This window comes from Eublepharis macularius, chromosome 2, assembly GCF_028583425.1.
Source record: "Eublepharis macularius isolate TG4126 chromosome 2, MPM_Emac_v1.0, whole genome shotgun sequence".
Taxonomy (NCBI): domain Eukaryota; kingdom Metazoa; phylum Chordata; class Lepidosauria; order Squamata; family Eublepharidae; genus Eublepharis; species Eublepharis macularius.
Genome location: NC_072791.1, coordinates 174,125,443 through 174,702,158, shown reverse-complemented (window position 1 = coordinate 174,702,158; position 576,716 = coordinate 174,125,443). Strand labels below are relative to the sequence as shown.

The window sequence follows — 576,716 nt, the reverse complement described above, 5'->3', positions numbered from 1 at the left end:
TTTGTCTGAAAAGACCATTTTTAAAAAGCATTTGGGAAAGGAAATACCATGAAGACAGAAGGATTTCCTTAAACCAACATAAAGCATCTCATCAATTGTGAATTCTGTTACCGCATTAAGCACTGAAACTTAGGAAATGGCCTCTGATATTTGCCATTTAAAGAATGCCACTCCCTCATTTTAATGCTCTCTGCATTCAATAGATCCTTAGCATGAAGACACAAATGCAGCTTCCAAACACTTGCTGGCAGAAATGTCAATCTAGCTTGAAACAGACTCTGCCACCTCCACCTCTTCGTTATCTGATGTGTCGGTTGCTTTGATTCTCACGTAATGAATTTCTAGACGTATATACGCTCAGTGTAGAAATCAACATATTCTTCATGTATTTATTTGCCATGGGGATGTGAGGTGGCATCTGATGCTGATGTAAAGGTTGGCTTGGCCTTGCTACACATTACAAAATCTTTGTGCTTGTTGGTGAATGACATGAGGACTTTGTATCAGACTGCAATGCGATGGGAGTTTTGTGGCTCCTTAGATACCTGCTGGTCCTGCTCTGCTTGCAACTACAGCACGCAGGGAAAAGTGACTTCAGCCTTCCCTCCTGGTTGTTTTCATGTTGTTAAACTGCCCCATGGACTTTGTTTGAAAATTACATAAGCCATGTGCTTTTTGCAATGGAACCAATAGCAACTCCCAAGAGAAGGCTGAGGGTGCAAAAACAGGTTGGGTGGGGAGAAGCTGCTTATCCCCATACATCATGGTCATGAGCAGAAGAGGAACCCAAAACTCCCATCATACATTTGATACGAAGTCCTTCTGTCGTCCACCAACAAACACATGGAGTTTTTAACATGTGCCATGATACCATAGAATCCACAGTCTCACCTGACTTACACAGTCCTACTGAATAGGGGATTCTGACCCTAAGGACATCCCTCATATAGCAGCCCTCTTCTGTGAGTATGCTATGCACTGCGTAGGCACTGTGATACTTCATGAACCTGATGTACCAGTGACAAGATGAGCCCCAATACAGTAAACAAACTGGATGAGAATAGTCCAACAGAGTTCCTGTACGTGGTGTGGGCTTCAACCTCTGAGGACAACCATTCCTGCATAACATGCTGAGAATGAAGAGAAATCAGAATGATGGAACCAAAATGTGGATAAGCCAGAAACTGCTTACTAAGCAATCTAATTGTTGATTATTCCATGGGGTGTGGGGGAAATCTTGTACTTATGGGAGGAATGAACTGTCCTCATCTCTTTGCACAGTTATCAAGGTCAACAAACCAGGAAAGTGCTAAAGGAGAAGGTGTGCTCTTCTGAAATGGTCACCTCTTCATTCCCAAGCTGTCAAACATCATTACTGGTTGGCATTTCCTCCCATTTAACTCACAGGTTTTAAGACAGTCTGGCAAGATAATATGGAAGAATGAGCAGAACTTGATAAGAACAAAGCTGCAGCCTCTTGTATTGTCTCATGTGCCTTTCACAGACATAGCTCTATTTACCTGTGAACAGCAGGTAAGTACACACCGCGTGGAAGGTTTGCCTGTTTCTTTGCTAGTTTGATTTTTATTTTAAATGTTCTGAGGGAGAAAATGTAGTCCAGTTGCTTAAACTGTTATCCAGTGTTCTATAATCTGGTAAGATCTCCTTGTGATTGCCTTGAATAGTCTAGGGCTGCCAACTCTGGCTGAGAAATTTGTGGCAATTTGAGGCCTTACCTGGGGAGGGGCTTCTTCCGTTTCTCCTAGACTCCATGGTATGCCAGCAAGCCTTTCCTCCAAAGCTGCCATTTTCCTCCAGGGAAATTCATCCCTGTTGTCTGGAGATCAGGGAGAACTATGGTTGCCAGCTCCAGGTTGGGAAATTCCTGGAGATTCTGGAGGGTGGCAGGGTTTGGGGAAGAGAGGGACCTCAGTAGGGTATGATGCCAGAATCCACCTTCCAAAGCAGCCATTTTCTCCAGGGGCACTGATCTCTGTGGCCTGGAGATCAGTTGAAATCCCTGGAGATCTCCAACCATCACCTGGAGGTTGGCAAATCTAATCTTAAGTGAGAGACAAGCTCCAATCAGGGCCTTTATCTGTATCTTCATCCCATCAGTGCTAGAAACAAGAGCTAACGATTTGCTTTTCTTCTTGTTTCTGTCTGATTGGCCCTAGGAAGTAATTACAATGTTGTTGTTTCCGTTTTCTGAGAGCTAATTTAGCGAATGACTAATAACAGTTTCCTAGTCTCTGTGTCCTGGGAAGTCCCTGGTTCAAATCCCAGTCTACAGCTCAGACCAGCCAGGAGTGAAAGCAAGAGCCAGCATGAGTATGAGTAAGAAAATGGTCAAAGAGTTACCTTACCTTCCATCTTCTGCTTTGAGCTTTCTGAGAGAGTACCAGTAAGAAATTTACAGTATGATCATAAGCAAAGTTAAATCCTTCTGAGGCCATTGACTTCAATGGATTTAGAAGAATGTAATTCTGCTCAGGATTGCATTGTTAATTTACTTTCACCTCAGGTTCTAGCCTTCCTATAAATCTCATCAGCAGTACAGCAGTCCTAATATAATGCCCTAACTTAACAGTGTTATAATAATTGACATAAAGGATATGAAATACTTTGAACAATCTCAAGTCATAAATAAACGCTAAATGTTGTGCTTCATAATAATGATCCTGCACAATCATACTGATGATTTTTATTCATGAGTCGGTCTTTGCAGAAATTCAAGGAGCAGTATGTAACATTGAAGGGCATACAACCAATCAACCAGTTTTTATTTGTGTGTCACAAAAACAGCCAGAGCAATATAAACTAACACTAAAACCAAGATTTTTTAAAGCACACTGTACAGTCTAATGGGATAACTAATCTTCTATTTAAGCCATGGGTGCATATGACTTTGTAGCACAAAAAGACAGAACATAAGAGAAAACATCCTTGCAAGCTGTTCCGCCTCTGCTCACTGAGTTTCCCTCTCTCTTTCATGCCAGTTCCCACGGTTGTCTTTGCACATCTTCGTCCGTGCTGTTCTTTACACTGAGATTCCTTTCCCTTCTCCTAGAGCACCAAAGATCACTTCAGTCAATTCCCTATTGAAAACACACTTCTTCTGGCAAGCTTGTTACAATTCATCCGCTGGAGAAAGAAGTCTTGTTGCAATCAGTAACATCAGACCAAATGGTGCCCTCTCTTAGTCTGGTCAAATATTATTCTACACTAAGGACAATGGATTTGGTACCAAGGAAACCACAAGCAGAATCTTATATTTTCATTTTAAAAATGACTATACCAGGCAGGCACATCCTACTTTCCCATCAGTTCCAAGCAGACTTCAGAACCATCAATCATGGTGTCCTTTGGGAACAGATAGCTGGCTTGCGGGTTGGGGACGTTTGGCTCCAATGCTTCCACTTACAGCTTAAAGTGCAAGGAAAAAGAGGCAGGATAAAATCAATGTAGCCTATGGCCCATTTATCATCTTTAGATATATAACTGCCCTCTATTTGCTAACAAGTTTGAATTAGATATTCACGCTTTTAAATCATTACTGTCAGTTATCAATCATTACCAAAACAGAGTTAATGTACACAAGGTCAAAACATTAATTAATATGGCCTAATATTCTGCAATGCTGGTGTGGCTCTGCTGCATCCCAGATAGCTTTCATTCATTCATTAACAAGGTGGATTGTTGGGAGTCTGCCTGAAACCTGTTTTGCTTCAAAGCACCTGAAGCAGCTGTTTTGCTTCAAAGGATAGTGTTAGAAAAACCGTTTTTAGCCACATGGCTTTTTCTGCAAAGGTCTACTCCCCCCACCCCCGTGATCTTTATTATTTTATATAAAGATACTGGGTGAGGTAATGAAGAATCATAGAATAGAATGTCGCCCTGTTAAGGCTGCTTCTCATGTGGACATTCCATCATGGATATTTAGCTGTGTACGTGTGCATTAGCACATGCATGCAGCAATGGCTGATGACATGATTTCCAGTGCGATCTGGAAATGATAGGTCATATCAGGGCCAATTCTATAACATACAGCCCCAAACAGAGTTTTTGCTATGTTTGAGACCAAGTTTTAGAGAATCAAGTCTGGCTTGGCACGTTGTTTCTAGGTTGCCCTGGAAATTACATCATCAGCTGGTGCCAGGGCTGCACACACATCTATTTTGCCCCCATACCCCCATCCTGCCTTTTCGTGGTTCCCTATACCTTTCCACCCATTTCCTGCACCAGCCAGATGAACAGAGGTGGGGAATAGCAGCGAGGGGGGGGGGTGACAATTGCCTCTTGAAAAAAAGGCAGATACCAGGGGACAGCTAAGGTTCTGTTTTGTTGAGTAATTCATGTGCAATGACAGAGTCCCAGGTTCAAATGTCAAGATTACAATCTGCTGGTCTCTCTCTTATTTCCTCCACCTGCCTCCCACCCTACTTCGAGAGGACTGCCTCTTACCACTGCACCCTTACTACAGGGTTAGGCTTTGACATAGTTAGGTCCCAAGAGAGTAAACTGCTTCTCTCCTGACCAGGCAGGAATGCCACCTCTGGTCAATAGAAGGTCCTTTTAATCTCCAAGGCCCTGGGTCTTCTCAGCCATATGGCTTCCTGCCCTAGTCAGCCACCTACCTTTCTTCTGTCCCTTTCTCGTGATCTGATCTTTGATTCCCTTTCCTCCTGCCACATCCACTCCCTGATTCTCTTGACCTCTACTTGAATAGGCCAGGAGTCTCTAATCCCCTGGGTGAGATGTATTCATTGCATACATATTTTACATTATTATTTATGTTAATTATTATAGTCCACCTTTCTTACTGAGTCTCAAGGCAGGTCACATAGAATAAGTCTATATAATCAACAGTATGGGACATTCAATAAAAATGCAATAGTATATGGACTGCAGAAATCATGAAGCAAAGCACAAGCATTAATTTGACACATTAAATGATGCAAAAATTACATAGTAGTCTCTTACTTACAGCCACAAATAGTACAAAATACACACAGTAGTATAGTCCTCAATCCCTAACCCTTTACCCAAGCATTTTTCTGAATCGTTTTGTACAGCCCAACTGCCACTGTAAAAAAAACCCTCTTGAAATAATTTAGTTTCACATAATTTACAGAAAGCCAGGAGAGAGGGAGTCCTCTTAACCTCATTACACAGTCCATTCTTAAGGTGCGAGCAACCACAGCAAACGGACATGTACTGGCAGTTGTTGATTATGCCCATTTGCAGGGTGGGCCTGCTCAGATGAGCAAAAATGTTGCATAGGAGAAAGGCAGTCCTGCATATATGAGGGACCAAGGCTAAGAAGGGCTTTTTATGTGATAACCAATGCTTTGAATGGAGCCGGTAATTGATGGGCAGCCAATGGAGCAACTGCAAAATGCGAGTAATATGCTTCGCCTAGTTCCCATTAATTACTGAGCTGCACCATCTGGAGTCTCTGAGTTGCCTTCAAGGGGTGACCTATATAGAGTGAATTACAGTAGTCAAGTATTGAGGTTACCATGATGTGGATCAAGGTGGCAAGATTGGCCATGTCAAGTTAGGGGGGCATCTTGTGTGCTAGGTTGATTTAGAAGAAAGTGTGTAACTTGCTTGTCCAGCAACAATGCTGGATCCAGTATAACCTCTGGGCCCTTAACGGAGTCAGCAAGGGTCAGTGTTCGAACCCCACTGAAAGTGAAAAGTACAATGGCCTTCAAGATCTCTCTTTCCCTACCAGCTAATTTAACAAGCATTTTAATTATAGTTTGATTTTCCATCCCATGCCATTTTAATTTCTGCCTTTACTACTCTTTTAACTGCAGCGTCTGCTGTTTTAAACATTGCTTTAATTTCAGTTTTAATTTTTAGATATTTTGTTATGCTGTTGTGGTTTAAAAGGGATTTTAATTAATTCATGAACTGTATGTATTTTGCCGTAGACCATCTCATGTGTAAACACAAACAGGCATTGCATGAGAATTTCAAACAAACATCTGTACTCTGCTTTTCTCCCCAGTGGAGACCCAAAGTGGTTTAAACATCATTTCACCCTCCTCCATTTTATCCTAAGAATAACTCTGTGAGGGAGGTTAGGCTGAAAGGTCACCCAGAAAGCTTCCATGGCAGACCGGGGGGCGGGGGTTGAACCTGGGTGTTCCAGCTCCTAGTCTGACACTCTAACCACTATATCACATTGTATCTCTGAAATAGGAGGTTTAAATAGTATGCCCTTGAGACCAGGGAACTTTATTCCATTGTTAAACAACGCATGGAGTATATGACAAGGGTACGAAGGAGTTATTATTATGACTGGGAAATTTTAGGTGAAATTCATTCTAAAACAATTGATCTTTATGGAGCTTTTTTTATTTTCAGGTCTCGGGAGAATAATCCAAATTTAAAAAAATATCAAATATCATTTCCAATTGTTTTTCTAAATGTCAGATGTGCCACATGTGATTGCAAAACCCATCTTGTTAGAAAATGATTGATTGTTAGAATATGAAAGCAAGCATTTCAAAGCCCCGAGGTGGCCATTCTTTCTTAAATATGTCACAGCAGAATCCCAATTACCCTGTTTCAATTGCCCAAATACAGCCGTAGATTTTAAGATGAAATAGTTCCTTTTTAACATGCTAACAACCAGGAATGAGTGACCATACCCTAACAGGTGACCCTCAAGGGGTCTGCTTGTGTTCCTTAGCAGCAGCCAACATGTTCAACGTGGCTTCAACCATACAGTCATCTACAGCATTTAGATGGATGGTTTGGGCTGCTCTCCAGTTTCTCCTTCAGCGTGGACTTCATCATTTAGTTCATTGATCTATCAACATTTCCTCAAGAGCGAAAGATATGGGAGTAAGTGAGTAAACAAGCTCAATCATTCATCAGGTCAACTGTTAGTTCACAGATAGGTAAAACAAGCCTCCAAAAAGCTTTCCATTTCCGGTGATAATTGGTGCTCTGAACAAAGGACTCGAACAGTTACTTGAACAGTTAATGGAAGAAAATGCAAAAAGAAATGTTGATGATGTCTGTGTGGTTGATAGCATATTTGATCACAGTTTTGAAACCTGTGATTAATATTCCAAGGTGTACTAATGAACATGAAACCCACTTGTCAGTAATTACTATACAGTGCCAACAAAGGTTCTGGACATGAGCAGACAGTAAAGCACGCCAACACTTCCTCATAAGTGGTCCAGACTCTAGACCAAGATGTGTATCACCTTCATGTTCCTTCAAGGAAGTTGTCCTATGTAATTTCTGTGGTGTTTTACATGAAAAATGTGTTCATGTGTAAAGAAGAATCCTGTTACTCTTACAAGGTAGAAGAAGGATGGATATTCAGAGAACAGCAGAAGACACTAGCTAGCAAATTAATACTTGATCATGCAGCATGTTCACAAAATCAGGCAAAAGTATTTTATCACACTTGCCACCAGGAAAAAAATTATGTCAATATGCATATAGTAGTTAAGGCAGGTTAAAATGGTATTCTCATCCTCCTGTATAATGAAATCTTATTCTCAGATTCCACATGGGAATCCCACAAGATTTTTAGTTGTGCTGTGCTTGTCAGAAGAGTTGTATGTAAACAGCTATCCATACTGACATGCAGGGCCATATTATCCATAAGGCTAACTAAGCTGAAGCCTAGGGGCCCCACAGGGACTAGGGGCCCATCAATTTTCTTTGCCAAGGCCCTGTTACCTGTGCCCTAGGGCTTCAATGGTTAAAGGCACTTTACACTCTGCACTGTAGCAACATGTGTACATATATATTTATTTATATACATGCTCACATAAGTATATATGAATAGAATTCTTCAGGAGATCCTCAAAATAGATATAGGGCTATGTACTGCGGCCTAGTACCTACCGTACTCAGGTCAGGCTGTAGTGGGGTGAAAGACTGAAGTGCCGGAGGAGGCCCGAAATACCTGAAAGCCTAGGGGCCCAGCCATGGGTTAATACAGCTGTCGCGCACAGGGCTGGGCACAGCAGGCAGGAGGCTCACTGGTACTGCAGGGCTGAACACAGCAGGCAGGAGTTCAGTATTGCAAGACAGCAAACCAGGGTCCAGGAGTCAGGCCAGGTGCCAGGGTCAGGCTATCAGTCAGGGAGTGAGAGAGCGGCAGGCAGAAGAGTAGTCAATAGGCAGGCCAAGGTCAAGTCCAAACAAGCAGTAGAGCAAGGTACACGAACGTCCAGGTAGCAGGGAGTGGCGAGCTGAGTTGCTTCCACGCTTGGTCTTCTCAGCGTCTTCCTTTATTGCTGTTCTAATGAGGGCCAGCTGTTGCCTCTCCCTCGAACAGCTCTGCCCGGCGTTGTGCTAATAGCCGGCTACTCCTCCGCCTTCCCAGAAACGCTGCCTTATCTCTAAGTTTCCTCCTTTCAGCTGGCCCCAGAGGCTCGGATTTCGCTCTAGCCCTGGGGGAGTCTTTGTCTCTTACAGCCTCTGTGGAGGTTTCTGGCTGTTCCTCGTCCCTGACAGTCTCTGCAGAAGCTCCAGGCTGTTCCTGCTGAATTCCCTCTGGAGCAGCAGCAGTAGTTTCTGACTGCTCCTCCTCTCCCATAGCTTCTGCAGGGGCTTCCGACTCCAGAGGAGATTCTGCTGGCCCTTCCTGCTCATCCTCTGAGGAGGACTCTGAGGCAGTAGGTAAGGTGGCCAGTCGGGGCTGGGGCTGACTCATGACACCAGCCCTGTTGACATGATACAGCTCAGTACCAGTGTTCAAAGGCAAGGAAAAGGTGTGAGTTCTAAGAATAATGGGAAATAATATAGACTACATAGAGGCATTCAGAAGCCTGGGAGGTTCACTCTTGTTGAAAGAAATGGTGACTACATAATGGGAGATATGTGCGAATTTTCTATGGACAGAAGGGAAACTGTGCAAACACAGTTGGTTACAAGATATTTAACAACAATCACAGAAAGAGTGGCCAGAGGCCTTGAGCTGGATAGCCCAGGTGAGCCTGATCTTGTCAGATCTTAGAAACTAGGCAGGGTCAACCTTGGTTAGTAATTGGATGGGGGACCTCTAGTGAAAACCAGAGTTGCTGAGGCAGGCAATGACAAACCACCTCTGTTAGTCTCTTGCCATGAAAACCCCACCAGGGGTAGCCATAAGTCAGCTATGACTTGAGGGCACTCTCTATCATCACACAAAAAGAGTGACAAAAATATCTCTATGGAAATCACCCAAGGAACAAAAGAAAACTCCTTGCCACTATGCAAATCAGTTCTGACAAAATATTTTATGTCATTTATTTTATTTTTCATTTTATTTTACTTCATTCATACCCTACCTTTCTCCCCAATGGGGACCCAAAATGGCTTACTTCATTCTCCTCTCCTCCTGTTTTTCAACAACAACCACCTTATAAGGTATGAGAGTGTGTGACTGACCCAAGGTCGCCTAGCAAGCTTCCCTGGCAGAGTAGGGAATCAAACCTGGGTTGCCCCAATCCTAATCTGTCACTCTTGCCACTACACTGCACTGGCTTCTGTACATTAGATTACAACATTGCTGTGAGAAAAAAAGTACACAAACCGGAAATAACACTACTGCATGCAGAGGACACTAGGTAGCTTTCTGAGAAGGAACAATACAGGCCTGTGTGAGTTACATGTGTTTATTTATCAATCGTGACTATAGGTGCCATGATAAACAGTGCCATTATATAAGCGTATGAGTCCATGGACTAAGAAGGGTGCAAGTCTAGTTAGGATGGCACTGTGTAGATTAGGTATAAATCTTAACTAAGCATGGCAACAATCCAGATGAAAATAATGAAAATGATTGTGATGTGGAAATTCATGGGCATTGTTTATGAAATTGTCATTGATACTGATTGTATTATCCGTCTTGAGTCTCAGTGAGAAAGGTGGACAAAAAATTACATACATAAATAAAAATAAATAAATGTTTGCTTCATTTATTAATAAATGATGATAGATTACTAAGAATATTAATGAATGAACAAAATATACCTTATGCCTTATTAGGAGTGTCAAAGTAAGCCACTGATACTTATTAGAATGTTTCTGCTTTTCATTATTTTCCCCATTATTGGTATCATTGCCTTACCAGTCCTTACCATTCTTGGTCCAAGAAAGAAAATTTATCCTCAGCTTTCTGATAAACTTATGTGCATGAGTCTAAATGTAGCTTGCAAAGGCTTTGTCTGCTGAATCAGTAAGGACATCTGTACAAGGTCGAAAAAGGTTCATGAGCTCAGCCCACATGCCAAGAAGGGCCAAGAACAACACCTTTGACTGTCTTTTCCAGAACGCATTGCAGAAGTAAAAGTTGATGGCTAGTTGATGTTAACGAGCGCTAGATCCACAGTGACATTTTAATCCTGAATCAGCAAACCCTGGCAAAAGGAGCTCAGCTGCTGTAAATGAAATTATTTTCTAAAGAGTAGAGTTAATCTAAGCAAAGGTCAGTCGGCTCAGGCCATTAATGATAGGCCTCTACCTTCATGCTCCTGTAATATCTATAGTTAGCTAGGAGGTCATGTCATGGCTAATGCCTCCCTGTTGTATGAAGGCAACCACAAGTCTGCTTTAAATCAAATTAGTGCTGATGATTACATCACTAAATCATGGGAAAGGCTCTCCAAGCGCTCTCGTCGGAAAGGCTAATTTCATTTGAACTGTGCTTCTTTCGAAATAGTCCTATTTGTCTCGGGGTATGGCTACCAATAAATATTCAGATATTCTTTTCAGTGCAATGGGACAGAAACAGTTAATTCTTTATCACTTAGAATTGGTAAGTACATTTGATCCAGGAGAGGCTATTAAGGTTCTGATGCATTTTATCTGCTATTATTGCAGAGAGCCAAATCCAATATATTGCAGATCCTTTCCATATGTAAAGGAATTATTTTCAGGCTGAAAAGATTAAGCAGGAGCAAAGAGGTAATGTTCCTCCACTAGAAGCAGCTATGGTTTTTCTTTTCTTTTTTCTTTATTCTTTTTTTGCAGGATACTATATTATCTTGTTTTAGAAACGGCACTGAAAAAAAGTCAGACCTCCCCCTTCCATTCCTTACCCCTGCATCCCAGTCTTATGCATGCTAACACAGAAGCAAGGGCAATGGCAATTTGTTCCGAATACTTTCGAAAGGGTAGCTACATCACTCTGTGTCAGAAAAACCAATCTGGCACACTAGTGGCCAAGCTTCGCCACTTCTAACTCACCTACAATTACTGTGACTTTGGGATCCATTTTATTTGCTATGGATATCCATACCATTCCACAGTTCACTTGCCCCCTACTCTAGATCTATCAATAATATCTTCATAATCTGTCCCCATGGGAAGGAAGCCTTTGAGAAATTCCACCAGCACTTCATGATCTGCTGAACTCATCATCAGCCTGAGCCTGGACCAGTCCATCAGTTGGTTCACTTTATAGACCTCACTGTGCAACCAGACATCTCCTACGGGAAACTCATGGGCAGGAGCACTCTTCATCACCCATTGCCTACCACCAAGTTTTGCAATACAATTGTATTTGTTCCTCATGCCTGGAGGATCTATCTTGGGCATTCTCAGTCCCATAATATTCCTTTTTGTTTTCCCTAAGTATTATCATTGCAAGTGTTTTTTTTTTTTTACTATAAGATCTTTATTATTATTGTCATCTGTGAAATTTACTTCTGATGGGTCATGCTAGGATCAGACTATTAATATAGAATATATGTATTTCTAATATTTACTCAAATGAAAGACTAACTTTTTTCCCAGGTGTGCCATCAAAAAAGAAGGGGGTGTCTTGATTTTTAAAACATTTTTGGATTAATTTTTTTTAAAAAAAAATCAATATAACTTACATTTACAACCATCTTTCATTATAGTAAATATGATATTACATTTGTATCGTACTTTTTCTCCAAGAAGCTCAGCAGTGTATAAGAAATCCACCATTTTGTTGGCCAACATTAGTGTAAATTTCATTATATTTCAACCTGCCTTTCCATCAATTTGCTCAGACCAGCACGTAGACTTTCTTGCTTTTCTCCTTTACAACATCCCTGTGATATTGGCTAGCTTGAGAAAAGTGACTGATCTCTAGCTGCAGATTGCTATGCCTGACTGTCTGATCCTAAGCCTGTTTACTGAGAAGTTGTTCTGGGTTCATGAGGAATTTTTTACAAGTAGGTATAGAGGGTCGGTCTTGGTTAGTAATTGGATGGGAGACTTCCAACGAAGACCAAGCTTGCAGAGGCAAGCAATGGCAAACCACTTCTGTTAGTCTCTTGCCATGAAAACCCCACCAGGGTCACCATAAGTCAGCTATGACTTGAGGGCACTCTCTGCCATCACCAAGTATGTATAAGACTGCCACAAAATGGCATTGGGAATTTGGTGGACTTTATTTTGCCACTATAGCAGGGAATAAAAAAACTAAATCATAACTGTCAAACACATATAATGGAATAGACCCAAGCACCAGGTTTCCTCCTTATAAGATAATCCACTTGGCTCCGTATTTTATACAGTATTTGCAGCAGGTATAGCATAGTATTCTGGTATTTCCTGCATCAAATATGTAAAGTATGAATAATAAACGACTTTTGTGTACACATGCCTGGACATTCTGTCTGAGTTGATTTCCCAAGTCTATTATACATACAGGTGCATATTGCTCAAAACTAACAATACAATGGCTAATCAATTAAAATTATTTTATCTTAATTGTATATATTTTGTACATAAAGCAGACTTCAAAACAGCCCAATAACTGGATGAAGATTTGTCTTAAAATGGCTATTATAAAACATCCCTTATTGGCCCTGATCAGTTTCTCCCAGGAAGGTGAGAAAGGAATGTTTGCAGTATCTCCTGGGAAGGTCAGGGTTAGGTCAGAAGGACATCTTCTTGGACCTTCTCAGAAAGGCCAGGAAAATGGCAGGAAGGATTCTTAATTTCTCTTGTGGAATAGAAATGCCCTAGCCTTGGACTGGTAGAAACCTTCCAGCTGATAGAGAAGCTCTCATTATGAAAAGGAGCAGCAGAGGTAAAATGGAGCATGAATCCAAACTGAAGAAAAGAAAGGCTATAAGAGAGAGAATATTGAAGGAGGTATGGGAGAGCAGAGGAGAACCTTGCAAAGCTTGCAAAGTTGCAGCACCTAACTAGCATCGGAGCTTTAAGCTTTATCTCAGAGGTAAGGCCCACATCTACTTGTGAAGAATCTGGTATACCAGCAAACAAAATGAAGGGGGAGACTAGGCTAATACTTATCAATGATACTACCGGTGCCTCAGTCTCTTGGGCAGAGAACGGAAGCTACATGGTTTGGGACCACAAGTCTAGATTACGTTTATCTATTGTAATTTTGTTGACCTTATGCTTTATGCCCTTATTGTCCTTATATTTGATTTGATTTGAAAAATTAACACACATACCCAAGTCCTTTATATCAGTGGTGCTCAGCTAGTGTATGTGCCCCTCCCCATACATTTTGGAGTTAAAGCAGAAAAATTATACTAAAAAGTATTATTAAAATTTGTAGCTACTAATAGAATTATTATTTTTTGGTTTTTTTAGTTTAAAGCCATAGCAATAAAAATTGTTCCTAACGATATTAATAACAAGAATACAGGAGATGAATGGCTGCATGACTCCTGAAAATGGCAAGGGGGAGCAGGGGCAGGAGCACCTCATCCCCCCCATGCTGCTGTCCCTGGCAGCGTCAAAGTTGTTTTTAAAGGCTTTAAAATGGCACCATGTCCCCATGGCAGACTCAAGGAAGTAGTATATCTAGTTGGGCTCTTGAGCAAAAACTTCCACTTAATGGCAGCAGTAAGCGGATTCATACAAGGTTTGGGAGTATGAGGAATCGACTAACCTCTCCCAGTTGTGGGGCAGGCTATACTATGACCTCCCTAGAAGATGATTCATTTTAAGCCAAACAGATGTCTTTAATGAGCAATCAGTAAGAGACCCTCTAATCAGGGGCTGAAAGATGTTTTCAAAGAATCACTACCCACTCACCTGAACATGAGACAAAGGTGACCCTTCAGCAAACTGTGAAACAATACACAGTGTGATTACAACCACTAGGTATCCTCATTATTTGACAACTTGTTCTCCTTAGAGTGGAGTGAAAGAAAAATGAGAGAGTCCAGCTGTCACAGAATAAAGATCCACTAATCTTTTCCCATAAATTTTCCACCTCTTGAATGGAGAGGAAAATTAGTAACAAGATATATGTTTATGTTTTCTAAAACTACCCTTTTATATACTGCATTTTCCCTTCCCATGTTGACGTAGGGCCTTTCCAGAGAATCGTTTTTCACACAATCCATGTACACAGTTGTTACTCATTTGGATACAGACATCTTTCCTCAAGGTCAGACTTCTATTGACATCTAGGTAGTGAATCAAAATGTCACAGGCCTCTGTGAAAAACCCTGCTGTTTTTCTAGCGCTGACAGGTAGCAACATCTCAAGTGTTCCTGTAACCCAGAGGTTTCCGTAGCTTCAAAACTTGTTTGACCAGAGGTGACAGTGGGGCCAAAAAAATTGCATTGGTATCATGAGAACTGAAAGCCTTCTCAAACCATTTTCAACTCTCTTAAAAAGTATTGTCTGTCTCCAGACCGTCTTAAGATAGATCTTCCTGCAACAGCCAAGAAATGGTGGCAGTCTTCATTTAGGCATTCATTTTGGGGTCTCTGCTTGAAGAGGATTTTTCCCAGTAGTATCTAGAAATGGGCTTTCACTGGTTACCATTTGTGTCTTCCTGTGCATGTTTCTACATACTGTGTATTGTCGAAGGCTTTCACGGCCGGAGAACGATGGTTGTTGTGGGTTTTCCGGGCTGTATTGCCGTGGTCTTGGCATTGTAGTTCCTGAGTTTCTACATGCTGTAACCTATAGGGCTGTATTTTATTTTCTGAATTTATATTGTTCTTCTAAGGAGTCCTTGAAGCAAACATTAATATCAGAGGGTGTTTTAAAAAGCTTGCTTGGGGTGGGGGGTGGGGGAGGCATTTTTCTTTAACTTCTCTCCCCCCTCCCCCCTCCCCGCATTCAAACCACATAAAGGTATCCTTACACCAGGTCACATGATGGCATCGGCTAGTTCACAACCGTCCCAATTGTTCAGGATATCCAGACACCTTCTAACCCCTAAATCTGAACATTTACAGTCCCAAGAACAGACAATTAGCTGCAAGGCCTTTGCTAAGTTTTTCACTGATAAAATAGCATGATTATGCTCTGATCTAGATGCTAGCTACAATGCAAACAAGACAGAAGAAATGCTTAATACACCATCTGGCCTACATTTGGACTGCCTTGAACCAATTACAATGACAGACCTTAACAGGATCCTGGCATCTATGGGCCAAGCTACAAGTGACAAATGACACTTGAACAGCAAGTGTATTTCTCCCTGTTCACTTGCCCTCCACTCAATCCACTTGCCGTTCAAGTGTCATTCGTCACTTGTAGCTTGGCCCTATGAAAGCCACTACTTGTGCACACAATCCTTGCCCATCTTGGCTATTAAAATCAAGCAAACATCTCATAAGTGAACCACTGAGATCTATTGTAAATCGATAGTTAACTCAGGGCACCTTCCTCTGGCTGCTCAAACAGGCAGTTATCCATCCGCTAATTTAAAAAATATCCCTAGACAAAACTGATGTGGCCAATTATCGCCCAGTCTCTAATCTGCCCTTTCTGGGCAAAGTAATTAAGAGAGCGGTAACTGACCAACTCCAGATCTTCTTGGAAACACTAGCACTCTAGACCCTTTCCAGTCTGGATTCAGACCAGGGCATGGGACAGAGATAGCACTAGTAGTATTAGTGGACGATCTGCATCTGAATATCGACAAAGGTCATGCCTCCTTATTGATCCTCCTGGATCTATCTGCTGCCTTTGACACAGTAGACTATGCCATCCTGTTGTGGCATCTAGAGACAGAAGTAAGCAGCAAAGGATGTGCCCTGGACTGATTTAAATCATTTCTCATGGAATGGACTCAAAGGGTTGCCGTCGGAGAACAACTATCTCCAGAATGGGAACTATCTTGCGGGGTCCCGCAGGGCACAATCTTATCTCCCATGTTATTCAACCTCTATGTAAAACCTTTAGGAGAACTCATTTGCAGCTATGGAGTTGGCTGTCAATATGCAGATAACACCCAACTCTATATTTTGCTATCCAAGTCCCCACAGGTTGCAGTAGAAATCTTAGATCGCAGCCTGACAGCTGTGGTGAAATGGCTGAAAAAATAAATTGAAATTGAACCCAGACAAGACTGAAGTGATGCTTGTTGGAAAGACAGAGATCTTGAAAGACATTGTATTCCCCACTTCTGATGGAGTTCATCTGACCCTTGCAGACTCAGTTAAGAGCCTAGGGGTTATACTGGCTCCAGTGCTACTAGTAGAAAAACAAGTTAAGGCAGTTGCAAAAAATGCTTTCTACAATCTCACTTTAGCTTGGAAGATGGCTTCTTACCTCAACACAGCTGACCTGGCCACATGGATCTATGCTATGGTAACATCAAAACTTGACTGTTGTAATGAACTATACATTGGTCTCCCACATAAGTTAACTAGATGGCTCCATTTGGTGCAAAATTCTGCAGCTCGGCTGTTAGCAGGAGCGAGCAGGAGCATGAACATCACTCCCATCCAACAGTCATGCCATTGGCTACCTATCAGTTACCATGCCCAATTCAAGGTATTGGTTATTACATACAAAGCTCTTCACGGCCTTGGCCCGGTATACCTACGGGACTGCCTCCCTCCCTATGTCCCTCCACGGCAGCTTTGCTCATCTGAACAGGGTCTCTTGCAGGTGCCAGCTTGCACATGCATGAAATCAACAGCAGCCCATACATGGGCTTTCTCTATGGTGTCTCCTACCCTGTGGAACAGCCTGCCTGAGAGGTCAGGAGAGCCCCCACTCTCCTGGCTTTCTGCAAACGATGCAAAACCAAATTATTCAAAAAGGCGTTTTACTTGGAAAGGAGGGAGGTATTGTAGGAAGGGGGTATCAGATGCTTTGCTAATGAGTTAGGGACCATAGACTTCACGACTATGTTGCCTTACATATTATCTGTTGCTTTAAATATGTACTCCTATTTACTACCTGTGCTTCATGTTATCTACTGTCAGTCGTAGAATTGATTATGTTCTGTTTCAACAATTCTTCAACTCTGTATTGGATCCTTGCTAATGCTATGTCTTTGTAAACTTGTATTTATTTATCCTATGGCATTGTTTATGGAAATGCCCTTGACACTGTATGGAAATGTCCTTGATAATGAATGTAATAATCCCACACTATGTAATCCACTTTGAGTCTCAGTGAGAAAGGCAGACTATGAATGAATGAATGAATGAATGAATGAATGAATGAATGAATGAATGAAGTACATAGTGATACTCAGGCATACGGAAAATGTGTATGAGCCAGGAACTCTTCAGTTCTAATTAGCAAACAGCATATCAAACTTGTTTGGAAGGTGAACTCACTATTTTCAAGAGCTGCATTCACTTATGATCCAAGCCTCAGATCTTCTTGCCTTGCTGCTCTTTGACTTGAGCAGCTGTTAAACAGCTTTGCAGCTGTGCTGTAGCTGCGATGATAGAGTTCATTCTTTTCTGCACTGAAGCCACTTTTGCATCTACACAGTAGGTGAAATTGATTGTACCTAAGAGTCATGGGTGAACAGGTAATTTAATGATGCAGATGATGGAATGTTGACTTCCATAGAGCTGTGTAAATGTAGTATCTTGAACACCAGGACACACTAGCTTTATATATGTGCATGTATGTAATTATGTCAATAATGCAGATGCAAATGATTGCCAAAGTGCATTGAAAGTGCATTATCCAACATCTGTGAAAGTCGCCTAAGACTTTTTAAAAAATAAAACACAGTATTTATAAATAATAACCTGCTGGTATGCTCACTCTTTATTTAAATGATTGATTGCAGAACAGCAGGCAGCAATGACCATTCCATTGGGAGGGAAAACTGGGACTCCCATTAGGCTGTGACATGATTGTATTAAATGCTGCCTGTTTCACTGTACTGTACAGTTTGAATGGGCAGATGTGTGGAAAGTAACACTTCAAACAGGTTCAAGCTACTCATGAACAATTGAACTGCCCAACAAAAAACTGGCTCCTTATTCATGACCAGTGACCAAAACATGACAGAACTTTGGGAGTTCAAGCATCACTAGCTGGGTATAGACTTACTTGCAAAAGCCACTGTTCACTTTGCCTAAGGGTCAAACCAGATGTGATGCCTGTATCCCCCCCCCCAACGCAGCATATTTCAGGTTTAGAAGGGCATTTTGACAGTGCAATCTTAAACTGATTTAAACCCTTCCAACCCCACTGAAGTTAATGGGCTCAGAAGGGTGTAATTCTGTTTAGGATTGCACTGTAAATTGCCGGATAGGCATGGGAGGAAAGGGTTAAAAACAACTTTCCTAATCTTTAAAGCAGCCATGAGAAATCTAAATTACATCTCTCTCTCCTCATGTCTGATTTGATCCATAATCTCCCCTCTCCAATATGGGGATGGTAACACTTGTCCACAAGCCAATATTGTATTGACCTACCTTACAGTATGTTACAATGATTGAGATAATGTCCATGAGGCTCTTCAAGTGATGTGTGCAAACGTGAAGTATTATAATGTAGGCATGCTGTGTAATATTTACAGCCATATGTATGGTACATGGGTGTGGCCAGTATGTAGGCATAGGTCTATATATCGCAGCAAAAGTAGAACCAGCATGAGAATTTATCTACAATTGGGGCATTCTTTTTTGAGGGGATATTAGAAATAGCCCCATGGGTCTTGAGTACTGCTTTAACAGTGTTTCCTCCCATGCCACAAACAGAATGCTTTTGTGAATGAACATAGGAAAGAAATCAGGAGGAGCCAATATGGACCAATTGCATCAGGGGCCGCTTTTTCCTTGACTCTTCCCTAGGGTAACATACAGGCTTTGGTACCAGAGGGAACCTTGATTAATTCAAAGAGGCCTGAAAGCTCCTATTGCTTGAGATAAAGGCCTCTCAGAGCATCCTGCACGTTTGCAAACATCTTCTGATAATTCCTGGCGTGATTCTCATTTCCTAGTTATTCACTAGTTCTGTAAATGGGAGTCTTTCATGCTCTGTAGTTTAGCCTAAGGAAATCCTGAGAGAACAATGTGTGAATAAAATGCTTGTAGTTTCCCAACCGGTTGCAAGAGCTTTCAATGCCACTGATGGTAGCAGAAAAGCTTTATCTTTTAGAAACTTGCCAATCCACCACAGACTTTGGCAGGCTTAAGGCCATTAAAATCCATTGACAACCGCACCTAACTCTCTGATGGATTATAGCCACTACTTTTTTCCCCACCTGATCTCTCTGAAAGCCAACAAAAAATGCAATCTACCTTTTTGTTTTCTTTCCTTCAGTTTCACTCTCCAGGAATGTCAGTCTCAGCATCTCTTTTGGGCATATATGCAAAAAGAGAGAAAGAAAGAGAGTTATCTCATTTGTGGCTTGATCAAAACTTCATGCACATTAGTGGAAAGATAGCTGTTAGCTTGGATCACATTTCTAAAGGAAGGCCTCTCATTTCAATATTCTTCCAGTTTCTTTTAGCCTCAACCCGACGAGTTTTGATTTGTGGCACCTTTCAGAATACTGGTTCTTTTCAGAAGATACCCTTTATCCTGCACAATGATCAGATGTGAAGTATCTGCCATAAAAAACAAACAGTAAGTTATTCAGAGAACCACTGCTGTAAAGTAGCATCCGTCCGTTTTTCTGCACAGACACTTTTGAACACGATTGCTTACATTTTAAAATATTATTTAATCAGCCATTAGGACTCCAGAACCAACACGTCTCCAGCTAGCCCTTTCTAGCTACAAAAGCCAATATTCATTCACCAATCTGACTTTCTCTAAGCTCATCTTTGTTTTTAATCCAATAGCTGAGCCATTTGTCTGAAGTAAAAAGAAAATGGCATCTGTATGTAATTTCCATGCTAACTTGGCACCACCACCCCCTTTTGATGACAGCCTGTACTGTTTCCCAGGCCCCCTTCTACTGCCTCCAGCTGCAGGCCCCAGATGTCAGGCTCAGGAGGGTAGGGTTTTTTTCCCCTGGCAGCGATATCTAGGCTTGCTGTTGGCACCTTTGGCTATGGGTAGGTTGCCCATGACACAAAAAAGGAACCAACAGACAGCAAGCAAGCATTCTTACAAGTATCTTTTCTTGTTACCTTAATTACACAAGAAAGGCAGTTAAATGACAATTACATTGCAATTTCTTTTTAACTGGTCCGTTGTGCTCTTGACAGTTCCTTATCTTTCTCATTAGTGTCTAAAATCAGAAATCTATTTAGGGCTGGCAGATGAGTGCTAGTTGAGCACTACAGCTTGGATCCTGTGGGAAATCTTCACTGATGGAGGGCATTTCAGTCACCAGAGTGGGACTTCCTCATTTCCCCCTCCAAATGCAGCCTAAAATGCCTCCCAGCTGCTCCTGGGGGACAGGGAACCCACCCCCCCTCCGAAACAGCATGAAAAGAGTTGGAGTTCTGCAGCAGGAATAGGGAATTGCTGGAAAGTGGCCCTTCTGCAAATGGAAATTCATTTCTGGATCCAACCCAATATCTAGAAGCCAAAGAGCAGCTTGAATATCTGTCCCCTGTACAGGAAAATACAAACATATACTCTCATTCTAAACACATTAACTTAGATCCTGGAGGCCAGTCCCACTGATTTCCATCTGCTTAGAATTTGTTTCAATTGATTTCATAATATGCTTAGAATCATAGCTGTGTATTTTGTTAATGAATACTAGAATATTTGTGTGTGATAAAGATGTGGCTGTGAAAAAAGAGATTTCTCTTGCTTCAGCTACATGCCAATTCAAAGAGTGGGAAATGGGACAGAACCGGCCAGCTCTTCCCTACGTGACAAGCAATTCCTATTTGCATTGTTCCTACCAAGTGTTGTCAGCCAGCAGGCTTCCTAGCAGAATCTGTGCAGAGAAAGGGGGCAAGCACTTATGGTTGCTCCAAAGCCTTTGTATCAGATTCATGATCTTGTCTGTCAAGCTGGTCTCCTGCTAACTGAACAGAGTCACCTTTCATGACCTTTTGCACAAGTTGAGGTATATAGGTGATGGCAGGGAAAAGCATCAAGCTACACGTATTGTGATTCCCACCTGAAAGTTATGAAAAAGAGTGTCAATAAGGCAGATTTTATACACACATTCAGAATACCAGATGCAGGGGACAAACCATAGAGACAAACTGCTTGGCGCATAGCAAGATGCATCAGGTAAGCTGCCTTTGGATTAGATGGGCATGGCTGGATGCAGAAAAGCCCTGTTCTTTTGCTCACCACATGGGAAGTTGCCGTTACTGTAATCCTTGTCTCTCCCCAGTCCTGGCTGCCAGTGATGGGACACGCTGGTTCAGCATATTTCAGCAGTACTCCATCTTGTTGTGAGCCCTTCTGGATCTTATAGCGAGGAATATTTATTTATTTAAAATACTTATATACCCACCTTTCTTCCCTCCCCCCCTCCCACACACAAAGGGAACCCAAAGCAGAATAAAGAACTCATCATGAGGGAAGGTCCGTTTATTACGGTGTTCCTGTGGCAATCGCAACATGTGTTCCAGTCCTGAGTTCTTTACTTGCTTGAATAAAAAATCTAGATTGCATCTGGAAGAATTCATTCCATCTTGAGAAGGGATGATTTGGAGCAGGGAAGCAAGAAAGGCAGAGGAAATTGTACGTGCTTTGTTCTTCAAATTGCCCCTCTCCCAGTAAAAGATGTCAAGATTTTAACATCCATATTTGCATGTAATGCAAAATTAGGCCTTTACTTCGTGTTCTCTGGTCTGGTCCTTGTACAGCTCATGCAGGGTTGTAGAGCTACAACTCCTCTCCCTTTGCAAAACTGGTGGTGGTGAATGATGAGTTTCCACATAAAATCCCCAAGATTCCTATGAATATATGAAACCAATTTATAGCAACTCAGACTACTGGTCCATCTAGTTCAGTAGTGTGTAGTTTGATTGGCCATGGGTCTACAAGGCCTCAAGAAGAGAAAAGTCTGAAAACCGACTACAGCAGACCCCTTCATCCCCAGGAATAAATTTTTCACAGGGCCAGAAAGGACTGCTGAAAGAAGGTGAACATGCATAAGATCCATGACATTCAGCACCTCCAGCTGATGGCTAACTGGATCCAACCCAGTGTTTTCTGGGGAATGCTCTATTTATTTATTAGAAAGGTGGGTTTTTTTCTGAGTGAGATGCAGCATTTGATTTTTTTCTAATGTTGACAAAGTGTTTGCCTTTTCAAAGGCTATACACTTATTTATCACATGATGTCTGGGAAGCTCTGAGTCAGCCATATTGCTCCCTCTGACTAACTCCTCTGAACCACAAGATTCAGCACCTGCATGCTTCGTCTCTCAGCCCAATGACTCTTTTTCCGTAAACAAGCTGCCATGAGAGCTCATACCACACTTCCTAAATGGCAATAGAAACCTTATCCTACAAAGAGATGTGTTTTTAAATGTCTGTTCTCAGATGGGAGGCAATCTCAAGTCTACAATGGGGTGAGTGGGCACAGGACAACTTTCTGGTTTATCACCTTCCTCAAAAGTGCATTGGGTCTGCTGGGTTGTATATCTTTTATTTATATACTATTTTGTTTTTCTGTACTTTGTTTTGTAAGCTGCTTTGAGACCCCTGCATGAGGGACAATCCAGACAGAGAGGAGGAAACATTCCCATTCCACAGACAAGTAAAATTCAGGATTGCTGAGTATGCCCAGGGGAGCATTTGGCAAGTGGAGAGTTAGACCCTGCCCCATTCTAGGAATGACTTCACTGCACTTCAGTGCTTGAAGCTTTTTTTCCTGCCAGTTAAGCAGGCTGGCTAGAAATTGGCCTGACTGGCTAGCAGAAAAATAACTGCAAAGGAAGTTTCAGGACAAGTCAGGATTTAGTTCCTCTCATCAGAGCACTTCATTCCCTGCAACACACATACACTTTACCATAGTTTCAAATAGTAGATCAAAACAAAACTGCTGCTGCTACTGCTACTGCTGCTACTGCTGCTGCTGCTGCTGCTGCTGCTGCTGCTGCTACTAACAACAACAACAACAACAATAATAATAATAATAAATTACCTCCAAAGTAATCATTTGCCCTCCAAAAATGAATCCAATAACAATTATAAACATTCTTAAACAGAGGAAAATATTCTACCTAAGGATGTTACAAAATTGTTAGTGATCCATGAACATAAAGTATGTTTGGCTGATTTTCAATTGAATCTGGTTAATCTATATAATATACAAGCTGGAACCAAATTTCCAGAAATGCCAGTGGGCGGCACTGACCTAAATTCATTAACCTTTGATGGGTCCATTTTTGTGCACTTTTAAAAAATTTTTAAAATGGACTGGCCACCTCTTGCTTCCTTTACACGTGAATAGGTGGACTTGTATAAATACACGAGAATCCCTAAATTGGCTTTTAGTTCAATTAGCTTAAAAAGTTGATTGCCAAGGTTAACAGTTAGGGGAGGGGGTGGGGGTAGTAACCCTAGAAAGGGAATGATGAGGTAATGAAAAGGGTTAAACCCTCCCAGCTGACTTTAAGGAAAATTAAAGGCACTGAGAAATCTCAGATTCTCACAAGTGAGCTGTGCACATTTCATTTTCTCGGCTTTAAATCTGCCTGTTTGTGGGACAAAAGAGAGGAGAGTCAGGAAGACCTGCAAGTGGATGTTGAAAAGCTGCCTCGTAGGGGCTCAGTTTGGACCAGGGGAGCAGGATTAGGTTGTCTAACTGAAACACCCACACCCACACACCCACACAGTCATTAGCCATCAAAAGGAACCTGAGCTTCCTGTTTAACTATGATTTTTTTCCATGCAAGAAGGGAAGGGAGGAGAGTCCACAGAACTCCAGAAACAAGGTAGTTTATGTATATTGCTCATAGTTATAAGTAATCTCTGAATGCAGCCTTTGTCTTTTACCCACTGATTCTTCTCTGCAAATCTCACATCCCCCCACTCATCCTGCATTGTGTGCTATGAGGGAAACAAGAGGTTGTGAATCCTGTGTTTTCACTGTAGTGTCTAGTTCCATCCTTAGGGCATGTGCAGAAAACAGCCTCCCTGACAACTGAATTTGAACCAAACATGCAGCTGCTCATTTGATCAGCCCTGTAGCCCAAGAAAGAGAGTAATCTAGAATGGGAGAATTTTGAACTAAAAGAGATTCTCTGCTTTCCCTGGAGCCCTATAATAAAATACATCTTATCCAATTGCCCTACTATAGTATCATATTGGGTCTGGGAGATAATTTCAGCTGAAAACCAAAAGCAGTATTTAAAGATGGTGTGAGAGTACTATAGTTGCCCAGGGTGTACTCAGTAAATTATTTTGCCCAGTTCTCTCATTTTAAAAAAAATGCAGATTTTGGCGCACTTCAAAAAGGGTACCTCATCAGCTACCACCAAGGAAGCTAACTTGGGGAGAAGCCAGACATGGGCTTGTATCCTTGCTAACATTTCCACAGGCACAAGGACTTCTGCTCATACGGCATGGTTTTCCCACCTCTTCCCCCTCCTATGGCAATCCAGAATGCCCACCTCCCAAATCCAGTTCTTATTTATTGTCTCCATACTCCATACTCTATACTCCATACTCAGAACAAGATTTCAAGGAGCACTGTGGACCACGGCTGGAGGGAAAAGATGGGAAAATAATGTTCCATGAGTGGAATTCCTTGCACCCACAAAAATGATAGCCAAGATCCAGTCCATGATCTTTGCATATACATGATCTCAAAGTAAATATACCATGAAGGGGGGCATCTTGAAAGGAAGAATCAGTGGGAAGGAGGAAAGAATGCCTTACCCTGAAAACCCCTGTAAACAAGCATAGCCCATGGGGCTCAGTGCAGGATGGCCGAGAGCAGATCAGGCAGCTATCTAATTGCAACACATGAATCACTGAATGTTGAGCCAAGATGACAGAACTTTGGACATGTTCAATGGAGGACAGAAACGAGACAAGGGGGAGGGGTTCTCTTTGTAACAGATAGTAACAAACGCTTTTCATCAGAAATTAAAGATACAAAATACGGCAGAGAGGTTACCAAGAAGGAAGCATTTGCAACATCAACAAAAACCCCACTCTATTTTCTATTGAAGGATTTTATTTTTTAAAAAAAAAACTATTATTCACTGTAATGATGATGATCTCTTCAGTAACACAAACATTTCTGCACATTAATTTTTACCATCACCCCACCACCAGTATGTTTGTGGGGATTGAAGTGCGTAATCAAAGTGGCAGAAGTCAGTTTCAGTTTCATGAAAATTACATCTGAGGATCCAAAGGGGAAGAAGAAAGTGCATCCCTTAATTAGCAATTTAACATATAAAAGCTAGGTCAGTGATCTTGCTAATACAAATGAAAGTAAAGTAATCAGCAACCAAAACCAGAGTGCTCAGAAGATCCCATAGGGATATTATTCTTTCTATTTATGATATCAAGGTATTTTCTACTCCTGAAAAACACTTGCCAAACCCTACCCGATGGAGTCAGTTCACATTTTCTTTGCCTTTATCAGTGCAATGCAGTGAAATCAATGGGCTTAGACTGGAGTAGCTCTGCATAGGCTTGCATTGTTGATCAATAAATGTCACGGAAAGGGAACAGAACACAAAAGAATAAAGCCGCAGAATAATGTGTTTGGAACATGCTTGCCTCTCTAATTAGCATTATAGAATGTAATATAATTTTTGTGATATAAATAGGCATAGGAAAAAAAACAGATTATTGATATCAGGACAAGGTTGCTATGCTTTTAGTGGGTGGGGAAAGGAGGGTTAAAAGGCTGATAGCTACAACTGGATCGTAAAGGGCAAAATGACTGGCTAATCTAGAGATCATCTATTGCAGGTGTAGTCAACCCCTGGCACATGTGCCAACAATGGCACATCAGACTATTTTGCTTGGGACCCAGGGCTGGATCTACATACTCAAGCAACCAAGGCACTGGCGACACTGCTGGGGCCTGCCGTGTGCGAGAAGGCAACAGACACGGCTTATGCCTGTGATCCCCTCCCAGACCTGCACAGCCACCAGCCAAGTACAAGGTGAATCCTTGGGATGCTGGCGGCACAGCTGGGGCTTGGCTTTCTGCAAATGTCTCTGCCTAGGAATAGCTCTTCACCCCCCACCCCCCAATTTTGTTTGCTGACATGCTACCATCTTCACAGCTAGATGTTGCATTTTTTCCTCACACTTGGTCCAAAAAAGGTTGCCTACCACAGTTCTATAATTAAGAAACTTCTCTGAAAATAATATAGAATTCATATTGTCTAATCATTGTCTAGGAGCCCCATGGCACAAAGTGGTAAACTGCAGTACTGCAGCCCAAGCTCTGCTCATGACCTGAGTTCGATCCTGGAGGAAGCTGGGTTCAGGTAGCCAGCTCAAGGTTGACTCAGCCTTCCATCCTTCCGAGGTCAGTAAAATGAGTACCCAGTTTCCTGGGGGTAAAGTGTAGATGACTGGGGAAGGCAATGGCAAACCACCCCGTAAAAAGTCTGCCAAGAAAACGTCGTGATGCAACATCCCCCCATGGGTCAGTAATGACTCAGTGCTTGCACAGGGGACTACTTTTACCTACCTAATCATTGTCTAACCTTCAAAAGTCATGATATTAATTTAGAATTCATGAAAGTTAGAGGGGGAACATTTAACAAAACATATTTTCTTTGCTGAGAACAACTCACTGTGTGTCAGCATTCCAAAGCCAATTGCTGTGACTACTAACAAAGTGAGTGAACGCTTTGGGGGAGTGTGTTTTCTACAGGAAACACTTTCCTGGCACTGGATCCATCACAATCTCTTTGAAGTTCCTTGCAAGTGATATATTCCATTGGAATACTATAAGACAACTTTTGTTATGAATGGAAAAAAAGAGTGAATATTGCCTAACATCTTCTGAAAGGATTAGATAATGGCATCTTCAAAGGGATAGAGGAGGGAAAGAAAGAATGGACAAAGTATCCTTTTTTATTTCTTGGGATCTACCAGATGAAAACTTTTGGCACAGAGTTGTAACCGACATCAACAACGTGTGTTCTTGGTTTGTTTGTGGAATAGAGCGAGGGGAACAGAATCAGTAGCGTCCTGCAAACAGAAGGAGAGAGATAGGGAACTCCAAGAAGAAAAGCTGTTCCAGTTAATGCAATTTGTTTTCAATGGAGTGGCTGCTGTGATTCACTTTCAAATGGAGCCTGGTTATCTCGTCACTTGATTAGGGGCAGTGTTGTGCAAACTCTTTGAATGTGCCCCAGGTCCCTTATCCAAAATAGGGAAAACATCACACTTTCATCTGAAACACTGAAGCAGAAAAGACCCTGCAGAGCTGCTTAGCGCATGCAAACATTAAAAGGAAGTCGTTAAGGTCAGCTAGTCTGTTAAGGAAGCTCCATTATGGAAAGGAAAGAAACTGGGTCCTGACAGCAGCACAAGAAGGAATTGGCTGTGCTGTATTGTCATCTCTCCCCTCTCCCCCCACAAAAGAAAAATAATCCTGGCCTTTACTTATTGCACAACTCAGTATAAAGGTGTCTCTACTTTTAAATTGCCCTTTTACAGCACTGATAAGGAGCTGCTGAAAAGTAGATCATGTGGCAGAACAAAAATTACGATAAATGGTTCTATGTGGGCTTGGCATGCATGTTGCTGGAGCCAGCCAGCAAGTCCTGAGTGATATTTGCCAGATCAGGCTAACAAATAGATTCGTAGGAGCGGCCTTATGGATCAGCGATATGCTTGTTTTGCAGGCTCTGTAATGCCATCACTTGCATAAACCTTCTTTGAGATAATGAGCAGTTAAGAACCTAGGAACACACAAGAGCCCTGCCAGATCAGGCCAGTGGTCCTTCTAGTCCAGCATCCTATCTCCCACAGTGGCCAACCAGTTGCTATGGAGGGCCAACAACAAGGCATAGAGGCAGAGGCCTTCCTGTGAAGTTGCCTCCTGGCACTGCTATTCAGAGGTTCACTGCCTCTCAATGTGGAGATTCCCTTTAGTCACCAGGGCTGGCATCCACTGGTAGACCTCTATCCTCCATGACTCTGTCTAATCCCCTTTTAAAGCTGTCTATGCCTGCAGCCATCACTGTATCCTCTGGCAGTGAATTCCACATCTTTACCACTCTTTGTATAAAGAAGTATTTCTTTTCACTCTCTGAATAAAGAAGTATTTCTTTTCATCTGTCCTGAATCTACTGCCTACCAGCTTCATTGGATGTCCTTGAGTTCTATTGTTGAACCTAGACAAGTGGGAAGAGATGCTCGTTGAAAAAGCAGAGACCTTGCTTCTGACCTTTAATGGGGTTCAGTTGACCCTGGCTGACTCAGTTAAGAGCCTAGAGGTTTTCTTAGATCCAGCGCTGGTGCTAGTGAAGCAAGTAAATGCAGCTGCAAAATATGCCTTCTCACAATCAGACTAGCCTGGAAGATGGCCCAGCATCCTGTCTCACACAGTGACCAACCAGTTACTATAGAGGGCTGAGAATAAGGCATGGAGGCGGAGACCTTCCCCGGAAGTTGCCTTCTGGAACTGCTATCCAGAGGTTCACTGCCTCTGAATGTGGAGATGCCCTTGAATCACCACAACTAGTAGCCACAGATAGACCTATCCTCCATGAATCTCTCTGCTGGCCAGAGTTAAATTCACACACAAGTGTGAACAAATAATCATGATGAGGTTGTCAAATTGTCCCATGACAGGACAATCTTGAATCCAACAATATGTAAATTATCCATTTTCATCCACAGATTTAACTGGATAGCCTTTAGAATCAAAATTATTAGGACCAAACATATATCTCTTTCTATCTCAGCTGTCAGCAAAAGGAAAAAGGGATTGGTGCCACATGGACCTTTCCAACTGCACGGGAAAGACCCTAGGGATCTAACATGCATCCAGCATGCTGGATTAATTTCTCAAGTACCTCTCACAATACATTAATGTATCACTGTGCACAAGCTAGAAATCAGCAGCTTAAAGGATAGCCTAATCTCTGCCAGACATTTTCATATGCTTAAAAAACAAACCAACAGGTGCCTGAAAAACAAAGCTACCATATCGGATTCATGTTAACTGACTATTTAAACAGGAGTACCTGCATATTGGGATAAATACATGAATCCAAATGCTAAATGTTAATAAGAATAATGCAGCATCGAGAGCTCCAGCTCTGTGTTTTAAGATAACCTTGTAAGAAGTTTGATAATCAAGTTTTGAATGATACAAAATATGCTCTCTTTCCTAAGTGTGCCTACCCTTAATGTGTTTCTCTGCAGCAACATATGGTATAGTCATTATTTAAAAACTAGTTTGAAGCAGTAAGCATCTTTCCCATTGAAGCCAGTGTGGGAATTAGAATAGAAGACCCATCTGCTCGCCTCTATTGACTCCTTTACCAAACCTCCAACTCTTCCGTTCACTGCGGCATTCTAAATATCGCGGTCTGTTTTTGTTTTGTTTTTGTAACTCAGAGCAAACAACAGGAAGGTGATTTCACTTGATCCAAATCGATCTTCCAATTCTTGTCAGGGGGAAGAATCAAAGGAACAAACAGCTGTGGCACAGCATCACTCACAGCACAATGATGCCAGCGCCACGTCATACAATCTGGTCCTTAACCCGTCTTTCCTTTCTTTGTTTAAGTAGCTGCTCTATTCATTGCACACACAAAAATTACACCTTAAAAAGCTTAGGCCATTAAAATGTATGGAAGATCCTTTTTATTAGCTTGCTCTCTCTCCCCCACTCCTGCACTAGTACAAATAAACAGGACTCTTGGAGAATTTTTATTTCAATTAGCTTAATCCAAGCGTGTAAGCTGTAAAGGGAGGTATCAAAGGGTTGCCCTGTATGGTGCCTCTTGGTAAAATAATCAGCTTTGATGTTACTCTTTTGATAGCCTAGAGAACTCTGGGTCTTGGGTAAGAGGCAGCTTTTTTGGATTTGTTGCCATTGGACACGGTCTGACCAATTTAGGAAAATTTCCCTTCCCTACATCTGTAAACAGCTATTGCTATGCAGTGACTTTTATTGAGTATTCAGCTTTTAAAGCCTTCTCCAATCTGCACAATACTGAAAAGCAGACATTAACCTGGGAAAATAAGTGAAACTTAAAAGACAATTCAGTGTTGACATTAAAACAATGGGGAAAAATATATATTGGTCAACTCTTTGGGGGTTTAACACACACACCCCAAATACTTTCTTGTGGCTTTGTACCCAAACTTGTGTCAGTATCCTTATCTGTTCTCTTACTTTCAAGGCACCAGATTAAAATGCATCTTTCCAGGTGTTCTGACACTCAGCTAGATAGATATCCCCTCAAAGAGGGGAACTAGGGGGACAAAGGTCCACGGACACCAGTTGCCCAGGTGCCTGGAGAATCAGGAAAACTGCTGGTAGTGTGCAACTACAAATTCAGCAGCCCCTTTATTGAGGACTGCATGATCTATTTATTTATTTAGAACATTTGTATTCTGCTATTCTTCAGAATAGTTCTGGGCAATGTGCACTATTCTCTCCTCTTTCATTTTAATCTTCACAACAAATCTGTGGGGTAATTAAGATGAGAGAAAGTGACCACACCAAGGTCACCAGGTTAGTTAGTTAGTTAGACAGAGCAGGGATTTGACCCTGGGTCTCCCTGATCCTAGCCTAACATTCTGAGGAAGTGTAACTATGTTCTAGCCACCGTTTGCCACTAGCCATGGAGCATCCAGATTTGACAAATCCCTAAGCCCAGATTTGACAAATCCCTAAACCCATGTTGACATCCCAGACTCAGGAGGTCAGGGAGCCCTCTTGCAGAGACTATAAAATTATGGCTATGGAAAACCCTCAAATCCTGCCAAATCCAGGAACCGTGAGGCACCTTGACTCAGGTCTTGGTTGTTCTCCTGCTGTCAGACCACCTACACTCCCTAAACCTAAGCAAGATCCATTCTTAGTTTGAGAAGTGTTATTTGGCAGTACAGCACCTCCCTTCTCTCAGACTAGCTACAGAAGAGGAGATGTGGACATGAATGTTATTAGCAGATACCTCCAGCAACGGTGGAGGTGCCAGGCTACTATTCCACTGCTCTCTGGAAGCTGCTGACCAGCTCTGTCCGAGCTTCCTGCAGCCATGTGGACAGCTCCCCTATCATTCAGCAATTGTGTGCTTGAACCTAGCCCAGTCCTGGTCTATCTATTGCTGCTGGACAGCTCCCTGGTCTATGCAAGGTTGTTGAGAGGGACCATGTACATTGCCCTGAACTCCTAGGACAAATAGTAGAATATAAGTGTCAGGAAGGGAATGGAGAAGAAAATGTATGAGGCGCATGGGGGGGGGAGGGAACCAATTACTAGCCTATTCATGCTATCAGCAAGTCATGTGATTTGTTTTCATACGATGTCTGGGCGGTGTGAAGTGGTTCCCAGAGGGAAATCTTTGTTTGAGGACCTGTGGTGGCTTTCAGTGGCCCTGGGTACCCACTGTGGCACATACAACTATTTGCACAGAGATTAACAAAACTAGGAAGAGAAGAAAAAAGAACCTTTGAAAACCAGGCCCCAAATGTAATTGCTATTTTTTAAAACACACACACACCCTTGACTTCTCATGTGAAGAATGGTTGGAATCAAATTAAGTGAAAAAGGAATGAGGTCCTTTGTGAGATATGTTATTCTTTTAAGAACATTAGCTCTTTTGTTATTTGGGTTTATTTTGTTTTATTTGTATTTGCTTCCCTACCTACCATCTAATACATGATGTATTTTACTCTCGATTAGATTACTGTAATGTACTCCTTTGAAGACTGCTGAGAAACTTCAATAGGTCCAAAATGCTGCAGTTAGGTTTCTGACAGCAGAGCAAATATAAACCTCCTCTGCTACAAGTTGTGAGTGCCAATTTTGACCCTTAAAGCCCCAAACAATATGGGTGCATGGTATTGGAAGGAGTATCTGCTTCCATATGAACCAGGTCATATCCTGAGATCTGCCTTAGAGGCTTACCTGCCACTTAAGGTAAGGTGGATAATGACCATGAAAAAGGTCTTCTCAGCTGTGATGCCATGCCTCTGGAACACCCTTCCCTATGAGATACATATTATACCTACATTACCAAAGTTTTGGCAGATACAGATCTTTTTGTACAGTCCATCTTCTTTTTTCCTTTCTTTCGTGTCTGTTACATTTATGTCCAATGTGATTTATTTGCTGCTGTTCTGATGTATTGTAATTGTAATGTTCCAATTTTGATGTGTTTTATTGTATTTTCAGTTTCTATTGGTTGGGAAGCTGGAGATATGAAGGGCACAATGCTTTCCATTTCTGATGGGGTTCAGAACCCTTGCTGGTTTGTTTAAAAGCATAGGGGTTATACTGCTGCCAGAGAAAACTTTTCCTAGTCCAGACAATGGCTCCTGTCATGACCCCCTCTGACCAGCCTTCTGACCAGCCCAGTGATTCAGACTTGGAGTACTCAGAAGAGGACTCTGGGGAGCCAAGGCCGGAGGACAAGAAGGACCAGAAGGATCAGGAAAGGCCTGATGCTGCTGAGGCACCTGCTGAGCATGCTCCAGCAGCAACAGAAGCCACCCTGCCAGAGTCTGCAAGGCAGACCTTGCCACTGACCTCTCAGATAAGCACTAGGCCTCTGTCAGGCAGGATGTGAACCCAGTCCCATAGCCCCTCAGGTCCTGCACCTACTCTACAAGAGCAACAGTGGAAGGCCTGGGCCAAGGCAGTGCAAAAGAAGGCAAAGTGCCAGTCTGGCAGCATGCACTCCTAGCCTGGATCCAGAAGAGGGCTCTGGGAGCAGTACTTCTTTGCAGGATCTTGACCAAAGGACAGTCTCAGGAGCTTCCATGCCTGCCAGCAACTGCAGCTGAGCCAGTTCATCTCCCAACCTATTCAGCCTGTGTCTTGGGAAGGCAGTTTAGTCCACTAGGCACAAACCCAAGCCCCCATCTGCATTCTCCTGTCTAGCTAGCCGAGCCTGAGGCCTTACTCCAGAGAAGCCTAGGCCTGACCACCTGCAGAGCACAGGACAGCCCCTACCTTGACATACGCTATCTGGCCACCTGGATCCTCTCCACAGTAACATTGTCTCAACTACTGTGATGCACCCTACATAGGTCTCCCCTTGAAGTCAACTCCAACAGATGCATAATGCTGCAGTTCAGTTATTATCAGGAGCTAGGCAGAACAGCATATTACTCCCATTTTGCAGTCATGACACTAACTGCCATAAGCTACTGGTCTCAGTTCAAGGTGTTGGCTATTACATATACCCAATCTGTAGTCACTCTGTTGGCTACCTATCAGTTACTGGGCTCAATTCAAGATACTGGCTATCATACACAAAGCTCTCCATGGCCTTGGTCAGGCATATCTATGGAATCTCCTCTCTCCCTATGTTCCACCACAGCAGGTTCACTCATCTGAACAGGACCTTCTGCAGGTGCCACTTTGCACATGAGCAAAATCAACAGCTGTCCGTACATGTGCATTCTCTGTAGTGGCCCTTACCTTATAGAAAGGCCTGCTTGAAGAGGTCAGGAAAACTCCCACTAGCCTGGCTCTCCTCAAACTATGCAAAACTGAATTATTTAAGAGGGCTTTTTACTCAGATAGGAGGGCTGTACTGTAAGGAAGTGGTCTCAGAGAGATCCATCAGTAAAGAGACAGGGACCATAGACTTTACTACTGTGTGCTACTATGTACTATCTGTTGCTTTAAGTCTGATCCTACTGGATAGTTCTATATTGTTTAATATGTTGGTCTTAGAATTGCTAATGCTCTGTTTCAGCATTTCCTCAGCTCTGTGTATTAGATTTCTGTTTGTTTTAAATCTTTGCAAATTTGCATTTATATACCCTATTACATTATTGAAATGTCCTTGAAATTGACTGTACTAACTCTCGCTGTGTAATCCACCTTGAGCCTCAGTGAGAAAAGCAGACTATAAATAATGTAAATAAATAAACATATGCAAGACTACCTCTCTCCCTTTGCTCCACTAGGGCAGCTTCACACATCTGAAAGGGCCTCTTGCAGTTAGGCAAAATCTACAGCTGCCCATACAAGCATATTCTCTGCTGTGGCACCCACTTTATGGAATGGCCTGCCTGAAGAGGTCAGGAAGACCCTTCCGGTTTACTGCAAACTATGCAAGACTGATTTCTTCAGGAGGGCTTTTTTACACGGGCAATAGGACTCTATTGTGAGGAAATGTTTCAGAAAGATGCTTTGGTAAAGATATAGGTACTGTGGGCTATGCTACTGTGTCTAATACATATTGTCTATTGCTAGAAATATGATCCTGTGATGTAATTTCTGCACCATTTAATGAGGCATGTTAATGCTTATGCTTGGTTTCAGCTGTCTTCAGTCTAAATCTCCATAGTATTTTTTATTGAACGTCCCATTCATGTTGATTTAAATTGTCACACACTCTGTAGTCTCAATGAGAAAAGCATCTTATAAATTATGTATATTAAAAATTGTTGTTTTATTTGGGAAGCTAGCTACTTTGAACAAATTGACTTTTGGAAGAATATTTTACAAATTGTATGTTAAAATGGGATAGGAATAAGTCATCTTCCTTTCCCTTGTTTCAGTAGTTCATTAAATACCTGCCCATTCAAAAGCATTTTTGAGAATAGCAGTATTCAATTCATGGGTCACAACCATCAGAACATCTAGAAAGTCACCAATTTTGCTACCGTTTGGAAGGACTCACTGCTACTGTACATGTGTAGAGAGAAAGGCCACTACACCTCCTGTGTCTCCTTACACGCAGACAGAGAAGAGTGCCAGGACAGCAAGTGGAGGAGTGGATTCTTCCATAGCTCTGACCACTGGCTTGATTTTCACTATGGTACATCTCCTGATGCTTGGCTTTTATTTCCTTTCCCTGACTCTCTTAGTTTGTTACCTATAGTCCTGGCCATAATGCTCATGGTCATAACTCTGCCCTCTTCCTGTCACATGACTAGGGTTACCAGCCTCAAAGTGGGGCTTGTATTTCCCCAGAATTACAACTGGTGTCCAGACTACAGAGTTCAGTTTCTTCTGGAGGAAATGGCAGCTTTGGAGGGTAGACTCTAAGGCATCACATCCCCGCAGAGCTCCTTCTCATCCCCACACTCTGCCCTCCCCAGGCACTGCCCCAAACCTCCAGGAATTTCCCAACTTAGCCACAGCTAGCAATGCTACACATTGCTATGATGTCATGTGATTTCCTGTCACATGTTTGCAGTTCAGTGGATTCCAGATCTGGAATGACTGAAGATCATGGTTCTAGAAGATGTTCATGCTGATGCTTTGGCAGAATTTTCCATTGAAAAGTTCCAGAGTTGCTAAGCAGCCATAGAAAATGGTGTGTTGCCATCCATATAATACTAAACTTCTGGTACCATGTCAACAGTTTTTCTGTGTTTTTACAAGTTGATGGTTCAATGAAAATGCACATTCTGCAGATGTACAGAAAAAGAAGAGTTTGGGTAAGACTTGGGACCATAGTCCACAAAAGGCCAGAAGTTCCTCATTATGGCAAATCATTGCCATAGCTCTGGTGCCATCATACTGCAATGAATATGCATAAGCTACAGGCATGCTCACCTGAAGCTAACCTGAAGAATAAACTGTCTCTGTCCTTTGTGGAGTAGATCCAATATAAGCAAACATGTTAATTCTAAAGTAAGGGAATATGTGCAATATTCTGCTGACCATTGAGAATATCAGACAGGTGAGAAATAGCTCAAAGTATAAGCTGACCCTGAGCCTGGATCTAGAGAAATGAAAACAACAATATCTAAGCACTGTCAGGGAGAAAAGCACTCTATATGGTTACTAACAGACAGGAAATAAGAGATGCATACCAATGTATTCATGGCCAGTTTCTAGTAAGACTGTTTGAAGAATCTAGGGACCTGCTTCTTGGAGTGGCAACTTTCTGAATCTCCATGGAACAACCTCCTCTCCTCTTTCCCCCGCACAGCTACTGGAAGGAGTTCGGCAGGCTCTGATAAATGTAATGGAAGCTGCAGCAGCCTGCTGACATCCCCTTCCTTCACCTGCATTTCAACCATCCATGATTTTCACTGTCTGAACAGTGAAGATGACACTTCTGGCTCACTATAAAATGGTGACTGTTCTTAAGAGCACTGTAACAAGCATGGGCCAACAATGACATAGAAGGCATGGAAGCAAGTCATACATTTACTACATGGATGCTTTATTAGCTATTTATTATTGGCTGATTTTTAAAGTTCACAGTCTGTAAGCTTGATGTACAGGGCTATCACCACAGGAGGATGGGGGGGCGGGCTTAGTCCTTTGTTCTCAGCCTCTTCCCTGATTTTCAGCTTTCCTTTCCTATCCTTTAAAAAGGAAGTCTCAGTTTCACTTGCCGAGCTGTAAGAAAAAAACAGAGCAGCAGGATTATGATCAATTTCTCCTGCCTTCCAGTATCCTGGCCAATGACAGTGAAAGCACTAACCTGACAGACAAGCACTAGACACATTGAAAATTGTATAAATGATATGTTATTAATAGTAAATAAAGTAACAACACTTTGAAAGCATTAGGCTATTACCTGCAATTACGGCCTGGCTATTCTGCATTGATTTCTGTCTCCTCCACCTCTCCTCACCATGAAATTTCTGGCCTCACGTGTCATCGTTTTTTGCATGCATGAATGACTTGTTCATGCCCTCTTTCTGACTTGCTCATGCCCTCTTCCTATTTATTATTTGCTTTTATTGCTATTATACAAATAATGACATGTCACTGAGAGTGTTTATTTATTTAGATATTTATACCCCGTTTTTTTTGCCCAGTGAGGACCCAAAACTACACATGTCATTCTGTTCCTTTGTCATCACAACAACAGCCCTGTGAGGTGGAATAGGCCCAAGGTCATCCAGCAAACTTTCATGGTAGTGTGGGGATTCAAATTTGGCTTTCCCAGATTCTAGTCCAAGAGTCTAACCAGTGCTGCATTCTATGCTCTGACTTCATCAAGGTCAGAGTGCTGCACATTTAAAAAGATGTGCTGTGTGTCACAAGAGTTCATTATCACAGAGTTTTAGAATTTTTCAAGGTCTTGTGACCGTAATAAACCCTTTGATTGATTGATTGATTGATTGATTGATTGATTGATTGATTGATTGATTGATTGATTGATTGATTGATTGATTGATTGATTGATTGATTGATTGATTGATTGATTTTCATGTTATGACCAAGTTGCAATCAATATTATTTATTTTTAAATACTGTAGATACCATATGCTATACGGAAATGCACAAAATAGTACCAAAATTAATAAGAACAGTTTACAATGTCAGGGTGAAAGTATATTAGTGACAATATAGGTCAATACATTCAAAATGGCCAATGAAAATATTATAGTGTCAGTATGGACCCTGTGACATCATTTCTGTAAAAATACATTGTAGAGAAACTTGCATCTATCTTGAGTGGGCATCATGCCCCTGACCCAAATCTGTTCACTTCTTTGTTTCCATATGATTCCCATGTATGGCAGATCCTAAGTGAAAAGAAAGCCAGGAGATCTCAATAATATTGGCCAGTCTCAAACGTTTTATTCTTGAGCAAAGTGATTGAACAGGTGTTGGCTGGACAATATTCCTGGAGTAAGCAGATTGTTTGGATCCTCTCCAATTTGGTTTCACGCCTGGGTATGGGACTGAAACAGCCTTGCACCTTGCATAGTAGCAGTTTAACTAGCAAAATTCTTAGGCCATGGTGACTGGGGGTGGGGTGGCTAACTCTATAATTATCATGAGATAAGATTTGTTGTGCAAACATAGGAACAATCCTGGTGACAGCTATTGATTCTCAATGAGCAATTTCCCCTTTACACCAAGATTCCAATACAGTTGCATTGGCGAGCAGAAGGACTTGGATTTTAATCTAGAAGTCTTTCAAATGCTTTCCCATGGGGTACCATACCACATCTTAAGAAAATGTCTTGGATTATAAAGAATAATGCTGTCAGAATAGGGTTTGCAACATATTGGTATACTTGTTTCTAGATTAAATAGCATACTTTCTAATAAAGTTCAAATGAACAGTGCATAGTAAAACACTACTAAGTGCTAGTTACAGTTTTTGCAGAAATGAGTAATTCCTATAGAATAGGGCATTTGCATGGATGGAAGGATTTCTGCCCATGAAGTGTGACTTTTTCATTTCTCTCTCCTGCTGCATCCCAAAATGCACCTCAAATGCTGCTCCCAGGAACAGCATTGGGGGGGGGGGGCTGCAGAAGGAGGAGGGAGGTGAGAAAATCATGGCCTGTGGGTAGAAATCCTTTCATGTGTGGGAACATTACATGGATCCAACTCAATAGGATCACTGTACATTGATAAGAAACATAGAGTGCCACTATTGTTAAGAGCCTATGCATACTTAGTTGGGGGAATCTGATTGAACTATGTAAGATTTGCTTCCAAGGAAACACGCTGTAAGCCCCTTGAACACGTCTGTACACGCCAGAATAAAAGCACACCAGTGAAGAGCTTTAATTCAGAATTTCCCCCTTTTGTGAATTCATCCACTAGTCCTAGAGCTATTTCAACATTGTTTTGTGTGTGTGGTATGCCTGGCAAAACTGATAAGAATACCATAAAGGTCAAGCCTAGATTAGGAAAGTAAAACGCATTTCCTCTAGGGTAAGAATTGGTAGTGCACCCACCTATCCTGGGAATATTTAGTAGGCATTACCATAATAGTGTTGTTTTTTAAAACTGTCAGTAGATTGATTTGTTTTCTTTCATCAAACCTGGAGATTATTTCTCATGACTACAGAATGAAAGAGAAAGCTGACCTTCAGGTGTGCTCTCCTCTGATGGACAACTTGCACGGCTCATTTCCTGGGCATTGCAAGGGAAACCGCTTTTTGCACATACCACTGAACTGCAAAAAATTCAAATGGGATGCCTGATGATTGCACCAATGAATAGCCAGGAAGTTTTAATCTGGTTTTGAGTTAAACTAGAATATGTCATACGTTTGGAGGGTCATTTGAGCCAAAAAGGATTTGCTTCTCTGAATTGCTTGACAGATTAGAGCTGCAACAATAGCATTCTGTGGATAGCTCCCATTTACCCAGGGAAACCTGGCTCTCTCATGGGGATAATGCAAAATAAAATGCTTTCAATCATCAACTACATTGCATATTTTCAATTTTAGGCTGCTCTTTCTATTATGTTGGGCATCAGATTTCTATTCTGTTTATGTGGCCATCTGAATACATCTCCATCAGCTTATAATCGATCACCTTTCATTATGTCAAATGTACAAACACAGTGGTCTAACAGCCTGATTTAGTACATGTGTACTCAGAAGTAATTCTGTATTCAGTGAAAAAGGTACAGTCCCAGGTAAACAGGAACAGAACTGCAACCTTAGTATATAAGGGTTAAAATTGTGTTGAGATAAAGTCTTTATTAAGTGCTTGAAAGATCCATCTAATTGTTATCCCACTCTTCTTCCAGTAAGCTGAGGGCAATGTGCATGTTTCTTTCTTCCTCCATTTCATACTCACAACTCTGAGAGATAAATTAAAAAGTGACTGACATCCAGTAAATATTATGACTAGGTGCACATTTGAATCCAGTCTCTTGTTCAACTCTTTAACAAGAGGCCAGAGTGGATATGCACATTAAATTGTACCATCTGATCTATTCATATGTCTGATTGTTTGTTTAGATTTATAGCCTGCTTCATTCTGAAGGCAAGATATTGGTAACAGTTTAAAGCAAAAACATCCGTTACACCTCTGTGCTGTCACTCATTTGGTATCCCATCCCACTTCTAAATCAGCCCACAAATTGCTTTCATCTGTCTCTTGGGAAAGTCTCTTTGGCACATATGCACATGCCTGAATTAATATGAGACACACACAGGCACAGTCGTAGCGGGGTTATAGTCCTTCCTCTCTCTTCCTACCTATCCAGCTCTCCCTTGGGGGAGCTCTCTCCACACAAAGGCCATTTCCCCCCTTTATCCTCTCCTCTTACGAGGGGGTTGTGGCTGCTCCCAGCCTTAAGAACTCAACCTCTCTTCTCAAGGTCTTTCCTCAGTCACCTTTAACACAATGCAGCCATTCGACTGACAGCCATGTACATCTACCCTGACATCTATGAGAATGAAAGCCTATGTCTGCATAGCTGCATTGCTAATTATCCACCAGGCCCATTCAGCTCCCCCGCCCCTTACTGCCAACCCAGTCTGAATTGGTGAGCTTATTTTTTCCCCTCCCTCCTCTTTTTTCTCCCTCTGTCCCCCTCTTTGCCCCTCTGTTAGCTTCAATGGGCTCCCGCAGTTACTCAGGCGGACAGCATTCCGTTGCCAGGCAACTCTCAGAAAAGAGAGCAAATGCCACTGACTGCCGAGACAGAGCAGGCCCGTCTGCTCCAGTAAGGCTGTGGCCTAATTTTTGTCTCCCCTGAATTAGGTACAAAAGGAACCTTCTCCGACGTGGCTGGTGAGGAGTGCTGAATTATTTGCACTATTATTTTGTTGGTTGGCTTTCCCCCTCCCATCCTCCTGACTAGTACATCTCATTCCAACTCCAGTGCCCCCTGAAGTCACGCACACCTAATCCACTTGCCTGAGGCTAGAATTGCTCACTGGACCTAAGCTGCAAATGAGTGCCAGTTTTTGGGCAGCAGTTGGCTGGAGTCACTGAACATATCATTAAGCCCTCTCTCAACCTTTCAGAAGGCGACTCTACATGGAAATGATCATTTCTTTTTAATTAAATTGTTTTAATTCTATCACCTCCCCCAGTCCTTTTGTCTTTTCTGTTAATATCACTCAGAGCCTATACAGTTACCCTTTGCTATGCTTATGATTGCCCAGTGAGTAGACTTCCTGCAATAAAAACCTCTTCTCCTTTTGCAGACAATAGGCTCTTTTTCCCCAGCTTCTAACCTTCCATTTTGAAATTGATTCCAATTTTGTAAAGTAAAAGGGATGAATTGCTGTTGATTTTCTGGTTTGAATACCACATCGAGTGAACCTTCATTTTCCTTTGAGGTGGGAATCACAACATAGGAAGGCTTAAATTATCTCAGATATGCACAAATTACATCTTCTGTCCACAATTTTGCCATGACTAAATGCTGTGATCCGTATATTTAGTCTATTGAAGATGGAAGGATAACCAGCACTTGCCTTAGACTGCAATTCTATACACGTTTACATAGCAGGAAGGGCCAAGCTAGGTGAGGTGTAGCAGATGTGTGAGCAGTTTCCAGGTGACAGCATATTTTTTACTGGAATATAGCCATGGGAACAGGGGTGACTGCAAATCTAGCTGCAGCAGCAATGGGAAGAGGTGCATTTAACATTTTCTCCATGGGCCACTTTTTCTTTCCCCAGCAAAACTGCCTTACTCGACTGCTTTTCCACCTATAAAGGAAAAGATATGAAATCTCTCTATCTTTAGTCCCACTCTTACTAGCTAATTTAATTTGTTTGTGGATTTTTATTTTGTGGGGGTTTTATTAACATAGATTATATTTTTACCTTGCATTTTGATATATTTTGTAAGCTGCTTTGGGGGTAATATTTACCAAAAGATGGCATAAAACTATTTTAACAGAATTGACACCTCATAACAATCAAACACCTAGATGAAGGAAAATATCAGTCTTGTTTACAATCCTCAAAGAGATAAACCCACCACACCCATCCAATAGTTGCAGCTGGGACTGTTTCAAAATGTTCCAGTGCTTCTGTATTTAACCGTTTCATGCTAAACTTGAATAGCAAAAATGGGGAGCACGGGGTGGCTTTCAGAGCAGCACAAAAGCCACAGCCCCTGGGACAGATGCTCCAGCTGACCGTATTATATATGCCATTGGCCTTCCTGTTATTTCAGAGATGACACTGCAAATTCAGCCTGCTGCCAGCCTGCAATAAATGAAATAATATGCCAGTGTACACACAGCTGTCTTCAAAGGGAAATGGACTAATCCTAGTGCATTTCCTTTTCTCAACCGCTGTGTAAAGAGGAGCCTGGGGGATTAAAGAAAAACTGGTTTGTATTTGTTCATTTCCCTCCATCTCTGGGCCTCTTGCTGCTGGAAAAGGAAATAAGGCTAATAGGACAGGATTCTTGTCAATTTCCTTTTGCCAATACCCTAGAAGCTATATTCAGTCCTCTGAGACACCTGCACCATTGCACAGACTTTAAGGATGTTGCTTTTTGAACACAAGAACATCAGCTTGGCTTGTTGGGACTGAAGCGTTTTATAAAATATTTGAGAAAGAATATTCAGAATAAAAAAAAAGATAAATGTCATTTCATGGGACTTCACAACAGTACACTGCTAGTACCCTGCAATCAGGGCCAGTGTCAAGGGTCAGCATCTCTGGACAGCTGCCATACCCCCAGGGCCCGGGTGGGGGGACTCTGCCAACTCATGACTGATAGGCTTAAAGGGGCACAAAAGAGTCACACTCCACTGCTTCTTTATGTGCTAACTCCACAGAAAATGAGAGATCATCCATCCCTAATGCTGCTATGACATGGAGTCCTTTGGAGTGTTCTTCCATTTCCTGTGGGAGAAGGCACACTGGGAACCTTCGGAGCATGACTTTTATGCCCTACCTATACTGAAGAGGTTTAAAGGAATGTGCAGCCATGCTCCACTATTTCAATCAGTTGCCTCTTCCAGTAGGAAATCCTGATGAGCAGGCAAAGAACAATTTTTTTACAGAAGAGCAGACTTCACTGCTTGATGAGCTGGACAGACCCACTGGTATCATGGAAGGTTATACAGACTGAGAGCAAGACTAGACATAATCTCAGGAAACACATGGTTCCCATGCCCACATTTCCAAAGATAAAAGGAAAATGGAATGAATCTGGAAAGAGGGGTCAGGAAGGAAGGTGGCATAACTCCTCCTGGACCATAAATGCCTTATTTTCTATACAGTTGTACTTCTAGTTCTGGAGTTTAGCAGAGTAAATAAAATTTAAGCAATTACATGTGCTGGAAGCAATGCAGCAGCTTGCATTCAAGGTGCTGAAAGGCCTATATGGGTCACAGAATGATGTATAGCTTCTTCAGTACAGCAAAGGTCACCTGATGGGTAATGTTAAGAAATGAGGTCGGACAGAGCAGGGCCTGGGCTGAGGCCACTTGGTTCATTTCCTTAAAACTAATTTTTTGCATGATACCACTGTAGCAACCGCAGCAGTCAACGAAGCAGTGAATCTCAGTGTTAGGGTCAAAGCCCGGTAATGTTTTTTGAAGCTTCAGAGGTGAAGCCTGTCCTTCAGATTATGCACACTGTGTGCACAGGCTTGACTATGCTCACTTAACCTTAAAAATCAGGTCTTCACCTTGGTTCTCTTGAAGAAACTCTATTGCTTGCGTCCATTTGGGAACTATGGTATAATTTCTCCACTGTTACTCTTCAGCAGGAGCCATGGGCTGAAAGGGATGAAAGCGCCCAGAAGTCATACAACAGGGCAGGAAGATATAATGGGCAATCTGCTTCTTCCTTTTCCCCCTATTGAATATTTGGATTTTGCTACTATTCTGGAGGAAAATCCATATCAGGGGCAGCTGAAGCAAAGCCTGAGATTCAGCTGTATAAGCAGCAAGGTTTGTCCCAAGACACTTTTTAATTCCAAGGGGTGCATCACAGAATCCAAGCATTTCATCCCATGGGAAGTCACAAAAGAACACTGAGGCACACATTTCCATTCACATGGTGCTTTAATGACACCCCTGCAAATATTGCCAAAATAAACATGTAGTGAAGATGGCCTTAGAGGGCAATGAAATAGATACAATGGTAGTCCAAATACCCCAAATCATCTGATGCTGAGCCAGGGTTCTTGTACATGCTGTTTCTACTGTCACAATGGAAGTTTGAGAGGAAAATTGGTCAAGGAAAAGAAAAGAGAACAAGCCTCTTTTGCTTGTATTTCTGGAAGTATCTTCAAATGTTAGAAGATACTTCAAGAAAGAAAAATGTAAACAAAATTCAAGCTGCAAGTCTAACTGTGCTATCCTAAGCAGAGTTATACTCTCCTAAGTCTACTGGCTTCAATAGACTTATGTATGCTACTTAAGATATATTATTAAAGTATGGCTAGTTTCCTTGTGGCCCATGGGATTTCCATAGCAGGAATCGACCCAAACTTGAACATTCCATATCAAACCCTGATCTCTTGCCAATAGAATTCAACAACAGCTGTCATTTCTGTCTAGGGCTGGTAGCTTTAACTTGGACGTAGACACTCTCAGACACTTTGGGCTTGCCACAGAGTCTGCTACAGAAGCCCATGCCACTTTGAATAGGCAGAGAGATAAGGAAGGTGGGGGAAATGCCAGAGAGTTATGTATACATTCTTCCTCAAAAGGCTCCAGGGCCTCTGCCCTTCCTTCTGCTGCAGCAAACAGGGCTTCTACAGGAAGGAATCGGTCAACACTTCTAGATAATATCAAAAAGCAAATAAGCCCAAGAAACAAAGGCACCTTACAACTGAGATTTCCATAGCCATGGCAGGGTTATTAAACATTTCCCCTCTTCCTCCAGAATGGGGGCCTAAACAGCACTTGGGTGCTTAAATCAGACTAACACTGGCATTTTGCTGCAATATTTTTTAGTATGCATTTCACTTCTTGCTACAGGTTTGGTTTTTTCAGACACAATGTACACATTACAGGATGATTCCATTGATGTCCCTGGCAATGCATAGCTGAGGGGAAAGGATGGTATGTCTTTGTACTAGCACATCCTTGTTTCTCATCCACTGTCACCCTTCCTAGCAGTTGGTAACAAAGGAGGCCATATCATCTCGTTTGTGCTTTTTGATTAGCTGCAGTGGATCCTTTGCCACTCCTTGGGATGTCCTACCAATTTTGGCAGAACAGAGCTGTCAGCAAAGGTAATTACCATAAAACTCACAATGTTTATGACTTCATAACATCCTTCTAGTACTTGGCATCCTCCCTGAAAGATCTGCATTCTGCTGCTGCCTCATGCGTTACACACTAGGTGAAATTTGATCAGATCACTAGGGGCGGGGGGAGGGGGGTTGGTGAAAATTCATCTCAAGCATTGTATCAAGCAGCTTTGCACCTGTGTAGTAGCTGCTTATGCTTTAGGGCCAGGTCAAACCTTGGTAAGAGTGGCATATATCCAACAATGCAGTTGGTGCAATCAAAAGACATTGCCATTTACAAGAGAAGAACCTGCCAGAAACAAAATTTCAGGGGGCTCCAGAAGCTGCAGCAGGAGGGTGAATTCCATTCCTCACAGTCCATGAATACATCTCGGTAACAAATAACAACCTTGACTAACAGTGCAGTGGTAGGAATACCTTTCAGGAAGTAAACCCCATTTAACAGACCTTATGTAGACTTGCTTGGAATTGCTCTCTAATTTTTCTCGGAGAAGAGTCGTGTATTCCTGGAGTTGTTTCAGTCATTAAAATGGCCTGTTTATCAAGTAGGAAGCTTTCGAAATAAATATTAAAAAGTTTTAATGCAGTTTAAACATTAACATCCTGTTCTTACGTCCCCAAAAAGGGGCCTAAACCAGCTTACCAAAAATGTATCAGTGTACAAACATCTAAAATTCAACGTCACAATTACAGCCATTAAAAAATACCACAGCCTACAGCTATGTGTGGATATTTGTGACACAGAAGCAGGTGCTGCTTGGACATGCTGCTGGACCTTGACCTCTTGTTGGATAAATAGGTGGCAGCAGCAGCCGGGGTGCTTTTCATCAGCTTCAGCTGGTGAGCCAGCTGTTGCCCTTCTTTGGCAGGAAGAATCTTGCCTTTTGGTGCATGCCCTGGTAACATCTCAGATTAGTTTACTGCAATGTGCTGTACATGGGGCTGCCCTTGAAAAGTGTTTGGAAACTTCAATTGGTGCAGAATGCTGCAGCCAGAATGTTGATTGCAGCACATCATAGGGACAATGTCACGCTAGACTTGTTCCATATACACTGGCTCCCAATTTGCTTACAGTTCCAATTCAAGGTTCTGGTAATGTGCTTTAAAATCTTATACAGGTTAGGGCCAACATACCTTAATGGACTACTTTCTCCCATATGAACTAACCTATCTACTCCACTCATCTTTGTGGAGGCCCTGCTTTGAGTATCCCTGCCATCTGAGGCTAGATGGGTGGCATCCCAAGAAAGGGCTTCTTTTATTTTGTTTGGTATAACTCCTGTAACCTGAGAAACATCCCTCTCAGTTGCAGTGCCAAAACTTTGGAACTCCCTCCACAGAAAGATTTGTCTGTCTCCCTCTATTGTTGTCATCTGCCAGTGGGTGAAGACTTGGTTGGTTGGTTGGTTGGTTGGTTGGTTGGTTGGTTGGTTGGTTGGTTGGTTGGTTGGTTGGCTGGTTGGTTGGTTGGTTGGTTGGTTGGTTGGTTGGTTGGTTGGTTGGTTGGTTGGTTGGTTGGTTGGTTGGTTGGTTGGTTGGTTGGTTGGTTGGTTGGTTGGACACTGTGACAGTTAACACCTGGTTGTCACCACTTTCATTGCATATTGTGACTGCACAGCTTGGGCAGCCACTGGTTTTATTTGTGGTGCAGCCCTGATATGAAGGAGAAGGAGGGAGAGCTGAGAGAGAGACCTCTGAGGTAAAAGGCTCTCTGGACTTCCATACCAGTAATGGCACAAAAGATTGAAACTCATGCTTTCCACTGAAGTTATTCCATATATCCTTTTTCTCTTCCTTACTTACTTGGCTAATTAGTGTACAACAGGATGGTTGGAAGATAACTAACCAGTCTTAGGCGATCTTAGGCATAAGCTCCTAGAAACTACAGGTTTTTAAAAGAGATTTTTGAACAGGGAAATGGCTAACTGAAGGTACAATTAATCACAACCAGAACCACACAAAAGTAATTCATAAAAAAGTTGAACCTACACAATGGAAGAATTTATCTCAATAGATGAATCAGATCCCTATTCTTGATTGTTTCACGTATAATAAGAAGCACAGTTCTTTATAAAAGTGATTACACAGCAACAGATCAAAACAATCACATGGAGCATCATTTCTAAGGTTCTCTGTTTCAGCCACACATTTTTAGAGGCATAGTGAGCTAAAGGTCACTGTTAAGAAAAAACAAAACACTGAGTCCATTCCAAAGGCTAAAGGGATGGTTAATGAAAGAAGTCTTTCAAATGACATTTCACCGGCCTTTGCGGTGTGGAAAAACAGAATGAGCAATACTACTTGTGTAGGTCAATGAATTACTGAACCTCATTAAGCTGGTTGATGCTCAAGGTTTCTTTTCCCTCAGGTTCAGAAAATACAAGATGATGTGGTCAGTCTCCAATAAACATTCAGTAATACAACTTCTACCAGTTTATGAAGATCTTATCTTAGGATTGGTTCCAGACAGAGAGATTTGGTGAGTTAGCAAATCTAACACCAACAATCTACATAGAGAATGTGTGGAGGTCTGCGCTGATGGCTTCTAGCCCAAAGAGACTAACAGGGCCAGCATAAGCAGTACTGACATGTTTTCTGTCTCTTCTTTTGAATTACTTTCACTTCCTGTTTTGGTAATGTTGCTCCTAGGGAAGTTGCCACCTGAAAGCATCCATGTCTAAGATATCTCTGAGAGGTAAAGGATGAAAATTACAGTCTTGGGTAAAGAGCTAGTATGGCATAATGATTAGAGTATTGGAATAGGATCATCTGGGAGATCCAAGTTTAAATCTCCCACTCTACCAAGGAAGTTCACTGGGTGACTACTCAGGTACGCATAAATAAATTCCACTTCTGATTAAGAAAAAAAGATCCCATTTTACCTCAGCCACCCCCATGCGGTGACCATTCTGTCAGTTCAGTTTTATTATTATGATCCAAGATCAAGACCATGCTGCCAAACTATCATCCTGTGGAACAGCCTTCCTGAGGAGGTCAGGAGAGCCCCCACTCTCCTGGCTTTCTGCAAACAATGCAAAACCGAATTATTCAAAAAGGCTTTTTACTCAGATAGGAGGGCGGTATTGTAGGAAAGGGGTCTCAGATGAACTGCTAATGAGTTAGGAACCATAGACTTCACCACTATGTTGTATTGGATTCCCACTAATGCTATGTCTTTGTGAACTTGTATCTATTTACCCAATAGCATTGTTTATGGAAATGTTCTTGATATTTACTGTTCTAATCTTACATTGTGTAATCCGCCTTGAGTCTCAGTGAGAAAGGTGGACTATAAATTACATAAATAAAATAATAAATATAGCAAAGCCTTCCTGTAGTACCAGTTAAGCAGAAGAGGTATAAGGTGAAAGCCTTTGGTGGCCGTTGGGGTTGCAACAATATACAGGTCATACAAACAAAAAAGAAAAAGTGTCCTTGAAGTATAAGTCTGGGTAAAGTAAAGCATACCTGAAGCTCTGTGTGAGTGGAAATAAAAAGAGTATTGGTTGTTGCCAGAGGACTCCTGAGGAATAAGTATAAGGCAATGTAAGGAGGAGCTGAATTTAAGGACCAAAGCCAAAGGTAGATAAACAAAAAATGTTACAGCACATAAACATGGAAACCAAATTACTGGGAAAATTGTTGCACTTACAGGACTTGCAGTTTCTTGCATGTGAGAGACTCAGTGCGGCGCAATGACATCACTTCCAGGAAGTGCTGCAAGTGCTCCCGGGCTTTACACTGGGCAGATTTAGTCCACCAAATGGGCCAAACTGGCCTGGTGCGAAGCCTGGGAGTGCTCCTGGGGCCTGTGCAATGATGTTACTTCTAGGAGTTATGTCATCATGCCACGCTAGGAGCTCACCTTGGGAGGCTCATTCTCGCATCTCCTCCCCACCGCAACCAGGAGGCTAGGAGTAGGGCATCTTTCGCCTCCACTGTGGGGATCAGCAACCCTAATAGTGGATTCCTTAAACTAAGGGTTGGATTATTTTAACATTGATGTATAATTTATTTTTAGCCTGAGAAATGTTTACAACTCATTTTAAGCTGCTCCTTGTTCTATGTTTGTTATGCTCTCATTAGATTTTTAGTGCCTGGTTTTAATTAAATGTGATGATGCTTTTTGTTATATATATATATTCAGTCATGCCTACTGTATCATAAGGCTATTTCAGTCTTCTAAAAATAGTTCGTTATAGCCTATCAATCACAAAACTGATCCATATACACAACATATCATTTAAATCTTATAATTCAAATGCCTTTTATGCTGTACCTCCTAAAGCACAGGAATTCGGGACAATGTAACTCCTTCCTCTTAAAACATCAACAGGGGTTCGGTTTTGTTTTTTGGAGATTTTTTGTTCCCTGGCGGACATCGTCTCACAATGCAGCCGCTGGACAATGTTTCATTCTCAGCTAACCTTTTTGGCTAGCTCCTGTGCTGCTTTCTAAAGAACTTTTGCAGTTTCCTTGTGTTGTTTTTTTCAGACAGTTTTCTTTGACGAGGCCTGTTTATAATGCGACGAGAGGAAGAAACAAAGCAATTGTGAAGTTTGTTAAGAAGTACTCCCTCTGTTATTAAAAGTGACCTTGCCACTTCCACTTCTATTTATTCTGTTTCCTTCCTCCAGTGGGCAAGATCATGTCAAGTAAAGTGTAAGCATTCCAATTCCAAACAGAAACAGGGCAGGCATGAAAGCACAGGTGGTAAAAATCAGGCCTAATCTGCACGTGCGCACGTGCAGGTGAACGGGATGGGATTGAAGCAGTAGACTGTTGAGATGGTGGACTGCACTATAGTGCTTCAGATGCAAGGTGAAAGATCACATTTTTTAATGTTTTCTGATATAAAAATCACCCTATAAGCCAAACATTAGTGTAAGAGGAAGCCAGCTGGCTAGAATTTCTCTCCCTAGTTTTGGACTGCATATAATCATGGCATGCCTGAGCATTCTAAAATGGCATCCTCCACCAGCAACTTGCAGTTCATTCTACTACATTAACATTTCACCACATTCTACAGTATGTATAGAAATGTTTGCCAACTCCAGCTTGGAAAATTCCTAGAGATTTGGGGTTATGCATGTGAAGAGAAGAGTAGGGAGAAGGGAGGAAGCTCAGTGGGGATGTTAAGCTGCCATTTCCTCTAGATCTCTAATCAAGTGTAATTCTGGGAAAACTCCAGATCCCGCCCGGAAGTTGGTAGCCTTAACTGTTAGATACCACTTTAAAAGCAGAGCCTTAGGCCCTACATCTTTCCCCGGATACAAAGAGCAACTTGAATGTTAACACTGCATTCATAAAAGCATTAGCAATGACTTCAATTCAGTCCTGTTACGAGCAAACCTCAAGCTGCTTTTCTTTAACCAGATTTGCATAGAGATTCTTGGTTTGTTTTTTAAACATTTGGTTGAGCTTCTCAACATGGGTTGTTGTCCATCCAGGTTAGTGCATCTTTGAGCATTATCAATAAAAAACAAATATAAGGCATTTCAAGTTTAGCCAGAACCCCGATTCTTTCCCTAGATGTGTGTCATAACAATCCCTATGATCAGGGCTTTTTTTTCTGGGAAAAGAGGTGGTGGAACTCAGTGGTGGAACTCAAGACCACACGATGATGTCACTTTGGGTCAACTGGAACAAGGGAGGAGTTTTTTAAAGTTTAAATTGCCCTCAGTGAAAATGGTCACATGGCCGGTGGCCTCGCCCCCTGATCTCCAGACAGAGGGAGTTTAGATTGCCCTCCGCGCCCCTGAGTGGCACAGAGGGCAATCTAAACTCTCCTCTGTCTGGAGATCAGGGGGTGGGGCCACCAGCCATGTGACCATTTTTAAGAGGTGCCAGAACTCCATTCCACCTCATTCCCGCTGAAAAAAAGCCCTGCCTATGATCTATGCAAGATGGCTGCTGTTGTTCATCATCATCATCACCTTTTAATACCCAAGGGTAATAAAAATCAAAACCAGCCAAGAACCACAGTAATATAGACAATACAGTACGAAAAAGATATACAGTAAAATACAAATTTTAAAAGCTCCTACCCTAGCCTTGCATACATACGAAAGAAATTCAGCAACAGAGGCAGTAATTTCGGGGGACTGGCTGCCGTTGTTTCAGTGCAAGAGCAGTCAGTTACCTGAGTTCTCTCAGCAGAAATTTTATTTTATTCAAACCATATGTTAACAAAGGTCTCAAAGTAGATTTCAAAATGATATAAAATATAAGAAAACCAATAAATTAATAAAATACTTATTTTAAAATTTTAATAAGGAAAGCACAAACAGCATAACAAGTAACTATAGATAGAGCAAAGAGCATTAACACTACAAGAACACTAGGGTTCAGAGGGTGATTCTTCAGCAGAGGTCTCACAACCACTTCCTTCAATGTCATCAGGCCACGTTTTCCTTTAGGAAGCATTAATTACCTTCCAGACCCAACTGGTCTCTCTACCTCTGTGTTCTGGGACGTTTTTTCCTACTGTTTCTTGCAAAAGCGTTTTTTTGTTATATTCTTTCCACATCCAAATTTTCTCTTGTTCCTAGACATGTTTGTTCTGGCAAGGATCATTTTGTAAGCTACTCACTACCCGCTCCACAGCTGGTGATGGGAGCTATCATAACAATAAACCATATGCATGCTGTTCCTTAAACATGCAAATCTGTCATTATGAATAGGTTTGAACTCTCAGAAAATAAACGTGGTCTGAACGTTTGCCAAGAAACTCATAATTTCTAAGGGTGTCCACAGAAATTTTATTCCAGATAAGGTTTAGCTCATTTTCATAGTGAAAAGTTTCTTTCATTCATTCATTTATATCCTACCTGTCTCCCCAACAGAAATCTAAAGTGGCTTACATTCTCTTCTCTATTTTATCCTCACAACAACCCTGTGAGGTAGGTTAAGCTGAGAGGGTCACCCAAGGTCACCCAGCAAGCTTCCATGGCAGAATGGAGATTTGAATCTGGGTCTCCCAGATCCTAGTCCAACACTACTTACACCATATTGGCTTTTTATTTGGGTTCTTTCAAAGGATTGTGTCGCATGTTCATTGTTCCTGTATGCAGCTACATTTCATTTGTTTCAGTTGGAAATGTACCTTTCCCACACACACATTGAATTAGGATATATTATCAGGGGCTTTTTAAAAACAGAAATGGCGAGGGCACTAAAACTTGCACATGCACACAAGAACCCTGTCAAACAACCAAGACGAATGAGTAAGTTCAGGATGTCTGCCTAGTAAATGGCTGACAGTTTAGCTCATTAAGACTTGGCCAGTCACGACTCACAACCAGACAGCAAAGAGTTAATAGAGTCCAAATGTCAGGGGTTCCAGAGAAGCCACAAGTCAGTTCCAGTCCAAGGGTCAGAGTTCCAGAGTTAGGGTACCAGCATGGACAAAGATTGCTGTGGCTCTTGAAAGCTTATGCTACAATTAAGTTGGTTAGTCTAAAAGGTGCTACTGGACTCTTTACTATTTTGCTACTACAGACTAACATGGCTAACTCCTCTGGACCCATGAGCAAAGACGGTGGAACTGCCCTGAATGTATTAGTTGCTTCCACAAACTGCTGCTCCTTCCAGCTGTTTTTACTGCACATGCACACAAAAACCCTGAGAAAACATCATTACTTTCAGGGTGTTTCTTCCAGCCTGTACCTGATTTAAGTTACTTTCCAGTATCCACTGTCAATGCTTAGACAAAACGAAAAGCTTCAAGGCTGAGGAAGGTTCAGTCTTCAGCTTCCTTCACCTGTATGTTTCATTTTTGTAAAAAAAAAACGCCACCCATCCCTATGCCTGTTGTCTATAAGAATGGAAAGCTACTTCTAGACAGAGAAAAATCTTGCACTGTTTGTGTGCGTGTGCTTTCTTTTGTACTTATGTGACGCTGGAAACTTGGTAGCCTCCATTCTGAAAAGCAAGTCACTGCCTCAGGGAAAGAGAAACTAAAGACAATGGCTTATATTCTCCCACTTCATCTGCCTAAGGCGCCTTCCTCCTCACTGGATGAAGGCTTCAGAGTAGAGCATACAAGCCTACAAGCCTCTCTGGGGGAATTGAAACTGAAGAAAGAATGCAGCTGCACTTTTGGGTACTACCAGAAAAACAGTCAGAACTGGTCTAAGTTGAGTCAGATGCAAAATTAGAGGAAAATTCATTTGAATTGGTTACCCGTGCTCAGCATGAACTTTCATTAGTTATTTTCTGAAAGCATACACACAGTAATTACATCAATCCGAATTCCAAACTGAGTTGAAAAAAGTTTTCTCATCACTAATTCAAAAACCTCTCCCTTTATTTTTATAGTATAGACTAGTCCAGTAGCACCTTTAAGACTAACCAACTTTAATGTAGCATAAGCTTCTGAGAACCACAGAACTCTTCGTCAGAGAACATTGCTACTACAGACTAACACGGCTAACTCCTCTGGATCTTTATTTTGATGTGAGCTGAAGGCAGCTTTAAGATGTAAATGCTTATGATTTTGTGTTAGATAGGACTGAGAGCCAGCACGGTGGAGTGGTTGGAGTATTGAACTAGGATCTGGAAGGACCAGGTTCAAATTCTGTTTCTGCCATGAAAGCTTATTGAGTGACTTTGGGTCAGATATGGTCTCTCAGCCTAACCTACTTCACAGAGCTCTTTCTGTGAGAGAGAAAAAATTGAAGAATTATTCTTTTTACGACTCTATTGAAAAGTGGGGGATAAAAATTAACCTTTATCAGCGGACGATAGCGGGGCCAGGTAGGTCTTGTAATAGCTACCATAAGGTAGAGATGAGAAAGGCCCAATAAGCAGAGCTACTCCTGCTTCCTGCCCGTAGCACCACCAAACCATATCTCAGTCCACCCATGACTAAGAGTGCTTCTATACAGCTTCCACACTCCTCCGTCATTGTCAACTGTCTTTGCCACAGGAAACTCAGATGCCAACCTGACACAGTTTCTCTTGGGATTATGTTCCTGGTGTTTGCAGTGCAGCAGAATGAACATTAGCTGTACCAATATTATTTTCTGGATCTAACGAGATGTGGCATTTTCAAGTGTATGTCTACAGGTAGTGTCCATCTGGTTATCGTTTCTCAGGCTGTCAAAAGAACTTTCAGTCAGACATGTTCCAGTTCTGCACTTCTCAGGCATGCAGAGATCCAAAATGGCACAGGGGGAGAGCCTAAACACTCATTCCGTGTGATTGATCCCAAACTGAATTAAGTTTATGTACACTTAGAAATTACATTCTTGGCATGGAACTCAAAGCTCACATGTCATTGAAAGTCCTCATGGCAGCCAGAAGGACTTTGCTAACACATGAAACAACTCTGTCAGGATGGAAGTTGTTGTTCCTCCAATACAGAAGGAAAATGATTCATTAAAAATAGCACTTTTATCTTTGTGAGGAGAAAAAAGCAGTCAATGGTTCTGCTGCTTGAAAAAGTGGTGGGACAGTGTTTTGTACTGAGATTTTGTATGACGCTTATATGTAAAGAGATTTCTGTATTTATATATTCATATTTATTAAAATTCAAAAATAAATTTATCAACATTTATATCTTATAAGCTTTTTTGATTGTCTTAGTCCCTTAGGTGTGGTTCTCCGCTATTAGTCCAGGGAGTCAGTACTAAGGGAGCTTCTGTTTGCTTTTTGAAAAAGGGGTGGGAGGCAACTTTGAAGATTCCATGCAAGAGGAAAAGGGAAGGGTCTGGGAGAAAGAGAAGGGACTACTTCTTTTTTATATAACTCTGTCTACTTCGGCAGCAAGCTTTTGGCCATGGATTTTCTTATTTCTATATTCCAAAGCATGGAGAGAAGGATGGGAACCTAACAAAATAAAGATAGTTTCAAGTAGGTAGCTGTGTTGGTCTCTAGTAAAAGAGCAAGATTTGGATCCAATAGCACGTTAAAGAAAGCACTACTAGATCCAAATATTCCTCTTCTATCAAAATAAAAAAAAATTGTATTATCAAGTCATCTTTTTTTTGTACTTTTTAAATGAAAACACATAGAAAAGCTACAGCTCAAAAACTATCTTGGATCTGCTACCCCGGTCAGCTCAATCACATTTGTATAAATTTTACAAACTTCAGTGGGATTTATGTATAAGGAACTTTGTGCAGGATTGCATTTCTATTTTCAAGAAGTAGAAGGTCTTTTTAATCCACGAAGTCTGACATTTTGTATTAAAGATTGAAGGTATACGGTAGAACATATTTTAAATTCAGCATTTATCATCTTTGATAGTATATTTTATTCAGAGCATGCATTTGTAGTTCACCAGACACAAAAGAGTCTGAAATATAACCACAGGAGCATATTTACTGAAGAGTTATTCACCAGCTGATGATTTCATATCCTCTGTGGTTAAATCAGGAAACAGAACCAGGTAAGGACATTTACCTGGTATATCCTCTATAAACAAAGAAGTGGTATGTTAAACAGTCAATAAGCACCATCGCATTTGCTGCACCCTCAAATTTATGTAAACTGTGTTCAGGAAATTACTATATTTATTTAGACAGACAGACAGACAGACAGACAGACAGACAGACAGACAGACAGAAAGAAAGAAAGAAAGAAAGAAAGAAAGAAAGAAAGAAAGAAAGAAAGAAAGAAAGAAAGAAAGAAAGAAAGAAAGAAAGAAAGAAAGAAAGAAAGAAAGAAAGAAAGAAACCAAGCTGACCCATGAAACAATAAAAAAGACAGATATATTGGCGAAGGCTTTCACGGCCGGAGAACAATGGTTGTTGTGGATTTTCCGGGCTGTATAGTCATGGTCTTGGTGCTACACCTCTGAAGGTGTAGCACCACCAAAAGGTGCTACACCTCTGAAGATGCCAGTCACAGCTGCTGGCGAAATGTCAGGAACTACAATGCCAAGACCACGGCTATACAGCCTGGAAAATCCACAAAAACCAAAAAAGACAGATGATCAATCATTGTTCTTATCTGTACTTCACAGTTTTATTCTTTGTGTATGGAAGGGGGAAAGGGGCTGCAGCATTTCAAAACACACTAAACAAGAGACCTGTTTAGTGTTTACATGATATGTATTTTACAAGAACAATCCCTGATGTCACTTCACCTTGGAATGTGCTACAAAGTTCAAGTATAAGGAAGAAGAGCCCCTGGCTGTGTGTCTTTCCTTGACCCATCCATCATCCAGAGATCACTACTTCCACAAATATTTACTCACTTGGGGGGAAGAAAATATCCTCAACAAACTGAAGGTTCATAGTTTCCTGCCTCCATCAAACACCACTGCTACCATGCAACAATAACAATAATTCAGCCAAAAGCCTGCATGTACTAAAAAGATTTGATGTAACACCTAAAAAAAAGGTAGGAGGCTGATGAGTACTTGTGAGGAAGGATACCACTGCAGAGAAGACCCTGCCTGTGCTAAGCACCTGTGGAACCTGAAAAGTTACACTGATCTGCTATGCTTCTAATCTGGAAGGCAAGTTTGTTTAGTAGGAATAAGTGATCCTTTAGACACTCAGGTCCCAAACTATTTTATTTAGCGCTTTAACGGCATGATCCACAGTTTCACCCTTCTAAGTCCACTGAAAACAAAGGACTTAGAAAAGTGTAACTCTGCTTAGGATTGCACTACAAAGGTAACAGTAATAGCAATAAATGTGGCAGTCAGCACTCCATAGAGTTGTTCTTAATTCATATCAAGCACAATCATTTGCCCATAATAATGGGGAAGTGGTTATGTGACTAAAAAAGGTGATTCATTGACTCTGAACCCAAGCTGAGCAAGTTGATTTGGTATAAGTAGGACCTGAAATAATCTTGGTATGTTTGATCATCAAAACAGAACTACATTTATCAATCGACTGATTTTATATTTATTTATACTCTGTGTTTTGGCCCAATGGGGACCCGAAGCGGCTTACATTATTCTCGTCATTTCCATTTTATTCTCACAACATCCTTGTGAGGTAGGTTAGGCTGAGAGGGTATGACTGGCCCAAGATCACCCAGCAAGTTTCCATAGCAGAGTGGGGATTTGAACCTGGGTCTCTCAGATCCTGGTCCAACACTCTAACCACTATACCACATTGGTTCTTTATTTAAATATGTTCATTTCGCATCACATTTTGGCACATATATACTACATTTTCATTACTCCTAAAGCATCATTATGTACATGCCATTTTTAATGCTGCTCCTCACTTCCTTGAGAGTGAGAAATTGGAGCTGGGGGCTGGTAATTTCCCACCCCAAGCAGGTAAATGTGATGCAGTGAAATGAGACATTAGATCACAACTAGACACTACAAAACTAGAGGGCAGTGCTAGACATTATGAAGAAGAGAAGACACAGCTTTGCTAGTACCAGATTTTCCTTGCGATGTTATTTCAGGGGGCGTGCCATCTGCAGAAGGATGAGAGTAGAGGCTTCTTTCCCCCCAAAACCAGATTATTCCCTCCACAAACCTGCTTTTCTCCTGGGAGGATCTGAAACCAGGATCAAGTCCACCAAAGAAAATATTGGCTGGGGTGTAAATGCAGGGGAAAAAATGTGGGAGTGGAAGAAATTAACCCTCCTGCGTTCTAACGCTCAGGTGTGAATGCTCCATTCATCCTCAAATTACCATCTCCTCAGCAAATGTTTAAACACTGGGGGTTGCTGAGATAATTCATACTGTGAGTTGCAGTCGCTTGTCTCTTCATTAAAACTCATCACGTCTACAGACTCCAGCATGGCTTTCTTTTTTTGGTTTCTTTTCCTCTTTCCCCCGCTTTTTAACCTTCTGGAGAAGAAGCCTGGGAACAACTTTTTGCCGAGATCTGGGTTGTGTTTCTGTTCCTCCTGCAGATATTTAGCTGGGGTGTGGCAAGAAGGAGGAAAGCAAGAAGCAAAGAGCTTTTCATCTCCTTAGCCCATGGCTTGTTGCTGCTTACACTGAGTGAGCCAGACCAGCTGATCAGGAGTCAAGCCGGGGATGTGGTATATTGTTTATGCTTTTTCCCTGTGTTTATTTAAATTGTAGTTTTCAAACTATATGGAGTCTTCACTGGGGGAAAGAGTGGGGTAAAATACTTAAATAAATATATTTTCTTTTTTCAATGTATAACTAATAAATCAACAAAATGCAAAAACGGGGTAAAGGTGGATAAGGACGGAAGAGAAGGTAAATAGCATTATGTAGAGAACAGTTAAGTAAAAAGAACCAAACTGCAAATAACAGTAACTTTCTTCTTAGAAACTGAAAACACTGGAAAAGTGTATCATACATTATCTAAAATAACACCAAGTATTGACCTACTACAGTTATTGCAATAATCCACAAATATCAAATTTTCTCCAACGTAGATAGTAATGCTGAGGACAAAATGAGATATCTAAAAATATTTTCAGGTGCAAATATGAGAACTTACAGTGGTAAAAAATGTGAGTTAGTAAGTCCTTGGTTCAAATCACATGTCAGCCATGAGCTCACTGTAAGGCCTCCCTTCTATAATACAGGACTAATACTACTGACTTGCCTTACATGGTTGTTGTAAGGAATGCCTTTAATGGTCTATGTAAAGTGCTGTGACCACTAAAAAAAGCAGGATAGAAATATGAAATATGCTTTTAGCATTTCCCAAAATGATAGAGCCAATCTGACCCACAAATGCAAATGAGACTCTGTCTGCAGTACAACAGGAACTATGGGAAGCAGATCAGAAGCAGACTGTTCGGAAGCATATACTTTTCAAATCAAGTCTCCTGGAGAATTTCTGGTGCACCTGTTTTTCTAATTTTCTCCCACTTCCATCTCCCTCAAAATTCATCAAGCTGTTTAGATAATGAAGCTGGAATTACCATTTTTCCTGAGTGTATATAGTTCTTTATTAGAAAAGTTACTTATACAACCTCTATGCTTGCCAAAAACTACACAGCTTCTTCCAAATCCTAATGGCCTAGAGAGCAATGAACCCAACACTACTAGAGGAAGCGTAGGCATCTCACAGGAAGAAGTCAGACCCTTCCTAGGACAAATCCTCTAAACCTGTCAAATAGAATAAATATATAACACAGGTAATGTTTATTTCTTGGGTACTTGGATCATACAGTTCTATACACATTTAATAATTTGAGTAATTCTTAATTTCTCTGGTTGTGTGTGAACAACTCAGAGAAGGTAAGCATACTAACCAGTGATCAGTCAAATTTCTTTTAAGAGATGTTAAAAGCAAACATACCATGGTGGTTAGACAGCCAGTGTGTGTAGTGGTTATAGTACTGATTAGGATCTGGGAGGCCCAGGTTGAAATCTCTCTCTACCATGGAAGCTCACAGGGTGACCTTGGGCCAGTCACACCTCTCTCAGGCTAACCTACCTCACAGGGTTATTGTGAGGATAAAATGGAAGAGAGGAGAATAAGAATGAAATAAACAATGAGATCAGTTCCTTTCCCAGATTATTATACAAATGCCACAAAGTTAGTTTAAATATAACTTACATTGTAAAATCAACATTAAGATTGTAATAGGAAGCCTTCCACAATCCAGAAATATGTACCTTAAAGTGGCAGGCACTTATTTTCCTATTCAAACCATATTTCATTTGAAGTAACAGTTCAAACTATGGCCGAATCCACACGTCTCAAGTTTTCTGCTTTTTTCCCGCCCATTTTTCACTTCTCAGAGGGCTGTTCACATACTCTCACCTCAATCCCGCCATTCTCTCGTCTTTCGCGTTGTGCCTCAGACGAATTTGTCATGTGTTCAAAAGCTTCTTTTACGCGGTTCTCACCGTGGATGTGGACAAATAGAAGCGTTTCAGAAGGAGACCGCCCCCTTCAAACCACCCCACTTCCGTGTTTGCAGCCTTTCCGGAACACCATCCCTCTTTGCCATGCAATTATCAAACTTTTCCACTCTCTCTGCAGCATGCCTGCCTGCCTGCCCTTTCCTTTTTTTTTTTTAAACGGGACTTTCCCAGCATTGTTGCACAATCCCGGCCATAAATCTTAATCGGGGTGCTCCAAAATCCCCGCGGAGACATCAAGGGGTAGCATCATTTCCATTTCCGTGTCATTTTTAGGATGCCGAACAGTCGGAAATATCAGTGGCTGTTAAAATTAATTTTTTTTAACTGTTGAAATTACCTTTATAGCGGAAATCCGTCATTCTAACATTACATTCAAGCATCAAATATTTAGTCTGCCCATTTGGAGAGTTTGGATCACCCCCACCTTAAATATCAGTTGAAATTAGCCTGCCAGAATAATGGTCCAATGGATTTCAAAGAAGGCATAGAATAACATTAACCAATCACAGGCATCATAGGGGTGTGGCCTCGCCATAGCAATTTAGCAAAAAAACGCTATAGCGGAAATCTGATGAAAAAAATGGGGAAAAAATTAACTTGATGTCATCATCGGCAATGTCAGATCTAAACCCGCCCCGTATTGTGTAATTCTACCAGGGATGTGGACGAAATATAGCGTGAGGCAGCGGCAGTAAGAGAAGGGATGTGAACACAGACTGGGACATTGCGGGATAGAATCCAGCGCGATTAATGCACATGAAAAGCAGAAGGTAGGGGTGTGGATTCGGCCTATGATGAAATGACACCTCATCCCTAGCTACAAATTTGGAAAGTAAATGTTTAATGTGTATTTTGTTAACACTCAACCATCTAAAACTATCTTCATGAGCAGACAAAAGGTTGCAAATCAAGTCTGTACAGCTAGTCTTCAGTCACTGGGTATGGAGAATTGCTTTCCACATGTTAAGGCCAGGTAGCCAATAGAAGAAATAAGTTTAATTTGTGGCTTCAGGAATAAGGCAAGCTAAGAGCCATCGATACAAGTATAGTTTTATTCCCTTTTATGAATAATCTGCACCCACATAAAAAATCTAACAGGGCCAAAGCACACCAAGACACAGAGAGAAAGCTGGGAGAATTATTCTCGATCCTGCTTCAGTCTGAATTATTCAACAGGCCAGATTCCCAAGGCTTTTTGTAGATCTAGGATGATTTGGAATAAAGGGCCAGGAAAGCCAGGGCTTCTTAATGTGAAGAAGAGTGTTGTAAAAAACAAAGACTTCAGATTCTAGAATACTAAACTATCCTTTGAAGCTTGTGGTAGAGGCAATGGTAGAACAGTTAGTATTTGAGGGTGAACTCATTAGGATCTAGCCGCTTGTGATCTGGGCCTCCTCATTAAATTCTATAATAAACCCCATGAGAGAAGAGTGGTTCCTACACGGCATGTTCTAACACTTAGGTGTGCACCTAAGGCTTTAGATTTGCATGTAATGTGTGAATGCAAACAACATGAGTTTGCAAAGACCTGTATTGTACATGCATGCCAAAAGCAGGGTGGGCTGCAGGTCTGTATAATCAGCAAAGAATCCTTAGCCCAAGTTTGTGGCCTTCTCACTGATTTCAAGAGGTTTAATTACTAGAAAGGAGCTGATGATCCAGGTTGATGCATTATTTTCACTATGTATATTTCTCTACTGACTTTTTCGGATGCCTCTCTAATCCTGTCTCATGCTCTGCTGTATATTATATCAACTTCATACTGATGTAGGCTGCAAAGCAACAAAAATATGGCCAACTACTTACCACTAGCAAATAAATATTTCTTCTAATACGATACTCACAGTACAATAACTTCAGCATGTGTGTCCTGAAAGTAAAATTCACAGCAATGCTAGATTTAATGAATCTTGATGAGACAGCCTGGATAGAGTTTGAGACACACAGAGATATTAGCTTCTTGAATGTGGCCCTCTGTCAGTTAACTATGAAGGGGGGGGGGCACCAATACAAAGTCAAACTGCAACTGGTGTGACTATAAATCTCGCTGCACACACTGGCCACCTGTTTTATAGCCTTATTACAGTGGGAACATCCTGAGAGAGGTTGCTTTGCAGGTTGGTCACATTCTCAATTCTTTAAATTTAGGGCACTTGATATTAATTTGAAAGTTATGAAATATGTGTAAAATAGTTTAGTCTGTATGTGGGCCTGTTATGTGAGAAAGCCTCAACCATTTCATTTCTATATCGGTCAGAACATTATATAGCTCCTGGAAAATATTTTTTATATGCTAAATTTGAACTGAACTATGTCTTCAGTTTTTTAAATTATCTGTAATTATATATTTATTAAAAAATGAAATCTGCTTAGGGATCTTTGCTTTGTGTGGAATACAATTTTAAAAATTTCCCACTGCACTATCATTTTTCTTTTCTGCTTTGTCTTTGTCAGTTAAACCATGTTGAATAACAACACAACCTCCCTATTTTGAAGGGTTCTTTAAAAACATGTTTTTTAACAAACAGAATAAGTTTTAAGATGAGCATACATCTTGCTGTTCATTGATGAACCAAGAAAAGCCTTATGAGGTGTACTGTGCAATCCTAAACCCATTGGTCTCAATAGACTTAGAAGGGCATAGTTCTGTTCAGGATAGCCCTGGTAGTAACTTACAAATCTCTTTCACCAAAAGACACAGAAAATGGTCTTGAGGCACCTTAAATACTAACAGGTTTATTGCAGGTCAAGTTTTTATGAACTTCATCAGACACGTTAAGTATTAGTTGATGTGAGAGCTGGGGGATGTACACAAAGAGCTAGAAGACCATAAAATGCAACAGATACAAGTTCAAATATGTGCTACACAAGCACAATGCCCTTTAATCACAATAGCACAAACCAGTCATTATTTTATATTCTAGTTTTACAGGTTGCTGTGGACTCTTTTCTTACAAGCAGTCCACATTTTCACCTTTGCCAAAATAGAGGAATAGCATGCATTATGATCTATAGAGTCACAGGAGTTGAAACAAACAAACAAACAAAACCCAAACACAAATCACAGCTTTTTAATGGCTCTTGATTCACTCACTCAAAAAATTGCTCAGGAATTGAGAGCAATATAAAATTAATTTACAATGACACCTAACAAAATATTCTTTGCTGAGCATGTTGCTTTTTCCTGAATGCCGGGATTATATTCTCTGATGCTGGAGATCCTTCTGGAAACCATGAAAAAAATAGCTTCTTCTGCCACATCTGAATTTGACATTGTCTACTTGACAGCTTCTGGCTTAAACATTATTACTATGAGACAGGATGAAGAATGAGGACAACTTCCAATTGGCTAAATAGTTCTAGCCATTTAGTGTCACTGTAGGGTAACAGTGGCTTTTCTTATCAATAACAATCATAGTTTGTATTTATGGATAGTGCCAAACCTGAGCAGTTAAAAGAAATCAGCCTATAGCAGGTGCACGGAGCTGTCAGACCTTGAAATTTGTTTTGAAACCAGCCACCTGTTAGTGTAATTGTGTAGCTGTTTTTCCTGGCTTATGGGATTTTGTTTCAGCTGTTGTTCTCATGCTAACGTTTATTTCCTCTAGGAATCACTCAGTCCACTTGCTACAAGCTACACATTTCTTGTGACAGTCATCCTGCTTTCTGATTCATTCAGATTCAGACAAAAAGAATTCTCAAGGCTTTCTTAATTAAGAATAGACACTCCCCCTTCCAGGATAGAATAAGTGCGCAATGATATCTTAAGTGCTACTTCTTGTCTCTATACTTCATTATGACTACCGTTCTAATATTCATTCCATAATAAAGGTAATGTTTGCTTATGGACATGACACAGCTTCTGTCCAGAGGCAGGGGCTGTTCAAGACATTTTGATATCCCAAGTGGCTGCAGGACATGACGTGCTTCAGGATGCCTTTGAAAGTTACAAAGATTCTGTGATGCAGTGCTCACATCACGCATGGCAGTTGTCAGTTAAGCAATCTTTTGGGATGCTTCTGCAACCCCTGCCCAGAAGTGTACAACATGGCATATTTATAGATGTATGATATTTCTGCTCCATTTTTCAGCCCAACATATACAAAAAGCAGCTTGCAATGAAAATATTTTAACATTGGTAAAATCAACAGGGTTGTCATCAAAACAGATTGCACAATGGCATCAACATTACCGACGACTGCAAATTAGTAAAACTGACAGCTGGGGAGCTACTAGAAAAAAACAACAACACAAGCAGTTAAACAATACCATATACGGCCATATCACACAGATCAGAGTACTCAGGTGGGGTCTGGGTCCCCACTCTGTGCCAGACATAACAAGGTCACACACAAGTTGTGGGTTCTCCTTGCATCCTGCATGTGTGGTAGCCAATTAGGATCAGGACCTCAGTGCATATGGAGAAGGAGTTCAGCTCAAAACTCTTCTGGGGAGCCCTATCAGGCCTGCTGGGGAAATCCACGTGTATTCCTGGGAACACACAGGTTTTTCCAGTCTGTACACTCTGTAATGTGTGAAAGGGTGGCTGCTTGTCTTAGCCAAAGACGGAGCAGATTGGGCCTCTCTAGGGAAAGAACTCCATGGTCTTGATGCCACCACTGAGGGTTCCCCTTTCTGTATAGCTACCCACCACACCTTCAGTGCTGAGGGAACATAGAGTAGGGCCTCTGTTGATGACTTCAGTGGACAGAAAAATATATAGAGAAAGTGAGGTTGCCTCATCCCAGATCAATGAGGGCTTTAGGCTGTTTCCACACGGCTCCCCGCTGCTTGTAACAACCCGGAAGATTGCGAAAAAAACGCGGAAGATCGCGAAAAAAACGCGAGATTTGCACGATGTCATGTGATGTCGTGCAAATCTCGCGCGAGAAAACGCGATCTTCCGTGTTTTTTTCACGATCTTCCGGGTTGTTGCGAACAGTGGAGAGCCGTGTGGAAATGGCCTCAAAGATCAAAATGCTTTGAACTGGGCTTGCAACCCAACTAGAAAGGAGTTGGTTTTAAACCGATGTGGATCATCCTGGCTCTCTCCTGCCAGCAACCAGAGAAGATTCATGGAAGACTGAAGAAACTAGTATTGAGGAGGGGTGTGAAGGAGAGGGGAGCAGCTTAATGAAGTGGAAAAGTGATACAGACATGGGGAGCTCCATGATGGGAAAGCATGAAGATGAAAAGAGGGGTCGGAAGTAGATGAGCTTTATGAGAATCTGAAAGTTGATGTTTGCTGACTCAAGAAACAAAGAACAGAGAATTAAGGAATGCGCTGATGCAGTCATGGTAACAAGAAAAAATTGCCTGGAGCTAGGAATTGGTGCAATCTGTACACGACTCTCCCATCAATTCTATTTTGCATCAAGTATCCCAATCCTTCTGTTGTTTTTTTTTCCTCTTCTAATTGAAAGAACTGCTGTATGTTTGACATAACTTTGGATGTAAACTAAATACTACCCTGGAAGAATCAGATAGGGATTAGGTGGTAAGAAAAGAAGGCCTCTGAAGGACCCTGCTGAGATTTTATAGCACTATGCTGCTTTCATCGGTCTGCTTTCTTTAAAGCCATCATAAAGGGAGCCATGTCAGAATGTCCACGGATGATTCATCAGATCTAATAAAACCCCAGAGAAATATTGCAAGTGAAATCAAATAAGGCCCATTAAATAGTCTTGGAGGTTATGATGGACTGGTGAAATTATTAGGAGAAAATGTTTCCAACATTTTATGAACAGGAAGCATCTCTCTATTTGGAAGCAATAAGGGAACCACATTTCCTAAAACATTTGAACTTTTATATATCTGGATCATGAGACTGATCAATCTTTTTTTTCCCCTCAAGCTTCCTTGGTCTGAAAGGGCTCCACCCATGATTACTTTTCTCCCCCTCCTTCAGATTTCTAAAAGGACCTTGGGGTTCATAGGAGTGCTGATGAGACTAGCTCTCTCCAATTTAAATGCTCTGCTGCTCAACACCGCTTAACAAGGACTGGGGCTTCCTTCTTATCAGAATGGCCCTTCAGAACTTGATCTTAAAACTCAGCTGTTATCAGCCTCTTAATTGAAAAAGGATGCCTCTTTGTGTGAAGTCCTTTTGGGAAAAAAATACTCTGCTTCTTATCATAAGCATGTACTTCCTCAAAGTTCCTGTTTTAGAAGTTTTATTAATTGAAAATGTTGTTTGTCAGAGGAAAAGCCTTCTTACCGAAGCTGTAAAACAAAGAGAATAGCCTTAGCTTTTAATCCTTTGAATAAGGTTTTGTTTCCCCATTGACTAAAAACTTCCTAAAGGAAACAAATAAATGAAAATCCAGGGTGGATTTGAATTTCCCTACAAGTTCTACAAGGATTTGGAAAACTTTGTTAATCTTCTGCAGGAGTTTTATACAAATACACTAGTAAATTACATACTTGCCAATAGCTCAGAGTGAAATGGTATTTTAAAATCTCAAAAGTCAGGTGTCTTTTTTCTGTATTATTATTTGGGAGAACGTTGAGGTTGCTTGAAGCTATGAGCTAACAACAGTGTGAATCTGAGGCTTCCTTCATGCACGTGCAGATTGGCCAGCACCAAATACACATCTGCCATACCTCTGCTGGTTAGAGGAAGGGATTGCGAGTTTGAAAACTGCATTTGATTAACGTACATACATACATGCCATCACGCTGCAACTGACTTACGGTGACCCCAGCAAAGAGTTTTCAGGGCAAGTGAGAACCAGAGGTGGTTTGTTGATGCCTTCCTCTACAGCGTCTTCCTTGGTGGTCCCCCATCCAAGTACCAACCCTGGGTAGTTTCCAAGATTTGAGGACCAAAAAAAATGCCAGTGCTTATGATGTTCATCATCTTGGGGGCCCAAGCTTGTCCACCAAAAGAGGTTCTGGTACTGCGGAAAGAGGTGCCCCTATAGCGTGTACTGGCACACTACTGCTACCAATAAAGCCCTGCTGATGAGACTGGGCTATACTATGCCATCTTACCTCCTGCGTCTGATTAAAGAGGGTCATATATCTTTACCAGGAGTCTTGTGACATTTTAAAGATTAGCAAGTTTTTATTCTAGTTTAGGTTTTCCAGGACTATGTATCTGATGAAGAGAGCCCTAGTTCACATATACCTTTTCTGGATTATATGTACTCCCTCCTCTCCCAAATCTGCTCAAGTTAGCTAGAATAAAAATTTGTTAGACTTTAAGGTGCCTGAAGACTCCTGTTTGTTTTTGCTACAGCACAGTAGGATTGCTGCCGTAGGAATTATTGCCAAACTACTTGAAATGATAACCCACTATGCTGGTAAAAATATAAACCAACTACTAGTCTTATATCTGATTGCTGACCTTTACCAGAATCCCAAAATCTAATACCTGAAGTATGCCACTTCAACCTCCATAATTCTAACACCAGCCAAGTATGCACCTTTCCTATGAGGAAAGGCTGAAGAGTCTGGGACTTTTCAGTCTAGAAAAGATGACTGGGGAGAGTGTGAGAGGTTTATAAAATTATGCATTGGGTAGAGAGGATGGAATTAGGATGCAGGGATATCCAATGAAGCTAATGGGCAGTAGATTCAGGACAGACGAAAGGAAATACTTCTTTACACAATGACTGATTAAGATGTGGGATTCGCAGCTAGAGGATGTCATGATGGCTACAGGCATAGCTTTAAAAATGGATTACAGAGTCATGGAGGCTAGGTCCATCAGTGGCTACTAAGAAACCTCCACATTTTGCTCCATACCACTCCACTGCTTGGTTGCATATGGTTTGGAAGCAAATGTGAAATCAACCTTCTGGATCTTGAAAGCAGACCCTTGTGATCATTGATGCAATTGCTTTCTGAGGTTCTTCCATGTGTCATGCAACGGTGCTGATGCTGTGGGCTTCTTCACTTATATGGTGTCCATTATTTTAAAGGTACAAGTAACATGCAGTTTTCTGGTTCTTCCTGTACCAGTTTGGTGTAGTGGTTAAGAGCATGGCACTCTAATCTGGAGAACCAGGTTTGATTCCCCACTGCTCCACTTGAAGCCAGCTGGGTGACCTTGGGTCAGTCACAGCTTCTAGGAGCTCTCTCAGTCCCATGCACCTCACAGGGTGTTTGTTGTGGGGATAATAACATACTTTGTAAACCGCTCTGAGTGGATGTTAAGTTGTCCTGAAGGGTGGTATAAATCGAATGTTGTTATTGTTATAATACCAGAGCCAGCAGCACCTGAAAGTGCAGCCACAGCCTTTGATATGTATAATTTCTCCCAAGGTTAAGTGGCACATTGACTTACATTAAGCATTATGCTTGAACTCTGTACAATTTCCCCAGGGGCGGGGGGGGGGGGGACTGATTCAGCTCTCACATACTGCTTGTTTTGCATTGTAATAATACATTTGAATTTTGCACGTGCATCCAAAAGTAAGAGAAATCAAAAGGGATGTCATAGTTTGTGTAAACATCCTGACTGCATGACTGCCTTGTATATCAAAATATCTCAAACATTCTTTAAACTGTACTTTGTCTACAGTTTTGGAGAGAAGTATTGGGGATATAGTATTGGAGATTAGATGTGTACAATATATCATAGCTGAAGAAATTATTGTTCCACTACTTTTTATGGTCTCCGTGTTTTATATCCCCCTTTACTCCCCTTCCATTTGACCTCCTTCATATACCCTTGTGAGGAGGCCCAAGGCCCCCCAGCAAGCTTCCTAGCACAAATAAGATTGGAACATGGAGTCCTCAGTCCAACAAACTGCTACATCACACTGACTCTTAATGTTCTTAGGAGTAGGGTGTGGGTCTTTTTGAAAGGAGCCAAATGATTACAGCTTCTGTATAGTATTATGCTAACGCAGAGTAGTTGTTAGAGTATTGTACTGGAACCTGAAAAAGCCTAGTTTAAGTCCCAACTGAGCCATAAATCTCTGCTGTGACCTTGGGCCAGTCACACCCCCTCAGCCTAAGCTACACAGGGTAGTTGCGAGGACAAAATGGGAGGGGGAAACCATGGTCACTAAACTATGGCATATAGTTATATTTGGTGGACTGACAGAATGGACAGTGCATGGAGGTGACTATGAAGTAAAAGGGGATCCTTTATTCTAGATTAAACAGCAGTTTTACTTAAGCAGAAATAGAGTTTATTCATACGTACATATGCTGAATGGTTTCAGAGTAGTTCATAAGCATATTGTCATGACCCCCTCTGACTAGTCCAGTGACTCTGATGGCTCAGAGGAAGAGCCTGCAAAACCAAGGCTAGAAAAGCAGCAGAATCAGGGAGGGCCTGACACTGCAGACACCTGCTGATCATTCTCTAGCAGTGCCAGAGGCCATCCTGACAGAGCCTGCAAGGAAGACCTTACTGCCAGCTAGGGTTCGTATTACCCTGCTGAGGATGGGGAATCCCCCACTCCTAGCCTCTTCCCCTGCCACCTCTCACCTGTCCAGCAGGGGGGAAAGGCACGGGAATGGGAACAGGAATGATGTCATTCCCAGCAAGACATGGAAGTGTTCTGGAGCATGCACATGCTGCCTGAGTGCACAAGGTAAGTATTCCCATTGTGCACCCTCTGTAGTCCCCACTTTGAGCCCCAGGGGACCTGGTGTCCCTACCATCAGCCTCCGAGGTAAACACTAGACCTCTGCCAGCCAGGACATGAACGCAGGCCTGTAGCCCTTCAAAAGTCACTTTCACTCCACAAGAGTGGTGTTGGTGGAAGGCCTGGGCTGACAGAAGACTAATTGTCAGACTGGCAGTGCGCATTCCCAGTCTGGACCCAGAAGAGAGCTCTGGGAACAGTACTTCTTGGTAGGATCCTGACCAAAACACAGCCTCTGCCAGTGAATGCAGCTGAGCCTGATCATTTCCCAGCCTATTTAGGTTGAGGCTTAAGAAGGCTGCATTGCTGGATTAACCAGTCCACTAGGCGCAAGCCTTGTGCTCCAGCTTCAAGCTCCCATCTGCATTCTCCTATCTAGCCAGCCAAGTCTGGGGCCTTACTTCAGAGGAGTCTACGCCCGACTGCCTGTGGAGCACAAGACATTTATTGGTTTTAAAGCAGTTCATAAGCGTAACAGTTTCAGGATAGATGTAGATCTTGAAATGGTCCTAGAAGGAATCAGCCACAAAGACTTATTTTCTCCCAGTTACCACTTAGGCTAATAATATCCACAAAGAAAAAAAAACACAGATGTGTCTCAGATTATGGCACTTCACTTCTCCTCCCTCTTTCCCCAGAGCAGCTCTGGTCAACACTAGAACAATACACTGAACTCCTTCCCTCAGAACAACTCTAGCAAACTGCAGTTCACCCCTCCCCCCCGTACAGCTACCATCCAATCATAAGATAATTTAAAAACAAGAACACTAAAGAGTCGTGCACATGAGAGATATAATTTCAAAATACACTTACAATATAGCAATGCCCTCATTTTTGCAGAATTTGTTAAACATTTGCTTAAAGTATACCCACTGAGACTATAACTTGTAAATTCATTCATTTGGCTTTATTTATTTATTTTTTTACATTGTCATCTTTTTTTCTTGGGCGGTTGACTAGTTTTGACTTAAATTCCAAACTGCTGAAATGTCTTCAGTTTGGCCTTGTGGTTTACAGTGGCCAGAGGCATAAATTATTTAGTACTCACGCATGGCCTGTCATGTCTTGTTATCTAAGTGCAATACAGCTTTCATCCATGTATACCCAAGGGGGCCATCCAATTGACAGCTGGTGATGTCATCCCCATTTGGTAATCCCTTCTGAACAGGAGCAGCAGCGGGGTGGGAGGAAACAGTCAAGCTTTCTTAGCAGAGTTCACAGTGGTCTTTCTCCTAGTTTAACCCTAAGCAACAGATTTATTTGGAATCATCACTGTAGGATCACTGCAGGTAGCAACCCTATTAATTGGTTTTTGATTTTAAAAAATATAGCTCAGAAGGTGGCAACTGTTTTCTCTCAACAGAAGGCACAGCAGATGAACTATGTCGACTCCGTCCATTTGTCCTCCAGATTGAGTTTATCAGACCAAAGTAATTTGCCAGCGAGACTGGAAATTTTACTGACACCTTTAAATAGATTTCAGAATTGAATGTTTGGTCAAAATGAAAACAAAAATGTATCTAGTAATGGAGAATTGATATTAATTAGTAGGGTTGTTTGGGGGGGGGTGCTTTTGTACCTTGTTTTGGTTTTTAGTGTATTGCTGCAAATTTTTACCGTAGTTCATGCCAAAATGCATGTTTATTGAGGAAAGAAGACAAATATTAAAAACATGGAACAAGCTATACGTATATGTAACAATCTATGGAAAGAGGCCTGTTCTAAGAAATTGTGATGCTCTAGAGAAAAAACTATCACTCCTTTTTAAATATAGAACATTTGGGAACCAATGATAAGTCTTTTGTTCGATAAAAAGGAATGGTTAAAGTGATAAATGCTGGGGAAAATTCAATGCACTATATACACTGTGGAAAAATACTTCTTCTGTCCGTATGAGTTCTATGCATAAAACAGCATTTAAAAACTAAGAGGTCAATCCACTTGAAAACAAGCCCCGTAAGGTTTAACAGAGCTCTGTTTTTTTTTAAAAAAATTAACCCTTACAGTACTACCATGATTGCCAAAAGCACATGAGAACAAAGGCAAATGTGGGATGGCTGGTCACAGGCTGCAGAGAGGGAGGAAAGGGATAAAGGAAAACAGGGATCCTGCAGAACTACACACACTCACACGATACCTCCCTCAAATTGTGGACAGTTTTGAAGTTGTAGGGCCTGAGTTTTTACATATTCATTGATGGTTGGAAAAAATCTGCTAACAGCAAAACAGAGGGAAAAATCTGAAGAAGATGACAATTATTTAGCATTCTTTCATTTTCCACTTCAAGCCTCCTGAGAAAGAGATTACCAGACAGGTATTTACAGTGCAATCCTAAACAGAGTCACACCCTTCTAAGTAAACTGTAGCCCATGGGCTCAGAAGGGTGTGACTCTGTTTAGGACTGCACTGTTAATTTATGCTGCTGTGTTGGCTGTGATGGTGCTAGAAGAGTCCTATGCTCCAGTAACTAAAGCAGTTATACTATCCCAGACAAACTCCTACTCAAAGCCATGTTAAGTAGTTAAACAGCTATTCAGAGCAGCAGCCTCTGAGAGAAGAAGGGGCTTATCTAGAAGCCTTAAGGTTGAGGCGGCTGTCCTCTCTATTCGCCAAAGGACTGTTGCACAGCAGAGCTGCTCTATCCAGTTTCCCAAGAGGACCCAGGTCTGCTTGAGCTTGCATCTGCACCAGATTCTAAGGGCCATCGTCGCTCTGCAATGCAAAACAGTTAAATCCAAAAAAGATTAAAGAATTATAGAAAAGATAAGAGACTACCGATAACTGCAAAATAATACATGCTAAAAATAATTTCAGCTGTATTTACAAACTGCTTGGATTCAAAACGGCTGGAAGTATAACTCAAGAAAGAGATCAGTGAGTTTTGCCATTCAGTCCACTGCAGGCAACCAAGTATCAGTTAGAATTCTAGGGACAACAATAACAACGACAACAATGACAATACAGAATAGTAAACCTTACTAGATAGGAGAAGTTGGAAAGGGCAGAATTTTCCCTTCTATGCAACTCTTAACGTTACTGGAGCCCCTTAAGACCTGCATTTGGTAACCATACTTAATAATGATGATCAGGGCTCATTATGAGGAGGAATGCACGGGAATGCAGTTCCAGCAGTTCTCCCAAGAGGTCACGTATCTGGTGGCCCCACCCACCTGATTTTTGGCCATTTGGGGCCCGTTTTGGCTTGGATCGGGGCCGAAATGGCCCAGATCGGGTTGGTGCCGGGCAGGGGAACCCTCCCCTGCCCGGCACCAACCCAGTCCCGGCCATTTTGGCCCTGTTTCAGCCCCCTTACTGCAGCCCCCTGACTCTCATGGCTATTCCTTTGCTGAGGTCCAGCAACCCCAGGAATGACTTTTCTAGGGTCAAAAGGGACTGCAGAAATGAACGCAGGAAAATGGCCATATCTGTTTGGCCACTTGGGGCCCATTTCGGCCAGGATCAGGGCCAAAACTGCCAGGACTGAGTTGGTGCCTGGTGAGGGACCCCTCCCCGGCACTGACCAGATCTGGGCTGTTTTGGGCCTGATCAAGGCCCAAACTGGCCATTTGGGGCCCATTTTGATCAGATGGTTTCATCCTGAATTGGGGCGAAAACAGCCCTGATCGGGCCACTGCCAGGTGGGGAAACACTCCCCCATCTGGCAGCAGCCAAATCCCAGCCACTTCAGGCCTGATCCTGTCTGTTTTAGGCCGCTTTCAGCCATTTTGGGCCCCTTTCAGCCATTTTGGGCCCAATTCGGGCACAAAATGGCCAGGATCGGGCCCAAAACAGCCAGGATTGGTCCCAAAATGGCCAGGATTGGGCCTCTGATGAGTAGTGGATCACTCTCCCACTCAGCAGTGGCCCAATCCTGACCATTTTGGGCTCCTTTTCAGCCATTTTCATCCCTTTTGCCATTTTGGTCCCAATTTCGGCCCTGAATGGCCAGGATTGGGTCCAAAACAGCTAGGATAGGAGACGTCAGGGGGAGTGGCATGTGCAAATCAAGTGTGCCAATGACACACTTCTGGTGATGGCGAGGGGCGTGGCATATGCTAATGAGCTATGCTAATGAGTTCCTGTAGCTTTTTCTACAAAATGACCCCTGATGATGATAAGGATACTACACTTGATCTTAGCCAAAAGGCCGAGAAGCAAAACATCTCCAATGGAAACTTAGGGACTGGATTGAGGAAGGGGGGTGCCTAGCTGATGAACAAGCTGGGTTTAGGGAGGGGCACTCAACACTAAATCAATGTGTATTCTTAGACCACCTGATCACAAAATACTCCTCCAATTCAACAGCATCATTATATGCAGCTTTCATCGACTTAAAATCAGCGTTTGACTCAATTTCTAGAACCACTCTGTGGGAGAAATTAGAAACTACAACAATAGATAGACGCTTATTTCTGATTCGGGCCCTACACAAAAATAATACGAGTACGATACAGTCCCAAAGGCCACCTGTCAGATTCAATAGAAGTAGGACAGGGAGTCAGACAGGGATGTATACTGGCCCCCCTTCTGTTCAATTTATATATTAATGATATGGTATCCTATTTAAACAAGCCAGACTTCCATCTCCCGAAAGTTGGGAATAGGCATATTCCTGTGCTTCTGTATGCTGATGACGCAGTCATACTCTCCAGGACTCTTATAGGTCTGAGGAGAGCTTTGCGCTCACTTATGCAGTATTGCCAGGATAACACTCTAGAGCTCAACTATGCTAAAACAAAGATAATGGTCTTTGCCCAGAGACCCAGAACTTATTCATGGAACCTAAACTCAGTCCGCATAGAGCAAGTACGATGCTTTAAGTATCTGGATGTGGTCTTCCAAGCAACTGGGTCGTGCAACGCACATATTGCCCATGTTGCCTTGAGTGCTCAAAAGTCTGCCGGAGCAATTCAAAAATTCTTTTGGACCAAGGGAGGCAGATGCCTGACAGCTGCACTCAGGTTATTCTCTGCAAAATCATTAGCCCAATTAACGTATGGAGCTCTGCTTAGTATTAAATCCAACTGTACCCCGATGGAAATAACACAGTCAAAATTTCTGAGAGGTATTTTTCAGGTCCCCCCTTGTACTACAAATGCTGCAGTTCGACTGGACTCAGGCCTGATAACAGTAGAGGCCAGATTATGGATTGCAGCAATTCTTCATTGGTTAAAGTTAACTTTTTTCCCTAAAGGATTTGTAAATTTAATGTTAATTGATCATTGTACACCATCTTGGGCCAGCAAGATAGATAGTAAACTAGTCTCCTATGGCTTATCACAACAATTATTGCTCAGTATGGGTTATAATCAAGCCAAAAAGGCCATTAAGCAGAGAATAATAGAGGTCGAGAGACAACACGACTTAAACAGATTCAAGGTGTTACTATTTGATCCTGACCCCATGGTTAGGCTAACCCCTATGCCTTAGCTTTTCAACCTTGCCAATCACGAACACAGGAGAACCTTTACATTAATGCGCTGGGACGCTCTCCCATCAGCTGTACTGGAAGGCAGATACAAAAGAATGCCACTAGAAGAACGCCTGTGTCCCTGTGGTGATGGGAAAATAGAATCGCTAGAACATGTCATCTTCGACTGCAAAATACATATGCAACTTCGAGAAGCTTATATAAGGCCTATACTTTCTGTCCATCCAGGTAGACAAAGAGCTTTTCTACTTTCAAAAATGCTCTCGGATAGATCCCAGGACATAACACATATGGTTGCTAAGTTTGGTTGGATGGCAATAAAGAACAGGAGTTTGTTTACTACCAACTAAAGACAGTTTTGTCCTATGGTTTTATGGTACCTGGTTTTTATGATATGCTGAAATTTAAATTTTAAGCATTTTTAAATATTTTAAATATTTTAAGGCAATGTAATCTATTATGTTACTGAGGTATCTTTTAATCAGAATTCTCTCGTTTATCTCTGTAACATTGATCATTCCTGTAATTCTTTTGCTGGTCTAGGGCTGTAATAATAAATTTGATTTGATTTGACCCGATGATGATGTTAGTAACAACTGCTTATATACTGCTTTTCTAGAAACATTAGTGCCTCACTCAGAGTGGTAAGCAAAGTCAGTGCTATTATTACCCCCATAATACAGCTGCAGAGCTGGGGCTGAGAGGAATGGCTTACCCAAGGCCACCTGCTGAGTTCATGGTAGTATAGGGTTGCCAGGTCTCCTTACCCTCCCAGTGGGAGGGGGAGACCTGGCACTCACCTTCTGAGTCACTTGCAGGAGTGACATTCTCACACAGGCCCCAAGAGTGCTTCTGCACTTCGCACTGGGCTGATTCTTAAAGAATAAGCCTGTTTGGGGCCCAAATCGGCCTGGCGTGAAGTGTGGGAGCACTCCCAGAGCTTGCATGATGATGTGACTCCTGGGAATGACGTCGTCGTACCGTGCCAGAAGCATGCCCTGGGAGGCCTGTTCCCCCGACCCTGTGCTGGCCAGGTGAGTGGTGGCAGGGGTCAAAGGCTGGAAGCAGAAGATTCCCTGTCCCCACTGGGGGACCAGAAATCCTACAGCAGTAGTGAGATTTAAACCAGCAGAGCGCTGATTCACAACCCAACCACTTAACCACTATACTACAGCAGCTCTCTATAGCACATGCAATAATAAAATAATGCAGGTATATATTTAAAATGCTACATTTGCATTCTGTTGGCTCTATCTCCAAAAAGTACACAGGGTTCGATCCCACTAGTCTGTTGTCTTGGTGCTGGAAGGAAGGCAGTGGGAGGGCTTCTGGTGTCCTGGCCTCACTGACAGTCCTTTAGATGGCACTGGATTTCTAGCCACTGTGTGTGACAGAATGTTGGACTGGATGGGCCACTGGCCTGATCCAACATGGCTTTGCTTATGTTCTTATGTTAGTCCCCTCAGCTAGGTGAATAGCCTGGCACAAGGTGCTATTCTTTGGAGGAAAAATATCTCTACAGAGTAGTAAGATCCAACCTGCAGTGACCAAAAGTTTTTACAAAGGTGCACAGAAATAATATGAGAACAATCCCATTTTCTACATATTAAAAGGCAACCCTTTCCAGCAGAATTATTCAACTAAAACAGTGGTCCTGTGCATAATCCTCATTGACATCAGATATACTTAAGTTCAAGTACATGTGAATAAAATCAGGCTGTGCAGCTCCAACCCTACGAACACTTACTAGGCAGCAAGTCCCACTGATCACGGTAAGACTTACTCTTGAGCAAATATACTTAGACTGCCACAGAATAATTGTGAGAGGGACACTTAATATTCATACTGTGGTCAATTTAATAATCTGTACGCTTATGCTAATTCAGCAGCAGTGAAGAGGTCATTCCTCCACAAGTTGTTGTTGGCAGCATAGCCACATTTGCCAATTCACAGAGAAGGCAAAGAGCAGCAGATGCTAATTATGATCAGGGCTTTTTTTATGGGGGAACGCGGGGGAACGGAGTTCCGGCACCTCTTGAAAATACTCAGCAATAGTGCTTGAAAATAATATGATTTCAAAGAATCCCATGTGTTTCTTCCTCATTTTCTTCTTGAGAGTTCCGCCACCTCTTCACCCAGAAAACCCCCCGATTATGGTAATAAAGAAACTTGTATCAATCAACCTTGTAAGCATCCTTCCCTCACAATTCACATCATCTACCCAGGCTCCAGACCTATGACATTTATCCAGAACTGATCCACTGAACTTATTTCTGCATAGAAGTACTTATAACTGGGTTGCATAGAGTATGCTCACACCTGATTTTAGAGTCCTCTGATCATATCCTCTGATGCTTTCCATCTTCTACTGCAACCAAACTAAGTGGTCAGGAAGTTGCATGTATATAAGCCACTTTTTAAAATAACAGTGGAACACGCTTTTCTTAGAAGTCAATTATTGACACTCTAGACAAGTGTTTTAGTGATGTTAAGGTGAGTCACATCTGACAATTCCCAATGTGACTTTGTTTACTGCTCTGAGTGGGGTACTCATCTGCCTAGAAGAATGGTATATAAGCGCAGGCCTTAAGGGGCTCCAGTAACTTTAAGAGTTGCATAGAAGGAAAAATTCTGTCTGCCCTTTGCAACTTCTCCTAACTAGTAAAGTTTACCATTCTGTATAGCTGTTACTTCAGGGTTTGGCCATGCAGTCTAATGGCTAAGACTCTTACGAAGAGAAGCAGTGAAGTTTAACATTCAAACATGAGGATATCCCACAATTCATGTCTGATGGTTATGTAGGACACAACCTGCATACACCATAATGTGTGAAAAGACCGCCAGGCCTGGAAGACTGCCATATTTATTCCAGACGAAAGCGATGTGACTTTGAGTTATGTAACAGAAAGAAATTAAACATGTGTCACATTCGTCATCAATGCATCTTCATGGTGGGAAAATCTGAATTTCTGGCAGTTGGGCAGCTGTTATAAAGATCTCTGTCAGAAGAAAAGTGATAATTCCTCATTGCCATTTTTTCATAAACTTAAAAATAATCCTTGCTCTTCTTCTTTTAATAGCATTTGTTCCTAAACAGATGGCTACAACCAGCTGTTTATCATCAAACTGTTCAGCCCATAATTTTCTTTCCTATATTTCAAGTTATTGAATGTGTTTTACTAAAGAAATACATATATTCAGTTCCATTCACTTTGATTTGTTTTAGCTATAAGCCATAATAAAATGCAAAGCACAAAACACAGTTAGCATCGAAACATAAGGCAAACGTTGGAATAAAAACAAGGGTAAAAAATGACCAATGTTAAAATACTAAAACGTTAGTAATCCAGTCTGCATTCTGCAACCATCACCAATAAAACTGACATTTTGCTACAGCCAAGGCAAAGTTGGCTATATTCTCCTTATTCAGTTCCAGATTGTTTGTCCCTGGACCAAAACAACAAACAATAAATGTATAATAAAAATAAATTTAAAAAACAGTATCCTGTCATTGGATTGCATTTTATTTATTTATTTAAAGATTTATATGCTGTCTCATGAGAGTTATTCAGACAAAAATTCATTAAGAAGATAGCAAAAAACACATTTAGCAGACCACACAGAAATTCACTTATCCAAATGAAAATCTGTCATAAGAGCTTCAAAGTACATTTGATAGGGCCTACCAAGCAAAGCAAACGTAGCTTGAACATGGTCAACAGGATGTTTTTGCTGCATATGGAAGCAATATTGTTTGGTAAGTTGGAGAAGGAGATTTGCACACATACTGTCTCACACACTCACAAAACAGAACAAAGAACTCTTGTCCCTTGAGTGGAGCGGAGACCATGAAGGAGGAGGTTTTTTGAAAGGCAACAGGAACAAGTTGCTATCAATGCAATCCTAAGCAGAGTTGCACCATTCAGTTGAAGCTAATGGACTTAGAAAGGTGTAATTGTTTAGGATCGCACTGTACTTCAAGCAATGAAAACAGTCCGAACTGCACATTCACAGCAAATAATTCTATCATCTTCCAAATGGTACAGTAGGAAGAAGCACTGTTGTACGAGACAGAAGATGGGGTCTGAGTGTCTGACTCCAGGAGAAAGGTGAGAATAAGGCTCACCTTTTCATCATCAATTAATCTATCAGTAGCAAAAGAAGGAAAAAGCAAAACCAGAATCCACACACCTTATGAACTCTAACAACACTGCCAACTGAACACAGAGGAAAAATATACACCATCATCCTCCACTAGACCTGGTTGAAGATCTAGCTGTTTGCAAAAGGAGATTCAAATCCACATGTGCATCCTGGGAGTATAAGAATCACTGGGCACATAATAGCCCTTCAGACTGAAAGTGCTAACACTTTGTTTCTTCATTTGTTCTTTTGGTGAGTGGGTGGGGCAGGGTGGGGCAATGACATGGAGGTATATCAATAGTTCCCTGTGTTGATAACCTTCCAAGTATGGTTAATGCAGTGCATCATCACCCTGCGGATGGTATGTGCCACTGGTGTTGCTACAGAGTCCGGTGGTATTACCATGCTCTCAGTCTTTTGCATAGGGACTTCTATGCTAGAGTACAGTTACATTGACACCACATGTGGCATGCTTGTGGGGCAGCTTTTAAGACTAGGGTACTTCCCTTTAGTTAATTAATCTACTGATCTACCAGCTAAATCAGTGAGAGCTGTGGTCTACAGTCTGGGATCCAGAGAAGTTCCTGAAAAGTACACAAGTACTTTCCATGCTTGAGGGTCACGGGGGCTTAAGAGCAGTAGGTCTTTATAGTTAGGCAAGGGCTCTCTCCCAGCACAAATCAGGGCTTGGGAGAGGTCACGCTTTCACTCGTAGTTGATGAGAGGGGGTAGATGTGTGTCTGTGCGTGAAGAAAGGAACAATTTAGCTTCTGGCATAGCCAGTGGGTAAAGCAGACAGAGACTATTGTGAGTTGGCCGATGCACCTTGGGGACTTGCACCTCTCTCTCTGTGGATAATGCAGGGTAGTGCATCTGTTACCCTGTATAAGTGCCTCTTTGCCTCCACCTACATTTTCCTTGTACATTTACCAATAAAGAAATATTACAAACATGGCTTAAAACTCCTGCGCCCCCTCCTAGAAAGGGAACCAATTAACATAAATGTTGCCTATATAACTGCTCAAAGAAGACATGTACAACAATATATATAAACTTTATAATATAAATAAAGATCTGTATACCTCTATGAAGGAAATATATCATCACAGGACTGGTGCACCAGCAGCCAATAAAACAGACAGTAGCAGAATCGTTTGATGGCTCGAGGCTCAATTTTATCATTATTTTATTTCTATTGTTTTTATTTACAGTTTTTATATTTCCCGTTTCTCACTGAGACTCAAGGTGGATTATGTAGTGTAAATCAATATAATCTACAGCCAGGACATTCAGTGACCTGGTAAACCCAGGCAAGCATAGTACAAACATACTTAAAGCAAGACAGTACAGTTCAGTCTACAGTTCCTTTACCAAACCATCTTTCTCAACCATTTCATTGAGTACATACCCACTACTTGTTTTGTTTTTTTAAACCCTCCTGAATAATTCAGTTTTGCAGTTTGGAAAGTCCGGAGAGTGGGGGCTTTCCTTACCCCATCAGGCAGGCCATTCCACAAGGCACAAGCCATCACACAAAAAATTATTGTTTTACACTTTTAAAAACTTTATGCATCCGATGAAGTGAGTCCTAGCTCAGGAGAATTTATGTGAAGACTCTACTAGCCTCCTCCTTCAAAAGTTTGTAAGCTGCCCTGACGTCCACGTTAGTAGGTGAAATACACATTCAATAAAGAAAGGAGGATGGAAGGGGGTATCACTACAGCAGATGCAAAGGCGTAGGAAAAACCAATCTTCTGCAAGCCCCCTCACGTGTTTAATTCTTCTACGGTCCACTTTTTGGAAACGCTACAACCTCACAAATAAAAAACTGGGAAACCTCAGCGGTAGAAACCTCGCGATAATACAGCCCCTCGTGATACTGCCTGCGAACGGGCGGGGGGAGAGGGCGCACCTCCTCCTAAGGCGAGCGGTGGCGTCCTCGCGTGACGTCTTTGCCGGGCGCTCTCTCCCTTGCGTGCTTGACGTGCCCGGAAGTTGCCGGAGCGGACACGCGGGGAGAGCCTTAACAGGGCAGGAAGGGGGAACGACTTTTATTTTTTGTGAGGCTTGAAAGAAACGGGGGAGGGGGACAGCCTCGGCCAAGTGGTACGGGAGCTTCTAGGGGACAAACTTTTTTTGCGTTTGAAGCGCTGGCCAACTTGGTTCCCGTGCCTGGCAAGATGCCTGGCGTTGCTGCTCGTAAGAACCAGGAACGGCATCGAGACAACGCCATGGATCCGCCGCCGGCTGATGTGGGTCTCTGGCGGGGCGGAGGGGGCCCTGGGAGGTGGAGGCGAGCATTCGGGAGGGGAGGGGTGCCGGTCTCAAAGGCCGGGGGTCTGGAGACCCTCTTTTCTCCGCCGACCGCCGTCTTTCCCCCCTTCATACAAACTCCGAACAGATTCCCACGCAAAGCGCTCGCCAGGGTTTGACACGCCTTACGGCGCGGTCTGTTACGTCCTGTGGGCTCCGTCCCTTGTCCCCACCGACTCTTTAGTGCCTCGTCCCCAGTCTTCAGATTTGGTCAGAAACCCTTCTTGGATGTTCCACAATAAGATCCACCTTCTATCCACCCTTACCATTGTTATACCTTCAAGACTGGAAACAAACGTTTGGGTTTTTATTAAGAGAGCTGAACGTAGCTTGGGCAGGGGTTTCGCTTTGAATGGGGTCTGCGGTATATTGTTTCATCCTACTGTCACAACAGATTTTTTAAATCTCTCTTCCAGATATAAAAATGAGATGAGCATGGCCGTTATGAACAGGCCCTGCTTTTAAGTTGCTCAACTCTTGGAGTGGGGGATAGGCCATTCTTTGGTCTCTAGCTTGAAGTGTAGTAGGAAGTCCTTGGTGCAAGAACTTCACACACACAGAGGGGTCACATTAGTGACTGTGAACAGCACCTGATCCTGTGCAATTTTAGGTGCATGATTGCATCTCTCCAAGTTATGTATTCAAGCCCTGTCATATAAGAGCTGCAGCGGCTGGTGTCATCACTTCCTTTTTGTATGCTACAGGCTATAGAAATAGGCCTCAATTGGCTATTCCTATACAATAGTACAGAGTAAATTGTCTGGCCTTTGGTTAGTAATCACACAATAGGTCAGGGTGGGTAGCTATGTTTGTCTGTAGCAGTAGAAAAGAGCAAGAGCCCAGTAGCACCTATAAGACTAACAAAATTTGTGGCAGGGTATGAGCTTTCATGAGTCACAGCTCACTTTTTCAGATACGTAGAAAAAGTGAGCTGTGACTCATGAAAGCTGGTACTGTACCACAAATTTTGTTAGTCTTATAGGTGCTACTGGACTCTTGCTCTTTTCTACTGACACAATAGGTCAGTAACATTTGAACAGTTTGGGTACCTTCACTCTTCTTTCCCAAAATAATTTTTCCTCAGTTGCTATTACTCTATAAACATTCTATCTCCTATCAAAACTGATTGAGAGGAAACAGTATTTCCCCCTTTTAATTCAACAGATGGAGGAGTAGGGTGCTGTTTCATACATTTTCTTATCTATGTTAGAAAAAACTGTTCATTGTTTATGATGATGCAGTAACTATTTCTGTTCCCAAGAATATCCAATTCTAATATTTCTCTAGTGGAAACATTTCTGCTGTTTTTCCTAATGCGAACTTGGCACTAGTATTCATTTAAATGAAAAAAGTACTGCCATTCACTGTTGGGTCTGTTGAACTTACTGTGCACTCTGGCAGTGGCTCTACTTAGTCTCAAGCAGGTCTTTCCACAGTTTTGTTATGTGATATTCTTTCCACAGGAGTTGAAGCAAATCCTGTGTCCTTTTGTTGAGCTGGGGCCCCTGTCCCAAACACAGTTCTCTACTGTTTCCTGCATGATTTGGGGGGAAGGGAGGGAGATTTGAACACATGGCTTGATGGGCTCAAATTGAAGTAAATAAAGCCGAGCATCTGGTATGTCCGGGCAGGCTCCTATTGGCTATAGGCATGATCCCAGGACACAAATCTTAAGGAAATTTCTGTGGTTGAATCCCTGTGCCATATTGGCAGTCTTCATCCTGCTTATGTCTTCCCATCAGTTGTAGTAGTGCTGCACATGTAACAGTCTTTTATCTTTTTTTCTGGATCATATTGATTCCATTGACTTTATTCTGCTTACATTTTTTTGCATCTCTTACATCGGTTGTTCACTTTAACAATATGAGTATCTGAATTGCTTTTTTACCCAACGCTCTAGCTCAGAGGTGCATATCAGTTAACTCAAAAAGCTTTTGCTTAATATGGGAAAATGTTTTTCTCACAGTTCTAACTCAATGCCTTTTTAAAAATCTATAAAATATTAATCTTTTTCTTCTGTACTCTCCAAAATGTGGTCGTGTTGCTTTATACCATCATAGGCCTCTCTGAGCACTTCTGTCAGATAACTCCCCCTATTCTTCTCTCTCCTTTTCATCTCTCTCTGCATCCTAGAGCACATACTCTCTTCTCTTCTTGCAACATCAGTGGTGTGCACAATTCTCATTCAACTGCCTCCCCACAGGCTTCTATTTATCCTTATTACTCTTGCAAACTCCTCTCTGTTCACCACTACTGGTACTCCTGTGCCCGTAATGTAGCCCCTCTTTTTATCTTTCCCCTTCCAGCAGGTCTATCTGAACTTCCACTGACCAGTTTTCCCCAGTCTCTGTTACTTTATTGCTCATTCTTTCTCTCTTCTTTCTTCACCTGAAATGTCTATGACTGTTCATAAATTTAGTGCCGATAATGTATATCGTTCCTAGCAATTCATCAAATGGGAATTTTATACATATGTGAGCTCTTTGGTATAGCTGAGCCCAGCCTTACTAGAAGTCTCTGATTCCAAGCAGCAGAAAAAAACAATGTAGACCTAGTAACATGGGTGTACTCCCACACAAACTTTTGATGGACTTGGACAGAGCTTAGATTCTCTCACAAATGAATGGGTAGAGACTGGAAGCAATGGAGTATTTGAATTTTGTATGCCATTAAAGGTATTTGAATTGAATTGAATTGATATTTGAATTTTTCCAGAGGACAGGTGCTGCCATTGACCTACAAGCTTTGTGTTGCAATCCTGTGCATATTTACTTGGGAGTAAGCTCTCTGACCTCAATGAGACTTTGGTAAACATGCATTGGATTGTGCTGTCTCATCTTCAAAACCAGTTATCTGAAACTATACTAGACTACATGGATATAACTTGCAAAATTAGGTTTGAGAACATCATCCTAATTTTGGGGACACACAGATTCTTCTAGTCCAGAAATAATACCATTGGCACACCTGTCAGGGACAAGGTTGAGCAAATAATGAATTCTGCTTCTTTGCTTGAAGTCTGGCTCCAGCAGACCAACTGAGAGATTGAATGCTGGAGTCTGGGTCCTTCACAGAAAGTGCTCTGTTCCCAGGTTTATAGCAAATGGTTGTAGTTGAGTGCAGAGGCTTATCTCTGCTATCATGATGATGCATGGAAAGCATAGTGATTTCACAGCTGTCAAGTCACAAATCATTCTGTGATAAAAGAATAATTGGGAAAAGTTGATCTCTAGGCTGATGTCACTTATATGTTTTTCCTTCCCCATCTTGCATCTGTGACTGACTGCCATATCTAACAATGTAGCATAGAATGCTGTTTCTCATGGGTCATGTATATTTTAAAATTAAATATACATCTGTGTATGCTATACTTGGTGGGATGTGAATTTATTCTGCACATGAATGTGTGTGCCAGACACTGGGTCTCTATTTGGTGAATCATGTCTGCAGTATCCTTTCCAGACAGTATCCTGTGCTTTTTAACATTCAATATTGTGTGTACAATATTATCTCCCCTTAAAAGCTTGTTGCTGTAGTGGTGAGTGCCAAGTCAACTGTGCATACATGACTATGTAGGTGTTTTTTTTCCTGTTTGACTGTAACTTAGTATCAAGGATTCCAGCACAATAACGTTCCTTTCCCCTTTTTAGGATTATGCGAAGGAAAGATATGGCGTATTGCCGATGATACAGTCTCAGGAGAAACCAGGTCAGTTTCAAAATTCTGAAAAGCCCACAGAAGCTTGTTGGGTTCTAAGTACCACGATATGCAAGATAGCACCAATTATTGTGTCAATTTGTATATAAAGATACCGTTTCGAGCTCCAATGGAGCCAGTCTGTCTGAGAAAAAAAGAAGAGATTGTTCACTTGTCTAATACATAAGAGAAATTCTCTTTGACTCTTAGACAAGAGAAGAAGACTTGGCACGTTTAAAGGCGAAAATTAGAGAAGTGTCTCTAATTTTGAAGCTGCTGGTTTGAACAAGTTGATGTCACTTATATATATTTTTCTCACTTCTGTATATTTCTGTATCTTCAAACCTGTAAATTTCACTTGCTGTTCAAACCAATAACCAAGGTTTTAAAAGTTTTATTTTATTTATTTTCCATTTTATTATTATAATCAATTATACATAAGTTCAATATGTCAAATATCAACAGATTGGTAAAAAAAAATCAAATATGTTAACAGATTGTCAAAAAGCCCTCATTCATCAAAATTAAGTATGACATTCTCTGTTAGACCCACATTGGCTGAGAACTTCAAGGATTCTTTAAAAGGATTCACCCAGATTTTTTCTGGGATTGGTAATATATGGCCTTTCCCCCATTTGTCGCTAAACACCACAACTTTTTCCTTTGTGTTTGACAGTATATTAGCCACTATTTCTTTCTGTTGTTCAAGCTTATCTAAAATTCTTTCTAAGCTGTTAAATTGACACAATCCCATCCGAGTTTGTTTTATTTGTAAAAACTGTTTGAGTTGTAGGTACTGAAACAATGGCAGTTCTATTCCCCCCATAGCTGGTCTAACATCTGAGTTAGTTATTATTGTGTGTGTAAAGTGTTGTCAAGTTACAGCCAGCTCATGATGACACCTGCTGAGGTTTTCAAGGCGAGAGACTAACAGAGGTAGTTTGCCATTGCCTCCCTCTGCATAATGACCATGATCTTCCTTGGTGATCTCCAAGCCAAGTCCTAACCAGGCTGAGGGTATTATTACATTCTTCTTAATAAAGTCCATAATTCTTGTAAGACTTTTTTCTATCCAAATCCTAAAGTTCCCAGAACCATATGCTGCTGCAAATTCTGTATGATGAATTAACGACATAGGCTATAAAGTTTGCATTCCTGATTCTTATTTGTACAAATCCTGCGCTTAGGCCTGTTTTATTCACATTATTGGGGTTTATTTTATTTTTACACAAAGTGGTCATTAAATAAAATAACTTTTATGCAAAATTGTATATGTATGTGTTTATGTGCATTTTTATGGGAAGGGGATCCATAGCTTTCATCAGATTCTCAAAAAGGGTCTGTGATCCAAAAACGGTTAAAAAGAACCTCTGGTCTAAACGTTCCTTTTTATCCCTGCATAACAAGCTACTCAGTAGTAATTCCCCGCCCCCTTCCATTTCCCAGACCATTTTTGTACAGTTGTTTCTAAACCAGTAGGTCAGTACCATTAATCTAGAGGCGTAGTAATATCGAATAATATCTGGAGCTATTAATCCACCGTTGTCACTTATTTGCTGCAAAAGTTCATTTCATATTCTAGCTGTCTTATAATTCCATATGAATTTGTTACACATGTTCTGAATTTTATCTAAACATATTTGATTCAGTATTAATGATAGGACAAGGAACACAAAGAATTTTGGTTAATATTTTCATTTTGATTATTGCGATGCAGCTTATCCAAGACAAATTGTATACAAAATAACTATGAAGTTCCTTTTATTGATTTCTAAACAGTTGGATCCAAATTGTACTGCCTCACTGGGTCCATTTTTTCTGAAAAAACAATACCCAAGTATCTAATATTATGTCTTCCATATGGAGCCAGAGATATTGTTTATCTTCTTCCATCTCTATTCCTAATTGCACTAATTTGTCACGATTTACCTTATAGCCTGAAATGTTGCCAAGCCTGCCCAACATCTGTGTCAAACAAGCAAAACATGATCTAGGTTCCTGCACTGAAACACAGCATCATCAGTACAGTGATTTTGTGATTGTTCTATGAAACTTAATTCCCTACATATTATGTATTGTTAGCACCAGTGTTTCAGTAGCCAGATTGAACAGCAGAGGAGAAAGAGGATACCCCCTATCTCATGCTCCTGTGCAGCTGAAATTAGGAAGAGTAATTGCCATTACTAATTATCTTAACTCACGGAAATTTATATAATGTGTTAACCCATCTGCAAAATGACTGCCCCAAGCCAAAAGCTGTCAAAACTTCCTGCAACTATTTATTTGTTATTTATAGTCTGCCTTTCTTACTGAAACTCAAGGTGAATTACATAGTGTCAGTCAGTATGATTGATGACTGGGATATTCAGTGAACAATGCAGTAGGCTATGGATTGCTGAAATATGAAAATGCTGAAATCTGATACAGCACTGAAACAAATCATAAGCAATTAAGCACAACATATTAAATGATACAGACGCTGCCAATAGGAACATACTTACAGCAGCATACAATACACAGTAGTATAGTCCACAGTCCCTCTTCCAAAGCATCCCTCTGAACCGTTTCCTTATAGTCCAGCCCTCTTACTTGTGCAAAAAGCCATCCTGAATAATTCATAATTTGATTATGCATAGTTTGAGGAAAGCCAGGAGAGTGGGAGTCCTAACCTGATCAGGCAGACAGTTGCATAAAGTGGGTACCACAATAGCAAATGCACATGTATGGGCAGTTGTTGATTTTGCCCATGTGCAGGGTGGCACCTGCAGAAGGTTCTGTTCAGAAGAGCAATGCTGCTGTGATGGAGAGGCAGTTCTGCAGATATGAGAGACCAAGATGATGAAGTGCTTCTTTTAGCCAATCTTTAAATATTTCAGAAAAGTTATAACCAAGGTTTGAATCAAAATCAAACCAGTAACATTCACTGATACTGCCCCAACAAGTTTCTTCTGTTCATAAAATGGTTTACATGTACATTTGTTTCTGAATCAGATGTAGCTTGGGGGGGGGGTGCCCTCAAGTTATAGCTGACTTATGGTGACCCCGGTGAGATTTTAATGGCAAGAGACTATCAGAGGTGGTTTGCCACCTTGGTCTTTGTCAGAGGTCTTCCATCCAATTTTGTCAGAGGTCTTCCATCCAATTACTAACCAAGCCGACTCTGCTTAGCTTCTGAGATCTGATGAGATCAGGCTCACCTGGGCCATCCAGGCCAGGGCCATGGATATGCACATTGCATTAGAACTTTAGTTCAGCCTCCAAAGTAAGAGTATAATAGTTTTAATACAAATTTTTGCAAGAATAGTTTTAACAAGAATTTTTACCAGCTCATCTGCCTAAAGATTCCTATGCACATTCCTCTTTTTCACCTGGAAGAATCAACTTTTGTTTAAAATTTTCCTGCCTAGTTACAAAGAGCTGATTCTTATCCCTCATGGATGAGCAAGCATTTGCAAGCCAACTTTAGTTGTAGGAGGAACTTTTAGAAAGTAGGCCCATGTGTCTGTAAATTTACCTGTTATGGTGTACAGTATACTTACTACATTTGCAAAATGGAGCTTTGAATGAGAAATCAGTCAAAAGATGTGGTTCTTTTCAGAGAGCGAAAGTAAGCAGAGTTGGAGGCATAAGTAAGAAAATGAAGTACTGCGTCTTGTTAGAGAAGGAAAAGAGAACTGAAAAAATTATTTTAACTGTAATGGTGGGTTGCAAAAACAGAAAACTAGGTTTCTGTACCTGGAGCAAAAAAACCCCAACACTAATATCCCTAATACCAAGTCATCCGCTAACAATTTAATGTTAGTTTTATAACATTATATGTAATATTAGTTAAATAGGTTACTTCCAAAACAGCAGAATTGCTTCACCCACTTGGCCAAAAAAGCGTAGCAGTTGCTGCCTCTTTTATATGTACAGTGCAGTGGTTAAATGTAATAATTTGGCCTGCATCAAAGTGACCATGTACCTAAATGTGTTTGCCATCTGCTTTTAATGAGAACTGGCCGATTACATCTACAGTAATTTTTTTACTGCTAACCTAAAGCAGGGTGTGGGTGATGGCTTGAACATTAGGGATTTATGAAAAGGGTGATGCTAGCCTTCACAAAAAATCATGTCTGGAAAAAGCTGTAGCTTTATAATTGATGAGGTAATTCTGTCTGATTTGGATGATCCATTTTTGTTAACATTCCTGAAATCTGGACTGCTTTCCAGCATCATAAACAAGAAGGTTGGATCCAGTCAGCTGTTTGATTCAATCTTGCCCACTTCACCTCCCATTCCACAGGGCTTTTGTAAATGAAGGTCCCATGATCCCCAGTATAGTCTTGGTGGGGGAGGGGGGGAATTAAAGGAGACCCATCCTCTTGTTTTCACCAGCAGAAAAGCTAGATGGATATAAACCCAGTTATGAACAGAGTAGGCTTAGCAACATGCAGTAATGCTTGAATGTTCTCATCCTGTTTGTTCAAAGTGCTCTTTCTCATCAAAGCAGCTCCCCCATGGGTGCCAGGTCCCCCAGGGGCCCAACGGGGGAGCAGTGGGTACTTACCCCCACGCCCACCCATCACACTGGAAAATGGTGTAATTTTCCAGCACAGTGCAGAAGCGACGGGTTGCACCAAGGGCAGTTGGCTAAAAATCACCCCCAAACTTAGTGTAGTTTCTATATCACACTGGAAAATGATGTTATTTTCTGGAGTAATGTGGAAGCACACGTGCCCTTTACGCGTTCGCCTACCCCCAGATGCCTTTTCCCCCTGCTAGCTGGATGACTGGAGGTGGGTGGATGACATCCCTACCCCCTACTCCGTGTTTACGTGTATGAGATGTGTGTGCAGAAAGAGAGAGAGCCCTATGCTGAATGCTCTGTCATCTGAGATATGGGTGTCCTGGCTGACGTTTATGTGGTGCTTAGGAGAGTTGTGGCTGGCTCATACCTATTTGGTATGCTGTCCAGCATCGTTGTGGCTATGTAGCCGTAGTGGGAGGCAGGTGGGAGGAGATTTCTTTTTTAACTCAATGGGTGTGTTAATTATTAAGCCAGCATTTTTCCTGGTATAATGTTGGAGGAGGTGGGTTGAGCGGACCTCATATTCCACCTCTTACTGTTGTAGCGTTAAGCTGAGGTATCTCTGTGCTGCACTATGTTGCACCATAGTGGCCTCCTAAACATGTACAGAGCAGCCTTAGGGTCACGCTGTTAGAAAAAGAAAGCAATCTTTCTTCTTTATGGAAAAGAAATGGTTGTTGTAATCATCTTTTAGTTTGCATGTCCCGAACAGAGTCATAAGGAGACACTTGGCATTTTTCATACGGCACTTCCATAATATCCTTTTATCCTTTTTAAAATATTGAATAAATTTGCAGAACGTAAACATTGCTTCCAACTAGAGTTCCACCTCAGTGTATAATATAACTGTAGAAGCTATGAAGATAATCAAAAAGTGGAAGTTGATAAATTAGACACCAGTATGGAATGGGAGGACTTGGAGGAGGCAGCGTTAGAGTGTGAAGTGGCCTAAATAACAGAAATGCAACTTTGAGTCAAAAGGTCTGAGTGTTGAGCAGAGAGGCCAGTTTGGTATTGGCCCAGCTTATTGTGTTGATATTCTGGGAAGCATAGGCAGCTACCTTGAAAAGGTAATCTGAACATCTTCAAGAGTGTAGCAGAAAGAAATGAAGACTACTCTGACACTGAAGTTCACATTTTTGACAGTGATGAACCCTTCAAGAAATTTATCTACACCATTTTTAAAGTCAAGAGTTTCTTCTCCCTCATTACTGGCTAGTAAAATCAAAAAGAGTCCAGTAGCACCTTTAAGACTAACCAATTTTATTGTAGCATAAGCTTTCGAGAATCAAGTTTCTGTACCATGCATCTGACGAAGAGAACTTGATTCTCGAAAGCTTATGCTACAATAAAATTGGTTAGTCTTAAAGGTGCTACTGGACTCTTTTTGATTTTGCTACCACAGACTAACATGGCTAACTCCTCTGCATCTATTATCGGCTAGTGTATCTGTTTTGGAGTTTCACTGTATGTAATTTTATGTCTTTCATCTTATGTCTTATTTAATAGTTTATGTGAAGGGAGAATAAAATTGATGGTAAACGCCTCTTGTTTTGCAACATACTGAGAAACTGTTGACTTCTTTAAAACATCTTCATGTATTAATGATGTTTATACATACACTTTGCAAACAATTTTCCATTAATCTACTTTTCCATATAAATGTGAATGAAATCTGTAGCGTATCTTCTGTCTAATTGCAAGTATTAGTGTTGCCTCCTTTTTGACAACTGTAGTGAAACAGCTTCATGTATTTCATACAGATCGAGTTTTAGTTCGAATAAAGGACTTGACGGGAGAGAAGGCTGATGAAATTGTCTGGGTTCGTGGCAGGATACACACCAGCAGAGCAAAAGGTAAGATGTTTGGATCAGAGTGTGACTGCATGTGTTCTGGGTTGTTGGTTTTTTTAGTCAAAATGTGCGTATCCTCCTTATCATGTACTTTCAAGAGCTACTCTTGGTTGTCTGCAGGACACCCGTGCAAAGACCACTGCAGGAATTGCTTTCGCATTCCCACGTGCTCTGTTAATCAGCAGTTTGAACTATTTACTTATAAGCAAAGTTCCTGTTAGATGCTTCAGCTGCCAGTTGGCTTGTTAGGCTAGAACTATCCTTGGCAAGAAGATTAACAGGAGGGGAGCTACCAAATGGTAGTGTGTGAATGTTTCCGAGCAGCAGATCCACTCATGGATAAGAGCCCCCTCTGCTTCTTGAAATGTCATCTGTCAGGAAGTTTACTTGGGGGGAGATTCCCACAGCTTGCCATTTCAACTGTCAGCCATGGACACTTGCTTGGGAGTAGGATTCCTCACAAGTATATGAAACAGAATATTAGCTTGGGAGTAGGATTCCTCACAAGTATATGAAACAGAATATTAGCTTGTTCATAACTATACTTATTTGTAGATAGGTACTCCAGTTTGAATCTTTTTTGTTTTAAAACTGAGTTTTCTGAAAAGGTACTTAAGCTGGACAAAATGTAAGACCCTTTTGTCATTGATGCAAGACATCTATAATAGACTACTTGCATGTTGTGTAAGCCCTGTGCCTTAAGCAATCTATATATATATATTTCTAGACTTACTGTCTGGGATTGCTCTGAAGATTTTCATGAGTATTATACATTTTAAAATGCCATTTAAAGTACCATTTAGAAGTAAAATTGGAAACCGTGCAGAAGTTTCAGTCATCAGGCACTCTAGAATTTCTTTATTCAAGCAGGGTAATCATAATATGGCTGATTTGTATTGCATCATGTGTTCTAAAGGAAATAGAAAACCCTGGAACAAATTGTGCTTTCATGTTGACACGAACAAAATATTTCAGCTCATTCTTTTTTTTTAAAAGGGGGGCCTCAAAGAAAACTGTTCTGCTAGCTTTGGCTCCACTCATTCATACAGAGCCACCTGTCAGTCATTTTTCTTCACTGTGGATTCCCATGTTCTCTGGAAGATCAATTTCCAGTGCACAAACTTAAGCAGGTTTTGACCTTTTCAGGTGACATCAAAGAACGACAGCTGTTCTGCTGATTTGAACTTTACTTGCCTCGCAAATATACTGGTATTCGCTGGAACATTTTTTTAAAAAATCTTGCAATAAAATGATATGACAGCAACCTGAGAAACCACGCTTGTTCTCAAAATCTTTGTCTCGTTAATGCACTTGACTGTAACCCTTTTTGTATGAGAGGCCTGTGCATTTAGGGAAGCTAACTAAACCCTTTGTTGGCTGATTCAGTTAGGATTTAATTTCTGCCTTGTCTTGTGTGTTGCAGTCTGGGTTAGGAAGCTGTAGTTGAACAGCAGAGATACATATTTTTTTCAAACTGAAATTTGAATTAACAAGCTCTGTGAATCTCCAACAAATAAGATATATGAGGGAAAGCTAACAGTCACCTGAATGTGATTGTCAGCATTCATTTGTGAATATCTGAAACATGAAGTAATATATACCTAATTTTCAAAATTCATGAAATATTTTTAGGATTGTTATCATTCAAATTGATTGTTGATATTTATGAAATTTTGTATATTCAGAGTAATATATATTTCTGATAATGATGTCTTATGGTTTACAACTAATCATTACTCCTTAATAAATATATTTTGTATTTTGAAGAGTACTAACTTCTGTGCTGGTATTTTTTTCAGGGTGATTTTTTTCCCTAAGTTGTGTTGAATGTTAAATGTCAAATGTATCTGTATCCTGTATATGAAGAGATACAAGCCACTTGTGGGCTGCTGAGAGAACAAAGTGGGAGACGGACATCAGGAATTAAAACAAAGGCCATACATGCCATGGCAACTTTGAGCAAAAAAACAAGTTCTGTCTTTGTTGTTTGATGCATTTGTGTCACAACAGTGTGGAATGAAATGCGGCTCAGGCACTAGGTATGGTCTTGGCCTTGTCCATTGTGTACTGGTGGCAAAATTAGACATAATGACTAACGTGTCTGTGTGATGTTCCACGTGGAAATCCGTTTAAGGTATAGTTATGGAGTGAGTTGTTTGTGGTGTGTAGGTTATGTAAGGTGTTTGTGTGTATATCAGCGTGCATGACATGTCACACATTTCCCTATCTACACATTATTTCAGAGGAGGGCATGTTTGACAGAGAGTTGCTGTTTTTTTAAATGAAAATCTGCTTTGGTAACTGCACCAAGTTCTACCCACAGTCTTGATGCACTTTTTTACTTGTGTAGGAAAGTACTTTGTCATTATAAACCAGAATGAAACTAAATTGGTTACTGTTGATGGAAAAGGTATCATTTGATTAGATAATTTAAATGGTTAAATCTGTAATTTATCTGTTAAGCATGATACATGGGCTTGGATTCCACCTAGAATTTCCATAAGCACGAGGTACAATTTTCACCACTTTCCCCCTCTCACAATCACTCAAAACTCCTTCAAAATTCTGCTCTTGGGAGATGAGGGACACCTCCGCCCCCCGGCCAGGAAATTATTGGTATGATTCAATCCATGGTGTGTGATATTCAGATATTTATTTATTTATGTAATTCAATTTGTATTCTGCCCTCCCCGCACCAGCAAGCTCAGATATTATTTTACATTACATTATCAATGTGCCTCTCTGTTTCCGGGCACAATTTAAATGGCTGGTTCTTACTTTTTAAGCCCTAAACTACTTGGAGCCAGAGTACCTGAAGGACCATCTTTTCCCATACTACCTGGTCTACCAGTTAAGATTTGTCTCTCCAGCCTTCTGTCTGTTCCCCCACCTTCAGAGTTGAGATGGGTGGCGGTGACTACTAACAGGACATTTTCTGTGGTGGCACCTCTCCTTTGGAATGCCTTCCCCTTTGATGCTACCCTGGTACCTACTTTACTTTCTCTTAGGGGCCAGGCTAAAACATGTCTTTTTACCCAAGGTTTTAATTAGGAAATTTATCTTATCAGCTTTTTAATGCTGCTTTTGTTTATACTGTGGCTTTTGATTGTGAGTCACCTCACAACTGAACAACTGAAAAGGCTCCTGTCAGATCTTAAAGGGGACAGAATTCCATCATTGTGCTATCCCTGAAAAGGTTTTACTACTTGTCAATTCCCTCATCACTTCAGAAGATGAGAGTAACTAACAAAGTTCCTCTCTAAACAAAGTCTCATCTCGCACTGAGCAGAATCACAAGTGTGTGGCAACTGCAAATGGTTTGAGGGTAGAACATTCCAGTGCCCTTTTCACCTTCTTAGGTCATCATCATCATCATCATCATCATCATCATCATCATCATCATCATCATCATCATCATCATCATCATCATCGATTTATATACTGCCCTTCAGGACAACTTAACACCCTCTCAGAGTGATTTATAAAGTATGTTGTTATTATCCCTACAACAATCACCCTGTGAGGTGGGTGGGGCTGAGAGAGCTCTGAAAGAGCTCTAACTGACCAGAGGTCACCCAGCTGGCTTAAAGTGGAGGAGTGGGTACAGACTTCTGGGGTCCTCAAGACCAGGTTCAGCAAGACAATATTATCTTACACTAGAAGTTTGAACTTGGGACGGAGTCCCGTCTTATTCAAGCATTTTGCTTACAGTTCTTTGGGGCTCAGTACCCAGTCAGTCAAAGGGAAGCTTACCCTTGCATTTTGTGTGTGTGGGGGGGGGGCGCGTGTGCTAGTGTAAACACAACATTTGTACAGCAAATTAAAAGTCTGGCATAAATGGAAGGATGGTAATACAGTGTGTTGTGTGTTACATGCTGATCAGTGCAAAGGTCTGAAATGCTACCACTTAAAAGTCATCTCTAGGTGTCTGAGATGTTTAACAAGGTTGTATTGCAAGGTAATAAACTACATGGGTAGCCCAATGCTTAAATCCCTGCTTAGCTGCAAACTTCCTGACTAGTCTGGCGCAAGTCACTATTTCTCAGTCCCCACTAGTTGATTGTATGGCTACACTGAGAATCCCAGGTACACTGCTTTGTACACAGCTGTATATTGTTTTAAACTTTTGATTCACAAGAGATATTGACGTAACCGTATCACCTACTATTTAGACCCTCTCTATAGAGATAATACTGCTATAAAACTAACCGTCTATTTTTTTAAAAGTCCTAAAAAATAAGATCCTAGGTACACCCAAGGGGATTCTTTGCCTTCCCTTAGGGTTTCTTTGTTCTTCGGAGTAGTACACCAGTCCATGCTATACCCACACAATCTGTGGGTGAGTGGAGAAAACTGGCTGTTTGTTTGGATTCCCCATTGTGGCACAGAATCATCTTCATGAATTTTGATCGTGGTATTTTTTTATTAGCTGACACTGGTGTAACCTGTAGCTGACAATTTATGCAAACTTCTTGGTTTCCAGTCTGTTTCTCAGCTTGCTGTATATGCCAATTAGTTTTTAAAGGCTGTTTTGAAGGTTGCACGTGTCTGTCTGTATTCTTTGCTTTGTGATTGTTTTAATCTCTGGCTTTGATACAAAGTGGTAAAAATTACTTTTGTATTTGTTCAGAAAGATCCCAAGCAACTTGCCCTAACTGCACTTGCATTGTTCTGTCTTCATTCTTTTCAGGGAAGCAGTGTTTCTTAGTCCTACGTCAGCAGCAGTTCAATGTCCAAGCTCTGGTGGCTGTGGGAGACCATGCAAGTAAGCAGATGGTCAAGTTTGCTGCCAAGTAAGTAAGCAATTGCATCCTGTTGTCACAGTAAACAATGGTGGGAACCCTTGCTCCCAGGGTTTGGGACCGTTTTCGCACATTAACATAATGCTGTGTTTGTTTTTAAAATGTAGTTACTTAAATTGTCACTTCACTACAGTGCTGAAGGCCTGATACTTACAAAAGATCAAATGGGAAAGGGTTGAAACTCATTCTTAACTGTGGAGGGAGCATTCTGTCTTTACAAACAGCTTCCATTTACTTTCCAGCTGGCTAGCGAAAAGGTTGGCAGGCTTAACTTGGAGGCATCATTTTGGTGAACGTGCATGTGTTGGGGGGTAGAAGCTCAATTTTCCACCTTAACTATTAAATCTTCACTATGTTCTGAATCGTGTATATGCAGAAAAATTAGATCAATATTATAATTCTTTGTTCTTCGACTAAAAGTGCTAAAAACCTAATCTAAGACTTATTGCTACTAAAAAGAGTTTTGATTTTTGTTTCCTCCTCAAATTTTTGCTTTTGTTTTAGCAAGAAATGCTACAGTCAGAGGAGTGCTTGCTTGCCACAGGTGCCTTTGATAGTGGACCTGATGATGAACCAGTGCCTAGGTCGCTAAAGCAATGTGTGAATGTGAATGCTAAAATCAAGGTTCCCTGGGAACAAACTAGGCAGAAAAGTAACAGCTCTGTCACCAGAGAAGGTTTCCAGTCTCATATTTACGGATGGAAGTGCAGGAGAAGGGGACAGAAACACTGAAAGAAGAGGTTTTATTTATTTAGAAATTGTATATGCTGTTTTTCCACTGCAAGTCTATAAAGTGGTTTATAATAAAATCAAAATTTAAAATAAATCACTAAGTGAAGCAGAGAAAAGCAAGGTAAAAAAATCAAAGGAGTAGAAAAGCAGGTAAACTTAGAACACCAGCAAAACCTTCATAAAATAATAACGCATAAATTAATATTTTCATTTTATTTTCATTGTCTGTAATCTGGTTTTCTCACTGAGACTCAAGGTGGATTACCCATAACAACATATACAACATTCTTTGGTAACTCCCACATTTGGGGGGAACAGTCTGTAATTTAGGTGCCATCACTAAAACAGTTATGCCTCTCTGATCACCACCTGCTTGATAACTAATGGTGGAGGGACCTGAAGAAGTATCTTTAATGCAGATCTCAAATACTGGGCAGGCAGCCTATGCAGATCTTTCAGTACCAGGAAAATATGCTCAAAGCTGCTTGATTAGTGAATAATTTTACTGTTATGTTCTGTACCAATTAAAAGGTTCCAAACAGTTTTCACTTTTAAAAGGAGAGCATCTCTATCCAAGATAGGCTAAATATCATCTTGAAATATGGAACCATCAGCCCACAAAACTGCATTCTTATTCTGATTGGATCCATACTGCTTCTCCCTGGAAAGAGATAAAGAAAGAGTAGATTTTAGGTACTCTGCTAACATATTACTGAAAGTCTTCAAAGTACCTTACCCAGTGGTTTTGTGTTAAATGGGAGAGAGGGATGACAAGAGAGATCTTTGTAAATATCCTAAAATAAATGCACGGCACCAGGCTAAAATCCCTCAGTACCATTTTCTGAAATCTGTCTTCTGAGAAGGATCAGAACTGATGGAATACCACACCTCCTAATCTCAGTCCTTTATGTGGACCAAAAGGATATCATGAAATCTAGAAGAATGTCTCTCCCAGAATAGGTCATGCATCAGAGAAATTAAGACAGTTTCAGTGCTAAATTCAAGCCAGAAGCCATACTAAAATAAGTCTAATCAGTGACTAATAAACCTGAAACTATACCCCCTTTCTCTCAAGTCTCTTTCCCCCAAATCAAAATTTGGAGGAGAGTTGATAGTCATCGGGGTTGAAGAAGGGTTTCCTTAGGTGTGGCTTTAGCATCATCTCCTTCAAGGTGGCTGGAACCTCTCTGTTACTATGAAATACTTGTCATCTCCTAGACATACCTGTTCACAGGCTCTCAGATGGATGTTTAGGACAAGGATCAAGCTGACAGATTATTGTCCACACCTGTCTGAGCATTCTGTCCGCATCAGACTGCAATATTTGAAAGCCATCCAAGCAATTGCAACCAGATGGTTCTGCAGGAACATATTACACTTATGCAGCATCCATAGACCAGTCGTAAGTTGAATCAGCTATGATCCATTTTTATCATTGGTTAGAAAATAAGGCACAATTTTCTGTGTACATGAATATTTGTCCAAATTTTGGTGCAAATGTGGGTCCACCTCCAGGGCAAGAATGTAAGGCACTTAAGATACTGTTATTCTGTCTCTTGAACTGTCTTTATGTGTGGAAAACGAACCCTTATTCCAAGTCTTAAATGAGCACTACAAGTGTGAACGGGGTGATATTTAGAAGGAAGAGATGCACAGCCGTCACTGTTGTTAACAAAGTTCAAGGTGACTCAGGTATTTCTTCTGCTGATATAAATTCAAGATCCTGGGAAACAGCACCCAATGCAGTGGTCTTCAGTGCTAGCACATTCTGTAGAAATGGCATTTACGGGTATTTTAGAGTTGGTGCAAATTGCTCAGTTTGTTCTTTTAATAGGTTCAAGGTCACGTTTTGTTGTAGCTCTCAGAGAACTTAATTGGAAAAAAGGTGGCTTTTATTCTTCGCTTTGTTCTGTAGCTCTTTGGCTTCAATAGTGTTGAGAATCCTTGCTTGACTTTTCTAATGACTTCAGCTCCTCTCTTCACTTTTTGTGATCTTCTGCTGTTCCAGTGTCTATACTGGGGCCTTATCTAACAGAACTGTGTATTTTGCCCTAGTGATCAGTTTGGCATCTTTGTCTCTTTTAGATAAGAACTATAGGTAATTGTTTTGCTGGCTGTTTTTCAGTTATACTGTTTTTCTCGTAATACAGAATGTCTTCTATTTAACACCATATATACTTTGTATGGAACTTTTATATTGGGGAAAACAAAAACTTGCAATGATTTTCAATAAATGCCAAGATGACCATTCTTATTTTCAGTATTAACTCCCCCCACCCATCACTAACATGGATTAGGGTCTACTTTTTTGTAATTAACTCAACATGTAGATGAAACAGTTATAGGCCTTGCCAAGTAACATCAAATGTATTGACTCGTTATCTGAGTAATTTCTATCTACCTGATATGTAACTACGACAGTAGTATAATATTAGATTGTATTCTATATTTTTCCACTTTTATATTCTACGTTTCTTTGTGGCAAGTGATGGTTTTCAGGCCATCCCATTCCAGACAGTTACCTGGTCTGGATCTGCTTAGCTTCAGTAGAACTATTCTCTGGGGATTTTGTGCTGTAATAGTAGTTTGATACACTGCTTCTTGTTGCAGTTTATGCCCAAACAAATGCATGTACTGTTTTTTAAAGAGCAGATGTCTTCCCATTAACATCCTTTAAATGCTCTAAATCTATGTACAAAAGTGGGAGCTTAAACAAATTAGCAAATCCATATAACATTAACGTGTGCCTATTTACCTGAAAGTAACTGATTTAAATGGCTTTTATTCCCAAACCTCTGCGTAGCTTCTGCTGTTCATGACCATAATCCTGACAGTGTTTGTCTTTGTATGTGCTTGCACACTCTCAGCAAAGCTTTGTATTGGATCTCACCTTAAGTGGCCATGGATGAAATTATTTTCATCCATGGAGTAAAAGTTTCTAATCTCCCACTTCCTGGTACAGCCCAAAATGTCCCCCATATTGCTGCTCATGGGAGACTCCTGAAATAGCTTGGGGGAGTTGGAGGTTTACCACAGAAGGGAACTGGTGAAAATTGTGCCTCTGCCCCCTGGAACATCTAGGCATGACCCAAGGCTTTGATTTTAACTGCAAGCTTTCCTTGTGCATACTTCCCAAATCTGTTTCGAAACTCCATTAACTTTGGAAAACAGCTTATCTTGTGGGCATGTAGTGGCAACTCTGGGTTTCTGATTGTAATTCAACTTGGACCCCAATTTTCTGATAGAAAGGTGGACTTATTTTTTAAAATAACCCATTATATTTTTAATAGAAAAAGGGATTTGAACAACTATTGTGTCTATTAAGATTAAATCAGACTAATTAAAGCTATTTTACTGCCTAACAATCTATTTAGCTTGCTTTAAAATAAGAAAATGAAAGAAACTGTTCAAGAATACTGTAAATCTGGAAGTTGAGTAGGCTTTATCATATTTTAATTCATTTCCGTGCTAGGTGTATACATACATGAACCAGTGCCCTTGCCTTTGGTTCATATATTTTGGCTGTCTAAACCTTTTAATGAAATACATCCAAGAACAATTGTGAACATCTGGTTATATGAGAAATACATCTGTGGTCTATGGAAAAAAACCTGAGAGCACCTGAGGTCACAACAGCTCCTGCTACTATTTGTAAAAGTTCCCACAGCTGAAGAAATAATAGTTCCTCTTTTTAGCATTGGCACATAAAGAACTTTCATAACTTTTTGTGAGGGTAATGATTGACTTGCAGTTAATATGTTAAACTGAAAATACTTCAGCTTTCATGAAAAACTAAATTTTGTGTAGTATGTGTCTACTATACTTGAAGAAATACATGACTAAGAACAGTTTTGTAAAGTACATGTTGAAATTAACTTGTATCATGCGCACGCCACAGAAAACACTTACCAAGGATCTTCAGTTGGCTCTGTTCCCAGATGCATTTTTCCACTGTGTATATGTGGTAAGAGTGGTGGTAGGAGTTGTGCAGTCACTTCCTATACTATAAAGTAGAAGTGGGTACAGGCACTAAATTATTAATGGGCATCTATATCATTGTAACATTGCTGCTCTCCTGTGCTATATTAAAAGCTAGAAAGCCTGATACTTTTTTCCTTTCCTTTTATGCTCAGTAGTGGATTTCCATGTCAAAATATTATATAATTACATAGCACTACACTCCTTTATGTTAAGAGAAAGTGCTGGGAAAGTGTAAAATGTGGACTCCACAGTTTCGGTTTGCAGATATTTATGTTGCTAAAGATGGATTAGTTTGTTCAGTTCTCCTGGAACCAGGGCTTTTTTTCAGCAGGAATGTGGTGGAACGGAGTTCCGGCACCTCTTTAAAATGGTCACATGGCCAGTGGCCTCGGTCCCTGATCTCTAGACAGAGGAGAGTTTAGATCGCCCTCCACGCTGCTCGGCGGCGCAGAGGGCAATCTAAACTCCCCTCTGTCTGGAGATCAGGGGGCGGGGTCACCGGCCATGTGACCATTTTTGCCAAGGGCAATTTAAACTTTAAAAAACTCCCCCCTTGTTCCAGCTGACCCAAAGTGACGTCATTATGCGGTCTTGAGATCCACCACTGAGTTCCACCACCTCTTTTCCCAGAAAAAAAGCCCTGCCTGGAACTATTTGTACTTGAATTTCATACCACCAGAGTCTATGTGGTCCATCTGAAGCTGAAAGCGGTTGGACCTCTGGCTTCTGGTGCTAAGATAATTCTACTAACCAGATTTGCACACAGGCACTTCATGTTCTGTCTTGATCTGTTCACAAATACAGGATGGCAAATGGTAAAACCTGTTGGATTTAGCTGAATAAATCAATAAGATACATTCAAAGCTTACTTAGAATGATAGACTGAAATATTTTAAGGTCATTTGTCATGAACTGCTGTGTCCATCAGTTTTAACAGGAGGCTTTCACCAAAGCATCAAGTTCTTGTAAATCCAACTGAGTTTGTGTTGGTGACTCTGAGTCATGCTATACACAGCTGACTTTCTTCCTCTGCTAAATCTGAGACAGTTAAAATGTTCAAGGCTTAGTGCAACTTTTCTTAGAGGTGACATTAATCGATTGCTCTCTTTGTTAGCCCTTCTGCTGTTACAGTAAATAAGATCTTGAGCCAGTTCTGTGAAAAAGTGCGTACGGATTTTCAGTTCTAGCTCAGTACTAAAGGCAATAAGGATCCCTCTCAAGTTGTAAGAGGGTGTTGACATGTTCATTTAGCAATAATGCATAACTTCTGGGTTTCTTTAGATAGCCTTTTGTTACTTATCCAGAGCAGTTGGTAAAGGGATGAATTGTTCTAAAGAAATTTTACTAGTAGTAATTTAATTTGCCTTGACTATGGGCCATGTCAATATTCCTGAACATAAAAATAGTAGCTTTATAATAAAGTACATTTCCAGTGCCATCTTACAAGCTACCTGTATCTATTGTCAGGCTTAGCTGCCCGCATACTTTTTTTAAAAAAATCAGCAAGGCTTAGTATCAACCAAACTAAAGTTGGCTACACAATGTGTGGTTTTTGGATCGTCTAGTAAATATTCATAGATAGAACAGCAGATAAAGTAGAAACAGAGAACAGCAGATTAAGAAGAAACAGAACAAACCTTCCTTTTGGAAAGAAATGCTGACCAACAAAAGGAAGACATCCATCTGGGGACTGCCTCCATTACTTGGGGGCAGCATTCTAAAGTAAGTAAATGCTTTATAGTTATTATGTCTTCCATCTATACAGCAACACTATGAAGAAGTTCATGGTGGGTTTAAACTCTCCATTGTCGTGCATTAGGACATAACATGTAGTGACAAGTGTCATCAATTGCCTCATGTACAAAATAGTGTACATTGTAATACCTTGTTCTCAACCACCTCTGATGGCATTTGTTGAAGCCTGAGTCATGTAAAAGCACTTCTCAGTTATAATTTTCCCAGTGCCAATGAACTGTTTTAGGTGGAATCAAATTGACAACCAAGAAAATATTCCAAAGAGAGAGCCCTAACCAATTACTACTTGGTTTAATGTTTGATCTGTGAAGCTTCTTCAACATTGACGAGCTGATGTTTAACCTAAGGTGATAGGTTAATCAGTCTATGGATTTAATTACCATTTCAGCCAGTAAATTAACATACTCATCTGAAACTTTCATTAGAAATGCTATAGTGTTGTTTTCTACTTGTAAACATGGCTGAAGGGGATACCAATAACAGTTTTGAGTTTCTGATTTTACAAAAATCCTCATTCATCTTTTTAAAAATCATTAAAAAGTAAAGAGACTGAAGCCCTACAAGTTTTAAACAGGCTGGATTTCCAGTTCTTCTTCCCCTATGCCACGTATTTAAGATGCCTGACGTTGAAAGTTCATCAGGGTAGCTTCAAGATGAGTTGTCCAAGAACTTCAGTTGGATGTTGAATAGCAGTATGATTTGAGTTGTTCCTGTTTATGTCGTTATATATGCCAGATATGAGTAATAGGTATGTACCAGACATAATTTTTTTTTCACCAGGGAATGTATATCACAGTATTGATTTAGAGCAGCTGCTAATTTAGCTATGCCTAGGAAGAATGATGAAGACAGCTGATGATAATGACTTTGGGAACACTCAGGTTCAGCTGGCTGACAGATGCAAAATGTTCAGTGAGAATAAATAGTTATCTTCTTGATGAGGATGGTTACTGCACATTGATGGTCAACTAACTGATCTGAATCACCTTAAAAGTGTAAAACAATATTGAAACCCAAGGAACAGTGGCCTGCTCAGCATAAGGATTACAGGTTGATTATGGCCTTCACTGTGGCATTACGCAGTCCAGCAGGGGAGTTCCATGTAGCTGTGGTTTACAGCCTTTCCAGTCTTTTTGCAGGGAACACCATAGGCCTTCCCAAGCCCAGCAGGGGCAGTGATGCAGCAGTGCTCCAGACTTAGAAAGGAGAGAGAAAAATGAGGGAAGGGCAGAACAAAAAAAGACAAATGGGAGAAACAGTAGAATGCAAAGCGAGAGAAGGTATAATGGAGAGGGCAGCTCCATGATGGTGCAGAAAGAGGTGTAGGCACACCCTGTGTCATGCAGAGGGGAGACAGCTAGTATGTGTGTAAGAGACAGAGAGAGAGCAGAAAGGAAAAGAGGAAAAATTAAGAGGTTCACAGAGTTGCATGCTAGAGTATGGAGTAGACATGAGCACAGAATGGGGAAAAATGAACCATGTGGTTCGTGGTTCCTTCATTTTCACTGAACACGAACCACGAATTAGCCAAACTTGAGCCGGTTCCGAGCCGGTTCGAGGGAGCCCAGAACGGGCACCTTCACGCTTACAACCAAACTAAACAAGACTTTCCCAGTGTCCAATACCCACCAAATTTGCAGGTGACCTAGTCCTCACTGTCATCTAAATACGCCCCTCCCCCAAGTTTCAGAAAGATTGAATCCTGGGAAAGGCATGATCCATGGGTCCCCCCTTCCTGTCATTTTTCTCCTCACAGTAGTAAAAACTGGAGTGTCTGCTGGAAGCTACTTTGAGGGGCTACAAACTGAGCTTCCCAATGTCCAATACCCACCAAATTTGCAAGGGACATAGTCCTCACTGTCCTCTAAAGACCCCCCAAGTTTCCGAGCGATTGGACCCCAGGAAAGGCATGATCCATGGGTCCCCCCCTTTCTTGTCATTTTCGCAGTGGCAAAAACTAGTGTGCTGGTAGCTGCTTTGATGGGCTGGCCCTTTTCCTGGCTGGATAGGCCAGAGTGGGAGCTCTCTAGTTTGCAGGGACAGCTGCCAATCAAGCATGGAGGCCTCAGATTGGGGGCAACTAAAAGACTGCCACTGTTGCCTGGGCGATGGATTGAATGGCGCAAAGTATCTGGCTTCCCAAACTAGCAATGAAATGGAACGCTAGGAAAAGTAATTTGTTCCGTAAAAATGCGGACCCCCAGAACGCGTTTCTTTGAAAACAAACCAGCAGTTCTGTTCGGAATTTTGTTCCGTGGTTTGTTTCATGCCCATCTCTAGTATGGAGAGTTAACAACGGATGGGTTGAAAAGCCCAGTAACCAATATAGGTTAAACACATTCATTAAAATGTTAGTGTGGCCCACAAATTTGAATTGTGTACTCCTGTGGTAGTGTGATCATAAAAATGTTTTGATATTTCTGTGTATTTTTGACAACGTTTAAGAGATTGTAAAACAGGATAGGGTTGGCATTTCAGATAAACAACAATATATTTTAATCTGGCTTCAGGCCAGAATTTGGAAGAGAGATTGCACTTGTCACCTTGGTTGATGCCCTTCACTAAGACCTAGACAGGTGGAGTATGACCTTATTAGTCCTGCTGGACTTCTCAGTGGCCTTTGATCTCATTGTCCTTGGTATCCTTCTGAATTGCTTCTTAGCTCTGGGACTAGGAGGCCGTGTGTTACAGTAGCTCAGGTTCTAACTAGGTGATTAGGTTGTGCTGGGGAATTTCTACTCTGCCACTTAGCCATTGGCCTGTGGGGTTCTACAAGATGCAATCTTACCAGGGCTTTTTTCTGCCAGAATGCTCCAGAATGGCATTCCGGAAGTTCTTAAAACTGCTCCCCCCCCTCCTTGCCATTTCGGGCTTGAAATGGCCAGGATCAGGCCTGAATTGGCCTGGAACGGGTCACTGCTGGGCAGGAGAACACTCCCTTGCCCAGCAGCGGCCCAATTGTGGCCGTTTCAGGCTAAAATGGCCAGGATTGGGTCCAAAGCAGCCAGGATCAGGCCACTGCCGGGTGGGGGAACACTCCCCTGCCCGGCAGCAGCCCAATCCTGGCCGCTTTGGGCCTGAATTGCGCCGAAACTGACCCAAAATGACTGAAATGGGCCCCAAACGGCCAAGATTGGGCCTGAATCGGCCTGGGGCAGGGAAGCAAGTGGACACAAATTGCGGGAGCACTCCAGTGGTGGCAACACCCTGCCTGATGACATCACTTCCTAGAAGTGACATCATCACATGGTCCCGGGAGCGCTTGCGCTTGTGTATATAATACCACTGAGTTCCACCATCTCTTTTCTCAGAAAAAAAGCCCTGGTTATCCCCCATTCTATTTAGTATCTATATGAAGCCACTGGGCAAGGTCAGCAGGAGGTTTAGACTTCAGTGTCACCGATACACAGATAATACTCAACTCTTGTGTTCTTTTCCACCTAATTCCAATGATGCTGTTAATGTTCTGAACCAGTGTTTGAAGTCAGTAATGGGCTGGATGAGAATGAACAAGCTGAAACTGAATCCTGACAAGACAGTTTCTCTGGAGTAGTAGAAAGACAGATCAGAAAATTGAGATCTCTCTTTTCTTGGATGGGGTTATACTTCCCTTGAAAGGTTTGCAGCTTGGCAAGTGCTGCTAGACATAGCAGTCGCCTTTGAAAACCTGGTGGCTACAGAGATTTGGAGTGCTTTGGCCAGCTGTGGCTGGCGCATCAGCTTTGCTAATTTCTGGCTCAGTCAGATCTAGCCACAGTGATCCATGCCTTAGTTACACCTAGATTGGACTACTGCATGCACTGTACTTGGGGCTACCCTTGAAGAGCGTTCGGAAGCTGTAACTAGTGTAGAATGCTGCGCCTAGATTGCTGGTTGGGGGCCAACTATTAGAATCAATATTGCAGCAATTACACTGGCTGCCATTCCACCCCCAAGCACAATTCAGTGTTGTTTTGGCTTATAAGCCCTACATGAGGCCTGTATATCTGAAGGACCATCTTGTCCTATATTTTCCTGCCTCGGAATTAAGATCACAGGGGGAGGCCATCCTGACTGTCCCATCAGCTAAAGAAGCTTATCTGGTGGTTACACAAGAGGGGGCCTTTTCCATGGCAGTCACACAATTATGGAACAGCATTCAAGGGACGTGTGCCTGGCCCATTCAGCTGAAGACATTTTTATTTAAGACTGCTTTTAATTAATAACTCTTTTTATGTCACTGGCAGTCCTAAACTGTGTTGCTTTTTAATTTTGTTTTTATCTCTGATTATTTATATTGTAAGCTGGCTTACATGGTAAGCTGCATGGTAGAAAGGCTGCTAACAAATATTTTAAATATTTTTGACTTTTTTCATCTCTGGTATGAAAATGCTTGACAGTAATAGCTGTAATGATATTATTAATGTGGACCAGGTGTTTCAGTGCTGTTGAGCTTTGGGTTCATGCACAGCCCCTGCACTTCCTCCAAAGATAAGTGGTTATTGTTACCAGTGAATTAAATTAGCAAGCTAAACATTTGTGCTTGTCCTGCAAACTAGAGTTTCAAACTGCAATCTAACAATGGCTTTTAGTTTTGGCTTACAGAAGAAGCTGAAACCATAGTTAGTGTGTTTGATTGTAACAGCAAACTTGGGTTTGCCTTGCAAAAGTGAGAAAAGCATAGAATCTCAGTGCCTGAGGGATGAAGATACGGCAGAAGAACCCCAGTGCTTGTTTTTAGGTAATGCTAAATGATGGCTTGCATTGTGACAGAACTAAATTCCAGTGTTTGAAGTATCAGCCTCTTTACCACCAAAGAAACTCTCTAAAGAAATATATTTAGGAAGCACTTGTAAGGAGAGAATACAGAATCAAATGATTAAAGAAGAGTTTATATAGCTAAAGAGAACAGAACATTTAATCTAATGCTGCATTTCATGCTAAAAATCAAACACCTGCATTACATACTGTACACAGCCCGCTTGTGCTGACGCTACCCTCAATCAGCACCAAATTTCACAAAGCAAATAGGAAGCCAATGTAAACCAAGAGAATTTTCTCTTGAATCTGGTGGTCTTCAATCCAATGATGTCCTGACTGACTTTTTTAAAAAGTAAAAATCTTGCATGAGGACTAAAGGAAAGAAACTTAGATGGCGACCAAAAGAAAATAGCTTCATAAGCTTTTTAGAATCAAGCTCTCCATCAAGAAATTTGACTGACAGTGATTCATCAATACATGCTGCCTGTGGGTTTGCTGTTGTGATATGAAGTTGGTGGTCAAAGTGTTTTTGTATCGATGCACCTGAGCCTGCTGCTGTGTGGTTAAAACAGAAAGTGTTGACTAATAACTGAAATAGCTGAGTGTGAATATTGAGTGTTTAGCAACCAGTAACGGAACTGTTGGCTTATACAGTGTGAAGATGCTGTGCATGTCCACTCTTGTGACTGTAAGACATAGTGGTGCCCTACTTAAACCAATCATTCATTCTTAGGCAAGGTGTTAGAGCAAGTGGTTGCGCCTTAGCTCTAAGGGCTCTTTGAAGAGCTGGATTGTCTGGATCCATTTCAATCTGACTTCAAGACAGGGTCTGGAAGAGAAACTGAGCTGGTCACCTTTACTGACAACTAGACAGATGGAGTGTGACCCTTCTAGTCCTGCTGGAGTCTTCAATACCACCTCTTGGCACTGGGACTAAGAGGCAGCATGTTACAGTGGTTTGAGTCTTGGCGATCAGTCTCAGAAGGTAGAGCTTGTGGTCTCTTGCTCTGCTCCTTGGCTGTTGGCCTACAGAGTCCCTCAAGGTTTGATCTTATCCCCCATGCTATTTAAGATTTACAGGAAGCCACTGGGAGAGGTCATCAAGAGTTTTGGGCGGCAGTGTCACCAATATGCAGATGATACCCAGCTCTGTTTTTGTTTTCCATTTAACTCCAAGGATACTGTTGATGTTTGGATTTGGTGCTTGGGATAAGTAACAAGCTGAATCTTAAGGTTCTCTGGGTTAGTAGAAAGGCTGACCAGTGATATAAGATCTCTCCTTACTTGAATGGGGTTATGCTACCCTTGAAGAGTTAAGTTCACAGCTTGGAAGTACTGCTTGACACAGCATTCACTTTAGAAAGTTGGGTAGCTGCAGTGGTTCACAGTACTTTTGCACAACGTTGGCTGGTGCATCAACTGCACTCATTCCTGGTTCAGTCAGGTCTAGTCCATCCATACCTTAGTTACATTTCAACTGAACTACTGCAGTGTGCTGTGCTTGGGGCTTCCCTTGAAGTGTATTTGGAAGCTGTAGCTAGTTGAGAGTGCTTGGCCTACAGAGTTACAAACATGCAACTCTGATACTTCAGCAACTACATGGGCTGTCAGTCTACTCTCAAGCCCAATCCAAAGTGTTGCTTCTCATCTTTAAAGCTCTACATGGCTTGAGACTGGGGTGTCCGAAGGACCATCCTCTCCCATATGTTCCTGCCCAGGAGTTTAGCTCACAGGGAGAGGTCCTCCTGACTGTCCCATCAGCCAAAGAAGCTTGGTTGGCAGGTACACGAGAGAGGACCTTTTCAGTGGCAGCCCCACAATTGTGGAACAACCTCACCAGGGAAATGCATTTGGCCCCCTCACTGTCAATCTTTAGGAGGCAGCTGAAGACAGTTTTATTTAAAACGGGATTAAATTAATTTTACTATTTATTGATTGTTATATATGGTGATTTTAAATTGAAGTTTTTATATATTTTTATGTCTGCTGTAAGCCACCTTGAGTGCTATAAGGTAGAAAGGCAGCTAACAAATGTTTTAAATAAAAATAAATAAACTAATGGAGGGCAACCCACAATACCGTGCTCACTGAGTCCCTTTGTCCTGAACTGCCCGTTCACTTGTCTTGAAGCTCTGGTTTGAAGTAAAATAGTATCTTGCTCTTCTTGCACCCCTCGTCATTTAAGATCAACTTTTAAAACGTGTGTATACAACTACGTCACAGTGATAGCTAGATGAAAATATAAAACATGCTGTTTCCGGCGCAGTTGATTATCAAAGGCTGTTATGAACAAAGGTGCTGAACAAATAAAACTTCTGTGTTCCAAAAGTGACCATTGCAGCATTTGACTCAAAGTTGGTGTTCCTGACTGCTAGCTGTCCTTTCTGAAGATCTCGGGTTGATAGAGCATTTCCCCAACATCTAGCCAATAGGATCCTTTTAAATGGAGATGGCAGGACTTGAAATTGGGGTCTGTAGATAAGGGATGTGTACTGAGCTTCAGTCCCAGCTCAGAATTTATTACTTTTTCCTACAGGGGTGTCATGTGAAACCTGACAAGTACACACGTTTCAAACTTCTTCCCACACAAAGCCCCTTTCTGTGTAGGGAGGGAAATGTACTATGTGAAACAACCCTAAGAACTTTGCATGTTGTTGAGGTAGTTTCAGCCACTGGAAAAGCACTCAACTGATCAAATGGTACAAGTGGTTTTATTTTGTAAATAACTTCAGATAAGTTTTTGCTATGTTCAGTGTGTTTTTTTTTAAATTGTAATGTGTAGTAATATGCAGCCTTATATACAGAAATTTTATAGCAAGGGTAGATTGTCATGGTGAGATAATCTTGCTGTATACATTAATGTTAAGAATGTTGTTTACGTATATGTGTGTTTATGTTCATACTCTAGGTAATTTTTAATTTTGTAATCTGTCTACTTAATATCTCACCAAGGTACAAATAGGTGTTACATCTAGTGTTTCCTTAAAGGACTTGAGCTTTATCTGAAATAACTGCTGCATATAAAAAACAGAAAATAATTCTGAATTACTATAAAGTTCAGGACCAGAATAGAGTTCTGACTAAGCAATGGCTATATAAGTTAGAAGCTTGTTAGTAATATGAGATTTCCCAGTGGATGGTTCTCTTACTGCAGTTCTGATGAATGGTGGGTGAATTTTTCAATTCAATTTGGAATTGGCTTAGTATTTTATATAATTTCTCAGAGTAAACCAGGGTCTCCTGGTTTGGATATTCCCTTCTGCTGAAGTGACAAGAATAAGCCTCTAGCCCAGGGGTGGGCAAATTGTGGCCCGCGGGCCACATGCGGCCCGCTACAGAGTTTTTTGTGGCCCGCCAAGACAGTAGAAAAGTGTGACAGGGTACATTTGTCTCATTAAACTGATTCTAAAATTAAATGTGCTTGCAGCTATAGATGATATGAAATTAGCACAATAAATAAATTGAATAAAACTACCACTATTTTATTTAATTTATATTTATTGATTTTTATGATACAATTTATACCTTTTCTGAAATGCAAAGTTAACTAATGAATGCAATCATTTTATAAGGTGCGGCCCTGTGCTAACCTCCGCTCCCACAAAGTGGCCCCCGAGCCAAAACAATTGCCCACCCCTGCTCTAGCCAATTCCTGTCCAGGAGTAATTTCTAATAGTAAAACAGACTCCTGGAGTGCTCAGATTTTAAGTGAAAATCAAACAACTTTGGGAAGGAAGATGTTTTTGATTCAAACTGAGGTACTAGATTAGTCCTAAAATACAATTCACACATCTGTGTAGGTCTGTGAAAGTCAACAAAGAATCATGCAAAACAAACAAAATTTTACATCACCTGTGGTTAGAAACCACCTTATGATGGTTGTCTTCAGAGTATTTATAAGCAGCTATATCCTGTATAAGATCTTCCCCTCTGGTTTTCAATCTTTTCACTTTGGCTTGGTCAGGCATCTTAAGAGCCCTCCTGGATCAAACCAGTGGTCCATCTAATCAAGCATCCTGTTTCACACCGTGGCAAACCATTTGCCCTGGAGGGTCAGCAGATAGGGCTCAGAGGGCACAACCTTCCCTGATAATGCCTCCTCACGCTGGGTTTCTGAGGTTTACTGCTTCCGAATATGGAGGTTCCTTTTACTAACAATGGCTAGTAGCCGTTGATGGACCTATCCCCATGAATCCAACTCCGCTTTTAAAGCCATATATTCTTGTGGCCATCATTACATCCACTGGCAGTGAATTCCACAATTTAATTACTCATTGAGTCGTTTCCTTTTGTCTGTTCTGTAACAATTGTCCCATCAACTTCATTGAATAAATTAAATAGCTGTGATCTCGGTACTGATCTTTGCAGGACCCCACTGTTCACTGCCCTCTATTGTGAGAATAGTCCATTTATTTCTGCTCTCTGCTTCCTATGGTTTAACCATTTTTTAAACCATACTGTTGTTCAGAATGATAACCAGTCTATCAATGCTGTTTTCTGTTTTCTCAAAGGCACAGATTATTAAGGCTTAACATGTTGTTCAGTTGGTCCACCATCAGGCAAAACAGTAATTCTGTGTGCACTTGCTGTCTGTTCCCTCTTCTCCCATCTACAACTACAGTGGTTAGATCTGTACATCTCCCATGAAAACTTTCAGCCCAAAAGATTTTCTGTTTGAGAAAAGCCCCAGGATACCAGGTGGGATAGAAAGAAGGGCAAAGATAGCATTTTGCCACGGGAGTAGTTTTCCTTTAATACTTTCTGTGAAGTGTTTAAGAGTATTTGAACTCAATCTTGGAAACTCCCAAGCTTAAAAAATACAGCTACTCTGAAAATGGCACCTTGGGAAACAGAGAAATTTGCTTGAACATAAAATGGCTGTATCTGATACTTATCAGTATGCCACCTACAATCAGTCTCAGTATTGTAAAGCGAAGGGATGAGTGGGTGCAGAAAGGACTTCTGAATTAGTCAGAAATAATGGAAGAGCTGACCACGTTCTCTTTTTACCTTGTCAGCCTTTCGGTCTGGTATTAAAAATAAGTAGTGCTTTGATAGAAACCTAAAGAGCAGTTTCAAGAAAAATTGACAGGTCAAGAAATGACCGTAATTTTTTTAAAGAGCCTTTACAGCAACCGTTAATTTACAAGGAGTGATTTAATGAAGGGTCAGAGAACCTGGATGCAAAATGTATGATTCGTTTTTGGCTGAAATGCCACTGATTGCAATGTTTTTCTCTAAAGCGGAAAGATTTTTTTTTAAGTTCTTCATCAAAGCTTACCAGACTATAGCGGCATATTCACTTTTTAAATCTATTGTCTGTGGGCAGCCTGATATTAATAGGATCTTGGTTTCCTTCCAGGGTCAGCTTTGCATTATGGGTTTTTTTTTCTTCCTGGGCTCACCCTCATTTCTGAATATGCAGTACTTACTTATTAATTAAAATGTTTATATTCCACTTTTCCCTCCATACAAAGAGGCTCAAAGCAGCTCACAACAACCTGCATAAACCTTAAATAGACACACCATAAAAATCAATGCAAACTAACAAATATAGTGACTGTAGTCACAAATGTGTTAATGTTCATTGTATATAACTGCTTGAAAAGAAGGATCTTGCTGCTATCCTCTCACTGTAACATCTTCTGTATGGGGCTGTTCCTTGAGAAAGCTTTGGCTAGTATCAACATCTGCCTCCATACAGGTGTACTGAGATAGGAACACATTAGTGATATTAAATTTACTAGGTAACTGTTTAACGTCCGGACCTGCTTCAGGATGATAGCATTGACTGATAGACCTTCATAGCTACCGGAAAGTCCAAAATATACCATTTCAGGTTCACCTCTTGTATAGGCTTTATCAGCACCTGACTTTAAAAGATGTAGCTTAAAAATACATCTGATCATATAATAGTCCAGTTGCCTTGCTCATTGGCACATTGAGCATTATTTCTCATTTAATGCTTCCTACACTGATGAGGTAATGATTGACTTTGAAACACTGAAGAAATCTCTCTACAGCATCCTCTTTTCAGCACTTCACTGTGTGTTAATTTATCACAGCTGAGAAATTTAGAAAAGATCTCTTTTGTCCTCCTTAATGGTGTATTCTAAATATCTTTGCCAATATGCAATATTCTTTTGTGGCAGTTCAACATTTAAGTTAAAAACCAGAGTTTTATGACTGTCTTCATGGTCCTTCAGTATTCAAATGAATACTTTCCATTTTGCTGAGATTATCAAAATGACTATTTTTTTTTAATTGACAGTATTAACAAAGAGAGCATTGTGGACATCGAAGGTGTTGTGAGGAAAGTGCCACAAAAAATTGGAGGCTGCACTCAGCAGGATGTCGAGCTGCACGTTCAAAGGGTAATGGTTTTTATAACAAAATTAAAATGTGCAATGGAAGTTACGGGTTTTTTTTACCATTTCTAAGGAGATTCCCCAAGTACAATACTACTATGAGCCCTTATGCAGGTTAACGCATGTAAAAAATCGAGTTATCTAAGGAACTGGATTAAAATGCAAGCTGAATCAACCATGGAGCAGTTCTTTTTGTTAATGAGACAGAAACAGATGCAGGAGATTCTTGTACTGTTTTGTTGCCTTTTCAAATGGTTGGTTCTAGACTATATTTTGAAATGTAGCATATTTTCCTTTCAAAAGCAAAATAGGCAGACCAAACAATTCAGAGTTCATACTTATTGAGTGTGATAACATTTTATACCTAAATTTCCTGGCAAGCTAGGAAAACTGAGTCAATTCCTGTAGAAGCAGTTATGGATGCAGTAATAAACGCTACAGTATTTAAATATTGACCTGCTGGCGGTGGGTGGTGGTGGTGGTGGTGGTGGTGGTAAGGGCAAGATGTTGAATATCGTTAAAAATGCTGGGGAAGGGAGAGAAAGGTAACCAGCCTGAGGAAATAGAGCGCCTCTCTCTTTGTTGTGTAGGAGAAGATATGTTAATACATGCGGCTGTTTCACTCCTCTTTAACAAACTGCAAAAAAATCCCCTTTCTATACAATTATGAAAAGAGACGCCCTGCTCTCTTTTGCACATTGCTGCCCTAAAGAGGAGAAAAATGGGCCTAAATGACGACTAAACAAATACTGTTGCTGTTTGGGATTGAAGGTACGGCCTGGAGCTGAAAAGGGTGAAGAGGACACTTGGGAGACCCTGTTGACAAGACCTTGCCGTTTCCACAGACGTTTTTCCATTGTACTCCAGTCCCATTTTAAAGACCAACACGTTTTCTAGGCTACATGCTTTTGCAAGTCCAGCCCCCTCCCTCCTATCTAGGGTGCTGTTAGTATTTTAGCTTCCTTGTACCTTTTCCCTTCTCATTTTAAAGGACTTTCTGGATGTTTTTAACCCTTGTTAAGACATCAGCCTTCGTATCATGGGATTTCCTTCATTCTTTCTAGTGTCAAAACTTAGCTTATCCTTCTGGAAATTTATTTCAGGCACCTTTTCTTGTAATAATCACATTGAACAAATTTAAGAGAGCAAACTTTAGTCATTTCTAGTATTGAAACAAAACCAAAGCCATAAAAATATGCCCTCCTTTTTTCTGACACTATCATGTATTCTCCTAGCAAACGTTTATGCAAACATCGTTTCACGTTTCTGCGAAAAAATATTCCATTGTAAATTATTCTATAATTTCTGCTGTGCTTTTATGAGTTTTTTTGTTGTTACTGTTTCTTTCAGATCTACGTGATCAGCTTGGCAGAACCGCGACTGCCCTTGCAGCTGGACGATGCTATTCGCCCAGAGGTAGAAGGAGATGAGGTGAATTGTTTTCAGCATCAACAGCATATTTTTTTAAAGAAGTAAATGGTTAAGCGAGGAATTGATATTTTAGTAACTATTGCTGATAGCCTTGAATTTATAGCCTAGTGTTATCCAGAATTAAATGCTTTCATATTAGTTTTTTCAGGACTTAGATTTAGAAAATGGTGCCTGAAATGTGCATCAAACTGCCTTACCCTGAGTCATACCATCAGTCTTTCAGGATCAAGAAAGGGTCTCGGGTAGGGGTCTTTCACCTCACTATCAGTTGCAGGCCTATCCTTTTTTAAAAAAGAAGATGGCATTGTTAGATCAAACCTGGAGCCTTCTGACTACAAAGCAGATGCTCTACCACTCCCCTTCCCTATGTGATGTTAGGAAACACCCAAGCTTGGATTCAAATCAGGCAGAGGGAGATAGGAATAATGGTTGTTGTGGGTTTTCCGGGCTGTATTGCCGTGGTCTTGGCATTGTAGTTCCTGACGTTTCGCCAGCAGCTGTGGCTGGCATCTTCAGAGCTGTAGCACCAAAAGACAGAGATCTCTCAGTGTCACAGGGAGATGTGACACTGTGACACTGAGAGATCTCTGTCTTTTGGTGCTACACCTCTGAAGATGCCAGCCACAGCTGCTGGCGAAACGTCAGGAACTACAATGCCAAGACCACGGCAATACAGCCCGGAAAACCCACAACAACCATCGTTCTCCGGCCGTGAAAGCCTTCGACGAGATAGGAATACCTTCTTTTATCAAGTGGCTTTGCTTGTGGTGGTTAGGAGCCAAGTCAGGCTGTCGCCTATATCCTGGACTAGTTTGAAACATTCATGCACAAATATTTAACAAGCGTGATCCATAGTTCTGAGGCTTCTGTCTGTTTGTTGGGGGGGGGGGGATGAGTTCACAGCTAGCATTCTATCTTTTGATAGTAGGGTAAGGAGGTCTGGATAAAACTATCCTCTTTTCATCATTCCCTGACCTGGGCCATTTTCACACTACTTACCTGCTCCCGGAACGTTGTGAAACATCGCGCAAAAACCGCAGAAGATGGCATCTTCTTGTGAGAGTTTTGCGCAATGTCGCGCAAAACTCTCATGAGAAGACGCTATCTTCTGCGGTTTTTGCGCGGTGTTTCGCAACGTTCCGGGAACAGGTAAGTAGTGTGAAAACGGCCCTAAATAACCCAGCCAAGTGCGATCTCGTCAGATCTTAGAAGCTAAGCAGGGTCAGCCTTAGTTAGAAATTGGATTGGAGACCTCCAGAGAAGACCAGGCTCACTGTGCAGAGGCAGGCAATGACAAACCACCACATCTATTAGTCTGTCACCTTGAAAACCCAAGCAAGGGTCTCCATAAGTCAGTTACAACTTGATGGCACTTTCTACCATATTTATTCTTAATCTGCGAAGAGTCTGTTGAAAGTGAAGCACTGTTACTAATAAACACTTTACAGAAGTAAGTCAAAGATTCCCAAGTTTGGTTGCAGTAAGCCTTAGGAAAGAGCTGTTGCAGTTTTGCCAATCATAACCTTATGCCAAAGCTAAGAAGATAGAAGTTTCTTATTCTTAATTCACCTGCTTGGGTTCATCAATTAAAAAGGAGGGGAGGAAGAAAGGAAAATGAGGCCCCAAAGGAAAAAATGCAATAAATGATGATTGTCCCATCAGTCCTTGGAGCAAATAAAGAGTTGTGAGTATATTTTAAGGAACCATTTATTCCATCTCAGCTGGCTAAGCTGGTCCCACACTTTTTGCAGTACATCCAAGGAGGATGGTTGACTCTTCTTGAATTTGCCCTTTCTTTAATTGTTGTCACCTCATACGGCAGATTTTATGCTAAAGCATCAAACCTGGAGCAGAGACAGCTGCCGCATTCAGAAACACAGGCAGACAACATTCAGAAACATCCTTAGAGAAGACAACATAATGCACAGACCACATAACACCTCTCTGCCCCCCCCACATGCAGTCAAGTTGCTCTCTCAAATTGTGCTAGACACTTAACAGGTGTCTGTGCCTCAGGCATCAAGAATCTTTGGTGTGGGTGGCAAACCAAATGCAACAAGCCAAATGATTTCTTCTGCTACAAAAACATCATTTAAAAAAAATAAGTGTGGTTTTCATTGTGTGTTCTTTTGCAACTGTTCAGGAAGGAAGAGCTACTGTAAACCAGGATACGAGACTGGACAACAGAGTGATTGACTTGAGGGTAAGGAACTCTCTAGGTTGTTTCTAAACTTGAACAAACAGTTAAGAGTATGGCAAAAAGAGCTCTTCAAAATGCCAAAGAATTTGTTTACCTGTTTGCTATAAATTTGTTTTACTCTATGTATATTTAAAAATTCCATGATGCCTGCTGTATTAGTCGTGTCTGCTTGACTTGGATGTGTGACTTGAAATGGTCTCACCTTGTGGCAAGGTACTGATCTAGATAGATGGGCTCTTAGAATCACAGTTTGGACTCACCAAAGCATTTAGTTGACTCATTGTACCATCCTAAACTGAGTTACACCCTTCTGAGTTCATTGAAGGGTATAACTGTGTTTAGGATTGCACCATAAATATCTTTTAAAATCTTTATATACCAGCTCGATAACCTCTGCATTTTGTACGTTGAAATTTTGTGTAGTTATTGTGCTTGTCATAAGTCTGCAAATTTTCAGCAGAACCCATGGCTACGATATTCAATGCCCATTTGGTGATTTAGCATGGAATGCCTCTGCAGAAGTGCAGAGCCTCTGCAGGTCAGTTTAGTATGAAACTTTGTGTTTGTACCATGCAGGCAGGATTACACACCAGTGGAAGATACCAGCCTTTCAAACAACTCTACTAAAAATGATTAAACTCCAGTATATGTGGTACCTTGATTACCTGAAAACAAGACAAATTGATGTCAACATGAGGATGTATCACAGAGATCTATTCCAACGGAGCATTGTTCCTGTCATTGGTTACCTGTAGCATCATTTTCCATACTCAAGTCCTTAAATGGTCTTGATCCAGTTGACATGCCTTTGTTCTTTTCCTGGTCCCCATTCATTGTCTTGAAGCTGCACTGTAAATTGTGTGTTGTTGAACTTCATCAGTGATGCCATATTGATATAGAAGTGGAAACACCAAAAAGGAGGAAGTAATACAGGGGGCTTTAAGATTATATATACAGAAAGGGTGAAATGCCACTTTTAGGTGAAGGTGCAGGCTTAGGCACCTGTTTGGGGAAGGGAACCATTCTTAAGGTATTTACAGTGAGATCTTAAGCAGAGTGACTCTGGTCTAAGGCCATTGATTTAAATGGGCTTAGTCTGGAGACACTCTGCTTAGGATTTCACAGTGTGCTAGGGGGAAAACAATGAAAAATACTACAATGGGGTAAGAGAGCCTTACATGTGAATAGGATAGCAGTAATGGCACACCACCGGTAGTTTTATATTGGGTGGTCAGAGCTCAATCAACCGCGCATAGCCGTTGGTAACCGATAGGCGTGGACTGTAGTACAAGGTAAGGCAGCCTGCGTTTTGCTGAGGGGAAAAAGGTTTGGAGGATGTGCTTCCCTGTGCAGTTCTTCCCTCTAGAATAGGTAGGGTGCATCTGCTCTCCTCACTCCAGTAGGGAAAAATGAGGTGGAAGAAGATGAATGGGGATACAGAGGTTATGGGGAAAGCATGTATACAAGTGGTAATACCTTGCAGCAGTTCAGGATTGCAGATAAAGAGACGTCTTTTTTGTCTCCTAATTCCTGTGGGCAAGTAAAACTTGGGAAGCAAGTATGTTGGGAAGTACGTATTTTCCATCACAGCTCTTTGAAAAGAGAAGAATATGTGCACACACATGTGGATTCTCTGTGTTTTTTCCCTATCTTTTGCCTTTCAGAACAGGAGGCCCTCTTCCATTTTGGATTAAAAATTGGCTAGTTTAAAAATTTGTTTCCTCATTTCTGAATACAGTTTTGCTACCTGTTGTGCCAAATTGCTAACCAAAACAAGCTTGTCCCTCTGAGAATGATACTGTGGGTTTTCTATATTTAAAGCAAATCATTGCCAGATAATTATAAACGGCACATGGGATCAGTAGGGCAGAGTTTTAAACCCAGAGTCAACCTGCAGCCTGAGAAGAACAGGGTAAAATCCCAGGACAAACTGGCAGAACCAAAACGTATTTTGAAAGTAGTTCAGTGTTCTTCCCTAGCTATCAAAACATTTCAGCAGAATGATCATACAGCTGGATGAAGATATCTGCTGATGTTGCTGAGCAAGTTTGATCAATTTGTAGAAGTAAAATTTAATGCTTGAGTTTCTAGAAAATGATTAAATATATTTTTGTAGGAAAAGCTGTAACTCCTATGTTGAGGTATAGTATTTAGAGTGTTGAACAACTATCTGGAAGGTTCATGTTCAAATCCCCATTCTGCCATGAACCAGTCAGCCTAACCTACCTCACAAGGTGGTGGTTGTGAGGATAAAATGGAAGAGGGGGAATGGTTTAAGTTACTTTAAATTACCATTTGGGAGGAAAGTGAGATTTAAATAAATAAATGTTCAGTATGGCTGTGGGGTGGGTGGGTGTAAAGGCAGTGGGCTTGATTGACTGAAATACCTATACCTTTACTTCAAGTTTCCTTTTTTCCTACTTCCTTAATTCTTTGCTGCTGTAAAGAATGTTTTTCTTGCAAGGAGAGGAGGTGTGGAATTTGGGCTAGCAGTTGGTAAGCCAACTGGGGTTTACTTGACTTCAGTGCCTTGAAGAGCAGGTCACAGCCAAACCTGGTGCAAATTGTTAGGCCACACTGTTTTAGGGGTTTTGAAAAGCATCCCCCCCACCACCCACTCACATATACTTAAGAGACTCTGGTTATGCTTCTGCTCTTAGGTTGTCCAAACCAGGAGGGAACAGAGGCAGAATGCCTGGGTCAGTTGCATAGTAAACCCGAGCTGCCTGGTAGCTGGACTGAGCAGGGAGACCTTGGCTGAATCCACACGTCCCGGCATAGCGCTAAACTGTCGGAACGATAGTGCCTTCCTGGCGTGATTTCTGACATCATCACACCACGAGAGTGGAATTGTGGTTCGATGACATCAGAAATCGTGCTAGGAAGACGCTGTCATTCCGACAGTTTAGCGCTACGCCGGGATGTGTGGATTCAGCCCTTGACTCTCACCTCCCCCTGAACCTCACCTCCCAGCTCACAAGAGCTATAATAGCTAAAACTCAGAATTACATCATTGATACGGTCTTAGGAATGAGAAAAGGGTCTAAACTGAAATTCTGTTTGAAATTTTATGACACGCAGCCTTGCTCCCCCCTCCCAGTGTCTGCCTTTGATTGAAGATTGTTGACTCTGCCTCTCCAAATAACTAACTCCCTGCTTTTCTCCTTACTTGCGAAGCATTTCGTTACATTACTAGTCAGAGGAAATACTGTGTGGGGGGTGCTGAGGATGTCTGTTGTATAACTGAAAAAGGAAGTTTAAGGTTACCAAGAGGTCAGGGTTGTTTTAAGTGTCCCAAATATACCTTGTGATGAACATACTGTTTGCATATTTAGAAAAATAAATGTTGTTGAAAGGTAGGATTTGAATGTTCTTCTGTTCAAAAGCCCTTTTCCGACCCTGTTGAGGGCGTCATCTTGATCAAACCTGTAATTGTCCTTGATGTAATTGAATGGTTATGTTTTTCAAGACCTCAGCTATTTATAAAATTAGCCTTGTGATTTCTGTGACTGCTACAAGCTCATGAGTTACCTGCCAGGAAACAGCTGTAGCCTGTCTTTTTAACCACTGTACGCTTCTTTCCAGACAGATAAGTGGCCGGTTAATAGGTGACCTTAAGGCACATTTTTGTGTTGGTACATATATTGAAACAGTTCTTCCTGATGCTCGATTTGCCTTTAGTTTCAGGTAGGTAGCCATGTTGGTCTGCAGAAGAACAGCAGGATTTAACTCCAGTGGCATCTTAGAGACCTTAAGATTTTCATAGTATAAGCTCTTCTTTAGACTCAGATCCTGCTGTTTGCCTTTAGTACACGCTAGGCAGGAAAGAATTGGCTAACTTCTACATTGGCTGATTGTACTAAAGACTCTCAGACCGAACCCCTGGACTGCATTGACTAAAGCTCCAAATCAGTGCCACCTCCAAGACTGGTAAGTCTGTGTGTGAAAGGGGGCAGTCAGTCCCAGCATCTGTTGAAGACTATCATTGTCTTACTATGTGGTTGGAGCTCCAGGGTAGCAACCACTGCCCTGCAAATGTTTGAATGCCCTCCCATATTGCGATCTCATAAGTGGCAGGAGAACAGTCAGCATTTCTTCAGGCATTAAATTTCTGTTCTGAGGTGATTTCCTTGTAGTTGTGGTGTCCTTCCAGCTATTGCATTGCAAGCTTAGCCTAATTTTCTCAGTTCAACTCATCCTGCACTGCCAATACTGCAGTCAAGGCCATAAGCATCATCAGTGACTGGAAGTGATCAAAATGCTTATGAATTCTAATCCCAGAACCTGCTGCAAAAGATACTGGAATACTGTAGGTACTAGCTCTTCCTGCTGCAAAGGAGCCGTGTGATTGAAACAACTGTGTCTGATCAACCTTATCAGCAATTGCTCTTTATCTTTCTGGAAGTATCATCTTCCATTAGTCCCTTAGGAACTGTTGTGCGCACCATATGAATAAATGCATCGGAAACTCTCAATACTAGCAGTTTTGTTTCATCTCTCTCCAAAAGATCAGTTTTCTTAGAAAGCAGTGAACTTTTTTCAATGAAAGAAATACATTTATTTTGAAAGGCCACCGGAAAACAATTTGGGCAAGTGGAGTGTGCTGGCTTTAACAATACGCAGTCTGATTATTTGGTTTTGGGCCTCCATAAATGTGAAAAATTCTGCTGGTGTGTTAGCAGCAACCTGAGAACACATTCGGGAGAGAATCAGATTCTTTTGTCGATCAGTTCTATTTGATGTTATTTAAATGCCCTTATGGGAAATGTACCAAGGTTCAGTAGAGGAGCCCTTGTGATCCCCGGCCAACAAAAAAAGATGGGTATATTGGTCAGGGGATATGAGCAACAAAAGATCCAGATTTCCAAAAGCTATACTATAATATCAGTTGTACATGGAAGAGGGAAAAGTCTTCATAATGGTATTCCTACACCTGGAACAAAAATACTCTGAGAGTCTATTGAGCATCTTGTCTGAGTAAAGACTGGTAGTGATGGCAAGAGAAAGGAAAAGGTGGAAAGAAGGAAATAATGTATTCTGTGCCAGCAGTTAGGCCTTACCCAGTCCTCAGGTGCCTCGTGGCTATTTTGAAAATATTTAATTTAGAACATGGTGTTAGCAGTTATATTCATGATACAATTTTAGGCATCATATCAAGCAAGGGAAGATTCATGAGGGAAGAAGAGATCTATCCTCCCCTTGCTATGGCAATCTGAAAAAGTTGCCTAAACTCCAGAGGCTTTTTGTTTTGAAGCATCTGCAGTGGACAAATGTTACTATTAAGTTTGGGGAGGGGAATGCCTCCCAAACAGGTGGTTTTTAAGTCCGATTTTTTTTTTTGCAAAGCTGCATGTTCCCTTGAATTTGCAGAACCCTAAATCGCGGCTGTGACTGGTTCTGTTCTTCATACTTACTTATCTGTATGGACTATTAGGTACGGGGATTAATAGCCCAAAGCTTTAGTCATGGGCAGGTTTCAGGATTGGAAGCCCACCGTGCCCTGATTTCATGTATCTTGCTCAGTGATTCAGGCCTAGTCCTCATAGAGGAAGTAAACTTGTGCCTGAGTCATGCCACTTCAGACTGGCTACACGACGGAATGTTCTTCCACACAGAAGCATTGCCGGCACATAGAAAATTTATCGTTACGGAGGAGGTTAAACTAGAGCTCTTCTTGTTAGCACGAAATTTTCTACGTGCGGTAGGGTTTTGTTGTTGTTGTTTGTATGGAGGAGAATTCATTCTGAAGTAGTGCAGTCCAAATGCAGGTTTACCCACCCCAGTGAGAAGTAGGCCTTAATGCGTGCATTGAATTCCATGCATCAGCTTTCAAATTACATAAGGATGTTTCAGGGTTCTCCTTAAGCTCTAACAAAGCACTTATTTCCACATGGATACCTGAAAATGTACACAGTAGAGATGCACTTAAAAACGGAAGGTAAAATACTGCCTCTAGCATTCCAAAAGCAATATTCATTTTCGCATTTTATGAGCAATAGTATATAACACTGAGGCTATAGTCCTACAAGTTATTTAAGACTTGTTTTTGAAGTTTAAACTCCAGAGTGTTTTTAAGATATTCTTTATTGCTTAGTATAGTATTGAATTCCTTACTAGACTATTGTACATATATTATAAAAGAATCTAAGACTTTCAGAATAATAAAAACGTTAATCTAACATTTGTCTTACTGTTAAGGAAACAGGATTGATTAATTGGATATGGCAGCACGAATAAATGCTTCTGAATCACTTTTATGAAATGTGGGTTTCTGTTTTTCTGTTGTTGGAAAGTCAGGTGCTGGGCTGGGAATTGTAGGATTCCACACCTGGGATACAGGTCTTTAGTTCTTCCCTTTAGATTCAGGCTACTGTTCATGTGTAATAAGCATTTGGTGGATATTTTCAACAGGTTTGCAGAGTTAATATCATTGCAGTAACGTGTAAACTTAGAATTAAAATTCCAAATTCACAGCAATGATGGCTCAGATCCTATGCCTTCCTCTTTCTCTGCTTTCTTCTTCTGACATTGTGGAGGCAGTCCTTTGCTGTGAAATGTACTTCTTTGGCTGCTGAGCACTTCTGTTTATATAAGATGAATGTCTTTCAAAGATCTAAAAAGTGCCTACTACAAGGTGAACTCAATCTGCACTTAAAGGATATCTCTACTATGAATAAAGAGGAGTTTAAGCAGAAAAAAAGTATAGGATCCAAGCCAAGAGACTGAAAAAATAATAGAGAGATGTAGAATTTTGCAGATGGAAATATCTCGTGTCCTACCCCATTCATACTCTCACATGCACACTATTCATTGGTTGTATGAGATGTCATGATAATCTGTGGTCTGTTTTAAACCACAGTTTCTTGTACAAACACAGGTTGGCTTCCATATATAGATAAAAGACCACAGTTATTTCATAAACCTCCATTAGTCATCTACTTACCTCCATTTCCTTCCAGCTTTGACATTGTAGTTAGATGTATAGATATTTTATAACAAAGCAAATTAAAAACTTTGAGATAAGATGGCTAGGTTGATTTGAAAATAAGACCTTTATCAAACTAGTGCTATTCAAATCCTTTTGCAGATAGTGAGAGGCCTTATTTGTGATGTGCCCTCCTGACTGACTTCCTACTATTATTAGTTTTCTTACTATCATCTCCTGTTTTGTATTCAGCCCAGACCACCTTCATCTGTATTATCTGGGAAGCATAAAGTATCTTGACAGTGCAATGCAGGCCTAAAACAGGGAAATGATTGGTGCTCTGTGTGTATGTGTTATGTGCATGCATACATATAAACAAAAATATATTAAATAATGTGTAGTTTTGGTCACTGCTTTGTATTCAGAATAGACTTTCCCAACAAATGCTTTTTAACATACCTACATGTTAGGATTTTCAAGTTTGTATATTCTGGCATGCTGGAAATAGTGATTATGATGTAAATTGTATGTTTTTGTTGACCTTTTAATGGCCTGAAAAAGGGAATTGATTTCACACTTTCATAAGCAGTGATATGACGTCTTGTATGTGTGCAGGGCTCATCTTGATGCAAATGCCTGTTTACAGTCACATAAAGATCTGGCCTCTGCTGTAGCCAGCAATGAGATGGCCTCGAAGATGGGGCCTTTATTGGTAAATCAGAAAAGGTTTTTTTGACACTTTATGTAAATTGACCATGGAATTTGCCCTAGTGGAATTGGCGTGCATGTTTTCATATGTAGTCTAAATGAGATATCCCAAGCAATAATAAATTGTGAAATAGAAGTTCAGGATTTGTTTATCTTCGCATTGGTAAGCTGCATCTCTCCTTTAAGGTTGAACTCTCTTAGGTTCAAGTTGCAGTCTTTTACAAGGGATCTTGTAATGCATTTTCTTGAATGGCAAAAATTGTCTCTATCAAATTGGTTTTCTGCAGCAGAATAACTTTTATGGCTTTTCTTGAAAGGTGCCACTGCAAAGATGTATATAATTCTGACAGTTGTGCCTCTGGTATCCCTTAGCACATGTAGCATTGAGTCCAGTAAAGCAGCTGAAAATTACATGAGCAATTGAAGGTGATGGGGCTAGGGGTAGAGTGATGGATAGTTGGGCAGCCTATTTTTTAAAGTCATTTTCAGAGCATGTGGTAGCTGCATTTCGCACAATTAAGGATGGAATGATAATTTTGTTTGCTGATTAATTTTCCAAAGCTTACTTTAGTGTTGGCCAGGATTAAGTTGGCGGAGTTTATACTTTTGCTCACTGTATTGATTTTTATATTGTATTTAAAATAGTTGAACCTTTCTTGAATCTTCATGAGAGATGACAGATACGGCTGGAATGAAGTAATGATTTAACTTATTGATAGTAAATCTGTTGAAATTTTAGTGTTTATCTGAAAGTAACCTGCAGAGAGGCTTTTTCACTCCTCTAATTCAACTTCCCTTTGTAATGGTTGCTGCTTGGTAGCCTACATAAAGAAATTGGGTACCCCATCCAGCTCTTGTTCAGCAGATATCCACATCACATTTAAGCCTACTTAGGCATGTTTCTTGGCAACCTGCAAAGAAAAGCCAGCTCATGCACCTGCCATTTTCCTTGTCTTGTCATGCAGTTTTTATGCATTCAGAAATAGGGACCCCAGAAAACATGCTGTGATTAAGCAGCCGTTATTGAGCCTGTCTACCTGGAAGCTCTCAGATACTAAGCTCAATCCAGACACTATACTAAACCATAGTTAGGATAGCTTAATCATGATTTGGTGATTTCTGAATTGATAGACCATTGTTTGTGATCAGTCAGCTAACACGAATAATAAACCGTTCATCTACGGTCTTCCTGTGCAGTCCCACATGGGACTGCGCACGCGCAGGCCTGCCGATACCGGAGATTTTAATAGCTAAAAACCACCAGGGGGCGCTCCCGCCTCCCAGCGCGCATGCGCGGCCGCTTTCCCGCCGAAACGGCTCTTAAGAGGCGGAGCGCCCCTCACATACCCTCAGTTTCTCTTTCGCCGCCGATCGTTGAGGTTTACAGCTTTCTTCATTTGCGATGTCTGAGAAGGCCTTGTTTAAGCGTTGCGAGACCTGCAATCGTAAGATGACAAGGTCGGATGGTCATTCCGTTTGCTTATATTGCCTTGGAGAAACACACAACACTCAGGCGTGCAAGCATTGCCGCGCGTTTACCTCCAAGGCCAGGGCGGAACGGGCGGATCGTTTGCATGCCTTCCTCTGGCAGCGTGCGATGTCGGTCGAGGACCCTCCACCGAAGTCTTCGTCTGCTCCGTCTGCGTCCTCTCGTCCTCCTGTGGCGTCGGGTTCCAAGACTCCTCGTTCACAACCGTCTCCGAGTCGCTCGGAGTCGAGGCCCGAGAGGATCCCTTCGGGTCGGAGTTTGTCGGAACCGACCGCTTCGGTTCCGAGACATTTGGCAAGTCGACCTCCTTCGATCTCGTCGGCTGTCCAGGCTTCACCTGCCCATGGAGCCCATAGAAGTTCGACCCCGTCGGTTCCGAGGTTGACTCCTCCAACTCATACAACCTCTACGGTTCCGACGACTTCGGATCCCTCTGTAAGGTCGAAGACCGTTCCTGAAAAGAAGAAAAAGCATAAGCATTCCAGTAAGCATGATAAGGCAGTGTTGGAAGGTTTACTCACCTCTCCCCCGTCGGTTCCGATCGACTCCACTCCTGTCCAAGTGGAGCAGCAGGCAGAAGCGAGTGATCGTCCGCAGTCCAAGACTCCTCCGGACCGGGAGGCTCAGGAGGATGACGTCATACTCCTCGAGAAGCCTCTTACACCTTCGGGTCAGGCCCGATCGGCCTCCTACGAATCAGGCTCGGTTCGGTCGGTTCGGAGTCGACAGAGTCGGTCTACCCGTCGCTCTAGCTGTCGGAGCCCGCCGCGGTCCTACCGGAGCCGATCCAGGGAGAGTCGACGTCGAGATGAACCTGTTCCTCGTTACTTTAGTAGGGAGAGTTCATACTACTCTGACCGACATTATAGAGGTGCTTCGTTGTCTCCCTCATTTCGAGTCGGTTCCGATGTTGGATATGACCCGTCCCGCCTCCCGTCGGATCGGGTCTGTCCGCGGCCCCGGGCCCGCTACAGTGTTTCTCCTTTGTCGGAGTCACCTGAAAGGGAAATTGGGCCGTCTGATGAGGCTTCGCCCACTGATGATTTTCGGGCCTATAACGAGTTGCTCCAAAGAATGGCGAAAGCCTTGGACCTTGAAGTGACTTCCACTGAATCTAAATTTACTGATAAGATATTGCAACATATCTATTCGGGATCTACTCCCTCGATTGCCTTTCCCCTTATAGAGGGGTTTGCTGATCTTTGGAAGAAACTGCAGTCTCGACCTGCGTCTGCTACCGCCACTAACCAGAAGGTGGAGAGCTTGTACAGGACCAAAGATGATGCGCATCCGTTCCTGGCCGTTCACCCTCCTCCATCCTCACTTGTCACTGAGGAGATGCAAGCTCGGCCTCGCCAGGGCTCTCTGTCGGCTCCAACTGACAAGGATAGTAGAAAGATCGATGCCTTGGGCAGGAAGTTGTATACTTCAGCTACGTTTGGCATCAAAGTGGCGAATTATGCCGCGATGAAGGCGGCCTATCAACTGTTTTTATGGAAGAAGGTGGCGTCTTTTCTTCCTAAGATTCCCGAAGACCAGCGCACCTTGCTTCGGGTCATTCAGGAGGAGGCTGTCCGCCTATCCAGACACCAGATCAATGTTGGGCGAAGTATGGCTGACACCGCATCTAGATCGCTCCTCTCCTCGGTGGTACTGCGCAGGTACGCCTGGCTTCGCACGACCGCCCTCCCAGTGGAGACGAGGAACAGGGTTGAGGACCTGCCGTTCGAGGGCACCACCCTGTTCTCAGAGAAAACTGACGAGTTCCTCTCTAAGAAGAGGACCGACCGTCTGACAGCCCGCTCGTATGGGGTTCTACACCAGCCGTCGCAGCAGTCTTATCGCCCATACTATCGTTCCTTCCAGCGTGGCAGGCAACACCGCTATCAGCCCTATCAAGGGTATGCTTACCAGCCGCGCAGGAACTACCAGAGCCCACAATCTGCCTTTCCCAGACGGAGGCAGGGCCAACGTCCCAAGCCTGGTTCCCAACAGCATCAGGCCAAGGACCAGGACCAATTGCATAAGCAATTCTGACAATCACAGGGACCTGACCCCACATTTGGGGACAGGCTTAATGCTTTCTTGGATGCATGGTGTTCAATTTGTTCCGATGTTTGGGTTTTGTCTATTATCCAGTTTGGTTATAAAGTTGAATTTCTTGGTTTACCTTACCTACGTCTCCCGGTGTTTTCTTCTGACCCCCCTCGTTCAGAGATCCTGGGGGAGCTCTCAGCCCTATTGCAGAAAGGGGCTATAGAGGAGGTTCCGGTTGCTTCAGCTGGTTTGGGATTCTATTCCAACCTGTTTCTAGTGGAGAAGAAGGATGGTGGGCTTCGGCCTATCCTGGATCTCAGGGGATTGAATACATTTATACGAGTTCGTAAATTCAAAATGGTTACTTTACAAATGGTTTTGACTTTGTTGCCCCGACAGTCGTGGTTTGCAGTCCTGGATCTGAAGGATGCGTATTTTCATATTTCAATTTTCCCAGAGCACAGAAAGTTTTTACGTTTTGTCTATGGTCAACGTGTTTTTCAATACAATGTTTTGCCCTTTGGGTTGGCCACTGCACCTAGAGTGTTCACTAAGTGTGTGGCAGTGGTGGTGGCTCATTTACGCCTCCAGGGCTGCCAAATCTTTCCTTATCTGGATGACTGGCTCTTGGTTGGTGATTCTGCTGAATCTGTGTCTAATCAGGTGTATCTCACTTTAAATTTATGTTTACGCCTGGGTCTTTTTGTTAATCAGAAGAAATCCAAGTTGACCCCTGTGCGCTCCATCCAATTTATTGGAGTAATTTTGGATGGTGTTAGGGATGCAGGCTTCTTACCTACAGAGCGTGCTTCAAAAATTAAGAGGCTTATTTCGACCCTTCAGAGGTGTCGTTTCCAATCTGTTCGCTTTATCCAGACCCTTTTGGGTTGCATGGCTTCTACTACAGCAGTGGTTCCACTGGCCAGGTTATTTATGCGACCCTTCCAATTGTGGTTCAATTCAGTGTTCTCACCGGCCCGTGATTCTCAAAATAGGAGACTTTCCGTCCCTAGGGGGGGGGTGTCCTCCCTGGAGTGGTGGCTGGATGATGCTAATTTATTTAAAGGGATGGAGTTTGGTTTTCAACAAACTCATCTGTCAGTTACTTCAGATGCTTCCCTTTTCGGTTGGGGGGCTCACTGTGCTGGCTTTTATGCCCATGGGTTATGGTCTGGGTCTGAACGTGAGGAACATATTAATATTCTTGAGTTACGGGCAATTTTATATGCATTGATCTCCTTTTCAGATGTCGTGCGGAACAAGTCCGTTCAAGTCCTGACAGACAACACGACGGCAATGTTTTACATCAACAAGCAAGGTGGCACGGCGTCTGTGGCTCTCTGCACAGAGGCGATGAGACTCTGGAAGTGGGCCATAGATCATGCTGTGTGGCTGCATGCAGTTCACATCCCGGGGGTACAGAATTCCATGGCGGACCACCTGAGCAGACTCCACAGGGAAAACTACGAGTGGTCCCTCCAGGACAAGTATCTCGCCCCTATCTTCTCGGAATGGGGGACTCCAGAGTTGGACCTCTTTGCGACAGTGGAAAATCGCAAGGTCCTAGCTTATTGTTCCAGAGGAGGAGTAGGCCCAGAATCAAGTGGGGACGCGTTTCAATTAAGTTGGTCAGGTCCCCTGTGTTATGCCTTTCCTCCGTTCCCGCTTCTGGCACGGGTCCTCAGCAAGATCCAGAGGGACAGGGCGTCCGTCATCCTGGTGACCCCGTATTGGCCGAGGCAACCCTGGTTTCACTCCCTTCTGAGTCTGCAGACTCAATCAATCCGTCTCCCGGTGGTTCCCGATCTCCTGACCTGCGGGGGGGTTCTTCACCACGACATCAGGAGACTCAAACTCACGGCGTGGTTGATCAGGCCGGGGCTGCCTTCTCCGAGGCTGTGACTAATGTTCTCTTAAATGCTAGACGTTTGTCTACCAGGCAGTCTTATGCCCTTAAGTGGGACAAATTTTCTGTGTGGTGTAGTCGCAGGGATTTGGATCCTTTTGAGTCCACCCTTTCTGATATTTTGGACTTTTTGTGAGAGGTGAAACAGGAGGGTTTGGCCAACTCCTCAGTCAAGGTTTATCTGGCAGCCATCTCTGCTTTTCACCCTCCAGTGGATAGAAAATCTGTTTTTTCCCACTATTCTGCTAAATTATTTTTACGGGGGTTGAATAATTTGTTTCCCCCTGTGCGGGCTTTGGTCCCTCAGTGGTCATTGCCCCTGGTTCTGACTCGTTTGATGTCTAAGCCTTTTGAACCCTTGGCTTCCTGTCCACTCCGTTTTTTGTCCATGAAAGTGGCCTTTTTGGTTGCGGCTACTTCAGCCAGGAGGGTTGGGGAGCTAGCGGCGTTATCCTGCGAGCCCCCTTATTTGAAATTCCACCCTGAGAAGGTCGTTCTTCGTACAAAGGTCGAATTTTTGCCTAAAGTGGTATCCCGTTTTCATTTGTCTCAAGAATTGGTTCTACCGGTTTTCTTTCCAACTCCGGCTTCTGAGGCAGAGACGGCCCTTCATTCTTTGGATGTTCGCAGGGCCATTTTATTTTATTTGGATAGGGTGAAACCGTTTAGGATTGAGTCTAATTTATTTGTTTGTTTTGCTGGACAGAATAAGGGTAACCGGGCCTTGTCTCAGACTATCTCTAGATGGGTGGTCCAGGCTATACTGACTTGTTATTCTGCTGCTAACTTACCTTGTCCTTTGGAAGTGCATGCCCACTCCACCAGGTCCCAGGCGTCGTCAGCGGCTCTCTTCAGGGGTGTTCCACTCCAGGACATCTGCAGAGCGGCGACGTGGGCCTCGGCGGATACTTTTGTGAAGCATTATGCGCTGGACATCCTAGATAGAAAGGAGACAGCGGTGGGCACAGCTGTTCTGCACTCCATCTTTGAGTGATGCCTTGGCGTCACCTCCACCCAGGTATTTAGCTTTGGAATCTTCCCATGTGGGACTGCACAGGAAGACCGTAGATGAAAAACAGGTTTTACTTACCATAACTGTTGTTCATCTAGGTCGTCCGTGCAGGCACACATGCCCTCCCTCTTTCCCCACTAACTCTCTTGGTACTTACCTTGCAGGGGGCGGCGAAAGAGGAACTGAGGGTATGTGAGGGGCGCTCCGCCTCTTAAGAGCCGTTTCGGCGGGAAAGCGGCCGCGCATGCGCGCTGGGAGGCGGGAGCGCCCCCTGGTGGTTTTTAGCTATTAAAATCTCCGGTATCGGCAGGCCTGCGCGTGCGCAGTCCCATGTGTGCCTGCACGGAAGACCTAGATGAACAACAGTTATGGTAAGTAAAACCTGTTTTGATTTGAAGGAAGTTTACAAATCATAACTTGTATTAACTATGCTTTTGGATGATGTCCAGAAATTATAGTTACAACTGAGACTCCACTAATGGAGGAGACAAGAGTTAATTTATGAGCCTGAAGGTTTAGCAAGTAAAAATGAAGATGGCTCTAAGCCATAGTATATCCATTGAATGAAACTGTGGTTAGTGAAAAGCATGGCTAGGTATAAGGCTGTATGAAGTGGCTTCCATACCTGTTTACTCAAAAGTCTGTTGTGTCCTAGTTTGTTCAGGATTGCATCTTTCATATTCAGACGACTATGTAAATACCAAATTCTCTCAAACACCGGGTCAAACATAAACATTGGATGACTAGAGTTACAGGGTGCAATGACTGGCTGTTGGTAAGGAACTTGTGAAATACAAGAGAATTGACAGGAGCGGCCTCTGAAAGAAAATGGCGGATTTACACCTGCTTAGGCTGCTGTGCCCTGCCTCTGCAGTCAGGCCCATAGCAGTTTAGACCTGGACAAAGTAGAGGATATTGATTCGTAGTTTAAAGTAATGGATTTGATTGGTCAGTTTTATGCTGCTGATTTTTATCCTGCTAGTTGTGGGGTTTTTTTTTCACTTTTGTTTTAATCCCTGTAAGCTGCCTCTGCAGCTTTTAACTGGGAGTGTAGGATAAAAACGCCATAAAATAAGTCAAGGAAATTTGCCAAAGATCAATCTGTTTTATGAAGATTTTGAAAGACACCGTCGTTGTGATGCCTTTTCATTAAAACTTTTTTTTTGCTGTTGTTGCATGCAACATATATATATCTGACAGCTTTTAGTCTCCGGAGGCATGTACTGGGTTAGTAATGAAATATATTCAGAATATCATAAAGGCTCTGAAAGCCAGTGTTCCTGCTATTTAATAAGAGGGAAATATTTTTTGTTCAGTTCTAAAACTCAAATTGAGGCCATTTTGTAAGAAATAACACTGTAGGTGGTAATCTGTTCTGATCTATCATTCTCTTTTAAGAGTGTACGGGAACATTGGGTGCCTTGTAATAGGTATGTCATATGTTGAGGTCCCACGTACTTTGCATAATTGTCGTAGACGTGTCCCTGCAATGCTACCCAGCCTTGATTCTCCTCAAACAGGTAGAAATACGACAAAAGATTGCTCTAAATGTTGTGCTTTGTCTTGAGGAACCCAGGGCAGTTGCGGTTAAGATATCCATTGGTCAAAAAGCCACATAAGATTGCCCCAGCTGCTTTTCTCGCTTGCTGTCTGACTAAAATGCTAACTCTCTGATGAGGATGAGCCTTGGTTTGAATAACACAGTGTGCTGTGTGTCAAACAGTTGTTTTGTTTGGTGTTCTTAAAGGATAGTTATCTCAATTGTACTGGCTTATGTGCGTCTTGTGTCTTGGTGGCACATCGTGTGAAAAACCACACATCGCCTCAGCCTGAGAAGTCAGGCACCTTGGGGGGGAAAAAACACCATAAACGGAGTGCCATGACGCACATCCTTTAAAATAATTCTAAAAGCCAGCCTGTTACAACTATAGATCTGTGCAGCTGGAAGCTCTCAGTGTGTTGCTCACTCAAGCATGTGTGGGTTTGATATTCACATCACACTTTTCAGTAGTACTTTGTTTTTGTTCACACTAAACCTCAAGACTGTTAAATCCGTTTAGCATGTACATATCTTAACCATTTCACAAGTAAGCGATCCTTGTGACCTTTGAGGAGTATCAAGCTTGTCCTTCATTTCAAGAAGACGTTTGTTGCAGAAAATTAGAGGGAGGTGGGGGAGACAGTGTTCGTGCCCTCTGGCAGACCGTATTTGTTTTGTCCTTTGGGATGCATTTTAATGCAGTTTAGTCAGTGCTTTCACGTTAAACATTCTTTTTACATCTGTACGTCTCTCCGTTTGGCTCAGTGCAGTGAAAACTTCAGAGCAGATCCAGCTTGTCAGTCGCAGAATGCTGCAAATGTCATTCTGAAGAAGGTTCTTGTATTTTAAAGTAGATCTAAACATTGTACTTGAATCTTATCACTGTGGAAAATGTTTCCCTTTTGCCTCAGCTGCAAATACAGGCCTTCGGCTGTTGCTCTTGTGGTTGCTACTCCTAGGTGAGCCGTATTTGAAGGCTTGCGTCGGCAGGTTCTTGAGCAATACAGCATCCTTGGGAGAATAGCTTAACGATTTCCATCGTCCTCCTGACCAAAGCAAACAGAGTCCACCAAGTGAAATCACATTAAGATTCATAACTTAATTTCCTTCCTTTACAGACCTCCACAAGCCAAGCTGTCTTTCACCTCCAGTCTGGCATTTGTCAGCTTTTCCGAGAGACACTTATTTGCAAGGGGTTTGTGGAAATTCAGACTCCAAAGATTATTTCAGGTAATAAACTTGTTATTTACAGTGGATTGTGGAAGATGGCAACTTGGGATGAACTTGTTACCAAGCCAGAAAGCATTAATTGATTTTTAAAGTCATTAACCACACATGAAAGCTGTATAATTTTTGTTTAGTTCTAGCACTGTCCTTTGAAACTAAAGCTACTTTAAGAAGGGCTGCATGTTGACTTCCGTAAAATATTCTGTATGTACAAGCTGTATCCATCTTCATTCTTATTACAACTTCTTGCATGTTAGTTTTTCATCTTTTAAACCAAAGGATCCGCAATAAGTGGCTGATCCACTGGATAAAAAACAAATCATTTTGTGTCTGGCAAGAATCATCTGCTAAACTGGGCCTGCAGAGGGCCACCACTCCTCTACAAGCTGTCCACTTGATCCCTTATCAGGGGTATTTGAAGCCAAAGCCAAAATGCTTTAGTCTGGGAAGGGATAGAAACAGTATGAATGTGGATTGTGATTTCCACATGCTTGCTACAATTTCCTCCTTAAACAAAGTACCACTCGAATGTGTGTCTACCTTCTTTTCTTGAATGGGTGTTAGGGCTCTCTGTGCTTTTAGTTGGTGCTTTTCAGACCCCCCAAAAAGGAGAGAACAGGAGGTGGAATGTGTTCTCTGCAGGTTTGTGTGCGAGGCTAGCACATTAGTATCCTTTAAGCTGGGCAGTATAAACCAAATAAATCATTGTTTGACCATGTTGTGTGTTATATTGAGTTGACATGTCTGAAAACTCCAAGCAGAAGCTGAATCATGGTTGCATGTAGAATGCAAGGAATCAAAACAAAGGATGTATCAAGCCTCACATGGATTCATTTAAAAACAAGAACAATATCCATGTAGCCCTTCTTACTGGGACCAAGCAAAATGACAAATGATCCATTTAGAGAGAGCTAGGAGATCCATACCCCATTCAGAGCTTGCTCCTAAGATTGCCCTCACGTTATGAGTAATGGCTGAACCCTTTCCTTTTCAGCTGCCAGCGAAGGTGGTGCCAATGTATTTACTGTCTCCTACTTCAAAAGCAATGCCTACCTGGCTCAGTCCCCACAGCTTTACAAACAAATGTGTATTTGCGCTGACTTCGACAAGGTTTTCTGCATTGGGCCAGGTAAAGGATGGCTTGTTCGTTTATTTTGCCTTAGTAATACAGCAGCCATGTCTGGGGCATTGGAGCAGCGCATGTCCTGAAGCTTGCGAGTCCTTCTAATCTGCAAGCCCTACAGACGTTTGACACACAGGCCGCTATTCCATATGGCTGTTTCACAGGGTTTGCAGGTGGAACAAATATGGTATTCAACAGGAATCAGAACCAGGAACAGAACAATGCTGATCTCTAGTGGCTGTTGCAGTATCACACAGCAGCTTGCAATTGGTGTGGCAATGAATTTACTGCAGGCTCACTAAAATGGCAATGCCAAGGGTTTATTAATATATATAACATATATAACCTAACATTCAGTTTATATACTGCCCTTCAGGATGACTGAACACCCACTCAGAGCGTTTTACAAAGTATGTTGTTATCCCCACAACAGCAAATACCCTGTGAGGTGGGTGGGGCTGAGAGAGCTCCTAGAAGCTGTGACTCACTCAAGGTCACCCAGCTGGCTTCAAGTGGAGGAGTGAGGAATCAAACCTGGTTCTCCAGATTAGAGCCTCATGCTCTTAACCACTACACCAAACTGGCTCTCTGTACATCAGTGCACGGGTTAGATGACAACACATTTTTATTTTCTGATTTTCACAATACATTGATTCTGTTGTTAGCAGTAGATTTAGTATATTTATTTATTTACTTACTTTTTATTTGCTTCATTTATACCCTGCCTCTCTCCCCAGTTGGGACCGAAAGTGGTTTCCATCATTCTCCCCTCCTCCATTTTATTCTCACACAATCCTGTGTGGTAGGTTAGGCTGTGAGTGTGTGACTGGCCCAAGGTCACCCAGCAAATTTCCATGGCAGAGTGGGGGTTCCAACCTGTGTCTCTCAGATTGTCATGTGACACTCTAACCACTCTACCACACTGGCTCTCATGCTTTTTCTGTTCTCTCTTCCCAGCCTCATAGAGGCACCCGAACCATAAGTTATCCAGGGCCATGTAGCTCTTTACCAGTAGAAGAACATGCACTCCTCTCTTGCGCATCATAACTTATCAAAGTTATCAAAAGGAGAGAAGGTGTGGGCCAAGGCATCAACATGGAATCTCTGGCTCATTAGTATTGTCAGGGGTGTGAGGGCTGCAGCCCTTCCTCCGGAGTGCTGCTCTGGTAACATAAACTGCAGCTATTGAAGGAAGCTTTAAGTCCCCTTGTGGGCCTAATGTCTTGATTTGTAGTTGCAGAGCTGTTTGTAGCCCACGCATGCCAGTGACTTGAGTCCATGCATCCTTGCCACTGATAGGCCATTACAGCGTGGCTGTGGATCGTGGAGTCTGCAGACAGAAGCTGTGTTCTGAAGCTATGAAAAATACTTAATTCCAACCTCTTGTTTGTTTAGAGCACAAGCCCAGTCTGTAGAAAGTTATAACACTGAAGCCGCGATGCATATTCAAAACAAATTGCTATGGAGAAGTCTCACTAATGTCCCATTAAAGTCTCTAGGGCTTCTGCTTGGCTTCTGTATGCATCTGGTTTTTAGACAGTACTCTGCTTAAAGCCAAGCTTTTACCTCAGATTTCTGTCAGTGTTTAACTTGCTATTGTGTTTAAAATTTACTTTCAAGGCCAATAAGGAAAGATGAGCTTTAAAGTGCAGAAAGGTATAGATTTTACCATATTATCCATCAGAGTGTTTGAAAACAGCCCTCTCCAGTGTGAGCATAAGAGGCCTGCTTAATGTAAGAGCTGCTGTCCTACCTGATCACAACAATGCACTCAGGTGCTACAGGTTTTTTTCCCCTTTATGTTGATTGCGTTGGTAGAGTCCTTTCTTTAAGATTTGTTTTATTTTCATTTTTTAGTATTTAGAGCAGAAGACTCAAATACTCATAGACATCTGACAGAGTTTGTCGGTCTGGATATTGAAATGGCATTTAATTACCATTATCATGAAGTGGTAGATGAAATTGCAGACACTATGGTGCAGATATTCAAAGGACTCCGAGAAAGGTAAAAGGAGATTTTTCCCTGTTACTAAATTCCTATGAGAGTGCTATAAATGGCATATACAGCAAATACAGTTTACGTTTTAGAAAGCTCAAATACAGTTTCTGGCCAACACTTGAAATCCTTCGTGCACAATGTGTGAGAGAGATTGCATCCTGTATTTTGGGCAAGAGGCATAAAAAATGCCCAAATTGTAGACATCGGTAATCAGGATACCTTGGACCATGTCCATAGCAAACTTCAACTTTCTACTTGTCATGGAATTGACTGAATATCTTGACTGCTGTTAAACAGCAAGGTCCAAGTGTTTTATATGTGATTGAAAGAATGACAAATCATTCGCTACCTAAGAACCCTAGAACTCTGTGTAATCTATTAATGGTAGAATAGGGACAGGCATTCGTTAACAAGTGGAGTTCATTGCCAGTAGTTGTGAGGATCATTACTGAAGCACGGGTAACTTTTAAGAAGGATTAGAGACAGTGATGGCTGTGCCTGTTACTAGCTAGTAGCCGAGAAAAGAGCTTTTCTGTTCACAGGTTGATATGCTTAGAAATAAAGAACTGAGGAGTGCTACCTGTGTGTCTCATTTGAGCATCAGACTAGCCCATGTTGGATATGGAGTACTGGATAAGTCTGATACAAGGTGGCACTTCTTATTCTTTCTGTGCAGGATAGTTTTTCAGATATCATGCACACAAATTACATCATTCAATTATTGTGTGGGGAAAGAATGAAGCAGGAGGGGCAGTTGTGCACATTTGAACATGCCTAATGTCAAATCTAATAAAAATCATTCCTTCTTGTTGGTACAAAAGTCAGAAAAATAGCCACTTATTTTCGCATGGTGCTAGAGTGACCTCTTGTGGTGAAGGAAGGTAGTGCTGTTGTGTGATCTCTCCTTGATTTGTGGGGAATCGTTTTCTCTGTGTATAGGTTCCAAACTGAAATTCAGACAGTGAACAAACAGTTTCCATGTGAGCCATTTAAGTTCTTGGAGCCAACTCTGAGGCTGGAGTACCGGGAAGCTCTGGCCATGCTTCGGGAAGCTGGAGTAGAGATGGGTGAGGAAGATGACCTCAGGTATGGCCACTTTATTGCGATGGGCTTGTGCCATCTCCTGCAGATGAAACAACTCAACTTCATTTGGACTGTACCTCTTGAAAATAAACCCATGCCTTGCCAGGTCCTCCCTTAAGCCTCAGTCACGGTATCCTGTGTCTTTAGGAAGTGCCACAGATTTGTACGCAGAGAGGACAAAGGAGCATTTCAGTAACATGAAATAAATTTCCTCATAGAATGTTATATATGAAAAAACCCCATTGCAGTCATCTGTTCCTTTCAGAGAACCACGTTGACCATCTAGAGAGACAGCCTAGAGCGCAATTCTGACTTCTAGGCATGAGAAATAGACTCAGCAGAGGTGGACAGGGCTGAGCTTTTGAGTAAATGATGGAATTGGTGGTGGTTTTGCCAGCCCCTTTTCTCCTCTAATCCTTCTGAAGCAATGAGGTGGCCTTCCCCCAGAGCAGCAGCAAACAGAAATGTGGCTTTTCCTGCCTTCAGTCAGATGCGATCTGGTGAAGGACTACGTAAAATCCTTTCATTCGCTCTAGGATTGCGGTAGTGCACTCTGGAACATAAGCCAAATCAGTGTCCAAAACAGTTGATTGGAATTAACTAACTTGCAAAATTTAACCCATTTTAACCCATTCAGTTAATCAATAGATGCTTGAGAGCCTACTGATTAGATTTCTCTTCCACACAAGATTAAGTAACCTGATCCTTCTGTTGGCTAATCATTTGCCTTGGCACAGCAGCGGGAGGGGAAATTGTGAAACAGGCTGTTCATGTGCTTGTTTACTTGGAAGTTTACATGAAGTTACTGAGATTCAGTTCCACATTAAGCGTACATAGGATTACAGTGTTAGCAATTTAGGAGCAAGCAGGACTTGGGCAGAGTGCAGTGTCTGGATAATTAAGACACAACTCCCTGTCAATCTGTGGCAGGTTACATCTCCTCATTTCCCAAGGATATCACTTCAGACACAAACACACGCACACTAAATTGTAGCCCCAAAGAAAATTCTGCACATTGACTCTTACGGTATAACAGTTCCACCAAGCCGTAACATTGGCATTTATGTTTGTGGAGTTTTCAAATTAGTGAAGGGTTGCAGCCAAGACTTGTTCAGAGTGACAGTTTTCCCCATTCCCAGTGGGAGTGTCATCAACATGGGAGAATGGGAATGTCTGGAGAAAGCACAACCCTTTCTCCCTCCTACCTTTGAGGTACTGGGTGGCAGTGCCGGTCTCCTTTGTAAGGGTTTTAACATTTTGAGAGGTCCAGTCTATGCTCGTTTAATTTCTGAAGCATGCTCAGTAGAAGTCCTCAAATGCCTCTTCTTCTTCCTTTTTTAGCACTCCAAGTGAAAAGCTCTTGGGCCGTCTGGTGAAGGAAAAGGTAACCCCCCCCACCATTTCACTCTTGCAAAAGCAGCATCATGTATTTTGTATCAAACACTATTTGAATAAGTGCACTAGTCACAGAGAACAGCAGCATATCTTTATAGAATGGCATTTGTATAGAATTTGATTATACTTTTATCTGTTCTAATATACAGTGTTGTCTTAGATGATGATATACATTTAAGTATTTTAGTAAGGTTGGAATATAATGGATTGACACCCACTGATCATAAAGCTTCCTTTGCTTGGAAGCTTCGTACAAAAAATTAGTATCAGGCCTACTGATTTTATTTGTGCTCCTTTGCAGTACGACACAGACTTCTATATTCTGGACAAATATCCCTTGGCTGTAAGACCTTTCTATACAATGCCAGACCCATCAAATCCGGTAAGTGAAGTTTTAAATTACTGGCAATGTTTTAAAAAGTGAAATGCTACTGAAGATTGCTGATCATTTTCATCCTTGGCACTGATTTTATGCCACAAGTTTCCCATATAATTGTAGCAAATTCCATCCAGCTGCTGAGAAGGTGTGTGGCTTATATTCTGGCAAAATGTGAATTACATTTTCCTCTTTGCCATGCCAAAAACATACTTGATTAATATAATTAGCCCTGCTTAGAGGTAGATCTGGGGCTCGCTTGGAATATGTGGCAGTATTATGACCTGATTTTCTGCATTGCTATGTTGAACATCAGCTTTATAAGGTCAAGTATGCAAGTTCCAGTGCAAGTAGAACTGGTTTTCTCATGACACTCATGAAAACCTTGTTTTCCACTGGTTTAAGGCACTTCCACCAGGGAAGTGCTGACTCCCTGCTCCAAACTGCTCTTGAAGGCCCCCTGTAGTGAAGTTTTGTTCCAATAGTATAGCTCCACTAACAGTACTTTGGATTCCATCCCAGTATTAGGAACCATCCACATCCCAACTACTAGTGCAACAGCAGCTCTCGTTACCTGCTTCTCCTGCATAACCCAGCTGTGCCTCTCAAGCAGCTTTGTGGGGCATTACAAGGTTGGGAAGAGGGGGACATATTGGGAGATGCATAACCCTGTGACAGTCCCCTGTGTTTTCATTCCCTGGCTGGCGAAGAGCAAAAAATCTTTGTGCCCCTTGTGAAGTATCCAGTAAAGGCGACAGGTGGAAATGTGTGCACTGTGCTTGTTTGAATATTATTATGCATATATTCAGTGTTTATGCTGCTCTCCTTTATAGCTCTTAGGTTGATTCTTCAATGTTTTACATACTTAATTTGAGCGCATTACAAATTGAGCCAGTTTGGAAAAGCAACTAATGAACTAAAAAGAAACAGGTTAGTTCCAGTGATTAAAATTTACCTGTACAAAAGGGATGTGAAGATCCCAGCCCACTATTGTCTTGAACTGTCTCCAGTTCACCTACTTGCTTTTGCATCCAATATATGATAGGAGCTGTTTAAAATGACCATCTTCTTAATACTGGTCTAATCCACCAAAACTGTTTTTCTAATTATTTATATAGCTCCTTCAGTGTATGTCATACTGTGTCAAACAAGTTGACAGGTCCTTCTTACAATATAAAATTGACCATACCAGAGACAGCAAAGTGGGGAAGGAGGGAGATTATTTTAAGAATATGTAAGCAAGGAAAGAATAATGTTTTTTCCAGTTACAGGCGCTTGGGTTAGTTCCATTAGGGAAGGGAGAACAGGGTTGTACTAAAGACTCCTGGGGTCACCTTCATTCTCAAAGCAAAGTTTTTCTAGTCTGTCATCCTTTTTCCAAAAGCAGCCAGCCATTGCTCATGGGAATTCAAAACCAGGGGCTTGAAGGAATAGCCAACATTCTGATAAAACAGAGGTTTCATGTTAAATAGCTACTAATGGTCCTATCCTCTGCAATTTGTTGAATCCTTGCTTTTAACAGCTATCTAAGCTTATGGATGATTCCGCACGAATGGTTTTCCCTGCTTCAGCTTCTAAATGACCTCGATTTTTTCTTGTGTTTCCACACGTGGGAAGGCAATCCTAGCAGCAGATTCGAAGTCACTGCACGTTTTGTCCGTTTTTTTTCCATCCTGCTTTCCCCCGACTTATTTGTCCATGCGCAGCAGATTAGGGATTTTAATCATGCGGAATTCTTTATCCGATGTTCTCCCCACCCTTGCCCTTTTCTCTCGCCTGTCATGAGTCAGCCCCAGCCCCGACTGGCCATCTTACCTAGTGCCTCAGAGTCCTCCTCAGAAGATGAGCAGGAAGGGCCAACAGGATCTCCTCTAGAGTCAGAAGCCCCTGCAGAAGCTATGGGAGAGGAGGAGCAGTCAGAAACCACTGCTGCTGCTCCAGAGGGAATTCAGCAAGAACAGCCTGGAGCTTCTGCAGAGACTGTCAGGGACGAGGAACAGCCAGAAACCTCCACAGAGGCTGTAAGAGACAAAGACTCCCCCAGGGCAAGAGCGAAATCCGAGCCTCTGGGGCCAGCTGAAAGGAGGAAACTTAGAGATAAGGCAGCGCTCCTGGAGAGGCATAGGAGTGGCTGTCTGCAAGCACAACGCCGAGCTGAGCTGTTCGAGGGAGAGGCAACAGCTGTCCCTCATTAGGACAGCAATAAAGGAAGACACTGAGGAAACCAAGCGTGGAAGCAACTCAGCTCGCCACTCCCTGCTACCTGGACGTTCGTGTACCCTGCTCTACTGCTTGCTTGGACTTTGACCTTGGCCTGCCTACTGACTACTCTTCTGCCTGCCCCTCTCTCTCTGACTGTTAGCCTGACCCTGACACCTGGCCTGACTCCTGGACCCTGGTTTGCTGTCTTCTGTAATACTGAACTCCTGCCTGCTGTGTTCAGCCCTGCAGTACCAGTGAGCCTCCTGCCTGCTGTGCCCAGCCCTGTGCGCGACATCGCCCTTCGAATCAACTTAATTTGATTGGCCAATCGTGTTTTCTAAGCTACACCCACTATCCTTTCCCTTCCCCTTTTAAAAAAAAAATGTAAAAAAACGTTGCAACATTTCTACAAATCTATGCAGAAACATATCCTGTGTCACATGACAACAGCTGACCAATAATGGGTCCATTTTACAACACGCCAAATTTGTTACTTGTTGCTCACTGACAACTTCTGAGGTAGAGTGAAAGTGTGATGGAGGGACTTCAGCGTTCAACTAGTGGTCTAGGCATTTCATGGAGGGAGAAAGAGACCATCCTCAACACAACACCTATCACTAAACCACGCTGCTCATGAAGAAAGCGGGAAAAATAGCCGCAGGGTCATTGGTAACAATTTTCCCTCCAAATGTCAATAGCCAATACTCTTCCACAATATCGGCGGGAAGCGCTCTGGCCTATCCAATATGTTTATTTGATGCAACGTTTATGTGTAGCAACATTTTTTTGTGAGAAATTTTTTTCTAATGTGTTGGTTTGATGCAACGTTTATGTGTAGCAACGTTTGGGGGGGGGGGAATGAAGATGTGCATCATTCGACACTTCCCCCGGAAAAAGCGATGAGGAATCGATTTATATCCTGTCAAAAATTCTGCATGATGGACTTTGAGCCGATGAAATATGCGAAACAAAAGCCTAATGTGGAATCGGGGAGAAGTGGATTCGTAGGACTCCACCGCGGCATGACTGCTCAGAAAGTCCGATCAAAATTGATCATGCAGAATCCCCCTATATCACCTCTTCTAATAGAATTCCATGTTTTAATTATGTGTTATGTGAAGTATTTTGGTCCAGAACTGTGTGCAAATAAATTTGATTGAGTGAACATGAATCTTGGTGTTATAAGGAAGAAGGGGGGTTGGAATCTCACTCACAGTTAGGAATACCAGTTGCCCACTTCATGCTGGCATTCTTCCACTACTGGGCCTGTGGGGTCAGTGGGAGTACAATGTGGGGTGGAAATGACATTGTTCGGCATGTCAGCATCACATCCAGGCAAAAACTTGGTCCTGACATCAGCATGTCAGCCAGCACTCTAGAAACTCTATGGTAATACCATAGAGCAGATGTGGCAGATGCACTGTCACATCTGGATTTTCACCTGGACACAACATTGACACACAAAGAAACATCAAGTCTGTTCCTTGCCCTGCTCCCAGAGATGACAGGCAGTGACCTGGCATGGTTATTCACACTGCTGGTCATACTTTTATAAACCTCTACAATAAGGAGGAAAGATAATTATGCTAAAAGCACATTTCAACTATTTCCCCTTTCACCAGGAGTAAATAAGAGAAGCTATGCTTTAAAAATCCCTATAGAATCCCAACATTTATAAGGTAATGGTTGTAACTTTCTGTGCAGAAATGGCACACAGAATTAAGTTTTCTGTCATATTCAGATTAAAATTTATTTCAGGTGGCAGAGTGATATCTGAAGTCCCAGAATGAGCCTTTTTTTAAAAGAAAAGCTGTGCTCTGACCTTTCAAGTGGTCATCTTCTTACTTCCATGTTTCCAGTTACTAAGATACAACTTCTCTTTTCAGAAAATCTCCAATTCTTACGACATGTTCATGAGAGGAGAAGAGATCCTGTCTGGAGCTCAGCGAGTTCATGATCCACAGCTGCTGACTGAGAGGGCCCTGCATCATGGCATTGGTAATTGTTTTAGTTCTATGTACACGGGTAAGAGGGTATAAATCAGATTTCATATTGCAAAGTCAGTTGATGTGTTGACTCTTCACGTGCAGTCATCGGAGCTTTCATGTTCTAATGTTAAGCAAAATGTTGAAATCATTGTGATAGTACAACGTGTCCAAATAAAACCTTTACAGTTTTGAATCATGAAATTTTTACAACTTTGAATCACAACAGATATTGAATTAAGACATACAGTAATGTAGTTTGCTTTATTAAATAGAACGAGTTCAAACGTTTATTTAAAAGTTTTGTTACAAACAGTTATCCAAATTCCACTTTGACATGAGCCCCCCCCCTCCCCCTGTTTCCCAGAGAGTATCAAATCAATACTCTTAACTCATTCCAGGTTCAATCAAGCATGCTTACATTGTCTATTGCAACAGTATCAATGATCTGCTGTTGTAGCTCTTCTACTGTGTTTACCTTCCATTGGTACTCAGTGTTGTTGACATAATCCCACAAAAAGAAGTCTAGTGGGGTTATGTCAAGAAAGCAGGGAGACCATAGGATTGGACCTTCCCTACTGATTCATCGACCTGGAGATGTTGCATTAAGGTCATCTCGAACCTCCCTTCCCCTTGCTGGAAGATCAGTTGATCGAGGTTAGGCAACTGAGCAGCAACATGGTTTTGCAACATCTTTAGATAATTAGTTTTGTTGATGGTTGGCTCATTGAAGAAGAATGATCCCACCACCTGGACACGCATGAGTCTGTAAATCATGTCGTGTTCCACCTCTCACGCAACTGGAGACTTTTCAGAGCCCCAGATCCTAATGCGGTGGCAATTGACTCTCCCTGAGACATAGGAGGTAATTTTGCCAATGAATACCACACATTTTAGGAACACATTTCATCCAATAATACAAAATGTCTATAGCAACTGTATAGCCTAACAGATCATCCTCAGGCTTGACAGCCAGCACAGTTTGTATCCTCTATGCACCCAATCTTACACTAGAAGAGCATAGTTTACACATGGTCTTGGACTTTATAGCCTAGTTTGCACAATCCAGTTCCAAAAATACTAATTTTGTTTTACTTACTTGTTTATATCCTGCTTTTTTAAAAAACCAAATTAAGGCGATGTCAGTCACCCCCCCCCCAAGTCCCACCTATCCTCCAGGGCTCTGAACCAGTCCTTGTGATTGAAGCCTTATGCAAATCCCAGAGACTGGCCAGATCACCAGAGCCCTGGAACTCCATTGGATGGGAGGGGGTGAGCCAACCTCAGCTTAATAAGGGGGAAATGATACTGTTTCCCTCAAACAGGGAATTGCAGCTCTGGATAAGAGTATCAGGTTAGATAGGATTTTTATTTTGGATTTTAGTTAGGATTTGGGACTCAGGTTAAGGAAGGAAACTTGTTTTTAGTGAAATAAACAAGCAGTCTGTTAAGGGCCCATCAAAATGTAACTTTCTGTATTCAGGATCTATGACCTTGAATGTTGAGGAAACCACTCTGGAGAAAAAGGGAATCCAATCTCCCCTCAAAGTGTTAACTTTAGGAACTGAGGGAGTTTGCTCAGAAGCCTCCCTCATCTCTCTTTTCCTCCCCCTCTCTCATCCTTGTCACAGGGACACAAAGTAGCTTGCAAGAAATACAGACATACAAAAGGCAAATGAACAGGAGAAAGGTGGGGGGAAGGCTTCTGATTGCTTTGTTGCACCCGAGGTAACAGACCATTGCATGTGCCTCCCCATGTGCATGATGCATTACGTAGAAGTACACATGCCATTCCCTTGGGATGCGGGGGCGGTGTTTTCCCTTTCTGGTAGAGAGAAGGAGTCCCGCTGAGGATCAAAGGCAACAACAACAACAACAACAACATTAGATTTATATACCGCCCTTCAGGACAACCTAATGCCCACTCAGAGCGGTTTACAAAGTATGTCATTATGGGCACAGGTCCCCAGCCTGCTTTCTTCAAAGTCGGTGCCTCTAGAATCACCTCCATGCACATTTGCCAACTCCAGGCTGGGAAATTTGTGGAGATTGGAGGGTGGGGTTTGGGGGAGGGAGGGACCTCACTGGGGTCTGATGCAGTAGAACCCCCTTCCAAAATGGCCAGTTCCTCTGGGGGAACTGATCTCTGTGTGGAGATCAGCAGGGTGGGGCCACTGGACACATGAGTTTTTTCCGGAGGTGCCAGAATGCCGTGGAATGGCGTTCCAGCTGAAAAAAAGCCCTGGCCCTAACTATCTTGTTAGTTCACTGGCGCTTTGTGCCTTAAGCCTTTGGGACAATACTTTTGTATATCATGCTTTGTGATGCTTTCCTTAATTGATTTTCTTGATTTTTTTTAATGCTGAAGTATCATTGACTTCAATAGCTTTATTTACATTGCAAGTGATTTTTTTTTAAAATGGGGTATAAATATAAAAATAGGGACCAGCATGCACGGTGTGTTCCTGGACTTGAATCATGCAAAGTGACTTATCTGCTGAGACTGAAAGGAGCAGTGGCTTTGTTCAAACAGCTGCTTCTTTGTCCACAAGAACCTCAATAGGCTTTCAGCCACCGAAGCAACTTACCCCAAGTAAATTGTTTCAGGGAATTTTGTTCAGGTTGGAGGCTTCCATTCTGTGCAGTGCATATATGGCAGTCTCACTTTGATTATCGTATAACCTCATCCCTTCAAATGCTCCAGGGAGGGACTATCAGAAGCAGCTCAGATAAATGGGAGTGATTGATAGGGTTATGTAGTCTTATGGGGTTTGTGTGCAGGGGATGCACAAAGTAGAGTTAGATACCTCCAGGCTTTTCCAGATAACTACATGTTTACCAAGTGAAAAATTTACTATTAGTCCCTGGAAGGAGATCAAAATGTGTTTCCCTTAGCTAGCCTGTCTTTTATATAGAAGAGAGAAGGTACAGCTACAATCTTACCTCCATCCCCTCCTAGCAGTATCCTGTTGTTCTATTCATTCTTTGGGGGGTTCTTTGAATGGGCGTGCATCCCCCACACAAATCTCCAGTTTAGTTTTGACAAACGTTGTAACAGGCTATTCTTTTTACAGTAAAGCACTGTACCACTAGTGCTAGATGTTGACCTTTGTGGAGAAGTGATTAGAAATATCTTTAACTTGGGGATTATTTGGGTTTTTTCTTCTGTATGAGATTTTTTTAAACCTATGTTTGGCCCCAGAGTGAAATAAAACTATTTCTCTTTCAGATTTAGAGAAAATTAAGGCTTACATCGATTCCTTTCGTTTTGGTGCACCTCCACATGCAGGTGGCGGCATAGGTAATGTAGCTGGATTCCTGAGTTGTGTTCTAGCTCTGGTTTAACATCTGATGGAAGGCAGCATTATGACAATTGCTGCATTTTACAGGGAACATGTGTGATCTTTGTTCTAAGCTACTTACTCTGAGGATTTATAAAGAAAGTTGTGTTGGAAGCCTTACTTTCCACTTGACAAAACAGCTGTCAAGGGATGTAATCCAGCTATATTCAAAGGAGAAAATCCTACTGGTTAGCTTTGTTTCCTATCAGAGGGACATAAATTATTGAGAATGAATGATGATGCTATGCTAAGGTGTGTTTTCTAACAGGTAGGGCCAAACAGACATTTTGAAAGAAATCCAAGGATTCCACCCGACTTCCCCTTTGTTCTTTCAGTGGGACGGCTGGGGGAGGCCTTTGTAGTGAGAACATGTCGGAAGAGTGGTGGTGATCTCCCTTTTCCCATCCATGCTCCCACATCCCAGCCACTTTATGTTTTTTAATTCCAGTCTGTAGAACAGCAAGTGAGCCCAGAGGAAGGGAAAATGGCTTGTGGTCACTTACATCAAAGCATTGCCATTCATAGGAGGAATGATGCACATGGATGTGCCCCCCCCCCCACATATTCCATGTTACTTTGGCAAACTTCCCAGTGAGACCATACATTTGTCAAGATAGCATCTGGCTTGGCCTACAGTTTCCTTTTAAACAAAAAAAAACCTTTGGATGCTGTTTAAGCTATGAATGTGGATACAAGTGTTTTAAATATGAATGTGAACAAAAATGACACATTTTGGAGGGCTGGTTGCATTATTCCTTCAAATGGCTTCTCAGGTATGCAGTGGCATAGACTTGCCATAACCCACTGATTTGCTGTGGCTCTAATGAGTGCTGGACAGTCCTTAAGGGAGGAGGGATCTTGTTTAACTGAAGCGAATAGGGCAGCCTGCTGTGTGTTTGACCCTGGATCAGAGCAACTGTCTTCCACATCCAGTTGGAAAGTCAGTAAGAACAGTGGCTGCTAATCTTTCAGCAAGTGTGGCACAAATCACAAGCAAAGCACTGTGCTGCTTTACTTCTTTAGGCCATGTTCAAAATCCAGGGGGATCATAATTTGTTTTAGTCCAGTTTTTAGATTTAGTGCTGTTGCTGCTTAATGGTGTGACTTTCAGTTACTAAGCCGCCCCTATAAATGTGCATACAACTCAGTCTTCTAACTAATCAGATTGAATTTAATTTTGACAGGACTGGAAAGAGTCACCATGCTGTACCTCGGGTTGCACAATGTCCGGCAAACTTCCATGTTTCCACGTGATCCCAAACGTCTAACGCCTTAAGGAGTCTTGAGTTTGCAAACTCGGTCGCTGCTCTCAATGACCTTATGCCCAGCCTAATGAAAGATTTCTGATTAACTAAAGTGCCACAATAACAAATGTTCCACTCATTTATTGTTAACATCTTAAATCAAGAATTTTAACAGATCTGGAGTCTGTTGTAGATAATGTCAACTTTTTAATGAGAACATAACTTGATGAAGTTGAGACTAATATTACCATGTTGTACTTTAACAAGTTTCTAAACGTTTGGATTTTAATAATATTCCTAGTTGTGTAATAAAGAGGAGTGTTTTTTTTTAACATTACAACAAACCTATAAATTTCATAGTATAGAATTTGATCCTGACAGTCATGCAAGAGACTGGGAACATAGCAAGTTGCACAAGGATTATTTTGAGAAGCATCTGAGAAGCGATGGACTAAGTTTGAACTTACTAAATTGTAAACACAGGTTGCAATAAAGCTCCTGCCTGTACTGTGTCCTTTTTATTCCCTGTGTGTTATTCAGGAGCTAGTTGAGTTTCTTCTCACCAACCCCATAATTTGCTTGCTTTGTGGTACGTAAACAATGGTTTGAATGCTAAAGGAGCAGTTCTGCCTCCTGCCAAAAGAGCTGCAGCAATACCTGACAATACCTGGATCCTTGTCTGAGATTCTAAGCACTGCACCACACTGACTCTGGTGACTGAGGGAAATTCTTAAACCCCCCTTTCTTCTGTGAAGGAGGGGATATGTTCCATCATCCCTGTTTACGCTGCCTTTCTCCCTAGTGGGAACCCAAAGCAGCATACATTGTTCTCCTCTCCTCCGTTTTATTCTCACAGTGACCTTGTGGAGTAGGTTAGACTTCAGTGTGTGTGACTGGCCCGAGGTCACCCATCGAGCTTCCATGGCAGGATGGGATTCGAATCTGGGTCTCCCAGATCCTCATCCAGCACCATCCGCTACATCACAGGTCATAGGATTTTTTTGGAAACGGGGTATTTTCCACTCTCCCCGTCTGTGCTCCCTGGCTTCTTTGAGAATAGTAGAGGGGTGCTCTGGAGCTTGTTTTTGCTGGGATGCTTCGGTTCCCTTTTTGGCACTGCAACTGCCATGGCCATCCTGAAGCTAGCAGTCAGTTCTGAATCCCCTGGCTTTGTTTTCTGATGAGTTTTGCATGCTGCAGACAGCTTTGATTCCAGAAACCATCAGGGGCCTTCTGGACATAACTTGAGTCAGATTGTCCCCATTCCCTTCATTTTTTACCACTGCAAGTCCCATCATCATCTCGAGCTTACAGCATTCTTCAAATACCTAGCTTTGGTTTCTGATGAGTAATGCCTGGCAGAGAAAACTATAGCTTCCAATGCAAAAGGGGGGAGCGGATTTTGTGTGCCAGCGTGTTCCATTTCCCTCCACTTTTGGCACTACAACCCCATGATCATCATGAAGCTATTTTGAAGTTCCTAGCTTTATTTCCCGATGAGTTAGACGTGCCATAGATGGATCTTTTATTATTATTATTATTGTGTTATTAGAGCTTGCTGCCCTTTTCAGTTATGTTGTCACATACGCGGTTTAGGTACTAGCAAAGATTTAAATGCAAAGCATAATTTTCCATTCTCTCAGCCTAATGGGAGTCATCTATAATAACTACTATGTGTCTATCTGTGGCACATGTAACTCATCAGGTGCCTCAAAACTGACCACCACCTTTAAGAGGATTGTGGGAGTCAGTGCCAAAAAAGAAGGGAATTGGGTCATTCTGACTCCCATTAACTCAAGAACTCTCTCCCCCCAGTGGTATTTGCAGTGGAAGCTAAGGTCCTCTGTTTGTGGCAGGCATAATTAATCAGAAAATAAAGCGAGGTGTTTGAACATTGGCCGCTAGCTTCAGCATGCTCATGGGACCCAGGTTTAAATCCCTTTGCCATGGAAGCTTGCTGATTGATCTTGGGTCAGTTTCATGCTTTCACCATAAGCTAGGGGGAGGTGAAACTGACAGAGCCTTCAGGGAGGCAAAGACAAAATTAACAAACCCGGTGAGGAGCGATCTCTGCCAGCTCTGTCTTTTAAAACTATGCTTCCTGGCTAAAACTGCACCTCCCTTAAGTGTCCCTACATAAGATGTCTTGTGTAGGGAGACTCTTAGTTTAAAATGAAATTCATAAATCTCATTTGTCTGTCATCCTGAACTCCTAGAAGGAACCATAAGACACACTTTATGAGTAACAAATATTAGTAAAAAGTACTCTTTGAGTCTTCAAGTGAACATCTCCATGTTTCCTATGGACTATATTTCTAGTTACTTGCTCTTTCTTGGTTTCAATAGATAAGTACATGGTAGAATCTACATTTCAAGCTTCATAGATCAATAACATGACACCAGAATGCTCGCTGATGAGCTTTTATCAATCACAGAAGCTAAATCATCCTTTCCATGTATGAAAAAGCAATTAAATTGGGTCCATGTTAATGCAATCACACATGGTTGTTGCATGTATTCATGGCATCTGTGACTTCTCAATATGCAGCAAAATGCAACTATGTTTAGGAAATATGGAGCTTAGCCAACTTTAGTAGATGTATAATAAATACATTAGGTAAACATGTAAATAAAGATAGACAATATTTCCAATGGATGCAGGAACTGGGTAATGCAGACATTTTCAATGTTCTGTCTAAAATTGAACTTGAGGGCTGATTTCATAATTTTTGCATCGTACACTTGGGAATAGAAGCAATTTTAGACTTTGCATCAGTTTCCTGACCTGCTTTTTGTATGTTTCTCAGTACCAAGGACCTAGGATGGATTTTGACAGTAGAAGGAACTAGTATACTTATGTGCTATTTATGTTTTTATCCCACCTTTCTGCCTAATTAGGACCCTCAACATATATATTTAGCTACAATGTCATGAAGGTGCTGATTCAGTAGTCTGTGCAAATTGTAGTGCTTTGAACATTTCAGTTTGACCAAATACTACTTTATATTTTGTGATGAAGCTATACTACAGATCATTATCCCTTTGAAACAAAGGTCAGAGTAAAAATTGGGAAGTCTCCATATTAAGCTCTGTTAAGCCACCCAGTTGATGAAAAAGCAGGTTAGGAAGCTTAGCTGAGCTGAGAGAATGGCTCTGAATACTAATCTCTAGAAGATTCCCATAAACACTGATCGATGCCTGTTTTTTAACAACCTTGTGTGTGTTGATGGTTTTACTTAAGTTGCTAAGTAGATTATAAATAGCTGATCACCTTAGATTTATTAACAAATCCAGGTTCCAGAAAGAGTTGTTTGTTCAGCTAATCCAACTGGAATCAATCAAATTCAATTACCTTTTCCCTTCTACATCAAGTAATATCTCTGGATGATATCCTTTATTGGATACTACTTTCTAATAAACAATAAATTCACGGACTACTCATTCATGCTGAAAGGTTTGGGGGAAAGCATGTTACAGAACAAATTAAACACGGATTTCACCATTCCTACTCATTTCTGAAGAAGGGGACTCTTGAAAGCTTACACTGAAAATTTTGTTGATCTCTAAGGTGCCGCTGGACAAAAATCCTGCTATTCTACTGCAGACCAATATGGATACCCAACTAACCATACAACATTTTTCTTTGTGCTTTCATACTTTGCAATTCACTTCATGTCTTACAGATGCATCCCACAGGTGTAGCAGTGTCCTAGGTGTATCTTTTGCAGCTCTAGTGGCAGACTACTGGACTTAATTTTTCTCAGGTTTCAGTAATTCATGCCAGCTATACTGAAGATCGCCTAGGCCACTGATTCTTAATCTCCAGCCCTGCTTATTTTCAGTAGGTTCCAGGAATGACTATATACTTTAGGGAAGAAGCAACAAATGGGCAGCAGGAAACTCATCTGCCACTACCAAACTGGACAATCACAGAACTGCAGTTTCAAGACAAGATTCAGGTCTGGTAGCACCTTAAGAGACCCAACTGGTCTCTAAGGTGCTACTGGGTCTCTAAGGTGCTACTGGACGTGAATCTTGCTCTTGTAATACAGACCAACGCATCTATCCACCTGAAACTGCAGTCTCAAGAGACGTATAGCTTATTCCAGGCCCTAAATCCTGGGTTAAATGCTTTACGCGCATGCTCAGACACTTCTCTGCATGCCACCATAACTACAATCCTACCTGGCACAGAGCTCCTCTGAGCTAAGTCATAGATCCAGAGGAGTTAGCCGTGTTAGTCTGTAGTAGCAAAATCAAAGAGTCCAGTAGCACCTTTAAGACTAACCAATTTTGTTGTAGCATAAGCTTTCGAGAATCACGTTCTCTTCGTCAGATACATGGAGGGCAGAAGGAAACTGGCCAAATATAGAAGAAGGGGGGAAGGAGGAGAGGGGGGGGGTGTAAACAACTCCTTTGATATGGAGATGCAGACAGCTCCTTTTGGTGTGGGGATCAGTTTGCTTGTGTAAAGATTCAAAGGAGTTTGCCGTGTTAGTCTGTAGTAGCAAATCAAAAAGAGTTCAGCAGCACTGCAGCACAAGCCCTCGATAACCACAGTCCTCCCCGCCAGATGCATCTGACAAAGAGAACCGTGGTCCTCGAAAGCCCACGCCAGGTGCCACTGGACTCCCCCTGACCCCGCCTCTGTAAAGGAAATCAGTTACCTGTGATAATGAGATAACCATTCATAGTCCCTATTCAGTCCCTGCTTGACAGAGTCAAATTTGCATATGAATTCCTATTCAGCAGCTTCCCACTGGATTTTGTTTTTGAAAGGTTTCTGTTTAACTACAGTGACCTTTAAGTCTTTGATGGAATGTCCTGGTAGATTGAAGTGTTCTCCCACTGGTTTCTGGACGTTGCCATTTCTAATGTCAGATTTGTGTCCATTTATTCTTTTGCGTAGAGGTTGGCTGGTTTGTCCAATGTACTGAGCAGAAGGACCCTCTCCTCCTTCCCCCCTTCCCCTCCTCTATATTTGGCCAGTTTCCTTCTGCCCTCCATGCATCTGACGAAGAGAACGTGATTCTCGTAAGATTATGCTACAATAAAATTGGTTAGTCTTAAAGGTGCTACTGGACTCTTTTTGATCTGAGCTAAGTGTGATTTTTGATCCAGAGGAGTTAGCCGTGTTAGTCTGTAGTAGCAAAATCAAAAAGAGTCCAGTAGCACCTTTAAGACTAACCAATTTTATTTTATTGTAGCATAAGCTTTCGAGAATCAAGTTCTCTTCATCAGATGCCTGATCCGAACTGGTCAAATACAGAAGAGGAGGGGAGGGGAGAGAACAGGACATATATCACAAGAAGACAGAATGCAATTAGTGTGAAGGCAATCAAAACATTCCTTTGCTTGTAAATGTAAACATCTCCTTTTGGTGTGGAGTCAGTTTGCCGCAGTGAAGGTATACAATTCCTATGTAGTATAAGCCCTCGATAACCACAGCTCTCCCTGCCAGCTGCATCTGACAAAGAGAACTGTGGTCCCCGAAAGCCCACAGGCACTCAGGCTGAGATAATTGACAAACAAAGCCCACACCAGGCGTCTCTGGGCTCCCCCAGACCACGCCTCTGTAAAGGAAATCTGTTACCTGTGATAATGTGATAACCATTCATAGTCTCTATTCAGTCCCAGCTTGACAGAGTCAAATTTGCATATGAATTCCAATTCAGCAGCCTCCCGTTGGATTTTGTTTTTGAAGGGTTTCTGTTGAACCACAGCGACTTTTAAGTCTTTGGTGGAATGTCCTGGTAGATTGAAGTGTTCTCCCACTGGTTTTTGGACGTTTCCATTTCTAATGTCAGATTTGTGTCCATTTATTCTTTTGCGTAGAGGTTGCTCTTACAGCTGCTCATCCTCCAATCTGATATATGCCCTCATGTGCCAACAATGTCCTTCTGCTCTGTACATTGGACAAACCAGCCAACCTCTACGCAAAAGAATAAATGGACACAAATCTGACATTAGAAATGGAAACGTCCAAAAACCAGTGGGAGAACACTTCAATCTACCAGGACATTCCACCAAAGACTTAAAAGTCGCTGTGGTTCAACAGAAACCCTTCAAAAACAAAATCCAACGGGAGGCTGCTGAATTGGAATTCATATGCAAATTTGACTCTGTCAAGCTGGGACTGAATAGAGACTATGAATGGTTATCACATTATCACAGGTAACAGATTTCCTTTACAGAGGCGTGGTCTGGGGGAGCCCAGAGACGCCTGGTGTGGGCTTTGTTTGTCAATTATCTCAGCCTGAGTGCCTGTGGGCTTTCGGGGACCACAGTTCTCTTTGTCAGATGCAGCTGGCAGGGAGAGCTGTGGTTATCGAGGGCTTATACTACATAGGAATTGTATACCTTCACTGCGGCAAACTGACTCCACACCAAAAGGAGATGTTTACATTTACAAGCAAAGGAATGTTTTGATTGCCTTCACACTAATTGCATTCTGTCTTCTTGTGATATATGTCCTGTTCTCTCCCCTCCCCTCCTCTTCTGTATTTGACCAGTTCGGATCAGGCATCTGATGAAGAGAACTTGATTCTCGAAAGCTTATGCTACAATAAAATAAAATTGGTTAGTCTTAAAGGTGCTACTGGACTCTTTTTGATTTTGTGATTTTTGAGAACATGCAAAGGACCCACCTGCAAAAGGAGAAATGCTGCGTCGGTCACCAGGCACATTTGGAAGATAGCGCTTCAATACTAAGTAGCAATTCAGAACACAAGAAAAATAACAACTGGAAGTGTTGCTGGCCTGGGTACGCAGAATTCGAAGAAACCGCACCATTCACAGTTGAGACGAACTCAGCAACAGCCTCACTTCCGTTCTGCACACACACCATGAATTTAAACAACACGCGCTGCTTCACAGAAAGAATCATATTCTCATATTTAACTTGCATTTCCTGTATCTCGTACTTATAAGGAAAGTAAATTACTCTCCAGCTACTTTCTGTCATTCTCGGACTCAAGAAGCACGCTGTCCTCCAAACACCCCTTTGACCCCGCTTCTTCCGCCGCTACCTCTTTGCGTCTCTCTCTTGCGTCACATTTGGCGCGAAATTTTTCCCGGGGACGTTCGAAAGAGGCGGGGTGTTTCTGGTCGAAGCTTCTGATTGGCTTGCGAACCCACGCGGGGTAGCTAGTGGCGCGAAGTCCCGTCTTTGTTCTTGGAGAAAGAGGGGAAGAGTGGCTATGGATTTGGTGGCGGCGGGCGAGGCGGGGCTGGCGGCGGGCGAGGCGCCCACACCGATCCGCGATGAGGTGGCCGAGAAGTGTCAGAAACTGTTCCAGGATTTCCTTGAGGAGTGAGTGGTGGTCGCGGTGCAAAGGGCGGGGGGGGGGGCGGCTTAGGCGTCCGATGGGCCTGCATTCGGCATCTCTCTCGTGGCTGGTCCATTACACCGCATTAATCCCGCTTCTCTTCGCCTAAAAGCACTTTCCTGAGAGTAAGCCCCACTGAATAACATGAGACCAGCTTAGGCTTGCAGTTCGCTAGCTGCAATCTTAAATACGTCTCCTTTTGACTAAATCAGTTTAGATTTCGTGGTCCCTTCTACGGAGAATGCGTGCTTGGCATCTGGCGGTAATGGTGGTGCGGGTAATGTTCATCTACCGTTGCAAAATGGTTAAAATCTTTTTTGGTTGGCTAATAAATTAAAAGGAAGTAGCGCTTCTCCCAGACACTGGTAGCTCACGGCTATACCCTGCCAGTACAAGCTATTCTCTCGTTAGGTCTCTTTTGTTGTGGTGTTCATTGCACTCTATTCGGTTTTTTTCCGACAGTGGCCATTGTATTTTTACTGCTTTTCTTCATTTCTTGGATTACAGAGTCTTCCCTTACAGTGTATAATGTGACCTATTTTCTGTTTTGTCACAAAGGAATATTTCTCGTTCAGGAAAAAACGCCTTGAATATTCCAGTGCCACATATGTGTACTCCTCTGTCAGTCCACTGGCTGCAGTGTAAGGCTAAGCAGGTATAGAGTCAGACTGCAGTCTTATGCCCATCCGACTCAGTAGTAGATTGTTGTAGAGTTCAATGAGACATGTTTGAATTTGGGTCTTAATGCTGGACTGAATCAAAAAACAGTACTGATTTATATTCTTTTAGTAAGGACAGTACGTTGTTTTTTTATTTGTTTTTGCCTGAGCACCGGTAAGTTGCAGGAGAGTGTACCTCGTTCAATGCCTGTTTAGGCTTTTTATTTCAACTTTATTTCAAAATTAGCTGCTATATTTAGTTTCATGTGCTACAATCGCACAAGTACAATTTAAACCTTTGATGGAGGCTGACATATTACTTACATGGCCAGCCAAATTTCACATTACAAGCATGATGTGATACAGTAACTTTCAAACTGTAAGGCAAACTTCTTTCTAATGTTCCGTGTACACGGTGTATGCAAAGAGAGCCAGTTTGGTGTGGTGGTTAAGAGCGTGGAACTCTAGTCTGGGTTTGATTCCCCACTCCTCCACTTGAAGCTAGCTGGCTGACCTTGGGCTAGTCACAGCTCTCTGGAGCTCTCTCAGCCCCACCCACCTCACAGGGTGTTTTGTTGTGGGGATAATAATGACATACTTTGTAAACAGCTCTGAGTGGGCATTAAATTGTCCTGAAGGGCGGTATATAAATCAAATGTTGTTGGTATTATTGTTGTTGGAAACTACCACCTGGGTATATAGCTCCACTTCTGTACTGAAGCCTATACTACAGTTTAACAAGATAAAGTGTCTTTTGCAATCTCAAAAGAAGAAATACATTCTCTCTGTAATCTTTTATCCCTTTTTAGTAGACTTACCAGATGAGGTACATAATAATTGCATGCAGTTGCTACTTTGGAAGTGCATCTGCAGAGCTAGTCCATAAATCCTACTTCTTTCAGATTCCAAAACAGTGATGGAGAAGTTAAATATTTGCGTGATGCTGAGGAGCTGATCCGCCCAGAGAGGAACACTTTAATTGTAAGCTTTGTGGATCTGGAGCAGTTCAACCAACAGCTTGCCACGACAATCCAGGAAGAGTTCTATAGGTAAGAATATTCCACAGGGCAGAGAGCGTTATTGTTAAAGCTAAATACGCTTTACTGAGTTGCTGTCTTAACTATCACTAGCTTTCACCATCCTGTACTGTATTTGATGATTTTTCTGTAATGTATCAAGGAACTCAGGATGCTTCCTTATAAAGGAGTTTGCTGATGTTCACAGTCATTGACAGGTGATGTTCTCGGGGTGAATCAGTCCTTGTCCAGTTGCTAAATGGTCAGTAGTAGGTGCAGTGCTGCTGTTGCCCTCCAGTCCATTGGACGCTGTACCTCTTTTCTGAAGCAGTGCTTGGTGTGCCAACAGTGCTAATCAGAGCACTGTCAGGACACTCTTTTAATAGCACTGTTAATCTGTTAAGAAGGTAAAGTATAACAAGGATATTAAAGAGATTCCAGCTTTAAATTATGAGCAAATTTGACCCTCAAAAGTTTTTGAGAGTTTTTCTTCTTGGAAGAGGAAGCAGATGGTTTTGTTGGGTCATCATTTTACATTTATGCTCATCTCTTTATGTTGCACCTATGTTCACATTTTATTTCAGTACACGTTGAAGTCTGAAATACATTATAGATGCTTCTGACTTTGACCACAGGATCAAGCTTCACTGAAAATCCTCTCTTGTCTTTTAGAGTCTATCCTTTCTTATGTCGGGCCGTGAAGACTTTTGCCAAAGACCATGGAAATGTTCCCCCCGCCAAAGACTTCTATGTTGCTTTCCAAGATCTCCCTACCAGGCACAAGTAAGAATCATTCAGAATGTCACATGAAGTTGACGCTGTAAATGTGAACTGCGATGTTAGTAGAGAGCACATGACATAACAAAGAGAGATCAGTCTGTTTCCGAGGATGTTTTTGTGCAGGCCCTAATTTATGGTGAAGAGCACTCACTTAGCGCTGCTGAACCTGGCCATCACAGGGTAGCAGTGTTGATGCATCTAGTGCTTAAATAGGTTAACGGGAGCTATGCAATGGCTACAACAAAAGGAGCAGATGGCACAAAACCCTGCAGCCCGTCATAACTTCTCTTTTCAGGAACTGTACCCATAAACCCTGTTCATATGTTACAACGAACATTTGCCTCCTGCCAGTACATGTGTACATCTCTTTGTAAGAAAGTGTGCGTTCACTTTACAAATGAAACTAAGGACCATTACTTAGATAAATGTGGGGTTTCTATCACACATATTAGCGGAAAGGTGTTTGGGGATCTATTGGGACACCTGCCCCCATTTTGGATATGCCTGATTACTTAGGTCATCAACTGAGGACCTGTTTCATGTTGTGCTTCCTTGTGTGGTTAATGACCATCAGGGACAGGCCTTTGGTGGTGGCCCCTAGAATATGAAGCTTCCTCCACAGGAAAATCAGTTCTCTTCTCCTTTTGCATTTAAATGGCTTGTTCTAGAGCACTTGGAGGCGGCTGGCAGTAGTAGTACATTTTTTGCTAGTTTTTTTTTAATGTTGCTGATATATGTTAGGTTTTGTTGATTTTTATATCAGGTTTTATTTATATGACTGGTTTTGGATTTTTCTGATGGGGGGTCTCTATTACACATTCAGCTGTACATGCATTGGCTGTAACATGAGAATTACTCAGTGCACAAAGAACAATCATGTATACACTGTGTCACAAACCGCTCCCCCCCCCATCTCTAAGGAGGTTGGGGATCAGGAGCAGAAGCTCAATACTGGGTGGCAAAGACCTCACCTCCCAGGGTAACAGGAGCCACCACCAGTCCCTCTTGACTAACCCTCAGCTGAGAGACCAAGGGACAAAGTCTCCAGCCCTACCAGGTGTAAAACAAGAGGTCAGCCCTGCAAGGTGGGACACCTGTAGACTGAGTTCTACAGCAACAATTAAATGGTAGCTGTAGCCAAATTAAGCCAAGGTACTTGTTTTACATGGAAGCCCCCAACCCAAATAACACCCCAGAAGTATAATTAATGAAATTTATTAGGAACAGTGCAAAAGATTATCATCATAATCTGTGCAAGACAGGAAAGAAAATAATAAAACTGCATAACCATCCTAAATAACACAGGTGTTACCTTGTCAGGTCAAACTACAGAGTCCAACAAAACTCCAAAGCCCCAAGATCGAAAAGCTCAAGATGGCGTGCAAGTGGCTAGTATCCACAAGCAGTTCACAGAATAGAATGAATGATTTTGCTTTATGCCAGGCTGCCCGCAGCACGGCCAGACCCTGCTTGTCCAATCAGAGGTGTTACTAGGCCATGTGACCATGTCTCTTTGCCGCTGGGATGTGCTCATAGTCAGTGCAACATGCCCTTCCCAGTGTTCTTTGCGCTAATTAGATGGAATGTAGTAGAGAGCCTCCCATCATTGTCTGGCCTCGAAGCCCTCTGATCGCATGATCTCACTTGCACCTGTATTTCATCTTATCTGACAACTGCTAGCTCAAAGCACAGCTCATTTCCAGAGATTTCCTGCTTCTTGACTAAAAGCATGAATAAAAGATTTAGAAAAGCCAAGAAACAGTATAACCAGGGCCAGTTTCTTGACACACTGTATGTGAATTGTGTGTGCATTCACTGTAACTTGTAAACAGGGGTCTTGTTTCTGAGGTTGCCAAAAACTGAAACCAAGAACATGAAATACCTCCTTGCTCTGGATCCATGAGCACATGGAGGTTAGTTTTTTTCAGCTTCTGTTACTGGTAAATGGAAGCTCAGTAAGTGTTCCCATTTTTAAATCACATAGGCTGAGAACAAGCTGTTTCCATGTGCCTAAGGTTGTTTTTTTTAAAAAATTCACATCTTATTGGAAGTGTGGCTTTGGAACGTATATTGTTTGTCTATTTAAAAATCTCATGTGCTTTAACATATTTCCATTTGAGATTTGATCAGGCGGAATAAAATACCCTACCAAAATCTTGGAAGTCATGGGGAACAATACTGACAGCAACGCTCCTCTCAGCTCCCCTTGTTAAGACCTGATTGTGTATTTGGTTTAAATGTCATGGAAATCAGCGCAGCAGATGCCAGCAGCTGAATAATGTGAGCACAGCAGGTACTTGGCTGCTGATAGCCACCGAATAGCTTGTACTTGCCAGTTCTTGCTTGCTGTAGGCAGCATTTAGGTGGTGTGGTCCATGTGGAGCCATTATCTAATTGCATGGGTCCTTGCTTAAAATGGAAGAGCTCTTAAGTTTGCTTTTGCTCCCCACAGAATTCGAGAACTAACATCTGTTCGAATCGGTTCGCTGATGCGTATCAGTGGGCAGGTGGTCCGCACACACCCAGTTCATCCGGAGCTTGTAAGTGGAACGTTCCTCTGTTTGGATTGCCAAACGGTAATAAAAGATGTGGAGCAGCAGTTCAAGTATACACAGCCCAACATCTGTAAAAACCCAGTCTGTGCCAATCGGAGACGGTTCCTTCTGGACACCAACAAATCCCGATTTGTTGACTTTCAAAAGGTAATTCATTGATTATTATTTCTTCTCAGGTTTCCTGCCAATAGTGTTTTAATGTAGAAGTAGGATCTGGTACTAGGCTGGTCTTTCTTTCAATAGTAGTAGTAGTAGTAATAGTAGTGTCTGATAATTCTAGTAAAAGATGATGCTTGTGCACAGTTTACTTCTGGAGCTGTCATACAATTTCTGCAATAGGAAAGAGATTTAACCATCCGATCTCCCTTCAACAACAAAGGCACAGCGTGTAAACTGAGGTGTTTAGCATTGCCGTGAACAGTCACATACGGCCTGGTGTTAACAAAGCAGCTTCCTCAGTATGCTTTTAGTGTCTGGGAATTAGCAGTTTTAGAATCCTCAGTTGGAACGTGCATTGGATTGTTGAGTGATACGTATTTCTGCACAGCAATACAATGCAGGCTCCATCTGAAATTTTGAACATTGCAGTTTATAAATTCCTCTTCACTTTTATAAGGGATGGCAGATACCAAGAGAAAAATGAGCTTTTAACTCAGGTTCTTGTCATCAGTTCATTGTGCACTGGTGTTCTGTCTCTGCTGCTTTTAATAAACCCTCCCTTGCCCAGCCCCCTTTCCTCCACCATTATCAAAAAACAGGCCTGCTTTTCTGACAGTGTTTTTCTCTTGAGGCCTGCCCTCTGCCTGCTAGGGTAGTTCAGACATTCAAGGCAGGCTGCTTGACAGTTCTGCTCTTTGGCTTTCTTTCGATCTTGAATGATGCAAGAAAAGAGGACGTGGATCAGTCACCTGGGCTTCGACCAGTTTGATGTGGGTAACTGGAGATGTAAAAATTCTGTGCCAGCTTAAGAATTAGAGGTGATGCTTAGGAATCTAAAATCGTTTGACTGTCGTATTTAACCCTTTTAGGCAACAGTTGTGTTTGCTCTCTTTCAGCAAAACACATTGAGTATTGTTCTACTTCTCATTTCAGGTTCGCATTCAAGAAACACAGGCTGAGCTGCCCCGGGGGAGCATCCCTCGCAGTGTGGAGGTGATCTTGCGTGCCGAAGCTGTTGAATCTGCTCAGGCTGGGGACAAGTGTGACTTCACAGGTTCCCTCATTGTTGTACCTGATGTGGCTCAGCTCTCGACCCCAGGTTGGTAGGAGAGTAAAGCAGTGTTGGAGTCAGTCTGCATGTCTAGGAAAAGCAGCTTACAGGGAATGCAGATTGAGACTGTCATGTTTATTTACACCCTGCATAAAAGGCTCCTGCAAGCAGAAATCTTATACATCTGGGGTGAGGATAAGTGGGTACTCTCAATGATACTAGTGCAACATGTACACAGAGTTCTTGACATATATGTATGTGATCACTGGTACAGTTGTAGGAGCGGATGTTAGGACGTCAGTCCTGAAATGACTGCATGTTCTTGGTCTTGCTATTACAGGTGTAAGGGCAGAAACTGGATCTCGAGTGAGTGGGAAAGAAGGTTATGAAACTGAAGGTATCAGAGGGCTCCGTGCCCTTGGAGTCAGAGAGTTGTCCTATAAACTGGTTTTTTTAGCATGCTATGTCGCACCTACAAATCCAAGAGTAAGTCTTACTAGAGAAAAATAGCTGTAAAGAATTTTCTTGAAGAGATTGATGGTGGGGTTTTGTGTGTCTGCATGCCTTTTACTATCTGCTAATTTTCTGAGATTCACACTTTGCAGCTTCTTCCTTTTGTTAATTGAAACACACATACTGGTGCGTGTGCTTGTATCTTTCCAATCTGATTCAGAAACCATATTTGCATGTATTACATTTAACGTAGATCGTCATTTGGAGCTGAGGTTTTCTTAAAGACTTAACTTTTAAAAGTTTGTTTCATTCTACAGTTTTATGCTTCACCCTCTCAAACTGACTATGCTTGATGGGTGTGTATTTAATTCAGACTTTGTGTTGACAAAACTAACCTCACAATGAATCTTGCCATTCCCATGACTTTTTAATATCACTGTTATGCTGGATTGACACATGCGGTGGAATGAGACGGTTGAAGTCTGGATTATAACCTGTAGTTGAGTACCGTGTGCTTGAAAGCTTTCCTTTGCAAAAACTAGCACAGTCAACAGAGTGCTGGGTGCCGTTTTCACACATCTTTAAAATAGCACGATACTCACGGAAGGCTGCCAGCTTCCTCACACAATTTTTAACATCTTTCATGATGATGGCACTTTTGTGGCTGCCTGCCTCCAATTTGTAAATGGATGGAGTCAGAAATCACGTGAGGAAACTGGCAGCCTTCCGTGAGTATCGCGCTATTTTAAAGATGTGTGAAAATGGCCGGGATCTTTTATTGCTCATGTGCTTGGTTTTTAACTGAAGAGATTTTAAAAACTTGGGAGAGCATTCCTTCCTCTTACCTATATCCCATATACCTCTTACCTATACCTCTTACCTCTTACCTTCTGAGCTCAAGATGACATACATGGATAGGTTGGTCCCATTGTTATCTTCATCCACAGCCTGTAAGTTGCATTAGCACAAGAGTGACTGGTCTAAGGTCACTGAGTGAGCTGCTCGGCCCAAGCAGGGATCTGAACCCAGATATCCACAAACCGAGTCCAACTATACCCCACTGGCCTTCAAAAATGTTATCTACCACTGGGGTGAAGTTCTCCCACCAAATACATCAACCACTAGATGTTCTCTTTGGAGTGGGATATCTCAATGTACCATACCAGCTTAGGCATTCTAAGTTGTTTTCTAGCCCTTCTGAATGTTTATATTTTTTTCGTCTCTTCTCCCCCCAACCTTCTTTGTTTAGTTTGGTGGGAAAGAACTTCGAGATGAGGAACAGACTGCAGAAAGCATTAAAAACCAGATGTCAGTCAAGGAGTGGGAAAAAGTATTCGAAATGAGCCAGGATAAAAATCTGTATCACAATCTTTGTACCAGCCTCTTTCCTACTGTGCACGGTAAGAGCTAATCATAGGATCATCTTGCATTCATGGTAGTGGTGGCAGCTGTCGGTGACTAGAATTTAGAACAGCTGCTAGCTTTTGAGCTAGCAGAATTCCTCTTGTTGAATATTTAGCTTCCTCCATAAAGATTTGGTAATCCTTGTATATAAGAGGATTCAGAAAAGCTAGAATGTTTGGATTTTACTTGCCATTGCTGTTTTGGGCCCAGAAAGGCTATTTAAGGAAAACATAGACAGACCTTTATTAAAAAAAAATGTTCAAACAACAGAAATCTGAATAATTATAGGTCTTCCCTTTGGGGGAAGGTTTTGGATGAGGTAGTGACTGAAAAATTCCTGCATCCTTTTCTGAGTACGTAGATGCTTTTCAGTCACATTTCAGGCTATGGCACACAAACCGCCTTGGACACCCAATTAGATTATCTGTGCCGGATAGCTCAAGGGAAGAACTGTGTTCCTACCAGTCATCCTGGATCTCTCAGCAGCCCGGTGCAGTTGCGCCTGGAAGGATCTGTGCTTCATTAGCGCTTTTCCTTTCTGGAAGGTAGGCACTATAAAGGAGTGCATAGATTATGGTGATAAATACACAACAATATCTGCAGATTTGTAGACTGTTCATTCTAACATTAAATAGTATAGCAGTATTACGTTGAACCACATTGTTACTGATTTTAACCACATTTTTGTATTAATTATTATTTGATAAATTTTTTGTGCTGGTTCCTTATTGATTTGTACTATGTTTAGAGCAATATTTATTTGGTTTTTTGTCTCATCCTCTTTGATTACCTTTCTTTTGTTATGCAGTGTTTTTCTCCCTTTTTTTCTTGGTGATTTGGAATAAGCAGTCATCAGTATGCAGTTGACACACAACTCTATTTCTCCTTTCTATAAAATTCCAGGAAAGGTGTAAAAGTGCTAAATCAGTATCTAGATTTTGCAAAGTACTGGATATAAACTGAAACGTGACCTAGTCAAGATGTCAGGTTAGTGGATGAGAACAGCTGATCCAGGAAGTGGAGTTTGACCAGTTCTGAATGGGGTGACCCACTCCATTAAACATCCCATACATAGCTTAGAGGTACCTTTACACTGGACAGACCGATGTTGGAATCTGCTTGGAACTCCTTATTTATATCACACCTTTCTGTTCAAAAAGAACACTGAAGGTGGCTAGCAAACGTAAAACATCCTAACAAAATTAAAACAAATAATTATTAATAAAACAGAATCAAATTGCAGCTCTGTAAAAGCACTGTACAAGTGGAAAAACTTTGCTCCCAGTAGAAAGTTCTCTTTGCTATTTTTGGAGAAAGCTTATCTTAATCAGTTACATATCCTGACTTGACTACTATGACATACTCTGTTTTGGGCTGCCCTTGAAGATGATTTTGTGCATTTAGTACAAAATGCAATCATTAGGATCCTTACAGTTAGGGTCATGGTACTACTTGTTGTTTTGTGTTAGTTCACAGTGTGTGTAATACCTTGGGGACCAGATATGGTTGAAAGACAGTCTAGAAATATCAAATAGGTTAATAGAAAACAAATAGGTAAATAAGTATAAAGAGAAGAACAAAAGTAAGATGCACAAGACTTAGTACCACTTTGTTTTCTTCCACAATATCCTCTTTAGTATTAGAACAATCCCCAGTCTGCTCAATTGCTTCAAAAGACACAGACAGAAAAGAGTTTTTGCACAAAAACTTTTTTGTGTGTGTGTGTACATATACACGTTGCACTCACAGGATCAGGAACAGCAGATACTACTTTGGGCTTAAAATGTTGTTTTGAGATTGCAGGCTTGTAATAGTAACAGTGCCCAGTAACCTCTGTACCCTGATAGCAGATCATAAGCTTGGACTCTGTTCACAGACAATTTCAGCGCTAACCACTTTGAGTACCAGTACCAGGCTTTAAATGACATGGAACTGTAGTCTTTGTCTGCTATACTGTAGAAAGTTATTCAAACAAAGAGAGTAACACGGTAAGAATCCACATGGGCAAAGAATCCCACGTAGATTTATGAATTGTTGTCATTAAAATACCTAACGATGTGTAAATTATATTTGGTACACTAGGTCTTATAGCAAATTTATGCGGGATTCTTTGCCATACTGTAGAGAGTGGCAAAGTAACAGTGATATTGAGAGTATTCCCGTCAATATGTACCACCAAACTGATGGTGCTCAAGTGAGAACAGTAGCTTATCTGTTATTTTTAAGCTATGTTAGAGTTCAAAGGAAGTAACTTTGAATGCTCAAATCCTTATTTGAAGCCACCAGTGTTTTTAATGTATTAGTATATTTTCAAATAGTAGTGAGGATGTACTTTTATAAAATATTTCAGGAGGCAAACTGTTACTTATTGTGACACAGGTAATGATGAAGTAAAACGGGGGATTCTGCTCATGCTCTTTGGTGGAGTTCCCAAGACAACAGCCGAAGGCACATCTCTGCGTGGGGATATCAATGTCTGTATAGTTGGAGATCCAAGTACTGCCAAGAGTCAGTTTCTTAAGTAAGTCTCAAACTTGTACCCATATATTTAACAATAGAGATAGCATTGTATTGTCGAAGGCTTTCACGGCCGGAGAACAATGGTTGTTGTGGGTTTTCCGGGCAGTATTGCCGTGGTCTTGGCATTGTAGTTCCTGACGTTTCGCCAGCAGCTGGCATCTTCAGAGGTGTAGCACCAAAAGACAGAGATCTCTCAGTGTCACAGTGTGGAAAAGATGTTGGCAGGTCATTTATATCTACTCAGGAGGGGTGGGGTTGAGCTGAGTCATCCTGTAAGAGTTTCCCAGGGTGTGGAATGCTAATGGCGGGAGGCTTCCCTGTATCCTGAGGAGGTTCTTTTGCATATGGATTGGTGCTTGATGTGCTAATCTTCTCTGCAGGGCTATTGTCGGGTATAGAGTGTTTTGTTAGCCTGATGTTTTTCAGATGATGAATCCAGGATGAATCAAACAACCAAGGAAAAACAGTCTCCTACAGGAAAAGTGTTTTTGCCATATATCAAAGGAATTACTGATCAGATGGGAAAGCTTATGAAAAAGCATAACCTTCAAGCAGTATTCAGACCCACCCGAAAAATACAACAGATGCTACGATCAGCAAAAGACAGTAGAGACCCCCTCACCTCTGCAGGAGTATACCGTATACCCTGCAGCTGTGGACAAGTTTACATCGGGACCACAAAGCATAGCATCCAGACAAGAATAAAAGAACATGAAAGACACTGCAGACTTGGACAACCTGAAAAATCAGCAGTGGCTGAACATAGCCTAACTCAAACAGGGCACAGTATCTTACTCCAGGACAGCAAAATACTGGACAACACTTCCAACTACTTTGTCAGACTGCACAGGGAAGCCATTGAAATTCACAAGCATAAGCAAAACTTAAACAGGAAGAAAGAAACCTTAAGAATGAACAGAGCATGGTTTCCAGTTCTGAAAAACACCAGGCTAACAAAACACTCTATACCCGACAATAGCCCTACAGAGATGATTAGCACATCAAGCACCAATCCATATGCAAAAGAACCTCCTCAGGATACAGTGAAGCCTCCTGCCATTAGCATTCCACACCCTGGGAAACTCTTACAGGATGACTCAGCTCAACCCCACCCCTCCTGAGCAGATATAAATGACCTGCCAACAGCTTTTCCACACTGTGACACTGAGAGATCTCTGTCTTTTGGTGCTACACCTCTGAAGATGCCAGCCACAGCTGCTGGCGAAATGTCAGGAACTACAATGCCAAGACCACGGCAATACAGCCCGGAAAACCCACAACAACCAGAGATAACATTCCTAGTTAAGTGGCTGGCTGCACAGATACAGACAAACTGATTTTGGGAAAGAAAGCTGCGGGATATTTGCATCATATTACTGAGACGAATGTTGGGCTTTCCAGGCTTTGAAAGTGTAGCACATAGTGGTACTACTGGAACTACTGGTGTTGACTTCACACATACCTCTTCCCTCTTTGCCACTTTAGTTTGTATCCGAAGATGCTCTTGTAAGTGGTCGGGCTCTTCTGCTGGAAGTGAGAGATGTGGTAAACTACTGATTTGCTCACAGAACTGATCAGCTCAAGAAGATCTACTGACCTACCTCTTCTATTTCCTATATGTCTGTTCTGAAAGCCAGTAGCACTGGCAGATAAGATTTTATTGAAACGAAAATAGATTCTGCATAATAATGCAAACTTTATAATGTTGAGAAAAACTTGAGAAATACTGGCTTTTCCTGCTTGAAGATGGTTTTATAGTTCAAGTGCAAGCTGGATGTTTTTAACATATCTGACTTCTGTAGTTGTAAATTTGGGATACTAAAAACAGTAAATTCCTGTAGGTAGCTGTGGTGTCAAGACATACACTGTGTGAACTGCATTGCTGTGTTTGAAAACTGATGCTGGATTTGGCCTTTGGACCATCTGTCTCTGTAACCTCTCTCAGTACTCTGATGCAATTCTCAGATGAATCACGGAGGAATTGTTAGTATAAAAACTAGACCAGTTTGGGGTGATAATTGGGCTTAGTATGACTTACAGCTACTGATGGTCCAGCTCCCAATTATGTCTCTTTTATGATAAGAAATGTAAAAAGAGGGAATTTGTAATAATAATAAAGTTGCATTGTCATTTTAAAAAAAAAGTTTAAAATTAAAGGTATGCTTGTAAATGTGAAAAGGGATTGGCCAGCCCCACCCCGGAATCCTCTGCCTTCCAACTTCTTTGCTCTCTTTCTTTTCCAGTCCATAACCATCGTTCCTTCCAGTCTGCTGCCGCTTCGGCACGATTTGATGTCCTTCAGCAGGCCTGGTTCTTCCTCCCTCATTGCATTGCCGCAGCCAATTAATCACATAGTGACTGTGATGTTAGAGTAGAGCTCATAAGAGTCCAGTTGTCCGTGGGAGCCATTCAAAGCCTTCACTTTGGTGCCCCAGACCAGCTCTTGTTGTTGTTGGGTGTGCAGTACACATAGTCAAGCACGCATGCCGCTGAGAGTAATATAGCACAGTAGACAACGCTGGCATGACCCAAGCATACAGTGCCTATATTTTGCTGTGCTGACTGCATTGTAACGGAGGGGTGTGTGTGTGTGTGTAGGGAAACATTCGTGCACGTGCTCGTTTCTGCCCAAATGGGGAAAGAGAGAGCTCCGCTGCCATCCCGAGTCTCCTGCTTGAGTCGTGCTCAAGATGGAGTCCAGAGTAATATGCAGGTTGCTTAGAATGATTTGCTGTAAAATGTCCAAGAGACCTGAAGAGCCTCATGAGAGCTTCTTCCTCGTGCTCAGGGGTTTTTATAATCTCCCCTTCCACCCACCCCTCACAGATCCTCTTTCTCTTCCTGTCTGAAAAGAAAGGTCTGTTCTTTCCCTTTGCCCCTTAAAGTTCTACAGCTAAGGTGGAACCTGGCTAATGCCCTTTTCCTGACTAGGCCTTGTACGTTTCTATGGAACTAGCTGGCTTTATGTCTGGGAGATGACTCATACCCACCCACCCACCCCCACTTCAGCCAGTTAGTAAAATATTCATTTCCCTTTAATGCTTGCATGCCTGTGGAGAACCCCATTCTTACTTTTTTTAGTTGTTTATGTTGTATCTCACTGAGACTCAAGGCAGATCACACAGTGTGAGTCAATATGATCAGTGGCTTGGGCTTTTAATAACAATGCAACAGGGCATGGATTGTAGACATTTGATTATAGACAGAAATCCAAATACAGAGCTGAAACAATGCTGAAACAAACTGTAAAGAATTTATACAGGGCATATTAAATGCCACAGAAGCTACTAGTAAGTCCATAGTAGTACAATCCACAGACCCTTGTCCCTTAATCAAAGCATCTTTCTGATCCCAATGATGAAAAGAAACCCATCTCTATTTGACAGTCATCACTCAAGCTTTGATATTTAAAAGCTGAGACCTGTAAAGAAAGGAGAATACTGGGAAATGGTAGAGACAGATTTTCTTCTGCTGGTATCCATGCCACCCTAGGTACCTTATGCTGAAGTAAATTTAAAATACACATTACTCAATGGAAATTGAACCATCTGTTACTGTTTTTCTTCTTTCATAGAACTGCTAATTTTAGAAGTTTATAGTATTCTTTAATAGGTCTTAAGAAGAATCTTGTAAGAATTGGGGGTTTGCAAATCCTTTTGGGTGACTGGCCAGTGAAAAGATACCATTTCTACCTGTTCACTTTTCAGAGCAGTAAATTCCCTACTTAAAGCTTTTCTTAAAACATTGTTGTAAACACCTGTGTTAGTTGTTTTTTGGTCCTTTTAAAAAACAGCTTTATAAGATGGTCACATGGAGGCTATTCTTGCTTGCCCTTCTTACAAGGAAAAATAGTAAAGAGTCCAGTGGCACCTTTAAGACTAACCAACTTTATTGTAGCATAAGCTTTCAAGAACTACAGCTTTCTTCATCATATGCATCTGACAAAGAGAGTTGTAGTTCTCGAAAGCTTACGCTACAGTAAAGTTGGTTAGTCTTAAAAGGTGCTACTGAACTCTTTACTATTTTGCAACTACAGAGTAACACGGCTAACTCCTCTGGATCTATCTATCTTCTTATACTGTGTCTCTTTAGAGCTGTTCTGTGTATGCCAATGTTTTGCAGTGCAGTCTTTATACAGTTATTCCAGTCTTAGCTCAGTGGCTTCTGCATAAGATTGCACTGTTAAGTTCCATGGACTTAGTGTTGTTGCCACTGCTGTTTTTTTTGTTTTCGGTTTTATTTGTAAACGTTCTGATCCCTTATTCCTCAACCTGACAGGCACGTGGAGGAGTTCAGTCCTCGAGCTGTGTACACCAGTGGAAAGGCCTCCAGTGCTGCTGGTTTGACTGCTGCTGTTGTAAAAGATGAAGAGTCCTATGAATTTGTCATCGAAGCTGGGGCTCTGATGTTGGCAGATAATGTAAGTTCTCTTACTAGATCTGAGGAACAGCAGAACTTGAGGTCTCTTCAACACTCCACATTGGTGGCAAGAGGGCCATGTTGTTATGGCATCAATAGCCAGGTGTGGAAGTAGAGACTGATAAATCTAGTATTTTTTTTTATTTATTTAGGGAGTGTGTTGCATTGATGAATTTGACAAAATGGACATGAGAGATCAAGTTGCCATTCACGAGGCAATGGAACAGCAGACTATCTCCATTACCAAAGCAGGAGTTAAGGTACGTGGCTGTATTGTCTTAAATTCCTGTGTAGCCCTAATGATGAATTAATGTATATGATTCTTGGGAGAGCTTCTCCAGTGCGCTTTTGACTCAGCCCCTGTCTCCTGCCACCTCTTTCTGTGAATCAGTTTATCCCCTTAGTAAATCTAAGGAAACAAAACCCTCCTAGAAGATCAGTATGCCATTCTTACTTTCGGAGCAGGGACTTCCTTCTTTTGAAATAAATGAATCAAAATTAAGCTCTATAAATATTAATGGCTTGCCACAGAGGTAAGATGGTAACCAAGGAAAAGACGATGAACATCTTTGGGTAATTAAGCGGGAATCCTGTGCATCCTTACTTTGAACTCACTGCTGCTCCTGAACAAACATGCATAATATATCAGGCTTCACAACGTCATTCAGTTAAATGTGCATCACTTCAGGGAAGGATGAGTGTTCAGGCATGTGCTGGCTACAGGATTTCAGCTTTGAACTGTAAACAGCATTTATTTCTTCAAGGGACTGGCCCCATAAAAACAACCAAGATACTCGTTTGCCAGTATTAGCCTGTATAGATATCAAAAGGCAATTCTGTAATGAATCTATTACTGTATCTCTGTACTGCTGTGGTGTATAGACAACCGTCCCCTGTTATGATTTGGGAAGAGGTTGTGATTAATCAGAAAGATACCCAGACCCTGTTGGAAGTGATCATCCGGTTTCCCCCCAAACTGTGTTTCTTCATATAACAATTCTGCTAGCTTAGAAAAGCTTTTTCTTTATTATCAGGCTACATTGAATGCCAGAACTTCCATTTTGGCAGCAGCAAATCCAGTTGGCGGGCGTTATGACAGAGCCAAGTCCTTGAAGCAGAACATAAACCTGTCTGCCCCTATCATGTCCAGATTCGATCTCTTCTTTATTCTTGTCGATGAATGCAATGAGGTAAAGCAGAATATGTCATTGACCGTAAAGCGCTGTAAATCAAGCATATGCAAAGTATAGCCATAAATAGACAATTATATAAATATGTAACATAAGCAGATGTGCATGGAAATATCTTTGCCTGCTTGTAGTATTCTTGAATGCAAAATTGGAATTTGGAAAATATTATATAAATAATCATTTTTTGTATCCTGTAGGGTTTTGCCCCCCTTTTTTCCTCCCTGTAGTATTCTTGAAGCAGCCAACTATACGATAGTTTTACAAAATTCAGGCGCTTATGTGTACGAATGTTATGCATGTGTTTTTAAAATGTAAGACATGCTCTGTAGCAATTTATGGATGAAATTCTATGCTGAGGTGGAGAAAACATAAAAAATGTCTCCCATCATTGATTGAGACAGTCATAGTACACTGTCAAGTTACATATTGAAACACAGTTTATTGAAACTGCTTCTTATGTATCTATACAGAATCCAGTAGTGAGAAGGCATCAATCTTATTGGCCGTTGTTGCTCTGCTGGACAGGATACAGTTCATCTGTTTGTTAGTAATCTTGTTTATGTCTTCAGAACAGGGTCATCTAATCTGAACTTTTGCCTAGGTTACAGATTATGCCATTGCTAGGCGCATTGTGGATCTTCATTCCAGAATAGAAGAATCGATTGACCGCATGTATTCACTAGATGATATCAGGAGGTACCTTCTCTTTGCCCGGCAATTTAAACCCAAGGTAATTAGAATCTTCAGAATTTCTGAGAATTGGAGCACAGCTCGGTGTGACGTGATGTTTACTGAACCAGAATGTTGCTCTGGTTACTTCAGACAATTTTCATGTGATTGTAGGGGAGCGGCAAAGTGCCACTTGTAGTTTCCAGCATTTTTTATTCTGCTGACAGATTTCCAAAGAGTCAGAAGACTTCATAGTTGAACAATATAAGCGGTTACGCCAGAGAGATGGCTCTGGAGTTACAAAATCATCCTGGAGAATCACAGTAAGACAGCTGGAAAGCATGATTCGATTGTCAGAAGCTATGGCACGGATGCACTGCTGTGATGAGGTACCTGAACTGGCATTCTTGGGGTGCTACAGATGTGGTTGTTCCTCACTGTTTTATTCTGTTAAAATGTGTTGCATGACACACCGCTGAGAAAGTCTGCTGGAACCATTATTTTACTCTTGGGCAGACAGCAGGGGTGGGACATTGTTTAACTATCATGAAAGCTTGTTTTCTGGTGCTGTTGCCTTCCATGGGAACCTAATGATGCTTACCAACAAAAACTCACTGAAGAGCAATAAATGAAGAGACTTTAGTGAGTCACCCACAATTATTGCAAGGAAAGGATCTATATAGGATGTCACAAGGAATTTAGGGTTTTGAAATAAAGGCTCCCAGTTTCTTTGAGCAGCAAGAGGATGGAGGGGATGGATGTCTGAACTGTTTTCAAGAGAAACAGCTCTTTGTCTATGCTCCTCTGACTCTTAAATATTTTTACAAGGTTCATCCAAAGCATGTGAAAGAAGCCTTCCGGTTATTAAACAAATCTATCATCAGAGTTGAAACTCCAGATATCAATTTAGACCAAGAAGAAGAAGAGCCCATTGAAGAAGAGTCTGAGGCTCAAGATGGAGTCACTGGTGGGTATTTGGACTAATGATTCCCAGATTATGGCTCTGTCTCTTAGGGACACTTCCTGCTGCATGCATGGAATCATAAAGTTCTCCCCAGCAATCCCCTTGACTACTAAAACACTGATGCTGGAGGTTGCAGAACTCCTGAGGACAAAAAGCCATGCAGTGTTGCAATGAGGAGGAACCAGACAAAATTACTCTCCCCTTCCTCTATCAGCAGTACTTGTAGTTCAACAAATTCCACTGGTGCAGATGCAGGGCCAGCCTGCTTCTTCCTCTTCTCTGCACCCTCCCCAGCTATATGTGCTGTTCTTGCAATCTCCATCACTGGTGTTTGGAGGGTTTAAAGGGGTTGATGGAGGAAAGTGGAGGGTAAGAATGGATTAACTGGAGCATTGCCGTAAAAGAAAGGATTTCCATCTGCAGTGTGACTTCCTCACACACACACACACACCTGCAGCAGCATTTTGTGGCACATTTGGCTAGTGACAGGAAGAGGAGGCAAGAAAGTTGCAATCGACAGACAGAAGTCGTTCGATCAGCGGACATGCTACATTGAATCTAGTCTATAATGTGGCCCACTGGTATTTGCTAGTCTAATCAAACCCAACAGACCTGTTTAGAACCCTAAGAATAATTTTTTCTTCATAAGAATGAAGAAAAAATTTCTAGGTCCTTATGGATTTAATGAAGATTGTTTGAAAGACTGTCTAACCAGAAGACAGGTAAGATCCCCATTATCGCCAGATCTAAATGGTGTTTTTTAATGACTCAGTTATGATTTTGAACCTCTGGAGCTGAGCCAGTACCAGAGTGTTAGAAGATGCATAACATCTGGAAACCACCAGTCAGCAGGACTTTAATAAGGAGGCCCTCTGCATCTGCACAATGTTGAGTATTCATTCTGGGATAATAAAACAGGCGGTTCTGTTCATGATGAAGTTGTGGCCTTTGTGCGGTGGGGCTTAGCCTCATCTAATGTAGGCATAAACTTCCCATGCTTACAGGAGATAGAGAAACTCCAGCTGTGAATGGCTTGGTGAACGGCATCAACGGCCACTCGGACGATTCAGGCAAGGACTCGGCTCCTAAGGTTTCCCTGAGACTTAGTTTCCCTGAATACAGTAGAATCTCCAACCTCATTGTGATGCATCTGAGGAAAGCTGAAGAAGGTAAGTGCCGACTTCATCAAAACTTAAAATAAATTCATAGAAACTGTGAAGGCCTCACTTGTCAGAAAGGTTGGATTTGGAAAAAGTAAGTGCTGAAATGTAGCCCCTAGCTTCTAGCAACATGGACGGGTTTATCAGAGAGGTCAAGAGCATCAAGACTTTGATTTGGAAACTCTAGAATGAAGTTGTACTATTTATTGCATAGCCATGGCTAAGGACTCTGGCAAGGAAGGCTATAGTGGTGGCCTTCCTTGCCAAATAGTTGCAATAGCTGTTGGGATTTTTAAAAAAAATGTAAGAACAGGAATAATGGTAGTGATGCCTCTGCTTCAGCAGCTGTGTCCCTCCTCCGTGAAACAACTGCAGTGAGAACCCTGTTGGAATTGTGAGCCAGACAGTCCGGGGTTCACAGGTGTGAGTTTACTAGGGGGTCTTTGGCAAGTCACAATTATCTCAGCGTCAGCCCATCTTATCCAGTCTGCAGAATGGAGATAAGATCACTGGCCTGCCTGTCTGGGTTTTTTGCAAAGATTAGACAGGATAATGTATACTGAGAACTATGTAATGTTATCAGTGCTTTTTAATTCTTCTTGCAGAAGATGATGATACTGCCTTAAGAAGAAGTGAACTTATCAACTGGTATCTAAAGGAAATTGAATCGGAAATAGACTCTGAAGAAGAACTCATCAGTAAAAAGAATGTAATAGAGAAAGTCATCCATCGCCTTACCCATTATGTAAGTCTGCTTTCCCCCTACCACATGGGGCTCCAAAATGCTGTCCTGAACTCCTTGGATTAATAGTGTGATAGATGGGTAACACAATTTAATGATGTGGCTGTTTTCTAGCAGGATCCTGTGCAGGTTTACTTGGCAGTAGGTACTTCTGCATTTACTCCTAGGCAAGCGTGCATATGATTGCAATCTAAGGCCTATTGGCTGTCATAATTTGCGCAAGTGAGTTCCCCCCCCCCCAAAGACTTGAATAGTGGGGCTCTCTCTATGTGTGTTCATGCATTGCAAGTAGGGGAGAGAGCACAATGTTAACTACAATTAAGGCAAAAAGCTTTAAATAAATGCAGCTTAAATTGGTGGTATTTACTTACGTGCTTATGGTAAGAAAGTAAAAGAATTGCAGTGTATGGCTTCAGAGTCTAATAGCCTGGCCTGACCAAGGACTCTCTGTTTCAGGACCACATCCTAATTGAGCTCACCCAGACTGGTCTGAAGGACTCAACCGAAGGAGAAAGCTTCGATGAAGACCCCTACTTGGTAGTCAATCCAAACTACTTACTGGAAGACTAGGAAACTATGAAGTAGTGCCATGTGAATCTCTTGTGAAAGCAGAGCTCACTTCAGCTTTGTACATAATTCAGAAGAGCTTTGCCACAGACTTCACGCGCCTTGTCTTTGAAAAGTGCTGTGGTTCCCTCCCGTCCGCATTCCTGCAAATGAGTGTAACACAGAAACCAATCTGTACCTCTTTCAAAAAAGGATCCCTGAGACCCAATAAGAGAGCTCTTCAGAAAGAAGCTAGATTATATGACAGCACCAGTATTTTATTTAAAGAGCACTTTTTATATAGTCTGGATAGTTCCTCAGTAAAGTTTTATGCTGCAGATTTCCCCCCATCTATCTTGTTTGTACTAAATAAATAAAATATTCTCTATCTACATGATTCAGAATGACTTGCTTTCTTTCTGTGTCTTGTGATTTTATAGGTTGTGGCTTTCAGCTAGGGAGGTGGACTTTGGAAAAGGGAGAGTTGGCAGATGGGGAAGAATTAAGCAGCCCCCCGCCCCATACCCACAGATGGTTCCCCGCAAATGTTCTTCTTGCCTCTGTTTTAGCACCTATAATATGTTATTTGAGTTACTGAGATTAACCTAAAGGAACTTAGAATATTTTGTACAGTATTACAATATTTTGTCTTTAAATCAGGCCTTTGTTCACAAGCACAAGAATTGGTCTTAATATTCTGCTACAGTTTTTCCCATGAAAAACACATTCTTTCTATTCTACTCAATATATGGATATTCTTGCAGCTTGACCTTACATCAGAAAACATCATGGGGAGAAAAAATATTAATGCTTTCCATTTCTCAGCTCTATTTACTTAAGAAAAGCAATCCCAGAACTCCCAACCTAGTAAGTGGCTTGGCTGCTAGTAAGACTTGAACCTTTGCTGTCATTATCTTTGTGTCAGTTGCTGATAGGCAATTTTGTATCTTTGTGATAGATAATGCAAGTTAAATGTTAATTTTATTATCTGTGATCTGGCATAAATGGGGCATGAATTCTGGTGCCACTTGATTAGCAGACATGGAGTTGGTTTGCAAAGTGTTTTTGGTTGTTCTACTTCCTTTGCACAGTCTGGGGAAAGACTGGGAACTTACTGAGAGGTTTATTTCCCTGGCTGGGCCTCTTACGGATGAGTTAGTAAGTAATTTACACTTTGAAAGCAGACATGTAAGAGGGGCAACCGTTCATTCTGGCTCAGCACAAACAGAGTATCTTTGCCACTGGCCTTCTCTCTCTTCCTTGCCTCCGTACTTTGCCCAACTCTATGCGAGTGGTGTGACGCACTTTAAGATCTTCTTACCGTGGACTCATATCTTGCCTCTGGGGAATGCCCAGAACCCCAATGAGATGAATGTTGAGTGCTATAGACAACTTCTCAGAACTCTCAGAGCAGCAAATCTTAAATCGATTTTAATTCTACATCAAAGACATCTGCCAAAATCTTTGGATCAGTCAAGGACTTTCACTGATCTTTTTGTGGAATATGCAGACTTTATCTTTGGGTCTTTTGGTGATTTGGTTGACACCTGGCTCACTTTCAGCAGTCTGCCTGAGATGGCAGAAGGATTGCCTCATGAGGACCTGCTTTCCTCGCCATGGCAGGCCCTAGCTTCAGCACACAGAGGAGCTTATAAAATCTACCATGAAAAATACTCTTCAGAAGGTAAATGAAATGATGGCAGACTAGGATACTTTTTCCAGATGGAATGGGAATGGGCCGCAGTCATATCAGCCAAGGAGGAACTCAGGAGAACTGCCCCACGTATAAGGTTTACCTCATTGGGGGGGACAGGTACTTCAACAAAAATGGTCGGTTGTATAAATTTGTGAGGGCACATGGTTACTAGAGTGAGTTCTGTGTTGAAGCAAGAAAAAAGATGCTAACCTGAAAACAGTCTAGGGCGGTGGGCGGGAGTATCTATGGAAAGAGAATGTGCAAGCAGCAGTGAAAGGACGTCAAGTGCCAGTCCAAAATAAATCCCCAACATGATACATCAACAGCTCTTGACAGGTTCCTACTGAATAAACATTCTCTGAACCTCATTTATGACTCCTACCTGAGTAATACTCAGTTAAATTAAAAAAACAGTAGTAGTGTAATACCTTGATTTAGGACCAACTGAAATGTTAAATTCCTAATTCCAGAACTCGTCAGCTAGTTAAGAAAAAAGTTGGGAAGTGTTGGGTACCAGTCTGATAGAAAAATAGAGGAAGAGCAAGTAGACTTATGCCACTTCCAGTGTATTTTAAAACAATCCAAAAACCAAAACGAGTTGCATCAAATCTCTGTGATATGGAGGAACAGCAGTTGCGGAGAAATAGCAGAAAAATAAAACCAGCTTATATTACCTGCACTAAAACACAGTTCCCTTGTTAGGCACAGAGAAGGAAAGAAATGTGTAACCATCTTTGTATCAGCAAAACTGAAAATTAACTCATAGCAATGCACCAGCTGCAGAAGCCAAACTGGATAATATCTCACTAGAGAGGGTGCAGAGACTCCTACAAGCAAAGCCCTGTTGCTAGTTATGTGATCTTCCATCTGTAGAATCCTTTTCTTAGATGACTATATTTTGTATTTTCCAGAACAGAAAAAATAGCCAAATTTGTTAACAGCATATTTCTACCTTGCTCCTGTTTTTCCCTCCTATTTTCACTTTATTCTTCTGTGAAACCTTCCCCAGTCCATCCCTCTTTGCCTCACTTTATGACTCATCTATCCCTTCTACTTGACTAGTCTCTTCATATGTCCTCTCTTCCCCAATTTCTGGCTGTCAAATCCCACACCATTTTATCCTTCCTCTCCAACATATCAAGAAACCTGTCAATGTCTTCTGCCTCTTTCTTCATTCAAACATGCCACGATTTCTTCCCTTCCTAGAGATTAAAGTGCTTTACTGGTGAGTTTATGCCAATCTCAACTCTACGTAATTTTCATTCTGCCTTCTTGTTTCCAAACTCTTAATGCTTATTCCCATTATCTTTCTTTTCACCAGCTCCCCTAACCTCATATAATCTGGTTTCTGTGCTCTACTGAAAGGGCCTTCATCAAATCTTAATCTATAAATCCTGAAATCCATTTTCTGCTCCGTTTTCATTTTCTTCAACTTTGTTGCTGCCTTACAGTTGATCATGCTTTCCTGCTTGACTCGCTTTAGGGTCATTGCACATGGAGGTTTTCCTGCAATTGGGTGTAGAACAGCAGCATTTTTCTCCCCCAGGCTTTCTCATTACATCTTTTCCTTATCAATTGCATTCCCATGGCTTCCTTATTGTTCCTCTGTGTTTTCTCAAATCAGATCATTGGTTGTTTGAGAAAGCACACAGACACCAAGGAAATACAACAGATGGAAAGTGACATCATGAAGAAACCTGAAGAACTGTTGCAGTTCAGCACCCAAACCACAGGAAAAACCTCTTTGTGAAAAGACGCGTACAATGCATGTTAATACTTGCACAGTGATACTTCTGGATTCTAATTTCAGATGGTTTGCTTCCTAGCTGTTTATCTCTCATTTATTGTTTCCATAGAAGAAATTCTTCTCCCTCTCTCTGCTGAAGTCCTTCATTGATCTTGGCATCTTGCAATTCTCTTATAATTTCCTGAGTGACCTCAACAAGTCTTTCTGTACCATGTATATGTTGATAACACCCAGGTCTACCTCTCTATCCTTGAACTTTCTACCACTATCTAATCCTAAATCTTTATGGTATTTCTGCTTTAACGATTTCATTACCTTCTCAAATTGGAGATCATGTAGGATGCCAAGTCAATGCAGAAAACAACATTGAGATTACCATACGCTCCAGGCCTAATAGAGATTAGGCAGTGAGTACAAGTTGAAGTTCCTCTTCATGGACAGATGTGTACATTCACAGTCATGGTGAATATGCACAATGACTAGTTATGTACTTTAGCTGTTCAACTCTACCCCAGAGTGAGAGAGAACATGCAGTGAAACTACTACCTTAATTAGTAAATAATTAGAAATTATAATAATGTGATTTCTCCTTTCTCTGTATCTTCCAGATGGAAAAATGTCCATTGCGCTAGATGTTAGTGATGCTGGACTGGTGCTACCAGAATCCTTCCTAGCTTCAGTTTTGGTGATGCATTTTATTTTCTTGTCACTTGCAATTCAGATAGAGAAATCAAAGTGGAGGCTTCCGGTTGATGGAGCAACAACTGAACATTTGGACTAAAAATTAGAGCAATACAGAATGTTTCAAAGTAGCCTCTGGGTCTGTCACGCTTACAAAGGGTAGCTGGAGGTTGGGAACTCTACAGTGAGAGCATCTGGTTAAAGCTACAGGTTAAAGCTTTTATCATTTTGCGTTTTTTTAAACACCCCAATGTATTTTTTTTAGATTTCAGATTTTTCTGAAAACCTGGGGCATTTTTCAGGTGTGTAGGAAGATCTGTCTTGTCCATTCATGGCTCCAGTCCACAGATTTAAGTATCCTTAGATCAGGGCCACTTGGCTATTAGTATATAAGATTTCAGGGAATCATGAATCTTTCTGTATTGTAAACATTTTCTGGCTTACATTTTATCTCATTTCCAGGATACTCTAGATTTTCTGTCTCTCAATCTCCAGTACAACTGTGAGAGGGAAGTAGGTTTCCAAAAGATGCTGAATGAATTGCAGGTAATTCTGAATAACTCTAGTTCATAACTGCCTCTAGACTTTATATATGGTCTCTGTTATGCAAATACAATCTATCTGTTTGAATTCAAGGCATTTATTATGAAAGTTTTTTTTCAGTTTTAATGTGTTAGATGTGCACTGAAGCATGTGTGTACACCTATGTTGCAGAGTGTGTGTGTGTGGCAAGGTTTAAAAGCTTTAGGAAAAAATGAGTCCTTGTATTAGAGGAACTCTATTGAGGCTACGAAAGAGTATAAACAACATTATGTTCTATCTATCTAGTTTACGATGCTGTGAGATGCAGGATCAAAAACAGAATATCACAATAATTATTCAAAGAATTACATTAAAGTGCAAAGTGATTGGAGCATTATTGCGATATTCTGTTTTTGACTTTACCTCCAGCTGTGGATTTGCCTTCAAGCGTTTGGGGCTGTGTTGCTGGGGGTGCCTCTGGTAGTTTGCGTGAGATGCAGGATGGCACATCCTGTACCCATGGTGGCAAGACGGAGAAAGAAAACAAAGGGAGGAAGGTGCGGTGCCAGAAGGAAGGGCGTCCCTGGGAAAACAATCTACACTTCAAAGAGATAGCACCAGGATAGTAGAAAGAAAGGATGGGACAGACTCTTGTCTTGACCTCTCTCTCTCTCTCTGACTCATAGTCCCCCTCTGAAACCTGAGATGAGGGACAGTGTAACAGTCCTTCAGTTCTTAGATAATGTACAGGTTCTCAAAAGAAAGGAAAAAAACACTTGGAACCCAGCATACCAAGTGCAAGTGATATTTTATCATGGTGAATGCAACAGTCTGCATGATTTTACTGATTGCATTACATAGAATTCTGGTGGTGACTCTTTCTCAAGAGAACAACATTAAGAAACAGCAACTGTAGCTACGTTTTGAATGTAGTGATGAATTCTAATAAGAGCCAAGCTACAAGTGACGCCTGACACAGGTTGGACACTTGTCAGCTTCCCTCAAGTTTTGATGGGAAATGTAGGCATCCTGGTCTTGCAGCTGTAATGGAGAGCCAAGCTGTAAAACCAGGATGCCTACATTTCCCATCAAAACTTGAGGGAAGTTGACAAGTGTCCAACCTGTATAAGACGTCACTTGTAGCTTGGCTCTAAGACACGCACAAGCAGAAGCACGTCCAGCAGTCTGCATGATCATCACACAGTCATCTGATTGCAGTATAATGGGTCCATTCCTCTCTGCTTTAGTAGTGATAAGAGAGGGTAATCCTGATAAGCACTCCCACATCTTTCACTCTACTTAATGCTTATCATGCTCACTTTAGGAATATGCCCCAGGAATACAAAGGGGATGCATAGAGAAACTACAGAATATGCTGAGGAACATCTAAGGAAAGAGAGAATCAATGATCTCTTGATGATTTCACTTGGGGGGGAGGAGATAGCACACTTTCTAAAAGCACAGAAGGATAAGCCTACCTTTTGAAATCAGTTTCCAACTCATCCAATCAGGGATAAAGGAGGACAATGTTTCTGTGATTTTTAGCTATGTAGAAAAAGCATTTTACCTGAATGTACCTATCAAAATATCCTTATCTATACAGCAGTACTTTGGATCTGATGACTTCAAGACACACCTCCTCTGGTTGTATAGCAGATACCAGCTATATTTTTACAGATTCCAAGAATATATGGTTTTGACAATTATTATTATGTTTATGTAGCAGAATGTGTTTGTTTTTTAATTTACAGCATGTCACGAAAAAGATGGAAGTGTTACTCTTCTCTTTAAAATTCCATGAATGTTCTTCCATGCAAGAAGATCCATTTGTAACAGTGGCTTCCATCTTTAGTGGTGAGTGCCTAACTGTGATCTTGAGTTAGAGAAGGAACTTAAGGAACAAATGAAATACAATAAAGGCAATATTGTGATCCCTTTAGGCCTGTTCTATTACAGAGAAACTTGCTCTGGTCTGAGGTGGGATTTCATTGAAAAACAACAACAGAGTTCAAGATGAATAAAGCTTAAAGATGATCAGACCTGCATAGAAATTCATTCTAGAGTCTCCCTTTGAAACTACGGTTTGTTTCAGAATATCTAGGCAAGCTGAGAAAGAAAAGCCTTCAAAGCTGCAGGGTGGGACTCTTTGTAGTTGGCTAATTCTATACCTTTCAACTACACTGATTGTTTTTTATATCTTTCAGCTATTAATAAAAATCAAGTATTGGCAATAGGATATGATATGCAGGACTTCCTGGACAGTTCATCCATTCAAACAGCTCGGTATATACTTTTAATTGTTAAATTGTTTGATTTTTTAAAATTATACTTTTGTGCAGTTAAGGCCACACAGGCTTTACTTGGGAGTAAACATCATTGAAGACACCAGGACTTACTTTTGCAAATACATACTCAGGATTGGACTGCAAGAATGTGCTGCAGGTGTTTTGTAACCTTAGACAATCAAATAATTCAGACAAGCAGCTATTTTGTATTATTTGAAAAAGTTTTGTTCTCCTGCAGATTACCAACACTGCTTCTTTAGCATGTATGATGAGCCCCTTGCTTGGTTGATCTCTCTACTTGCCACAAGTATTGTGGCATTTGAAATTAGTGAACTGTGATTATAATGGACAGTCACTGTGATAATGTATTATAATTGACATCATCACCAGGAACTGAGTATTTCAGGCTCTCCTGGGTCCAGTTTGTGTGTGTATGAGAGAGAGAGAGAGAGAGACCGACCGTGATTTGGCCTATATGAATGAACTTGGTGGATTCTTGGACTTGCATACAAACTCCCCTCTCCTTTTACCTCATGCAGGACTTAAAATCACCTCCACTTTTCTGGCAAACTATTGTTTTCTAAATAACAAACTACAGTTTGTTCTCTTCCTTCCTAATCAGGAAGGTATGGTTTTAAACCCTAGTGTAGAGGGAAGACAATAAGCTATTGTTTGTAATTTCATGAAACAGTCAACTATGGTATGCTACAGAAATGGAAGGGGCAAGGACTTAATGAGTCAAAAGATCTCCAAGGTTCATTCAACTATGGTTTGTCATTATGCTTGAACCAAGCCACTGTTACTTACTATACTAGCAATCCCCTCCCACACATATTCTAGTTATGTTTGTGTTGGAAATAATAACGTTTAGTACTTATGTTACTGAGAAAACTTGGAGCTAAACCATGGCAAAGAAGTTTTTGGTGGATATCATGCTGTCATGGTAATGTATCAATTGGGTTTGTATGGCCAGCTCCAGTCCCCTCTACACTGTAAATGGCCATCTGGTCCATTCTAATTATAACTTCAAAGTCTGTTGCTGTCATACTGGTTGGATGATCTTGGATCATCTGGTCACATAAAGTTTGCCTCATAAAGTGGCTTCAGCCAGGTAGTTTGACAGCTTGTGCATATGAAAGAAAAGGGACTGCAAACATTTATATTCCATAGAATTATTGAAAAATCTGCTAATCCAATTCAATATAAGCAAGTCTTGTGACATAAGCAAGTCTTGTGATATAAGCAGGGATCTCACTAACATATTTGGGATATCCCAATGAGTCAACAGAATAATTGTGGATTTGGGTAACAGTGACATTCATATACACATTCAAGAGGTTCATATACACATTCATATATACATTCAAGATTTCTACTGTGTTAATTTGCATGGAATCTGACTTTGAACAGAAGATTTTCATTGGAATAGCAGAATTCATACTGTCTTGCTTCATTTACAAGAATTCAGTTGAATAGATAGGGGTTTCATGTTCTAGATTTATTTCTGGTATGAAGATGTATCAAAAAATTAGTTATCCAGTTTGTGAAATTTTTACAAATCAACAGTTATATCAAACATGGGACATTGACAGAGATGTAATTATCATGAGTTATAATTATATATATTTATATATATGTTTTTATCCTCCCCCTCTTCTTTTAGCTTCTACACAGAAAATTTAGCCAGCCAACCAAAGCCGAAGGAAGCGATAATACCTGCCATCACCCACCCTTCATCTTATCAAAAGATTTGGGAAAAATTTGTTAACCAGTCTGAGTCAGACAGGGATTACTTTATGCACAATGTTTTTCCAAATGATTTCCTCTGGGGTACATCAACTGGATCCTTTAATATTGAAGGAGGCTGGGAAGAGGATGGAAAAGGAGAGAGTATTTGGGACAGATTTGGGCATCAGGGATATGTCCACATGAATCAAACAGCCGATATTGCATGTGACAGCTACCACAAGATAGAGTACGATGTCTACCTGCTCAGGGGCCTTCAGCCAAATATCTATAAATTTTCTCTGTCATGGCCTAGGATTTTCCCCAATGGCTACAGGAACAGCTTAAATCCTCAAGGAGTAAATTACTACAACAAACTCATAAACAATTTGCTAGATTCTCATGTTGAACCTATGGTGACTTTGTTTCACTGGGATCTGCCACAAGCTTTGCAAGATCTTGGTGGCTGGCAAAAGGAGAGCATCATAAGTGCTTTTGCAGACTATGCATCATTCTGCTTTGCCACATTCGGGGATCGGGTTAAACTCTGGGTTACCTTCCATGAACCCTGGGTCATTAGTTATGCTGGCTATGGCACCGGGCAGCATCCCCCAGGAATTGCTGATCCAGGAATGGCATCTTATCAGGTAACCCACAGTAGCTTGCTGCAATTAAGGAGTTGTGATGATTCCATGAAGACCATAGCTGCTTCTTTCTCCACAGGTGGGATTAATATTGACACGATTACTAGAAGGCATGGGAGGAGCCAGAGGGGAAAGAAGACAGGAGGTTGAAGAGAATGGCTATATTTTCTAATCTATAGCATTGAAAACCTTTCTACAAGTGTGTCCCTTGAATCGGTTTGTGCATCCTACTTACACACCCAGCCCTACCATGGCATGTAATTGAAATGAAAAAGCTAGATAGTGGTTATATTATTCATTTTAATTTGAAAAATGGATCTCTTCTGCTTTCTGCTACACACTAGTAGCATTCAGAAGCGACACATTTCAAGCAAAGGGCACCTTCTAATTTTAAATTTCATGGCATGGGAGCTGTTCCAGCATGGCTTTGTCACATTTGCTTGGTAGCCCATGTCATGGTTTCTTTCTGTATATGCATCATCCTTCCCCAGAAGTGGAGCAACCCAGATGTGGGAAACGGTCGTAGCATGGACTTTTCCCATATGACCTTATTTATTTATTCCCTTCATTTATACCTTGCCTTTCTCCCTAATAGAGACCCAAAGTGGCTTATATTGTTCTCTTCTCTATTTTGTCTTCGCAACAAACCTGTGATGTGAATTAGGCTGAGTGTGTGCGACTGGCCCAAAGTCACCCAATAAATTTCCATGGCAGTGCTGATTTGAACTTGGGTCTCCTAGATTCTAGTCTGACACTCTAACCACTATACCACACAGGTTAGGTTGACCTAAATAGTTTTATGATTCATGATGTAATGGAGTGCCACTGAAGCTAAGACAGGGAAGAACCCTTAAAGGTGTTAATAAGACTTTTCAGTTGAGAGAACATGTTCTTTCAAGGACTGAGGTCAGGGTAGGGTTGCCATGGTCAGGTTCTCCAAATCTGAATGACTTAATTAACACATTGTGCAAATTGTTTGCTAATTCAACAAACTCAGAACACATTAATTGTGCTCTCTACCAAATGCCCTGCATCTCCTCCACTAAACTACTACAAAATAGTTGTGGAAGGAGCATAGAAAATTTATTGTTACCTGATCTCTTTGCTCATGCCAGGATTTGCTCAGAGTCTCTTCCAAGACAACAGCAAAACCTCTCTGGGAGGAAAAAAAAGATAGAACAAGACTCTGTACTCTCTAGTCTCTGGTTTTCTTGCTCCAGCAATGATCCAAAAGTAGCAGTAGGCCCAGAACTGCTTTGTGTGTGTGTGTGAAATGTCATCAAGTCATAGCTGACTTACAGTGACCCCCATAGGGTTTTCAAGGCCAGAGATGAACAAATGTGGTTTGCCATTGTTTTACTTAATGAGAAAAGAGGTCTACTGTCAGGCCTGTAAAAATGCCCTTCTTCTTCTTCCTCAGCTGTCTAGGAGTCTGCTCTTCTTGGGGAGGGGGGTGCACAGAGCTGGTCCTGATGCGTATCCAGTCCTAATTTGGGTTTCTCCCAGAAAGCTGCAGCCCCTTCAAAATTTATAAATGTATTTAAGGTGGGGTGAAGAGAATGCAGAATACTTTTCAATATCTCACGTAGACGCTTTGTCCAAACCTGCTATCTGAGATTAAGTGGAGATTCCAAGGAATGCTTACAGGACTTTTTAATGAAAAATATGCACTCTACCTCTGGACTCTACTCAGTGGAGTAACTCACTGTTTTCTCTTCCCAAAAGGTAGCTCATGTTATTCTCAAGGCTCATGCTGAAGCATGGCATATTTATGACAACTCCTATCGTTCCAAACAACATGGGCAAGTAGGCATAGTGCTGAATTCCGACTGGGCTGAACCCAAGTCCCCAGGAAATCTTGAGGATGTGAAAGCAGCAGAGCGCTACTTGCATTTCATGTTGGGTTGGTTTGCTCACCCTATATTTGTTAATGGTGATTACCCAGACATCTTGAAATCACAGATCCAACAGAAGAATCAGCAGTGCTCAACTCTAATTGCCAGTCTGCCCGAGTTTAGTGACCAGGAGAAGCTGTTAATAAATGGGACTGCTGACTTCTTCGGTCTTTCCCATTACACTTCCTGGCTTATTAGTGATGCTTCAGCCAATCACAGCTGCGCTCCAAGCTATGAAAATATTGGGGATTTTTCCCAAGACGTTGACCCTTCTTGGCCTCAGACACCATCTCCTTGGATCTCTGTAGTCCCTTGGGGATTGAGACGACTGCTGAACTTTGTGTCTCAAGAATACACAGGGACAAGAATCCCAATTTTTATAGGAGGGAATGGTGCACCGACTGATGGAGATGATTTTATTAATGACACGAAGAGATTGGATTACTTTCGTCTTTATATCAATGAGGCTTTAAAAGGTAGGGAAGTTCTTGTGACTTGGGTCAGCAGACAACCATGAAACAAAATTGAAATTACTTCGTGCAGTTATAGTTAAATAATTAATTGGCTTCTTGTCCCTCTCCCTTGACATCATTAGATAACCAAGTTCTAATCATTTTCCAAGACATGACAAATATTATACATAGGAGAAAGGGTGTACACAGGAGAAATACTTGCTGTTTGAAAAGGACAGACACAATCATTTGTTGACTTTCGCACGTTAAAAATGACTGAGAATGTGGCCTAAGCCACTTAAATTAACATTGCATTATTTGAGGACATTTAATTAAATTAACCGTTTTGCTGCCTGTCAATGCAGCAGGATGATATATGATTTGAAAAATATGTTTAATGTATATATATGTGTGTGTGTTAAATAATAGCATATGATGTATATATGTGTGTTAAATAATAGATCTGCCTAGTTAGCTATAGTATCTTGTGACATATATAGAAAACGCAGAGTCAGATGGCCTAGTGACTAGAATGTTGGGCTAGGAACTGGAAGGACAGGGTTAGAGTTCCCACTCTGCCATGGAAGCTCAGTGGGTAACCCTGGGCCCCTTACGAGCTACTCCAGAGTGTGCAGTCACATATTGCCAACCCAATAAGATGCCCAATCTTCTGGGGATCAGATTGGATAGGAAATACCAACATCACTCTTGCCTCTCTGATACAATCCAAGATTCCTGTATTAATATTCTCAATAATATCAGAATCAGGAACCCTGTTGAGGATGCAGAAATGGCCATGTAGGAGGGAGTGCTTTCCAGCTGGTCCATGGTGCACCTGCCCTTTAAATGGCCATTATTTTAATGGAGAGGCTAGGTCTACCACCCATTGGAATTAATGGCCCTTTAAAGTTTAAAGGGCAGATATGCAGCTGATCAGCAGGGGGAAGACACTTTAAATAATGAGGTAGACCTGGCTTCTAGAGTCCAAAGGCCAGATCTATCACCACTGCTTCAGGATCTAGTTTACAACCTGGACTTCTCCACACTCTTCTGTTTAAGTAAGTAGGATGGGATGCAGAAGAGAGAAGGTACCTGCACCACTTCAGGCTCCAGTTGGCATCCTGATGGAGCCCACTGTACCCATTTTGTTCTACTCGAGCTGTAAACTGGAGCCCAAAGTGGTGTAGGCACCTTCTCTCCCCCCCAATTCATCCTACTCTCAGGATGAGATACGAAGGAGACAGAGCCACCTCTCTGGGCTAAATTTTTTTTCCCTTGCAGAGTTCACATGGCATAATTGCTAGAATGCCAGACTAGGAGCTGGGAGAACTGGGTTGGAGTTCCCACTTGGCCATGGAAGCTCAAGTGTCGATATTTCACTTCATGAAAATGAGTCAAAGACTGAGAATCTTGACACAATTTCTAAGTCTTGACACCCACAGAGGCTTGCCACAGAACTGCTACCCAAGCTAACCTATTTATATACTTTTCTGTAACCTGGAAGTTCGTTTCTGGAGCCAATCAGAATTTAAAGTCAAGAGTGAAGGTGACTCTTGACCAAGCACTGCAAAAATCTAGATTAAAGGAGTTTAGCCTGCCAAAGGAGAAACCAGAAATAACCTATCAAGAGCACTTGACAGTTTCGCCAAATGATAGAATTGAGACTGGGATTCAGTTTCCTTTTGCATCTCAATTGATTATCAGATACATATCTCTCCCTTCTTGGAATATGAGAATCTAATTGCCCCATTCCAGTGAATAACTCTGCGTTATTTTAAAAGCATATATATCCTTCCTAACTTAAGTACATGCCAGTAATTGAAGTACCTCTAATGGGATGGAAGCAGATTTGATGGAACCGGATTGACTACCACAGCAGAAATCTGCTTCTTCACTTGAAGTGCTATCATGGATATAGTGGGATAGAAAAGAAAATCTGTTAGTGGTAGAATTGTTATGTTCTCACTAGGGCAAAGGATCTCCTGCCCCCAGCAGGCCCTTCCCACCACTACTAAGCCTGGTGGCTGGAGAAAAATAGGGGGTGATAAGATAACCACTGTCCTAATGTGTTGATGTCACTTCTGGTGCAAGGGGGGGCATACCAGTGACATTCTTGCATTCAATCAAAACTTTATGGCCAAAACAGAGCTTTGGCCAAATACTAGAACACTGCTGGCAATGTGATGACATCATTTCCGGTCACACTAGAAGTGACATCAACATCATTGCATTGCCAGGGAGGCCTTCCTTCCCGACAGTGAGTCTTCTTCAGTTGCTAGCTTTGTTCTGGCAACTCTAGTTTGTGATCACTTTTTGAAATATTTAAATTGTTTAAATATCTTATTGGAAATGATTACAATCCAGCTAAATTGCATTTTCTTTATTGACAGCTATAAGAATAGATGCCATTGCTGTTCAGTCATACATTGCCCGATCTTTGCTTGATGGTTTTGAAGGCTCAGCAGGTTATAGTAAAAAATTTGGCCTCCACCATGTGAATTTTGAAGATGCAAACAGACAAAGAACACCAAAAGAATCTGCCTATTTCTTCTCCACTGTTATTGAAAACAATGGGTTTCCTACTACAGTCAAGGAAAAATATCTTCAGCCATTCAGAAAGGACATGCCCATGTTTCCAAGATTACCTAGCTTACCAGCTTCTGAAGTTCCCTCAAAAGCAAAAGTAGTTTGGGAAAAATTCTCAAACCAGACTGATTTTGAAAGAGATTTGTATTTTTATGGCACCTTCCCAGATGATTTTCTGTGGGGCGTTTCCTCTTCTTCTTTCCAAATTGAAGGTGGTTGGGATGCAGATGGGAAGGGCCCTAGCATCTGGGATAACTTTACTCATGTTCCAGGGAATATTAACAACAATGATACTGCAGATGTAGCTTGTGACAGCTACAACAAAGTAGATGAAGATCTTTATTTACTGAGAGCCTTAAGAGTGAACACCTATCGCTTTTCCATTTCATGGCCTCGAATTTTTCCCGATGGAAGAAACCACTCCATAAATAGCTATGGTGTTGATTATTACAATCGGCTGATAGATGGTCTGCTGGCAACAAATATCACACCAATGGTCACTCTTTACCATTGGGATCTGCCCCAAGCTCTGCAAGACATTGGTGGCTGGGAGAATCCAATATTGGTTGAGCTATTTGATAGTTTTGCAGACTTCTGTTTTCAGACCTTTGGAGACAAGGTCAAGTTCTGGATTACGTTCAATGAGCCTCTCATGATTTCATGGTTAGGCTACGACGTGGCAATCTTCCCACCAAATGTGAAAGGTGATCCAGGTTATGCACCCTATAAGGTTACTCATACAATACTGAAAGCTCATGCTAGAGTCTACCACACCTATGATCAGAAATACAGAGAGAGTCAGAAAGGTGTAATTTCTTTGAGTCTCAACATTGACTGGGTTGAGCCAAAGACCCTTAGTGATCCCCGGAATGTGGAAGCAGCTGATCGTTTCCTGCAGTTCCAGGCAGGATGGTTTGCACACCCAATTTTTAAAAATGGTGACTACCCAGAGGCCATGAAGTGGAAAGTGGGGAACAGGAGTGAGCTACAGAAACTGCCATCATCCCGACTTCCAGTTTTCACAGAAGAAGAAAGAGAATATATTAGAGGTACAGCTGATGTATTCTGCCTGAACTATTACACCTCACAGATTATAAAGCATACGACAACCAGGCTAAACCCATACTCTTATGAGAATGACCAAGAGCAAGTACTGGAAAGTGACCCTTCTTGGCCTACCTCAGCACTGGAAGGAATGAGAGCAGTGCCCTGGGGGCTTCGGAGACTGCTAAACTGGATCAAAGAGGAATATGGCAATCCTCCCATTTACATTACTGAGAATGGGGTTGGGATAAAAACTAAGTCTGATATTGATGATTCCAGCAGGATCTTTTACTATAAAACTCACATCAATGAAGTTTTGAAAGGTACAGTTGTTTTAATAATTACTTGGGTATATTATCTAGGTGTAGTTGCCAGACAGATCATCAACACAATCAGAAAAACAAATTGTAAGTTTTTATTTCTGAATCCTTTTTCAATGGTGAATTTTTTCAAAGGTGGCTATAAGAAGCACTAAAATATAACTTACAGTTATTTTAAAAAATTTAAAAATACAAAACTAGTTTCAGTATAATCTGTTTCAGTTGCCATTAACAAAAAATAATCAAACATTGATCAAAATATAAAAAGATGGACAGTGGTCTAGAGATACTCATTCCTCTCCATGAGGCACAGAATGTTGAGGGTGGGGGAGGGGGGTTGACCTTCTTATCCATATTTTTACCCCCCAAATGCAGGGTGACGTGAGATTTTAATGGCTCTGACCCCGCCTGCCCCCCAAACACACACAAACACTCATACGGTGCAAGGAGTTAGAGGAAAAACACACTCCTCTCGAGTCCCTGCACTGTACTGTTCAGACTTAAGGCAAGATGAGCAGCTTCCTCATCTAGTCCAGAAGCTCAGCAGTCTTGGCAACTGCCCTATAGTGCTAGACAGCTGAGGTTCAGGCCTAGACAAGCACAACACTGTTTATCCCCCTCCCTTGCAATTGCTTGTGGGTTGCCAATGTACTAAATATTAATTTTAATCTTATACAGAGCCAAATATGTACTCTTTTGTGAGTTCTCAATGTAGTAAATATTATTTTTAATCTCATAGAGAGCCAAATATGTACATTTTTAATAAAAACCGAGATTTGAGGATTTGCTGTCATGGAAATGCCTGGTTGTAAAAGAAAAGGAAAATAAAATACTGAATTTTCCCACTTGTCAGGGTCCTTCTAATTAAAGTTGCAGTCCTATTTAGACATTACATTGAAATCAGTGTGACTTACCTCCAAGTAAATGTGGCAAAAATCAGGCTGCAAGTTTCCTTGCTGTGCAGAGTTGAAATGTGTAGAAAATGTAAATAGTACGTGTATGTTTAACTATTGACATCATTGATTCTATTATTAATTAAAATTATTTGTATGATTGATTTCATGATATTAAAATGAACTCCAGTTTTAGTTCAAGAAAATAATCTGTATTAGCTGTCAGAGTCTGAGAAACCTCTTCTATAGACACTACTCCTTTAGTGGTATATCAGGTACATTAATGGATATTTTCCCCTTAATGCAGTTTATAGCTTATTGTTATATTGAAGTTGTTGGTGTATATATTATATACATATATATTTGTATTGTTCTAGCTTACAAACTGGATGGGGTGAATCTTCGAGGCTATGTTGCTTGGTCTTTCATGGATAATTTTGAATGGCTAAATGGCTATGACCCAAGATTTGGGCTGCACCAGGTTGATTTTAACAATCCAAACAGGCCAAGAACCCCTAAACGTTCTGCTATATATTATGCTGACCTCATACGCAAGAATGGAATTCCACTGCCAAAAGAGGAGGAATTTCTTTATGGAGAATTTCCAAATAACTTTTCTTGGAGTGTGGCATCCGCAGCATACCAGGTTAGAGAATCTTGCTTTAATACAGAATATCTGTGTTTTTGTGGAACCTATCCCAAACTTTCATTTTGAGATAAGAATGTAAACTGTGTAGGGGAGATGTTATCAGGTGGGGTACTGTGCAGAGTCCTCTGAGAAGATCATAAAAAATATTTTCTTAGATAATGGTGAGTCTCATAATTTAATTTGCTTAATTAAAGATTGAAGGCGCCTGGAGAGCAGATGGGAAAGGCCTCAGCATTTGGGACCAGTTTGCTCACACACCATTGAAAATCAGCAATGATGAAAATGGAGACATTGCTTGTGACAGCTACCACAAGTTAGAAGCAGACTTGGCTATTCTGAAAAACATCAAAGTGACTCATTATCGTTTTTCCATTTCCTGGCCTCGGGTCCTCCCTGATGGAACTACTAAGTATATAAATGAAGCGGGTCTAAGTTACTATGAAAGGCTTGTGGATGCTCTCCTAGCAGCCAATATCCAGCCACAGGTAAAGGCAGTAATTTCAATTCCATGCAATCTACATGTGGAAAAGAAACTACACTGGCAATTCCCTCACACCTTCTGGTCATGAATGTCTCAGAAATGTTAACAAGATGAGATTGCTTAGAGCAAGAGTCCCAGTATCACCCAGCCTGTAGAATGTTTATAAAAGAGGATGGGCCCCACCACAAAATGTCTGCCATAGGGTCCAAGGCTAATAACAAAATGTTGGGGAGGTAGGAAGCTACACATCCTCCTAAGATGGAGAAAACTTTCTGAATTAGACCATAAAGGTGTCCCACGCAACTGGTGGACCAAATGTCCCTTAACCAATTTCAAAAGAGACACACTAGGAGTCCTGTGAGAGAGTGCAAGACTACAACATTTATTTAAACATGTAAGAGGATAGGTACACAGAAAGTAAAGGCCCCTCTGTGCCCGTCGCTCATCAGGGCTCCAACACCTGTGCAAGACATTTCGTACCTGTTGGTTCATTAGCACAAGTTACAATATTGGCAACCACATTGGTCTGTGCAGGTGACCACCCCAATGACTTGGCGGTCCTACATTGGCAGATCAATTCTGGACATCATTAACCATGCATACTTTCCTAATTAATATCACTTATCACTTCAGAAATATTGTTTATCATTTCAAAGAACATCTCCTTCTCCCCATCACTATCCCACTAACACAGTTGCCATTTTGTTCTTGCACCACGGAAATATGTTGCTATCCACGGGTGCCTTGAACTGTCATGTTTTTCAATACTCTGTACTTTATGATCATTAAACAAACAATCCCTTCAGTGTATGTAGCCATATGTTGATGTGGGATTGATCTCTCTCTCCTTCCTGAAATACGTTTGAAGCTACCCAAGCACTATTTCTCTGGCGCCTGGATGTCATGAGAAGACTTCAAGTCCTTGATGAGTTCTGCTGAAGCAGGTTTATCTCACTCACCAGAACCATTTACGGCCAGGGCATCCTGGTTAACTCCTTCCCTGCATTCCAACTGTAACCACTTTCTTCTTTGTAACTGCCTTGCTTCATAGATCAAAGTCCAGCTGGCATTCCCTTGCCTCTAAAAGTTATCTATTGATTCTCTTTTCCTTGGTTCCTTGGACTACATGATTAACTTGAGAGTCTCTCCTACTGGTCTACAGATATAATGGCATATATGTATTTTGCTACTCGTTAGGCTATATGTATATACGTGTATATGATCTTCTATTAAACTACACATAACAGGCATTCAGATACATTCACTGTAGCTGGCATCACACAAGTGGTATAGCCTCCCTTCCTGATTCATTCACCACCTCAGTGCTTGCTCCCGGTCTTACACAGTGAGGGTACAATAAAGGCACATGAAAATATTCCAGTCCATTTAACCCACATCCTACAAAGGCGATCTCTTCTAGGCTTTACTGAAGTACCTCCTCCTCCAGTGAGGTGGAGGAAAGACAGGGCTGGCTATTTGTTTTAGGGAAGAAGAAAGTGTACACCAGGAAAACCCACTGTTGGCAGAACACGGCCTTAGAGCAACAGATTTTTAAGTTACCTTGCTTTAAATGTAAGGAGACTTTGTATGAAGAGGATATGGAAGCATGTATTCATTTCAGAGGAATTAAGCTACTGGTGATAGAACAGTTTTTTGATCAAATCAGAAGGAAAGATTGTTAATTTGATTCACACCGAATTAATTCTACATTGCATTTGGTGAGTCTTTTTGCCAAACATTTCAGGTGCAAACTTAACTTCTGACTTTAAGCAAACACCTTTCTCTCTGAATTTTACTGCTCCTTAATAGAGTAGGTTTATATCATTTAGGCATAGTTGACTGACAAAGCAGCTTATGTCATTAAATGCATGTCTGTATTTTTAGGTAACTATTTACCATTGGGACCTCCCTCAGGCTCTTCAAAATTATGGAGGGTGGGAAAATGAGACCATAGTTCTGAGGTTCAAAGAATACGCAGATCTTCTCTTTCGGAGACTTGGAGATAAGGTGAAATTTTGGATAACTTTAAATGAACCCTATGCCATTGCGAATATTGGTCATGGCTATGGCGTGTCTGCTCCAGGTAAGGCTACTGTTTTGCTGCCTGTTTTTTTCCCTCTGTGGCAGAGATGCTGGGGTGTGCGCGTGCGTGTGCAATCCAAGAACATTCAGTTCCCCCCACACAACCCCCCATGCCTCTCCCATCCTCTGCTATGGCCCCCCCCAGGGACCTGGCAACTCTAGGATAACAACAACCTAGATTTTGTTCGTAGGTCTGAGTGGGGCACTGATCTCTCTAAAACAGAGATATATGTGCACAGTTATTATGATGAGAGACTTTCACTATAAGAAAAAGATGCAATTGTGAGATGCCACAATCAGGAATATGATAGGGGTCATTTTAAGTAAGCAAAGTATAAGGTTATTCTTCAGAATAAACTAAGAAAGGAATAGGAAGTCTACCAGAGTCCTTCATAGCAGCCTGTCAACTGAGCTTACCCACAGCCATAAGTAAAACCTGGTCTGGAGTACCTCTAGATTCTTGTGTCCTGGTACTATAATAAAACATGAAATGGATTTCTGAATATTACAGCAATCTGAGAAATGTCTTGAGGGCATCCCTTTCAAGACATTTGACTTGTTAAAATGTTAATTGTTCCCTGTTTATTGTTGCTTTAGCTGGGATTCGGGGCTGCAGCTTTTAATCTACATCTGATTTTGCTTTCTTCCTAGGAATCTCTTTTAGACCAGGTCGAGCTCCTTACATAGTGGGTCACAACTTAATCAAGGCCCATGCAGAAGTTTGGCATCTCTACAATGAAACTTACCGTCCAAACCAAAAAGGGCTGATTTCTCTTTCCATCAGTATAGAATGGGCTGAACCAAAGAACCCTTACAAGCAGGAAGACCTAGATGCTGCCAGGCGATATGTCCAAGTAAAAGGATGACTTCATATCCTCCATTAGTTCTTTATTTTTAAATTGTTCGTAATAGTCACAGGGACATTAATACATTGGGTTGGAAGATCTGTTGGGTTGGATCCCGAAGATCTGTTCCACTAACATTGGCATCTTTCAGATATGAAAGAGTTTCTTGTGGAGGAAGACCCTTCTGTGTCGAAAGCAGTTGTCACTGTTAACAGAACAGATCCATCCCTGAGATCTATAACAATAGTAGGCAGTTTTAGCATCAGTGTTACATCAGGAGGCATTTATACAAACACCTTAACTTACCGTTAAGCTAGCTTTGGTCAAATGTTGTCCTATTTGTCACCTATTTCGTCTGTCCTCCTCAGGCTGTCTGGTTTCACTAAGTTAAATCAAAATATTTTGCTGGGAGGTGAGGAAAAGAGTTAGGAGGATTTCAGTTTGGATAGAATAGTTCTGTATTGGCTAAAAATTAGTCCACAAATTACTTGTTTTTAATGACTTTTTTATATTAATAACTTATCTGTTTAATTGTAAGCCCTCCCCGCCCAAGCAGGACTCTAATGAGGTGGCTGAAAAATCTCCTAAATAAATAGACTAAGCACTCAAAGTCTTGTGCACAGATAATGGCAGAACTCTACATCAGAGATTCTTTGAGGCAAGATTTTTGTCAGACTTGTATTATCCCAATACAATTACGTTTCCCAACAGCCCTGGAGAAAAAATCCTGTCCCTTTAATACAGAAGTAAGTATGGAAATTGGCAACTGAAACTTTTTTTGGCATGGAGGTAAATAACCCCTTGGTAGACAACATACCATTTTGCCTCTGTTAAAGAGACAGGACACTTTTTCCCCTCCAGGCACTTGGCAATTCTAAATGCAGTGAAACTATAATGTTGGGTCCTAGGGACCGTTTCATCCAAGGTTATGCTTGCATCTTATCATGCAAGTGCACTGACTACATCCAACCCTGAGTCTATTACAGTATTTACTGTAATGGAAGACTAGGATTTTTCCCAGGTATGCCATAAAAAGGGGGAGTAATCTTAAATTCACATTCAGTTACAGTTATTTCCAATAACACATTTGTATTAGCGTATAATCTTTTTTTGGGGGGGGGGTGTCAGCTTACATTCAGGGTTGCCTTTCTTTCAAGTATATATGGTACCGTTGCTGTATATGCTGGATAATGTTTGCAATTGCTTTTTAAAAACTGCCAAACATACGCCCAAAGGCAAAATGTGTATTGGTAGAATTAGCCACTGTTGTTTCAATAACTTGCTTTCAGAGAGGTTGCTTAATTAACATCCTTTTTTTAAAAAAAAACCATTATCTTAGTTCTTTGCTGGCTGGTTTGCTCATCCAATCTTCAAAACTGGTGACTATAGTGATGTGATGAAAAGGAGAATACAAGAGAGAAGCCAAGGTCGATCACGGTAAGTGATTGGCAGAACATGGCTTATGGCAGCTCCTTGTACATTTTGTTGTAGAGAGGCATGCCACAGCTGTGGCTGTAGTCCTGTAGCACAATTGGAAGAGGGTGGCAGGTGAGGTGGACAGATAAACCTGCCAGTTGGGATACACCATCCATTTTAACAGTTGTGGGGGGATCATAACAACTAATATCCATCACACTTCGTTAGCAGGGCCTTAACTATGAACATGTGAAACTGCTTAATACTGAGCCAGAGTACTGGTCAATGAGAGTCAGTATTGTTTACTCCGACTAGCAGCAGCTCTCCAGAGTATTGGGTAGAATGCTCTCACGCCACTTACAACCTCATCCCTTTAACTGGAAGTGTGGGGGATTGAACATGTGACCTTTTGCATGCAAAACAGATGCTCTATTACTGAGCCATGGCCCTCTATATATTTTAGAAGGAAGCGATGCATGAGATGACCAATCGTACAGCATTGAGAAGGAAGGGACAGTGCTCATTTGCCACACTAAACAGAGAGTCTTTCCTGCCCCAAATCTGTTGCACTACTTATTCTTTATCTTCTCCCTGCTATGATTGCCCTCATATCCATGGTTGGTAGAAGAGGCAGGGCCATAGACACGTTACAGGCCTTGACAAGCATCAGCAGGGCACAGTGACCTAGCCAGAAATTTTCTCTCTGCCCAAGTGTCTTTCCCACTCCTCTGTCAGTTTTCCTGCTCTCATGGGTAGCCTGTGTTGTTAGCTCTTCCTCCTCTTCCTGGATTTTTAGTGAAGATATGCTGTGTGGTTGTGGGAAGCAGGAGACCATGGCAGATGAGATGCACAGAGCAAGGAACTTCTCTCTAAAAGTACCTGCCGGAGAAGGTGGGCACTCAGTCTGGAAGTCTATTGATGTATGACTACATTTTTTAAAAAAGTGAGTGAGATTTATATGAGGAAATTACTCACATTATCAGCAAGGAATGGGAGGCAGGGCCATTTAATCTTCTTGCAAAGGAGGTTCTGCTTTTTATACATGTTCATATGAGGATATAAAAGTACACACTAGTGGTACATTTGCAAGGAAAAAAGCAAGGTAGTACATGCACTGACATTCCTTTCTGACTGATTCCATGATATCACAGAAGATCATCCAAGGGATTTACCAACCATTGACATAAAGTCTTAGTGGCATTAGTGAATATTTGAACGCAGCATTTTTGGCCTTTTCATTATATATTCTACTTAGGCTCTTTTACAGTGGACAGTTTACCTCTAAAAAAAAGGAAATCAATAAGAACAGTGACAGTAAAAGGCTTCCAATTTGTTTAATATAGCCCACATGAACCTCTTTCTCCCCTGATGCTTTTCTTTGTGTGTCTGATGCAGACTCCCTGAATTTACTGAAGATGAAAAGCAGAGGATTAAAGGCACCTTTGACTTCTTTGGCTTGAATCATTATACCACAGTATTGGCATCCAATTTAAACTATCCTTCTTTTATTTCATCCTATGATGCAGATAGGTAAGAAGGAACTATGACTTCATACTGCGTCAAGACCTGTGTATTTTGCTGGAACCTGTGCTGAATTCTATCAGTGCCGAATAATGAAAGCTTGACTTAAATAAGTATAGCATTTCTTAGAATCCAGTTTCTGGGTTTTTGTGGTGAGAATTTCAATTGCCAGGAGGGTACTTATCAGAAGTATTTTGCTGCAGTTTGCACATTTTGCTAAGAATTTTAGAGTTCAAACCTCCAATTTGATAGAAACATTGCTATAACTTAACTTTTATGGGAATACCCATCTTGAAAGAAGCCATACTAGGCTGTCAGAATAATATAGTAGTAGTTAAAAATACTGGTTCCAGTATTGCCAGTTACATCCATGTCTAAACTACCAGTAAGAATGTGAACAGATGACAGGACTCAGAAGGTTGGGTGCATGGTATCATTGCTATTATTTTTGATGTCCTGAAGAGTTTTCTGGTAATGTGGCATTTGCAAGCATCTATAGCACATGGACATTTAATTATCACCCCAATCCACGTGTGGAAGCAACCTAACTCCTTGTGGTTTGGGCAGGGCAGCAATAAACAGTAACATATTTTCCTTTACCCAATGTATGGAACGTAACAGGAATTATTATTTTTAACTACATGAGATATACGTACTATTGTACACAAATCTTGAGAATGGGATGTGTAGTCTATGTCTATATTTGGCACCTGGTCCTACCTTCCACCACACCATCTCATTTACCTTTGGCTACAGACTATCACAGTAATCCAGTGTTTCTCAGACTTTTGAATTTAGGTTTTCTTCTAAACTTATGCCATTTTGTGACTTCCACAACCCTTTAACAGGCCTCCTCTATGGCAGGCAAGCATACAGACTCCCTACTCTCAGCTGTATGTATGCAACATACCACTGGTTGTGTACGAGGGTATGGAATATGGCACTAATCCAGTACTGGCATTAGAAAAAGGATCTCATATGTATGTGAGTGCTGTCAAGTCACAACCAATTTAGGGTGACCCCATAAAGGGGTTTTCATGGCAAATAAAGAGCAGAGGGGGTTTGTTAGTACCTCCCTCTGCACAGCAACCACCGTCTTCCTTGATGTTCTCCAATCTGCTCAGGGCTGATCCTGTTTCGTTTCCAAGATCTGAAGATACCCCATGCTGCCTATATCAGATATTAGGGCCTATATAGCCATTTAATCTCTGTGATCAACTACTGTTAAAAAGAGAATAATGAAGGCAATAGGCTAGTGTATTAGTAGTTGATATAAAAATACTTGTAAATTAACAGACTTTAAAAACACTGTCCTCCTATGATATGGCAGTAGTTACTCAGATTATGTAAAGTGAAGGCTGTTTAAAATGCCAGACTTCTCCAAATTATATAAAGTATTTTTTATTTTACTATCAGAATGCTCATATGATCAAGCCTCTAACCAACAGACCGATGGTATTTTGGATCTTGTAGGCAGGGTTGTAAGCTATCTTTACAAATCTCACTTATAATCCATAGTTGTCACTTGTCAGTGCTGCCAAAGTGATTTGATTCATTTGCTTTGTCTTCACAATTATGTGCATCAGGTTTTGTTGGTGGTGAATTGTATGGCCTCCCCATACCTGTACCCTTATCAAGCTTCAAGTGGAGTAAATTGCACTTGCCACATCCAAACCCAACACTGTTTGAAATTTTACTCATCTTTCCACCATGATGAAAAGTGAAATGACTTTCTTGACCTTGTAAACATTAGCATAAAGAAGCAGTGGTGCAGATGCCAATGCACAATGCCCCATCCTATAGAAACAACAGCCATATTCTTTTTTATTCGCCAGGGGTGTTGCCTCAATAACAGACCGCAGCTGGCTGGGCTCTGGCTCCTTTTGGTTGAAGGTGACCCCCTTTGGCTTCAGAAAGGTCTTGAACTGGATCAAGGAAGAATACAATAATCCACCTATTTTTGTGACTGAGAATGGGATTTCGGAACGTGGAGATGATGGCTTCAATGATACATGGAGAATACATTATTTAAAGAGTTACATCAATGAAGCTTTAAAAGGTACAGGGTTTCTCTCCCAAACCTGGACGTTCCCAAATTACCATTGAAATGCCAAGGACTATGAATCTGCAAGGGTTTTATCTTTCCCTCATTTTATTTTATCACAATTGTTTGGGGAGAATCTACATTCACAAATGCATGTAATAGCTCTGATGCTTTTTTAAAAAAGACAATTTAAACAACAATTTGGGTGGGGAAGCAGTAGGCAAGACCCCTTCCTTGCCCATAATTGTTCCATTCTGAATCACCCCAATGGCTCACACTTACCCTGCCCTGAGATTTGAACTGTAGATGAACATGCATTTTGACCAGCATGGGGAGGAAAGCTACTAAAGCAGGAGAATTTGGAGAGAGAAACTGTGGGTGAAGAGAGAGTTAAACATGCCTGCCTTTCATCATTTCTATGGTCAGAATCCTATTGGCCTCCAACTGGTTTTAATAATAATGAAAACAGGCTTCAGGGCACCATTATAGACTTGTTTATACTGCCTAATGCCTGATAATTTACAAAGCCGTTGATTATAGTATTCACAGCTTGAAGGTGCTTTCAGATGTTCATTTACTATGAGTAATCCTGAATTTCTGTATGGAGCAAAGTAGTAGCACCTTAGTTCAATCTAAACTGTTTTATTACATATGGATGGTTATGTCTTTTCTTTTGGTGATGATTAGTAGTTTTCTGCCACCCTCCATCTCTACCATGCCCATAATGACATCATGAAATGATGTAATCCTTAGAGGTGGCTTATCCACTGGGTGGTCCTAGACAATTATCTAGGGTTCTAGTTACGGAGGGGCACCAAACAGCTCTGTTGCCCTTCCAACTCCCTGTTCAGCCACTGCCACCCTGCCATGGCATTGGGGGTCTGTCTGGGGAGGGAGCCTGCTCTCTTTCTTTCTGTCGAGGAGAGAGGGTAGGCCTGGCAGCTTCTCAATGTGGGGTGTGGCGGTGAGAATGGGTGCAGGCTTCCTGCCTTTCCACAGAATGCCCAAACTCTGGTTAATCTACCAGAGGCAAGGAAGAAATCCTGGATTATGCATAAACATAGGTTTCTCTCCTTTCCTTCTCCCCCCCCCCCACCCGCCCCAACTGCTGGCTCTGTGATCAGATGGATGCAGAGGATTAATATAGCATTAATTATGGCATTAGGATTATATGGCATCAGGATTATATATCATTTTGGGTGTGCTTTGCAGATTATAGGATGATCTGGCATTAGGATTATTTATATATATATATATATATCCTAATGCAAATGATTAATATAATATAGCACAGGATTAATGATTTTTAACTCTGGTTTGTGAATTCAGCTGTTGCAACAAACCACAATGGGTACAATCCCACTGATGGCTGCTGAATATATAGCCTGTGTTTTTGTGAGCGAACATGTACTTTTGCAGTGGCACTGGGACCTTAGGTCCTATGTTCTTCAGAGATCTATAACTAGCCTGTAGATTAGGAATATAGTATAAATGCAGGTTAAAAGTACTGTTTTACACAAGATCACAGTGGCCTGCATCCAACAAGTGCATCCAAAGAGCTAATGGCATTTGCGTTTTCTTAGAAAGTTATGGTGAGTTCTACCAGTCCCCTCCTCTTGCTACAACCCCTTGAAATTCTGTTTGTGGAGTGCAGAAGTGCCTTAAGAGCAGTATAAGGAGAGGCTACTGGGAATCGGGACATTTCCACCTCTCTGAAGGAACTTAAATGCCATTAAATCTTCAGAATGTGTGGCTGGATTTACGAACTACTTTTATTTTGGAGTAATTGTCACATTCAGGCTCCACAGTCATATTCACTAACATGGTGTATATACACATGCTTTCTACAAAAATGCGTAAGACTAAACAAACTCCTCCTGACCATAGATTAGTAGTACCAAAACCGGTTAAAGTTTTTAAGGGATAACCATGTATATTTAGGAGAAAACCTGTGATGTCAAACATTTTGTGAATTAAATGTGCTAGGGTCTCAAGCTTCATTCTGTAAATTGTTACAAGATGGATACCTTCTGTGTGCCCAAACAGGAGTTGTACTTGATGATGTGGATCTGCGAGGCTACACGGTATGGACCTTGATGGACAATTTTGAATGGGCAGTGGGCTTTGCAGAAAGGTTTGGATTGCATTACACCAACTACACAGACCCAGCTTTACCCAGGATTCCAAAGGAGTCTTCTAAATTTTATACATCCATCATTCAGTGTAACGGTTTTCCAGATCCAGCCACTGGTCCTCACTTGTGCTTAGAGTCACAATCTGAAGGTAAATTACCAGTATGAATTAATGATAGTAAGATTTACCTAAATGTGTTTGAAGCTGCAATTATTAATTGTACATGCATGCAATGCACTGAACTTGTTACGGAAAGAATTGTCTTATTATGTTAATTTGTTTATTTATAATCCACCTTTCTTACTGAGACTCAAGGCAGGTAACACAATGTGACTCATTACAAAAAATCAATACAGAAATGAAGGTGGCATGGATAGTCACAAACCTTATTTGATCCTTGCTTCCTTGGGATTTTAATGGCTTCTGCTTGTGAATGTGATTACAAGTGGGGCTATTCTCCACCCCCCCACAGCAATGTTGTCAGAAGGGACAAAAGGGGCATGTGCAGGTTGAACTCAATATAAAACAAACGATCAACAAAGAAGCTATGTAACAAGAGCCTTTCTTTGTTTCCTGTTAATGCTCATGCACACACTACAAAAATGCAATATCCTATCAGATAATATTTTGCTCTTACGGATTGTATTTCCATGCCGTATGTTATATTGCTCGACATCCTGGAACATTTCAAAAGAAGTTCAGGCTTGATTTTGATTTTTTGAAGAGCTTTTCTTTGACTAGAGAGATGCTCTGCACCTGTGTGGGGGGTGTTGAACTGTTAATTAAGTCCAGCTCTTGGCATGGTTTGCAGAACCTCAGGTAATTTATGGCATGGATGGACATATGAGAGCGAGCTACTGGTTAACCAAAGCTGCCTCTTCAAATCTCCTGCTATCATCTGCAATACACTTATTTGTGCAGCTTTAAAAGACACAAGGTGAAATAGTTTAGGAGCTCTCAGCTACTTCCCACTGAAGCAGTTACCTAAGAAAAATGGGCCCTTGAACTATTTTATTCATTTTATAAAGGTTTGCATGAAAGGCTTTCAACACAGATTGAAGCCACTGTTCTCAGAGTGGGAAGAATGTAATGGAGTCTCACAAAACCTTTCTTGCTCTTAGCCTAGTGAGATAACATGAACAAACCCTCTTTCACCAGAGCAATGTAAGTATTGCTACAATACAACACATAACTGTGTTGAGGTTGAATTGTGAGTTATCTTTTCTAACGATCATTTGGGTTAAGAAACGGAAGGTGATGGGGAAGTCTTTCTCTGTACCCAATGCTTGAAAATCACTAGTATAAATATGATGCTTCGTCTTTAGATGGTTTAATGCAGTAGTTTGCTTATAAATGTTTTCATGTTTTCCATTCCTCTTGCAGGCACCACGCCTATGCCTACACCTACCATGCCTACTGCAACTATGGAGAAGGTGCCCTTTTTGGGACTGGACTTGACTTTATCTGATGCGAAAGTAGCTCTTTATGTGCTGTTTGTCCTATTGCTGACAGCTACATTAGGTCTTGTTCTTTTATCCTATGCATATAGAAGGATGACCAAAAAAGTCCACAAAAATGCACTCCCAAAGCAAAGTAAAATGTAAAATATATTACAATTTTGATTTTAATATCTAAAGTGACTGAAATGTATCAATTTTAAACTGATCTAGATTTACAGCTGATTCAGCAACCCTCTCTAGTACCAGTGCACTACAACAGAAAATACTGAAGAAAGAAGTTTGGTTTCTCATTATAATGTTTTGTACAACGAACTGGTACTATGGTAGTCTTCTGGATCCCACAATGGACTCTCATTTTTACTTACCACCAGCTCACTGTAAATTCTTGGTCGTTATGACCTCCCTGTCTTGGGCGAGGCATCAGTTGACACTTCCCATGTACCTTTCTGTATCATAAGTTAGATAAGCACTAGTACACAGAAGTGACTATGTAAAGATGGCAGGGACCAGAGAATGCACTGATGAACTATTTCTACTAAATAAAGATCTTAGACTTTACTGGAAAAACTTTTATTGAATGCTTAGATATTAAAAACCTATTAGAATTTGCTTGTAGTTGCAGAAGCACTAAAAGAAAAAAATAATAAGTTATCCAATATGCTAGATATTATGGCTTCTGCTAGTCAATCTCACTTTTTAAAGTCTGGGATTCTGGTTTGTTCCAAGATCCATAAAGATAAAAAGTGCATTTGAGATGACAATAGGGCATGTAAGTATGAAATTCTAAATTCTGAAAGCTAATGGAAGATCAGAATTCTTTACATTCTTTGAGCCTTTGGCAGTAGTTACAATCCAGTATCCAGCGAATCAACACCTTGCATGTGCCATGACAGGAATAAGGTAGAGCTCAGGCAGCACACCAGACAAGCCCACTTGTGCAGCAGAAGGTTTAACAGAATGAAATCAAAATAAGAAAAAAAACCCTCAATGATTACTATGCAGTTTACTTGAAAAACTACATTTGCTGAGTTGAATTTCCATTCCAAGTATTGTTATCATCTTCACCATCATCTTGAGTTCTCAGTCTATAGATTTTGCCTTCTTTTTTGAATTCTTCACCCCGCTTTTCCAGTACTCGTTTCCTGACCACTTGCCTAAATAAGAAAGAAATGCTGTCTGAGAATAACTTCAGATATTCATCTATGTTATTCCCCCACTGCAGAATTCACAATGCTTATATTGGAAAGACTGGACAGATTTTACTCACGTTATATATGCTTTTCAGAGTGGCACAAACTTTAAAAAATAGTTTGTTTTAAGATAGTGCAACAAAAGTGAACATATACTAAAGGGGCTTACAACATATTCTGCATTTCCTTCTGAAACCTCTGTAAAAGGTAATTATATTAAGTTTTAATCACAGCTAAAAAGAGATTTGGGAAGGAACAGTAAGATGTCTTGGACAGAGAAAACCATTTTTCTAACCATTAAAAAAGATTATACTGTCAGGACGTCCCTGGGACTCTCTCACTTGTACTGTGGTTTTCAGAAGGTAAGAAACAGCAGACATTTTCTGATGTAAGGGGACAGCTACTTCTTCCCTCTTTCATATTCCAATGGCAGTGAGAGAATACTCCGCCTCTTCTCCAAACTCTGTGTCTATCAATCAGAACCCTGCTGGGAGAGTGATCACAACTAATGGACGACTAATAAAGTCAAGCCACTATCCGTGGACTCCTGAATGACTTTGTACTACCTCAATCTTGTGCATATTTCACCTGCATAAAACTGAACAACAAAAAGTTCAGTTTAGGATGTGAGATCCAAGTCTGGGATTTAGGAAAAGCCCAGATTTTTGCTAATCTAGCTAAATCTGGCTTTCCAGAATCAAACCAGAGAATTCCCGATCTGTTACGAGAACACGGATCCAGACCCCTGGATAAATACAGGTTAATCCGAGTTTATCTGGGAAACGTTACTTCAGCCTCAGGCTGGCTCCTTCCTGGGCATCACCTTCATTTTTTCCCAAGAGGAGAGGGGGAGGAGGGGGGGAGGAGGAAGAGAGAGCGGAGTGAGTGGCCAATCTGTGCAGGAGCTCTCTTGCAACAGTGTCCCTTGCTTCAGCATGGTTTCAGTGGTGTTCACCGTTTTGACGTGATTCTCTGGTTTGATGTTGGTCACCTTGCTTCTCTTTGGTTCTTGGGGGATTCCGTTCCCTTACTTTAGTTTGGTTCTGTTGAACTTTCTGTAAGTTAAGCTTGCATTGGGGAGTGTGCCTCTAGCCAATGGCAGCCTTACCTGTGTGTTTCTACTTGGGAGCCAGTGGCTGTGGGCAGTTTGCTCAGGAGGCGCTTGGGTGGGTGGGGGCTTCAGTTTGGTTCTGTTGGGCTTTCTGTGTGTTCAGCTCACATTTGGAAGCATGCCTTGGTCATGGAAGCTTTGCCCCAGTGAGTTTCTGCAGTGGGAGTCAGCTGTGACTCTTTTTCCCTCCACAGGAAACAATGGAGATTGGTTGGGGACACCTTCTTCAAGGGCCCATAGAACTGGACCATAGGGTCCAAACTTCTTGAAGCTTGTCTTTAGAGGACAGTCAGGAACAGGGCCCCTGAAAATTTGGTGAAATTTTCTTGAAAAACGATGACCTCCCCAGCCCTCTGGATAGTCTCCAGATAGGTTTCTCCGTAGTAAATAATGGCAGGATAAATCTAGGATTCTCTAATCTTATCAAATCAGATTAGAGAATCTTACCTGGATTTCAGGGAACCTGGATATTTTTTGTTTCCCTAAAACTGGGATTTCCAGGATTTTTTCTCTGGTGCACACCCCTAGTTCAGTTTTTTCCCTCCTTAAAACACGATTATCAGATGCCAACAGAGTAGCTCTGGGGTGCAGCAAAATTGGGGTAACACAGGTAGTAAACTAGGAAATTCACTGGCACCTGCTTGACTCTGTAGTATTAGATGAAGGATTTGAGTGTTCCTGCTGATGAGGTCTTTCTGACGTCTGGGAAGGAGGAGGGCTGCTAAACAAAAAGTTGCTAATAAATCGCCAGACAGCTATCAGCGGATAAAGGACTGTGCCAAGGAATTTCCAAAAATCTCCACCAGAAGACTGCACGGCTGCTGTAGCTGATTTTCCCGCCTATTTATGAGGATAAAAAACAATTAAAATCTAGAAATTGTAAATAGGACACAGACTCTAGAAGAAACTCAGTATCTGTGTGCAGACATTAATTTGTTTCCAGAGCACATGCTGCACCAAGATGTCCACAGCACAATTTCAATATTTCAGTATTTCTCTCTTCATGAACAAGACACACTTACCGGCAACAATACTACTGAAGCACTTGGGGCAAGTTCTAAGTCCAATAATTTTTTTCCATAATCATCTTTGGTAAATTCCCTCCTGGGGAACATTGTAGCCAATGAGAAATTACCATATGTATTGCCAACCGTCTGTAACGACACAACAAGCTAGTTAAATATTTTATATTGTCCTTGGTAGGCATGCAGAAAAGGGGGGTAATGCCAGACTTTCCAAAGTAAATTCCACAATTTCTTTTCAAATTAAGTGGTTTTAAACGGGAAAAGGCATTTAATATACATACTGTTATCACTGACAGTTACTTGCTTGCCATCTTTCTTTGTGTTCTGAGTCTGCCTATGACCCAAAATAAAAAATGGGAACTGCTACATGGGGGTCATCTGAAGCATTTGGGGGACACTGAAGAGTCCTCATCTGTCACCAAGCCCACTGGTATAATTCTGTTTGAACTGAGAGTCTCAGTATCAGATACCAGCATGTTCTCTGTGAACGGGTTACAGTTAATATTTATTTAAAATATTTATATCCCATCTACTCACTTTAAATAGTATCTGGCCACTTTAGAACAATCGACTTCCTAGTGAGCAAGACTAAAGATCAATCCCTAAGAGACCAATACAAACTGGAGGGCATGTGAAGACTTGGGGTGTTAATTAACATTACCATTTTTCTGTATACCTGGGGCGTTCCCCAGAACAGTTTTTTTTAATATGTGCATGGCCAACCCTCATGAGGTTTTCAAGGCAACAGACATTCAGAGGTGCTTCTGCCTGCCCTCTGTGTAGTTACCCTGTATTTCCATGGTGGTCTATCACCCAAATACTGACCAGTGCTGACCCTGCTCAGCTTATAAGATCTAATGAGATCAGGCCACCAAGGTCAGGACCCAGAATAGGTATTTTGCCTTTTGGTGACCCATTCTTGTTGGTTTCATCGTTCACACAGCTCGTTATTTTATTAGATATAGTGATAAACAACTTATCTGTTTTGGAAGCTGACAGCTTGTGCTTACAGTACAGCATACAATCTTTAACTCAGTGCTCATTTACCTGGGCAGCAAACCGTCGAGCCTCTTCCAAGCAAGCGTCCACAGGAAAGTTATTAGTAATGGAAGACCCATCTGGAAGGCGGAACTGAATTCTTGCTATAGTACTAGGGAAAATATTTCAGGTTAAGGATGATGATATTTTTAAGAAGCATTAGTGGACTGCACAATTCCTTTAAATTATTTGTTCAAATACTAGCTATCTACATTGAAAGAGTATATCCTTTGCATTCATTTTAAGCAAGATACAGATCATCTGAGACTTATGTAGCTCTAGTGTTGTGCTAGGCTACAACATACAGACCAACAGCCAAGAAAGCTAAGAGAAGATAGAGGAGACAAAGGAGAAGGCAGTTGATGTGATCTGATAAAGGAAAAGTGAAAATGAGATGGGAAGGATTAACTGCTGGTAGAAACCAAAGAATGCAGCCCTAGAGTAGAACAAAGGGAGGGTTTGTGGGACTGGACAGGCGTGAAAACTCACTTTCTCTCTGTCTGTAATGCTTCCTTCCTGGCTTCCATTTCAGCTTGCCGTGCTTGGAGAGCTGCAGCTTTTGCAGCTTCTGCTTCTTCCTGTGCCTTTGCATAACGAGAGGCTCTTTCAGCACGATCCTTCATAAAAATACAAATACATTAGGCATAGGTTCAGATGGTTCTTGTTCTGGCCAAGTTACCTATTGCAGTCTCTCTGATGAAGATTACTGAGGACAAAAATCATCACCAATTTTATGGAAAAGTATTAAAGTTATATTTAGCATGCTGGTAATTCAAAATTAAATTTAATGCATTTCTTATTAATGCACCCTTTGCATAGTGACAGGGACAACTAGTTCTCATGTTTACACCTATCAAAAACACTATTCTCTGACACTACGTGAAAGCATATTCTGAAATGTTGACCTCTTTTTTCCCCTTACAAGGTGATTTTATGTTGTCACCTAGGGGAGAGAGAGAGGCAAAAGCTGTGCCAATATGTTTTGCAGATATGAATTCTGAAGACTGTTAAAATCATGTCCCACATACTAAATGTGTTGAACCATTTGCAAATCAATCAATCATATGGATGTCAACCACAAAATGATTAAAAACACAACTCATGATGAGGACAAATAAACAAAAACTACACACAAAACCCAGACATCTATTTCTGAGGAAGTGCATTTAGGAACAGCATGTCAGACTCCTAGTACACAATGACCCTTTTCAGGATTTGCTACATTTCACCTGATCCACAATGGAACTCTTACCAATGCAATCTGTTGTCTGATACGTTCCCTAGCAGCTCTGTCTTCGGCTTTTTCCCTGTTCTTTTCTTCTAATATTCGTTTTGTCCGTTCTTCTTCCTGTTTTCTTTTGTATTCCAACATCTCCTTTCCAGTTTTTCGTCTGTCAATTTCTTTCTTAATTTCTTTCTAAATAAAAAATATACCTTTTCTAGGCATTAAACAAACAACAGTATGCATCCTTCCACTTATGGTGGTGCATTCCTTGAAGGAGCCCTTTCCACTGGTGCAAGAGGTTCTTCCATAAGAAGAATGCACTGCAGTGGTAGGATTTATTTTTATTACTTTACTTCTAGTTTGTCTTTCTGGTAAAGACGCAAGGGAGATTACACCTTTAAAAATAATTAAAATATTAAGCTTTCAACAATCCATAAAAAACACAACAGTATTGGCTTCATAAAAATTCCTTCCTAAAATTTCCATTCTGCATATTCTGTGGAATTACATTCATATGGAAGTTTTCCTGAACTCTGTAGAAAAATGACATGAAAGATTTATTCTGCTAGCCCTCATCTCAAGCTACTAGACTTCAATGAAGAGTTCACCTCACCAACTTTATCACACTCATTCCACTTCATAAATAAGATTTACTCTTTCACCAGACAGAGATAGGAAAAGACTAGAAATAACTTCTAAGACTTAGGAGGTCCCCACTGCTGAGGTGCTCTCAGGCTACACCTGCCCTGGATGGGCTCTTGGGCTGTGTTCATTAATTTAGATGGAATCATGAAAGGTGGGAGGGTCTATTGTCTTCTTCTGATCAGGCTACCTGTAACTGCAATTTGAGCTTAATCCCTGTGTATTCAGAGAGGAAAAACTCTTACAGATACCTAGAATGAAATGTCATTTCACCACAAACTCATCAGGAGGTGGTGCCACCACAGAAAATGCTTGTTGGGCAGCGACCAATCTTACCTGGTTGTAGGGTGGCACTTTCAAAGGCTCTGTTCACATAACTGAAACTGCTGCAGTGGAGCATACTGAGCAGATGAGGGACTCAGCCCATGAAGGACTTTCTAGCATACAACCCACTGACTGCAGATGTTTTGCACACTAACTTTATGCTTGTTTAAATACAATTATTGTTAAAAACTCTTAGACACTGAATATGTAAGTTAACCACTTACCTGTTCTTCTTCTTTCTTTTTCTCTTCTCGTCTTTCCTCAAGTTTTTTTGTTACTCTGGAGTTGAAAAAATACATACATAAACTGAGGAGGAAACCTATACTAGGAAGTATCACATAAAATGTTTACACTTGGCCTTCCAGAGACATGAAGCAAATTCTACTAAAGACAAGCATGTTACATTAAAGCAATTTCACTTCTGGAAACCAATTTTGGGCAGAACATATTTATGTTTTTAATTTCAGAATACCAGGCTCTTACTCAAGCTTATAAAATCACTCTCAATGTATTCTATTAGTAACTAGTAGCTTACTGGTACATGTGATACAAATGAGTTTATGAAAGAAGAAGATACAGGAGTCAGAACTTCCTTTAAAGAAATGTCAGAATCAATATGCTGTGGTTCTTAACAACAACAACAACAACATTCTAACTCTTTTCCAAGAGCAGTATTCCTGAGCTATTTGGAAGTTTTAATTCAAATACCTGAACATGTGAATCATACCATCAGTCCATCAAGGTCAGTTCTGTCTACTCAGACTGGCAGCAGCTCTCCAGGGTCTTAGGTAGAGATTTTTACATTACCCACTACCTGGTCCTTTTAACTGGAGATGTTGGGAATTAAACCCAGGACCTTCTGCATGCCAAGCAGACATTCTACGTCTGAGCTACAACCCCTCCTCCCGAAGCAGATAACTGTCAAAACGTACATACACCTTTCCCCCAAGCACTCATGCCTGTAAACTTTTATGCACCATTCTAATTCAAAATTATATTACATTACATTATTTATTACATTATATGCATTACAAATATCTAAAAGTTCAGAATCCCTACCCATATAGTACATATGGCCCAACTATCCAGCTAGAGCGGCCTTGATTTGTGGTAACTTACTTGGTCTGTGATAACAAAGTGATAGCGAGTGTACAAAACAGAAAAGATATCTGTACTTTGTCCCAAAAGACTGCAATTTAACAGAGAGAATTACAACCGTGCTATATACTGTATGTATACTGTATAGCAAAGCTAAGGGAGCAGATAACAGAGCACACAACAGGAGTCTACTGAAAGACATAACAGGTTTGCCAAAGCAATGGGGTTTTGAAGATAAAATATAGGAATTGACTTGATGGATAACAGAGGACTTACACTGCATCACAGTTCCATGCCTGAGCTGAACAATTCAGCTGGCAAACCGCTTTTTGGCTACCTTTCTTCTCTGCCAGTTAGCTCATTTTATTATGCAGGCTTTTGCTTTGTTCTCTCTTGCCCTTGTTTCCCTCTGCCCAACACTGGCTGCCTTCCTTTATAATAATACCAGAGGAATCACAGTGTGAATAACACTAAAGAAAGATAAACCACTGTGAAACACAGAGCTTTCCAAATGAAAGCAAAGAAAAAATAAAGGTGTATACCAAATATTATAAATAACGCTTTAGTTATTCTCAGTAGTCTATAAATATCTGATAGTGCAGAGAAATAATGTAACAGTTTAAACAGTATCAAAAGACAAACAGTTAACAAAACTTCATACAGTAAATTTGTAATCTACACAGTGTCTACAGCACAAATGGAAAAAAGTTGTAATTTGCACATTATCCACAGCACAAGACAGGGTTTCCAATTTAATTCCCACATTTTGGTGCTTCAATCTCTTCTTCAAGAATGGAAACTTGCAGAACATCAAAAGTACAGTCAAAGTCAAATATTTACAGTTAAACCGCTTTCATTTGGAAAGCGCTGTGTTTTATAGTGGTTTATCTTCCTTTATAACACGGCTTCTATGTGTATCTTTGGGTTAGATCCTGCAAGAGGCTCTGGTGCAGAACTCAAGTGGACATTCTGCACATAAAGCATATGCTATTCCACTGAACTACCAACCTTCCCCATTCTTATGTCTTCCTCTAGAAAGGTATGGTTTTGAAATGTATTAATCTTTCTCTCTCTTTACCACTTATCTTATTGGCCCATCAATTCTGCCTTTCATTCTCTCTCTCCAATTATTTTCTGAACTCCCCACGTACATTTACCAATAATTGTTCTACTATTCATTTTATTCTCCCCCCCCCATTCACCCTCTCTTTTTTCCTGTTCTAGTCCCCCTTTTCTGCCATTCCCTACTGCTGATGCAACTTCTTTTCCTCCCTCAACTGAACCCACCACCTGTCATCTTGGTTCAATTCATTCTCTGTTTCTCTAACAGCTCCCTCTTCTCTTTAATTGTTTACTTGTATTTTAGCCCCTCCCTGCAGACATTACTCTTTTCTGTGTAGGCAAGCACTTCCCCACTTTAACAATGACAATTTCCCCACAATTTCATAAGTTTGAGCTTTCATCTTTTTATAATTGTTCTCATCTCGAAGAAACTTGAGCACTCTAAAAGAAAATCTTTTAACATCTTGCATCTTCTTTATCACTTTATTTTTAATCCAATTCCCTCTTCAGGTCATTAAATTTGGTTTTCATCCTTTTACTCTACTGAAACTACATTCCATACAGTTTTAGTATACAGATCTTCTAGACGCTAAAGCAAAAGAAGACCATTGCCAGCAGAGTGAAGTAGGAGTTTTCCACTGCCTCAGTCTTACTGTAGACCAAAGGAATCTCAAGAACGTTGTGTGTGGGGTGGGTGGGAGGGTAGGGAAGGACTAAGGTGGGTTGCTGGGTCCTCTGGAGGTGTAAGTGAGGGGGGAGTCGCACCACTTCACACATGCACTCCCGAGTGCCCCCGCATCATGCCAGGAATGACATCATTGCCACTGTGAAGCGAGTGGCACTGCACTTCATCCCCACTGCCATGTTCATGCACTTTCCCCCCTGCTGGCCAGATGTGAGGTGGCAGGGGGTGGAGGCTGGGGGATCCCTCACCCCCTCTGGTGGACTGGCAAGCCTAGATCTAAGTGGGGGAAGAAATAGGCAGAAAACACTCTCCATTTTTCTACCAATAGAAGTTCCATTCTGCTGGTGTAAATGAGCAGAATAGCACTTTTAAATCCAATCCTCCTTCCCCTATTCTTAACCTTGAACTTCATTTTTATTTTTGAATTAATTTGCCTGCTTGATTTTCACTTTGATTACATCACTTCCTTGTGTTTTTATTTCTGTAGGCTTCTTTTTAAGGATCTGACTACCTCAACTAACAAATTATTCTTTTCTTCTTCCTTGCTCTCTTTGCTTCTCCAGTGCTAAACATCCCAGACACTTCTTTGACAACTGTCATTTCTTGTTACCTTTTGCTTGCTGCAGCTTAGGTGTAGCATGCCCTTCCTCTGTAATCTTTTAAAAGTAATCTTTCATTCCCACCTTACTCTCTGCACAGTACCTCAAGTAGCAGTTTCTTTATGCCCAGCAACTGGTAAAAGTTTTCTTCCCTCCCAAGGTCATGCCTTAGACTATGAATTTGTAGACTGGGATTCCTTCCATTTTTGTTATGTAGTACCTGATATAACTCAGGTTCTCTCAATACAGCAGGTGACAAAGGTCCATCCCGCTACTAGCACTGCTACAAAGTCTCATCTTCTCTTTCCCCTTAATTATTTCTCATATCCAGTGCAGAATACAAATGTGCCCCTGAACTAGCCCAGAGCAGCTGGTGCCAAGTATCAGGTGGCACTTTCAAACACCCACACTTTTAGAAGCATTTTAAAAAAAAGAAATTAACAGAATGACTGTTTTGATCATATAACACTAGTTACTGCAATTATATTTGTACAAATATACCAACCTTTTATGAAAATTTTGCCAAATTCAATATTTTGTAAAACAGCAGTAAAATCTGCAAACAACAACAACAACAACAACAAAAACTCCAAACAAACCTTTCTACTTTGGCAGACAGGTCATCTGTAGTCTGTGGTTCTGCTCTTCTGTTATTTTCCTCAAGAAACTCATTTGTCTGGACCAAATTTATTGCAGCTTAAGATAGTGTAAAAATCACAGGTAAATGGGAGGGGGAAGAGAAAATTTTTTTAATATTGAACATTTATTGTCATAAAGGAGAAAACAGGGTTAACATACCTGTAACTTATGTTCATCGAGTTCTTCTGTGCTGACACACATGGGGACTGCGCAGGCGCAGGCCAGCCGCCGGAGAATTTTCTAGAGCTTCCATGGCTCCGAAGGGGCCGTTTGTCGCGCGCCTCAGCGACCGTTTTCCCGCCCAAACGGTCACGTGATCCTCCAGCGACCAACGGCCCCTTCCCTCAGTTCTCCCTTGCCGCCGCTTGACCAACACACCTCAGCCATAACACCTTAAAAACACCAATTTCCGTTACAGCCATCACATTATCGTGCATTGGAGTTCACAGCGGGGTAGGAGGGAGGGTTGTGTGTCAGCACAGAAGAACTCGATGAACATAAGTTACAGGTATGTTAACCCTGTTTTCATCTTCGTTCTTCTGTGCCTCCACACATGGGAGTGTACCAAGCTTCACACAATAAGGAAGGCGGGGGTGAAGTCCAACACAATTTTATTAAGCAAACAAGATCAACAATAAATAGATATGCATATATACATCTATGTAAAAATACTGTGTAAGGACACATAAATACTCAATATTTACATATATACACACCCCCAGGTACATATATACACACTTTCACTCAAGGGTACCCAACAGGTACGCCAAGAAAGTCATTCCAAAACTCCCTCAGGAAAAAAGGGAGTGTAAGACAGCCTTGGCCACAGATACATCCTGCTCCGCATTGACATCAATGGCGTAATGCCTGACAAAGGTGTCTGCAGAGGACCATGTGGCTGCTTTACAAATGTTAACCAGGGGCACCCCCCTGAGGAGTGCCGAAGAGGATGCTTGGGACCGCGTGGAGTGGGCTCTGACATGAAGCGGGCAAGCCACCCCTGCCAGGGAATAGGCCTTGCTAATGGCCGTCACAATCCACCTAGACAGGGTCTGTGAGGAAGCCCTGCTACCCTTGTCCTTGGCCCCAAAACATACAAACAGGTGAGGACTAGAACGGAATCCCTTCGTCCTATCCAGGTAATAGGCTAGGGCCCTCTTCAAGTCTAGGGAATGGAGGGCCTTTTCCCCCTTAGAGGAAGGTTGAGGAAAGAATGCAGGTAGTGAGATATCCTGCGAGAGGTGGAAGGCGGACACCACCTTGGGCAGGAACCTGAGGCAGGGACGCAGGACCACCTTGTTGGGATGAAACACAAGAAAGGGAGGGTCAGACCGCAGTGCAGACAGCTCACTGACCCTTCTGGCCGATGTGACGGCCACCAAGAATGCTACCTTGTAGGATAGCATATCCAAGGGGCATGTAGCCATAGGTTCAAATGGAGGCAACATGAGACGTGAGAGCACCAAGGACAGCGACCACTGAGGCACTGGCGCCGACACAGGTGGGTAAAGATTGTACATGCCCTTCAGGAACTGGTGGGATTGTGGGTGAGAAAACACCGTAGCACCCTCAACTCGGGCGTGAGCAGCTGATATCGCTGCCAAGTGTACCTTGAGGGAGGACACCTTCAAGCCCAGGCCACGCAAGTGGCACAAATACTCGAATACAACCCCCAAGGGACTGCTGTCAGGCACCACTCCTCTGGCAAGTGCCCAGAGCTCAAACCTGCGCCACTTGGCCGCATAAGCGCACCTAGTGGATGGCCGACGAGCATTCAGGAGGACCCTCTGTACCTCGTCAGTAAAGCCTACAGGGGAGGAACGATCCGCCAAGCCGTTAGGTGCAGCTTCCTGGGATCGTGGTGGACTAGGCTCCCGTTTAGGAGAAGGTCTTGCCGAGGGGGCAGACTCACATATGTCCGTTGGGACATCCGCAGGAGCTTCGGGAACCAAACCTGCCGTGGCCAGAAGGGGGCCACCAGGATGCAGTCCGTCCCGTCCTCCTCTATCTTGCACAGGACCCTGGGAATCAAGGGGAACGGAGGAAACATGTAGTGCAAGCCCTGCGTCCACGTAAACTGGAAGGCATCCCCAATAGAGAGGGGGTCGCTCCCTGCCCTGGAACAGAACGTGTGGGCCTTGGTGGTCGCCGCAGTGGCGAACACGTCTATCACCGGATGACCCCACATCTGGAAGATCGGCCCAACGCACTCTACGTTCAGTTCCCACTCGTGGTCCAGCAAAGGGACCCTGCTGAGGGCATCTGCCCGGGCATTGTCTGACCCAGCCACGTGTATAGCACGGAGCGACACGCCGTTCTTGATAGCCCACTGCCAAGTGAGTGTGGCTTCCCGGCACAGGGCCATGGACACTGTGCCCCCCTGCTGATTCACGTAGTACATGGCAGTCGTGTTGTCCGTCTGCACCAAGACCTGACGATTTCTCAGCAGTGCTGTAAGAGACACAAGTGCGAAACGAATGGCCCTTAGTTCAAGCACATTGATATGGAGGGTCTTTTCCCTGTCAGACCAGACATCTTGCACAGACACATCACCACAGTAAGCCCCCCATCCCAACAGAGAGGCATCAGTGGTAACCGTGATGTCATGGTGTTGATACCCAAAAGGGGTCCCTCTAAACAAGTTGTCATCAGACAGCCACCAGTCCAAGGAGGAGAGGATGGCCCTCGGGATAGAGAATTTGAGGGACGGAGGGTGCAGCAGAGCATCGTACCTCCGCACAAACCAGTTCTGGAGAGGGCGCATACGCAGCCTAGCGAAAGGCACCACAGAGGTGGCCGCTGCCATATGCCCTAGTAAGCACTGGATAGTGCGCACAGACTGGAATCGGTTCCTTTTAAACATGGACACTAGACCCCTTAGGGACCGAGCCCTCTCCAAGGGGAGCAGGGCCTTACCCTCCACAGAGTCTAACAGTGCACCAATGTAGGACACCTTGCAGTTGGGCACCAGCTTGGATTTCTCCAAGTTCACCAGGAGCCCCAGGCGTTGGCAAGTGCTAAGTACCAAGGCAATGTCCTGCACCAGCCTAGACTCCGATTCAGCCACGATGAGCCAGTCATCGAGGTACGGAAAGATGGTACAGCCTTCTTCCCGTAGGAAGGAAACCACAGGGGCCACACATTTAGTGAACACTCGTGGGGCAGTGGACAGGCCAAAGGGAAGCACCTTATACCGGAAAACCCTTTGCCGGTAAACAAAGCTCAGGTATTTCCTGTGCTCCTTCCGTATGCCCACGTGAAAGTATGCGTCCTTTAAGTCAAGAACCGCAAACCAATCTCCCTGTTTCAGCAAGGCGATCACAGCCGCCAACGTAACCATTTTGAATTTGGTCACCTTGAGGAAGGCATTAAGGCCCCTCAGATCTAAAATGGGACGTAAGCCCCCATCCTTCTTAGGGACCAGGAAGAACCTAGAGAAGAAACCCTTTACAGAGTCCTCATAGGGCAATTCTTCCACAGCACCCTTGGCCAAGAGCGACACGATCTCCGCATCCAGCTCGGCCATAGTGTTATTGACAGCTGTCAGGGGTGAACTGCATCTAGGCAGCTCAACGAATTCCAGCCCGTATCCCAGTTCAACAATAGTTAAGACCCATGAGTCAGATGTTATTGACTCCCACTCAGAGAGGAGTGGACTCAGTCTGTCCGAAAAGTCCGGGGATACGGCTGGCGTGACCCGTCAGTACTGCCTCCCGGCGCCCTGCTGATCTTTCTGCTGGGCCGGTAGCTGCGCCGGACGAGGCTTGAAGGGCCGACGCCTCCTCTGCTGTTGTGCGCGAGGGTAAGGCCGCTGCTGGTAGGCAGGATACTGTTGGTAGCCCGGCCGCTGATGTTGGTATCTGCCCTGGTAGTGGTAAGGGCCGGACCGGGGAGCGTACCGTGGCCTGGAGGAGGGCTTGTCCGCTGGAGCCAGACCCAAGGACCGCGCCGTCTGCCTGTCCTCTTTTTTCTTTTTCAGGGTCTCGTTGGTCGATTTGGAGAACAGCGAGTCCCCTTCAAAGGGCATGCTCTCCACCCTGGAACGCACCTCCTGGGACAGGGCCGTAGACCGCAACCAGGAGTGGCGCCTGAGGACCACCGCCGAAGCCATTCCCCGAGCAGCAGTGTCGGCAGCGTGGCTCCCGGCATTCATTTGCTGTTTAGACAGCCGGACAGCCTCTGTCTGCAACAGGGAGACGACAGCCTTCTGCTCAGGTGGAAGGTCTCGAGTGTAGGATGCCAACTTCTCCCAAAGGTACAATTGGTACCCTGCCATGATGGTCTGGTAGTTGGCGATCCTCAGACCCAGCGAAGCGACGATGTACTGGCGCCTGCCCATGGCATCCAGCTTCTTGCCCTCTTTATCGGCAGGCACCGAGGAGTGACCCGACCGTCGGGGGTTGAATTCCTCCGTGACCAAGGAGGAAGGTGGAGGGTGTTTCACCAGTGCCGGCCAGGTACCCTGCTTGATCTTGTAGAGCTGCTCAATCCTCTTGGATGTTGGAGGCTGATCACAGGGCACCTGCCATACCTTCTCCACGATTTCCTCAATACCCTCGAGCACTGGAAACCCAACGTACGCCGGATTATCCCCGTAAATACGTTTGAGGAGCTTGTCCTTGGTCTTCGGGGCTGCTGAAGAGATGTCCATCTCGAGAGCCTTGGCCATCCTTGCCATCTGGTCGGCGTAGATGCGGAGGTCCTCGAATGGGGAGTCCGCAGATGGCACTAGCTCCTCAGCTGGCGATGGTTCGGACCAGGACTCCGACTGGTAGCCGCCAAAGCTCTCCACATCCTCCTCATCGGAACCGAGCTGGGATTCCGGAACCTGGAGCGGAGGGGGAGCCCACGCCGACCTCGATGTCGAAGGCCTCGGTTCCGACACGGAGAAGCCCGCAGGTGCCCCCTCCCATTGGCAACGGTATGGCGAGGGGAGGTAGGAAGCCTGTCGATGCCGGGAGGCAGTGGACCGGACTGATCGGACACTGTCCCCGGAACCATGCCGCTCACGACCGACCGGAGGTGGAGACGGACGGACAGGCGACGGACGGCTCCGACGAGGAGACGGGCTCGGTTCCAGCCTCGGCGACCGAAGGGGAAGCGATGGTCGGCTCCGACGGCGCGGGCTCGGCTCCGGCCCCGACGAGAATTCCGCGGGCACCGTCTCGAAGGCCATCGGATCCGGCACTGGCACGGAGATGTCTTCTGGCTCCGGGGAGCCCAGATGAGGGGAAGGCGTGTGAGGAAGCACGATGACCTCCTCCTGAGGAGCGGGACGCGGCGACCGGTGATGCTTGGTCTTCTTCTTCTTCTTCGCTGGTTCCGAAGAAGACCTCGGAACCGACGCGCTCCTCGCCTTCGAAGGGGACCTCGGCTTCGACCTCTTCGCCTTGATCGGGATCGAACCGGTCGTCGGTTCCGACCGGGGACTCGGTACCAGGACCCTCGGTTCCGAAGCTGGTCTCGGATCCGACCTGGTAGAAGACGCGCTACGGGGCGGCCGCACCGGTCCCTGCTCTGGAGAGGCCGCTCTCGACGCCGAGGTACTCGGGGGACGCGGTTTCGACCCCGACCTCGCGGAGGCCACTGAGCCAGCTCTGGAATGCCGTTCGGCAGAGGGGCTAGGGCCGGCCTTGGACGGACGTAACGGGGTTCCCTCCGACATGACCTTCTGCCACAGCGAGGAATTAAGCCGGGCCTTGCGATCCTGCCGGGCCTTGCTGGTGAAACCCTGGCAGATCCTACAGGCCGAGACATTGTGGGTCTCCCCCAAGCAAAAAAGGCACAAATCATGGCCATCGGATTTGGCCATTTTGGTGTGGCATTTTAGGCAATGCTTGAAGAGAGCCGTAGAGGCCATCTTCAGGGGCACGCGAAAGAAGGGTCAAAAACAGTCCGAGTCAAATTACCGAGTCCACGTCAAAGTCCAAAGCGAGATCCAAAGAATAGTCGAGGTCACGAAGTCCGAAGTCAAAAGCCAAGCAATCAGTTAGAGTAAAGTACGAAGCACAAAAGCACAGAGCAACGAAGCTCACGTTCTCTCCAAGCGGCGGCAAGAAGAGAACTGAGGGAAGGGGCCGTTGGTCGCTGGAGGATCACGTGACCGTTTGGGCGGGAAAACGGTCGCTGAGGCGCGCGACAAACGGCCCCTTCGGAGCCATGGAAGCTCTAGAAAATTCTCCGGCGGCTGGCCTGCGCCTGCGCAGTCCCCATGTGTGGAGGCACAGAAGAACGAAGATGAACAGTGATTACTGTTTAAAACTCATGAACTTAAACAATTCAGCTACAGAAAATGCACCACTAAAGGTATCAATAATTCAAATTGGATCACTATTTAGAAACAAGCAGATAGGTAGGAATGTGTTGCTGCGCATAGTTGCCATATTGAATACTTCTGCTTTAGATACAGATCCTTTATTTAAAAAATTAAGCACTTAAAGCAAACCACATACTGCATTTTTTAAAGAGTTGGGACCAGTTTTCCTTGGATCTTACTTACTGTTCCAGCAGCCACAGAGCTGCAGTGGGGAAATGCTTTACTGCCAGGGCCCAATTAGGCTCAAGACCATTTTCCTGAGCCAGAACAGTCAAAGGGGGTGTTATTTGCCTCATTATGAAACTTCACACAGAGAATAATTCCTGCTAGGTATGTTTGAGAAAAGTGCCCCTCGCCCTTCCCTCATGATGATATCCTGAGCTAAAACAAACCATGAAAAAAAGCAAACAAACCATGATGTGTAATCTGATCCATTGCTTACATTGCCATAAATGCCTGTACATAATGCACCAATGACATCCACCCTATGCATCATTATATCACTTTTAGCTTTGCTGTGCTCCTGATCCTCTAAGAGCAAGAGATGCAGCTTCTGAAGTACCATTTCCCAGATGAGCGAGAAGCATGGTGGGGACAGGCAAGAGTATGGAGAAGAACAAAATGTTCTTCTCCAGAAGTGAAAGCCGCAGTAGATGAATAAGGAAGACACGAGAATGGGTTGTTACAGACAACTGAACAGCTGAATTAGTAGTACTGTAACATTCTTTAGATTACATACTGATTTTCAGAAACTTGAAATGATATTTCAAAAGCAGCTTTATTAACAAGTAAATAGCTATTAATACTTACAAGCTGAAGACACATGTAGCCTTTCAGGATGTGCTTCTATGGGTTCAGATGTTTGAGATCCAGAATCATCTGTGATGTTATAGAGAGAGGATGAACATGAAGCAGGACTTTCTAATGATTCATTTTTTAACATGTGCATCTAAGGGGGAAAAAAGATGTATGCAGAGAAGTTATAATTTAGGAACATTGCTTTTGACGCCTTTTTGTGTAAAGTGTAAATAACTGCTATCTTTTCAAGGACAAAATTTATATCCAATTCTGTCTAGTCTCCAGACAGCAAAGTCAGCACAAAATTAAATGAGACATGGAGATCCATGTCATATTTTTAAAAGAGATCCAAACAGGGATAGCCAATGCCTCTAGATGCATCCATAAATTGCAATCAGCAGGGCTTACTTTCAGCTAAGCCACCCAATAAACCAAATGCCATAGAAATGCACTTGTGCAGTCTCACCAGTTAGAAACAAGTGTCCTACAGCTTTCCTAAGTACGTTTTCCAAGGTCACTAACAGTGCAATCCTAAGAAGAGTTACTCCAGTCTAATCCCATTGCGATCAATGAGCTTAGATTGGTGTAACTCTGTTTAGGATTGTACTGAAAATCACTAAATTTCAAAGTGTACTTAGAAAAAGTCTTCTAAGTGCTAATGGTCACACAACACTTAGCAAAAGAAATTGCCCTCTGAGAAAATTTTCTGACACTTGGAAAACTCACTAAGTACTGGAAGAGGCACTGGGGTCATTAGTTTTCTGACCAGACAGAAAATTTCCTTCTTAATTACAAATATATTAGCAGTTTGCCAGAGCTCTGTGGTTTGTTCATAATGTTGTCAGCTGTGGGTGCTGGAGATAATGCAACATGAGTTAAGTGAATTGCAGTTCCAGTCTTGGATTTATAACTAATAAAAGGTGGTTCTTATCCTACTTATGACTCCTTTTTTTCTATTAAGCTAAAGAGGCTAGGAAATGAAAACAAAGCTCACCTGCTTAGCCCCATGCCAAGATTATTATTTTAGCCTCTAGCACATTTCAATCTCTTTTCACAATACAGTTAAACCTCAACAAATAACCTAATACTTAAATATTTTTATATTTTATGATATCCACAATAATCAAATCATCAGATCTATCTACAACTAAAAATAATTTCAGAGCTCCACACAAATCCAATACATCTCGGTGACTTCAAGATTTTGGCACAAAGTTTTAGTGCCATTAAGATAAATTTCACTACTGTTTCCAGTCCTTTTGTCATTCCCTAAAAGATGATTTAGTAAGTGATAGTCAGCAGAGTGATCTGGAAAGGAGGCCATAAGAGCGGCTGTCATATTAAAACTTAGCTTAGCCTACAAAAAAAGAAGAAAAAGTGTAAAATAGATTCTGAAGTCTGAGTTCCACAAGGACATAACCTCTGGTCCTGAGAAATTTCCCTAAATCTACCCTTTAACACCCACTAAAAGAAGCATATTAAAATGAGCTAATGAAAACAACCTGCAATAAAGCAGGAACCAAAGGGCAGAATAAATACTAATTACAAAAAAATTAAAACAAGCAAAAAGCCAAGGTATTTAGAGAACAAACCTGCCTAGTGTCAGTTACAAGAAGCTACCAATCCAATTCTTCATGTCTTCCTCTCACTGAAACTCCTTAAAGTGTTTAAGCATAAAATCAGTGCTAAACTGCTCTATGGCATTCCAATATGGATCACAGCCTTTAATAAAGAAGTCAAAAAAATACAATCTAATTTTCTAAGGAAAATTCTAGAGCTGCCATCATGTGTGCCCTATGCAGCTATATATTTGAAGACCAACCAAAGACGCCTAGAGACAAGTCTGGATTCTAACAATTAAATTCTGGCTGCGTTTGCACTTCAGGAGCAGCCCCAATAGTCTTATTGCATACATGCTAACCAAATCCCAGTCTTCTGCATGGTTAGCCGATACGGGGGGAAAAAATCTCTGTAATTGGACGTTGCCTTGATGAATTAGTTTTTCTTTCCGAGAGGTCTGCATTTGCTTTGATTAAACAAAGACTTGTAGATACTGAGATGCAAGAACTTAGGAGCCTCGCCTCTGGTAGATGCTCCCCTCTGAGATGGAAGATTTCCTCTAATGGTTCTTTGGCGGTGAAGTTTTCTTGTTTGACCTCCCCTTACCTCCGGAGAGCATTTATGTTAGCGTGCTTTAATGTTTGTCCTTCTGTGGTACTCCATGGGAGGTTTAAGAAAATTCCTTACTCCACAAGGTATTGTGCCTGTGGCTTGAGGGATATAGAAAGTACTGAACATGTTCTCTTGTACTGATTATTGTATTGTGATATTCACACCATTTATCTAGAACCTTTGCTTGAAAATCTTGAAGGTCAATTGGATTATAGTAAGACACGTCTTTTACTATCCACACACAACCCTGAAATCATTGAATCTGTGGTTAAATTTCTTTGTTGTGCATCAAAAGGAATTGTTTATTTTTGTGCATCAAAAGGAATTGTTTATTTTTGTCTCCTTCCTGACTGTGCATATGTATATCCTGTTATGCCAATAAAGGTATTCGATTAGATTCGAAACTCCAGCTTTATTTAACTCCCAATGTTGATAAATGAGTCAATGAAAACTCATTTCAGCAATTTAAGTCTGTAACTAAGCAAAACATCTATGACATAAAAAATACTTTTTTAAAGCAAGCCAAATCATACAGTTTAAGAATTCAATAGGCATAATTACTTCTAGCTTGTACAAATTAAACATGAAAGCATTATTTTAAAAAAATACTTCACTATGTTGTAAAAGCTAGTATGTCACTATTTGTTACCTGTTTGACTTTATTAATTCTTGTAATAAGTTCCTCTGCAGAAACACTGCCAGCAATTACTTCCAAAGGGATTCCATTGTCTCCTATAAAGAAACTGGATGGAACACACACTACAGGATCTATGCAGTAATAGTAAAGGAAGATATTTATATATATATATATATATATTGCATTTGTAATACTGTACTTTTGTAATATTGCACCACAGCACCCACCAACAACTTTGCTGCTGCCAGCCAGGTGTTTTTAGAAAGTGGGCGGGGTCAAATGAATCTTTTGCCTAGCAAGGCTGCTGGATTGGCCACTGGAGATCTAATTGTACAGATTTTTAAAAATATTGCTTCACAGTAGCTGGCACCAATGCACAAGCCTCATCATATGTAACTGCAGGTAAGATATGGCAGCTATGCTATTTCAGAACTCCAAAGGTGACTGCAGGCTCAAAAAAGCTGGAGGCCACTGCCTTATCCTGTTCCAAGGGATTATTCCATTAACCCATTTAATACATTACTTTAACAAAAGACTGATTCATTGCTTAATCATATCAACAATCCATCCAGTGCAGGTCTATTTCCAATAGCAGCTACCCAGATGCCTCCAGGAATTTTATAAGCAAGGAAAGAAGATGATGACCACCAATGTTTTGTCCTAGCATCCTGTTTTCAGAGCAACACTGTCTCTTAGGGTTGCCGGTCCTCTGGTGGGGGCTGGGAATCCCCCGCTCCCAGCTTCCTCTCCCTGGCACTACTCACCTGGCCAGCGGGGGAAAAGGCACGGGAATGTGCCTCCCAGGGGGTGCTCTCGGTACAAAGCAATGATGCCACTCGTGCAGGCCTTGGAAGTGCTCCTGAGCTTCACGCTGGGCTGATTCTTAAAAAATCTGACCATTTGGGGCCCAAATCGGCCCAGCACAAAATCTAGGAGCACTCCCAGGGCCTACACAATGATGCCACTCCCAGAAGTCTCAGGCCTACTACCAGTGAAATTTACTGTCCAAAAGAACTATGTATCAGAACCAAAAGAACTCCATATAGGAAGCTATGTTTAATGGTGCTCATGTGGCAGAATATATTTCACTCATCATAACGAGCAGTGAGAATCAGGATATCAGCTAGCATTGTTACAAACAATATAACCATAAGCAATTAGTAATGCAGGGTAGAAAATTGTCCACATCTATATTTTTAATGGAAAAAATGTATTTCTAAAAATGCAGTGTTTCAAAATTTAGTTATAAATATTTACAATGCCCATCAAACTTGGCATTCTCTAAATTGTTATTTTCCTCTTCTAAGCAGTTACTCCTAAAACACATACATATCTATTCATCTGCAAATCAGGGAGGAGGTACATTAAAGCTGAAGTGTATATAATGCAAATCAAAAATCAATTTATGAGTTAACTGATGGCCTGAAAGTCAAATAAAAAAAAATTAAATCTATATTGCATCACATATTGAGAAGTGAAACCAAACCAAAACAAAAAGAGAAATCTTTCATTTATTTTTTAAACTGGAAAGATAGGAAGTATTTTTGTGAACTACTTTGGTAGTTTGAAAGAAATCACAGGGTTGGACCCTACCAACTTCTCTGCAGGGGCAAGAGGAAGGAGAGGCAAACTTCCTCAGTTCTCCTAGTCCCCATACAAAGTGTTTTTTTGGTCACACAGATCACCCTGAAGTTGGTAAACAGATGTACTGTGAACTACAAAAATTATTTCTAAATTTCTTTGAATATAAAAAGCACATCAATGCAGTATTTCATTTCAACTCCTGGCTATTAGAAAAAATGAGATATTTATATAATATAAAATTAACATGGCAGGTTTTTAAAAGTTTTGTTCACTCAAAATATAATAGCTCAAATTCCAACTGACCTGCCCTGAGCAATTTTCTGGAAAAAAAACTTCTGGAAAAAAATTCTGAAAATCACAGGCTAACTTAGGAATGCTGCTTCTTGCAGCTGTCTTCATACATGGATCATCCCTCTTACAATTCCAGTTTTTGATGAGCATTGTGTCATGATATGGATCAGGACAAAAATATGACAGAAAATGTAGGGAGGAAAAAGGTTTGGCAAAATTCTGGAGGAATGGACCAGAAATGGTGCTCATAAGCTTCCTCTGAAAACATTTGAGATGAACAAGACTAAGGACAAAATTCTATGGTTTATGCCCTGTCATAAGGAAACACGCCAAAGATAGTATGGCTGTACTCGTTCATTTACATCTTACATTTCTGGAACAGGTTATTAGTGATCATTCCTACTACAAAAAAGCTTATTTTAAAAACTCTATTCAAAGGATACAGATCTGTGAGAATTGCAGGCAGGCTTCACTGTGTAAAAGGAAAGTTTATCAGATGACTAATAATCCAAAAATGTCATAAAACTATGATGTCATAGACAAAACTTGAAAAATCCTTCTGAAATTAAAAGGAAATAGTTTCCATTTCTTTTAAATACTGTACTGGATTAATATCATACTTCGGGAACTCCAGGATTTACAGTAATGTATATACATACTATATACATAACCAAGTGCTTTTTTTGTAAGGGAAAAGTGAAAGGAAACTGGGCTGTATGAATTTTCAAACACTTATTTTTTTAAAGTTCCACAGCGTATGTCCTACAAAATCATAGTATAAGACTATCCAGTAAAAAGTGTCAAACAAGGGGAGGAACAAATGATTTTTCATTAAAGTAACAAACTTTATGCTCTCTGTATAAATTAACAGTCTTTTTTCCGGATTAAAAAGTGTATAGGAAAAAGGTCATCAAAAGCAAAGAAGTTTTGGGAGAGTACATAAACTGTTCTTGCAACTGCTCTAGGCCAAACTGCTGCCCAACACCTTTTCTTTCCTGCTTGGAAGAAGGCATGCACATGCGCGCACACATTTGAAACCCTATGAAAGGTGATCTGTTTGGGTGCAAGATGCAGAAGAGAAGAAATGGCAAGTGAGAAAAGGGTTAAGACCCTGGCTTCTACTCCTCTGATCTAAATTACCACCTCCTGATGCAGCTTTTTGCAGAATAAAAGGATCACATGACTACAGTTATACGTTTGCTTATAATGTCAAGATTTGTGTCCCAGCTACATATTTCATTATTATTAAGCTTTTTACTTTTCAGGTAGAAAGATTAGTATCAGCCAGGCATTATCGAATGCCTGGCTACCTTAGCTACGAAACTACCTTAGAACAAATCCATTTAGTACAGCCTAATGACTGGCAGTGACTCTCCAGGTCTCAGGTAGAAAACAGATCATTTAATTGGACTTGCTAGGGACTGAACATGGAATCCTCTCCTGCAAAGCAATTGCTTTACTTCTGAGTCATGGCCCTACCATTTTGGCTGACAGTAATACAAAAGAAGGGACAAACTAGGATTATGTAAATTTATACTAAATTGTGACTTCTTAGCATTCACTTATAATTTTTTAAAGTTCTCTAAATGCACAAACTCTCCAAAACAATTGTCTTAAAGATGGAGTGACATTTTAAAGAGTAAATTATTACTGAGAGACAAACACAGCAGCAGCAGAAGATGCCAAACCTTTGGGTATCAATTTTAATAGCCACAAAGCCATCTGTTGCTGCCTCAGTCACTTTCTCATCCTCCCAGCTGGTAGCCATCTCTGTAGACTGTTCATCTTCCCCTGTAAAAAAACATTTTTTTCAGATACACTATTCTCAATTAATTACATTATAACATTCTGTAAATGCAATTCTATTGGCAAAGAAGGTTAATGATTTTTAGACAAGAGCCATAACACAGAGTTCAGAAAGATCCAGTCCGGTTTAAAGGGTTTAGCTTTAAAGCCTCCTCCCCTTTACTCCCTAATTAGTATAATATGAGCTACGGAAAACAACCTGCAGCTTTCTTGGATATAACTTTCTTTTTGTAAAATTTATTTACCATTAAATATATTTACTCATTAGGGACAATTACATGGCACAATGCATTTTAAATACCAGAATTTTTTCTTTCTATACAAACAAAAAGGAGCTTGCGACATCTCAAAATCTCAACAGATGTACTGTTCCGTAAACATTTGCTGAATTAGAATTTAACAATACATTTAATTGTATTAACCAGGATTTAAGCTGACAGTTACAGCCATTCTGAACTGTTACTGTGCTTGTAGTTTTGAGAGTTGCATAGATAGGGGCAACTAAGTATACTTAGTGCATTTCATGGCCTTTTGCATTTACGGCCTTTTAACTCTACTGTTTGCAATTTTTCCTTCTATATCCATGTGTGCAGCTACATACGCTGACTGAGGATACACTTTATGCATCAGATGAAATAGGCTCTAGCTACAAAAGCTTATTCTACAACAAACCTAGTCTTTCAAGAGGCGTAAGATTCCTTTTTCGTTTTGCTACACAACAGACTAACATGGTACCCCTACAAAAAAAATTGCCTAATGTGTATCAAGACCTGACTAGGGCTTGGAAGAAAATAGGTATCTGAGCATGTACAGAATATTTTTCTCTCACCACTTTATAACACAATTCAGGAACAGGCAGCCCCTGTACTTAGGCAGAATATTCAAACATAAGGACAGAGCCCATAACCTTTTCCTTCAAGAAATTATTCCTTTCTTCCCCTATCATTTTTGCCTATTTCCAGCTACTTATGCATAGTTAGAAGATAAACAACTTAATAGCACAGTGGAAATGGCAATTTTGTTTCCCTCCTGTTTTCCTTGTAGTGTATTCCTTGTCCTGGTGACACTTTTTTTTGGCAGAATGCAGAGGAAAGCACCTCTAGAACTTTTCCCTCTTAGGACACTGCCACCTGCACATTAGTATAAGTGAAAGCAGCACAGGCACCATGAACAACTAACTAAACAAGGAAAAAATGTATCTAAATAAAGAAATAAACAAATATTAAATTATGTCTTTGGTCTCATATATTCATTGAACCATAAAACATGACTGCCACAAAGAAACTCAGAGGCTTGACAATTAATCAAACATTCAACAATAAAGGTCACAAACTTACAATGATTCTACAATAATTAAGTACATTAATAAAGTGCAATATGCTCATATACAATAAATATCAATAAATATAGGTAAGAAAGTGACCAGTGCTTATAAATATAAAGTGACAGTGCCTCAAGTTACTCAAGTAATGTACACAATGTAAAAATGTTAAATATACAAATTTCAAAGGGAAATGTCCGTCAAGTTCAAAGGAGGAAATATTCAATAGTTGAAGTATAACTGCAATGGGGTACTAGCGTTTCCTAGCATTTCTGTTGTCCTTCTTCTGGGCAGTTACCACGCTATAAAAATAATTCATATGAAAAGACAATAAAAGTATATTATCCTATGTATTAAAAAGCTAAATTGGAATGCTTATCAAATATACTTAGAAAGGAAATTACAATTCAAAATAAGGAACATTCCCAATTCATCTCATGCATACATCAGGGCAGCAACACAGTAAAGGAAAGGCTAATTATAATGAGAAGCAGCTGAGGGAAAACCCTTCCTACACAAATTTAAAAAGCCAGAACAGTATGCCCATACCAAAATTAAATGAAGTCAAGTAACGACAAATCCATTTTAATGTTTAAACCTGAAGAGGAAACAGTGTTTAACTTAAAAATCCACCACGCCTTCTTCCATGATTCTCGTATTTTCTTGAACCTGCACAATAGTAAACAACATCCCCAAAGGACAGCCAGTTAGTTACCTTACAGTTTGCTTTCTGTAAACAAAAATGCACCGATAGTAGAAAAAAATAGCCCCCCAAAATGGAAGACTTTGGGGGAAAATTTTCTACCCCAAACAAACTTTACATTTGGGGGTACAAAATTCCCCAGGAGTTCATTAAGAAAACTCTCTGATCTAAGGAAACATTTTTAAGTACTCTAGATAGATACAGCACCATGACAATCTGAAGACCGTTCCTGAGAAGCTGGGGAATGTTTACCTCACCACAGAAATATGTATTTGTAGGACAGAAAAATACTTTTAAGGAACAAAAGCAAAGGAATTATTAATTGCAGGTGTTTTCAAATGCTTTCCTTCAAAATTCATGAAAGTTTGTATTAGTTGCCTGATACTCAAGCCATCATTTTTATTCTTATAAATAAAAAGAAAGCTTATAGTTTTGTAAAGTAACCATAGTGGTGTGAATTATTCAATATAAGAGTAGGGGAGAATAAAGACAAAAGAAACACTCTGTCTCATGTCAAAGTACCATTTGAGAACTACAGTTATTTGTAGAGCTCTTGGCTTCAGTTTCAGGAACAGGATAGTGTTCTGGAACTGCCCCAAATAAACAGTTCTCAGCAGGAAGAAGGCAGGGTCAATGAGCTCTGCCTGCCTAGGACAGCACCACTGTTGCCACTGCACTCTGAGTGGCTACTTCTGAATAAAGTTGTACGGTGGGCCCCTACAGATCTAACAAACCAACACAGAACAAAAGGGTAACAGGCAGGCAGTAGGTGCAAAACATATACAGCAGGTAGCACCAAATGACCCAAACAAGAGACCTGAGCCACATGTTCCAAAATACAGAAAAAAGTTTAGCGTCTTGGAAATTCTAGAGTTCAGTTAGGATATTTGAATGGGCAGAAAATGCAGTTTTAATGATGCTGTACTTGTGTTTTGAAATGCAGGATACCTTGTTTAACACACAAGTAGCACTGTCCCCCAGATATGTCACCCTCTTCCCAGGGAACAAAGCAGTAACCTGGACCTTTACAAATTGTCTTCAGACCTAGGAGCCAGCCCCAAAATTGAGGAGCCAGACTCCTCCTCCTTACATCACTAGAGGCCACACTGTACTGGGTGGTGAATGTTGTTCCTGGAAATGCTCAGATTTGCAGGGTGATTGTTTTTCTGACTTCTTCCACCTAGTAAGATGGGATTGTGGCTAGGGAATCAGGACATTCAGCCCTCCAACCATCAGGTTATACAACCCAGTCTTATTTCTGTACTTAATTTTCTCCACCTAATATGAATAAAGATAGCCAACTGTTAAAGAATTGGCCCTGGCCTGACACCATCACTTTCAGGTCACACTGGAAGTGACATCATTGGCTGGAGATGTGGGTGCACGTGTGTTCATTTTCCTGGCTTGCCGCCTCCTGTGCACACCCATTTCCCAGGCCTGACTCCTGCTAATAAGCTGGTGATTAGTGGGCAGAAGCATAAATTGCTGGGGGATTGCTCACCATCAGAGGATACTTGGTAAGGCTACTCTTGGGTACCCTCAGGTACAAAAACTGGGTGTGTGTGTGTGTGGACAGATCATCACATGACTATTATCTGCATCCACGTCCAGCATTTCATGAACAGAAATACAACTTAGAAATTTCCTAAGTAAAGGTAAGGAAAATGACAGAAATATTATGTTTTTTTCAGTCATTAATATTTTTGTTTCATTGTTTTGACCCAAATATTATTAAAGTCAGCCATCAAAAGATGAGTAATACAGGTACAGATTTATGCGATCTGAAGAGAAACCAGAGTATACTAAAATATCCTTTAAGTTTAAAAACCACAACTAGTTTCAGAAATACATGAGGTGATGACTTAGAGGAAGCACCACAACATACTCAATTAATCACATTATGAAGATGTGCTCTTTAAAATAAACATTAGCCATGGTCCAGCAGCCAAAGTGGCTGTTACTGCTGAAAAACTTTCAGCTATTCTATTTTCAATTGCTGCTTACACTCAAAGTCCTTCACCATTTTTTAAAATGTAAAATCAATAAATATGAGGCAAGCAATTTGAAGACCTACTTAACTAGCTCTGTGTACTCAGTAGGACTTGAACATGGGTTTTTTCTGATAACAGCCCACACAAACAGGATTTTGAAAAGTTCTCATCTGTTGGGAGATCTGCTACTGAATGTCTTTGAGTATGTCTAGTATCTGAATGTGCTTGTCACCACTCCCTTTCTCTCATGTAGTAAATTTTGCTTTAAACCCTCTTGTTCTTAAACCCTTTGGGTAGATAATGCTGCCATCAGGATTTAAATTCCAAACTCATTTAATTTTTCCCTTGAATAACAGGCCCAAGTGTTAGGCTCTTTCATGGGACTATGTGGCCCTGAGGATAAGAATGGGATATATAGAAATAACACATACTCTTGGGTGTATTGGTTCCACACTATTTCTTAAGCTTGATGGTTTCAAAGATAGTTATCTGTTCTTAAAGTTTCTTTACATAGGCTCAGTCACACAAAATAATTTCCCACAAAGACCTTCTTTAAGAGAATAAACTCCACACAGACTTAGATTCATTCAGGCCTTTCCACACAGCTTGCCTGATTGACAGACCAATCTCTCACTCGGATATACATGGACTTTCTCTCTCAGGCACACACACAGTTTGCCTGCTTTAGATAGAATGAATGTTTTCTCTCAGACACACAGTTCAGGCTTCACATAGATTGCCTGATTGAACTAGAATGAGAATCCTTTCAGGCTTCAACACAGCTTGCCTGCTTTGTCCAGACTCCGTATTTTTTCTCAGCTCAGTAACTAAAAAACTGCAGTTCACTCCACCCCTAGATTTCACTCCACTCACACTTCTCAACTCCACTTATACTCTCAGTTATCAACCAATCACCCCACTCACTCATCCCTCTGTTTCACCCCTCCTCCATTCTTCTTGATTGATTGACTGCTTGATTTATTAGATTTTTAGCCCACTCTCCCTGCAAGCAGGCTCAGGGTGGGTTACAATCGTAAATAAATTACAATAGATAAAACCAATAAAATACATCTCAGTGCAAACATAGATTTCGGCACTCCAGATGGGGCACCCTTCCCCTTTCCCTGCCCACCATACACAAGGGAAGAAAAGGGTGGAGGTGTCGGTTGATGAAACTAACTCCTCAAGCATGGGAGCAGATGGACCATATGCTCCCCCCAACTGGCAGGAGACCAGCAAGGAGGCTAATTAGATGGATCTTCAGTAACACACCAAGCATTTAAAGAAACATACACACTTAAAATCATTATAGCGTTCTTATTTGGATACTAGCCACTCTTTACAAACAAAAACTAAAATTCAGTAAATATCACACACTTCTACATAAGCGATGAAAGGAATCTTAATAATTCTCACCTATTAAAACATGAAAAATGGGAAAGCTACGTTTTAGAATACCCAGTAAATCTACTATGGTTCCAAGTATAAATTGTTAGTGTTTTTTTGAGGTACCTAACTAAAGATTTTACCAGTCCTAAAAGTAGGTTCTCTAACCATACTTGTAGGACCATTCCATGCAAGTACTCTAAAATGTAGTTCTGTATAGGATTGTGTTGTTAATTAGCCATTTAGTAGATTATACATTAAAACAGAACATTTAGGAGGCTTTGGAAATTTCTTTGTTGCTTAGTTCCCCCCCCCACCCCAAATTTATTTGGTTTCTTAGTTAGAATGCAATCCCTAATCATTGAAGTGATCCGGCTTTTTTTTAAAAGGAAGAATACAACCATCAATGGAAAAATACATTTAAAATATATTTTAAATACTGTAGCTAGAAGTGGAAACAAATATTAACTTCAGCACAACTTGTATGTTTCAGCAAGCCAGTACTGTAAAATCAAAATGTGAAATGAAATGTAATACTGTTTACCCATTAGTTTTCCATTTGACTCAATGTATTACAACTAACTCTGGAGCTATAAATAGTAAAATAATTGCTATACATTCTGTACACATTTGTAGATGTGTAGAAAAACATCTGGGGCTGGGGAGAAGAGAAGATGCTTTTTCAAGTAACTGTCAATAGATAAACTGGAACATCTGAACAGTGCTTAAAAACAACTCTGAAGTATTGAAAGGTGAGAAGCATAGAAAATAGCTGAGCTGAGCACATTGCATATTCCAGAATTATTTCCCAAGAGGCAAAGGAGAGAGAGAGAGAGAGAAAAATAAAGAGCTTCAGTGTGCAGATTTCCCTCAGGGGTGGTCATTAGGCAATTCAAAGCACAGAGGACACACAGAAAACATATCACGTACAAGCTGACTATGCCTAATTTTCACAGGTTAATTTACAAAATGTTGCATAATGAACTATTTGAAACTGAGATTTCAAATTTATCATGATTTTAGTTTGGAATCATCAATCTTTTTATCATTATTTTTAAGTTTAAGTATGTTAAGAGCACAATCTGAGCTCAGCAGCACCTTAAAAACCAACAAGATTTCCAGGATATAAGCTTTCAAGAGTCCAAGCGTTTTCAAATCGTGCTCTTCTACTGTACAGCAACATGGTTACACAGCTGAAACAAATTACAAATAACAGATGCATGTAACAAGATTACAATCCTTCAAAGAAAACATTGGGTCCAATATCATCCTTTTGCTTATGTTGTCCCAAAACATTTATGTTAAAAAGTCATTCCTCAAGGAACTTCTCAATATATCAACTATTACTACATAAATACTCTTTAAAATATTTTAGTTTGGTCAGATACACTATCCTACATACTCTACACAGAAATTCTCACAACCTAAGAATGGTTGTTTCTAAGCTACAATACATAATTTTGCAGTGATTAACAAAATTAACACTATTTCTAAATCAATCTCTTGTACTGCATGTTTAAGGTAAGAAAGATACCTACTGCAAAGGTCCAAAAATCATTAGATATCAGATCTCACAGGATCCTCTACAGATTCCCCAAAGATATGAAATTGGTTCGCTTTGGAGCCTGATATCGCCTACAAGTGTCAATCAGAATTTTAAATATACATTTGAATTTATATGGAGTTAGGTACCAGTCAAGTAATATTTTAAAGAACTTTTCTTGGCTTCCTACTGAAATCAATTTTTGACTACTGTTTCTCAAACCCCACACTATTCTCCTATGGCTGTTTCTTCTCCCAGGTCTTTTAATCATTTTAACAAACATTTATTAAACTCAGATGCTTGATTTAAGATTAATGCTTATATATCCCAAATATTTCCTGCTATCAATCCATATTCAATTTTTTCCCAAATGTATTATATTCTGACAACTTTAATACTTTTGGTTTAATGCCTACCATTCCTGATCTCTTCTAGATGTTCACAATTCCTCATGAGAGGTTTTTATGATATCATTTGTATTTGATAGCCATGTCATAGTGTGCACTATACCAATGTTCACTTTGAGGATGGGTACATATTTTCCAGTATTTTTAGCCTCTTCAGTGAGTTGTCTTGAAACATGAAGACCTCACATCCCAGCATCAAACTGCTACATATAATTTTAAAAAAATATTTATTACATTTTTATCACGCTTTTCCCTAAGGAGCTTTTTTATGCATTCAAAATAGTCAACTGCAGACTGTGAGCCAAACAATTTACTTGAGATGTGAAGTATGCTGTGAGTGTCTGCCAATTACAGCAGACATACCATCACTGCCAGTGCTCAATAAGTAGTTGGGATGCTACTCACTTCCAAACTCATGAGAACACACTACATCAGCAACAGTAGTAAATTTTTTCTGCATATTTTCCAGGCACATGGTTTCCAGGAATTGTACTTTAAGAGTTCCTTCAATGGTGAAAAATGCCATCAAGTTGCAGCTGACTTATGGCGACCTCAGCAAGGGGTTTTCAAGGCAAGAGATGTTCAGAGATAGTTTGCCACCCTCAGCATACAAAAATATTTTATGGTCTCCTAGGACCTTGTAAGTTAAATTAATGCAGGAGAACATGGAGATTTCAAAATATCTTAAGTTTCCAAAAGCTCTGACAGTATACAATTAATTAATTCCCTATAGCATTTATCAATACCTTGATAAACTTCTTTTCTTAGTTAGAAAGCAGTAACATTAAAGAAACAGCAATTCTCATACCTGTTCATCATGAAAACCTCACTAGGTTTTAAGTTACTCATTCTAAAGCCAGCCTACTACACAATACTGTTGAAAGGATAAATTGGAGGAGGGGAGAACTACAAACGCTGTCCTGAGTTCCTTAGAGAAAGGATGGGACAAAAATATAGTAAATAAATAAATGGAAATATATAGGAGTGTAGTTAAAATCCTCCTTTCATAGAACTAGTGCCATTTGGAAGAAATCCAAAGATCACAAATTGATGTTTTACAAATGACATAGTTTCAGCAGCCTCTGTATTATACAGAGAAGTTAGCCATGTTAGTCTGTAGTTGCAAAAGTAAAGAGTCCAGTAGCACCTTTAAGCCTAACCAATTTTATTGTAGCATAAGCTTTCGAGAACCACAGCTCTCTTTGTCAGATGCATGGAGGGCAGGGTGGATTTTAAACAATAAAATTTTAAAAAATCAGGTTTTTTATTTAAATTGGATTTTTTTAAATAAAATGTATTTTGAGGAAAACTCTAAAGGTAGTTTTCTATTTAAGATACATTACAGTCCAAAAGTTATCATCATGAAATAAGTACTAGTTTTTAATCATGTAGCATGAGGCTGTATATTCATGCAATGTTTAAATTAAACAAATTCCATCAATCCATTCACAATGTCATGCTCTTCCAGCGGTTTCTGTAAGATTATTGGGCAATTTTTCTGTCTAGAAGGTATTATCACAGATGCTTGGTTTTACAGTTCTCAAAACTGTGAATTTGTAGCTGCAGAATCACGTCTCTTCTTCACAGCAAAAAGGTTATAAAATAAACATACACAGTTGAGAAAAAGACCGTAATCCTACGGTTCCTTTGCAAATCTTTGTATACAGAACCAACCCCTTACCTCTTAACTGCTAAGTTTCAAAAAATTCCATGAATAGAAGATTGTTGGGAGTAGAATAGATCTGCACAAGAAGCTAAGTGTGAGGAGTCTTTATGTAGAAAAGAATGAGTCTTTATGTAGAAAACTATGATTTAAATCTAGTCTTACTGACTAGTGATTTAAATCAATTCAATTTAAATCAAATCCACCCTGATGGAGGGTATGAAGAAACTCTGGCCAGTTTCTTCATACCCTCCATGCATCTGACAAAGAGAGCTGCAGTTCTCGAAAGCTTATGCTGCAATAAAGTTGGTTAGTCTTAAAGGTGCTACTGGACTTTTTACTATTTTGTATTATACAGCATGCTATGAAAATTGCTGTCATTAGTCTAGCTTTGAGCAGAAGTTTAGTGTAGTGCAAGAAGACCAAGACTCTCTGGGAAGTTGCTTAAATAGCAGTTGTGTAGTGTCTACAATTATATGGAAAACCAGTCACTAACATCCAACTATGTGGTTAAGTCTGAAATTATCATGCTTCCACAAAAGCATGAACTTCTAGGAAACCAGTAAAGCTGGGGTTAATAGTGCATCAAAGTTTATGGACAATATTCAGCCAAGTGATTATGATACTACACAGTAAATTCTTAAACATCTACCAAGTAGCTTCTCTTCTGTATCCATCTTTGGTACAGCACAAACAACATGACTTCCACCAGCGTGCTATTCTGCAAGGAACAGCAAATGTGTTTTCTGAGCAGAATTAAACAGAATGATCATACAATACAGCATAAAAAGATAGTAATGAATAAAAAAGAATTGAGCACTATTTTACAAGCAAGCAAGCAAGCAAGCAAGCAAGCCTTTATTGGCATATATAAAATATAAGATATTAAATACAGAAATGAGTCCATACAGAATGAGATTAAAATTACAAATAGGAACAGGGCAACAGTGCAGCAAAACCAGTACAGAATATTACTTGTCAGGGCATATAGCCACGGCACTGTAGAGAAACTTTGCTACTTTTTCAGTTATTTCCCCATCTAGGTTGTCAAGCAGAAACTGAACCTTAAAATCATCAGAAAACTCTGAAAGTTGGGCTAATACAGAATGTAGAAGAACCCGGTGTGGCGCCAGATAAAAAGAGCACTGGAGAAGAACATGGGAAACAGTTTCAACACAGTCCATCAAACAAGGACAATACCTACTATAATAAGGAATCCCATGAAATCTACTAGAAGGCTGAAGGAAGAACATTAAATCTGGCCAGAGAAAAGGCTCTACGTAAATTGGGAGCCAAGAGTTGGTAAAGGTATACTGCTGGGAGACTTATATTAGGGACAATCCCCAAGTTTAGGGGAAAACAAGTTCTATTAGCAGAACCATAGAGAGTTTGTAGCTCTAATCCCAAAAGACTGGATTTTATTTTTGAGACGGCCTCAGACTCAGCAGGGATAAAGATTCTATAGATAGGTTCAAGGAACTTATTTTAGCTTCAATACAGGCTGACCAACTAGAGTTGGCAAATTCAGATAATAAATGATATGTATAACTAGGGGGATCAGAATTAAAACTGAGTCTCAACCAATATTTGATAGTGTGAAGCCATGCCTTGGTGGCCATCAGATTCTGACCGCACTCTAAGCATAAGGCAGCATATGGAACACACATAGGAACCCCCATGATCTTACGCAGAAAGTTAGAGTGAACACATTCTACTGAATTGTCAATAGCATCAATCCAGAGCGGGGCCCCGTACAATAACTGAGCTCCAATTTTAGCATTGAAGGCTTTAAGAGTAGCAGGCACATATTGGTTACCTCGAACATAAAAATAAAAGCGAGATATTGCTGCAGCATTAACTTTGGCTGCATTAATAGCCATCTTATGGTGGAAGGTCCAAGTACCATTAGATTGGAAATAGACACCCAGGTATTTAAAGTGCTTAACTTGTTCAAGTCTACTACCACTGACAATCCAGTTATACAGTTTCTGGGAATTGGGAAGAACCAATACCTTAGATTTTTCATAGTTCAACTCGTTTGTTGGTCACACAGTATTCAAGGCGACCGTTCAATAAACGACTCAATCCAACACGGGAAGAAGACAGAAGAACCACATCATCCGCATATAAAAACAAAGGGATAGAAATGGAGCCAAGTCTAGGACTGTGACCATCAACCAGTTACAAAAAAGGGGCAAGATCATTTTAAAAAAAGATTAAACAAATGGGGGGCTAATATGCACCCCTGCTTAACTCCCTTCTTAATAAAGATCCTGGGTAAGAGTCTCCCAAAGGAAGAACACCTGACCTGGAAAGACGTTGATGAATAAAGTCTTTTGATGAGAGAGATAATAACCTCTTATCTAGTGACATCCCCTCGAGCTTTGCCCAGAGAAGTTCTCTTGAGACAGAGTCAAAGGCTCCCTTGAGGTCCAGAAAGGCAATATACAGTTTAGATCTTTTCCTACTCGTGTATTTATTAATCAAATGAGCAAGGACTAAACAATTATCCAAAGCTGACTTCCCCTGACAAAACCCCACCTGTTCTGGACCTAATATTTTGTTAGATGACATCCAAGTGCTGAGCTTAATTTGCAAGAATTTAGCGTATAGTTTCCCAATAACAGATAGAAGGCTGATTGGTCTGAAGTTAGAGGGGTTAAGATGACTGTCAGTACTTTGTGTGCACTTTTCTGACCTCTGTACAGCACATCTCCCATTTTCAGGTTTCCTTTATTTCTTTCATTTACCTTCATGTACAATGAGTCTGTGGGTACAAACAGTGTCTATAATAGCTCTCTATACAATCTAGCTGTTATAAGCATGCAATAAACACTACCACTGTTGAAGTGGGAATTTAGGAAAAAAGAACTGCACTGAGAGTACACTGTATAGATAAAACACAAACTCAGCAAATTACAATATATTCCTAGGCAGCAGCATGAAATGTTTAGGCACGTGCATGACCAGATGCCTGAGATTCTTTCAGGGTGGAAGAATTGGCAGTGGGGGTCAGACAGACAAAAACAAGAAAAGCAACTGCAGAAAAACCAGCCATTCTCTCCTAATCACTGAAGCCCAGACATTCTGGATAGCTTGTTTCACTGTGAAACGAATCTCCAAGGCATCATATAGTAAACCATTTTTAGGGATGAAACTGAATAGCAGATGTCTGATGCACTCTGACCTCTACAATTTGCTCACAGTCTTTAATAGTGCCCCCTCTTCAAATCCGCACACTTGATAGGCCTAATTGCAAGATCAGCCTGGCAGTGTCTAAGAAATAAACAGGACTTACTTTTGCCAAAGACACTTCCTGCATTTTCCATTGTGTTCAAACTTCAACCCAGGCATACCATAAATTAGAATATATGAATAGAAGTCATTTTAAATGCAGTAAGAACGCCTAGAATTTCAATTTCTTTCTTCAAGCCACCTTTGAGCAACCTGCAGTAATGACTATTTTAATTTACAAATTTAAATCAACATGTCTCAAAGAGTTGGATCACTGAGGGGATAGAGAGTAACTAAAGACTTACTATTACTGCTACATGTATGACAGACTATAGTATAGACTTTACTACTACTGCTGTAACTATGATCCTACAGGGTACTTCCTGTTGTTCAATATGTCAGTCTTGGAATTGCTTATGTTGTTTCAGCATTTCTGAAATTCTGAATTGGATTTCTGCTGGTTTAAATCTTCCCAAATTTGCACGCACATGCACACACACTCTCTCTCTTTTGGAATTAACCGTACTGACTCACTGTGTAATCTGATTTAAGTCTCAATGAGAAAGGCAGACTATAAATAACGTAAATAAATAAATAAAACAAGGACACCTTTCCACACAGGTCATGAAATACAGAGAGCAGAGTGCCAAACCAGAACATCCAGCTCTAGGACACCTATGCGGCTACTTCACATATGGAAAAACAGCACAAAGGGAAAGTGGATCTGGAATACAATGTGGGAAGAAACACTGACTGTGTTAGTCCTGACCACAGAAGGTGCTTCAGTAGCAAACAGCTGTTTTGTGGAGCCCCTTAAGTAGAGATGTTATTTAGGAGATCATTGTAGGTTTTTTTTATTGGGGAGGGAGCAGATTTCCAGTTAACAATGAAGGCAACAGCATATATCAAAAATTTTAGGAAACAGTTTTCTGGTAATTTGGTTTGTTATTTGCCTATTTTAAATAAACACCACAACTAATTATTCCAGAAAAATAGTTTAAAGGCTAACCAGTTCAGGCCACAATAACTTTATTAAGGTACCACGAGCCTCTTTGGGATTGTAATTACTAAAATGGGTCAAGGCCCCCCATCTGACGCTTTCAACTACCCCATCGATTCCTATTCTTTTTCTGACAGTGCAGCCTTAAGCACGTACCAGAATTTAAGCGATCCCTCGTAAGCCTGCTTTGAACTAAAAGGTGCTCTGATGGAGGTGGGGTGGGGGACAACAGCTGAGCTGATGAAAAAGGGGCGCTTTAAGAACACTTTCCTAACTATATTGCTATGCAAGCTAAAGGTTCCATAAGTCTGTAGCTAAAAACAAAACAAATAAAAATATTTCAAGTAGGACAGCAAGGAAAGACCCCGGTCCAGGGCTCACGGGGGTGGGGGGAGCTACCACAGTAGACGATACCGGACCAGGGGCAACTGTTTTTAGCAGTGGAAGGCGTGAAAAAGGAACTACGACAGCACGATGCGGAGGCGGCCACTGGAGCCTCCCTTAAGCGAAAACGGACGGGCCCGTACCTGTCACGAACACCACGAAAACCGCGCCGCGCTGCTTGGCGGCAGCAATGGCGGCCGGGATGGTGCCAGGGAACCACAGCATAATGGCGGCGGCGGCGGCGGCGGCTGAGTACGTGAGTGTGAGCGGGGCAGAAAACAGCCTGGCCGTTGCACACGCGCCCGTATTTGCTCCGCCACCGCTTGCTCCTCCACGGCCCAGCCGCCCGTTTCTCTAGACGCGCACGCGCGTCACAAACGTCACCCTCGCTTTGCTTGCGATGACTCGGCCTTTGCTCTCCTCCGCGTCCCTCTCGTATTCCTTCCGTTTTTCCTTCTGCTAGAGTACTGCGCATGCGCCCGTAATACAAACAGGATACGGTGTTTCGTAAATCCGGGAGGGGAGAAGGAACATCGACAGTCTTCTCGTTTCTATGGAAATGAATTACACGCTGAGCTGACAAGGTAAACACGGCTGCGATTCGTGATCACACATTCTTTTGGCGTTTAGTTATCGCAGATTTACTGTGACGAGAACACAAGGCTGGGGGAGTAGCTCACGGTCTGGCATTTATTTCTTTAAAACTCTGGTTTCGTTAAACCGATTCAGCACTGGGATCAGCTTTAGCGCTAAGACAGCGTGTACAGGCAAGTCTATGTATTGCCACTAAACATCTCTCCTCCTCCCAAAGCGCGACTTCTGTGGCTTTAGCAGATGCAGAACCAGCAAAAAGACCCAAGGAGTTGCCAGCCTCCAGGCAGCCCCGAGATCTTCCGCAACTATTATTGACTGAGCTATAGGCTGCAGAGATTAGTTGCCCCGGAGGAAATGGCAATTTCAGAGGGTGGCCTCTTATATTACAGTAATTATTACACCCCACTGAGGTCCCTTCCCTCCTAAAACGCACCCCCCCCCCCCATCTCTAGGAATTTCCCAACTCAGTCTTGGCAATTCTACCAAGAAACGACCCCCCCCCCCCGCGCTTGCCGTATTAGGGAAAAAAAACCTACAAGTACCAAAATCCAACCGCAAAAGCTAATACTTATTTGTCTGAAGACGGAAATTAAATGGGTTCAGAACAATTTTGCAAGCGAGTGTAGTTAGTTCGATGGACATCACCTCAAGACCCCGGTTGAGAAGGTATAGAAATACGTTTCTTCAGCTACTGAATTTAATTGTACCTTCCATTATTGATCCTGTTAATAAACTTCACAGGACTTCCTAGCAGACATGGAGGTGATGAAACTGCATGTTTAAATTGATCATTTTGGGGTTCTGAATTTTAGTAGACAGATATTAACAATTAATGTTAGATAGTTTCAAGTGGGTAGCTGTGTTGGTCTGTACTAGCAGAGCAAGATTTGGATCCAGCAACACCTTAAAAATGAACTAGATTTCTAGGGTATGAGCTTCTGAGAGTCAGAACTCTCTTTGTCATCTGGTGCTACTGGATCCGGGTCTAGTATGTTGTGTCTTGATAGAATTCTGAGAACCCTGAAGGAAAGAGACTGGCCTTAGCACTTTGTGATTACATTGCACCAATTAGCTAAAGTTTCTGTCCCTCACAACAGAAACAAGACATGCCTACTCTAACTAGAGCCCAGTCCTTCTAAGCAGAGGGCCCCTTTCTTTTGGGCCAACCCACAAAGCACCATATTTATAGTACTTTAACACTCAGGATTATAAATTGGAATGTTATAATAAACAGGAGTCTTCTGGTGCCTTACAGATGAATAGAATTTTATTCTAGCACAAAATTTCCTGCTGAAATAAAATAGTCTTTGATTTCATAAAAACTATTTTTGCTACACTCATCTGAAGTAAGAGCATTTACTATTGGCATGACCATTAACATAACTTACTGTTGTTTCAAGCAGCAGTAGGTACCACTTCTGGAGGACCTCACCCTTTCAAAACTTTACTCTCAGCTCTTAATGTTACTTTAGGGTTAGATATTCACAAATGTTACATCTTTCTTTTTATCCTAGTTCCCAAAGATCTTCCATATTTACCTGCATAACAAGATTTGCTTCTGCCAAGCCAAGAACGAGATGGAAAAATCCTCCCTCACAATGTCATTTGTGTAGAATTATGCAGCTAAAAGATGTTCTGTTGTGGCATTTGATTGTATAATTTGTATGATCACTGTATCTAATAGTAAGCATTTTACCCTCATGTCAGTCACTTTAGAAAAACTTCCCTCATATGTGTATAGTATGAATTTGTAAACTAAGCCACCACTCCCGAAACATCCTGATGCAATCCAAAAATTGCCCAGGAGGTAAGGAGTGATGAGAACAATTGAGTATGCTAAAGAAGTAGGTGGAAAGGGGAGGGGAGGGATTTCTCAGCTGAACATTTATAGAATTCTGAAGGGGATTGGGGAGAGGGGTATCCAAGTTGTATTTTCCTCCCAAGATACTTCACAAGATATCAGCTTGTAATGATTTGCTTAACTTTGTTATTTCTCTGGGGTGCCCATGAGGACATATGCATGATTTCTAAGTAGTGCAACTCCCAGACAAGCTTACAGGACTAAATGTAATATCATGTATATCTGAAGCTGTACAGTTTATTCAATGGAATTTATTACATATGCATTTGCCTGAATGCAGGCATGGCACCAGTGTATGTAGATCAATCCCAGAGATAATTTCCCACCAGGAGTTAATGTTTCCCAGAGGGTATTCCTCCACTCAGCAAAGTTTATTCATTTATTAAAATATTTTTACTTCACTTTTTATTTTGGCTCAAGTTTGAGGAGGAAGAGCCACTTAAGTTGAAGGAAAGCTATGTAGAGGACGGAAGGATCCACCCCAATACTTCTAATTATGGGAGCAAGGTATATGTGCATCGAGCTTGTATGCTGTGCCCATGTTCAGGCAAAGTGAACAGCATGGGGCGCAAATTAAGGGAAGCAAGGTAAGCGACAACATGCCCATGTTCAGACAAACAATAGCATGGGGCACAGATTAAGGGAAACAAGGTGGGCAGCAACAGGCCTTAAGGCTGTTGTTATTCACGTATCTTAACTTTTGAACTCCGGTTTAGTCTGGAACTGGGTGAATCTTGTTGGCAGTTTCCTTTTTTGGTTTGTTTTATTGTTGGTATTATTTTAATCTGTTGCATCCCACTTTGGATCCCACTGTGTGTGAGAAAGACGGGCTTATAATTCTTACAAATAAAACTTGTAAACAAAACCAGCTCAATTCAAATACTTTCTACAGTCTGACTTTTAAAAAGTATAGTACAATACAGTCATTATCAGCATTTAACAAGTATCCCACTAACAGACTTTAAATACCATCATGCTTAGGCATCTTCCTTTTGCAGAGATCCACACGTCCATCTTTCCCCCAATCACTCTCGTTTGTAAAAAAAAGTACACTGATCAAACTTGTACTTGTAAACATTTATTTCTTTTTTTTGAACTGAAGAAAGGCTTGCATCAGCACACATTGTACAGCCTTGCAAATTATACAGAAATTGAAAAAAGGTGTCTCCTTTATATGTGCAATGAATCATTTGATGTCCAGTGATCCTCTACAAATGATGGAAAAAAAAACATTTAAACCACTTTAAGAAGTTTCCAGCACTTACCAAATGCAATTACTCTTATGGTAAAAAAGAAAAAAAGATCCATATTGATGGGAACACAATTAAAGTGCAAACTTTTTGCCATTTGGGGAGTCATATTTGATTTCCTCACTGTTTACTGAAAATAAATGGGCTCTAGTTAAAATTCGGTGCAGTGTTCATTTTTCTTCATTAATATATATCCTGTTGGGACAGAAAAAAAGCTGCTAAAGACTATAATTTATTGGCAGTTACCATTCACACTTCCTAAGTAAACCTTGAAAGGGAAGGACTGGAGAAGGTTTTCAGTAGTTATTGTTGGATTGCATTACATCAGATGAGGAATAGAGGAGAAGAGACACTACTTCCCTTGCCTTCTGTGTATTAGGCTCAAAATATAGTGGAATTCTTTTAGAACTCTCCTCTCTTTCAGTCCCATCCCAGATCCCTGCCCTTAAACTGATAGAAGTGTGCTGGCTGTGTGCAAAGGGATTACAAAATACAGGTAAGAATGTGGATATTCCTTATGAACAAAAGTTTGCTGTACAACAGAGCTTTGGATCTGATACAAGAATTCGGAAATATAAAACGAAACTACTACAAAAGGGGCATTTTAACAGCATTCTTCAGAGAAAGCTGTCCGTTTCATGTCACAGCAGGTTTTTCTTTTTCTTTTTTTTCTTTTTTTTTGAAGTTGCTGACAATTTAACTTCAATTCCCCCCACCCCCGTATCTTCTGCCTGGATCACTGGGTTTATTCTTCAAAGACTGTGACATCCAAGGAGTCTTTATGAAGACAACAAAAAACCCATAAATATCAAGCCAATCAAGTAGAGGAGATAAGGACATGGAAGTAATAAAGGCTGAATGTTCAATGGCATAGCTGCTACTGAGAACTAGCCCTTTCCAGAATGTGAAAGTCGTAGTGCTTCTTGCTTGTTCTCAGTCTAAACTTGTTCAGTGAGTTACTTTGTTTCTTCAATGCATTTTGGGCTGCTGACATTGTTGGAAACGTTGCTAGAACTGTGTATGTAGATGCCAAGTCACTAAGTTTGGAAGGTTCAGCGTTCACATTACTGTCTCCACTGCCACAGTAGCGATGGTGGTGTTGCTGCTGCACTTGTAGGGACTGGGGATCCCGTAACCACCGAATCTTGGCACCAACTTTAAGAAGTTCCACAAATAACTTTTCTGCTTCTGCACGAGTTATTCCTTCTGGCAGTTCAGTGATTTCCAAGACTTTTCCTACAACTGAAGACAAATGGAAGATTAGAGAGAGCTTATTGTATGAGACCTATAGTACCACAAACTTTTTATTTAGAAACACCCACCTATCCTTTTTCGTGTCTGCTTGGCAGTCATTCAGTCACTGCTTCTGTCCCTTGGCATACTACTACTCTGATTTAATTACACTACCCAACATTCATCTAAAGCATGTAAACCAGTAACTGGGGCAGCTGTTTAAAAACATACTGTGTATAGAGATAAAGTTCATGGCTATGTATTAAGACTCCTTCCATCACCTAAAACTTGTGATCTAAACTCATGTTCATCTAAAACCTGCTGGAGTTCAGTTTAGCAACAGTCCACTGATAGCCAGGCAGTAAGTTTAAGAGGCCATCATTGTGGCAGTATTAAAGTGCTTAAAATAGGATATGCAAAAGCTGTAAATGTATAATGATGCGAAGATGCAGCTTATGTGAGAATCCAGCTGTGGCACAGGCAGATATTATGGGCTGAAGTTTTGATTTAATGGAACATTAGGCAAGGTTCTTAGATCCAAGCTCTTGTATTTATATTGTAACCATGAATCAGGATTTAGCCAACTATGGAGAGTACTTTTAACATGAAAAACAGAAGCTTATTCTAAATCTACATACTATACTTTTCCTGGTGCTTAAGTTGCATCACAGAGAAGTTCCACACAATGAGTCATGTACCTGGTTCTCCTGCACCAAGATCAGCTGAAGCAGCCTTCTTAGCTGGTTTTCTCCCTCTGTTTCCATGTCTGCTTCCAGGCTGACACTACACACAGAGAAGAAAAGAAAGTCAAGGCTGAAATTAGCCCCCTTCACACCAGCCCATATAAGCTTGGCATGCTGCTGCTTCCCTCATTAGAGAAAACATGCAGCATCAATTTGAACCTTATCAAGGGGCATATTGCTGTGTTCCCTTGCAAACAAACTCAGCTTCAGTAGCGACAGGATACAACATACATTCCAAAGAATTTATTCACTGTATTGGAGCATGGTGATTGAACCTGTTTGGGATTCAAATGACACAATGCTAATGCTCCTCCATTAAGAAGGAAAATACATATGGTAGATCTAAGACAAGGCAAGCCTAGTCTCATACACACACTCCAACCTTGGACTCAGTGGGTCAGAGATAACACAAATGCATCGGCCAACACAAGTAGCACTATAGTGTTTCAGGGCCCAAGGAGGATTCTGTGTTTGCAACGTTAGCTACCATTGTGTACTATCTTGTGCACTCTGTGGATAGTGTCTAAAGGCTCTTTTGACTTTTTTATTTGCTCATGCAGCATTCAGTCACCACCAGTCCATATACATGTAATGATAATCTTGCATTAGAAAAGTGAAACAGTGGGTTGGATCCAGTAGATTTTCACTGATTTCTTTCCTCCGGCTGCAGACCAACTCCCCCCACCTCATGTTGTCCCTGTCCCCTCAGGAACAGGACTTTAGTGAGTATATTGGGTTGCAGGTGAGAAACACATACTTCCACTTTTCTCAGCAGAAATTATAGCTGGATCCAAACCATTAACTTAATTGTCCGGAAATACCTAAACTTACACACTTCAGGGCTTTGTAGTAGTACATCCATAAATGGTCATTTCCCTTAACAATGCTTTTTATCAACATACCAAATAGTTCCCCTTTGCAAGATAGCAAGATATTTCTAATATATCAAGTTCATTTTCTCCTTATAGATAAGGGCTGTCATTCCTATGGTGGACTTTCCCCACCTGTGGACCTGCTATGTGTCCATGTAGTAGAGATGAAGGATTGTACTGCAATGGCTGACCAAGCAATGGATATCTGGTGTCACCTGAAGACACAGAAAGAAATTTAGTTTCAGATATGCAAATACACACACTTTACACAATAAGATTCAAATCTGTGTACAAGACAACCATTTCCAAACCAAAGTGCTAGAACTGTCAATACAATTAACAAGGCGCTTCTTAACAAACTGGTAGGTCAAAAAAATAAAATTTACATAGTATAACATTTCAATCAAGGTCCATTGGAAGGAAAGCAGACGGGTGGGTGTGGATAATTTACAAGGTAGCAAGAAGCAAAGACTGGATAATTTACAAGGTAGCAAAACCAAATCTGTTATAAGTAATGCCATTTTCATACTTTCATACAGCAGAGGAGGGAGGCAGGAAAATTCCTTTTTGTTGACAACAGTGCCTTCAATTGCCAAGAAACATCCTATGGATCGACCATATGCTTCTTTCAGGATTAACTCTCAATTTCTGCCCTATTCCTTTTATCAAAAATTATTTGCTAATTTTGGATATAAAAAGCAGAAGGGAATGTTGTTTAAAACATTTTCTTTCACAAAGCTTGGCACAGGGGCCAGTCCATCAAAAACACCTTGCACCAATGTGTCTTTCAAAGGATCCTTGCTTATTGTTAGAACTGTTAATTAATAGGGAGTGGGAGGACCAGGGTGGTGTTTAATGTAAGATTAAAGCTTTAAAACTGTTTGAGGACAAAAGTATATAAAACAGATAAAATAACTCCTATAAACCTGCTTTAAGCCCCTGCAATAAATGGGCAAAATAAGTAAGGTTGTGATATTGACCAGAGATCTGATATTAGGTATAATATAAAGAGACCAGACTAAAAAACACCAAAAATGAGATTCTGTGTGACTTCATCCACCCCTCCCTCTTACTGTAGTAATATAAAAGGTACTCCCAAACATGCTGCACAATCTCATTTGCTGGAGAGTTTTCTTTTTAAAGGAGCTGACTGTTCAGCCATCTAAGCTAGGGAATCTTGCTATTGCAGGGGGTGGATTACTCCCATGAACTCTATAGGATTCACAATAGTACATCTCCTCTTTATACAAATGTGTTTTTTGAAAGTTCTGAATAGTTGCTTTCTAGGTCCTATACTAAGCACTTCATAAATCTAATTGTAGCAATCTGAGCATAATGAATTAAACTAGATGAAAAAGCCAGAATTTAAAGCAAGCTAGCTCTACAAATCTACACAAGAAAATGGGCAGCTGAACAGGGCTTTGTGTTTTAGCTGACTAATGGTTTCTGTGCAATAAAATCAACATTTTTACTTTTCCTAAAAGACAAATATTAGCGTGTCCCTTCAGCCTAATAAAAACAATCTCACAGGACAACTGCTTAGATTTTAAGCACTCTTTCTGCTCGTGGAAAGCATTTCTTCTAGCAGAAGTGGGAAATCGTGAGTTTTGTCAATTATTTCCTCTCACCGAATCTGTGTGCCTCCCCCTCCAACAATCTCATGGTGTTTCTGGGGATCCAGTAACCTCTGGGGCACAACTTCAGGGGGAACACAAGAGTGCAGGAGGAGGTGGAAAAGTCACTACTTGTGATGCACAGGATCCAAACCAATGTAAAAAACTATTACATTTCTTGGCAAATAAAAGTTCTTACCTTGTCCGTGGACGAAAGTTCTAGAGAATGGGGTCACAAGAGGAAGAGGTGTTAATGTGGGACGGATATTCTTCATGTTTGACAGTTGAGCTGGTGCTGGTGACTGGGCTGGAGAGGTTGCAGGACTACCTATTTGTGGACTGTGCTGTAACTTCATTTTTAAAAGAAATAAAATATATGTGAGTGTGCCAGAGCAGGGGAAACCAATCCTTTTCAGAGCTTCTTTGATCCTGCATTATGATTATAATGCATGGAACTGTAGTCTAGGCAGAGTTTTGATTTCTTCTGCATATTGCAAGTCATTAACAATGCAATTCCAAACAGAGTTACACCTTTCAAAGCCCTCTGACTTCAATGGCCTTAGAAAGGTGTAACTCTGCTTAGGTTTGCACTGTAAACCTGGGAAGAGAAACAATAGTATTTTGTTTCTTTGCCTATATAACAGAAATATGACAGACGCTTCCTGGGAGCCCATTCTTGTTAGGATCACTCCCAACACTTTGTTGCTGCTCTTCCTGTTCCTCTGCCAGTACAACTGAGTTTGTCCCTGTTTTCCTAGCCAATCCTCTGATTAGTGAAGCATTGACTTTTAGACTCATTCCTGTTCTATGATTCCAGACAGACAGACTTCTTGCTTAAAGAAGGAACATTTTTTTAAAAAATGCTGATTTACTTCTTGGCATTTGGAGTAACTCCCTCGGCTGATTTCACTAAACACAACATTCAAACAAAAAGCCCAAAGAATTCTAAGTAGCTGCAAAGCACTAAAATTTGTCAATGTTTTAAAAAAGCTCTCTTTTTTTAAAAAGGCTAACATGTTAGATACATTGGACATGGCATACCTGCGTAGAACTGTCCAAAGCACCAAAATCAGTTGACTTCTGCCCTCTTTGATGGTCACAATAATATTTATTTTGTTTCCACTGGGGAGGTGAATGGGGTCGAGGCTGAGGGTTGTTGGGTATATTGAGTTGCATCATTACCATTCCTCCTCCTGGTGGTGGTGCTACTGCTATAAAACAATATTAGGAAATAATATGGTTTAAACTTATACACTACCCTTTCCCAAATGCTCAGAATAAGGTAATAATCCAATTAAAACAGGCTCAGTAGGAAAGCAAATGCTGAAGTCTACTTATACAAAATATCCGTTGGCCGATGAAAGAGCCATAAAGCGAATTCTGTGCAAACACAGCATTTAACAACTTTGCTGCTCTTAGATATGTTTTTATGGCTTTTAAATTGAGTTTTATACTTGTATTTATACTGCATTTATTGTTATTTAATAATGTTGTTACCTGCTCTGAGCCCTTTTGTGGGGAGGGCAGGTTAGAAATGTAATAAATTAAGTTAAATTAATTAAATTATATGGCAAGTTCATTCTGCACTTTTCTGCAACACAAGACAAGGACATGCACCTCACAGCTATTTCAAGAAAAGATTTAGAAAACCTCAATGTGTGCTTAGACCCTTTCAAACATGTGGAAAACCATTTTACAGACCTTCCAACCACTCTTTAACTTCTGCAGTGAAGTAATGAACTATTACTATATACTAAAAGGCCGAAAGAGCTGTAAAAAACCCCTGCAAGCCAATGACGGAAACAAGATGTGTCTAATGTAGAGGGACTATAGATTATATTATATCCAAAATCCCCATATTAAGTAGAAACTTTCAGAGGATGACTTTATTTGGTATTCTCATAATGGCAGACAATAACAAATATTTTGTATAAAGTACTAATTGTTCTTTGAAATTGTGATAATTAAAAAGCTTAAACAAAATAAGGCATACATCAAAACTGATATACTAAAGGTTTCTATTCAGCCATCCAGGAGGACCACTGGTTCCTCATTTCTAGTTGTACCCTGCTGTACATTTGCAATTAAACATGGTCTCTTTATATTATCATATTTTGCTGCACATGCTGTTGTGTATTTTTAAATTAAATGGTTATCCTTCAGGATGATAAAGGAACTCTTTCTTTGTGTTCATACAATGCTCCTACAATAAAACTGCTAGGATATCATAAAGGCTCTTAGGTTCTACCAAAATCCAAATCTAAGTATGTCTACTTCCACTATCAATGCTTACTGCAGAGATAATATACCACACTGAGTTGAAATATTGATACCCCAAACCCTGTGAAAAGTTCTGTACAGTAGCGATGCCACACTGTTCATATCATGGAAATAATCTAGCAAAACACTGGTAGTGGACTTCATCCTTTCAGTTTTAACAGGATGTAGAAGGAACCCTAATAAAATGCACTTCACAAGCAAGGCCAGGCCAGCTAATTTTGCTCTGTCCGCATAAGACAATGGATCAGCTGCAAGAATGCAACTAACTATCACATGGTACAAGGCCTAACAACCAGAAAAAGTGGTGAATCAACTGGGGGTTAAGTTGTACTGAAACAAATGAAGTTGGATTACTCTACAAAATTTACTGTACTGTTCAAAATTTAATAGGCATATTAGCCCCCCCCTAGAAGAAAAGGACTTTAGTTCAATTTCCACCCCCCCCCCCCAAATTTCCTTTTTCACACCTGCACATTGTTGTCCTTGGAGTTGCTGGGAGTTACAGGGTGATGTTGTTCTAGGAAATTGTATCGGCTCCGATCCTGGAGGCTGCAGATATGCTACTGATGAGCTGCAGGAGGAAGGGGGAAAAACTCCTGTTTGACTTCATACTGTACACCTTGACTGTTTTCTAAAAACCACTTGCTGCAGTATTTCAGTATTTCCAAAGGAAATGGTCTACATGTTAGGATAAAAGAAACTGGTTGGTTCCAGAAACGGGAATAAGTGGGCAGGTTCTCATTTCTCCAGGCCTGGCAAAATAGCTAGAGATGGAGGAAGTTACCTTCTTCATCTTGACCAGTACAGACTGTACTGCTTTGGTTAGCATCTCCACATACACGTTAGTGTCTCTCACCTTAGCTGTGATTTGTCAATTTATAATTAAAAAGGCATTTTTATACTTACTGTTTTAAGGGAAAATGAATACTACTTAACTTTAAATTAACTTATTTAAATATGAAGGAAACATTTGCCATAAAGGGAAAAGTAGTGACTCAAATTCTATTTTCCTGTGTCTCATTTCCCTGTGAATTATTCACAGAGTGACTTTTGGAAACTTCGAAGATTGCAGTAATGTGTTGCATTGATGGCAGATTGCTGACTTCTGAAGAAAATAACAGTAAGCTTTCAAAGCATGACACATAAGCTCAAAGGGATACGAAATAGTAAAAAGAGAACCAACACAAAAAACCCACAGGGAAAATGCTTTTTTTTTAAAAAAGGTACTGAATATACACAAAGTCATAGCTCTGAACAAAGGTGATCTTAAATTTCATTTTATTCTACTTCTGTAAGAAAATAGAAGATCAAGAAACTATGAAGGACACTGCGCTTCTGTACAGCTTCCCAAAATAATGCTTTGAATCCTTTCTCACTTGTACAAATCAGCCAGAAACAGCTGAGGGGCCCAATCTTTACGTTGATGGTTCCAAGGCTGCTATGATACCGTGTTAGCTCTATCAACCCTTGCCTCTAGGGACCTCACCTTGGAACCCAGGCCAGCCTGGGAAGAGGAGGGATTCCTCCAGGCACATTTCCAAAGCCTTTGGGGAAAAGCCTCTCAACCTCCAATCCGAGGGGTCTGGTCAGGCCATAGTTGTAGGCTCTCCTTTTGGAACTGAGGGGGCAGGGTGCTTTTAATCAGGCTGTGCACCAGCCTGGCTCTGTCAGATCATGCCTTCAGGGTAAAGTGGAGGCAAGAAGAGCAGAAAGATTTATCTTGTGATCCCCAGGCAGATAAGGCACACAGAATGGACATTTTTAGCGTCATTTTAAAGGCACAGCTAGCACAATCCTGTAGAGGCTCCTCTTGAGCCATATGATGAAAGGAAAAATAGAAACTTTTTTTTCTTTAAATACAGTTTTATTTTTCACTAGAATGACTACTGATGGTTAAAAATTTTTTTAAAGAGAAATAACTCTCCTCAGCCTCAAGGGGAACAGCAATGGAGAATTGAAGGAATAGCACCCAAGGGGAGGAGGGGTGATCCTAGTCTTCTAGAAAGCTCTGGAAATCTTCTCCATGGCTAGCCTGTATGTGCGCAGTCCCAACGTGTGCCTGCACAGAAGCCACAAAGATGAACCTTAGATTTCTGGTACAAACAAATGGCAAATGATATAATTGTTATATTTGTGTTAAACACAGATGGCCCGACAAGGAGGAACTTGCAGAAGTTCCCCCTGAGTCTCCTAAAAGCCTCTGTTTAAGATCAGGGAACCCTCAAGTACAATTTGCCATGGGGCTCAGCAGTCTGGTGTAACAGTAGAGGGGTAAAGAAATCAGGTGAGTCCAGCAGCCCACACTCTGGAAGGAGTTTACACAAGACTTCTAACTCCCCAGCCTCATAAGCATGTCTCAACCATCTTGCTAGGAGTATCTGTAGCAGTGCTGATGAAAAACTACAAATAGATTTGATGCTAACACAATTTCCATGAATTAACCTTGAAGTTAGGACAGAGCACAAATGGCAGCTTTGAAATATAATCAGTTTTCAATGTTTTCTCCAAACAGTATTATTCCTTAAAATAGTTGCAGTTAAATATATCAATAACACAAAATTGATTTTACACATTTTCTCCCTTGTAAATAAGAACATGTGTATAATACAGAACAAAACTGAGGATAATGCACTCTAAATGATGCTGGGATAATGGAAGAGCAGTCATGTAAGAAAAATGAAAGCTAACGGCCGTACCACTAGTCTGGGCTAAGATTAAAAGTTATTTCAAGAAGTGCAGTCTTCATTTTTTTCCATTTTAGTTGGTTGTGAATGGGAATACTTCAGATATCACTTGCACTCAAACAGGCCACCTATAGACTCTGCGTAAGATGACAGCCCCATCAGTCATCTTGCCTACTACTTGTGGCCTAATAATTTGGCAATAGACCCAGAACAATGACAATGCTTTTGCCACGATACAGACTGAAATGCAATTCTCATTTTAGGACTGAGCTTGATGCAAAAGGAGCCAAATGAACACAGCAATGATTGTCAGAAAGTTGTGGTGTCACAAGCTTACATCACTCTGCTAGGGGTCTGCATTAAAAAAATCAGTATTTTTCAAATTCAGGTATTGGGAAGGACATAAATATTGGTATTCCTAATATTCAGGTCCAAAAATAGCAGTTTTGTATCTGGATATCTCCCTCCCCCCCGCCCCCAGGATTCCAAAATTAACTAGGTCCATTATTCCCTATGAAGGAATCTTTCAGTGGGTCTGTTTTTGGTTAATGGCATCAACATTGCAGCTGAGTGAGGGCTACCTGTCCTCTACAGATGCCCCATGTTTCAACCCAATTGGGTCAAGGGATCCAATTCTAAGAGCCCCTGAACAAGTTTTCCCAGCAATCCTTCATTGTTTCCTAGGGGGGTGGGGGTGGAATCCAATGCTTTCACCAGGACACAGAAGCCTTAGCTAAACACACATGCAAATTAAGAAAAACTAACAAAACCCAACAGAGCCAGTGCCAAACCAGACAATCCCAGAAGAACCAACTTAGCAGTAGAAGAGACACACTTCAAAAATACTCTGATTTGGCACCCGGTTTGCAGCAGCTTTCTCGGGTAAATTTTCAGACCAGATAAACCAAATTACACATCCCTACCCCTCCCTGCGTAAGTGGAGTAGTAGTTCTTGTAAAGTGGACTTTCCTTTTATTTAAAATAACCAATACTTAAATTGATAGGTGTCCATGCTCTGTGTGGGTGTGTGTTTTAAATTGACAGGTGCATTTTGAAGACAAAGGGAAACTGGAGTCATTCTACAGAGGAAAGAAAAATATGGCAGGTTCTGTTTAAAGCATCTCCATTCACACTCCCAAGTAACACTGCAGACAATCCTTAGGGACACATGAGCAAGCTGCACAGCATGAAAACAAGAACCCAATGCAGATGCCAAGAACAACAAACTCCCTCCCATTTTTATTAATAAGGGGGGGAAATCAAGATATCTAAACAAGTTTAAGGCAACAGCATCCTAGAAACTGGGCATAATTTCTGTGCCTGCCACAGCTTCCTGTTCTGTTACATATCTACTATATATTCAGTTCCCTTCTCCCTCACATCCTATTTTTTCACCAACAGAAGTCTCATAATTACATCATACTCTTTTAAAAAAAGTATTTATATTAAACTACATAACTCATGTTACAGATTATGTTTCTATTTTTTTAAAAGGTCAGTGTTGAAGATATCTATGGAACATGCTAGGTAGACCACTAAAGCCAAAAAACAGAAAATGACAAGGTAGCCCAAAGGCTTACGTCTTAAAGGCAAATTTACTCATTTGGCAAGAATTTAAAATTATTTCAACATTTAACCAAATCAAGAACTGCAAATATTTGGAACTAACAGCAACTGAATGGCCATTAAACTCAGTATGATCCAAGTATAAGATGACATCTTAGTCTACTGTTGACATTGCTCACTACCACAAAAGCCTGTCATATCTTTTTAAATGAAATTTTGTTCCATGTATGTAAGATAAAACTCAATGTTATCTATATGTGAAACTGTATTAACAGTCCTTGTAAATAAGCTAAGATGGGTTACTGAAGACCAAGTATGACTCACCTTAAATTATTCTGCTGTCCAGATGGAATAACACTGTAATAAACTGGCATTCCTGATGTGGGCAGTCCTTGATTAGACTGGCTGGGAATAACAACTGGCTGCTGATATGTCTGCTGTGACATTCCTTGGGAACCTTGAGCCATTGAAACCTAAAGATTGTAAGCATAGTGAGCCAGCTAACAAAGATGCTTTTCAACATGGCATGTGATGAAATGACTTAAGGATGGAGGAAAAGATCCAAAGCTAAACAAAGCAAAAAAAAATTAATTGGTATCCAGAGTATTAGGCCTATTTCCTCAGGATTCATGAGGTTAAGGTGATGTTGATGGGGACTGGATAGCAAGGGAGGAAACCGCATTACATGTTTGTATGGACAGAGGGATGATGACCGGACCCTCATCAGAAGATGTAAGATAGCACAAAAGATTTCCCATGCTCTGCATACATCTCCTAAGTCTCTACAAATGAGGGTTCTTAGGGTGCAGACATAAGGACATATACTTCTATCTTCCTTGTGGCATAAATTTTCTCTCTAGATGCTTTTATCTCATGAGGGTCATGTTATAATGAATTACAACATTCACGGTCAAGACTGTCTTCTCTAACTGGCAGCAGCTCTCCATACTCTCAGGAAAAGGTCTTTCATATCACCTACTACCTGAACTTTTTAACTGGACTATGGCCTGAACCTGGGAGTGCTGGACAGACCAAATGCTTATGTCAAATCCATACGTGAACAAAGGTATTTCATTGTAAGAGGAACAGTGATCAGCTCTCTTACTTTAAGAGAGAGTTTAGCTACATTTCAATTGATACAGCAGAGATGTGATGAAGTGGTGCCAGAAGAATGCCAACTACAAGTTACTAATACAAAAAAGCACATGAAGTTTCAGTATGTCAGCTAAAAATAGGAACACGCAATACATAATAGCTTCTTGTAATGCTTTAGATGATCTTGGGGAGCTAAGCAGACAAAATCTCATCAATGTTTAAACTCTAAGTTGGTGATTATAAAATTTTCATACACAAACCAAAATTATCTCCTATCCAACCTTTTAATTTACAATGTTATTATTCTGTTCCAGAAATTCTCAGACTCTCTAGTTCTGACTATACAGCACCTTGGAGTTTGAAAATCAGAAGTATATTTTAAAAGCTGCAATGATATAAAGTAATATCATAGCTTACCTGATAAGATGGCACATGAGGATATGGGACAATCACACCTTGGATCTGGTTTCCAATGTTGTTGGGTTGGCCACTGACTAAGTTTTGGTTTTGAGATTGCTGGACGCCAATTAAACCCTGGTAGTTTTGTTGCTGGTTAGGCATAACTTGGTAGCCTGCAATTATAAAAATATTTTAAACTCAGTTTTATAGGTTTTTTAAAAATAGAAAACAGTTTCATTTCTTTTGTTGTATTCTGTGTCAGTTAAATGTTACACCAGCAGTGTGGGAGTTGCTTTCCCATGGGTTCATCCAACAGAGCTACTCTTACATTCAAAAACCCATAACCATGTTGGTGGGGCCCAAACATATGAATGAATGAATGAATGAATGAATGAATGAATGAATTCTTTATTACAGCACTTAGCCAGTACATTTACCATAAAAATTTTAGTGCACATTTTACGCCCAAACATATTAAGTCTTTGCAACTTACCAGTTGTCAAGCCAAGGAATAATTATGTGTAAGACCCTGGGGCCACTTCAACGTGACAGCGTCTGTGCCTTCAGCCCGAGGGTGGTAGTATGGATGGTAACCGGGGCAACTGATGATTTTGGTGGGACGCAAACAGGTCCAAGACCAGCAGGCTGAAGTGTTTTGTTATCATCTGAAACACATCCCTCTTCAGGGACCATTCTCCCAGGAGGATAGATTGCCTGCTCAATCAATCCGCTTGAATGTTGTCCAAGCCCCTGATGTGCTCTGCTCGGATTGATGCCAGGTGAGATTCTGCCCAAGACAAGATTTTGGTTGCTTCCTTGAGCAGAGCAGACGAACGAGTCCCCCTTTGCTTGTTGATACAAGACTTTTCAGACATATTGTCCGTACGGATGAGGATGTCACTCCCTATGATCCTGTCTGAGAATTCCATCAAGGACAGTCTGATTGCCCTCAGCTCAAGGAGATTGGCAAGGTCGACTCCCTGTGAGACCAGAGGCCTTGGACAGGCTGTCCCTCTAGGGATGCCCCCCAGCCTGAGAGGCTTGCATCCGTGAATATTTGGATCACTTGGGGGGGTCAGGAAACTCTTGCCTTGATTCAGGTTCTTGTCCCTGGACCACCATAAGAGGCTCTCTTTGACCTTCCTGGGTACTTGTATCATTAAGTCCGCTCTTGTCATGATGAGGAACTGGTAAGGCCTCAAGAAAGACAGGAGGGGCCAAGAGTGAAGCCGACCCCAATGTATGGCTACGCAATTCGCCGTGAGGGTGCCCATGAGCAGGGGTCATTAGACAGGGTCATTAGAGGAATCGCCTTGCTTTGGATTACTGATCCAATTAGACTCTTGGTTTTCTGAATCTTGTCTTTGGGAAGGAAGATGTGACACTTCTTGGTGTCCACTATCATGCCTAGGTGTTGTATCGTTTGGGTGGGCAGAAGGGAGCATTTCTTCAGGTTTATCTGGAAGCCGTGCAGGTGCAGGAAATGAATTGCTGTCCACATGTCCTGGCTCGCCTTCTCTTGTGAACTGGCTCTGATCAACAAGTCGTCTAGATATGGGTGGATGTGTATTCCCTTTTCTCTTAGATGCACAATAGGGTTGACGAGGACCTTGGCGAAAACCCTCGAGACTGTTGCGAGACCGAAGGGAAGAGCTCTGAACTGATAGTGGTTGCCGCCTACACTGAACCAGAGAAAGCAGCGATGTGATGTAATGATCGGAATGTGAAGGTACGCCTCCGTGAGGTCTATTGATGTTAGAAACTCCTCTGGCTGGAGAGCCTCCGCCACAGACTGAAAAGTTTCCATGCGGAAGCGCCTTATCCTCAGGAATTTGTTCAGGAATTTCAGATCCAGAATTGCCCTCCAGTCCCCACTCCTTTTTGGGACTGTAAAGAATAGGGAATACACACCTTGACCTCGCTCTCTGGCAGGCACTGGTTCTATAGCTTGAATGTCCTGCAAGTGGTGGATCACTTGCATGATGATATGCTTCCACTAGGGGTTTTTCCTTATGGGAGAAGTGGTGAATCGATCCAGAGAAAGAGATCCGAATTCTATTGGACTTCTAGGGTAAAATCGTCTCCTCCCAAGTTGGCCCAGGCGCGACTGAAATGAATTAATCTTTCCCCTACCGGAATTTGAAATGAGTCATAACTTGGGAGCTTTGTTCTCGAACTCCCGTTTTTCCCCTGAAAGTGTTTGGTGGGCTTAGAGGTGAAGGAGCTCCTTTTGAAGTGGATCTTTGTCGAATTGCAAGATGGCTGGAGTCCTGTCGCGGTCTAGCCAAGGTGTGAAAGGACCGAAATGGCTGGATGAAGGGGCATCTGTCTGTCCTCCACAAGCTCCTAGGTAATGCCTTTTTCTTGTCCCTTTGTCTCCACCAGGACTTTATCGAGATGGTCCCCAAACAGCTTGTCTCCCTGGAGGGGATACGCCATCAGGATGAACTTAGATCTGATGTCCGCCTGCCATGCTCTGAGCTACAGCAATCGTCTGGTCACTGATGCCGACGCTAGGGATCGAGAAGAGAAGGATATGGCATCCAGCGTCGCATCCTCTGCAAAGGAACTGGCTTTAAGAATCCTGTTCGCTCCTTCAAGCAATCATCTGTTGCCGTCTGGAATCAATTGGATCAGCCTTGATGGCCATGGCTGCCGCCTCGTGAGCCCGTCTGAGAGAGACCTCTGCTTTTCCGTCTAGGCTATCTTTCACCACTCCTTGACCATCTTCGGAAAGAAGGCCTGACATCTGGATAGCAGCTACTGGAGCATTGATCCGAGGGACCTGCAACAACTCATTTGGATAAGAAGGTAAGGCATATAATTTTTTGGCTGCAGGGGAACATTGTTTATTGGCAGCAGGCATCTTCCCATTTGGCTTTGAGCTGTCGCTTGAAGTATTCGGGGAATGGGAAAACTCTCTCAGAGGTATTAGCTCTGGGAAAGAATTCTTTACTTCCTTTAGGTCTTTTACCCCTCTTATCTGATTTAGGGTTATCCTCCTCCTCCTTGGTTCCCCTATCTTGTAGCTCTAATGCTGATAAGGATTTAGAGAGAAGGTACTGATATTCTTCAATCTTAAACAGTCTATTGGGCTGCTCTGGGATGGAGATCTCTTCTTCCTCTTCCTCTGAAAGAAACTCTCCTTCCTCCCTCTCGTCACTATCAGAAGAGACCCCCTCTGTCCAATGGGATTTGGAATTGGACAGCCTAATCTGAGTGGCTTTCTGAGCCACGGTGAGCCATGTTGCTATTTTTCTAGGCTTGTCCTTGACTTTGCCATGGGGAAGGGAAGGGGGGGAGACACCTCACTGTCGGGTCGGGAAAAGGGTTGTGAGAGCTTTACTAGCTCGTCCCTCATGGCTTGCCTGATCACTGCAAATAAGTCCGCCGAGGACCCCCTCCCCCCAATATTGGGTTGTACGTTACCCCTTCTGTGGGCCTCAGTCTCTGGACACAGTAGCTCCTGTTCCGAGTCTGGCAGGGCCAAAGTAAAGCCTCCCTCTGGGAGGTTGGAATGCCCGACGACTTGACCCGTGCGGGAAATGGTGCGTCTGCTGCTGCTCTTTCCTGCCTTTTTGGTCATCTGCTTCAAAGTGTCGCGCTCAGCGTCTTCGCTGAGCCACGCTGCTGTTGCCACCTCTGAAGCTGTCTTCTTTGCCCTCTTGGCAGGCACACATGGCTCCAGAGCCGTATTGTTACTGGGAGCCAGCTCCTGACTCGAAGGCAGGGCGGCACCGGATGGCTGGCGATTTGCCACAGCGACTGGAAGCGCCGCCTCCTCTTCCATGAAGCTCATATGGGACACCATTCCCTGAGGGCTGGGGCAGTCCATTGAGCTCTTGAGAAAGAATCAGCGAGGGAGGAAAAGAGAAGAGATAGGCAAAGGAGGAGGGGAGATGAAGAATAGATCAGAAAAATTGAGAAGAAGGCTGGAATTGGTTGTTGTGGGTTTTCCGGGCTGTATTGCCGTGGTCTTGGCATTGTAGTTCCTGACGTTTCGCCAGCAGCTGTGGCTGGCATCTTCAGAGGTGTAGCACCAAAAGACAGAGATCTCTCAGTGTCACAGTGTGGAAAAGAGAAGAGATGTAGGTCATTTGTATCTACTCAGGAGGGGTGGGGTTGAGCTGAGTCATCCTGTAAGAGTTTCCCAGGGTGTGGAATGCTAATGGCGGGAGGCTTCACTGTATCCTGAGGAGGTTCTTTTGCATATGGATTGGTACTTGATGTGCTAATCTTCTCTGCAGGGCTATTGTCGGGTGTGGAGTGTTTTGTTGGCCTGGTGTTTTTCAGAACTGGAGCCCATGCTCTGTTCATTCTTAAGGTTTCTTCTTTCCTGTTGAAGTTTTGCTTATGCTTGTGAATTTCAATGGCTTCCCTGTGCAGTCTGACAAAGTAGTTGGAAGTGTTGTCCAGTATTTTGGTGTCCTGGAATAAGATACTGTGCCCTGTTTGAGTTAGGCTATGTTCAGCCACTGCTGATTTTTCAGGTTGTCCAAGTCTGCAGTGTCTTTCATGTTCTTTTATTCTTGTCTGGACGCTACGCTTTGTGGTCCCGATGTAAACTTGTCCACAGCTGCAGGGTATACGGTATACTCCTGCAGAGGTGAGGGGGTCTCTACTGTCTTTTGCTGATCGTAGCATCTGTTGTATTTTTTGGGTGGGTCTGAATACTGCTTGAAGGTTATGCTTTTTCATAAGCTTTCCCATCTGATCAGTAATTCCTTTGATATATGGCAAAAACACTTTTCCTGTAGGAGACTGTTTTTCCTTGGTTGTTTGATTCATCCTGGGTTTGATTGCTCTTCGGATTTCATTTCTGGAGTAGCCATTTGCCTGAAGTGCGTGGTTTAGATGATTAATTTCCTCATTGAGAAAGTGCGGCTTTCCTACAGGAAAACTGTTTTTGCCATATATCAAAGGAATTACTGATCAGATGGCCGGAGAACAACCATCGTTCTCCGGCCGTGAAAGCCTTCGACAATACAAGGCTGGAATTGAAAGTGAAAATAGTCCTAAGAAGCAGCTCGAAGCACTGCTACTACTGCTCTCCCTGGAGGAAGGAAAGAACTGAGGGAAGGGTGACCCACACACCAACAGGAAGGAGAAAAATATGTAAATTCCTGCCTCCCTGATTGGATGGTGGGACACACCCAAGATGTCCTCCATCTCAGAGGGAGAAAGGTAATTCTCCGATCTAATTTATTTAAATAGTTTTATCCTGTCATTCTCCAAAGACTCAAGGCAGATAACCAACACTATTGAGAAACCTTCTTGTAGCAGGTACTTTCTATTATTTAGCAGAATGGAGGTAAACTTGTACTGCCTTTTCACAAAAATGGCACATACTCTAGTTTATTGCCATTTTATATTTGTTCTACAACTTTCTTATCTTGCAATTACAACCTAGAAATATGCAGATTTAAAAATCACGACACTGAATACAGTGATTTCTTTCATTTCATAACCTTTAGCATTTTTGCTATCAGTTACAGATTGTGGTAGCCATATTTCAAAGATGAAAACGAACACAAATCTGAATGCCTCTGCTCTTATTAAGTATAGATCAAATGCAAGTAATTGAACTTTTACAAGTACACTAAAGAGCAATGCCAGACAGATTACTCATTTTGGATGCTGAGCGGTTGACAGCGAGGTAGGGATGTGTCTGTTTACCTGGTCATAGGCTATTATTGAATGGAACAGATGACAAAAACGTTTCCTGCTGCAGAAAATTTCCACATTGATGTCTCCTCAATAGGACTCAGAAGGAAGGATCTGGGCCTAAATTCTCAGTGACCTGAAAGACTACCTCACTGTTTTGAGATTAAGAAGTTAACTGATCACCTGACAAGTGTACAAATGCATTCAACCGATACAACACTGGAAGTAACTCGAGCTTCTGAATAGAAAGGAACTCTTTGAATAAAATTAAGGTAAAAGCATAAAGGTTAATTCTAGGTGCCTGTTCTCTTTTTTAGAGAGCCAGGGGAACACCAAAAACAGAACATGAAACTAGTAAGGTTCACCATCTTGTTGAAGAATGGAATGAAAATTTCAGGAGCGAGTTTCCCTTTTCCTAAGTGAGGACTGTAAAAATAATTAGCGTGTGCTACATGTAAATAATAATAATAATAAAAGTTAGTATTCCTATAACAAGTTCCTTTGAAAACTGAATACAGTCAGCATAACCCAGTTCCCAAAGGCCTAAGACAACAAGTCTTCTTACCAGGGAAAAATGACCTTTCCTATCTACCTGCGATCCCTTCTCAAAACAAACACCTTCTTCCTCCTAAGTTCTGTGTATTAAAGAGAACTTGGAGGAAGAAGGAATATCTGTGCTGGGTGTGGAAGACCACCTCCAAGCCTTTTGAAGTTAGTAGAAGAATCAGTGAAGATACTTCCAAAATATGAGGGAAAAAATGGCACCATGCAAAGCAGGCTTATGTCACATTCTTAATACCATACTATTTGAGGATATTTATCAAGTTTATGTGTCTTAATAATGCAACCCTAAGGAATCACTGGTTTTCAAAAAAACAGCTAGAATCCCATTCCTAGAGTTGCTCAGCGATTGGCAGAGAGCACCCGAAGCCTATAACCTTGGTGTGAATGAAACTTGTGTTTGGCCTGCATCTCTCCAAGTGAAGGCTTACATGAATGAAACGTGGGTACACACACACACCCTCTACCCCAGTTCTATAACAGGTATCAATCCCAACTTCTGGGTGCAGTGAAAAGCTACAAAGTGACAAACATGAGAGGACTGACAGCGCACGAACTAGGCACTTAACTTCTAATGCAATTAACTTTAGTATAATTGTGAACTCTGACCCTTACAAACTGCAAATGATTTTTTTAAAAGATGAAAATGCAGATTAAGGAGTGACTGCCATCCCATACAAAACATCTTTACCATTTCAGATCATGATGCTGACGAATTGGCCCAAAATATAAAACTGAAACACTTGCATATGACAAACATCTCCCTGAGAAGTTTTAAATTAGTGAGATTAAATTTAAATTAGTAATGCAAAGTGAGATTCTGTATATGGGCACAAAGTTTAAGTCTATTTTTTGTTCTAGTTGCTATTCAAAACCATACACGCAGCTCATTAAACAAGGGGAAAGCCCAGTGGTTCTCTGGAATCTTCAAAAAACACACAAAAATGTATTTATTTACATTATTTATAGTCTTTCTCACCGAGTCTCAAGGCAGTTTACATAGTATAAGTCAATACGATCCTGGGACAATAAGAAAAACAATACAATAAGATAAGGATAACAGAAATTTGGAAACGAACAAATCCAGTACAGAGCTTGTGCCTTGGTGGGGGGGGGGGCAGGATGAGGGGGGAACTTGATTTGATCTACAAACTGGACCCAAGAATAATTTCTTTGCATCTGGTGCAAGCTTGTAACCTGCATGTAATTACAGGTAAGGGGGTTTTATTTAAGGTAGACCAAGGTCACTCACGATGCAGAGATAGGCAACGGCAAACTGCCTCTGTTAATTTCTTGCTTTGAAAATCCCAGCAAGGGTTGTCAGAAGTATGCTATGACTTGACAGCACTTTCCACCACCACAGTGGATTCTTATTTAATTTAAAACATTTTTATTTCAATTCCCCTCAAAAGGGCTCTAGGCAGGCCACAACATATGCCAACAATGCAGACAATGCAGTACATTAGGACAGCAGACTACACAATGTTTCAAACGATCAAAATTAACACTAAGAATTTAACATAAATAAGAGACCCTAAAAAGGTCAGTATCTTATGTCAATACATCAGATAGCAGTAACTTCCTCCAATTTTTTTTCTAAGAAGGTTTCCTAAAAGTTACATGGGGAGTAACTTCCCAGCTTCCTCTGGGAGACTCTTCCAGAAAATATGGGCTGTTGTAGATCTTACTGCCTTAGGTGGACACATCACACTCTTGTCTACCATTGCTGGGTTCGGTGTTTGAGCCACAGTACTAAGGAGGCTGGATTCATAGGGGAAAACTTTATCCAATTTGGATGCCTTCCACCCAAACTAAATCAGAACCAGGTAGCACCATCACCACCCCAGAATTCCAGTAATGAGTATTTTCCCAGGATAATCCTAGAAGAGGTAGTCCTGGGTCCACCTTCGTTAGGCATGCGAGAGAGAAGAAATGCGCTAACTTCCAGTTCTTCACTCCTCCTTCCATCTTGTTTTTTTTTTTTTTTTGAAGAATGGGCCCACCTGTGCTCTCCCAAGGTTCCACGACTGGAAAAACCAAAATATGCGACAAAGGGTCATGGGGCTGGGCACGCTATTTTTGGGATTGCAGCAGGGATTGCCCTTCTTTGGACCACTAATAACTGATGAGCTTTGCCTCCCTTTCCCACCACAAACCATTTACCAATAATATACGCAGTTACGTATCAGACACTTGCTGGCTGCACCCCTGAATTTTGATTTTGGATCATTGGCTCAGGATGTTTCAGAGATTACGGCTAGACCTTCGATTAGGGAAAAAGTGACAGCTCAGTGGATGCTCCTCTGTTTGTTCTCAGCCTTCTCAGGTCATCCATCACACTTAAACTGCCACTCTGCCCCTTCAGTGCACCTGGGATCCATTCCAGGAAACAGACTTGTATTTATTTTAGTATCAGAGCTACTCCAACTCCTAACACACACTACAATTGAGAAGGTCTATAAATGGACAGACATGCTAGCCAGCTCAGCTGAGTCTACAAGGAAAGACCATTTCTGTGCCAGATGAAACTGGGAAAAGGCACTCTTGGCAACCATACCAACTTCCTTCTCTGGATCAAGAAGTATCCCCATAATCTATGTAGGTTCCTCTACGACAACTAGGAAAGTATTTAAATTGCAACTTTATGCAGCACCACATTCTGTGTTGAATCCTGTACACAGAACTGGAAGTACTTCACTAAGGACATCTTTCCCCTCTCCTTTCTGCAGCAGTTCTGCCAGAGAACCCGCTCTGTTGAGGGTTGATGGATACTTGTGGACCAAGTGGCATGTGATATGGCATTTTGGCTGAATGTTATTTCAAGGCAGCAAGAGTGAGAAAGCTGATCTTGCCCAATTTACCTAATTTTTATAATTGCCCTCTGTGCTGTTTGGCACCTTGTTCTCAAGGGTCCACTGCTCCAACAGTGTTTGCAGGATGTGCACAGAACAACTGGGTGAAGATGAGATTTTCTTGTGCAAGCTTTTTGCATGTTTAACCAGTATCTTTAAACACAGATCACTCTTAATAAGCCTTGTGAATATTTTCCAATAAGCTAGATATCTAAATATATCTGGCCACTTGACGAGCTATGCAGAAAAAAATGGATTGCTACACGGGGAAAAACTTTGGAAAAAACCCTGAAATGGATTCAGGTTTCTAAGTCACTTCGGTATGCTCCGTAAACTCCCACCCCCACCCTTTAACCCCATCCCCCACCTCCCACCCCACTTATCTGGTCAGGCTCCAGCCACCAATGCTGCGCTGGCCAGCAGAAAAGGCCTTCCCTACTGCCACCATGGCTGGCATGGCTGGCTGGCAGGGAAGGCCTTTCCTGCCGCCGGCGTCACGCTGGTGTGGCTGGCTGGCAGAGAGGGCCTTCCCTGCCACAGGCGCTGTGTCAGCATGGCCGGCCGGCAGAGAGGGCCTTCCCTGCTGCTGGCGCTGTGCTGGCACAGTTGTCCGGCAGAGAGGGCTTTCCCTGTCGCCAGCACCGGTGCAGCTGGCTGGCAAAGAGGGCCGCCACCGCTGGAGGCCAGCGGGGAGACAAAAGGGCCTCCTCCTCCAGCTGGTGCCAGGTAAGTGGGAGTGGGGAGGAAAGCGTGGGAATGGAAAAGTTTAAAGGGCCCTGCCGCTTGTGACAGGACCCTTTAAACTTAACCCCTACCCCCCCGAAGCTTCCCGAAGAAAAACAGGTTTCGCTTACCGTAACTGTTGTTCATCTAGGTCTTCCGTGCAGGCACACATGGGACTGCGCACGCGCAGGCCTGCCGATACCGGAGATTCTTATAGCTCAACACCACCAGGGGGCGCTCTCGCCTTCTAACGCGCATGCGCGGCCATCTTCCCGCCTAAATGGACTATAGAAGGCGGACTGCCCCACACATACCCTCAGTTCCCCTTTTGCCGCCGTATCACCACTAAAAATCACCATACAGAAGGGAAGGAGGGAGGGCATGTGTGCCTGCATGGAAGACCTAGATGAACAACAGTTATGGTAAGCGAAACCTGTTTTTCATCCACAGTCTTCCTGTGCAGTCCCACATGGGAGATTATAAAGCTTAATACCTGGGTGGAGGTGCCACAGTCAAGTCACTCAAAGATAGAATGTAACACTGCGGTGCCCACTGCAGTCTCCTTTCGGTCCAGGACATCCAGCGCATAATGCTTGATAAAGGTATCCGCTGAAGCCCACGTCGCCGCTCTACAGATGTCATGTAGAGGAACACCTCTCAGCAGAGCCGCAGACGCCGCCAAGGACCTAGTGGAATGGGCATGCACCTCCAAAGGACAAGGTAAATTAACAGAATCATAACATGCTAAAACAGTCTGGACAACTCATCTCGCAATGGACTGAGATGTCGCTTTCTTTCCCCTCTTTTGTCCCGCAAAACAGACAGACAAATTTGGATCCAAACGAAAAGGCTTAGTACGATCCAAATAAAACAGAAGAGCCCTGCGAACGTCCAACGAATGAAGGGCCCTCTCCGCATCAGAAGACTGCATCGGGAAAAACACAGGTAAGACAATGTCCTGAGACAAATGAAATTGAGACACCACCTTAGGTAAAAAAATCAACCTTCGTCCGCAAAACCACCTTGTCTGCATGAAATTTCAAGTAGGGGGGTTCTGACAATAGTGCAGCCAGTTCCCCCACCTGTCTGGCTGAAGTGATCGCTACCAAGAAGGCCACCTTCAAAGAAAGGTAGCGCAAATGACAGGTAGCCATAGGCTCAAAAGGCTTAGACATTAATCTAGTTAAGACTAGAGGTAAAGACCACTGAGGGACAATAGCCCGAACTGGGGGATACAAATTATTCAGCCCTCGAAGGAATAATTTAGAAGTGTAGTGGGAAAAAACTGATTTCTTATCTATAGGAGGATGGAAAGCCAAAATTGCTGCTAAATACACCTTAACAGAGCTATTGGCCAAACCCCCTAGTTTAACCTCCCAAAGGAATTCTAGAATCTCAGGCAAGGAGGAATAAAAAGGGTCTAGATTCCGGCTTTGACACCACCCAGAAAAATGCTCCCACTTGAACGCATAGGACTGTCTCGTAGAGAGGCGTCTAGCATTCAATAAGATATGAGTCACAGCTTCAGAAAACCCCGATTGTGAGTTATCAGCCATGCTGTCAGTTTGAGTCGTTGAATGTCGTAGTGTAGAACCCCTTCCCAGGACAGAAGGTCTGGAACAAGTGGCAACCTGACCGACTGCGTCTGCAATCAAAGGAGAGTGTGAAACCAAGGTTGCCTCCACCAAAAAGGGGCTATCAGTGGGAACCCCCACATCGAGAAGATCGGAATGAGGTACATGTCCCGAAGAGACCACTCGTGAACATCCTGGTGTAGTCTGCTCAGCTGGTACGCCTGGAGGTTCTCCACCCCTGGGATGTGTACCGCTCTCAGCCATACCGAGTGTCGTATGGCCCAAGTCCACAGCTTCATCGCCTTGGTACAAAGGGTCGCTGATGCCGTGTCACCCTGTCTGTTGATATAAAACATTGCAGTCGTGTTGTCCGTCAACACTTGCACTGATTTGTTTCACACGGTATCTGAAAAGGAGATCAGTGCATTTGAAATAGCCCTAAGTTCAAGGAGGTTAATACGTTCCGAGCGTTCAGCCCGTGACCATGTACCGTGAGCATAAGCACCCTCACAGTGAGCTCCCCAACCCAACAGGGAAGCATCAGTGGTTACAGACAACTGAGTCTGGCGATAAGCAAACTCTACCCCCTTAAATAAATTAGCATCCTCAAGCCACCATTCTAACAAGGTCACTACCCGTCTAGGAACCGATAATCTTCTGTTCTGAGAGTCAGTTAGGTGAAAAACAGGCATTAAACCACAATTGCAAGGGCTGCATGAACAGCCTGGCAAACAGGACCACAGCTGTGGTAGAAGCTAAGCATCCCAAGAGGATCTGGATAAAAAGTGCTGACTGAAAACGGCATCGCTTAAGTCTAAGGACCATGCCCTTAATCCTGGCTGCCCTGTCTGTGGGCAGGAAGCCAGCATTCTTGATCCCATCCAAGACTACCCCTATAAATTGCACAGACCTTACTGGGGCCAATTTCGACTTCTTTTGATTAACAAAAAGACCCAGTCTAAGACATAAGTCTAGAGTCAGGGACAGTTGAGTCAACACATCATCAGCCGAACTACCGACCAGGAGCCAGTCATCCAGGTTCGGAAATATTTGACAGCCCTGCAGCCTCAGATGGGCCACCACCACGGCTATACACTTCATAAATACCCTAGGGGCAGTAGCCAAACCAAAGGGTAAAACTCGATACTGATAAATCTTGCCATCATAAGTAAACCGTAAGTACTTCTTGTGTTCGGGAAAAATGGAGATATGGAAATAAGCGTCCTTCAGGTCAAGGACAGCAAACCAGGAGTGCAGAGGTAAAAGGGTCAGAACCATCTGACCCTTTTGAACTTTCGAACCCTTTTCAGTTTATTAAGGTCTAGAGGTGGGCCTAAGACCACCATCCTTCTTTTCCACCAAAAATAGGTTAGAGTAAAAGCCGAAGGAGGAGCAATCATGGGGCACCTCTTCAATTGCACCCTTTTGAATTAGGGTGGCCAATTCAGCTAAGATCTCTGCATGTGGAGGCCCCGAAGAAAAGACAGGGAGACGTAAGTAAGGTAAACTCACAAACTCAATTTTATAACCAAATTGAACAATATCAGAAACCCAAACATCGGAATCGATGGACAGCCACTCCCTCCAGTAAGCACTAAGCCTGAACCCAAACATGGGTTCAGGTCCCTGTAATTGTCAGAATTGTTTCTGGGGGTGGGGGGCTTCCTTAGCCTGTTGTTGCTGGGAACCAGGCTTGGAGCGGTGACCTTGTCTGCGCCTTGAAAAGGACTGTTGAGGACTCTGGTAATTCCTCTGAGACTGGTAAGAATACCCCTGATAAGGCTGGTACCGATATGATCTGCCTCGTTGGGAAGACCTGAAGTACGTTCTCGCAGGCTGTTGAGGGGCCTGGTGCAGAACGCCGTAGGACCGTGCTGTGAGACGATCCGTTCTCTTTTTCGACAGATATTCATCTGTCTTCTCAGAAAAAAGTAAGGCCCCTTTAAAGGGTAAGTCCTCCACTTTATTCCTTGTCTCCGGCGGGAGAGCAGTCGTGCGGAGCCATGCAAACCGTCGCAAGACCACCGCAGAGAGCAAGGAACGTGCAGACGTATCAAACAAACTCCTGCTCGTATTGATCTGATGTCTTGAAAGGCGGGTGGCCTCCTCTTGGATGACTCGCAGGAGGGTCCGCTGATATTCAGGGAGCTTGGGGAGGAAAGCTGCCACCTTCTTCCACAGGAAGAGCTGGTAGGCCGACAACATAGCCGCATAGTTGGCCACTTTGATGGCGAAAGCAGCAGAAGTGTACAATTTTCTTCCCATTGTATTGATCTTCCTACTGTCTTTGTCAGTAGGGGCCAACATGGAACCTTGTTTACCTCTTGCCTGCATCTCCTCAGTAACCAAGGACGAAGGAGGCGGATGGATCGACAGGAAAGGATGGTTCTCATCTTTAGTGTGATAGAGGCCTTCCACTTTCCGGTTAGTGGCGGGGATAGAAGCAGCCTTGACATTAAGCTTCTTCCACAAATCCACAAAACCGTCGATCAGCGGGAAAGCTACAGAAGGCGTGGAACCCGAGTAGATGTGCTGATAGATCTTATCAGTAAATTTCGACTCCGTGGAAGTCATCTCCAGATCCAGCACCTTAGCCATCCGCTGAAACAATTCATTGTAGGCCCTGAAGTCGTCCGTGGGAGATGGTTCCTCCACTGGGCCAATCTCAGCATCAGGTGAATCCGAAGGAGGGGACTCACAATATCTTGGTCGGCTCCGATGGTAGCGAACTTCGGAAAGACGTGGAGTTCCGTGGGAGCCATCATACAATTGGATCCTAAAGGAAGGCGAAAGCGATTCCCTTCTATAAGAGCGATCCGATCGGAGCGGGCTATCCTCCAGGTAGTACAAGGCTGCCCATCCCTCACTGCTGTGGCGCTCCCTCGATCGGCTCCGAGTAAGATATGGGCTGTATCGACGGTCCGATCCACTCCAGTAACTACGACCCGATCTAATGGACCCGGATTCATGGGAGATCAATCGCGGTCATCCCGTCGGAGTTGGAGGTTTCTCAATTGGAACCGGGTTTTCCTGTGAAGAGATCGCCGGAGTCGGAGCCGGGGCATCGGAGTCCTTACGCCTCTTTTCCAGCGGTTCGGAACCGATCGCACCCGAAGGGACCGATAATGGGGAGATCAATTGCTCCAGAACCGCCTTGTCCCGTTTAGAAGAATGCTTCCTCTTTTTCTTCTTCTTGTCGAGGTCGGACGGGGCGATTGGTTCCCCAGTTGTCGTCTCCGAAGCGGCCGCACCCAGTGAAGGCGGAGGCATTGGTCTCGACACCGAGGGTGTTCTACTCCAAGACGCAGCTCGATCCAAGGTGGAGCGGCATATGAAGTTGAGGGTGGATGGCTCCGAGGGACCTTCAGAACCGATGGAGCTGGTTCCGACGCGCTCCGAACTGAGGAGGTGGAACGATCTCTCGGTCGAGACTCCGAATGACTCGGGGAAGGTAAAGCGCGGGAGGTCTTTGAGCTCATGGTTTCGATCGGCCGAGGGGTAGATCTGGACGCAGTAGATGGGGGTGCCTTCACCGGAGGATCCACAACCGCCATAGCACGTTGCCAAAGCGAAGCGTACAAACGGTCCGCCCTCTCCGCCCTGGCCTTCGAAGTAAAGGTGCGGCAATGTTTGCAGGCCTGAGTATTATGAGTTTCCCCGAGACAATAAAGACAGTTTGAATGGCCGTCTGACCTAGTCATCTTCCAATTACAGGTGACGCACCGTTTAAAAAGAGCAGTATCCGACATCGCAAACGAGTAGAGGAGCCAAAAACCTCATCTATCGGTGGCGAAAAGGAAACTGAGGGTATGTGTGGGGCGCTCCGCCTTCTATAGTCCATTTAGGCGGGAAGATGGCCGCGCATGCGCGTTAGAAGGCGAGAGCGCCCCCTGGTGGTGTTGAGCTATAAAAATCTCCGGTATCGGCAGGCCTGCGCGTGCACAGTCCCATGTGGGACTGCACAGGAAGACCGTGGATGAATTACGAATGCTTCGGGAAGTTTTGTTTCAGTATTTCCGAATCGAAGCCAGCATGCTGGCCCCGATTTGGAAATAACGAAGCTTTCCATATCGGGCCCGATTTGGGTATTTTACCTGAATTGGATACCCAAAGCGCACACCCCTAGTTAGAACTAAAGCAACAGTAGCAGAGGGATGCATACACAGAGTGCTGCAACATGAAAATTTTAATTTTTCAGGGACTGCAGTGCAGCTGAGAAAATTATTCACTGTCTTCTTGCACTTTCACACAGACGAAGAAGAATCAATTTTCCATGCTGGGAGAAGAACTAGGACAATATAAATTGACTGCTAACTTGCTTCCTCCCATGGGGGTTCCAAGGTCTGGTTCTATTTTTAGCTTCACTATTCTACCTCCGCATACCAAGTGGCAGGAAAGAGATGGTGTAGGGGGAGGGCGAGTTGCATCTGCTGAAACAAACTATTTCATGGCAGTGCACTAAACAGTACAAAAATACACTTCTCAAAATTCAGAAATTGCAAATGATGAACTGCCACTAGCAATTTCATCTTCCTCAGATAATGGAATTGCTTATATTACCAGGATCATCACATAATATCATTTAGAAAGGGACACAGCTCTCCCTAAGTAAATGAAAACTCAAGCTCAACAGTAAAAAGAAAGAACACACACACAAAACAGAAGAGAAACAAAAACCTGTCAAACGCATTACTTGACCACATGACTACTCCTGAACATCACTTTCCTCATACTTCCAATGTCACTTATTTAAGGAGAGACATTGCTAGCTTTTTTAAAAGGATGAACAGTGCATGCTCCTTGATCAGAAAACAACAACTCAAGACAGACACACCTGAAACCCCTTTAAAAAAGAAGCCAGGAAGCAGCTGAAAAAGAGACCGGTTCACTGTGAGAAATGTAAACCTCTCAGACAGTGTTACGGCCCCGAATCCAACAGCTCATGAATAAAGGCAATCTATTCCACAATATATTACAGATACTATAGCCTGGTTTGGCATACAGACACACATCTCTTGTTTACACATACTCCCAAAACACAGATATTTCAAAAGTTGGTATACATAAAATATTTAAATGTTGCAAAGGAAAATGGACAGGTCTCTGAACATAATAACTGGCAGCTATCATTAACATTCAAGATCTTTTTTTATAGAGACGGACCCTCACAGCCTCTCAAACCCTTCAGGATTTATAGAGCACTTACACTTACTTTAGCATATGTTTAACCATTTCCTATTACCCTGAAAAGCCCTGGATCATCCGTGCATACAACAAGGAGGTCTCCAGACCATTTGTCAAAGAACTTGGAACCAACATTTGGCCCAGGCTTGTGCCTATACTCAAGCAAAAGAAAAACATGGCTAATACCATTTAAACTTCACCAGCTGAGGCCTGATACAGTGACAGACTACTAGCTTGCACTAGTTTGGAAGCTACTAGAACTAACGTCAGCCAGAATGAGTTTGCGCTAATTCTACCTATATTTCAGCATCAATTCCCCAGACGCAAGCCTCCTTGGACCCATTGACTGACAATGCACAAGACACCTTCCACTTCTGAATAATACCAATGTCCACATTAACAACATACACGCATGGGAATCTTACTCACCATGGTTCATGTGAAGGGCAGCAGACATTTTTTGTCAAAGTGGTAAAGATAAGCCAGGATCCAAAAAGAATCCAAGATCCAACTTGTTCTACACTCCCAGGGGATTACAGGCCTGTACTTCCTCAGCAGATGCTGTTACTACCACATGGGAAACCATGTTGGAAATGTAGTAATTTTTAAAAAACCAAACAAACCTGAGTTCTGGTCAGCAGCTAAGTGGTTAATAAAAACAAACTAGAAGATACACGAAGGCTTGGGACATGACTAGAGAATCTGAATGAAACAAGCTATAAAATATTTAACCCAGTGACTACAGAACAAGCAAGATTCAGGCCATGGCATGAAATAGAGCAGGCATGTCATCTAAGTCTCTATGAGAATGGACAAACTAGCTCATAATAGTTGCATTCTCTTCCACAACAGCAAATATAAGCAAAGGATCTAGACGATCGTGTACTGTTTTCATTGTCAGAAGTGTTCAACCTGCAACAGAATTATATTCCTAAAATTTATTAAATTTGAAAAGCATTAAAAAAATTCTGATGCAAAAATAATGCACACTAATTTTTTCTAAAAATCCATGCCTTCGTAATACTGCCATGATGGGTAATTAGCATTTTAAAGCACTGTTCAAAAAGAGTTATTTGCACAGAAAGCTGCAAACACCTTACTTCATTCATTTTTATACAAAACGCAACTACAAACTTTTTTCCCCTTTTAAATACACATGCTGCCATTCTGACACAAATAGGCTCTCTAGCAAGCTAAAAGTAGTTCAGCTAAGGTCTGGGCAACATTTGACATTTCAGCTACAAGGGAGTTCCAAGCCTCTTCACATTCAAGTGCAAATATCTACTGCTGTGACTGCTACTGATGTAGGTAACATAGATTTAGGATTAGTTCTTTTAGAAAGCTGGATATTCTAAAAACCAGCCAGACCTCACCCAAAGCATTACCACCTGTATCGTGAGTCTCCCTTCTGGCAGGGGTGGTGTGCTCCAATCTGTGACCCCCTAAGCAGGGATAGTCCTTCTTACATTGCCAAAGCATTCTGTCCCATGTTCCCCAATATACTACTTTAGCAAACAGGGAAATATGTCACACACACATGGAAAGCACAGGTATTGCCAGTGGCATGACTAGCCTTCATTGCTTCAGTTCATATTACAGACAGCTTATCTAAGTGACTCTAAACAAAGTAACAGTTCAGAATTCAAAAAATATGTTTAAGGAAGACCAGTTGTGTAAAGGCAAAGGCTCAGTCTCTTTCAAAACCAGGCCACCTTAGGACTTTCGAGACATCACCACAAATCACTGCTTGCTTCTAAAAGAATCCCTTACATTTGTTGTGAAGAGTTCATGATTGCAGGACTACAAACTTTGGCAACAAAAATCAATCTGAAAAGTAAACATGTAAACTGTACCCACTTACTAGCTATAGTATGATGCAAGGAAAAACACAATTGAAAAGAAAAGTTGACATAAGATTTGAAGAAGAAAAGTAACATTAAAAACTAAAAGCAATAGGAAATATATTGGTATTTCATCACTCGGGATCTGGTAGGCTTGTTCAGAAGTTCTTTAATTAAGGTCCCAATAGCACAATGTTTGAATACTTCAGGCAAACTGTTTTTTTTTTTAATTAAGACTTTTATATAAACTTAACTGGATTTTAAGTCCTTTGAACAACATGGTTGCTTTAGTCAACGTGGCCTTTCATTAGAAATTCTTCACATAAGAAAGAATGGATTTTACACCAGCATCTCCAAAACTCTCCAAGCAAAGAGTTATTTACATCTTCCCTACTTCTGCATTCCAACACTCAGACTTAAAGCTGAGACAATGAAAGAGACTGTATTTTCATCAGGTGGAAGTGTGATCAAAGTTCTAATTCCTTCAATCCTTACAGATTTTTCAATTCCTTGCTATCTGACAACGACCAGAAATGTACACACATAAGAACCTCCCACAAACCTGTCTGCTGTGCAGGCTGTGGCAGTGGCTGGTTTTGCTGTGCGTTGTAATGAATGGAAGTAACTGGCCGATACTGTTGACTGGAGTGTGGATACTGGCCGGGAGCACAGTAACAGGCTGGCATCTAAAAAGAAGCAACATAGAAGAAATTCATTTGGATGTATATACTTCAGACATCACCTCAAGCACCCAATAATAGCATGTTCATGTGAAGAAACAAGAGTCTAGAGAAAGACAATTAAACGTTTAACTGCTGAAGAACAGTTCTTTTTCTTTGAAAAAATTGGGCATGCATTAAGTTGGATCGAAAGGGTGCCCCTTTCATTAGCAAAAATGCATCTTTGGGTCAAGCACTGTTGCTTGATTTCTGCTCATCAATTACACATTGCTTTATATTAACTGCATATAAAGAAAAAAAAAGCTCCATGGTATCATTAGTGGAGGAATTTATTTTACAAGCCTTAGCAATAGCAGTCCTAGGCTAATGCAAACTATGGAAAAGCATTCTTTTGCTTGTTGTCATGTCTGATAGAGAAAAAAAACACAAAACCAGAAAAGAGCCAATGACTCAATTGCTTAATACAAAAGTACTGCAGTTTTAAAAAAGCATGATGGGGAATACACCGCTAATTTAAGAGCACATATATCAACTTCAAACATTTTACTAGATTAAAAAGTAGTAAATGCTACTGAAATAAAGCCACAGTCTATTCCGTGATTCTAGGCAAGAAGCATAGATGACTTCCTTCACTTATTTATAACAGAGGGGTGGGGGAAAGAGAGAGAAAAAGACCCCACAGAAAGCCAAGCTAGTTGATATTTTAATGCAAGTTTAATCTGTTAAGCTACTTCTGATATGGTTTTGCAACATTTAAGAGCTCTCTACCTGTGGCATTGGTTGCTGCATATATCCCTGTTGCTGAAGAACCTGCTGGTTGACAGGATGGCTAGATGCACTGTAAGTAGGTGTAGGGACTGGTTGCCCAGGTGGTGGCGGAGGTGGTGGTGGAGGAGGTGGGGCAGTTGCTATGATAAAACCAGGCTGTTGAGGGGGCTGAAGGACCACTGTGGACTGGAACATGGTAGCATGAGGATCAGCAGCTTCCCCAGATGGCTGTCGGGAAAGACTCATATGGCTGAACTGGGGTCCTAAGTTGTCTTGCTGAAATTAAGACAGTAACCATTATTCCTTTTCTGAACCAAGGCAGAATTGCTCAATAAAGAATCACTAAAACATGGAAGTGGTGAAGTACTCTCCTATCCAGTTAGAGTGTGTTAGCAGTATTCTTTTAAAAAATTAGAATGAAAGCTCTAAGACATCTCAGTAACTAGTAACTGGAATAGTGGAGAAATGATGCACAGCTTATATCCACATCAAAAAACACTTTGTCTGTGAACTGTAAGATAGTTGCTATCGGCTGCACTTGGTAGTATTTTCTGATGTTACTCTAAGGAGAGTAAGGAAATATTCACCAACAAAAGGTGCACAATGTTGGGGAATTTAAAGGAAAACATCAGCAATAATGAGAAAATAAATTATGGTTTAGTTATGAAAAAGAAAAGCATACGCACGTTTGTATTTGCTACCAAGATGTAGTGTTAGTAGTTGTAATAGACAAATTATTAAGCCAAGTTAAAACAAAGTTGGAATGGAGCGGTGTATGCATGACATGTAGCCCTTGGGATTCTCATCAAGGCATACAATCCTAGCGTTCTGCTGATACTCACTGAAAACCTAGATTCTTCTTCTCTTTGCTGTACATTCCAACACTTTCCCCATTCCCTCAAAACTGCTGAGCTAGAACTGAACCGAGGAGTACGTGGACTAATGGCAGTAACATCCAGTATCTTTTAATAAAACATGCAAAATGTGTATGTTAATGTATTTCATTTCTGAGATGCTAATTCAACGTGTTTTAAGGGGGGGTGTCAAGAGAAAGCCTTCACTTTCTCCCCCGCTCTCCCCTACATAGGCATTTCCAAAGCAAAAATGCACATGTCCACTTTTAAATGACTTTGAGAGAATAAGTTGCATGTTGGTAGAAATTAAACTTTGAGGCACCTCTTAATATTGTTGAACCTGAAAGCTATTCAGATGAAACTTGGGTGGACCCCACATGCCATATTCAATTTTATACTGTTTTGCGAAGCATTCTGAAAATAATTTAGCCCTCATAATTAAACACCATTTGGAGGCAAGCTGACAAGCCTCCTCCTAATGAATTGCAGTAGCAGAGCTACAGAGCTATACCTGACTCCCTGGTTTGCTGTTGAAACAATATTGTACTGCTCTGAGGTTGCAATCAAAGTGAATTCATGCAGAACCTTACCTTGGGGAAAGGGGCTGGACATCTACAAGTGTGAGGAATAAAGCTAAGTTGGACAACAAAACTCAAAAGGTAGCAGGCAAGGTCCAGCACCCATTTTAGTTCAAGTGTTAGTGCACATTGGAAAACTTTTTATAGTCATGGGAGATCAGACAACATAAAATACCCAGAGAGGGTAGACAAAAACAGCAAGGAAAAAGAAGGAAAGACATAAAAATTCAAGGAGTATATAAGGAATACTGACTGGCTATGAAGAGTAATAGCAAAAAAAAAAAAAATCCCACAATTTTCACTTAGAACAGAATTCCCTTGATACACAGAGCCGTTACCTTGCAGGTAGGCCTGTCATAGATTTAAGATGATGATCCATCTCCTTTTTTGACCTCTTACAAATAATCAATTACTGAATATTGGAGCCAGTCAATATTTATATTACACATGCACATCCCAACATAAAAACTACTCTAGAAAAGATTCTCTCATGCAAGAGGAGGTGAGTAGAAGATAATATACCACAGTATATTGCTGGGTAGATGAGACTGGCAGGAGCGGGGGCGGATAAGAGACTGTGGAGAATTGAACAGGCTGTGAAGAAGGCTGAAGAGGCCGGATAGGCTGAAGAAGTAACAGTTGAATACACACAGTTAACAGAGTAAAAAGAAATGAAAATGGGAATATTTCTTTTTGTGTAAAGTCATATTTAAAAGTTCAGTTGTGCAACTGAAAATACATGTAACACAAGGTTGAGATTACATATGATAAAAACCTAACAATGGACATTTCCCCATCAAGAGGAATAAATTACTTAATAACTTTTATAATGTTACACAGCATGACAATGCAAACTTGTGATCTCTTTAATGTTTAAGGACTAAACAATACATACAAGTACACAAGTACAACAGGTTGTCTCCCAGTTCTAGGCAAAAGGGGCTTCCTGGACCAAAATTTGATCCAACAGTCATAAAGAATAATCATATGACAAGTACAACTTATCTTTCTCTCTCAACATGTTTTCTACAACAGTCTACCATTCTCTCCTCATCTGACTGCCAAGAATGCTTAGCCAACCATGGCATATTTGATGTGTGCACCTGTGGCAGGATGTGATTGGTTGCTGGCTGCTGCTGAGGTGGCATGGGAGGAGGTGGCTGCTGAGGAGGTCCAGGCACTTGATTTCTGACAGGTTGCTGAGGAATAGGAGGATTATACACGACTGGAGTGCCATCTGGATTAATGAACGGCTGACCTAGAGGGTCAGGGACAAAATACATATATTATGTAGCAAAATGCAATCTACCAGCAGAACACAAATGTTTGCTTTAGATGACTTTCTTTTTTCAAAATCCAACACTGTAATTACAGATTACATTTCAAGAATTGCACAGCTGCTATAAAAACTGGTATAACAGTAGAACTCAGTTGCCTCTCTTTTTGTGGGGAGGGGAGGAGAGATGAAGTTAAGGATTAGAATGTAGAGAAAATGCTGATAAAAAGTATACCGTCATCCTTTAAAATTTTTAAAGAATGACAATTATAGAAATCGCTTAACACAATTTGGAGTGATTGTCATGTTGTGAAAAATTCATTTGAAATTCACAAAGCACATCCAACTCATGTGAGATGACGCTGAAAAAAGAATAATTCCTGGGATTACAGTACTACAGCTGACATTAAGCAACTGTTTAAAAGGACATCCCAGAATGAGCTGAATTTCAATCAGATGAAGCGTGATGGGCCAACCTTCTTGTGTGCTGCCCACAACAGAGAACTAATGGGGGGGGGAACAGTTCACTAAGGGAACAAATACACACAGAAGAACTGTTTAGAGTCTGCTCATTTATTTTGCTATATTTTATATCCCTGCACTTCCTACAAAGTCCAAACAATTTGAATAAGATACCCCAGTGGTTCAGGCAGTGCTCAGGGGCAGACTCTTCTTAGTTCTGGCAGCTGAGCCAGCTTCAAGCCACCTTCTGGACCACCAACTGGAGGCAGCCCAATACAATAACACTGAATCTATTTTCTAACTCTTGGCCAATGTGGGCCTATCCAAACAGGTGCAATACAAAGGCAGTCATTTAAAAATTTAATCACCATATCTACCTATTAACATACTTCTATAATTTTATGTGAATGTACTATTTAAACACACTGCACTATTAGGAACACTCAAAAATCCAGAGAAACCTTATTCCACACAAAACACTTTCACTATTCCACATCAGAAGAAACATTAAAAGGCATGCTGCTGCAAAATTAAGAGGGAGTAGTAGGGGACGGGGGAAGAAAGGCAAAAGACCATTGTGATTCAAAACATCATTCATACATTACTGCATAGTCATTAATACAAAATAAAGGAGAGACACCCACATCTGGATACCAACCTGTTTGAGGGTTGATCAGAATACTTCCAGGTGGTATGCCTGCCGCTTCCAAGGGAAGCAAAAAGAAGCTACTGCTAGAAGGCGCCACTTGCCCACTCATGCCACCATCAAAGGAAAGAGAACTACTAGTGCTGACAGTTGGATAGACGGCAGATGTGCCATGAGAAGGCTGGCTGAGAGCTGTGACTGGAAGAGGCTGCTGGGTATGAGAAAGAGAACCCGTGGATGACCCTACACTACTAGAAGACTCTGAACCTAGGAAAGGAGTAACGAGAAATGGATTTTACCTAGAGACAGAATAATTCATGCACATTTCAATATGCAGATTCTTATTCAGTGTTTAACCTTTTAATGCACAGCCTGGAATGATAGCAACAAAGCAGCAGCAGCACCCGCCCTTGCTTCTCCCGCTCAGATTTGCATCTACTCCATTTGACATACTGTGAAAGAATGAAGGTCTGTTCTAAACTGCACAGGCCTTTGCTCTCATGCCATGCAGATTTGAGAACACAGTTTGCCTGCTTTTTTCCATGGATCACAAATACAGCAAGGCTGAGAAACCTGAGGCAGCCAAAGCCCATGGAAGCACTTTTGGAAAACAGGTACTCCCTTGTCCCACCGCCAAACATATTGCACAAGAGGAGTTCATCAGAAAAATCTTCACACCAGTAAGAATGCAAACTTTTTTTAAAAAATAGAGTGTTCAAAAGAGAGTTAATGATGGGAACAACTTATCCAAAGTTAAGCTATGTTGATGTAATAACAGAAAATTAAACACACAAAACTTTGGCTCTGATACATTTTAGTATAATACAGATGGACTCAGATACAGAAAATGAATGCACATATTTGAGATGTAAGAAAAAAAACTTCAGCAGCTTCTACAGAATCGAGAAGGTAATGTAAATCTGGGATGAAATTATATATTTTACTTTAAATTGACCCCAACAAAGGGGAATGTTGTAGCACCTTAAAAGGCTAACAAATACATTGTAGCATAAGAATCTTTAAGATTCCCAAGAGGATTAATCTTTTAGGTGCCATAACTCTCCTTTTTTATTTTATTATTACATTTCTAGACCGCCCTCCCCATCGGACGGGCTCAGGGCAGTGTAACAACATACAATTTATGACAATTTATGTTAGTATAGCAACACATTCACGGCCACCCCACTGATCTGTTCATGAAGCGTGCTGATAGTGAAGTGGCACTGATGAATCTGAGGAAACCATCTGTGTTAACTTTAACTGCACTCCAGTCAAGTCATGTGCTTATAAAGTCTCTGATTTGACCATTTGTTTATAAACAGTATCATCCTCAATATTATGTGGAAGAGGAGATCTTAACTGACGCCAGCATAATTAAGGGGGGAAATCTAGGTACAGTTTTTAAAGTTTATTCAGTCTATGAAATTTGTACAGCAATAATCAGCTAAGTATATTAAATGTGAAATCTAAAGTTCTATTTAAAGGTTCATTTAATTTTCGTTTGCTGTATTGGATCTATGCAGAACAGGAATAGGAAAAGTAGGATTATGGCTCATTGGAAGACCACTATTTCTGCAATACCATCAAAGGCCTACTGACAACAGGGATACTTGCAAATAAAATAATAATGCTGGGCCTTAATCTCAACTAGCAGTGGACCTTCTTAACAAAGAGCATATACCTCAGTCACGTTGAACTTGATCATGTGGTTGATCTTATCTAGCACAAGTGGAGCTGCACTAAATGAAGGGAAATTTTATTGCCTCCCCTCTGGCTACAGCCCACTGTATCCTCTAAAATTGAGGGGTCAGCATACCTCTAGAAACAGCATGGAAGTGAAGGGGGGGGGTCACCAAAAATTATCCCTTCCCCATGCAGAAGTGCCTTCTGCAAGTGGGAAAAAGAGAATTTAGGATCTAAGCCTGTCAGTACAGTTTGTAAATTTAAACAGATTAGAGGACCATTGACTTCTTAATTATTTTAATTATAATAATACTGCCCACATGTCACTACACCTTTTTGGCTGAAAAACATTTTCTTATCCAATATTTCCCCCCCATACCACCACCTAATTTGTTGCTGAGTGCTCATTTTGCAGCAGAAAAGATTCTAAGGAACAGGTTAAAACTTTTTTATTTTTATCACCTGTAAAAGGTGATTAAAATGTCTAGAAGGAAGAGAGGTACATCCAAAGTGAAATGGATGGTCAAAGGAGGTTGACAATGGAGAAACACCAATGCATTACTTCTCACCAGACAGTGGTGACAGGAAGGGCTCTTGGGCATTGGGAATGGGAATGGATCCAGGATAGTTTAACAGTCCTGCACGCTGCAGGCGCAGTCTTTTCTAGACAACTACATACATTTCCATTCTTCCCAAGACACAGTGTCTGATCACATTAGGGAGTGTCTGGATTCAACATCACTCAATCTACTTATATCTAGTATGACATATTATTAAAAGTAAAAATACACAGTTTAACACCATCAGTATCTCTACAAGTCTTAAATATCTGACACAGTTGTTGAACTAGAGATTAGAGATGATAGAGCCTTTGTTAATTTTTAAGGGGAAAGTTCCAAGGAGGGGGATAAACATGTGCTCAGCACCATTTTCCGAAGTGTCCCTACCAAGCACTTCAGATCAGACCTGTGAATGCCCATCAGGCTCCCACATTCTCATTAGAAGCAAATAACAGTTTTCCTCAACAATCCATCCATCTCTGATGGATGAGACCACAACTGGTGCTTAATTGCAATGCCCTGATTCCATGCATGCAGGAGAACAGGAGCTGGAAAATCAGAAGTTTAAGAATGCTAGAAAGATTCTTAAACATTTGTTCAATGTCTTTTTCTAAAGACTAAGAAGCTTAAAAAAGCCCCCCCCCCCCCGCACTTTAACACAAGGAGATTTACCTTAAAATGTTAGGGTTTCTTTTAACAAGGAGCTGAATAGCTACAGATTTAAAGTCTATTCAGTACCTTATGCTTCCAGGACAGAAGACTTTGCTACTCCCCCTAGCCATACAGCTCCCAGATAGCCTTCACAAACCAAGGTGGGTAAATGTATCAGTTCTCAGTAGATCACTACCCCAAACAACCCTTCTCTACCTCTATCTTATCACTCTTTTGGTCCAATAATTAATTCCTAAAAATCATATAATACACAAATAGCTTTTACCTACAAAAACAAAACTTGTTATAGAACAAGATGGTATTTGCCTGCAAACTTAGCAGAAATAAGGAACTGCCTTATACAGTGTCAGCCACTGGTCCCCTTCACCCAGTTAAAGCATGTTCTGATTGCCAGCAGCTCTCCAGAACTTGTACCACTCTTGCAACATGAGATACTTTTAACTGGTGATGCCAAGAGTTAGACATTATACATGCCAAAAAATGTGTTCCCAAGTACCACTGCTCTCTAGATTTGCCTTAAAATACAACTTGCTTAAACAACCAATGACAACACAGTGATAAAAAATGCCCTGGGTACGGTAATAATAACAACAACATAATAATAACATTCGATTTATATACCGCCCTTCAGGACAACTTAATGCCCTCTCAGAATGGTTTACAAAGTATGTCATCATTTTCCCCACAACAATAATTACCCTGTGAGGTGGGTGGGGCTGAAAGAGATCCTAGAAGCTGTGATTGACCCAAGGTAACCCAGCTGGCTTCAAGTGCAGGAGTGGGGAATCAAACCTGGTTCTCCAGATTAGAGTCCCGTGCTCTTAACCACTACACCAAACCGGCCAATATGGTGCAAGAAGGTGGACATGACGTGAAGTCAAATCTCTGATCAGCCATTCAACATACTGGGCTTAACTATGCAAATAACAATTGTCTGCTTTCCATTTGACATTTTCCACATCCTGTTTTGTCCACATTTTACATATTCTTCATTAGCTCCAGTTCAAGTTGTTATTTTATCATTTTGAATTGCTCAATGTTTTTTTTAATTTCGTTGTCTTCACTCTAACAATACTTTTCTCCTTTTAGATACCTTGTGACTTCTTCCTTTGTCCTTTCTTTTTTTCCTATCCCATTTCTTTACGGCTCTCTGCCTCTCAGAACCTGCACCTTTCCTTTCTTGCATGTATTTAAATGGAATTTGTAAATTGAGTTCTCCAAAACCTTTGACTTCTAATCTGTGCCTTGCCCAGTCTTTTCCCTCCTCCATTGTTTCTTGCCCTTTCCTTGTACTACATATACGTCAAGAACATGGACAGGATCTTTTATTTTTAATCTCATATTTGTACAGTTTTGTTTTTAATGTATGTTACTATTTATGCACTGCATATCCTCAGAAATAATATTGCTATTCTCCTCTTTCCACTATTTTGTGGATAGCCCAGCTAAACTGCCATTTTACAATTCATACTAACCACTGTCAGAGTACTTTATCATAGTCACTAGGTGTAAAAATACCTTCAGAGTATGTTGGGAAAATTGATTAACTAGAAGAGGATCAGGGAAATCTATTTCCCCCAACAAAATAAAACACACAGAGAGAATGATGGCCTTATCTTCTGAATGGCACTGATATTTTAAATACTTCAGATAGGCTAGTTCAAATCCAGTTTGCATACAACTTTACACACTGAGAAAAGCTATAATCCAGGAATGACTTGTAATTCTTCATACAGACTGTAGAAGTCTCAAACAACCTGAAGGAACTGGTTTCAGCAGTTACTGAGGTAACTGGTAGTTCTAAGAAACTTCTCAACACTGTTTAACAAAAGCTTTGAAACCTAAACCTAAATCATGCCAGGGAGACTTGCTGTGATGGCAAATCAGTGAGTAGAACCTCCAGCTCTCTGAACAACAACCTTAAGACAGCCCCTGTATTCTGTACCTCTAGCTTAAATTTCTTCACTAGTAATTTCAACCGGCTGATTCTGTTTAGAGATAATTCAGTCATGACCAGCTGGATTAATGCTGATCTAGCATGTACAAAATATGTGCCTACATCAAATATTGTAATCCAATTCTGATTTTTTTAAAAAAAGTTCCATTCAGTACCATTACTGACTAAGTAGGCTAACCACTGTTTCTGTATCTCACTTTATCTGCTTCAGAAAACAAGCTTTGTTTTTTTACTCTTTACACAACATAAACCTATCTACTTGACTTATCTTGTAGTTAAAAAGGAGAGTAATTTCTTCAAGGGGAAACATTTTCATAAATGTATGCCTTTTCCAGTGATTTTTCAAGGGGTTTCTTTTCAGTGATTTCTGCAGTTATAAGGTGGCTACCATCCCAGGACATATACTGGTACCCCATGTTTGCCTCCTCTTGGGATCCATTCTGAGCCTCTTTTAAAGTGCAAATGGCTACAACTTTAATGTTTTTCCTCTTCAAATTACCCCTCTTCCTTGTAATAACAATGTCAATGCAGTCAAGTAGCCCTGAAGGCACACAAAGTTAATTTGGAACGAGAACAGTGTCTATGCAGGAAGTAATACTCTCACTCTGAATTACCTTTGTTTGTCTTCAGGGATGCACACATCCAAATCTGCTTGGCTGCATTAATGACTTCACTGCTATTAGGAAGGTGAAGAACAAACTAATTAGGACTGAGATTTCCAACAAACTGATGATAAAAAGTGAGGTTTTGGTAGCCTTTTGGAATCTTTTCAGTCTCATGAAAGCCCCTTTTTCACAAGGAAACCATTCACTGTAGCCCTAGTTAATATAGAGTAAAAAGTGCTCATTTTGTTATAATCATCTTACACCACTGGGACCAAAACTGCAGAATTTGTTTAAACTCTGAGAAATGAAAACCGTGTTTGCTGATATAAACTTTCAAATAATCCTCTCTTGAAAATCACATGTTCTTGGTTCCGAAGAAAAACAATTCTGTTATACTGTTATGTCATTTGAATTATTCTGAAAGTTAATATCTCTCTCAGTTGGAATTAATTTAAATTAATGAATTATTATGACCAAATCAAGACCAAGTAATACAATAGCAATTCAAAAGTTCTGTATGAGTAGCATAGACCAAAAGGTTTTACCTAAATTGAGAACAGTTTTACCTCTCTTTCAGACTATAAATGCACTAGTAGTTTTATGCTGACAATATTTACTAGCCACAGAGCAAAACATAGATCTATGTCATTGGAGAGCAAAGACCAAATGTCACCCCTGAGACCAATAATTAACTAAGAATGTTTTCATATTTGACTTTCCTCAGTTTGAGTTTGAAGTTTTTGAAAAACCAGAAGCTCTGACGGTCCTTAACCTGCAACACACATTTTGAGGGGAGAAACATAGTACTGGGGTGTATTTTCTGCTTACATATTTCAACATGCATTAGATTTTCTTTTGAAAGCCATACCTGTCTTGGATAGCCTGCCGGTGCTTTTGCTGCTTCCAGAGCTATCGCCTCTTGTCAGAACAGAAATCCCGCTGAAACTGCTGGCTTTGGTCACAGCTGGCTTCAGATTACGAAGGGAGCTGTCAGAGTCCGTGCTGCTCCACGGACGGGGTTCAGAGTACTTCAGCTCATTGTCCGTACTGCTTTGAAGGCTGTTGGCTGACCTCCCTGAAGCATCCTTATTGACTCTGCAAATCATCAAATTTAGGTTAAAAAAACAGGCACCATTTGCAAAAAGAAAAGCAATAAAAGAAGAGTGAAACATGCAGAATGATTTGGGACTTTAAAAAAAAATCAAACATATTCAATACCTAAATATCTGCCGTCTTTGCTGGGTACTATTGGCTTCTTCCTCTTGGATTCTGTTGGCATGTTCAATAAAATAGTAGCTTAATATTTTATTAAATAAAAGCAAATAGTAACTGGCTTAAATATTGATTTTTCTTACCTTTTATCAATAATATAATTCTCTTGGGAACACAGCGACTGGGGAAGAAACAGCATAGCATAAAAATCATCATTGGTAACTATTTGTATTATGAAGTCCAAATGTTTCAGATACTAGAGAGACAGGGAAGAAGAAACAAAAAACACAAAGCACGCCAGAAATGTAAGTGGCCCTCTGGCTGCATATATTGTAGGAAACAACTGAATGGGTAGCACTGACCAAATAACCATTCATGTTTTAATTACCATGTGGTGTCAAAAACTATGTGGATCTTTCAAAAACACAGTACCTATTTAATACAGTAAATGGTGGGACAAATAGGATGTACAGGAAGGAGAACATGACACAATCTGATCTGCAAAATGCCCCGTCTTTCCCCAATGCTAATTACAAGGAATGTTTTACAGCTACAGATTGACAGGGAGAATCGAAGAATAAAACAAGCCTCATACATTCTTTTTCTCAGTGCCCTTTACCCTTGATAACAGGGGAGCATGCTCCCAAGGTTAGATAGGTTTTGGTATTATTGGTTATTCTACCTAGAAGAATAATCAAAGGATTAATTCAAAGAATTTGATATTCCCACACAGTGATAATCTCCCCCACCAAGACCCAAACTCAACTCATAGCTACTGCTCTTAGGCAAATTTTTTTCTCCTTACACTGACTTACTGCTGTGCTTCAAACAGTTCTTTTACTATTATGCAAACATTTGAACTCAACCTAACACAAACAGGTGGAAAGTTAACAAAATATTAACATGGAGAACTGTGCACTGACTTCACCAGAAGATGAGGTAATTAACTAGGGGTATGGGTAGAGCAGGGGAGAAGCAGCACGGCTACCACAGCAAGACAGACAAACTATGTTGCCACTATGCTTGAATCTCAGAAACATCCACGTATGTCACACTCCCTTTTGCAAAACTGACACACCTTTGGAGAAATGCGTATGTTAGAAAGTAATAAGCAGGAAAAGTGAAATGCCTTAAGTTTAGTCCCATGCCTTACTATCCCCCAATTGTAAGTTCCTTCTAGCACAAGAAGTTAATTTATAGGAATGAAAGTTTTGAAGTTGGGTTTGGTCCCTAGGAACTAGACAAATTTATTTTGCCACTGGATGCTAATAATTAAGGAATCAGAATTCAGAGAGCCCCTCAGGTCTAATCCAAATGAATTCTTCAAAGCGTTTGCCTCCGTATTGCATTCAGTATTATTTTCCTTGTTTGAGGGTAATAAGAATAGCACCAAATGTTGGCTTCATAGAACATTTTACTGTTACCACTAAATAAATGTAGAGTAGCAACAGCATTTTTTAGAAAAAGTTGTACTATTCCAATCATATGAAAGTAAAAAATGTAAGCAGCAGAAATACCTTCTCCAAGTTTTATATACAAAGTATAAATTCTCTCTCGGTTGGTTCTTAAGGAGCTTTTCTGTTAATGTTGGTAGTTTCCACCAGCTCAAGGACCCTCCCACTGGTACAAGAGACTTTTCTGCAGGTCTTGTGTTGGAGGAAACTATCATTGTTAGCATAAAAGCTCTGTAGGGACGAATCCACTGTTGTCACATACAGTCAATGACGCTATGAACATTCCTTGTAACAGAATACCTACATCTTGTGCAAATATTCGTTCTCTAGCTCTCTGGTACTCTTCTTCTCGTTCTTCTATAGATTTGCTTCTTCTGTCATCTTTTAATCGTATTCGCATCTAAATTAAATAAGTTATTAATGGCCAATTTCCACTGCACGGTACAAGTGAGTAAACAAGACGAGTAATACAGGTTTAACATTTACCTGGTTATCATCTTTGTCTAGACTAGAATTCTCTCTTTTAAGGATGTACCGTTTTTGAAAATCTTCACTTTTTTCATCTTTTATATGTTCGCAAAACTTCTGGTCAGGTCTTTTAAAAAAAGATTAAGTAAATCACTAGAGACAAGAAGAGATTGTTTCCCAGAATATACACATTTAGACAAGCCCATACAGACATTTGCAATACCATTTAGGATATCAAAATGGCTCACAGATAGCTCTTTCATAAGCAATATTTATAGACTGCAAAAGGTCTTTGGGAGCTAGCACGCTCAATTCAAGTTTATATTTACTTGAATAGAAGAACCTGGGAGATAAAACTTACTGCTAAGAGCAGAGATCATAAAGGCATTTACTTTTTAGTAAAGGGGAACTTTTGAGCCTCTCCCATCAAATAGGAATTTGGCACAGTGGGTGTGTTCCCTTTGTTTCCTTGTAGACTGTAGTTATACAGCCAGTAGAACAGGAAGAAGAAGACACAGCAGAACCCCTACCTGACTTCTTCAAGTGACTTGAGCTATTCTGCAATTGAATCATGGCCCAAACGGACCCCTGGGTAACACAAGAATTGCTTCAATGAAAGTTACTAATTAAAGGCATGGAACGAAGAAAATTCAGGTGCATTTTTAAGACAAAAAAGAAATTACTGCTTTAGAGAAGTATGAGTGGGGGGGGGGGGCGCTTCATTTTTGACAGATCTTTTTCCAACCAACCAGCCAGTCTTGAGATGCCCAACCTACTCGGCAATAAGCAAATGTTGTATCATAATACCTTTCTAAGTAGTTGAAAAATAACTATGTGTTGACGTGCATTAACACAAATGTTTTGTCTTTGCATTTCCGCAGCTAAAAGAGAGTTGTATAAAAGCAGGGTCAGGTTATTTCTTAATTTCTGAAGTCTCATATAATAAATTTAAAAAGCACTCCCAAAATCTACTTAGGAGTTGCTGGATGCCCAAATATAATTAGCAGGCACTTCAGAGAACCTTTAGACTGTCTTACCTCTTTTCTCTTAAAGGTCCCTGAATTTACTGCCCTGCAATCACCACTCCACTGAGTCGTCCCAGTGTGCACTGGGTGGATGATGTCATTAACAGCACTGATCGGCACTGGAGCGGGGAATCTGCCTATGAGGAAAAGGCAAGTTGTGTTTTATTCAATATGGAGTAGATCTCCAAGGTTTTCTTTCTAAATTCTTATTTTATATCTCAAGCGATTTAAAATAAGAACATCGAAAACCTTTATTTACATAGTCTATTGGTTATATGAATTGCCTGCTAATTATTACTAGGGCTTCCAGATATCAGCCTAGATTTTTAAGAATAAGAAAAGCTCATCTATTACTGCAGTTCATTATCTAAGTCCCCCAAATCTTCAGCCACCTGTTGCCAGACAGACACACAGTTTGAGGGATAAGTTAGGTGTAAGCCAATAAATTCTGTAGTCTCTTGCATGATAAATACATCTTAAATTTGGCTTTCCTTTAAACAAATGTTTTGTCATAGTCTAGTTCCATTTAATAATAACATACTTTGTAAACCGCTTTGAGTGAGTGTTTAGTTGTCCTGAATGGCGGTATATAAACTGAGTTATTATTATTGTTGTTGTTATTATTTCACAGGCTGAAAAATAGATACACAACTTACATCAGTGTTAACTAGGTGTTGTGAAGTCTACTATGACCCAAAGATATAATCTGTATGTGGGTAAATTCACATGGATACAGTTCGAGCTCTCTGGAGATTTCTCAACAACTCTTTCCAAAAATGTACATTCCTTTCCTGGAATGAGCAGGGGGTCGCGAAGAAATCTTTAAAAAAAGTTTCATCCTCACTTTCAGTTTTCTTATTCATACACAAATGACCCACTGGAGTCTTCACAGTGACTCTCTGCATGATAAGGCTGACTACGTTGTAGTTAAGCCTCTTCCCACCATGTAAAAACTACACAACAAGCAAGTGTTTCTAGGGTTCTACATAGGCGCTAACTGGAAATCAGCCATCAATTTAGCAAAATGATCTAGAAAGGTGCTAAAGGAAAAAAGAGAAGGAGGATAGTTTTTGGAAGAAATCACTGTGTGGTATGAGAATTCTGAACTACCAAGCAGTTTGTCCAGTGTTCTTGTTGAACCTGTGAGATGACTCAAATTTTATGTTACAAAATTACAACTTTCAGTTTGGCTATTGTGCTTCTATCCCAAAATTGCAACATTTCAGCCGTTTTAATAATGTGCTTTGAATTGTTAGAGAAACAGCTCCACAAAAAGCAAAATAGGCAGTTGTCAAGGAAACACTGACATAATGCATGAATGTTGTTCATTTGCTTTGCCTTCTATAAGTCCTTTGATACTCAGTATCCTTTGTTAGAAAAATGCTTTCTATGTCCCAGATACTAAAATTGCTATAGTACAGGCCAGTTTCAGGAGGACAGCCATGTTAGTCAGTAGTAACAGAATAAAATTAGAGGCCAGTAGCTCCTTAAATACTGACAACATTTTTGAGGGTATAACCTTTCATGAGTCAAAGCTTACTTTGTCAGATACTGACGAAGTGAGTTTCAGGAATCCCAGCCCTGGCCATCAGGCAACAGAGCCTAGTTTGGCTGAAGTGCCTTTCCTTGGCCTCAGACAGAGAGGTGTGTGGGTGGGGTACCAACCTAATCCCCCTCTTCTCTCCCAGCTCTACTTCCTTCTGAATAATAATCATATTTGATTTATATACTGCCATTCAGGACAACTTAACGCCCACTCAGAGCAGTTTACAAAGTATATCCCCACAACAATCACCCTGTGAGGTGGGTGGGGCTGAGAGAGCTCTAGAAGAGCTGTGACTGACCCAAGGTCACCCAGCTAGCTTCAAGTGGAGGAGTGGGGAATCAAACCCAGCTCTCCAGATTAGAGTCCTGCCACTCTTAACCACTACATCAAACTGGTTCTCCAACTACACCAACTGAGTTGGAAGCCAGAGCTGGTCTGTCCTCCTTGGTGTCCTTGCTCAAGCCTTTTGAAGGCTCTCGCCAGGCTTGGGACATACCCACTGGCCCTCCTCTAACCAGAAGCCTTATGAGAGTGAGGACCAGCCTATGACAGACCAACAGTTCCTCCTGAGCAAGTTCTTCCTAGTTACTCCCCTTCCTCACCCCTAGGGTGGAGATTCCAAACAGCTGATGGTCAGACAGCTGGCTGTCAAAGGGCCAGCTGTTAGCAGATTCCTGACTGCTAAAGTGATAGCTGCCATTGATCAGTGGGCTGGTGTGCAGCCCTTTATAAGGTGCTTCAGTCACCTCACTGGGCCTGGTGGATGTTGGTCTTGAGCTTGTGGGAAGCTGATAAGGAGGGGGCAGGACGTTGTCCCCACCATCCCTCAACATAAACTTTGACTCAAGAAAGCTTATACCATGAAAAATACTGATTGTCTTTAAGGTGCTATGGTACGGGAATAAGGGTTACTTGAAACAATGAGATAAAGAGGAACAATTTTATGGAGATTTCTAGACAGATAAAGGAGAATTTAGTTTTTCTCTTGTTCTCCCCAGCCCAAAGAAGAAAGGGATTGTTTTGTTTGTTGTTACAGTTCCTACATTAGGTATTAGTGGTGCTCTTAAGAATACTGAGGATGTGGAACAAAAATGCCATTAAAAGTTTCTACTTATGGGGAGAACTTTTTAAAGACCTAGTACAATCATGTTTTAAAGATTTTTCCTAACCAGTGTAGAATAGAAACGTATAAAAATTTAAATCAGCTCTAGAAACTAAGCCACCCTTCCTCCGATCACTATGTTAACACATTCTATCATCCAGGCAACTGGACTGCATGATTAAAATTACAAGGGGGAAAAGCAAACTTTAGCCTAACTTACATTCTTGTGTTGCTGGTTTTATTTACTATAACTGACTTCCCACTCTGGTCCACATTGTGCTCCAGTCCAAAGTAAGCAGCCACTCTGTGCAATAACATTCTATGGTAAGAGGTCATGGGGGGAAACTTTTTACGTGGGATTCTGAAAGGAAGCAGAAAGTTTTAGTTTCACATAAGTTGTTTCATCATTCAGAAATATCTCTCTTTAAAACCTGCCATACTTACTCATTATTACCAATGAAATCTAAAATTTCCTGTTCTAACTTCAGCAGCATCATTCTGTCCCTAGAAAAGAAAAATAGGGGGGAAGTTTGTATGGCAACTGCAAAATGTACTTTTTTTGGACCAGAACCCTAAGCTTGAAACTTAAGGACTACACATAGTAGTACATGTCTTGTTTCAAGGCAATACCCAACTAAACAGATTTCTTTCAATGCTAGCAACAAGAATTTTGCTCTCGTACATACTTATTCAAATGTAGCTGAATATGAGTACAGGGAATGGAAATACACCTATACAAAATTAAGCTTGGGAAAGGCAGATAACAGACCATGAAGAACCAGAGGTTTTTAAAGGATTTACACAGGGTCCTTGGGGGTGTATTATTTGAGGCATTCAAAGTAAAATAGAAAAAAAACAAAGGAAAATAAAATGAATGCAAAACTATTAATAAACTCATTTTAAAAAATCAACTTGTTTACCTGGGATTGTTTTTTAATGTGTTTACTAAAAACTCATGTAGATCTATTCCAGTTGAATCTGTATATTCTTGGCTAGAATCTAAAAAAAAATCCAAAAGTTGTAGAGAATTAATTAATTGTTTCCACAAAGGCAGTCTTATTAAGCTGCTTTTAAAAAAGTAATTCCTCATTAAGTCTGGAAATTTAAATATATACATTTTGTCTGTTCATTAAGGATCCACACACAAAAATCTGCACTTCAGAAAAACAATACTATCACCTTGTAAACTGATGCTGTGACTCCACCAGTACCTATTACATGCATGTAGGGTCTTTTAAAATTCCTTTTTAAATTACAGCAACATTCCAATGCTTTTTTGCAAGGGAAGACAACTTCTCCAGATGTGTGCATACATTAGAGTATCACCAAATTTTTGCAACTCAGTGTTAAAACAAACTACATCATATGTAACTGGCTTCCTTAGGCCAGCCCAACATAAAGACTTATTTGGAACTTTAAAGCTATGAAACACAAGATAAGGTGTCTAGCAAATGACAGGAATGTACCATATTTGTTCCCATATTTTCTCCTCAAGAGCTTCAAGCCACCTATACCCACAACCTGTCCTCCAATTGCTGCTTATCCTGTTAATGAGCGTATCCTTTTTGGAACCTTTTGAACACTGCCCCAATTTTAATAGATTTTTAAATGCTAAAATCTGGAAACTGGCGGGGGGGGGGGAGAGTTGGGGGGTGAAGGGCACAGAGTAATTCTCCAAGTGTCTACAGTTTTCAGACTTCTCTTAATATCTGGTAGACTTATTTTTGAAAATACTGTTTATAGTCTTTACTACGTCTTATAAACATAGATCTTTTGTCCCAGGACAGCTGTGCTGAAAAGCCTAAGCAGCACATGTACATTCACAGGATGGGGCAAAGAAGCTGGGCCCAAAGGGTGTTCCTGTTCATCACTCCTGCAAAGGTCAATGGTACACCCAAGCTGGCACAGGCTTTGCCCGGCCCTTATTCTTGCCTTTAGTTTGTCTTATCCAATAGAAAGAAAAAGGATAGAAGAAAAATGCTCTCAGCCAGGGCAAGAGACAACTTTCTTTTCCCCTCTTCTATTTACCTCCTGGGGATCTTGACCCTGCCTCTTCATTGCATTTAAAACCAGAACGGCAGGTGTAGAAAGTCAGTCATTCACACTGGAATTGCTTAAGTGTTCCAATTTATTTTGCCGTACACACTGTCAGTGCAACGTCACAGGCATGGCATGGAACAACATAGGTGGAAACTGGGTATAAGAGCAACCACAAAGGTAAAAGTAACATTGTTTGGGTTACTCTTGAAATATATTCAGAAGAAAGGAGTCATAAATACTTCACAATGAGACATCAAAGTTGATAAAGGTTATTCTTGAAGATTCTCTAACAGAGAATTAGGAGTAATTTAAAAACAGATGAACGGCAAACCTCTCGATAGCATTTTCCTCGGTAATTTGTCACTGGACTTTTCCTTTTCAGTTTCATCTTTCAAGGGTTTCTCTTCTTTGTCAAATGATTGTGTTAGCTGGATCTGAATTTTCTCCTGTTAAAAAGTAAAAATCATCCAATTTTTTTCAAGCAAAATATCCCACAATGAAGCTGTGTATTTTTCATTTATCTATAATTGTATCAGAGCACACAATATGTTGAGTGAAGTCTGGTAAAGCAATCAGACAGAATTGTCTTTCAGGCTCTTAAAATTATCCAATTCATACACATGAGAAATGTGATTATTTAATATGCATCTGAAAGACTTTTCAAAAGAAATAAACTGAACCACACTTCCTCTTTATGCAACTTCTTTGCTACCCAAATACCAAAATTACATGGAGGTCTGTTTAGTACACAATACAATTTCAGACATTATCATTATTTTAAAAACAAAGCTATTTAGTTCCACACTTAAATATGGGGAAATGAAATGTCCCCCCTCCCAATTAGTCCTCTGCTTTTTATTTCTAAAACATTTATACAGTAGCCCTCTGTAGCATCTTCCAGCGGACCCTGATTTTGATAATGTAAGTTGCTTTGTACTGTATAGCAATTGTTCTGATGGAGAGGAAAGCATCCAGTTTGAGATATATCAGTAGAAGAATAAAGTTGATTTTGTAGTTTCACATTCATTTGAACCAAGAAGAGGAATTGACCTAGGGGAAAATAAATGCAAAATAATTTCTTAAAAGCTACCTTCCTCTCTTATGCTAATGGACACCATATAAATGCACCTCATATTGAATTCTCTAGGAATATGGAAGGGCAGGCCTGTTGAAATTTATACTGTTTTATGGCCTAATTTGAATCTTACTTTTTTGCATATGTGAGTTTTTCCACAGGAAAATGGAGTTTTCTTTGGTGCCTTACTAATCAGCATAGGCTACGAGGTTCACACATATCTGTCACAATTTGTCCACATTTACCATTGCCACAAATTTTAGCATTTAACAATATCTCAGAAAAATCACAAGTTGATAAACTTGCCAGAGAAGATAACAGATACTATACAGTTCATAGCTGATTTGCCACAACCTGTATTCATTATTAACCACTTTAGTCTACTTTAAAATGTGTATCAGAAGGTCAAGTACTAGAAAATTCCCAGGAATATCATTGTATTAATGTCACAGTTTGGTATATATGAATAAAAGCACTTTGGGGACAAAGTCTTCTAGAGCTCAATCCGTTTTCGAAATGAACTCCAGATTTGAATCTCTTTACCACCAGAAAAGACTTCTAGCCAACTCAAGTAGCTCCTGTATAATAGCCGTAAGTTTTCACCTGTCAATTGGCTTAAAATATGTTGAGTCCCCTCATATCACCAAGAACATCTGAGAACAGCACAAAGACCCCAAGTGGTCTGTATACATGGACTATGTCACACAACAGCATTTTGGCTCCATGTGGCACTTAAGGAACATGACTAATTATTTCTTGCTTTTTAATATCCTACATATCACGCAACCTCCCAGTCAATTGTTCTGGATTGCTACTAATCCAGACATTCTCATATATATCATGTTATTTCCATGGCACCTGTATCCAGTGCGATGTGGAAATTATCAGCAGGAAAGTGTGCATGTATGAAACCCACAATCTGGGAGTTTGGAAAAAGAAGATTAATACTGCACTCGTAAATTGAGTTACACCCAATTACTTCAATTGAAGTCAGTGGGCTTAGAAGGGCTCTACTTGGGATAGCACTATAAATGAAGTAAGTAAATAAATTACAAGGTGATAAACCCATAAATTTCAGAGGCCAACTCAACATTACAATAATTCTGATCATGATGAAGAGAAAATGATTATTATAGATTACTGTGTAACTCAAAACCACATAAAAATTGCTTCCTTGGATTTCAGTGTAGGAATCTGATCTGCTCCAACTCCTACCTCTATTAAGTTACTTAACATGAGAAAAAGAAACAAGCAGTATAAGTTCTAAAGAACACAAGGGTATCCAAATGTATTTGGAAGCCAAACGCAGAAACTGGATATTCAAAAAACCTCAATCTTTGTAATGCAGTGCTGTATGCATGGATCGGACAGCTAAAACAAATCTCAATTAACATGGAGCTTCCCCCCTCCCCCCAAATAGCTCAAACATCTTCTCTCATGAGCCAGATGTGGTGGATAACTACATTTCTGTTAAACAAGCCTCACAAACAAAGATTCTCTTCACTTCCTAATCTTGGATATATGATCTTTCAGCTCCACCTGCTAAAAATCCCAATTAATTTCTTATTGAGAAGCATCTTGAGATAACCCAACCCCTTCCCTATTACATCATGAAACAGACTCTAAAACCCTCCATTCTCTCATGCTTTTAACACAAGCATTTCTGGAAATTCACCGGAACCCTCCCTTATGTTAAAAAAACTCTTATTCCCAGTTGAGGTCTGTGCACAAAGACTCAATCTCCACCTTTTGAATGGTTTAATATGATTGCATGGGGCAGGGGAGGGGAGAAGATGCAAGTGTGTTCAACGAATCCCTATTTAAAACTATCTGCTTAGACTTCAGGGACTATTTTTTCCTTGTTCAATTACAATAAAATCTCACAAAGGAAAAAATTAAGAAATGTAACTTTCACTTCTTATAATAGAAAAGCCAACCTTTTTCTTGTGAAAGAGAGAATCAGAATGAATTAGAATAATTTCCCCCCCTATAATGGGTGCTAAACCCATTATGAGAGTCAAACAAGGATATGCTATGGACCTGCAAAAACTGGTTTTGAAGTGCGTAATATTATGCACACACACATACTCCAATTGGTACAACATCTCAAAATGTGTTCTGGACCAATTGTAGCTCTCCAGTATTGCCACAATCTATTTCTGGTTGCATGCAAATGACTTGCTGCACCAGACTGTGGATATGCAGTCAAGTGGATATTTCACTGAAGATAATAGAGCATGGGGGGGAGGGGGGTAGATTTGAGCATGTACCACCCATTTACACCCAATAGATCTTGATGCAGAAAGATATACACGTGTATTAAGTCAGTATCACTATGCATATCTCTTTATCTGATCTGTAGCTTGTATGTTTTCAGGGTCAATTGGAAACAGCAAGGAGATACAGTATGGGCACAACTCTCTATGGAAGGGTACTGCTTATCAAGAACTGTCATGGAAACTCAGAATCTTATCCTAAAGCTTTAAGAAGAAAAAAACAAGCACTTTCTCTAGACAAAAAAGTAGCAGAGATTTACTTTCAGGAGGAGACTCTAGAGGCATTATTACGTCATGTATGCCTGCCTGCAGTACATGCCATGGGTATGTTATGTGCAACCTATTAATCCTCTGACCCTGTGGAGAGTTCTTTCAGTGCCTGTTATTTGGAAGTTCAGTGTGTCATCTCCCCTTTGAAGTTAAACACTTTCACTTCTGTAGCCAATGGCCTTGAGGCCAGATGCAGCTAGTCTGAATTGTATCTTCCCTGAGAACAGGGGATGATTTCATTCCCTACTTGCTATTGTTGTCTATCATAGTCTAAACTTTTGTCTCTGGCGTTCGTGCCAGAATCTCAACGGGCTACTAACCTGGGGCGGGACTTTAACCTATAACTAACCATGCTTTCCCCCAACACGTTACTTCTGCCGATTCCACCGTCTGAACCCTTGAACCTGATAGATCTCTAATAAAAGTTACTTCAACCAAACCACCTGTGTGATTGCTGTGGAGAACTTGGGGATTTACTTGCCAAGGACTGACATACTATTCATTTTAAACTTGACTTTTCATAACCAAGAAATGCTTTATTGTTTCTATCAAGACAGAAAATTCTGGTACTCAAACATTTTGCTGTTCTATACACAACACTCATTTAATTAATATAGTATGGGGGAGGGGGAACCTCAGACAGTCACTCCTTGTGCGAGTACCAAAGAGAAAATCTAAGGGATTAACTCCCATTATCTAGGTTAAACTATAATCTACAGATAGTTAGTCCAGGGAACTGTAACTGTAATAAATGAGACTGTAACTTGTAGTACAGCAGAGCCTAGATGCTGGCACAGCTGGGTGTTCATCTCATTGACAATGTGAAGAAGGGAAGTTCTCACATGTTGATTTTTCAGTTCCCACAGACGGCCATGAGCTGAATTAAAAATGTACCTTCTAAATTACTCACAAGGTAAGCCTATGCAGAATTAAAATAATGTTTATATGGGAGCAGGAGATAAAAGATAGTATCACAGTTCTGGTCATAATTTCATTGTCCATCTTGGAAAGCCGTAAATGGCCCAAACTCACCCTAGCAGAATAGTTGTATTACATTTTCCCACAAGGTGTCAAACACACACTGTAATATAGCTGAGGACCTGTCTTCTGTTCTAAATCACTTAAATAATTTGAAATCAAGTTTGGCAGATAAATTTATTTCAGATTGAAGACTAGTAGCACTGCTCTCTGAAAACAGAATGAGCATGATCTTCACAGAGCAGATAATTCAATGTCTCATCTTGAGATTTGTTTTTAAGCAAAGTTTTTAAGCACTGTACAAAAGATTTCAGTCCTCCTGAATATCCCCTTGTATGACTCAGCCATTTTATTTGCCTTTTCAAAGACTCCAGTCTTGCCTAAAGCATGAAATGGGGCTGTTTTACAAGTTCATCCACATAATACTTCCCTAGTCTCTATCCTTTGTAATGTGGAACTTATCACCAGAAAAACATGAATGTAACTTACGGTTTGTGGCTTTTGGAAAAAGTATATTAAATGATGTAAATGGCTCTCCATGGAATCTATTCATATTCCTAAGGTAATTTGGCCTTGGCAAAAATTGAGAGGAGCTAGAGCCCTACAAACAACTACACAATTTCTATAGTAAAGCTCTGCCATAAGACTGCATCTGCTCTTGTCTCTCAGAGAGGACCACATTCTTAAGTCTTGGAACTCTGTGATTTTGATTCAGTGAGATGAAAAAAGCAGGCTATCAAGTCCATACTGCTACAAATGCAAGATTTTCTATAATAAAAGCTAAATGGAGAAAGTGATATAACACCTGTTTTCTGATACCTTATTGCTGTCAGCTAACATCCTATCAGCAAATGGTGAACTAACCAATGATGATTTTATATTAAATTAGGAGGGGAAAGGATACAAACAAGCCTACCATTAAGATAATAACCTGTACTAAATGAGAGAGAGAGTTTCTCATGAAGAGGCTGAGCAACCAAGCTCTCTAATAAATCACAGTGCCAACTCTTTTTGGTCTATTATGATAATGCTATTACTGCACTAGACCTAGTAATAGACCTAGTCATGTCATCAAGAGCTGTTTCACATACATATTATCGAGTTATTACCATATGCCATCACTTGCCAACAATCCTCTTCAAGGAACATGGGAACAAGGACAAAATAAGAAACCATCCCTCTTGTTTGCCTTTATTGATTCTATAGACTTTTAAAATGCAATGGCTATTCAACAGGAAAAAAACAGCAGTACCATAACTCTCAGCAACCTAAGTTTATAATATAAATGAACTTAATACAAATTGGGCACTGTGGAGTAATGGTTAAGAATGTCACTCTCTCTCAGCCTAACTAATCTTACAGGGCTATTAACAATGGGGTGGAGGGGATATAGGCTGCCTTGAGTTCTTTGGAGGAAGTGCAGAATAAAAATGGATGCATATAATTGTTCAAATTTGTTATTTTTCACCTTTTCTTTTTTCAGAAACTTATGGCACTAATCGTATCAGCCACTATGCAAGAAAATGAATTGGCAAGCCAAAAGAAGAATGAACACAGAGAAATCAGCAAAAAAATACTATAGCTGCTTTGCAAAATTTGTTAACCAATTCTAATCAACCTCATGAACATGTAGGGTTCACCACAAAAAGGAATGTTGAATTTACTGTGAAAGTTCATTCTCTTCAAATGATGGAGCATATTAGAGTGGTTATAGCTTTCACTTAGCAGTTTAAAGTATAAGCTCTATGCCCAGCCCTTGCTGATTGGAAAATCCCTACTCCCTAGACTTGACTTAGCCAGGAAACCAAGATCTAAAAAGAAAACTTTTAACAAGTCAAAACTTCAACGAACAACAACAGAAAATGCTAAAAACCCTCCTACAGAAAAGTTGAAAAGAAAGTAGTTCCCGCAGACATATTAAACAACCGGAAAGAGAAAATTCATAGCATCCATCCTATCCTATGACAGTGATGTACTTAATATGTTTACCAGAAGAACTTCATTCACAAAAGGCAATGAACTTTAAATGTTATCAATGGGGAATGGAAGGGTCAATCGGTGCAGTAATTAACCCACAAACACAGACTACAAACTACTGGTCTAGCAAAGTTTATTTAGACGATTAAAGGCAATATAGCTGGTGAATCTCTCCAGAATTCCTTCACTTGTCAAAAGGGGAAACTGGAGTATCTTCAAAGTTAGTGAAAGTCTGAAAAAAAGATTTTTATCAGCTTACCACTAGGAGTGTGCATGGGGAGGAGATTCGGGTTTCCCCGGAGTGGGAAAAAAATGCGGAAATACCTTAATTCTGAAGCGGCAAGCCGCTTCAAAATTAAGGTATTTTACTCACTTTGGTATGCTCTGCAAATATTTGGAGCATGCTGAAGTGAGGGGGGAAACTCGCCCACCCCCCTGGGGCAACCCCTCCACCCCCCACCCACTTACCTGCTGGGAGGGTCTTTGACAGGTGGGTGGCGGCGGCAGCACGAGGCTGCGACGGTCTGGAGCCAGCCAGCTCGGCTCCTCTGCTGCTGCACCACCGCCTGAGCCTGCGGGGTGGTGGGGAAGGCTGGAGCCGCCTCCTCCGGCCCCTCAACTGACAGCAGCGTGGCGGCACCACGGCGGCCATTTGAGGAGCAGGAAGGGCTTTCTCTGCCTCCTCTGGCCTTTCCTGCCCCTCAAATGGCTGCCGGCGCGCCATGGCCAATTGAGAGGCAGGAAAGGCCGGAGGCGGTGGCTCTGGCCTTTCCCACCACCCCACAGGCTCAGGTGGCAGCATGGTGGCAGAGGAGCCAGAGCCACCGCTGCCGCTGCCAAGGTCGGTGGGGGTGGGGGCTGTGGGTGGGATGATGTTTAAAGGGCCCTGCAGCTTTCCAAATCGGGGCCAGCATTTATCCGAATCAGAAACCCGAAGTGCACACCCCTACCTACCACTACTTTATATGAGGACAATCTCTATCTTCTTTAGTCACCATCATGTCACTCAGCATCAGCAATCAATCATATTTTCAAGTAAAAGATACATCATTTTTTACTGTTTGGAGTAGAAAAATTTTTTGGAACTAGTTTCTCCTATGTTACTGTAACCATGATCCATATTATTTAATTGAATGCAGTCTGCCATCCCAGACACCATCTCATTATTATAAGCAATTAGTTGCAATGTCTGGAAAAAAAGAGCTGTCCTGTGTCAGAGAAAAATGGTTCTTATTTTATGGGATGGCTCCTTCTGCTTGGTCTAAATTTTTGCAAGCAAGCAGAAGTCTGCGTAACACAAGACCTACATTCCTCTTTCCTTCAGCAGAGGAACATAATGTGGAATGGGATAACCATCATATCAGACTAGTAACAGTTTAACCCATGCTTTCAGTGTTCTGGCTGTCTACCATGCATCTCAGACTGGCACTGATCCAGTGCGGCTCAAGAGCACTCTTGGGAATTTTGTTGTTGGGCGGAAGAGAATGGTATTCCTAACTGGACCATGCAAGTCTTTACTGAAAGGATCTCAGACACTTATACTCCTCTGTGGAGAGAGATCTAGCCACTCTCATCAAAATTCACAATGCAAGATCCACCCTCAACATGGTTCATAAGTGGGAGTAGTCACACCAAAATACATTCTCTCATAGGAGTTGTTCCCCATCTGAAATTACTGCAAGTGTTCAGTAATCACACACCAGAGTGCTAGCAGATTCTCCTGTGAGACTATTATGTTCACCTCTCATACCCTCCTTATCCTTAGTTCTATTTGTATGCATATCCCGCCCTCACCTAATTCTGCTCAGTGTGCTAAGTAGGTCGCACAACTCTGATCCTTTCCTCAATGAGCTGAAATCCACACTAATTAATTCTATGGTTTCAATGCCAAGGAACATTCCCCAATGTTACCGGAATGTGTGTTGTAAATCTTGGCTGCGATGCCAAGCCTTCAATATTAGCCACACACATAAATATTCCAAACTATAAGGTGACATTAAAAATCAAGTAATATTGTACTCTTTGGCCACAAAGCCGGCAAGAAACAAACTTTCTTCCTCCCATTAATTTGGACAATCTATGTCAGGGACAGAGCATGAAGTGCACAAAACGTATTCATACCCAAAGTACATCTATTTATTGCTAATGAGAGACTGACTGCTTTACATTAATATGGGCTGTCCACACACACACACACACTTTTGCCAGTTGCCCAAATACTCCCAAAGAACTAACTCAACTCCTGTGTTCCTCTCTTTCAAACAAACGTGCTTAAGGAGCAAAGTTTGAGGTCCCACATGTGATCTTTTTTTTTTTTTTACCTGCACATCCTGTGAAATCTCAGCTGTGGGAGGTGGAGGAGATTCTTCACACACAGCCAGGCTCCGAACTAGCTTTAACTTTGTACTTGACTGAAGAAAAGTATTTACAATTAAAACTCTACAATTCACAGTTATTTTCCCTCAAATTAAACTTGCTGCCAAGCATGTAACAAAACTGATCACATTCAAATGTCAACTACTTTCAATACACAATCATTTGTTTTGGAGGGCAAAAGGACAAGCAGTTAAAGCTCTGGAGTCACCAGGTATCAGCAGAAAGCAACTTCAGTTAATAAAAAAGTAAGCAAAGGAACAGCAATATTTCCTACCTCTGGCAGCAAAAAGCCACTATAAATATAAAGGCAAAGCACAAAAAGCAAACGATTATGCAAAACAAAACAAAAAAAACACCAAAAATACTATATTGCCAAAAGGAACAAAACTAAAGTCAATACATAGCTTCACAAAATAGCAAGGCTTCATTAAGCATGAAGACTTCCTTAGCATGCCAGCACGCAAGTCTACTGTACCTTTGACCTTTTTCCTGTCTGTCCAAAAGACTGCGCTGGCCGCTGAATGGTGAGCACAACAAAAGAGAGTTTGTATTAAACTTTATGTACTGACTGTATAAGGCATTTGTTAATTCACCAGTGTGCACAGCAGAGAGAAAGCAATTTCACAGTGACCATTAGATTCAAGATGATCCATCCGTTTAACCAGAAGCAAAATACAGCTTAGACTGCTGTCAGCTTTTTAGATGAAGCAATATTTCAGTTTCCATTCTTAAACCATCATTTTGCTTGTAAACAGAAAAACCACCAACTTAAAAAAAACTTGCTAATAGCTCAGAAGTTAATGCATTCAGACAAGTGCTGAATATATCATTGCCTGCTCTGCTCCTCTAGTCTTCAGATAAGACAGGCATAGGGTCACCAGAAACAAAAACTGCTTCTAAGTATTCCCTTCCCCTTGAGCGATACCAGTCATCACAGGAGAAGTCCAGTTTCCAAATAATACTGAGCCATTTTACTGTTTCTCCTCTCTCATGATATAAATGTTAGATAATACCTATGGTTATCATCATCTCTTGCATTATCACTCTGGGAGTTTGCTATCTGCAGGGATGTTATTCTCAAAATAATTTGGAGGAGAGAAAGATTATACAGCAAAGTACTAGCTAGCATTATAGACTGGGCAGGGATCAATTGCCACAAGGAAATAATTTTCTGCAGTATTTCCACAGTGATTATTACCTTGGATCCTTCTACAAATGCACATGGATCTGGGCATGTTTCTGTGGATCTGGAATAAAGATGCGTACTGACACATACATGGGCTACTGAAAGGACCACATTTTCACTGGTAAATTAAAAGCCATGATGTTACAACAGAAAGTGGGATTTGCTCTAAACACATGTTCAAGTCCCTTCACAGCCATAAAGCTTGCCAGCTGGATAAGCCATTGAGCTTTGAGCCAACTTATCACTGAATGATTTAAAGACTGAGAAATATTGTGAAACATTTTTCTACAACTTAAAACTACTTTGTAATGTAGAATTATATTTAAAAAGTGAATGCTTCCGTCAAGTGCTAACACAAGCAAAACATAGTTACAACTTAGCAGAGGCCAGTGATTTTTATTTAAGAAACAATATTCCAATAAAAGAACAGGCTAAGAGACTGTCAAAATGCTAGAGGTGTTTGTACAACACAGATACAAACTTTTTTTGCGGTCTTCTATTCCTGTTAAATAAAGAAATACTTCCAATTTCAATGTGACCCACTGTGAATGTGATATTTTCTAGCATGAATGTGGATTCTCTGACATCTGCACTTAGTCACTTTCATTTCACTTGACTTTACTACCGCAGAATAATACTGGTTCTCCCATTTTTCCACAATGTGCACAACACACAAGTTTTATTTTAATTGAACTATGATGGTGAGCCATCCTACAGGAGTTTGTTTGCTCTGCATAATGGCATGTTAGAGGGAGGGAAAGTCAGTATGAAGGTGAGGAAGGAGTTTAAACAACTCTTAATCTCCAAGTCTACTTAAAATAGAGCACTTTAAAGCTACACAACTTATTATTCAGTACAGATTTAAATCAGTATAACATATTATTTAGTACAGCTTCCTAGAATATCCTTTATCATCAATGTCTTCATATTCCCTTCCTTTTTCTAACCTTGTCTTCATATTCCCTATTTTCTCCAAAACAGAAGAACGCAAACCTTCGACATGATTTCTGACTTATGATACAGAACAGCTAACATTACATGATCAAGCATCTACCACACAGTCACATATGGAACGGAACATACATAAGGAAGTCTGAAAACAGGAAGGCTTTGGACCTTCATGGAAGTTCACATGCTTGTATTCCCTTCAATAAGCGAAACACCCTTTTACTGTTCAGTTGAAAGACAAGCTGATACTTGAGGGCCTAATGTATCCATTACATTAATGAGCTGCGACGACAAGTCCAATAAGCCTCAAGGAGGAAAACACTGAAAAAACAGTCTTGGCTAGTAGTAGCATATAGCTGAGTGTTTACTTTTCCATACCTGTTTCAGTTGACACAAGGCATGGAACTAAAGGGCTATTAGTCCATAGCTCACAACCAGGGGTGTGCACCCCCTAAAAATTTGGTAAATACATTTTTTTAAAAACAAATCTGAGAAAAAATGCAAAATTCCTTGAATTCTGAACTGATTCTCTAATTTGGTTCAGTTATTTCTGACAAATTCAACCATTGTTCTCTATGGGAAAATCATCCTGGGAGCCATCTACTGGGGTGGGTTTTTAAAAAACTTTTCATCCAAACTTCAGCAAATTTGCAGAGAACCTACTCCTGATGGTCCTATAAAGACCGTCCAAATTTCAGAAAGATTGGACACCAGGTTCCAATTCTATGGGCTCCTGAACAAAGTGCCCCCAGCCACGCCATTGTTTCCTATGGGAAAAGGCAATGCTTACTCCCACTGCAGGAACACATTGGGGCAAGCTGAGCTCTCAAATGTGAGCTGAGCTCACTCCCGAGAAAGCCCAACAAAATCAAATTGAATCAAGAGAATTGAATGTCCCCCGATCCAAACTGAAGCAAGGAGACCAACATCACACCAGAGAATCACATTAATACCACCCAAACCAAACTGAAGCAAGGGACACTGTTGCAACTTAACCCAACAGAAGCAAAGGAATGGAATTCCACCCCCACCCCCCCAGAACCAAAGTGAAGCAAAGTGACTAAAATCACACCAGAAAATGACGTCCATTCCACCTAAACCAAACTGAAGCAAGGGACATTGTTGCAACTTAGCCCAACAGAAGCAAACTGAAGCAAGGGAATGCCTTGTGCTTGTGGCTGGATACTGCTTAGTTCTGTTCTATGGGGTTTCTCCACTGGCTGAACCCAGTACCTGATTGCTGTGAATGACACTGGCTCTATTGATTTTCCCATCGAAAACAATGGCCAAACTTCACCAATTTTTTACCGAAAATTCAGTAAAAATTCAGAATACCTAGCTTTTTATTTGGAATACCTGGATTTCACCAAATCAGCCAAATTCAGTATTTTAATCTGAATTCTGAACCAAACTGCACACCTTTACTCACAACTATTGCCTTTGGATGAGCCAACAACTGTATCCTAAATCAAATCAAGTTAGTTTATCTGTTGGTTTGTTTATATTATTTATTTGCTGTTATGAGTGCTTTGGTTCCTGCAGAATACAAACATTTAAATACATAATACACTGGATCACCTATTTCAAGATAATTTTAACCACCACCCACCTGACACTTCTGATGCCCAAAGCCCAGTAATTCTTTTCAGCCCACTGCTTTTGCACTCCACCCCTAACTTTCTACACAACCCCCCAAATACTGAGTTCAAAACCCACATGATCCTGAGGAAACACCTCACTGATCTAGATCTTTTTGGAGGAAATATTTGCATAACCCTCCCCCAACTTCTGATACATTAAAAATAAAATAATCTTCTCATCAAACTCCTGGAATAAAGGCTAGCAAGAAAAAGGTTCCTTTGTCAGCCTTCAACTGCACATACTGGAATGCTTAGCTTAGTTCACAAGCAAGATGACTGGAAAAATTTGAAGCTTGGAACTAAGTTTCTAAATCTTTCATATTCCCAGCTCCACTTGCTCATTTCAGCTTTCTTAGAATATATTTTTTAAACCTAGATCTCAACACTGATCTCAAACAGTCTCCTCCTGGTCTGAACAAAACCATAAAGAATGTACCCTACATTAAACAATGATCAGATCTCAGAACAACTATAGCATACATAAAGAATCCATGGCCATCTTCTCAAACACAAACACAGGTTTCAAGTACTACTTTCTTCTTCTAAATCCTGAGATAAAGCCAAAGATTCACTCACAATCAAGCCAAACTAAGGATACAAGATACTTTAAATGAAGATTACAAATTGATATTCACTCAAAACATCTGACTAGGGGTGTGCACTCGAAAAATATTTGGGTTTCCCGCTTCAGGTTTACCCAAAGTGGGGAAAAAGCTTTGGAAAAAGCCCCAGAATCGATTCAGGTTTCTAAGTTGCTTCAGTATGCTCCGGAAAGATTCAGAGCATACTGAAGTGATGGAGCAGCCCACTACCACCCTTAAACTCCCACCCCCACCTTTAAACCCCATCCCCCACCCCACTTACCTGGTCAGGCGGAAGGCTGAAGCAGCCCAACACCATGCTGGCCGGCGGGGAAGGCCTTCCCTGCCACCGTCATCACGCAGCCACGGCCATCGTGGTTGGCCGGCAGAGAGGGTCTTCCCTGCTGTCGTCGCCATGCAGCTGCGACTGCTGTGGCTGGCCGGCAGAGAGGGCCTTCCCTGCCGCCACTGCTGTGCAGCTGCATGGCTTCCTGGCAGAGAGGGCTGCTGCCACCACCACCTGACACCAGCGGGCAGGAGGGAGGCTGCCTCTTCCAGCACAGTGCCAGCAGTAAGTGGGGGTGGTAGAAGTGGGGTGGTAGGGTAAGAGTGGGAAATGGGTAAGTTTAAAGGGCCCTGCCGCTTGCGAAAGGGCCCTTTAAACGTAATCCCCGGAGGCCCTGAAGCTTCCCAAAGCATTATGAATGCTTTGGGATTTCTGAATCAGATACCCGAAGCACACACCCCTACATCTGACTATCAATACTGATCATACAAGGGAATGTTATGATGGAAAGCAGTACATGCTTCAGTGGTGGACTGAGGCTAGCAAGTCTCTTAAGTGAATGCTTCCGCCAAGTGCTAACACAGCTGCTGGCGAAACGTCAGGAACTACAATGCCAAGACCACGGCAATACAGCCTGGAAAACCCACAACAACCATCGTTCTCCGGCCGTGAAAGCCTTCGACAATACATCTCTTAAAGAACTTTGTTAAATGGGAAAGAAACAGGAAAAGTCTGTGTGTTCACAATTAGCCAAGAATGCAACCAGTTAGATCTTCAAATAACTGTATAGTTTTTAGTTTTTCAAGTGAAAGAGGACAGCTTATGGAGTAAGTCCATTTTTCTGGACCAACTGGCAGAATCTATTCTACTTTTATATGTAGATAGTTAAAAACATTCTGTTCTATAAAACTTTCTCCTCCTATAGTCATGATTGTAAGTTACCTTTTGCTAACAGAAAAGTGATACATGCATTTTTAGAAATTAGTAATAATACACACACAGAAAACTAGATTGCACTGTTAAGACTGAAATACTCCCATTCTGTTGGCATCACTCCCTACCACTCTGGCCTGTACTTGAGCTAACTACCTAGGTCAGATATACATTTTTTAGAAATTTGTAAGCAAGAAGTAAAGTGGGCTGGCAAAAGCAATGTAAGGCTGAGACTAGCTATTCTGGATGAAAGATACTGAGCGCCCCTTGAAACAATGGCTGAGTAATACATGAAAGAGCGAAGGCATGCAGAACCTTTAAAAGAGTTCTGCTAAACAGCCCCAACCCAACATGACCAAGACATCATGGCTATGGCATATTTTGAGGCACTCAACATATACTACTCATTCCTACAACCTACATAAAGCCTACCTTCATTCTCATCAAACCAAAGACTCTTTTCACACTCTGTTCTTATTCAAATAGACAAAAATCAAGCCTCTTTTACATACCCAATCCTCTTCCCTTCCTCCAATTGGAGGAGCTGGAAGAATCTGATCCACACTACTTTTCCTCCTGTGCCAATCAGATGCACCAATTTTAACTTCCCAGACTTCCTCTCTCCCTCCTGGTAAGCCTGCAATGGTCAATTTTAATTTACAATATTACAGATTATGTTGCTGCCTGCTCAGACGCTCATAAACATCGTAAATCAGCAGGCACAGAAGAACTACCCTTTTTTTCTTCATGGCACAATCATTACACAACACTCGCAGCTTTGGCTCATCTTAGCAAAGACTTCTGACGGTGCCACCCTGCAAATGGGTAAGATTGGACACTGCTAGTTCACGTGCATTCCTGTGGTGGGTCCCACCCTGCAGAACAACTTGCCTGGGGAAATGAGGAAAAATCCCACACTTCTATCATTTTGTAGAATGTGCAAAACAGAAATGTTCAAGATGGAGGGAACTTTTATAACAGGATTAGAACTACAGAATAATCAAACAGCGCAGGAGGTTGTTTTTATAAGGGAATAGGATTGTAGCCTACTGCAGTGCTTATTGTATCTATCACCTCATTACATTGTCTTCTACCTTTGTAATCTTCTGCATTGTTTTCCAGTTCCGTAATGGTAGTCCTACTGACTCCTATTGAATGTCTTATGCTATCTGATCAAATAATTGTATAAATACAAATATATAAAAATATAGTAACCCACCTAGAGTCTCAGTGAGAAAGGTGGGCTATAAGTGAAGTAAATATTTTTTTTCTTTGCTATTGTGGTCAGTCCCTTCACAACGATAAATTACACACTGTCAGCAGAGGTCTTCTTGCATACTGCTCATCTGCCTCCGATCTTGCTTGCTTGTCATTTGTATGCTCTAGATTGTGACATACATCTCAGACCCAACCTTACTCTTTGAATTGCTGCTGTCTCGCCCCCATTTGACCCCCTTGCCAACTGCCTTTCCCTCAGATCTCTAAGCCTAAACTGTGGGGCGTGTATGAGCATCAACAGAACTGAGCCATTTACAATGGCTCCCCAACACAGAAAAGAGATTGGTATTTTGCCCTTGTCTCTCAATCTGCAACCCTCTGCTTAGTCCTAGTGCCCGTTCTTACTCTCCAAGATACACACTGCTCCACGGGGACAAACATCAGGTACTAGTGTTGACAGGTTGTGTAGTAATTTGTGTGGAAGTTGCCCCAGCTGCTTGCTTGTAGCCCTGATAATCCTCAAACAAGGCCCAGTTATCCCAACTCATCACAGTCTTCGCTTTCCCTTTTTAAGCCTACATTTGTCACCCTGAGCGCATTTGGTAACAATTGATTCGTGGAGGGACATCTCCCACGACCACCAGCTGCAGATCCTCTAAAAAATAAGATTTTTTAAAAACCAGAACAACATTAATAATTTCTCTCAAAAAAACTATTAAAGAAGCTGCATAAACTAAGACTTCCATAGTCAGAGTAATGCCATCTTTTGCCTCTGGATACTGTGTATGCTGCATCACATATTCAGTTCACAGGATCTGCAGGGTCCTCAGAATCAGCTGATCCAAAAGTCTTATCCATAATAGGCACCAGCTTCTAATAATCATCATTTCATGAAAGTATGCTTTTAAAACAGAACACACAGACAGGATACATTTTCCTCTATTATATGAGCTGGCTAATAAGGAGGAAGTAACACTGAAGGTTCAGGTAACCACTGCATTACTGAAATTATACTCGGTGTGAATTTCCCGTAAGTATAATGAGGTGGGGGGCAATAACTGCTAACGATACACTTTCTTTTGAAAGAAAAACAGCAAAATTCTACTATAAAACTTCAGACCATTTAAAGAGCAGCACATTGACCTGCTTATCATCTTTGTTGCTGTAAATGCCAGGTTTGTTGAAGAAAACTCGACTTGATATTAAAGTAAGACATATCCTTCCTTAGAATGCAATCCTCATACATAAATCCCAGTGTTATTTAACATCTTCAGCAGAACCAAGTCTATATACGCTGAATAAAGCATGCTATTCCTGTACAATAATGAATTTATAAGCCTATTCAACTTTGAAATAGAGTTCCTCACAACTACATGAATGAACAGTAGGTGTTTCTATGTATGAATCATAAATGTTCTGTTATCTTTAAAAGGAGATGTATCTTATGCTCACAGACTGTTTTGGGCAGAGTTCATTATGGCTTTTTTTTGCTTTTTCCTACCTAATTCTGTATCAGCTTTTTGGAATGTAGATGTAATACTGATGTGATAGCTGTTCCTAAAGGACTCAATTTTAAAGAGCTTTTAAATACCATTCAAAAGTACAAATGGCAATATCACACTCTTCTGTACATACATATGCTGATTTCATTCACATATTCAACTGTGCCATTCATATATAGTCAATAATATTTCTTATATAAAAGCATTATTTTCTATTGCACATGCCACTGAGAAATTTCAGTACAATAAATACAGGAAGTGTAACTGCTGACGGGATCGCCAGCAAGAGGTGCCCGTTCCGGATTCCCCTTTCTCAAAGCAGTTACTCAATTACCAATTTGATAGATGTTAATTCTCAATAATTAAATCACCAAGTCAAAAAGCTTTTACGTGCCAAGTGCAAAGCAATAGTCCGCTAACGCCACTAAGCGGACTATTGCTTTGCACTTGGCACGTAAAAGCTTTTTGACTTGGTGATTTAATTATTGAGAATTAACATCTATCAAATTGGTAATTGAGTAACTGCTTTGAGAAAGGGGAATCCGGAACGGGCACCTCTTGCTGGCGATCCCGTCAGCAGTTACACTTCCTGTATTTATTGTAACTGCTGTCACTGTGACACTGAGAGATATTTGTCTTTTGGTGCTACACCTCTGAAGATGCCAGCCACAGCTGCTGGCGAAACGTCAGGAACTACAATGCCAAGACCACGGCAATACAGCCCGGAAAACCCATAACAACCATCGTTCTCCGGCCGTGAAAGCCTTCGACAATACAAAGAAACAATACTTTGTGTCTTCTGTTGCCATCTTCTGCCAGTGGTAGAAGACATTTCGTCAGTCATCCCCTCTTCCTGTCCTATGTTTTAATTGTTGTTTCCATGTTTTTGTGTACGTTTTAGCTCTGGTTTTAATTGTTTTAATGTTGTGTTTTGCTCATTTTAATGGTTTTTAAGATGTCATTTTATTGTGTATGTTTTTAATCTGTTCATTGCCTTGGTTGCTCTTATGAGGGCAGAAAGATGGGATATAAATTTTGTAAAATAAGTAAATAAAAGTAAAATATTCAGATTTCATAGTGACAAGTCTGGAGGCAATAAAACAAAACAAACAAACTGAAGTCTAAGTGCCAAGCCTCTTTTCTGTATAGCAACTATTTCAACATGGTATCTAGATCAAGTAGCTTGTCAAACTGACTGCATTAACTGAGAAAAGAATCTTTATATTGTCACTACATACTTCAGGCAGTGACATGTTAACTCTTTCCATGTCGCCAACCTCCCTGCTTCTATGTGGTGTCTGTGATGTAGAGAACTTAAACTGTATTTGATTAATTCCTTTTAAAGCAGAGACATCTATACCATAGCTTATTCCACATCAATGGTAAATCACAAAGACATACATTTTTATCCTTTTTCTGTTCAAAGCAATCAATATGGCACATAGAATTCAAAGCAAAGTATACTAAACACACAGTACCTAAAATCCAATCAGAAGCTGTAATATGAAACAAAACAATAAGGGTAAAAAGATTTTTAAACCATCTAAAATGTCTGCATAGCATAAAAATTAGCAGAACAAGCATAGAAACAGTAGATTTGAACAAAGAATTAATATAAGCTTTCCAAAACTTAAATGCTTCTTTCTTATACTCATGTGATCTAGTCACATACTATTCAGAAGCTTAAACAAATTTAAATCTCAAACATGTGTGGGATTCAAAACAAAATGTTATGTAGCAATGATGATGAAAAAGGATTGTCAATCTTACTTATCGACCCATGACCTTACGACAGTGATCCAGGCAACGGTCACCTCCAGATTAGACTACTGTAACTCGCTCTACACAGAGCTTCCCTTGGGCTTGATCCGGAAACTGCAGCTGGTTCAGAATGCAGCTGCACGAGTGGTTGCCAGAGCTCCAATCATGGCACATATAACACCCATCCTCCGTCAGCTGCACTGGTTACCAGTTGAGTACCGGGTCCGGTTCGAGGTTCTAGTGTTGACGTACAAAGCCCTATGCGGACAGGGCCCAGCATACCTTCGGGACCGCCTCTCCCCATATGTTCCCTGGAGGTCGCTTTGATCAGCTAATAAGCAGTTGATGATGGTCCCTGGCCCCAGGGAGGTCCGTCTGGCCTCTACCAAAGCCAGGGCCTTTTTGGTCCTGGCTCCAACCTGGTGGAACTCTGTCTGAGGAAACTAGGGCCCGGTGAGATTTGTTATCTTTCGCCAAGCCTGCAAGACGGAGATGTTCCGCCAGGCATTTGGTGGGGGCTAGGCTGGCCTCTTGCCGGCCATACCACTGAAGACCATCCACCACCCATGCAGGAGCTCATAAGTGTGGTGCAGGGCATGATGTAAGAGCCAAGCCCTGTGCCTAAAATGCTGTATTTTAATATTTATTCTGCCAATCGAGAAATTTTATTGTATATGGAATAGTGTTTTAACGTTAATTCATAATATTTTTATTGTTTTAAAACTGTTTGTTGCAAATTGTATGCTGTTACACCGCCCTGAACCCATCTGACGGGGAGGGCGGTCTAGAAATGCAATAAATAAAATAAATAAATAAATCTGGGCCTATATAATAAATTATTATGGCAGCATGGGTTATCCTCAGCCTTCCCTTGTTAAATTTCATTAGAGTGAGTTTTAAGTCAACCACACTATATAATCCTAAACTTGTTTATTAACAAAACCCCAATAGGACTTAGTCATTAGTATGTGATTTTAGGAGCACCAATTTAGTGCTTATTATCAAATGTGTAATTTGGCCCTTAAAGCATGGATGGGTCCCCCTACATGTAATATTTCGTCCATCAGAAATACCACACAGCCCCTTTAAGCTCCAGGGAGGTTGCAGGGGAGACAGGCATAATTTCTTTTCTTTCTTACCATGTTTTTAACACAACATTTTTCTTGGTTACAACCAAAGGAGTACAATACATCTAAATAAGGAACTACAACCTAGAATGGAATTTAACTCACTAACGGCACAAAGCTTCAACTAACATGCATACATTACTTAGGGATGGGATCAGTTTATAAGCTATTGTTCCCAAAAATCCTTCAAACAATATAAAAATCTTTATAAAGCTATACATTTTGTTCTCTATTTGGCAGATTTTTTTTCACATGCTCATCTTCCTTAAACCTATCTTTTTCTAAATTATATCCTTTGAGTCACAGCTGATTCTATTTTCCTTGTCCAAAGCATTCCAGTACCAGCAACATGAATTCTTCTAATCAGACAACAGTTTGTTACATGACCATAAACAAGCCATTCCATTTCTAGAACGCAGTTAAAAAAACAAACAAACCTGATTCTCTCTCTTTTGAGTTGAAGATACGAGTGAACTCCTGATTTTAAGGTAGAAACTAATTAAAAGGTGCATACAGTATTCGTTAAAGACTCTGATGACAAGTGGCATAATGCAGGAGGGCAGGGAGGAGTATGATGAGAGCCAGTGCAGTATAATAATTAAAAAGAAGTGTTTGGTTATGACTGAAGAGAATCAGATTCCAATCCTCACTCAGTCATGAAGCCTGCCAAGTGACCCTGCACCGCTCACTCCTTTAATTCTAACCTACTTCACAGGGTCACTGTGAGAATAAAATGGAAGAGGGGGGAACTATGTACACTGCCCCAAGTTCCTTGGAGGAAAGGCAGAACAAGCAGATATAATAGATGGGTAACTGCTCAGATTTTGGTGATCAAGTCGTTCAAAGATGAATGAATAAAAACGTTAAAAGTGACAGAAATGGGCTACCATAATGCAAGACAAACTTTTTGCTTTTAATTGCAAGATACCACCTGTAAAACAAAACAGGAATCGAGACAAGAAGTGAAGCACACAAACACAATTGATACTGCCAGAAGTGATGAGGTCACTAGAGAAATTGGAAATGGCCAAAGAACCAAAATTATTGGCTGCAGCTCTGTACAACAAAGGTCTTCATTCTGACAAAGATGATGAAACGGTTAATTTTCTGAAGGTCAACAAAGTATGCATGCCAAGTAAAAAACAAGTCAGTGATAGACATTTCTTTAAAAAGAAAAGTCACTGAACTTGTGAGGTTAACCAAACTTGCATACCCAAAGAGTAAATGATAAAGTATCTTACTGAGCACATCAGCAAGGACAACCACATCCAAACATAAATTATAAACAAGCATGTTCACAGCCATTATAAGCATTTTAGAGCACTTCACATTCTGAAATGGAAGAAATTTCTTGGAAGAAAAGGAAAATAAACTTGCTGAATATGCAGTAATGGAAAAATTGACAACTTATTTGAGAAATAGATCAATCACGAAATTTGAGGAGAAATGGAATGTGTATTGCTGCCCAGCGTTGAGGGGCAGTGGAGGAGGGGAGGTGAATGAGGCGACAGAAAACACAGACATGGTTGAGTTTAAAAGGAGGCCACAACTTTACTGAGTACAGCAATAGAAGCATTGGCGACACACAGGGTCGGATCCCAACATTGGCTGACCAACCAATGACCTCCAGCCCCCACAGACTCTGGCTGTGGGTGGGAGGACCCAGGAGTAGCAGTTTGAGGGGTACCATGTGGGTGTACACCCCTGAGTGAACCCCCTGCCACCTGGGAGTGAGTCTGCCCAGGCAGCCCCCTGAGCTGGGCCTGCCCGCCATGACTCACTCCCATGATTCTTTATGGGAATCCCCCAGAATAGAGAGATTGGGCACCCAAGCCCCATCTCCCCTCAGAGTGATCGGATCCCAATGCAACAGCACTCTCAAAGTTGTGACAAATGAAATAACATGACATTCCCATAAACTGCCCTAAATGCAGGAAGTGATGGGTGGGATTTCGGCTGCAGGAACGCAACTGAAGCAGGGAGCGGGAAAGCCTGATTTAAAAATAGCAGCCCGCCAGACTTGAGTGAAGCCCAGGCTCCCCGGTCTGCTGCCAAACCCCGCCCCTGTCCAATCTGCCTCCTAGCTGGCTCCAATTGGCAGTCTGGGGAATTTCAAAGTGACTGGGCGCAGGCAGCCCCTGGGGGAGCCTGGGGAGCCGAATATGGCGGCCACCATGCTTCCTGCCCCTTTGGACACCCCACGGTCAGCAAACCAGCTGCCCAGGTAAGTCCTGGGGCTGCTGCTTATGCAAGCAAGAGACAAATTTTGAATGAGAAACGTTTTAAATAAAAAAAGAATTGTATATAAGTTATATACAAATGTAATGTAATGTAGAAGCAGAATGAGAATAAGTTTCAAATTTAACATCTTGAATATAATACATCTTATAATACAATACAGAAGCAGTTCTTGAGTACAAGCATCCCTCATTATCATTTTTTATTATGAGATATATCAAAATACAAAGGGATTATGTATTATCTATTTGTTAAGTTATAGTGGCCAGATAGAAGTGGTGAAAGTATATAATATTGAATAGGCAATAACATTTAATAATTAAAATTAATTATGTAGTTGCAAAACAGATTAGCTATGAAATTTGAAACTTAAAATGTTGAGTGTTGAATATAAATGCTGAATATAAATGTTGAATAAAAATTGTAAACCTAAAAATGCTGAGTATAGATGTATTCCAAGCAAGTATTATTGTAGTCAGATAGTGTCTTAAAAATTTAATGAGGGGAATGTTGGGAAAATATACTTTTTTATATATCTTGTTATATATAATTACTTTGATGCATATAATTGTTATATAATCCTTTTTTCTTTTCTATAGTCCCTATACTATCACTTTAGTTTTTTAAAAATAAAAATATATTTTAAAAAAGGTAAGGGGAAGTGAGGAAAGAGAAATAATAGATGGATTTAAAAAACTGTTGAGCCATCAGGTACCTAGCATTAAAGAGATGTACATATCCCTCAAGTCTTAAGAATTAAAGCTAGGGTTTTTATAAAAAGTGCCACACAGTAGAATAAAAATAAAGAACAAAAGAAAAAAGAAATTTCTTACCTGCACATCATTTTTGTTGTCAGTACACCTTTCATCTTTTTCCATTTGAATTTGCTCATGACTTTCTGATTTAATGAAGTGTTCCAATGCAGTATTGTCTTTTACTTCTGCCTCTGAACCTTTCATTGTAACACCTTCCTCCTTTACAGTAATAGTATCAGTCATCCTCATTAGAAAAGGTTAATTTTAAAATCTACAGGAAATAGGGAGCCTTTAGAAGAGGGGGGAAAAGATAGCATATATTTAAGATGCTCTTTTAAACAGATTTTACGTACTGTTTGAATTATTTTAAGTTAACAATAACTGCTTTTGGAAGGCTTTACTCTATGAATCTCACTTGCATCATGAATTAGCACAGACTGCAATACTTGTATAAGAATCAAAACAAAGGCTGAAAAGTTAAATTATACTAACCTTCTTAAACTAAAAATAGGGGGAAGGGGCATTTTTCTTGATTAAAATTCCAAAATGATCTGTTAAGTCAACTGATCAACAATTTTATTTAAAAACTATAGTATATTTGTGCTGAGAACAGAACGTTTAAAAATTAGACAATTAAATCATTTTAAGTGACTGCAAACAACAAAAGAGCCCTGTTGTCTAGTCAGTAGATAAGTCTATACAAGTCTTCACAAGGATGAAATGTGCTGCACTGATGCCATAGTAAATCTGCTCCATGCTACAAATAGTGTGCCTGCCTCCAGGAAGGAAGGACATCTTCCCTATAATGCTATTTTCTGTAGCCACAAGAGGCAGTACTACTCTGCAAACCGTGTAGCAATAAATCCATTATATTATAAACATTTTGAAATTCAGCCTAGCATGGCGATATTAGGAACTACACTAGCATAAATCCAGGCGTGACAACAAATTCCACATTCTACTCCTGGGCCGCACCTTGCACCATGGCATCGGTGAGTCTGGTCTTATCAATGTGCTGCACTGGACATCACCTGTGAAAGCACCGCCTACATTAGCTCAAAGGCAAGCTGCAGAGACACTGCCTTTGAAGTCTGCCTGATTGGCTGAGGCAACACAAGAGGAAGGTCCTTATTGAGCAAAATGCCTTCAGCACCACTAGGATGAGGCACATCAACATTCCTCCACCTTTAAAATGAGTGTGGATAGAAGACTCCTAGTGAGATATGTTATATTTCAGGAGCAGTATCAATTGTGAGCAGGTCTTGTCAAGCTTTTCTGTAGCCCAATGAGTGAGAGAAGGCACACTAAGCATTAACCCAATGCACTCTTAAACCATGGTTTGTTAGTCAGTGTTTTAATACCATGAATACTGGCACTGAAGCAACATAACTACAATTAAGCAGGGTGTGGGGGAAGGGGAGAGGGCAGGAGGAATAATGTGATTCTATTACTTCAGCTAAGACTGAAAAGGTTATGCAGGTCCTTACTCTAAACTTGACTATATTGTTGACTATTGAAGCTAGATTGGCCATATGTAAATTCTAAAGAGGAGAACAAAAAAATGAAAGGAAATCAGTAAAAAATAAAAGTAAAAATTGACTGAAGGTACAGCTCCTCTTAAACAAGGAAAAGCAATTCTTACTAGTTCCAAGACAAAAGTTACACTGGTGAAAACAGGTCTGAGCTGCTCCCTTTAACATTTGGAATGTTTCTCCCCCAATACAATCATTTCTTGACACTCCTTCTGAAGAATTACAAATGTGAATGCTTAAGACTTTAGCTGCCCCCATCCCCTCCTGAGCTGACAGTTCAGGTGTCTAAGCAATAGATTTCTGCTGTTCTTCAAGCAGCACACAGAAAACAGGTACGTGCTTCAGATTACTTGCCTGATGTATCCTGTAGTTCCACGACTGTGGTCTCCCAGAAAAATAAAATAAAATAATCCAAGGTTCTTTTTCACAGTCGTCAACCAAGATGTCAGTTGTGATGTACCATCTGGAATCTGGCAGGAGTCCCATGTCCTTATCACGGTTGAAGACTCCTGGGCTGGATTATACTGTCTGGCATCAACAATATCATCCCTTTTAGACACCTAAAATGAGTATTTTAAAGTTTTTAAAAGAATCTAAGAGGTTTTAAAATACATTCCAATACTAAGCCCTCTCTTCCCCCTCCTTCCCAGTTGTATATTTCTCCACAAAATTTCTCACAAGCAATTTTAAGGGACAATTTAGTAAGTGGTAATGAATTGTATGCACACACACAAACCCACAGTTTATATAAGTTACAAAACTGGGCTTTATGAATTTGAGATCCTTTTCAGCTCTCAGTTGCTGAGATTCAAGAATCTAGGCTAATATAACTAATTTCCTGCAGTAGATAATCCTTCGGTAGTTCATTCTTGTAAATGCTCCCTTCTGCAAGGATAGGTACATTTTATTGAAGTTCAAAGAAATTGCCTTTCAGCAAGGATTTACAGATTGGTAATATCTTCCTTCATCTCGCCTCCATTCAAAGATGTCCTCAAGGGGAGGAATACAAAACCAACTCTCTTGCCAATAAAACTGCAGATCTATGGCCCACAGCAACAATAGCACAATGCATTTTAAATTAATATTTAGGCATGTATTTTTTCCTAAAGACAGAATCCTAAACAATCTGTTAACAGAGTGGTTCTCAGAACTGCCAACAAAGTACAAGCACTGGCATAAAGGCAGACACAGCAGACTCCGCTGCAACCAAGGCCAACCCTGCTGCTTGCACAGAATGAGTCACCTGTACTTCTTCCCTTGCCCTAGTACAAAAGTGCTATTAAAAGGAATTATGCAGATCTTTCAAGAACAGCTTCCTCCAGCCTTCTCTGGCAAGTATCCTTTACCATGTGAAACCTGTGGGGAAATCTGGAGACCAGTGAAATCAACAGCGGACACATTCTAGTAACAACTGCACTGCCCTACACGATGCTTACTGGGTTACTTATTTTTAGCTGCATTTCCTGTGAGACTGAAGGATTTTGAAATATAAAAACAATGCAGACAGCATACAGTGAACAATGCAACAGACCTAGAACCACAACATTAGAAGACAAAGCAGACAAAACATATTAATCCATAACATACTAGGAAAAATACAGAAAATACTAACGCAGAAGATAAGGTAGCAAGACCAAGATTATACAATAAACAGTGCAACAGAATGCAATCAAACTCTCTTCATCAAAACCACCCTCCTGAAACCCTGAGGCCACCTGGCACCGCAATGAGGGCCAGGCAGCATGAGTCATAACAGGACCACACCAGGAAAAGGTAATGAACGTTGGGAAGTGTTTTGGAGGAAGGGGGCGAAGGACATCCAGGTGGAAAGGGCATAAAGGGTGGTTAGGAGGGGAGTGAAAAGTTAAGTGTCTTTAGAAGGTAACAAGAGTAAAAAGTGAAGGATGCCTGGGAGGCAGTGGCAAGCAACAGGGAAGGGTGGCTGGTACAACTATAGAGACACAGTCCACAATCTTGTTGAGGAACCTACTTGTACAAATCCAGTTAATACAGCGAATGTTTGCTCTATTTGATGTGCTACATGCCTATGTAAATACAATAATTTGGCACACATATGATATTGGTTTGTGGCAACTGGTAAAAAATTGCTAGTCTGCCACATCAGAGAATTTGAGAAGCACTGGGACTTGCAGCATGGTTTCGCGTCCCCTTATCACATGACCCTTTTAACTGGAGATGTCAGGGACCGGAAATCTCCAGCATGCCAAGCAGATGCTCTACCACTGATCCATGGTCCTTGATCCAAAATTAATGTAGTCATGACTAATTAGGAGAGACAAGGACCACCCCTTTATTTTCATTTCATGTTAGGTACGGCCAACAGAGAGTTTGTTCTACGTATTACTAGGCAAGGACCACACTTTCTAATGTACTTCTATGTTAACTCCTCCTTACAAAATAGACAAGTAGCACAGCTGGTAAAAGGTTAAACATTTGCTATGTATTGGCCATGATTTTTGAACACATGAAAGAACATTCACAATTTAATCCCCACTGGAAGTATGAAATGGTATATTCCCTTAGTCCACATTTTATGGCATATATAAATACAGCCTAAACCTCAGCTTTGGAGAGAGCCACTTTACATTATTTCCTTAACACCAGCGGTCTGTATCCATGCATGCACATTCTTTTCCTTTCTATAAATCCTTCTGACCTCCTGGATCATTCCAGAGGTCATGGGATACAAGCCGAAGAACAGTCACATGGATACTGCAGTGGAGGGAAGTGAAATTGCCCCGTCTCTCTTTCTCCTATTTAGAGACAAAGTTACTAGAAATTCTGAAGTCCTAGGGGAAAAAACTTTGCTAGGAAAAAAAAAGGACATTGGGGCAAAACTGAAATAAATTTCATACTTACTGTCCTACCAAACCAAGACTTATTTTAACAACATAAAATTCATCGTTTATAATTCAGTCAACTTATAAAAATGTACTGTTCAACTGCAACATATTTATGGAATTTAAAAGTATGTGCCTGAGTTTTCTTTATGAAAAACTGCAAAATACCCAATACTTGAGTGAGTTGCACACTGCTGCACCATATGCTACCTTAGCACATATCTTAATTTTTGCCACCACTCATTCCAAAAGGGAGAGGAGTTTTTTCAGCACTCAACCAAATGTCCCATTTTTCCCTATTGGAAAATTCTTTAAAAGTCCTTGGGGGGGGGGGGGGACAAGGGAAAGCTTTTTTTCTGTTCCTCTCCCCACCCTGGTTCTTAACACTTCTGCTACAGTCAGTGAAATTGTCCTTGTGGAAATCAGCGAAATTTAACCTTCTTTCCTCTCCTCCCTGCAACACCCCACCTTGTGTGGGTACTCCTCCACACAGGTCCCACGACCAGAGGAATGATCTTTCCAAGGATTGAAGGAGCTGCCAGAACAGGAAGGAATAGAACAAAAACAACAACCCAGCACTCCACGCATGCATGACTGGAAACAGGCCAGTGCCAAAATCTGCCATTTTAGTGCTTCCTGTAGACTGTCTACACAACATGCTAGCACAGTATGGCATAAAGCTCCATTCAACTACGTCAGGGTTACTGAGTACTCTGATGTCTTCACACGGTTAGATCATGGTAACAACTGAAACATACTCAACCAGATGTGTAGTTCTGAAAGTACACAACCACAACTAAAAGGCTTTCCATTTGGAGATATTACAGGCTCACTCTGGGATGCAATGTTTACATAAGCAAGGATCAGAGAAAACGGCTGAATTGCCGTATTAGGAAAAGCAGAGGAAAGACTGCAAGTACATTATCCAGCAGAGGGCGCTAACACTCTTCAGTATCCCAAAGCTTATGGATCCATGCCTTCTACTTTCAAGATTTAGGAAGTCAGAATCATCATAATTATAAGCCAAAAACTATCCAGTTTGCATGTGTCACTTCCGACAGAAGTAAATTTTCTTGCAGAGATGCTCCTCAATAATGAGGGCCTCTTTTCTCCCCTTTACTAGTTTACAATTTTATGCATACTTATTATGTTCCACGGAACACAGCAGTGTGTGTATAGATGTGGGACACACACAGACACACACTATTCTTACTTGCACAACATTTTATTTCACGGCACTATAAGAAAATGAGGAATTATCATTGCAGTGTAACACATTGGCAGAAATATCTTCAGATAAAGGAGAAACATTCTACAGGTGAACTGAGTCAATGCAGTAAGCTGATTTACAAGAGGCTTTGCCAGTAAAAGATGCTTCACTTCTCTAAGCAACTATTTGTTAATGAAGTTACTATTGTCATGAAATAAAATGTTACACGACAAACAACATTCAGCAGAGGAGAAAGTCCCTGCAGTGCTTTAACTTAGACACTTTTTTGCCCACAACAGGAATAATTCCACATATAAGAGTTCAAAGATGAGCCAGAACGAAGAACTAAGTACAGTGTCTAATTGCTAGCAATGTAGTTTACAGGATGCATCCTTTAAGCACAAGCTCTGGCTATGTCCAGTTATTTAACTTCTTCCCTAAAAGGTCAAACTTATTACTCATATTAATTTTGTATTAGAATACCAATCTTAGAAGATGGTTACATACTTTAAAATTACCTGAATCCTGGAATCTAACTGAGAGTCAACAAAAATGGACCCTCCATGCCTTTCATGTAGCTAAAGACTTATATTACAACATTGGAGAGACAAATGCCCACCTCCCATAATTCAATGGATGGAGGATCTTAGGTTATCTATATTCAAATGTATGGCATATAGACAACAACTGCAGATGGCTTATTTTTAGATATTTGGAAACTTTATGGATGCTTATGTGTAGATTTCGCATTATTGTTGTCATATGTTGGTTTATATTATGTATGAGACTTATTTTTAAAATGGTTTTTCTTTACAAATAAAAGAAAAAAAGAGGAGGCAGAACAGCTGAGGGCTTGTTCTTTCAATATATACCATGTACCTCAAATGTGATTTTTCTGGAGTCTCCTCCTTATCTGCTGTATCTGTACTCATTAAAATTCAAACATTTGTTGTTGGTTTAAATGCAGGCCTCTGAGGAAAGGGGGGGGCTGGATGGGTGAATAGAGTTTGCTCGGATTGGCTGGTAGCTGCACTCTACAGGGCAGAGTGAAGTGTAGGTTAAAGTATTCATTCTGTTTAGAAGCCTGAGAGAATCCGTGTTTCAGTGTGTGTGAGTCTGCAGAGGAGGGTAAGCTGCTTTGAAATCATTCTGCTTTTTTCATGAGAGAGAGAGAGCAGGTGCAAGCATAGCTGTTCGGGTCGGCTTTGCAGAGGAGGCTTTGGCTGCTTTGAGTTCATTCTGCTTTTTTCATTCGTGAGCGAGAGAGACAGCGAGTGCAAGCATAGCTACTAGGTTTGGCTTTGCAGAGGAAGCTTAGCTGCTTTGAGTTCATTCTGCTTTCCATTTCATTCAGGGGTTTCTGTGTATGTGTGTGCTGCTTTGAGTTCATTCTGTTTTATTTTTATTGGGGGGGGCTGTGTGTATGTGCGCACTGCTTGGAGTTCATTCTGCTTTCCTTTCATGGGGGTGGGTGAGGCTGTGTGTGTGTGTGTGTGTGTGTGTGTGTGTGTGTGTGTGTGTGTGTGTGTGTTGTTTCCATTCTTTTGTTGACTGAAGTTGACATTGTTATGGTTCCCACAGTGTTGGATGAAGATTGGTTCTGTGTTAGTTAAATATATCAGTTATATATATATATATATATATATATATATATATATATATATATATATATATATATATATATATAAAGTTAATTAATAAGTTGATATATATAAGTTAATTAATTAATAAGTTGATATTAGTTAAAATATCAGTTATGGTTATTCCAGTTTTATGCTAGGAATGGATAGCTGTGTCCAAGTCACAGAAGGCTTTCATCAGCATAGAGGTGTTCTTATGTCTTAATAGCTGTAACTCAAATGGTTCTCCCCACCCTCAGCTGATTAACATCACTGAAACTGCAGTGGACATATGGGTGTTCAGGAAGTTTTTATGAATATTGTTTGTCTGGGACATTGGAATATTTATGAGCATTTCACAATGTCACAACAGCTTAACCATTAGTAAGGCAGAGTTGGCAGGCAACAAAAAAAGCCATTTTAAACTAAGTATAAATCTAATGCAGCTAAAGTTGAGTATCTTAATTTTGAATTGCTCCAGTAAAGCAAAACCCTCCCTGTTAAGAACTATTCCATAACCAATTCACTTATTAAAACTCTGTAAGCTTCACACTCATGTTTTTAAAAATAAATTCTATTTTTGTTTAAGTAAGCAGGATCCTTTTTTACCTCACGACCACCCTCACCTGCTGACCGTTCTGTCAAACTACCATCTATAACAAGCGTTCCTTTTGAGGGAGTCAAGAAGGCAGCAATAAATAGGTCTCTCTCTCAAGGTAAATGCTTAAGTAAGGTAGAGAACATCTGAAGATCAGCACAAGTGAAAATAAAAGAAGTGTTGGTTGTGACCAGAGCCCTCCTGAGGAATAAGTTTAAGGTAATGAAAGGAGGAGCTGAATTTAAGGTCCAAAAGTAAAGGTTTAAAAAGGTATAAAATCAAAATAAGCAAACCATTACAATAATGATTAATTTTTAATCTGTAAATAATTCCATAACATTTGAATTTGGTCTGATCTTTGGATTAGTTTATGCAGATCTACAGTCCCTTTTATAGATGGACTCTAATCATACTTGGAGGAAAACCAGTTCCTTGAATTTACAAGCAATGCTACTTCAAATAAACAGGGACAGTGTTCAGTGAAGCCTACATGGAAAAACCAGGGCATTTCAGTTATGACCTGTAACTCTTTGGAATTCTCTACCTGAAAAGGTGCATAAAGCCCCAACTTTCAAGCTTTCCATAAGAAACACAAACACAACATCTTTTTGTTGGCTGGAGTCATTCAATTTGTTACTGCTGTTTTCTGCGCCACTGATTGATAAAATTCCAGGACCCAGACAAAGTACATTTAGGAGTGCAGCCTCACTTTCCAATGCTAGCAAGACATGTTTATTTCTAGGGAAAGTGGCTTGGGCCAAGTTCTAAAATTCCTTGTAGTCTTAGAAGTTCCTATTTATATTATGAAAGTAAACTGGCATTTTTTCAGTGGGAGTAATATGAAAGGTGAAGTAAGAGTTTTTGAAAGAATCTTGTTCTTAATTCTTAAGTATTTTCTGTCCATTAAGTGGGGTCATGTTCAAACAACTTTTCAGTCTTCAGAAGTACCAATCTACTACTTAACTGAAATACAAATGAACACATAAGTATCTTCACTCTACCAAGCCCTGTCTTCATCCAAACCCTCCCAATAGTGTAAGCAAGTTCAGACATCTGCAAAATGTCACCATCTGTCCCTACGAGTACAGAGCAGATGTATTTAGCAGCTCTGAACTCAGAGAGACAGCAGCATACAAATGGGCCCAGGTAGAGATGGTTTACAGACCACAACCAATCCACTTAAATAAAATCCTCTCAATGTCTTCAGTTATTCAGGTAGGGGACACTATCACCCTGAAAGCCCTACACTGCATAAGCTGTTTTCAAACAATGATTAACCTTAGTCTTTATGCGCAGATAAAAAGCCATAAATTGTGGCTGTTTTTCAATATAAGTCCCATATAATACCAAAGAGTTGGAGTCACTGTCCATCACCTTAAATGGCACATTATTTCCAATCTGATAATTGTAGTTCGCCCAACCTGGATAGCCCAGGCAATTCTGACCTTGTCAGATCTCAGAAGCTAAGTAAGGCCAGCCTTGGTTAGTAATTGGATTAGAGATCTCCAACGAAGACCAGGGTTGCAAAGGCAGGCAATGGCAAACCACCTCTGTTAGACTCTTGCCATGAAACCCTCACTCGGGGTCGCCATAAGTTAGCTATGACTTGATGGCACTCTCCACCAGCACCAATTGTAGGTTACAATGTGTTTATAGAAATTAACTTTCAAAGGTACAGAAGTACTGGAGAATCATAATGCTAAGAAAAATACTACACTATTGTTGTTCCTGTTCTAAAATGCATCAGAAACTAAACACATTACACCAGGAACACTAAAGTGACTAGACACGTCACACAATTAACCAGAACAGCACACCAGTTTCCTCCAATAAGCCCACAGCCTTCATAGGAAAGGAACATACAGTACTAGAAGACCACTGAAAGCTATGCTTCATTTTGGAGAGTTTCTCTCTTTAGGCCAGAAATTAGAAAAGTCACAGCTAAAACTCTGACTGCACTTACAGAAACCCCACATGGCCAGTATATGTCAAGGTCTGACTCCTCTGGCTTTTATAATGCAATCTCCATTTTCTAATGTACAACTTTTAATTCCTACTTCGTCACTTGCCAGGACAGCAAAATAAACCACAGAAACCAAGTTGTGCTACCTTGACACCAAACTACTTCTCTACTGTTATCGTATAGTTTGGGGAGGGCAGTCAATGCAAGGGCTATTTTTATGATGCTAACAGATTGGGGAGGGGCAGAGGCCAACATCCCCTTTGCAGGACAGATACCTTGTCATTCTGTCTAATTTGCAGGATTCTCAGAACTGATAAGGCCTTGGGGCAATTCAAGTCCCTTTCCTGTAGAACATGCACTCAACACAGTCCCAAGTGCCTCCCCCCCGCCCTTTTCCTTGTACAGCAGTAGCTGGTTACTCAACAAGATGGAAGTACAAAATAGGAAAGATAGGAGCTTTCCATATTATTTGGCTCATTTATAGCCATACACACCATAAACTTGAGCTTATGTTGTTCAGTTGGGACAGTACTACCTAATTTAATACAAAAATGCAATTGTTACTCTCTGACTATGAGAAAGTATAGTTATGACTGCTGAAGTTATTTGTGCTACCATGTACATGCAGGCTTGATACATAACCTTTAAAACGAAATATAAAATCAGCGTTATTGTTGTAGGAAAAATGGCTTTAATTGTGCTTACATTTTGGTTTTAACAGTACTTAAGGACCTACCAATCAATCTGTTCACTAATTAGCTCCAAAGCTAAGGTAAGGCTGCCTGCTACTCTCCCATGTCATGCCATAGCTAAAGCAGTAACCATGGAAATAGGAACAGGAAAATGCTAAAAAGCTATCCATTGCAGTATAAATACTACCTTCTACATAAATCAAAGCTGAACATTTGTACTTTAACATAATAATTCATGTAATTTCATTTTGTTTTTCTCTTCCTCTCTCTGATAGACACCTAACAATGGCTTTTCTGAATGGCACTCTTTAAAAATGCAGAACTACACCACAAGATGATTGTTTTAAAAAAATCACTCTGTATTTTAAGATTTCAAAGGGAACATCAGCCACAGGAGTCAGAAACCTGGTAAACACGCTTCAAGAAACTGGGACTGACCAAGGTTCCCAGATGTAGGTTTACCACAGGTTTCTAGATATGTGACATTTTGGCAGGTAACAAGATTTTCTGCATCTGATTTAAAGAAGTCATTTCCACAGCAACACATAATATTGGTAGCATAAATCTGTTATACAACCCTGAAGACATAATAAATAATACAAACACACTGCCTATATTAAAATAAGATGGTACATAAGTTTAGCTATTTCACAATATTTTACCTGCCGTTCTTATACTGCTGTCAACCCCACAGAGCATGAACCCTCCAATGTCCTTCCCATGTTTCTGAACTGGCTAATATAAAGACTGCTTCACATATTATAGCTCAGACAGAGAATTATTGCCTTTTCCTCATAACAATGAAAAGATGTTCAGTAAATATGCTTCAAGGAACGGGCTGACTGAGGATCCCAGATGCATGCTTACTATATACTGCTAGATACATGAATTTTCTTTTACAATTCACTCTCATCTTTCTTATAAAGAGTTCAGGGAAGTGGACATTCACCCCCCCCCCTTCATTTTATCCTAACATCTCTGTGAGGCAAACTAGCCTGAGAGTGTGTATCTGACCCATGATATCCCAGTGGGTTTCCTGGCCAAATAAAAGTTTGAACCTGTCTCTCCCCACCTGAACCCCAACACTGTCTGCTAAATCCTGCTAGGTTTCGAAGTTCTTGAAAAGTCAGCCAACCCATAGTGACCCATACAAGGATCCATCTTTTACATTCTAACATGAAATAACCCCAACTCAAAAGTATTTCTTCCGGTCTTTCAGTCCCTAATTTCTTGTCTACTCATTTCCCCAATTACTTCTCTCCATTACCACCAGCATGACCCAAATATTACTTAACATTTATTTATTGGTTGTAAGTTGTCCAAAATTACCTTAAAAGGTTGAGAACAGACAGAACTCAAACTTCTGGGGAGCAAGTCCAGTACTATCTCCTATACCACAGGGGTTAACATGACTAACATGAGCTTCATATCTCTCAAGCTAAACTTCAAAATCTTATTTTGGAAGATTTATTCAATCAATATATTGCACCTATGGCTCAAGAACAAGGCCACAAGTATCTTCCACTACTGAATAAATCTATTATTTATATTTTGATCATATTTGCATCTCTCCCCCAAGAAGCTTCAGAGCTACATGCATGAGATTTCCCCCATTTTTCCCCACACAACATCCTGTGAGGGAACTTGGTGAAAAAAAAAGCAGCTTCTTCCAAAGCCACCTAAATGAACTTCAACAGGATTTGAACCCAGTTCTCCCCAATTCAGTACTCTCATCTCATCTTCATTGTCTTTTCTCACTTTATTTTAATTCATTCCATCCTCCTATTTACACAAAACCTTACTCATCAACACATGGATCACATAAAGGATTGCTAAACCACTGGGGAACACTCTCTCATCAAGCAATTCAACACTCTTCTATCTAGAATGGTCGTCCTCTTCCACTAAGCGTGCAGCTTCAGGAGGGATGCACATGGAGTAGTGAGGGAGGAAGGAGACATCCCCCTAGCTGGCCAGATTAGCCGAATCAACTCTAGCGATCAGTGGGGTGACAGATGTTACAGATCGCGCTCACATCCAATGGCTACTGAAACATTCAAACATTCCTGATGTCTCAAAATTAATTACGGAGTAGCCTTTGTAATAACTGCATTATAGACGTGGCAACCTAACTGTTATTTTTAATTTTTAAACTTTGTTAGAGTGTATGGCCTATGGACTGAAATAAAACATTTCAACACCCTGATCTTTAATTCTACTGTAATATTCAGCAGCATATTATAGGTTGTCTCCATCAGTCTGAAAAATATAACTATTGTACAATCTTTTTCATTTCTAAAGCCATGTAAGATTTTGGGAGGTGGGGAAAAGGAAACAGAGCTAATTGCAGAATTCCAGGGTAACTTTTTAAAAGTGTAATTAGTAATATCTAGCTTCGTTATTTTTATAATTATCTAGTGACCTGCAGCACTGAGAGCTGGTATTAATGAGAGCAAACCCTAAGTATTTCCTGAAAATTCCATCAGGAAAGAAAAATCTAAAAGTGTTTGAAGGTATTATTGGCATACTGCCCCAACCCTAGAAACCTACTTTTACATGCTAAAATTGGAATACATGTTTTTTACAGTTTTCAGTTTGCAAATTTGTTAAAAAAAATTTATCAGAGCTAAACAGATTTTTTTTTAAAATTAAAAAGCAAACGTTTATGTAAAACAGTATTTTAGCATCAAATTCTTTATTAACAAACAGAACTATTAAAAGACAACTAAGATCAATAATAGAAGTATGGTAGTTTTAGCAGATGCCTCTCTCATAACCCCATTTCAGCACTGTATTGTAGTACTTTTGAATATTTAAAGATAGTGCTGCAGTTATTGACATGATTATTTTTCAGTTTATTATTGATGATACCCCAGAAAGAAATCCTAAAAAGCTCAAAGGGTAACTTACTAGCAACATGCTCCTTTAAAATTTAAATAGGTATCACCTGAGACAAATGGTGCCTAGGATTGCTCTGCATTCAGAATATTGTTGGTTTGTTTCAGAAGAATGCGCTGCATCATTATACATGCTAACATCAGCCTTCAACATTTGTCAACATTTATCATGTAGGCATTTTATAACTGACCAAGACATTAAATTCAGTAAGAAAAATGAAAACATTCCAAATATTTTATAATCAACATTTCTACAATAAATATTATTTTCTGAAGCTGCTGGGAACGTCACTTTAGTTTTATCCTGGCAACAGTGAAGAAATAAAGCTGTATTTAAAGACGTTTTCCTAAAAAGATACACAATTTCTCATACACCTTTGGTAGAAACGGGGCTAATTTCAACATAAAACCCTTAAATCTGTTCCTAGCCATCAGCTACTACATCTATATTAATTACTGGGGGAAAGTATCACTTATGTCCAAAATCATGCAAAAACAAATGTGATGAATTTTGGTCTACATAAAATTTATTATCAGAAGCATTTCTATTGATTATAAAACAGAAACATTTTGCAGCTGAATATAAACTATATACAGTTTACACTCTGCAATATTCCTCTAATCATAGCAAGTTAACAAAGAAAGAAAAAATACTCATATTTAATCTTCAAGAAATCCACAAATCTCATTCTCCAAGAATATCATGTCACCTAGACTGATTTTGTTGCATGATCGCAACAGTAAAATTAATGCTCTGCATAATCAGATTTAATCTCTTTATAACTTCCACAGCATGTCAAGATCTGTCCAAACACACAACAGAAATTTTTATCCTCAATAATGGTAAGCCTTCATCTCCGACTACTCTGAGAATTCCATATAAAGAAATTAGCTAACTGAATAGGTTTGCCTGCATCCAAGGAAAATAGGACATTAACCAAAAAAAAAAGTATCAGTATATTATTAACAATAAACCACAAACTTCAGTAGACCAGAATATCTGAAGGAAATCATGCACATTTCTATATATTTCAGTAAGGATTTTTGTTTATCATATTATGAAGTCATTTAAAATTGAGGGAAGCTTTCTCTATGTTGAACAAGTCATAAAAGAACAAACATACCTGCATTATGCTGACATTTAGCTTCATTGCATAAAGTTATTGATTGTATTATTTCCATAATATCACTATTTCAAGATTCTACAGGGACCCTTTAAAGAAGAGCCGAGCATAGATCATAAACACATTGTTGATTACGCAGACATTTGGAAGGTAGCTGCTAAACAGTCAGTTAAGGCACCTGCCGAAGCCTCAGCCATAATAGAAAATCAACAGCTGTATGTTGTGATGTCAGCAACATCTTAACCAGTCACCACAGAGGAAAAATTGAAATGTATCAGTAGCTATATTGAGCTCTTCATTAGCTATTCAGCAGCAAGCAACGCAAATATCTTGTAAAACTGTGAGCACTCTATGAAATGGCTGCAGAGGTTTTCAGTTAAACACACTAAGCAACAAACTACAGAATTCACTTCCCTCCCCCTGCTAGCTGCCCCTCCCCAAATAACTGAGAAAGATCACAAAACTGCACCTATTTATGCTTAAGCGAATACTTCATTTTCTCTCTCCTATCGAAGTGACACATAGCAATATATTAAACGTTCCTACTTTAGATAGCTGCTATGTATTTACAAATCCCCTTTTAATAACAATGGCTGATGGAAAGCTTACAGAAAGAAGTACATCATTTTGCATTTGATTTAGTAAGGAAATTGCTCATTTTATGTTATGTCAATTTTTTATTCCAGAGAAGTATCACTATTATAACAGCAACAGAAGAGGCTGAAAAAAAACCCAAACTGACCAACATCAAGTTTCCAAATTTTGGCTATTGGTTTCAATACCAGACTGCTATCCTTCTCCCCCACCACGGAACCTGTCTTTCTTGCTTCTGGCATTAAAGCCAAAGGTGGATAAGGTGGGTGGAGAGACCTGGTGGGATATGTCAAAATATTAGTGCATATAGTGTTGGCACATTATCAATGACTTTTTTCCTGTGCTTCCCCTCAAGGGTGTAAAATGTTGTTGCTTGTCTTAAGACTCTAGCTATTAACCTGAGTAACTGGCTAATGCTGCAACAGTATGTAAAACAGTCTTTATTAGAAATGGCCAAATATACAGCATTTTTGTTTATAATAGAGGTATATGTGGAAAAAAAAGAAATGGTTTCCTGGGAAGAACTTGTTAAGTACTATATCTTTTTTTTAAGCAAGCAAATCAAATTTATGAAGCTCAGACTATTCTGATAAATTATGGGCCAGGATCCAAAGAATCATAAAATGAGTTCAATCTTGGAACTATTTACCAATTCCAAGATTTAGCTATAGACATGCAAGTTATAAAGACGTTTTCTGAAAATTCATTTTCTTCTGAACTAAGGCACCCATCAGACACAATCCCTGGGCACACCAGAGCTGCTTTCCTACATAATTGGGACAGCGTATAAATGACATGCCCATTTTCTATAGTGGCCCCCACCCTGTATGGATTTGGTTTTGCTTGTTCCTTCATTGAATATACACTAGAGAGTGGGATTAAAACTGAGTACTCATGAAGAGTAGTTGCTGGTAGTCACATTAATTTGATATGACATTCTCCACCATTAACTACTCTCTCACTGTCCTCAGTAGTTCTGATCTACATGGAGATATCAGATACATGGCAAGATAAAAAGCTAGACCCTAACTCTTGAATGTTTAGTATTCTCAGACATCGTGCCAGCTGACAAATCTTAACGATACACTGAATTCTAATTTTGCTCCTTTTTCACAATTACCAGTTGCAATAAACATGTGTCCTATTTGTTCAGATAGACAGGTGTTCAGTAGAAAATTTTCTACTTCATTTCTCCATGAAAAATTTCCATTTCTAAAGATTGTTTCATAAAATTAATATCTATGAATGGATGGCATTGCCAATACAATACCAAGCAAGCAAAGCAATTTCAAAGTTTTTCAGAGGATTATCCCTAGGAATAGTGTGAGAGAATGTATGTTTTACTTATTTATAAATCCTGGTGTGTGTGTGTGGGGGGGGAATATAACTATAAAAATGTACAATAATCCTAATTTCTTTAAACAATCTTTTCCCTTTAACAAAATTTTAGAAATATTCCAATAAATTTTAGAAGTATTATTCCAATAAAGATAATTGCCATGTAAAGTTTTTAATCTGTCTGAACATAAGCCAAACCTGATTTGTCTGTTGTTGTCCCCCAATCAACAATAATCTAATATTTTAATTTAAGAATTTTGCTTTGGGGATATTAAAAAGTACCTGCAGTAGTATTTTGTAGATGAACTGAAATTAGTCAAAACAAACACATTAGATCAGATTCACAGTAATTTATTCTGTGAAGTTTTCTAACTCTAATCTTTCCTGAAAAGCCACCCCCACCCCCACCTCATGTGAACAGTAGCATGAGATGTGAACTTGTACAAGTCCTTCCTAAAGGCACATGCTTCAAAGCAGCAATCTGTCTAGAACAATAATGAAATTAACATAGATGTTTTGATGATCAAGAATTGAAACAAACTGCTCGCTACAACTTTTGCTTAACAGTATTCCTCTAGCAACAAATCGAGGATACAAAGTGGGAGGGAACTTAGGTTACATTGCATATGTTCACATAAAAAGACTTTATTTTGTGGTATTTCCTGCATCCCTCAAAGAACTACAGAATTTGTGCTAAATTTTTCATCTGCATTGGTAAATTTAGATAATCATTCTTTAATCATTACAAATCTAACAGAGGCTCAAAAATGCCTTAGTGGTCTACTTTTCTGTACACATTAATCATAAAGAGTTGCAGAAGATGAACCAAAGATTATTTTTGATAAATACAAGGAGTTTTCAGAATAATCTTGCTTGGTTATTAACACTATAGAAGAAAAAATGAACTTATTAATATATATACAAAACACATGCTTGTGATGACCTTCATCCTCATCTTTGGTAGATATTGGATGTATGTCCAGAGGAATAGTAACAGAGAAACATGATTTTTTTCCCAAAGCAATGTCAAATATAGAATTTACTCTTTGGTTTGACAGTAGTGCTTTTGAGTTGTATTTGGGCTTTGATGCAAGACATTAACTTAATTGGACCCAAGATTAATTTTCTTGTTTCCTGTGCCTATGAGGCTTTTGTTTTTTTTGTTAATATGCCAGTGTTGGCAGGAGTTAACCTGGCTTACTGCCAGAAGAAGTAAAAATTGTTACTGAAGTTTCTGTAACAATGTACAAATAGCATGGCTGGAAAAATATTTCAAGTCCCAGGACCTAGCATAAAATCCTTAGGCACACATACTACCCAACATCTGAGAATTTTATTAGTGCAACCACATTTTGGAAACAAACAAAACCATTAAAAAAACCTTAGAGATATAACTGAGCCGCAGCATTCTTAATTAAGAGATTTGTTGCCCTGACCTGGATATAACCCAGGCTAGCTTGATCTCACGAGATCTCAGAAGCTAAACAGGGCTGACCTTGTTTAGTATTTGGATAGGGGACCCCTAGGATCACCATGTCCCTATACCCTCCCTCTGCGAGGGGGAGGGGCCTGGCACTTACCTTGGGCTGGCAACGAGGTCCTCTTTGCACTCTGGTGCTCGCACAATGACATCAACCCCTGGAAGTGATGTCATTGTCCTGGCCATGGGAGCGCTCCCATGCTCCATGTGGGGCTGATTTGGCCTCTTTTGGGGCCCAAATGGGCCCCAAACAAAGCACAGGAATACTCACACAGCCGGCACAATAACGTCACTTCCGAGGGTGACATCGTGCCCCCTGGGAGCGCTCCCATGGCGCACATTACTGGGGTGCTTACTGGTGGCGAGCAACCTCTGGGAGCTTGCCACCTCCCGCCAACCACTGGCAGCTTGGCGGGCAAGGTAGCAAACCCCCGGGAGTTTGCCCACCACTGGCAGGCAATTGGGAACCCCCCCCAAAGGAAGTCCAGAGTTGCTATGGAGATGCAGACAATGGTGAGCCGCCTCTGAACATCTCTTGCCTTGAAAACCCTATGGGGGAGGCTAAAATGGGGGTTCCACAGCTCTACTGAGATCTTGTTGCTCAGCCCACCAGGAAGGGGGGGTATCTATGCAAATGGGGGTGGGCAATCTCCACTTCAGAAGCCACAGCAGCATTTCTTGCTTTCAGCCAGAATCAACTCTTTCCTACCTGTTTGTCCCCAGCTACCTCTGACCTCCATTACTCCTTATGGGGAGAACTATGGGGACTATCCAGGAGAATGGGGGTGGCATTTTGCAAAATAAATTACAAAATTTTCAGGGGACCTACTGCTAACAGTCCTCTAAAGACACCCCTCCCCAAGTTTCAGGGAGACTGGACCCTGGGGAGTCATTTTATGGCCCCCCAAAGAAGGTGCCCTCAGCCAACCCTTTTCAGGTTCATGTATCAGGCATGTTTCTGAACTTTTGCTCAGATGCTTAATTGTGTTGTCACGATCTTTCTTCCCATTTCCTCCTAATCCCGACGGAAAATGATGCATGGTGAGGAGGAAGTTAAGGGGGGAGGAGGGTGCAGGAAGGAGTAGGGAGGTGGCGACCTCAACTAGAAAATGGGAGAATTTAAAACATGCCAATTAAAAGCAAAACAGTTTGGGTATAAGCTGGATCTAAGAGCAAAAAGAAGGGAAAGGGAAGCGGAAGCCACCCAAAATCAATGCTCTGCAATGGCAACTCACTGATTATGACCATGGACACTTGCAAGCACAATTACACCAGTTACCTGACATGCACGGAGTAGGGCTACAGGACATGTGTTCACCTGGGGTAAAATGGACACGGTCAGGTAGGAACAGACATGATTCTAGAACTCGCATAGCCTCATGTAAGGGTCTCCAGAACATGCACTCAGAGTCAAATAAATATGATCGTGACACAGCTCTTACACAACATCAATCCAAGTTCATAATTAAACTGGTCTTAGTTTATATATCAGTATGTTATTATTTTATTAATCCCACCTTTCTCGCTAAGACTCAAGATGCATTACACAGGGTAACACAATGCAATCCAATAGCATGACATATCCAACAAAAAATGCAGCAAGACTAGGACCACAAAAATTAGGAACAATGCAAAAAAAATCAGATGTATGCCAAACAAGGCAAAAAAGAACATTACAAAAGTGGAAAGGAATACATTAACAAAATACATACAACAAACAGTGGAATAATCTACAATCACATTTGCTTTATAAAAATGCCCAGTATATTTCATTAGGGAAAATGCCCCCACATTCAAGGCATAGATTACCTAAAAATGCCAAGGATGCCCAACAATAGTGTTTAAGCCGGCTGTGGCCTGCTGTAATCAACACCATTTCAGCCTTTGAACTTGAACTGCACAAATACCAATGAGGATGGTTCCGTTTAAACTATTAATAATGACCATGCCTTGAGAGCATGCGCTGGTGTACTAGAATGTCTAATTTCGCACCAGAGCAATAGGAATGTAACATGCAGATTATTCTAGTACATGTTTAAGACAAGACAAGTGTTTTAAACTATCTGATGGATGTATCCAAGAGCCACAGAACTGTTTAACAAAATCAAATCTGACATTTGTTGAATATCACTTCTCCAGGAACACACTACTTATGGCATAACTCCCTAAGCATCAATCCCCTTAACTCTAAAAGGAGCTGATGAGGGATTAGCAGAACACGAATATTTACAGAAAGTCAAATGCTAGCCTTCTAAAATTTAAGCTTAAAAACCACACATTTAAGGGTATTGCACTTAACCAAAGAGGAAAAGATAGCTGAGAGACAATGCCACTGAGATAGCCAAAAATTTCCAAATCCAACAGTACTATGAAACTGATACATAATGCTCATAAAATATATGGTTTACAGTCATTAGCTCAGCTTAATTCATTAACAGATTCTAACAACGTGTAGATAGAATGGGACTTTCTCAATGCCTCCCTTCAACTGCAGACTACCATAACCCCCCAAATGTTGCTTTCCGGCATCAAGGACCACCTCAAGAACAGTGCTGGCATAAACAGCTATAGAGAATGGAGTTGAAGTGATGCAGGCATCTTCCTTTCCAGGAGACGATTTAATGATGCATTTGAGCTTCACAAAAGTAGTGAGGTGATTGTGAGCAGGAAAAAAATGCGTTGCAAAAAGTGGTAGTTTTCCATATGCAAAAGGGAACTTGCACCAGTATATGAGAAAGTGGCAATTCTGCTGCTTTCTTCATATTACTTCAGACTCTCCTACTGTCTGCACTCCTGCTGGTAGTTATCCATAATGGACTTACTAGCCTTTTTACCTGTATATGTCCATGCAAGTTAGGTGTGGTACATCAGTCAGAATCTTTTAAAAAAATAAACCAGACATCGTCCCTATTATAAGAAATTTTCAAAACTAGTCACCTGACAGCATTTCTTCTTTCAATGGCAGCTACCATTGAAGACTGGTTTATACCATTGAAGATTGGCTTATATATACTGACTGCATGTAAATTCTTTAACACCTGCTTATAGGGCAAGAAAAAGATACATCAAGCCGAGATATTTGAAACTTTCTAAAGATAAATCAGTGAAACCAAGAACAGTAGCAAAGGTGAATTTTACCTCAAATCCAAAACAGGCAGATCAAAGAAAAAGAACAAGGAATTACCGTCTACCGTGCTCATGAATCACTAAGGCAAGGTACTGAAACCTTCTCCCTCGCTACAGACATCCAGCCAACAGAATGCTTCTTTAGGGACCTTCCAAACTCCAACAAAAGTATATTTATACCATTTATTCACTTGCCCTTACAGTTTATTCACGCGCCCCTACAGTACTGCCTTCTGCCCAAGTTTTGCCATATATTTGACTAAGGGGGTATCCAGCAAAATGAGGAGCTATGGTATACTGTACCATTTCAAAGAACGAACCTTCCACCTGCTGTATAAAGGCTCCACCATAAAAAACTACAATAACCTTCTCCTGGTATGGTAGTTTTATTTACAGAGAAAGGTTTTAACTGCTTTTCTGCTGTAGGTTTCTATTTGCAGACAGATTTTTTTAAAAATAAACAAAGCATTAAAAGATATAAATGCAGAAAAACCTCACCAATATTGTAGTTCCTGCTTATAACATTTACTTACTGTGCACATTTTGATGCATGGTCATGCAAACTGGCATGTCACCATTACTGGAACTGCTAGAAATGTTTGAGAAAAGGCTTCAGGCCAGATCAACTAAGACATGTCCCATATTCTCAGTAGAACGTAAAGGGCATACTGCATCAAATGCAAAAACAGGAATAGAAGGCTATCACAGTACTAGAAAACAAAGATTGAAGTCAGCACACCTGGGTCAGTTTCATTCAAGGCCTGGCAGAGGCACTACACATCCTTTCACAGCAAAAAATGCATCTAAGAGCATCTGCTACAATTGTTAGTCCTGTAGCAGCAGTGCTAAACATTAGCATTTTAAATAGAACAAAGCAGAAATTGAATGCTGCTTATGTAAATCAATAAGGCTGCAATCTAAATTGCACATAAGGCCTAACAATACAGCAACTCCATCTTGCACTAAACCAGCACATTATATTAACCACTGATGAGAAGTGGAAATGAGAGTGGGAAGGGAGTGGGGTGGAGGTGAGATAAAGCTATCCATCTCTTTGTAAGATATAATGTTAAAATTTTTATGAGAGACTCACTTTTAATCTTCAGGTAAAAGAATGCTGGGCTTTTGAATTCTATCAATGAAATGTCCTTTGTTCAAACACTAGCAATTGGAGGGATTAAAACAAAGCCTGGATTCCTTAGGTCCTAGGATATGGTTGGAGTGGACACAATAGTACCCACCTTACTGAAGCTAAGCAGATCTGGGTCTGGAAATCTCTATGCCTGGCAGTAAAGAAACATGAAAACAATTAGATCATATCAGTAATTTGAACAGCTCACTCTTAGTGATTTTGCTGATCAGTTAAAAAAAAAATAGTATAGCTTATGATATATGACACAAGAAAAAAGCAACACGGTAATAATGCACAATTTTGCTGCTCATTGTGTCAAGTCATAAAATATTACCAGGCAGCCTTCTAAAAGTTCTTCAGCCTTTATATACTCAGACACCCCTCTTTTTGTGTAAAGCAAGAAAAGCCACAGTCACCCTTCCCTTCTACATACAGTTAAGAGAATTAATAAACTACAAATACTTCTCATACCAGGCTTCATATTTTTTCTACCACGTATACTTTGAGTGGACACAGTGTTTTAAAACCTACCAACATCTCTTCATTATAACCACATGAAGCGGATTACACTCAGGTACAGGCGAACCACCCAATGCCATGCACAGAGCTTCACAGCTGAGGGTTGACTCATACTGAACATGAAAAAATTGACCACTTTCCACATGATTATAGCACATTTCCCTCTCAAACATTACATTTCCCCATGCAAGTACCAGCAATGCAACACACACACACACACCTGCCACCATAAATTACAATCTGGTTCTAAACAGAGATTTCACCCTGCTTATTTCATGACCAAAGCAAATCTATATTCTACATCACACTGGCCTTCATTGAAATCTGTTTAGAGGACTTTGATAATATGAAAACAAGTAAATAACAGATACTTGATACAGATATCCAAGAACTCTTCCAATGCTCCTCTCTCTAAGAAAAGCACACAAAGTCACATAACAGTTCTGCATTAGTTTTACTAACATGACAAATCTTACTCTGGATACTTGTACTAAGAATCTCTGCCCTCAACTCAGAAAAGCTTCAGCCTGCTTCAAATCTGGGCCCAACTCTAAATAAAGTTCACATCTGCCCTCACTGCTGCAACAAACCTTACAGTCACAAACAGTGGGTGGAGGGAAACTAAATGGTACAGAAGAGGTCTTCCTAAACACTGCAGGAAGTATAGGCCCTTTCCTATTATATTTTCCAATTTGAAATGCCAGAACACTAGAAATTCCCATCATCCTCAACAGTAAGTGATGGCTTGGTGAAAGAGGAAGTTCCAGCTGCAACAGGAAGAGATCCTGTATTAACTGAGTTCCCCTTTTCACTGCTAAGTATTCTACCTTGTGCACAGACAGGTTTTGGTGCACAGAAGGGGGTGGGGTAGAGAATAAAAAGATGGACTGGCAAGAAGGGGCAGGACTCAATTTGTCTATTATTTGTTTTTGTGAGTACTTGACAGAGATGTTTAAAAAACCCCTTGATAGGAATACTCAAACTGATTGCAGCTAATCACACAAACTACCTGAAAGCAAATGGTGTGTGTGTGTGTGGGGGGGGGATTGTTTAATCATAAGAAGCTATATTCTTCAGATAACTATTAAGTGGAATTGAAGAACAGCAGAACATAGCTCAAGTAATTAAAATGCAAAAAAAAAATCAGGGAGGAAGAATTTTTTTTACTTCATTTATACCCCATTTTTCTTCCCAATAGGGACCCAAAGTGACTGACACCACAGTCCTCTCCTCCATTTTTTCTCCACAACAACCCTATGACTTAGCTTAAGTTAAGAGTATGTGACTTCCCCTAGGTCACTCAGCAAACTTTGAGGCTAGACCAGGGAATCGAACCTGAGTTGCCCAGACCATAGACACTACACCATACTGGAATACATACAACTGACATAATACATGACAAAAAACAGGAAATAAAAACAAGCATAAAATTGTCATTAGTTTAAGATACATATATGAAAGAGGGAGGGCCCATTGTCAACCAACTGATAGCAAAGGTACTCAGATGTGGAACAGACCACTTCAAACAGAAAATTTCTGTTTCTGAAGGCTGGTTATCATTAATTGTATGAAACAGTGAATTGATGCCATTGACATTTTCAAAGTTGTAATTAACTTTTTCAGGTGATGATTCCTAGGAATTGTGCAAGTATTTGTATGATGTATTGATTTGTAAACTGAAATTGGGGGTTAGGGAAGAGAACAATTTTTTTAAAAAAATCAAGCTATCAGTTCACATAATTTGGTTTTGATTTGACCTGCATGCCCAATGTAAAATGAAAGCAAGACCAGAACAAGGATTAATTTTTGTTTCACTTTCATCAAACAGAGAGGTATCCTTGAGCTGAGGAAGATGGAAGCATTTGCATAAAAACTGTTCCCTTTTTTGTGTTTTTCCATAATGAAGCCCAAGCAAGAGAAGGATAAGAACTACTGTACGACATAATTATAGTGAAAGTCTCTGAGGAAGAAAGTGTGTAGATATTAAGGGAGTGCACTTAAAAAAAATTTGTTTCACTTTCATATCAGGAGTTTCAGAACAAACTAGGTACCATTATTGTTTTTTTCCTGGGTGAAGATGTTGCCAGCTCAGATCTAATCCATTTGGGGCTTTTTGTTATCATCATGAGTTTCAGCCCTGTTCTTTACCATGGAGGCTTCCAGACTCTCTGGAGCAGCTGTTTTCACACTTAACAGTACCAAAATCACACAGAACACAGCTCTCCCTCTAAACCATCAATCCATCAAGTTTTTTCTCTGTTACACTACACACACAGAGAGAACAATGGACCCTGAAGAAGGCGAGTGTCGGTGGGTGCACACTATGTCAGGAAGATGGCGTACAAAGAGGTAGAGGAGGAGCAGCGGTGGAATTAAGAACAATTCTGCTTTATGTTCACCTTTTTCTTGTTTTATATTTTCAATTATTTCCAATAAATTATTATCTTTGAGGGCAAATCCTTCCTTTTGACACTCAGAGTTCTGCTGCAAAATGAGGTGTTCTTGCATTCATCACCACCAATCTCAATTTCCCAAATGCAGGCAGGCAAGCTGGCAGCATGACTGCCTGAATCCCCCCCCCCTCCCCGCCTATACAGACCTGTTTTTCCCGCAAGTTTTCCTTTTGCTGTGGACAGGCAGGATTGGTTTTGAAAGGTCAGAGTAGACAAATGACTCGCAGGAGCCTTGACTTGAGCTTGACGTGGAGAATTTGTTTTTAAATAAATGTTTTGGCAGATACTATATTAGGGGGAGACAATCCTAAACATGTCTACTCAGATGCAGGTCCTATGTTATTCAATAGTATTTACTCCCAGGGAAGTGTCCTTAGAATTGCAGCCTATGATTGAAGTCTTCCAGGGCTTCTTATCAAGTCTGATTGACTGAACAGACCCCTTACTACCCCTCCAACAGCACTTTTCCTCACAGTGACCAACTGCCCAAGTGATCTGATAGGGGTGTGGGGGGACAGACCAAGGCCCAGGTAGCACCGCAAACCAAACTGCACCTCAATAGGTCTACTCAGATGTAAGTTCCATATTATTCAATAGTGCTTCCCAGAAATGCAGCCTATGCTTGAAGTCTGCAAGTTCTCCCTTCTAAACATTTCCAAAGCCGATAGGTGGAGAGGGTTCTCCTCTTGTGAGGACCCAACTGGTAAATAGTCAAAGTCATTACCTGGGTAGCAATGGGGGGGGGGGGAGATGCATTTTTGCACATTCCTCCTTCCTGCCAACAAAGTTAATTAATAACATAAGGGGTCTCTCCCCTTGGGATCCAATTCATGAATGTCGTTAAAGAAAACAACATGCTGCTGTGCGGACCCAGTGCCTGCATGCCACCACTGCTGCTAGGTTAAAACCAAACCAAACCATACATACTTTGTGATGGGCAGGTATTGTTATAATGTGGTTTTCCAGATTTGGTTCATCATTCTGGAAGCTACTTTAAGAGAACAAACATTATTGAATGTATTTCTGGCTAGTTTATTTCATTTTTCACATCCCTAATAGATAGGAGACTGGCAAGGACTTGAGGGGGCATCTCATGTTTTCTTCCTGCACCATGTCCTCTTTTCCTTCACTGCTCCCCTTAGCCTCTCCCCTTTTCCTGCTTCCTCTTCTCCTATCCCCCTGTTTTCACTTTCCCCCCTTCCACCCCAGGCAGCCTCTCCCCTATGGCTTAGTTGCATGGTGAAGAACGTGCAAAGATTTGAGTGGAGTACTTCACTTTTCCTTGTATCCCCTTCCCCACACTATTTCCTCTTTCCTTTCTCCTGGCAGCCTCCATATGCTCACCTTTCCCTACATCCTTGTCTCTTTCAAACCCACCAAAATACTTACCTTTTATCTATCCCCCATCTTCATCTATATTTATTCATTTACTTCATTTATATACTTCATTTCTCCACAGTGGGGACCCAGGCTTCTTGCCTCCATATTATCCTCATAACAACCCTGAGAGGAAGGTAAGGCCCAAAGTATTGACAGGATCAAAGTCACACAGCGAGTTTCCACTGCAGAGTTGTTATCTGAACCTGGATCTCCCACATTCTACTCTGAAACTCTAAGCACTATACTACACTGGCTTGGGCGGGCGGGGGGGGGGGGCGCTTTGTAGCAAGCAGCCAGGCCTGGGAGAGTCGTGCAAGTCAAGTCGTGTGGTGGTTGTTTCTGGGCCTGGTCCCACTAAGTCCTCCCTCAAAAAGTGCTGGAAAAGGCCCTACCCGCCCACTGCCTTTTTATTATCATAGGAAATACATGTGATGTTGTCTTTCTTTTTTTAAGAAACCTACCTCACAGATATATTTTAGAACAAAAATTACCAGAACATCTATGTTTTTAAGTTGCTGAAGTCAAAGCTTGGAAAACACATAATGCTCACACTCTAACAACAGCTGCAATCCTACATGCATGGGAATAAATCCTATAGTACTTATTGCCATTTACTTATGAGTAACATTTATAGGAGTGGGCTAATCTGAGACACTCTTTAAAGGAGCTTATGAACTGCACATTAAATCAAAGCCTTCTCAGAATTCAATATTTCAGCAGTTGAGGCTTTGATTAACGCTTTCTACTGAACAGCCAAATAAATATGCTGCTGCGTTCTACCTTCTTCTTTTATTAAAAACTTGTTTAGACACCTCTCATGTACAATGAGAAGTAGAACAGTTTCCACAACATACCCACACACAAATCAAGACACAACATCTACCCTCAACTTTTGGAGCACATAGAAGTTATTTCTTAGAAACTGTGGCTTTACAAGTGTTTGCAGATCTAGTTCTTTCATCTTTTACTCTAACAGCGGCAAAACAACATTAGCTACTCCTGTAATACTATTCATTAAAATATTCCCTACCACTCCCACTTAAATAAAAACAATAGGAATACACACTTCTTGCCCAGAGGATCACACTCAGTTCAATTATGTAGAGACTGTTCCTTGGCACTGCTTGCATGGGAACTGGCCATGCTCTGTGATGGGACAGAAAGTGAAGAAGAGCCAAGTTTTGGATCTTATGCAGCATGAATGGAGCTGCACTGTATAAGTACTAACTTTTCCACCTGCCTCATCTCTGCCTGTCCCCACTGCAGTCATCTATCCCCCACCACATATAGTGCTCTCCATCATGGATCAGTAGACTCAGGAACACGGGTTGCAGTAAATGGGGGAGGGAATCAGTAAACACCCCGCCTTCCACAAGCTGAAGCACTTACTACAAGGAAGCTTAGAATGTAAGCCATTGTTTTGTCTGCCTACCTCACACATACTATACCTGTCAGTGTACTATCACTATTCCTTTAAAGAAAATCTAATACTTCTGTTGCTTCTTCTTTTCAGTTAAGTGCCAAACTGTGGTTTGGCCATGAGTTTTGGCCTCATATACTCCTTTCTTCTCTTGAATATTTCAAACCTCTCCTCATGGTTCAGGCAAATCATCACTTGCCATGATGTCCAAATTGGTTTGCCCAAACTAGAACGCAAAAGAGAAAACTGGAGCAGTAAAGAGGAGCAAAGAGCATGCAAATGCTAAGATGCTGCACAACAATCAAAGCTTGGTTTCAGCTACTGAATCAGAATCAAGCAAAACAGTACAGGAGTTAGCGAAGTACTGCACTGCAATCCTATGCACACTTATCTGGGAATGAATCTTATTGTATCCAAGTACAATTTACTTCTGAGTCAACATGCACAGAATCCTCCTATCACAGGCTCCCTAAACTGAAAAAACAACTCAACAACAACAACCCACCACCACCACCACATTCGATTTATATACCGTCCTTCAGAATGACTTAATGTCCACTCAGAACAGTTTACAAAGTATGTTATGATTATCCCCACAACAAAACACCCTGTGAGGTGGGTGGGGCTGAGGGAGCTCCTAGAAGCTGTAACTGACCCAAGGTCACCCAGCTGGCCTCAAGTGGAGGAGTGGAGAATCAAACCAGGCTCTCCAGATTAGAGTCCCACACTCTTAACCACTACACCAAACTGGTTCTCCACACCAAACTGGCTCTCCAGTTTGTATTAATATAGTACCTAATAAAATCGAATAGGGCAAACCCACTACCACAACTATCCTATGCAACTGTCCTATGCAATTTTCATAGATCAACTGTCATTTGTCACATAATTTTCAACATCTCCTATAAAAAACAAGTTAAAGCAGTCATTTTTAATCTACAATATTTTCATTTTAGTAATATACCGAGGTCACTGTCCAGAGGCCTTTCGCAAGTATGAGAAAAAAGTGCTTTAATGTATCACAAGGTGTAGTACAAATCTGAAATCATAAATTGTTTTCAAAGTGTTAAAGTTCATTATATTATCCAGCTAAATGTCTTGGGGTCAGTAAAACAGAAAAACTGTTAGTTTTCTTAAGTTTACTAGGTGTCTGGTCAGTCGTCAAGAGTCCAGCAGCACCTTTAAGACTAACTAACTTTATTGTAGCATAAGCTTTTGAGAGCCACAGCTCTTCTCATCAGCTGTGGCTCTTGAAAGCTTATGCTACAATAAAGTTGGTTAGTCTTAAAGGTGCTACTGGACTCTTTACTATTTTTCTACTACAGACTAACACAGCTAACTCATCTGGATATATGACCAGACACCTGTTAGCAAGGGGCTCAAAACTACAGTGTTTATGATCAGATACACAATTTTCTAGCATCCATCCTATCTTATTTCAAGGAAATGGCTTGCCCCTTCTTTGGAGGTGAATACAAGATTTGTACCATCTCAGAAAAGGAAATGCTATGAAATCTAATGAAGAAATTAAAGTCTAAATAAGCTCACAAATACACCCAAAGCTAAAGAGCTCTCTGGCTGTCTAGCAGCAAAACAAACAAACAAACAAAACTCCACACACCAAAAGATACTGAAATTATTAGAACAGGAGCAGTATCACTAATGAGTCACCAAAAGGAACAGATGAAGAACAGCAACAACTAGCACAAAGCTATTGCACCAGAAAAAAAAGCCAGAGGAAACTCCAAAAATGTATAGAGTTAGCTAGTGAGCAAGGCACTGGTCATCCCAGCACACAAGCTGGCCTATAACTGGTAGCCATGCTTAGTGCTGAACAGAATCTATTACCTTAATTCTGTGTAAGACTCCAAAGACATCCTGAAATCATAAGCCTTTTCTCTAGGAGACATTTTTTTTTTTACTTAGCAAGCAGAAAAGCTACCTTAACCAATGCAAATGAAATATCTAACACTGGTCAATGCAAGCTCACTACCAGTTTGTGGCCAGTCTTTACTCATGGTTCAGATAAGATGCTTAACAAATCACATCCAAAAGTTTGGCCTGCATAGGCCACTTTGCATTACCATGAAACTAAAGAGATACAGATTCAAGTTCTGGTCCCACAACATCTTCAGTATGGCTCTAGTCCAGCCAATTAATATTTCCATGGTAGACACACCACTAGAATATAAAATACTCCCATGCAAAGCATAGAAGGACTTCTTCTACAAGTTTCGATGTTCCATATGGTAAGGTCCAAGGAATTTTTGTTTTGTTGCACATGAATTTAAGAAGCAGAAAGGAATAATACTAAGATGGAAGTGACTGGTATATAACACAAAGTTGCTCTGTTTGCAGTAATAACTTCCGAAGACAGATTGATACGTATTTCATTTTTGTGAAGGCCTTGAGCTGAAGCAGTAAATACTAAGCCTTGGTATTCTGGACCACTTAAAAAGGATGGAGAGTAGGACAAATATTCGTGTTTCCAATAAGACAAATGTTGGTTCAGAAGACATCATCAGCCTTGCCCCACATTACTGCTTCCTCTACTAGCTGGGTAAAGTTAAAATATCACACAGGCAATATAAGAAAGCTGTGCATCTTCTCTGTCAGGCACTTTCATTTACCCATCAGCAGAGGAAAAAGTGACAGCTGAGGAAGAGGGGACAGCACCAGCACCAGCATGCAAGGGAGTGAGTGGGCAGAGAGGGACAGAGTGACTGTTTGAATGTTTAACTGGCTGGCCAACATCTCTACCAATTCAGAGATGAGAGTGAACTTGTGGAACAGCAGGAGAATGCTACCTCTTTTTAATACTATCTATAGCACTGTTTCCAGAAGCTCTACTCAAGCACACTAAATACATGTTAGTAGTTCCAGATGGGCAGTCAGGAAAGTCTGTAGCAGCAAAATAAAGCAGGAGTCCAGTGACACCTTAATGACTAACAAAATTTATTTCAGGATAAGCTTTTTCTGAGTCAGGGCTCACCTCATCAGATGCATTTTAATTTGTATTAAATGTATTCCGCCATTCTCTATAGGTATATACAACCCTTCCCATACTTTTGTTCTTACTTAAGACAGGAGGAAGGAACAACAACAACAAAAAAACAGTCAATCTGTTTAAATACCTATTTCTCTGTTGTTTGATCATATGTGCAATGTCAGGGCAGGGCCTACAGAACACACTGACTGAAAAGCCAGTTCAGCTCATCACAGAGAGCAAAGCAGACCTCTGATGTAACAGCACATGAATTCTCAGAGCACAATCCTCTTTACTGGGTGAGAAGAACCCACACTCCTGCAGGAGCAGCTAATGCTTATTCATCCTACCATAAGCCTGAGAAATGCAAAGAAGAGCTCAGCTACAGTATTATGACAATTGCCGACACAGTGCAACTCTAGGCAAGATCGTGCAAGGGTGAAGGGACCCAAGGTAAATTCAATTTTGTCTCATCCAAGAGGAGCATTGTGAAAGATGAAGACTTATTTTAGGAGGCTTACACCTGCCAACCAAACATTTACAGCTCCCACAACCACAGCTGCAAGAAACCACAGGAGTTTGACATCAGATTCTGTCTACTTTTAACCATTTTCCCCAGAAAATTGCAGGTATGCATCCTTTTGGCAGTTTGCTTGCTCCAATATTCTGCAAAGTAATTCAGTTGAAATACACTCCTAACATTTCCCCAAGCAAAGTTCCTATACAAATGTAATACTATGCACATTAGCAAGGGTTAAAAAATTTGTCCAGGCTGAAGCAGATTCAATATGGTCACACAAAAAAAATTCACCTTGGTAGCTTCTCCACATCACCCCAGACACACATTCTGATAACAAAACTGATGCTCTTCCCCTTTCCCTCAATAGCCGGGAATGATGCACAAACATGAAAGAATAGGGATCCCTCCCACCAGGGCTTTGTTTCAGCTGGAACACGGTGGAACGGAGTTCCGGAACCTCTTGAAAATGGTCACATGGCTGGTGGCCCACCCCCTGATCTCCAGACAGAGGGAGTTTAGATTTCCCTCCGTGCCACTCCAGCGGAGGGCAATCTAAACTTCCCTCTGTCTGGAGATCAGGGGGCGGGGCCACCAGCCATGTGACCTTTTTCTCCTAGGGCAACTTACTGAGTTCCACCACCTCCTTTCCCAGAAAAAAAGCCCTGCCTCCCACTATTCCTGCAGTCCTTCCTCTTCTTCTTCTTGAATAACCCGAGGAAGGGCTTGATGCTATTATAGGGAAGAAAGCTAGTTGTAGATCATCCCCATTTGTATTCACTATCTAACAGAATTATACTATTGCAACCTTCCGCCACCTACCACAAATAAACAACAAACTGGACTACACCTTGTCATACATGAGCTCCTCATTATGACAACATTATGAAGGATTTGAATCAGACTGTATGCATACCAAGAATCAGTCTGCCAGAGAACTATGGACAAGGAAAACCCACAGCGTTTGCTTACCAGTTTCATTTGGCTTCACTACAAATGAAGTCCAAACCCTTCGCACTCAAAACAAACAAAACCATAGCATCCTGACAGTGTAATCCTATGCAGGGTTACTCCAGTTTGCGCTTAGACTACAGCAATTCAGTATAGGATTGCACTATTAAGTATATCTAAGCAGTTACTTGCCACTTGCATTTTTTTTCCTAAAGAAAAATGAAGAGTTCTTTGCTCCCATACATTATACCAAACTTCATTTTAAAATTAAATATCATACAGAAAGGCTGTTAAAATCAGACAATTATGTAGTTCATGTCCTGTTCCATCTGGACTTAAACTCACCCAGTGCCAGACACAACCATGAACAGGAAGAGTAGTCTTTTGGCAAAGGAAAAACCATACTGACCATCTCTTTTGCAAGAAACAATATACAGCTTCTAAACCTAGTTTCAAACCATACTGACCATCTCTTTTGCAAGAAACAATATACAGCTTCTAAACCTAGTTTCATTGTCTAATGCTTTCATTGACTGCTATTTTTAAATGATGTTCAAAACTACTAAACTGACCCTTGTATTTTTGAGGAAAATTCCAAGAACTGTAAAGGTATTTATCTAGAAAAACATTTTGAAGAGAGTTGCAGAACATGCGCCTATTCCAAGTCAGTTCAGACAAGATGTCAGCGTGGCTACAAGAAGTACTTCAGGTATTGCTCTTTTCTGTATCAAATGTAGAAACTAATAACATATGCAGTGGGCTCAAAATACACCACCGAACATCTGGACTATCAAGAGTTCCCCAATATGCTTTAGTTAACCCATCAGTGTAAAATCGAAGATGGAGAACATACTGCTGACCAACATCTCTAAGGATAAACAGCATTACCAAATGCTCTTCCATCCCAATTCCAAATCTGATAATTTCATAGTGTACCTCCTTGAAAACTTGCCATTACATGCCATCCTCTCAACGGGCTCTGCCCTGATAATCACTATAGAAGTATCAAGCCCTTAAAAGGAGGCCTTCAGGATTGTTCAGCTATGGTTTCTGTGTGGGGGGGCGGGGGGGGAGAGTCACTGACTACAGGTCCAGGGAGTAAAGTGCATAGAAACAACTGGCATTTTCTCTTTTCAGGCTCTAAAAATACCGTGATGACAGAAAAATGTTTCCCTATATGCTTTAAAAGCTTACAGATGGATGATTTTATATAAATTTACAGTCCCATTTCTCAGCAGTTACACCCTTTTAAACTCACTGAAGACAGTGGGCTCAGAAGGGTACCATATAACTCTGCTTAGGCTTGCATTAACTAGATTCAAAATGCTCAGGGAGACCATCTTCTGTAACAAACAGCTGAACTAAAGAAAGAATTGGGTCCCTACTTTATTTTTATATAGTACAGAGGTAAAACCAAATAGATGTAAATCAGAGAGCTAGGAGCTTTGGTTATACTTCTATGCTTGTTTCAACCAATTAGTGCACCCCTTTATCACCGCTGCATTTCTCATTCTTTAGAACCAATAACGTCCCAGTGTCTCAAGGAGTAAGCTGTGCCATATAATCACAGAGAACACTTTGATATTACAGCGGCCTTTGAGGGCAGGAAGTCAATGCTGCAGGATACATATAGAAGAGGAAACAGAAGCCACCTGCCAGACTTGATCTGTGGCACTCAGCAAAAGGGTGCAGGAACTTCCTTCGTCACATTGCCCATCAGGCCTATGCAAGTGGATACCTGGATGGCATAAATGAAGAAACGGATATTGTTTTCCATGTCTTTGGGTGCATGTTTGTGCCCACACCACCATTAAAGTACTTGGGGGGTTTACCATACAATCTTTGGAATAAGTTTGCAAGATATTTCCCTCTCCATGGAAGTATAACTAAATTTGCAAGATGGCCACTTCCTGTAGAGCACCCCTTTATACATGCCACTGGCAGTTTCTACATTGGACTTAAAGGCTCAGGTGTGCTAGGTGTACTTTGGAACAGAGAATCTTCAAAAGCACCTGTATTCATATCAGACAGTCTCCTTGACACAACCTACTGGACTGAAACTACATCCTTAGCCTTAACTGGCTACCTTGCATTAGCAGAGCACATAGAATCCACTTCTTTAGTTCCATTCAGTGGGGAAAATTACTAGTTACTCACTGCAGGACCTATGACAATGTACTGGCAATCTTTTTTTATGGGTGGGAAAAGTAGCCCTTATTTTTGGGAAAACTACAGGGAACCATGATGACCATATCATTGTGGGGAGGGCAGGGCAAGAACCAATTGGGAAGCACCTACATCACTTGGGGTAGGCTGGGATTTTTTTCCCATTATAACTCCTGCCTGGAGAAATAGGCATTTGCCACCATTATTTATTTCATGCATTTTTAAACAGCATTTCAAACAGAACTATTCCCCAAACACCACATAATATATTTTAAAGCCAAATGACATATAATCAGAAATCCCATAAACTATAAATAAGAGACTCCCCCAACATAACATCAAGAACAAACAACTATAGCAAGCCCTCAGTCTTAAATCAGAGGACCTCTGGAACACACAAGCCTTCACATCAGTCCAGAAGGCCCTCAGGAATGGGGGTAAATATCAACACATGGGGAGGTCATTACACAGGTGAAGCAGAAGAGGCAGTCCTTTCGGCCAGAGCCAACCAAGCCTCAGTTAGAACTGGATCCTTAAGGAAGAACTTCTGTGTTCTCAAGCCCTGGTTCTGACAGTACAAGCAGAAATGATCCCATAGACACTCAGGATCCAACCGCTTTAATGATTTTAAGGTCAAAACCAGCAATTTGTATTGGGTCCCAAAAGAAACAGGGTGCTTAAGGTCATTGAAACATTTACAAAAATTCTGTACCGAGAAATTAAAGAGAAATATGCATACCCACATTTATATATGTGATACACAAGATATAAATCATACACGTTCTGTTTTATACATACACACATCCATGTGTCCGTGCAGAGACACAGAAAGGATCGGGCCCCACACACTGGAACCCACGGGAACAGCCACCCCCACGGCCACTTCCCCCATCCCTGCAAGGTCCGGGGGCGTAACTGCACCAATTGCGTCCACGAGGGAGGCAGGCGGGCGGGCACGCACTTCCGTCCGAGGCAGGCCCGGGGGGAGCGGAGCGGAGCGGCGAGGCACAGGCAGACCAGCCGCGTGCGTGCTCCTTGCATCGAACGGGCCGGGGTTCCAAGGCTGCGAGGAGCGAGCTGAGGAGACAGGCGGGGAGGGAGTGATTTATAATGAAGCAGGATGGAGGCAACTTACCGCAGTGGCTCAAGCCTGACGAACGGGAGGGCGGGCTTTAGGGAAGGGGTGAAAAGGGGACGAGGAAGCGGCGGCAAGGCCGGCTCGCTCGGGGGGCTTCACACACGAGGGGGAATTAGCCCCATCACCAGCCCCCGACAGCGGCTCCGGCTCCTCCTGCTGCTGCCGCCGCCGCCGCGGGTGCAGTCGAGAACCACCCTCTACGGGCCCTGACAGCGAATCACGACACGTCATACCGGTGACTGACACCCCGCCCAGCCATTAAGAGCTCAAAGCACCGCCGTCGTTGCCCCCTCCTTCGCCCTCCCCTTCTCTCCCCGGGAACTGTCCTCTGAATGGTGTACGTTCCGCTCACGCAAGGGGAAAAAACGCCCCGGCCAGGTTGAGTTAACCAATTGAAAGCTACATGTCTGTTGAACGACATTAGGCAACTACCAATAGGGGAATTCAAGAGGGGCTTAAAAGACCGGCATACGGAAGCCCTGCCTACCGATGGGAAAGTGACCAGTGATGTTATAGCCTTGAGGTGACTGGCAGCTCTCAGCTTTACGGTAGGTGGGTAGCATTCCAGAATGGCATGGATTCTTGGCTCTTTTCTGTGCACGCCTCGAGGCATGATGTTATGGACAACTGCCCTAAGGGGCCTTTGGATGTTGGAAGCAAAGATTCTTCAGAGATTGAAGAAAAAAGAACTACAAATCCCAAGATACATTTAAAAAAAAATGCCGCAGCTTTATTTAAAGGGCATCCTGGGATTCGTAGTAGTAGCTTTACCACCTTCCCATAGAACTCTTGTTCACAGGTGCCTTCTCCTCCAAATCGCTTCTTCGAGCGTAGATTCCTGCAGTCTGCCCCTATTAATGGTTGCCATGGCTCGCAGATTACGACACCGCCCGCCCATGAATCCTTAGAGCAAAACGCCCTGTAGCTTTCAGTGGTAGAATTCTGCGGCCGAACCTCAGCAGCATCGTTTATCATCATCTTATACTTTCCGTTATCTCTTCTACATAAGCCACAGCCCCTCTGAACTTTTGAGGAGACTTTAGAAGGTGCGCACTAAATCAGGTTGCAATCCTATGCGCATTTGTTGGATTAGCGAGTTTCACGGCATTTACCAAAACTCCTGAGTATTTGTGTTGAAGACTGCGTTGCGCGCCCCTCTTGCTCCTAATATCTTACGCAATTTTTGTGCTACCTCCTAGTACACAGCAGTGCCTCGCTTTTCTCAGAGCCAATCCACCCCGCCATTCTTACTGCCTTTCCATGTATCATGCGCGCTCCGCCTCTGGTACCTCGGGACACACGCTGGACGCGCGCAATCTTTCCAGCCTTCATAGGCCACGCAAACATGCGACTAACTAGGAAGGCTTCGAATTGCCCCCTCGTGCCAAGGCGCTTTAATTACCAACTAAGGCAGCTTCCATCTGTTCACACAGCCCTCAAACAGAATGGTGCTTCAGCTCCCTCAGCCCAAGCGCCAGCTCCATACCCAGTACTGGTAGCCTCACACTGAACTACGCGCTCAACAGGGGAAAACGGGCGCGGGTTCAGCTTCTTTCAGTGTTTCTTCCTTTACGTCTCGGCGGGGGCGCGGATTGGATGGCAACTCCTTCCGCGGTGCGGCTCTACGTAACCACATTTCGATGCGAAAGGGCGCGAATTGCTGCCCCGGAGCTTCTTGGGTTAAGGGGCAAAGAGAGCAAATAAGGAGAGTGTTTTTTGCTTTATCTGACCCACGGAGAGGCATAGTTTTCACATCCTGCTGGGAAAAACTGGGGTCCGGGGGAGACAGGAGGAAGCCTTTAAACGCGTGGAAACCCGACTCTCTTTAAAATAAACACGCTGGCAGTCATTTGCAAGTGACTACTGGCTCTGGTCTGAGTGAGGAGGTCACTTCCGGAGCGGTGAGCGCGAAAAGTCTGGCGGCCGCCGCCGCCGGAGCAGCTAAGTGCGGAGTTACTGGTGAGGCTGTTTACGGGCGAGAGAAGAGGGGGCGAGCGGCATGTTTAGTTGTGGCCTGTGCCCTTCTACGACCAGAGGGCCTCAGTTAGTTGGCGACCAGGCTTAACTGAAAACCAGGGACGTTGCCATGTGGAGGCCTTTTTGAATTCCATTGACTGCAGTGGGCTTGGAAAAGCGAAGGTGCTATTTCAGCGTCCTGCTAAGGTCTACGGGGGGTGGGGGTTGGGGGGTCTCCTGGAATTACAGCTGTGCTCCAGGCTACAGGGATCAGTTCCCCTAGAGGAAACGGAAGCTTTGGCGGGCACCGGGCAGGCTCAGATTCATGGCATCACGTACCTGTGAGCTCCTTCCCCAAACTCTGTCCTCAGATCACCAGAATTTCCCAAACCAGAACTGGCATTCCTGTCCACTCAGTGGAGCTTACTCTTGGGAAAGTGTTTTTAAGGATTGTTACTCTTGGGAAAGTGTTTTTAAGGATTGCATGCTTTGAAATCTCTTAATGTGGATTAATAGAGCGTTCTACTGGGGGAGGCATGTCAGGCTGGGTCGACAAAAAACCTGAAAGCGTTCTGTGGTGCCTTAAAGACTTACAGCGTTTGTAGTACTTGTAGACCTGCTCAGGATTGCTCAATTAATAATGATTAATCTACTGGTTAAAACTTACAGCCCTGCTGTAAACCTATAAAAATCATTGTATCATCTCAAATATTTGCATGGGATAAGCTAGAATGTTTTTTTTTGCTCATTATGTTTGCAGAACAAGCTTATTTTCTCAGATATAAATTAACTGCTTGCTTGGTTTTGACAAGTATTTGAAGATTTGGCTAATTGTTAATCCAGCCACACTCCATTGGCCTAGCAACACCATGAGTTCGGTGGCCAGCAAGCCCTGTATTAAAGGCACTTGAACTGGGTATTTGACTAATTAAAAACAAACAAACTGGTCAAGTATTTTTAAAGTGGGGGCATTATTAGACAAATAATAATATATTTCTGTCATTTGCATGTTTTGTATTTGCACTAGTTACAAAAACAAATTTGCTAAATGCTTTTGTGAAGTGATGGGTAAGATCCATGTTTCTGTAAATAGAGGGAGTTTCTCACCTTACCCTTCTTCTATCTGCCCCTATGCCCTGTGTAAAGCATAGTAATTCTTCAAAGTAACATGCTGTGTGCCTTGTGTACAGTGCAGCTCCAAGGAGGGAGAATTGGACAAAGCTCTTGCACAGCCCTGGGGCTATGTCTATGAACAAATTAAAAGCTAAAGAGTGAATGGAGGGCTTTAATCCCGCACCCCCTTCTTGCTGCCTGATACACTGTTTTTGGAAGTTCTCTGATCCTCTGCAGCAACTCTATGGAATCTATGGGATTACTGAGAGAAGAGGAAAATGAGAATGTTCTGCTTCTATAAACTCTGTCCAATCACAGGAGTTTGGATATCTCTCTCTGAAATTAATGTGAAAAAAAATAATGAATTTCCGTGGGTGGCCGTAGGCATTAACCTTTGCTGCTGGAGACTGCTTATACTCCTGCTTGGAGAACCCCCATAGGACCGTTTCGCTTTGTCACTTTTTCCCACTTCCAGGTAGGGAGAAAATAGTCCTCTCTTCTGCCCATTGCAGCAAATGACAATATTAGGTAACGAAGGATAATATACAACCTACATGATTACATCCTTGGCTTCATGGAATACTTGACCTAGGTCATTTAACTGGTCTGTTGACCACTGTACCAGTCCCAGTAAGTACTGATTAGGTTATCTGCATTGCAAAATATTACTTTTGCTACCATTCTCCTACTCCATCTTAGTGGAAATGCTGAAGCCCTCTATAGTGGAACGGATGCAACCATTCTCCATGAAGCTCTTTCTCCAACAGAAGCGCCGTTGGAGTTGGAGTTGGAGCTCTTTAGGCTGGAGGAAGGCTTCAAACTTCACTCAGTGGAGAGCTAGGATTCTCTCAATTGTTTCTGTGTTTAGGCATACATAAAATCCTAGTACATGAGCACTGATTGATATATCTGAAGTGGCCCAATGTTTCCATCCATAGTAGTGTTTAAAAAAAACCAACAACTTGAGACAGGTGTTGGAACACAGATACTCATCAGGATGCAATAAAATTACTTGTAAAAAGTGACTGTTATAGGCTATTAAATTTAATGATCCGAGCTTACAAAATACAGTTTGCAGTTTTACTCAGTAGTAATTACTGGGAACAGTGAATTGCTCATGCTGTCAAAGTCTTCTGCTGCCCCTTATGAAAGGAGGTCATGGCTTGTTAGCAGTTTATTGTGCCAAAAAAAGTCCCACGATCAGGTGGGAATGGCTTTCTAAATGGTCCCTAAATGTTTAATCTTGATTATCAAATTAGGCTGCTGCTTCTATTGATACTAAGCCCTCTCATACTCTGGTCTTGGTTGTTATGGTCCTCCTGGGCCAGGTTTAGGGATGAAGGCTGCTCTTATGACTGTTCCTTGTTTATTTGACATCTGTGGTAACTTCTCCCAGCCATAGGCTCTGTAGTTGTCTTTAAAATGCTCTCTTACATATATGTTGACAGCATGCTATACAAGAAGGGGCCTCAGCCTTTTTGAGTTTGTGGGCACCTTTGGAATTCAGACACAGGTAGTTAGTCTGCAAGTAACTGATCTTGCTTAGTACCGTCACATGTATAAAGAAAAAGCAACACAGAAATCCTTAATTTTACAGTTGTTCACTAGTCTCTAGGTCAATATAACGCTGTATTGCCAAAGTCCTGAGTGCTACATGACTGAAACTTTTGAGTTATACTCTGGGGTAGTATAGAGGCTCTGTTTAGTTACAAACCAATGTTTAATGTAAAAGTCCAATGGCACCTTAAAAGACTAACAACGTTTAGAAGTATGGAAATTGGAAAGTTATATTTAAATTGGTTGTTTCAAATGCCTAGGTTTAGATCCCAGTCCAATCCTAGCCATTTAATCGTGTCCAATCCTTGGCTACTCTGTAGATCGTATCCCTCCAGGCCTTTCTGTCTCTGACTGCTTCTTTCAATTCCTTCATGTTCAGTCCAGTGTCTTTCATGATGGTATCCAGCCAGCGGGTTTTTGGTCTTCCTCTCTTCCCTTTTGTAAGCAGTTTGTTGCAGCCAGCTGATACTATGAACAAGAGATGAGAATCTCTTGACTCTGCCATCTGTTTAAAATAATGTCTGAGGAGTACCAGTTAAATAGTAGAATAGATAACTGAAGGACTGTTCTCCCAGAACACCAATCCAAGAGGATGAGAGTATTATCTGTCTCACAAATTTGATGTAAATGATGAATGTGGCTTTTTCCTCTAAAAAGAGTAAGCCATTTCAACAAAGTAAACAGTTTTCAATTAAAAACCAAAAAAGCATCTTATTTCTGGTGGCATGCACTAAAATGATGGTAATGTAATAAGTTCATTAATTACTAATTGGTTGATATTACTGCCCCTGTTATTTTATAATGTATCATGGAATGGGGCCTGGCTAGAGATGTAAAGGCTTGGAGAAAAAATGGAAAAATTCAGAAATCCCTTTTCCCCACAAAAAAATTTTCTAGTGGAAAAGTTGGAATTTGAGGAGAGTACTGAAAAAACTCTTATGAAATATTTTATATTTTAGATTAAGTAAAACACTTTTAAAGACAAGGTAGACCTACTGCAGACATATATAGCTCTTAAATCCAGAATGCATTTCTGCATCTAGAAAATGTAAAAGTAGAGAAGCTTATTTCAATTTGTGCAGACCTCAAGTTTTCCAAAGAGCTGCATGAGACTAAAAATGAAGCCTCGGAATCAGAAGTTTTAGAAACTGGTTATGATTAGAGATTTGAGATGTTGATACGTTTATTTTTAAATAAAATGCTGTAGTATGTGCTGATAATACACTACTGAATAGTTTACATTTCAAAATGTGCTATTGATTTAGTTGTGAGTGTGGGGCCCTTTTCCTAACCAAATAATATATTTTCTACTATTTACTATAAAGCTTGTGTTCTATATTTCTACTCTTCATATAGCAAAAATTAAGATATGTGCTAATGTAGCATAGAGTGCATCAACTTGCAGTTCTCTCTCAAGTGTTAGGTATATTTGCAGTTTTACTTGCAGAAAACTAACTTTTAAATTCCATAAATATATCAAACATTGCCATTTTATAAGCTAAGCAAGTTACAAAGGATACATTTTATGTTGTTAAAGCAATAAAATTAGTTTAGGTTTGATACGACAGTAAGTGTTGCATGTTTCAATTTTCCCCAAACTTTGTTTCCCCCCCCCCTCCCCCCCAAAAAGAGAGAGAGAGAAAAACATTTTTCCCAGTGGCTTTGAAATTTTCAGAAATATTACATCTGTAGGACCACCTTGAGAGCCCCGTGGCACAGAGTGGTAAGCTGAAGTACTGCAGTCCAAGCTCTGCTCACAACCTGAGTTTGATCCCAGTGGAAGCTGGGTTCAGGTAGCTGGCTCAAGGTTGACTCAGCCTTCCATCCTTCCGAGGTCTGTAAAATGAGTACCCAGTTTCCTGGGGGTAAAGTGTAGATGACTGGGGAAGGCAATGGCAAACCACCCCGTAAAAAGTCTGCCAAGAAAACATCATGATGTGATGTCCCCCCACAGGTCAGTAATGACTCATTGCTTGCACAGGGGACTACCTTTACCTTTAGGACCACCTTACCTGGAACCTTTTCTGGTTTCTTCAGTACTGTTGTGTCCTGTAAGTGTTACATGTAGGGCAGTAATCTCTAACTTGTGGATTGTGCAAAAGCTATTGGAGTCACAGTGTTAAACAAAGGCAGGTGTGAGTCCAAAGACCCAATGCACAAAGAAGCTGCCTGCTGAATCTTTTTATGGTTTATTGTTCTGGTCTCTTTATGTCACTCTTTGACAGGGGCAGGTAATTCTCACATAATTTTGTAAAAGGTGTGACTGAATTGTGCAGATAAGCCACAGAATGATCTCCTCTGCCTGTTGCTATGGTCTCCCATTCAGGAGCCATGATAGATGAGTGACTGATGCAGGAACAGGATGGGACTACTCCTTTGAGGAACAATAGTTCTTACACTTAGAAGGGTTTTTTTTTTAAAGTATGCATTCACTATAACAAGTTTGAGGGATACTGGTACAGGACAGGCTAGGGGGAATATAACCACATTGATTGTAAAACTATGAAATGGCTCCAGAGATCAGAAGAAGCTACGGGTTAGTTGTTGTAGTCCATTTACTATTGACAAGTGGTATTAATTTTATTGTACTGTAAATAATACTAATCGAGAACAAAATTGCTCTAAATCCTGTTGTTTTGTGACATTCTCTTTATTGGCTCCCACCTTATGGAATGGCCTGCCTGAAGAGGTCAGGAAAGCCCCCACTCTCCTGTCTTTCCACAAACTGTGTAAAACCAAATTATTTAGGAGGGCCTCCATACACACGCAGTAGGGCTGTGCTATAAGGTAATGGTTCAAAGAGGTACTTCAATAAAAGGACAGGGACTGTGGACTATACTAGTGTGCACTAACTGTTATTATCTCTTACTATGTCATGCCAAATTGCTTATTTTTTGTGTCAACTCTGTATCAGATTTCTGCTTGTTTTCAAATTTCTGCAGTCTACAGCCTATTGTATTGTTTATTGAACGTTCCAGCTGTTGATCATATTGATTTACACTGTGCAATCTGCCTTGAGTCTCAGTGATGAGAGAGGTGAACTATAAATAACATAGTCAATAGAATAGACATTTGGTAACATTAATTTCAGAATGTCACTTTTTATCAGAATGCTACTTGTTGTTAATATTGAATATTAAACATTGAAATAATTCATTGTTTCCTAATTTTTCCTAGACTGAACATGGCAAGTGACATCCAAGAGGCTCCTAAATATGGAGCTTCTTGTTCAAATTCTAATGCTGATGGAAAACTGTCTTTCCTACCTGGAAAGCTAAAACAGAGACTACTTCCTTTTCAGAAGAAAGGAATCACATTTGCAATGGAGAAAAGCGGCAGGTAAAATTATCTTAAACACAAGGTGTATAAAAATTGTCAGTCCCATTCTAGGAACGAAAAAAAGCCTGACCTATTGCTTGTGCAATTACAAAGATTTCTTTAAATGCAATACTTTGAAATATTCTCTGAATGTTTGTTCTGAATATCTAAAATTCTGATTGTAAGAAGTTTATAACCCAGATAGCTGCATTTGGACCCAAAGTCCCATGGAAGTGTTCTTAGACTATGAAAATGCTAGTGATGAGTTGCCAGATGTTAATGGTGGAATTACCTTAGCAGTACAAATATTTAGGATTGGGATACCAGTAATGTTCATAAACAACTGTGCAATCAAATGTTTATATCAATAGAAAGAAAAGCAAAAACACTCATCATTGTTATACAGGACAAACGTTTGTATCCAAAAGTGTTTTCCCTCAGTATAACAACCCATTCCAGTGGAACAGCCCTTGTGAGTGGAGGAGGTGTTATTTTTGCGCATTTCTGTGTCTTGCTGAGACTCCACTTTACCCCTATGCTGTTTGTTAGGTCCCCTGAGAATTTCAGAGGGTTTAGTTTAGTGTACTGTTGCGGGAGGAGAGAAGCAGAAGAGACCACTTCAGCTTGCTTTGATCTTCTCATGGTACTTTAGATCCAACTCAAATAATAGAGTCCTGAACTTAATGTCCATGTAAATTAATAATTGGATTAGTTGAACTAAATATTTCTGTGGCAGCAACACTATTGAACTTTCTTTCACGTTCTGTAGTCTGCAGTGGTACTGAGCAGGAAAAGGGGTGATTTCAGGGTGCTTTATAATGGGGTGGATCCCTAACCCTATCTTACCACTTCATTGAGCTAAAATTGAAGCTTTCCTCTAACTCTGTTGGAGGAAAAGCCACTTAAGTCAGAGGAAAGCCCCTTCAACTGTATAAGGGCTTCAGACTTGGCTCAGTGGAGGGATAGAGTAGGTAAGATCCATGTCATGAACAAACCATGACAGAATGAGCCAGGAAGTCCTCATAGTTTAATCCTTCACTTGGTTGAACTCCTCAGTTTGATCTTCATGACTAACTAATTGCTGTTAACTCAAAATGAGGAAATCTTCAATTTTGGCACAGCGTGCAGAGTGAGGGAGGAGTGTGGAAGCCCAAAGATGTTTTGGTTTGTTCTCATCAGAAACAGTGGTTTGTTCGTCATGTTGGAGTGCAGCCTTAATTATATCTAACAGTAAATTAGTTATGGAATCAGTTTTGAATGAATAAGTAGTAGTTAATGTTGCTTAATTTAGAGTTTCAATGTCTGGTTACTATGACTCTCCAGATCGCATTTTTAAAATGTTCATAACTTTGCAGAAAAATCTAAACAAATGGTCAGTTCAGAATCCAACAAATGACTCTCCTAAGACTGACTGATTGTATCTGTTGGTACTGGATGCGTTGAGCCTGCATAACAGTAATGATTTATTTGGTTTGCCTTAAGCATAGTTTATACATCTTGGGAATAATAAAGTTAAGACTTTTTGAGACTGTATTTTGAGGCCATGGGCTAATCTATACAATCAAGAGAACCTAGTGGTAAAGCTTTTGCTGAACTCTTCCGCTGCGGGAAGCAGGTTTGAACATTAAAAACAACAGGTGAAGTGATGCCAGCATTTTCCTTGGTATGCTAGATTTCTATCTGAAGGGTGGGGTTTTTTTAAATGCAGGATTATTGAAACAAGTACCATCACTACCCACATAAATACACCCTGAAATGGTACTGTCCAGGAGACGTTTTGTAACTTGATTTTCAGTTGGCCAACAATGATAAAGGATTCATGGTTCTTCACTGGTTCCATGTAATGGATTACTATTAGTTTAAATGTCATTGACCTCATTTTACAATAACTATCTTCAGTTTGGAGACAGAATGCTGTGAATGGCACTAAAGACTCAGCTGAGTTTTTTCACTGTTAGATATTTTTGCTTCCTGATGGAAGTTTGACACAGCCACTCCTATACCTTTCTGTGAATAGAAAGCAGTCTGAGTTGCTGTCAATCTGACACCTCTCTTTGGCACCAAACTCAGTTCTGACATGCCACGTGCAAGTCATTTGAGGCTCTATTTTTGGTGAAGTACCCTAATTCTTGCAAGACAGTAATCGTCAGTACAGATTTAGGACTGCGTAGTGTGATTAATGACATACAAATGAAATGGCTGCTTGCACATTTTTAAATGTACCAGGCTCACATTCCTTAAATAACCCCAGTATGAGAGAGATGTTAATGCTAAAGTGTTGGCTTGTGAGTAGGATGCAAATTATATGTTGGAGTGTTATATAAAACTGATTCACATGAGTGGGTGCAAAATCCGAGGAAAATCTGGAACTCCACATTGAAGGGAAATAGCACTCTTCCTCTATACAGTATGTTCTGTTAGAAATATGTGAGCCTTGGTCGTTAAAGGGAAAAAATATTTGGTACTAAAACCAGTGGCATTGTCAGTTTCTATTATTATTCTTTCTATTGATTTAAATTGACATGAGCTTCCTTGAACAGTTGTGGAAAAGTGGAAGATAAATGTTAACAGCTGTTTAAAGAAACGGCTATATAAGCAAACAATTTTTGGGCAGTGTCAATGGATGTTCGTGTCAATGGGTGTAAATGATTTATTTTTTATTGATTGGTTGATTGATTTTATAGTCCACTTTCCCTGCAAGCAGGCTTGAAGCAGATCACAACAGTTTAAAACATAAAATAAAACAGATAAAACTGGTAGCATAAAAGAGGAGGTGCAAATCATAGATCCATCCTCAGCAGCGCACATTGCACAGTCCCGTATATAGTCATTTTGGGCCCACAGGGGCCGCTGACAATCAGCAAATGAAAGCAACAGCAACCAGGGAAGGGTCCCCTTCTGCCTTTATCATCAGGTATATATGTACCCACCCAGACTTGGGCAAAGGGTACCTGACTATCCTTAATAATAACCTGGATAGTTCAGATAACTGTTTTTTGTCTTAAGTATACAGCAGAGCTATTTGCTTTCTTTTCAAAACTGTATATTTGTGTACCTGTACTGCATAGCTAAGTGAATAGCTCCAGCTTTTGGTTTCCTATCATGAAACAATGATTTTTTCCAGGAATAAATGTCCTAAAATGATAAAAGGAAGTAAAGAAGGTTCAAAGCCTCCTGTTTTAATGCTGGAGTGGGTTAAGTACTCGCATGTCTTTATAGACGGGCTGAAGCTGCTGTCTAGCTTACAAATGCCTGAAGCTAACCCATGACCACAAGGGACATAATGAAGCTAGACAATGTCAAAGGAAAAGAAATACTGAAACTCGCTACTTGATGGATTTCTTTCCCATCAGTCAATACAAGTTTCCAAAAGTTTATGAATTTGTAGACAGCTGAGCTGACTAGCAGTGCCTTTATGTTTTGGGGGATTCCCTTGAAGAATAAACTTAAGTCACTCAGAATGCATCATAGATTTGTAAATAAAATTTCTGGAACTTAATTTCAATGCTTTCCATCATGCAACAGAAGTAGAGAGGAAGTGCATTTCTTCTGCTGTAGTTTTGCTACATTATGTTGGTTGGTTGGTTTTTAACTTAGTCAAGAGCACACGCTGCTTCAGCAGTTACAATATGACTTCTGCAGGTTCCCACACACACATTTTACTTAAGTGCTGTTCTTCTGTTCCAAATCATCCAGCTTTTCTTTCATACATCATAGATATAACAGGGAATAGCCAAGACTACTCATGGTTCTTGGCTTGAAAATTATATAAATATTTCATTACCTACCAACCTTTGAGGGTAAATGGGTACAAACATGCTCGTTCTCTGAGGCAAAGCCCTTTCCATATGAGCAGTGCTTTCTTTGCATGAGTTATTCAAGCATTTCCTTATTATATCCTTAAATTTTAATTAAACAAGTCCTCTTCTTTGCCTTTTGTCTTTTTCCATATTGGCAGGGCTATTGAGAGAAGTGTACATACTATAAAAAGAAGAGAAGCTACAAAATGTTAGCTTCCTCCTTTCTTTTCCCATAGGAGGAAGAAGAAAGGGTGGGGGGCCTATAAAATATGGGCCCCTCCCTAAAAATGAAGGAAACTGACTCTCAAAAGCTTATGCCCTGATAATCTTGTTGGTCTCTAAGGTGCCACTGGACTAAAATCTTATCTGCAGACTTAGAATTTTTGTGCCCAAGTAATATATGTATAACTACCATTGAAGATATGCCCAGCAGATAACCCAGTCCTCTAAGAGAGTACAAAGGAAAGAGGAAGATAGGGTGTGCTTGAGATGACCCCTACCCGCCCCCAAATGAACTTAAGAGATCCATGGAGGAATTTAGCATGTTTGCCGTCCAAGAGCAGGGGAATTGCTCCACTCCCCCACCCACCTCACATGCACTGTAGGAAGGTGACTCTATGAACACCGCAGCCACTTACTTGACTAAATGCCCTGTGGGGAATGATGGGGGGCACTCTGACCACACCCTTCCAGTGCCAAAAAGAGAAAGAGGGGAGGCATCCTGGGGTGTAGGCAGCACATCCCCTGTTGGTCTCAGAAAGGGTAGACGGGTGGGGAGGGGCGAAGTTAATCTCCCCCAGCCTGCCTCCCCTGGCAGACTGTCCCTGTCTTTCCTGTTTCACTCTCTTGGAGTGGTCCAACAGGATATGAGCCAAGTTGACTGTCTCCCCCTTGGTCCAGAGCAGCACTGCCTGCATCCTCTTCCTCCAAAGACCATCTCCAAAGACCTCCCAGCCTCCTGCCCATACAAGATGGAGACTACCTGATTACCTCATTTGTGGGAGGCTAGGGTGGCGTCCCACCCAAAAGCTGATCAGTGACACCTTAGCTGTTGTGCCCACTCCTGGCTACTCCACACCTGCAGTCAGAGTGAACTCAGAGGGCTAGCAGGCCTGGAGGACTGCCCAGCAGGTGCTGGGGTGCTCAGCAGCCCCAACACAAGCCCCAGGATGCATCCCTCAGAGCTGAGTCAGAAGGTTGGAATCTGAGTGGAGCCAGAGGGTGCTACAGGGTTTGGGAGAGTCACACCAGTGAGGGGAAGGCTGGAGATGGACGTGGGCCAGACAGACAGACAAAGAATTAATCTTTTAGAAATATAGATTGTATAAAACGTAAAGGTTTCCATGCTGCAACCCCTAAAATAAACCGGGAACTCAGTCTTGATTTAAATGATCACAGTTGGTTGCACTCCACCAAACTGCTGATATAAAAGGGTAATGAGGTCACACGGGAAAGGACGCTTTTCTGCATTATTTACAACCATTGCTTTTGCATACCAAACCCAATGGGATGGTGCTAGCACAAAATCTGTAACATCACAATGGATGACAGTAGGTTCATAATGTATGGATCTAATTTCTCTTGTTTTTCAAAGTAGCCAGGATGTAAGCCTTACACTCTAAAAGCTTTCCCATCCCATCTTTTCCACGCCATAAGGTGCTAGGGAATGGGAAGCTTCACGTCCACACCCCAAGGACACAGACTCCCTGTCTCTAAGCATGTGCTAGGGCTCATCAGTAAGGGCTCCTGTTTTCCTGCATAGGCTCAGACACCCCAACTCTCAGTCCAAATAAAGCCCAAGTGCCCAATTAGAACTGAGACAAGTACCAAATGTCCATATTAAACAACCTTTTTTACATAGTATAAGAATATAAAGTGAATCCCAAAATTATTAGTGTCTTGCTCTACTTTTCCTGTCTTGGTGCATCTTGTGCCACATTTCCTGCTCGGGCACCCTTGGAACGAACTTTCCTGCTTGATGTGCACTGTTGAAGTTTGACAATCTTCTGAAAAGGCTTGCAGGGAAAAGCATCCCCCGAATGTCTTCTCTTCATATGAATGTCTTGCTTATGCGTACTTAAACTGAGGAATCCTAGAGGCACAGCCTCATTGTAACCTAGACTCACTGCTGTATGGTGGAAACAAATGTCTTTTTCTTAATGCAATGTGTACTGGTCAATGTTTCTCTCTTCCTTTATATTTTCTTCATTATATTCTTCCTAATATTCGCTTTAGAACTGTTTCTTTACTTTTTGTATGTAATTTTGATAGAGCCTCATGTTAGACCTTACAGAATGAGGATTTTGTATCTGCCTGGTAAATGGGAAGTTGTACTCCTGATTTTTCTTCTTGATCAGTGACTGTTGTACTTTGGGTTTGTGAACATTGCTATTATTCCTGTGTATATTTATCTTGAGTTAGTAAATATCATTATATCAGAAATTCATGAGTTGTCTAAGTGGTTTTTGTGAAGCGCCTCCAAGGTTCCACCAACTAAACCTGTGCTGACCTACAGTCTCAAGTTGATTGATACTGATGGAGACAGTCCTTCATGTATTCTGGACCTAAGCCATTTAGGGCTTTGAAGGTCAAAACCTTGTATTGAAACTGAAAATAGTTTGGAAAATCTAAAATCAATTAGGATCTATTTATTGTGAATTTGCTATAGGATCCTAGTCCTACTTGCCTTTCAAATAGAAATAGGATCTCCTTCTATGCTTCTAGTTTGAAGTGAAATTCTTACAACTGGTCTTCTGATTTCCACAGCAAATTCAATACTTTTATGTTTGTTAGCACAGATGACTGTAAATCAAAATACTATTTTTTTAAAAAAAAACTTTGGCTTTATTTGAAATTCTTAATTATAGGTCATGGTGTCCCCTTTGGTAGTTGCATTCATGAGGACATGGGATTATTTTTCTTACTCCTTTTCTGGCACATTTGGCTATACGAGCCAAGTTTATAGCCTGAAACGAAATGGAATGCCTCAGCACTCAAATTCGTAATTTTTGGATATAGTTATTGTATAGTTACGTGAGCAGATGGTATGTGAATAATCTAGTCTCAATTGGGTAACAACCATTGGAAAGGAAATGACTAATTGAACTTCAAAGAACAAGATGTCCTGCTTGTAGCAGTCAAAATATGTGATAATTCAGATTTATGCCTCAAAAATGTTATCTGAAGGTCTGCTTCAGCAGCACATAACCTTTTCCATCAGTGTGGGCAGCTTGCTCTGATTTCATTAATATAGCAAGTAATGAGGAAAGTCGTACAACTAGTAAGTCTGGAGGGAAGGGATTTTCTTAATAGAATAAGGAATGTAATGTTAACAGTATGTAATCAGGAAATCGTAAGAAAACTTTTTATTCCAATTCTAGTAACAGATGGAGTAGTTACGCTCAACAGCATCATATCTAATGCTGGTAATTAAATGTTAATTTTCTTTCTAGGCGTCACTTTCTCAGCAAGGTTGTACCACATTTTTTCAAAGTTCCTGATGATCTGGAAATATTCTTGCAGAGTTAAATACCACATGAGCTATAGTGTAAATATATTGTAGCCCACAGCTGCTTCTCTGCTTGCCTAATACATTATAATACAGCTGGGCTCAAATCTTGGTACGTATGTGTATAAGCTAGGCTTAGTCAACGTTACCAGACTCTTAAGAGCAAGAACAGGTATTCAGTTAGAATTTGTTTCCTATAAGTCACAGGCCCAGAGCAGTCATTATTATAACTGCAGTCTTATTGGGGTCATTTGCAACCTGCTGTCCTGTATTTAAATGATAACAAAAGTTCAGATCGTGCATACAGATGCAGTTTAATTAAAGTATACTGTAATGTTTTGCCATGTAAATAAGTTTGTGTGTTTTATTTCCGTGTATTAATGTGGAGTTTTGAATATATGCTTACTGCTGCTAGAAGTGCAGCCTCTAATGTGAGAGGAAGGAGAAATAGATGAATGACTGAAGTTTGCTGGACTACATTAGGCTTGCCAACCTCTAGGTGGTGGCTGAAGATCTCCTGGAATTACAACTGATTTCCAGGTCACAGAGATCAGTTCCCCTGGAGAAAATGGCTGGTGGGCTCTATGACATTATACCCTGCTGAGGGCTGTCCTCAAACTCCATTCTCTCCAGACTCCACCCCCCAAATCTCTAGGAATTTCCCAACCTGGAGTTGGCAGTCCTAATTGGATAGTAAATTGCAGTTTTTAGTCAGTATGCTGAGGGAAAGTATTCATTCTAAGGCAGGCAAACTGTGTGGAAGTCAGAGTCTGTCTCTATATCTCAGAGAAAAGTTATTCTGTCTAGCAGTGATTCTGAACTAGGCAATCTGTGTAAAGCTTGAGAGAGTATCTGTGTCTGTGTGGATGAAAAAATTATTCTGTTAGTGGAGATCTGTGTGGAAAATTGGTCATGGTGATGGTCTGTGAATATATCTTTAAGAATCTTACATACTAATAGCCATTGGGGGCTGATCTGAGAATATTTAAATCTGGAGATTGGAGCCATAAGAACATAAGAGAAGCCATGTTGGATCAGGCCAATGGCCCACCCAGTCCAACACTCAGTGTCACACAGTGGCCAAAAAACCCAGGTGTCATCAGGAGGTCTGCCAGTGGGGAAGGGACACTAGAAGCCCTCCCTCCCACTGATTTCCCCCCCAAACACCAAGAATACAGAGCATCACTGCTCTAGACAGAGTTCTATCTATAGCTTGTGGCTAATAACCACTGATGGACCTCTGCTCCATATGTTTATCCAATCCCCTCTTGAAGACGTCAGTGCTTGAAGCTGCCACCACCTCCTGTGGCAGTGAATTCCATGTGTTAATCACTCGGGGTGAAGAAGTACTTCCTTTTATCCGTTCTAACCTGACTGTTCAGCAATTTCATTGAGTGCCCACGAGTTCTCGTATTGTGAGAAAGGGAGAAAAATACTTCTTTATCTACCTTCTCTATCCCATGCATAATCTTGTAAACCTCTATCATGTTACCCCTTAGTCGTCATTTCTCCATGAATGGACAAGACAAGTTTTCCTACACATTTGAAAAATGCCCCAGGTTTGCAGAAAACTCTAAAAGGTGGCGTTAAAAAGAAGATAAAAGGAGCACCTGTAGCTTTAACTAGATGCACTCAGTGGCTGTTGTTAGGCAACCATAACAGTTTAGTCCATATTCCAGGCTTTGTTTCTGTCAGTAGAAATCAAGGGGAGTGGGAGGGCCCTTTCCATGGGTGTTTTGGCATTTGAGGGAGGACTCATTGGGGCCAGAATGAGCAACTTGATGCCACATGATTTGCATGACTCATCTAGGCTCGACTGCTTCCTGCTGTTCAACAGCAGCCCTCCCACAAAAGCCAGTGTATTGTAGTTGTTAGAGTGGCATTAGTATTGGGATTCAAATCCCAAAGGGAAGTGTTCTTGAGGTAGAGAACATCTGATATGCGTTCTGTATGTGTGTGTGTGTTTTAATTAATTTACTTTTTAATTAAGCTTTATAACATACAACAAATAGAAATCAACAATGGTGTGTGTTTGTGTAAGTAAATAAAGAGTGTTGGTTGTAATCAGTCAGGGCCTTCCTGAGGTACAATTTAAGGTAATGTAAGGAGGAGCTGTCATAAAAGGTCCAAGCCACATTAACAAAGAGAAACACTCATTTTTGAGCATGGTGATTTTTTCACAAGGGGTATGTTAAAAGGTAACATGTATTTCCCCGGTGTAGAGTGTTGCATGCTAATGTATATGGAATTGGGAGTTCATCTATGGGCATGTCCAGTGGGATTTTTCATGTTTTGAGCTGCAGGCTTCCAAGACACATCACACAATGCTCCCCTTTACTTTCAAAAGATCTGCCATGCAGGATTGTGGGAGAGAGAACAGGCCGCTGTTCAACAAATAAGTCAAAAGTCTCCTTTAGAACATGGAATTGGTTGTGTTGTTCTTGGATCTAGGGCACTGTTAACACTAAATAATAATGTTGGAGTGTTCAGTCAATTTGCTAAAGAATTATTCTTTTTTTAAAAAAAATACTGATAGAATGCATGCTTTATTTAATTGTGCTTTTGGATATCTATTAAACTTAAAATTTTGTTTTTCCCCCCATCTTAGGTGCATGATTGCAGATGAGGTATGAAGCTTTTTAGCCATGACATCTATTATGCTCCAACAATTTATTTTGGATTGCTTTGAGCAAGTGCATAAATATATGCACACACAGTAAAACTTATTTACATGTATATGAATAAAAGATTAAATAAAGGAGTTCCTTAGGAAAAATATGGTGTAGAAATAAACCCAAAAGTGGAGACAATCTAAATGCAACTCTTAAATCAATTTTAAAATTATATATCAGAAAATATTACTATTCAGTAAGAGAGATTCTTACTTAGTTCCCGGGCAGCACTCAGGAAAGAATTAACCCCCTCCCATGTTGGGAATTGAGGTCAACAGAATTTCATCCTTGTAAAAGAGGAGCCCTTCTGAGTTCTCAGACATTCCTAATGACAGAAAGGGTAGTTGCCTTGTCCTCCAGAATTTTCTTTTCTAGGAATCTTTATTTCATTTTAATTGTAACGTGGCAGGAGGCTTTTGCTCATTCCCCTTCATGATGGATGAAGTAAAGTAGTTTAGAACAAGTTTTTCCACTTAGTTAAGGTATATCTGTCTGAAGGAGGGTTTGCAAGTAGGAGATCTTTTGCTCTCTTCCATCTCACCTCTGATTGACCCCCCCCACACACACACACAGATGGGCATCATGCAACTTATGCAGCTTTCCCATAACTGCCAAATCACTAGCAAGTTTCTTTCCTAGCAAGTCCAGGAAAGGCAGTAATCTCTAGCTGTTATGGCCTTACTCACTTTTTCTGTCGCCTATGCTGCAAGAGGATCCTAGAACTTTGAGTCCTATCTAGCTCATGATTATGAGTGTGCAATCTGGGTTTGGGGGGGAAAGCCAGATTTTTGCTGATTTAGCAAAATTTGGCTTTTCGGAAACCCGGATCCAATCCAGGTACCAGAATTTAGACCCCCAAATTAATCTTAGTAAATTTGGGTTAATTTGAAAAACTTGGCTAGCTGTTTCCCAGCAAAAAAACCAGCAGTTCTTGCCTTTTTTGCAGAAGCGGGAAGATCATTTTTCAACCAAACTCCACCAAATTTGCAGAAGACCTACTCCTGACTAAAGACTCCCTCCCCCAAGTTTCATGAAGATTGGATGCCAGTGTCCAATTCCACCCCCCACCCCCCAAAGGAGCCCCAGCCACTCTCCATTATTCCCTGTGAGGAAAGCTATCTAGAGGCTCTGCAGGGGCTAGGGGTAGCATTTTTCAAGCAAACTCCACTAAATTTGCAAGAAACCTACTCCTGACTGTCCTCTAAAGACTGCCCAAGTTTCAGGTAGATTGGGCCCAAGGGTCCAATTCTATGGGCCCCTGAGCAAGGTACCTTCAGTCACTCCATGGTTTCCTGTGGGGAAAAAAGTCAAAGCTGACTGGGTACCATTGCAGAAATGCACTGTGGCAAGGTTACCATGGCCAAGGCACATTCCCTAATACAAGCTTATCCCAGGGAAATCCCAAAATAACCAAACTGAAGTCTACCCACTCCCCAAGTGCCCCTGAATAAGGTGCCTACAGCCATTCTCCATTCTTTCCTATGACGAGAAAGTTTCTAAGCTGGTTCTCGGGGCACAAACACAAAAGCCAAGGATGCCAGTGGCCAGAAGGCACATTACAATGCAAGCTCAACACACAGAAAGCCCAACAGAAACAAACTGACGTCCTCCCAAACCCAAGTGCCCCTTGAGCAAGCTGCCCAGTAATTCTCTATTGTTCCCTATGATGAGCAGCTGTTGATTTTGCCTAACTGCAGGGTGGTAACTGCAGAAGACCCTGTTCAGATGAGCAAAACTGCCTTAGTGGAACATGGGGAGAGAGGTGGTTTTGCAGATATGAGGGGCCTAGGTCATGAAAGGCTTTGAATATAATAGATTGAGCCCTGTAACTTATGGGTAGCCAATGGAGTGACTGTGGAATGGGAGTGATATGTATGCTCTGTCTAGCTCCTGAAAGAAGATGAGTTGCAGTGTTTTGTATCAGCCGAGTCTCTGAGTTGACTTTGAGGAGAGACCTGTGTAGAGTGCATTCTAGTAGGCTAGTCTCGATGTTACCGTGGCATGAATCCAAGTGGCCAGATCAGCCGTGTCAAGCTAGGAGACCATTTCCAGGCTAGTCTAAAGCCCTTTTAGTCTGCACCATGTCAAAATGAATTGGAATTAATGAATGTATAACCCCTAGGCTATTCACTGAGTCAGTCAGGTTCACACTATGAGTTGTGGTGCCATCTCTCACCCCAGCAGGCAAAGAAACCAGTAAACAGCAAAATAAAGACCCACAACACACTTAATACTCACTGTACAGAAGTCCAGAGCCACCTCTCACCTGGGTCTTGGAAGAATAAAAAATAGTGTCTGATATGGCATGAGTTATTTAGACTGTGTAAAACATATCACAAAAGCAGTATGTTGAGATCTAGTTGTGATTTTCAGACAAAAGTTAATGGAGAATGTCTTTTCCAAACTTTGATATAAAAAGGTCTAAATGTTTTTTCAATTTATTGTATCTTAGATGGGCCTAGGGAAGACGATCCAAGCAATAGCGGTATCTTACTACTACAAAAATGAATGGCCTTTGTTAATAGTGGTGCCCTCATCTCTGAGGTACCCTTGGGCTGATGAGATAGAGAAATGGATTCCTGACCTCTGCCCAGAGGATATAGTCATCATTCAAAATAAAACTGATACTTGGTAAGTTGCATGTTTGTAGTTTGCCATGTTCATTCTAACAGTATTTATCAAAAGAAGCATGAAATGGAGTTACCACCTGTCAGGCTTCTCTCCTTGTGTGCATAAGTCTGGGGTTGGCATGCCCTCCAGTATCTTTCTCCCAGTGCATTTAAGGTTGGGAGCCTCAACAAAGGGCTGGGTTGCTTTTACCTTGTGCCCTCTTTCCCTTTGGCCTTCAGTCTGCCCTCTTCTTCCAGAGGTACAGCTTAGCCCTTCTCAGGTCACTACGTGCCTGATTTATAAAGGAGTACTGAGAAGTGGGCCAACCCTGGCCTGCCCCAATACCTACATTCCTGAGATGGGCCCAGAGTAACTGAGGGGCATTGTGGCCAGTGGCCATTTGGACCAGGCCCTCCCCTTTCCTGTCTTCTCTCCCCTTGAGGTTTTAGCCCATAGAAACTCAGGAGAGCCATGCTGCTGCTGGCCTCCTCTGCTGGCTCTGGCCCCAGTACAATCCATTTCTTGAGTTCTGCACCAGGTCCTTGAGTATGCACCAGGTCCTCTGAGCCCCAAGACCACCACTGACGTGGCCTCCCACCCAACTTCCTTAGTGAATCTCCTGACAGGGCTACGTGGCTCAGCCATGATGGGGGCATTTTTTTGGCTGGCTCCTCTTTGGCTGGCATTTTCTGCTTTGGGCCAGCTAGGTGCTGAGAATACTGCTGGGGCGGCCCTGCCTCTGCTTTCTCTGCAGAGGGCTTGACTATGTCAGGGAGGGGTTGCTTAATGTGTGCAACTCTTTGGGCTTTTCCTCTGCTACAGATATGTGCAGGGGAGCAATGTTGCCATCACTGGACACCATCTTCCTTACAAATGTCCTGCATTGGTGAAGACACACTGTATCTTCAGTTTCACTGGGCATTTCTTCATTTCTGTGAAGCATTTAAGATTATTTCAAAAATGAAAAGGTTGGGACCAATATCTGCTTTGCCTTGTACTGTATATTAACCTTCTGTTTGGGCGGCTTGTTATGATAAATTATTAAAAATAAATTACTTTTTATAGTGCAGGAACACCTAAAATTGCAAAACAACAATAAGTTGAAGTATAAAATAAGGAGTTGTATTAAGTCACATTTTGTTACACTTTTCAGGTGAAAAGGCTGAAATAGAATTTAGCTAAGTCCTGTACAGCAAATGTTGATGATGAGTTATAGTGGTTAAGTGGTCAGATTGCAAATCAGCATGCTGCTGGTTCAAATCCCACTTCTGCCAGAAACTCAGCCTGTGGCCTTGGATAAGCCACTCCTCTCAGCCCCAGCTCCCCAGCTGTATTGTGGGGATAATAGTAAACTGACTTTGTTCACCTCTCTGAATGATGCACTAATCTATCTGGAAGAGCAGTATATAAGCAAAGTTATTGTTATTATTCTGCTAAAAAAGAATGTTTCATTTTTAAATCAAATACAGAAATTGGCTACATTCAAAAATTATGATAAACTGAGATTAAACGTAGGTTTGTTGGCATCTGGCACAAAGATGGATTGTGTTCTGTGTTCGTGTGCTTCTCTTGCTTTTCCCAGCTGCTGCTGCCTCTGACACATGTAGCTGAATTGAAAAAAGTCATGCTTTGATCATTCTCCAATTTGCCATGATGTCTAAAGTAAAGTAAGAGCCTGTGCAAACTGAAGTTTGATACTTCCCACATGAGCTAGGACTGAATTAAGCCATTTCAATATTAATACAACTTCAGTATTCCTCTTTGGAATATTGAAGGAAGGGTACAAAAATTACAATTAAATCTTAACACCTAACAATGTCCCTGCCTTTTGATGTTTCAAGTTAAGCATGCCATACATAGAGATTTCTATGTACTATAGCAGGGGTGGCCAAACTGCGGCTCGGAAGCCACATGTGGCTCTTCTAGACATACTATGTGGCTCCTGGAGGTCTCTGAGTATCGCCATGGCTATACATTTTATTTCCCTTCCCTCCCTTTCCTTTTTTCTTTCCATGCCTTTCCCTCCCTTTCCTTCTTTCTTTCCACGTCTTTCCCTCCCTTTTCCTTCCTTCCCTTTCATATTTTCAATAAAATGTTGGGGTTGCTTGGTTTGACTCAGAAAATACCGGGCGCCTTGGGGGTGAAGCCTAGCAAGGATGTGACATCACTTTTGTGATGTCACTTCTAAGTCTAAGGTTAGGTAATGGTGTCACTTCCAATGATGTCACTTCCAGCATACTGCACCAAAACCCTACCCCTTCCTGTGATGTCACTTTCAGGAAACTCCCCCAAACCCACCTCTTCATCTGAAGTCATTTCAATGCATCATGTCTTGTGGCTCTCAAACATTTGACATTTATTCTATGTGGCTCTTACATTAAGGAAGTTTGGCCACCCCTGTACTATAGGTATATTCCATCAAGGGATTGCTAATCTGTTGAAGATTGCATTTATTGTCATTAGTCAACTGTTTTTTCTCTCCTAGGCGAATTCCTACAAGCAAAGTCACCATATTAGGTTACGGACTGTTAACTTCAGATGCACAGACTTTAGTAGATGCTGTATGCAAACAGAACTTCCACGTAGTGGTAGTTGATGAGTCTCACTACATGAAATCCAGAAATGCGACTCGCAGCAAGATTTTGCTACCACTTATTCAGAATGCTGTTCGGGCCATTCTACTTACTGGAACTCCTGCTTTAGGAAGACCCGAAGAGGTTCTGGATATCACTTTATCTTTCTAAAAGCAAAGCCATGCATGTTTTCTCATATTGAAAACCATTTTTAATCTATAGTGTAATTGTATAATTTAGGTAGTTACATATTTGGATGTGGGGAGGGTTACTGTTTTTCCCTTAAGAGCTTGTATAGATAGCCATTCTTTTAGAACAGTGAGATTAGCATTCTAGTGTACAGTAGTGCAGGATCACTCTATCTCTAGAAGAAAGAGGGCTAGAGAAATAGTGGGGCATTGCTATAGCAGCATGAATAGGCTTGCACTGTTTTTTTAAAGCTATACTGGCATTAGGGAAGGAAGGCAGCATGGTATAGCTCGATCTTAGAAGTTAAGCAGGGTCGTTGCTTGGATGGAAGACCACCAGTGAAGAAGACTGTGTAGAGGAAGGCAATGGCAAATCACTTCTGCTTCTCATTGGCCTTGAAAGCCCTTTGCTTGGGCCACCAGAAGTGATGACACTTTACACACACATATTGACATTAATATGATAAAACAACAGCCTTTCTACTGGAGATTTTTTTAAAAACATACTACTATTATGTATAAACTGTTTGAAAACAATGCCTAGACTGTGTCCAGGAGTGAGTGATGTTAGAAGCCCCATTTATCAGATGTCCTTAACTACTGCTGTCAGAATAGTTCTCATTGCATTCCTAGAAAGCATCTGCATAAAGTATATTTTAATTGTTTTACTTACAGCTCTTTATGCAGCTTGAAGCAATTTGCCCAGGAAAATTTGGGACATGGACCGAATATGCAAAAAAGTACTGTGGTGCACATGTCAGGTATTTCAATACTTGCTTCATTACCACTTGCACATGCACATAACTCCTTTGATTAGTATGGAGCACTGCCTAGGCCTACTCGCATCAGGTGGAGAGGGAAGGCGTAACGAATTCACGAATCCATACTCCATTATAGTTTTGAATTCCTCAACTCGTAAGATTTGTTCTCTAAAATGGCAGCTTCGAAGAACCAAAAAAAAAAACGTTTACTCGATAAGGCCATTTGTTGGAGAACTTGCCTTTCAGTACAAAACATTTATAAGTGGGTTCTAAGTTAGTTCTTTTCCCACCAGCGCACACAGAAACATCTCACAGTTTTAATCTTTATTAAAATAAGCTCTAATATTTTTATTTAGGCAAGATGATATAAAATAGATACAGATTAAACATAATCTTGCATACAAGAAAAATTTATTTTAACATTTCTCAGACATAACTGAATATAAGTGATTTAAAAGAATCAAATCTCAGCTAATGATACCGATAATTTGCACAAAGATAACACTTCATTCTTTCTGATAATTCCTCCACCAAAATGTCAATCATCTATCTATGTGACAAATTATCTATTTATAATCAGCGATCCTCATCTTCAAGTTAATCTTTGTAGTCTTTATCAGATTACTATACTATAGAAAGTATGATTGGTTCTCAGTTCTACCTGAATCTTCATTTTTTTCATCATGTGATGACTTATTTAGCTTCAGCAAAAACATCATGCAATCCTGTGCTGATTACTTTTTTGTAGTACTTTGAAGTTGCTTAAAGCTAGTTTACCGGGTTATATTTAGTCCTCCCTCCCCCCCTTCTCTCTTCTACTTGTCTAGATAAGTAGAAGTTTACATTTTTCCACAACCTACTGGTAAACTGTATAAAATTGTAAAAAGTACACAAGAACACATGAGTATAATCTTGAGTTATTATGATTCAAATCAAATATGTATAAAAAGGGGATCTCCCACTTGCTGTCCACTGGGCATACCCTCTGCCTCCCCAGAAGAAGAGACTTGCTAGGCCTCAGAATGGAGAACGTAGGGGATTACATCCACTACTACTCCTCTCCATGGCCACCCTCCACACCTCTTTCTCCTTGGCCTGGTTTCAACCCTCACAGGATCACTCTTGGCTGTCTCCACCTGTCACTTGCCTTCCTCCCTCCATTTGTGCTTCATTGCTGCATTCAAGTGCTTGGCTGTTTTTCCTGATCCTACTGATAGGAAGGGCAACAGAGCCCTCCCCCCCGTGTCATGGATCTAAATGGCAGTCTCAGCCAGGCCCTCTTGGTGCAGGGTAGGGGACAGTGATTGAATGCCAGAATGGTTGCCCTTAGTGGGGGACGTGAGTCTGGGGACAGCAGTGGGCTTGAATATAAACAATTCATTTAAACTTGGAAATATCAGCTAACTTCACTGCCTTTCCACAGCAGGCCCATATGAGCCATGAGAAGGCTTTGTCAGGGTTCAGGGCACATTCACAGACAAAAAGCCATACAAGTCAGGAAGATGCAGTGAGGAAGAGGATTAGATTATTACTGTGCTGTCTTTCAGCCATAAAGCATTCAAAGATTAATCTTCAAGTTCAGTCAGGTTCATGAGGGAGGAAGCAGTCACTTACGCTTTGGAATGCTTAGGCAAGGGAAATGTTTCAGTTGTGTCAAAGGAGACATCTCATTTGTTGAATGAACTTTCTAGGTCGAGATCCAAAATAACATGCATGATCCCAAGTCTCGCCAAAGCTTCCCTGATTTCTTCTTCTAACTACAGCTGCTCATGCTGTGTTGAGGGTTCCTTTGGGAGACTTCTTGGGGCATTCATTGTCTGAGAAAGAACGGAGATATTCCATGCATTCATATATTACGACATAAATACTACAACTTATATTTTATAGCAACTAATTTTCTCTGGTGCATTTTCCCCAGTTGGTTTGCATTATAGAATAAGGTCACTGAAACAAAATTTACTAGTTCTTCATCCAGTCTCAACTCTTCTACTGGAAAACCTCTGAGCAGACAGAACAAATTCCTTTGTTTTCTATTTCAAACCAATGTTTTGGTCTCTCATTTACAAAAGAACCACAGTTTATATCGACTGTATTTTGCTCTGGTGTGTGGGTAACATGGTTAATGTTAGATGAGGAAAGGGGAAGAGATCCCTCAGTACAACCCCAATATTCTACCTACAGTTCAGTAATGTTTTCCTTTGACCAGACCACTGAAATGTTCCTTTTCAAAGGTTACCTCTACAGAAGGATGCTTTGAAATCGTTTGGATCCAGTATGTTTGTGTACATCCTCTATGTTACATAAAATTACAAGCTGACTCATTGATGTAACCTAACCATATTTATTATATTATATATTTCAAATTTCTATTCTGCCCTCCCCGCGAGCGGGCTCAGGGCGGATAACAACATATTAAAATACAATTAAAAATCATCTACATAAAAACAACAGTGTATTAATACACATTTAAAACAGGATGGTGGACAGCCTTCACAGGGAGGGTTAAGATTTTATACACCCCTTTTTTCATCTCTCTGATTTTTTTCCAGGTTTTTTGGTAGACGACGGCAGTGGGATTGCAGAGGAGCTTCAAATTTAGATGAGCTGCACCAGCTTCTAAGTGATGTAATGATTAGGCGACTAAAAAAGGAAGTTTTAACTCAGTTACCACCTAAGATTAGGCAGCGTATCCCTTTTGATCTTCCCAAAACTGCTGCTACGGTAATGTGATAGTGACATTGTGGTTTTGACAAAAAGTAATGCAATACCGATGAAATTATAAATGGATTTTTGTGGATAGAATAACACTGCATGTATAAACACAACTGCTATATATCTGGTCTGTATCTGTGCTGTGATTCTGTGCAGTGTTGCTCCTGTCATGAAGAAGACATGAAACAGAAACTCAGGTCTGAATAACTGAAAACGTTGAAGATCTTTACAAAGCAGAAGGATGTGATCCTGCTTAGGGCAAATCTGTATGTTTCATTCGGGATACGTGATCAGATTTTGCAGCATGCGCCACCAAGGCAGCCACCAAGAATGGCTGGTTGGGATCAGGGTCAGAGTGTTGACTTCTGAATTGTTCAAGCTTGGGACCCTCAAGGACTTGCTTGGGCATCTCATTTTTTCTTGTATTCTGCTCTCCCACCATTTCCTCTTTCTCTTATATGAAAGCCCCCATATCTTATCCCCTTCTTCCTTCCTTCTCTTCTTCCCACCTACCAGCACACCTACCTTTGTCTGCCCCCCACCCCATCTTCTACTATCCGTCCCCCAGTAGCCTTTACCTGGGAAAACTATGGCCCAGGTGCATGGAGCTGGCTGCTGAGCAGGGCCCACTTGTGCAGTGGGGAACCCACAAGGGCTTCTAGGAGGCACCTTATTTTCCTTCTATTTCATTTTTCCGTCTTCCTGGCAATCCTCATATTCTCACATTTCCCTGTTCTCCTTCCCACCCATCAATCGACCTATTTTTTATCTGCCCCCATCTTCAGTTTATACTCCACATTTCTACCCAATGCAGCTTACAGCAGTCTTCTCTCCATTTTATCTTTACAACATCCCTGTACGATAGGGAAAGCTGAGATTGACAGGCCCAAGGTCACCCAGTGAGCACCATGGCAGAATGGAGATTTGAAACTGGCTCTCCCATATCCTAGTATCATAACAGTAGCTGATTTTGAATAGCAGTAAGCTGACGGGCCTGGGTGAGTTATGCAAATCACATATCAAGTCATCCAGTGGTTGCTAGCCCTAATGAATCCTCTCCCAATGACCAAAACAGCCCTGGAAAGGGCCCTGCCCACTCCCCCTTTTACTGACCATTGCCAAGGATAGAAGGCTGGCAATACTATTGTGGTTGCTTATTAATGGCCACTGAGAGCATTCATTTGCAGCCTAGTGTCGATGGTGAAGGCGGGGAGGGGGCTTTGGCGACACATGCAAGCACACGCGTTGGCTGGAGTAACAAATTTGGCCACAGCTTTATTGAAATACAGCAAACAGGAACATAAGCGCTGCATGTGGAGCAGATCCCAAAACATTGACTGACCCACCTGTCAGCTAATGACCCTCACCACCTCAGACCACCGCTGAGGGGGGAACCAAGGAGTGACGTAGGGGAGATCATGTGAGTGTACACCCCTATGTGACTCCCCTGTCACCTGGGAGTGAGAATGTCCCAGCAGCCCCCGAGCTGAGCATGCACCACCATACCTCACTCCCAAGATTACTTATGGGAATCGCCTTAATGGGGAGGCTGGGCATGCAGGCCCTGCCTTCCCCCAAAAGGGATCCAATCTAATGCAAAACTGCCAGACAAAGTTGTGACAGAAGAAAATTAACATGCAGGGAACATAAGAGCCCATGATAACAATGCAGAACAAGGAGAGGTGGGTGAGGCTCACCGGCAAAGTCAACTGCACCTGTCTGGTCCAGAGCCAGGCCCGCCTCCCGCTCACACCCCAGCTGCTCCTGAACAGGTAGCCAGGAAGTTTGAAACTAATGAGCCTGCAGCATGGTGGCCTCCGTGCCCCTCCCAGCGCCTGCTGGCAGCAACCCGGATCCCCTGGTAAGTCTGAAGGCTGCCACCTCTTAAAGATAGTTGTTTTCATTTGGGGGCATTTTTAACCCCTCTATTTTGCTTTTTAGGTTTTAGATTTTTCTGTAAACGTGGGGCTTTTCTCAGGTTTATAGAAAGATCTGTCTTGTCTGTTCATGGTTCCAAATCTCTGGATTTAAGAAGCCATAAGTTTGGCCACATTGAAAATTGTTCATATTGACATGGTATTGTTGCCTGTTCTGATTTGGGGTTGTCTAGAATAGCTTAGCTAATTAAGTGCACCTGGTGCTGGTGCACAAAACAGGTGGCCTTGAGAGACAGAAAGCTTTGCTTTCTGCACATCTTCTGTCTCAGTTCTCCAGCCAGCTATCTTGATATCACACCGAGCTTTGATTGGTCAATTATGTTTTAAAAGCTAGCTCTTCATGTGTTTTTTTTCCTCCTCCTCCTCCTCCTCCTCCTCCTGACACAGCCCGGCCCAGGGGTAGGCCGTGAGTATGAGCACCTGAGCTACTGGAGTATGCAAGTTAGTCAGTCTTTCTAGTTAGTCAGTTTTAGCTTAGATTAGAACGAAATTGTCTTTGTTTTGTTTGCCATTGCTTCTGCGTTGAGAGTGCCTATTGTTATTTTCCAAGCACTCTCTCAACTTAATAAATAACTGTTTTCCGTTTCATGCCTGCGTCCGAGTGTCTGATTTACTGTGTGCAAGGTCCTCCCGACTGAGAACCCAAGTAAATAAGCTTGTTCAGCCTCCCCAGAAGGGCTGCCGGAGTCGAGTGGCTGTGGTCAGCACTTGGAACAGTAGCCAAAGGAGGGGGAGTGAACTCCTAGATAGGGGTTTTCTACTGTTATTAATATATTGTTAACCACATAGGGCAACTATCTGGACTGACAGCCTGCACAAGTTTCAGATTAATAAAAATACAAATCAAAAGCTTTGTTTGAGTTGACTACCTCAGTTCTAGCAGTACTATATTTCTTTTTGCCTTGAAAGCTGCTTCTGGTGGTGTTCTGGAGAGGTGGCAGACTGGTTTTCTAAATAAATAAATACCTGTGGAACTTTTTGTTGAGTTCTCATAAGAACAAAGAAAGAAACATTTATATAAAGATCAATTCAAGAATGAATGCTGATTGTGTAAGTTAATTGCTGGCCACAATAGATAATAAGCCAACTAATACACACAGACAGTAAAGTTTCTAATTTTTATGGGGGAAGAACCATATGCCTCAATTCTCTTTTTTCAAAGGTACTTTGTGATGTTATGCAAGAAAAACCTTGGATGTTCCATTGGCTAGATAACCCTTTAAGTATGTTCATATGGTGGGCTAGGGTCAGATCTTGGGAGATTCAAGTTCAAATCGTCACTCAGCCTAGTCTATTTTACAGAATGGTTGTGATAGTGGAGGGAACTGTATATACTGCTCTTTGAAAAAAAGGCAAGGTTTAAAAAATATGTAATGAACAGCGTTCTGAATTGTGGTCTAAGCAATTAACACACAATAATATGCTATTTGCATATATAATTAAGTGAACCATTGATTCCTGCTTTCATTGTAATTTTCCTTGAGCTTTAAGAGAGGACACTTTTATTTACGGGTTTATTCCAAGCAGAATAAGCTGCATTTTCTCTTCTCAGCTTGTCTTAGGTTCTATACTTGGCATGAGCATGTGACTGACCTACCTCGGTACTGACATTCTTCTGTGAAGGAGCTGGCATCTTCGGGGACTATTGTTTTCTCTTGTTTCAGTTGCAAAAATGGAGTATGATTCAGAGTAACAGTAATTGTTTTGCCCTTTCTCATTTTTTGTCTCTAAACATTGTTGTTCCATCCTTTGCAGGAATTAAATGCTAGTTTTGAAGAGTGGGAGAAATTAATGAGAGCTTCAGATTTAGATTCTACAGAAAGCGACTTTCTCCAGGTGATGAGTCTCATTACACGAATGTTTAAACAGACTGCTATTGCCAAGGTAATCTTGCTTCTTGAAGTCATTGACATTTAGTTAAACCATGCTTTTTTTCTTCCTATTATTTATAATAATACATTTTCCAGTGCAGAGATGTTCTGGTATCTTCCCACATTTCTTTTTTTTAATTGTAAAAGATTTTATTTAAAAAGAAAAGATATAACAATAGAAAGTGCATAAGAACTTAAACAAGCACTACATTTGAATTTAAATTGGGCTAATAGAAAGATATATTCAGAGTAAATAACAAAACAACTAAATTATATAATCTCATTCCCTCTCCTTAGTTGCTTATACTCAAACTTTAGTATCAATAATTTTTAATCAATAATTTCTCCTGTGTTTTATCTTTGTATCATATTACCTTAATTTATCTTAGTTTAACCGAAGTAGTCAAAGAAATCTTTCCAGCTTTTCCAGAATTCTGCTATTGCTCTGTTGTGCAAGTAAGAAGTTAATTTGGCCATTGATGCATATTCAGAAATCTTGTCTATCCATTCAGTCTTGTCAGGGCATAATTCTGTTATCCATTTTGCTGCATATAGTACTCTTGCAGCTGTCACCATGTACCGGAAAAGGTCTCCTTGTTCTTTTGTTACGTTATTTGGTATAATATTTAATAGCATGTTTTAAATTTAGCTCAAACCTGAGCTTGAGAATCTTCTGCATCTCTTCATGTATCTTTATTCAATATCTTTGTGCTTTCTTACATGTCCATCACATATAAAATGTTGCATCCGTGCATTGACATTTCCAACACTGTCCACTATAATCCTTACTAATTCTCGCGATGTCATTAGGAGTAGCATACCTTCTAAAGAACATTTTATACCAGTTCTGTCTTAACAACAGACAATCTGTAAATTTAGTATCTTTAGTCCACAGATCTTCCCACTGGTTCATAGGGATAGTTTCTCCAAAGTTTTTCATCTATTTTAACATATAGATTTTAACTTGGTTCATTTCTGTGTAGTATTGCAATACACTTTCGTAAATTTTCCCTAATAGATGCTTCAGGTCACCACTTATTGATAATTCAAATTGTTTTTTCTCTTAAACTACTGCTTTCTTTAAAAGTTTGTTATTTGAACCTTACTAGTTGGTGATACATCAACCATGGAATGTTTTTCTCTTGAGCTTGGATTTCTTGCCATGTTTTCACATTTCCTTGCTTGTCTATCATAGATTTGTAACAGAGTTGATCAATTCTACTTCTGGTGGCAGCGTCACAATGAGCATTTATTGGTGACATCATTGGTGAGATTGGTGGGCTCAGTCTGTTTCTGCATTGAAGCCATGTTTTAAGTAGTCCATCTCTTAATATATAGGTCCCGTCCTGCTTTTGAATGGATTTCAGTGATTTCTTAAGCCATAAATAGTTATGAATGCTCTCTTTAGCATCCATTATCTCCAATTTGATGTGTCTTCTACTCGAATTTATAATCCAATTTGTTAACCAAGCCAATGCTGTTACTTGGTGATAGTGCTTGATATTCAGTACTGCCAGTCCTCCTCATTTTTTTGTCATTTTGTAATACTTTAAATCTTATCCTTGGTTTCTTCCCTTTCCATAAAAAGCCATTTATTACTTTCTGCCACTTGTTTAAAGTCTTTTGATCTATATGAATTGGAAACATTTGAAACAGAAAATTCAATATTGGTAGTATATTCAGTTTAACAGCAGAGATTCTTCCTAGCCATGAAATACTCATTTTTTCCCATCTTCAGTGATACTTGTCCAATGTCCACACTTTTTGATAATTGTCCTTATAAAGATTCTCATTTTGTGCTGATATATTTATCTCTATTTATTTTACAGTCTTTGTAGTAATAGTACACTCTGTTATTTTTTTCAATTTTTTTCAAAATTTTGTTTTCTTTTTGTTCAACTTGTATCCAGAATACTGTCCAAATTTTTATATTTGTTCTATTACATAAGTCAGAGTTGTTTGGATTTGTCACAGATATAACCACATCATCCGCATAGCTTTTCATTTTATAAATCTCTTTGCCCTCCTTTATTCCATCAATTCTGCTATCTTGCCAAATTCTCACTGCCAGGACTTCCCAAGCAATAATGAACAATAATGGTGATATTGGGCACCCCTGTTGTGTTCCTTTTGCTATTTCAATTTTCTCCATAAACAAACCATTAACTATGATTGCAACTTGCTGGTTAGTATAGATACTTTGCATCCAGTTCAAAAACTCAGTCCCACAGTTCATTCTTTGCAGTGTTTCATAAGAAATTTCCAAGACACATTATCAAACACTTTTTCAGCATCTAGAAACAAAAATGCATTTTTTTGCCCTTCCTTCTTGAGTATTCAATTGTGTTGAGGAGATATCTGATGTTGTCTTTCGTGTATCTTTGGTACAAATCCTGTTTGATCTTTATGAATTACTTCTGAGATACATTTTCTTAATCTTTCCACCATTATTGTTGTAAATACCTTATAATCCACATTCAGCAGGGAGATGGGTCTGTATGATTGTGGTATTAATAGATCATTTCCCTCTTTATGTATTAAGGTTATGTTTGCTTTTTGCCACATCCATGGTAGGATCTTCCTGTCTTGTATCTCCTTAATCACTTTTTGTAGGGGTATAACTAATATATGCTCAAAACATTTATAATAGGCAGCTGTCAGCCCATCCAGACCTGGAGCCTTCACTGCCTTAGTTTTTTTATTGCACATTTAATCGCTTGTATTGTTACTGCTTGATTTGGAATATTTCTTTGCTCGGTCATAAACTCTTTGGTTGGTGTCCCTTGCAGATATTTCTCCATGTCTTCTTTTATGGCTTTTTCTTTGTAAAGGTTAGAAAAGAAAGTTCTGATTTGATCTTTCAGTTTTTGCTCTTTATAGATTACTTGATTGCCATTCCTAATTCCTGTCTTTTCTCAGACAGTACGCAAAATGCCTTCCAGGTTTGTTTGCAGCTTCAAAATGTCTTTGTTTTAAATATTTCAATTTTTTCTGAGTTTCTTCTACCTCCAGTAAATCCAATTGGTTCTTTAGCTGCTTAATTTTTTTCCATTTATCTTTATCCCTTGTTGTTTTGTGCTTGTGTTCCATTTTCTTCATTTTTTGAGTTAGATTAGCCATTGCTTCCAGCTTTTCCTTTTTCTTCTTGGACACTATTGCTAACAAGGTTCCTCTTACGTAGGCTTTACTAGCTTCCCAGAATGCTATGTGTTTAACATCCATTGTAGAAATTACAAACCTATAAAATTGTGAATTGATGTACTGTACACCCCAGAAAATGGCGCTAATAACATCAGCAAAATCTCTGTTATGCTGGAGGTGATGTGGAGAACTAGGCTTCTATGCCCACTGCTGGTGGAAATGTAACTTTATCAAAAAATTCTGGAAAGAAGATCTTGAACATATAACGCAAATGACAAGCTATATCATTCCAATGATTCCACGAATCAGATAGGACCTCATAAGAACCCTGTTAGTAGCTGCTAAAACAACACTAGCAGCAAAATGGAAATCACAAAAAACACCTACATTAACAAACTGGTATAATAAAGTATGGGAACATTTCATAATTGAAAAAGTAACAGATGGCCTTACTAAAGCTGAGATCTACCCCAAACCAACCGACTTCATAGAGAAACGGTACCCATTCTTTGAATTCATCACCATCAGTGAGGTTCAACCAGAAACACAAATATATCATTCACTCAAATGACACTACTCAAGACGACAAAAGATTTCACCAAAGTCTTCCGAACCAAGCAAATAAAGTTCAACACAGTACAGCACAGAACTTGACCTCTCAAAAGCTCTTGAAGAAACTAAAATCACAAATCACAAAAAATTCTTGTTGTAAATGTTAGACGATGTTGAAAAAAAATCAAGATGTTATTTCTGTAATAGATGTTGTTTAAAAATGAAAAATAAAGTTTAAAATGAATAAAAGAGAGTGAGCCACTAGTATGAGGAAGAGATGGCATCCACAACAACTACCTCTGTTGTCCAAGCAAACTTTACGTGATCAGACCTCTTCTGAACTGGGCTCAAGTTTATCCCAAGGCAAAATTTCCTTTTAACCATATTTCATCTCCGCAATAAACTGAGGATAATATTTAGTAAAGGGGATGATGCCAGGTTTTTGGCAGGCAGCGCAAAAACTATTTTACTGTTTCCAACAGTCATATACTCTCTAAAGCTAATCTTTGGAATGGCTGTTCCCAAAGATGAAGACAATACTCTAAAATATCCAAGTGGTAAAGGAAAGTATCTTGCTGTATACAAATCCTGTGATGTCTCTGCAGTGGCTATTAAACTGGCTGCTTAAATTTCTGTTTTTACCAGAGTAATGTGTGCAGAAGAACTGATGCATAGGGATGAATGTGACACTAAAGAAGTCTCTTCTAAGTCTGTTGTATTTATGGTATAGTGTAGATACATACTTTGTAGCCAGAGCCATGGCTTCTGATATGAGAGTCCATTACAGCTTGTAACTCGAATGCTGGAATGTCGACAGCAGCTCTAAATCTATTAGCCATTCTTTTCTATTGTGCAAAAGTTTTAGCGACTCAGTGCTGGTAAGAGGTTTCGAAGGAAACTTGGGACAAGAATGCCCCTAGGAAAGATGGCTGCGAGAGCACCAGGCTCTCCTAACAGGCTCTCCTTTCATCCCTTCAGATCCAACCTTGAAACTCATGACTCCCAAGTCACAAAACTCAGGTACTGTAGAGAAGCTGATGCTCAAATAACATGTTTCATGTAAAAGAATATTGCACTGTCGATGAACTAATAAAGCAAGGCAGCATCTCAATAGAGAGGAGGGAAAGGAAAGCTAATATTTTTATTTTGCATAGCAAAATATGAATTGCATTTGTTTATCTTTTTGTTGTTGATACAAAACTCCAACACTCCTTCTCTTTCAGGCAGGAGCAGTAAAAGATTATATCAAAATGCTTCTTGAAAATGACAAACTTAAGTTTCTAGTCTTTGCACATCATTTATGCATGCTCCAGGCATGTACAGAGGCAGTGATAGAAAGCAAGGTACGTTTGCCTTATTTTATTAGATTCCTTTTGAAGGATCTTATGAGATAATACTTGTTGAAAATACCCTTTCAAGTTTGTGTCTGTAGCATCTTGGCCACTATATTGGAGTTATGGCCAGAAGCCAAAGATCTACTTTAGCCATACCAAAGCCTTGAGTGTGCATCACAAACTGCTTTGTATCACATGCTGTGGAGAGCTGCTGCTCAAGACACACAAGGCCGAAGTCTACTTGGGCTAGCTGTATGGAGCGGGGTGGTGGTAATTGCATGGCTCAAGAGTTTCAATTCACGGACAAGATGATAACATATCTGAAAGAGAAAATAACATAAATGCACTTTAAGATATAAGAACATGAGCCATAATATCTGACACTTGTTTCACAAAGTGAATGAAATAAATGAAATCAAACTACACAAATACAGAATCGTTTAAGAGAATACCCAAATCTGTGAGTGCGCAACAGTTAGAAAAACCCTTCCCTTAGAAATCTGTTGCCAATTAGCACTGGCTAAGGCCAGATGGGCCATTGATGAGTTTCCACTAAAAGTTATTTGAGTTTCTTGGCTGTCTGGGGTAGGAAGATGTAACGGGTAGAGGACAATAGTGCCATATCCCTGTGACGTACTGTGCCTTGAGTGATTAAATACCCTGAGGGATGTTGATATACATACATACATACATATGCATGTGCGTGCACCACTTTAGGAGTGGGGAGAGGTGGTTGTGGAAGCTGGATGTTGTCCTTTTTGAATGGTAAAAATAAGAAGGTGATGTAGATGCGTAGGGCTCTGATTTAAGTATCCCCAAATTTGGCTGTCTGCAGAATTAGGTATGTTAAGGCATATTCAAAAACAGGCAGAGTGAATGGGCAACTAGGATGCCTGTTTCAAAGGTAGAGTAGCTCTAGCTTCACACCGGTGTTGCGTCACTTTCATGTTTGTCCCTTTCTAAAGGCAAACAGGATAGTGACTAGTTACTTTGGTCCTTGCAGCAAGATTTGGAATGGACCTTAGGTTTCAGGAACAGCATACTGACTCATAGCTGAAGGTAACAAATGCACCAGCCAATCTATGTTTTATTTGAGCACGAATCTCAGTGGTTCAGTAATTTCTGCCTTTGGTGAGGGAGCAGGGGTAGAAGCCGGAAACCCAGTGTCAAGAAACTGACTATGCCTAGTCTGTTTCTTGGCCTGTTCATATTTTGGTTCAGGCTTTTCAACCTAGTCAGAAGCTAATTAGCAAGCGAAAGCTTTCTCTGGGAAAGTGCAGTCAGGATGACGCTGCAAGTTCCCTGCTAGATAAGAGGATGAGATAGTACCACAGGTGCAAGATCAGAGAAGCTTCAAGACCAGGACATGGAAGGGAGTTTTTGCGCCCATATTCCATCACAATAAAGCATGGCACCCAGGGAGTGGAGCGATTTGTCTGCCAGCTGCAGAAGCGTGTCACCACAGGACAAGCTCTTTATTATTGGTCAAGCTGGTAAGACCACACTGTAGGCAGGTAGCCTTAAAGCTTGAACCTTCATTCTAGTTTTGTCCTTGGGGCAATATTCTCCTTAAGAACCAAGGTCATGGCTTACAGGCTGGACTTCTGCGTCTCAGTGGTGTGGTTGGGGTGGAAGCCTGTAACTATATACCATCTTGTCTTGGTTCTCTGAGAGCCTGGAGGTCTGTCTGGATTTTGAGACCTGGTTGAAAGGTGACATCTGGTTTAGGACTGAAAGCCTTACTGTGTTTGCTAGCTTAGCTTATTAATATTTTCTTCTGTTTTGCACACTTCTATAATTTGTATTTACTTGCACTTCTTTTAATAAACTTTATTAATTATATCTCTGTGGAGTTATTTGCATTTGCAGTACTTCAGACTGAATCCACAATCTTGGCCAGTTTTCTATAGCTACCCAAGTAATTGTTTTCTGGGATTCAGTCTGCAAAGTGTTCTACTTTGCAGGGGCTGACTTGTGTTCTGCTTAAACCCTGTAGGACTATTTGCCTCTTGGTCTCAAGTTGAGGGTTAGTCAAAGAGGCTAGTTGTGGCATTGCTGCTCTGGAAGTGAGGATTCACATCCCAACTCATGAGTTTTGTTTCTGCCCCCCCCCCCAAACCAACCCTGTAGAACAGGAGGATTTTTCTACACCCGCTCCCAGTCTTACAGTAGGCAATGTCCTGTAAGGGGATGGATTTGGACAAAGGTGAATACATTAGGTAATAAAGTTAGGAATTGCAGAAAAATTACTGGTTTTCTAGTCATCTTAACCTTGTCTAAAACCAATGATTTCTCATAATGTAGTGTTAGGTAATGTTTTTATATATTTCCTATGATACAGGAACGCTACATTCGAATAGATGGAAGTGTACCCTCAGCAGAAAGAATAAACCTTGTCAATCAGTTCCAGAAGGACCCAGATACTAGAGTGGCCATTTTGAGCATTCAGGCTGCTGGTCAGGTAAAGTGTACTGGACCTCAAAGTGTGCTGGACCTCAATTTGATGCATGTTGTACGAAGAAAGTCGGTGCTTGTTCAATTGTTAGTGTGTTGTTATCTCTGTTGCTGCCTGATATTTTCCTTAATGGACATGCAGAAGGGCAAAACTCAGTTCCAAGTGATGGAACAGGTCAGTGTGGCTTTAGGAAAATAGATAGACGGCATCTATTATTGCCTAAGATAAAAGCAAAAACTGATTCTGATCATAGTGGTGATGCAGTTTTAGTCCATATGGATAGTTCAAAATCTTCAGTGAACCCCTGAGCTGATCCGTAGTGTATACTATTCAGTATGCCGCTATATATTATCACTCCATGCAATAATAAACTACTTGATCATGTAGTGTAGAGAATAGAGACTGGATGGGGAGATCCTTGTTCGAATCCCCGCAAGGCCATAAAACTTGCTGAGTGACCTTGGGTCAGTCGTTCTCTTGGTCTAACCTAATCTATCTCAGAGGGCTGTTATATGGACAAAGTGGAGAGCTCTGCTGAGGAAGGACTAGGTAAAAACACACTGAATGAATAAATATGCATGATAACAGAGAGGGACACCCATAGACAATATAGTGTGTTCTCTATCTCTGAGGGTTAAACAAGTATGCAGAAAAATACGACTTCATAAAGGGGGAGGCTTTGAAAACATTCTGAGGAGCATGATTTATGCTCCAGAAGGCATGGAGTTATGGAGAGTTAATTAAAAGGAAAAAAGGACAGGAGGGAAGTTAGCCTAGTTAAGTCCCTGAGAGTTTATAAAATATGGGGCGGGGATAGGATTTTGAGCAGTTAGATTAACATGCATGATAATACAGTAAAACAGTCTTATAGTCAACCAGAAATAGACACAAAATCAACTAAAAGAGCAGCAGCATCTCAAAGCTAGCAACACTGTGAAAGTGGAATCAAAAAGAGGGAGGGGAAAAAAGAGTCAATTAACTAAAAGCCATTTGAAATTCTCAGAAAAAATCTGGCCCCAGCACCACAAAAATATTCAGCGATAGTACCAGGGACAGGGCATTCCAAAGCTGGAAGATGATCACAGAAAAGTCCCCATCCATTTTGACCACTTGCTTTGCTTCTGAAGGCAGGGGAACGGGAAGAACACCCTTGAGATGCTGAGTGCAGTGCTTGAAGTACCTGATTGTAAACAGTATAAAGCTTTATAATTTAAAAACCCCAGTACTTTGGATTTTACCTGGAAATGAACAGGCAGCAAGTGAATATCTGTAAGCACAGGTGTATAATGCTGTCTTGTGGGGGGCACCTCAGTTCCCCCTGTATCCCTTTCCCCTCCTGTTTCCCTCCTCTTTACAGACTCCATAGCTTCACCTTGACAGCTTCCTTCTCTCTTTCCCACCCACCCATCAACCTACCTTTTATCTGCTCTCCCATCTTCAGCTATATTTATTATTTATTTACCACATTTATATCATGCCTTTCTGCACAATGCAGTCCCAAAGCAGTTTACATCATTCCCTTCCACTTTATCTTCACAAGGCTGATAATATGTCACTGGCCTAAAGTCACTTACAAGCTTCCTTGGCAGAGTAGGGATTTGAACTTGGATCTCTCAGATGCTAGTCTGACACTCGCTAACCGCCACACCACACTGGCTTTTGTTTGGTGGCTGGTGTTGAACAGTAGGAAGAAGCTGGGCCTGGGAGAGTCATGGAACTTGTGTGGTATCAAGTTGTCCATTGGTTGCTGGTGGGTCTGACCTAGAGTTCCCAACCTCCAGGTGGGGCCTAGTAATATCATTGAATTAAACTGATCTCCATAATATGATTTCCATAAACCGAAGATCAGTTCCCCTGGAAAAAAATGGCTGCTTTGGAGGCGGACTCTGTAACATTATATCCTGCTAAGGTCCCTCCCTAGTCCTCACTCCCAGCCCCCCCCCCTGGGATTTTCCCACCCAGTAATGGTAATCCTAGCCTGGCTCTGATAAGACCTCCCTCAAAGGCCAAAACATCCCTGGAAAGGGACCTTCCCCCTCACTCTTGACTTTTACTGTCAGAAACCGAGGCATGAACTGGCACCACTGTTGTGGTTGCCTAGAAATAGCCCCAGAGGGCATTTGTTCTTAAAGCTACAGACACTCCTTTTATCATTTGGGTTTTTTTTAACCCTCCAGTGGTTTTGTTTGTTTGATTGATTTCAGATTTTTATGCAATTCTGGTCTTTTCTCAGCTTTGTAAAAAGATCTGTCTTGTCTGTTCATGACTCCGTTTCTGAATTTAAGCATCTACAGATTTGGCTACGATGAGACTTAAATATCATAGAATCATAGAGTTGGAAGGGGCCATACAGACCATCTAGTCCAACCCCCTGCCCAGTGCAGGAAAGTAGGTATTGGGGCAGGCCAGGGTTGGCCCACTTCTCAATACTCCTTTATAAATCAGGCACGTAGTGACCTGAGAAGGGCTAAGCTGTACCTCTGGAAGAAGAGGGCAGACTGAAGGCCAAAGGGAAAGAGGGCACAAGGTAAAAGCAACCCTGCCCTTTGTTGAGGCTCCCAACCTTAAATGCACTGGGAGAAAGATACTGGAGGGCATGCCAACCCCAGACTTATGCACACAAGGAGAGAAGCCTGACAGGTGGTAACTCCATTTCATGCTCCTTTTGATAAATACTGTTAGAATGAACATGGCAAACTACAAACATGCAACTTACTCATTATAAGTATATATATTCATTAACGTAAGGGAGAGGACTGAGACTGCTCATTCTCCTCCAAGAGGTTCAGAAGTTTGAGAGCAGTTAGTTAAGTATCAGTTAATGGTGTGGGAAAGGGAAGAACTGTGGATGAGGAAATTAGCCTTCTCAGGTCCCCAAGATTTTCCAGTAGCCAGGATGGGAGCAGTCACATTGGGGAAAGTTTTCCATTATGTATCCCCCTCTGTAGTTCTTCATACCCCCAACTAATTTAAAATATAACGTGGAGTATCTGACTTAAATTCATCTGCGTGCTTGCTTCAAGCATTCTCTCCTTTAACCGTTTTTTTCTCATTCCACTTCTTAGCTGCTTTCAGCATTCAGACCTATATTTAGCAAAGCTGCAAAGTAGATGCCAACATCAACAGCTTGCAAGCTGTTGCCTTAATTTTCTGTTCCCAACTCATTCCTGGTCTAAGTATTCATTCCTTCTTCAGGAAGCCCAGGGTAACAACTTCCTATAATCTTTTGGAAACCTCTGTTACAGTGAAATGTCTCTGCATTAAAATACCTTTTTCTGTCTACTTTCCATGCTGAAATCACCTGCCTGCTTAGCATATCACCAAACATTACAACAATTCTTAAGAATTTAGCTATGTCAAAACCATGACAGTTTACCAGATACTATTTTGAAAAATAAGGTGGTGTATTTTGTTTTCTTCACTATATTTAGGGTTTAACTTTTACTGCTGCTACTCATGTTGTTTTTGCTGAACTGTATTGGGATCCTGGACATATAAAGCAAGCAGAAGACAGAGCGCATCGGATTGGGCAGTGCAGTTCTGTGAATATCCATTACCTCATCGCAAATGGGACACTGGACCCTCTTATGTGGGCAATGTTGAACCGCAAGGTATGGTGATGGATGTAAAAGTTAGCAGTCCCTAGGGCCAAACTCTGGATTCCTTCCATTATGCCTCCTTGCACTCTGAGGATGTGCATATACCTTCTGCCCCACCAAGCTCCTTGTTTTCTTTTCTTTAAGGACATATCATTGATTCTTAAGAAGAAATACATTTTATGTATGAAGAAAAGGTCCACAAATAATTACTTATAAAGTTTAGTTGACTGCACAATTGAAGAGTCCAGTAGCACCTTTAAGACTAACCAACTTTATTGTAGCATAAGCTTTCGAGAACCACAGTTCTCTTCGTCAAATGCATCTGATGAAGAAAACTGTGGTTCTCAAAAGCTTATGCTACAATAAAGTTAGTTAGTCTTAAAGGTGCTACTGGACTCTTTACTATTCTTCGACTACAGACTAGTACGGCTAACTCCTCTGGATCTGTGACCACAACTGAAGTGAATGTGTTCTTTGTCAGCAGGGATATGAAAGTGTTAAACAAGACAATAATTTAGCATAATATTTCAGTAGATATTATCATAAACATCTAGTGTTTATTTCTTTTATATAGTTTTCTGTCTTTCTAAAAAAAAATGAGTACTGTAAAAAATGAAGATTCCTGACTACAATTACAGTTCTACAGGTGCTCATGTTATACATGGAAAATAAAACAAAGAGCTAGCTGTGGTTTCTAAAAGGTCAATTAAATCAGAGCAGCAGGAATGGAAGTCAGTTGGAGTAACAAAATAGGTTGTTATATCATGCTCTCAGCACATATCCCTAGAGTAGCTCATAACAATTTAAAACCACAGTATAAAAATAATTACTATTAAAACTTATAAACAGCAGTGCCCTATGAAAATGCAGTTTACAAAAGCTCACTTCAGCATCTTAGTAACAAATACCATCAACATATTATTCTGTTCATTAGATACATTTGTGACTACAAATACTTTTTAAAAAAGGATTATTTTTAGCAGTTTCTCAAACATGAACAGCAAGCTATGAAGGCAGAGCTCCCTGGGCAGGGAATGCCATTAAAATTAATAATAATTAAAAACAAAAACAATAAAATAGGTCTAGTAGCCTCCTGCCATTCTTCAGGTTATAGAGGTACACTACACACCCACAACGAGGTCTCCTCGAATGTTCTTCATCCAGGGGCAGCTCTGGGAGGAGATGCCTCTAAATAACCAGACTGTGCAGCTTGAGGGCAGTTTTTGCTTTCTCCAGTCAGACTGAGGCAAAAAGATTACTTCTTCCTGGCCTACTTCATTATGACAGCCTCGAGTATAGGGAAGAATTGAAACGGAGCAGGGAAGAGCAAAAGTGCCTGGATATCTGGAACCTACTTGGTGGAGCTACAGAACCTGAGAACAATGGGAGTGTTTTGAAGAATTTTGTCCCCTACAACTAACATTGATAATCTGGATGCAAGTAATACTAATTGTTAAGTTCCAACACGTGAAATAGTGCTTTTCAATTCTGTGTACAGGCAACAGTTACAGGCACCACACTAAACGGCAGGAAAGAAAAACTGCAGGCAGAAGAAGGAAGTAGAGAGAAATGGAATTTCCTGAGTTTTGCAGAAGCCTGGACACCTAATGAAAGTCTGAATGACATTAAAAACCAAGTTTTATTCACCCATGTAAGAGGGCGCAAATATAAGTGTTTGTCGCATTTATTTGGTAAAGCATTATTGAAATCTCTCTGCATCTATTGAAGCTTATGTTAAAATTCTCTATGTGCCAAGAAAACTAGAGCCATGTTTCTTTCTTAATGTGGCTTGAGGTACCTTTGGGGTAAGCAGCTAAGCATAAGTAGTATCTGATGCTCATAACATACAATATGCTTGAATTGACTGAGGCTGGCTAAATTTGAATTATTTCATCATTTGATTAAGACGAATCTTTTTTAAAAATTGACAATGCATCTGCTTTTGTAATCAATTGTAGTTAGATGTTCCAGCTGTTTAAATTTCATTCTTATCCAAAGACCTTAACTCCTAGAAGGATACCAGGATCCCACAGTCAAAACTAAATCTAGGTATTTCTCATTCTATAGACAATAAAAGAAATGCGTTCATGAGCTAGGTTGGAGCCTTTTACATGCCTTGTTTTGCCCCTGAATGCTTTCCACTTAAATCTTTTTTCTCTTGCTAATAACCTTCTTAAATCTGGCACTGTCATATTTACATTATATATTTATTAAATATATAAATATATAATTTATAAATTAAATTATATATTTAACAAAACTGGTTCATGGCAATTGTGAACATTATGTCAGAACTTTTCACTCTGAAGGTATGCCTGGGTGGAATGTGGGGTGGGTAGGGAGTGTTGAAAGGATGATGATGGTTTTTCCAAGCAGATATGAAATTATTATAACTTCATTTCGGAATCATGTAAACTACTTTTTAATGAACAAGTAGGCGTCTATAGGTTTTTCAGGCGAATACAAGTTTTACATACATAAATTACTGGATTTGAATCTAGTTGTACCTTAGAGACCAACAAGATTTTCAGGGTGTAAGCTTTTGAGAGTTAAGAGCTCCGTTCTTCAGACACTACTGATAGGTCTTGATACAAATGGGATAGTGCAGCACTTGTCAATGAAGTTAAAATTCCATCAGTTTTCTGGTCACTGTGATCTTGAAAGTGTTAGTGTATTTTTTTTTTCAGCAGTGTGTCCTAGCAGACTAAAAGGTCTCCATGATCTGAGGTCTGGTTTGACTTTAAATATTATCTACATGCTTCTTGAAGCACTAGCTGCACTGCTATAGCCTAGTCTGATAGAAGTATTTGTTATGGTGTCCAGATAATATTCAGAGTAGCCTGTGACTTCAGATGGGAGCTGGTTTAATGTTAAGCGCAAACGAGGAATTTGCCATTATTTACATCATTTCTTGACTTTAGAATATTTGTTAAACTGGCTACAATGGCAACAACTGGTTGCCTGATAAGCACTGCCTTTTTAATGAAACTGAAACTACCTGTGCACAGCATTATTTTTCTAGTACAGAAAACTGGTTGTGCAATAAGACCATAAGAAGAACCTGCTGGATCAGACCAGAAGTCTGTCTAGTCCAGCATACTGTTCACACTGGGGCCAACCAGTTATCCTGAAGGGCCAAACAAACTGGGCATAGAGAGGCTGAGGCCCTTCCTTAACTGCTGCCTCCTAGCACTGTTCTTCAGAGGTTTGCTGCCTCTGAATATGGAGCCTCCCTCCATTCCCATTGTTGGACTTCCTCCTCCATGAATCTGTCTAACCCCCTTTTAAAGCTATCTGTGCTCATGACCATCGTGAATGATGTGAGTCCATTTGATGTAACACTAGAGTAGGAAGATTGCTTGCAGCCAGGTACTAAGGCCCAAGATGCTGCAGTCACGCACAGAAGCTAATACGATTCCAACTGTGCTACGCTGACCACAGCTGAGATTAAAGTGGTTAATCGCATGGTGCCTTTGACCAAGCTGGTATGGATAGATTGTACCGCTTCTGCATTTGGCTGTGAAGATGTCTTCATCCTACTCTAGAAGTGATAAATATTGACTTGCAAAGCTAATGATTTTAGAAGGGTAGGGAACACTAGAGTAGCATATTGCAGAGCATTTTTATATAGCTCAGTAATTTAGAGACTTCAGAAATAATGAAAGGTAAAAGCACCAGAATAATTCACAACCTTTTATGGAAAGCAGTACCCGCACAAGATAGAATGTAAATCCTTTCAACTTCTGAATTGTTTGCCAGATTTATTAGTGTAGGAAGCAGCTATAATAGTAGTCTGTAGTATGAAGTTTCATTTTGGCTGGTCTGGAATTTTGAGGCGTCCTATAGTCTGTTTTTGGCATATCTACCATCCCTGTGAAGATTCAATCATTGCTCCATTTCAGGGGGTGTGGAGGAGTTACATGTGAGGGCTGAGACATGAAATCTCCATTTTGCAAATAAACTTCTGCTTATGAATCAATGGACCCAACCCATTGTTTTTCACAGTCTGTTTTTAAAATATGTTCCTGAAAGATAGCTTTGTCCTACTAAAATGTTCCAGTTGGAAACACTTATCAGGAAGATGATAGTGAAAAGCAGCTTTCTTACTCTGTAACCTTTATTTCCAGTTTGAGAAGGAAAAGCAGCATGACATTCGTGCCTTCTTGTCACCAAAGCCAAATGCTGAGAAAAAGAGAAAAATGGCTTCTTGTGACGAGTCTTTGAGTTTCAGTCCAGATACTTCTCAAGCTGAAGAGGAAAAGGACATAGAGGAGAGTGACTGTTTGGGCTCCGGGGAAGCAAAGGATCCAGACTCTGTTTGCAGTGAGCCAAAGCGATCAAGACCTTTAGAGCCCTCTACCCCAAAGAACACATCTAGGAAAAAGAGAAAATCTCTGTTTGGAAAAACAGCCTCTTCACGTCCAGAAGACACTATTCTAGTGGACAAAGAAGCTCAGCTGTTTAATTCAAGCAAAGGAACTGCTTCAGAAGCAGCCTGGCATTGCAATCTTTGTACTTACTGTAATAATTCATTACTACCTTACTGTGAAATATGTGAATCTCCTCGGGAACAGAAAAGTAAGTAAACTCCCAGTGAAAATCTTGTTTTGCTTGGAAAAATGCAACCTTTCTTTTTTCTTTTCTTTTTTTTTGGTATTGGCATTAAAGAAGACTTTACGTATATGAAGAGAGATACTTGAAGGTAGTCTGGTAATTTTGCAATCTTTATTTTCAGTCAGTGTGTGTACAACATGCCATAAATCTGGTGCCAATGAGGTCTCTTTATGTCACTATGAAGCAAATGTAGTGGATCAAAGCGGAACTTCAGTTTCTGTGGTATCTTGGTCAGAGCTGTTTTTAAACTGTGTTGTTGCTTGACTACCGTCTGAAGATATGTAACTCTCCACAACCTTCTGTTTACATCTTTTGTTGGTGTTCTTGTCAGATACACTGTGGGTACTTCACTTAATTACTGATGTAGTTGGTAGGCAGTTGTCCTAAGAATTCACTTCTCAGCCGCCATAGAAAATTATATAGACAATTTCTTCTTAAATTTGGAGTTTTTAATACATTCCTTACATACTCTGTGGTTGGATCAAACAGTTCCGTAAATAGAGCAAGTTTGCAAAAGGGATTTCTTTCCTTTCTCTTTCCAGGTCATCTCCTGTGCATACACAGAGGAATGGAATCCATTTAGAACATAAAAAATGTTTTTGTTTCTTTTGATTTTCATTCATGGTCATGAACACTGCTTTCTTTCTTTCATTCTTTCTTTGGCAAATTTTCCCATATTCCTGCAAAAATAGGTGTCCATTTTACTGACAATATTTCTGTAGAGCATTGTTAATACTGTGGTAGTCTATTTCCCTAGACACATCATCCTGAGTATGGAGAAATAATAAAACTGAACTTTTGAATCAAAGCACTGTAGTCAAATTCTCACCATTCTTAATATCTAAAGAGGTTGTGTAGAGGGAAGCCTCTTAGCTGTCTCAGAACTGAATCAGAAGGTGCTGTTCTGCCAATGTAACAACAATTACATCAGTGGAACAACTCTTGGATGGAAGGGCAAGCAAGTTCCTAAGGGTCCCTTGACTCATGGGAAAAGAATTTCTCGTAGGTGGATTGCAGATCTGTTCCACCAGCTCCACCATACTTGCGGAGCTTTGGATCCAACCCTCCAAGATAGGGTAGTAATCTCTCCTGTCTCTTCACATTTGCAGCTCTCTAGTTCTTCATCAGAACTAGATTGCTGTTTATGTAACATATGCTTAGTTATTCAAATGTGCCAAGTCTGTGTCAGTGGTTGTTTGGTAGCTACATGAGATGTTTTCATGTCTACTTCCATTTTTTCACATGAAAGAGAGGATTTGCTTGACATATTCTACGGCATGCCTTCCACCTTCAAAATTACCTGTCTGTATACCTAGATCTTCTGTATGTAAGTTGACTTTATAAACAGAATACATGTTAAGACTTAGAGCCAGCTTGGTGTAATGGTTAAGACTGGGACTCTAATCTGGAGAACCGGGTTTGATTCCCCACTCCTCCACTTGTAGCCAGCTAGGTGGCCTTGGGTCAGTCACAGCTCTCCAGAACTCTCTCAGCTCCATCCACCTCACAGGTTAGTTGTTGTGGGGATAATAATGACATACTTTGTAAACCGCTCTGAGTGGATATTAAGTTGTCCTGAAAGGCAGTATATAAATCACTGGCATTTTACCTACTTGTACCGAAAGAAGGGATAACTACGGTTCCTTTTTGTATTACTATCAGGTAAACAGAATAAAAATCAAATGAGTAGCTCCATCCAGAGTGAAAATGAAACTGCAGCTCTAGATGCTAGAAACGTTAATGGTGCTGAAGTGACTGATAAATTTGGCCAAAGAAAAGGCTTAGGACTGCTGAATGCTGAAATCAAGGAAGGAGCTGCCATTGCTGCAGATAAGCACTCTGATCATTGTGAGCAAAGGCTCAGAGAAGGTGGGAAAAACTAACTTTCCTTTTATGAACATGTAAAAACCGAGATGTTTTGGTGTATTATCTAACATTTTATTGTGAATCCCAGCCCTCAAGAGATCACCATAGGAATAAGCTTTCCAAAAGTCCAAATATTGACTGTGTGTCTTTAAATGATAACATGTTTTATATAATATATCGCAGCAACCCTACATCTGATTATCCGTGTTGGTGGAAAACCTTGCAGGATATCTGAAAGAGCATGACTTGAGAGACAGGAAATTCCAGAAATGAGGGAACAATTGCCATGAACAAGTCTCTTTGCTCTTGTTGTTTGAATTAGGTCCTTAGATTGATAAACATAAGATAATATTCTCAATTGCTTTTGAAGACCATGGCAGAATTGGAATTCATATGGCATCCATGTTCACCAATTTGGTGGGCATATAGCAAGAAATGTTCCTAATTGGGGCCTCTTTGGGAAATATTGACAGTGTTGATTATAGAGTTATTTATCTCTGCAATACTGATTTGACAGGAAGGGAAATGACCACACACTGACTAAGAAAAGCTCAGTTGGTTACCAATCTTCCTGATCTTTCAGTGCAAAAACCCTTTAACTTGAATGAGGACAGCCAATAACAGATCTTGCCTTACAGTGGCCCCACCCACCTACTGAAAAGCTTGTTGGGTGCAATGGCACCTATGGACACCACTCTGGAAAAAGAAGACATAGGGAGTTAATGATAAGTGGGACAAGTATACTCCAAGACGTATGACATGCATATTGTCTTCTCTGCTTCAAAGGTACAAAAGTGCAATGGCTGCTGTAACATCGTCACTTAATTTTTCTTTACAGAGAATGCAGAGGATTCACATTCCTATCCCGTGTATAGTGGCCTTCTGTTCTGTGCAAGTAGGAACACTGATAGAATTCATATCTACACAAAGGTAAGTAATCAATTTATGCATCATTGTCTTGGAGCTTTTTCCCTCCCAAGCCACTGCTTAAGCAAAGTAAAGCAATGATGTAACAACATACATATGAGTCTCATGCCCCATCATGATTTGTATTTTCTAGTATATAGCTATTCTATATACTTTTGACTACACGTATACCATTCAAGGTAGCATCAAAGTAGCCTCCATTTTTTCCTCCTTTGGGGGAATACCAGTGTTAATGGACTCAAAGTTAGTGCCAAAACTATCCCAAGAAATCATGGAGCATGCATCTGAAAGGAATGAGCATCAGGATAATTCATTGGGGGTGCTTCAAATGTATGTTGGAATATGCTAAACAAGAAGGGACATTTTTTCATATGTGGTGGATATGTGAGAAAGCAAAGAGTTTCTGCTTGCAGATACAATCATCGATTCAGAAGATTTTGAAGATTCAGTTGAAACGAGAGACTTTTCTGTTGGGAACAATGGACAGCCAGTTGGAAAAAAGCTTTGGAACTTTGTTTTTACGGCAGCAAGAGTACTTTATCACGGCAGCAAGAGTACTTTATGCACAAAAGTTGACTATTAATTTTAAAGTTAGTTTTAAAGTTGACTATTAATTTATTGTGTTTTAATGATGATGTGAGCTGCCCTGAGCCCATTTGTGGGGAGGGCGGGATATAAGTCAAATAAAATAAATAAATAAAAGTGGAAAACTCCAACATTGCCTACAGTGGAGGAATGGTGGAGAAAAGTTTTTGAGTTTGTGTCAATGGCAAAACTTACTTTATTGATTAGAGAAAGGACATTAGTTAACTTCTTGACTGAATGGAAACCGTTTATAAACTTTTTACGTGAAATGGATAACAAGGATTTTATGACATCTGGATTTATGGATTAAGAAACATGAACAATAGAAAAAAGAGAGCTCTTACGATTAACTTAGAATAAGTGAGACTCTAGAAATGATACATATTTGTTGCGGAGATAATCGGAACTCAACTTGTAGTGTAATTTTAGGGTCTTTTAAAAAAATTGTGTGTGTGTGCGTATACACACATACGTACATATATATTTACTTGTTTATGTATTGTTAATGTGTCTTCTGTTTAGAATGTTGTGTTTTTTTCTTATCCTCTGTTTATTGTTTATAGTTTAAATAAAGAACATTCTGTCAAGAATAATTCATTGGGAAGTAGTGACATCTCACTTTGTCATGATGTCGATATATTTTCTGATGCTCTGTATTCTGCTAGGGATATACTTTTCAGACTAACTGTATAGGAAGGAGGGTATCTTTAATTTGGCAAATAAATTGAGTAGCTTAAAAAAATCTAGTCAAGAAAGCATCCCTGACTTTTTTTCAGCTATAAATACACCAAAAATTAGTTGTTGTTCCTGTTACCATGATTTTCTTGTGATCTTGCTGCTGCTTGATTTTCTTTCATTTGCTTTGTAATTGTTTGTGTGATCAATCAAAGAAGCTGCTGCTTAGTAGAAAGGAATTACTGCAGTTAATCTTGTTGGAAATACAATATCTTGTGTACAGAGAAGGCAGAAGAAACAGAATACCTGCAAGGGGCACCGGGTCCGACAGATAGATGGCAGAGTGGGATCCTTCTTTCCTCCTCTCTTCTGTCCTTCTTGCATGTCTCCCGATTGGTATTCTTAGCCTACTTCCTGCTTCTTCTTGGAAGTCGCTCTTCCCTGTTTACTGAGATAGTTAGTATCTATTCTGTTTCTCTTCTTTCTGTCAAAGTTGTAGTTCCTGAATAAACTCTCTTCATTCACTCCTTAATCAGACTCAAGATAATATACCAGAGCCTACAAATCTTACAATAGGTTAAAATGTTGTTATCACCTTTCTCCTGGCCCTTCTGTCATTGGCTTATTTGTGGTGTTGAATAAATATTCATACTTGCCTGAAAAATAAATATTAGCAAAGTAGAATAATGTAGTGCAACTTCTTTGAGGAAAATAAGAGGGAAGTTTGGCTGAAACTATATTTCCCAAATGATACAGTGATAAAGGGGGGGGGGGGTTAGGGTGGGAAAGCTGAGAGAAGGAATGAACCAAAGATTTTGAAAGGCAAGGGCCCAGAAATATTTTTGGTCAAAGGAAGAAGGCAGAGTGTCTGTTGTCTGAATTCATGGAATTAGGAGAAGCTAGGTGGGGAAGATCTTTCAGAAATGAGAGGTTGAGGAGGAGGTAGCATTTGGAAGAAAATGGCACACAGAACCAAGGGACAAGAGGAGCCATATTGGAGGCAGTGTGCTTGTAGGCTGAAGACATAAGATGGCAGCAGGGGAAAGGGGGTCTGAAATAACATTTGAGGAATCCTTGGAGGAATATCATGTAAATAACAATGTGGTGCCTGTTCTGTGCCAGAAGGATAGCAGAACGCTAAGCATGCAAAAGTGCAGCCATCCTGCATTTATGTAATTTCTGTATCCCCCCCCCCAAAAAAGAAAAGTGGCCTTATAATGTGTGTGCACTCTTTCCAACTGGCACAAAGCCAAAGTTGCACCAAGTTTCTTACAATTTTCGGAGAACTGAAAGCCTTCCTGATTTAGGAGACTAACAGAATTTTTCTTTAATTCATTCAGGATGGAGAGCCTTTGAATTGTAACTTCATTCCATTGGACATAAAATTAGATAACTGGGAAGATTTACCAGAGCATTTTCAACAAAAACAGAACCGTTCATTGGTAAGAGCAACTTGAAACTCTTATTGCAGCTATAAATAATTCCAAGAGTTGATATGTGCTTGTGCTGTTCCATTTAAGAAACAAAATGTTCTGCTGTGATGTCGACTTTTTAATTATTGTCTAAGCTCACATATATCTTAATTGCTTTGGAAGAAAAAGTGGAATCTGTTTCTTTGGGGGGGGGAATCACACCTCCCTTATCTTATGCAAATGCATAATTTAACTTCCTATCTGCAGAATTAGTACATGGATTGTATGTAAGTTATTTTTTTTAGAAAACTTGTGTTTCAGTAGTTTAGCATGAGGGGTAGAAAAATACAAGTGATGGAGTTCATAGCACCCTCATAGCAGAGAGAGACAGAACCATTTTTTTCTTCTTAATCTTTGTTTTTAAGCCTGTGGATACAAATGATGCTGTATAGAGCAGAAAATGGTCCCTTTTCCTAATTCCAGTTGTGGCTTGGTTTAGTTCTTGTAAATGAGAATGGTTCATAAATAAGTGCTTTATCAGTTGCCAGTCACTGTATGGCCAATTTAGGAGGGGAGAATTTCTTTCAAGTTCCTTGAAAGGTAGGATAAAAATACCCTAAATAAATAGAAACAGTTCAGCCAGATGAATTGAGCCTGAGAACTCATAGAGAGAAAGTCACTCACTGATGAAAAGACAGATAAGTGCTGAATTCTGAGGTTCAAGCCAAGTCTTCATCTACTAGCTGCATATTTCAAAATAAATTCTATACTATTTCCCTATAAAGATTTGTGAGAATTTTCCTTCTAGATATTGAGGTTTGTGAGAGAATGGAGTAGTCTCACAGCCATGAAGCAAAGAATTATTCGGAAAGGGGGTCAGATATTTTCTAGCCCCATTCTGGCTGCTGAAGATACATTGTCAAAACAACAGGCCAGACTTGGCAGTACCAAACGGTAAGTGTTTGTCTCCATTGTCTGAGCAGGGATCCACAGTGAATAATGTCAAAAGTAGTTAAAGATTGTTAAGATACTTTATTAACTGATGAGCTAGTTTTCATTGTTTCTATCACAGATTAAACGTTTTGTACTCTTTAAATTAGGGTCTTTTAAACTACAGAGTTGGAAGGAATCAGTGCTATTCATCTTCATGGCTTCTGTGCAGGCACACATTGGGACTGCGGATACGTAGGCAAGCCATAGAAGATTTCCAGAACTTTTTAGAAGACTAAGAGTGCCCCTCCTTCCTTTGGTGCTTTCCTGCCAAAAACATCGCATGACCAGGAGAAGGAGCTCTATTCCCCCCCCCCCAATTCTCTTTTTGCCACCACAGTGAGAGGATCTCCATTGCATTTCTCTGCTTTTCACTCACCTCATCCTTGAGGCTGAGGAGAATTATTTCTTGTAAAAGTTTTTAACCCTTAATAGACATTCTAGTGACAAATACAACTAATTTAAAGAAAAGTTTCTGTCTTTCCCTTCATTCTTATGGCTCAAGAGAGACTTCTTCAAGATGATGGAAAACTCCAGCCTGATTAAAGGCGCCTGCTCCCTCCCTGGCACCCTTGAGTACCAAAGGCTAAGTCCAGAGGTGTGGCCTGTCCGAGCCTTCCCACAGTAGCTCTTCTCCAAGGCCATGACTTCCTACTATTGAACATTTCCAGTAGCAGATTGCATCTTTTTAGAATAAGGACTAATGTTTATTTGCTATCAGCTTTTGTGAGTTCAGCTTACTCCTTCAGATATCTGTGTGTTTCACAGCCTATAACTAGTGTATGTGATGAGGCTATTCCTTTAATCTGGAGCTGGACTGCCCTAGACTATGCTAGGACTTTTTTTAAAAAAAAGGTGGTGGCTATTAGTGTGACTTCACGCAGAAATTCTGAATTCTTCAGTCCAGACAGACAATGCTCTGTGGGGAGGAACAGGCTGTAGGCAGTCCCAATGTGTGCCTGCACAGAAGACCACTTGACAAACAATAGTTACAGGTAAGTGCAACCCTATTTCCTTGTCCTCGAGGACAGCCCTCCAAGTTGCAGTCTCATTTGTTGCATTAAAACCAGGGGTAGTCATTTCCTATCATTCATCCCAATTTCCCTTCCTAGAAAGTCAATCTGTAATTTTTTGCCAAAGTTTGCAAACTTTGATGGAACAAAACTCCAGAAGCAGGGGACGGTCTTTTTCTCCCCCACCCCACCCCCATTGTAGCTTGTTTTTCTCCCAGAAACTGCAGTCAGTGGAGAAAATATTTCTTTGACTGCCATAGAAGACTGCTTGGTGATCTCATAATTTATGGACCTTGCCAAATGTGCTTTCATAGTTTCCTTGAAATTACCCAATATTAAAGAAGTTGAGGAAACTCAGTTGCAAAGTGTATTTCAATAACATTTAAAAATCTTTAAGTGCTGATTAGACTTGAAGCAGAAATTCTGCTACTTACAGAATTCATACTTGGAGAGTAATTCTGGGCTCCTGAAAGCTTCTATAAGGGGCAGGATTGCTGCATGGAACTCAGAATTATACCCCCAGCAGATATTCTTGCACTTACAGAAACTTAACTGGTGGGAGTGCAATTGTGGACTAATGAAAGCATTTTCTAAGAAGGAGAATCACTTCCTTAAGTGCTATGCGAGTCCATTTGTGCAATCCTGCATTTAACAGAGACCTGGCACATGTTCTTGCATGGTTTCTGTAAGACTTCCTGAATCCTAAGAATAGTCATAGAAACATGTTTGTCAAAGTGATGGAAGTGCATTTGCATTTCCATAATGTTGGGAGGGGGGGTACGAAAAGAACTGCTTATTGGTGGTACTGTGGAGTGGGATTTGAGCCAACAAATAGAAAGGGGGGGGGTGCTTGATCTGATAGCAAAATCCCTAATGACCAGTATTAGAAATTAGATTCCCTTTAGTGAGCTAATTAAAGACGTTAGCTCAAGATGTATATATGGAGCCGTTGCTGATACTCAATCATGCTGATTATGGGTCTTTTGTCTGTGTCAGTTGCTTTTAAGCCATGCTTTGCAACCGTACAAGTAACCTACATCCTAATGCAGAATGAGCAAATTTACTTTTCACTGCATCATGTTAATATTTGAACGGTCTGTGTGTAGAAATGAATACTATCCAAGCATATAATTTGTCGTTGATTCTCTATATGATAAAACTTCAGCAGGAGAAGAACATTAATGAAATGACTTTAGCAAAACATTGTTAACAGGATTAAAACTTCAGAATCCACAGTTTGTGTTCATGAGACAAAAAAAAAATTATCACTCTACTGCAATTCTTCATACCATTGTAAAACATGAACAGTAATCTGGTGCCTGTGGGTGCCATGGTGCCTTTTGACATCTTTCCTGGTTCCTGTCAAATTTTAGAAAGTGGGTACAGACCGATGGGAGCTTTTGCCCATCTGATAGGTCATTGGAGATGTGATTGACTGTGCAGATTTTTTAAAATGTTGCTTTGGGAGCAAGAGAACCTTCACTCCATGACTCAAGGAAACTGTTCGTATGCAAGAAAATATTTTCAATATGTTCAATATGTTCATTTTTAAAGGCATCCTTTTAAATAGAGCTTCTGCCTGAAATGTTGAGGAGTTACAATTAGAGTTATGTATAAACTCACTTTCTGTCATTTTGTGCTTGGTTCTGCCTCCTGCAGCAGCCATTTTGTGGTTGCACCCACCACCCTGTGACAAAAATTCAAAGCTCAAGATCAAAAATATCAAAAAGATAGAGGACCCTATTCTGGACAGGATCTACTGCAAAGGGGTTTTGCAAGATACAGTCTCTGTTGTTGGCTGAGCTACAGACTAAACTGGAATATAAATGTGATTCTAGGTATGTGACAAAAGAGGACGTTGCCAAAGCTTCAGTAAGAAAAGTGGATAGTAGTGGTGGCAGTGTTCGTTTAGTTGCTAAACAGTCTACGATTCCCTTAAAAATACATACTGGCTCTGCTGGCGAAAAGGACCAACATTCTGCAAAGTAAGTTTAACTGTACCAGTTAAAGGAGAAAGAGGGGATAATAATCAACCACTACAGTACAGTCATTTTCTCTAGATTTCTATCAGTTGTATATTGAAACTTTAAATACATACATTACTCCATTCATGATAGTTTGTATATGCGGTTTCCAGAAGAGTGGGGGATTCCGCATGATCAATTTTGATCGGACTTTCTGAGCAGTCATGCCGCGGTGGAGTCCTACGAATCCACTTCTCCCCGATTCCACGTTAGGCTTTTGTTTCGCATATTTCATCAGCTCAAAGTCCATCATGCGGAATTTTTGACAGGATAAAAATCGATTCCTCATCGCTTTTTCCAGGGGAAGTGTCGAATGATGCACATCTTCATTTTTTAAAAAATTTCCCCCCCAAAAAAACGTTGCTACACATAAACGTTGCATCAAACCAACACATTAGAAAAAAATTTCTCACAAAAAAACGTTGCTACACATAAACGTTGCATCGAATAAACATATTGGATAGGCCAGAGCACTTCCTGCCAATATTGTGGAAGAATATTGGCTATTGACATTTGGAGGGAAAATTGTTACCAATGACCCCGCATCTATCTTTCCCGCTTTCTTCATGAGCAGTGTGGTTTAGTGATAGGTATTGTATTGAGGATGGTCTCTTTCTCCCTCTATGAAATACCTAGACCACTAGTTGAATGCTGAAGTCCCTCCATCACACTTTCACTCTACCTCAGAAGCTGTTAGCTGTCAGCGAGCAACAAGTAACAAATTTGGCGTGTTGTAAAATGGACCCGTTATTGGTCAGCTGTTGTCATGTGACACAGGATATGTTTCTGCATAGATTTGTAGAAACGTTGCAATGTTTTTTTTACCTTTTTTTAAAAAAAAAAGAGGGGAAGGGAAAGGGTAGTGGGTGTAGCTTAGAAAACATGATTGGCCAATCAAATTAAGTTGATTCGAAGGGCAAGAGAAAAGGGCAAGGGTGGGGAGAACATCGGATAAAGAATTCCGCATGATTAAAATCCCTAATCTGCTGCGCATGGACAAATAAGTCGGGGGGAAAGTAGGATGGAGAAAAAACGGACAAAACATGCAGTGACTTCGAATCTGCTGCTAGGATTGCCTTCCCACGTGTGGAAACACAAGAAAAAATCGAGGTCATTTAGAAGCTGAAGCAGGGAAACCCATTCGTGCGGAATCACCCAGTGTTAAACTCACTAAAAACAAAGAGGAAGTTTCACTTAATACTATTTTATTCAACCACTTTTCCATTTCATTATTGGTGTTATAAATTTTTATTTTAGCAATAAATAGTAAACATAAAAGATAAGAAAAATGCAACAATCTAAAAAGCCACACTAACCACACATATAAACATGAAATAACAAACAAGACAAGCAACTAATAATAAAAAAAGAAAATACAATTTAGAAAGATAGGAAAAAGCGGGGGGAGTAAACTACAAGTTGAGTTCTGATTTTCTCCACGACAAATATATATCATTTTCAAAGTCTCACTTATTCTGTGTTAAACATAAGAGCCCTCTTTTTTTCTATTGTTCATGATTCTTAATCCATAAATCCAGATATTATCAAATCATTGTTATCTATTTCATGTAAAAAGTCTATAAATGGTTTCCATTCAACCAAAAATGTAGATAATGTCTTTTCTCTAATCAGTGAAATAAGTTTTGCCATTGACACAAACTCCAAAACTTTTGTCCACCATTCCTCCATTGTAGGCAATATTAGAGTTTTCCATTTTTGTGCATACAGTTCTCTTGCTGCCATGATCATATATAAAAATAAAGTTCCAAAGCTTCTTTCCAACTGACAGTCCATCATTCCCAACAAGAAAGTCTCTGGTTTCAACAGGAGATTTTAACCTTCAAAATCTTCTGAACCAATGATTGTATCTGCAACCAAAACCTTTTTGCTTTCTTACATGTCCAGCATATATGATAAAACGTCCCTTCTTGTTTAACACATTTCCAACATACATTTGAAGCATCCTTGTACATTCTAGCCAATTTTTCAGGAGTCATACACCAACGTCACTTTTCCGTTTCATTATGAGGAGAAAAGGCTCCTTCAGAATGCAAGTAGTTATTCAAAGACAGCCATTCAAATCAAATTCTAAACGGAGTAATGCATAAGTGTGTGGGTGATACACAGTATGCATATTAGACCTGTTTCTGCATAGTTGTCTAACTTGCAAAATTTGCTTCAACTTTTGACAATTTTATAATGACCTGGATGTCTGAGTGTGTAAGTATTAAAAAAAACCTTGCAAATTAACTGCTGCCAGTTTGTTTTTATGGTAGGTTGGCATCAGTAGACGGAAATTGCCCAGTCTCCATTTTAGATCTGAGTCAAACTGATGCTGTGGAGGAGCTCTCTATAGGGAAAGGCTACTTGCAGGCTGTAGACGTTGAAGGGAATCCACTCTGCCTCAGCTGCCAAAAGCCAACCATTGTGCTTGATCATACATCCACGTGCGCTGCCTGGGACACACGATTTTGTTCTCACGAATGCCAGGATGACTTCTTAATCCGCTCGAGTCAAAGTTACTTGAGAACCCAAGTATTTGAAATCGAACATGGTGTTTGCCAGATGTGTAGTCTGAATGCTCAGGAACTGTACCTCACTGTCAGAGATGCCCCAAAGAATCAACGTAAAAGTCTTTTGGACAGAACTTGGATGTCCAAGCTTCCTCTCACACAGGTAAAACGAACCATTGGACTTAAGAAAGTATCATTGTGGAGATGATCATTGGGTTTCTTGGGTTTGAGGCTTAGCTAGTCTTGATTAAAGCAGCAAATGGCAAAAACATATATAAAGTAGCAATGGGCTGGCTCTTCTGAGATTAAAGTTAAATATAATGGGTTCTTCCCTACCACTGTGCTCTGCAAAGTGTAGGACCTTCCTCCAGTGGAAGAAGCTCTTCCTTCAGAAGAAGGCTGTGTGGTCACCTGAATGGTAGGGTACAGCCCATTTTATTTCACTGGAGAAATATAGTGCAACATAGAAAATAGATTATCTTGTTCAGATAATCATTTAATTAAGAAGTTATGTTCTTTGTGTTTGCTGAGAGCCATGGGATTGTTATCCTGGAAACGAGATGTATCAAGGCCAAGTGTCTAGCCAGGATTGTCAACTCTGGGTTGGGAAATTCCTGGAGATTTGAGGGTGGAGCCTGGGGAGGGCAAGAACCTTGGCAGAGTATAATGCCATACAGTCCACCCTCCAAAGCAGTCATTTTCTCCAAGGCAACTGATTTCCATAGCCTGGAGATGGGTTTTAATTCCAGATCTCCAGCCACCACCTAGAGGTGATCAACCCTATGTCTAGCTCCTAATTTATCCCAGTCTTGATTTAGGGACCTTTTAAGTATACACAAGTGCATGCTGGGAGCAATATTTTTATGAAGTGTGTGTGTGAGAGAGAGAGACCCAAGTTATTCAATATCCCTTATTAGGGTTCAAAATGAGGCTTCCCCCACCTTTTAGCTTGTTCTGGCTCTGAGTTGCGAGGTGATCAGGTGGGTAATTGGATTAAGGAATTTTGGTGAAGCTTTCATCCTCCTCCCCACTGGCTTTTTATTTGTTTAAATTACTTGAGAGAGATTTTGGCAGTCTTCATAATTTGCAAAAAAGGTGGAACTACTATTTTTACTTGGAAGCCATAATTGTATGTATGTTTGCATTGTGGCAGAGAGTGGTTAAGGAAGTAGATCAAGATGGATAGCCATGTTAGTCTGTCTGTAGCAGTAAAAAAGAGTCCAATAGCACATATAAGACTAACAAAATTTGTGGTAGTATGCTCACATCTGAAGAAGTGAGCTGTGACTCACTACAGTTCATACCCTATCACAAATTTTGTTAGTCTTATAGGTGCTACTGGACTCCTGCTCTTTTCCAATGGTTAAGGAAGATGCTGATTCAGTCAGATCAGTGCTTGTTCCAATGGATAAGAGTTGTGATTGCAGAATATTCAGAAAGATGCGGCAAACATTTGTTTCTGGTCCAAGCTGAAGTTTTGCCTCTTCTAAAATTCCTTTCCCCTTCATTTGAACCATCACATTCTTTAATAGCCCTTAATTAATAGAAACAGATTAACTTTAACTATTATAGCCATTTCTGGGAGTGGTACTCTCCCTTCTTGGAGGTCTTAAAGGAGAGGCTACACAGCCATCTGCCAGGAGTTCTCTAGTTCTGGATTTTTGCCATTGAACAGGAGGTTGGACTAAATGGCTGAGACCCCTCCTGCCTCCACAATCATCCATATCCAAACCACTGGAGTATCTGCTCCAGGATTCTGTTGTCGTTCCCACCACCACCAACCTAGGCAATATTTCAGCTTAGCTAATGGTATCCATAACATGAAAAAGTCTGTACTTAAGACTGCACATACACAGTATTGAATATCAAAGCTTTAGCAGCTCATTCTCAGTATTTTATTGTAGTTGAATGAAATTATCCTGAACCCAACTGAAGGTCACTTCTGGCAAGTGGATCATATCAAGCCAGTTTATAGTGGAGGAGGACAGTGTTCTCTAGAAAACCTTCAGACGTTATGTACAGTTTGTCACAAAGAGGTGAGTACAAACTTGAAGTAGCAATGGGAGAAAGGGTTCAGTGTAACCTAATCACCTTTTCTGTGTATTAATTTACTACTAGTAAAATTCAGAAAATATTTATCTTAAAATGACTGGGATTTATCAGTGATGGCCATTATTTGGCAAGGATGCTTGCCGCCTGTCCAACCTCCATAGCATCCCAAGAATTGACACTGCACGGGGCTGCATTTCCCCCACCTATACAATAATATGCAGTACCGTATCAGTGAGACACAAAACTGCACATCTCTATCAGATGTTACGGGAAGAGGAAATTGTGATTTGACTTGTATAACAGAGACAGGATTTGGAAGAAAACGATATAGTGTGGCTTATCCCAACACCACCTGGTTATGGAGTCCTCCATCAACCACGCACAGGTGGTCAGGGAGGAAGAATGGCTATTATCCTCCAATGGCAGCCTATAGATGTCTATCACAAACTATCACTAGCATTGACTGCATACTTCTCACATTAGGAACTAAGGATAGATTAGGCTTTCTGCTTATTTACCAGCTTAGTTCTTTAGTGGGCCTGTATTTGAGTTGGAAGTGGTACTTTCAGATGCGGTGCTGGAAACATTCAGGAGGATGTCAACATTCATGCTGAGGATACCTTGCCTGGACTGGCCAGAGATTTTATAGCTTCTTTGACTGCCTTGGGCCTCTTTCAAATTGTGATGGGCCTAACACATGAAAGAGGTTACACCTTGGACTTTGTGTGGCCTCATTTGGAATACTGTGTACAGTCCTGGTCACCTTATCTCAAAAAGGTCATTGCAGAGCTGGGGAAAGTACAAAAAGGGCAAACACAATTATGAGTAGGGTTGGAAATGGGTTTGTGCGTACCAAAAGAAAAATCCAGGAAATCTGGATCTGTGTTTCAGGGATCTCAAAAAAAAAAAAAACCTGGATTCCTGAAATCAGGGAGAGATTCTCTGATCTGTTTATGATAGACCAGAAAATCTCAGATTTATTTGGCCATTATTCCCTATAGGGGAAACTATCTGGGGGCTATCTGGGGACAAGGAGTTATTTTTCAAGCAAAGTCCACCAAATTTGTGGAAAACCTACTCCTGACTGTACTTTAAAGTCCACCCAAGTTTCAGGAACCCCAGGGTCTAATTCTATGGCCCTCTGAAGAAGGTGCCCCTAGCCACTCTCTATTGTTCCCTATGGGGAAAACATTTCCATGCAGGCACTCAGGCAGAAACACACAGGGGCAAGGTTGTCAGTGGCCAAAAGCACACTCCCAAATGCAACCTCCACCCAGAGAAAGTCCAACATGACCAAAGTGAAGCAAGGGCATGGATGGCATCCCCGTCTCAGAATCAAAGGGAATCCAGGGCCAACATCAACCAGAGAATCATGTCAAAAGGGAGAATTCAAGCCAAACAAAACTGAAGCACTGTTGCAACTTAGCCCAACTGAACCAGTGTCACTGACAGAAGCCAAGCAGATAAGGAGAGCTCCTGCATGGTTTGGCCCCTCACTCCCCCTCTTTGAAAGAAAAGCAGAAGACTTCCAGGAAGGAGTCAGCCACAGTACGAAGCCATGTTTCCCGGATTTAGCCAGGGTGGGTGGATTCAGGTTCCTGGATCGAGTTCCAGATCCTCTGATTTGATTCTGGAAAGCTGGGTTTAGCCTGATTAGCAAAAATCTGGCTTTTTTCCTGGATCTGGATTGCACACCCTTATAGTTGGGACACGTTTCTCAAGGAGTCTGGGATTTTTCAGTTTAGAAAAGAGATGGGGATAGAGGTTTATAACATTATGCATAGGGTAGTGAGGATGGACAAAGAAACTTTTTCTCCCTCTCCCATACTAGTACTTGAAGGCATCTAAATAATGCTCCGTTGAGGCAGTGGAGAGGGAGCATGGAACACAAAACTCCTTGCACCTATTGACCAAGGTTGCCCTTTGTTGAACTTTTCCCACCTTTGGGATGAAACCAGGTTTCCACAGAGCTGGGTGACCTGAAGAGGGCCAGGAGACATCTAGAATAGCACTGGCAGAGAAATACTGAATCTGACAGTTCATGCTATAGTCTCTTGTAAGATCTATGAAGCAATGATGGTAGTGGCAAAGAAATGGTATTTCTCTGCTATTATCAGCTAGTTCATCATGACCATCCTAGTTGTTTAAGGTAGCCTATCAAACGTGTGTGCGTGCTGTCAAGTTGTAACCAACTTATGATGGCCCATAGGCAAGAGACACTCAGAGGTGCTTTGTCATTGCTAACCTGAGTAGCAGCTATAGCCTTCTTTGATGGGCTCCCTTCCAAATACTGACCAGGGCTGACTGTGTTTAGCTTCCAAGATCTGATGAGATTGAGCTGCCTGGACCATTCAGTTCAGCTTGGCATCTGCTGACTCCTAAATCTGAGCTTTTATTGTTTCAACAGTTAGTTGTAATACTTTCACAAAGCTTTTGTTGATAAAATATCAAGACTACTCTCTGATCAAGATACTTATCCATTCTGTGCATGATCAGGCGCAGTCTGTTTTCATTTGTTACTCTTATTGCATGCTTTGTATGAAATATACCGAGGAAGGACCTTGGGCCCAAATGTATCTGTTTCTATAAATATGGAGAAAAATGTACAATACCACCTGTATAGTTTAAAACTGTCCATTTGAATATGCAGTGGTAATGTAATATATTGAGCCACTGTTTAGCCATTTATTTTTTCTCTTCAGTTTGATTAAATTATATACTGGTCTTATGTTGATTTGTGCTTCTTTCACAATTTAATGTATTTTGGTGCAACCTCTTGGGTTACATTCACATCTGAGTTACCAAAGTCCACCAGAAATAATCCCTAATATACCATGTGACGAAACCACTACATTTTAATATGGCTCAAGGTTACTTCCTAGAGTGCCTGGGATCTTAGTCCCTTGGGGTTTACGTTAGAATAACCTATTCATTCCACATTAGACTACCTTTCCAAACTTAATCCTTTTTAGACAAAAGGAAAACAAGTTTTGATGGGACCAGCTGTTTTTCATGGTAGATCAGTCATTAACAGCTACTTGGTGAGAAGGAGATTAATTTTTGGTAGGTTTCTACTTGGTAATGTTATGACTTCAGAGACAGGGCTTTACATTGGGCTGGCTAAATCAGCTAATAAGTCTCAGAGAGAAGGCTGGTCTGGGTCAAATTCCATTATCTATAAATAATTTTTTTGGGGGGTTGTCTTCTTTTGTCCCAATTGGAACCTTGTGAATTTTGTGACCACAGGATGGTGGGTGGAGATTTACAGCCGCCACCTACCATCTTGTCACTGCAGGGGAACTCTGTGCATGCTTTGAGGAATCTACAGTCAAATCCAATTGTGTTTATTGGATGTCCTATCCTGTTGGTTGTATTGACATATTTTGTGTAATATGCCTTGATCCCATGATAAAGGCCGACAATAAATGATGTAACTAAAAAAAGGATTGTGTATAGCATGAACAGATGGTATAATCATTTACTTAACATGTTACTTAAGGGGAGAGGGCCCTGGTTCAGGGGTAGAGCATTTGCTTTGTAGGCAGAAGGTTCCAAAGTGCAAGCCCTGGTATCTCTAATTACAAGGATCAGGGAGTAGATATGAAAGACCTTTGCTTCATATTTGCTTTAAAAGTTGGGTTCCCTCTTGTACAATCATATATATGGTGGTAAAAAACAAGTTTTAGCTTAACTATCTACTACCCATTTCCTGTGTTTGATGGATTATTTTTTCCTTTTTCTGCAGAGAACAGCAAAGCAAGCAAAGGAAAGAGGCCAACTAAAGAGACAAAGTCTAGCTTCAAAATATGGGTCGGACATTACTAAGTTCTTTGTGAAACTATAAAGTGAAGTCACCCTCTGTATTAAGGGTAGTATTGAACACAGTGATACAAATCATATACTCTAACATGATACTAAACTTCTGTAATAAGAATCAGTCATGTACCTTTAGCTGTGCATTATCTATTGAGTTTGTCTTATTATAAACATTTGTAATTACTATTATCTATCACTTTCTTGTACAATTTGGATGTTAAACTTTATTACTATAACCAAAGGCCACTCTCAGCCTTGTAGATGGTATCAGCAGATCTTCTGAAGTAGCTATATAAACTGATCTGACATGGAATTCCATTTTTGAGCTATTAATAACATCAACAAATATGACAGTTCTGTCCATTCAGTGGAATCAGCCTCCAACTGCAATGCTATAGCTCCATCTTTGCAGCAGCTGTCTATTCAATAGTATTTGGGATGTATAAATTACCAGATATAGTATAACAATTGCTCATGTGATTATGAAGCTGATTTTCTTTAGCAACAAATTTAAAAGAAAGACCAAGCTCCTACAGTTAGAGTGCAGTGGACATACAACACCTTACAGAACTAGAACAAGTAGAACCAGTGCATTAAAATAATCCTTTACTTATTAGATCAGTACATACATACATACATACATAAGCAAACAGGTGCATGACAATATGGAAAGGTAAAAGTTAGTGGTCCATATAGCAAGAGTGCTGGTGGTAGTCTGAAACCCTTTCATGACCTTTTTTATAAGCTTACAGAAGCTGGTGCAGGTTAGTTGATTTTTGGCCAGCTTCAGTAAACATCAGGTATTAACTGAATTTCAGAAACTACATTTTACTGAAGCTTTACACAGCTTTAACCTAATTATGTTGGCATCATATAACTAGTGCACAGCTTTATAGGTAAGCATAAAATAGAAGAGAATCAGCTTTTAAAACCTGGTACTAGAATACTACAAGTTGCAAAAATACTTAAATTGTACACTTGATATTAATAAATATAGTCCTATCATATGTTGTTCATGGTCTACAGATTGCCTCAATCAGAAAAAAGCTCAACAACGCACAGCAGCAGTCCTGTTCCCACTTCCCACAAAATATATTTACAAAGCCCTATGTAATAGCTAAAGTTAGATAAGGGATTTAAACAGAAACAATTTACAGTTCTCCAAAACCATATTCATAATCTATTCCTTCTGACAAAGTTAGCATTCAGCATAGGCACTAAAAGTGCCTAGCTTCTGAGGAAGCTGATTACTAATTACAATAGGATTATCCTAGTTTCCAAAGCTATACTTCTCAGGACACACACTTCCACAGCAAGACAGGGCTGCTACATTCCACCAAGATGAGATGGAAAGTCCAGTGGAGTACACAGTGACATCAGAAGAATGTTGTATCAGATGAGAAGGCACCTGCAAGTCGGAAGTCATCTTTTGTAAAAACACTATACATTCGCTGAGGCAGAGGTTTAGAATAAGGGGCAGGCCGAGGGATGGTCATGCGTAAAATAACTTCACGCCCTGCAGGTGATGGAAAATCTGCAACTGATCCTGAACTCAATCGCTTCTCATCTGAGGAGCCAGACCTCTTCAGTTCTTCATCAAATGGCAGCATTGTGGCTACCTAAAAGGAATCCAAAAGCCTCATTACTGGGATAGCCTTCATAAAAGTATTTACATTGGAGAATTTGCATGGTAATTGAGACAAAACAGCACAAGAGCGAAGTGTATAGCAAGACCCCAATGTCTACAAATAGCACTACAAATATATATGCAAGACAAACAAATGAACATGCCAGTAACAGCAGTATTCATTGGATTTCTAAACTACAAGGGAAAAAAATACACATTCCTTCATTTAGAGCCTCTTGAACCTCTGCATTACAGGAACTCTGGTAATAACAGGCAACCCTACTCAATGGAATACAACCTAGACCACTGCCAGCTGCTAGAAGTAGGACTTCAATGGCTTTAGCCTCCACCAAGGCCCTCCCACTTTAAAATAATATTAAACATAAGGCATCATTTTCATATAGAAATTCAAGCATATTACACTGACTATAAGAGTCTGTTCCAATTTACCAACATTTTGGTCAATATCAAGGAAAGTAATATTAACTAGGGCTGTACTTTCAAATGCTTCTCTTCAAGTTCTGTATTATTTCTGGCAGTGGTCCTTCCCACACCCTGCTACTTGAGATTTTTAACTGGAGATATGAACTAGGACCTGATGCATGCAAAGCACATGCTATGGCACTTCTCCATCTGTTTTAAGTTAACCTTACACTAGACTAGCACCAAAAGAAGTGGTAAATGGACTTAACTAGTGAGCTCATTTCAGAAAGCTGCTCCATGCAAAAAAAAAAAAGTTGCTTTCTTGCAAAGTGACTGAATAATTAGCTAACAACTGTTTCACAACTGACCATGGTAAATCTGTTTATGCAAGCATTTTATCAAGCAATTACATATTCAAAAACATTAAACTGGTTAAGAATCTTTCTATAATCAATGTCAAAAAGGGCAGGGATTGGGAAGTTTGGTACTTGGTTATGGAATTTCTGTATTAATATGCTTCACAAACTAAAAAAAATCTTCCCTAGTCTGATCAAGTCAGATGCATCAGCAATAGCTCTAGAAGGCAATGCTCCAAGAGACATTCCAACCTCAAACGTTTGTCAGGTTCTGAATACCCACTTAAAGTTCCAGTTTTTCAGTCTCAAGATTTTTCACAACTTGATTTCAAAACTTGGCACTTAAGTTGGAAAAAAGAGATTATTCTAATCATTTGTATTAATGAATGGTACTGGTCAAATCAAGCCATTGTATTAAGCTTGCTATAGCATTCATTTCTATGCACCTACATGAAGTTAGGTGGATGACTAGAAAATGAGGGAAAAGGCTAATTACCTCCTCAGAAGATTCAGTCAGCTGGATAAGAGAGAACACCAGTGATAAAAGATAGAAAGAAAGGCAAGTCAGAGATGACTCACATGGGGTTAGACAGAGGTTTCAGAAGGTCCTGCATTCAAGGAGTATGTTGCTGTCAAGGGAACTACTGTGACACACACTCAGACAAATGTAACACACTGACGCACAACTAGTACAGAGAAACTGAAGTCATCTTAATACAAGTCAAATCCATTCAAGTTTTACCCATTCAATTTATGTAACTTTCGAAACATGCCTGATCCAGTAATTTCTGAAGGATACAGCTTTTGCCTATCCACAATGGCTGGCCCATTTCAGATACAGCAATAGCTGTACTCCTGAGGCAGTCAAAGAAATGAACAGAGCAATGAAATGAACAAGAGCTTCTTTTTGCAACAGAGTTTACAAGCACAATCTGGATCAGGCAGTTTATTTATGTTAATCTTCTATCCTCCCCCTACTAAGAAACCATCCATCCTTCAAATGCTTAAAAAGATTGTCTAACTAATTTGTACCAGTTAATGCACCTGAAGAAATTAGAAAAAGCTGTTGCCACAGAGAGAAATTCTTAAAAAGTAGTATTGTATAAAATGCATAACCACCATCACATTTTTAAGGATAAAGGGATTTTCTAGAAAATGGTTTTTGAGAGTCATGTAGCCTCAACCCAGACCTTTGGGTAATTATAAGCTCCAGGCCTTCTTTTCTTGCAAAATCTGAAAAAGCATGTAGCTTTGCCCTTTATGACCCACTGGCAGTCTTTTGAATGATATTCCCAAATTAACTGTTGCTCAGTGTTTCCTATTAAAAGCATTAAAAAGAGTACTTGAGGTACAAATGTATTCCAGAAACAACTGGATTTTCCCATTGGTATAACATCCCATCCTGGGTCATGTTAAATATTGGTGAATAAAGTGACCACACCTAAGTTTCCTTAGCCCTAACTTTCATTTTTTTCTCCCCAACTTTATTTAGTTAGTTTGCTACAGCTGAGGTTTCATTTCTAAAAAAGTATACTAAAATGGATAGTAGTTGCTAGAGGTGGGCATGAACCGGAAAAAAAACAAACCGTGCAGTTCATCGCATTTCACGAACCATGAACTTTCATGAACCTGCCCCGATTCACAAACCGGTTCATTTGGTTCGTGAAAACGTCACATCCAGGTCAGCAAATGTCACTTCTGGGTCAACAGAAGGTCTGCAGGAAGTCCATCCCCCTGTTGCCTAGGAAACTGACTGATTGGCACCAGGCTGTCTGCAGTGACAAACCAAAAAACAAACCAAATGAACCAGCATAAAATTCGTGGCGGTTCATCAGAAATGGGCTCTGACAAACCGCTGGTTTGCGAATCGCGAACTGGCTCGGTTCGTCACAAACTTTGGTTCGTATTTTGGTTCATGCCCATCTCTACCAGCTGCTCTTCTTCCAGACCAAAATTATATTAACAGATAGCCTAAAATAATCTATGTGAAAGAAGAAAAGTAGTTGTGGTTACTTGAACTTCCAACACTGAAGAGGTGCTAGCTTTAGGCAAAACCTTGTGAGTTATTCTCAATGTCTCCTTCTGTGATCGCACTGCACTACCACCAAGGGTGGGATAGATGCCTTGGACCAGTTGGCACACTAACATACCATAAAGTAAACAGATAGCCAACAACATTATTTTCAGACATGTTGGATGTTGGTCTTGTTGCCCTTTTTATAATATGTCTGTCTGCAATCCAAATTGTGAAAAAAACAAAAGGAGGCATATATTCCTCGCGAGCCTTAGTCAAGAGTTCATGGACTGATCTCTCCTTCAGATCAGGTACGTCCACTTTCAACTACATGCTACCATTTCTCCTCAAACAATCCCAGAAGCCACTGTGTTGTAGTGGTTCAAGTGTTGGACTAGGATCTGGGAGACCCAGGTTCAAATTCCTACTCTGCCATGGAAACTTGCTGGGTGACGTTGGGCCAGTCATACACTCGCAGCCTAATCTAACTCACTGGGTATTGCAAGGATAAATTGGAGGAGATGAGAATGGAATGTGAGCCACTTTGTGTCCCCATTGTTTAAAATGTTTAAAAATGCTTAGGAATGGCTACAGATCTTCACAAACCAATATAAACTTAGTTAAACATGTTTGTGCTGTTATATTTATTTATATCCTGCTTTTTTCCCAAAATGGTCCCAAACAGCCTATATCATAGTTCTCCTTCTCCTCCATTTCATCCTTACAATAATCATTTTGTGAGGGAAGTTAGCCAGAAAGTATGTGACAGTCGCAAGCTTACTCAGTCAGCTATGCTTACCTGACCCTGGATTTCTCAGATCCTACTCTGGTACTCTAACCACTACACCACCCTGGTTTTCAATGGAGATATTGTTTTTCTATAAGAAATGCAAAAGTCATTGGTTGCTCAGACTTAGATCTTAAGCTATGTCATGCTAGAGGAAAACAATTTCCCTGCCTCTCCCTCCCTTACCACAGCCTTCTTTGGCTCCTGATATTGTGCTCCGACAAGGTCAATGGACCCAAAAGAACAGGGTACAAAGAAAACTGGGAGTCTAATGTGGAGAACAGCTTGTGCTCAAAGTGGGAGGGAAGAATCACAAAAACAAAGGAGCTCCTGTTACATTGATGGAACAGCCCTTTAGGATCCAAGCCTAAATGTGTATATAGTACCAAACATACAACACAAGGCACAATCATTTTGGGATAGGCTTGCAGGGGTGACTGCAGTATACTGTACCTACTGACTCCATTTGACAACCAGCTTGGTGTCATGGATGAGAATCAGGGACACTCAGTTCAGATCTCCACCCTGACATGAGGGTAGTGAGAATAACATGGAGGAGGAGAAGACTGATCTATGCTACTTAGAGCTCCCTGGAGGAAGGGCAGCATAAAAATATACTAAATAAATGAGTAATTCATGAAATACAATTTCATTTCTATGGGATTCATTTACAAACATATGAATACTGATTTGGGTCAGTGGTGCAGTCAGATAATTTTTGACTCAAGACTTTATGGTCTTTATCTCCCTGCCCCTTTAAGATAGTAAAATAGACTTCAAAATCAAAGGTACATTCTGCCTTTGGGCCCCACTGCTGAGCCCAGGAGCTGAAGAAGAAGTCTAGGGCCCAAAATTCTAGTCCTAACAGCACTACTGTCTGGGGTAACCAGATATTCCCAGAACATCAAATGTTTCTCTCCACACCCCTCTCCCCAGACTAAAAGATGATGTCTTGCTTCAATCTCCAACAAAAATAAACTGAGTGAGAAGGTATCCAAGATTATTAAAATAACTAGAGATTTTAGCTTCATTTAATAAACAGCATTTTTAAAAAGCCTACAAGGCTGTTGTAACAAACTGAATACTGGAATCAAATACTAATGAATGGTAACAAAATTAGCACAGTTTGATAAAAAGCTGCCTGCCTCCCAACTCCTTGTGGAGTAGTGTTCTTATAAACAGACAATCACTTAGGGTACATCATTTTATGACACTTCAGTTTCACTTGCAGTATGGCCACACCTAACACTGAAGGAGGAAATGAATGTGAAGATAAATATATGACTTTCCAAGCACAGCAGGAGACACCTTATTATTACCAGTATGTAAATGAATGCCACTATTTCATTTCAAAGCCATAGTTTTTATTGCAATGGTTTCTCCACTGCATTAAAAATTACATATTGTGACACAGGCTGATTTCTGCTCCTTCATGAAACACCAATCCTACTTAGAAACTGTTCAGTCTTCAAAAGTAGTGAGTCAAGTTCATTTCAGGGGATTAATTAAAAAATTAAAGAGATGTAACACAGGAAGTGGTAGCTAGTGGAGACTACAGGAAGATAGCCATGGAATGAGCCAAACTACCCAGCACTCTAAAAGCGACAAGAGGGAACAAAACAACTTAAAGGAAGCATGGCTTCCTAAAGCCGCAGAGCTGTTACTTCACACATAATTAAAAACATCAATCACAATGTAATATAAGTAGTAACAGGAAAGTGTTCCACTTTTATGTCTGGATGCAGAGTTATCAATAGAAAAAATGTATATGGTTTTCCTGCTCATAAAAATCTACCCAAGTTAAAATATGTTCCTACTAAATGAATTTCAATCCACCGAGCACTACAAGAATTAACACCACATATCAGTTCTATTGCAAAAAACACAAGATTGAATCCAAGAACATGTGTGTGTCTAATTGGGTCTTCCCATTCCCCTTCCTGCTACAGCTCCTCACACCATGAGAAGCCACTCAAAGAGCAAAAGATTCTCTGGAATATGTAATATGGCATAAGAGGTTGCAGCTCAAGTGGAAGGAGGGAGAATCCCTGAACTCAAGCATAAAGCCAAAGTACATTGTGGTTGTGCAAGGGTCACTTTAGATCAAGCCATAAAGGCAAACTGCTTGAAAAACTAAAAGCCTGCAATCATAAATTGCCTGGTTACTGGTTAATTGTAGTTTTGCATCCTTGACTCCCTTCTCTGCAACACCTGTCCAACCTTTTGACTGGGATATAAAGGCTCAGGGCTCTCCATTCCTACTTGTATCTGACGGAGGGAGATTTGATTCTCAAAAGATTATACCCTGGAAATCATGTTGGTCTTTAAGATGCTACTGGACTTGAACCTTGCTGTTCTAATACAGATCAACATGGTTCCCTGTCCCCCCGAAACTAGTTACTTAAGATCATTTTTTGACCTTCAGTCTTCCCCTCTTCTGCAGCTCACAGCTATGTGTACCATCTGCTCCGCATATTCTGCTGCTCTTCCCTCAACTACTTCTCCTCCTCTCATTCCTCTTCTAAATTTCCTTCTCTTGGATGTCCCTGCTTCCTAAGTCTTTCTACGCTTTCCCCCCAAACTCTTTTGCTTGCCCTAAGATCTCAGCAGCTGGACCAATGACAGATCCTGAGATTACTGTACACACTACAACAGCCCTGAATCTGTTATAGCATGATGACAAATAAAACCCTAACCATTAAATAACTTGATTTCGTTCTGGCAGCCCAGGAACCATATCACTTCATGTGAAGCAAACAACTCTAACCAACCCTAAGGTAGAGCAATGTGCATGAATTTTTACTATTATTCAAAGAATAACCGCAATGGAAGGAATACTAATCAATAATTCAAACTTGGTCAAATATTTCCATTCTAGTCAGTTTCAGATTCAACACAACCAGATATCCTTACACTGAAAGCAGCTGTCAAGCATGCCAGCATCCTTCTCAACAAAAACAATGTGATCATCTTATATTAGATGTTAAAAAGTTCAGCTTACCCTCTGTGCATTCATGAAAAGTTTATGAATTATAGTGCCGGCAGGCCCTCTTCCAGCACCAATGACAGGTACCTCTGGCTGTTCCAAAAAGCTATTTACAAAACTGGCAGCACAAAAAAAAGTAGAAAAGAAAATCAGCAAAGATGTGTCACTTTCCCTTAAAACAGTGCTTGATTCTTTAAAATCTTTTCATAATAATATAAATATTCCTATTAGGTCTGACAGTACTAGTCACATAATTCAAGGTAACTAATTTAGGACACGTTCATTAATGCAGATACATGCCTTCTCATCCCTTGGATGCTCTTTTGTGAATGAATGGCAGGTAATGTGAAATTTCTTTGACCTTTGATAGCTCATTCACCTATTCGGGCCATTTATACAGCTGCAGTCATAAAATTATCAAGCAATGCATGTTAAAATTTCTCATCGGCCTGCTTCCCATCTACATTCTTTAAATATTTCCACGATGATACTCAATACTGGTTGAAACAGCACTTCTTTGCCGCTTCATATAGGGCTGATGCAAACTTAGTTCCTGATCCCTTTAGCTATGGGTGCTTTGCCACAGGACTGAGCATTTCTCCCCCACCCACCCCACCCATGTCTCTCCTCTGCCATACTCAAGTTGTCTCTGCATTCTTCCTGCCAGCCTTGTGTGTGTGTGTTATGTGTCGTCAAGTCCGACCTATGGTGACCCTATGAATGAAAGACCTCCAAAACATCCTATCATTAAGACTTGCTCAGATCCTGCAAACTGGAGGGCATGGCTTTTTATTGAGTCAAGCCATCGTGTTTCAGGTCTTCCTCTTTTCCTACTGCCTTCCTACTGACTTTTCTAGAGAATCTTGTCTTCTCATGATGTGACCAAAGTACAATAGCCTCAGTTTTGTCATTTTTGCTTCTAGGGAGAATTCAGGCTTGATTTGATCTAGTACCCACTTATTTGTCTTTTTGGCTGTTTCCTCCAGCACCACATTTCAAATGAATATATTTTCTTCCTGTCAGCTTTCTTCACTGTCCAACTTTCACATCCATACACAGTAATGGGGAATACCATAGTTTGGATTATCTTGATTTTGGTCCCTAAACAGACTATCTTTAAGGATTTTTTCTGGCTCCCTCACAGCTGCTCTTCCAAGTCTCAGTTTTCTGATTTCTTCATTGCAGTCTCCCTTTTGGTTGATGATTGAGCCAATGAATAGAAAATCTTGAACAATTTCAGTTTCCTAATTGTCAGCATTAAAATTGTGTAATTCCTCAATAATCTTTACTTTTCTCTTCTTAATGTTCAGCTGTAATTCTGCTTTGGTGCTTTCTCCTTTAACCTTCATCAGCAGTTGTTTCCAGTCTTCACTATTTTATGCCAGTAACGTGGTGTCATCTGCATATCTCAAATTCTTAATGTTCCTTCCACCAGTTTTCACTCCACCTTCTTTTAGATCTAATCCAGCTTTCCTTATGATATATTCTACATAGAGGTTGAACAGGTAGGGAGATAATATGCATCCCTGTCTGACATCTTTGCCAATTAGAAACCATTCTGATCCCCAATATTCTTACCCATGATTAATGTTCACTGCGGAACTAATACTAATCAGGGATTACTATTATCCAAGATTTGAAATCATCTTGACAATATAATCTCATACTCAAGACTAGGGGTGTGCACCCGAAAAAGATTTGGGTGTCCCACTTCAGGTTGTTCAAGAAAACAATTCGGGATAACCCAAATCCCAAAGCAGCAAAACAAATCGCTTTGGAAAGCTTTGCTTCGGGATTCCCGAATCAGCTTAGCAATGCTGGAGCTGATTCGGGAATCCCAAATCTTTACAAATTGAGCCCAATTTGGGTTAAAAACTCGATTTGGAAACCCGAAGCACACATCTCTATTCAGGAATGCTTCTGTTTCTTTACTCCCAAGTACACTCTTGTGTATGGAATCACAGGTGAAATGTTTGAAAGCCAGCCATGTAATACATATCAATGGCTGCCCAGCCTCAGATATACAAATAATTATGCAAGATATAATTCTGAACATAAGTTTCAAGTAAAAGGTAGAACAAGAGAGACGTGGCTTTGGGAGAATTTCAAAAGAATGGCAACCACCACCACATTGGCTTACTAATTCCCCAAAGATGTAAAGCAAAGAATACAAGACGATTTGAATCCAGTAGCAACTTAGAAGCCAACAAGATTTTCAAAGTTTAAGCTTTCAAGAATCAAAGCTCCCTTCTGAAGAAGATACTAGTGGACTCAAATTCTGCTGTTCCGCTGCAGACCGACATGGCTATCTATCTGAAAGAATACAAGATTGCTCACTTTTCTAGATCCTTGCGTTCCTCCTCTTCATCACATTTCTCTATCCCAAACTTTGCTTTCAGTGACCTTGCCCGGGCAATAGTGGCTTCCACACTCATAATCTGAGCAATGATTTCCTATGTGGAAGTAGAAAAAAAATTATTTATATGCTGCTACATCCCTCACTTTCTATTAAGTTCCCAAACTGAACATGAAAAAAAACCTACTTACTTCCAATTTTTTGTCTTCTGGGTTTGGAAACCGTAGAACTTTACTGGAGTGGGTGATTATTTGCTTAATTATCCTCTTTACTGAAGTAATATCTTCCAGTGATTCTGTTAGATGAACATGAATCAAGTGTATTGTAGTAATAATTTTATCTTTATTCCAAATGTACTTTGCACTGTTTATCAAGCATTATTTACCTTCTTCCTTTACCTTGAGCACAGCTGCATGAAGGACACAAGGTAGAAGGTGCCGTGCAAGATCTGCTGGCTTCTGACCTGCGAAATAGTGTAGCACCTGAAGACATGTAAAAGCATTGCATTATCACAATAATTCTGGCGCTAATATCCAGTCAGCTTGATTCTGTATGGCATATCTCACCATTTTCCTGCTTGCTTTAAGAAGAGTACAAAAATGATATGGCAACTAATACACTAGGATGAACACACTAGAATGCAGTAACAGCATTCTATATTTATACCTGATGGCCATCATGGGAACTTCATTAACATAGGATAAACTATTTTGCAGAGATTCTGCACAGACTTTGGACTAAAGTAGTTTTGGTACTTTGGAAATTCAGGCAAAAGTCAAACAACGTGAAACTACTGCATTCCATCCAAGTAAACAAATTTGCAGGTACATTTTCAGTAGTATGAATTCATCTGTCAACTGTCTTGTGAAGTTTGCTGCAAGAAAAGTCCCAAATAACTAACTCAGAAGGGAGAGCAACATTTGTGGCAAACAAGTGATTGTTGGTGGGAAGCTGGGTGGGCCAGATAAATAATCTGGGGAACTGAGCAAGAGGGGGTTTGAAGAAGATCTACTATAATTACTGACATGAGAAAGTTACCAAAAAAGTCATGTTCACAACATCTCTCTCTCTCTCTCTCTCTCTCTCTCTCTCTCTCTCTCTCTCTCTGATATTTTATTGTTCTATAAATTATTTCAAGTTTCCTTCAACTCAGTTTATATATTCCCTTAAATCGAGCTCTCAGCCTTAAGCTGGAGCACCATTTAGGCCTGCAGTGGTGGGGGGACAGGATGACTCTGGGCAATTGGGCTTTCAGCCAGTTTTCTGTAGCCCAATTCTCACTGGCCAGTTACATTGCTGGCAGGGGATAGGGTCAGCAAAGCTGAGGGCTGTAGGTTCCAATCTGGTCCACAGTTCATATTTAAAATGAAAGGGCTGCAAGTATGCTGTGTGTGGCCTGATTCTTCCCAGCAGTATGTCTGTCATCTTCCTCTCCCCTGCAGCCATGAGCTGGTCCCCATCCAAGCATAAACAAAATGATTACCAATTCCAAAGACTCTCATTCCAGATAGAAACTGGATTATTCAGTCTTATATTAAAAGTAACTGCATACTTAATATAAATATCTTAAGCAATACTAAAGGGATTTAGCACACCCAACATAAACGGAGTACATCATTTTAGCATAACACATTTTATAAACTTCACAATGGACAAGCAGCCTGTCATGAACCTCTTTACCTTCTCTGCCTCTCGAGTGTCATCAAAGAGTCGTCTCTGCCTTCTCGCTGGAATTGGTTTTGCTGTCTCCCATGCTTCAACCCACATGTTACTTGGAATCTTCATTCGAGCACTCAGCTCACCCTTAATGACTACATTTCCCTTTTCATCCACCATTTCCTCTTCAATGTAATCCCTAGGTGAATACCATCTCACAAAATCTTCCAGACAACAACCAGGATTGGCAGCCTAGGGGAGAAAAGAAGCAAATACAGATTTTTTTCCCCCCAGTGTGCAGTTTTCAAATCAAAATCTGGTTAACAGGATTGACTTTTATTATTTGTCAGTTAAAAATATTTAATGCTTTCTGGTTTGTTCTAATTATTTGACTATTTGCTATTATTGGTTTTAGTATTTGAAATATGTTTTTAGTAATTATTGGTTTTAGTATTTGAGATCTGTTTTTAGTAATTATTGCAGACCTCTTGTGAAGCTTATAATTCCCCCCTACCCCCCAAAAAAGAATCCAAAGCTACTACTGGCTTCACCTCACAAAGATGAAAGCGTCTTAATCAAGGAGGCTTACCTGGTTTGGCAAAGCACAATGGTGTCTCAATTTTCATTTAAAAGAACTAATACTAAAAGTCAACAATGCCCACAGAACTTCTATTTCAAAAAGGAGGGAAAGACATCTTTCTTTGATTCGAATGATTAATTTACTGTCAGTGATTAACTTACTGTCAGTGATTAACTAACTAATGTCAGTAAGTACATGGTCAGACACAAACCAAGCTAGAATATTGTAACACTACAAAATTATGAACTGAAATTTTTAAACCACTGACAAATATTATGATATTGTCCTGTGGCAGAGAAAGAGTTAGATAAAAAGAAAATGAACCACAGGTAAAATAATTATTATTGAAAGTTCCATTTGCATTGTTTAAACTATATTCATATTATTAAGACAATACTATGGAATTTGGAAATCACCATTTACCTTGAAGGATTCCATATCTGAGAGCAAACAAGCACTCTGCATGCGAGCTCGAAGATGGGCTCCTTCTGCTGACGTTCCCAGCTTAGCCAAAACTTCAGATTGTTCTTCTAATAGATCTTCTGTCATAGGAGCTGGTTCCTAAGAAATACAAACACTGAAGTTTATAAGGACCCTCCCCTTCACTTCTCTCAGTGGAGTACAGACAGTTGCCTTCAGTCCTATTAACAACCTAAATGAGAAAAAAAATAGTTTCATGTTCATTTTGAAATGTGTAATTGTCAGTTTAGCTGTGCAAACAACAGATCAGCAGCACTCAGGGAGATTAATAGATGTCCCAAGCATTTCGGATAGGAATAATAAGAAAGGAAAAATTAGGTTTTCATGATCAACTATGTGATTTGATGGAGTCAAGAATCACTCTGGTTCGGAACAGAAATTTAAACATAATGCCCAAAATAAAGGATTTACAACCACCAACTGGGTCCATTTTCCTATCCCTTTGGCACGGTTGAAGTTTCTGGGAAAATGTAGGAGCTCCCAGAATAGCAACCTGGATCCAACTACTTTCCAAAGACTTATGGGCAATTATATTTTCTTAAGAGATGTCATTCCTAATGATTCTGCTCTTTCACTGCAGACCAACACTGTGCTGTTCCTGGAGGTCCGCTAACTTCCCCCTCCATGGGCTGCAGCAGTAGGAAGGATATTGGCAGAAATTCCAATCCACTCCTTAAGAAAACTTAACAGAACTCATATGTTCTGAACTGTGTGGTCAGGTCATATGTAGGCCAACAAAACTCCCTGTGATTTTACTTATGATTATTGCATGTAAGAACCTTTAGTACCTAGCTGCCAATGTGACTTCAAATCTTCAGTCTTGCAGACTGGAGCCTCAAATTTTCCACATGAGCACATGGAATCCTTGATGGATTTTATACACTAACAGAATTTGCTAATGTCAAAAGTTCTATACCAGATTGCAGGAAGTACTTATTAAAACCAAAATTCTTTATGACACAAATTCTCAGATATAAGTCAGGGCTTTTTTTCAGCTGGAACGTGGTGGAACGGACTTCCGGAACCTCTTGAAAATGGTCACATGGCTAGTGGCCCCGCGCCCTGATCTCCAGACAGAGGGGAGTTTAGACTGCCCTCCGCGCTGCTGAGCAGTGCGCTGAGTGGCACGGAGGGCAATCTAAACTCCCCTCTGTCTAGAGATCAGGGCGCGGGGCCACCAGTCATGTGACATTTTCTCCGAGGGCAACCCACTGAGTTCCACCACCTCTTTTCCCAGAAAAAAAGCGCTGTAAGTGGAAACAAAATACCAAGATAGAGCCATTTACACAAGACTCCTTAATTTGAAAAAGAAAACAAACTAATGACTGGCAGCACATTCCACTAAAGCTAACAACAAAACTTCCATTTATGCAGTGATACAGACTGAGGAAAAATCAGAACTGCTTAGTGGTGGCAGGAGTATTGGTATAAAATAATTAGTTCTCATTCTGTAGCATCCTTTAAGGGGATAAAGGGGGGGGGGAATGGGTTTAGGAGTGCCACAAACTGAACATTTCTACTGTCAAAAAGTTAGATGGTTGACTATGGTTGGGAGGGCACACAATACTACTGAAGCTAAGCAGGTATATTCTGATCAGTGCTTGGATAGGAAGCCTCCTTGGAATCCCATGTAAGCCAGGGTGGAAGATAAGACAGGAGGTAATTGACAGAAAAACATGGTGGTCAGGTTCTCAGAAAAATGCATTTTATATGGAGGGGTAATCTCATTTAGTCTGCTGAAGCCAAAATAAGAGAACAGTCTTGGGGGCACCCTTAACAACTAACAAATTTACTGTGATTAAGTTTTGGGGAGCCAGAACATACTTCCTCAGACACATGAATAAAACAGACACATAAATAAAGTATCTCACACAATTCTAACTGAGGACACAATCTGGGCCATATGATTATTACACCATAAAAGTATTTCTAAACCTCGCTGATTTCAATAAGACACATGCTTTCTTCTCATCTGTTCAAATCAGAGCATTTAAAGTGCTTAACAGTGGTGGGATCATTATCTATTTTCCAAGCCCTGCCTTTACAGAGTTGCACAACTTTTGAGTAATCACAAAAATATGGAAGTAGACTTCAGAGCAGAATCAATTCATACAATTATTTCAACTACATCCTATACATCACCACATTTCAGATGGAAAGTTGTATCTCAATATACAGATAAACATCCATGACACAAATTGGTACTTGTGGGGAAGCAAATCCAACACCAAACAATTATTCATACATGATCATCCTTACAGTTGCTCTCCCAATCATCTTCTGCATAGTAAGAAGTACAAGACTAGCAGAAATACTTTCAAGCTACAGACTAACCTGTGTTACTGGAACATAGAGAGGTTCACCAGAATGAAGCAAGGTTAAGTTGCCATGCTGATGTAGACGACCTTCTGGCTTTAAGGCTAAAGTTTCTTTGCTGCTTTCTTTTGCAACCCCTTTTTTCACATTTTCTTGTCCATTTGCTTTAAGTTCTTCTGTGTCACTTAAGCATTCAAAAAATTCTTCTTCACTATCACTCCATGAGTCCCAAGATTTCCCCACTTCTCCCTTTTCCTTATCACTATCCTTGTGAAACTCTCTGCCCAACAGGTCTGTTTTTCCAGGGTCACCAGATGAACGGTCAAAACTATTCGCTTTTTTCCCCTCGTCCCTTGCTTTCTTTCTTTCAATGCAGCAATTTAACATCTAGAACAGAAAGCACATATTATATTAATCTCCAGCAGCAACCTTTCCATTTATTCCACAAAACAGCACATATAAGGAACAGCAACAAGGGGGGTGACAGCCAATAAAATAATGATTTTCTAAACATTTAGGCAATACCAATGTGGAAAAGCTGTTCTGTTAACTATCACTCTAACAATTTGATCTTGTGACAGAAGGAAAAGGTGGGAGAAGGTGCCTTTCCTTGCTGGGAAACTCCCTTAGAGGAAGGGTTCCCTGGAAAGAACCAAGTAAATGCAGCCACCACTCAGGATCCTCCTGAGAACTTCTAGACTCACCCACTAAGGAAGTTTCCTTCTAGCATAGGACTAGAACAATAAAGAACAGGAGGTAAACCTGGGAGAATATCTAGAAAACCATGGAACATCCATGTAGTCTGGCATGAAGGGAAGAGATTAAGAGAAACGTCCCACAGAACTATGCTGTACTAAACAAAGCTAAAAAAGGTTTTTATAAAATGGAAGATGATCTTTTTTTTTTTAAAAAAAGTGGTTGAATTAAAAAACAAAAGGGGGAGCAAAACAAAATACGGGGGAAACACTATCAAAGCACACAGACTTCCAATAAAAGCAGTAAAGTTAGTCTAAGTTTGCTAGTTACACTTTACCTAGACTATAACAGATTTCTCTGAGCTTGTGCAGTAAAAAGCTGACAGAGGGGTCTTTAACCTCAACCCATTATCCTGTGGTCACCAGATTCACACAGTTCTAACTGATACAAAAAACATCCAAAGCCCCCAGATATTGATGGAATATGACCTAAGCCAGCCTCCTCTATGATTAGCTGATTTAGCCAGTCCAATGTAAAGCCCCATCTCTGAAGTCAGAGGCTAATGTTACCAATCAGAAAATTACTAAAATTATAGTTCTCCAAACCAAGCAGCTGTTAATGATTCTGAACTACCATGACAAATAGCTGGTCCCATCAAAACTGGTTCTCTTTTGTCTAAAAAGGATCGAGTTGGAAAGGTGATCCAATGTGGAATTAATGGGTTATTCTAATGTAAACTCCGGGCGTCCAAGATCTCAGATACTCTAGGGAAACAATCTTCAGCCATATTAAAGTGTAGGGGCTTTTGTCACAGATATGCTATCCCTTAAACTACAGTAAAAAAAATGGACAAAATTTTACCACTCCTGAGGCAATATCTATGGAGTAATAAACCTTATTTTATTTTTTAAGTACACAATCAAAGTTCCATTATTTTGTATATTACTTTTGTTATAGTTACCTGAAGTTTCTGGTGCAGTAAACAACATCTCAAATCTGGAGCACCACTGGCTAACCTAACAAAAAATTACATTTATATTACTACTACAAAAATAAGAATGATTCAAATCAATACTTCCTGCATGATTGATAATTACAGTGTATTTTTCAGATCCAATAGTGCCTACCCTAGAAAGTCATAACCAGTTACAGGCCACAAAATAGCACGTCTCCCAACATCTGCTCACAAATACATAAAGAATCACCTCAAACAACTAGCTGTAGTGTATAACTGCAAATGGGATATATGTGGGCCAGACAAAACTTTTCAGGCTGGCTTTCCTCACAGGCTACTGAAAGTCTAAAATGTCTCAGGTCCCTGGACAAAGGGTGGAATACTAGGGTACAAAAGACTTAATTTGTACTGACCTATATAGGACCAAGTTAATGTGCTGCAGCAGGAAGAACACTGAAGTAGCAGCAGAAATTTGGCCCCTGCTCACTTTTAAATTGGGTTCACTTATTGCAACCTGTTGGCTATTTATAATAACCCCGACTACTAAAAAAAATCCTCACCCTGGAACAAAGAAGTTATTCTCCCATCTGTAACGCATTTCCAGGACAAATTCTTGCCAGAGATGTGCAACTCCTTTGACCCCACCATGATAGAAGTTGATCATACAAAGACAAAGGGCCAGTTTGTAAGTAAGACTATCTGAAGGAGCAGATTTGAACTGGATGTAGATATTCTAGAAAACACACACAACAGGGAGGGTTGGAGAAGAAATCAAGGACAATTGTAAGATTTGTGGGTAGAAAAAATATTCAAAGAACAAATATATGCAAATACAGGCTGCAGAATTCAGCTGCATCTGGTGTATAATTCAGTTTACCTAGAATGTTAAACCAGAATAAACACAGCTGTTTTATTTAAAATTATATATGGAGGAACACAGGTAACAGACACAGGTTTGGATATGAAAAGTAATCATTTTATTTGAAATATGAAAAGCAAAAAACTATGTATTTTTAAAGGATCCTTTTTTAAACTGAAAGTCAATGAAATCTGGTACGTTTTTTGCATACAGTTTGAACTTACATAGTCTTCACTGTCTGGAGGAGGGAGGCTTCCTGTTGAAGTACTAGTTCTGGCTTCAGATCCATCTGCTGATTTATCAGCAGCATCAGGGAATAAGTACTTGAGGGGAAAAATATATGTGTGTCAACTTTCAAACATATGTTGCTTGGACAACCAGACAGTTTGGCAATATTACTTGCTGTAAATCAGTCTGTTTTAAAGCCAGGCTATTAATGACCTGGATATTATTTGGCTTCACAAGAGACCAAGTCGTTCAAGCTGTCACAGATGGCATGTTTGTTCTAAGCCCTCCTCATCCTCCCCACCACCACCACCAGGCTTTTCTGTTTTCTATATGAGCCTCCCAGCCAGTATCATAATGGCACACGATATTCTAGTTCCAGTTTGTCTCGCTCCTCTTACCTTGTCACAGCCACGCATCTATATCTTGCTGTCCTACCCCTTCCCTGTCCTACACACTCTTCGCAGAGAATACATACACCTACAACAGCACAAACTAGAGCAGCTACATTACCAAGAAGCTGTGATAATTTAACAAAAACTTAGGAAAACAGCTGGCATTTTATCTCTTCAGCATGTAAGCCAGATGCACCGATCTTGCAAGCAAGAACCACCTTGAACACTATCAAGTGACTTTAAATACACTAGATCTTACCAGAAATTCGGAATCCTCATTACAGCAATAGTGGCAGAGAAGTACAGCTGCAACCCAACAGCAAAGGTTATAACCACTTTGGTTACAGCTACTTTAAGTATTCTTCCAGTTATGGCTAGAACAAGTTCTTTCCAGTCACTGTCATTAATAATAACCATTACTTTGGTCTGAATGAGAATGCAAATTCAGTTAGACACCAGCATGATAAAATGCAACACAGTACAGTTTACTTACCAAGAGAATAGTATTGAGGACTTCATTATTCAATGGTGATTCATCTACCCCCCTGTGTTTACGAATTTTTTTCTTTGCAGTGTGAACCATATTTGTCACTGACAGTTTATGGATTGGTACTGGTGCTGGTTCTGTGAGCTTTGACAAAGCATGGCTTATATCAGCGACCTCTATAAAATATCAAATTTGAACTTATCAATTTTTCTGGAACCTACACTTGTGTTACCAGTATTCTATTTGGCAAAACCTCCTAGATATGCCCTTAACCATTCTTAGCAAGACAAATACAAAACATGACAAAACTATTTGCAAAGCTAAATCTTATCAAGTGTGCCATCTACTGCCTAATCCAGAACTACTTTGCCATTAGCTGGTGAGTAAAGGTACCACCTGTCTTAAAATAGTACAAGCTGAGAAAGAGGTAGAAATGGTTAAAAAATTAAAAAGATTATTTAGCCCTATCAATTATGAGATCATTCAGGAAATGGCAAGATAGAATACATAATAATGTAGTAACCAGAAGGGGGGGAATGACAGAGTATATAGAGAATTATCTTACGGAGAAAAAATTGTACACTGGCAATCAGTTCCATTATGCCTCCTGCTTCAGTAGTGATAAAGACACAATAATTTTCAAAGACCAAGAAGATTATCTTAACATTTAAAATTGTAACAATTAGCTTATACCTTTTCCTTCTTCTTCAAATGCTGATTTCCCAAGAATCTCATCAGTTGATTCTTTCCGACGACACAGCTTGAAAAATTCAGTAACGAAGTCACCTAAAAAAGAAAATAATCATCCAGATGATGTCAGATCTCTGAATATTAATCTTGCAGTTGTTTAATCCAAATACACAGCATTGATCTTGGTGCCCCCACTAATGAAAATTAAGTGGGCAGCCTCTATGGACAGGGTTTTCTCACCAGAGATGTCTCCTCTGTAGAATACCATTCCTCAGGAAGCTAGCCTGACATTCTGTTTATTAGTTTTCACATGCCAGGCTAAAACCATTTAATTCACTCTGGCTTTTAACTCATTTTCTCCCATCATATTAGCATTTCACTAGTCTGCCTATTTCTGCACTTTGCTGTGCACAAGCTGTGGAAGGACATAGTACAGATGGGTTCAAAGAATACTACAGTCAGAGCCCGAAAAATGTTGTAAAGATTCCAAAGGGGATATCTACAAAACTGAGCGGGGCAGAGGGAAGGGGAGAGACAAGAGAAGCTCTTCATTGAAAGTACTATTTGTTGCTGTAACAACTGAAATGTTGGTCCTTTTGAGGCTAGGATGGAAGAGACAGCTGAAACTGGTGCTTTAAGATAAATGATGAGGTCTTAAACCAGGCCAGACCGATTGCTATTTCAGGCCTATTTCTGAAGAGATATTGCTCTCATCCTCCTCCTGATTACAATGGCAGCAATGGCTGTTACTGAGGTGACCTCCCGAACAGCTCATGTATTCACTCAAGCCAAATAATTCGCACTACTCTATCCTTTGTTCACAGCACCAACTAATAGCTCTTGCCACAAAGCCTGTGTACAGGTTGCTGGGGTCTTAGGAGGATGCTGAGGGGCATTGTTCAGTGCCTCAAAGCATAGTGGTCGGCTGCTTGCTCTGCCTCCCTCTCCTTCTTGGAGAAAGACTTGCTGTAACTATCAATGGGCTTCCCAAGTGTTTTAAGCAGCATATCTCTACTAATGCAGGCTGCCAACATCTTTAGAGAGAGGCATGTATGTCACTCTTAGCAGGGGGTGGGGGTGGAGCAGGACAATTGGTTAGAAGTGGAAATTCTCTCTCTCTCTTCCCAATCACGGAACTGACTAAGCTCCAGTCAGTAAAATCCACGAAGAGGAAAAGTAGAGAAAAATAGATGAGTATGAAGAATGAACTTACCATGAGGGTATCTCTTCATCAGTGGAATGGAAGGTATCCTGAAATGAGTTGTGCTCCCTAGTTGCTCCAGAGGCAGAGCTAGGTAAATGTTTTTTGCAGCACTTCCATATCTGGCTAGGAAGCAAGCCACAGTTCATACTTGCCAAACTTCAAGTTGAGGTAAATTTCCTTATATTTGTGAGGACAAACCATTCTCTGAAATGTTAATTTCCATTATAGAATTTTTTTGCACAGAGACGTGGAAGTTTGTCTGATGGGAAGTGAAGCAAGGCATGGACTGGGGCTTCGCCCTCTAGCCGGATGTGGAAGCACTGCAAAAAGTATTTACATAGCTCTGCCTGCAGAGCAGCTGGGAATAATGCATTTCAGGATACCTGTCTACACTGATGCAAGAAAAACAGATTTCTAGAATGTCTGAGAAAGAATGTGAACATAACTGCAGAGCAGACAGGACCAGAACTGGCAACTTCCTTCCCACACTGGCTGGAATATAAGCTCATTTGCATGGTCCTACTTTAGGTGCAAGTGGGAGGAATAACTAGGCTTGACTTCCCTCTTTCACTGACAGAGAAGAGATCTGAACCTAAACCTTCTGCAAGGCAACACTATCCAGTGGATAAATTTTAAACAGAATAGAACATAGAGAAGATAAAAAGACACTACTTGGGAAACTATTCTGTCTTACCACAAACCCTTAAGCTTAGCCAAATGTGTCCACTGGACAAAATATATTAAAAGCAAAGAAATCCAAATGTCAGTAAAAATCACCCAGCAACACAGAAGCCACAGAACAGAGCTCCAACAATTAATAGGAACTGATTGCAAGGAAGAAGAAACTAAGTTAAGAATCGATTGTTGAAAGCCTTCAGTGGGATAGGAGAGTTAGCTAAAGGAGGTAGCTATACAAGAGAAAGGGAGAAGCACCGACACGGGTCAGATTTTTCATTAAGCCCCCTCATAATGTTTGGATAACTGTGTGCAGAAGACATTACTAAGTTGCGGTAGAGTGCTGTGTTTATTTGTAGCAAGGTTATCAAAACCTCCCAGGAAAGAATTTTGTCATGTACAGTTCAATAGCTGAAATTCCGTATCTCTGCACCAACTGTTCTTCTCAGACAATGAAGTTTTAGAACAATTCCCAGGGAAGAGAAACATGGAAAGCCCTTCATCAGAATGAGTCATTTTAGTAAGCCAGTGAAAAACAGCTGTTCTTTATTGTTTGTACTCAAGTCTTGTCCGCGAGACCCAGTTTGATTTGTAATTATAGCAAAACTCTCTCCACATATATTTTATACAAACCACCATTGCTTAAATTGTTTTTCAAGATAAGATGTCCATTGCTTACTCAATAAACATTGTGGATTATCTGCTTTTCGGACTCTCACAGACCACTGAGGAGCTTGAAGAGGATCCAAGTCTCTAGAAAAACAAAAATACAGTTACTTCTTCTTGTGTTTCATCAAAACACAAATTTGAAGAAAGCATCCTTAAAACTTTTGTGTCTATCCTCAGTACACTTATTGCTGCAAAAGGAGTTTAACCTACCACTTACTCAGCCCTTACACTATTTTTTGTCCAGCTTCACTATCATCTAATGCTGCAAAGGCATCCTATACTTTCCTACATATAATCTTAGTACTTATTGCACAACGTGTCTAAACACTGACTGCTGTAATGGTCTTCTAAGATTGGGCTAAGAGGGTCTTCAATGCCTTCCTGATAATGATTTCTCCTCATATGTGCTCTGTTCCCTTCCCTTTTCCCTTGTCCCAATCCTACAATAAGCAAAACCCGACTGTAATGATTTTAAGTAAATGCATGTATGTGTCTTTAGATGCTTGGTACGGTATAGATGAAGAGTGGGGGGTGAAAGAGAGGGATGAGTGAGTGATATGATTGGTTGATGACTGAGAGTGTGGGTGAAGTGAATGCAGTTTTTAGTTAATGAGGGAGAACAGATTCAGTCAGGGCAAGAGAGGCAAGCTGTGTGTAGCCTCCTTTTCCATCCCCAGAAACTCTGCCATTTTCTCTCTTTTAATTGTATTTCCTTTTACAATTTTACTAAACTTCACCAGATTATGTTCTCTCTTATAAATCCTACTAGTTTCTCTGTGTCTCTTTCCTTTATAACAGTTCTATATTCCTCACAGAATTTAACTGAAACACTCTGTCTCCTTGGCTATCTGTCCCTTCAGAATGCCTTTCTCTCAGAATGTTCCTTCCTCCCAGGATATTATATCCCACTTAAAATATCTTCTCCTCCTCAGGATGTTTGATATCCCTCCTAAAATATTTTCTCTTCCTCAGGATGTTTGATATCCCACCGCTAATCCTCCACTTATTACGACCCTTTTCTTTCTCTTGGGTAGATTTGGTCTTTAAGCCTTTTAATCGTCGTCGTCCTTCTGTGCAGCCCCACATTGCCGCGGAGAAGATTCTTTTAGCTTCTAGAAATGTGACGGGGACGTTCGGGCCCACCGCGCATGCGCGCCGGTGTTCCCGCCAATTTTGAAGTACAAGTACCCGAACGTCCCCGGCATTCCCTCAGTTCCTTTTTCGCCGCCGTTCGAAAAGGTTCTTCAGCTGTCGCTTGTGTCTTCCAACTTTCTTCTAGCTGTGAGTTGCCGTTTCCTTCTGACTGAGAAACGCCTCCACTATGTCCCATTCCGCTTTATTTAAAAAATGCCAACAGTGTGGCACTAAAATGACCCACTCTGATGGTCATGACCTCTGCCTCATCTGTTTGGGCGAGGGGCACGTCGTGGAGCGCTGTAAGTTTTGCATGGCCTTCACTCCGAAAGCGCGGAACGACCGCAAGGCCAGGCTCCGGGCCTTTCTTTGGGACGCTAACCTTCTACCGCCCAAAGCCTCTGTGTCGTCCGGGAGCAAGCCCAGCTCTGTCGCCCCCTCGCCGGCTCCTCATCACTCGTCGGAACCGCTCGTCTCGGCTCCGACGGAGGCGTCCGCTCCGGACGGGTCGATCGCCTCCGGTTCCGTGACTGCTCCGTCCAGTCGAAAGGCGAAGAAACGTGCTTCTTCGAAGCCTTCTTCGAAACCTGTGGCCACCGAGGCTTCTTCGGAGCCCCCGCCGAAAAAGGCAAAGGCCAAGTCAAAGGCCAAGCGCCGTGCTCTGTCGCCGGCCCCGGCCTCGTTGGCTGGTTCCTCTCCTGGACCGGCCCCTCCTCCTGAGGACGTCCGGAGTCTCCTCCATACCCCGTCGCCTCCTCACACACCTCCTCCGGTGATTCCCGACGACTGCGAGTCGATCCGTGGATTTTCGGACGCGTTCCAGGAGTTTGAGCGCTCTCTGCCGTGTGCTCCGGTTCCGGCGGAGGTCTCCATTCCATCGCAGCCAGTCTTCTCGGTTCCAGCGCCGTTTCACCGGTCCGTTCCGTTGCCTGCTGCTCTGCCTCCTTGGCAGCCTGTCCCGGGCCTAGGGAACGTGGCCTCCTGGCAGGATTTTGTGGCTTGGATTCAGCAGTCCGCTTCCTTTCTGCCTGGTCCTTTGGTGCCCCTGGCCACGGTTCCGGCGCCCTCCACTCTGCCTCCAGCTCCGCCTGCCACTCAGCCGCGTCGCCATCTTTCGGCACCCCAGCCTTCTACCTCGGTTCCGGCTGACCGCCCGTCGGTTCCGACGCAGACCCCTGCAGCTTTCTCCGACTCCGAGGATGATGAGGGCTTGGCGTCTCCTTCTGAGTACTCGTCGGACGCGGCCTCTGACCCTTCCCCTGATGATGCTGTGGGGGAGCTCCGCTCATCGTCCCCTAATGACGATTACAGGGTGTTTGCAGAGCAGATGGTCCGAATGGCCGCAGCACTGGAGCTCGACGTCGCCTCCACGACCTCCAAACCCAAGAGTAAGCTGTTGGAGCCGTTGTATTCGGGCTCTCCTGCCTCGGTGGCGTTTCCTCCTGTCGAAGATCTCGTCGACAATGCCCTGGCACTCTGGCAGACCCCTGCTTCTGTACCGCCTACGGCCAAGAAGGTTGAGAAATATTATCGCCTCAAACAGGAAGATTGCCCTTACCTCTTTGCCCATCCGAAGCCCTCTTCCATCGTGGCCGAGGAGGGTCAGGCTCGGTTCCGACGGGGCTCCTCTTCGGCTCCATCGGATCGGGAGGGGAGAAAGCTGGATGGCATTGGTCGGAAGGTGTATTCTTCAGCTTCCCTGGGGTTCCGGATCGCCCATTTCCAAGTAATAATGGGCTCTTACAATCTTTTCTTGTGGAAGCGTCTGTCGTCCTACCTCTCTGACCTCCCCGACGATCGCCGTCACTTGGTCAAGGCTCTCCAGGCTGAGGCTTTCCGTTTGTCGAAGCAACAGATGACGGCTGGCAAGGACGCTGCCGACTCCGCGGCGCGTGCGATGGCATCCTCAGTGCTCTTGCGTCGGCACGCCTGGCTTCGATCTACTGCCCTGCCCCCCGAGAAGAAGGCCAAGGTCGAGGATTTTCCGTTTGAAGGTCCTCAACTCTTCTCAGAGAAAACGGATGAGTCCCTTTCTCTTATGAAGAAGAACCAGCAGACGGCCAAGTCGCTCGGGGTTGCGCCTTCGGTTCCACAGACGGGTCCGAGATATCGGTACGGCAGGTTCCGGTCCTATCAGTCCCCCTACCAGCAGTTCCACCAGCGCCAAGGACGGTTCCCCTCCGGTCAATCCTATGGCCACCGTTCCTACTCTGGCCAGCAGCGCCACTCTTCGAGACGCTCCGGCCGGTCCAAGGGACGACAGCAGCCTCCTTCGCCCAAGCCCTCGACTTCAGCGCAGAAGCCCACGGTCTTCTGACTAGACCAGGACGCTTCCCAGTTGGTCTCCAAGGACGCTGTTAATGTCCTGTTCTTGGACAGGCTACGGCCTTTCTTGCCCCGTTGGCAACTCATTACTACGGATACCTGGGTCCTCTCTGTTGTGGCCCGCGGTTATAAGTTGTCGTTTACCACTGCACCCCCTCTTTCGCACCCACCCCGTTGTGCTTCTTGTTGTAATGTTGTGTTACAAAATAATGTTTTGGAGTTGGTTGCCAAAGGTGCTGTCCGGGTGGTCAATGTCTCTACTTCCCCTTGGGGGTTTTACTCAAGATACTTTCTTGTGGATAAGAAAGATGGGGGGTCTCGTCCCATTTTGGACCTTCGGGCCCTTAATACCTACTTGAAGGTGGAGAAGTTTAGGATGCTTACCCTGTCCCGGGTGTTGGAACTCTTAGAGTCAGGCGTCTGGATGGCCATTTTGGATCTCAAAGACGCCTACTTCCACATTTCCATCTTTGAGGGCCACAGGAAATATCTCCGTTTTACCTGTGGAGGCGCTGTCTATGAGTACACGGCCTTGCCCTTTGGCCTGGCCTCGGCGCCCAGGGTGTTCACTAAATGTATGGCCACCGTGGTGGCACATCTACGGTCTAGTGGCTGTTTTGTTTATCCCTATTTGGATGATTGGCTCCTGGTGGGTCCCTCCTCTGACTCCCTCCGGGCCTCTATCGCCCTCACCTTGTCCGTCCTAGACGGTCTGGGGCTAGTGGTCAATTTGGGGAAGTCGGTCCTGTCCCCTGGTACGAGCATTAGATTCATAGGGGTCCACTTTGACTCTCTGCTGGGCCGGGCTTATCTACCCCCGGACCGCTTGAGCAGGCTGTCCTCCCTGGCCCGCCACTTCGTGCATAACCGGTTCCAAACTGCCCTCCTGATTCAAACGTTGTTAGGCCTTATGGCCTCCTCCACAGGGGTGGTGTGTTTTGCACGCCTGCGCATGAGGCCTCTACAAAATTGGTTTGTTCGGGTTTTCAACCCCCTCACTATGAGTCAACACCGTGGGTTTTCCGTCCCGAGGGTGATACAGCGGACATTGGTGTGGTGGACTGACCCAGAGAATTTGTCCAAGGGTTGTCCTTTTGGTCCCTTCCTGCCGGAGGTCACCGTCTTCACGGACGCTTCCAATCTAGGCTGGGGAGGGCGTTGTGGACACCTGTCTGCTCAAGGTGTTTGGTCCTCCCTTGAAATGGGCATGCACATTAACCTGTTAGAGCTTAGAGCGATCCGTTACTCCCTTGCTTCTTTTGCAGATGTCATTCGGAACAGGAGGGTTCAGGTCCTGTCGGACAATACCACAGCCTGCTATTACCTCAACAAGCAGGGAGGAACGGTCTCGCTCAAGCTCTGCAAGGAGGCGACTACACTCTGGACTTGGGCCATTGCCAACAACGTCCTGCCCAGGGCCATTCATATTGCGGGGGAGAACAACACGGCAGCAGACACGCTGAGCAGGGTGTTTTTGCCCCAGCACGAGTGGTCCCTCAACACGGTTTATCTCCACAAGGTTTTCCGCACATGGGGCACGCCTTTGGTCGACCTCTTTGCCACAGCCCACAACAGACAAGCCCCGCTGTTTTGCTCCCGGGCCGGGATTGGCCATCGTTCACTGGGGGATGCCTTCCAGATACCCTGGTCTCCAGGGCTCTTTTACGCCTTCCCGCCCTTCCCGCTCCTTCACAAGGTCCTCTCCAGGGTCAGGGCCTTCCGAACCCATTGTATCCTGATTGCCCCTCGGTGGCCTCGCCAGGATTGGTTCCCCCTTTTACTTTCCCTGTCACAGGGGCGGTGTCTCCCGCTGCCACACGCCCCAGACCTGCTACTCAGGGACGGAGTGTGGCATCACGATGTGGCGGTGCTAAATCTAACTGCCTGGCTCCTCTGCGCCCCAGACTAGGCCTCTCTACTAGGGTGCTTAATGTGATTCTGAATGCCCGAAAACCGTCTACCAGGTTGTCCTACCAGAGGAAGTGGTCACGTTTCTCTAGGTGGTTAGCCCCCAAAGGGGTTTCCCCTTTCACTTGCCCGCTGCCTGTCATTCTGGACTACCTCCTGGACCTGTGCTCCCAGGGCCTGGCGTTCTCCAGTGTTAAGGTGCACATGGCTGCTATCTCTGCCTTCCATGAGCAGATTGATGGGAGGACTGTGTTTGCACATTGGCTGTCCAAACAGTTCCTGAAGGGCCTACTAAAGTCCTTTCCTCCTAGGGCCCATCCTATTCCTCAGTGGAGCCTGACACTGGTGCTCTCCCGTCTGATGCTCTCCCCTTTTGAGCCCCTGTCTACCTGTCCCTTGCCTCTGCTCACACAGAAGGTGGCCTTTTTGGTTGCAGTCACTTCCTCCAGGCGGGTTGGGGAGTTGTCTGCTCTGAGGTGTGACCCCCCCTTCCTGCAATTTTTCCCCGGTACGGTCATGCTCCACACTAGTATGCAGTTCCTGCCCAAGGTGGTTTCAAAATTTCACCTGCGTCAAAAGGTGGTCCTTCCTTCCTTTTTTCCTACACCCTCTTCCCCAGAGGAACGTACTCTACACACATTGGATGTGAAACGTGCTTTATTGTTTTATTTACATCGCACCGAGTGTTTCAGGAAGTCTCCTGCCTTGTTTTTATGTTACTCTGGCCCTCGCAAGGGCTCGCCAGCTTCTGCCCAGTCCATTTCTCGCTGGATTGTGTCTGCAATTAAACTTTGTTATCAGCAAGCTGGAGTTGGGTGCCCGTTGTCGATTACTGCTCATTCTACTCGAGCACAAGCTGCTTCTGCTGCCTTCCTGCGAGGAGTGCCGCTCCAGGACGTCTGCCAAGCTGCAACGTGGTCTACCGCTGACACTTTCATTAAACATTATTCCATAGACGTGAATGCACGCCGTGAATCCGCTGTTGGCACGGCTGTTCTGCACTCTCTGTTCTCATAGACACTCACACCCGCCCCCATTGGTGAGATGCTAGCTATTCTCCCAATGTGGGGCTGCACAGAAGGACGACGACGATAAACAGGGTTTCTCACCTGTAACTGTTGATCGTCGAGTCTCTTCTGTGCAGACACACATTCCCTCCCGCCTGCCCCGCTGTGAGTGCTTGGTTTACTCCATTGTTTCTCCGGCGGCTCAGGTGAACTGAGGGAATGCCGGGGACGTTCGGGTACTTGTACTTCAAAATTGGCGGGAACACCGGCGCGCATGCGCGGTGGGCCCGAACGTCCCCGTCACATTTCTAGAAGCTAAAAGAATCTTCTCCGCGGCTGGCCTGCGCCTGCGCAGTCCCAATGTGTGTCTGCACAGAAGAGACTCGACGATCAACAGTTACAGGTGAGAAACCCTGTTTTTCTTGCCCCTCTTGGTAGACTCCTGCCACCAGGAATTAAATTCCAGAATAACTTAAATTTCTCCTTTTAGTAACATGCCCAAGGGTCAGGCTTTTTCGTGGTACTATGTGGCCATGAGGAATGAATGGGATATAGGAATGACAGATATTCTTGGATATAAAAACCAAAATAAACTTTTATTTTTATAAGAAGCGTATCCATTTCATATTATTTCTAAAACTTGATGGTTTCAAAAGAGTAGTTCTCAATTCTTAAAGTTACTTTACTTAAACCAAGTCTCATAGATCTTCTCTCAGGCTTCACACACAGTTTGCCTGCTTTTGATATTAATTTCTCTCTCAATTACAAGTAAGACCTTTTATCAAGCGCACATACAGTTTGCCTGCTTTCTCCTAACTGTCCTTTCACAAACACACAGTTCAGGCTTCCACACAGGTTATATTTCTCTCAGACAACAGACACAAACTCGCTGCACACAGCTTGCCTGCTTTCTCCTGACTAAATATTTCTCTCAGAAATGCTTAAAAATACTCAGGCTGCACACAGCTTGCCTCTCTTGCCCTGACTATTTTCTCTCCACTCTGAGTCTAAAACTGCATTCACTCTGCCCACACTCTCAGTCATCAACCAATCATATCACTCACTCATCCCTCTCTTTTACCCCCACTCTTCATCTATACCACATCAAGCATTTAAAGACACATACTCACATTTACTTAAAATCACACCAACTAATAAGACAGAGGGCAGCAAGCGCAAGATTAGGTTATTCATAAAAGGACCATACATGATATATCCACTGAAACAAACACAGCTCAACGTAAGTATTAACAGTGTGTAACAGCAATGAAAAAGGCAAATTCTACTGTAGGAATTATTAACTAAAAGTACTGAAAGTAAAATGGCTAGTATCGTTATGCCCTTGTATATATCTATGGTACTGCTATGTTTAGAATGGTATGTATGGTTCTGGACATCCCCACCTTAAAAAAAATGACGAAGAACTTGAAAAGATATGGAATAATAACATAATAATATTCAATTTATATACCGCCCTTCAGGACCACTTAACACCCACTCCGAGCGCTTTACAAAGTATGTTATTATTATCCCCACAACAACAATCACCCTGTAAGGTAGGTGGAGCTGAGAGAGCTCCAGAGAGCTGTGACTGACCCAAGGTCACCCAGCTGACTTCAAGTGGAGGAGCAGGAAATCAAACCCGGTTCTCTGGATTACAGTCCCGCGCTCTTAACCACTACACCAAACTGGAAGAGGTCAACTAAAGTCAAAGGGGTTTGGGTATCAAATTTTCAAGGAAAGTTTAAATTATTTGGGCCTTGTAATGTATAAAATTATGAATGGCATGGAGACACACTTGTTCTTCTCCCAAAATACGACGACTCAAGGGCAACCAATAAAATTGACAGACAGTAGGTTCAACACTGATAACAGAAAGTACTACACAAGTACTTCACCCTATGCATAAACAAATTGTGAAACTCAATACCAAAAGATGTGTTGGCCAGCAGCTTAAATGGTTTTAAAAGGGGGCAAAATAAAGTCACAGAATACCAGTCCATCAACAGCAATGAGTCATGATTGCTAAACAGATTCTCTATATTCAGAGGTAGTATATTCAAATACCTATCCTCAGGGGCAAGAATATGGAAAGGCTTTAGCATTTATACCTATGTTAGTCCTTTCCAGGAAAGCAGGATGCTGGATGCTAGTCTACTAGTCTCATCTGAGTACTTGCATTCTGTTTATACCAAGCAAAACAAGTCATTCAATTATCTCTTAGACAACAGTAGACAACTGGCTAACACAACCATAGAGAATTGCTACAATATTACATATACTGCCAACTAAACTAAATTTGGGTCTCAATTTAAACAATTCTGAAACATTGAGCTGGGATTTTTTTTTTTTTACACTGCAGAAGCCAAAGACAAGAAAATGTACTTACGAATAAACATCATTGTCTACAATTATACCCTCTGTTAGATGAGGCCAAGTAGTTGCTAAATGGAGTTCACTGAAATATCCAAAAAGTACACATGTTGATAAGAGTTATGGAAATTATTATACAATCACAGATTAAGGATTACTACTTACAATATATTTTGTATTCACTTACAAGCCAATAAATTCATCATACAAATATCTTTAATATCATCTTCATTTTGACAGTAAATTATTTACTATTAAGTACATTTCAGTAACAAAGGAACCTTTCTATACAACAGAACACGTATTTCGACATTCCAGATTCTGACCTGTGTTTATTGTCTGATAGTAGTTTGGATTGCAAGAAGAAAAAAAGAATAATAGCAAGAGGTTCTTAAACTATATGCTCCAGGGGGTAATAGTGTGTGTATAAAATGACTGCATTTTCTTTGTTATACACAAGGAGGACCCAATTTTTTCCTGGTTGCTACTTGCATGCATTTTAAAAAGGAAATTGCACCCATTGTGAATGGTTCACATTCATATAAATATGGTGCACATACATATAAATACTATCTCTGAGTGTTCAATAATTGGGTATTAGTATGCATTTATTTATTTATTTCATTAATATCTCAACTGTCAGCCCTATTACTGTGCAAATTCATAACCACGAGTAGTTAAGTTCATGGGAAACAATCAGATTTGCAAAATTTTATTTGTCAGTAATGTTATTTTTTCATTAATATTTAAGTAAAACATCTGCAAGGAAAGATTCGTAAGTTTGGATCATTCCCTCCCAGCCTTCAAAAGAAAGTCCATTGTACTATGTGTCCTGAGTATTTAAATTACACCAAGTTTTACCTGATAGGATCCTCACAGGCACCAAATGGTAACTTTCCAAATTCTAGTCCTCCAACTTCTCCTCCAACCAAAGCATCTATATCTACAGACAAAGCAATATTTTACATAACATTAACAACAAACTGTTGAATTCACTACCAAATAAAATATTTCCTACCCGCAGATTATCTAAATGACCTGGAAAGCAGGTGAAGTAGCCACCATTAGCAATCTTAGCATCTTAGACCAAAGAGAAACAGGTTAAAAAATTCCAGAAATCAACAATTTTCTTAACGATTTGCTATTTGCTGACATTTAGGCAATACTTTGTATTCATTACACAGTAATTTTTATGTAAATAACTGATTTACTTATTTAAACTATTTTGTCCCAAAACCACACTGCAAAACTTGGATAAGCTTAGGAAATTGTTTGGGGGTCCTCTGCTGCAAATCTTCAGTGCCATGCCAGTTAAGGAGTGCTGCAAATCTTCAGTGCCATGCCAGTTAAGGAGTGCTGCAAATCTTCAGTGCCATGCCAGTTAAGGAGTGGAATGGAACTTAATTCTGCTCTTGAATAAAGGCCCACAGTAGCCACTGCAGATCAGTGATGCTGCAAAAGCACCTACAGTGGGCAAAATGGGCTAGCCTTCCTTTCTTGGTTAATACTCTAAGATGACAACCAGAAGCTGTACTGTGTGCTTTTGCAAAGACAGCATCAGCAACACTGCTGAAGAATGATCTAATAAACCAACAAGTGTTATATCTTGTCAAAACTGTAAAAAATATAAGAAAAAACTGAGATTTATTCTAGTGCCCGGAGGGGGGCGGGATTTCTGGCTATTTACCATAACACAGAATTAAAGGATGTTGTTTCAAGTTATTCAATATTATCTTCATTTTGATAGTAAATAAATGTTTCTTAACTTTAAGAATATTACTACGACGTAGAAACTATCACAAACATTGATATATGTAGTTCAGTGTTAGAAAGCCTGATAACTCTGTTTTCTACCATGGAGCTGGAAAAACAAGCTTTTTTACCCATCCCTTTTCTCAATGATTGCCTACTGCCATGTCATATCCTAAACTACTTTTTAAACTCCCTTAGTTTCAAAAGCAGCTTTCTGCAGAACATGGAGTTTCTTTGGAGAGAGAAAATAAGACCTCTGGAGCACAAAACTGGACCATTTTCTGTACTACATTCTATAGAAGATAACCATAACACACCCATATAAATGTCCTACCTGGTGGTTGCTGGGGCCAGAAATATTGCTGCCAGTCCTGAAGCACATACGTAAGTCTAATACTTATATTAATTGGAGGCAATGGAGTTAACGGACAACCCTGGAAGACAAATGTAAGGAAACACATCAAAAATTTGGACCAACTTAAACATGCTGTATCTATATCTTTATTTGCCTCAGTACCATCTCAAAATATATTTATGAAAGATAAATTCTGTTGTATAAATACTCTTCCCACCAAATAAAATTCCAGGTACATCATTCATTGATGTCCTTCTGAATCACTTGGAAGTTCCAAAATAAATGGTTCACTATTAAAGCAGGTCAGATATAATAAACTGGCTCAACAAAAAACTGGCTTACCATTTGTAACAAGTTACCGAAAACGTTTTGGCTTCATAAATACTACCATCATTAGTGTGGACAACAATAGCATCCACACAGCACTGTACATCAACCTACTTTTGAAGATCACTGAAGTGCCAGCAGTGCTCTGTGATTATGAAGGGAAAGGGAGAAAAGGGTTTCTCTTTACAAAAAGTAAAAAATGTCCCACTGCACAGGCAGATCTGCTTTCATATTTCTCTAGATCATGGACTAAAACTAATTCAAAGATAATGACTACGGGCTGCTTCACAAACATATGTACATCATTTGAGGGCTACCAGCTAAATGTGTGAACTGAGTAGAATCACACTTGAAATTACATGGGACGATACGGAAGTTGCCAGCTCAAACACACAAGTCAACCTTTGGTACTACAACAGAAAAAATATATTCATTCAATTCTCTGGGGAGAAGCATGCTCTCTGTAAGGGAGAGACAGCAGAATCTATATGGCTCTCTGGACTGGGTGGAGGAGCAGCAAACTGTTGCCAAGCACTAAACTTTGGAGCATAGCCAACACTTTTGGGGGGGGAGCAGCCTTCCTGGGTTTTAAATACCTGCACAGTAGGAAAGGAATGGCTGATGTGAGAGGCTGTGTCCATTCACGGACTCACAAGGAGCTGCAAGCACAGCACATCTCTCACAGAAGGAACTCGAGGCCCCATACTATCAAAGCTCAGAGAACTAGGAAACACAAAGATTCAGTCTCCAGCTGGGAGAAAGAAGCCTTTTCAGTGGCTGCCCCAAGCCTCTGGCAGAAGCTTGCAGAACAGGTCATGAGCGCTCTACCCTTCTGGCTTTCCAGTGAGGCTGCAAAACAGAGCTATTCCAGAGAGCTCTTAGGGCAATATGGAAATAGTTTTAATTATAAGTCATGTATCAAAATCATGGTCAAAAATAGTTTCTTCATCGTGGCTGTGTTTATACGACACAAAATAAGAGATTTTTTTCCTGTTGTTTCTTCAAGCATCTCTGAATCTAGGAGGGAGGGAATGTGTGTCTGCACAGAATGAATTAGACGAACAACAGTTACAGGTGAGTGAAACACTGTTTTCGTCGTCGTTCTTCTGTGCAGCCCCACATTGGGAGTATAACAAGCTACTCTCCAATGGGGGCGGGTGTGAGGAGCTCCATCTCCCCCGGGTACCAAATAGCGGTACAAAGCACTACACGTCTTGAACCTTCTCACCGTGCATGAGGTCCTCTCCTTATACAAATAAAGAATGAAGTACTGCACTCCCCACAGCAGCATCCAACCTGGAACCCGCATCCACAGCATAGTGTCTGACAAACGTGTCTGATGAGGACCAGGTCGCCGCTTGACAGATATCTTGTAATGGTGTCCCCCGCAGGAAAGCAGCCGAGGAGGATTGTGAGCGAGTCGAATGAGCTTTGACCGTGCCAGGACATGGCGTGTTGGCTGTAGCGTAGCACCTTCCGATTGTCGCTACAATCCACCGAGACACAGATTGATTAGATGCTGGTGAACCCCTACGAGGGCCAGCATAGCAAATAAAAAGGGATTTGGACCTTCGAAATGATCGTGTTCTATCTAAATAATACAATAAAGCCATCTTAACATCTAAACTGTGTAAAGCTTTCTCTGCCTCTGAGGTAGGACTGGGGAAGAATACCGGTAGTGAGAGCTTCTGATTCAAATGGAAAGCAGACACCACCTTAGGTGTAAACCCCAGGCTAGGGTGAAGCACCACTTTCAGGGGAAAAAACTGTAAAAAGGGGGAATCCATCCGTAGGGACGCTAATTCACCTACCCTCTTTAGCGATGTAATCGCAACCAGGAAGGCTACTTTCCAGGATAGCAGGGCCATCTGACAACATGCTAGAGGCTCAAAAGGGGGAAGCATCAACTGAGCCAGTACCAGAGACAAGCTCCACTGAGGTGTCGGAGCCCTCCTAGGGGGAAAAATATGAAACACCCCCTTAAGGAATTGTTTTGACGCATGATGTGAAAAAAGGGTCCTGTCATCTACCCTTTCGTGGAACGCTGATATGGCAGCCAAATGAACCTTAACTGACGTGGCTGCTAAGCCTCTATGTAAAAGGGAAAGTAAGTAATCAAATACCCTAGGCAAGGGGCAGGAGAAAGGTGAAAATCCCTGCTGTATCGCCCATCCTGCAAAAGCATCCCACTTGTAAGCATACGACTTTCTGGTGGAAGGTTTTCTAGCGTTTAGCAAGATCTCTGTAACCTCCGCAGAGAACCCCCTCGCTACGGGGATAGCAGCCAAGCTGCTAGACTGAGCAAGCTGACATCGTGGTGTCGAAGCAGCCCCCGGTGGAGTAGATCCGGGTTGTTTGGGAAGGGATAGCACCTGCCCTTTGCCAGCCGCCATAGGAGGGGAAACCACTCCCTGCGAGGCCAAAAAGGAGCTACAAGAATGCAATGGGTCTTGTAGTGCCTGGCCCTGCAAAGAACCTGGGGCAACATGGGTATTGGTGGGAACGCATAAAACAGTGCGTCAACCCAGGGAATTTGGAACGCATCTCCTAGTGAGTGGCTGTCCCACCCCGCCCTGGAACAGAACAGTTCCGCCTTGGCATTTTGGGAAGTTGCGAAGAGGTCCACCTCTGGGTGTCCCCAAAGCTCGAAAACCGGGCGAAGAAACATGTCGTTGATTGCCCATTCGTGATGCGGTCTGAAGAACCTGCTCAACTCGTCCGCCCTGGAGTTCGAGAGGCCGGCTATGTGGAGGGCCTGCGGGCAGGTGTTGTTGCAAATAGCCCAGAGCCACAGGCGTCTCGCCTCTCTGCAGAGTGTAAGGGAAGACGTTCCACCTTGTTTGTTGAGGTAATAGAGAGCGGTGGTATTGTCTGTCTGCACCTGCACTACCTTGTCCCGTACCAGGTCTGCAAAGGAAACAAGTGAATAACGTATGGCTCTCAATTCCAGGACATTAATATGCATGTGTGATTCAGACGGGGACCAAATATCCTGCACTGAACAGGATCCCAAATGTCCCCCCCACCCTTGGAGGGAGGCATCAGTGGTCAAAATGACCTCGGGCGTGGGAGTTCCGAAGGGAACCCCGAGAAGTAAATTGGAAGGGTCTCCCCACCATCGTAAGGATCTAACGATTGAACGTGGAATAGATAGATTTCGTAGTTGAGAATCCGTGACCAGGTTAAAGGCCCAGATGAACCAATTCTGCAACGGCCTCATAAAGAGGCGTGCAAAGGGAACAACCCCTGTCGAAGAAGCCATAAGGCCCAGCAATCTTTGAACGAGCCTTGCCGACTGGAACCGTTTGGACTCCACTCGTCTCACTAAGGATTGGATTACCCGTAGTCTTTCCAAGGGGAGGAAAGCTCTCGCTACAACCGCATCCAGGGAAGCCCCTATAAACTGAATGGATTGCGAGGGTTCTAGGGTAGACTTTTTCCAGTTAACTAAAAGGCCCAATTTGGAAATAGTAGTGATCGTGAGGTGTACATGTTGCAGCAGGACTTCCCTAGAATGGTCTACCAGGAGCCAATCATCTAGGTATGGGTAGATCGTGCAACCCTGAGCTCTCAGGAAGGCCACCACCACTGCCATGCATTTAGTGAACACCCTGGGGGCTGATGATAACCCAAAAGGTAATACCGCATATTGGAACACCTCGTCCCCATAACAGAACCGCAGATATTTTCTATGGGTATGGTTTATCGATATGTGAAAGTAAGCGTCCTTGAGATCCAGGACCGCGAACCAGGAATTTTTCTCTAGATAATGAATGACACTAGAGAGTGTTAACATGCGAAACTTTTCAACTTTAATAAACAAATTCAGTTGTCGTAGGTCAAGGATCGGTCTGACTCCACCGTCCTTCTTCTCTACCAAGAAGTATCGAGAATAGAACCCAAACCGGGAGTCACTGGTAGGGACCCTTTGTATTGCACCCTTCTGTAGGAGTTCCGTGATAGCGAGTTGCAGTTCTTGTGAGGGCAATAGTGAACTCCCAGACTTAGTCTTCGCCTTAGCCTTCTTCGGTATCGGTTCCGCAGAGGTACGGTTGTCAGCGGCCGGTTCCGGGGAGTGGCGCTTGGTAGGCCCCGCTTTATCCTTCGGTTTCGACTCGGAACCGACAGGGTCTGGAACGGCAGGCGCCGGTTCCGACTGCGTAACGGTTCGCTCGATTGAAGTGCTTTCTTGGCCCGTCTTATCAGGTAAGGCTATCACTCTGGGCAGAGGGTTCGATCCAGCCCCTGGCGTTTGTATAGATGGTTTATTGGATCCCGAAAGGACCATCTCCCACAGGGCCGCCTTGAGCCTGGCTGCTCTATCACTACGTGCCTTCGGGGTGAACCGTTGGCAATGGCAGCAAGTTGAAACAATATGGGACTCACCCAGACAGAGTAGACACAGGGAATGCTCATCCGTATGGGGCATCTTAGTGTCGCACTGAGAGCACTTTTTAAACAATGCCTTGTGCGACATTTGGAAAAAACAGGTTGAAGAACTATATACAACTAACTATCTACGACTACAACAACTAACTATATACAACTAACGTTCTGAGGAAAAAACCAGTTCGCAATCAAGGAGCGATAAAGCTAGCGATCTCTCCCACCGGCGGCGAAAAGAGAACTGAGGGACAAGATGGGCGCCCCGCCCTAATATGCGTGTTTGAGCGCCAAAAGCGGCGCATGCGCCATGGGCGGGGACGCCCACTTCTCGGAGTTTTTAAAGCTATAAATCTCTCTCCGAGGCAGGCCTGCGCAAGCGCAGTCCCAATGTGTGTCTGCACAGAATGAACTAGACGAACAACAGTTACAGGTGAGTGAAACACTGTTTTCCATGAGTATCAGATCAGCATGAACTACCAGAATCTGTATCTGTGCATACAATGTTGCAATGGTACTCAACTTTTGTAAAGAAAACATTTCTCAACATATGCATGCAATACTTACAATCTTGGATTTGAAGATGTCCAGTAGTCCTGATACATGAGTATATTGACTGGGCACTTTGCGAAGATGAACCATTTCAAAATCCGTTCTAACTCCAGGACCCTGACATTCTCCAACATACATTTTTCGCCATTGGTGATGAATTTGAACAAATAATGGGACTTGGCTGGAAAAAATTACAAAAATTCAAGTGTTTTTCTCCAGAGAAGTCTGCCTTAGTATAAGACAGCTTCATATGTCCATCTAAAGGACACAGTCCCTTTTGGCCACCAGAAATGCCAAGATGAAACAGGGCCGTATATTCATTAGACACAGAAGGGAGGCTCTTCCCAATAGGGACAATCAACATGTGGTGCTACAGGGGTATCCAGAACATTTCTGGGAGGGCTTATTTCTTGCCTCATGAGACTTGCAGAAAATACAAAGAGCTGAACATCTAGAGATGAGAAGAGCTAGCCATTATATTACAAATACGACAAGTATCCCTCTGGCACCACAACAAATTTTATCAATTGCTTTGACAGCTGTTATGACTGAAAGACAGTCCATATAATATATGTATGTGCACGCAAGATTGTGACACACAACAACATACACATTTTCTTACATACATACACACCCAAGGACTTCCAGTATAGGAAACCATAGCATCTAAAGCAGCCATAAATATAAATGTTTACACAATTACAAGGTAAAGTGACATGATGTTTTAACATGATTTAAAATGTCTAACAGGAAAGAATGCTTAAACTACAGTCACATGTGCCATCCAACTAGCTTGGAGCACCCAGTCAGGATTTAGGCTTATCTTACTTGAACAGCAGCACTCAAGACACATGCCAAATCACCTTTGAATCTTAAGGGCATATTAGAAGCAGCGTGTGGCATGGAATGGCAGTGTATTGTTGAGGGGAAAATAGTTTTAAGAAACCCTTGCTGAACCTGCTTATGTCACACTTTAACAGTGCAATCCTAAATAGAGTTTCTCCAGTCTAAGCCCACTGACATCAAAGGTTTTACACTGGAGTAACTTGGTTTAGGACTGCACTGTAAATTTGTCTATGATTTGTTCACAGACTTCAAATGTGTTTAACAACATCTATTGACCAAACTGTTTAAAAATTATTATAATATGATACACACTTGATGAAAAGTTAGTGGCTTGAATCCAAAGATGCATGAAAAGATTTTTGTTCAGCGGAGAGGAGAAACTTTTTGCCAATTCCCACTGCATCCCCCTGCATCGTCTCCTATGCAGTTGCAGAGGATTTCCCAGTGCTCAAAAGTGGCGTTGGACAAGGCTGCACAGGAAAGCAAGCAGCAGCAAAGCCCCATTCCATGTGCCATTCATAGTAGCTGGTATCCAAGCCACTGTCTTTAGAACTAATAGGCTGATACTGGGGAAAATGTGCCCAAATTACTCTACATCACACTTGTAATATTGGAGTGGGGGGACAGGGAAGAGAAACTGAATCCAGCAATACAATAATACAATTATTTGCTCAACTATACTTTCTAAATACAAGAAAATTATAGCATGGGTAACAAAACAAATTTGTTGCCTGGTATGATTATGCTTTTCTGCATTTTTCTTGATGTTAATATCAGATTTAAAACATGTGGTTCTATACCAATCACTGCTATTAGCAGAACAATATTTTCTCTCACTAGGAAGAATGTTCTGTGATAGAACATGCTGATGATATTCATAGCTGCAGAACTTAACTTACCACCCAGTGTTCCCCAATGCAATAGAAACTGAACTCAGGAGGAGGTTACATTTGGATTCACTAAGAACAGCATCATTATTTGCTGCTGGTGCAATGACGACAAATTCACGCAAGCCATACCTAGAAGAACAGTAAGGTTCAATAACTGATTTTTTAAAGTTAGCATATTCAGAACAATTTTTTCTTTTTTCATTATTATTCAGACATGAAAAATCTCAAGTCTCTTTCAAATTGCTAGGTGCAGTTGCACTAAACATTTGTTTGAAAGCAATCCAATCTGAAATTATATTCACTGGACTCTAGCCTACCAACTTCAACTTCTTCCTACAATTTCTTTTGAGAGCCAAAAAGGCAAATGCTAGGAGTTGCAGGACCCACACAAATGAAAACTCATACAGGGTGGGGGACTGGTCATAGTTCCCCCCCACACTCTCTTCACCACAGTCTCCCATGCCATTTAAGTCTTGACTCAACATCCAGTATCAACTTTGGGGAGTGAGGTTAAAAGGGGCTACTGGAGGGAGGGGAATGCAAGGAAATCCATGTCCCATTAGCTTAATATTCAAGTGTTATTGCATCATAAATATGATCATAAACAATACAAATTCTCTGGGGATTCTAGGGGTCAGTCACTAAATGTCATGAAACAACAGCAAGTGTGGTGTAATGCTTAGAGTGAAGAACTAAAATCTGGGGAATTCAGGTTTGATTTCCAACTCTGCCATGGAAGCTCACTGGGTAACCTTGCGCCAGTCACACACTCTTAAATCTAATCTACCTCACATGGTTGTTGAGAGGAAAAAATATAGGAGACAAGAATGATGTAAGGCAATTTGAGTCCCCATTTGGAAAAAAGGCAAGGTATAAATGAAGTAAAATAAAAAAAAACTATATATGCACTATAATTTTAACACTGTTACAGGAAACAACACAGAACATGTAGATATAATACACATACCATCTCACTAGACAATGTGCTCTGGGAGGAAAATCATTGTTCATGCACAATAGATCTTGCATAGCAACTGGGAGAGCATCTGTGAAACCATTCACAGGGATACAAATGTTAGATGTCTAAATTTACAGTCAGGAAAAAAAGTTATATGTAAAATTAGTACAGTGTCTACTCCAAAAGGAATTACTTAACAAAAAAAATAGAGATACTCTTTTGCTATCAGCCACTTGACCAGGATGGACAAAATAGCACTACCTTTTACAGAGATTCCATTTTTTGCTTCTAGTTCCCAGCACACTAAAGGAGCAAGCCAATACCAACCAGCCATTCCCTCTGAAACCAGCAAACAATTCTACACAGAATGCCAATAAAGGCCTTAAGATCATGGCCTCAAAGATGTTTTCTTCTTTCCACTCTCTTTTTATTTATTAACCTCCAACCTAATGAGTTCTGGAGAACTTAGAAGTTTGTATTCTGTGTGGTTATTTTGGTTGGTCTTTGTAAAAATTATTTTGTTTTGGGATTTTGCCACGGACCAGCATAGCTATTTACATCTTTGTCTACAAAAATGTAATTTGCTATGGAGTATTATAATATTTTCAGATACCAATAATTAATATAATGTTCTAATACATAATATTATTAAAGCCATCCATCTGGGTATTAGAAAATTACCTTCTACTATCTCCTCTTTTGAATCCTTTTCACTGGATTCTTGCACAAGATAATGATGTGTGACTGAGAATCGGAAATCAGCAAAAGAGATCTCATCTGATTTTTCCTCCCACGTTTCTGTGGTATACACACCCTGTATATTCAATGGGACAAACATATTAGATACAAAATTGCAATACAGTATTACTGTACATTTCACATGAAGCACTTCAATACTGATCTGCTATTACTAACAGAAAAGTTAAAAACCGTTTTTGTATAAATGGAGTTTAAAGCTCTCACAGAAGAGTAAATTTCTTTCCAGCTCCTTATTTTGAGTTCTTTGTTCTCATCCTATGAATCCAAATTAATTCCCTTCTACATTTAAATATTTGTCCAATGGCTCACTTTCACTTGTTTCTTCACAGGATTACGGATTGCAAGTGTTCTGTCTGTACTGATACCTAAAAATTTCAAAAGCAGATATTCTCACCTTTCCTAAAGGTTTGCCTGAAGAAATGCCAATAAGCTTCCAGTCATTTAAGACCTCTTCAACTCTTGAAATAAATCTAATGAAAAAGGCAAGTTTTAAAATTATTGTGATACACTGTATGTACTGCAATTCAACTTTCTAAAAATAAACAAATAACTATAATTATTATACCAATAGTTAGAATCGTTCTGGAAACTGCAAATATTCATATATTATACAAAATGCATGTTATGTGTATGCAATCTATCTTAAATCATCTATCAGAACTGGTTCAGAACTTACTGAACCATACCTGAAACATACTCATGTATTGATTTATAAAACTGAAAAATGGCTCAGAACATGAACAAAACAGGATACATTTATTCATTTCTTCCATAAAATTATATATAACATTTTTGTATACTTCAGAAAAAACAGCAAAGGCTAACTCTTAGCCTAAAATGTTTTGGTAGCCTCATTTACCACATGTGTGCAACTGGGCTGTCTGATTTACATTTACATTTCATGACTCAAGCAGCTACAAAAATTGTTTTTCAAATGACAACAGTTCAATTCATTTTCAAAAGCTACTACCAACAAAGATTTGGATCTCACAGATCATGTCCAATGATAAATGGGATTTCTGTCAGCAGAGAGGACTTTCTTCACATACACCTACTGCAATCCAAAACAAATACTGTTCTTAAGGGATAGAGGGTCCCCGGGAACAGCATGAGGGGGTAAGTCAGAGGTATGCAGTAGCTGTGGGAATCAACAAAAACTGCCCTCCCCCGTCAGCAAAAAATGTCCATGGACTCCAACACCAAAACATGAAAAGCCAGCAAGCAAAAAAAGGCAGTGGTTTTTTTTAATTGTGAGGGGAAAACTGTGGAAAACATCTGAGATCTAAGAATAGTTACTTTAAACTAAATCCAATCAAACTATGAAAAATCATTTAAGAATAGTAAAATGTACAACTAGCAACTAAGATTTCAGTTAAAGAGTTTTAATATACTGAATGTTTTTAATCTCAGGTCTGCAAAACCGTTTTTTCCCAATCTTAAAACTGGTGACCAAACTTTACAAGTACCTACAGCACCAGCACAAAAATCGTGGCAGCAATGTTGTGATTGTATCCCAAGAATATATAGTGATACAAGTACTTTGAACCAGACTGTAACTAGAATGGTTCTTCAGAAAGAAAGCCTTATCACACAAGCACTTGAGACCTTAGCAGATTTGTGCAACTGGATCTTACACTTCCATTTAGGTTACATTTTAGTAACATCTAGACTGGAAAAGTTTACATTTTGTATTTTTTTAAAAAAAATTACCATTCCTATCTAATGAGACAAACAAAAATCTTTAGGCCCTCCTAAAATACAGCTACTGGAGAAAGAACAACAACATCTTTGAGAATCCAAACATGGATTTAATGGATATCTTTCCCTTTCAAAGTGTATCAGTACAGTCAATGTTCACACACACATCCCATAACATTTAAATAAGATTTACATTTTGTACTTCATTTGAATTTTCCTTCTTTCTGTTGTTTAACCTAGAAACACTAACAGTCATTCACACCTATCTCACTATACAGGAATTATGGTTTGCAGCTAATGAAGAACATCCAGCACTTCAATCTCATTGACCCCCCTCTCTGCAAAAATACCAAGTGATGCTCCTGATCCTAACCACACATAAAGCCTCCCCCTACCAAAATAACTGTATTTTAACCATTCACTCAGTATAAAACAATCATGTTTCCTTTACAGCTAGTTTACCAAATTCACAGGATCAGCCAGATATGGACATAACTTTTTTTTCTGTGACGAAAATTTCTTTTCTACTTATAAGCAAAGCTGAGAAGAATGATGTAAGCCGCTTAGGTCTCATGCTGGGGAGAAAGGCATGGTGTCAAGGAAATAAGTAACATCACATGCTTGATGAGACAACCACTATTACAAAAGGTTATGAGTCTAAGGGGATAGGCATTGGGTTGATCTGACAATCTCAGGATTCACATCAACCTCAAATTACAAGTTCTCTCAGCCTAGAAAGTGTCCCTTACAGACAGAAACAGGGACTTCATATTAGGAGTCACCCCCTGTCCCCCTTCTCCACATGTTGTTAGTAGTCACGGTATGCAGCAATTTATCTGTATGGAAGGTGGCAAGCAGCCATCATCTCAAACAAAAATCAAAATCCAGGTCTAAAAATAAAGAGCAGGAGTCTTCAAACAGAAGGTCAAGACTCAGAAATGAGTCACATCACAAATTTAAGGTAGTAACATCTTTTTTAGTTGTCCTGTTCATTTTTTTGAAAAGGTGCTATCTTTTGAGAGAAGACAAATGCAGAGATGACAAAATAAGAGAGACCAAAAAAGGAGAAAACCAGGGAGAGCCAGTGTGGCAGGGGATTAGAGTCTTTGAACAGGACCCGGGAGACCCAGATTCAAATTCTCACACACCAGGTTCTATGTAGTCAGTTAAAAGGATCAGGACATAGATGTGAAAGACCTCTCCCTGAGACCATAGAGAGAGAGTGCTAAAGAGACAGATCAAGAATCTGATTCAGCATGTCAACTTCATGTGTTCAAGCTCACGGGGAGAGTCTTGGGTTACTCCCTATTTCTCAGCCTAACCTACCTCATACAGTTGTTGTGAAGATAACATGAGGAAGTACAAAACAAGCACAAGAGCAGAAGTGAAGAAAAAGAAAACAAGAGCCAGTGAGGCACAGTGTTGCATCTGATGAAGAGAGCTGTGGCTCTCGAAAGCTTATGCTACAATAAAGTTGGTTAGTCTTAAAGGTGCTACTGGACTCTTTGCTATTTTGCTACTGTAGACTAACATGGCTAACTCTGGATCTATGACAGTGTTGCGTTGTTTTGGTTGATCGTAATAAAAGACATTATATGGATTTTGGTTTGGGATTTATTTACTTTATTTATATCCTGCCTTTCTCCCCAATGGGAGACTCAAAGTGGCTTACATTGTTCTCCTCCATTTTATCCTCACAAGGTGGGTTAGGCTAAGAGAGTGACTGGCCGAACATCACCTAGCCAGCTTTCATGGCAGAGTAGGGATTCAAAACCAGGTCTCTCCCAGAGCCTAGCCCAACACCAAGATCGCTATAGTAAAGTGGTTAGAATCCAAAATCTAGGAGGCACAGGTTCAAATTCTCACACAAGAAGCTTTAGGGAATTAGGTAAAGAAGCATATACGTGGGTCTGAGTTCCTTAAAGGAAGGAAACGTGTACTGTAACAGCAGCTGCTCCCAGAATAAAACGTTTGAAGCAAATAAAACAAAGACATGTACAGTAACAAAATAATTAAAATTAGCCCTGCGTTGCGGCTTAATGACAGTCCCTGGGAAAGCGGAAGATGAGCCAAAAGATGACTGGAAAGGCGCAGCAGGGAGGAAAGGACAGAAGGTGGTGGGAAGGAAAGTGACCATAAAGACGAGGTCTGATGAAGAGCGAAACCAGAGCTCTGGGAGGAGGCATACCTACCTCTCCCACTCAGAAGCGGTGGTAAAGTCAGTGATTTCAAACACTTCGGACTCGGGCTACGAGAAAAAGAGACGGGGAAAGAATCAACGGCCAGTGCGAACTGGGTAAGGCACCGCGCTCTACCTTGCAAGGGAAGGAAAGGGCGGAGAGGAAACTCCAGAGGCGGACTCACCTCACTGTCAGCCGCCATCTTGAGCCGCCACTGGGCTGGAAGACAGCGCGGCTCGCCCGAAAGGATTGTGGGAAAAGGGCAAGGCGCGCTCCCGTGGGGAGCGAGCGGCCGCTGTCGCGTCTTTCTTTTCTGATTCTCGCTGCGGCAGAGCGGACAGTCCTGAAACCTGAGTTTGATAAGGAGTTTAGTGGCCTAAAGTCAAGAATTACTCTGAATGGCCACTGGTTCTTTCCAAAAGGCCGCACAGCAGAGATGTACACTGGATGTTGCAGGGGTAACCGGGTTAGCTTTTTACGTCATAAAAAGAAATTAAACTGGAGTCCAGTGACATCTTAAAATTGTGTTCTAGGATAATCTGTCATGGACTGGAGCTCCCTTCTTCAGAGGCTAGTGGTGGTGCTAACACTATTTATAGTGCCAACTTTGCCTTAGGAAATTCCTGGAGATTTTGGGAAAATAGCTGGAAGTAGACTTTATTTTCTCCTAAACTCTATAGCAGGGGTTGTCAAACTCATTTGTTACCAGAGCTAGATCTGACAAATGTCACTTGGTCGGGCCAGTTCCTATGTACCATAAAATTCAGTGCCAGGTACTGGAGATACATACTTTATAAAGGACACAGGCAAACCCAATCATTAGTATTATTCAAAATACAAACATGCTTACTAAGTAAAGATTCAGTGTAAGGCAAATGGGGTAATACTGCCAAGTGGTGGGAATAATCCACAAATACAATCTTGTCCCAAATCACAATAGTATAGCCACCACAACACTTTGCTAAACAGCAAGCTTTGAGTCTAGAGGCACCTTGGATCCCAGCAAGATTTTTAGAGTAGCTTTTGAGAGTCAGAGCTCCTTTCTTCAGATACAGTAGGAATGGAGATCTCTGAGCCTTTATATTTCAGCCAAAGGTGAGTGGGATATTACAAGGGAGGGTATTAGGATGTAAAGGTACTATGCAACTCAATTAGAGCAGAAATTAGCATCTGTAGTGAGGTAAGAATTCTAACTGTTCAGCTCCTTGCAGGGGTGGGGTCTGAATTTGTGAATAAACTTCATTTCAGCAATCTCATGTTGCAATTTCCCCTTCAAGTGTCTCTGTTTAAGGACAGCCACTTTTAGGTCAGCAATGGAATGTCCTGAAAGATTTAAATGTTCTCCCTCTGTTTTTTGAATGCTGTGATTTCTAATGTTAGATTTAGGATCTTTTATTCTTCTGCATAGGGACTGACCTGTTTGTCCAATGTAGAGAGCGGCAGGGCATTGCTGACACTTGATAGTATATATAGCACTGGAAGACGAACAAGCAAATTAATATGAAATGGTATAACTGGTGTTGTTAGGTCAGTGATTGTGCTGTCGGAGTAAATATGGAGCAGAATTGGCATCTTGGTTTATCGTAGGCTCCAGTCCAGAGTCTGTGTCAGTGTTGGGAAGTACATTATTATGAGTGAGAAGTTGTTTAAGTTAGGAGACTGACTGTGGGCAAGAAAAGGCTTGCATCCTGATGCTTGTGAGAGAAGAGTATCATCGTTCAGCATAGGTTGCAAATCACTGATGATGCATTGAACTGGTTTGAGTGAAGAGCTGTTTGTGACCACCAGTGGTGTTCTATTGTTGCTTCATTTGGGTCTGTCTTGTAGCAGGCTATCCTTTGGATAACCTTAGGATTCCTGTCGACTACAGATGCTAATTTCTGCTCTAATCAAGCTGCATTGTGTGTTTACATCCTGATGCCCTTCCTTCTAACACCCCACCCACCTTTGGGATATAAAGACTCAGGTATCTCCCATTTCCACTTGTGTCTCAAGAAGGGAGCTTTGACTCTCAAAAACTTACGCCCTAAAAATCTTGTTGGTCTCTAAGGTGCCCCTGGACTCAGATCTGTTCTACTGCAGACCAACACAGCTACCCACCTAAAACTAAACAGTGGGAGCAATACATCAAACACAACAGCAGAAAGGACAAAGCAGACACTGCTGCGTGCACATTGCGGTTGCGTCTTGCTCACATACTTAATAGAGAATGTTTAGCCTCAAAGCCAAAAGGCCGAGTACTACATATATATTAAGGACAATTAGGAAACATCCTCATGATCTCATTAAAAACAAGTGTCGGTGCATAAAAATACAACAGGCCACCACCAACTGAGAGCTATGAAATAATGAAATTTAGTACAATGACTGGGATCGAAATCTAAACCCCAAATACTGACATTTGGAGTTTAGAGTTAAATCCCAGTCATTGTACTAAATTTCATCATGGAACTCAAAAGGAAGCATGGAGCTGGCTGCCAGCAGAAACGGGCTCACTTCCCTCCCTTCTCTGCATATTATAAAAGGTTGTATGGCACGAATATTCCCTTCCTCCTCCTCCTCCTCTCCACACACTCACGCACACACACACCCCGCCCCCTCGCAGCTGAAGCAGCCTCACAATTCCCCAGTCTCTGCAAGGCTATTTTGGGCAGGAAGCCCCTGAGAACACCCTTTGCTTCTCCATGTTGTGTGTTCTGACTGCTCCCCTGGGAAGACTCCGATGACTCAAGTTCAACCATACCAGCCAAGCCCAGGGCAAGACAGGCAGGGAGCCGCAGAGGGAGTCCTAGCTGGGACACCGCCCCCCCCCCCCTCCATCGAGCTGCCTCCCCACGGCCCATCATCCCCAAAGTCCAACTCACTCCCCGCCCCGCCTTCTCCTATCTCCCCTGTCCTTCCCAGGCCTCCTCCTAAGACGGCTTTTCCTCGCCCCCGCCCCCAACAGCGCGGTTCCCTCACGTCGCCGGGCAAAGCAGAAGGACTTGGCGATGCCCGAGAATAAGGCGGTGCCTTGTGGGGAGGCGGCTCTGCAGCCCAGAGTGGAGCCACATCAACTGCCTTCCCTGTCGGCTTCCTCTCCCAAGAGTTGCCGTGAGCTGCCTCTAGCCTAAGTCGCCGCCGCCCGTTCCCAATGCAGACTCTCAGGAGAGCGAGATTTCTTCCCGCTCCCCCATTCGCATAAAGTTTGGGGAATACAGAATGGTGGTTCGTCAAAAGCCGCCTGCCTTTCCCCCCAGTTGTTCGCGGCCAAAAAAGAGCCCTGGAAGGGCCGGATCCAGCCCTCGAACGGTATCTTTGACATCTTTGCTCTATGGTATGCAGAGTATGCCTTCCAGAGCTGTCATTTTCTCCAGGAGAATTGATCTCTGTAGCCTGGAGATCAGTTGTGAGTCCAAAAGATCTTCAGGCCCCACCTGGAGGTTTGCAACAACAACAACCGGAGGATGCTACAACAGTAATAGTTATATAATAATTTATAATAAAGTGCAAAGGTGCAATGGTGTGCAAACGAGGTACAAAAATTCAAAAGGTACAATAATTACAATGAATACAAAACAGCAGTCTGTCGCCAAGGTAATTAATTTTACAACCATACAATGATGGGCTCAACTGGAGACACCAGAGACATTTTGAAAAGAAGGGAGGGTGTGTGTGTTTTGCCTCTAGCTTCTAAACGTTCTCATGCATACAAAAATAGCGCAAAAGAGGCGTTTCCAAGCAGGAAAAACGGAAAAGGGCCGTTCTCAATGGAAGCGCAACCATGACGGGAGAATGATGGAACTGAGTGGAAGGATTGCGAGAATGTGTGAACAGCGAGACTAGCCCTGGAAGAAGAAGCTCCGAAACGGGAATTGTAAATGGAAGCTTTAGCCCGTCGGCTAGCGTGGTACCCTTTTACTCTTTGCGTGATCTTCTGGACTGTTTCTCTCCAACCCTTCCTTACTGCACTCTCCACCTCCAGTTGAGCCCATCATTGTATGGTTGTAAAATTAATTACCTTGGCGACAGACTGCTGTTTTGTATTCATTGTAATTATTGTACCTTTTGAATTTTTGTACCTCGTTTGCACACCATTGCACCTTTGCACTTTATTATAAATTATTATATAACTATTACTGTTGTGGCATCCTCCGGTTGTTGTTGTTGCATGTCTTGTAGCCCCCGGGGGCTTCCCTTTTGGCTTTGGTTGTAATTCCCACCTGGAGGTTGGCAACCCTAGTTACCACTGGTCCCCTCTTTATTTTTGACTGCATTTCAGTGGTCCTTAGAATGCTTCAGTCACAGAAGAACTGAGATGGGGAGTGGGGGGGGGAATTAATGACTAGGGACCCTCCCCCCCAAAAAAACCTGCTCAGGGTCTCCACACAATGCAGAAGACCTGATTGCAATGCTGACTCCTTCCCTTAAAGCTGATCAGAAGGGAAAGAACTGGATATATCCCCTTATGGCTGCTACTAAGTTTAAAAAGAGAGAGAGAGATCCTGACTCTGATGAACTCAATTCAGATTCTGAGAAAGTTCCTGCAAATAGTTATCCCATTCTGAAGAACAAAAATATAATAATAAAATATAAAATAAAGGTTTTGTGCTACTTTATGGCAGCATTAAAGGACCTCAAGACTGAACATATGCTTGTTAAGGCAAAGAGATGACTGAAATCTAAATTACTGATTTTTCCTCGGTGTTTTCACACTATAAGAACTTACATTTTCAGATCAGAATGTGATCATCATATATCTGGGATATATTTGTCTGTTCCTATGTGCCAGGAAATGGCAGTGATGACAGTAGGAAAGACTGGAGATGCTCTGATCTTCCTTGGTATAGTAACTCTTACCTCTACAAGTTTTTGTCTTGTTTGGCTGTAAAATTGCGCATTAATAGTCTCTGGGTTGCTTTCCCCTAACTTAACGTTTTATTCATATTTTCTAGAGCGTACTATAATCTGATTGTTTGTGGGCATCAAAAGGGCACAGGGAGTCACATGCTGCTGCTGAACATGCTCCATCACAGAGAGTGCCCCAGCCAGGGTAGACGATACTGACCTTGGCTACTTCCACACAAGGGCATGGAAATGCAAACCCACCATGTCAGCAGCAAAAAGTAGCATGGGAACAGGTAGGAACAGAGTCCACATGCCCTATCCCTATGGTACATATTACCACCACTTCTTCCCTCGGGCGAGCTTCAGCATACCCTGAGGTGGAGCAGCTGCCAGGGCCCAGAACTTCCAGTGGAACCCACTTCCCCCTACCTGCCTGCTTGTGATCCCTCCCACCCCTCATGGTCCCACTTGCACATTCAGCTCAGCGCTGCTGGGATAAAGTGCATGCAGGTGTTGCAGGACAGTGATACCCCTAGCAGTGGCACTCCCAGCCTCATGGACTATCCAGTGCCACCAAGGAACAGTGTGAACGCACTGAGAGGGCCATCAAGCAAGCAAGTGAAGGGTGCATGAGTGGGCAAGTGGGGCAGCCAGCAGGAAGAGTGTATGTGAGTATACAGCAACATGCAAAAGACAACAGGAGGGGCGGGCAATTCCACCAAAACCTGGAATTGATCATTCTCCCCTATTTTCCTCTAGCAACTGTACACATGCACAGACACTATACAGCTCATACCACACACACCTCACCACAGCCTGGCAACCACCCATTCCACTCTGGAAAGAAAAAAAAGCCCTTTAAAGGGGTGGAAGGTGGGAGGTGGATCTTAGCTCTGCCATTTTTAAGGTGGTGAGTGCTTAGCGCTACCCCATCTCTGTATTGGCTGCAGATGAGCATCCACATGGCCGTTCCAGCCACGGCACCCTTCATTTTTTCCTTGGAGGCCCAAAAGGCTCACAAATTGTGCCTGGAATTAGCTTGAAACCTCCCATTATATTGGGGTGTGGGATCGGCATTTCATGCAAGGAAAACTTCCCCTGTGAAAGCAGCCTTGATAGCTAATTGTCCCGTTTAAGTGTAAGACAGTTTCATGTGCTATTGTGGTGGAACTTGTCACTTACATAAGTGAGAGTGCAGGCAACATGATCAGGTAGTAAAAGTGTTGCTGAATAAATGAAAGGGGCTTTGCTGTGAAAATTGGAACAACCATTGCATAGTCAGGGATGTAAATGAGCTGGTAAACCTGTGCCTGAGCTACACCACTCTAATTGCAGATGTGGTTTTACACAAATGAATGTTCTCCAATATAAAATAATTCCTTGCACATAGAAAATTATGTCAGAAAGAAAGCTACTGCTCTAGCCTAACAGAGAGCAACTATTTTTTTTTTAGAGTTATAATTGCAGGACACTGGGAATGGATATTTGATTGATACAGGAGATTCTTGATGCAGGGGATTCAGCACCTGTGATATCTGTATTAATCCCCCACCTCCCAAATTAATAGCAAGTCTAGGAGATTTGTTACAATCCCGCTGTGAATGATCATACAGAAATTGACTTCTTTACATCTCCGAAGGGATCTTGGTCTTGAAACACCTGCATCACAGATAGTCTGGACTTAAATTAATGAAAAGTTTAATATATACCAATCTCTGCTTTGCATTCAGGTTCAGCCATGGATTAAGTGGCAGGCTTTAACTATTGCTTTTAAGTCTTGGTTTTCTCATTTGTAATCTAGCAAGGATAGGCATCTACTTCAGAGGATTATTGAGAGAACGGACAAGGGAAGCACTGTACACTTTTAACTATGTACAGTGTTTTTAAGTATGTTAAACGGGTCTCTAGAGAGGCACCATATATATTTTCTAAATAAATAACCCTAATTGAAGTAATTTGCTATAGTTCCCATCTTCAAAGAGTAGCAGAGCAGTTTGAGATGCAGGTCTCTGAGTTGTTTTCCCAGCAAGCTGAATCTACTTGGTTAGTAATTCACTATACAAAGCACCCAGAGGAGAGTTGCCTTGGTGACATCCTGTAAACTAAACAGTCTGAACGGGGCTCTAGCCAGGGAAAGGTTTTTATGCTAGAAAGTATAAGGTTTGAACTATAAAAATACAGGGAACTCCGCAATCAAGTCTAGAACACCACTTTGATGCTGCTTAGGTCCAGTAAATCTAGGGAACTGTAGCCTGCCTGTAAACCTGGATTTCTTGACCGCTTGGACTGATGCTGTTGGGGAAAGCAAATTTTTGGTAAGATGTAACCTCATTGGTATCCCATATTGCTTGGGTTTATGTATATGAGATCAGCAAAAAATGTGCTTTTTAAAAAAATAGCTGTTTACATATTGAGTTGATAAATAAATAAGAATATTTAAAAGCATATCTTGCAGTATGTGTTTTGACAATTCTCTGCCTTTCCAGAGTATTTTTTAAACCTTCATTTTAATCTAAGCTCTACCTTAAATTTAGAATGATAACCATCCTATCCCAAAGGGTTAAAAATATCTCCAGAGTATAATCAAATTCATTGAATTCTTTTCCTGACTTAACGCTAAGCCTTAAAGGCCAGGCAAAATAGGTGGTATCATAAGGACAGTTTTTCACATGCAAAAGAAGATGATAGAATAGCCGTCACCATGACAGACACAGGGGTAGATCCCTGTGATTTTATGCATCAAAAAACTTTTGCCAATAGAAAAGTATCACAGTAAAGAGAATCTTTCTACCTCTCTTTGCTTGCTGTGATAATGTTCTTCATTGCAGGGAAGTTTTTTAAAAAAAAACTTAAGACATAATTCCAAAATGTTACCTTCTACTTGTAGTATGACATAGCACAGTCCTTTCTCCTACCTCATCATTCCACCACCTCATCGTTCTGCATGAAATTACAGTGCCTGGATTTAGGCAAGTTTGTAGTTGGTAAAGTCCTGTAGTTAGGGTGGCAGAACCTCAGTACTGTTAAGAGGATGCCAGTAGGAGGTGGTATCAAAGATGTATTAGACCTACATATCTTAGGGCTCCATAGACTACAAGCAACACTTTGAATTGTGCCTAATAATCCTAATCTAGTTATAATTGTATCAGATGACCTGTCTCCAAAGGGCGGTGAGCTGCCATATTTTGCAGCAGCTGAAAATCTAAACTTTCAAGGGCAATCCCATACAGATCGCACTATACAATCCAGTCTCAGAGATATAGAAATGAATGGCTGTTATATTGCATCCATGTAAAAAAACCCCAACCTCTCTGAATAGGTGCACCTGGTATAATATCGCAGTCTTTTCAGCAGTGGCATAAAAACATTGAAGTTCTCTCGCCAGAAAGTAATTCCAGAGCAGTAATCACATTAGTGTGTTACAGCAAAGAATAAACAGTACCTTAAAAGCTAACGGGCTTTAATCTAGCAAAATGGTACCATTCCACAGTATTTGGCTTGCAACTCTTGGCTGAAACTTAAAAAAAAATAGTTGGCTTTCTCATTTTAAATATTCCTGATTTATTTCTGTTGTATAAATTGATTGTTTTTATTTTACTTATGGCTTCATACAGTGTTGTCAGCCATTCTGGGACTCTGGCACAAGGGGATAGGTGAGAAGGGAACAAATATTTTATTATTAGATAAAATATGCCCTAGCTACTCCGGAGAGTATCAAAACATTTAGAAAGATCCCAGGACTACATATGAGAGTGTTAAACCACATATAGCACTTTTTTTAAATAATTCAGTGTTATTGCACTGTTGATTATGTGTATTGCATTGTTTTTAATAATGTGATCTACTTAGAATTGCGAAGAGGAAGGCAGACTATAACTGAAGCAAGGAAAATAATAAATAGGATCCAAGTCCCAAGGTCACATAACTGCCAATTTACCAGCTGAGAAATAGATTCTGAACTTTGTAGATATGCTTCCCTCATCATAATGACATTATTTCAAATCCCCTTTTAAAATGTATGAAAATACACTATAGTAGTCTGTTATCTGTAACCTTTTATGCCATTGCATTTGTATTAAAGAGGTTTTGCTTTTGAACGAGGAGAGTACTCCTTGTAGCCATAGTAATCTAGAAATTCTTTGTGTTACCATGTGTAGGGAAAACATCTGGCATCTGAACAGAGTGGCAGCGAGTCTCTCCACATGCTGTTGATATCACTGGCAATTATCACTGGCAGATGACTTTAACAACATTGGTAAGTACAGAGAAGCAAGTTTCTAATTTTTTTCTTGATTGCAGTTAAATTTAGATTTGTAAAAAAATTAACACTAAAGTTTCAGGTTTCTCTTTGTTTTAAGCGATATGTCAGTTGTATTGTAGGGAAGATGCTTTGCTAATGAGTTAGGGACCATAGACTTCATCACTATATTGCCTTACATATTATCTGCTGCTTCAAATATGTACTCCTCCTATGTACCATCAGTGCTCCATGTTGTCTAATGTTAGTCCTAGAACTGATGTTCTGCTTTAGTATTTTTCTACTCTGTATTGGATTCTTGCTAATACTATGTCTTTTAAACTTGTATCTATTTACCCTATGGTATTGTTTATGAAATGTCCTTGATACTGTATTGAAATGTACTTGATACTGATTGTACTAATCTCATACTGTGTAATCCGCCTTGAGTCTCAGTGAGAAAGGCGGACTATAAATGACATAAGTAAATAAATAAGGAGCACGTACTCTTTTCATCAGGAAAAATCATGCAATGCTTTTTATTAGGACCAACCAACATCACAAAACACTAGCAGACTTTACATGACTTTTGTTTTTGGAATCTGTACAACTTGCTATTTGGAACCTTTGAGTGTTTTCAGTAGAAGAAATACTTCAGAGAGAACTGCCTGCCTGCTCAAATTCTTCTTTCCACAAAACTAGCTGGGAAAATTAAGAGATGGGGTAGAGCAGACCAATGGAACTAGAGATGCATGAAGTGAAACATCAATTCACAGATATATAAATAACCTGTTAGTGGGTGGGGGTTGCGAACTGTAGAGGTGAACAGTGAAATCCTAAGCAGAGTTACTCCATTCTAGTCCCATTGACTTCAGAGGACTTAGACTGAAGTAACTCTAGGATTTCACTGAAAAGGATATAAAACTCAAAATTAAACACGATAAATACATTGACCGTAACAGCTGTAGTTGGTGATAACCCAGTTACCTTAAGCAATTTAACACTTGAAGCAGCAAAGAGAGGTGTCACATCCATTTAAATCTTGGTTAATGCAGTTAATCCAGTTGATAATTTTTAATTGCTTGGCACTGTGGAGAACCACTGCTGTCAGGATAGATAGTACTTAGCTAATATAATCCATAAATTCCCATAGCCTAACTTGGTCTGGCTGTGATAACAAGACAGATTCTTATTTCTCCAGTTTTAGGATACAAAGTGGCAGAGAGACATTCAAAAAAAATAAAATGTTCCAGCTCTTTTAGATTTTACATTCAGATTACAATTGCCAAAGTGCAAAAGTGACTGACAGAATTATGCTGAAAAGCAAGATAGGAGTCCATTAGCACCTTAAAGACAACAAGTTTCACCGTTCTAAGAGTGCGGGCTTAGACTGGTATATGTCTATAGGATTGCATTGTAAATGTGGTTTTGTAATAGTGGCTCTTCAGCTCTACAGAATGTCTGGCACTCCATTAGGACACAAACTGTACAGGACCGTGAAAATTATATGCTCTAAATGCAGCATAGAAAGCAATCTGGAAGTTCAGCACAAACCCCAAAGCACCTCACCCCCCACCAAGCTTAAAGGGATTTAAATAAGCGCCTCCAAACTTTATTTCTGCTTTTGTGTGCCAGTTTGTATAAGAACAGTGAATAACAGAGAAGTTTGTTTCTACCACTTTGGAACTTCAATAAATAAACAATTTGAATGCCAGCAATAAAAAGCATAGAGCTTGAAACTGTTGATAACCAGTAGTAGGCAAAGGATAGCAACTATTGATTTAATAGGGCTTTAAAGGGAAATAAGCTTATTTTACAATGGGATAAACTATTCCCAAAAATTGAGTATTGTTGATGACAGAAGGTAGAGAGATTAATGTTTGAGAATGATAAGGGAGAGAAGAGCAGAAAGTAGGTTTATTAAAGAAATCTAACAAACATAAAAAAGTAATTCTATTAAATTATTCAAGATTTTATAATTAAATCAATTATTTGTTATCAAGCAGCCATTTAAAACTCCCCAAATCATATATGCTGTAGACCAAAGAGCACTACTAGCTTTTAATTATGTATAAGCTGTTCATTGTTTTGGACTTCTGGGTAGATTCATATATGGAGAAAAAACTTGAAGGATGCACAAAAAAGTGGAAATTACAGAAGGTTCCACTATAAAACGTGACCATCTGTTTGTTTAAAGCACCCCTTCCCCCCAATTTCTGGACTGCTTCGTAGCACTGAAGGCACTGAAGCACTGAATGAGCAACTGCTGCTCACAAAGAATCCTGAATCACCACCGAGTGTGAGAACCAGGGATCATTTCATAGACAAAAAGCTGGAGGAACTCATTAGTATAGCTCATTAGCATATGCCATGCCCCTTGACATCACCAGAAGTGTAATTAGCATAACTGATTTGCATATGCCACACTCCCTGACATCACCTATTTTGGCTGTTTTGGACCCAATCCTGGCCATTCAGGGCCGAAATTGGGCCCAAAATGGTCAGGATCGGGCTGCTGCTGAGCGGGAGAGTGATCCACCACCCGTCAGAGGCCCAATCCGGGCCATTTTGGTCCCAATCCAGGCCAAAATGGGCCCAAATGGCCGAGAGTCAGGTGGGCAGGGCCACCTGACATGTGACCTCTTTGGAGAACTGCCAGAACTGCATTCCTGTGTGTTCCCCCTCAAAATGAGCCCTGGTGAGAACTGTCACTATGTGAACACAATCAGTACACCAATATACCTTTGTAGATTTGCCATCCTCCAGGTGGGCCTGGAGTTCTCCTGCCCTCCAAGCTACAGCGATCAGTTACCCTGAAGAAAATGGCAGCCTCTGAGGGTGCACTCAGTGGCATCACATTTATGCTGAACTTCCTCCCCATATTGTGCCCTCCCCTGGCACTGCCTTCAAATCTCCAGGAATTTCTCAAGCCAGAGTAGGCAGCACTATCTTTTTACTATTGTCATGTATGCCTGCCTGCATACCTGCCATTAATGTGTTTTGCATTTTGTGCTGATCATAAGTGTTTGCTGAGGTTGTATTCTGTACTGTGTTGATCATCTGAGAGTGTGTAAACTGTTAACATGAAATGTACTGAACCAGTGGGGGTTGTCTGTTATCTGCTGAAGGTATTTACTTTCACTTCTACAGCAAGTGTCCTTGGATGCAAGCTGCGGGCAGCGAGCAACGTATCTTTTCTCAGAGACTGAGATGATTTCATTCTGTACTATGTCTAGCCTAAACTAATCAGTTCCCATGTAACTCTTTGGTTTTTTCACGCCAGAACGTTAACAGACCCAAAGTGTGGGAAGTTTCCCTATAATTAACGCTATCCCTTTTTGAACAGTCACTTCTGCCAATGCAGAATGTATAGATCACTTGGACTGTAGAGATGGCTAATAAAAGTTACTTCAACCAATGCACCTGAATGCTTGCTGTGAGAGGGACCTGGGGATCTACCTGCCAAGGACGGACAGCTATGATACTTTAATATACAGTAGCACAGATCCCCCAATATATCTAAACTTGAATTCAGCTTCAGCTAATCAAGATGTACCATGTTTTTCTTTTAGCCCTATGTTAATATAACTATTTACAATATTCCTGTTTATTAGAACTTTTATTACCTAACGTTCCATACCAGCGTTGCTAAGATGAAGTAATTCAATATTGATTAACAAATTGTTATTTAACGAAATTCATCATCTGATGGACCTTAAAAATACCTCTACCTGCTTCCAATCATTTGTTTTCAATATAAACTCAGAGCTGTACATTTCTCTGCATTTTACCTTGTAGATGGTAATTTCCCCAGAAACATAACTAGTCAAAACTCTGTATTGTGATTTGATCTGACTTTGAAACTTCATGGTAGCCATCTGCCAGGTAGTCATTAACCAATACCCAAATGGCTATACTCTACCATGTATTCTGTATCTGTGCTTTAACAATAGTCTGCAACTGATCGCTTGGATAGTTTAAAGTTACACCTTAGTTACCATTATTCAAAGAATGTTCATGCAAACTGTTAGCCTATTTTCAGTCTAACAAATGGTCAAAAACAAAGGCTATTTTACTTAGAAATGGAGATGTAGTGTATTAAATGTCTGGCTGCCATATGTTGTAGCTGAACAAAAAACAATGGGCAAAGATTACTCTTCTCTGGTTTTGTGTCTTGCCATTTTTCTAGTAACTTACTCATGGAGGCATCCTAGTCAGAATCAATTCTTCCAAGATCTCTCATGAGTTTAGGACCAAAGAGTGAAAAGTTTCACTTGTGAAGTTTTTACACTGATTTCAAAATATGTCTTTTTTTACACCCACCTAAAACATACACTTGATGACAATCAAGGAAATACCACAAAAAGCCCTCCATGGCCTTGGTCACTCATTTCTGTGGGACCGCCTGTCTCCCTAAGCTCCACCTCTGCAGCTTCACTTATTGGGGCACGGTCTTCTTAGGGTTGCCAGTACTCCGCTGGGGGCAGGGAACCCCCCACTCCCACCCTCCTCCCCCCACCCCTGCTTACCTGGCTGGCAGGGGGAAAGGTAGGGAAACACGCTTCCTGGGGTGCACTCCTGGGCGGTGCAACGCACTCTTGTGCTCTGCAGTGGGCCAGTTTGGGCCCCTAAAGGGCCAAATTGGGCCACCGTAAAATGGGCCACTGTGGATTGCAAGAGCTCTCCAGGGCCCTCCTGGCAGTGCTCCCATGCTCTGCAGTGGGCCAAATCAGGCCCGTTTGGGGCCAAAACCAGCCCACTGCAAAGTGTGGGAGCACTCCTAGGCCTGTTGCACCACCCTGGCAATGCTCTCATGCTCCATGGCGGGCCAAAATCAGCCTGCTGCGGTGAACAGGAGCGCTCCCAGGGGCAGCATGAGGCCCTGCGTGATGATGTCACTCCTGAAAATGATGTCATTGTGTAGCCCTGAGAGCACACGCACTTTACACGTCTACAAAGGTCTCCCGCCTCCTGCCTGGAGGGTGAGGGGTCCCTGCAACCCTAAGCCTTCTGCAGGTGCCAACCTGCAAATGGGTGAAATCAACAGCTGCCAGTACACATGCATTCTCTTTTGTGGCCCACAGCTTATCAAACGGTCTGATGAAGTTGTAAGGCTCCCACTCTCCTGATTTCTGCAAACTATGCAAAACTGAATTATTCAGGAGGGCTTTTTTACATAGGTAATACATCTGTACTTTAAAGAAATGGTTCAGAAAGATGTTGGAAAGGGTCTGTAGACTATACTACTGTATATGGTCTGTTGCTGTAAACATATTCCTACATCATGTTTAAATGCTTATGCGTTGTTTCATTTCAGTTTCAGATTTCTGCTTCTTTTTAGATTTCTGCAATCCAAACCTTATTACATTGTTTAGTAGATGTCCCATCCTGTTGATAATATTTGATTTGCATATATACTAGCATAGGCCCCTCTCATTGTTGTGCCAAAGCCAGCTGCCCATGTGGTGACATTATGCCAGTACAAACCACTGCACCAGCGGTGGAAGGAGTAGACCCAGGGTCTGGAGGTATCAAAAGGTAGTTTTCTCACGAAGCTTCAAAACTGGCAGAGAGTTGCACCTGCAAAAACCACAGTATAACCCACAGGCACTCATGCAATGGCACAGACCCAAACACAGACCCACCCACAACCCCTAGCAGAGAACAGCATGTTGGATGCAGCTGCAGCCAGTCACCCTTTTCCCAACACCAGTCAATTCCCAACCACTCACAGACCCCTCCAGCACCATATAAACCCCAGCCTGAGCACACTGTAGTTTAGATAGTAAGGTGCACCGATTGGGACGCCGATGCTGAGGCCCTGACATGCATACTTAGCACACACCAAGTTGTACTACAGTGGCTGGAAACATACAGAGAAGGCACTTAGCACTCACACCTGAGGGGGAGAGCAAACATCTCTCTTGAGAATCTGAACAGATACCACGTACAGAGACACAAACAAAAGGGGAAGGTGCGCTCTGACAGGTAAGCAGGGTGGGAACCCAGCAGTTCTGGCCTAGGAGACCGCACCCCCTTGCACACATTCCAGGTGCCACCTTGCCAATGGGGGCTCAAGCACCAAGAGCTATCAATCTGCACTGGGGGCATTTCAAGCCACACCCTTCCAGCAGTATGCCCCACATCATGTGACAGGGCAAACCCCTGGGGAAGCATTCCTGGGAGACCTGCTCGGGGGTGGGGGGAGAAGGATGCTGGCAGTCTGATACAGGGGTGTTATAGTGCACTCGCTTGCCAGGGTGCCCTCCCTGCTGGTGGGGGAGAGGGGACTACTGGGGTCTGGGGCAGCTGCCCAGTGGAATCACTGCCCAAGCCTTGCCAGGTCAGAGCCCCTGCAGTAGCAGCAGTGAACAGAGCAGATGCTGCTGCAGTGTAGTTTCTCGCAAGCTGGTGCAGATGTCTCTGTATATCCTTAAGGCCCTGTAGGCCACACAGCAGGCCGGCAATGGCCACCAGGAGGCTGCACAGCAGCACCTCGATAATGGCCACCTCCCTCACCAGGCACTGCTACCCTGTTGCCACCTGGTACAGACTGGCCTCTTTCTGTACAGCAGGGATGGCCATCAGCAATGTACATGTGTAGGGGAATGGGAAGAAGGTTGAAAGAGTCCTGTCACTGCCACTCCCCCCCCCACCTGTGACCGTCCCCCACACTCCTGCTGCTGTCAGGTAGAGGACAGCAGGCACACTGGGTCACCATGGCTGGTGCCAAAGACCTGATGTCACTCAGTGATGCTCTGGACATTTTGGCCTGACAGCAGCAGCTCTGATGGCCCATCCCCCATGACCAAGGGCCTCTCCCTCCACAGGCAGCTGCAGCTGGATTGCCATGTTATGGATTAGGTCATATATGTTAAAGAACTTGGTGACAGCCTGGGGGCCTGCAGGGTCCTATAGTTCCCTGTGTAGTGTAGTCATTGGAAGTATATCTTCAGTTGACTGAATGCCTGCTCGATAACCGTGTGTGGTTGTAGGTGACATGGTCTGTGGGATCAATCACCTATGGCAGGGACAGGAAGCGAGTTCACCCTCCCAGTCATGCAAGCAGCCTGTGGCCCCCTTAGTGGGAGCACGACCCTGTCCACCAACCCATGTCCTCCACTTAGGAAGCCAATCATCAGTAGAACCAGATAATAATAATAACATTTGATTTATATACCCTTCTTCAAGACCCTGACAAGACTCCCCTCCCCCCAAACCTCTTTTTAATGACAGATGTCTAAGGCAAACCCACTGCAGCTGCAGTAGAGAAGGAAGCCTCGCACTAGTTAACTACACACAGAAGTGAATGTCCTTGGAGCACAGGATGCCAGATGCTTAACTGCAAGTTTGCTGATCCCTGTTGGGTGAAAACCTTCACCTTGCTAGTCGATTGTTATAAGAATATAGTATATTAAGTACTTCAACAAAAGAGCTTTGATATTGAAAGGAACATTCTTATAGGGAACCTTCTACATATCTTCAAATGTGAGGCGTACATATAATTCTTAAAATAGGAAGCTGGATCCAGCCAAATGCAACTAAACTGATAAAGATGGGGGAGTTGAAAGACCCTAAAGCCTGTGGAAGGGAAAAGAGGAGGTGACATAAATAGATGATCCCTGTTACAAGAACATAGAGGAATAACTTCCGAAAATACCCAAACCACATGACTGGCACCTGTGTCAAGAAGGGCATCTGATCACAGAAACCCAGATAAGCAAAGGTACCTTGGAAGAGCCAATTTTTAGGCATGGGCCCAGATGGGTCAAGCGTATAAAAGGGAAGCCCCAAGAGAGGCAATACAAATCTTAATTTTAGATTTCTCCCAACCATTTAGTGAATTCCCAACAGCTTGGCCAAGCCTATTTTGGGGTAAGCATAATGCAAGCTTGCAAGATGAAATTTTTGCTTCTATGTTTAATAAAACTATAGCTGATTTAAGGACATCTGGTTATTTTGTGTCTTTTTTTCTTTTGCTACTTTGGTGGCACTTGAGGCTCAGAAAGGATTCCCTGTGTGGGTAACAAGTTGGGGTCTTTTGGAGAGACTGGAAATCTCCACAGTAGACCCCATCTCAGGGTAGTATTCCTACCTAACATGACCCCCCCCCACCTCAGTATACTTTTATTGTTGTTGCTTATTTATGGGCCGTTTTCACACTGCTTACTGGCCATGGAACATTGTGCCAAGCTCCCGGAAGCCATTCTTGTGCGAAATTGCACCAGGAAGACACTGTTGTTCTGGGAGCTCAGCGCAATGTTCTGTGGCTGGTAAGTAGTGTGAAAACGGCCATAGTTTGCCTTTTTCACTGAGATCCACGGTGGATTACATACTGTAAGTGAGTAGAATATAATCAATGGCTTGGACCTTCACAGAGCAAAAATACAATATGATCAACAGTTGGGAGAAAACAGATACAATAGGGTATGGTAGCCACAAATTTGAAAACTAGCATAAAGCTGAACATATAGATGAAACCTTTCTGAATTAAAGCATAAGCAATTAACAATTCCTAGTAATTCACATTTCCTAGACATTCATTGCAAAATCCACTTCCTTTCTACCCTACACCACCTGCCTGCTCTCTCACACACCCCAAATTTATTTTTTAGAAACCTTTGAAAAAGGTCTCTTCTAGAAGTACAGTATTTTAAGTGTTGTCTCTGAAAAATAAAACATCAAAACTTTTGTTGTTGCTGTTAAAAATACAAATTAGATCTAGTTCATTTACTACCTTAAAGGCTACCTGTCACAGAGAAGATCAAGAATGTTTTATTACTGTGCTAACTGACAAAGTAACCTGTCCTTGTTTGTATTTTGAAGCACTGGAGAGTGAAGTCCATCTTGGCATTCATTTTCCACCCTAATTTTGTATGTTTATGTTATTCTTAAGGGTAAAACATATGGGTAGCAGAATGACAGCAGCCCAAGAGTTAAGGTAAGTGTTTTCTTTTATATTGAAATGAAGAATAGATACACCAGGTGCTGGAAATATGTGATAGCAGGAGATAGCAAAGTTATAAGGAACCATATAATTAGTTCCATAAATCTAAAAGGGCATTACAGCTGTTTCACATCACAAACCAATTTTTAAGGAAAGTTTAACAGTTTGTGATAAGATTTGGGGGATGAACTTGGGGCTAGTATCACCTGCATGATACTGAACACTTTACAAAGCCTGCATGTCCCCCATATATCCATCCCATATTCTATTGGCAGACATATTTCCATGCTTGGAACTTAATTCTAAGGCTTATAGAGGCTCAGTTAAGACAGAAACGATGGGAATAGGGGACTTAAACCTTCCCTCTCTTCAGTTTTTCTGGGAAGCTGGTATTTGCCCTGCTGATGACCTACATGTAAGTTTCCCTCTTTGGGGCCATTTCTGGTCAGAGAAATGGTACAAGCTCTAAGGCCCCATCTCTTACATTGTGGTCCCAATGTGATTCACGCTTCCACACCCTTGAGAACTCCTACTGCACATCTGTTGACTTAACCCAGGGCTCGAGTGTATGAGCCTCCAGTAGTCCTTTGGAAGTCAGTCAGTTTTTCTTTTCCACACATTTTTAGATTAAAGGGTAGTAAGGCATGTCTAAATATGAAGTGATATGTGCTTCCATGCCTAACCACTTTAGTTTCTGCTTAAATTCTTAAAACTGAAGTTAGCACTGATTTGATCAAGGGCCAAAGTACAAGTGATGAATGACACAGGTTGGACACTTGTCAGCTTAGGCAGCTTGGTGGAATGTTGGACAAGTGACAGTTGAAAAGTCCATTAGACAGCAGTTGGAGAGCCAAGCTGCAAGACCAGCTACATTTCCCATCAAAACTTGAGGGAAGCTGACAAGTGTCCAACTAGTGTCAGGCATCACTTGTAGTTTGGCCCCAAGATGCATATATGCTTAAAACTCACAGCTTGTTTCCTTCAAGTGTAAATAGTGATGTTATTTTCTGGAACTTCCTGCTAAACTTTCATCAATGGCATTTTATCCTATCAGAATGATGTAACTTCCTCTTCTTGAAGACAAGCTCAAGAAAAAGACTGATAGCAATGGTCTTTCAAGTATTCTAAAACTCTCGTTCTACTCCTACAAGGCATATTTGAGCCCTAGTCAGATAATCAGCAACTCAGCGGCCCTAAGCAGTTTGAGAATCAGATTCCCATTAGTACATGTGATAGCTTTCCTTTGACCAGAGATACACATTCCTTCACCCTGGATAACTATTGTATATCCACTGAATGCTTCAAAGCCCAAGAAACTAAGGTACAGTTACAATGCAGCAATATAAAAATAGCAGATATAAAAAATGAAGGATCCAAAAGGAAAACATGCCAGACAATGTAACCTGTGAGAGTTTTTGTATTGTAAACCAAGGTTGGTTTTGATCATCCTTATGCTCATGTTTGCCCACGTAAAATGGTACACCCAGGGGAAGACTATGAATGCCATCTCTTAAAGCATCTTGAGAAATTCAAAAACAAAAACTAGTGGGGGGGATTTCATAGTCAGGAACGGCCCTAAAATACATCCAATCAAAAAGAATTCTCAGAAATGAAACTTGAGCACAATATAAAAGTTAAAAAAAACCATTTCCACTCTTGAATGCAGAAATACAGATGTAGATGCAAGCTGGCCGAACAAAGTCATAGACCTTTCATTAGCAAACACCACTCCTAATGCTTTGATGGATTTGGAACAACCAGAAAGCAGTATTTGTACTACTGGAGACATGAGGGTGGTAGAAAATCTCAGTGTCCCTGAAGCTACTAAGAACAACATCGGTGAAAAGGCTCCTATCATCCATATTACAGTATTAGATTATGAACTGTCTCAGATCCCCCAAGCGTTTAGATACTGTGTACCAAGAAAGAACAGCCCCCCTAGCATGCCATCTAACCTGAGCCACAGCTGTAATGTATTTTCTCACAAAGAGAAAGATGGCTGTGAAGTCAAGAGCAGAAAGACTGAGTCTGTTTTAAAACCTGGAACATGTACCAAGATGTCTCAAGACTTCATTATTCTAGGCAAGAGTTCCATTCAACATCAGTCAAATAAAACAAAAAATCAAATTTCTTGTATTCAAGGACAGTCTTACGAAGATGCTGGGATTTCCTTAAAGTTGCAGAAGAAACAATCTCAGAAGGAGAAATGCCATTTTGATCAGAGGAACCAGAAACCTCCAAAGCAGGTACTTCCCTGTATTTCCAAAAGCTCTGTTAGCTTAGGAAAAACGATCACTCCTGTTTCTGTTAGACAAGCACAGTCTACCTTAGATATCAAGGATCTGAACTACAGTGACATGTTTAAGGAAATACTTTCCAATGACAAAGGTCCTGGCATTTATGAAATGTTTGGGACTCCAGTATACTCCCGTGAGCCAACTGGACATGAAAATGGGTGTTGCAGAAATGTGCGTTCTGCTCCAGCTAGGAGACTCAGAGCTATAAAGCCTAAATCTAATCATCTCAGTGAGAAGAAGAACAGAGCAAGAAATACCCAGAGGAGGACGTATCCTAAACCACACAAGAATCCTCCTGGCATTAAACAGAAGCATAAGGATTTGATGCCAAGAGAGGCATCCGAGCTAGAGGATAGTAGCCAAGAACAGGGTGAAGGCATAGGCACTTCCAGCACAGATGGGCAAATAAATACTTCAAGGAATTCTACAACATTTTATGAAGATGATGCTCAGCAGCTTCCAGTTTCTACAGAGCTTACACAATCCGGTAAACCTAATGAAGTCATACCTATTTCCCACTTAGCAGCTATTGAAGAAACCTCACTCGAACACTCTTCAGATGTCGGTGATCATTGTATTCCTAGAGTATTTGTTTCCAGCTTCCAGGAATTACTTTGGCCACAGGTTAAGGATCATGCAAAATATGCTTCTTTTTTGAGCAGTGCAAGAGAAAGAAATGAAAATAAAAATCTAAAAAACAGCAAATGCTTAAAGCACAGAATAACCGAAGCCCTCAACTGCCATGTCAATCAGGATTTGTGTAGTGAAGATAATCAAGAAGTCCCTTCTACATTTCCTTTGCCAGAGAGAGTACCAAGCTCACCTCGACAAAATCTCCAGCATGGAAATGTTAACTTAGCAAATGCATCAGCTAAGTGGACTTGTCATTCTACAAGCCCCTTTCCCCAGACATGTGAAAATATCCTGAGCTGCACAAACAGTGAAGAAATAGCAGAGGACTTACTTTGTTGCTTAGCAGCTCAGTTGCTCTCTCTTGATGATGCAGAGGCCAGTGATTCCAGAGCAGTTATGAAAAATGAAAACGGTGAAGCACAAAAAGGATACACCGGGAATAAAGAAGCCACTGCAACAAATAATGCAAATAATAAGGTGAGCATTCATTAATATTTTCTGGTCAACAGTTTATTTGATAATGACAGTGAAACTGTGAAGGCTCAGGGCGTGTTAGACTTGGACCTGGAGAGTTGAGTCTCTATGTCCTGTCTCATGCATAAAATTGCTTTAGGCAGCTCATTGTTTTTATGGTTTTTATGGAGAAACACCGAATGTAGCAGAATAAAGTCCAACAAATGTCAAGATCATTTAAAAGTTGCAGTTATCTAAATGTACATCACATTAACTAATAACTCAAACACACATGGCTAAACTATGTCTTAGAACATTATTCAGAAATTAATAAATCCCCGCTGTGTCCCTCCGTAAGGTACTAGATTCTGAAAGATGACTATCAGCCAGGACATGCGCAGAAGGCAAGTGGTATATCAATCCTTTCCTTGAAATGTCCCCCAAGACTAAAGTTAACCAAGCTGGCTAATCAGCAGCTTGGTTAACTTGGTTAACATGATTGCAGAACAAAAGAACTCTTTTCTGTATCCATAACATGATTGCATCATCTTGTTGCAAATTATTGATCATGTATATGATGTTGATCATCCAAATTATGTGTTTCTGTTCTTTATGAAGCAAGTTTAGTCTGATTTAACATAGATTTCTCTTCTTTTTTATTAGTGCAAAAAAAGAAACAAAAACAAGACAAACAATATTAGTAACAAAAACAAAAACACCATTGACAAATTTATACATACGTTTCTATAAAAGGTTCCCAAATTTCTAAAAACCAGTCCATATGCAATTGCTGTCTATATGTGATACGCTCAAATGCTGATAAATTTATAAGGTCCTCAATCCTATTAGTTACAGGAAGTGGGCTTTTGTCTTTTTAGTGTTGTAGTATAAGTCTTTCAGTGACTGTAAGGGCATGGAGTGTCGATTTCTATTGACCATCAGTTAGGTTCCAAGAGACAGGCAAATAGTTTAGAAATACATTAACATCCTTAAAAATAAATGTGTTCTAATACAAAATTAATATGGATAATGACTTCTTCCCAAAGGGCCAAATAATTGAACATGTCCAAACCGTATGCTTAAGAGATGTATCTTATAAATTTCACTGCCAACAATTAAACACTGTACATAATCCTTTAATAAAAAGTCACTGTGATGTCCAATATACCCTAAACATAATTTTTTGCCGAATAAGTCACACCTTAAGATCCATAGCGGTGATAGGTATAAAGTTTAAATTCTTATCCAATTGCTTTGACAGAACTGGATGATCTAGCTCACTATTCCATTCATCTCTGAGACTCTGTGTATCATATTTATTGACCAACATCAAATATTTATAGACAAATATTGTAGGTTTTGTTTTCTGTATTTATTCAATAAGAGTTTCCAAAAGTGGGGGAGATTCTGAAGCACTCAAAGTTACTGGACCATATTTGAACACTAACAAATGTTACAGTTGTAAATACCATTCAGTAGAAGTTGGCAAATCTTATCTAGACCTGTGGGAAAGGTAGTCCCCTTCCTCCTAATCCTGAGTGCTGATTACAGCCACTCCATCAATCAGGCAGGTGTGGCAGATTTCCCTTTTGTTTTTGAGACCTAAAGCTCTCCCTTTCTCCAAAGGCCTTTACTTTCCAATCTCCAGGTTCATTCCAGGGTGTACACACACCTAAGTCATAAATTCCAGACTCAGTTTAAATAAAAGTTAAGTTTATTAGCTTAAGAAGTGTTTGGAGAAAACATCAAACACTCTTACATAGGCAACAGACATAAAACAAGAAAACCTTACTGTTGCTACATACATCGGCCTATCTAAAAACTCAAGAGCTTGCTACCTAAGCATCTCTGGTTGACATCCATTTGTTGCTTATCTCACCTGTCCCTTTAGAATTCGAGCCCTCTCCCATGCCTGACCGGCCGGCATGAAAACACGTTGAGGTTCAGCTTCTCTCTACCACAATGGACCAGCATAGATTGGAACGGAAAAGAATGTTGTAGTTTGCTGAATGAGCTGAGAAACCATCTTTTTAAGGACTCGGTGCATCACTTGGCAATTCACAAGCCAATCAGGGTCAAGCTGTTAATTAGCATTTCAGCTATGTGAAATTCTAGAGAGTGCAGACAGAAACTGTCTGAGAACAGTCTCCCAAGGCCGGATCACTGGGGAACTCAAGAGACCGCTCTGCAGGTGTTAATAATCAGCCCAGCCACCACATACTTGAGCTAGGCCAGAATCACAACACTTACAACTCTGAACCTAAGTTCATCCATTTTTACCAAAAACCCTGGCTTTGGGCTGTCAATTTCCTTGCAAGACTTCAGCTGAAAACATGCCAAAAACTCATGATAACTGCCTAGCAGTTTTGATGATCTAAGGTAAAAAATTCCCTTGTCTGTTCAAGCCTTCCATAAAAAAGATCTCCCAGTTTTTAAATCTGGACCTTAATGTTAGTTTAGCATGTGAGAATGGGCCAAATTGATATTGTTGTAGTATTATGTGCCATACTTCTCTAGTTGCCAAAATTGCAGGAGGAACAGAATAGATGTTAATAATTTTATTCAATCTCTATGCAATCACAGTGGTCAAAATCCTGAACTCTTGATTAAATGAGATTGGTCTAAATAACTCAGCACTTTACTTATCTTTACCAGCTGTATGGATAACAACATTGGTTTTATTCCATGATTTTAGGAGTGTCTTTGAGTGAAACATCTCATTAATAGTTAGTTATTATTAAGTTCTTAATCTCAAGCCTATTGTGTGCAGAAGCAAAATTCTCTACAAACTTTATCATGTATTCTGCGCTCAGTCAATATTGTATACTTCTCTACTACCTCTTACAGAATTGCTGTCCAACTATCCTGGAGTCCAATGGGGAAAATAGATTTTGCAGTGCAATAATATTTTCAGAAAGCAGTTTAACTAATGAAGACCCTATCATGTGGACCAAAGGTGAAATCCTTGGAAAAGGTGCCTATGGCACAGTAAGTTGCATTGAGGGTATCTGTTTTATGGAACATTCCTAACAATAACTGTATTCACAATATTCCTATTTATTGCATTTTTAAAAATATTTTGGTAGGTCCAGACCACCAATTTCCTATTCTCCCTAAGCCAGCAGAAGCAGATATAAAGCTATCCTCATTCCTATGGCTGGATTTGAAGGGGAAACCTGAATGAGGTTTTACATTACCTGCTACAATGTAAATACTCATTTACAGGTACAGTTAGTAATATGCTTATCTCACAGCATGCATTTGCTTCCTCCGATTAAAGGTGAATTACATCCATTGGCTTACATGCAAAAACAAGAAAATGGTTACACCTAGTAACTCCTTATCTTAATATTGCAGCAAACCAGTCTGGGAAGTTTTGCACTTACAAAAGCTACATGTGTGATTGCAGCTTCTTTACTTGTCCCCATAGAAAACAATAGGATTTAGGTTTAGGAAAACAGAACAAGTTTTGGCTCCATTCCCAATCGTCCAAATGCAGCTTTGCATTTTTGGGACCTGTGCAGTTCTACAAGTCAAAGAGATGTTGGGCAAAAACAATGAGGGGTTCATTGTTGTGTCTTCTGAGCAGTCCCACATTGGAACTGCATCTGTGTAGGCCATCTGCAGATGTTCCAAACTCCTACAGACACGAGATGCTCGTCTAGCCTTTTTGTCTGCTTTTCTCCTGGACGTGGCTATAAAAAGCGGGGTGAGTGGCTCCCTCCCTCAATAATCCCTGATGATAAGCAAAGGCTTGCAAAAATTTTGCAAGGAGAAACTTTAAGGCTCTCCAAACAACAAATGAACATGGCCAGACATATTGGAGATTGCTCTTTGAGAGCTATGGCCTCTGCAATTGTCATATGTAAGCATGTGTAGGTCATAACCACAGCGTTAGCTTCTCACCATAGGATGAGGGTAGAAGACCTTCCCTTTGAAGGTACAGACCTAATTTCATCCAGCATGGATGTGGCACTCCAAAAGATTAAGGATGATAATATGACAGCAATGTCATTGGGTATCACACCTCTCTACCCAAATCCTTTTAGACAGAGAATTCCCCCAAGGTCATATGTGCCTTATAATAATAAATATGGGAATGGGCTATCCAGCATTGAGTCACTCTCTTTGCCATACGTATAGTGGGCAAGGACAATGTTCTGGCAGATGCACTAAGTCAGTTCAAAGCCCAGAACTACAAATGGTCCGTCTGCATGGACTTCCTCTGCCCTGTTTTTGCAATGTGGGGATATCCTACCATAGCTCTGTTTGCCACAGACCTCAACAAGAGATGTGCTTGATATTGCTTATGGGCAGGAAAGGGAAAGGTCTCTCTCAGGGATGCCTTTCAGATCCCTTGGCCGGGCATCCTCCTGAATGCATTCCCCCCTCTACTTCTTATGATATTGGTACTCAGTAAGATGATGAGGGAAGGTTACTTAGTGATCGTAATAGCTCATTACTGGCTGAGACAAGCCTGGTTTGCAACTCTATTCCAAATGGTGCAGGGCAGAATCTACCATTTTCCCACAAAACCATACCTGCTACAGGACAATGTGGTTCTCCACCGCAACCTGGGCACTCTGAAACTGATAGCCTGGTTCACATCCCACCTGGACTGAATTTCTCCTCCCCAGTCCAGAAGGTCCTGTTGGAAGCTAAAAAACTATCCACCAGGAAATCATACCTAGCCAAATGGAAAAGATTTTTTCTTTGGGCCTCAGGCAACAACTTGAACCTGGTCTTGGCCTCATTACCATCTATTTTGCACTATTTGGTCCAGTTAAAGGATCAAAATTTGACCAATTCTTCCATTAAAGTCCATCTAGTGACCTTTTTGGCATATCATGATGAAATAAATGGGAAATCTCTCTTTGCCCAGACACAATGCCAGTCCTACTGCAGAGATTTCCCAAATCTATATCCTCCAGCATCCAGGCCAGTTCCCCACTGGAGTCTTTCCTTGGTTCTCGCTTCATGCATAAACCTTTCAAGCCCCTACATACCTGCTCCCTTAAAGTTCTGACAGCTAAAACAGCCTTTCTGGTGCCTATAACCTCGGCTAGGAAGGTGAGTGAACTGCAGACAAGGTTGTCCTCCATCCAAGCCTCCCCTTTCTGCTGAAGGTCGTCTCCACTTTTCATTTAATCGGGACATTGTCTTTCCGGTATTTTTCCCTACTCCTGTGACTGACACAGAGAGGTTTTTGCACACCCTTGATGTTAAAATGCTTTGTGATTATACTTGGACAGAACAGCTCCTTTCCGAAAGGACCCTAATCGCTTTGTCTCATTTAAAGAGCCCAAAAAGGCTCTGAAGGTAACTGCATAGACCATTTCAAATTGGATAGTTTGGCTCATTAAGGATTGTTATAATCAGTCTAAACAACCATGCCCATTGCACATAAGAGCGTACTCTACAAGGGCTCAGTCCACCTCATCAGCCTTCAATCTGGACATCCCTCTAGAGGAATTGTGTAAGACCGACACCTGTTCTACACCATCCACATTCATCAAGCATTATGCCATTGACGTAGACTCCAGAAGGGATGCAGCTGTGGGTAAGGCCATCCTGGAGAGTCTCTTCCAGTAAAGAGCTTCATGCCCACCTCCTGGGTAAAGTTAGCTTGCTAATCTCCAATAGGGGACTGCACAGAAAACATGACAATGAAAACACGGTTGCACTTACCTGTAACTGTTGTTCATCAAGTGATCTTCCCCCTCCTTCCACACAGTTGCTCTTTTTCTTACCTTCCTTCTACACCTGTAGCTTACAGAACTGAGAAGGGGAGCCGTTCACCCCACATTTTATAGTCGTGCCTGGGGGGGAAAGCCTGTGAAAAGTCTAGGTGAGCTTCTCATGCCTCTAGGAGCTTTGAAACATCTGTGGCTGGCTTATACATGAGCAGTTCCCATGCGTGCCTGTACAGAAGACCATTTGATGAACAACAGATACAGGTAAATGCAACCCTGTTTTCCATTAGGGTAAGCAGGAGGCTCTGTATATATATTAGCAAAATATAGAGAGACCCATTGATCTTTGCCACATCCTGATAATGCCACACAACCAATCTTTCCACAAACCCTGCATGACTTTTCAAGTATTACGGTTTTTACGCTCCAGTCCTGCATGCTATGTGTAGTCATCTGAGTATAAGCAATTGCCATTTTGTCTGAAAAAGGGAACCTGTATTTTTCAACTTCAGTATGTGCTACCTGAAAAATAGATTTTCAGGGATACATGTTCTGTTACCACATGTGAGTTCCTCTTTAGACATGTATGGACTCCCTAACTCGGGTTTAGGACACTTACCCATAATCACAATCAATTTGGGGGAATTAAGCTCAGTGTCAGGGGAACTCTCTTCCTGCTTCCACAGTCTGGCTAGCTTGGAAAACTGAGGCACCTGCCTATTAGGGGGAGCAGAATATGTAGTTTTTTGGGGGGCGGTCTTGTATCTGGATAGTGGGCAGGCAAGCTCAAAGTGCCTCTCATACTCTACCAGTAGCCATGAAACAACCCGATCAAAGCAAGGTTTAGAATTAATTGAGGGAAATATAGAGGTACAGGGACTGAAGAGGTACTCAAGCATAAGAACAGTGTAATTGTTGTGTTTAGAAGGACATGCATGTGGAGAGTTACATGAGGGGAGAGAAAGAGAAAAGAAAACCAAGCCTCTGGCTGAGTGGGAATTCTGCACCAGGGAATGGCTGCAAGGAGAACTGAGGAGGGCAATTTCAAGAAGGGGAAAGGAGTTTATTTCCAGAGAAAAGGAGTAAAAAGAAGGAATTTATCTTTCCTCTGTCTTCAGACCTGTGTAGGCTGCTTTGATGACCTAGAAATTGAGAGAGGAGGACACCAGGAAGGGCTTCTGAAGGTCCCAAGGAAAACATTGGCTAGTTCCAAAAGGGAAGCATGGAGTGGACAGCCTCTGAGCCAGCAGGGGGGATTAGACTGTCCCTTTTGGCTTGCTGAACAACAATAGTTATAGGAGCCAGCACAAAAGAATGATCAAGGAAACAACTGTAACATCCAGGAATTCAAGGTGATTCCACGATAAGAATCTGTGGGTTTTCTGACTTCGGGTGCGTTAGGAAGGACGACTCCCCAGATAGGTAACAAAAAGTGATCACATCGAGGCTTGCAGGGTGGAGGCTTCACCTGTCCTTGTGGCACAGGTCAGTAGAAGTAATCTAGCCCACTTCCCTATTTGATATTCGTTTGTCCTTGCTGATGAAATTACATTGATAGGTCTAGATGTGTGCAAGCCCCTGTGGCAATGGGTAGGCATGCAGATGTCCCATCAGTGAACCAGTCTCCCACCCAAAGTTATGGCCACTTCTTAGCATAGCCTGAGGAGAGCCTTGGCCTTACCTTTTCCAAAGTATGGCATTGTGAGCTCCTGAATGGTTGCCGAAGGGAATTTACCAAGAGGGAGTCAGAGCAGACAGAACACATCTGGGAAGGGCCCCTCTGATAATAATTCACATGAACCAAAGTTGTAAAACATGCACATTGCCCTTTCCAGAAGATGGAGATGACACATGGATCTCTATCTCATACACACATACAAATTAAATGCAGTTTAAACTGTACCTGCCCCTGAAATATTGGACACATTCTATTACAGGTATAAATTAACCTGGTTAACAGGAATTCTATAATATTAATGTCAGAAATACTTTAAAAGTTTTAGTTCCATTTCCAAACAGGAAATTTTGATTTGATTTATAGGTGTATTGTGGACTTACAAGCCAGGGGCAATTAATAGCTGTGAAACAAGTAGCGCTGGACTCCTGTGATCAAGCTGAAACTGAAAAGGGATACCAGAAATTGCAAGAAGAAGTTGAGATTTTGAAAACTCTCAAACACATCAACATTGTGGGATACCTGGGGACATGTTTGAAAGATAACATTGTGAGCATCTTCATGGAGTTTGTTCCTGGTGGCTCAATTTCAAGTATTATTCACCGTTTTGGACCATTGCCTGAAATAGTCTTTTGTAAATATACAAGACAAATTCTTCATGGAGTTGCATACCTACATGAAAACCATGTGGTACACAGGGATATTAAAGGCAACAATGTCATGCTTATGCCAAATGGTGTGATCAAGCTCATAGACTTTGGATGTGCAAAACGTTTGGCATGCGTAAGTCTGACTGATACACATAGTGACCCACTCAAGTCTGTCCATGGCACTCCTTACTGGATGGCACCGGAAGTAATAAATGAATCCGGCTATGGAAGAAAATCAGATGTCTGGAGCATTGGTTGCACCGTCTTTGAGATGGCGACAGGAAAACCACCACTGGCATCCATGGACAGAATAGCAGCCATGTTTTATATTGGAGCCCATAGAGGGCTGATGCCTCCGATTCCCAGTCATTGCTCAAGAAAAGCAGCTGATTTTGTCCATGTGTGCTTAACTAGGTAAGTGTGTTGATGACTGAGACAAACCTTCAGCCATATTACTTAATTCCATGGATTAGATCCAATCCTCAGCTGGTGACAAAGGGAGGCCTCTTTGACCACCAGTTCATGGGACCTAAGCCATGTGGGGGACAGGGGCTTTCATAAGAAGAGGATTTGGACAAGCTTGAGGAAAAAAGCTGGTGGCCCTAAAACTTTTTACAATTTCTTTTGCTTTAACAAAAAATCATGATGAAAACTATGAACAATACAATGTAAGTTATATCATTGTTAAAGTGAAATCTTTGAGGTGACACATGTACAATCAATAGGACATCAATTACCATATACATAGTGCATGCTCAGATACAAAATTTTTACTTTGATTGTTCCTTAAGCAAAAGAAGCAAATTTTGTCAGTAAGCAGTAAAGCAAAACACCCTAATATTTTTCATAATGAAATTGACCTCTCTCTATTTGGAACTTCCCCTCTCCACCTGTTATTCAGGCAAATTTTTGGGATGATTGGTTTTGTCTGTGGGAGCTATTGACTCACAATGTTCCCATGGGTAGCTCATCTGCAGTCTTGGTTCTGAGGCTGGAGAGGAATTGCTGTTTTGACAGACGTGTGTATAATAGGATGAAAGCAGACTAGAGGGCTGCAAGAGTCCACACTATTGCTGAGTCCACACTATTGCTGAGTCCACACTATTGCTTTGGCAAACAGCATTATCTTGAAAAGGCTGAAGCAGGACTTTCATTTGGTTCCACTAAGCTCCAGTTGTGTGTCTGTAAGCACAGTCAGTAGAAACCCTCAATATCCAGCTTCTTACCCAAACGAAGCTAAATCTACCTTGGATTTCTGCTACTCAAGGGAAGGGGAGAAGGCCTAATATGATCCAGATTCTGTTTTTTTTTAAAGTTAAGCCTAGTTTAGTGAGTAGAAGATAACCATTTGCCGAACACTGCCTTTTAGCCGCAGCATGGTCTTATTAAAATCTCAGTACCACTGAACTAGCTTATAAATTGTAAATGTTATCTGGTATGCAAATATATCATTCAGATTCTGAATTTTGTGACTTAAAAATATCAAAGCGCAAGGCTGACATAATTGTAACTGGACAACCTAGAATGATTCGGTTTGATTGCTACTCAGTTGGCTCAGCACTCAGTGATGAAGGGTTGTGATGAACTAGGATCTCAAGAAAAAAGTTTAAATTTAAGAGTTAATTATCAACCACATGTGCACCAAATGCTGATTATGCCCCCCTCCCCATGTTCCTGACATCATCTTCTGGCTCTTGGAAAGAGCATTCCTAGGGTAGTCTGGCCTGTGTAGAAGAAGAGTTATGCAAGTTGATGCATTTCAAGGATGAGGGAAGGGGGTGAAACCATTCCTTCTGTATGTTCCAAAAGTGCAACTCTGATGACTGGAGAATTTCATCCCTTTCTTGCTGCAGATCCCTAACTTGTGTGGCTGTTCTTCCATTTGGGTGCCACAGTCCGAGAAATGATCTTGCGAGGTATCAGGCTGCCAGAATATAGAGAAATGTGAAAACTCCTTGAGCCTTCTGTGAACACATAGCTGGCTATAGATCTATTATTCAAGTCAAAGTAAACTCTATATTATAGACAATTGCACAGAAACACAGGAAAAAAACTGTAATACATAAAGCATCCTTGAATTCATGTATCATCTGGCTATTACATCACTTGCCCTCAAAATTTTCTCTCGTTTTCTTTTTTATTTTTAATTATACCCAACACAGGGACCAGCATGTGCGGCCTACTGCTCTACAGTTGCTACAGCATCCCTTTGTGAAGGGAAACCCATGAACTTTGCAAAGCTTCCTATCAGATATCAAGATTTTCTACTTACGGAAGGTTAAATGACTCTAATTACACCAGCGTTTACCTTTCAGCTTCAGGATAAACTGGACAAAACTATGGTTATTATCATAAAGCTACACATAATTGTAATTCATTATTAAATTCTTATGCATTTTTGTATGCGTAAGATGTATGAATCCTTTGAGATCCTTGACCTCCATCTGTCCATTACCTTAACCTTCTCCATTGTTACTTAACAACCAAATAGATTTCCAGGGTATGAGCTTTTGAGAGTCAAAGCTCCCTTTGTCAGATAGTTGGTCTTTAAGGTGCTACTGGACCAGAATCTTGCTCTTCTACTACAGACCAACACGGCCACCCACCTGAAACTCTCTCTCCATTGTTACTGATGCAGCAACCCCAAGTTTGGGAACTGGATGTTTTTAGTAGCATGTGCCAGTGGGTGATGTAGTCCACTTGAAAACCCTCAAAAACTGTGTTAAAGGGAAATCATCATGTACCAAGGCAGAGAGAGTTATCTCAGGTTGAATTTTGTTGTCAAAGATTCACCGTGATTTATAACATTGATGTGGGGGATTGTATTTATACTGAAATGTCAAATAAATCCAACATAGTTCTTGCTGAATTATAAATGCTCAACTTTGAAATCTTTACCAATTAGTGTTTTCAATATTGCAATCGTAAGATGGGAAAGAAGTTGATTTGAGGTTTATGAAATGTTTCTCCTCAATATAAGCAATTCTTTTTACATAGTCTTATTTTGTATCAGGGATTCTTAAAGTGCAATCCTATGAACACTTTCCTAGAAGCAAGTCCCACTGAATAAAATGAGGCTTACTTCTCAGCAGACCTCCTTAGGGTTGCTCCTTTAATCTTTGTGACACCTACATTTTATAGGAAGGAACCAGCTAGGACATTTTTTTAAAAATTATCAGCTACATTGAAACAAGAGCAGCAGTATCTAGGAAGTACAGAACTATTCCTGTTTTCAAGAAATAGTGAAAACAGCAATGAGCTACTTAACACTTCTGTTATACAGAAGACAGTAACGGTATTTTGAACTGAGTACTTTCTAAAATCACATATAATCTAGAATAGAATTTTTTTTTAAAAAAAACTGTTAACAGACCAAAAAACAAGTTCAAAAGGCTTTGCTATAATGCAGAACCTTCCACACATAAACACTTGTAAAATTAATATGTCAGAGGCATACAACCTAGAAATGAAGCCAAAGGAATCAGATCAGGTCTGAGTCAGGTATTTTACCCAAATCGGAAACCCGAAGTGCACATCCCCACTCTGCAGGAGAGGCCTCCTCACACCATGTGAGGAGGATCTTGGCAGGCTGGACAGTACAGGAGAGTCAAGTATCATGGCCATTTGGGGCCCTAAGGGCAAGAACCAGTACTTTGAATTGTACCCAGAAACAGACAGGCAGCGAGTAGCTTTTTCAGCACAGGGATCCCTGACAGTAGTCTAGCTGCTGCATTTTAGACCAATGGAAATGTCGTTTTTGAAGGCCACACAACTTAAAGCACATTACAGTAATCTAACCTGGATGTGGAAAGTGTGGCTCACGAAGGCCTTATCACTCTGAGAAATGGCTATAAGTTGGCCTATCAGCCAGCTACACACCACGGAGTCCCATCCATCCAACCACAGGCCAGGATTCAATAACACCCACACGCTATGAACATGAGCCCTTCAGGGAAAATACAACTCCCTCCGGGAAAGGCTGATTCATCAATCCTCAAGCAGCTTTGTCATTGACCAAAAGCACCACTCTTCTCCGCACTGAGCTTCAGTTTTTTGCCCTAATCTTTCCCCTTGTCTTCTCCAGGCATCTGTTCAAGACTTAAGCATACTTGCCCAAGAGTGCTGGCAGCCATCCACATATTGATGGCACCTCATTCCAAATTGCTGGACCATCTCCCCCAGTGACTTGATGTAGATGCTATACGGCATGGGGGACAAGATGGATGCCTGTATAAACCTTGCAGCATAAACGCTACAGGCCAAAGCAACAATCCCCCAATACCAAGTTCTGAAATTTGTCAGGGAAATAAAAGTGGAATTCATTGAAGCACAGTGCCTCATCCTCCCAACCTTGACAGCCTTTCCAGAATGTAACCATGGTTTATGGTACTGAAAGCCACTGAAAGGCCCAGGAAAATCAAGAGGAACAAACTCACCAGGCTAACTCTCCTGGCAAAAAGTCAGGAAAGCATAAAAATTTAACTAGTCTGCTGGGTCAGACCAGTAGTCCATTTGATCAAGCATACTGTTTCATGCAATAGCCAACCAGTTCTCCTGGAAGGCCAGTTTCTGTCCTAAACTCAAAGTCTGAAATGGGTCTAGATACTTCATCTATTTGAAGTAGTTTATCTAGACCCTTTTTAAAAGAAAAACAAACCTTGATTCTTTAGAGGCATAGAAGGAAAAAATTCAAATATAATTCTAAACTACCTTAGCCCCAATCAACCATATCATCTTAGAAAAGTTAATTTAGTAATGTGGCACCCACATCAAGTATGCTGATTGCTCAATCTTTCATGATTCCCTTACTTGGTATATTATGGAGACGAGTTCAATATAGGCTTCCAACTCAGTAAATCACTACAAATATGAAGTACTAAGAAATTATCAAGTACATGAATTTCATTCCAGTTTACATGTATTCAAGATCCTACAAGGTTTTTAGTCTTTTTAACGTTTCAAACATAGTGTTGAGATGGTTGTTGTGGATTTTCCAGGCTGTATAGCCATGGTCTTGGCATTGTAGCCAAGATCACGGCTATACAGCCTGGAAAATCCACAACAACCATCATTCTCCGGCCATGAAAGCCTTCGACAATATAGTGTTGAGAGTTTGGATCAGTACCTGACAATGCCAGAAGCCCTCTCATCATCAAGAACCAAGTTTCCTGTGTATTTGCCTGTGCAATCTTAACGTTATTTGTGGGATCTGACATCTAGAACAGAATCCTGAAGAATCTTTCTTGATTCTCTTAAAGCACCACAGAATAGGAAGACGCAAGAAAAAATGAAAGGCAAGCAAGTACATTCGGCAATTTATTGATTCCAACATGTAGATCCCAACACATTTTGAGTTATTCGCTCTTCACTGGGGGAAAGTAAAACCAATTCTACTTGCTCCCAAAGAGTTGTTACAACTAACACTTAAAAAAAAATCTCCTCAGTTGCCCACTGCTTACCTATACTTGATTAACTTTGTGAAATGCACAAGTTAAAACACTGTCACACAAAATAAGCATCTTGCATTCATTGTACTAATTTACTTAATTTAATCTGAGCAACATAGGCTTTGTTACTTTATTTTTCTATTTAGGAACCACTGAGCCATTTGTCATGGTATCTCTAATAAAACCCAACTATTTTATGATCATTTTAAAGTGTTCATACTGAAAGCCATCATGGTGTACTTATTTGAATATTGCACTTAATCCCTATGCAGCTATTAAATTCACTTGGTAACTCTGTGTTAGTCTCTGGATTAGTCTAATCCATCTCATGAGGACTGCTATATGAATGGGATAATTCACATACTCCTGGTCGAACAATTGTTATCATTTTACACCCGTTACTTTTTCCAAGTTTTAAGTCAACATGTTCACACCTGAAAAAATCAATTGACCAATTTCACTACATTGTTTTCTAAGTAGCTCAAGAAAAAGTCACAAAACTGCACAGCTCCATGCACTTGTATAGTAGAAAAGGAATCTATCAGCGAGTTTCCTCAGCTAGGTAGTGAGCTTCCTTTCCTGGGTTTTGACTTGGATGTGTGTGAAAGTTATACAGATAGCTCTTGGGCAACAGGGGACGAGGTGGGCTATGGCTCAGTGGGAGAGCTTCTGCTTTGCATGCACCTGGGACCTTCTAGTTAAAAAGGACCAGACAGTAGATGATGTGAAAGACTTCCACCCGAGACCCTGGAGAGCTGCTACCAGTCTGGGTAGACTTTACTGACCTTGATAGACCGAAGGACTGATGCAGTATAAGGCAACTTCATGTGTGTTCATGGGAGGGAACTTCTACAAAAATACACCTGCAAAATAGCCACTCAAATCTCAATACCACTATAATAAAAAACCCAGCCTTCCCATTTTGTCTCACAAATTGCTGCCATAAGAATCTCATTAATAAAAAGTTCACATATATGCTTCATTAAGCACAGAGACAAAGCATCAGATTTGAAAACTTAAATGCCAAAATGTTTATGTAAAATTGAGCAACTTCTTGCTTTCATTGGCCTGCTTGCTACTCCTATCAACATGAGGCAGTACAATATAAACCTACAGAATACGAAGTAGGAACACAGCTAAGGTACACAACGACATGATAACCCCTCCCCCCCATTTCTCCAAAATATACTAAAGTAAAAATACCTAATTTACTCTTGACTGTGATACAGACATCTTCTATTTTGTAAGCATTTGACAGCTCCTTACACTACTTCATATTGCATTACAGAATTACGGTCACTAAAAACTATGTCACAGTTGACGGATAAGGAGGAACTTTGTCCTTTGTGTTTATCAACTGCTACTGCTAAACAAAAACTTGCACACTCTTCAGAGGCTTAGCATATACATTTGAAGCAGGACATACAGCACAGTTCAGATTAAGCTGCTTTACGTTAGGGCAATAACTGATAATGGGCTGTTGCAACCAATCTTCACACACCCCTCATTCGCTTCAGATTCTGTATTAGATATAAAATCATCACTTTTTCACTGTCCAATAAGAATACTGGCACAGAATCCCACCAATTCCAAATCACTCCAATGTTCAGACTTCAGTAAATATTCTGTGAACATCACATTAAAGCCTTAGTTAAAATAATTTATTTTAAAATTGCAGTCTTGCCATTTTCTAATAATTTTTTAAAAATCAGGATAACCAATAGAAAATGTAAATAGTTAAAGAGAACAATTCCATGCAAATGTACTCAAAATCCTAAACAGGTCTCAATGGTGCTCACCCCTAGGAAGGTGTTGTTAGGATTGCACTGTAAGAAATAAACCGTGATATTTTCACAAGGTGCTACAGAAAATATATTCAGGTCTTTGATTAACAAAGATGTTCAGAACAAACTTTTGTGTAGATCCCAGCCTCCTCAAATGCTTGCATTCAACCAGCATTTTAGAGTTCTGTGGTACATTTAAAGTTCGATCCTTACAGGCACAAGTTCCAGTTCAATTATGCTCACATTTCAACAGAGTTTTGTCAAGTAAGATCAAGGATAGAAGTGGACCTTGCAATATAGCACAGAGAAGATAAGGCAGACCAAGATACAGGTCCTATCCTGTGGCAATGTGCTGCAGCATAGGATTAGGCAAGAAATACTTGAAGAGAATCTCAAGGAATTATATATCAAATTTTTCCAAAAATGTAACCGGCAATTGCTACATATTTATTAATTACTATATTCTGTATTAGAACCATTATACCTTCATACAGTAATGGGCAAAATGCATTGCAAGGCAAAGCTATACGCTTGTAAGCAAATACCATGAGGCTTTTAAAATCAATTTTATTTACAGTAAACATTTACTGGTTGTCTTCTTCCTACTGGGAATCACAATTTAAGACATTTTAAATTTGCTTACACTGCATGGCAAATTTTTTTTCAGGATTTAAAAGCGCAGATGAGGTAGAAAGGAGAGTCTAAAAAAGGCTAAAAATATGCAACAATGTAGGATTAAATTTAATAATACAGGGTTTAAGAAATATTCTTTCAATGTAGAAAGTCACACGGGTAAAGAATTAACAGTTTTGGATGAAGCAGACTGAAGGGCAAAAGACTAGATTAAAATCTGAAGATACATTATTCATAGTATCCATGTTCAAGAAGTGTTAAAAAACACACCCATAGTTCAAATAAACGTATTCAAGTATGTAGTACAAAGTTTTGCATTACTGGCAACTAAATATTACATAGTAATTGAAGCATAAGTAGTCACAGCATATTGTAACTACAAACTGGATACATGTTTAACCATTTTGATTTTAAAGCACTTTGTTGAGTGTACCTAAAAGGCTTAAAACTTCAGACACGCTTCTGAAATGTTTATAACCAAATTAGAGCATAAAATGTGCAAGAAAACGTTTTAGTGGATCCCTCTCAGACATGGAGGACAACCTATTAAAATCTGTACATTAAATACCCAGTACGTAACACTTGTTACTATACTGAATTTTTGCTGAGGTAACTTCCATGCGCTTAGGGCCAGCTGATAAAAGGGGAGCATCGGCTTTTAACAGAAACCCATCAACATTCACAATGGTCATAATTTGTCCAAAAAAGGCAGGTGACTGTAAAACAGTAATATGACACAGCCATAAAAATGTGTACTTAGTGGTTTAATTGGAGAGATTATTCGGAGCTGAAAAAAACAACCTCCAGTTTTGATACTACAATCACAAGTACAATTCACGTAGCATACGTGACGGTTATTTTATTGTCTGAGTATAAGGGAGAAGTTGGGATACCGACAATTGTATTTATTATTTATTGCAAAGATATAGTATTCCACCTGTAAAAGAAATATGGCATTTCACTCACATCACACACACTTTTTGGAATTCAAAACGTGGCTGTCAGTATGAAATGCTAATGGAAAACAGTGATCCCTGTTCACTAATAACTTAAGTTAAAAAAAACTTTACTAATTTCACTATAGAAATTTACGTATTTCAGTTCTTAAATCACGTTAATCTATATAACCATTATTACCAGCTCTGTGTCTCTATTACTGCATCAAGCCAAACATTTAAATGCACTTTCACATCAAAAAGATAATATAAACTTTATTTTCTTTTTCTCCTTCTGAAAGCTAAGGACATTCCAGTAGTCAACTGGGTTTTCTTAAAGAAAATCACAAATGGAGGCCTGAGCAGTTTTCACATTGCCTCAGCGGGGATGTTGCTCCATTGCTGACTATCCACACCTGGCACAATCTCCGTTTTGTGAAGTGCTCTTGGCAAGTGGCTTCCAATAAGGCCTATAGTTTAACACGAAGTGCCACTTTTGTTTGTCTTACTGACGGATTCTAGTATTAATGTTCTGTATATCTGTTATACTTACAAGCAGCTCCAATCCTGAGTATTTATGTTATATCTAAACATACGAAAATGTATGTACATTTCTCTCCACATTTGTTGTAAACATTGTCAGTATATTTTACATATCCCTTCTTTGAAACATGCAAGTCATACATACAGTATAAATACACAAAAAATACACTCATTCATACACCAAGCAACAGAAGTTGTACCTGGCATATTCAGTTATAAATAATGCATGAACATTCGATGCAGCTAGAAACAGCCATTCAAATTTACGGTTCTTAATTGTGGTTGCAGAAATACTGTAATTTGTGCACCTTCCATGTCTTTACAGCATTTATAACACTATCATATGTGGAGACAGGCTCATTTTACTATACCTCTTCTTTTCAGAGTGAAACATAAAGCAGCACTTACATATATTTTATATATATATATGTGTATATATATATATATATAAACTGAGACAGCAACTCAGGGGTCGCTGTCCCTAGATTAGGAAGGTTTCCATTCTAATAATTCTTAAATTAAAAAAGGGAGAAAGGAGGACCTAAACAACTGATTACATATTCATTCCTTGGGCACTTAACAGTGAATCCAGCATGTCGAATGTGTCTTTGTAGTCCATATGCTGACTGTTTGTACTGTACTCGTGACTGGCATCAGGACCGTTCTCCACTGGGTTCTTGTCCAGTTTCACGAGGGTGCTGAGATGTCCGTAGCCCACCTGGTATGCGACAGGGGGAGGAGGGGGTAAGGGAAGGTTAAAAACAGAGTTGAGAGAGGATACATACTGCTTAACAGAGGAAGAACTAGATGAACTACCTGAACTTTTGGAACTTTTGCTCATTTTGGAGTGATGGTTGTGAGAGGCATCGTTGCTGTGCAGCTTCTTTCTTGAAGAACCGGAACTAGAGGAATTGCCATCACTGCTCAAGCCAACAGGACTCCTCAGAACAGCTGGTGTTAATCCATCATTACTATGCTTACTGCTGCTGCTACTACTGCTGCCACTGTGAGTATGGGAATGTTTATGACTACTACTATGATGGCGGTTTGCAGAATATTCTTTGTGCTTTTCCTTGTAGTCCTTGCCAACATGGGGACTCGAGTGCTTGCTCTTCCCACTGCCCTCGTCTGATGAGCTATGCCTGTCTGAGGAAGAGACTTTAATTTTCACTTTCAGATCTTCTTTACTCAAATTCTTTTCTGTGGGTGGAATGGGTATCCTCAGTTTCAGAGAACCACTCTTTTCTTTTTTGTCAGGCATATGTTTCTCTGGCTTCTCTGTATTTGTAATGGGAATTTTCATTTTAATGGGGGAAGTTACAGAACTGCTACTTGCTGCTTGGGATTGCGCGTGCTTTTTGCACGGTGGTTCTGTGCCCATGTAGTGTTCTCGTATATCCAGTTCCAATGTTTCTAGCTTACGTTTCTCTCTGTACTTATCCAATGACATTTTCTGAGGAATTATTACAGGGGCAGTAGTGAGTTGCCCGTGGTGTTTGTTTCCTTGTTTGTGTGTAGCAGAATGCTCAGAGTGTTTGTCAGGTCGATGATGTAATCCTGAATGCAATTGCAGTGAAGTGCCTGGTTGAAAGTTTATGTTGAATTGACCCCCAGTAAGTGAAGTCTCCTGTTTCTGAGAATACATCGGTTCTGTCCTTGTTTGTTCTTGGTGCTGAGACCATTCTTGGTGTGTTGACAAACCACATGAGGTACTTGGCATGCCTGCAGCTAGCATTGTCAGATTTTCTTGACTATCTTGAACTGAAATACTTCCTGAGTTCAGTGGAACTGGGGCTGGAAATGTGGGTGCTGGCTGTTTTGGGAAACTTGAGTTTGAAGATACACCAGCAACAGCATCTGCCAAAATGGAATTCTGGACCAAAGATGAGCCAAGAAGCGAATTCTCTGACGCCTGACCATCTCCTTTTGGTTTCTTAGCAGCCTGATTAGCCTACATAAGAACAATAAAGCATAAGCTGAAGGAACAGTCACAGTTAAATGTACAGTCTACAAGACCATCTAGAGGCTCATGGAAGCCTTCTAAAGGAAAAGCAGGACGTGCTACATGTTGTTCCATTCTGACATTTAAGTCTGAAAACAAAAATAGAGTTGTAAAACTCATTTTTGAAAAGCACTTGGTTTGTTCGAATGATGTGCTTTGTTCAAATGATGAACATGTTATTTCCAAAATGTGTAAGTCGTTACTGAAATTTGAAATGGAAGAATCATCTGTGAAAGACTGTATGGTAAAATGGGCTAAAATTTTTGGCCATCAATATAATGATGGATAAATGGGAAAATATTTGCATAAAGGGGCTTAAATTTATGTTGTGTGTTAGACTTAAAGAAAAATTTTATAAAATGATTTATCGGTGGTATATGTCTCCTGACAGATTAGCCAAAACGAACAAAGGTATGTCAAATAAGTGCTGGAAATATGAGAAACAAGAAGGAACATTTTATCATCTCTGGTTGACTTGCCATAAAGCTAAAAAATTTTGGACCCAGATTCATATGGTAATACAAAAAAATACTAGACCACTGTACAGTTTAAACCAGAAGACTTTTTGTTAGGGCTAATGGATAAACAGTTGGAAAATTGGCATGGGATTTTATTTCTATGTATAATTACAGCAGCTAGGCTTTTGTATGCACAGAAATGGAAAAATATGGAATTACCTTCAACAGAGAACTGGATTATGAAATGATAGAGTTAGCAGAAATGGCAAAACTTACAGCTTTAATCAGAGACAAAACATTGTCTATCTTTTTGGTTAACTGGAACCCTTTATTGGCTTTCTGCACAAAATGAGGAATAGTGACTTGATGATTTGTAGTTTTGATCATTAAGAAGATAATGGGGGAATATAAAACTAATAGAAGGGAGGCAGTAGTGGAAAAGAAAATTTTGGAGAGATTGTAACTTTGTTAAAATAAGACAAATGTAGAAAAGAATGGAAATGAAATATGTATTATTGTTCTTTTTCTTTTCTAAGTTCCAAGTTCTGTTTTCTTTTTTCTTGCTTGTAAGCTTTCGTTACTTTTTTTTTACTTTTTCTTTATTCTTGTTTTCTGCCCTTTCTATGGGCTTTTATTTCTATTAATAAAATAATAACTTTGAAAAAAAAAGAAAAGCACTTGGTCCAAAATAAAATTAGTTTGTTTCATATACAACTGTTTCATATAAACATCTAATACAGCTTTAAGACGTTAATCCAGGTAAGTTACTATACTAGTAAAATAGATTTAAACTAGCAATGTACACTAAGATGCTAATTCCAAGAAACCAAATCAGTAAAGGCTTCTTAAATATGAAGTGATTCTCATGAGAAATAATTCTTACCCTCCAGTTTCGAATCCTCTTTAGCCTGCTTGGAGTTTTCTCCAGTATCTGAAGAAATTCATGTGTTAGCTCTGTAAAAAAAATAATAAAGTTCAGCTTAAAAATTTCAGCAACAACTGACTGATATCCAGTGGGGTACTTTATACTTCTGATGTATAAACTTTTGATGCCCATGAACGACTACATACGTAATAACCAGAAAACTGCCTGAAAACACTTTTTCTGAAACACTGCTTGTGTCTAAAGACAGGGGACTCGCATGACAATGATACACTATTTCCAACAAAAAAGGAAGTCAGATATTAAATTCTCTACAACAGACACAGCAAAAAGTTTGATACAATTTTGGTCAAAGCTGTTCACTAAGGGCTAGTATATCTGCTCAAATGCTTAAAGACGCAGCACTGTTTGTATATGCACAGCACAAAAGCCTTTTTCACTAAAAGCTCTAGATGCCAAAGTGTGCCACCCAATGAGAGTAAAGTGAACACTGTGTTTTCAGTTCATAGCACTGTATTTTGTGTTTGCTTTATATTAACCTTACTTTATATGCTTTATATTAACCCACCTCACAGGGTGTTTTGTTGTGGGGATAATAGTAACATACTTTGTAAACCGCTCTGAGTGGGCATTAAGTTATCCTGAAGGGCGGTATATAAATCGAATGTTGTTGTTATTGTTATTATTAGCTTTTGGAAAGTCCTCTCTCAAGCTTGTTCATCATTATACAGATTTTCAATGACCAGTCTTTCAAGATTGGATACTAGACATTGCACTAGCAGAAGCAGAACATTCCTTCCTTTTCTCTCAGCTGGTGCCTACAACCCCTGAAGAGTCATTGATGGATGGCATCATGAACTAGAAAGAGCCTTGCTAGATCAGATCAGGGGCCTAGCATCCTATTTCACACTGTATCTAAACAACCGCTTTGGAGGACAATAAACAGGAGAAAGAGGCTAAGGTCTATACTTGATGTTGTCCCCCAGGCACTCATATACAAGAGAATACAGTATCTAGATGTGGGGGTTCCTTTTAGAAATCAGGGCTAACAGCTTTGGACTTTCATAACTGTCAAATCATCTTTTAAAGTAGGAAGAGCTATGCCATTCTATAAGTAGCAAGGAAGAAGGGAATTGGGCAATACCACTCATCTACCTTACCTCTTCCATGAGCAGAATATCTACAGAAACTGGGGAAAGGAAATGTCAGGCATGCCCTTTTTTTAAAAAAAAAGATCCACCTTTATAGGACAATCAGTTAAATCTGCATGCTGTACAAGAAGATAAATTTACAGGCAGTCAAATTCTAAGCTTTCCTGGCCTGTCATCTTCCTGAGAAAATCCAGGATCCATAATAAGTATTCTATGATCGTATTTTATTTCACACCAACATTTTGAAGAAAGGTGAGGCTGAACTGCTTAAGGCAGGTTAAGGTAGTTCATGATACAGGGACCTAGGTCCTCTCCTATTGTTGATAAAGGGTTTATTTGATTATTAAAATCTCTTTTATCCACTCTGACTTGGATGCCAGGCTGAGTTTTCAGAACTACCTGCGTGGCAATCCTGTACGGAAAAATTTAAACTGATCTCACTGATAGATGCTGATAGAAACATTGTTATTAAGAAGATCACCAGTTTAGAATCTTTTCCTTCCTGACTTATTTTATTTATTTCATAGTCTGCCTAACTCACCAATATTCAAGGCGGATTATACAACGTAAATCAATGTAATCAGTAGGATGTGACAGTAAAATAAAATAACATCAGAATTACAGAAATATGAAACAAAGCAAAAAGTATTAGATGTTATAAACAGTGCAGAAAATGGTGCTGCATAGGTATCTTATCAATGTAATGAGAGTCGGATAATACATCGAGCAAACAGGTAATACATACTATATGCAGTAGTCTACAGTCCCATTCCCTTTATCAAAGCACCCTCGTGAACCATTCCAGTATCATATAGCCTATTACCTTTAAAAATGCCCTTATGAATATTTGTTTTACAGTTTGCAGAATGACAGAAGCCTTCCTGACCATCTCAGGCAGGCAATTCCATAAGGCGGAGGCCACAAGAATGCACATTTATGGGGAGTTGTCGATCTTGCCTATTTGCAGGTGACACCTCCACAAGACCCTGGTCAGATGAGCAGAGCTGTCATGGTGGAGCACAGAGGGAAAGGATATTTTGCAAATATGAGGAGAGTCCAAGGCCAGGAAGGACTTTTTTGTCTCTTGTAGCCAGTAACTGAGCCCAGTAAATGATGGGCAGTCAGTGGAGTAACCGCAGAATGGGTCTAATATGCGTGTTCCAGCTAGTTCCCCAATTGTGATAATAAACCAAGCTTCTAAAAGTGTGGTGGAAAAAGTGGAACCTTTTGTAAAGATTACTAATTTTGCATTGATAGAGGGCTTTTTCCAAAGCCGCTTAAGGAAGCATTTATCAGACTTTTGCTTAAAAAAGACTTTTATTGGTTAACGATGATTCTGATTTCCAACTGACAGTTTTTGGAGAAGGTAACAAAGTAATAATCAGGATCCTCCCTGGATTACACAGCTGCCCTTGACTTATTTCAATATGGCTTCAAGAGTGGTTTTGGGATTAAGAAGGCTTTAGTGGCATTGGTGTACAATCTCCATTTACAGATGGAAAGCCATTGTGATGTAATAGTGTATGACTAGTATCTGGAAGACCCTGGTTGGAATTCCCACTTTGCCACAGAAGCTCATATGGACAGAGGGCCAGTTACTCTCTGAGCCTAACCTACCTCACAGGGCTGTTGTGAGGTTAAAACTGAAGGAAGGTAGAATGTTGTTGTAAGCAACTTTCGGTCCCCTTTGATGAGAAAAGTGTGGTCTAAATATCCAAAAGAAATAAATAGTGGGGCTTTTCCAGATACTTTCCCTTTGCTGCCTCCAGAAAAGGCACTCCTGAGGCTTAATACTGCACTGGGTGAAGTAGCCCACTGTGTACACATCTAATTACTTCCCCTCATATATCAAGTGCTTTTGATCTTGACTAAAGGCTTTGGTACAAATGTGTCATTCCCATTTGTATATTTTACTGCAATATATTTCCTTTCAAAATTCTGTAAAGCATGTAAGTAGTATTTACAGACTAGAAAGAGTAGAAAACAGGAAACTGAAGAAGCTAGCTCATATTACTGCCTTTTAGTTTAGTCATTTTGGGCGTCTTTTGTGAAGGCTGGCAGCAAGGTCACAAACACCATAGATTATAACTTCAATAGAAGAATAAAACCAAGTTCATCTTACTTACCATCAAGTAATTCTAAAGTAACAGAAGGATCTACATATTCCCACCAATGCTTTCCATCAGCTGATACAGGAATCTCCCAATTGGACCACTTGCACGCCAAATGTATACATACACATGCTATCACAGTTGGTTTGTATTGAAGACAAAACGTAGTAAGATGAAGACTTTGGTAGGAAGTGTTTCATAATGGAAGAACAAAAGTCAAACATGGAAAAGAACAAAAAACAACAAAGCACATTATTATTACACTCTTGTCACTTGAAGGTGACAAATGATAACTATTTTGAAGTTTATGACTTTATTATGCTGAGAACAGTCAAGTATATTTTGAAAATTTAAACTGGCTCTTGATGAACAAAGGGATGAGCTATGGTATTCTGTACCTCCTCTAGTATGAGCACTTAACTAATATAGAAAGTAAAATACTAACATATTGATAAGCTATCTGGCATAATAAAATTATAAACATTACACTCTTATACATATTTCATTTGGAACAGTAGTGAGATAATGAGCGAGAAACCAAGTTTCACCTCTGCAAGTCCAACCTGCAACACAGTTCATGTTAGTTAACATCAGGTAAGAGTTTCTGTCTGGAAGCAACACAGATGTGCTATGTTAATGTTCTAGCACTGCTTTCAAAGCTGAGTGACTTATTTGAAAGATCAATGCTACAGCAGCAGCTCTACACATACCCCAAAAATCATTTCTTACATAAATTAAGGTCTGATTAAGTGTATTTACACTAAATATTAATTTAAAATTATCTGTATTTTTCCATTTTCTCCACACCATGATCAGTGATCCTCTTAAAATCCAGTAGAGAACTTTACACTAGTGATGTATGAATCTTTTGATACTCATGTATGGCTAGTACTTGGGCTCCAACAAGCCTGCTGTGGGGGACACAAGACTGTTTTCCCAGACACTCAGCCTCCAAATTCGTTTTGACACCTTCGATTCCTTAATCTCTTGCCATCCAGACCTTCACATAATGTCACCAAGTACCTCCCAGACCTCTCTTTCCCTCCTCCATCTTCTTAAGCACCCCTCAACTATGCTTTTAGTTGTGCTATTTAAATTATTGTTGATTTTGGCTCAGCCTTTTCCTTGCATCCAGTTACTTTAATGTCTATGCTAGAAGATAATTCTTATCTTTCCCCTTTAAAATCCTAATCTCCTCCACAAAATAAGTTCTCCTTTATCACTATCTGGATCAAGTTTAGCTCTCAAACTTACTTCTAAGTCTCTCCCATCTTGGACAACTCCCACCAATCTCATTCCATGTCTGCTTTACACAGACTCATATGCAGTTGCCCATTCTTTGTTCCCTGATCTCACTTTGGCTTTGTGTTTCACTTTTCCCTGAAGGCTGGTCTACCGATCAGACCAATTCCTATTCCCCACCCTAATTTTCTCTACAATACCAATGAATCACTATAAATATCTGTTGTGTTTGTCACTGGCAAGAAGTCCTGTGTTTTTTCTACTCCTCTTTCAAGCTTTAATACGTCCTTTCAGGAAGGCCTGTTAATTTGACATAAAATATATCCTGATACCCCAAGGATCATACCTGACCAATAAATGTATTAGAAGACAGTAGCTTTTATGTTTAACTGGACTGATTCTAGAGTCATAGGAGTCTCATGGCCTAGTTCTGATGTATTAACGTAAATTGTTTTAATGCTTTTTATTCTTTTTTTTTTTTACTATGCCAAGGTTTTAATTTTTTTTAAAAAATTGCCATTAACTACAAGGATAAACTAGAAACAACTTTGTACTTACCAAGATGCTCGGATTTCTAGGTTAAGTTTATCTCTCTGTAATCTTTAGCTGCTATTCAGGCTACCAATTTTAGACTTATGCACTCACAATCGAGAATATGTCACCAGAAAGCACCACTACACTTCACATTGTGCATTAAACCCCTTTGTGCCATTAGGCCCTTGTACAATACACCGCACTGCAAACAGGAAGGTACCACCACAGTAGATGGCCCAGTCACCTGTTGCAACAAGGGTTAGACACAGATAGGGGGCCCTGCAGTAAAGGAAGCTATAGTGTGCTACAACAGTGCAACAAAGAGGTTCAGGATAACAACCTGTTGGTAGCCATGAAATAGGATGTCTGTGACAAATCCTTGCTTGCTGTAAGAAAAAGAAACAAGAAAGTTAGCCATCAATAATGTTACTTAACTTCTTAAGCTCCCAATGCTATTTATGCAAAGATAATAAACTACCAGTTTGCAAACGAGTACAAAGCAGACCATTGATCCTCCTCACCAACTCTTTTCTATTCAATTATTCCTAAAACAAACTTCCCCTTGAAGTATGCTTGTCAGCATTTTAATTAAGTTAAACTGTACTCCACCACATCAAGTCTTATATACAGGGGAAGTACAATTACTTCTTGCTGCAGTAAATTAATGGAGCAGAATCTTCTGTACAGCAAATGAACCAAGAACCTGTTTGTACTATCAAGTTGGTGAATGTGTGCAGCATTGCAAATAAGAACAGAGAACGTGTATGTTAAGCCCAGCCCAAGATTGTGTCTCTATTGCCATTGACTGCTTTATGCTTGTGTCCAATGGTTAGTCCCTAGCTGTCCTAGCTGCCACCAAAGCAGGAGTGGTAGTGATAAGAAAGGAACTGATCTGAATATAGACTAACTAGGAAATACAGTATAGCACCAAATGGGTTACATGTAAAGATTTTTCAATTTCCCTTTGGTTTTAGGGGCACTTATCTTTTAAAGTACATTGCAAAAACTCATATGTGAGGCCACATGGCACTGTTCTGTACTGGCTAGATTGCTAGTCCTGTTTGGCTGAGAGTGACTGCTACTAGTAAGCAGGCAACAGGCAAAATGAAGGGCTAGATGAGAATTTCTTCCAGGAGAAAATGCAGAAGAATTCAACACCTGATCCAGTATCAATGAGAACCAGGAGAATTATGGATGGAATAGATAGTTATCTAAATTCACTTAAATCAAGGAGAAAATGTACAGAAAACCAAAAGGGGACCCTGCTTGAAGTCTTGAAGTTTTAGAAGAATGCCCCATCTTCCTTCTTACTTTTTGTTAGGCCAGGATGGGAGAACTCATCCCAGCTAAGACTTCTGGATGACGTTCCACATTTCCCACGTAAATCTGGAACACAACTCCCATATCCTTTAAAATCCTGGCCTCCCCACATTTACTTCACTGTGAGGAAACCATACACTAAACTGGTTCCAAGAAAATGATGACAAGTATCACAGTAGCAGCCAGCCAGCTTTCCACCCAACCAAGCAGTATTTATTCAGGAGCAGCCACAATGAACTGGCTTCAAATAACCTAAATGAAAACACGAATTCCACTAAACAGATCACTCACAGCAAAATGGTGTCTACCTACTTAGGCAGACAGAAGGAAAATGCTGCTTAGGCTCAAGGACACACTTATTTCTCAGTATACCTAAAAAGCAGACAGGCCAACAAGTACAGAGTTGCTATAAAAAGACACTAATGCCTTGAAAAAAACTCCTGACCCATTACATTAAGGGCTCAAGTGTGATTTGTAGTAGCTTTCCTGATTCTTCAAAAAAACCTAACGACCACGAGAACCACCCAGCATCACCACAGAATGAGCAGTGATGATAATATCCCTTCAAATCCCACTGTTAATTGACAGGAATATTATTTGTTTTCAGTGGTTTACAAAAGCAGAGTAAGCAGCTGGGGATATTGTGTATGGCTCTTAACTGCTACTGTTTCTAACCCATAATGCTTATATACAATTTAGTCTACATACACACTATGTATTACACAAACAAAATACTTGTGAAACTAAAAATACTATTTCTCATAACTGCCTTGAAATCAGCAACAAAAGCTGAACCAAGGACTCAATTTTTTAAACTCTTCTTCACCTAGTTAACTATTCCATTTGCTAGACGTCTGTAGTGTGGGGGGACACTAGACCACATCATGTTTACAAATGTTATCAACAAGGTATCAATTGCCAGCATTTGCTTGGAGTTATTTTAAAAACCTATGCATGAAAGACCAAAGTTTTTTGGAGATTTGTTTACAAGATTGAGCCAGGTATGTAAAAAGGATACTGAAGTTGCATCAATAGTATTTTTAAGGCTATCCATGAGCACATCAACTTGCAAACCTCTTCTTTAGCTTTCTTTGCAAAAAAGGGCTTGGACAGATTTTGGGGAGGAAAATTGAAGAAAACTTTTACATTGCACTGATGAGTTTATGCATACTCTGCTTTATTCTCTGCCAACTGTCTGGCAGCAGGCTTTCAACATCAGCTCTAGATGTCTACACAGAGTTGACATGCATGCATCATCAAGGGGGGCAATTTTAACTTCAAGCTTAGAAGTTCACTACCTACAACTTGCAATTCACTGGTAAACAAACATCTTGCAGAACGAGGTAAATAAAATCAGTAGGATATGCCAGTGATTTACTCACAGTAGAAGCAATATTGAGGATTTAGTTTTACCAAGTCATACCATCACCGTCATATAGAGATGTGTCAAAAGAACTAGATAAATGGTTACTGACCTCTCACTAACTGCGTACATTTCACAACATCTGTGTGTGGATGCTCAATGGTAATCTCAAAACCTGAAAAACGAACATGTATTTCACAAATGATACTTTATATTTGTGTGCAATTTTAAAAGCATCTTTTCTCCCATGTTCTTTTCAGAAGCCCAATTCAGTACTCTCATTTTCAGTTATTAAAATAGCCTTGGAATACTGGCACTGGACATTTGAAGAACTTACTGCAGCAGATATTGCTTAGTTACTGTCACCACTGAGTATTGCCAAAAAAAAATGAAACAATAGAAATCTAGTAAGAGAGGTCTTAATGCACATGTAATGTCCTATACACAGGTAAAGGGATTTATACTATTAGGACTCTTCCATTCTCTGAAACCAATTTGATTATATGAGAATTCCGTATATATAGTATTCCATTACTAGAGCTGCAATATAATATGAATGAGATTTAATTGATTGCATGATAATTTAACAGATACCACAAATGTACTGAATATACTTACCTAAAGTTTGAAGCATTATTGTTTCAAGTATAACCAGCTCTTGGGCCTGTTGAAGGTATGCCTAAAATGTAGATATAACTGATGAAGCATTAATACTATAATGGTACAAAAGACTATTTTAAATAAGCTGAGAGACCTTCCTATTTTAGAAGTACTCATCTCACCCATAAAGATGGCCAGAAGCATAAATTATTGAAAATGAGATAGTTAATATTAATTTCCCCCCTTTTCTCCAATCCTTTGTATCCTTCATAGCTTTTACTATCCACACTTCTCTAGCAGCTTCTAGAAAGAACATGTTACTTTTACAGCTACTATCAACTGCATGAAACATTACTGGGCTGTTTGAACAATATTTTTCCAACTTTTCCTCATGCACAGTAAAATTAGGAGCAGTTCCTGGACATGAATCCTGTGTTTGAGTATGGGATGCCCATGATCATGGATAACAAAGGAACTTTTAGCTCACACATGACCTTCTTTACATTGTGAGGGATACATGGGAGAAGCAGACAGGAAGAACGTATCCTGAGACTGGAGATCTCACAACATACCAAAGTTACAGTGGGAATGCTGCACCTTACATCAGCTTAACTGCTTCTTTATTTGTTTACGTAGTAAATTCAAGGTGGTGGTTTTAATCTTGAAAACTCTTAATAAGCTTGGACCCACATATTTGAAGGCCGGCTCCTTGCTATACAGATCTAACCAACACCCTTGGTCACTTCAACCAAAACTTCTGTTGTTTGTCCTGATTATAGGTGTAGTTACAGCTGTGAGCTGTGGAATTTCTGAAATAGTGCCAAATGTTAAAACTGTGTTTTCTGTGTTCTGCTTATTAGCCACCTCATACAAACTTGAGGCTTGTTGAATAAACAGCCTCAATATTAAGCAAAGTGAGGATAAGCTGAAATGTATCAAATGCTAAATGCATGATAAGAATATGGAAGTTAACCTTCCTACTGTACAGAGGATGAAAAAATGCCTTTCCCACTTATTAAAACTATTAATGAAGAAAACAACTCTGAAGTCAACTACTATGGTAAAGCAAATTGTCTGGATCTGCCATATCACTAAGACAAAGTGTGGAGCCTTCCCTCACTAGAAGGTTCCCTGCACTAGAGGAAGACTCCAAAGAGAGTAGAGTGGTAGGGTCCAATCCAATCATTAATACCTTTATAAAAAGGTATAGGTACCTGCAATGGAAGGGAAATCCCAGGTTTGAATCCCCACTTTGCCTTAGAAGCTGATTTGGATGCTGGGGCAGTTACTCCACGAGTCTGGCACACTTCATAGGATTGTTGTGAGGATAAAAATGGCGTATAGGAGAAGGCTGCTGTAAGCAACTTTAGGTTCCCATTGGGGAGAAAGGTGGGGTATAAATGAAGTAAAATTTTAAAAACATAAAAAGGAGAAAAAATGTACAGAATGTGCTGCAAAGCTGGCAATTCCATGACAAAATGAAAAGTATGCAAGAAAGGGGTATGAGGACTTGACAGCGAGAGAGACTTCCAGCCTCTCCACTGGTCCCTATTATCTCCTCCTGTTCTGGGCCTCAGCAAAGTAGTTTCAGATTGCTATGGCAACCAAGATACTGAGAAGTAGTCCTGCAATATCTCACTTGGCTTCCTTCATTGCCTAGACAACCCAAAATGGCAGCCAAAATACCACAAGGAAGTCTTTCAAGATCTCAGTTATTTGGTACTTTTTAATTTTTTTTTTTTTTACTTTTCATCTTTTTAGGTAAGCATGGAGGTTACTTTAGTCTACTGAAATCTATACCTTAGTCTACACCTTGTGGCTCTTTTTAACCACACTGGGAGCAGACACCAACAGCAATTACATATATGATATGAAACAGCTTGATAATACAAGGGCTTAAACTGAAATGAAAACTACTGGCAATTCTTAAAGTGGTCTGTGTTCCATGAGAGGGGAATTAAAATTAAGCATATAATGGATACATACATCACTCCTGGTATCCAGAAGTGGCTCTTGATGATGAAGGCAAGCATGCGCTACTTTGATAACATGTTCGAGTTTTCGCGGCTGTTCTTCCACTTTTGCAGCCAAAAATAATGCAGTAGGAGATATAATCTGTTGGAGAAAAGATGTCTTTCATTAGAAATAGCATTTGAATAACCCTTTCACAAGAACAGTGAACAAAAGATTCTAAACAAATAATTCCATGATAGACCACATTCAGCCTGAATTAATCTTTATCTTCATGTTCTGACTGAACACATCTTTCCCCCTACCTATCTTTTCCAGAAGAAAGGAAAATATATCAAACATTTCATACAAGGTACTGCACTGAGAAGTTTTGCTTGTGTTATATCTTCATGGGGTTATAGGCACAGATGGGATAGTTGCCCTTCCAATTGTTCGTTTGCTCACTTTATTTGACTTATACACCGCCCTTCCTGCAAGCGAGCTCAGGGAGACTTCCAACAATCTTTCAATAAATACAATAAAAACATTAAAACCACTTAATCCAGGTAAAAAGATTCAGGCACCACTGATCAAACCAGGCTACTATAAAACCACTTACAAACCATGGGCCCTGCCGTGGGGTACATCCGAGGCAGCCACAAAAGGAGGGCAAGCAGTCAGAAAGGGGGGACACAAAGCTGGCCCCTAACCAAAGGCTCAGTAGAACATCTTGGCCCTCAGATGGTTTCCCACTTATTCACAAAAGACATTCATTCCCTTCCAGAGATGTCATGGGGACAACTTAATTTCACTGCTTCTCTCCATACAACCACTTGAAATAGTTCCTATCTGTCAGATGGGCAATTACAGTATTCCTTCCACTGTGTAAGGTAAGCCTTTTAACTGGGATTTTATATGAATTTGTGACTTTACTCCCCATCCTATTTACAAATTAATAAAATATTCATGTACTTTCTCACACAATTCTTAGGGATAGTTTCCTGAAAAACATTAATTACAACTTTGAAACTGCTTAATGTTGTATTGGCTGCAATCAATGCATTGTTGTTAATTTTTTCCACTTCAAGAAATACAAGGATACACAAGAAAAATCCAGAAAGAACTTGTGATAAAAGCACCATTCCATTGCTTTCCATGGAACTTGCATAGTTTTTTTGGATGGCTTGTTCTCCTTGCTTTCAGAAATAAACAGGCAGAGAACCCACAACGAATACAGGAGTCACTTCATTCCCCATGCTATTTCCTCTTTCCTCCTGGGAGTCTCCATATCCTCTCTCCGTTCCTTGCTTCCTTCTCTTAAGACTCACAAGCGAACCTTTCTTTTATCTCCCTGCCTTCGGTCTTCAGTTGTATTTCCTCAAGTTATACCACACTTTCCTCCTCAATGAGAACTCAAAGCAGTTTATATCACAACTCTGTGGGATAGATTAGACTGAAAGTGCGTGACTGGCCCATGGTCACCCTACAAACTCCCATGGTAGAGTAGGGATTTGATCCTGGGTCTCCTAGAACCTAGTTTGACACTCTAACTACTATACTATACTCGCTCTGTTTTCCTACTTCCCTCCCCAATGATTTTTTTTAAAAAATCTCATTTTTCTGCAAACCGGGAGCTTTCCTCAAGTTTATAGAAAGATCTGTCTTGTCTGTTCATGACTCCCATCTCTGTTTTTAAGTATCCACAGATGGGACCTTTTTGAAAAAGATATATTGGTTTTAAAAGCACGTGTACGTGCCTTTTAGTTTACATCGTCAAACTCAGGGCTCTGTTCTTTCCATTCACAGAAGAGGGGACAGCAATTTTTTGCTGATTTCCCCCCTCACTCATCCCTCTACTTCAAATTCCATAATAATGTTCTTGGGGGCTCACTGACCAACGGGAACACAATTCCAGGAAGCATAGAGAACTGCAGCTGGGAGGGAGGGGCAGGAAGGTTACTATTTACTTAATGCAGTTCTGACTGCACCACACAGGATCTGCACCTACAGCCTGAAAGCAGAAAAGACACAGCTCAGCCATGTGTTAAAACTACCTTGAAAATAAATTCATGCAAGTTACTAATCCTAAGATATTCTTAGCAGCTTGCTTGCCCACGCATTTATATCTATGTTATTAACATACAGATTTTTATGAAGCTTTTCTGCTATGGTATCTGGAAGAAAAATGTCATCACAAGTGAGTACTACCTATCAGCACTCAGTGTCATCATTACAAATATCCTAAACTATCATTCTGAAATCATCATAATGAGGATGGAAATGCTACATACTATACAAGAGTATCACTCAAATAATAATAGCTATCCTTGTTTAAGTTTAAATTTACTTACGTTTCTATTAAATTTTGTGAAGGAATGATGCATATAAAACCTGTGCATGTAAACTATTGCAGTATTTATTGTAAGTTGAGATCTGAAAAGAAAGTTAAGGAAATTGTACGGATGTTCAAGTCAAGTTTTGTGTTCTCCCTCAAACCTGCATTAACACAGTTTAGTCACATACCGAGTTGCAGTATAGGAAGCAATACATTTACACCCTGCTTTTACTGAGGAACTTGTGCTGTACCAGAGGGTTTCCCCAGGACGTTTCCCATTCAGGCAATGACTGGGCACATATTTGCTTAGCTTTAGCAAGGCTGCACTGTTATGTACCTTCCAATCATACCCTGACTAAAGAGCTAAAAATAATGCTGTGGTTAGTACAGTCTTTGATTCATTTGACACAGAAGTAATTTAAAATCTGTTTTAAGTTTCCAATATTTTAAGATGGCTTTCAGTGTTGCCCTTCCCCCAGACATTTTCCCTGCTGCTTTCAAGATTTTTAGATCTTTATGTTTCAAATCTCTATGATTTGTTTGAAAGGGGCCAGGTTTTGTTTATCATATGGATCAAACAAGTTATTTGCTTAAACTTATTAACTTTCTTCATAAATATTATACTTCAAAATGCAAATAAGTTGTCACATATGACAAATGCATATATCCAGGAAACCCAGGATCAATTACAGCTTCCAGACACTTGTTCACACAGTTCAATATGCATTCATCAAACTGCATACAAATTCATAAGGTGCATAGAACTGCCATTAATGTAGAGCATTCATTATCTTTGAACCTGTCTTAAATCAAACTTGTTGCTACCAGTGAAAGTGATTTTTCAAGAGAAACAGTATTACTCACTTCACAGTTCAATGCAATTATCACTGAAAACATGGTTTCACCGTATTTTTATTCTTAACTCTCCTGTTTTTCTTAAAACTTGTAGATCATCATAGTTCCCTAAATTATGGAAACTATAAAGGACAAACAATTCAGTTCTGCATAGAGATGTGAAGGCTTGTAAGAAAATGGAAAAATTAAGGAATTAAGTCCCCCTAGAAACCTCCCCCCAATTTTTTGAATGAGAAAAAATGGGAAATTTGGGAGAGCACTGAAAAAAAAACTGAAAGATTTTCTCTTTTTGACAGTGAAAACCCTTGTGTTAAAAACCAGTCCATGTAAACTATTTAAAATATGGCATGAAAAAAATGAGAACTTTCTCATTTTTTCCAGTAGCAAAATTCTAAGTTTTGGGGAACATTGGCAAAAACTCTTTTTTATCTATGTAATGAATGAAATATGGTTTTACTCAAAATGCATACTATGAACATTTTTATGTAAAACAATCTACAGCATCAGATAACAGCAATGTATTCTGTAGGCAAACGTTATATTCTCAAGAATGTTTGTTGTTTAAATGAAAATCATTTTGATAATAATATGCTATGTATTCAATGATAACAGATTAAGAAGTTCAGTGTTTTCAATGTTAAAGTTTACCTTAATATCCAAGTACACTGACCTACCTACTGTTATTTTGTTTTCAACGTTTATTTTTTCCTGCCTTTCACATGACAAAAATAAAGATGCATATGCAATGAAAGCATAGGTTGCAACAGTTTGCAACTCTCTCAAGTATTTCTCTCTCTCAAGATTTCCTACAGAAAATGAAGATATTTTTATTTTCAAATTCAATAAATATCCCAAACAGCAGTTTCCTATACTAACCAAACTATAAATGATAATTTTTATCAAAACTTGTGGATTGCTCCTATTTTAACAAAACTACCTCCCACTGTATCCAAGGATAACATAATCCCTCATTTGCTGGTAGATAGATTCAACAACTATGCTGGCCTGGGCCAAGCACCTGTCTCCCATATTTTCCTTAAAGAAATAAAGACTCCTTATCCACTGCTCAAAATCAGTGGATCAAAGGAGCTTGAAAGAAAAGGAAAGCTAGAAATGCTCCGTTTTATGTTGTTTAAATGAACCAAAAGTATAAGCTTCACAGAGAAGTACTGCATAGTCTTCACTTTCTCTTAAAATTTCCATTATTTCACTTTTTTTATTGCTTCAACATCTACAGAAAATCTCTCTACTTCTACACAGTGTTATTTTTGAAATACTAAACACGCTGCTCTAATATGATTGCATTTTAAAGGCATCCAGTGACATACTGAAAATACATTCTGGAGAGACCAACAAAAGGGGGGGGGAGGAAGACAGAAGGAAAAAAAGGAATCCAGAGTACAACCTTATTATCTTATGACCTGTTGATGCTTCAGAAATAAAAATATATTTATATTTAGCAACTCATAACATTTTATGGGAACAGAGATTGCAAGCTTGTACCAGGCTAGGAAAAATTATGTTTGCACTTCATTAGGATTACAGACGTTGGACACTCGTCCCAAGAGAATCTTAACTAAGGGGGGGGGGGGGACACTTCCGAAAAAAAAAATTAAAAAGCACTACATTCGAAAAATTCTATTTTAAGCAACTTCTCCACCACAAAATACCAATAGCGCAATCCATCGCAAAGTTAATCCTGACTAAGCGCTCCGAAATCTGCGTAGCATATTTTACGGCGGGGAGGCGGTACAGAATGAACAAGCGGCTGCGGCCCTTCCTGTCCTGAAACCGAAGGGCAAGGCTAGTCCGTGCTCCTTTCCCTGCGCCAGCTACAAGAACAGTCGATTCACGCATACTCAAGGGAAACGCGGCCGAGGCCACCCTGCCGGGCGTGGGCAGCTGCAGCGGAGGCATTAGCTGGGCGGCGCCTCCCTCCCGCCGACTCCCAGGAGAGCCCATGGCGCCTTCCCAGGCTCTGCCTCAGAGGAAGGACGCCAGGGAGGGGTCGCTGCGGGTCAGGGCCCCCCTCCGCGGGGCTCCCCCTCCTCCCCGTTCCGGCCTGCCTTCCTCCCCCGTCCCATTCCCGGCCCCAGTCCGAAAAGGATACACGTTGAGGCGCTGGCCCATGTCCTGGATCAGGTTGGCCGCCTGCTGCCGGAACGAGAGCTCCTTGTCGGCCTCGACGCCGCAGCGACGCGACGGCGTGTTCTCCAGCTGCTCCCGGCTGAAGAACCAGCGCGAGCTGCTCCCCGGGCCGCCTCCACCGGCCCCGCGCGACACCGCACCGGCACCAGGCCCAGAGCCCGCCACAGACGCCGCCATGACACTTCCTCCTCCCGCAGCGGCAGCCGGCCCGCCCGGCTCCGCCTCCTCGGCTGACCTCCCAGCGGCTGCTCTCGCGAGAACGCCTCTCGCAGGGGTCAGCCGGAAGTGTTCAGGACAGGCCAAACGTTCATAAACCATCGAGTTGTGAAGGGTTTTTTTTAAACAAATGCGTCTTCTTGGTCGGGAAAAGACCAGAGAGCTAGAAAAGAAAAAGGCTAGAGCGTACATATGGCTTGAACTTCCGGTAAACGATGGAACATGGTCACAGGTTGTACGTGCTTAGGGTGGCGTCACTAGGCGTTTTCATCTCTCTATTAGACACTATTAAAAGTATCTTGGGTTGGGCGGTACCAGAGGAACGTCCATTCATTTTTAGACTATCACTAAAACCCTCAATTTTTTCTAGAAAGAGAAGAGCAGGCAAGATCATTCAGTTTAGTAATTGGTCAAACTGAAAGATGAGCCAGAAGCGGAAACAGGAAGTTATCTGTTCGAGTTGGTTCTCGAGCCGTAGTCCTCTGGACATCGAGTGGAGACGCTCTGGTGCTCGCATTTCTATGGTAAATATTGCTTTGGAAATCAGAGTGTTGAGAAAAGGAGGGGAGAGCGTTCTGTTTTATATCCACAAGCACCTGGACTGGGACTATGCACAGAGAGCCCAAACATCAACGTTATTATTTTTTATAAGTGCAGATTTTATTTAAAAGAAAAGATACGAATAACAATAGAAAGTACATAGAAACTTATACAAGCGCTACATTTGAATTAGATTTAAACTAAGATAAAAATATATTCAAAGTATATAATAGCACAGCTAAATCATATATTAGCGCTTTCCCCCTCTTCTTAGTTGCTTATACCCAGGCTTTAATATCAATGTTTTTAATCAGTCATCTCTTCTGTATTTCATCTCTATAATATAATTATCTTAATTTATTTTAGTTTTAACCTAGAGAATAATAAAAACTTTCCATTTTTTCCAGAATTCTGATTTTGGTCTATTTTGCACATAGGAAGTTAATTTAGCCATTAATGTATTTATACATTATTCATACATCTCGTCTGTCCACTCAGGCATGTCAGGACATGAATCTGTTTTCCATTTTGCTGCATATAGTACTCGTGGCTGTTGCCATATACCAGAAAAGATCTCCCTGTTCTTTTGTAATATTATTCAGTAAAATATTTAATAGCATATTTTTTCAGGTTCAGGTCAAACCTGAGCTTAAGAATCTTCTGCATCTCTTCATGTATCTTTATCCAATATCTTCATTCTTCCTTACATGCACACCATATGTGATAAAATGTTCCATCTGTTGACATCCATTGACATTTCCAACACTGTCCACTAATTGTCGAAGGCTTTCACGGCCGGAGAACAATGGCTGTTGTGGGTTTTCCGGGCTGTATTGCCGTGGTCTTGGCATTGTAGTTCCTGACGTTTCGCCAGCAGCTGTGGCTGGCATCTTCAGAGGTGTAGCACCAAAAGACAGAGATCTCTCAGTCTGAAGATGCTAGCCACAGCTGCTGGCGAAACGTCAGGAACTACAATGCCAAGACCACGGCAATACAGCCCGGAAAACCCACAACAGCCACTGTCCACTAAGTTCTCACAATATCTTTGGTTGTACTATACCAGCTAAAGAATATTTTGTCCCAGTTCTCTCTTAACTGTACATTTGATAGCTTTGATCCATAAATCTTTCCATTGATTCATGAAGATGGTTTCTCCGAAGTTTTTCATCTATTTTAACATACAGTTTTTAACTTGTTCCATTTCTGTATGGTATTGCAGTAGAATTTTATAAATTTTTCCTAGTAAATGCTTCAAGTCACTGCTTTTTAGTAATTCAAATTTTGTTTTTTCTCTTAATCTGCCACCTTCTTTGAGAGTTCGTTCTTTGAACTTAGATACTATTTGTGGTACATCAACCATGGAATGTTTTTCCCTTGAACTTGAATTTCTTGTCAAGTTTTCACATTACCTTGTTTATCTGTCGCAAGTTCATAGCTGAACTGATCAATTCTATTTCTAATGGTGGCATCACAATAAACATTTATTGGTGACATCACTGGTGAGATTGGTGGGCTCTAGCTATTTGTGCATTGAAACTATATTTTAAGTAGTTCATCTCTTAGTATATGAACATCATCTTGCTTTTGAATGGATTTTAATGATTTCTGAAACCATAAATAGTTTTGAATAACTTCTTTAGCATCAGTTGTCTCCAATTTGATATGTCTTCTACTCAGATTTATAATCCAATCAGTTATCCAAACCAATGCCACTGCCTGGTGGAACAATTTAATATTCAGTACCGCCAATCTTCCTCTTTTTTTAAAAAATTCTGTAATACTTTAAATCTTATTCTTGGTTTCTTCCCTTTCCCTATAAAATCATTTATTACTTTCTGCCACTTATTTAAAATCTTTTGATCTATGTTAATTGGTACCATTTTGGTAGTATATTCATTTTAACTGCAGAAATTCTTTCTAACCATGAAATATTCAATTTTTCCCATCTTTTGCAAGTCTTCAATAATGCTTGTCCACGTTTTCTGATAATTGTCCTTATTCTGATAGTTGTCCTTATTAAATTGTATGAAATTGTTGATCAAGACAGAGATGCCACAGGGACCTCTGGGGAAGTTTCCCAATGAAAAGAGAGTTACACTTCACTGCTGTTTCTCCTGCTAGGATATAAAGAGATCTCACTGGAAAGAGCAGAACTTGGGTGCTCTATTGAGCATAGGTAGCACCACCAGAAACCTAACAGAGTTGCACTCTTCTTATCCTCCCTCATTTATCTATATCTAACTAGTGAATTTTCATCTCACCTTTTTTTTCAACATGCCCACAACCATACTTACTTCTCCTTTCCTCGGTTTGTCCTGCCAAAAACCCTATGAGGTAGATTAGATTGAGGGAGGATTACTAGCCCAAAGTCATTCAATTGAGCTAAATTGCAGAGCAGAAATCCAAACCAAGGTCCTGGCACAATATCAGTTTCATCATAATAAAAATTACAATGTTATAGGGGCCTCTGGTGCAGTTTTGGAATGGGAATGTGCCAGGTGTGACTTACCACTTGGTGGTCCTCCTAGAGCTAAAGAAGCAAGAGCCATGCTGTGATGCTGCCTAGCCTGTCTGGAGATGGGAGGATCCTGTGTGGCAATAAGAACATCAGAAGAGCCCTGCTGTATCAGAGTAGTGGTTCATGTAATCCAGCATCCTGTCTCAGACAGTAGCTAACCAATGACTATAAAGGGCCAACAACAGGGGAAAGAACCTATGCCCTTCTCTGAAGTTGCTGGCACTAGTATTCAGAGGTTTACTGCCTCTGAATGTAGAGGTTCTTTTAATAACAATGATGGTGATGGTGGTGGTGGTGGTGGTGATGATGATGATGATGATGATGATGATCACGGCTCATTTGGAGGGGGAATGCGCTGGAACAGCATTTCTGTAGAGCTGAAAAGTAGTCACGTGATTCCTTTTCCTCCCCTTTTCCTCCCCTCCAAAGGAGAGTAAGCTGCTTCAATTCATTCTGCTGCTTTATTTTCATTCATGTCTCATGAGAGAGAGAGAGAGTGAGTGAGTGCAAGCTGGGCTACTGTGCCTGGATCTCCAAAGGAGGAGGGTAAGCTGCTTCAATTCATTTTGCTGCTTTTTTTCATTCGTGACGAGTGAGTAAGTGAGTACGTCCATGCAAGTAGGTCTGCTGGCTCTCCTGAGGAGGGTAAGCAGCTTTGAGTTCATTCTACTTTATTTTCAGGAAATACCTGGAGATTTTTGGGTTAAGGGGCCTGAGGGGTGGGTGTTGCCTTCTGACACACTTCTGGTGATGTCAGGGGGTGTGGCAAATGCTAATGAGATATGCTAATGAGTTATGGTAATGAGTTCCTGCAGTTCTTTTGCAGGGGTATTTTACAAAATACCCCTGATGATGATGATGATAATAGTGTGCTTATATACGTCTCTTCTAGATAGATTAGTGCCCACTTGGAGAGATGAACATAGTCAGTGTTAATGTTGTCCCTAGGGATCCTAGGGCCGCAGTGGATCCACTGTTCTCACTCTCAGCCCCCTGCCACAACTCATCTGGCCAGTGGGGAGAGGGAAGGTGGGGGAACAGGCCCAAACAGGTTTGAGGCCCAAATCAGCCTGCTGCAAAGTGTGGGAGCACTCCTGGGCCTTGTGCGATAATATCACTTCCCAGAAGTGACGTTGTTGCATCACCCTGGGAGCATAAAAGTGCAAAGACAAAGAACAAGATGTGTGCTGGGTCCCAAAGAACCTGGCAACCCTAAGTATCCTTCTGATACAGCTGGACAGCTGAGGCTGAGAGAAGTGGTTTATCCAAGGCCGCCTGCTGAGCTCATGCCAAAGTAGTGGGATTCAAACCATTAGAGTGCAGAATTGCAGCCTAACTACTTAATCACTATGCTACAGCAGCTTTCACTATGGCTAATAGCCACTAATAGACTTATTCTCCACAAATCTGTCTAATCCCCTTTTAAAGCCATCTTGTTACCTTAATGGGGGTCTCCTTGTGAGTTGGGGAAATTAGCATTAAAGGAGATGCAGTGAGGGGGGGAACCAGGAATCTCCACCTATGTATACCAGGATTGTTCCCTTAGAGAACTCTCAAATAAACAGGCAGATGTTTTACTGGAAAGTTTTTTGTATTCACAGAGGAATAAAAAGGCAAACAAACAAAAAACACACACAGCATACACACAGAGCTAACTAAGAAAATAGTGAGGAAATGGGAAAGCAGTTTTGGGGAAGGGCAATAATTACCAGTCCTAAAGAGGTCTGCAGAGGAGCAGCAAAATGACCAGTGTTTCATGGAGAGAAGAAACCCAAACAGAGTGGGGGTGCATGAGCAGGTACCACGACACACACACACACTCTCTCTCACTCTTACTCTCTCTGAGCACAGTAATAGGGCAAAACGTACCCTGGAGCAATGCTGATGTCTTGCTCCGAAAACAATGCCTTAATGGTTTGCCCGGAAGTAGGACAATAACTTTGGAAAGATCTGATTTGACTGTCTAGGATGGTCTATAGGTAAAAGTATTGATTGATGACCTGGTAAGTATCAGACAGGAAGGCTATCAGATGCATTGGCTAGTCTGATTAGGTAAGTGGTAGAGGAAAGGTGGAGGACGGTGTTGATGAGATTAGGCGAGGAGGTGTCTCTCAGGAAGTCTCATTATTTCTGCCACTCTCTGGAATGTGAAGGCCATCAGTCAGTCATTTCCCCTACGACTCATAGCTGGTAACTTATTAGTGTCCAGGGTGGCTGGCACCTTCTCTGCCTGAGGCCAGGCAGTGTCTAGGACTTACCGCAAGAAGTTTTATGATAAGTCATATCCACAAACTGCCCTTCAACAGGAATCAGTAACCCTGGAGAAATGGCTGCCATGGAAGATGGTCTCCATAACATTATACCCTGCTGAGTCACCTCCCCTTCCCAATCCCTGATGTCTCCAGGATCCACTAGATTTGCCAGGTCCCCCTGTGGGGGCCCCAGCACCTACCTTCTTGGTGGGTTGGTGGTTCTGGGAAGTGACATCATCACGCAGGCCATGGCCACCCCCACGACCACTCCCGTGCTCTTCAGGGGACCCGATCCTGGCCATTTCGGTCTTGAATTGGCCAGGATCAGGCCTAAATTGGCCTGGAATGGGCTGCTGCTGTGCAGGGGAGCACTCCCCTTCCCAGCAGTGGCCTGATCCTGGCTGTTTTGGGCCCGAATTGGCCCGAAACAGGTCCCAAATTACCAGGATCAGGCTCGAGTCAGAATGGAATGGGCCACTGCTGTGTGGGGGAGCACTCCCCCACCCACCAGTGGCCTGATACTGGCAGAATTGGGCCTAAATGGTCCTGGAACGGCCAGGATCGGGCCCAAACCGGCCTAGAACAGGCTGCTGCTGTTCAGGGGAGTAGTCCCCTGTGTGGCAGTGGCCCAATCCAGGCCTATTCAGGCCCAATCCAGGCCATTTTGGGCTCATTTTGGCACACGGGATTATGCGGTGGCACCCGGGAACGTGCTGTGCCACCCAGAAGTGTGCTGTGCCACCCGGGAGTGTGCTGCACCACCTGGGAGCATGCTAGTGAGGCCAATGTTTCTCTCGCCAGCCAGGTAAGCAGGGGCAGGGGGGTGGAGGGTGGGAGCAGGAGGTCCCCCGCCCCCAGCGGGGGACTGGCAACCCTAGGCTCCCCCCCCCAAATTTCTAGAAATTTCCCAATCTGGACCTAGCAACCCTAGTTGGGACTGTCAAGCTATGATCCATGCCATACTGTTCTCCCTCCCATGTACTTTAAGTGACAATTAGACTGTGAATGCTTAGTGAGAAACTGCTGAGCACCTGTGTGAGAAGAAGGATCACATCATCCTTGCCATGTTAGACTGGGCATACGATGCTAGACTGGGAAAAATACATTCAGCTGCCTTCATCTGGATCTTGTGTACATGGGCACTCATGAAGCGTCTACCCATTTCCTTCTAAGGAAAGAACTGACCTATGTTTTGAAAGTGAAGCATTCAGTTTCAACATACACAGTTCACAAATCTCTGGCTCTTCTTTGTAAATGGAATAAGTGAAATATTCCATTCTCTAAATAGCAAGGAATCATGGACATACATGCAGTCAGTCAAAATGCAAAGAAGGGTACACATTTGTGGCTGTACATAAAAACCTAATGTTATTAATGCATGTTTGTAATAATTTTAATGCATTTCAAAGTGCTTTCGGTCAAGATCCAAAAATGCGAGAGCATTGTCAAACTTTAGCTTGTCCTGCAATAAAAACAGAATTATATTTTGAGCGTCTTACAAATATGTTTATAAACACATAATAGCTGGAGGCAGAAATATGCTTTTGTACTGTTTTTCCCCAGGTAAATGCCAGTTGAGCTGTATAAATGATGACTTTGAATGAAAGGATGAGATAGAATAAGAAACCAGAGGCTTAGACCTCTTGGCTGATATTAGCAGACAGATGAGCCCTGCCTCAAGTCCATTAAAACCGGCAGAGGATTAGGGGAGGGAACGATTCGCCTTTTCCTTTTGTGCTTTGTGAGGGGGTTCTTACTATTTCCAAGTGCTTTCAAGTCCTGGTTCAAAATGAGAAGGAGCTCCTTTCCTGCTATTATGCTGCTCATGTGAGATTGTTTGTGGTAGGGCTAGGACAAAGTAAGAGACTCTTCCATTCTAAGACTCCTTGGTGAAATGTAGATAAGTTGGGCCTTCTCTCATTATGCTGAAATTGGGGGAGGCTGTCACCAGGAAAAGATTTATGGTTGATAATGGCAACCTGGCAACTGCATTTATGTAATTGTGTAACTATAATATTAGATACTCATTTTTGAAAAGACAGCAAATGTGTTCTGTACATTTGTTGCCTTTTTTGGTTTTCAGGTTTAATTTACTTTCTCATTTTGTTTGCTTGTTGTGGTGATTGGTGGTCAGCACAAATATGAGGTTAGGATGATACGTCCTCTCAAGCCTGTACGAGCATGTCTTGAGTAATATAAGTGTTCTATATAACTGGTCCTTTAAACTTTCAACTCATTGGAATAAAGCTCACTAAAATATTTTATATGTGAGCTTTGCCACAAAAATGGATAAAAATGGATGCACTTTTCCTGAAAAAGATGAATACTATTTGATAATATAATTTCACAAGTGGCTAGAAGTGCCAGCAAGTGGAGAGTTGGATTAGATGGAACCAAGAAGGAAGCTTGTGGTTTTTGCCAAGCTCCAAGTGGAATTCACTCTGTATGCTTCCTGAGTCTTGTAGACACATGTAAGATAATAATTTCCTTGCTGGATCAAACCAAAGCTCTAGCTAATCCAGCATTCTGTTTCCAATACCAATCATCTAGATGCTGGGGAGAGTTCACAAGCAGGTCATGAATGTGATGGATCTATCCTTTTGGCACTAGCACCTAATATGTAGAGATTTATTGCCTCATTAGATGGAGACTCTGTTTCTTGACACTATTACTGGGGCCCATTCATGACAACAGGCAATGGGGTTGCCAGGTCCCTTGAGTCCCCCAGTGGGGGACTGAGAACCTTGCATACACCATCCACAGTTGCGTTTTTCTCTCTTTGCGTGCATGCGGTCTTGGTGTGCGTGATGATGTCACTTCCAGGAAGTGATGTTATCACACAGGTCAAAGGGCAGCCTGGTGTGCACTCCTGCACTTGCCAAAGGGCTGAATCTCCCCCTGTGGGCCCAATTTGGCCCAAAATGGGCCCGTCGCAGGGCGCAGGAGTGTGCTGCAGCTGCACCACCGGGGGAGGTGCCCAGGGGGGCCCCGCTGGCCAGGCAAATGGGGTGGGGGGGAGAAGGTGGGAGCAGGGGATCCCCTGCCCCGGGCAGGGGGAATGGCAGCCCTAATGGGCAATCAGTTTGCATAGGTCAAAATGGACTTCAGTCTTTATGTTCCTTGTGTAGTACAGAATGTGCTTACATATGTTACTCAAGCCGATAAGAGAGGAATTGGAACATTTGGGTTTAAGGAGGAACTGTCATAGCAGCACTTTTTGAAACGAATTCTAAAAAGGCAGTTCAAATATTGAAACAAGGTAATATTGAAATAAGGTAATAACTGCACCTTTAGATCCTCATCAAACTCCTTTATGGAGTCAATCAGTTTTCCAGGTTCATGTTCCCCTAATGGAAAAGGATAATCTGTTCCCAGCATCACCTTGTCCTGCAAACAGAAATAAACAGTGGATGGCACTATTAGCATCTATTAGATATATATTTTCCAGTTTACAGCAGTCTGACTAAAAGAATGACATTTGTATACACTAGCACCTAATTTATTAATCAGTTAAATCTAGCATTTCTAATGCATAGCATGCAATTCAAGGACTACATGTGATGCTGACATTCTGTGAGTGGGATGTGTTATTTGACTCTGGTTGCAGGGAAGGGGGATATAGAGCAACAGAACAGTGCAGTTGTAGGATTGCCAACCTCCAGATGTTGTCTGGAAATCCCACAGAATTACAACTGATCTCCAGGCAACCAAGATCAGTTCCCCTGGAGAAAATGGCTGCCTTAGAAGATGGATTATGTGGTATTATACCCAGCAGAGGTCCCTCCCTTCCCCAAATCCTGCCCTCCCCAGGCTCTATCACCGAAAGCTCCAGGAATTTCCCTGCTCGGAGCTGGCAGGCCTAGGTGCAGGGGAAGACTTAATCTCTTTCCCATGGTGCTATATCAGGGGCACCACAACTGTATTTTAAGACCAAATAACATGTTGAGAGTTCCTGTAATAGAGCTCTGACATCATTGTTTGGCCCTTACTGAAGTCAAGAGGATATCAATAAGAGTAGACTTGGTATGTCTGCTGAAATTGTGCATGCCTGGGGTATATTTTCCCCTGTTGGGGAGCGGCAGGAAGACCTACACTATTCAGGTGACAGATAACACTTCTCATTTCTGTGTGGAGGAAACTTGGCCATATAACCTTTTCATGAAGAAAACACACCAGACTGCTGTATTGGGGAAGTATACCTATAAAACATAAATTGTCTTCTTAAAGCCTAGTCATACATATATTGACTCCAAATATCTTGGTATTTAATATTTGATAGGATTACAGTTTTAGAATTACAGGATTATAGATTTAGATATATGTCTGTTTCGGCATTGTTCTATGATGTTATTAAGAAGGTTAGTAACACCAGGGTAAGTAGGATATTCTCATGTGGGAGATGTATGCCACCCAACTCTGCTTGAATGTATACTTTTGTTCTGGATACGGGCACATTCAGATGGGAATTAAATATAATCACATCAGTGGAATCTGGAGGCTAGAGTTTTATGTGAGTTCAGCCAGGGCAGTCTTGGCGCTGCTGGTAAGCCCTAAACTGGCAGCTTCCGGGCTAAGTGTAGAATCAGCAAGGAAGCCATATTCTAGTTTCGGCAGAAATCTAAAAGAACCATCGTTCAATTCATAGTATGAGCTGGGAGACAGATGCACAGAGAGTAATATTCCAGTTTCTAATGTTGGGATACTCATTTGTTTTGAAGTTCAATACTTTCTACCACTATTAAGCCAAATCCCTGTCCAGCAGATAGCTGTAATTTTTGCTCCCAAGATCCCACTTATTTTGGTAGCGAAGAATGTCATAGTATGATTATTGGCCAGCTTCTAGAAAGCCCTCCTTGCTCATCCTATTTCAGTGTGCCATCATTCCATATTTTGCTTACCAGTACTGTTTTATCCCCTCCAGTTGTGTTCCCAGTCATAAGCCTCACTGGCCCTGAGAGCACCTGCCAATCACCATCTAAGCTATCTTCCCCCAACCAGTCCCACACCCAGACTGCTGCCCATCTAATTCTGGTTTCCCTCTGACTAAAGCTACAACCACACTTTCCCCCCTTGTCTGCCAATGCTACTAATGTTCAGATGATGCATTTTCTAGTCTCTTTGACATTGACAGTTTTAGTGAACTGGATGAAATGCTTCAGGTGATAGCAGTACAGCAGTTCCTAAATCCATGCTTTAACAACTAGCATTTTTTGCCCAATAAACTACAGACAAAGTAGTTGTCTGCAAATGAAAAAAAGTCTGCAGCTGGTTGTTTGCAGTACCAGCATCTATCAAATCAAGACTGGTAAATCTTTGCAAGCTTATTGGGAGTCAGATGGCAACAATGTATTATTTTCAAAATAATTTAATTTTCATTAAATTGAAGACATAGTGAAAATCCTATCCCAGCAAACAGTATAAATTTCCAGCCTTGTGTAGAAATTGGATGGTTCAACACAGTCTCCCATTTATTCTAAGAGTTAATACCTCAATTGTCAATTCCAAGAATCAACTCAGTTGGAGAAGTGAGGATTTTTTGTTCCCATGTGAATTACTTACCTACTTTGAATTTCATTTGCCACATTGTTGCCAATTTTCCCCAGAAGCTAAGCTGATTTTCCCTCAGCAGTCTTTGTTTCTCTAGTAATCCTATCTTTGATTAGATTCTCTACTAATTTGCCTGTGACTGATGTTAGGCTAACTGTACTGAAATTTCCTGATTTCCATCTGTGTAACATTTTTTTTAAAAAATCAGTGTAACATTTGCTATTTTCCAGTCCTCTGGTGCAGTGGCTTATTTTAGTGACCAATTACATATACATATAAAAATTTCACTTTTGAGTTCTCCAAGAACCCTTGGGAGTATGCCATCAGATCTTGAGATGCTGTTTTTAAAAATTTCCCTAACAGGTCTCAAACTTCACCTCTCATCTCCTCAATTTAACTCAGTTCTTCAGAGTCTCTTCCTAAAAATCGTGGCCATGGCCTAGCCCATACTTTCCACATTGAACGCAGATGCAAAAAATTAATTTAGCTTCTCTGCCATTTCCCCATCTTCCTCTAGTAAACCTTCTATCTCTTGATCATCCAAAGGTTCAACTACTTCTCTGGCTGGTTTCCTGCTCTGGATACACTTAAAGAAATGTTTATTGGTTGACTTGATGTTTTTAGTAATCTGCTCTTCAAATTCTCTTTTCTCATGCCTAATTATTAACTTACACTTTTTTGCCAGACCCTGAGCTCCCTTCTGTTTATTGGGATAGACCTTCCATTTTTAAAAATAAGTACCTTTAATGGTTTACTTGACATGCAGACATTCTTGTAGACTTTGTGGTATCTTTCATAACCTGGGAAATGCATTATCTCCAGGTGACAATTATTGGTTTTTCATAGATTCCAGACATCCTCTTGCAGTTTGATTCTCATGTGTTCCCCTTTCATCTTTCTTCTGAAAGGGAAATCAAGTGAGTCAGATCCCTGGAGGATGCTTGGAAGCTATTCAGAACTATACTAATTGATGCTCAGATAGAATGCATTCACCAAGTAATGAAAGGTACAGCCGAGTATTTATTTATTTATAATATTTGTGTCCCACTTCTTGGATCAAGGCAGCTTACAGAAATAATTAAAACATTACTAGTTAAAACCAAAATACTTCCTATTCCCTCCCCCTCCAGATACCTGCTGCTCATAGCCCATCATAAGCCCTGGCAAACAAACAAGCCAAGTCTAAGAGAGGAGAGAGTTGGCAGGCCAGATACATCTGATAGAAGAAGATGCTATTGGCCACTGTGCCAGTCTGATTTTCAGACAGCATGGCTGGGTCCGTGAACACTCTCAAACTCTTAATTTGATCTGAAAAAGCCAACTCCATGCTGTCCAGGGCAAGTAGACCCAGTTCCCCTACAGTGTCAGCCTTCCTGACCAGCATTACCTCTGTCTTCTCTGGATTCTGCTTTAGCCTGTTTTGCCTTAGCCACTTGACCACAGCCTCTAAGCACCAGCTCAGAACCAAGATGCATCCAGAGGCTTGGTTAATGAAATGTGAAGCTGGGTGTCATCTGTGTCAGGTTCTGCCATGGGCGCTGCCCTGTGAGACGCCGGCCTGCCTGACTTCAGCCTTAAAGGACCTTCAGGGAATATGCGGGATCCTACTCTGTGGAAGGAGGGGGTGTATACCTCACCCTCACACCCTCTCAGTCCAGTCACAGGTCCCTTCAACCTGACATAGTCCCGGCTGCCTTCCTCCATCTCCCCTCCGCTGCTCTCCCCCTCCCTGCTCCCCTCCCCCTCCCCAGAGGGTGGGGTGAGCTGGCTTCCACCTGCCCCGCTTGACCCTCTGGGACTTGGGAGCTGCTCTGCCCTCCTGTGGCTGGGGTGCCTCTTTCTCCCCTTCTGTTGTTGGTCTGTGCTGGCCCTGGCTGTCCGTTGTGGTGGCTGGGTAGTTGTCCCCCACCTGTCTCCCATCCCCTCTTCCTGGTAAGTCCGGGGGCTGAGCCTCAGAATCCGGACAATCTGCATATTGATGACATCCAGCTCTACATTTATTATCCACCCAATCCCAAAGGTCTGGACAATCTTATTTAGTGACTACATGCGTATGCATATGTGTATGTGGTGGAAGGTGCTGTCAAGTCATAGCTGACTTTTGGCGACCCCTGGTGGGGTTTTCATGGCAAGAGATTAAAAGAGATGGTTTGTCATTGTCTGCCTCTGCAACCCCGGTCTTTTCTAGAGGTATCCCATCCAATTACTAACCAAGGCCAACCATGCTTAGCTTCCAATATGGGATAAAATTGGGCTTGCTTGGACTATCCAGGTCAAGGCACAAGCATGCACGCAGGCATGCACACACACACACCATGCAGTTTATTATGCACCTCTAGTGGAAACTTTGTTTTATCAGACAGAAAAAAATGTAGCCACCAAAAGCCTACTCCCTAAACACCAAGTCTATATTCCAATCTCCAGTCCAAGATGTTGTTCCTCTCAGGTCATAGATCTGTTCCAAGTTAGAACAGATGAGAGATGTCAAAAACATCACAGCTAGGAGCCAAATTAACATCACTGACAGAGTTGGATTTAGGTGTTGCATAGTCAGAAACCATTTTAAACAACTTAGCTGGACCTGCTTCTGCTGATGCAGTGCTGGCACAGAAGAAAGTCTTCTTTGCCACTGTCACCACCACATCATAGGCCTGCAACTACAAGGGCCTCCATAGAGTTTGATAGCCTTGTAGTTTCTGCATCATGATAGGTGTTTTTTGTGCCGTGAAATCATCTTTATGGAAATTACTGATCTGTGAAAGGACATTTTCCCATTTGCTTAAATGCTATATTGTCTCCAGTAGGTGGCACCATGGAATTTCTCAAAGAAGCATTCCAGCTCAACATTTCACATGGGAGTCTGTTGGGGCGAAATCAGAGCCAAACTACAAGTGACGAATGACACTTGCCTGGCAAGTGAAGAGACTCGCGTGTATTCCTCCCTGTTCACTTGCCATTCACTTGCTCTCCACTTGATAGACTGGAGTAACTTTGCTTAGGATTGCACCGTAAATGTGCTTAAAACCACATTTTTAAAAAAAATCAATGAAAGTGGATAGAAAATCCTAGCTAAAAAAGTGGTCTTCTGAGTTTCCACACCGGGGACCTATTGAACTGCAAGCACATAAATGAAAATCACACTATAGAGATTTTTGATAGGAAGAGGGGAAGCCAAAATTATGACTTTGCCAGTGTCAAGCCATGGGCGACAGTCAAAAAGAGCTGAGAACAGGAAACAAAAGTCAAGCAGGAGAGGAGCAAGCCATGGGTCAGAACCATGGACAAATCCTTTCTACCAAACTGACCTCACCTCACTGTCCTATTTCTTTTCTCAGCATGCATGCAAGGAGAAGCAAGAAGCATGGAACTCTTGGTCTACAGGCAGCAGTTCATTCCAAATGTATCAAAGAAATAGCTTCAGGAGCAGCTGCAACCTACCTAAGAGTTCAAACGCATAACTTCCTCATCTTTCCGCAGCAATCCACAAAATATGGCAGTGTCGAGGGTGAGCGAGTGACATGACTGAAAACACACTGTAAACGTGCACCAGGAATCTTAGGCAACAGCAGCTTTTGAGTGAGAGCTTCCTTTGCTCCATCACTTTATGATGGCAACCATGGAGACCTATAGTAGCCAAATGATCATTTTTATTTCCTATAATCCTAAAGCATCTTAAAGTAAGAGGTGCAATTCCTAACTTCCTATAAAAAGGCTTCCAAGATTACATGGCCATTCACAATGTAAAAATTATCTGAGCTAGTAACACGTCCTCAAAAAGAAAATTGAATGGGTTTTCTAAGGACGTTTCCCCTTTTTAAAACAGCTAAAAGTGTTGGTTACCCAGTTTCAATTAGTGAAATGGAGCGGGGTTTGAAGAGTTAAATCACTTGCTGCATGGCCCCAGTCTCAAATTATGCAAGATGTGTGTATGCAAGATGTACGTTTCACAGACTGACAGAGATCTGTGATCTCTATCATAGCTGTTTGGCCCAACTGTAGCACCCTGAGCACAGCCCTGTACTCTGTATGTATGTGGATGGAATCTTAGGGCCAAGCGACGAGTGACAAATGACACTTGCCTGGCAAGTGAACAGACTCACGTGTGTTCCTCCCTGTTCACTTGCCATTCACTTGCTCTCCACTTGATCAAGTGGAGCACTTTTAGCTTGGCTCTCAGAATCTTGGATCCAGTTTAGGCTGTCTTGGTATATTCTGAAGAATGTTGCGATGTGTGAAGGGAAAATGCATATCTCAAAAGGCAGAGGAGATGTTATGCAGTGGTACTAGAGAGCTGCAATTGGCCAAAATCCCTAGTACAGAAATTCTTGTGTGGACTCTCCCCGTTTTCATATTCCACCATGGGCCACTTCTGTGTAGAGAGCAATTCATAACTGCCATATGACGCATAAACAAGGACTTTCCTGACGAAGGATCTTTCGAACAGGGTAATGCTTTCTGTTAGCTCTTCACCAGTGTTATCCATATCTTGTCCTATTGCAGTGAAAGGATGAAGCTTGCCTTGATAGTTTGGTTACAAGTAAGGTGTCACTTGCATGGGTAATTATTAAATCCCTACAGCAGAATCTCCATGTTGGCGATAGCTTACATCCGGGAGCAGAAGTAAGGAAGAAGGGGAGGGGGAGTTATTTGCTGGCCTCTCTCAGCTTTTTCTTCCCCAGTTGACTTCTACTCATTCCAGTTGGGAAGGAGCCTGGCAGCCCTGCCAGCCTCTTACCCTCCCACCATGGCAACTGCCTTTCCATCCTTGATCCTTCCAGAGAAGGCAATGGCAGTTGCAAGAGCAGCTTGCAGCCTTCTCCCATTATCAGGGAAGGGCTGGCTACAATAAGATGGGGGCGGGGCGGGGACAGATCCTAAAGGAAGCAGGGGCAATGACAAAAATGCTACTCTGTGTTTCTCCAACAGCTCCCAGCTTCACCGCTCAGTGGCTCCCCATTCAGCTTTCTGCAGCACCTAACCCTCCTGCTGTACTTTCCTTCTTCAGGCCTTCCAGAGGTTGTAGAAGCAATCTGCATGCCAGGGAAGGCCTGGTCAGGATAGCACTTGGGAAGAGTGTCGTAGCTTGGCAGGAATAGCTCCCCCTGGCTGCACCCCCCCATCTTCTGCACAGTGGGTGTCTCCCCCCCCCCATCAACCCCAGCCTCTGCTGCTGCAGCAGCTTGCCCAGTTCCCCCCAGTCTCAGTTACTGAGAGCCAAACTACAAGTGACGCCTTACACAGGTTGGACACTTGTCAGCTTCCCTCAAGTTTTGATGGGAAATGTAGGCGCCCTGGTTTTACAGCTTGGCTCTCCATTACAGCTGCAAGACCAGGATGCCTACATTTCCCATCAAAACTTGAGGGAAGCCGACTAGTGTTCAACCTGTGTAAGACGTCACTTGTAGTTTGGCTCTGAGACTTTTCTTTCCTCCACCAGGCCCTGTGTAGTCCCTAGCCTCTGCCGTGCCAAATTTTGGGGAGTTAAATGATGCATGCACAGACCATACACTCTTCTTTGGGGCAGAGTTTAAACCCTCAATGTATTTTTATGGATTTTCTAATAGGGGGGTGGGGGGGAGAGGATCCTACAAGTTTGCTGAACCATCTGTTTTGGCTTCAAGTTGTCCCAGTCCACAGATTGAAGTATCCATACATTGGGACCACTTGAAATTAGATGTATGATAGAAAGGAGTGTTGATTCTAATCAGTGTAATTTGCCTCTTTTTAAAGGTAAGGGAGTAGGGCAATCATCCATTGAGATATTGGTGGGTACTGCTACCACTATAACTGACATACCAAGGCAGATCTGTCTTCCCAGAAAGCCTGCCTGCCCCTCAGCCCTGGAAGCTGATTCAGTCAGTCCTGTACAATTCTAGCAGAGGCAGCTCTGAGCAAGGAGGCTAACTAAGAATTGCGCCAAACCTTGTTCACCTGACTGGTGTATCATTCCAAGCATTAGGATGGGATGCCCTAAAAAGCTTTGGCAGCATGGTATCATAAAACACAATGGCATCATTGTACAGCTGGGATGAAGATGTTCTGGGTGTATAGGCTGGAACAATTGGGGAGCTGGAAAAGTGTTTTTATTTTCAGGAGTTGTTGCTTCACAGAGTTGCCAAAAGGGTTCAGCAGAGAAAATGCAGCCCTGTGGAGCTTAAGAAAGAGATTGTTCAGTATCTTTACACTCAGATGGCTAATTTAGTTACCATAGATTCCCTGTAACAGCCACACAAGGGGTGGGGGGAAAGGCATGTAATCATTCCTGTGAATTGGTCTGAAATGTCAAAGGCTTTTATTTGCGCTGTGAAAAATCCATCTATTCCCTAACGTTCAAAGGCATATCAAAATATCAAAGATCAAAAGATAAGAAGTTAGATCAGGATTAATAAGAGTAATCTTTTGTCAAATATGAGACAAACTAGATGTAATGGAGTGTCTAATTTTAACTTTAAAAGGGTGTATGTGGAAGTTAGGGGAGTGAACTCTTCCGTCAGCCCAGTCTTACTTCCCTGTCAACCCAGGTGATTTTTTTCTCCCAGCCTAGGCTGGTTTTGGTATTTTGTTCTAGGATGCAGGGAATTTTCAGCATAGGTAGCGTTCCATTCCCCTGTTGCGGAGAGTTCAGCTTGTTCTCTGAGTGCCTTCTGATGTTAAAATTAGCATGAGTAAAGTGTGCCATCAAGTCACAACTGACTCATAGGAACCTTTTAGAGTTCCACCTCATGGGGTTTTCAAGGCAAGAGATAAATAGAGGTGGTTTACCTTCCTCTTCATAGCAACCCCAAGCTTCCTTCATGGCCCTAACACTATACATGAATTTTCAAGTGACTGCTCACATCATACTTTTTTGGTCCTTTGTTAGACTGATAGCTCAACCTTTGCAAAACATCCTTTACTTAAAAGATATCCTTTTTCTCAAACTAGTCTGGCTTTACAGTTTTTCTTTGAATCACAAAATACAAGATTTGAGGTACAGAATTAGTAGATTACATCTCTTACCTTATAATGAAATCTGAAAGCCAACGGTACCGTCTTAAGCAGAGTTGCACCCTTTCTGAGCTCGTTGAGGCTTGGAAGGGCACGTCTCTGCTTAGGATGGCATTGTAATAAAAATACTCTGGAGTTCTAATAGCTGTGAGATACTCTGGTTTTTAGAAAAGAGGACAAAATGTCATATTGGCCAGAGGTTTGAACAGGTGAACAATCAGATCAAAACATGTCTTCTAGAAAGGAAGAGGTGTTTTGAACATTTCTTTTTTTCCTTTACTAGGTCTTCTGCAAATGTTTTTGAGGGCTTTTGCTTTCAGTACAGTTAACTATGGAAATGCATGCATACAGTGACAGAAGGTAGTTAATGTGGAAAGAATTGCAAAAGATAAATTTCACAGTGTTTCAAGATGTTCTGGAAGTTGCATTGATTTAGTGACTGGTTGCTTAATCATGCTGTGAAAAAAATGGTTCACAAAACTCTTCAGTATTAAAAGAATCTGATGCAATTTATTCAAGTGTATTCAATGGGACTTTAGCATTTCCCGCCAGACTATAAAAAGCAGGCAGAATCAAATCTCCAAGAATCCTAGTGCTTAAATTGAGAATCAGCTACAATTGAAGAGTCAGACTAATCGTTGTTGTATCATCCTATCTTAATAAAAATAAATGAGGGGTGAAATTGGTCAGATACATCTATTAAACATCTCTTGCCAACAACTAGTATTACTGGTCTACAAGTCAGATTGAGGCAGATGGAGCCAGGAACTTAGGATAGCCAAATGGCCTGTTGGCATATCTAGTCAATATTTCTCATGAACACAGGAAGCTGCCCATTGGTCAGTCAAAGTCACTATAATTTATCTTGACAGGCTACTCAGGTTCTCAGGTTTTGTATATTGCCTACTAGATCATTTTAACGGAGATGCCGGGGATTGAACCTAAGACTTTCTGTGTGCAAAGCCAGATGCTCTACCACTGAATTTTGGCCCCGCTTTCCCTCCCTTCCCTTTAGCATCCCCAGATCTTGGTCTCCTTCATCACCTAGTTTCCAGCCTGAAGAGAAATAGAGGAGGTAAAGACTTGGACATGTCATATTCCTTCTATTTCTTGTATGTGCGCCCTCCCAACCCCGTCTATGTATTTACCTTATGTAGAAGGGAGAAGGGGAAGGAAGAGACAGATTCCAGCAGACCAGGAAGAGGGTCCATTACTTCCCTGGTGAACCTTGTTCACACACACAGGGAGATGAGGAGGCAGAACACTAAAGTGGTAGGATGGGATGTTCCACATCAGACAGTAGGCAAAGATTTTGGAAGGTTCTCCTTTTTTAAAAATTCCCTGCAAATAAAAAGCCAGCAGAACAAGCAAGGCAAAGGGGAGAATCTTTCTCCCTGCTCTGTTAATGTTATATTTGCATGGAATTTTTATGCAAAGGAACATTCAAAGCTTGAACCCACCTCTGCCATCGCATTTCTACATTCTCCCACAGGTGTGAACCAGGGCTGACGGTCTCTCTTCTTTCTGATCTTCCTTCTGTTCCCAGTGCGAAGTCAGATGAAGGTGTTCCAGGAAAAGGAGAAATCTTGCTTCAGAGCCTGGCTTCTGCTCTGTCTCTCTCCCTACCTTTTTCCCACCCAGGAAAAGGCACAAATATAAACATGCCAGGCAGTCTTCCCTCGCTCATGACTTAATGTTTTACTCCATAGCCTTTTTGCAGGGACAAAGACCAGACATCTCAAACCACAAGGGGCCATCTCATGAATGAAATCCAGTTTTCTCATGATCTGACAGCTTTTACCATTGTTGCAACTAATTGTTTGAAAGAATGTACTGTCTTCTGAAAAAACAGGACAAAGGTCACAATAACAAAATGAAGCTAGTTCCAGAAACTTCCTCTTTACAAATCAACCCCAAATGGTGACGAATCCTTTCTTCTAAATAGGATTGGTTAATAGCTTTTGCTGAAGGAGGACTACATGGCTAAAGAGAAGAAAATCCTAGACAATAAAAGATGGATGTTAGACCAGTAAAACCAGTATTCAGCCACCATCTTGGGAGGTGCCATGAGAATCATGAATTGCTCCCCCACTTCCTTTTATAGTTGGCCAGTGGAGGAGGGTACGAGAGGACTTACATGAAATCCTAAGCAGAGTCACTTCAGTCTAAGCCCATTGATTTCAATAGGCTTAGAGTGGAGTAACTCTGTTTAGGATTTCACTGTTTGAGGCTGCACCGGCTTTGATTCTTTGAAAAGAATTATAATAAAACATCTTCATTTGCATAACACTATGCAATCTGTGTTTGTGTGGGATGATTCTTACCACTCTCTTCCATCTCATAGAAGTGAAATACTTTGGTATGTGTTTCTTTCCACTTAACCTTTTTATGTGCTGCTCTCAGCTCCAAAGACTCAAAGAAATGTAGAAGGAAGGGGGCTTGCAGTTCAAGGGCTTATACGGAGAAATTATCTCGCTCACCTTTCCTATTACGTCTATCAGCAACTTCAGGGCATGTGGATCATGGACAAGTGAATCAGTATAAAATGAACCAAGGTATGTCTTTGGATCAGCTTTATTATCCAATGCACACAAGTCAGGTCGCACTTTGAATCCATGGGAAATGCGCCCAAATGTGAAAGGAAAAGAACCACCTGGAAAGAAATATAAATTAGATCTTTAGAATGAATGAATACATCTAATAATAGCATCTTTCAGTGCTGAAATTCTTTGGGCACCAAAATGCCTCTAGAGACAACCAAAAACAATTTAAACTATGTCAACCACATTTTTTTGTTAGATATGATTCCAATGATATCAGAGTTGGCAAAGTACTCTATAAATTACTTGTTAGTGATGCAACTTTTGGGGGGAAAGTGCCTATTTTCAGTGCAAATAAGGGGCTGTTGGGGGACTCCAAAATGTCTCCTGACACCTACACTTTTCACTTTTCAGCTGCTGTTCACAGCCCTCACTTGTTCTGTACCATTTTAAAAAACACTACATTGAAATATTCCTCAGTCAGTGCTTCAACTTGGTGAATTATTTTTCACCTGAGGTGAAAAAAAATTCAACAGCTTGTATTTAAATTTAGTGCCATCAGTAAAACTGGAACAATGAATTCCTGTCCTAATTGAGATTATTATATTCTAAGGTGCAGGAAAGAAGTGACTACTTCATAAAGGTCCCTTCCCCCAGCTCATGCTAGATCCATAACATAGGATATACTGGAAATAATAACTGTTAGCAGTTATTGCACTGTAAAACACATACAGTATGCCACAAAAAGAGGATGAAAATCCACAGTGCACTAACAGAATAGAGGATCATACAGAACAGGCTATGAAATGACTTGCATGACAGATGAATGCTTAAGAGGAAGGGGGAAATCCCTATAAGGAAAATCTTTCCTAAAAGAACAAAAGCTAGGAATTTAAATGATAAGTCTTCCCCTGTTCACTATTTTCCCGTCATACTGTGAACTGAGGGAACACAGGAAAACGTATCATAAATGAGTGCCAACTCAGAGCTGTCTAGAGAAGGTGGTGTTCCCTTAAGGTTGAAGAGAGAACGAATATGCAGCAGAAGTACAGAACATCCAAGAGGAACACACAGAAGCTAAACACAGGTGAAAGGGATTTCCTTTTTCAACATCCCAATATCATTGTAGCAGAATCCTAAGCAACCCATGGATTCCTAATAGGATAATATTTTAAAATGCTATATGCAAGAATAACCTGTTTCTTTTGTTAAAGCCACAGTTGAATGTCTAACTTCTCATTTCTGGACAGTATGTGAAAATTTATGAGAAGTCATTAGAACAACTCGGTTTGCTCTGCTTCGTTTTCTGAACAATTTAATAATAAGTAAATGTTTTTTGTCGTTAAAAGTAAGAACTAGGATATACTGGAAATAACTGCTAACAGTTATACCTTCTAAACCCAGTTTCAGGTAGGTATTGTTCTGTAGTAACACAGCAGGATTTGAGTCCAGTGTCACATTAGAGACCAACAAGATTTTTCAGTGTAGGCTTAAAACTGTTGACTTAGAAGGATGGAACTCTATTTAGCATTGCACTGTTAATTTATGGGGGTAGAGTATCCTGCTTTGGGGAAGCCTTGGGATTTCTTCTAGCTATTGTCATCATCAACAACAACAACAATAATAAAAATAAAAAACAGGATCGTAAAGGATACTCACCACCGTGGGCAAAGCAAACTCTTAGTTTGGGAAACATTTCAAAAATCCCTCCCATTATCATAGAGCAAATAGCAATGGTTGTTTCCGAGGGCATGCCTAGAAGCAACAAAGAGTTTTACTACAGTAATGTTATGAGTAGAAAGTTTTCTAATTATCACATCATTTTTCATCAGAGTACAGTTTATTTGAAAAATTTCCCCCTTCTGTGGCTCAAATTGCTTACTAAGATCTTCAGAGAGGGGTTTCAAAAGGACCATCAGGCTCGAGGAAGGGGAAGGTAAGGAAAGATATTCTCTGTCAGCACCTTCCATGAGCTCTGCCAGTGAATCCAACCCTCTGACATCTTTGAAAACCATGTTACTGCAGCTGATGTCCTTATTCTCCATGATTCACTTCATAGCCTCCTCACACACTCATCCCATTTGTCCACATGACAGTCTCAAACATGTTAGCTAAGATGTGTGTTGCTACAGAATCCCAGAAAGCAAGTATGAGGTGGAGTGGGTGACTTGGAATGCAAAACTGACAGGCAGGAAATGGTGCTGAATTGAACTGTCTTCTCAAGCATTTTCTCCTGGTGGGGGTAACTTCTGTCTTGGAGTTGCACTGAAAGAAAAAATGTCTAGGAAAAAAAGCTTTGAAGCATAAGTAGGCGAGTTCCTCCTGCCTGTCACATCTATGTCTTAAATAACTGCTGCCCTTGCTTTGTAGAAACTCAATAGCAATCTACATTGTAATTCACAGGTCTGTGAACTGCCACCATTTTGTTTAGTAAGTCTCTATCCTTCCAGCTGAGCCAAGCCAAACCAAAGTCAGCCTTTCTGCAGCTGCTGAAATGTGTAAAAACCTTTCTCTTAAAGCAAATCGATTCACAGTTTCTAGGATTTTCAAATATGTTGAATTTCATAACTCAAACCTAGATTCAGGGATATCCTTAGTATCATTTCCAGTCACCCTGTTGCTCTCTCTAATTAAGCTTTTTTGCTGAAATCCAAGCTCTTAGGGCTAAAGTCTCTGGTTGTTCACATTCATCAGTGTCAGAGTTCTCAGGTTCCCATGGTTACGGCAGTCGTCTCCTAAATTTGTTGCTTCCAAGTATGCGTGGTTGGTTGCTGATACAAATGTGCTGGTAAATCTTGAGTTTTCAGGATCCACCCCCCCCCCCAGCATGAACACTTTCTGTCCCAACCATCCAATTTTTTTCTGACAAATCTGTGGCTCTGGATCTTTGTATCACACCCCGAATCAGCTTACATGAAGAACTTAATGAGATTATCATATACTGGTAGGTCACAACAACCCCCATGGAAGAAAGTGATGTTCATCTGGCCTCTAAACCAGCCATTCCTCTTTTCATTATCAGTGCAAAAGCAAGGCATTCTAGGTACATGAGACGAAGATGTAAACAAGAAACAAGTTACTGAATGATTTGTTTTCTGCAAGTAGAACTAATACGATAGTCACTTAATACATTCCTGTTAAAAACCCAGCAGTGCTTGTCTCTTTGAGAAAATGTATGGTTATTTTACTTGGAATTATGCCCCATTCTCTCTCTGCAATTGTCCCTCTCTGCTATTTCCCGGCTGCTTATGTTGATCCATGCTTAACTGCTTAATGAATTTATTTCTGGCTATTTACAGATAGGGTTGCCAGCCTCCAGGTAGTGGCTGGAGATCTCCTGGAATTACAACAGAGATCTGTTCACCTGGAGAAAATGGCTACTTTGGGGGGTGAACTTTATGGAATTATGCCCTGCCAAGGTCCTTTCCCTCCCCAAACCCCACTTTCTCCAGGTTTCTCCAGGTTTCACCCCCCAGATCTCCAGGAATTTCCCAACTTGGAGCTGGCAACCCTACTTACAGAAACATTCTCAATTGGCTCCTTAAGCAGTACCTTTTAATTTTTTTTATTTTGGCTGCAAATCAATCACTTTAAAAAAATCTTGACCATAAGTGCATAATAATTATAAAAATAAGAACATTCAGTATACTGCAGAAATAACCACTTCTTCTGAATGAGTAGCTGTGATAGTTTTTAGTAAAGCTGTTTAGTATTTGGGGGGCAGTAATACATTTCAGTCAGTCCTCTGCAGAATGTGTTAGTGCTACTGAATTAAGAAATGTAGAGTAAACTTCATAGCTACTGACCTACAAGCCAGGGAAGCCAGTATTTAGACATCCTTCCATCCATCTGCATGTCCCAGGGATGCACAAAGATGCAGCAATTTAATTGTTCAGCAGCCTTAAATGGATTAGAGAGCATTAGGCAAAAAAAAAAAAGGATTTGAAAATATATGATATTCCTGTCTATTAGAGCTATGCATTTTAAAACACAAAAGCCTTTGCTTATATTAATATTTCAGAATAAATAATCATAAGTGTAATAATTATGTAGTAAGGGAATGCTAGTTTATGCATAACATGGGTCCTGTCCTGGCAGCAAATGAGCTAAGCATTCAGGAGGGTCTACAACAGATAATCATACACATACAGGTTTAGCATGGGTAATCTTTTAGGGATAGTCTGTAAAGTGAGCATAAGATGTCATCACTCTACAAACACCACGCAACAGAAAAAAACTTATATATCCATTATAACTTCATTTTCAATACACTTTCAGAGTTTTCTTCATTTTAACAACAACAACATTCTATTTATATACCACCCTTTAGGACAACTTAATGCCTACTCAGAGCAGTTTACAAAGTATACCATTATTATCTCCACAACAAAACACCCTGTGAGGTGGGTGGGGCTGAGCGAGATTAAACAAGGGCAAGGGGTGTATTCTTTTTCAGCTAAAGCAGAGATTCTCAAGGTTCTATTCATCCCCTAATTCGGTTTCAATTGTATTCATCGGTGTGATTGCAACCATGTTGCATTAACAAATCCTTAATTTAGCCGGTTTGGGTAGTGAAAGTTCCATGATATGACTCGTGGAAATTGGTCAGTTTCAAGTCTTTCCATCTATGGTTGACCGTCCATTTTGTCATCCATGGTTCAATTCCAGACCATGCTCAAAAATGTATGAGTAAACACTTTAACAGCTGGATTCAATCCACTTGATGTAAAAAGTTTTATATGCTTTTTACCTTTACCATTGCACCATCATTATTGCTAACATTTTGCAAACCTTAGCTAATTATGAAACATTCTACCCACTGTTATTTCAGTCAAGAATAGGAGATTGTACACAGCAGTTTCCATTTTCAGAGAGGCAAGCCATGTTCGCAAAAATAAGGGATTTATTTGCCTCTTTGTTTTTTTATAAAGAATTTTATTAGAAAATTTAACCTTAATTATAAAAACATTCAAAAGAAAAAATATATTTCTAAAAAATAAAGCAAAAGAAGAAAAGAGAAGAAAAGAAGAAAAAATATTATATGAATAGGAACACACACCAATTTTCTCTTTGAAAAAGTATAATGATGTTACATATTTTATTCATTACTAACTCTAAAATTACCATAAACAATGGCTTTTCCTTTTAGGATTTGTTTGCCTCTTTGGAACTGGGAGGTGCTGTAGAGAAATTTTCAGATTTTCATGTCCAGTTTCTCACAAGGTTCTCTTGCTTAATGCTTCTTTAGATTTTGCACAGTGAGATGGCAATAGGAGAGAAAGGGGGCAGCAGTAATAGAGTTGAGAGCACTGGGAGATCTAGAGGGGCAGCAGTTGTCTCCCTTGGTCATTAACCCAGACAGTTGCTACTGACTCAAGATAGTTATAAATGCATGTGGGTTACTTATATTTATTGACTCTTCATTCCACCAACAAGGCTGCATAGAGCACCTAGTGGGTATGTATCCTGTCTTTGATTGTAAACATTGAGTGATCCAATTGTCTTTAAGCTCCTTAGAGTATGGTTTCCTTGAGTAGCCAGCTAGAGGTACATTTATCCGACTTGCTGAACTGGAATCTTAATAATGTTTCTGTTTTATCTATGCTTGTTTTTCAGAGATAATATCACTGATCTGCTGATTAACCTTAAATAGATAGATAGAGATTAAGTTATCAAGGGAGAGAGAAAGTTCTCTAGATAGAGGCAATTGTAAGATACAGTTATAGCCATAAAGAACAGAGCTTGTATCCATAAATAACAGTATTTGCCTTCCAGCAATCTGCAACACTGGGATGTCAGTGATATTTTCTCATCTCACCAATACATTTGAAATGTTTCTGCATACTGTGAGTACATTGAAAGGATGTATCAGCCCCTGCTCCTCTACACCTTCTGCCTTTTCCTGACAGAACTATAGCCATGCATTGGATTGAAGCCATTATTCAGGGAGCCCCTATTTAGGCAGATGCAAAGGAGAAGAAAGCGGATTATGTAGAGTACCATTAAAAAAATTTTGGCCTCCCTAGCATGGCAAGTAAGGATGTGGCTACAAGGGCCAAGGCCAACACCTTATAGATAGAGTGCCTGAGCTGAGCTCCTACCACCTCTTCCTTGATGGAACTGACCAACCATAATCCTCAGGTCACTGTTGCATGCATATACAGGATGTATCTACTACTAGCCAGACATCGACTACTCAACCAGCAAGGGGCTGATATGGGTATGACAAGAAAAAACAGACCAACGTCCCTGTATATTGAACCAATAGCGAAAGTTTACAACTTATACACCATTTATCTGCCTAAGAAATTAGGCGTCAATAATTATATAACAAAAAATATTTCCAAAAAGGAATTTAGCATCAGACAGGAATATCGTGATCAAGCCCGCCGATAAAGGGGGCGGCATTGTTATTTTGGACACAAGAGATCACCTTGCTGAAGTGCATCGCCAGTTGAATGACACCACAAATTATTGTCGGATCAGTTCAGATCCCACCTCCCATATCATGAGCATTATCAAAGTGGCAGTGGAAGAAGCCCTTGTTCTGGGGGTCATTACCACAGACATTCGTAAGTTTTTGATTAATTCCTATCCCCGTGTACCTTGTTTTTATATATTACCTAAAATTCATAAAGGGGGTCATCCCCCTCCAGGCAGGCCCATTGTGTCTGCGAGTAATTCGATTCTGGAGCCTCTTGCCCAATTTGTGGATCACTATTTACAACCTGCTGTGACCACTATGCCAACATATATCAAGGACACATGGGAGTTTATCAAATTAATTGAGGGGAAAATGTTACCTCCTGGGGCAATCATGCTTACTATGGATGTGACTGCCTTGTATACATCGATCCCTCATGGGGAAATTAGGAACGTGGTGGAACTGGCATTACGTCACACAGACCTTCACAATGACCTTGTAGAATTTCTCCTATCCTTGGTAGATATTTTTGTTGAGAAGAATTACTTCCAATTCCAGAGTGACTTCTTTTACCAGGTTAAGGGAGTTGCAATGGGATGCGCAGCAGCACCTTCCATTGCCAACTTATTTATGGCCAAATTGGAGGCTGATTATATTTTGAATGCCAGGGTGAATCCTTTTCATTCCAAGATTGAACTATTTAAAAGGTACATTGACGACATGTACTGTGTTTATCTTGATTGCACATCCATTGATGAATGTGTAGCATGGATGAATAGTATTGATTTGAATATCAAATTTACATCAACTAGCAGTACCGAGTGTGTCAGCTTTTTGGACATTGTCACCTTTAAAACAGAATCTAACACAATTGGCATTCACCCTTTTAAGAAGATAACAGACAGAAACTCTTACTTGCACTTCTCTTCTTACCACCCCCATCATCTTCGGCACAATTTGCCCTATGGTCAGTATTTAAGGTTGAAAAGAAATGCCACCCATCCTGAGGATTTCTGTTCTGCCAAGGAGTCCTTAAGTAGAGATTTCCTCTTGAGAGGCTATCCAGCAGAGGTGGTCAGGAAGGCAGAACAGAGGGCAACTGTGCGGTGCAGATCAGACTTGTTTAGAGACCATAAGTTAAAGATGGATGCATCCCTGAGATGGGCAGTGGACTATACCCACTTGGCCAAGGGCATCAACAATATCATAAAGAAACATTGGCACATTGTGAGCCATATACCAGGGTGTGCACAGTTACCAACCATAGGTTTTCGCCGCATGACAAACCTTAGAGACAGGTTGGTTCATTCTCGCTTTGTCAATATTGAGGCTGATACTCAGAGACCAGTAGGACATCTCCGGTGTGGAAGATGCAAAGTATGCAACTTGGCAGCTGTAGGGTCTACTTTCAAGGTGACCTCCTCAGGTAGGGAAATTTCCCTTAGACATTTTTCCACATGCAGCACTAGTAGGGTGGTCTACATTATTGAATGTACTTGCCCACGTATTTACGTTGGCAGTAACAGTAGACCTGTCAAAATACGCATTCAAGAACACATTTCTCATATTAGAAATGATCAGAGGGAAGCACCCCTCACGCCACATTTCATTGAGCATCACAGGAATGAAAGGGAATTTAGATACTCAGTCCTGGAGGAACTTAAGACAGACAGGTCTAAGGATCTAAATAAAGAACTCAGGAGAAGAGAAGCCTTTTGGACCTTTGAGTTGAATTGTTTAGGGCCATTAGGGCTCAATTCAGGTATTGATTACTCGGGCTTTGTTTGAATTGTTTGCACATACTAATGGGATAAGGACTATATGGTTATTGTGACTGAGGAGTTGGGGAGCTTTAAGACTTCATAGCATAGGATCCTTTAATAGTCTGTAATTAGGATACTTGTTAACAGTTGTTGACCAAGCAGGGAATGCGGTCGGGAACTTTTGTCAAGCTGTAAAAGAGTGAGTATCTTTGGGGGCAAGAATGCAATAGTTTATGAGAATATTGCCATATCATGTATGTGATTTTTTGCAGTTAATTCCCGTGATCAAGAAACTTTGAAACAGGAGGATACCCGGAATCCTGTTGGGAAAATTACTGGCTATTCACGTCTTTGGCAACATATCACCATCATCATATGGACTCTTTTCATATTCATGACCAGGAGTCACAGTGTATTTTAAAGCTCCAGTCTGGACTTATTTAGCAATTACAATAGGAATCATTGTGTAGGCTCCAGTGTATTGTGAGGAGCCAATTATTTTGTTCAGCTCCTTTGTTTCTTTTTGGAAATATTTTTTGTTATATAATTATCGACGCCTAATTTCTTAGGCAGATAAATGGTGTATAAGTTGTGAACTTTCGCTATTGGTTCAATATACGGGTATGTTGGTCTGTTTTTTCTAGACATCGACTACTAGCTAGTTACTGAACTTACCTTCAGCTTAAAAAAAATTGTTTGAGTCCAGCATAGCTGAGACAATTTTCACCCCAATCCTACGTTCTTTATTTTTCTCAGTAAAAGATGAGTCATCATTTTTACACCTATAGTTTATAACTCTGTTATTGCCGTGGAGAACTTCTACAGCCTCTGATGCACCTTCTTAGAAATGAGGGAATACCTACTTACAGCATAGACTGGAAAGAGTTCAGGGACATTCAAGTCCCAGTTGTTGATATGAGATCCTATCTGCACGCCAGGGAATCCAAGCTCCTTCACACACCGATGCATTTCGTTCACAGCCAGGTCTGGAGCTTGCATGGGGAGCGTGCCTAGGCCAATGAATCTCTTTGGGTACTTCCTTACAGTAGCAGCTAAATCATTATTTAATAATTGGCAGAGATCTAGAGTATCTTGTGGTTTGGCCTAGTAAGAATGATGAGAAGAATAATGCATTAAAATGTGGCTCTTAAGTTGGAAGGAAACACAAACATAGAAACATGAATCTGGTCATGTAGATCAACGCCCTGCAGGACATTCACAGCTACCTCCCCAATCCCTCCGTGACCCCTGCTCAATGTCCAAAATACAAAGGTAGTTTGTATAAATAGCCTTCAGATGGAAAGAGGTTTAGGAAAAAACGCAATAGAGAAGATAGATATTGTCATGCTGGTTAAGTAAGCAACAAAATGGACCTGCAATTAGTTTGCCAACTCTAGGTTGTAAGTTCCTGGAAATCTGGGGGTAGAACCTGGGGAGGGTGGGGTTTGGGGAAAGAAGGGAGTTTAGCAAGGTATAATGCTATGCAGTCCACCCTTCAAAGCAGCCATTTTCTCCAGGGGAATGGATTTCTCTGATCTGGAGATCATTTATAACCCTGGGAGATCTCCAAGCCCCACCTGGAAGTTAGCAAGCCTACTTATAGCCAAGATAAACCAGTAAAAAGAGAAAGTCTCAGACTTCTGAAATTAGAGTTGCCAGGTCTCCTTATCCTTCCAGTGTGTGTGTGTGGGGGGGGGGACCCAGTGCTTACCTTCCCTGTATTTAGGGACTCTCCCACATGCACGGCCTGTGCTGGCATGATGATGTCGCTTCTCAGAAGTGATGTCATCATGCAAGGCTGGGAGCACACGTGTGCTTTGCTGTGGGCTGATTTTGGGCCCCAAATGGGCCCAATCTGACCTGTTTGGGGCCCAGATCAGCCTGCTGCAAATGGTGGGAGCAGTCTCAGGGCAGCGCAAGGACATTAGTGACATCATTGGTAAGGGGCGTGTGTGAAAGGTGGGAGTGGGGGATCCCAGCTGGGGGAATGGGATCACTACAGTCTGAAATCCTTCCACTTGGAAGTCTCACATAGTTTTACAAGTCCTCTTAAACTATTACAGGCCTCTCTCTGTTTTTGTTTGCCCATTTCTTTCAGCTAAATTTACTTTCCTTTTATTTTTGAAACCTTTCAACAGTCTTGCTGTTTTCTGTGCCAACAGTTCCAAGTTAAGCTTATTTATACTCAGTCATGGTTATTTATTTATGTTTTATTTTTTTGACATTCATCTCCTAAAGCACCTTATAGCAATAAACAGACAACCCTGCCCTCATGCTTACATGAGAGGGGAAGGTAGTTAATATATAACTGCTCTTTGCTCCCTTCTTTTCTCACAGTTTTAAAAACCTTAATGTAGCCCTGATTGAAGTTTGTTCAAAAATAAAAGTCTAACTTTGCAGTTTTCCAAAACATTAAATTATGAATGTGTGGCATTTGTTCCCTTCTCTCATTAACTGACTGCCTCTCAGAAGACAGCTGAACTAATTGCAGTGATGAGATCCAATAAGTGAAAGGTATTTGTTTGTAAACACAGTCACCCCCTTCTAAGTCAGTTGAATTCAACTGGATTGCACTGCTAGAGGATTGCATTGCTACAGCCTCCTAAAACACCTTTAAGAGTTGTGCAGACTGATTTCATGCATGTTTACTTACTCTCCCAGGTAAGTCTGCATAGAATTGTAGCCTTAGTTGCTGGTTTTCTCTTAAGGCATGTTCACTAGTTAAATATACTTCAGAATAAAATATGAAATACAAAATCACTAGCAAGGAGTAATATAGAGTGACTAGATTTATGGGAGAATTATAAATAGAGGTGGGCACGAACTGTGAAAAAACCAAACCATGCGGTTCATGGTTCATGACATTTTCACGAACTTCCACAACTTGGGGCAAGTTCATGAACCAGTTCGTGGTTCATGGGGTTTAAATGTCCCTTTCCAGCCGCTTAGCAGCGGCAGGGAAAGGGGCATTTAAACCCCCAGATCAGTTGCTCGTTGGAGAGATCCCCAATGAGCAACTGAGCATTTAAACAATGGGGCTGTTAAATGGCCGCTCTGGCCGCAGCTGGCCAGCCAAGCCCCGCCTTGGCCACAGTTTAAATGGCCATTTCCCTGCTGCTCTGAGTGGTGGGGAAATGGTCATTTAAACAGCAGGGCTTGGCTAGCTGGCCTGGAACTCTCGGCTGGCCAGCCAAGCCCTGCTGTTTAAATTATCAGCTTCTTCTGAAAGCCCACACTTTTGTATTTATATTGCCAAGTTTTTATATAATTATATATTTATATAATTATTTTTACAAAGTGGTGTGTTTTGTGTATGATACTCACTTATGTTTTTATAAGTCTGTACTGGTTATTAACTGTAAATAAATAATCTGATACTCTGATACTCTGATGAGCTGCTTGTCAAGGATCTCCCCGACAAGCAGCTGATCTGCGGGTTTAAATGCCCCTTTCCCTTCTGCTTTGCAGCAGCACGGAAAGGGGCATAGGTGTTAAAATGAACCAAACTAACCAGCAGACCAGTTCATGAAAGTTTGTGGAAATGAGCTTCCATGAACTGCTGATTCGCGAACCACAAACCGGGCTGGTTCGTGGTTTTTTTTTTTGGTTTGTATTCCGGTTCGTGCCCATCTCTAGTTATAAATCACAAGGCTTTCTTTATCCACCTGCTACTTCAAAGGACTGCAAACTTTGTGCTTGCACCTTCAAAAATATTCACATTTGTCTGCATTATCAGACAAGTTTTGCAAAGCCCATTTGTCTAGCAAAGACACGTTTATATTTAGATTTAAGCTTTGTGTTTACATGCACATCATCACTTTCATTCATTTGTTCAACTAGCATAGGAAGACATCTTAACAGTTAATAGCAATATTGACCCAAACTTTCACTTTTTATAAAAGTTCCTCTCAAGGGAAACCATTTATACTCTAATGAGCAGAATGTTCTCAGAATAGAAGACATTATTACTGGAAGCAACAGAACATTTTAAAAAGAAGACATTCTTGGATGATAAAATAAATCCATAGTGTCTGGTGAATTTATCCTTCATACAACTTCTGATTTACCCATAGTTGTCTTATCTGGTATCCTGGGCTTTGTATCTGACTATTTTCTTGCATTTCATGGCTATTTTCAAAAATCAAATAATGTTATAGAAACAATGTGGCTATCAGTGTTTTATATCGTATGTGGATTTGTTTTCATCAAAATGTTGAAAATATGGAATATTATAGATTTTATAAAAAGGAACCTCTAACCACTAATGGTACCTATAAAAGTGTATGAATGCATTTCCTTCGAATATTTTATAACAAGATTTTATCTTCTGTTTGCTTGGGATCTATAAATATTGTCCTAATTTTGATAATCTGTTGTTCCTAAGAAAACATTTTTTTTTCTAATGCAAGCAATCTTATTGATAGATGTTATCTTACAATTTCATGCTGTTACATATGTGGTAGCTAGGGTTCCCAGGTGCCCACTGGTGGCAGGCAAACTCTTGGGCATTTAACCCCTCATCTGCTGATTGCCCAGAGATCAGCGGGAGGGGGCAAGCTCTCAAGAGTTTGCCCTCCACCAGCAGGCACCTCAGGAATGCACGCCATATGCACTCTCAACAGATGTGGTGACATCACTTCCAGAAGTGACACCATTGCGCTGCCCGTGGGAGTGTTCTCGCGCTTTGTTTGGGGCCAATTTGGGCCCCAAACAGGCTGAATCAGCCTCGTGAGGAGCTCAGGAGTGCTTGCCTGGCCACTGTGGTGACGTTACGTCTGGAAGTGACATCATCGCATTAGCTCCTGGGCATACACGCGCAAAGAGGAACCTTGTGCTGCACACTAGGTAAGTGCCAGGGACTCCACCTTCCCGGTGGGAGGTGAGAGAGACCTGGCAACCCTGCTATCATGTGCCTGAGCATACGGGTTCAATGACCTCACAAACAGCTAAATTCTTTTGCTGGAACTTGTTCATACTTTGAATCCCAACCCATTATCTTTTTTTTCACAGGGTCTGTTAAAATGAATCAGAATGCAGGAGGTCTCCTGGGCTATAGGAAGAGAGTATTAGGACAAAGAAGGAAGAGCAGAACGTCTTTTGCAGTGCAGTCTTGAGCAAAGTTATACCTTTCTAAGCCATTGAAGTCAGTGGTGGGCTTAGATAGGGGCACCTTTGTTTAGGAATATACTGTTAGAAGCCTCATGTAGACTACTTCTGATTTTCCAGTCTTTAGCAAATACCACTTGTATGGTTTCAATCAATTAGAGAGAACCAGAATACTTTTTAAAAACGATTCCTAAGATCATCTGAATAAAGCACTACATTTTACCCTCTAAGAGCAATGTTTTGGCATGCAGATTTCTATTTCGTTTCACTCTAGGTAACTGATTAATCAGAAGGGCTCCTGCCCCCAATGCTGAGTTTGTTTCTGTTTGAGTTTAGCAATACATATTGCAGTAATTGTTTTCATGGACTTACCCAATAGCTAAACATGGCAGGAACTGTAGATAGAGCCTGGACAGTGACTCCTATGGAGCAAAGTACAACTGATCAAAAAGATGGAAATGGCACTGGGATCCCACACACTGGGTTAGGCCATGTTGACAATATCTGGCATCTACGGGGCAGTTCAATGTGCACTTCTTGCCACTGGATTAACATAATCACAATGCAATGCATCTTTTCAAAATGCTTACTTCAGCTCTTCGAATCTTACAGTTCAATTAATAATGTATTTTAAATTCAATAATTAATAGATTCCAACCTGACCTGGATAGCCCAGGTGAGCCTGGTCTTGTCAGATCTCAGAAGCGAAGTAGAGTCGGTCTTGGTTAGTAATTGGATAGGAGACCTCCAACAAAGACCAGGGTTGCAGAGGCAGGCAATGGCAAACCACCTCTGTTAGTCTTTTGCCATGAAAACCCCACCAAGGGTTGCCATAAGTCAGCTATGACTTGAGAGCACTCTCTATTACTAATTAATAGAATTCACAAACCACTTGTTCTAGAATAGCTGTATAACAGATAATGGTCTGGTGTGGGGAGATAAGCAGTTTGAAGACTGGGTTGGGTCCTGTGCAGGCCAAGGACTATGTGAGAACCACACATGGATCACTGATCTTCCCAGCTTTCCCCTCCCTCCAGCAGCCCTTTCCAGCCCTGGGAAAGTTTATTCCTGGAGCTGTTGGAGCAATAGTAATTCAGGTTGGGAGGCTGCAGTGGAGAGGGGGACCATTGCTCTTCTCACTACAGCCTCCTTACTCACATGGCTATAACTTCCATGCGGATCCCACTTTCACAACAATATCAACGTTGGAAATGGCTGCTGAGGGTGGGGGGTGGGAAGAGGAAAGCTGAGAAGATCAGTGAATGTCTGTCAGCACCATGTGCTGATGGAGTACAGAATCCAGTCCTGTACTCTTTATTATATAGCTCTTACAGTAGCTCTTAAAGGAACCTGATTTCCTTTAGAAAGCAGATTAATGAATAACTCTTACAAAGCAATCTTCCACCAGTGAATTGTTCTTCAAGAAACAAACCTATTGTTTCAGCAGCACATCTTGTTCTGAACAAGACTGCAAATCCAACGGAAGATTTCTTTACTAAAATGTTTGGGTGCAAAACTGCTGTTGCTATTCTCCTTCCAAACAAGTTTTTTAAAAATTAAAACCCCTACATTATAAAATGCAAAAGAAAGCCTGTTCCCACTTCCATCAATGCACTGTTAAAACTGTTGAGATTAACCCTGCCAAGTCCAGGAAATCCTTTTTTATATAATAAAAACAATATTTTGTTGTTGATGCTTTAAAGCAGCATGTGAAAGTGGTAGCACTGGCGATGAAGTTCGACACGGTCATGATCGCAGTGGACCACCCACGATCTGGAACCCAGACTTTCTATTGTGGCTGAATGACTGTGTTGTAAAATATGAGAGAGGACAAATCTCTTGTACCTTTCAAAATGGGCAGAAGCAAGAACTTTGGGAAATGTAGCTTTCCTGACACCTGCTGAAACGCCCATCTAGACAATTACGGGAAAAGAACCCTTTGCTTTTTTCACGGGGTCACAGTGTCTCTGAAGTCAGGATGACTTAACACCAGGCAGATGGCAATTTTGATGTGATAGTTTACTTTTATGTACCTTGATTTCCTCTACCATAAATAAACAAGAGTCCTGGAACATTTATTTATTTATTTATTTGCTTGCTTGCTTGCATTTATATTCTGCCCTCCCCACATCAGCAGGCTCAGGGTGGAGTACATTTCATAGCATTTCAATCTTAAAGGTTAACAAGTTTTTATTCTCTCATGAGCTTTTGAGGGAATGTAATTTAATCATCTTGAGTTCTTTTTGGGAGGGGAGACAGATTAGCTGATGATCCATTCCTTCTGTTTCCACTCTTTGATCAGCTTACCTTACAGACAGTGTGTTAGTAAAGATCGAGGCTGTTAGAATATTTACTGCTGTAATAATAGAACCATTGACTTTTGGTCCCTGATACCGCCTGAGTCTTTTAACACTTTCTGGTCGTTCAAATATTCAGCCAAGGGACTGTTTTGTCTATAATGTATATCATATGTAACTCCTTTTCACTTGTCACAATTTATCATTTGAACAAAATTCTCATATGAAAAGGTTTCAGATATATGTAGGATCCCTATCATCTGACTTACTCCTTAGTATGTGCAGACTGGCTAATGATGGCCAAACTACATATTACATGTAATTGTAGCCTTTTGCATCCCCTATTACCAAATACTTTTCACTGGAAGATAGCAAAACCTGGGACCTTCAGCACTTGAATTTTGCATGCTAACCAGCATAGTATGGATGAACAATATCTTTCAGCAAGGTTTTGATGTACTGTCAAACAAAAGCAAGGCATGGTGATAACACCAAGCCAAGCTTCGAGTAAGGGAAGATCTACCCAACTATTGGCTAAATTATTTGAAGTTATCCAAGGCCCCTTATTAGTAACAAAATTAAAATTTCAGCAGTCCAGCATTAAGTTTTAATAAACCCTTGGCTTAACTCTAACACTACCTTGAACTACCCATACTCCATCCCCAAAGAAATGCACATGCTGAGCTGGTGTTTCCCTAAAGTTATTTGGTATCACCCTTGTATAAAAGACTGTGTGTATATTAGATAAGGCCTGGTGTGAGCCATATTGCCGCTAACACACCCTCAAGGAATTCTACCCTCTTATTTCAACACAGCTGTTGAAACCAGCAGTATTGCCTGCCCCATGCCAACACTGATTCATTGCTTCTCTTTTGCAATATTAGAACATCACTATGTGAGCCAGAACACACACACACAAAAGACCTAGAAAACAGCAGAGAGGTGGATTCAGAGGGAAAAGAACTTGCCCTTTTATGTTTTCATTATGGATAACCTTATACATTGTCACAAATCTGGAACAGTTGCAAATAGACTTCAGAATTTCCTTCTCAAATGAGCAACACAGTGCTACAGCTTGGAGTGAGTGGCACAAAGTGGGGACCAGATTGCAATCTTATCTGATTGCTGATAGGATGGTGGCTGCTATCTGCATAAACAGCAGATCATCATTGCAATAGAGTCTGCCCACATCATAATCTTGCTCTCTAAAAGTGCAAAGTAAACACACTCATCTCTGATCTCTTACTGCAAATGGATCTGTCTCTAAGGGGTTGGCCTAAATTGACCTATGTGGTGGAAACTAGGGCCTTTGTCAGGGAATGTTAATGTTCTTCAATGGGTGTTAATGGTTATTGTATGGGTAGTACCTGATTGGTTCATCTGTTTAATCCGAACCTCTGGATCCCAGCAATTCTCTTGAATAACTCTGAAAACCTTTCCATCTTTTGTCATTTTAGCCTCTCCCTGTAAAATGTAAACAATACAATACAAATTTTGCATTTTTAGTCTATTGTTTATTGTGGTTTTCAGATGTTATCTTTGTGGAGTAGTAATTGCTGCACCACAGCTGTTTTACTCAGGTAATGTCAGAAGCCCTGGGTTTATAGGATTTTATGTGCTAGCTCATTCCCAGTTCCCTTGGATTTCTTCCATGTGACTGAGCAGTTCACATGTTACTGTCATAATGCAGGAGAGAACCATGTTGGAACTACCAGTCTAGAGTGGAAGATGGTGCAAATTTATTCATAGCCCATTTCATGAGTAGTGTTTTGTGTCCTGGTATTATAAATGGGTTAGCTGAATAAAGATGTCTTCCGAAGATAGGATTTATCCAATCCTAGGACTATCTAATCTAGTGTTCAGCAACAATGGTTTGTTTTTTTTTTTGCATCATGGAATAGATGAAATAATAAAGTGAGCATGTGTAATTCATTTCTTTTTCACTGATTAACTCATGATCTGCCACATATCTGGACTCAAGCAGCATAGTTTAGAGACCGTAGAGAGTGGATTCCAAGCAAACCTAGACTTGAATATTTCTTAGAAATTAGTTACTTGCTATGGGAAGTGCTTAAGTTACATGGCTTTCTATATTGAAATAAAGTGTTGGACTAAGTGCTCTTGAGAGCAATTGTATGCAGGTCTTCTCAGAAGTAAATACAATTTTACTCAATTAATTTTACCCCCAGAAAAGTGTTTTTGCAGCCCTTGTGTACCCTTATACCTCTGTGTTGCAGTTCATGGGATTCCTTAGCAGTTCAGAATAAATGTCAAAACCATGCCATTTTTAACCATGAATACGTTATTATCCTCCTGCATAATTCAAAACTGATAAATATTTGAAAGCCTCCATTCCTCCCTCCCATTCCTAGCTATGACTTTGCTTTGACAGCCTGCCAGAATGACTTGGCAGCAGTGTCACACTTCCAGAAAATGACTCCAAATAACACAGGCTGTAATTACAATGGCACCATCCAAATTCCTAGGGCAAATACCTTTAAAGAACTGATTTTACAAAGTGGCAGGAGGAAAGAATTTAACCTTCTGTTCCTGTATACTTTGAACACTGAACTGACTATTTGACTGTTACATAATAGGCAACACATTGCTTAGGAGGACAGGATCTTTCCTCGTGGGATCAAGCATTTTGTTACATAAAAATAGATGTGGATTTGTTTTATTGTTATTGATGAGAATATTTGGGCAAACAGAGCAGTTCTTTCCTGGCAGATGTTTATATGAAATCATATATGCACTTTCTTATATTAAGTACTGAAATCAATGCTAGAAAGAGTGTGATTTCTCCAAGGGATTTTCTTAACACCTCCCCCCCCCCCAAATTAATGCAGACTGCAGCAAGATAAATAATAGCCCCCTCTAATGGCCTCAAGGGGTGTGCTGTGAGATGGAATCTCCAATGAGCAATGTCCTAATTAAAGAACAACAACTCCCCCACTCCATCTGCATTAATGACAAGCAGACTGTGTGTGCCAAGCCCAGTGCAGAATACAAGTAACCTGCTTATATCAATTAGATAGGCCAATAGCATTTAATTCATTGTAAAAAGCATAAGCCAAACCTTCAGATGCATATTGCCATCATTAATAAGTGTGCAAAAATGCACATGAGCTAGACAAACGTGTAAACTAAGAACTTGTTTGTCTGGAACTGTATTTGAAGTTAATTTGGAGCTGATTCTCAAAGGCTTTGCAGTAATAATTGCTAGACACATGGAAGAAGAGAAATTAGATTTACATCTCAAGCCACTGATGCAGCACCAGCTTCTTCATAAAGTGAATATGATTCCTTTTCTTGGGGCTATACTAATTAACAAACAATGGTCTGTATTATAGCTTGTTGTGGATTATTTTTGCTCACACATAAATTCTAGAAGAAAATATAGTTGAAAGTTTCGGACTGTTGGGAAGCCAAACTGCACAATATAGTGTGTTTTGGGGTATATAAAACCCTGTACTTATGGCAACTACGTAGGGTTTTCAAGGCAACCGACAAAGGCAACAGGCAAAGAGGGGTGGTTTGCCATTGCTTGCCTCTGCATGCCCTGGACTTCCTTGGTGGTCTTCCATCCAAGTGATAATCCTGGCCAACCCTCCTTAGCCTCTGAGATCTGACGAGATCAAGCTAGCCTGGTCTGACTCCATAGTAGAGCAAAGTAGCTTTTCTATATTATGTTATGTGATGAATTTTAATTTGGATACTTCTGCAGTTTGCTCTAAGTGAGAGGTGGAACTAACTTCTCTTGATATGATAAACCTTAGCAATTATCACATGAGAAAGTGTGAGGGAGGGAGAGAAAATGTTTCATGCCTTTAATCTTAAGACTGCTTATCTGCATTCTGTTCATAATCATAATACAGTCTAATGATGTTGCATTGGACTAATGGAACTACCCAAAACTTCTAGCAAAACAGCCCAGTGAGACTATCCTTGCTATGTTTCTAGGGTGGGCACAGTGGTAAAGAATGTTTCACACTATTCCATCTTTTTGGTCACATTGAACAAAAAGGAAGGATGGTTCTGCCCAGTTGGGGTGATGTAACTTTGTTATTATGGGAAACAAAAGGCACTAATAGGTAGCTCCAAGTGTGTAAGAAGAGAAGTGTGCCTACAGTATGGAGGTCAACTTGTCTCCATTTAAGGTTGTGATCCTGCTCAATTAGGCTATGTCTGTAATTTAACAAGTGTAAGCTTGCACACCGTAACTGCAGGCCATAGACCATAGCCAGAGTATGCAAAAGAAGAACTAAAGAACATCAGATTGATTTGGATTTATGGAGGCAGGATTTATGTTATGCTTGGGTTATACTGAATGCCTGTTTATTTCCATACTTCTATAATATCTGCTTGCCCTGATCTGGCTAGCCCAGGCAAACCCTATCTTGTCCAATCTTGGAAGCAAAGCAAGGCCAGCCTTGGTTAGTAATTGGATGAGAGATTTCCAACGAAGACCATGGTTGCAGAGGCAGGCAATGGCAAACCACCTCTGTTAGTCTCTTGTCTTGAAAATCCCAATAGGGGTCACCATAAGTCAGCTATGACTTTATGGCAGTTTCCACTACCATAACACCAATTCAATCTATACATTTGTAAATAGTTAATTTCAGAGACATCAAAACTCTGCAGTAGTTTCCCATTCACATAAAACTTTCTCTGCAAAGATTTTCTTAACAATGCTTAGTGAAGAACATGCAAGATCCAATATGTTAGAAAATAATCACTTCGTGTTGTACACGCATACAACTGTATGACTATCTTAGTACACATTCATTTTTGTGTTGTACCTGGGCACCAGAATTTTGACAAATCCATGATCCAAATCATTAGAAGCATCAATTTTCATTTTTAAAAATATTACAAAAATTCCATGCTATGGCACCCATTATAATTCCAGTGTCGGTTGAAGAAAAAAATAAGTAAAGCACAACTTCAGTAATCTCTATAAAGTTTACAAAGAAATTCTGTATATCTGAATTAAGTCCTGAAAATTGATCATGAATCTATTTATTTGTGTACGTTGAGGGGAATCTATTCTATTTGTGCAAATTGAGAGCAATATTGCCCAATTTCCCTTCCTTATTGCAGACTCTCACACTATGTAGCATTTTGTTCTTAAGAGTTCCCCAACCTCCAGCATTTGGGGAGTGGATAGCAGCAATAAGGGGACTTCTGTTCAGGGTTTATAAGGATCAAGCCATTATTTTCTTCATTTTGCAATTATAACTAGAAACAAAGCCCGTTGTGGGGAAAAATACAACGGGCTCTAGAAAGGGGAGAGCAGGCAGGCAGGCATTCCCTCCTCCTCCATCACTGATCCCACCCAGGTAAAGGCACTGGGCGAGCATTGGCAGCTGCTCCACTCCTGATCCCAGCTGGGTGAAGGGAGCAGGTATTGCCATCAACTCTGCTCCCACCTGGGTGAAGCGGGGTGGGCATTGCCACCTGCTCCGCTCTCAATACCAGCTGAGTTAAGGCAGAGAGTAGACATAGCCACCTGCTCTGCTTCTGATCCCAGCTGGGTGAAGGGGGTGGGCATTGCCACCTGCTCTGCTCCTAATACCAGCTCGGTTCCAGTGGCGGGGGCATTGCCACTTGCTCCACTCCTAATGTTAGTTGTGATAAGGAGGGGATAGGCATTGCCACCTGCTTCGGTCCCAATACCAGCTGGGTTAAGGTGTGGGTGGGCATTGCCACCTGCTCCGCTCCTAATACCAGTGCATTGCCACTTGCTCTGCTCCTTTGCACCAGTTATCGTAAGATAAGGTGGGGGTGAACATTGCCACCTGCTTCACTCCTAATACCACCTGGTTTAAGGCAGGGGCAGGCATTACCACCTGCTCCGCTCTTGATTCCAGCTCACTGAAGGGGGGCGGGCATTGCCACCTTCTCCACTCCTAATACCACTTGATTAAGGTGGGGATGGGCATTGCCACCTGTTACGCTCCTAATATTGGATGTGTTAAGGTGGGGGATGGGCATTGTCACCTGCTCCACTCCTAATACCAGCTGGGTTAAGGTGGGGGTGGGAATTGCCACCTGCTCCGCTCCTAATACCAGCTGGGTTAAGGTTGGGGTGGGCATTGCCACCTGCTCTGCTCCTAATACCAGCTGGGTTAAGGTTGGGGTGGGCATTGCTACCTGCTCTGCTCCTAGGTGGGAGGTGGGCATTGCCACCTGCTCTGCTCCTAATACCGGGTGAGTTAAGGCAGAGAGTGGGCATGTCTACCTACTCTGCTCTTGATCCCAGCTGCATGAAGGGGGGCGGGTATTGCCACCTGCTCTGCTCCTAATATCAGCTGGGTTAATGCAGGAGGAAGGCATTGCCACCTGCTCCACTCCTAATACCAGCTGGGTTAAGGCGGGGAGCAGGCATTGCCCCCTGCTCCACTCCTAATTCCAGCTGGGTTAAGGTGGTGGTGGACATTACCACCTGTTCCACTCCTAATACCAGCTGGGGGGTATTAGGAGTGGACATTGCCCCCTGCTCCGCTCCTAATAGCAGCTGGGTTAAGGTGGGGGGTGGGCATTGACACCTGCTCCGCACCTAATACCAACTGGGTTAAGGCGCATTAAGGGCATTGCCACCGGCTCCGCTCCTGTTCCCTTCCTGGGCTTCCCACCATGGCATGTTTTCTGCAGCGATATGGTGAGTTACCTGGGCTTTCTGCTGTGGCAGCGCCCTCTGGTAGTGCACCAGGGTATAAAGTGAGTTGTCTGAAACACGCTTACTCAATTATATAGTAAGATGACTTGATCTATAACAGTATATCCTTAAAAAGTTTTATAAAACATGCACAATACTGAAGAAATTCAAATATTCTTGTAATAACTTGGTCCTTCACATAGTTTATAAAGTACCTACCTTTAACAAGTTTTTATTGAAATTGCTAATCTGTAATAATAACAATAACATTCAATTTATATACTGCCCTTCAGGATGATTTAACACCAGCTCAGAGTGGTTTACAAAGTATGTTATCATTATCCCCACAACAACAATCACCCTGTGAAGTGAGTGGGGCTGAGAGAGCTCCTAGAAGCTGTGACTGACCTAAGGTCACCCAACTGGCTACAAGTGGAGGAGTGGGGAATCAAACCCGTTTCTCCAGATTAGAGTCCTGAGCTCTTAACCACTACACCAAACTGTCGTCCCCTTTCTTGATATAAATGGTGGCAATTGTATTTTTGCTGCCTTCAACTGTTTTTTTTTGCAGTTGTTGCTTTTTAGCCTTAAAAAAATTATGAGATTATTTCTGTCTTTTTTGTTCTAATTGCCATACAAGAACAAATCTAGGTCAGCTTTTAGGTTATATTTTAAAATGAATCATTCTACTGAGATGGTAGCAAGGTTTGATGTGGTTCTTCTGCTTGTTAAAAGTTGCTTTTTAAAGCTATCATAAATGAGCTTCAGGCGGTGGTTGTTATGGAGACCTGTAGGAAGTGGTTCAAACAAAAACCTAGAGGACAAATGTCACAACAGGACATTTTACGCAGCATTTTCTGAATTCACTATATTGTATTTCTTCCGTTTTTATTTTTTAAAATTTTTATAGTGAATCTGTCTGAGAGGCATTAATTTATGAAGGCAATTGGAAAACGAACCAGGAGTATTCTGGTCTATATGGTCTATTCTCTCCATAGATTATTTAGTTAATTAATCCCTTGTTAATTAATGTTACAGCTATAAGCTGTGTGCTTTTTACCCTGTGCAAGTTATTTAATCATTATGTTCTCTCGGCGGGCTGCTTCTTAAAAGCTGAAGAGCGTGCTTTTAGAATGTGCTTACTAATGGGAAAGAGAAATCAGCTAGTTAGCTTTGTTTGAGAGCATATTCATTTTACTTAAAGCCAGGGATGGGCAACTAGTGTACTGTGGTCCAGAAGCAGGGCCTCTAGTACGTGTTTGCAAAGCAACAACTCAGTTGTGTAATGCAGGAGAGAGTGCTTCCATGCACAGAAAGATGAACAAGTGCCAAACCTCACAATCACATCTGTCATGAATGTCATGAAATTAAAAGTGAAGGAGGAAGAGTGCCAGAACTGGTTTGAAAGCACATTCACAGTCCTCAAAACACACACACATTTTTCTGTGCTAGGGTCACCTCTGGGGGAAAAAACCTACAAATTCTCAGTGAGGTTCAGTTCACTAGGTACCAAAAGGTTAGCACCATGACATCATTTACAAACCAACATACCTCAATCTCTAGATCAGTTTTGCAACTCTTTATATGGTACGGTGAAAGTTGAGTATATGCACATTCATTACAAGAGGAGGTGCATTACAACTTGCTGGAAGATAAGTTGTAAGATAAGTTTTGAATCTGGATGAATCCCATGGAAATAGGATCTATCCTAACTTTACCCTATATGTAGTAAATTGTGATGGTAGAATTTATTTTAATGAGGGAAATAATTCAAGTATACTTATTAACAGGCATTGAGACCTGTACGACCATGAATGGAAAAGCTCACACAAAACAGGGTGTGTGTTTGATTTCTATGGACTGCCTTTAGTGGGTGTAGCCCTAGCATGCCAAATCTCTTATTATTCCAGAGGGTCCCTCAGCCTCAGTAGTGGTTTTTTGTAGAGAGGGGTTTTGCTGTGGGGCTGGTAAGACAGCAAAATTACTTCCATTCTCTCTCTTCATTTCCTGTAGTACATGATAACCAAATAATTATAACTCAATCATATAGGTAGGGAGACTAAATAATAAAACACAGCTTACTTCACAATGTTGCTCCAGTTGGATCCATCCTCCATAGCCATATCTCTATGAAAAAAAGTATAGAATGGTTAAATATCCTTGAAAACAACCGTTAACATCACCTGCAGTGTTTAATTAGCTGTCAGATTATAGCCATAAGGAGATTTGGGGTCTGTCATTTTATCTTGGTGTTACTTTGGAAATGCTTTTAACCATTATTGTAAGCCACCTTGAGCTACATGGAAAGGTAGGATGTAACAAGGAGAAGAAGAATACCATAAGGCTAATATAATGAAAATTGGCCCTAAAATATGAAATCTACTCTGTATATATCAAGGAAAGAGCTAATTATTTTCAGACATAACAATTGCCCAGGACAACGGCACATTTAGTTAGCATGTAGTTGACTTATGATATGAACTAAATAACATGTTTATGTAAAGTGTTCTGAGCCTCAGTCTATGAAGCAGTGTATGTGCTATAGACTATAGGATTGAGTTCAAGTCTCCCAACATTGATACAATGTCTGACCAGATATTGTTAGAAATATAGTAGTAGTCTGATGAATCTTAATAGTTTTATTAAACAAGATCCAACAGGACTATCTTCAAGTTCTTATTTGTATATTTGTATATTTGTTTTTTTAAAACAAATATCCGTTCTCTAAAGTTTGTGGCAATTGTTCAACATCTATATGCGCCCCCTTGCCCAGTTGGTGAGAAGTTTTGGACTTGTGTGTCATCAATATGCAGATGACACCCAGTTGTATCTGATGATGGACGGATGGTCCGGCTCAGCCCCAGATGTCCTGGAACATGCTTTTGCAGCCGTGACTGGTTGGTTGAAGCAGAGTCGACTGAAACTGAACCCGATAAAGACGGAGGTCCTGTACTTGAGCCCTGGGGGATTAGGTTTGGGACTCCGGCTCCCAGCCCTCGATGGGGCACCGTTAGTGCCAGTTCCGAGGGTTAAGAGCCTGGGGGTGATCTTGGATGCCTCCCTGAAAATGGAGACACAGATCACAGCGGTTGTCAGGTCCTCTTTTTTCCATCTGCGGCAGACCAGGCAATTTGTCCTTTACCTGTCAACCCGTAACTTAACTACAGTGATCCAAGCAACGGTCATCTCTAGGCTAGATTACTGTAACTTGCTTTACGCAGGGCTGCCATTGAGCCTGACCCGGAGATTACAGCTGGTACAAAATGCAGCGGCGCATGGTTACGAGAGTGCCAAATAAGGTGTATATAACACTGTTCTTACACGAGCTGCATTGGTTGCCAGTGGAGTACTGGATCAGATTCAAGGTTCTAGTATTGACCTATAAGGCCCTGTGTGGACTGGGACCAGCGTATCTATGGGACCTTCTCCCCCCATATATTCCCCAGAGGACACTCCGATCAGGAGACAAACAGCTGTTGGTGGTCCCTGGCCCCAAGGAGGCCCGCCTAGCCTCGACTAGAGCCAGGGCCTTTTTGGTTCTGGCTCCCACCAGGTGGAATGCTCTGTCTGCTGAAATCAGGGTCCAGCAGGACCTACTATCTTTTCACCGGGCCTGCAAGACAGAGTTGTTCCGCCAGGCATATGGCTGAGGCTGAGCCTCCACCAGCCTGGAAAAAGGGGTGTGTAAATCTTAACGTCCCTGTGAAGGCTATCCACCATCCTGTTTTAAATGTGTTGTTTTTAATGAACATGAATTTTTAATTGTATTTTTAATATGTTGTTATCCGCCCTGAGCCCACTCGCGGGGAGGGCGGAATACAAATTTGAAATTAATAAATAAAATAAATAAATACACTACACATCCATAAATCCAGCAGCAGCGGTAACACAGGACCTCACAATGTCTTGCTCCAGGGCTGGCCCTTGAAGAAGATGCTTCTGTTGCTTCACCAAAAGGGGAACATCTTAAGTGGCAGAATAGCGCAGGAGGGGTCAGAATTGCCTCCCACCTTGTTCTTTTGCCCCTTACTAAGACTGGCAGAATAGCCCTGTAGCTTTTAATGTTGGTGCTACCTTGCACCATTTTAGGAAATGCAGGAAAGGGCAGTTACCTGACTGAGGGTCAAAGAAGTATGCCAGGCTTAGACAGAGTAACATCCCAATCATATAGGAAATATGTGGGAGTCCAATTTGTTAAGAAAAAGTGGTGCAAAGGTGAGGTGTACAGAACCCGCTCTACCCATGGCACACCTGCTTACAGCTCCTCTCCCCCACACTCTTTTTCTGACAGATGAGCATTCTACTGGTAGCAGATCTTACCTCAGGAGAAAAATTGGAGTGAAATAAACTGCTGGGAGGTAAGTTGTTGGAGCCATAGGTTGCTGTATGCTTCCTCCGTGCACCCTTTTAAATCTCTTTTTTCTATATGATTTCTTCTATGTTTAAAAACAAGGAGCGGACACTGTCCACAGTTCAGCCCAGGGGCTGAGCGGTCCAGCTGTTTTGTACGTGTAGGATGCCATAATAGCCATTGGGGGACTACATCACATCTGCCTCAAAGGAAGTTGAATGGGACTGGGCTGGCTATATAATTTTTGTTGATTAATATTACTAAAGAAAGGTCTACTTCCCATATTATGTTAAGGTTTTCATTGGAAGTGAACTGCAGTTATGCAAACGCAAGCAAAATTAAGGTCTATGTGAAAAAATGCAAAAATGGTAACTTCTGCTGAGCTATAATTAGTTAATCATTAGCACGGAGATGTATTGATTCTGCCTTTCAGCCTCTATGATTCAGCAGCAGGGCTGAAGGTCACCGTCTTCTATTAATATTTAAAGAATAGAGCCAGCCTTCAAATACACAAGTGAAATGTCCATTAATTCTCCCGCAGAGATCTAAAACTTCTCCAACAAAGGGGAAATCACTAAAAGATGAGATGAGTTTTACTTCTTATATCAGATTTCATTATATATCAAAAATGGTATTCTGACTTTATTTATTAAAAATTTACAATGAAATTAATTTTAAAAGAGGCATTTTTAACATTTCAGCACAAATAATATGGCATCAGTCCTGTCTTTTCAATGTAATGTTAGCTTTCTGTTGACGTCAATCAGATTCTGCCTGGAAAAATGAGTTTATTATCTAGATCTCATATCAGCAGTGATGTGTTGATATTGATCTGTACCAGTTGAAGAAAAAAACTTCTTGTACATCCTTGTTACAAAATATTTATTTAATAATTATCTAATTATGCAATCGTTTCAGGTATAATGTTGATGCCATCTTTTCAGTTTTATTAAGGACTGGACAATCTTAACACAGAGCCCTTTTAAACACTTTCTTTAAAAAAAAAGAACTTAAAACCTGACACTCTGATACCTGCAAAATAAATGAATCGCTATGTAAGTGTTCATGAGGAGCACTCTCCTCCTCACAATAAGGGCACAGAACTCTTTGGGGTTGTACTAGTCAAGAACAAGAAGAGACCCAAAGTTCTACCCATTGCACAGTGTAAATGTTTATAATGGCACAGACAAGATGGGACAGAGAAGGTGATTGCATGATGCTGAATTCTGATTATGATGTTATTGTAAGGCCAGCTTCTGGTAGAAAAGGGTAGGAGGGATTTCTGCATTAGCAGCCTAAATGGCATTCAATAAACATGATTAGCTCTAGCCCATACATAAATGTAGATTCTTATTGGGATAGCAATGCATTTTTTTTTATTCATGACCTTTTGGCATCTTTAAAATAATTCAACATCGTTGCTACCCACCACTGAGCAATTTTTAAAATCCGTATTCATGTTAATGATTCAGTCAATGCAATGAGCAACAGTGTTATTTTTTTCTCAGAGAAAGGTGGAAGCGCAAATCATTCATGACCCTCAAACTTCCTATGATGGAATTATGATCCATGAGACTATTTAAAAAACATGTTAGCATTGCAGTCCTGCACTCTAGAATAGATTCTGGAGTAGTTTCAGTCACTTCTGAAGGATTTCTCCTGGAGTAAATCATGTGAGAAATAAAGCAGCTCGGTGTATTTGGTGTGTTGACAGCTTTTGCATATAAATTACCAAATGTGCCTCAGCTGTTCACTCAATGTCCCCTTCTCCATCCCAGGCATTAGCAAAAAATCCAGTAAATCGTGCTCTTTTGGTGGTGGTGGGGAATTGCTCCAGACCTTCCAGGTGGAGGGGACCAATCAGTATGATGTTTCAGTGTTTCAAATTCAGTCTTGTTCCTTCCACAGCAGCTGACCTAGTCAGTACAAATACAACTGAAAGACCAGTAGTAATGTTAGAACTGTGCATTTTCCCTATGCCTTGGGCCATTGACTTGAGCGGAGGGACCTATTCTTGTGTTCTTCTCTGGCGCAAATGTAATTGACATAGCTTCTATTCACCTTTTTTTGCTGTATTATGTATGTTTTTGTATGTTGATTCGTTGTTCTTGTTTTTGTTTGCTTTATTAGTATATGTGTAATTGTAGTTTTTAAGGTTTTTAATTATATAAAACTTTTAATAAAAAAAGAAAAGAAATTTATTTTTGCTCCCTCACAGGACAAGCCAGTCCAATATATTGACTAATTGTCTTTCTTTAAGAAGGGGCAAAGGATGAGACTGTGTGTTAAAGGTCCATGTTGCTTTTTAGGGTATTTCTGATATTATTGTACAATTAAAACAAGAGCCCAGGGACACCATAGACAAGCAACATTTATTTCAACACAAACTTCATCAGATACATGGAATGCACATCCACAGGAGATATATAGTAAAGTGAACAGAAAGGTAGGAGTGTGGAGAAGCCAGTTAAAAACAATAACCAGTCCAAGAGAATTAAGCCCATTCAGAGTGGGGGAGTACCACTTCCATCCTAACCATAGATGGGAAGGGTAGGATAAACATAAAATCAGATCTAATCAAGGTAGATACAGTGCAAAGACATGATAAGCAGAACTAATGAATGTCTGTAAACAGCGCCGAGCTATTAACTGTTAATAGCTATTAGCTCTTAGTGACTGAGAAAACGCAAGTAATTATTGGGGGGAGTGGAATCGTGTGGAATCTATGGATGAGTCCTAATTCAGCACCCCCTTTGAAGTTCTTTTGTAAGAGAACAATAACCTCTAGATCTGCAACAACATGTTCTGGAAGATTAAAACGTTCCCTCGCTGGTTTCTGAATATTGCAATTTGTAATGCCAGATTTGTGTCCATTGATTCTTTTGTGTAGGGACTGTCCGTTACGGTATTAGGAGCTAGAAAAAAATATTAAAGACTGTATTTCCTTTCAGTTATAAGGTAGGAACCCAAGATCTGCAAGCTCTGCTCTGTTAATGAAGCTGATCTTTCTATGTCTCCTTCTGGCTTTTGCCATCGGAAGCTGCTCTTGAGGATGAGGTAGACTGTCAGGAATGGCTCTGGGTACTTAGAATATGAAATCTGTGGCAACTGTGGACTGCCCATTATGCTCAAAGACCATTTGGCTCCAAAGCAATGAATGGGGAGCTTTAATTAATTCATATCTGTTATTTCACATTTACTCAGAAATACACCTGTCATGATGCTTATATCATATGTAAATGTTTTATATTGAATCTAGTCAATCAGCTAAAACCCGCGTATCCAATAAAATTAACTGTGAGACAATTGAAACCGATGAAACAAACGAGTTATAATAACTTCAGTTCCCCTGCTTTCCAAGGGATTTACCCTGCAATCCTAAACAGAGTTATGGGCTTCTAAATCCATTCAAGTCAATAGGCTTAGAAGGGTGTAGCTCTGCTTAGCACTGCACATTGCAGCTAACTCTAACTAGACCAAGGTCAAAATGATTGAATGGGTTAATACAAGTTTGAATGATGAGTAAGTAGACTCATGATGAATACATTCCTTTGAAGTGAATGAGGATTGCACAGTTTGTATTCATGTGACCATGACAGTTTAAAGTATATACATACAGCAAGCCAAAAGAACGAAATAAATTTCTTACAGAGCTTTATTTATATAATCAGTTATGTCAAAGCAAAAACCCAACTTGTTCTTCCAAATGTGTGTTATTGTATTTTTTATAAAGATGCAAATGATGAAAATACATTGGGTCCCCAATTATGTGAAAGGCCATAACACGAGTATTTCTCAGCTTGCTAACATTAACATAACCTAATGCAAACAGCATTCACAGATCCTGAAATGTTTATCTAATGTTATGAATATCTCGGAATGGTCCTAGAGAGAAAAATGGCATTTGTTCATTGACTAATTGATATAGAATGGGACTAATAGAGTGTCTTAATTCATGTTAAGTAAGCAGTGAATTGCAACTTTCAAAGGTATAAAGAGCAGAAAGATTACTGGATCCCCCACCCTCCTTTCCTGTTAATTTTCCTAGTGCAACTGAAAACGTGGTATTTATTTTTACTGATTGTAAGCTTAAAGTACAAAATTTCTGCATCCAACCTACTAGTTCCACTAAAACAACTAGCAGAATACCTTTGTTTAACAAAATAGTCTGGTGTAACTAATTTCATATGAAATGATTTGTTCAAAGTCCCCTTTAGAACTCAAATAGTATTATGGACTCAGAACCATTCTGAAATGGACAACTTTCCTATTTGGAATTCAGTCTCGAGAGAGAAAAATATCCAATGCAGAAGGGAGTTTTCAAAACCTAGAACTACCAAGATTAAGGTCTGTTGAAAACATGTATAGAAAACAAAAATTATACTGCCTTTATACCTAATAACCAAAGCTCTTGTTACCTGTTTTAGATCAGGCCATTTCTTAGGCAGAATGTGACTATGAATATCAATTTTCATCTCTGTAGGTCCACTTGATGTTTAGTTTCAATAAAATCTCCTCTGACTTGAATCTTGATTTGTGCCTATGTACTATCTGTCCTTGGAGTGGCAGCTAAGCTTTCCATTAACTTAAGTTGCTGTTCAAGTCCTCCCACTATCCTATCAGGATGTTCATTTACAGTAACCAATTAGAAATCCAGGATTTCCAAGGAGTTGTCTTACGTAAAGCTAAATAGTTTACAATCTAAAGTTTTCTTTAAAAGCCGCTGAACATAATAATTTAAGTATAAATTCTTTAATTTTTTGAGAGGCTTTGCCAGAAAGTTGATCTGTTAGAAGTTTTCTACTCTAAGTATGTGATAATTTGTCTACAGTTTGATTAACAAAATCCCCTTAGTTTGGGTTTAATTTCTTAAAAGCTTGAGAAGCCTTTCTAGCCTTTCTACTCCTGATTAGATGGGCACGAACAGCCCACCTACCCTTTCAGGTTCCAGGGCTGCTGTCAGGCTCTGGAGCCAAGTGATTATTTATTATTGGTACATTTCCTGCTGCCTGCTCAGGTAGGGTTTCTGGGAGTGGTGTGGTAGGGATCTTGATGGCTGGAGGAGAT

The 576,716-nt window shown here is 41.1% G+C and overlaps 10 protein-coding genes and 1 pseudogene across 17 annotated transcripts; 5 read left to right on the top strand and 6 right to left on the bottom strand.

Annotated features, from left to right (window-relative positions):
• Window positions 1-73,500: 73,500 nt before the first annotated feature.
• On the bottom strand, window positions 73,501-73,656 carry LOC129325344 (U2 spliceosomal RNA; annotated as a pseudogene).
• Window positions 73,657-81,058: 7,402 nt separating this feature from the next.
• Window positions 81,059-149,616, top strand: DARS1 (aspartyl-tRNA synthetase 1). Its single transcript, XM_054971286.1, has 16 exons — window positions 81,059-81,323; window positions 85,035-85,092; window positions 91,414-91,506; window positions 96,194-96,296; window positions 113,785-113,887; window positions 115,232-115,312; window positions 117,456-117,515; window positions 134,248-134,359; window positions 135,351-135,485; window positions 137,337-137,484; window positions 138,418-138,564; window positions 139,903-139,945; window positions 140,258-140,338; window positions 144,421-144,532; window positions 147,749-147,820; window positions 149,045-149,616. Exons 1-16 carry the CDS (start codon window positions 81,252-81,254, stop codon window positions 149,134-149,136), a joined length of 1,512 nt encoding a protein of 503 aa, XP_054827261.1. The 5' UTR covers window positions 81,059-81,251; the 3' UTR covers window positions 149,137-149,616.
• A 6,687-nt stretch (window positions 149,617-156,303) lies between these two features.
• MCM6 (minichromosome maintenance complex component 6) lies at window positions 156,304-177,116 on the top strand. The gene is made up of 17 exons (XM_054972897.1): window positions 156,304-156,416; window positions 157,994-158,140; window positions 158,780-158,890; window positions 161,340-161,589; window positions 162,535-162,700; window positions 162,993-163,138; window positions 164,355-164,505; window positions 166,889-167,030; window positions 171,308-171,449; window positions 171,601-171,708; window positions 172,483-172,638; window positions 173,240-173,368; window positions 173,535-173,696; window positions 174,136-174,274; window positions 175,276-175,440; window positions 176,037-176,176; window positions 176,630-177,116. The coding sequence occupies exons 1-17, from the start codon at window positions 156,304-156,306 to the stop codon at window positions 176,741-176,743; spliced, it is 2,481 nt and encodes an 826-aa protein (XP_054828872.1). The 3' UTR covers window positions 176,744-177,116.
• Window positions 177,117-177,760: 644 nt separating this feature from the next.
• Window positions 177,761-206,306, top strand: LCT (lactase). The gene is made up of 17 exons (XM_054971768.1): window positions 177,761-178,403; window positions 180,771-180,847; window positions 181,306-181,389; window positions 183,117-183,219; window positions 183,570-183,648; window positions 185,314-186,022; window positions 187,745-188,390; window positions 190,757-192,319; window positions 193,587-193,855; window positions 194,053-194,343; window positions 196,224-196,422; window positions 197,073-197,275; window positions 198,606-198,703; window positions 200,078-200,212; window positions 202,039-202,262; window positions 204,294-204,530; window positions 205,764-206,306. Exons 1-17 carry the CDS (start codon window positions 177,761-177,763, stop codon window positions 205,982-205,984), a joined length of 5,781 nt encoding a protein of 1,926 aa, XP_054827743.1. The 3' UTR covers window positions 205,985-206,306.
• Window positions 206,307-206,394: 88 nt separating this feature from the next.
• UBXN4 (UBX domain protein 4) lies at window positions 206,395-244,166 on the bottom strand. Its single transcript, XM_054971769.1, has 13 exons — window positions 243,858-244,166; window positions 229,965-230,067; window positions 228,720-228,748; window positions 226,414-226,532; window positions 223,605-223,743; window positions 216,439-216,535; window positions 212,620-212,674; window positions 211,457-211,621; window positions 210,694-210,821; window positions 210,214-210,316; window positions 209,164-209,295; window positions 208,779-208,981; window positions 206,395-206,994 (listed from the first exon to the last, which is right to left on the bottom strand). Exons 1-13 carry the CDS (start codon window positions 243,937-243,939, stop codon window positions 206,856-206,858), a joined length of 1,494 nt encoding a protein of 497 aa, XP_054827744.1. The 5' UTR covers window positions 243,940-244,166; the 3' UTR covers window positions 206,395-206,855.
• A 3,059-nt stretch (window positions 244,167-247,225) lies between these two features.
• On the bottom strand, window positions 247,226-356,875 carry R3HDM1 (R3H domain containing 1). 2 transcript variants are annotated; one of them, XM_054970845.1, is made up of 27 exons: window positions 356,712-356,875; window positions 322,905-323,110; window positions 321,097-321,307; window positions 307,319-307,360; window positions 306,789-306,878; window positions 298,223-298,337; window positions 296,772-296,850; window positions 296,296-296,355; window positions 296,072-296,212; window positions 292,197-292,305; window positions 292,015-292,110; window positions 290,400-290,437; window positions 290,263-290,313; window positions 289,913-290,139; window positions 283,580-283,834; window positions 282,287-282,441; window positions 281,706-281,807; window positions 279,752-280,027; window positions 278,866-278,989; window positions 259,923-260,077; window positions 258,735-258,883; window positions 254,628-254,731; window positions 252,922-253,091; window positions 252,080-252,230; window positions 250,400-250,482; window positions 249,351-249,435; window positions 247,226-248,661 (listed from the first exon to the last, which is right to left on the bottom strand). In XM_054970845.1, the coding sequence occupies exons 3-27, from the start codon at window positions 321,265-321,267 to the stop codon at window positions 248,297-248,299; spliced, it is 3,393 nt and encodes a 1,130-aa protein (XP_054826820.1). In that variant the 5' UTR covers window positions 321,268-321,307; window positions 322,905-323,110; window positions 356,712-356,875; the 3' UTR covers window positions 247,226-248,296. The 2 variants fall into 2 exon arrangements, with proteins under 2 accessions (XP_054826820.1, XP_054826819.1); XM_054970844.1 differs by lacking the exons at window positions 281,706-281,807; window positions 283,580-283,834; window positions 306,789-306,878; window positions 307,319-307,360.
• Window positions 356,876-357,174: 299 nt separating this feature from the next.
• ZRANB3 (zinc finger RANBP2-type containing 3) lies at window positions 357,175-421,044 on the top strand. 3 transcript variants are annotated; one of them, XM_054970380.1, is made up of 21 exons: window positions 357,175-357,262; window positions 364,518-364,679; window positions 374,575-374,593; window positions 377,091-377,269; window positions 379,734-379,965; window positions 380,685-380,770; window positions 383,320-383,491; window positions 387,175-387,303; window positions 392,207-392,326; window positions 394,659-394,778; window positions 398,204-398,383; window positions 399,870-400,022; window positions 402,499-402,949; window positions 404,648-404,854; window positions 405,690-405,781; window positions 408,379-408,480; window positions 409,259-409,404; window positions 412,292-412,438; window positions 414,754-415,153; window positions 416,895-417,026; window positions 420,788-421,044. In XM_054970380.1, exons 2-21 carry the CDS (start codon window positions 364,525-364,527, stop codon window positions 420,884-420,886), a joined length of 3,321 nt encoding a protein of 1,106 aa, XP_054826355.1. In that variant the 5' UTR covers window positions 357,175-357,262; window positions 364,518-364,524; the 3' UTR covers window positions 420,887-421,044. The 3 variants fall into 3 exon arrangements, with proteins under 3 accessions (XP_054826355.1, XP_054826356.1, XP_054826354.1); XM_054970381.1 differs by having other exon boundaries at window positions 357,223-357,266; XM_054970379.1 differs by lacking the exon at window positions 357,175-357,262 and adding an exon at window positions 358,453-358,673.
• A 403-nt stretch (window positions 421,045-421,447) lies between these two features.
• RAB3GAP1 (RAB3 GTPase activating protein catalytic subunit 1) lies at window positions 421,448-466,980 on the bottom strand. 2 transcript variants are annotated; one of them, XM_054970382.1, is made up of 24 exons: window positions 466,926-466,973; window positions 466,754-466,809; window positions 463,258-463,333; window positions 462,786-462,918; window positions 462,114-462,192; window positions 461,156-461,275; window positions 459,426-459,591; window positions 454,128-454,227; window positions 452,903-452,984; window positions 452,058-452,126; window positions 443,305-443,378; window positions 440,750-440,842; window positions 440,063-440,232; window positions 439,174-439,272; window positions 438,651-438,823; window positions 438,097-438,151; window positions 436,458-436,826; window positions 434,067-434,204; window positions 433,088-433,315; window positions 431,793-431,889; window positions 431,599-431,702; window positions 431,389-431,504; window positions 429,067-429,169; window positions 421,448-422,477 (listed from the first exon to the last, which is right to left on the bottom strand). In XM_054970382.1, exons 1-24 carry the CDS (start codon window positions 466,941-466,943, stop codon window positions 422,235-422,237), a joined length of 2,961 nt encoding a protein of 986 aa, XP_054826357.1. In that variant the 5' UTR covers window positions 466,944-466,973; the 3' UTR covers window positions 421,448-422,234. The 2 variants fall into 2 exon arrangements, 1 of the variants encoding a protein (XP_054826357.1); XR_008596480.1 differs by lacking the exons at window positions 421,448-422,477; window positions 429,067-429,169 and having other exon boundaries at window positions 431,416-431,504; window positions 431,806-431,889; window positions 466,926-466,980.
• A 6,733-nt stretch (window positions 466,981-473,713) lies between these two features.
• Window positions 473,714-499,014, top strand: MAP3K19 (mitogen-activated protein kinase kinase kinase 19). Of its 2 annotated transcripts, XM_054971981.1 has the most exons (7): window positions 473,714-473,883; window positions 475,726-475,823; window positions 484,702-484,746; window positions 486,419-488,159; window positions 490,983-491,123; window positions 495,870-496,567; window positions 498,316-499,014. In XM_054971981.1, the coding sequence occupies exons 3-7, from the start codon at window positions 484,712-484,714 to the stop codon at window positions 498,380-498,382; spliced, it is 2,682 nt and encodes an 893-aa protein (XP_054827956.1). In that variant the 5' UTR covers window positions 473,714-473,883; window positions 475,726-475,823; window positions 484,702-484,711; the 3' UTR covers window positions 498,383-499,014. The 2 variants fall into 2 exon arrangements, with proteins under 2 accessions (XP_054827956.1, XP_054827957.1); XM_054971982.1 differs by lacking the exon at window positions 498,316-499,014 and having other exon boundaries at window positions 495,870-496,571.
• Window positions 499,015-506,057: 7,043 nt separating this feature from the next.
• On the bottom strand, window positions 506,058-524,626 carry CCNT2 (cyclin T2). Of its 3 annotated transcripts, XM_054971636.1 has the most exons (10): window positions 524,410-524,626; window positions 521,461-521,542; window positions 519,146-519,274; window positions 517,178-517,238; window positions 516,672-516,734; window positions 514,217-514,262; window positions 512,116-512,279; window positions 508,839-508,909; window positions 506,312-507,446; window positions 506,058-506,213 (listed from the first exon to the last, which is right to left on the bottom strand). In XM_054971636.1, the coding sequence occupies exons 1-10, from the start codon at window positions 524,622-524,624 to the stop codon at window positions 506,149-506,151; spliced, it is 2,031 nt and encodes a 676-aa protein (XP_054827611.1). In that variant the 5' UTR covers window positions 524,625-524,626; the 3' UTR covers window positions 506,058-506,148. The 3 variants fall into 3 exon arrangements, 2 of the variants coding, with proteins under 2 accessions (XP_054827611.1, XP_054827612.1); XR_008596528.1 differs by lacking the exons at window positions 506,058-506,213; window positions 506,312-507,446; window positions 508,839-508,909 and having other exon boundaries at window positions 512,155-512,279; window positions 513,901-514,262; XM_054971637.1 differs by lacking the exons at window positions 506,058-506,213; window positions 506,312-507,446; window positions 508,839-508,909 and having other exon boundaries at window positions 512,201-514,262.
• Window positions 524,627-529,323: 4,697 nt separating this feature from the next.
• Window positions 529,324-576,195, bottom strand: ACMSD (aminocarboxymuconate semialdehyde decarboxylase). Its single transcript, XM_054972536.1, has 10 exons — window positions 576,068-576,195; window positions 569,381-569,425; window positions 562,005-562,101; window positions 558,713-558,762; window positions 554,102-554,338; window positions 548,854-548,947; window positions 546,707-546,802; window positions 544,988-545,160; window positions 533,262-533,360; window positions 529,324-531,435 (listed from the first exon to the last, which is right to left on the bottom strand). Exons 1-10 carry the CDS (start codon window positions 576,122-576,124, stop codon window positions 531,367-531,369), a joined length of 1,017 nt encoding a protein of 338 aa, XP_054828511.1. The 5' UTR covers window positions 576,125-576,195; the 3' UTR covers window positions 529,324-531,366.
• Window positions 576,196-576,716: the final 521 nt, after the last annotated feature.

What these genes read in the sequence shown, in the direction of transcription:
- DARS1 (XM_054971286.1), top strand. Translation starts at nt 81,252, where the DNA reads ATGCCTGGCGTTGCTGCTCGTAAGAACCAGGAACGGCATCGAGACAAC. An exon ending in ACACACCAGCAGAGCAAAAG is followed by an intron (nt 91,507 to 96,193) that starts GTAAGATGTTTG and finishes CATTCTTTTCAG; the next exon opens with GGAAGCAGTGTTTCTTAGTC. An exon ending in TTCAAAGGACTCCGAGAAAG is followed by an intron (nt 137,485 to 138,417) that starts GTAAAAGGAGAT and finishes CTCTGTGTATAG; the next exon opens with GTTCCAAACTGAAATTCAGA.
- MCM6 (XM_054972897.1), top strand. Translation starts at nt 156,304, where the DNA reads ATGGATTTGGTGGCGGCGGGCGAGGCGGGGCTGGCGGCGGGCGAGGCG. An exon ending in GATTTGTTGACTTTCAAAAG is followed by an intron (nt 161,590 to 162,534) that starts GTAATTCATTGA and finishes TTCTCATTTCAG; the next exon opens with GTTCGCATTCAAGAAACACA. An exon ending in TTGTCGATGAATGCAATGAG is followed by an intron (nt 172,639 to 173,239) that starts GTAAAGCAGAAT and finishes ACTTTTGCCTAG; the next exon opens with GTTACAGATTATGCCATTGC.
- LCT (XM_054971768.1), top strand. Translation starts at nt 177,761, where the DNA reads ATGGAGTTGGTTTGCAAAGTGTTTTTGGTTGTTCTACTTCCTTTGCAC. An exon ending in TGGCATCCGCAGCATACCAG is followed by an intron (nt 193,856 to 194,052) that starts GTTAGAGAATCT and finishes GCTTAATTAAAG; the next exon opens with ATTGAAGGCGCCTGGAGAGC. An exon ending in CATCAATGAAGCTTTAAAAG is followed by an intron (nt 202,263 to 204,293) that starts GTACAGGGTTTC and finishes GTGCCCAAACAG; the next exon opens with GAGTTGTACTTGATGATGTG.
- UBXN4 (XM_054971769.1), bottom strand. Translation starts at nt 243,939, where the DNA reads ATGCTGTGGTTCCCTGGCACCATCCCGGCCGCCATTGCTGCCGCCAAG. An exon ending in CTGTCTGCCAAAGTAGAAAG is followed by an intron (nt 212,675 to 216,438) that starts GTTTGTTTGGAG and finishes TTTCAACTCCAG; the next exon opens with AGTAACAAAAAAACTTGAGG. An exon ending in CTCGACGGTTTGCTGCCCAG is followed by an intron (nt 209,296 to 210,213) that starts GTAAATGAGCAC and finishes GTGTCGTTACAG; the next exon opens with ACGGTTGGCAATACATATGG.
- R3HDM1 (XM_054970845.1), bottom strand. Translation starts at nt 321,267, where the DNA reads ATGAGGATGACTGATACTATTACTGTAAAGGAGGAAGGTGTTACAATG. An exon ending in AGATTTCACAGGATGTGCAG is followed by an intron (nt 298,338 to 306,788) that starts GTAAAAAAAAAA and finishes ACTTTTTAACAG; the next exon opens with GAGAAAATTCAGATCCAGCT. An exon ending in TCTGATCAACCCTCAAACAG is followed by an intron (nt 282,442 to 283,579) that starts GTTGGTATCCAG and finishes CTGACCCTCTAG; the next exon opens with GTCAGCCGTTCATTAATCCA.
- ZRANB3 (XM_054970380.1), top strand. Translation starts at nt 364,525, where the DNA reads ATGGCAAGTGACATCCAAGAGGCTCCTAAATATGGAGCTTCTTGTTCA. An exon ending in TACTGTGGTGCACATGTCAG is followed by an intron (nt 380,771 to 383,319) that starts GTATTTCAATAC and finishes ATTTTTTTCCAG; the next exon opens with GTTTTTTGGTAGACGACGGC. An exon ending in GCATTCAGGCTGCTGGTCAG is followed by an intron (nt 394,779 to 398,203) that starts GTAAAGTGTACT and finishes CACTATATTTAG; the next exon opens with GGTTTAACTTTTACTGCTGC.
- RAB3GAP1 (XM_054970382.1), bottom strand. An exon ending in GCATTGGGGAACACTGGGTG is followed by an intron (nt 459,592 to 461,155) that starts GTAAGTTAAGTT and finishes AATTTTTTCCAG; the next exon opens with CCAAGTCCCATTATTTGTTC. An exon ending in AATAACTTCTTTGTTCCAGG is followed by an intron (nt 438,152 to 438,650) that starts GTGAGGATTTTT and finishes ATTTTTTGTTAG; the next exon opens with GTTAGCCAGTGGTGCTCCAG.
- MAP3K19 (XM_054971981.1), top strand. Translation starts at nt 484,712, where the DNA reads ATGGGTAGCAGAATGACAGCAGCCCAAGAGTTAAG. An exon ending in CAAATAATGCAAATAATAAG is followed by an intron (nt 488,160 to 490,982) that starts GTGAGCATTCAT and finishes TACCTCTTACAG; the next exon opens with AATTGCTGTCCAACTATCCT. An exon ending in GTCCATGTGTGCTTAACTAG is followed by an intron (nt 496,568 to 498,315) that starts GTAAGTGTGTTG and finishes TACCCAACACAG; the next exon opens with GGACCAGCATGTGCGGCCTA.
- CCNT2 (XM_054971636.1), bottom strand. Translation starts at nt 524,624, where the DNA reads ATGGCGGCGTCTGTGGCGGGCTCTGGGCCTGGTGCCGGTGCGGTGTCG. An exon ending in TTCTGGATACCAGGAGTGAT is followed by an intron (nt 517,239 to 519,145) that starts GTATGTATCCAT and finishes TCTACATTTTAG; the next exon opens with GCATACCTTCAACAGGCCCA. An exon ending in AGAGGATTCGAAACTGGAGG is followed by an intron (nt 507,447 to 508,838) that starts GTAAGAATTATT and finishes GTTCTTATGTAG; the next exon opens with GCTAATCAGGCTGCTAAGAA.
- ACMSD (XM_054972536.1), bottom strand. Translation starts at nt 576,124, where the DNA reads ATGAAAATTGATATTCATAGTCACATTCTGCCTAAGAAATGGCCTGAT. An exon ending in TAAACAGATGAACCAATCAG is followed by an intron (nt 558,763 to 562,004) that starts GTACTACCCATA and finishes TTTGCTCCATAG; the next exon opens with GAGTCACTGTCCAGGCTCTA. An exon ending in TGATAGACGTAATAGGAAAG is followed by an intron (nt 533,361 to 544,987) that starts GTGAGCGAGATA and finishes TTCTGTTTGCAG; the next exon opens with GACAAGGTGATGCTGGGAAC.